At 44.4% G+C, this 437,021-nt stretch overlaps 1 protein-coding gene across 4 annotated transcripts; it reads left to right on the top strand.

Annotated features, from left to right (window-relative positions):
* Nucleotides 1–45,187: 45,187 nt before the first annotated feature.
* STX17 (syntaxin 17) lies at nucleotides 45,188–434,666 on the top strand. Of its 4 annotated transcripts, none has more exons than XM_056520148.1 (8): nucleotides 45,188–45,277; nucleotides 76,804–76,960; nucleotides 226,051–226,116; nucleotides 325,172–325,376; nucleotides 368,749–368,846; nucleotides 384,153–384,203; nucleotides 418,869–418,955; nucleotides 434,175–434,656. In XM_056520148.1, the coding sequence occupies exons 1-8, from the start codon at nucleotides 45,222–45,224 to the stop codon at nucleotides 434,409–434,411; spliced, it is 957 nt and encodes a 318-aa protein (XP_056376123.1). In that variant the 5' UTR covers nucleotides 45,188–45,221; the 3' UTR covers nucleotides 434,412–434,656. The 4 variants fall into 4 exon arrangements, with proteins under 4 accessions (XP_056376123.1, XP_056376124.1, XP_056376125.1 ...); XM_056520150.1 differs by having other exon boundaries at nucleotides 45,238–45,327; nucleotides 434,175–434,658; XM_056520149.1 differs by lacking the exon at nucleotides 226,051–226,116 and having other exon boundaries at nucleotides 434,175–434,665.
* The last annotated feature ends 2,355 nt before the right edge of the window (nucleotides 434,667–437,021 follow it).

The following is a 437,021-nucleotide window of genomic DNA, read 5'->3' as shown; positions in this document are numbered from 1 at the left end:
CGGACGTCTTCTCGGTCAAGGAGATTTTGGCTGCCAAAAAGGTCAGAGGAAAAAATTTTTTTTTAGTAGACTGGGAGGGTTGTGGTCCTGAAGAGAGATCCTGGGAACCTGAGGACAACATCCTTGACAAAAGTCTGCTCCTCAGGTTCTCAGGCTCCAAGAAGAGGGGGAGACCCAAGGGGGGGGGTACTGTTACGCCGAGCGCTCCGGGTTCCCGCTCCTCCCCGGAGCGCTCGCTTCTCCCCCTCCGCTGCAGCGCTCCGGTCACGTCCTCTGACCCGGGGCGCTGCGATCCTGCTGCCAGCCGGGATGCGATTCGCGATGCGGGTAGCGCCCGCTCGCGATGCGCACCCCGGCTCCCCTACCTGACTCGCTCCCCGTCTGTTCTGTCCCGGCGCGCGCGGCCCCGCTCCCTAGGGCGCGCGCGCGCCGGGTCTCTGCGATTTAAAGGGCCACTGCGCCGCTGATTGGCGCAGTGGTTCCAATTAGGATTATCACCTGTGCACTTCCCTATATTACCTCACTTCCCTTGCACTCCCTTGCCGGATCTTGTTGCCTTAGTGCCAGTGAAAGCGTTCCTTGTGTGTTCTTTGCCAGTGTTTCCAGACCTTCTGCCGTTGCCCCTGACTACGATCCTTGCTGCCTGCCCCGACCTTCTGCTACGTCCGACCTTGCTTCTGCCTACTCCCTTGTACCGCGCTATCTTCAGCAGCCAGAGAGGTGAGCCGTTGCTAGTGGATACGACCTGGTCACTACCGCCGCAGCAAGACCATCCCGCTTTGCGGCGGGCTCTGGTGAAAACCAGTAGTGGCTTAGAACCGGTCCACTAGCACGGTCCACGCCATCCCTCTCTGGCACAGAGGGTCCACTACCTGCCAGCCGGCATCGTGACAGTGCCAGAACAGCAAAAAAAAAAAAGCACACGGCATACTATTTTGGAAACTACACCCCTCAAGGAACGAAACAAGGGGTACAGTGAGCCTTAACACCTCACAGGTATTTCACAACTTTTTGTTAAAGTTGGATGTGTAAATGAAAAAAAAAATTTTCACTAAAATGTAGATTTTTTCCCAAATTTTACATTTTTACAAGGGGTAATAGGAGAAAATTACCCCCAAAATTTGTAACCCCATTTCTTCTGAGTATGGAAATACCCCATGTGTGGAAGTCAAGTGCTCTGCTGGCGCACTACAATGCTCAGAAGAGGAGGAGCGCCATTGAGCATTTGAGAATTTGGAATGGAAGTCAGGGGCTAAGCGCGTTTACAAAGCACCCCATGGTGCCAGAAAAGTGGAACCCCACACATGTGACCCCATTTTGGAAACTGCACCCCTCACAGAATTTAATAAGGGGTGCAGTGAGTATTTACACTCCACTGGTGTTTGACAGATCTTTGGAACAGTGGGCTGAGCAAATGAAAAACAACATTTTAAATTTCACAGACCACTGTTCCAAAAATCTGTCAGACACCGGGAGTAAATGCTCACTGTACCCCTTATTACATTACGTGAGGGGTGTAGTTTCCAAAATGGGGTCACATGTGGGAGAGGTCCATTGCTCTGGCACTATGGGGGCTTTGTAAACACACGTGGCCTTCAATTCCGAACAAATTTTCTCTTCAAAATGGCGTTCCTTCTCTTCTGAGCATTATAGTTTGCCAGGAGAGCACTTTACATCCACATATGGGGTATTTATATACTCAAGAGAAATGGGGTTACAAATTTTCGATGGCTTTTTTCCTATTTTCCCTTGTGAAAATGAAAAATTTAGGGTAACACCAGCATTTTAGCGAAAATTTTTATTTTTTTTATTTTCCCATCCAACTTTAATGAAAATTCGTGAAACACCTGTGGGGTGTTAAAGTTCACTGTACCCCTTGTTATGTTCCATGAGGGGTGTAGTTTCCAAAATGGGGTCACATGTGGGTATTTATTTTTGTGGCGTTTATTTCAATCAGCCATGTAAAATCAGCCACCCCTGTGCAAATCACCAATTTAGGCCTCAAATGTACATGTTGCGCTCTCACTCCTGAGCCTTGTTGTGTGCCCGCAGAGCATTTTACGCCCACATTTGGGGTATTTCTGTATTCAGGAGAAATTGTGTTACAAATTTTTTCCTTTTACCTCTTGTGAAAATAAAAAGTAAAGGGCAACACCAGCATGTTAGTGTAAAATTTGTAGTGCAATTTCTCCCAAATATGAAATACCCCATATGTGGCACTAAACTGTTTCCTTGAAATACGACAGGGCTCCGAAGGGAGAGAGAGAGCCATGCGCATTTGAGGACTAAATTAGGGATTGCATAGAGGTGGACATAGGGGTATTCTACGCCATTGATTCCCAAACAGGGTGCCTCCAGCTGTTGCTAAACTCCCAGCATGCCTGGACAGTCAATGGCTGTCCAGAAATGCTGGGAGTTGTTGTTTTGCAACAGCTGGAGGCTCCGTTTGGGAAACACTGCTGTACAATACGTTTTTAATTTTTATTGGGGGGGGGGGGTAGTGTAAGTGGGTGTATATGTAGTGTTTTACCCTTTATTATGTGTTTAGTGTAGTGTAGTGTTTTTAGGGTACATTCGCACTGACGGAGGTTTACAGTGAGCTTACCGCTAGGAGTTTGCGCTGCGGCAAAAAATTTGCCGCAGCTCATACTTGAAGCAGAAAACTTACTGTAAACCTGCCCGTGTGAATGTACCCTGTACATTCCCATGGGGGGGGGGGGGTAAACCTCCAGCTGTTTCAAAACTACAACTCCCAGCATGCACCGACAGACCGTGCATGCTGGTAGTTGTACTTTTGCAACAGCTGGAGGCACACTGGTTGGAAAATTTTCAGTTAGGTTCTGTTACCTAACTCAGTATTTTCCAACCAGTGTGCCTCCAGCTGTGGCAAAACTACAACTCCCAGCATGTACTAATCGCCAAAGTGCATGCTGGGAGATGTAGTTATGCAACAGCTGGAGGTACGCAACTACAACTCCCAGCATGGCGAGACAGCTGTTTGCTGTTTGGGCATGCTGGAATTTGCAGTTTTGCAACATCTGGAGGGCTACAGTTTAGAAACCACTGCACAGTGATCTCCAAACTGTGACCCTCCAGACAGCCAACTACTATATGGGCATGTTGGGAGTTGTAGTTTTGCAAGATCTAGAGGGCCACAATTCACTGCACAGTGATATCAAAACTGTAGCCCTCCTGCTGTTGCAAAACTACAAATCCCAGCATGACAGCTGTCTGGTCATGCTGGGAGTTGTAGTGTACAACATCTGGAGGGCAACAGTGTAGAGACCACTGTATAGTGGTCTCAGACTGTAGCCCTCTAGATGTTGCTAGGCAACTTACCGGCTTCCGTCGGATCCAGGGAGCGAGCCACACGAAATGCCGCCCGCCGATGTCCGACACCGATCATCGCCCGCAGGGTAATTGGACTTTGGCGCCTGTCCTCTGTTGTTTCCCCGTTATGCCCTGCCTATTGTGGGTGGTATTGGACGTCGCTTTTAGATACCCAATAGCAGGGATAGGAGGGGTGGCACCCCTGCCACCTCACTCCTATCCCTTCAGGGGGATCGTAGGTGTCTTAGCCAACTGCGATCCCCCTTATATTCCGGGTCACCATAGACCCGTAATGACCCGGAATCGTGCAGATCGCAAGTGTGAATTCACTTGTGATTTGCACCGATCGCCGACATGGGGGGGTCTGATGACCCCCCCTGGGCATTTGCACAGGGTGCCTGCTGATCGATATCAGCAGTAACTGCAGTCCCCGCCTGGCACGTGGCGGGGCCAGAAATTCACATGGGCGTACAGGTACGCCCTTGGTCCTTAAGTACCAGGGAGCAAAGGCGTACCTGTACGCCCTTGGTCCTTAACAGGTTGATAAAAGGAGTCACTAAACAGGTACATGGACAACCTGTGGGTCCAACTTCATCAGAATGGATCTCTTCCGTTCAATGCCAAAGTAGCATACCGGTCTATGTGCCCAGCCTCTGAGAACCATTAAATCTACTGGTTCTCCTGAAAATGTAGCCTCTACTGTAAGGTCTAGTATCCTTGTTAGAGGCCCTAAATGGTCAAGGAACCTATCCTGAACAGTTCTGGATCTAGCCATGCCTTTTTTTTAGGGTTCTTGCCAGATTTGGCCAAATATTTGACCATTGTGGGATAAAGATCAGGGGTGTTGGGCACTTTTTGTAGGAGTGTTGGTCTAGGGCATTTTGATTTCAGCTTGCTCCTGCCCATCTTGTCAAATGATTTTTTGACCCATAAGAATAATCGGTAGTAGTGAAATGTCTTTTATGGGAAGACTTTCCCGGCTTCAAACCTTTCGCCATGTGAGAAGTTGAATCCTCTGCTGACCAGAAAAGGTCAGAGGGAGCAGATGGACCTTTTTGTAGGAGAAGCAGGTGGATTGGAACGTGATATTGCCAATTGCACAGATTTTTTAATGGTGTCTTGTATGGAAGACATGGCGGAGCGAACCGCTGTTTGGATAAATAAATCATCAATTAAATATTTTATCAATATATATAAAAAAAGCTGAAATAAACTAATATAAATAATATACTAGCTGAGTACCCGGCGTTGCCCGTTTTTTCCTTCCTATTCCTTGTTGGGGAGGAAAATAAACAAAGGAGGATGATTTTGACTTCATATCCAGTCTTCATATATTGTTGTCATATCCCAACCCCACATCCCGACCTCCTATCCTGTCCTCTTTTCTCGACCTCCTGTCCCGACCTCCTATCCCAACCTCCTATCCCGTCCTCCTATCTCGACCTCCTATCCTGTCCTCCTATCCCGTCCTCCTATCCTGACCTCCTTTCCCGTCCTCCTATCTTGACCTCCTATATCAACCTCCTATCTCAACCTCCTATCAACCTCCTACCGTCTTCCTATCCTGATCTCCTATCCTGTCCTCCTTTCCCGTCTTCATATCTCGACCTCCTATCTCGACCTCCTATCCCATCCTCCTATCTCAACCTCCTATCCAGACCTCCTATCCCGACCTCCTTTCCCATCCTCATATCTCGACCTCCTATCTTGACCTCCTATCCCGTCCTCCTATCTTGACCTCCTATCCCAACCTCCTATGCAGACCTCCTATCCAGACCTCCTATCCCGTCCTCCTATCCCGACCTCCTATCTCGTCCTCATATCCCGTCCTTCTATCTCGACCTCCCATCCCGTCCTCATATCCTGACGTCCTATCCTGACCTCCTATTCCGGTCCCCCTATCCCGACCTCCTAACCCGTCCTCATATCCCGACCTCCTATCTCGACCTCCCGTCCTCATATCCTGACCCATAATATGTGTACCAGGTATTGAAATATCTTCAGTCGTACGGAAGTTATGTGGGAACATACATTTCCCATTGATTTGCATGGGACTTTAAAAAAAAAAAAAAACCCGACCCTCACAAATGGGGATAGTTAAGGGTTAAATTAACTGTCCTGTATTTTAAGTGGACATATAAGTAACATGAAGAGAGCACCTAAGGCAGACACCTGTACCTTAAGAGTGGCTGCCCTCAAACCTTTTTCAAGACCCTTTTGAAGAAAGTCTAAGATAGCTGCTATGTTGGGCTTGTCAAAGTCTATATTAGAAAGGCTTACCATCTCAAAAAACTTCCTTTAGACTCTGAAGTAAAACTTGGTGGTCAAAGTCTTTCTGCTGGCCTGAAGGATGTCAATCACTGCTTCTGAGAGGCCCTTATCTTTTAGGATTAGCCTTTCAAGAACCAGGCCATCAGGTATAGACTTCTCACTTCTGGATGTAGCAGCGGACCCTGTATCAGGAGGTCCGGGACTTCTGGAAGGACCCAAAGGTCTGATACTGACATGGTCCTTAGGCAGGAGAACCATGCCCTCCTGGGCCAGAAAGGGGCAATCACAATCACTCTTGCCCTGTCCTCCCTGATCTTCCTGATGAACCTTGGTATGAGCACAAGTGGAGGAAAAGCATAAGCCAAATCCCACACCAATTTATGGGACAAAGCATCTACTGTTAATGGCCTGTCTGACGGAGAGGGAAAGAGAATGTTTAATTTGCTTGTACTGTCTGGTGGCAAAGAAGTCCACCTGTGGAGTGCCCCACAGAGCTGAAATTTTCTGAAAAACCTTTGGGTCACCTGCCACTCTCCCTGTCGAACCTGATACCTGCTCAGGAAGTCTGCCCTGAAGTTTAGCTCTCGCTTCAAGTGAATAGCTGAGATGGATTTCAAACGAAAAAATCTGAAAAGATAACATCATTAGACTAGCACTTCCAGTCATACCCTGCCTATTAATTATGGATACAGCAGTAGTGTTATCTGAAAGTATCCTAACATCCTGATTTTTAATATCGGGACCTGAAGCTTGCAAGGCACAAAGAATGGCTAACAACTCCTTATAGTTAGAGGAGGCATGCTTACCCTCCATATCCCAGGAACCCTGAAGGTCTCTATCCCCTGCATGGGCACCCCACCCCCAGGGACTAGCTTCTGTAGTGATCACCACGGGCAAATGTACCTTCCAATCTAGACCTCTATTCAGGTTAACATCCACGAACCACCACCCTAGGGTAGAAATCACTGACTGGGGTAAAAGGATAACCTTCTCCAAACCTCCCTGGGACCCATCCCACTGATCTAAAATCTCTAACTGAAGGGACCTAGAGTGAAACTGGGCCCAGGGTACTGCGGGGATGGCGGAAGTAAAGAGACCTCCCTTGTCTAATAGAAATTCTAGGGGACTCAGAAATTTCTCTAATTAAGGACTGGAGTTTGTTAATTTTCTGGGCAGGTAGAAAAGATTTTTGAAGTGTGGAGTCTAAAAGAATCCCCAAAAAATAATTTTGCTGCGTAGGAGAGGGAAAGGATTTTTCCCAGTTCACTAACCAACCAAGTTTATTAAAGGGGGTATCCACCATAAGGTGATTTTAGTACTTACCTGGCAGACAGTAATGGAAATGCTTAGGAAGGATCTGCGCTTGTCTTGGGGCTAAATGGCTATGTTGTGAGAATACCATAACACTGTGGCAAGCTTTTTGTGAACTGATATTTCCTGTTTGACTTTTTCTTTTTTGACTACAAATCCCATAATTCCATTTTCCTCCCTCCCACACATCAGCCACCCCATCCATTGAAACATAAATTAGATGCATCCATTCAAAAGAACTGTGGTTTTCAATCAGGGTGCCTACAGCTGTTGCATTAGTTGCAGATTGATCTCCCTCCCACCAAGCGATCCCTCCACCCATTGAAGCAGACAGGCTCCCTGTCATCAGATGACTAGTGAGTCAGGTCTCGGCCGCATTGCAACCTGGGAAAACAACAGTCATTTTGTATGCTGGTAAAAATAAATATTGGGGTGGAAATCACAAAAGAATTGTGAGAAAACCGTCACACACAGGTACAGACACTATATTATGAACTACACTAACTTTACAGCCCCTGTAACATAGTCAAATAAAAAAAATCCTGGAATACCCCTTTAAGAACCTTTAACCCCTTAAGGACTGAGCCCTTTTTCACCTTAAGGACTCGGCCATTTTTTGCAAATCTGACCACTGTCACTTTAAACATTAATAACTCTGGAATGCTTTTAGTTATCATTCTGATTCCGAGATTGTTTTTTCGTGACATATTCTACTTTAACGTAGTGGTAAAATTTTTTGGTAACTTGCATCCTTTCTTGGTGAAAAATCCCAAAATTTGATGAAAAATTTGAAAATTTTGCATTTTTCTAACTTTGAAGCTCTCAGCTTGTAAGGAAAATGGATATTCCAAATAAATTTTTTTTTATTCACATATACAATATGTCTACTTTATATTTGCATCATAAAATTGATGAGTTTTTACTTTTGGAAGACACCAGACACCAGAAGTTCCGCAGCAATTTTCCAATTTTTCACAAAATTTTGAAACTCGCTTTTTTTCAGGGACCAGTTCAGGTTTGAAGTGGATTTGAAGGGTCTTCATATTAGAAATACCCCATAAATGACCCCATTATAAAAACTGCACCCCCGAAAGTATTCAAAATGACATTCAGTAAGTGTTTTAACCCTTTACGGGTTTCACAGGAATAGCAGCAAAGTGAAGGAGAAAATTCACAATCTTCATTTTTTACACTCGCATGTTCTTGTAGACCCAATTTTAGAATTTTTGCAAGGGGTAAAAAGGAGAAAATTTTACTTGTATTTGAAACCCAATTTCTCTTGAGTAAGCACATACCTCATATGTCTATGTAAAGTGTTCGGTGGGCGCAGTAGAGGGCTCAGAAGGGAAAGAGCGTCAAATGGTTTTTGGGGGGCATGTCACCTTTAGGAAGCCCCTATGGTGCAGCAAACAGCAAAAAACCCCACATGGCATACCATTTTGGAAACTAGACCCCTCGGGGAACGTAACAAGGGGTAATGTGAACCTTAATACCCCACAGGTGATTCACGACTTTTGCATATGTAAAAAAAAAAAAAAATGCTTGGTTTCCCTAAAGTTTTACATTTATACAAATGGTTAAAGCAGAAAATACCCCCCAAAATTTGAAGCCCAATTTGTCCCGATTCAGAAAACACCCCATATGGGGGTGAAAAGTGCTCTGTTGGCGCACTACAGGTCTCAGAAGAGAAGGAGTCACATTTGGCTTTTTGAAAGCAAATTTTGCTCTGGGGGCATGCCGCATTTAGGAAGCCCCTATGGTGCCAGGACCGCAAAAAAAATCCACATGGCATACCATTTTGGAAACTAGAGCCCTCGGGGAATGTAACAAGGGGTTAAGTGAACCTTAATACCCCACAGGCATTTCACGACTATTGCATATGTAAAAAAAATAAAAAAATTTTTACCTAAAATGCTTCTTTTCCCAAAAACTTTACATTTTTAAAAAGGGTAAAAGCAGAAAATACCCCCCAAAATTTGAAGCCCAATTTCTCCCGAGTATGGCGATACCCCATATGTGACCCTTAACTGTTGCCTTGAAATACGACAGGGCTCCAAAGTGAGAGCGCCATGCGCATTTGAGGCCTAAATTAGGGATTGCATAGGGGTGGACATTGGGAATCACTGGCGTAGAATACCCCTAACAGAGTGCCTCCAGCTGTTGCAAAACTCCCAGCATGCCTGAACAGTCAACGGCTGTCCGACAATACTGGGAGTTGTTGTTTTGCAACAGCTGGAGGCTCCGTTTTGGAAACCGTGGCGTACCAGACGTTTTTCATTTTTATTGGGGAGGGGAGGGGGGCTGTGTAGGGGTATGTGTATATGTAGTGTTTTTTACTTTTTATTTTATTTTTTGTGGTAGTGTAGTGTAGTGTTTTTAGGGTACAGTCGCACGGGCGGGGGGTTCACAATAGTTTCTCGCTGGCAGTTTGAGCTGTTGCAGAAAATTTGCTGCAGCTCAAACTTGCAGCCAGATACTTACTGTAAGCCTCCGCCCATGTGAGTGTACCCTGTACATTCACATTGGGGGGGACATCCAGCTGTTGCAAAACTACAACTCCCAGCATGCGCTGACAGACTGTACATGCTGAGAGTTTTAGTTTTGCAACAGCTGTTGGCACACTGGTTATGTATCACGGAGTTTGTGACCTTACTCAGTGTTTCAAAACCAGTGTGCCTCCAGCTGTTGCCAAACTACAACTCCCAGCATGTACGGTGCATGGTGTAAGGTGACTGCTGGGAGTTGTAGTTTGCAACAGCTGGAGGCACACCGGTCGTGAAACACTGAGTTAGGTAAAAAAAAAAGTCTGAGTTTCACAACCAGTGTGCCTTCAGCTGTTGCAAAACTACAACTCTCAGCAGTCACCGACAGCCAACGGGCATGCTGGGAGTTGTAGTTATGCAACCAGCAGATGAACCACTACAACTCCCAGCATGCACTTTAGCTGTTTGTGCAAGCTGGGAGTTGTAGTTATACAACAGCTGAAGGTACACTTTTCCATAGAAAAAATGTGCCTCCAGCTGTTGCAAAACCATAAGTCCCAGCATGCTCATAAGGGAATGCTGGGAGTTGTGGTGGTCTGCCTCCTGCTGTTGCATAACTACAGCTCCCAGCATGCCCTTTTTGCATGCTGGGAGCTGTTGCTAAGCAACAGCAGGAGGCTGTAACTCACCTCCTGCTGCTGCTCCATCGCAGGCTGTCCCTCGCCGCCGCCGTCGCTCCTGGGGCCCCAATCCCAACATTGTCGCCGGGGATCGGGGTCCCCAGCACCGGGGGTCGTCTTCCCGCACCCGCTCACGCCCTCCGGAAGAGGGGCGGAGCGGGTGCGGGAGTGACACCCGCAGCAGGCGCCCTGATTGGTCGGCCGGTAATCCGGCCGACGAATCAGGGCGATCGTGAGGTGGCACCAGTGCCACCTCACCCCTGCAGGCTCTGGCTGTTCGGGGCCGTCAGAGACGGCCCCGAACAGCCAGTAATTCCGGGTCACCGGGTCACTGGAGACCCGATTGACCCGGAATCGCCGCAGATCGCTGGACTGAATTGTCCAGCGATCTGCGGCGATCGCCGACATGGGGGGGCATAATGACCCCCCTGGGCGATATGCCGGGATGCCTGCTGAACGATTTCAGCAGGCATCCGGCTCCGGTCCCCAACCGGCTAGCGGTGGGGACCGGAATTCCCACGGGCGTATGGATACGCCCTGCGTCCTTAAGGACTCGGGATGCAGGGCGTATCCATACGCCCTGCGTCCTTAAGAGGTTAAAGTGTAGTCTAGGAAACACTGTACCTTCTCTTTTGTCTCGGCAAACAGAAGGAAATCGTCCAGATAAGGAACAATAACCCCTTCCCCCTCTCTGATGTGGGCTGCTATCTCTTAAATAATCTTAGTGAAGACTCTCGGGTCCACTGCAATTCCAAATGGGAGGGCCCAAAATTGAAAATGCATTAGATGAGAGTCTATATAAAATTCCAGTCTTAGATATTTTTGGTAGTCCTGATGAATGAGGACATGCAGATATGCATCCATCAGATGTAGTGATGCCATGTAACAGTCCTTTGTGAGTAGGTTGATTGTTGACTTGATAGTCTCCATCTTGAACTTTTTGTATATTAAGAACCGGTTCAGAGGCTTTAGGTTTATAATTAGCCTGTATGATCCATTTGGCTTTTTTATTAGAAAGAGGGAGGAATACAACCTTTGTCCTAATTCTCCCAGAGGAACTGGCACTAACACTAATTTTTGAACTAGAGATTTCACCTAAAGGAGTTCTCCGATGCTTACACATCTTTTCCCCTATCCAAAGGATAGGGGATAAGATGCCTGATCGCGGGAGTCCCGCCGCTGGGGACCCCCGGGATCTTGCACGCGGCACGCCCCCTCCTGTAGGCTTGCATTGAGGGGCGGAGCATGATGTCACACGGGGGCGGAGGCGTGACGTCACATGCCGCCAGCCAGGTGGTCGCCTGTAATCAGACCCGGAGCGAACACGCTCCAGGGACTGATTACAAATGGGGTATGCACCGGAGAACCCCTTTAATTTTCTAGGGGGGACTGCCCTGCAAGCCCTGACTGACACTTTATGATGAAAAATTGAGTGGGTGGCAGGCTGGAGAATTCCAACTGAAGACCGTTTCTTATAGTGTCACGAACCCAAAAACTTCCAGCTATTTTTTCCAATTCCGGAAAAAATTCTGTCAGCCTGCCACCCACTCGAGAGCCCCGTCATTGGGAATTAGGTTTTTTGGAGGTGGACTGGGGTTGATTAAACAGAAGTCCACTGCTCTTTCAAGAGAACTTCCACTTAGAAGACTGATTACTGTTTTTACTTTGGTACCACCCCTCCCCCTAGAACAAAAGGGCCGAGGGTTTTTAGAGGTCTGAGGAAAAGGGAACCCCTTCTTCCTATCCCCCGCTTTATCTAGAAGGTCGGATAGGACCGATCTAAACAGCAGTTCCCCCTCACACGGGATTGCACAAAGTTTAGCTTTACAGTTACTGTCTCCCGTCCAACTCTTAATCCATAACGCCCTTCTAGCTGAGTTGACTAGGGCCCCTGACCTGGCCGACAGCCTCAGAGCTTCCGAGGAGGAATCCGCTAGAAAGGCGGCCGCCTTCCTAAAAGTTGGCAGAGAGGCTAATGGATCCTCTTTGGGGAGATTATTCTGTATGTTGGCAGATAACTGGTCTATCCACAGAATAAGGGAATGGCAATGGAGGTACTTGCCACATTAGGTTTTAAAGTAGCACCAGTCGTTTCCCAAGCTCTCTTAAGGAATCCCTCTGCTTTCCTGTCCATCGGATCCTTAAGAGTACCTAAATCCTCAAAGGGCAATGCCCCTTTTTTGGTCACCAATAGCGATGTCAATTTTGGGCACCTTATACCAATACTTAGAGTCTGCAGGATCAAAGGGATACTTTATTTTAATGGCCCTTGGTATAAAAGACTTTTTATCTGGGCAATCCCACTCTCTAGAAATTAATGGAGAGATAGTCCTGTGAACGGGAAAAACTCTACTCTTCTTAATTTCCAGTCCCTCAATCATAATGTCCTTGACTGATTTTTGTTCCTTTGTCTCTTCCATCCCCATGGACGATCTGACCGCCTTTATTAATTGGTCAGTGCCCTCCACCAAAAATAAGGGTTTTCCTGTGGAATCATCATCTGATGACATAGCCCTATCCCCTGTAGGGATGTATAGATAGAAAAAAAAAACATTAGTATAGGGGAAACAAAAGAAAAAAGGTAATTCTGGCAAACCAGAAGAAAAAAAAAACAGTACCTGAATTAGAGTTTACTTCCAAATTCTGTCCTTCTTCCTCCTCCACCACAGACAGAACAGAAGGGAGGACCACCGGCTGAGGGGTCGGGGTGGCACTAGGTAATAACCCCCTTAGAGAAGCTTTAATTAGATTTTTAACTAACTCCTGCGTCTGCATGAGTATGGATGGGGTTTAAGCTGCTATCACAATTTGGCCTCTCATAATCCGCGGCTAACCCAATTCTAAAGATTTTTAGAAAATATAATAGTGACAAGAAAAAATAACCATAATATAAACAAGTATCTACCTGGACAAGAGGTATCTGCACATTGCACATTCCCTGTTCTTAGATTTTTTAGAGGCCTTTTTTGGGACATCACCCTAAATTAAAAGCAGACTAACATTTGAAAAAAAGGGCATACAGCTTTAAAAACGTTCATCCCCCTCAGCCAGCAACACTCACCCCCTCAGCCAGGTAACTACCATGGATGGAAGTCTGGGAGAATCCATGCGATCCCGCTTGGAATGTTCACAAGAAGCACTCATCATCAGAGATGTACCTCCTCCTTGAAGTTTGCTAACACAGCTTACACGGCTATCCAGCATGTACATAGGAGGCAGAGTGAAGAAAAAGGATTTTGTTTTAAGCTTTGCACTCTGCGGTCACGTGACCCGGCATTTGACGTCACCCCCAGTCCAGACTTCCTCCTCCCAGAGCACAGCAAGTGAAACCAACTATGCCAGACCCGCAGCCAGAAGCCACGGAACCCCAGCAAATGACCAGAGCCCATAATCCCCGTTCCAGCAGACCTCCTGAAGGGAATGACGGTGTGAATAAAACTATGCGCCGCAGCATGCTAGAGCGAGAACGGAGGGGGCCGGGGGTGGTGTGAGATTTAAAATCTCCACTGGGGACATGACAGAAAGCTCCCAACAGGAGCTATTGGAGGCTCTGCTAACCCTGACTTCACAGGGATGTGACTTCCAGACATGGACTGCTCCAGGCTTCCCATGGGGACAGGAAACCTCTGAGGCGATGGAAGGTTGTGCTTCCTTTTGTGCTCTAGGTTTCCAGTCCAAAGGGGAGGAGTCCATCTCTCTGGTAGTGCTGTCGTGACGGGGTGGAAAAATAAATGTCTAGTATAATATTAATATTAATGACAATAAAACTACAGGGATATGAATAATGAATATATATATGGAAAGAATATATATATATATATATATATATACAATTAAAGTAGAAGCGGCACTCCAATATAGTGATCAAAAAATTGTAGGTTTATTCACACATCTGTGCAGAAAAGCGACGAAAAGCATGACAAAGGCTTTATTGTTAAGCCTAAACATTGCTTTTCTGCACAGATGTGTGAATAAACCTACGATTTTTTGATCACTATATTGGAGTGCCGCTTCTACTTTTATTGGATATTATTTGGGAATTGGTCTGTTCCTGAAGTGCACCCAGACGGATCTGGAATCCCTATCACGGTGCTCCTCTCCACCTATATTGCTGTATATATGTAACACTCACGTTTCTGAAGACAGGAACTCCGGTGTATGTGGATCCGCTGGACCTGTGTGGCAGATGACTCGGACCATGCCAGGGAGCGGAGTCTAAGGTGCCGCTGGTGTTCACCATAGCTCGCCGCAATGCAGGATGGGCTTGCAGCTGCAGGCGACACCCAGGTCGCTACCCCCGGCACGGCTCGACCACACAGGCGGCTGAGGAGATGCAAAGCACAAAAGGGATGAGACAACTCGTAGTCAGGATAGCTGTAGGTCAGGGCCGGCGGCACAGTAGCATAGTCGGGACGTAGCAGAAATTCAGTGGGCAGGCAGCAGAGAAGCAAGGTCAAGGTCACAAGAGCAGGAGATCTGGTACACGGCAAGGCAATACTAAGGAATGCTTTCACTAGGCACAAGGCCACATAGATCCGACAGAGAACTGAGGAGGGTGGAGGAATATATCAACAAGACACAGGTGGTTACACTAAATAGCGTACTGGCCCTTTAAATCTTAAAGCTCCGACGCGCGCACACCCTAAGGGACAGGGACACGCGTGCCGGAGCAGAGAGGCGGAAGCAGAGGCAGGGGAAACACCCGGAGAGTGACGGACTGGGGCTCGTATGCGGGTGTGTCCCGCAATGCGAATCCCAGCACCGTCGGCAACAGAAGGTAAGGGGACCATGTGCTCACAGCCAGTGTGTGAGGCCAGAGCGCATTGCGTAACAATATATAATATATTTCCATATACAGTGATGAATTAAAACAGTACTTATCTTTAAGCAGAGCAATAAAGAAAGAGGAATGGTTTTGCCTGGGGGATTGTTATATCTACTTGGACTGCACCATTATAGATTTGATTAACCTAATTTACATTTCACTACTTTTTTCTTGTTATTATTAATAACTCTTTGTTTACTGCTATAAATTTAAGTAAAGAAAGAATAGCATAATGTGAAGCCTCCGGTCTTGCAATAAAATTATAGTTTGTAAAACTTATGTCTGTTCATTGTCCTTCTATTTTGTTTATCTAGATGCTTCTCAGTTTGTGTGATTAAATCAATACAAAACAAAGTCAGAACAGAATACAGAGATTAATAAACAGACAATGTTTATGGATTTTTAAAATCAAGACATTGTGGCCGGAGGGTCTAAATCTAAAAGACGAATATTTAGGTAGAATCCCATTGTGATTAAAGGGGTACTCCTCTGGAAAACTTTTTTTTATTTTTTTAAATCAACTGGTGCCAGAAAGTTAAACAGATTTGTTCTATTAAAAAATCTTAATCCTTCCAGTACTTTTTAGGGGCTGTATACTAAAGAGAAATACAAAAAAGAAATGCATTTCCTGTGTTGTCATGACCACAGTGCTCTCTGCTGACCTCTGCTGTCCATTTTAGGAACTGTCCAGAGCAGGAGAAAATCCCCATAGCAAACATATGCTGCTCTGGAGAGTTCCTAAAATGGTCAGCAGAGTTCAGCAGAGAGCAGTGTGGTCATGACATCAGAGGAAATGCATTTCTTTTTTGGATTTCTCTTTAGTGTACAGCCCCTAAAAAATACTGGAATGATTAAGATTTTTTTAATAGAAGTGATTTACAAATCTGTTTAACTTTCTGGCACCAGTTTATTTAAAAAAAAAAAGAAAGTTTTCCACTTTAATCCTTTTCTATCAAATCAGGTATTAACTGTTTTAAACTTGTTATAATATGTATTTTAATATGTTTTTATTGTTGTGGAAAACCAGTGTGTATGTGCTGGCTTCTCTGCAGGAGCTTAGGTAGCATTTATCTTAGTAGTAAATATTTCTGATACGTGGTTACAGCTAAATTGTAAGTATAAATGCTTTCCAAAACTACAGCATTGTTTACCGGTCATTTTGAAGTTACAAAACATGGTGGTTCATGCAGTTTTTTCTATACCGCCTCCTGCTGTTAAATAGCAATACTATGCTGACAGACATCACTACCCATAATCCTGCATGTTGTCTTCTACTTATTAGAGGAATTATCAGTTCATCAAAGAAGCGTTGCAACCTCCCTATCCCTACATAATACTATCTATTAACAAGTATTTCCCCTTTTAGGCATGCAGGTAGCCAAGGCACTCCACAGGCTACAATTCAACCTCTATGAATTCAACTGTAGTCCACGAGACAGCATACAAATCAATGTATGGCTTTGCATTATAGCTGAAGGGCCACAATTTATATTGATTAGTAGCACCACCTTATAGGGCAAGCCTTATACATATATTTCCATAAGGACCAAAAGCATAACATTACAATACAGAATTCCAAGTAAAGATGATCCACAATTACGTTATTAAAGAAAATTTAAGTATAAAAATATAAAAATTTAAAAAAATGACTTGGAAGCTCTGAACTTAATGCCACATCATTCCCCCAACTCTGATTCCCCCCCATTTGCTACATCATTCCTCAGTCTGATTCCCCCTTTGCCACACCTTCCCCCTTTCCTCCTCAGTATTTCTCCCCCTCCACATTTCCCTTCCTGTGCCATATATTTCCCCCTCCACATCCCCTTGCCATATATTACCCCTCCCCACATTTCCCCTCTGTGCCATATAGTTCCCCCTCCAAATTTCCTCCCCCCCTGTGCCATATCTTTTCCCCTCTGCATTTTCCCTTGAGCCATATCTTTTTCCCTCCACATTTCACCCCGTGTCATCTCTCCCCCTCCACATTTCCCTCAGTGCCATATCTTCCCCACCCTTATCCCCCCCGTGCCATATCTTTCCCCCCCCTCCACATTTTCCCCCAGTGCCATATCTTCCCCCCCACCCCGCCACATAAGTCTGATTTCCATGCTTTTTTCCCCTGGCCTGTGTCTCCCAATGCGCTCTGGCAGCCTCAGGCGTTGGCTCTAGCAGGGCTGTGTGGTCAGTGAACCACGAGTGACGTCCTCTGCCGGCTCCTCATCGCAATGGCAGGGACGTCATTCGTCAGTCCTGGCAGCTGCAGCTGGACATTGATTTCAGATGCACATTTTAGCTTAAAAAGTGCATGTCCATGATAAATACAGTATCTCATGGGTGTAACACTCACGTTTCTGAAGACAGGAACTCCGGTGGATGTGGATCCGCTGGACCTGTGTGGTAGATGACTCGGACCGTACCAGCGAGTGGAGTTTAAGGTGCCGCTGGTTTTCACCACAGCCCACGGCAAAGCGGGATGGACTTGCTGCGGCAAACGACACCCAGGTCACTACCCCTGGCACGGTTCGACCACACAGGCGGCTGAGGAGATGCGAGGCACAGGAGGGATAAGGCAACTCATAGTCTGGATAGCAGAAGATCAGGGCAGGCGGCACAGTAGCATATGTTTTCTATGAGGATTTTCTCCTACTCTGGACAGTTCTTACAATGGACAGAGATGTCAGCAGAGAGCACTGTGGTCATGATGTCAGCAGAGAGCTCTGTGTTCCAAAAATAAAATAATTTCCTCTGTAGTATTCAGCAGCTAATAAGTACTGAAAGGATTAAGATTTTTTAATAGAAGTAATTTACAAATCTGTTTAACTTTCTGGCACCAGTTGATAAAAAAAAAAGTTTTCCACCGGGGGAACCCCTTTAATGTACTGAGCATGAACAGTAGAGGGGGAGAAGGACGTTTAGGAAAATGGCAGCAAAGAGGAAAGTGAGGCTGACTAGATTTGAGCTGTCAGCATCACTGTGTATAATTTGCAATGTGTTGTAGCAAGGTCCCTACACACTGCTTTTCTACTTACTAAAGTAAGACCCCCAGGCCTTACCTCATGAAAAATACAGACCCCAGACCACTTAGAAAAATAAAAATACAGACCACAGTGTGTGAGCCTTCCACTGATACTCCACGCTGCTAGGTCCCAGAACTAATTGCACATCACCTCTAGGGACTAGACTCAAGGCACATGATGTCAGTGGGAGGAGCCAGCAAGAACGCACAGTAGAAAGGGGAAGGATGTTCAGGCAAATGGCAGCACATAGTGCAGCGCAGCCACACAGTGACGCTGACAAGACCTGAGCTTTCAACAACACTGTGTGCGATTTGCAATTAGCTGCAGCACTGTCCCCACACACAGCTGCTCTGCTCACTAAGGTCAGGCAGCCACAGCAATGCCAATGATTACAGTGCAGTTACATCCGGTCATTCACAGAGGGTATTTACCGTGAATGGCTCACAAGCTCTTTGCCCTAAAACTCTTCTCACCTCTATTCAAACCCTCTATCTGTATTGCCCCACACAATAATAGTGTCCATTTTGTGACCTCATATAGCGGTTAGACCTAATTTGTACTCCCAAGTAGTAGTTACTCCCCACTGTGACTCCATACAGTAGTTAGGCGTCCTCTGTCTCACTAAATAGTATTAGGCCCCCTCTGTCTCCCTCTGTGCCCAATATAGTATTAGGCTCCCCTTTCTCGTCCCATACAGTATTAGGCCCACCTCTGTTTTTTTCCTATTCAGTATTAAGACTCCTTGTGCCTCCATATAGTATTAGACAGCCCCTGTTTCTCCATACAGTATTAGGTGGCACTGTGTCCCTATATAGTATAAGGCTCCCTCTGTGTCCCTATATGGTATTAGGCTCCACTGTGTGAGCATACAGTATGTAATATTAGTCCATGAACTTCAGCCTACATCTGTCAAGTTCAACCTATACTGTGTCCTTACGGTGCTGATACAGAGGAAGACAAAACCATTATGAGGCAAATGCCAATGGCTCCATACCAGAGGAAAAAAAATCCTTCCCGATTTTAAATACGGCAATCAGAAGAAATCCCTGAATCAATGTTCTATCTCAATAAATCCAATATCAATAATCTGTATTAATATTACTCTCTATAAATGGATCCAGGCTCGTTTTGGACTCTTTTACTCTGTTCATCATTACCACTTTCACTGGCAGAGAGTTTCACTACTCTTACAGTAAGGCCGTGTTTACACAGAGTAAAATGTGCAGAATGCCCACCTGACAAATAATCTGGTGGGCGCTAGGACCACTTGGAAATGCACTGTCTCATAGACAGTAATATATTTCTGAGAGGACAATTCTATTATTTCTCCTGATGCCGAAATCGGAACTTCCAACATGTGCAAAGTGCGGCAGAAACCCTTTGAAATCGATGGGACTCTGCTACAGAGGCATGTCTGTGCGGAATATTCTGGCGGAATTCCGCACGGACGGTCCGCCATGTGAACATACCCTAAAGACCCCCATCTGTGTTGGTCTAAAAACCCTTTTTCCTCTAAACCTAGAGGATATCCCCTTGTTATAGATACAGTGCCGAGTATAAATAGATCATGGGAGAGATGCCTGTATCCTTCTGAGTACTGTAGTGCTCCCATTCCAAAGTGAAAGAGGAAATCAGAGTCGGAAATTTATTTGTCAAGTTATATTCTATCATCCTGCTGCACAGCTGTTCACTGTCATCTCTAGAGAAAACATGTCCATTATCTATCAGTCAATCCAATATAAGACAGCCCTTGAAAGTTTTTCCATATTGCAGAGTATTTTTCCTGGACTTAAAGGATGGAGCCATGCTGCCGACTTCAGTGCGCTATCCTGGTCTGATCAACAAGGCATAAAGTGCCAATAGCGTTGCCACCTGGCCAGTATTTCACCGGCACGGCCGGTATTTTGACCATCCTGACAGTATTGGCACCGTGGCCACTTTAAATCATTGAGTTGCTGTGGCTGCTGGGATTGATGAATGAAATCTCTAACGTTGTGCTAAGGAGCCGCTCAGGAGGACATCACTCGTTAGTATGTGTCACCCCGTCACCACAGGCACAGTATTGTACAGCAGCAGGGGATGTGAGAGGAGGGGGGATTTAAATGGCACAGGGGAGAATTTAAATGGCATGGGGGGATTGAAATCTCATGGGGCGGGGGGAATTGAAATGGCACAGGGGGAAATTGAGATGACACAGGTGTATAATCCCCCTGATAAAGGTTTGAATTACCCACTTTTCCCATTTTATAAATAAAATTATAGAAGCAAAAATAAACATATGCAGTACTGCCACATGTGTAAAAGCTGGTACTAAAATATACACATCATCCCAAACATCAACTGCAGGTAACGCCATTGATCTTTCAGGAACTGTGAAATAAGCTATTCACTTTCTCCAGACTAGAACCCAAAGCAGATATCACCAGTATTAGGGCCCCATGTGATGGGAAAAAAAATATTCACCAGTCACACTGCTTGCCTGCTACTCCTTTCTTCCTGTCTCTATGTACACTGCAACATTCCTTTCAACATACGCACACACGGTTTAACCCCTTAAGGACCAGGCCATTTTACACCTTAAGGACCAGAGCATTTTTTGCAAATCTGACCACTGTCACTTTAAACATTAATAACTCTGGAATGCTTTTACTGATCATTCTGATTCCAGATTGTTTTTTCGTGACATATTCTACTTTAACATAGTGGTAAAATTTTATGGTGAAAAATCCCCAAATTTGACGAAAAAATTTAAAATTTTGCATTTTTCTAACTTTGAAGCTCTCTGCTTGTAAGGAAAATGGATATTCAAAATAAAAAAAATTTTGATTCACATATACAATATGTCTACTTCATGATTGCATCATAAAATTGACGTGTTTTTACTTTTGGAAGACACCAGAGGGCTTCAAAGTTCAGCAGCAATTTTCCAAATTTTCACAAAATTTTCAAACTCAATATTTTTCAGGGACCGGTTCAGGTTTGGAGTGGATTTGAAGAGTCTTAATATTAGAAATACCCCATAAATGACCCCATTATAAAAACTACACCCCCCAAAGTATTCAAAATGACATTCAGTAAGCATTTAACCCTTTAGATGTTTCACAGGAATAGCAGCAAAGTGAAGGAGAAAATTCAAAATCTTCGCATGTTCTTGTAGACCCAATTTTTGAATGTTTGCAAGGGGCAAAAGGAGAAAATTTTTACTTGTGTTTGTAGCCCAATTTCTCTCGAGTAAGCACATACCTCATATGTCTATGTTAATTGTTCGGCGGGCGCAGTAGAGGGCTCAGAAGTGAAGGAGCGACAAGGGGATTTTGGAGAGTACGTTTTTCTGAAATGGTTTTTGGGGGGCATGTTGCATTTAGTAAGCCCCTATGGTGCCAGAACAGCTAAAACCCCCCACATGCCATACCATTTTGGAGACTAGACCCCTTGAGGAACATAACAAGGAATTAAGTGAGCCTTAATACCCCACAGGGGTTTCACGACTTTTGCAAATTAATAAAAAAAAAAATTATCTAAAATGCTTGGTTTCCCAAAAATTTTACATTTTTACAAAGGGTTAAAGCAGAAAATACCTCCCAAAATTTGAAGGCCAATTTCTCCCGATTCAGAAAACACCCCATATGGGGGTGAAAAGTGCTCTGCTGGCGCACTACAGGTCCCAGAAGAGAAGGAGTCACATTTGGCTTTTTTGAAGCAAATTTTGCTCTGGGGGCATGCCGCATTTAGGAAGCCCTTATGGTGCCAGGACAGCAAAAAAAAAAAACACATGGCATACCATTTTGGAAACAAGACCCCTTGGGGAACGTAACAAGGGGTAAAGTGAACCTTAATACCCCACAGGGGTTTCACGACTTTTGCAAATGTAAAAAAAAATTAAAAATTATCTAAAATGCTTGGTTTCCCCAAAATTTTACATTTTTACAAAGGGTTAAAGCAGAAAATACCCCCCAAAATTTGAAGCCCAATTTCTCCCGATTCAGAAAACACCCCATATGGGGGTGAAAAGTGCTCTGCTGGCGCACTACAGGTCTCAGAAGAGAAGGAGTCACATTTGGCTTTTTTGAAGCAAATTTTGCTCTGGGGGCATGCGCATTTAGGAAGCCCCTATGGTGCCAGGACAGCTAAAAAACCCCACATGGCATACCATTTTGGAAACTAGACCCCTCAGAACGTAACAAGGGGTAAAGTGAACCTTAATACCCCACAGGGGTTTCACAACTTTGGCATATGTAAAAAATAATAAATTTTACCTAAAATGCTTGGTTTCCCAAAAATTTTACATTTTTACAAAGGGTTAAAGCAGAAAATACCCCCCAAAATTTGAAGCCCAATTTCTCCCGATTCAGAAAACACCCCATATGGGGGTGAAAAGTGCTCTGCTGGCGCACTACAGGTCTCAGAAGAGAAGGAGTTACAAATTTTGCTCTGGGGGCATGCCGCATTTAGGAAGCCCCTATGGTGCCAGGACAGTAAAAAAAAAAAAAAAAAAACACATGGCATACCATTTTGGAAACTAGACCCCTTGGGGGACGTAACAGTGTTACAGTGAGTACTTACACCTCACAGGTTTTTTGAACAGTGGGCCGTAAAAGTGAAAAATTTGATTTTTTTGCACTACATTGATAGTGTTACCCCAAATGTTTCATTTTCACATTGGGTAATAGGGCAAAAGGCCCCCAAAATTTGTAGAAAAATTTTGTCTGAGAAAAAAAATACTCCATATGGGGATGATAATTGCTCTGTGGACGCACTACAATGCTCAGAATGGAAGGAGTGAAAATTTTGTTGTAATTGAAGTCGGGGGTCATGTGCATTTATAAAGCCCCCAACAGGAAAAAAAAACCACATGTGACACCATTTTAGAAACTACACCCCTCAATGAACGTAACAAGGGGTACAGCGGGAAATAACACCTCACAGGTTTTTTTTTTTTTTGAAAAGTGGGCCATAAATTGAAAAATTTGATTTTTTTACAGTAAAATGCTGGGGTTACCCAATTATTAACATTTTCACAAGGAGTAATATGAGAAATTGGGTTACAAATTTTGGAGGGCTTTTCCCCCTGACTATAAAAATACAGCCACATATGGGGTAACGTGCTGGGCAGGCACACAACAAGGCTCAGAAGTCATAGAGGTCACTTTGTATTTGTGGCCTTTGGCATATCAGTAGCTGACGGTTACATACATTCCGAGGAAAATACAAAAATGAAACACCCACATGTAAGACCATTACAGAAAGTACCCACCCTGAGGAATGGGTATAGGGGTAAAGAGGAAATTTTTAATGCACAGGTGTTTCCTGAATTTATTTTCCAGGAATGGATGAAGGGTAGCTTTTAAAAATTGCAATTTTCAACCTATGCTCTGCTTCATCTTTCTGGGAACAACTAACATGTGACTCCGAATTGTCGCCTGGACATACGACAGAGCTCAGCGAGAACTCTTCACATTTGAGGCGGATGTTTGTTACGGACCTAACAGTTACATACATTCAGAGGAAAATACAAGAAAGGAACATCCATATGTGAGATTATTACAAACAGTACACCCCCTAGGGAAGGTGTATAGGGTGAAGTGGAGATTTGGAACAGACGGGTGTTCCCTTCATTTATTTTCCAGGAATGGATGAAGTGTACTATGGGGGGAAGAAAATTGCAATTTTAGTACTGATATGCCAATTATTTTCCCAGAATGATGACCCAGAGTACAGCCATAAGTAAAAATGATGCCCGCCCCAAACCCTATACTCTGAATCATCATTCTGGGAAGGGGATGTGTGGGGCCGTCCCTATTCTGTTACCTCAAATGCGCAACCCGCTCAAGTGGGGAGAGAGAGCGTTGCGCATTTGAGGCAACTGCAAACCTCCAATGCTGTTGACTCTGTGTCCCATGACCCATTTTTTAGGGGGAAGAAAAAAAAAAGATATTGGGCTATTGGGAAAAGGGTTTTGTTTTTTGGGGGGGTGTTTTGGTTTAAAATTTGGAAGTCAATGTACCCTGGACTGGTACATTGGAGCCGAATTCTGGGGAATGAAAATTAGGGCAAAGGATGGAAAATTTAGTACTCCATGGAAGTGTGATACTCCCTGAAGCAGCCTATGCAGAGGCCCGGATGATCGGGGCAACTGTCACATTGAGTGGTGGTGTCCCTCCGTCTCCCCTTCTTGTGACACACTCTGCATTTCTTCTGGGTTCGTCCCGTCCTTCCAGTGTTGGGGATCACACCTGGAAAGTGTTGGCCGGGGACAATCCGGGGACCTAAAGTTCCAGAGGTGCTCTGACCCGCTCTTTGGCGGTCACCAAAGATGAGGGCCTTTAGAACTACCTCTTGGAACTCCAGGTATGTCCCTGTGTTGCCAGCGTTCTGGTACAGTATAAAAGAGTTGTACATGGCAACCTGTACCATGTAGACCGCAACCTTTTTATACCATACGCGTGTTTTCCGCATGGCGTTATATGGCTTGAGGTCTTGATCAGAAAGATCAACTCCCCCCATATACCGATTGTAGTCCAGAATACAATCGGGCTTGAGGACCGGTCCCGCGGTTCCTCGCACAGGGACAGGGGTGCTGCCATTCCCACGAATTGTGGTGAGCATAAGGACATCCCTCTTGTCCTTATACCGGACCAACAACAGGTTCTCATGGGAAAAGGCACGGGACTCACCCCGGGGGATAGGAGCATGTAGGGGATGGGGCGGAAGGCCTCTTTGATTCTTCCGGACTGTCCCACAAGCGACCGTGGATCTGGCGGCGAGGGATGTGAAGAGAGGGATACTAGTATAAAAGTTATCCACGTAAAGGTGGTAACCTTTACCTGGCAATGGGTGCAAAAGGCCCCAAACGATTTTCCCGCTAACACCCAGAGTGGAGGGACATTCTGGGGGTTCAAAACGGGAATCTCATCCCTCATACACTATAAACTTGCAAGTGTACCCGCCATACCGCGCCCGCTTGGTCGGGATGTATTGCCGGAAGCTGAGTCTCCCCTTGAAGCTGATGAGAGACTCATCAATAGAGACCTCCCGCCCCGGGACATAGGCCTCCCAAAATCTGGCCCCGAAGTGATTGATGACCGGCCTGATTTTATACAGGCGGTCATACGCGGGATCAGTTTGGGGGGGGACATGCCGCATTATCAGCATAATGCAAACATCTCCGAATGGCCTCGGACCGGGAGAGTGCCATGGCCATACTGTAGAGGGGTGTCTGGTAAAAGACGTCCCCACTCCAATATTGCCTGACACTGGGTTTTTTAACTATACCCATATGCAGCGCGAGGCCCCAAAAGGTCCTCATTTCGGCTGCATCGACTGGAGTCCAGCTGCCGGGTCTAGCTAAAAGTGAGCCCGGGTTAGCAGCGACGAACTGTTGGGCGTACAGATTTGTCTGTGTAACCATCAAATTAACCCGGCGATGTTAATTTTGATTTCTGAGTCGCCAACAAACTCAGGAATCACGGGCTCGTGGTCCGCTGGCTCAGCCCAGTCAAGTTCTCCGGTATGAGGTACCAGTGACCTTGGCAGGTGGGCTTCACTAGTATGAGCGCCAGGGGGACTCATACTAGCATGGGGCACAGGGTCAAGGGCAGAGGAGGTTTGCGGCACCGCACGGCGGCGTCTCCGTCGCCTTGGTGGCTCATCATCAGAACTAGATGATGAGGAGGACGATGAAATAAGGAAGGTGGGGTCTTCATCGTCCTCTGAGCCGCTCTCGGTGTCGGAGGCAATTAGGTCATATGCCTCCTCCGCCGAAAACACTCTGCGGGCCATTTCCCTACTCTAATGTGGATACGGGGGGGGGTATGTGTGTGTGTGTGTGGGGGAAAACTTTATTGGTGTGTGCTGCGTGTGGTGTGGTGCAATATTACCTCCCTAACCCGCCCTAACCTAACCTAACCTAACTAAACTAACCCGCCCTAACAGAAAAAAATATAAAATAAAAAGGAGCCTTTTATTAAAAAAAGGGGGACTTCTAGCGCAAAAAAGCCCTACGCCAAAAAAAAAGCGTTTATCTAATCAGTGGTGTGCGCACTGATTAGCGCTTGTGGCGGCAGGGGGCACAGAAGTCAGTGGGGGGTCCAGCCACTTAGCCCAGAACAGTGGCTGGTGGCTTGTACACAGACCCCCACACAAAAAAAAAAACGAAAAATAAAATAAACGCTTTACCCCGAAAAAAATGCACCCACCTGAACCCCAAAAAAAACGCTGATCAGTGATAAATCACTGACAGCGGTGGGACAGGCTGCACACAAAGGTACGGTCCGTCCACACAGTACACGCCTGCTACTGGTGGCACGGACCGCCTATGGGTGCAAAAAAAAAAAAAAACGCGTTAACCGAAAAAAGTGCCTTTACCACAAAAAAAAAAACGCTGATCAGTGATAAATCACCGACAGCGGTGAGGCACGCCGCACACACACAGGTAAGGTCCGGCCACACAGTACACGCCTGCTACTGGTGGCACGGACCGCCTATGGGTGCAAAAACACGCTAGAAAACCCGAAAAAAAGCGCCGGCACCACAAAAAAAAAAACGCTGATCAGTACTACGGGACTGATCAGCGGCGGGTGGGCTTTAACAAACGGTGGCGGACCGCACACACGCTTAGTGAAAAAAAAAAAAAAAGATCTGCGCCCAAAAAAAAAGGCTGGCGGCAGACCGCAGCGACCCAGCAGGGCCGGGGTCACGCAGCTAAAGGTGCTACGGACCCACGGACACCCACTGAGGTACGCTGAAAAAAAGACAAAAAAAAAACCTGTTTTTTTTAACCCTAACCTGTCCCTACCTAATCTAAAGCGATTTCTGTGCCAAGGGGCCACAGAAAGGAGGCAAGGGGCACTTTTTTTGGACTCAGGGGATGGTGGGCAGCACGGGGCTCCATCCTGCACATCAGATCTCTGTGGAATGGCGGGCAGAGCGGAGCAACATGCTCCTAGCCCCCACCATCCCCTCCCATTACATTGTGATTGGTGTGGCCACTTTGGCCACCCAATCACAACTGTACTGAGGGGGGTGGCCACAATGCCAGCCCCCAGTACAGCATGGATGGTGATTGGTGGTGTATACTACACCACCAGTCACCATCTATATCCGGGTCACAGGGTCACACGTGACCCTGATGACCCGGAAGCGCTGCAGTACGCCGGTAAGTAGTTACCGGCGTCCTGCAGCGATCGCAGGTATAGGAGGTCCTCCGGACCTCCTCCTGCACACTGCCGGGATGTCTGCTGATAGAAATCAGCAGACATCCGGCTCCGATCCCCGCCCGACGAGCGGCGGGGAACGGAATGGCAGCGCATCGCTCGTCTGAATTGACGAGTGATGCGCTGCGATCGCCGACATGGGGGGGCATAATGACCCCCCTGGGCATTATGCCGCGATGCCTGCTGAACGATTTCAGCAGGCATCGGGCACCGAGTCCCCTCCGGCTAGCGGCGGGGGGCTGGGAATGGACAGGACGTACTCCTACGTCCTCGGTCCTTAAGGACTCGGAAACGGGGGCGTAGGAGTACATCCATTGTCCTTAAGGGGTTAAAACCGCGCTCATCCCGGTGGTTAGAGACATATGTCCCAGATCACCAGGTGGGCCCCCTCCCTCTGCTGGCCAGGTCACTGCAAAAGGTGGGGGCCTTGGCCCTATATATCTATGGGGGGTTAATAGGGCGGCATAGTTACTATATGGGGGTCACGGAGGGGCATAGCAGGGGACACAATGAGCTCCCTAGCTACTATATGGAAGCACAGAGAAGGGGCACATAGAGGCCTAGCTACTACATGAAAGCAAAGTGTAGGGGCACATGGAGGGACCAAACAATGATATGGGGGCACATAGAGGGGGCTAACAACCAGGTCCACAATTTGCTCTGGGGTCTACAGGATTCTAGGTGCACCCCTGACAGTAAGTGAACATAGCTGCATCATGGAAAACAAAAAAGTGCATAGCAAAAAGTATGGGGTTGATTCATCAAAACCTGGGTAGAGGAAGAGTGGTGCAGTTGCCCATAGCAGCCACATCAGTCATATTGCTTCTTTTATTTTTCAGAGGCATTTAAAAAAATTATATAAGAAATCTTATTGGTGTTTATGGGGAACTGCACCACTCATTTTCTACACAGGTTTTGATAAATGTCCCCATTTGTTTAGGAAGCCTTAGGATTACTTGAACATAAGCTATAAATCCAGACAACTCTTTTGCATGCACATCAAAGATAAACCCTCACTGTCTGTTTGTGCCAAAAGAATTAACTAATTTCTGCTTTTTAACAGTACCCGGCGTTGCCCGGCTTTTCCTTCCTAATCCTTGTTGGGGAGGAAAATCAACAAAGGAGGAAGCTTTTGACTTTATATCCCGTCCTCATACACTGTTGTCACATCCCAACCCCATATCCCGTCCTCATATCTCAACCTCATATCCCGTCCTCATATCCCGTCATCATATCTCGACCTCCTATCCCGTCCTATCTTGACCTCATATCCTGTCCTCATATCTCGCTCCTAATATCCTGACCTCATAGCTTGACCTCCTGTCCTCATATCCTGTCCTTATATCCTGTCATCATATCTCGACCTCATATCCTGACCTTCCATCCTCCTATCCCATCCTCATATCCCAACCTCCTATCTCGAATTTATATCCCGTCCTCATATACCCGACCTCCTATCATGTCCTCATATCCTGACCTCCTATCTCGATCTCATATCCTGTCCTCATATCCCGCCCTCATATACCGACTGTCACGCTGAACGCTCCGGGGTCCCGCTGCTTCCCCGGCACGTCACTGCTTGCAGCGCTCCGGTCGGCACTGTTGACCGCGAGCGCTGCTCCCGTGTCATCAGAGGGGACGCGATCCGAGGCACGGGACGTGCCCGCTCTCGGATCGTGTCCCATGTCACTCACCGGCTCCGTCCTCCTGCTCAGTCCCGGCGCGTGCGCCGGGTCTCTCAGATTTAAAGTGCCAGTGCACCATTAATTGGTGCCTGGCCCAATTAGTTCCAAACACTCCCTACACTATATAAACCCACTTCCCCTTCCTGTCCCTGCCGGATCTTGTTGCCTTGTGCCAGTGAAAGCGTTCCCGTGTGTCCTTTGCCAGTGTATCCAAACCTTTGCTGTTGCCCTTGACTACGAACCGTTGCTGCCTGCCCTGACCTTCTGCTACGTCTGACCTTGCCTTTTGCCTAGCCCTTCTGTACCGCGCCTGACTCAGCAGTCAGTGAGGTTGAGTCGCTATCGGGTGGAACGACCTGGGGGTTACCTGCCTCAGCATGTCCATCCCGCTTTGCGGCGGGCTCTGGTGAAAACCAGTAACCCCTTACATTCCGTTCCCCTGCTATGGCCCACGTCATCATTTCACTGACATAGAGGATCCACTACCTGTATCTACCCTGCATACCACTCTGGATCCTGACACCGACCTCATATCCCAACTTCCTATCCTGTCCTCATATTCCGTCCTCATATCTCAACCTCATATCCAGTCCTCAAATCACAACCTCCTATCCTGCCCTTCTATCTCAACCTCATATCCTGTCCTCACATGCCGTCCTCATATCTCGACCTCCTATCCCGACCTCCTATCCCGTCCTCATATACCGTCTTCGTATCCCGACCTCATATCCCGTCCTCATATCACGACCTCATATGCTATCCATATATCTCGACCTCCTATCCCGACCTCCTCTCTTTGTGAGATGGGGTGTGGCCGGCAAGCCGGATTGACACAATCACCAGGAGATGCAGAGCGGAGCTTGTGGAGTAAGGTACTGGAAGTCCCATATACTCGCATGGGACTTGAAACAAAAACCCATCTATTATATAAGGGTGTAGGTAAGGGCTTATTTAACTATCATATCTTTTTATTTGACATATAAGTAATATGTGTACCAGGTATTATTGAAATATCTCCAGCCGTACAGAAGTTATGTGAGAACGTATATTTCCCATTGATTTGCATGGGAAAAACAAAAACCCTGACCCTCACAAATGGGAGTAGTTAAGGGTTAAATGAACTACCCTATATTTTAAGTGGACATATAAGTAACATGTGACCAAGTATTATGGAAATATCTCAAGCCGTTTGGAAGTTATGTAGAAACATATATTTCCCATAGACTTGTATGGGACTTTAAACAAAAACTCTGACCCTGGCAGGTGGGAGTGAGTAAGGGTTAAATTACCTATCCTATGTTTGTTGTTGGTATATAAGTAACATGTGTGCCAAGTTTCATGTTAATACCTTCAGACGTTTGGACGTGATGCTGAAATATACATACACACATACACACACACACACACACTGAGTTTTATATATATAGGGGGATATTTATCAAAGGATTTAGACCGTTTTTTCCTGTCTAAATTTGTCGCACAGAAAGTCGCAGTCTAAACATGTGCGACTTTTCTGCAACTTTTGCTCTAGAGGATTTCTAGAACATGATGCATTCTAGTCTATTTTGGACAGAAATGCATTGGTGCTGAATTTATCAAAAGTGACTTTTCAGCGACAAGTCGCATTGGCTGAAAGTACGCCGAAACATCAGACCATACGGGAGCAGGTTTAAATACAGTCTAAAGCATAGATCCCGAAGCCGAGCGCCTTTTGATAAATTAGGTGCACAATAGACCGGCCTAACCCTCTGTAGTTTGGTCTGTATTGATGCTGGACATAGACAACTTTGATAAATGTCCCCCATAGACTAGCTGAGTACCTGGCGTTACCCGTTTTTTCCTTCCTAATCCTTGTTGGGGAGAAAAATAGACAAAGGAGGAAGCTTTTGACTTCATATTCCGTCCTCATATATTGTTGCCATATCTCGTCCTCATATCCCGACCTCCTATCCCGCTCTCCTATCCCGACCTCCCATCTAGACCTCTTATCCCGACCTCCTATCCCATCCTCCTTTCCCGTCCTCATATCTCGACCACCTATCTCGACCTCCTATCCCGACTTCCTATCTTGACCTCCTATCCCGACTTCCTATCTTGACCTCCTATCTCGACTTCCTATCCCGTCCTCCTATCCCAACCTTCTATACCAACCTCCTATCCCGTCCACCTATCTCGACCTCCTATACCGACCTGCTATCCCGACCTCATATCCCGACCTGTAATATGTGTACCAGGTATTGAAATATCTCCAGCCGTACAGAAGTTATGTGGGAACATACATTTCCCATTGATTTGCATGGGACTTTAAACAAAAACCCCGACCCTCACAAATGGGGGTAGTTAAGGGTTAAATTAACTATCCTATATTTTAAGTGGGCATATAAGTAACATGTGACCAAGTATTATCGAAATATCTCCAGCTGTTTGGAAGTTATGCAGTAACATATATTTCCCATAGTCTTGTATTGGACTTTAAAAAAAAACCCGCCCCTGGCAAATGGGGGTGAGTAAGGGTTAAATCACCTATCCTATGTTTATTGTTGACATATAAGTAATATGTGTGCCAAGTTTCATGTTAATATCTTTAGCCGTTTGGACGTGATGCTGGAACATACATACACACACAGTTTTATATATATATATATATATATATATATATATATATATATATTGTGGCAGTGTGGCAAGGAAAGGGTGTATTTCCCTTGCTATCTCTGCAGAATGCTCCACCTGTGGCCTGAGTAATGAGGCAGGGAGGAAGGGAAGTGTATATGAGATGGAGACTCAGTGTAATGGGGGCTCTTCCTAGGAGACAGCATGTGGGCTGTAGGGAAGAGACAGAGGCTGCTGAGGAGTACACAGCCCGAGCTGAGTGGCTCAAAGAGAGTGACATTGTGAGTAGAAGGTTGCAGGGGACATATGTTTAACCGGCTGAGGGAAGCTCAGCGGTTGTTAGTCAGGACAAGCTGATCTGTTTAGTCAGTGACCAGACGGTCTAGGATTTTGTTTTGTTCCTGCTTTTTGTTTATTTCTTACCCTGCAACCTGTCTAATAAAACTGGCAAGGTGCCAGATTTGCATTATAAGCGTTTGTTTGCTGGTTTATTGAGAAGAAACGCATCCTGTGGTGTGGTCCAGGACGATCCCAGAGCTAATCCCCAAGACGGATCGTCACATTTTGATGGAGGATGCGGGCATACACGTTGCTAGGAGCAACCAGTGGTCGAGTTGCAGTGAAGTTGTTGCCAAGAGAAAACTACCGTGCATGGTGCAAGGGTGTACTCTTTCTCAGAGAGGAGACAGTGGGATGAGCCCAGCTGTGGAGTACAAGAGCAGGACTGCGCCTGTGGTGAAGTTGTTGCTAGGGGCAACAGATCGCATCAAGCGAGTGGGCACTCTTTCTCAAGTAAGGAGACAGGTGGACGGGCCACCTGCAGAGTGCAGATTACGTTTTGAGACTGTGTATAAAGGCGTTGCTAGGGGCAACGGAAACATTTTGTTGGCAAGCGGCTAACATTTCGGCAGAGGACTGTACTGTGTTTGCAAGGTTTGAAGTGTTGCAAGATGGATGTCCTGATAAGTGCTTTGTTGCAGACTGCTGCAGCGCAAGAGGAAGCAAGCTTTGCAGAGTTTGAAAGGATTGCTACACATGAGGCATGGCCCAAGACACACTGGGGAAACTTGGTGTTTGGATTCATTGGAGGAGATGCCCAAAAAGTTCATTGTGAACTGGATCCAAAGATATTACGGGACTATGAGAAAGTCAAGACAGAGATCCTGACTAAAGTGGGAGTAAGCCAAGCTGCAAGACTACAGTGTGCACTGCAGCCTAACAGTTACGCTGGGTTTAAGGTTGCAGAGCTACTTAAAGAGCAAGTGGAGCGATGTTCTGCAGCAGAGAAGCTGGTGAGAGGTGTCCAGCACCAGCCCTTAACTGACTGGACGGCAAGAGATTCTGGTAAGACTGTTCCAGGGGTTATGGGGGCCATGTTTAGTGACTATGAGACTGTGCATAAAAATTATGGGACTGTGCATAAAAAGGCTGAGTCTGAGGGTGGTGTTTCCCTAGTTGACTGTGTGAACAGTGTTCAAGGTGGTACCAACCTATGTCCAGTTGCAAAATCATGTGAGGGTGGAGAACCCCTCATGGAGACTGATGGGACTGTTCACACTGTGCAGATCGGATTGAAAAAATCTGGTGAACAGAAAATGTTAAATGCAGGACTGGGAGAAAGCACACTTTGCCTGAGTTAGGTCCTAGTGCTAGGAACTGTCCTGTAAATTTTGAACATGTGCAATCTGATAATGTTTTTGTTGAAAAACTTATGTTGATGTGTTCAGATGTAAAGAGTACTGCTGCCACCTCTGACAGGACAAAAGAAAACCTGTGTGAGCTGGCAATAGAAGGTAAAAAGATGACTGTTTTGTTAGACCCTAGATGTGTAATAAGTCTGGTAAAGTCCAGCAGGAGAAAGCCAGACCCCGCTATAGTGTCTATGCAGGCTGGTATTTGGGGTTGTAAAATGGTTAATGTCTGTATTTCTACTCCCTATGGTACTATAGATCACAAGGTTGCAATAGAGCCCTCCTTGGAGTATGATGTAGTACTGGGGACGGATTTTCAATTTTTTCAGCAATTATGGGAAGACTGTCGGGTAACTAGAGCAGGTACACCTGATAAGCCCACAACACTTGACTTGCACCACACACTAGTGGAGAGTTACTCAGCAGAGGCTGAGGATGGGGAGTGTCAGCAGTCACTAGATGTAGGTCAGATAGGGGTCTGCCAGACTGCTGGGGGAGCTGAAGACCAGACCATGTGTCAAGTCCAAGAGGATCCAGCGACTCAAGTGACAAGTGTGCCTCTGACTGAAACAAAATCTTCAGTGAAACCAGAAACGGATCAGGTACAGGAACATGGGTTCCATCTGCCATCTGAAGATGAGCCCAAGTTGGGGCTAGAGTTGCGCGGTCATCTGGAAGAGGTGACTGGAAAAGAAGCTACAGAGATGTCTGTGGATAATGCAGAAGTACTGAAGAGAGTACATGTGGAGCTGGGTGCTGCACTTACTGTCACAGAGTCCTGAGTGAAGGAGATGTGATGTCTGGACCAGAGATGGATCGTGACCAGGAAGGTCGAACCACTGGACCAGATGTTGTTGCAGACCCAGGAGCCCTAGACCTTTCTGCTGGGCAGCAGAGAGACAGTGTTGAAGTGAAAGAGAAGTCTGCCAGTGAGCAGAGAGACAGTCCAGAGAGACTGTCCAGGAACTACCCTGAAGCCCAAGTGACAAAGACCCTTGAAAAGGGGGAGACTACTCCTAAAGGTGGAAAAGAGTCTGAACGAGTTGGCTTGAAGGAAGAGACAGGCCAAGCACAGGTGACTGTCAGAGGACAAGAGAATGTCACAAGGTCCAGCAGCGAGAGTAAGGAGACCGCTGTAAGTAAGAGATCTCGGAAAAAACGCGCTGGTCTTGGTAAAAAAAAGGGAGCAGATCCAGAACCTTGAAGAAACCTTACAGATGGTTTCTGCTAAATTGTCTCAAAAGGAAGAAGTAGTTCATCACCTGACAGAGGAGAAAGAAAAAACGCTTGCAGACTTGAATAAAGAGCAGGAAGCGACGCTTCAGCTGCAGAAAGATATGGAGCGCCACAAAAGTGAGTTGGCGGCTCTGCAGGATGAACTGTCCCGCTCCCAGGGTCTTATGACCAGCAAGGAGAGAGAATTGGAGATTCTGGCCAAGCAGATCTCATTCAAGGATGAAGAAGTGAATGTCCTGTGTGGGGCATATCTGGCTCTACAAAGTGATCACAAGGCTAGGTTGGTAGCCATGGAAGAGTTGGAGAAGGAGAAAGTGGTAATGGCTCATAAGGTGCAGAGCCTGGAGGCGCAGAACGAAACGCATATTAAGTCTCGTGCAGCTGCCTTGGATTCACTGGGTACTCAGCTCTCTGAACAAGAGGCTCAGCTAAAAGTCTATGAGCAGAAAGTGTCCAAGATGGCGCAACTGAATAAAGACAATGAGCAGATGAGAGAACAACTGCTGTCCCTGGAGGATACTGTCAAAAACTTGACAGAATTGCTGGAAAGTGAGAAGAACTCTGCTAAGCTCAAGAGTGAGCAGCAGAAATGTTTAAAGCTGGAAGGGGACATGAAGGTCCTAAAAAAGTCGTGACCAAGCTATAGTAGAACTGGCTAACGAGAGGTTTAAAGTGTCTCAGATGGAAACTGAGGCCAAAGCCACAGCCGTCCGTGTAAAAGAAGAAAAACTGCTTGTGGGGCAAAAGCTACTGGAGACAGGGATGCTTTCTCTAAAAAAAGGCGGAGTCTGAATAATGGACACAAGAAACAGTAGAGTCTGAAGACCATGAGAAGAAGCCATATGAAAGGTCCTCTGAAGCTGAGACTGAGGTGAAACCATATGGGAAGTCCTCTGAAGCTGCAGAGCTATTGACATTGCATGGTGAAAATTCTGAGGCAGAGAAGTTCTCTGAGGTAGAAGTTAAACCAGAGATAACTGCAGAAGCTGCAAGTAAAGTCAGTGACACATCTGAAGGTGCAGGTGAAAAACTGGCTAAAGGCGCCAAGAGTTCTCAGCCTAAAAATGAGCCTGTGAAAGTCGGTGTCCCTAAAGAAAGGGCTAATAAGAAAGCAGAGTCCTTAAAAAGAGGTCACTGTGATAGAAGACTGGGTCGTAGTGGAAACCCTGAGAGGCACTGGATTAGAAAACACTGGAAGAAAGTCCGCAGAAGTAGAATTTGGAGAAGAGTCCGTCTCAAGGAGAAGATGGACAGGTGCATTAAAGGGAAGCCTCCTGAAATTGTGGAGGATGACTTAGAAGACCTGCAAATGGGTGATACAGGCTCGGTTGGCCACCAGCAAAGTTCGTGCAATGGTCATACCAGTGACAGAAGAAGACAATGGCTTAGAGCATCTGCCTTGTCCGCACCTAGTGTCCAGAGCACTGCACAGACCAAGATGAAGAACCTGGTGTTGGAAAGGTGTGACATGAATGGAGCTTTTTACAAGGAATTTGTCAAAGGTGACCAAAAGTCTTGTGCTCGGTGGCTGATGAAAGTGCGAATGAAAGAAGGGTGCACCATTGAAGTGGTGCAGATAAAATCTACTGATGAAGGAAGCCAATTGCCTCAAAACCTGTTGGACGTAGCTGTTCAAGGAAAAGGAAAGGCAGTTGGACTCTGCCTTTTGAATACAAGTGCTCCTTCCCGGTGGTCTGAGCAGAGGGGGGGGATATGTGGCAGTGTGGCAAGGAAAGGGTGTATTTCCCTTGCTATCTCTGCAGAATGCTCCACCTGTGGCCTGAGTAATGAGGCAGGGAGGAAGGGAAGTGTATATGAGATGGAGACTCAGTGTAATGGGGGCTCTTCCTAGGAGACAGCATGTGGGCTGTAGGGAAGAGACAGAGGCTGCTGAGGAGTACACAGCCCGAGCTGAGTGGCTCAAAGAGAGTGACATTGTGAGTAGAAGGTTGCAGGGGACATATGTTTAACCGGCTGAGGGAAGCTCAGCGGTTGTTAGTCAGGACAAGCTGATCTGTTTAGTCAGTGACCAGACGGTCTAGGATTTTGTTTTGTTCCTGCTTTTTGTTTATTTCTTACCCTGCAACCTGTCTAATAAAACTGGCAAGGTGCCAGATTTGCATTATAAGCGTTTGTTTGCTGGTTTATTGAGAAGAAACGCATCCTGTGGTGTGGTCCAGGACGATCCCAGAGCTAATCCCAAAGACGGATCGTCACAATATATATATAATATATATATATATATATATATATATATATATATATATATGTATATATAATATATATATATATATGTAACTAGCGGAGTACCCGGCGTTGCCCAGTTTTTCCTTCCTAATCCTTGTTGGGGAAGAAAATAAACAAAGGAGGAAGCTTTGACTTCATAACCCGTCCTCATATATTGTTGTCATATCCCAACCCCATATCCCGACCTCATATCCCGACCTCCTATCCCGACCTCCTATCCCATCCTCCTTTCCCGTCCTCCTATCTCGACCTCCTATCCCGTCCTCCTATCCCGTCCTCCTATCCCGACCTCCTATCTCGTCCTCCTATCTCGTCCTCTTATCTCGTACCTCCTATCCCGACCTCCTATCCCATCCTCCTAACCCGTCCTCCTATCCTGACCTCCCATCTCGACCTCCCATCTCGTCCTCCTATCCCGGTCCTCCTATCCCCGTCCTCCTATCTCGACCTCCTATCTCGTCCTTCTATCCCGTCCTCCTATCTCGACCTCCTATCCCGTCCTCCTATCCCGGTCCTCCTATCCCCTCCTCCTATCCCGGTCCTCCTATCCCCTCCTCCTATCCCGGTCCTCCTATCCCGTCCTCCTATCCCGTCCTCCTATCCCTTCCTCCTATCCAGTCCATCTATCCCGACCTCCTATCTCGACCTCCTATCCCGACCTCCTATCCCGGTCCTCCTATCCCGGTCCTCCTATCCCCTCCTCCTATCCCGTCCTCCTATCCCTTCCTCCTATCTCGTCCTCCTATCCAGTCCATCTATCCCGACCTCCTATCTCGACCTCCTATCCCGACCTCCTATCCCGGTCCTCCTATCCCGGTCCTCCTATCCCGGTCCTCCTATCCCGGTCCTCCTATCCCGGTCCTCCTATCCCGGTCCTCCTATCCCGGTCCTCCTATCCCGGTCCTCTTATCCCGGTCCTCCTATCCCGGTCCTCCTATCCCGTCCTCCTATCCCGTCCTCCTATCCAGTCCATCTATCCTGACCTCCTATCTCGACCTCCTATCCCGACAGGCAGAAGCTGTTGTAGCATAGCAGTCAACTGAGTCAGCTGTTGTCCTTGTAGCGCGATCTGCTGAGATTGCTGGGTGACCACGGAGGTTAAGTCAGCGACACTGGGCAGCGGGACCTCAGCGGGATCCATGGACAGATCTACTGTCAGGATCCGGAGTGGTATGCAGGGATGACACTGGTAGTGGATCCTCTGTCAGTGAGGTGATGGCGTGGGCCGTACCAGGGGAACGGAATCTAAGGGGTTACTGGTTTTCACCAGAGCCTTGCTGCGGCAGGTAACCCCCAGGTCGTTCCACCCAATAGCGACTCAACCTCACTGACTGCTGAGTCAGGCGCGGTACACAAGGACTAGGCAAAAGGCAAGGTCAGACGTAGCAGAAGGTCAGGGCAGGTGGCAACTGTTCGTAATCAAGGGCAACGGCAAGGGTCTGGATACACAGGCAATGGACACACGGGAACGCTTTCACTGGCACAAGGCAACAAGATCCGGCAGGGACAGGAAGGGGAAGTGGGTTTTTATATGTTTGGGAGTGATTAGCACTGATTGGGCCAGGCATCCATTAGTTGTGCACTGGCCCTTTAAATTTCAGAGAGCCGGCGCATGCGCGCGCCCTAGAGAGCGGGGCCGTGCGCCGGGACATGACAGCAGGGGAACGGGGCAGGTGAGAGGACTGGGATGCGACCCACGGGCGGGCGCGTCCCGCCACACGGATCGCATCCCCACCGGTGATCGTAGAGCAGCGCTCCCGGTCAGCGGGTCTGACCGGGGCGCTGCGAGCAGACAAGCACCACAAGCGCTCCGGGAGGGAGCAGGGACCCGGAGCGCTCGGCTTGACAGTAGCCCCCCCTTGGGTCTCCCCCTCTTTTTTTAACCGAGGAATCTGTAGATGAGTTCCTTGTCTAAAATATTGGCCTCGGGTTCCCATGATCTTTCTTCAGGGCCACAATTCTCCCAATCCACCCCAAAATTTTTTTTTTTACCTCGGACGACCTTGGAGGCGAGGATTTCCTTGACGAAGAAGACATCAGAGGAGGCAGAGATAGGAGCAGGAACAGTGACCTTGGGAGAAAAGCGGTTAAGTACGAGAGGTTTGAGAAGAGAAACATGGAAAGAGTTAGCAATACGAAGAGAAGGGGGAAGATGAAGCTTGTAGGAGACAGAATTGATTTCATTCTTGATTTTAAAAAGGCCCGAGGTACCGAGGACCAAGCTTGTAGCTAGGGACACGGAAATGGATGTATTTGGCGGAGAGCCATACTTTGTCACCGGGGGCAAGAACCGGAGGAGTTCTTCTCTTTTTATCGGCATGTCTCTTCATGCGAGAGGAGGCCAGTAGGAGCGACTTTTGAGTCTCCTTCCAGATGGAGAAGAAATCTTGTGTCAATTCATCCACGGCAGGAACTCCAGATGAAGTGGGAATGGGGAGGGGGGGGGGGGGGGAAGCGGGTGACGGCCGTACACCACAAAAAATGGAGATTTGGAGGAAGACTCAGAATTCTTAAAGTTTTACGAGAATTCAGCCCAGGGCAGAAGGTCGACCCAATCATCTTGACGGGAGGAGACAAAATGCCGCAAGTAGTCGCCAAGAATCTGGTTTACTCTTTCCACTTGTCCATTGGATTGGGGGTGATAGGAAGAAGAGAAATTCAATTTGATCTTTAATTGACTGCAGAGTGCTCTCCAAAATTTTGAAACAAATTGAACACCTCTATCAGAGACAATATGCGTGGGAAGCCCGTGGAGACGAAAACATTTTTTTAAAAATTGTTTCGCCAATTGTGGCGCAGAAGGTACACCCGGAAGCGGGACAAAATGAGCCATTTTGGAAAAGCGATCAACGACCACCCAAATGACAGTGTTGCCATGAGATGAAGGTAGGTCAGTTATAAAGTCCATCGCTATATGAGACCATGGCTGTTCAGGCACAGGCAGAGGAAGGAGAAGACCAGCCAGCTTCTGGCGTGGAGTCTTGTCACGTGCACACTCTGTACAGGCCTGTACGAAATCGGTCACATCTTTCTCCAAGGAAGACAACCAATAGTGTCTGGCAATTAGCTGTATGGACTTTTTGATTCCAGCATGACCCGCCAGGTGGGAGGAATGACCCCATTTGAGAGTCTGGAGGCGAAGACGTGGAGGAACATAAGTTTTTCTGGGAGGAATTGGCACCAAAGAAGCTGGGGCGGAGACGACCAGACACTCAGGAGGTATGATGTGTTGAGGAAGAACTTCTGATTCCGAGGCATCAGTGGTACGTGATAGAGCATTAGCCCTGACATTCTTGTCCGCAGGACGAAAATTAATTTGAAAATTGAAACGGGCAAAGAACAATGACCATCTAGCCTGGCGAGGATTTAACCGCTGGGCGGATTGAAGGTAGGACAAATTTTCATGGTCAGTGTAGATGGTGATGGGATGCAAGGATCCTTTTAGAAGATGTTTCCACTCCTTAAGTGCCAACTTAATGGCCAATAGTTCCCAGTCTCCAATGGAATAGTTCTTTTCCTTTAGCGGTTTTTTGAAGGACAGCTCTGGCACCAACTGAGGAGGCGTCAACCTAAAGGAAGAAGGGCTTCAGAGGATCTGGCCTGGACAGGACTGGAGCAGAAGTGAAGGCGGCTTTGAGGTGTTTAAAGGCCTCCTCTGCCTGCGGTGGCCATGATTTCGGATTAACATTTTTCTTGGTCAAGGCCACAATAGGCGCAACAATGGTGGAGAAATGGGGAATGAATTGACGATAATAATTAGCAAATCTGAGAAATCGTTGGGTGGCTCGCAAACCAGTGGGACGTGGCCAATCTATTACTACAGATAGTTTATCAGGGTCCATTTGAAGACCTTGACCGGAGACTATGTATCCCAAGAAGCGGAGACAGCTGCGTTCAAAAAGATATTTCTCGATCTTGGCATAAAGATGATTTTTGTGTAGGCGCTGAAGCACTTTACGGACATGGAGGCGATGTTCCTCTAGGTTGGAAGAAAAAATTTGAATGTCATCAAGATAGACCACCACACAGGAATACAGCATGTCTCAGAAAATCTTGCTGACAAAGTCTTGGAAGACTGCTGGGGCGTTGCATAGACCAAAGGGCATGACAAGATATTCAAAGTGACCATCTCTGGTATTGAAGGCGGTTTTCCATTCATCACCTTCGCGAAAGCGGATGAGATTATAGGCGCCCCTTAGATCAAGTTTGGTGAAGATCTTAGCTCCACGCAATCGATCAAATAGTTCTGAGATGAGTGGTAGAGGATAGCGTTTTTTCACTGTGATCTTATTAAGACCTCGGTAGTCAATACAAGGGCGTAGAGAGCCGTCCTTCGTGGCCACGAAGAAGAATCCAGCTCCGGCTGGAGAAGAAGATTTCCGGATAAACCCTCTTTTGAGGTTTTTCTGAATGTACTCTGTCATGGCTTGTGTTTCCGGGGCAGAAAATGGGTAAATCCTACCACGGGGCGGTGTGGTACCAGGGAGCAAGTTGATAGGGCAGTCATAGGGTCTATGTGGAGGTAAGACCTCTGCTTGCTTTTTACAAAAGACGTCAGAAAAGTCCTGATAGGCCTTAGGAAGACCTGGCAAAGGAGTAGCAATGGAGACTTGACAGGAAGGAACTGGGTGGAGACATCGCTTGTGGCAAGAAGATCCCCAACTCTTAATGTCCCCGGTGGCTCAGGCGAGGCTAGGCGAGTGACGTTGAAGCCAGGGCAAGCCCAGAAGAATTTCTGAAGTACAGTTGGGCAGCACAAAAAATTCAATATGTTCATGATGGTGAACTACAACCCTCATGAGCAGCGGTTGAGTGCGGTAACGCATGGTGCAGACCAGCCTCTCTCCATTGACGGATTAAATGAAGAGAGGTTTGACAAGACGGGTAACAGGAATATTGAATCTGTTGATTAGGGAGGCTTCAATGAAACTTCCTGCTGAACCAGAGTCCAAGAAGGCCACAGCGGAGAAGGAAGTATTAGTATAAGCGGGTATAGCAATCCGCACAGGTATAGTCAGTCAGTCGTGGAGAGGAAGAATTCACACCTAGCAACGCCTCTCCTACGTTAACTAGGTGCGAGCGTTTCCCTGATGCGGAGGACAAATAGGACAGTCCTTTAGGAAATGTTCAGTACTAGCACAGTACAGGCACAGGTTTTCGTTTCTATGGCGAGTCCTCTCTTGTTGGGTCAGGCAAGACCGATCCACTTGCTAGCCTCCTCGGCGGAAGGCACAGGAACTGATTGCAAAGGACGCTAGAAGAGAGGTGCCAGGGGAGAAAAAGCCTGGTGCGAACAAAGATCCTTTCCCTGACGAAGCTCCTGGCGTCTTTCAGTGAAACGCATGTCGATGCGGGGGGCCAAATGGATGAGTTCAGACAGGGTAGCAGGAATTTCTCGTGCGACCAGAACATCTTTGATGTGACTGGATAAATCTTTCTTGAAGGTCGCGCAGAGGGCCTCATTATTCCAGGATAGCTCAGAGGCGAGGGTGCGGAAATGAATGGCGTGTTCGCCCACTGAAGGACTCCCTTGGACAAGATTCAATAGGGCAGTCTCGGCTGAGGAAGCCCGGGCTGGCTCCTCAAAGACACTGCGTACTTCTGAGAAGGACTGGATAGTAGCAGTGGCAGGATCGTTGCGGTCCCAAAGTGGTGTGGCCCAGGACAAAGCCTTTCCAGACAGCAGGCTGACCACGAACGCCACCTTCCTCTGTAGGAAATGGGTCTGACATCATCTCCAGGTGTAGAGAACATTGGGACAGGAAACCACGGCACAGTTTAGAGTCCCCATCAAACTTGTCAGGTAGGGACAAGCGGAGTCTGGGAGCGGCCACTCGCTGCGGAGGTGATGCAGGAGCTGAAGGAGGAGATGGTTGCTGCTGTTGTAGCATAGCAGTCAACTGAGTCAGCTGTTGTCCTTGTAGCGCGATCTGCTGAGATTGCTGGGTGACCACGGAGGTTAAGTCAGCGACACTGGGCAGCGGGACCTCAGCGGGATCCATGGACAGATCTACTGTCAGGATCCGGAGTGGTATGCAGGGATGACACTGGTAGTGGATCCTCTATGTCAGTGAGGTGATGGCGTGGGCCGTACCAGGGGAACGGAATCTAAGGGGTTACTGGTTTTTACCAGAGCCTTGCTGCGGCAGGTAACCCCCAGGTCGTTACACCCAATAGCGACTCAACCTCACTGACTGCTGAGTCAGGCGCGGTACACAAGGACTAGGCAAAAGGCAAGGTCAGACTTAGCAGAAGGTCAGGGCAGGTGGCAACGGTTCGTAGTCAAGGGCAACGGCAAGGGTCTGGATACGCAGACAATGGACACACGGGAACGCTTTCACTGGCACAAGGAAACAAGATCCGGCAAGGACAGGAAGGGGAAGTGGGTTTTTATATGTTTGGGAGTGATTAGCACTGATTGGGCCAGGCACCAACTAGTGGTGCACTGGCCCTTTAAATTTCAGAGAGCCGGCGCACGTGTGCCCTAGAGAGCGGGGCCGCGCGCGTCGGGACATGACAGCAGGGGAACGGGGCAGGTGAGAGGACTGGGATGCGACCCGTGGGCGGGCGCGACCAGCCACGTTGATCGCATCCCCACCAGTGATCGTAAAGCAGCACTCCTGGTCAGCGGGTCTGACCTGGGCGCTGCGAGCAGACAAGCGCCACAAGCGCTCCAGGAGGGAGCAGGGACCCGGAGCGCTCGGCATGACAAGGCTTAAATCCCCTATCCTATGTTTGTTGTTGACGTATAAGTAACATGTGTGCCAAGTTTCATGTTAATATCTTTAGCCGTTTGGACGTGATGCTGGAACATACACACACACACATACATACACACAAACATACATTGGCCCTCATTTACTAAGAGTGTCGGGTTTATCTCTGAGTGTTTCTTGATTTACTCTGTGTATTTTTCTCCCTGAAAAAAAAATTGTGTCCCACGGGTTGGAAATTGTGTCGCAGGGTAATTTGTATATATGCCCCCCGCACAGCTCTATCATATGCCTCCCGCAGCGCATGTGTACATATATATATCCCCCCCCGCATAGCGCTATTATATACCGCCCGCAGCGCATGTGTACATTTATATATATATCCCCCCGCGTAGTGCTATTATATACCCCCCGCAGTGCATGTGTACATATATATATATATAGATATCCCCCCGCCTAGCTCTATTATATACCCCCCGCAGCGCATGTAGATATATATTATATATGCCCCGCACAGCTCATCTATATGCATATGCTCGTTGGCTGTCCGGGCATTCTGGGAGTTGTAGTTTTGCAACATCTGGAGGTCCGCAGGTTGGAGACCACAGCGCTTCAGAGGCATATGTATATAGAAGCGAAGTGGGGACCAGACATATAGCGTTATCTGTTCCCCACTTTGCTACAATAAATAATCCTCAGCAAACACCAGAGCTGCCCCATCGCCTCCCCCATCCCCGGTGTTATAATTACCTGTTGCCGGGGCTCGGGGTCCGCGATCATTCTGGCTTCGGCGCTGTTACTGTGCGCTGTCACTGTGCGCATGCTGGGAGTTGTAGTTTTGAAACATCTGGAGGTCCGCAAGTTGGAGACCACTGCATTAGTCATTAATAGCGCTTCAGAGGCATATGTATATAGATGCGCTGTGCGGGGCATATATAATATATATCTACTATGTAACTACATACGCTGCGGGGGGTATATAATAGCGCTATGCGGGGGGGGATATATATATGTGTACACATGCACTGCGGGGGGTATATAATAGCGCTGTGCGGGGGGTATATATATATATGTACACATGCGCTGTGGGGGGCATATGATAGAGCTGTGCGGGGGTATATATATATGTATTGTACACATGTGTTGCGGGGACTAGACATATAGCGCAGCAGGGGGCAAGATATATACAAGCTGTGGGGACATATACAAAACCCCCAGCGATTCTATAGATCTTTCCCCACCGCAGCTCGCAGGGATCCCTGAATTTGATAATGAAAGTGAAATACATCGTACATCGCTGGGGAGCGGAACATGCCGCCCGTTCCCTGCTTAAAAACTTTTGATCGGATCGGATGCGATCAACCCCTTAGCCCCTGTACTACTACCCCCAACATGGAACAGACCCTGTTCCATGATGGGGGTAGGATTCACTCGGTTTTCAGTAATTTCCAGACAGCTCAGAGCTGTCGGGTTTTAGTGAAGAAAAATTCACAGGTTTTCCTGTGAGTTTTTCATCATACTCCGAATGTTTTTTCTTTTTTGTCGGGAACACGCCTCTTTTTGTGATAACCACGCCCATTCTGACAGGTTTTAAAAACACTCGGAGTGATGATATCTTTTGTCCGGTTGTGCGACCAAATTTGTGTCGCATAGGCTATGCGACACAAATTTGGTCGCACAACCTGACAAAAAAAGTCGGGTTCACATTAGTAAATGAGGGTTATTGAGTTTTATATATATAGATAATAACTCAGCTTGGCACACACAGATTCCTGACACCTGCTAATAATGTATAGCAATATAACAATACTGTAAAAAGAAATCTCTTGGTATCTAGTGCTTGAGAGACACCCAGCCCTGAGCAGAACTCCTCCCAGCCAAGTGCCTGGTCACATGACAATGACATCATGAAAGGTCCTACAGCTAAGATCTTGACGCTTCCAACAGTGTCTAAACCAGAGAGGTAAGAAGAAGAAATGAGCAGAGCTGGAATGTTACATTCTTAGCCTTCAGGTGTGTTGTGAGGGCAGTATGGCTCTCCTTAATAGCAGCGAGTTCTCTCAGTACCATCATTCACTGAAGTCTCTTCTCCAGACTAGATGCATAGTTGTGTTGACACTGTCTATGCGAGATTCAGATCCACAACCAAACCTTGAAAACGAGGCTGAAGTTGGTTTCTTATTCGGCCAGCTTCTTATTCGCTGAAGTTGGTTTCTTGTTTAAGCATTTTCGTATACAGTGGTCCCTCAAGTTACAATATTAATTGGTTCCAGGATTACCATTGTATGTTGAAACCATTGTTTATTGAGACCATAACTCTATGGAAACCTGGTAATTGGTTCTGAAGCCCCCAAAATGTCATCCAAAAATAGGGAAAAAAGTGAGGATTAAAGAAAAATAAGTAGAAAACTAATATAGATAAAGCAAGTCCTTACATATAAAAGTAATAAAGATCAGCTGGGAGCTGTAATCACTGTCTGTCAGTGTTTCCCAACCAGGGTGCCTCCAGCTGTTGCAAAACTACAACTCCCAACAACTGGGAGTTGTAGTTTTGCAACAGCTGGAGGCACCCTGGTTGGGAAACAATGGTTGATGTTGTAGAGGACAGGAGCTTCTTCAGGGTCCTATACAGTACACACAGGCCCTCATTTACTTAGAAAATCGGGTTGTAAGTCTATCTTGCTTTCTTACCTGACTGCTTTTTCCCCCTGGTATTTATTATGTCGCATCCTGTTTGTCGCACGTGGGTTTTGTTGGTTTTGGTTTCCAACTCCTGAGTTGTCGGGTAAAAATCCACAACAATTGAGCAAATTCGGGTTGCAAAGCTTTATAAATACGTGGGAAAGCTCAGAAATGTCGGGTTACGCCACTTTTGTCGGGTTTGGGGGAATCCACATCGGGTCCGTCGGGAAAAAATGTTGCATCGTGTCGCAGACTGGCGCACGATGTCTGCGATATGTCGCAGACAAAGATGCGACAAAAAAACCCGACAAAACAAGTCGGGTTTAGAATAGTAAATGAGGGCCACAGTGTCCCAAATGGAGCCGCCCTTACCTGGTGTCCAAAGGAGCAGCTAACCCTGGCACAGGTAAGGAGTAGTACAGAACTTGTAGTTCCTCCCTGTACTGTTGGGGGCGCTACAGACAGCCAGTCAGTGCTTGTACTTCAGTAATACAGGTGATTTACCAGTAAAATGCCCATTCTGATTGGTCGATTCTTCCAGCCATTGACACGTTTCACAGATCTGGACTGTCCGTACATTGTATGTTGAGTCTGGTTTCAAGTTACAATGGTTCAGAAAAGACCATTGTATGTTGAAACTATTGTATGTTGAGGCCATTGTAAGTTGAGGGATCACTGTACATTACTATGACTAAAAAACCTTTTTTTCCTCTTATTCCTCTGCAGCAAACCTGATTTTTATACCTAAATGTTGATAATTTGGGAACAATCAGATTCAGAAAAAAATAATAATCTAGATTGTGTTTTTGCAGAATTAAAGATTAACAATGGATTAAAAAAAGATGCGTTTTGAATTAGTTACTGATGATTTTAAGTGGTTAAACACCATTGGGCCATTAACGTAGGGGTGAAAATATAAGGAGTAAGGGCCCCTGCATAATAGCCAACTGTATCCAGTCTGGCCAAAACTGTGGATTGGCAAAAAAACAGGTACCAACCCTGCCAACTACTCCAATTTTCTGCATTTTGAAAAAGCAATATGAGGGGTTAAAAGCCATTGGGCCACACACCTGAGGGGTTAACCCCTTAGGCTAAAGTTCTACTTGTTTTTTTGTCCTGCATTTTTTGGTTTGAAAAAAAACGCAAGAAAAAACGCCTGAAAAAACGGCAGTGCAATTTTCTGCATCTGGCGTTTTTTCATTTGTGTGGAAATTGCATTTTTGGCACCTTGGCAGTTTTTTTTGGTAGCCAAAATTTGTTATGGTAGTGATGGAAAAAAATGTATTTAACGAAATGTGAATTTTTTTATAACTAAATTTATAATTATTAATAAAGTGTGTGTTTCACTTTTTTCTCTCTCTATTTTTTATATTTTTTAGGTAGTACTACTACTCCCAGCATGGAACAGACTGTTCCATGATGGGAGTAGTAGTACCTGTACTAATAGACATATCGCTCCGGGTGTCAGTCGTACAGCAGAGATGCGGAGCGACTCTATACAGCGCTCACATCTCTGCACTATACTCCGGCCAGTGATGTAAATAGAACATCACTGATTCATATTTTCCGCCCAGAGTGGGGATTGGCCGGATGGTTGCGGCCAATCACCGCTCTCAGCGGGAAATATGAATGAGTGATGTTCTATTCATATATATACCCGCTGTGATCTGTTCTTACCTGCAGGTACTACTACTCCCAACATGGAGCGCTCACTGCTCCATGATGGTAGCTGTAGTACCTGCATTAATAGACAGATCGCAGTGAGTGTAACTTCTGGCACCTGTTGCGATCTGTCTATTAATGCAGGTACTACAACTCCCAGCATTGAGCAGAGTGTACTCCATGTTGGGAGTAGTAGTACCTGCAGTTAAGGAAAGATCACAGCGGATGTCACTCCTGACACCCGCTATGATCCTCCTGTATAATGTATAGATGCGACGGCTGCTCTTCTATGGTCTCCTGCACTGACATATATATACACATATTCATATTTCCCGCAGAGAGCTGTGATTGGCTGGAACCATCTGAATCACAACTCTCTGCGAGAAATATGAGTAGGTGTATATATACGTCAGTGCAGGGGACCATAGAAGAGCGGCCGCATCTATACATTGTGCAATGGGCGATCTGTCAATTAGTACAGGTACTACTACTCCCATCATGGAACAGTGTGTTCCATGCTGGGAGTAGTAGTACTATCTATCTAAAAAATTAAGAAAAAAAAGTGAAAAACACACACACTACATTTTTATTATTGTTGGCTACATTTTTAATGCCCTGCCCACATAAATTGATCCCTGTTTAAAAATGAATGAAAATTTTGTAATTAAAAAATAAATTTCGTTAGATACAGTTTTTTCCATCACTACTGTATCTTATCTATGGTACCCTACAAAATGTTATTAAAAAAGGTATCTCCATCTCTTTTTTTGGATCGCTAATGTCCAAAAGAGAATAAAAACCACCTGAAAAAATGTCAAAGTTAAAACCCACATGGCGTTTTTCTTGGCGTTTTTTTTTACTCCCATAGACTGCTATGGGAGAAAAACGCCACGATTTCAGGGAAAAAAACACCAGTGCTGCGATTTTGCAAAACCGCCATGGAGCTTAAAAATGCCCAAAAAAACTGAAAAACGCCAAGTGGAAAAAGAATTTTGCGATTTCTCATTGATTTCCAGCTAACATCTGGCTGCAGCGTTTTTTGGCCCAAAAAACGCCATGCGGCAGAATTGGCGTTTAAAAAAATAAAATAAAGGAGAAATTTAGCCTTAAGGACCCAGGGTGTACCTGTTCGTCCTGAGTCTGCTCCAGTTCTATAACGCGGGGCCACAGCCCGGCCTCTAACAACAGCCGGGACCTGTGGCTAATAGCGCACGGCACTGATCTCGGTGCCGCGCACTATTAACCCTTTAGATGCGGCGTTTAAAGTTGCTCGCCGCATCTAAAGTGAGACTAAAGTGCTGCCGGTTAGTTCAGGGGGCAGTTCGGGATCGCCGCAGTGAAATCGGCATCCCGAACAGCTGTAGGACCCGAGGAGGGTCCCCTTACCTGCCTCTACACTTTCCGATCGCCGAATGACTGCTCAGTGCCTGAGATCCAGGCATGAGCAGTCAAGCGGCAGAATCATCGATCAATGGTTTCCTATGAGAAACCATTGATCAGTGTAAAAGATCAGTGTGTGCAGTGTTATAGCCCCCTATGGGAGTTATAACATTGTGAAAAAAAAAGTTAATAAAGATCATTTAACCCCTTCCCTAATAAAAGTTTGAATCACCTCCCTTTTCCCATTAAAAAAATAAATAAAACTAAACATATGTGGTATCGCCGCGTGTGGAAATGTCCGAATTATAAAAATAGTTAATTAAACCGCACAGTCAATGGCGCACGCGCAAAAAACATTCCAAAGCCCAAAATAGCGTTTTTTTGGTAACTTTTTATATCATGAAAAAATGAATAAAAAGCGATCAATAAGTCCAATCAATACAAAAATGGTACTTCTGAAAACGGCCCAAAAAATTAGCCCTCATACCACCCTGTACGCGGAAAATTAAAAAAGTTATAGGGGTCAGGACATGACAATTTTAAACGTATACATTTTCCTGCATGTAGTTAGAACTGTTTTCAGAAGTACGACAAAATCAAACCTATATAAGTAGGGTATCATTTTAATTGTAATGACCTACAGAATAAAGATAAGGTGTCATTTTTACTGAAAAATTTACTGTGTAGAAACGGAAGCACCCAAAATTGTGTTTTTTCTTCAATTTTGTTGCACAATGATTTTTTTACGTTTCGCCGTAGATTTTTGGGTAAAATGACTGATGTCATTGCAAAGTTGAATTGGTGGCGCAAAAAATAAGCCATCATATGGATTTTAGGTGCAATATTGAAACAATTATGATTTTTTTAAAGGTAAGGAGGAAAAAAACAAAAGTGCAAAAACGGAAAAACCCCGTTAAAAGGGGTTAATATAAAGAGTAAGGGCCGCTCTATAATTTCAAACTACTTACAGACTGGGCCAAAAATGGATTGGCAAGAAAACAGATGCAAACCTTGCCAATTGCTTATGTGTATTACGTATAAAGTAATTATTTTCAGAGGTTAAACACCATGGGGGTGGAAATATAAAGAGTAAGGGACCCTTACACAATACAAAACTGTTGCCAGCCTGGCCCAACAAGTGGATTGCCATTGGGCCACTAATCTAGGGGTGGAAATATAAAGAGTAAAGTTCCCTGCATTATACCCAAGTGTTGCCTACCTGGCCCAAATAGTGAATTCTCAAGAAAACAGGTGGCAACCATGCCAACTATTCACCCGATTAGACCTGTATATATGGAGGGTTAAACTTTAATCATTACCTATAGATTCCCCTAGAGGAATCCAAAAAATCCCATATTTTCCCAAATATACTTATTTATCTTTATGGTGTATCCCACAAGCTTTATTAGATTATGAAAATGTGTGCATTAAACAATATAGAACTTCACACCGTTAAAAGTATAGCTCTACAGGAGCTCAGTCTTTTTACTGTGTATGTTGATACAATATACAGTGGTCCCTCAACATACGATGGTAATTTGTTCCAAACGAACCATCGTTTGTCGAATCCATCGTATGTTGAGGGATTTGTGCAATGTAAAGTATAGGAAGCTGTACTCACCTGTCCCCGCCGCTCGAGATGGTGTCCCCGCCGCTCGAGATGGTGTCCCCGGGCCTCCGCTGGGCTCTCCGCTGTCTTCTCCGGTCCTCCGCTGTCTTCTCCGGTCCTCCGCTGTCTTCTCCGGTCCTCTGCTGTCTTCTCCGGTCCTCTGCTGTCTTCTCCGGTCCTCTGCTGTCTTCCGCAAGGCCTTACTGGGCCTGCGTAGCGACGTCATTACGCCGCTGCGTACGCCATTCCTATTGGATGACGTGCGCAGCAGCGTATTGATGTCATCGGAGAGGGCCGAGAAGACACCGGAAGACCAGCGCTGGACCCGGAGGGCACCTCGGAGCATCGTGGAGGGGTAAGTTATACTTACCGCACCACACGGGGAACATTAAGCTGCTATCCGGCAGCAGCTTAAGCATTTGGCGCTGCCGGATAGCACTTAATGCGATGGCCCCGACATTAAAAAGCATCGTATGTCGATGCTGACATCGACATGCGATGGCCTCTGAGAGGCCATCGTATGTCGATTTGATCATATGTCGGGGCCATCGTAGGTCGGGGGGGTCACTGTATTGGGTCTTTTAATTAGTCCTCTACTGACTGATAATTGCTGCCTGATTTGCCAGGCGTGCCTGCAGTGCACGTCTTACAAGCTGAGTTTCTGCTGAGCTAATTTGTGCTTTATTTGTGCTTAAAAAAAGCTTAAAGGGGTTCCCGTGTTCGGGACCCAGACCCTCCAGCGCTTCCGGAGCAGAAACAGGTGGGTGCCGCATGCTATATTGCGGGGGTCCCCAGCGGCGTGACCCCCACGATCAGACATCTTATCCCCTACCCCATTTAAGAGCACATTTTCCCCCATCTCATACACAGACTTTGGATCGAAGCCCAAACACAGGAAGTGCAGCCTGGAGTGCTGAGGGGGGGGGGGGGGGGGGGAGTCCAACCAACAGCATATGGCAGTTAAGTGTGAAAGGAGCTATGATTGGTTGAGGCCGGAAACACCCCCCTCAGCACTCCAGGCTGCACTTTCTGTGTTTGGACTTCGGTCCAAAGTCTGTGTATAAGATGGGGGAAAATGTGCTCTTGAGCTTTTTAAGCACAAATAAAACATAGAAATCTTCATTTTTTTTTTAAACAAAGTATATTAGAAATATTTTTTATTTACCATAAGGTAAAAGAAAAATAAAAGAAAAAGTTTTCACCGGAGTACCCCTTTAACCCCTTAAATGGGCACTGTCATGAAAAATTGTTTTTCATATGTTGTAGTACTTAAGTACTACAACATATCTCTAATATACTTTTATAAAAAAAAATGCTTTTAAAACATTTTAAAAGCAATTTGCAATTCGGCCACTAGGGGTCGCCCTCCTAGTGGCCAAAAGCAGTGCGGAGTGACGTCACTGCAAAATTCCGACTGATTCCGGCAGGGCATCAGTCGAAATTTTGCGCAGGCGCTGTAACATCCAGGGCTGCGCATCGGCTGCTGCAAGGTACGGGGGGCGTGGGGGGGCTGCTGCAAGGTACGGGGGCACGGGGCTGCTGCGGGGGGGGGGGGGGGGGGGGGCTGCTGCAAGGTATGGGGGGCACGGATGTTTGGGTGTTACTCACCGAGCGGCAGGAAGAGGCTCCACTGCACCCGTCCCTCCCGCATCGACTCCCGGCTCACTCCTTCCCCCATGAAGCTCCTGTCCTGGGTGCCTCCAGTTGTTTTACCACTACAACTCCCAGCATGCCCTGACAGCCAATAGATGTCAGGGCATGCTGGGAGTTGTAGTGGTGAAACAGCTGGAGGCACCCTGTTAGGAGAACTAAGGGCGTAAGTTTGCCCTCCCCAGCAGCCATCAGTGACGTGGTGCCTGCTGGGGAAGTCTGTCTGGTAGTGAGCACACTACCAGGCAGACTAAATGCCATTTTTAAAATAGTAAAAAAATAAATAAAGGCAGGGAGGGTGTTAGGGATAGAAGGGCAATAGGCAGGGACAGAAAAAACACCAAAACATGATGGTGAGGGCTACCCTTTAACCCCTTAAGGACGCAGGGTTTTTCAGTTTTTGCACTTTCGTTTTTTCCTCCTTACCTTTTAAAAATCATAACCCTTTAAATTTTTCACCTAAAAATCCATATTATGGCTTATTTTTTGCGTCACCAATTCTACTTTGGAGTGACATTAGTCATTTTACCCAAAAATTCACGGCAAAATGGAAAAAAAAATAATTGTGGGACAAAATCGAAGAAAAAAAAAGCCATTTTGTAATTTTTGGGGGCTTCCGTTTCTACGCAGTGCATATTTCAGTAAAAATGACACCTTATCATTATTCTGTAGGTCCATACTATTAAAATGATACCCTACTTATACAGGTTTGATTTTGTCGTACTTCTGGAAAAAATCATAACTACATGCAGGAAAATTTATACTTTTAAAAATGTCATTTTCTGACCCCTATGACTTTTTTACTTTTCCCTGTACAGGGCAGTATGAGGGCTAATTTTTTGCGCAGTGATCTGAAGTTTTTATCGGTACCATTTTTGTTTTGATCGGAATTTTTGATCACTTTTTATTCATTTTTTAATGGTATAAAATATGCTTTTTTGGACTTTTGAATTTTTTGCGCGTACGCCATTGACCGTGCGGTTTAATTAACGATATATTTTTATAGTTTGGACATTTACGCACGCGGCGATACCACATGTTTATTTTTATTTACACTGTTTTATTTTTTTATGGGAAAAGGGGGGTGATTCAAACATTTATTAGGGAAGGGGTTAAATGACCTTTATTAACACTTTTTTTTAAACTTTTTTTTTTGCAGTGTAACACTGCACACACTGATCTCTCATGCTGATCACTGGCATGTATTAACACGCCTGTTATCAGTGTTGTCGGCACTTGACTGCTCCTGCCTGGATCTCAGGCACGGAGCAGTCATTCGTCGATCGGACAACGAGGAGGCAGGTAAGGGCCCTCCCGGATTCCTGTAAGCTGTTCGGGCCGCCGCGATTTCACCGCAGCGGTCCCGAACAGCCCGACTGAGCAGCTGGGTTACTTTCCCTTCAGACGCGGCGGTCAGCTTTGATCGCCGCGTCTGAAGGGTTAATACAGGGCATCACCGCGATCGGTGATGTCCTGTATTAGCCGCGGGTCCCGGCCGTTGATAGCCGCCGGGACCGACCCGATATGACGCGGGGACACCGCGTGACCCCGCGGCATATAGCGGGAGCCGGCGGAGGATGTAAATATACGTCCTTCGTCGTTATGGGGTTACGATGCAGGACGTAAATGTACGTCCTGGTGAGGTGGTACTTAACCCACCAGGACGTACATTTACGTCCTAAACATAACCGCGAGCGTCGGAGCGATGCCCGGATCATACGCGGCTGGTCCTGGCTGCTGATTGCAGCCAGGGACCCGCCCGTAACGGCGGACATCCGCAATCCCGCGGATGTCCACCATTAACCCCTCAGATGCTGTGATCAATACAGATCACGGCATCTGCAGCATTGCGGTCATTAACCCCTTCAGGACCAAGCCCATTTTGGCCTAAAGGACCAGAGCGTTTTTTGAACATCTGACCACTGTCACTTTAAACATTAATAACTCTGGAATGCTTTTAGTTATCATTCTGATTCCGAGATTGTTTTTTCGTGACATATTCTACTTTAACATAGTGGTAAAATTTAGTGGTAACTTGCATCCTTTCTTGGTGAAAAATCCCCAAATTTCAGGAAAAAATTGAAAATTTTGCATTTTTCAAACTTTGAAGCTCTCTGCTTGTAAGGAAAATGGATATTCCAATATTTTTTTTTATTATTCACATATACAATATGTCCACATGTTTGCATCATAAAATGTATGAGTTTTTACTTTTGGAAGACAACAGAGGGCTTCAAAGTTCAGCAGCAATTTTCCAATTTTTCACAAAATTTTCAAACTCGCTATTTTTCAGGGACCAGTTCAGTTTTGAAGTGGATTTGAAGGGTCTTCATATTAGAAAAACCCCACAAATTACCCCATTATAAAACTGCACCCCCCAAAGTATTCAAAATGACATTCAGTCAGTGTTTTAACCCTTTAGGTGTTTCACAGGAATAGCAGCAAAGTGAAGGAGAAAATTCTAAATCTTCATTTTTTACACTCGCATGTTCTTGTAGACCCAATTTTTGAATTTTTGCAAGAGGTAAAAGGAGAAAATTTTGACTTGTATTTGTAGCCCAATTTCTCTTGAGTAAGCAAATACCTCATATGTCTATGTAAAGTGTTCGGCGGGCGCAGTAGAGGGCTCAGAAGGGAAGGAGCGACAAGGGCATTTTGGAGAGGCATTTCCAGGCATTTTGGGGGGCATTTCACCTTTAGGAAGCCCCTAGGGTGTCAAAACAGCAAAAAAAAAACACACATGGCATACCATTTTGGAAACTAGACCCCTTGGGGAATGTAACAAGGGGTAAAGTGAACCTTAATACCCCACAGGGGTTTCATGACTTTTGCAAATGTTAAAAAAAATAATAATAATTTTACCTAAAATGCTTGGTTTGCCAAAAATGTTACATTTTTAAAAAGGGTAATAGCAGAAAATACCCCCCAAAATTTAAAGCCCAATTTCTCCCGATTCAGAAAACACCCGATATGGGGGTGAAAAGTGCTCTGCAGGCGCACTACAGGTCTCAGAAGAGAAGGAGTCACATTTGGCTTTTTGGAAGCAAATTTTGCTCTGGCAGCATGCCGCATTTAGGAAGCCCCTATGGTGCCAGGACAGCAAAAAAAAAAACACATGGCATACCATTTTGGAAACTAGACCCCTTGGGGAATGTAACAAGGGATAAAGTGGACCTTAATACCCCACAGGGGTTTCATGACTTTTGCATATGTAAAAAAATTATAATAATAATTTTACCTAAAATGCTTGGTTTGCCAAAAATTTAACATTTTTACAAAGGGTTAAAGCAGAAAACACTCCATATGGGGGTGAAAAGTGCTCTACTGGCGCACTACAGGTCTCAGAAGAGAAGGAGTCACATTTTGGCTTTTTGGAAGAAAATTTTGCTCTGGGGGCATGCCGCATTTAGGAAGCCCCTATGGTGCCAGGACAGCAAAAAAAACAAACACATGGCATTACATTTTGGAAACTAGACCCCTCGGGGAACGTAACAGTGTTACAGTGAATTACTTACACCTCACAGGTTTTTTGAACAGTGGGCCATAAAAGTGAAAAATGTATCTATATTGATAGTGTTACCCCAAATGTTTCATTTTCACATTGGGTAATAGGGCAATAGGCCCCCAAAATTTGTAGAACAATTTTGTCTGAGAAAAAAATACCCCATATGTGAATGTAAATTGCTCTGTGGACGCACTGCAATGCTCAGAATAGGAGGAGTGAAAATTTTGTTGAAATTAAAGTCGGGGGTCATGTGCATTTATAAAGCCCCCAACAGCAAAAAACAAAACACATGTGACACCATTTTAGAAACTACACCCCTCAATAAATGTAACAAGGGGTACAGTGGGAAATAATACCTCAGTTTTTTTGAAAAGTGGGCCATAAATTGAAAAATTAGATTTTTTTACACTAAAATCCTGGGGTTACCCAATTTTTAACATTTGCACAAGGGGTAATATGAGGAATTGGGTTACAAATTTTGGAAGGCTTTTTCCCCTGACTATGAAAATACATCCACATATGGGGTAACGTGCTGGGCGGGCGCACAACAAGGCTCAGAAGTCATAGAGGTCAGTTTGTATTTCTGGCCTATGGCATATCAGTAGCTGACGGTTACATTCATTCCGAGGAAAATACAAAAAAGGAAACACCCACATGTGACACCATTACAGAAAGTACCCACCCTGAGGAATGGGTATAGGGGTAAAGAGGACATTTTGAACGCATGCATGTTTCCTAAATTTATTTTCCAGGAATGGATGAAGGGTAGCTTTTGAAAATTGCAATTTTCAACCTATGCTCTGCTTCATCTTTCTGGGAACAACTAACATGTGACTCCGAATTGTCGCCTGGAAATACGACAGAGCACAGCGAGAACTCTTCGCATTTGAGGCGGATGTTTGTTACGGACCTAACAGTTACATACATTCAGAGGAAAATGCAAGAAAGGAACACCCACATGTGAACCTATTACAAACTACAACCCCTAGGGAAGGTTTATAGGGTGAAGTGGAGATTTGGAACAGACTGGTGTTCCCTTCATTTATTCTCCAGGAATGGATGAAGAGTACTATGGGGGAAAGAAAATTGCAATTTTAGTACTGATATGCCAATTATTTTCCCAGAATGATGACCCAGAGTACAGCCAAAAGTAAAAATGATGCCCGCCCCAAACCCTATACTCTGAATCATCATTCTGGGAAGGGGATGTGTGGGGCCGTCCCTATTCTGTTACCTCAAATGCGCACCCCGCTTAGGTGGGGAGAGAGAGCGTTGCGCATTTGAGGCAACTGCAAACCTCCACTGCTGTTGACTCTGTGTCCCATGACCCATTTTTTAGGGGGAAGAAAAAAAAAAGATATTGGGGGTATTGGGAAAAAGATTTTGGTTTTGTTTGTTTTTTTTTTTGGGGGGGGGGGGGGGGGGGTTGGTATAAAATTTGGAAGACAATGTACCCTGGACTGGTACATTGGAGTCGAATTTTGGGGAATGAAAATTAGGGCAAAGGATGGAAAATTTAGTACTTCGTGGAAGTGTGATACTCCCTGAAGCAGCCTATGCAGAGGCCCGGATTATCTGGGCAAGTGTCGCATTGAGTGGTGGTGTCCTTCCGAATCCCCCTCTTACGACACACTCTGCATTTCTTCTGAGATTGTCCCTTCTTTCCAGTGTGGGGGAATACACCTGGAAAGTGTTGGCCGGGGACGATCCGGGGACCTGAAGTTCCAGAGGTGCTCTGACCCACTCTTTGGCGGTCACCATAGAAGAGGGCCTTTAGAACTTCCTCTTGGAACTCCAGGTATGTCCCTGTGTTGCCAGTGTACTTGTACAGTACAAAAGAGTTGTACATGGCAACCTGTACCATGTAGACCGCAACTTTTTTGTACCATACCTTTGTTTTCCGCATGGCATTATATGGCTTGAGGACTTGATCAGAAAGATCAACTCCCCCCATATACCGATTGTAGTCCAGAATACAATCGGGCTTGAGGACCGGTCGCACGGTACCTTGCACAGGGACAGGGGTGCTGCCATTCCCATGAATAGTGGTCTTGTCCTTATACCGGACCAACAACAGGTTCTCATGGAAAAAGGCACGGGACTCACCCCAGGGGATAGGAGTCTGCAGTGGATAGGAAGGAAGGCCTCTTTTGATTCTTCCGGACTGTCCCACAGGCGACCGTGGATCTGGCGGCGAGGGATGTGAAGAGAGGGATACTAGTATAAAAGTTATCCACGTAAAGGTGGTAACCTTTATCTAGCAATGGGTGCAAAAGTGGGGGAACAATCTGGGGGTTCAATGCGGGAATCTGGTCCCTCATACACCATAAACTTGCAAGTGTACCCTGAGGTACTCTCGCAAAGTTTATACATCTTCACGCCATACCGCGCCCGCTTGGTAGGGATGTATTGCCGGAAGCTGAGTCTCCCCTTAAAGCTGATGAGAGACTCATCAATAGCGACCTCCCTTCCAGGGACATAGGCCTCCCAAAATCTGGCCCTGAAGTGATTGATGACCGGCCTGATTTTATGCAGGTGGTCATACGCGGGATCAGTTCGGGGGGGACATGCCGCATTATCAGCATAATGCAAACATTTCCGAATGGCCTCGAACCGGGAACGTGCCATGGCCATACTGTAGAGGGGTGTCTGGTAAAAGACGTCCCCACTCCAATATTGTCTGACACTGGGTTTTTTAACTAGACCCATATGCAGCGCAAGGCCCCAAAAGGTCCTCATTTCAGCTGCATCGACTGGAGTCCAGCCGCCGGGTCTAGCTAAAAATGAGCCTGGCTTAGCGGCGACGAACTGTTGGGCATACAGATTCGTCTGTGTAACCATTAGATTAACAAAGTCGTCACTGAAAAAATTACCGAATAAGTCCTTTTCAGTGAACCCGGCGATGTTAATCTTGATTTCTGAGTCACCAACAAACTCAGGAATCACAGGCTCGTGGTCCGCTGGCTCAGCCCAGACAAGTTCTCCGGTACGAGGTACCAGTGACCTTGGCAGGGGTGCTTCACTAATATGAGCGCCAGGGTGACTCATACTAGCATGGGGCACAGGATCAAGGACAGAGGAGGTTTGCGGCGGCGTCTCTGCCGCCTTGGTGGCTCATCATCAGTACTAGATGATGAGGAGGACGATGAAATAAGAAAGGTATGGTCTTCATCGTCCTCTGAGCCGCTCTCGGTGTCGGAGGCAATTATGGCATATGCCTCCTCCGCCGAAAACGCTCTGCGGGCCATTTCCCTACTCTAATGGGGATACGGGTGTGTGTGTGGGGGGGGGGGGGGGGGGAGGGGGGAACTTTATTGGTGTATGTGCTATGTGTGGTGTGGTGCGAGACTACCTCCCTAACCCTCCCTAACCTAACTAAACTAACCTGCCCGAACAGAAAAAAAATAAAAAGGGGACTTTTTTGCACTAGAAGTCCCTTTAAAAAAAAAAAAAAAGCCCTGCACCAAAAAAAAGCGTTTATCTAATCAGTGGTGTGCGCACTGATTAGCGTTTGTGGTGGCAGGGGGCGCAGAAGTCAGTGGGGGGTCCAGCCACTCAGCCCGGAACAGTGGCTGGTGGCTTGTACACAGACCCCCACACTAAAAACCCGAAAAATAAAATAAAAAAAGCTTAACCCCGAAAAAATGCACCCGCCTGAACCCCCAAAAAAATGCTAATCAGTGATAAATCACTGACAGCGGTGGGACAGGCTGCACACACAGGTACGGTCAGTCCACACAGTACACGCCTGCTACTGGTGGCACGGACCGCCTATGGGTGCAAAAAAAAATACGCGTCAACCGAAAAAAGTGCCTTTACCGCAAAAAAACCAAAAAACGCTGATCAGTGATAAATCACTGACAGCGGTGGGACAGGCTGCACACACAGGTAAGGTCCGGCCACACAGTACACGCCTGCTACTGGTGGCACGGACCGCCTATGGGTGCAAAAAAGCGCTAGAAAACGTGAAAAAAAGCGCCGGCACCACAAAAAAAAACGCTGATCAGTACTACGGGATTGATCAGCGGCGGGTGGGCTTTAACAAACGGTGGCAGACCGCTCTTTTATTACGCTTAGGAAAAAAAAAAAAAGATCTGTGCCAAAAAAAAAAGGCTGGCGGCAGACCGCAGCGACCCAGCAGGGCCTGGGTCACGCAGCTAAAGGTGCTACGGACCCACGGACACCCACTGAGGTACGCCGGAAAAAAAATGTTGAAACTTTTTTTTTTTTAACCCTAACCTGTCCCTACCTAAATCTAAAGCTATCCCTGGGGATTTCTGTGCCAAGGGGCCACAGAAAGGGGGCAAGGGGCACTTTTTTTTACAGTTAGGGGATGGTGGGCAGCACGGGGCTCCATCCTGCTCTCCAGATCTCTGTGAAATGGCGGGCAGAACGGAGCAACATGCTCCTAGCCCCAACCATCCCCTCCCATTACACTGTGATTGGTGTGGCCACTTTGGCCATCCAATCACAACTATACTGAGAGGGGTGGCCACAATGCCAGCCCCCAGCACAGCACGGATGGTGATTGGTGGTGTATATTACACCACCAGTCACCATCTATATCCGGGTCACAGGGTCACACGTGACCCTGATGACACGAAACTGCTGCAGAACGCCGGTTAATACCTCCGGACCTCCTCCGCCACACTGCTGGGATGTCTGCTGATTGAAATCAGCAGACATCCGGCTCCGATCCCCACCCGGCGAGTGGCGGGGAACAGAATCGCAGCACATTGCTCGTCTGAATTGATAAGCGATGTGCTGCGATCGCCGACATGGGGGGTCATGATTATAGCGATACCCATTTTATATAGCCTTTTATGTTCTTGTTCCTTTTCTGAGCAAAGTTATTTTTTTCCCTTTTTTGTGTTATCATTTTCCGACAGCTGTAACTTTATTTTTCGTCCGACGCCATTGAGTGAGGGCTTATATTTTGCAGCACAAGCTGTACTATTTATTGGTATAATTTTTGTGATACTTGCTACCTTTTGATCTTTTTTTATTCCACTATTTGTACCAAAATTGGTGAATTTTGTTTTTTTTTTGTAGTTTTTTTTGTAGTTTTTTTTGTAGTTTTTTTTCCACTGTGCAGGATAATTTACATTATAGCTTTATAATACATGTCATTATGCACGATGCAATTCCTAGTATGGATATGATTTGAATTTTTGTTTTTTTTAACCCCTTAAGGACCTAGGGCGTATGGATACGCCCTGGCTTTCTGGTACTTCAGGACCCAGGAGGTATCTATACGCCCGTGGGAATTTCTGTCTTGACTGGACCGGGTGGCCTGCTGATATCGATCAGCAGGCACCTCGCGCAAATGACTAGGGGGGTCATAAGACCCCCCCATGTCGGCGATCGGCGCAAATCGCAAGTGACTTCACACTTGTGATTTGCGCCGATTCGGGTCTGTGGTGACCCGATGACCTGGAATAGAAGGGGGATCGCGGGTGTCCATGACACCCACGATCCCCCTGAAGTGATAGGAGTGAGGTGGCAGGTGTGCCACCCCTCCTATCCCTGCTATTGGTCATCAAGACGCGATGACCAATAGCAGATCGGGGGCGGGGGGCTTTACTTTCGGTTTCCTCGTCCTGCCCACCCACAATAGGCGGGGCAGAACGGGGAAACGACACAGGACCGGTGCCGAAGATCCACTCGCCCATTGGCGACAGCAGCAGGCGACGATCGACGGCTACAGCAGGCGACGATCGACGGAAGAAGAGGACGGCGACGCAGCTCCGTGGATCCTACGGAAGCCGGTGAGTTGCTTAGCAACATCTGGAGGGCTACAGTCTGAGACCACTATAGAGTGGTCTCTAAACTGTAGCCCTCCAGATGTTGAAAAACTACAACTCCCAGCATGCCCAGAGAGCTGTTTAGGCATTCTGGGATTTGTAGTTTTGCTACAGCTGGAAAGCTACAGTTTGAGACCACTGCACAATGATCTCTATACTGTCGCTCTCCAGATCTTGCAAAACTAGAACTCCCAGCATGCCCACATAGCAGTTTGCTGTCTGAGCATGCTGGGATTTGTAGTTTTGCAACATCTGGAGGTCCACAGTTTGGAGATCACTGTGCAGTGGTCTCTAAACTATAGCTCTCCAGATGTTGCAAAACTGCAAATCCCAGCATGCTCAGACAGCAAACTGCTATGTGGGCATGCTGGGAGTTGTAGTTGTGTACCTCCAGCTGTTGCATAACTATATCTCCCAGCATGCCCTTCGGCGTTCAGTACATGCTGGGAGTTGTAGTTTTGCACAAGGAAATACTGAGTTAGGTAACTGAAGGTTTTCCAACCAGTGTTCCTCCAGCTGTTGCAAAAGTACAACTCCCAGCATGCACGGTCTGTCAGTACATGCTGGGAGTTGTAGTTTTGAAACAGCTGGAGGTTTGTCCCCCCGTGTGAATGTACCCTGGGCAGGTTTACAGTTAGTTTTCTGCCTCAAGTTTGAGCTGCGGCAAATTTTTCGCCGCAGCACAAACTCCTGGTGGTAAACTCACTGTAAACGCCCGCCAGTGGGAACGTACCCTAAAAACACTACACTACACTAACACATAATAAAGGGTAAAACACTACATATACACCCCCTTACACTGTCCCCCCCCCCCCCCCCCACCCCAATAAAAATGAAAAACGTATTGTACGGCAGTGTTTCCAAAATGGAGCCTCCAGCTCTTGTAAATCACCAACTCCCAGCCACTAACTGTCCAGGCATGCTGGGAGTTTAGCAACAGCTGGAGGCACCCTGTTTGGGGATCACTGGCGTAGAATACCCCTATGTCCACCCCTATGCAATCCCTAATTTAGTCCTCAAATGCGCATGGTGCTCTCTCACTTCAGAGCCCTGTCTTATTTCAAGGAAACAGTTTAGGGTCACATATGGGGTATTTCCGTACTCGGGAGAAATTGCACTACAAATTTGAGGGGCTTTTTTTCCTTTTACCCCTTATGAAAAGGAAAAGTTGGGGTCTACACCAGCCATTTTTTTTTTTTTAACTAACATGCTGGTGTTACCCCATACTTTTTATTTTCACAAGCGGTAAAAGCAAAAAAGACCCCCAAAATTTGTAACGCAATTTCTCCTGAGTACGGAAATACCCCAGATGTGGGCGTAAAATGTTCTGCGGACGCACAACAAGGCTCAGGATTGAAAGCGCACTGTGTACATTTGAGGCCTAAATTGGTGATTTGCACAGAGGTGGCTGATTTTACAGCGGTTCTGACATAAACACAAAAAAAGAAATACCCACATGTGACCCCATTTTGGAAACTACACCCCTCACAGAACGTAACAAGGGGTATAGTGCGCCTTAACACCCCACAGGTGTTTGACAAAATAGTTGGATGGGAAAATGAGAAAAAAACATAAAATGCTGGTGTTACCCTAAATTTTTCATTTTCACAAGGGAAAATAGGAAAAAAGCCCCCCAAAATTTGTAACCCCATATCTTCTGAGTAAGAACATACCCCATATGTGCATGTAAAGTGCTCTACGGGCGAACTACAATGCTCAGAAAAGAGGGAGCGCCATTGGGATTTTGAAGAGAAAATTTGTCCGGAATTGAAGGCCACGTGTGTTTACAAAGCCCCCATAGTGCCAGAACAATGCACCCCCCACATGTGACCCAATTTTGGAAACTACATCCCTCACGTAATGTAAGGGGTACAGTGAGCATTTACGCCCCACTGGTGTCTGACAGATTTTTGGAACAGTGATCCATGAAAATAAAAAATTAAATTTTTCATTTGCACAGCCCACTGTTCCAAAGATCTGTCAAACGCCAGTGGGGTGTAAATACTCACTGCACCACTTATTAAATTATGTGAGGGGTGTAGTTTCCAAAATGTGGTCACATGTGCGGGGGTCGACTTTTCTGGCACCACGGGGGGCTTTGTAAACGCACATGCCCCCCGACTTCCATTCCAAACAAATTCTCTTTCAAAAAGCTCAATGGCGCTTCTCCTCTTCTGAGCATTGTATTGTGCCAGCAGAGCACTTGACGTCCAAACATGGGGTATTTCCATGGGGTTACAAATTTTGGTGGTCATTTTCTCCTATTACCCCTTGTAAAAAAGGTAAAATTTGGGGAAAACACAGCATTTTAGTGAAAAAATAATATTTTTTCATTTACACATTCAACTTTCACAAAAAGTCGTGAAATACCTGTGAGGTGTTAAGGCTCACTGTACCCCTTGTTACGTTCCTTGAGGGGTGTAGTTTCCAAAATGGTATGCCATGTGGTTTTTTTTTCTGCTGTTCTGGCACCATAGGGGCTTCCTAAATGTGACATGGCCCCCAAAAACCATTTCAGCAAAATTCACTCTCCAAAATCCTATTGTCACTCCTTCCCTTCTGAGCCCTCTACTGCGCCCGCCGAACACTTGACATCCACATATGAGGTATTTCCTTACTCGAGAGAAATTGGGTTACAAATTTTGGGGGGATTTTTCACTACCCCTTGTAAAAATTCAAAAACTGGGTCTACAAAAACATGTGAGTGTAAAAAATGAAGATTTCTCCTTCACTTTGCTGCTATTCCTGCAAAACACCTAAAGGGTTAAAAAACTTTCTGAAAGTCATTTTGAATACTTTGAGGGGTGCAGTTTTTATAATGGGGTCATTTATGGGGTATTTTTTTAATTAAAAAAAGCCCTTGAAATCCACTACAAAACTGAAGTGGTCCCTTAAAAATTCCGATTTTGAAAATTTTGTGAAAAATTGGAAAATTGATGCTATATTTTGAAGCCCTCTGGTGTCTTCCAAAAGTAAAAACATGTCAACTTTATGATGCAAATATAAAGTAGACATATTTTATATGTGAATCAATATATAATTTATTTGGAATATCCATTTTCCTTATAAGCAGAGAGCTTCAAAGTTAAAAAAAAAAAGCTAAATTTTCAATTTTTTTCATCAAATTTTGGAATTTTTCACCAAGAAATTATGCAAGTATCGACAAAATTTTACCACTAACATAAACTAGAATATATGAAAAAAGGAAAGAGATGCGCTCCTAGTGTAATATGTCAGGATAGGTGTGCCCATTAGGAAACCAAGTATAAGGCTTACCAGAGGGCGTTGTGCTGAGGGCACAACACCTATGCAGGCGTGTAGAATCACTCAATGGACGTGAGGTCAGCAGCTCCAGGATCCCCTCTGAGTGTCCTAGACGCTCAGTATCAAGGTAAGATTCAAGATGTGTGATCCATAATCCGGGACACAGAAACTGGGGATTTGTTTCCAAAGCGCTTGAGGAGGAGAAGAAGCGCTTTGGAAACAAATCCCCAGTTTCTGTGTCCCGGATTATGGGTCACACATCTTGAATCTTATAAACTAGAATATGTAACGAAAAAACAATCTCGGAATCAGAATGAAAGGTAAAAGCATCCCAGAGTTATTAATGCTTAAAGTGACAGTGGTCAGATGTTCAAAAAATGGGCGGGTCCTTAAGGTATATTTAGGCTGGGTCCTTAAGGGGTTAATGATAATTATTTATTATGCAGCACTGTATAACCTCATGAGCTGCACTCAATACAGCATGTGCGATCCAGCCTGTGGCTGGATCTCACAGGCTTCCGTAGCTGGCAGACAGGAGGCAATCAGCAGGCCTCCTGCTGCCATAGCAACCAACAATCACCCTCCCCCTGTCAACACCATAGATGCCGTGATCACAGCATCTATGGAGTTAATGCTGCCAGGAATGGTGTAATCTCGGCCCTGCAGCTGCGGCAGGACCCCTGCTGTGACTGACAGCCGGGTTCCGCTGCTGATCTCCTGGGCCGTGCATGGCAGAGCAGGAGATCAGTAGGACGTATGCATACGTCCCATCTTACGAACATGTCAGTTGCATATGCGTAAGCATATGTCCTGTAGCGGGAAGGGGTTAAACACTGTTATACAGGCTTTGCACTGACATAGTGCATACATTGGAACATAGTGTAATTTCTTCTGTGTTGTCACATCAAAAGTTAAAGGGGTACTCAGGTGGATAACATTAACATTTTATTATTATTTTTTTTTTTTTAATGGACTGGTGCCAGAAAGTTAAACAGATTTGTAAATTACTTCTATTTAAAAAATCTTTACCCTTCCAGTACTTATTAGCAGCTGTATGCGACGGATGAAATTCTTTTCTTTTTGAATTTCTTTTTTGTCTTGTCCACAGTGCTCTCTGCTGATACCTGATGCCTGTATCAGGAACTGTCCAGAGCAGGAAAAAAATCCCCATAGCATATGCTGCTCTGGACAGTTCCTGACACGGACAGAGGTGTCAGCAGAGAGCACTGTGGACAAGACATACAAGAAATTCAAAAAGAAAAGAATTTCATCCGTAGCATACAGCTGCTAAAAAGTACTGAAAGGATTAAGATTTTTAAATAGAAGTAATTTACAAATCTGTGCAATGTAAGGAAGCAAGAAGGGAGATGGCACACTAAGGTGTTACTGCACCTGTCTCAAGGGTACTGCAAGGTTTCATTGGGCCACAGTAGGTCTCCTGCGGGGTGCACATACGAAGAGTATGAAGTATCAATAGGTACAATAACAAAGGCAAAATTTTGGTTTTCATTAAAATTTCCTGGGGTTTTTGGGGTTCGACGCACATAAAATGAGAGGTATCATTACAAAGTACAATTGGTTGAGCAAAAAACAAGCCCTCATATGGGTCTGTGGATTGAAATATAAAAGTTTTTTCTAAATGAACTGGTACCAGAAAGTTAAAAAGATTTGTAAATTAGGTCCAAAAACAAAGGCACGTGTGTGCACTCACCGCTCAGCGGAGACAGCTCAGCATGGAAGTCCGGTTCGGGGAAGTCTGGAGGCGCTCGGAGGCTACGCCGGCTGTTTCACACGTGTATGTGTGCTTCTTCCGGCCTCACACATACATGTGTGAAACAGCCGGCGTAGCCTCCGAGCGCCCTTTCACCTGCACCGATGCTGTGATCCAGCCTTCCCCGAACCGGACTTCCATGCTGAGCTGTCTCCGCTGAGCGGTGAGTGCACACACGTGCCTTTGTTTTTGGACCTAATTTACAAATCTTTTTAACTTTCTGGTACCAGTTCATTTAGAAAAAACTTTTATATTTCAATCCACAGACCCATATGAGGGCTTGTTTTTTGCTCAACCAATTGTACTTTAATGATACCTCTCATTTTATGTGCGGCGAACCCCAAAAGCCCCAGGAAATTTAAATGAAAACCAAAATTTTGCTAATTTTGGAGGGTTTTGATTTCACACTGTACACTTTACCTTAAAAATGAAATTTTTCATTATTCTGTGGGTCAATACGATTAAAATGATACCCATCTTTACATAATTTCTATTATTGTACTGCTTTTAAAAAATATCAAACTTTTTTACAAAATCAATATGTTTAAAATCTCCCTATTTTGACCACCTATAACTTTACCATTTTTCCGTATATGGGGCGGTATAAGGGCTCATTTTATAACACTTTTGTGTATATTTGACTATTTGATCGCTTTTTTTAATTTTTTTGTGCATGTGATGTGACAAAAAAGCAGCAATTTTGTACTTTTTTTTATTTTTTACATTTATGGCATTCACCGTACGGGATCATTAACCCCTTAAGGAACAGGCCATTTTACACCTTAGGACCAGAGCGTTTTTTGCACATCTGACCACTGTCACTTTAAACATTAATAACTCTGGAATGCTTTTAGTTATCATTCTGATTCCGAGATTGTTTTTTCGTGACATATTCTACTTTAACATAGTGGTAACATTTTGTGGTAACTTGCATCCTTTCTTGGTGAAAAATCCCAAAATTTGATGAAAAATTTTAAAATTTAGCATTTTTCTAATTTTGAAGCTTTCTGCTTGTAAGGAAAATGGATATTCCAAATAATTTTTGGAAGACACCAGAGGGCTTCAAAGTTCAGCAGCAATTTTCCAATTTTTCACAAAATTTTGAAACTCGCTTTTTTTCAGGGACCAGTTCAGGTTTGAAGTGGATTTGAAGGGTCTTCATATTAGAAATACCCCACAAATGACCCCATTATAAAAACTACACACCCCAAAGTATTCAAAATGACAATCAGTAGGTGTTTTAACCCTTTAGGTGTTTCACAGGAATAGCAGCAAAGTGAAGGAGAAAATTCACAATCTTCATTTTTTACACTCGCATGTTCTTGTAAACCCAATTTTTGAATTTTTATAAGAGGTAAAAGGAGAAAATGTATACTTATATTTGTAGCCCAATTTCTCTCGAGTAAGCACATACCTCATATGCCTATGTAAATTGTTCGGCGGGGGCGCAGTAGAGGGCTCAGAAGCGAAGGAGCGACAAGGGGATTTTGGAGAGTACGTTTTTCAGAAATGGTTTTTGGGGGGCATGTTGCATTTAAGAAGCCCCTATGGTGCCAGAACAGCAAAAAAAAAAAAACACATGGCATACCATTTTGAAAACTAGACCCCTTGGGGAACGTAACAAGGAATAAAGTGAGCCTTAATACCCTACAGGTGTTTCACGACTTTTGCATATGTAAAAAAAAAATTATTTTTTTTCACTAAAATGTGTGTTTCCCCCCAAATTTCACATTTTTGCAAGGGTTAATAGCAGAAAATACCCCCCCAAATTTGTAACCCTATCTCTTCTGAGTATGGAGGTACCCCATAAGTTGACCTGAAGTGCACTTACGGGTGAACTACAATGCTCAGAAGAGAAGGAGTGATATTGAGACCAAATTGAGAGCAAATTTTGCTCGGGGGGCATGTCGCATTTAGGAAGCCCCTATGGTGCCAGAACAGTAAAAAAAACACATGGCATAACATTTTGGAAACTAGACCCCTTGAGGAACGTAACAAGGAATACAGGGAGCCTTAATACCCCACAGGCGTTTCACGACTTTTGCATATGTAAAAAAAATAAAAAAAATTTCCACTAAAATGTGTTTCCCCCCAAATTTCACATTTTTGCAAGGGTTAATAGCAGAAAATACCCCCCAAAATTTGTAACCCCATCTCTTCTGAGTATGGAGGTACCCCATAAGTTGACCTGAAGTGCACTACGGGCGAACTACAATGCTCAGAAGAGGAGGAGCACCATTGAGCTTTTGGAAAGAGAATTCGTTTGGAATGGTAGTCAGGGGCCATGTGCATTTACAAAGCCCCCGTGGTGCCAGAACAGTGGACCCCCCCACATGTGACCCTATTTTGGAAACTACACCCCTCACAGAATTTAATAAGTGGTGCAGTGAGCATTTACACCCCACTGGCGTTTGACAGATCTTTGGAATAGTGGGCTGTGCAAATGGAAAATTAAATTTTCCATTTTCACGGATCACTGTTCCAAAAATCTGTCAGACACCTGTGGGGCGTAAATGCTCACTGTACCCCTTATTACATTACATGAGGGGTGTAGTTTCCAAAATGGGGTCACATATGGGGGGGTCCATTGTTCTGGTACCATGGGGGCTTTGTAAACACAAGTGGCCTTCAATTCCGGACAAATTTTCTCTTCAAAATCCCAATGGCGCTCCTTCTTTTCTGAGCATTGTAGTGCACCCATAGAGCACTTGACGACCACACATGGGGTATGTTCTTACTCAGCAGAAATGGGGTTACAAATTTTGGGGGGCTTTTTTTTATTTTCCCTTGTGAAAATTAAAAATTTAGGGTGACACCAGCATTTTAGTGAACATTTTTTTTTTTCATTTTCCCATCCAACTTTAATGAAAATTTGTCAAACACCTGTGGGGTGTTCAGGCTCACTATACCCCTTGTTACGTTACGTGAGGGGTGTCGTTTCCAAAATGGGGTCACATGTGGGTATTTATTTTTTTGTGTTTTTGTCAGAACCGCTGTAAAATCAGCCACCCCTGTGCAAATTACCAATTTAGGCCTCAAATGTACATGGGGTTCTCTCACTCCTGAGCCTTGTTGTGCGTCCGCAGAGCATTTTACGCCCACATATGGGGTATTTCTGTACTCAGGAGAAATTGCGTTACAAATTTTGGGGGTCTTTTTTTCCTTTTACCTCCCGTGAAAATAAAAAGTAAAGGACAACACCAGCATGTTAGTGTAAAAAAAATGTTTTTTTACACTAACAGGCTGGTGTAGACCCCAACTTTTCTTTTTCATAAGGGGTAAAAGGAAAAAAAGCCCCCAAAATTAGTAGTGCAATTTCTACCGAGTGTGGAGATGCCCCATATGTGGCACTAAACTGTTTCCTTGAAATACGACAGGGCTCTGAAGTGAGAGAGTGCCATGCGCATTTGAGGACTAAATTAGGGATTGCACAGGGGTGGACATAGGGGTATTCTACGCCAGTGATTCCCAAACATGGTGCCTCCAGCTGTTGTTAAACTCCCAGCATGCCTGGACAGTCAGTGGCTGTCCGGAAATGCTGTGAGTTGTTATTTTGCAACAGCTGGAGGCTCTGTTTTGGAAACACTGCCGTACAATACGTTTTTTATTTTTATTGGGGGGACAGTGTAAAGGGGTGTATATGTAGTGTTTTACCCTTTATTATGTGTTAGTGTAGTGTAGTGCTTTTAGGGTACATTCACACTGGCGGAGATTTACAGTGAATTTACCGCTAGGAGTTTGCGCTGCGGTGAAAAATTTGCCGCAGCTCATACTTGAAGCACAAAACTTACTGTAAACCCACCAGTGTGAATGTACCCTGTACGTTCACATGGGGGGGCAAACCTCCAGCTGTTTCAAAACTACAACTCCCAGCATGTACTGACAGACCGTGCATGCTGTAAGTTGTACTTTTGCAACAGCTGGGGGCACACTGGTTGGAAAACCTTCAGTTAGATTCTGTTACCTAACTCAGTATTTTTCAACCAGTGTGCCTCCAGCTGTTGCAAAACTTCAACTCCCAGCATGTACTGATCGCCAAAAGGCATGCTGGGAGATGTAGTTATGCAACAGTTGGAGGTAAGCAACTACAACTCCCAGCATGCAGAGACAGCTGTTTGCTGTTTAGGCATGCTGGGAGTTGCAGTTTTGCAACATCTGGAGAGCTATAGTTTAGAGACCACTGCACAGTGGTCTCCAAACTGTGAACCTCCAGATGTTGTAAAACTACAACTCCCAGCATGCCCAGACAGCAAACTGCTGTGTGGGCATGCTGGGAGTTGTAGTTTTGCAAGATCTGGAGGTGCACAGTATAGAGATCACTGTGCAGTGATCTCAAACTGTAGACCTCCAGCTGTTGCAAAACTGCAACTCCCAGCAAGCCTAAACAGCTCTCTGGGCATGCTGGGAGTTGTAGTTTTGCAACATCTGGAGGGTTACAGTTTAGAGACCACTATAGTGGTCTCAGACTGTAGCCCTCCAGATGTTGCTAAGTAACTGACCGGCTTCCGTCGGATCCAGGGAGCTGCATCGCCGTCCTCTTCTTCCGCCGATCGTCGCCCGCTGCCGCCGCTGATCATCGCCCGCTGCCGTCGCTGATGGGTAAGTGGATCTTCGGCGCCGGTCCCTGTCGGTTTACCCATCCTGCCCCGCCTATTGTGGGTGGGCAGAACGGGGAAACCGAAAGTAAACCCCTCTGCCCCCGATCTGCTATTGATGGTCGCATCTAGACCACCAATAGCAGAGATAGGAGGGGTGGCAGCTCACTCCTATCGCTACAGGGGGATCGTGGGTGTCTAGGACATCCGCGATCCCCTTTATTTTCCGGGTCACTATAGACCCGTATGACCCGGAATAGCTGCAAATCGCAAGTGTGAATTCACTTGCGATTTGCGGCGATCGCCGACATGGGGGGGGGGTCTGATGACCCCCCTGGGCATTTGCGCTGGATGCCTGCTGATAGATATCAGCAGTCACCCCGGCCCGGTCCCCGCCCGGCGCGCGTCGGGGACCGAAATTCCCACGGGCGTACAGGTACGCCCTTGGTCCTTAAGTACCAGGGAGCAAAGGCGTACCTGTACGCCCTTGGTCCTTAAGGGGTTAATATTATATTTTAACCCCTTAAGGACGCAGGACGTAAATGTACGTCCTGGTGAGGTGGTACTTAACGCACCAGGACGTACATTTACGTCCTAAGCATAACCGCGGGCATCGGAGCGATGCCCGTGTCATGCGCGGCTGATCCCGGCTGCTAATCGCAGCCAGGGACCCGCCGGCAATGGCCGACGCCCGCGATCTCGCGGGCGTCCGCCATTAACCCCTCAGGTGCCGGGATCAATACAGATCCCGGCATCTGCGGGAGTTCGCGATTAAAATGAACGATCGGATCGCCCGCAGCGCTGCTGCGGGGATCCGATCATTCATAACGCCGCACGGAGGTCCCCTCACCTTCCTCCGTGCGGCTCCCGGCGTCTCCTGCTCTGGTCTGTGATCGAGCAGACCAGAGCAGGAGATGACCGATAATACTGATCTGTTCTATGTCCTATACATAGAACAGATCAGTATTAGCAATCATGGTATTGCTATGAATAGTCCCCTATGGGGACTATTCAAGTGTAAAAAAAAATGTAAAAAAATGTAAAAGTAAAAGTAAAAAAAAAGTGAAAAATCCCCTCGACCAATAAAAAAGTAAAACGTCCGTTTTTTCCTATTTTACCCCAAAAAGCGTAAAAAACATTTTTTATAGACATATTTGGTATCGCCGCGTGCGTAAATGTCCGAACTATTAAAATAAAATGTTAATGATCCCGTACGGTGAACGGCGTGAACGAAAAAATTTTTAAAAAGTCCAAAATTCCTACTTTTTTAATACATTTTATTAAAAAAAAAATTATAAAAAATGTATTAAAAGTTTTTTATATACAAATGTGGTATCAAAAAAAAGTACAGATCATGGCGCATAAAATGAGCCCCCATACCGCCGCTTATACGGAAAAATAAAAAAGTTATAGGTCATCAAAATAAAGGGATTATAAACGTACTAATTTGGTTAAAAAGTTTGTGATTTTTTTTAAGCGCAACAATAATAGAAAAGTATATAATAATGGGTATCATTTTAATCGTATTGACCCTCAGAATAAAGAACACATGTCATTTTTACCAGAAATTGTACGGCGTGAAAACAAAACCTTCCAAAATTAGCAAAATTGCGTTTTTCGTTTTAATTTCCCCACAAAAATAGTGTTTTTTGGTTGCGCCATACATTTTATGATATAATGAGTGATGTCATTACAAAGGACAACTGGTCGCGCAAAAAACAAGCCCTCATACTAGTCTGTGGATGAAAATATAAAAGAGTTATGATTTTTAGAAGGCGAGGAGGAAAAAATGAAAACGTAAAAATTAAATTGTCTGAGTCCTTAAGGCCAAAATGGGCTGAGTCCTTAAGGGGTTAAAAGAACGGACATTTACGCACGTGACGATACCAAATATTCTTTTTTGAGTAAAATAGGGATAATGGGTGATTTACATTTATTTTTTTAACTTTTATTTTGTAACTTTTTTAACTTTTATTTTTAACTCTTTATGTCCCCATAGAGGACTAGATTGACAATACTTTGCCATTAGATTGCCAATACTGTTCAGTGCTATGCATATTATACAGTATTATAGTGATGTCATTATCATATGTACACGCCCAACCTACTTTTATTGGGGAATTCCAATTTAGGAGGTTATGTCTAACTGATTAGAACATGGTAATAAACCATGTTCAAGAGACAAAGGAAACCCTAGGAAAGAGAAAAAATAAGGAAAAGCCTTAGACAGACAAAAAAAAAGGAAGTCTGCCACTGAAAGAGGTCCACAAGATGGAAGCCATGAAAGCCATGTGAGATCCCAACAAGCTGGACTGATCACACAGTACAGACTATAGCTATCCATGGCGATGCGATGATGGACCATCCAGCGTTCCTAGGAGCGGAAATCAAAATCTTTACATAGACTTGGTAAGAGATACCAAAATGGTATTCCATTTAATTAAGACCAATTTGGATAATGTGGATGGAATTATACCATTTAGATTGGCAAATAAATTAATTAAATAAAATAATTATCTCCATATTGAGATTATAGTTTTAGGGTATTGGGAGACTTCATTCTACCTGCAGAAGAATCAATACTCATAATCTATCAAAGCATTACATTACTGCTTATAGATATTGATAGAATTCCCATTTTGTCAAGCTAAGTGTTATAAATAAATTTCCCACACAAGAAACTTGATTCAAGTTCTTCCTCCTAAAATATAATCTAGTTTTGTCTTAATGTCTTACCAAGATCATGTATAGAAAATAGTCCAGAATGGGGGGGAGATATATCATAGTTCTTCCTTGTTTATATCCTTAGATGGATTTGCCCATTCTTGGAATCAAGTGAGAGTGGTGTATAAACCTTTTTCTTGTACGATCTCCTAACCTAGTAGCTTTTTTTTATTGTAACAAGTTACTCACTACTCACATGTATTGCTTTACTATATGTAGTCAATTAACAAGCTTGTAATGCTTATTATCTAATTGCTATTCAGTTGCATATATCATTGTGTTTGCTACTCATTTATGTTTATAATCTTATAACCAATAAATCTGCATACTTTTGTAATACCTGTGTATTATTGTGTATTGCAAAATTACATCCTTAACGTTAATGTCATCCCGTCATAAAAGAACTTGTTGATATCTGAGGAAATAGTCGGACTCAGATGTGAATTGTATTGATTAGGTTTGTCTACAATTCACCAGGTCATAATTTTGATATTTTTGATCATTTTTATATTTTTCATAATTCATATTTTTATGACCATAGTGCATGATTCATAATTGAGTTATTACCGCACCGCACACGTAAATAATAATAATACTTTTTCATATTTATCACTGTTGACCGGCAGAGGGTGCTAATATTCAGAATGTGGAGAAGGCAAGTAACCTTTAAGGTGATACTGCAAATTTGGCCTTGTCCCTCTCCCTGCTGGTGACCTCACACCTCCCTTCCTCAAGTTTTTTTTTCTAATCACTATGCAGTGCCATTTCGTTGGTGTCTGCACAGTCATAAAGTGAAGTTCTTTTAATCCCTTCATTACTCCCTGAATTTCGATTTTTGGATTACATATTCTTCTTCCTCACCTTCTAAGGCCCATAATATTTTTATTTTCATTATGTGAGGGCTTTTTTATTTTTTGCTGTACATTTTACCCTTTATTTTATACCACATAATGTAGTAGAAAGCTAGTAATACTTGTGAGACAACATTGAAAAAAAAAGAGTTCAATCATATAGCAAAAATGACAGTCATTACGATTTCAACAATAACTAATTTGTATGCTTTCTTTGTATTACTGTTAAAAAAACTTTTAAAAATCTGTGCATCATTATAACTTTTCTATTTTTCCACCTACAGAGCTGTATGATGGCACATTTTTTGTAATGTGATCTGTACTTTTTATTGATACCACATTTGTATAGATGATTCTTATATAATTTTTTCATTTTTTTCTGGTTTGGGATGTGACATATGCTCACTCTTGGTGCAGTCAGGGACATGAGTGCACAAGATATTTTTTTTATACTATTGGGGTATGTTCCCACGTACATATACTGTTGTGGCAAAATCCACAATGGAATTTGTTTATATCTATTGAAGTTAAAGGGGTATTCCCCGTAGAAAACTTTTTTTTAAAATCAACTGGTGCCAGAAAGTTAAACAGATTTGTAAATTACTTCTGTTAAAAAATCTTAATCCTCCTAGTACTTATTAGCTGCTGAATACTACAAAGGAAATGGTTTGGTTTTTTTTTGGAACACAGAGCTCTGTGCTGACATCATGACCACAGTGCTCTCTGCTGACATCTCTGTCCATTTTAGGAACTGTCCAGAGCAGCATATGTTTGCTATGGGGATTTTCTCATACTCTGCACAAAAATGAACAGAAATGTCAGCAGAGAGCACTGTGGTCATGATGTCAGCAGAGAGCCCTGTGTTCCAAAAAAAAAAAAAAAAACATTTCCTCTGTAGTATTCAGCAGCTATTTTTTTTTAAGAGAAGTAATTTACAAATCTGTTTCACTTTCTGGCACCAGTTGATTTAAAAAAAAAAAAAAAAAAAGTTTTCCACGGGAGTACCCCTTTAATCGGTAGCAACAAAATCTGCTGTGGCTTTTCCGCTGCAGAATATGTAGGTGTAAACTTACCCTTAGACTAATTCAGTGCATAGCAATGACAGCACAATTTATGACAATGCATATCCTGACGGATATACAGTCTGTAGGACTACAACTCCCTGTGTGGGCTCAGGCAGCACAGTCAGTGAGCCGACACTCGGGAGTTGTATTACTACAGTATCTATATACAAATGCAGCTTCTGTGACCAGTACGACTAAACCTATGCAATCACTGGTAAGAGTGGCAAGTACAGCCAGGACCAGCCAGCAGCCACTGTTTACTGTGCTGTTCATATCCTTGCCCAGCCTCCCTCCTCCACATTGTAACAAAAAGTAGTTAAGCAGAACATCAGTGACAGCTTTATTACTTAGAAATCACCTTTACTGAATCTCCTTTAGTCCTGGTTACTGTGAGCGAGATTGTCTTTCCTGTTCCTGATCAGTGCTGACTTGCTTGCTACCAGCCCCTCTTTCATCACCATAAGCTCCATACAGCCAGTGGAGAGAGGGGTGGGAAGCAACTCTTCTGGACTTCCAAAAAAAATTGCATCCAGCTTGCCTTTTTTCTTCACATCTGCTACGTTTTACGCTTGACTTTGCACACGTGGAGTACACAGCCTAATGTTAGCCTTTGGGTTGCCTCCCACTTTCAGTTTCCTATGCTCTGTGCCTGTCAAATAGCATCTGAGTAGGTGCTGTGAAGTTACACACTACACAGTGGCTATAGTAATGGTAGCCCTCAGTACACACATTATTATTGAATAACATTTATTATACATTATCATGAAACAAAAAAAGTACCTTTTAACACAATTTTATTTATAGAAAAATAATAATAATAATGGTGACACATTTCCTTTAATTTCAGTGTCTTGAATATTTCCTTTAGCTCTTAAGGTTGTATTGTTATGTATTTTTTATATTTTTTAACATGTTTCTTACTTTTTAGTTTAGAGTCTGGAAATATAGCAACGTGTAATGATATGTTGGAGAGTGAACGAAAAGTGCCATACCGCCGCCTTGAAGCTGCTGCGCAGAAGTTTGCAAAGGTGGTTATTCCAACAGATTTGGAAAGACTAAGGAACCACCAGATAAATATGGAAAAGGTTAGATTAATTTACTGCTTTAAGTGCTTAAAACACTTATGTTATGTGTATGACCTTTTTTTCAGCTGTATTATATTAAAATTTCTTATCCAATAAAAAAGTTTTAAAATCCTTAAAATTATCCATTACGAAAGGAGGGGATTGTGGAGAACATGTACTTATCATAATAACGAAAATAGTGGAATGAATGGAAATGATCTTTAATATACATCAAGCTAGCAAATGATTGAAAGAGGGTTCTGGTAAAGCAACCAAAAAGTTTAAACTTGTAAGCAGAGAAAAGAGGAGTCCACAGGGAAAAAAAGGGAAGGAAAATGGATACATGCATCATAGCCCCGTTCAGATGCAAAAGCAGTTCCGAGATTCTACACCACAAGGCAGGCATCACTTTTAGTACTTTTTCCTTGTATATAGAGTAATGGCATTAAATCACAGTTTATATTTTACGGGGTTTCCTATGAAGGGTTTTCCTATCAAGGATATCATTTCTTTGCTCATCTTCCTCAGTGTGAACACACACTAAAGGTACAGTCACACATATTTTACTTGCTGCTGATTTTACACAGGAAAATTCACATGTAATGTCATAATATGAAATCAGCAAGTTTTCGTGTGTGAAATCCACACTTTAGGTACTGCATGAATACACATTTCACACATGAAAACTGATAACATAGCTGATTACATGCTATGAAATTACCTGCAGATTTTCATGCATAAAATTTGCAGCAAATAAGGAACTTGCGAACATACCCTAATAGTACATTTACCTTGCAGTGGCCGTTGCTAGGGGGTGTGGCCCAGCAGGAGCTTTGGTTGTATCAATTCGAAAACAAACTTACTCCAGCTTCTTTGGAAATTGTGGGCATTGCTCTTACCATGGCAGAGGATGTGGACAATGAAGAAAGAAAACGAAATGATCCAGCACTTGACGAAATCCACAGCTTTATTAGATCCTCTCTAAAAACAGCATTGCAACACACAACTCACAATGTATATGTAATCTTGGCGCGTTTCGAGTGCATGCGCTCTGTCGCATGTGTTCGAAACGCATCAAGATAACACATACCTTGTGAATTGTGTGTTGCCATGCTGTTTTTATAGAGGATCTAATAAAGCTGTGGATTTCGTCAAGTGCTGGATCATTTTGTTTTCTTTCTTCATTGTTGGACACACTGAGCCTGGGTGAGGATCAGTGTACGACACCAAGAGGGTGAGCTGGACTTTCCTTTACTTTCTTGCAGAGGATGTGGACACCCTTATACTGGAGAGGGAAGTGTCAGGACAGAGATCTAACATGGCATTGTTAAAGGGGTTATCCAAAAAATACCTGTTGTGTAGTATATAGCAAAACAAACCTTTACTTACCTCCTGTGCTCCATCTATGCCTACGGTGTACTGCTCCGGGCCCTGCAGCGATCCTCTTCTTGAGCAGCAGCCTGATGCTTGGAGCCTGGGAAGCACCAATGTCCAGTGTGTGATACTCTGAATGATCTACACCCTGGCCTTACACATCATCATTTTTTGAGAATCACTCTGTGGATTTGTCCATCCTGAGTGTTCAAGGTATTGAACGTGTCAGGCCCCCCTGGCCGGGGAGGCAATTGGACTAAGCTTGTGTTCAGATGGGAGGCGTTTTAGATCCTCCGTCTGGACACCCATGAGGATTGAACTGAAAAAAACGATGTTGCATATATTTATTAGTTGTCTGTATATACAAACTGCGTGCTTTTTTATGTCATTTATAAGTTTAACACATTTTCATATATTCAATAAGTTTGTCTGTCTGTTTTTCCAACCTCTATTTCAGTGGTTTTTAACCTTGTTGGAGGTTGGAGTTTCATATGCGCATTCACCGGACACCTCTTAATTCGAAAAATAAAATCAGATTTTTTCAAATTCAAAACATAGGAGGTGGAATAAATGGAATTTGGAATTTGAAAAAAGGGGAAAAATGGAACGACTCCCCAGGGAGTTAATAGTGATGGGGGGAATTTAAGTATATATTTATACATAGGTGCACAAAATGAATAAAACCATTAGGCGCGGGTAGTGTTCCCCCACACATTAGGTGCATGCAGTGTTCCCCCACACATTAGGCGCAGGCAGTGTTCCCCCCACACATTGGGTGCAGGCAGTGTTCCCCCCACACATTAGGCGCAGGCAGTGTTCCCCCACACATTAGGCGCAGGCCGTGTTCCCCCACACATTAGGCGCAGGCCGTGTTCCCCCACATATTAGGCGCAGGCCGTGTTCCCCCACACATTAGGCACAGGCAGTGTTCCCCCACACATTGGGCGCAGACAGTGTTCTCCCACACATTAGGCGCAGGCAGTGTACCCCCACACATTAGGCGCAGGCAGTGTTCCCCAACACATTAGGCGCTGGCAGTGTTCCCCCACACATTAGGCGCTGGCAGTGTTCCCCCACACATTAGGCGCTGGCAGTGTTCCCCCACATTAGGCGGGCAGTGTTCCCCCACATTAGGCAGGCAGTGTTCCCCCACAGACATACAGCCTCCAGCCATATACAGTGTATGGCTGGAGGCTGTATGCCTGTGTACTGCCCACTTCAGTGCTCCGACCACCGCTCCGGCTATAGTAGTAGGTCTCGAGCATTGAATATGACGTGCCGCTGGTCACTTACCAAGCTGGCCAGCGCGCGCCTCCTTTTCTATCCTCCGGTCCTCGGCGCCTTCGTTTCTATGGGCGCACGTACGGGACGTCAGTGACGACCCGGCGTGCGCTATGTCCCGACGGCCCCTGCGTTTTTAAATTTAACGCGGGGCCGCATGGAGTTAATAGTGATGGGGGGAATTGCCTCGTTGCTACAGGACGGGCAAACACCGACTCTGCTCGGGGCCCTGGGCCAGCTCGCAGCCCCAAACAATTGCTTGGTTTGTCTGCCCCGCCGAACCCGCGAGACTGACTCACCGAACCCCTGGGGTTCGATCGAATCCAGGTTAAGAACCCCTGCTCTATTTTCACCCTGTCCTGTCCCTGTCCATTATCTTACCATGCCAGGCACTGGGCAGGCTTTAACTCATTTCTTGTTAGACTTCTTACCAGATATATAGCAGGTATGTTGTTCTTGTGTATTATTGCTATGATTAAGGTTTTTTGATAAACCAAAATGCGTCAGCCTTTCATTTAGCTCTTATATGTTTTTGTTTTATGCACTGTGTTTTTAATGGATTGAATTGAAGTCTTGATTTTTAAGGGTACGGTCCCACGTACCGCTTGCGCAGCGTATTTCACGCTGCGCATAATCGTTTGCAACAGCGGGAAATACGATGATCCTACACACGGGGCAAGCCAATGGCAGCCCTGTGTTTTCAGTGAAGATTGGAGGCAAAGTCGCATGCTGGCGTGACTTTGACGTGCGGCCCCACTCCAATCTTCACTGGAACCGCAGGGCTGCTCCCAGCTAGCCCTGTGTGTATGATCATCTGAGAATACACAGAGTATTTCCCGCTGCTGCAGATGATTTTGTACAGCGTGAAATACGCTGCGTAAGCGGTACGTGAGACCGTACTCTAAGGGAGCTGGAACAACCTTTTTTCCTGTTGTGCATCTTGACCTGGGATCCGGCCCAGCTTCATTCCTTGCCATTCCTTGACTCCATTGGACTCTTTATGTTGGGAGCTGACTGTGCATTTTATCCAGTGTGTGACACTGCCTCACAGTAAATTGCTGGCTGCAATGATGTCTCGGCTCAGCCAGCGATTTGCTGAGCACAGTGTGACACACTGGGCTCGGGTGCATCTTGGGCCCCACAGCCACGCTGTGGCCCAGAAAGAGGATATTTGCGGGGGATCTGTACAGGACAATGGAGACATCGCTGGAACTGTAGGTGAGTCAGGCATACTTTTTGAAAAAGTAAACAGCCGCTGGATAATATCTTTAACCCCTTAAGGGCCAAGGACGTATGCATACGTCCTAATTTCCTGGTAGTTAAGGACCAAGGACATGCGCTTACTTCCGTGCGAATTTCGGTCCCTGTCGTGCACCAGGCAGGGACTGGACCGGGGTGACTACTGATATCGATCAGCAGGCACCCCGTGCAAATGCCCAGGGGTGTCATCAGACCCCCACATGTCGGCTATCTCCGCAAATCGCCGGTGAATTCACACCGGCGATTTGCGTCGATTCCGGGTCATACGGGTCTATGGTGACCCGGTGACCCAGAAAATAAGGGGGATTGGGGTTGTCCAAGACAACCACGATCCCCCTGAAGGGATAGGAGTGAGGGGGCAGGGGTGCCTTCCCTGCAATTTGTCGTTTAGAAGCGATGACCAATAGCAGATCGGGGGCGGGGGGTTAACTTTCGATTTCCCCGTTCTGCCCACCCACAATAGGCGGGGCAGAAGGGGGAAACCAAAGGGGACCGGCGCCGAAGTCCACTTTCCCATCGGCAGCAGGCGGTGATCGGAGGCAGAAGAGGACGGCGATGCGGCTCCCTGGATCCTACGGAAGCCGGTGCAGTGCCTAGCAACATCTGGGGGCTACAGTTTGAGACCACTATACAGTGGTCTCTAAACTGTAGCCCTCCAGATGTTGCAAAACTACAACTCACAGCATGCCCAGACAGCTGTTTGCTGTGTTGGCATGCTGGGATTTGCAGTTTTGCAACAGCTGGAGGGCTACAGTTTGGAGATCACTGTGCAGTGATCTCTAAACTGTGGCCCTCTAGATCTTGCAAAACTACAATTCCTAGCATGCCCACACAGCAGTTTGCTATCTGGGCATGATGGGATTTGTAGTTTTTGCAACATCTGGAGGGCCGCAGTTTGGAGATCACTGTGCAGCCAAACGGCTGTCTCGGCATGCTGTAGTTGCGTACCTCCAGTTGTTGCATAACTACATCTCCCAGCATGCCCTTCGGCGATCAGTACATGCTGGGAGTTGTAGTTTTGAAACAGATGGAGGCACATTGGCTGGAAAATATTGGGTTAGGTAACAGAACCTAACTGAAGGTTTTCCAACCAATGTGCCTCCGGCTGTTGCAAAAGTACAACTCCCAGCATGCTCGGTCTGTCAGTACATGCTGGGAGTTGCAGTTTTGAAACAGCTGGAGATTTGCCCCCCACCCCCCCATGTGAATGTACAGGGTACATTCACACGGGCGGGTTTACAGTAAGTTTCCTGCTTCAAGTATGAGCTGCGGATAATTTTTCGCCGCAGCGCAAACTCCTAGCGGGAAACTCACTGTAAACCTCCGCCAGTGTGAATGTACCCTAAAAACACTACACTACCACATAATAAAGGGAAAAACACTACATACACACCCCTTACACTGTGTCCCCCCCCAATAAAAATGAAAAACGCATTGTACGGCAGTGTTTCCAAAACGGAGCCTCCAGCTGTTGCAAAACAGCAACTCCCAGCATTTTTCGGACAGCCACTGACTGTCGGGGCATGCTGCGAGTTTAGCAACAGCTGGAGGCACCATGTTTGGGAATCACTGACGTAGAATACCACGCCTATGTCCACCCCTATGCAATCCCTAATTTGGTCCTTAAATGCGCATGGCGCTCTCTCACTTCGGAGCCCTGTCGTATTTCAAGGAAACAGTTTAGGGCCACATATGGGGTATTTCCATATTCGGGAGAAATTGCACTACAAATTTTGGGGGGCTTTTTCTCCTTTTACCCCTTATGAAAAGGAAATGTTCGGGGCTGTTAGTGTAAAAAAAAAAAAATAATTTACACTAGCAGGCTAGTGTGGCCCCATTCTTCATATTTTCACAAGCGGTAAAAGGATAAAAAAGACCTCCAAATTTTGTAACGCAATTTCTCCTGAGTACGTAAATACCCCATATGTGGGCATAAAATGCTCTGCAGGCGCACAACAAGGCTCAGGAGTGAGAGCGCACTATGTACATTTGAGGCCTAAATTGGTGATTTGCACAGGGGTGGCCTATTTTACAGCGGTTTTGACATAAATGAAAAAAAATAAATACCCACATGTGAGCCCATTTTGGAAACTACTCCCCTCACAGAAAATACCAAGGGGTATAGTGAGCCTTAACACCCCACAGGTGTTTAACGAATTTTCGTTAAATTTGGATGGGAAAATGAAGAAAACATTTTTTTTCACTAAAAGGCTGGTGTTACCCTAAAGTTTTCATTTTCACAAGGCAAAATAGGAAAAATAAGACCCCCTAAATTTCTAACCCCATTACTTCTGAGTAATAGACCCATAGACCCATATGTGGATGTAAAGTGCTCTGCGGGTGCACTACAATGCTCAGAAGAGAAAGAGCATCATTGGGCTTCTGAAGAGAAAATTTGTCCATAATTGAAGGCCACGTGTGTTTACAAAGCCCCATAGTGCCAGAACAATTGACCCCCCCCCACATGTGACACCATTTTGGAAACAACACCCCTCATTTAATGTAATAAGGGGTACAGTGAGCATTTACACCCCACAGGTGTCTGACAGATTTTTGAGAAGTGGTCCGAAAAATGTAATTTTTCATTTGCTTAGCCAGTGGGGTGTAAATGCTCACTGCACCCCTTATTAAATTCTGTGAGGGGTGTAGTTTCCAAATTGGGGTCACATGGGGGGGGCGGGTCCACTGTGCTGGCACCACAGTAGGCTTTGTAAACGCACATGGCACCTGACTTCCATTCTAAACAAATTTTCTTTCCAAAAGCTCATTGGCGCTCCTCCTCTTTTGAGCATTGTAATTGTAGTGCGCCAGCAGAGCACTTGACGTCCACATATAGGGTGTTTCCATACTCAGAAGAAGTGGGGTTACAAATTTTGAGGGTAATTTTCTCCTATCCTTTTAGGAAAAACTGCATTTTAGTGAAATTTTTTTTTCATTTACACATCAAACTGTAACAAAAAGTCGTCAAACACCTGTGAGGCGTTAAAGGGGTATTCCAGGATTTTTTTTTATTTGACTATGATACAGGGGCTGTAAAGTTAGTGTAGTTCATAATATAGTGTCTGTACCTGTGTGTGACGGTTTTCTCACAATTCTTCTGTGATTTTCACCCCACTATTTATTTTTTAACAGCATACAAAATGACTGTTGTCTCGGATTTTTCCCAGCTTGCAATGCGGCCGAGACCTGACTCACTAGTCAGCTGATGACAGGGAGCCTGTCTGCTTCAATGGGTGGAGAGCGCAATCTGCAACTAATGCAACAGCTGGAGGCACCCTGATTGAAAACCACAGGTCTTTTGATGGATACAGCTCAGTTATGTTTCAATGGGTTGGGGCTGATGTGTGGGAGGGAGGTAAAGGGAATTGTGGGATTTGTAGTTAAAAAAAGAAAAGTGAAACAGGAAATACAAGTTCACAAAAAGCTAGCCACAGTATTATGGTAATCTCATGACATAGACATTTAGCCCCAAGACATGCGCACATCCTTCCTAAGCATGTCCATTACTGTCTGCCAAGTACGTACTAAAATCACCTTATGGTGGAGAACCCCTTTAAGGCTCCCTGTAGCCCTTGTTATGTTCCTTGAGGGGTGTAGGTTCCAAAATAGTATGCCGTGTGTTTTTTTGTTTTTTTTTGCTGTTCTAGCACCACAGGGGCTTCCTAAATGCGACATGCCCCGAAAAACCATTTCAGCAAAATTTGCTTTCCAAAAGCCAAATGTGACTTCTCTTCTGAGCATTGTAGTTCGGCCGCAGAGCATTTTATGTTGTAACATTGGGTATTTCCATACTCAGAACAGATGGGGTTACAAATTTTGAGGGGCATTTTCTTCCATTACCCTTTGTAAAAATGGTAAATTTCATTTTCATTTACACATCCAACTTTAATGAAAATTTGTCAAACACCTGTGGGGTGATAAGGCTCACTGGGCCCCTTGTTATGTGCCTTGAGGGATGTAGTTTCCAAAATGGTATGCCACATGGTTTTTTTTCTGCTGTTCTGGCACCATAGGGGCTTCCTAAATGTGACATGCCCCCCAAAAACTCTTTCAGAGAAACTCACTCTCCAAAATTCCATTGTCGCTCCTTCCCTTCTGAGCCCTATACAGCACCAGACGAACACTTGTCATACACATATGAGGTATTTCCTTACTCGAGAGAAATTGGGTTACAAATTTTGAGAGGATTTTTCTCCTTTTACCCCTTGTAAAAATTCAAAAACTGAGTCTACAAGAACATGTGAGTGTAAAAAAATTTCGATTTTTAATTTTCTCCTTCACTTTGCTACTATTCCTGTGAAACACCTAAAGGGTTAACACACTTACTGAATGTCATTTTGAAAACTTTGAGGGGTGCAGTTTTTATAATGGGGTAATTTGTGGGGTATTTCTAATATGAAGGCCCTTCAAATCCACTTCAAACCTGAACTGGTCCTTTAAATATTCCGAAATTGAAAATTTTGTGAAAAATTGGAAAATTGCTGCTGAACTTTGAAGCCTCTGATGTCTTCCAAATGTTAAAACATGTCAACTTTGTGATGCAAACATAAAGAATACATATTGTATTTTTGAATCAAAATATTATTTCTGTGGAATGTCTATTTTCCTTACAAGCAGAGAGCTTCAAAGTGCAAAATTTTCTACTTTTTTTCATAAAATTTTTGCATTTTTCACTAAGAAATGATGCAAGTATCGACAAAATTTTACCACTAACATAAAGTAGAATATTTTATGAAAAAACTGTCTTGGAATCAGAATGAAAGGTAAAAGCATCCCAGAGTTATTAATGCTTAAAGTGACAGTGGTCAGATGTGCAAAAAACGCTCTGGTCCTACAGTGAAAATTGGCCTCGTAATTAAGGGGTTAAAGGGGTACTCTGGTGGAGAACTTTTTTTGTTTTCTTTTTTTAAATCAACTGGTGCCAGAAAGTTAAACAGATTTGTAAATTACTTCTATTAAAAAACTTAATCCTTCCAGTACTTATTAGCTGTTGAATACAACAGAGGAAATTATTTTCTTTTTGAAACACAGAGCTCTCTGCTGACATCATGACCACAGTGCTCTCTGCTGACATCTCTGTCCATTTTAGGAACTGTCCAGAGCAGCATATGATTTCTATGGGGATTTTCTCCTACTCTGGACAGTTCTTAAAATGGACAGAGGTTTCAGCAGAGAGCACTGTGGTCATGATGTCAGCAGAGAGCTCTGTGTTCCAAAAAGAAAATAATTTCCTCTGTAATGAAGAAATTAAAGGTCCAGCCCAGGATAACGTGCAATAAAAGCCAATATTTATTGTAGATTCAAGCCATAGGACAGCAGGACACAAGGTAACGCGTTTCGGCCGGCAAAACCAGCCTGTAAACCAGCTGTACTGCAGCACAGTATAACCTATAAAAAGGGAAAAGTAAAAAAAATAAAAGGTTTTTAAATAAAGTGTAAAAAATGTAAAATAAAAATGCCCCTTTCCAAATAAAACCTTATATTATCACCCCAAAAAATAAATAAAAAAGAAACAAAACGCCCAAACCTATACATAATACATATTGCCATGTCCGTTATCACTTGTACAATAAAACTATAATGGTATTTATCCCGCATGGTGATCGCCATAAAAAACAACTACAAAAAAATTGCAAATTGTGGTGCAAAATGTGGAATAAAAAAGATCTAAATGTAGCATAAATCACAAAAATTGTACCAATAAAAGGTACAGCTTGTCCCGCAAAAAATTAGCCCTCACACAATGTGAACAAAAAAATAAAAAAAGTTATGGCTGTCAGAACCTGACAACACAAAAAAGGGGAAAAAGGATTTTGTTGAGAAAAGGAAAAAGAACATATGATTTTACCGATCCGCAGAGTAAAAATAACATAATTTTTACCATACAGTGAATGCCATAAAAAGATAATAATAATGAAAACAAAAGAGAAATAATGAATACAAAAGACAAAAAGGAGATTTTTATCCTTACCGTAAAATCTCTTTCTCGAAGCATTAATTGGGGGACACAGACCATGGGGTGTATGCTGCTGTCACTAGGAGGCTTGATACTATGGCAACAAGAAAAGTCGGCTCTTTTCAGCAGGATATACCCGCCTCCAGGCCTTAAGGACACATGACGTACTGGAACGTCATGTGTCCGCTCCCAATCTATAACGCGGGGCCACGGCGTCATAGCTGATCGGGCCCGGCCTCTAACAACGGCCGGGACCCGTGGCTAGTAGCGCGCGGGATTGATTGCTGTGCCGCGCGCTATTAAGCCTTTAGACTCGGCGTTCAATGTTGAACGCCGCGTCTAAAGTGAAACTGAAACCATGCCGGTTAGCTCAGTGGGCTGTTCGGGATAGCCGCGGCGAAATCGCAGCATTCCGAACAGCTTACAGGACAGCAGGAGGGTCCCTACCACCTCCTCGCTGTCCGATCGCCGAATGACTGCTCAGTGCCTGAGATCCAGGCATGAGCAGTCAAGCGGCAGAATCATCGATCACTGGTTTCTTATGAGAAACCAGTGACCAATGTGAAAGATCAGTGTGTGCAGTGTTATAGGTCTCTATGGGAGCAATAACACTGCAAAAAAAAAGTGAAAAAAAGTGAATAAATATCATTTAACCCCTTCCCTATTAAAAGTTTTTCCCATAAAAAAAAACAGTGTAAATAAAAATAAACATATATGGTATCGCCGCGTGCGGAAATGTACGAATTATAAAAATATATCGTTAATTAAACCACACGTTCAATGGCGTGCGCGCAAAAAAATTCCAAGTCCAAAATAGTGCATTTTTGGTCACTTTTTATCATGAAAAAATTAATAAAAAGCGATCAATAAGTCCTATCAATGCAAAAATGATACCGTTAAAAACTTCAGATCACGGCGCAAAAAATTAGCCCTCATACCGCCCCATACACGGAAAAATAAAAAAGTTATAGGGGTCAGAAATGACAATTTTAAACGTATTAATTTTCCTGCATGAAGTTATGATTTTTTCCAGAAGTACGACAAAATCAAACCTATATAAGTAGGGTATCATTTTGGCCGTATGGACCTACAGAATAAATATCAGGTGTTATTTTTACCAAAAAGTTTACTACGTAGAAACTGAAGCCCCCAAAAGTTACAAAATGGCGTTTTTTTTTCAATTTTGTCTCACAATGATTTTTTTTTCCGTTTCACCGTAGATTGTTGGGAACAATGACTGACGTCATTACAAAGTAGAATTAGTGGCGCAAAAAATAAGCCATCATATGGATTTTTAGGTGCAAAATTGAAAGTTATGATTTTTTAAAGGCAAGGAGCAAAAAACGAAAATGCAAAAACGGAAAACCCCCCGGTCCTTAAGGGGTTAAGGGAGCTGAAAAGCCAACCCTTGGGCCAGCCCGACTGGAAAGGGAAAGGGGTCAGGAAAGGAAAACCACGACCGGAGAAAAAAAGGTCTGAGTTTCACACCAACGAAAAGAAGACCGCCAGGTATGGAGGCAAATCTTGCAGAGGAAGGCTTGTGAGTAGTGTTGCTCGCGAATATTCGCAACTCGAATTTAATTCGCGAATATCGCAAATTCGCGAATTCGCGAATATTCGCGAATATAGCGCTATATATTCGTAATTACGAATATTCGTTTTATTTTTTTTTATTTTTTTTAATTTTTTTTTTTCACAGTACACATCACAGTGATCACCCCTCTCTGCTTCCAGCTTATGTGGTGTAAGAAGGCTCTAATACTACTGTGTGAGACTGGTGTGCGAATTTTAGCATATGCGAAAATTTACGTATGCAAATTTTCGTATATGCGAATTTCCGTTTATGTTAATTTTGTATATGCAAATTTTCGCATATGGTAATTTTCGCACACGCGAATATTCGCATGTGCGAAAATAAAACGAGGATATTACGAATATGCGAATATTCGCGAATATGACGAATATTCGTCCATATATTCGCGAATATTCGCGAATTCGAATATGGCCTATGCCGCTCAACACTACTTGTGAGCCCTCAGCATAGTGCGAACCACTTGGGAAGAGAAGCCGCGGATCCTCAGAACCGCTGTCTCAATCGCCACGCCGTCAAAGGCAAAGGCAGAGACTGTAAATAGGGAAGGCAATCCCATGGAAGGGAAGCAAATTCGATCCTGTATCCGTTGACTACCCCATCCCTGACCCAGGGATCCTGAATGTGCGTGGTCCAGGCATCCTGGAAGAGTAAGAGGCGACCAACCACCCAAGTAAGGTCGGCGGGTGGGGGCGACCCTTCAGGCTGAGGAAGTCCTACGGTTGCCTGATGGGGCCGCCAAACGGCTGGAACGGACAGCCGACCTCCGGGAGGGACAGGTCCAGAAGGAGGAAGCCCTCTTCCCGTGAAGGCGCCTGGCTGGACCCTTTGTTGGTACCAATGGTCCGCAGAACCGGAAGGCGGAGGACTTCCGACAGCAAGCGGTTCTGTGAGCCTTATCCAGAGGTAAAAAAGAACTCTTTTCCGCCCGTCACCTCACTTCCTGAAGGCGGTGTCGGTATTCCATGCTTTAAGCCACATGGTGGCTACCAGGTAGCTTGTGGCACAGGCAGCACAGCGGCTGCGCATGGAAGCAGAACACAGAAAATCTCCAGCTGAGGAGCATCTGAGAGCTAGATTAAATAAATCCTCTGGAAGGATCTTGAAGACTACCCTGGCGGAGTTGGGAGACCATACTGAAAGGGCTTTTGACACCCAAACAGAAGCAAAAGCAGGAAGAACCTGCTGTCTCTCCCAAATCAGCCAACGGCTGGGTAGTCGCCTTAGAGAGGCTGGAGACCGGCGGATCCACAGTTGGAGAGGAGGTCCACCGAGCAATGAGTTCCTTGGCGAAGGGATACCGCACTTGAACCTTCTTTGTGTCCTGAAACTTCTTGTCAGGTTGCCTCCAGACGGATACCAGCAGGGCGTAAAATTCAGCGTGAGAGCTGAAAGTCTTGGGTGCCGGTCGTGCACGAAGAAAGGAGACTTCTGGAGCCATGTCCGAAGTTCCTGGGTCCTTTAGATGGAAGGTGTCTCTTATTGCCGAAACCAATGAGTACACCACATCAGGCATCTCCGTGCGGTCCTCAGAGTCGTAGGCCGAATCAGAAACCTCATCCACAAGTTCTCCAGGTGAATGGGAATGAGGTGAGGCAGCCCTGGAAGAGGTCGGGCACGATGATAGGGAACTTCTGGAGCCACGTCCGAAGTTCCTGGGTCCTCTAGATGGAAGGTGTCTCTTAATGCCGAAACCAATGAGTACGGGGAATACCCAGTATGAGGTCGGGGAATACCCAGACCGGAAGGATGGCCGAACCCACAGGGTCTGGGAGGGCATCCTGAGTAGAAATAACAGGGGGTTCTGGGGGAGCAGTCGTGCAGGCAGAACAAGTGGGTTTAACAGAACCAGTAATTTTGTGTTACAACCCTTAGAGTGTAATAGTAAACCAGGGACCTAGTCATCTGTTAGAGGGAGGAGCAGGTCTGGGCTAGGACAAGTAAAAAACCCCAGGTCTGAGCCCCCAACGCAGCTGCTGTGAAGTTTTTATAACTCTGGCAGGCTGTGGAGAGATGCAGAACACTGCACCAATGGCATGAGGGGACCGTACTTAACCCCTTAAGGACAATGGACGTACTCCTACACCCCCGTTTCCGAGTCCTCGAGGACGTAGGAGTATGTCCTGTCCATTCCCGGCCCCCCACCGCTAGCCGGAGGGGAGCCGGTGCCCGATGCCTGCTGACATCGATCAGCAGTCATCGCGGCATATCGCCCAGGGGGGTCATGATGACCCCCCATGTCGGCGATGGCCGCAGATCGCTGGACAATTCAGCCCAGTGATCTGCGGCGATTCCGGGTCAATCGGGTCTCCAGTGACCCGGTGACCCTGAATCACTGGCTGATCGGGGCCATAGCCAGCAGGGGTGAGGTGGCACCCCTGCTGCCACCTCACATTCGCCCTGATTCGTCGCCCGGTTTACCGGCCGACCAATCATGGCACCTGCTGCGGGTGTCACTCCCGCAACCCGATCCGCCCCTCTTCCGGAGGACGTGATCGGGTGCGGGAAGAGGACCCCGGCAGCTGGGGACCCCGATCCCCGGCATCCCTGTTGGGATCGGGGCTCCAGGAGCGGCGGCAGCGGCTAGGGACTGACCTGCAGCGTGGATCAGCAGTTGGGTGAGTGACAGCCACCTGCTGTTGCTTAGCAACAGCTCCCAGCATGCAAAAAGGGCATGCTGGGAGCTGTAGTTATGCAACAGCAGGAGGCAGACCACCACAACACCCAGCATTCCCTTATGGGCATGCTGGGACTTATAGTTTTGCAACAGCTGGAGGCACATTTTTTCTATGGAAAAGTGTACCTTCAGCTGTTGTATAACTACAACTCCCAGCTTGAACAATCAGCTAAAGTGCCTGCTGGGAGTTGTAGTGGTGCATCTGCTGGTTGCATAACTACAACTCCCAGCATGCCCGTTGGCTGTCGGTGACTGCTGAGAGTTGTAGTTTTGCAACAGCTGAAGGCACACTGGTTGTGAAACACTGAGTTAAGTAGCAAACCAGTGTGTCTCCAGCTGTTGCATAACTACAATCCCCAGCCAAAGTAGTATGCCTCCAGCTGTTGCATAACTACAAGTCCCAGCATGCCCTTCCACTGTCTGTACATGCTGGGGGTTGTAGCTTTTGCAACAGCTGAAGGCACACTGGTTGCAAAACACTGAGTTTGTTACCAAACTCGGTGTTTCACAACCAGTGTGCCTCCAGCTGTTGCAAAACTACAACTCCCAGAATAGACTGATAGACCGTACATGCTGGGAGTTGTAGTTTTGCAACAGCTGGATGTTTCTCCCCCCCCCCCCCCCCCCCAATGTGAATGTACAGGGTACACTGCAAACTGCCAGCAAGAAACTACTGTGAACCCCTGCCCGTGCGACTGTACCCTAAAAACACTACACTACACTAAAACACAATAAAATAAAAAGTAAAAAACACTAAATATACACATACCCCTACACAGCCCCCCTCCCCTCCCCAATAAAAATGACAAACGTCTGGTACGCCACTGTTTCCAAAACAACTACTCCCAGTATTGCCAGATAGCCACTGAGTGTCCAGGCATGCTGGGAGTTTTGCAACAGCTGGAGGCACCCTGTTTGGGAATCACTGGCGTAGAATACCCCTATGTCCACCCCTATGCATGTCCCTAATTTAGGCCTCAAGTGCGCATGGCGCTCTCACTTTGGAGCCCTGTCGTATTTCAAGGCAACAGTTAAGGGTCACATATGGGGTATCGCCGTACTTGAGAGAAATTGTGTTACAAATATTGGGGGGGGGGGGGTATTTTCTGCTATTACCCTTTTTTTTCTTTTTTACATATGGAAAAGTCGTGAAACACCTGTGGGGTATGAATGTTCACATTACCCCTCTTTACGTTCCCCAAGGGGTCTAGTTTCCAAAATGGTATGCCATGTGTTTTTTTTTTTTGTTGCTGTTCTGGCACCATAGGGGCTTCCTAAATGCGGCATGCCCCCAGAGCAAAATTTGCTTTCAAAAAGCCAAATGTGACTCCTTCTTTTCTGAGACCTGTAGTGTGCCAGCAGAGCACTTTTCACCCCCATATGGGGTGTTTTCCGAATCAGGAGAAATTGGGCTTCAAATTTTGGGGGGTATTTTCTGCTATTACCCTTTTTAAAAATTTAACATTTTGGGGAAACCAAGCATTTAGGTAAAAAATTAGGGTATTAAGGGTATTAAGGGCATTTTAGGGTATTAAGGTTCACTTTACCTCTTGTTATGTTCCCCGAGGGGTCTAGTTTCCAAAATGATATGCCATGTGTTTTTTTGCTGTTCTGGCACCATAGGGGCTTCCTAAAGGTGACATGCCCCCAAAAACCATTTGTCGCTCCTTCCCTTCTGAGCCCTCTACTGCGCTCGCCGAACAATTTACATAGACATATGAGGTATGTGCTTACTCGAGAGAAATTGGTTTCAAATAAAAGTAAACATTTTCTCCTTTTTACCCCTTGTAAAAATAAAAAAATTGGGTCTACAAGAACATGCGAGTGTAAAAAATGAAGATTTTGAATTTTCTCCTTCACTTTGCTGCTATTCCTGTGAAACACCTAAAGGGTTAAAACACTGACTGAATGTCATTTTGAATACTTTGGGGGTGCAGTTTTTATAATGGGGTCATTTGTGGGGTATTTCTAAGATGAAGACCCTTCAAATCCACTTCAAAACTGAACTGGTCACTGAAAAATAGTGAGTTTGAAAATTTTTTGAAATATGTGAAAATTGCTGCTGAACTTTGAAGCCTCTGGTGTCTTCCAAAAGTAAAAACTCATCAATTTTATGATGCAAACATAAAGTAGACATATTGTATATGTGAACTAAAAAAAAATTTATTTTGAATATCCATTTTCCTTAAAAGCAGAGTGCTTCAAAGTTAGAAAAATGAAAAATTTTAAATTTTTTCATCAAATTTGGAGATTTTTCACCAAGAAAGGATGCAAGGTACCACGAAAATTTACTACTATGTTAAAGTAGAATATGTCACGAAAAAACAATCTCAGAATCAGAATGATAAGTAAAAGCATTCCAGAGTTATTAATGTTTAAAGTGACAGTGGTCAGAATTGCAAAAAATGCTCTGGTCCTTAAGGTGTAAAATGGCCTGGTCCGTAAGGGGTTAATCAAGGGCGCAGTTGAATGGCCCTGAAAACTCCCCTCTGCGCGCGCACAGCGCCAATAGATAGCTAGCCCCCGCACAGAGAAGCACTGATGGGCCGGGTGGGCGGAGCTAATGCGCCCCGGCCTGCTGAAGTAAATGTAGCTGAGGCGATAATAGCACCCACTCCTAGTCCTGATAGAGGGGAAAGGAACGGGCGAAGAAAAGAATGTGCGGCCGTGGGAACAAGTTTCCGCTCAGAGAAACACTGATGGGCCCGGTGGGTGGTGCTAATGCATCCTGGCCCGCCGAGAAAATGCAGCTGAGGCGATAATGGTGCCCTCTCCTAGCCCCGATAGAGGGTTAAAGGAGCGGGCGAAGAACCTCCGGCAGCCTCCGCTGCCGATAGAGAGACATGATAGAGCGATATGTGCAGCCGGGCCGAAGAAGCGCCCGTAGCACCAAACGAAAGTAACTGCCGCGGCTTAGTAGCAAGCCGCTCAAAAATTTACAAACACCAGCCTACTACACCACTGCTCTGTCCCCCAGCCTTATAGTAAAGAAAGGGACCCCCAAGCAGACAAAAGGAGGGAAAAATCCCTCCTGGCCTGTCCTAATGTAATAGTGAGCTAAATACTGGGGGTCTCCAGAGGTTTAAAATCCGCCACCTGATAGAAAAAAAGGGGGGGGGAATACTCACCTCATGCTGAAGAACTTACCTCATGAAGGCTTCCCTATGAAGTCTTCAGCCAGCTTTGTCACCTGCATTATGCCGGGCTACCATGTGTGAGCGAGGCGAGCAGGGAGGTAGGGGGACCCGGACCCATGAGGTACAACCCCAGGCGCTGACCGTTGACGAGAGGGGGTTAACAGTACATAAACGCGATGTCGGTGCCCCCTCAATCGCAATGGGGAAACAGTGAGCCGCAGTTCCTGAGTCCCCACCTGAAAACAGGAATGAAAAAGGAATAAAAAACTAACACGTTTCCTAATCCTGGGAAAATTAAAAAAATATGAGACCTGGTCTGGGGAGAACTCCAGACCATGTCCACCTCCTTAAGACACTAAGCTAAAACTGATTAGCTCAGTGGCCTGGAGGTGGGTATATCAAAAGCGCCAATGAGGCCAGCAAACCAAGGCAAGAGCCCCTATATTGGTAAATACACAAACCTAAACCATAATGCAGAAAATACAGGAAAGCAGTAATCAGCTTATCTGCTGCAATAGCCAACCAGGCCCATGGGGCCACAGACAACAAGGAGGGGGGGGGGGAAGGGAAGGGGGGGAACAGTAGAGACCAGAGGGGGGAGGGGGGGCACAGACAGGAATACACGTAAAACTCAAAACAAACAGAAAGAAGGAGAAACAAAAAAAGAAAGATGCGGGAAGAAATCGAAGGAGGGGCAGGGAGGGGGGGGGGGTAGTCAAGGTGGTTGCCGGTCCGAAAACCGATCCCACGGCTCACTAACAGAGAGGAAAGAGGGAATAGAGTCATTTAAAGAAGCTGTGAGAGCTTCCAGGGAATGAATCTCACGAATACGTGTAAGCAGATCAATCTCAGAGGGAGGAAGAGTTCTCTTCCAGCACTTGGCAATAAGGGTCTTAGCAGCCAGGACAATGTGCATAAAGAGCCGAAAGGGCTTCTTAGACAAAGTGGAATGGGAAAGGTGGAGAAGATAAATAAAGGGGTCTAGGGGGACTGAAACACCCAGAGCCTCGGAGACAAGGCACTGCACCATTTTCCAATAATCCGTGCGCAGTGCAAATAGTCGCCTTGGATGCCCTTTCCCAAATCACCCGCCACTGAGGCAAGGTAATGTTAGTGTTCAAAACCTCCTCCCAGCGGGCCATATAACGGTCACCGTCTGGGGGCTGTAGGAGTAGATATCGGAGAGAAGGTCCCTCACCACGACATAACCGCTCAAAGCCAGTGGGCTGAGAGACCGTTGTAGAGCCAGCAGTGAAGGACATAAAGGGCCTTAATTGAACATAGTGAAGATGCTCAGATAAGGGGAGATCCCAGCGAGAGGCCAGTTGCTCAAAGGGCAGGAGGGAGCGAGAAATGGGGTCAACTATATCAGCTCAACAGAAGAGGCCCCGGAAACCCCACTCTCGCACCATAATGGAGGACCTACCAGAGGGGAAATTAGGATGATAAAGAAAAGATCTTAGAGGGGAGAAAGGAGAAAACTATTTAAACTTTCTGGAACAATACCCCCACACATACCTAGAGAAACACATAGGGAGAGGAGAAAGGGAAAGGGTTGATGCTGGAGGGTACCATAGGAGAGAGTTAGGGTGAATAGGGGCCACCCACAGCTTTTCCATCTCCAACCAGCAGCTATATGCATGGTACATAGACCAAGCCGCAAGGTGGCGTAAGTGAGAAGTCCAGTAATATTTGGTCACGTCAGGAACTGCCAGGCCCCCCATGGCCCTGCCCGCCATCATGACTGAAATCGGTAAACTGTGTCTTTTCCCATCCGAAATAAAACGGAAAATAGACGACTGAAAAGAGCGAAGGGCCAACAATGGTACCCGTGTAGGACAGTTTAGAAAAAATTGAGCAGTTTCGGGAGGATCGTCATTTTATCCGCCGCAATTCATCCAAAAAAAGAAATATATTGCGACCGCCATTTCTCTAAGAGAGCTCAAAGTTCCCGAAATAAAGGAAGGTAGTTTGTAGAGTAGAGGGAGGAATAGCAAGAAGTGATATGGACCCCTAAGTACTTAATAGCAGAAGAGGACCATTTAAAAGAGTAGTTGGAGAGGAGAAGTGTAGACAGAGACAGGGGAAGGTTAAGAGGTAGCGCTTCCGTTTTAAGGTTAACTTTATAGCCAGAGACCACACCATATGCATGAAGAGCCTTATAAAGATTAGGAAGGGAAAGCAAAGGATGTGAAAGTGTGAGAAGCACATCCAATAAGCAAATCTTAAATTCCCTATCATGTAGAGAGATGCCAGCAATGTCTGGGTCCCCCCTAATCATAGCTGCCAGGGGTTCAATGCATAAAACAAAGACCAGGGGGAAAGCGGAAAGCCCTGATGGGTACCATTAGACAGTGGAAAAACCGGAGAGGGAGTGTGAGGGAGTTTGAGAGAAGCAGTCAGAGAGGAATAGAGACCCCACAGAGCCAAGCACAATTGGGTGGGGGTGGGAGGGGCCGCCGTGACCGAATGAGAAGGTGAGAAAATATGGTTAAAATCGCCCCCCCCCCCCCAGTAACCACACAGCGTAAGGGTACCTATGGAGTCTAGCAAGGACTCTATGTAAAAACGTTATTTGCGGTGTTTTGGTGGCATAGATATTACAAAGCAGCAGTGGGACCCCACCCAGGACACCCTCCAACATCACATAGTGCCCCAGTGGGTCCAGAAAGGTAGAAGAGACTTGAAGTGGGCAGGATGGAGAGAGAAGTATAGCAACCCCAGCTACTTTCCTATCAGAAACGGCAGAGTAGGCCCGTGGATAGAGATGGTGTAGGAATTGGAAAAATCCATGACGGTCAAAATGTGTCTCCTGAAGGAAAACGTCATCAGCCCGCAGCGAGACCAACTCCCATTGCAATAAGCACCTCTTAGTTAAGGAGTTAAGACCCTTAACGTTTAGGGAGACGCACTTAACCATGACGGATGTGAACATGGCAGCGGAGCTAGTGAAGGGTCATACTTACAAAATCCGGCAGACGAACCAGAGGACACCAATGGGAAGAGCCTGCGAGAACCAAACTCTGGAAGAGACAAGAGAGGAAGGCAGAACCTGGGGGGGGGGGGGGTCTGTGTGTGTGTGGGGGGGGGGGGAGAGACAAGAAGAAGAAGAAAACAGGGGAACACAAAAGGTCTGACAGACCAACATCAATAACATCAAACAGACAAAATCACACAAGACAAAACGGAAACAATACAATGTAAGAAAGTGAGCCATTGACCAACTAGCCAATGCGGAGGCCAAGACCACCTGGCTGGACAAAAAACCAAGGCATGGGCAGTCCATTGCTATCGCCTCAAGAGGGGAAATGGGAGAACACCAGTCAAGGGTGACCACAAAAAAGAGAAGCACGCCACTCCAAGGCCATAGCAAACAAGCATAAATTAGATACTAAACTAGGCTTAAGGAAACCATAGGTGACCAAAAATGCAAAATCACTACAGCAGCAGTAATAAGCATAAACATGGCAACTTCAGCTTCAAACTGCAACTCTAAGCTCAGTTCAGGGGAGACCAAAAATCTAAGGAAGTCTTGAGCAGGAGTAGCATAGAGAAGACACAAGGCTGCAGACATCTCAAGGGGGAGCAGGTAAGTGCCCCCCAGGTTCCCGCGGAGGGGACTTCTTCTGTGACCCGGACCACCGGGACCAGACAGGCTGCAACACAGGAGGCAAATGAGGGGGAGGTCAGATCCCAATCAACCAGCTGGGGCACCGGCAAATCCAGGCTGGAGCAGAAGGGAGCAAGATTCGAGAAGGTGCAAAGGACCACAGATCGTCCATCCCTGCGAGCATGGAGAGCAAACGGAAAGTTCCATCTATAAGGCACTTGGTGAGCGCGAAGTACTGCAAGCAGGGGCTGGAGCGTCCATCGCTTCCGGAGCGTCAGCCAGGACAGATCTTGGAATAGCTGAATTGGGGCCCCATCAAAGTTAAAGTTCCAAAGAGATCTAGCTTTGTTCATGATGGCCTCCTTGACTTTGAAGTCATGCACACAGCATACATCTCTAGGGGGGCCAGAATTTGACTTGGGGTGGAGGGCCCTATGGGATCTGTCCAGTTTAATCTTGTGGGAAGATGGCTCCCCCAAAATAAGGTTGAAGATGGCTTCCAGAGTGACATGGAGGTCCTCTGCCTCTGGCAGCCCCCTCACCCTTATGTTGTTACGTATACCCCTATTGTCCAAATCCTCAACATGGGCATGCAAATCACAGAGAAAGCCAGATTGAGATGAAATGGTAGCATGAAGCTGGGCAATGTATGCCCTAGTGGTATCATGAGCATCCTCTAGGCCCTCAACCCGGTCAGAGACATGTTGCAAATCTTGGCATAGAGATATTTCCAGCCTGCACGTGTCTTTAACTTCGGCAATGAGCGAACGGAAGTCCTCTTTGGTTGGAATTTGGGAGAGGAGCAAACCTAAATCAGGCAGAGCAGGTGAGGACCCAGGGAGGCCTTAGCAGGTGAGTTTAGGGTCCTGCGAGGAAACCCAGGAGAGAGACAGAGTCCCAGGAGAGGGGGGGCCAGAGGTCCCGGAGCAAGTGGGGGATGTCCTGGAAGAAAGGACAGCTTGAGGCTTCTGGTGGCTAGAAGGAGAGATAGGCAGTTCCCCTACCAGGGAGGCCTAGGATGGCGGCCCTGCGTGAGGACTGCAGGTGGAGAGCTGCAGCACCACAGGCATGATCGAGCAAGCGTCCCCTGGAGGGCTGGGATACCCGATGGTCAAGCTGGGGAATGCACTCACCGCCGCGGCCGGCTCCACTGAAGATGGCGTTGGTGGCGCAGCAGGAGCGGTGCCTGGGACCGGAAGTTGTAAGGCCCGCTCTGCAGCATCGGTCCCAGGAGATGAAGGAGCCCCGTCGAGCCCGAACAGGGTAGCTGGAGACCGTTGAGGAAGCTGCCCCTGGAGATCCGGCGCCGGGGTATGGAGCACAGGAAGGTCCGATGGCAGCAGAGAGGTGAGCCCCTGGAGCGCGAGCGAGGCCTGTAAGGGCGTGCAGGCTGGTGGTTCGGCCAGGGGCGACACAAGGTGGTGGCGGATGCCTCCGGGGGAGAAGCTTACCCGTCCGGCAGTGGAGGGAGGCTTCCTATGACACCCGGAGGTCCTCCCCATCAATTTAGAGCAGGGTCACCGGGGTCTTTCAGCACATTTGTGGGCTCGGGTGCAGGAGCCGATCTAGAATGCGGCCATCACTGTCAGCACCAAGCCACGCCCCCCTTTGATCGTTTTTCTTTAATATTTTTATGGTATATGAATACCAACAATGCAGAATTTTGGACTTTATTTACGTGTACGCCATCAACTGTGTGGTTTAGCTAACCTTATATTTTAATAGTTCGGACATTAACACATGCGGCGGTACCACATATGATTATTTTTATTCTTTTATTACATAATTTTATTAAAAAATGGGGAAAGGGGGTTGATTTAAACTTTTAATAGGAAAGGGGTTAATGAACTTTTATTTATTTTTATTTTTTTACACTTTTTATTTTTTGCAACCTTCATTGCATACACTTGATTGCATACACTGATCAGTGCTATGCCATTGCAAAGCACTGATCAGTGTAACTGGCGATCTGCTGCTCTAGTCTGCTGCACAGGCATGGAGCAGTAGATCGCCGATTGGACAACGGAGAGACAGGTGAGGACCCTCCCATCATCTGGTAAGCTGATTGGGACATCGTGATAGTCCCGATCAGCTCCGCTGAGCTGCCGGGATTCTTTTACATTTGTTTTAGATGCCGCAATCAACTTTGATTGCGGAATCTAAAGGATTAATGACGGCATCGGCCCAATCGTCCGTGCCCGGCATTAGCCGTGGGTCCTGGCTGCCCGTAGCAACAGGGATCCACCGGGTTTAACCTGTTCTGTTTTAAACCCGTCATACCGGACCAGGGCGTACAGGTACACCCTGAGTCCTTAAGGATCAGGGATGCAGGGCGTATGCATACGCCCTGCATCCCCAAGAGATTAATCTCAATTTGCCCTTCATATGGTCAAATTGCTTAAATAGAATTTTGGATAGGGGATAAGATGTCTGGGGCAGAGTACCCCTTTCAGCCGATCTCTTATAACAGTTATAGCCCCTCCCTCCTCTCCACCCCCAGGTACATGAATACGTCCCAGTTCTCTCTCTATACTGTCTTGTCATTTACTAGTTTAATTGCCCTTCCCCAAGTTTGAACACTCCTCCACCCTTCCCCTCAAGCACAGTTGCACTCTCACCATTGAGGTGCAGCATGTCCCTACCATAGAGTCTGTATAATAATTAATAACACACTATGTTGTAAAGGACTGAAGTCCAGCAGCGCCTTTAAAGGGGTACTCCAGTGGAAAACAACTGGTGCCAGAAAGTTAAACAGATTTGTAAATGACTACTATTTAAAAATCTTAATCCTTCCAGTACTTATCAGCTGCTGTGTGCTCCACAGGAAGTTCTTTTCTTTTTTAATTTATTTTCTGTCACTGTCCAGAGCAGGACCAGCAACAGGTTTTCCCTGGTATAGGCCCTGCTCTTACCCCTGGGGATTGGCGGCTGGAGTGGATAGGTCAGGAGGCTTCTTTGATTTTTCCGCACGGTCCCACGAGCAGACGAGGATCTGACGGAGAGGGATTTGAAAAGAGCGACACTGGTATACAAGTTATCCACGACGTAAAGGTGGTAACCCTTATCCAGCAGTGGGTGAAAAAGGTCTCACACAAGCTTCCCACCGACTCCTAGAATGGGGAGACATTCTGGGGTTTTAATACAGAAATACCATCCCTTGTACACTCTAAACTTGCAAGTGTACCCACAGAGTTTATAGAGTTTCACGCCATACAACACCCACTTAGTGGAATATATTGGTGGAAAATGAATCTCCCGTTAAAACGAATGAGAGATTCATCAATAGGGACCTCCCGTAGGCCTAAAAAAAACTTGGCCCCAAAGTGATGACTGGCCTAATTGTGTACAGGCGGTCATACGCAGGATCACCTAGGGGGGACATGCTGCATTATTAGCGTAATGCATGCATATCCGTATCGCCTCAAAACCTCCCCGTGTCATGGCCATACTTTGGAGTTGGGCGGATAGAGGACGTCCCCACTCCAGGATTGCCTAACACTAGGTTTTTTGACTAGGCCCATGTGCAGCACGAGGCCCCAATATTCCAGATTTTGGCTGCGCTGACGGGGGACCATCCATTGGACCTAGCCAAACAGAGTCCGGGTGCGCCGCAACAATCTGTTTGGCTTACAGATTTGTCTGGTCAACCATCACATTGACAAAGTCGTCTCTGAAAAAATGAAAAAGTAAATTTCGGTAAAACCAGCAATGTCAATCTAGATTCCTGGGTTGCCAACAAACTTAGGAATCACGGGCTCATGGTTCTCAGACAGGTTCACAGGTGAAGGATAGAAGTGGACTTGCCTAGTGGGCCGGCATACTAGTATGAGCAGCAGGGTTGCTCATTCTATTATGGCTCTCTGGGTCACTTGTGTGTGTGAAAATTTATTCAAATATGTTTGTGTGGGTGTTTTTTACTGTATCCCTAACGTACCCTAACCCACCCCAACCCACCCCCTAACTGAAAAAAAATTTCATTAAAAAAAATAAAAAATATACACAATATATGGTTTGGGGGAAAATAATTAAGGGTGTACTTCTAGTGCAAATAATCCTGTGCCAAAGAAGACCGGATACCTAATCAGTTGTGTGCGCCACTGATTAGTGCTCGGTGGCGGCAGGGGACACAGAATACTTAAGAAGGGGCTGGGCTGCTTGTAGCACGGACCTAAAAAAACAAACCAAAAAGGTGCTAAATAAGGTAAGAAACCCCCTCCCCCCCCAAAAAAAAAACGCTTATTCCCCCGCCCCCCCCAAAAAAATGGCACTGATCAGCAGTGGGGTGGGCGATTCGCTAACAGTGGCCAGCCACTCTTTTCTAGGGAAGAGGGTCCGGCCACAGTTAGCGAATAAAGAAAAAATGCTTACACCTCAAAAAAAGATGCAAGCCGCAGCACCCCTGTAAGGTCTGAGGCACACAGCAAAAGACCCCTCAGATCCAGACAGTGGGCACGCTTTAAAAAAAAAAAAATTATTATTTTTTTACACTGTTAGCTGTCCCTGCCTACAAACTAACTGGCTCTGCCAGAAAGACTGCCGGATGGCAAAAAGGGGGCTGAAGGATGGCACAGATGAGGGGGATCACTATGATGGCTACACTTGCTCCGCTCTGCTCACCAATTAGAAGGTGTTGGTGGGCAGAATGGAGCATAGGGAGGGCAACCCCTCCCACCAGTACTTGTGATTGGTCGGTCGTACTGACTGACCAATCACAGTGCTCCTGGAGGTGGCACCATAGAAAATCTGTGGAGGTTGCTGAAGGGATCTGCAAAGGAGAGCGGGATAAAGATGTGGGCAAACCTAGTGGCCAACTACAAGAAACATCTGACCTTTGTTTTGTCAAAAAAGGATTTGACACAAAGTACAAAGTCATTTTTTTCAAATTGTTTGTCAAATACTTTTTTTCACTGAGTAAAATAAAAATCAGTTCAAAACTTATTTTAAATGTGTTTTTCTGGATTTTTCTTTTTTGTTATTCTGTCTCTCTCACTGTTAAAATAAACTTGCTGTTAAAATTGTGAATTATTTCCCTTTTATAAGATAAGGCCAGGGACTATTCATAGTATTCAGAATATTGGGCAGACTAGATATGCCAAATGGTTCTTACCTACTTGCACATTATATGTACATAAGCCACTTCCCTAATAAAAGTTTGATTCACCCCCCTTTTCTAATTTTATAATTAAAATAATGTAAAAAATAAAAAAACTTTTGTGATATCGCAGCATGCATAAATGTCCAAACTATTAAAGTATAACGTTAATGAAACTGCATGATCAATAGCTAAAACGTAAAAAAAATAATAATAATAATAATACCACCGAAGTCCAGAATTGCTGAAACAATCAAAAAGCACCATCAAAGCAAAAATGGTACAGCTGCATACAGCTGCATATACAGAAAGATAAAAGTGTTAAAGGGGTACTCCGGTGCTTAGACATCTTATCCCCTATCCAAATGCCTGATCGCGGGGGTCCCGCCACTGGGGACCCCCATGATCTTACACGACGCACCCCATTAAAATCAGTCCCTGGAGCATGTTCGCTCAGGGTCTGATTACTGTCGATCAAGGGGCCAGAGCGTTGTGACATCAAGGCTCCGCCCTGTGTGATGTCACGCTCCCCACCCTCAATGCAAGCCTATGGGAGGGGACGTGACAGCTGTCACGCCCCCTCCCATAGGCTTGCATTGAGGGGGGGCTGAGCGTGACGTCGCACGGGGCGAAGCCTTGACGTCACAGCGCTCCGGCCCTGTGTTCGACAGTAATCAGACCCGGAGCATGTTCGATCGGGGGACTGATTTAACGGGGTGCGGCGTGCAAGATCACGGCAGTCCCCAGCGGCGGGATCCCCGCGATCAGGCATCTCATCCCCTATCCTTTGGATAGGGGATAAGATGTCTGAGCGCCGGAGTACCCCTTTAAGCATACTAATTTTCTTACTAAAAGTTATTGGGGGACATTTATAAAAGCATTTGGTAGTTTTTTTTATTTTTTATATTTGTCTCTCAAATGTCTCACGTGCGACTAGGCACTTTTCTGTGCGACTTTTAACCGGCGAGCGAGAAGAGAAAGAAAATTCGTTTTGGTATATGTAAGCAAATTTTCAAAAGTGACTTGCAGTGGTCAGAGATTTATAATGTGCGACTGTCGCAAAAGAGTCGCACGCCATCAAAAAATGACATACATTTACTCCAGCTCAACCCTGGCTTACAGATTTTGCTTACACAAGCAAAATCTCAAAATGGAAAACAGAATGAATTTGTTAATCAAAATCAAAAGCTCATTTGCTTACGTGGGACAAATTTATCAAGGCCGTGTGACTTATTAATTAATTTGTTGCAAATAAGCAAAACATTAGCCCCTTAAGGACTCAGTTTTTCCATTTTAGTTTTTTCCTCCTTTCCTTTTATAAATCATAAAAGTTTACCATCTAAAAATCCATATTATGGCTAATTTTTTGCGCCACCAATTCTTATTTGCAGTGACATTAGTCATTTTACCCAAAAATCCACAGCAAAATACAAAAAAAAAAAAATCATTGTGCGACAAAATTGAAGAAAAAAATGCAATTTTTTTAAATTTTGGGGGAATTCGTTTCTACGCAGTGCATTTTTAGGTAAAAATGACACCTTATCGTTATTCTGTAGGTCCATACGGTTAAAATGATACCCTACTTATATAGGTTTGATTTTGTCACACTTGTGGAAAAAATCATAACTACATGCAGGAAAATTTATACATTTAACCCCTTAAGGACTCAGACAATTTTATTTTTATGTTTTCGCTTTTTCCACCTCGCCTTCAAAAACTCATAACTCTTTTATATTTTCATCCACAGACTAGTATGAGAGCTTGTTTTTTGTGTGACCAGTTGTCAGTTGTAATGCCATCACTCACTTTACCATAAAATGTATGGCGCAACCAAAAAAATACTACTTGTGTGGGGAAATTAAAAAGAAAACCGCAATTTTGCAAACTTATAACCATATAATTTACGGTAAAAATGACATGTGTTCTTTATTCTTTGGGCCAATACAATTAAAATGATACCCATGATAACATACTTTTCTATTTCTGTTGCGCTTAAAAAAAAAAATCGCAAACTGTTTATCCAAATTAGTACTTTTAAAATCTCCCTGTTTCGAAGGCGGTATGAGGGCTCATTTTTTGCACCGTGATCTGTACTTTTTATTGATACCATATTTGCTTATATAAAACTTTTAATACATTTTTTATAACATTTTTTGGGAATAAAATGTTGTAAAAAAGCAGCTATTTTGGATTATTTTTTCTTACGTTCACGCCGCTCACCGTACGGTATCATTAACATTTTATTCGTTATTCGTTTATTTGTTCGGATATTTATATAGTTACATAGTTAGTACGGTCGAAAAAAGACATATGTCCATCAAGTTCAACCAGGGAATTAAGGGGTAGGGGTGTGCGCGATATTGGGGAAGGGATGGGATTTTATATTTCTTTATAAGCATTAATGTTATTTTGTTCCAGGAATGTATCTAATCCTGTTTTAAAGCTGCTAATTTTTCCTGCTGTGACCAGTTCCTGAGGTAGACTGTTCCATAAGTTCACAGTTCTCATGGTAAAGAAGGCGTGTCGCCCCTTGAGACTAAACTTTTTCTTCTCCAGACGGAGGGAGTGCCCCCTCGTCCTTTGGGGGGGTTTAACCTGGAACAGTTTTTCTCCATATTTTTTGTATGGGCCATTAATATACTTATATACATTTATCATATCCCCCATTAAACGTCTCTTCTCAAGACTAAACAATTGTAACTCCTTTAATCGCTCCTCATAGCTAAGATGTTCCATGCCCCATATTAGTTTAGTCGCGCGTCTCTGCACCCTTTCCAGCTCCACAGTGTCCCTTTTATGTACAGGCAACCAAAACTGAACAGCATATTCCAGCTGAGGCCGTACCAATTCTTTATAAAGGGGGGAGTATTATGTCCCTGTCCCTTGAGTCCATGCCTCTTTTGATACATGACAATATCCTGCTGGCTTTGGAAGCAGCAGCCTGACATTGCATGCTATTCTGTAGTCTGTGATCCACAAGTACACCCAGATCCTTCTCTACCAGTGACTCTGCCAGTTTAATCCCCCCCAAGACATACGATGCATGCATGTTATTAGTACCCAGATGCATAACTTTACATTTATCCACATTGAACCTCATTTGCCAAGTGGATGCCCAGACACTTAGTCTATCCAAGTCATCTTGTAACCTATACACATCCTCTATAGACTGTACCGTGCTACAAAGCTTGGTGTCATCTGCAAAGATAGAAACAGAGCTGTTAATACCATCCTCGATATCATTGATAAATAAATTAAACAACAGCGGGCCCAGTACTGAACCTTGGGGTACACCACTAATTACCGGGGACCAATCAGAGTACGAATCATTGACCACCACTCTCTGGGTACGATCCATGAGCCAGTGTTCAATCCAGTTACAAACTAAAATTTCCAAACCCAAAGACCTTAACTTACCTGTCAGACGTCTATGAGGGACAGTATCAAATGCTTTAGTAAAATCCAGAAACACTATATCCACAGCCATTCCTCTGTCAAGGCTTCTACTCACCTCTTCATAAAAGCAAATTAGATTGGTTTGACAACTTCTATCCTTAGTAAACCCATGCTGGCTATCACTACTATTATCCCCTATGTATTCCTGTATGTAATCCCTTATAAGTCCTTCAAACAATTTACCCACAATGCACGTTAAACTTACCGGTCTATAGTTTCCTGGGGAAGACGTGCACGTGGCGATACCAAATATGTATATAAAATATTTTATTTTTTACACTTTTTGGGGGGGGGGGGAAATAGGGAAAATGGGACAATTTATGTTTTTATTGGGGGAGGTTTTTTTTCACATTTTTTTTCACATTTTTTTTACTTTTTTTTTACTTTTATTTTTACATTTTAATAGTCCCCATAAGGAACTATTTATAGCAATCATTCGATTGCTAATACTGTTCAGTGCTATGCATAGGACATAGCACTGATCAGTATTATCGATCATCTTCTGCTCTGGTCTGCTCAATCGCAGACCAGAGCAGAAGACCCGTGGAAGGCAGCAAAGGCAGGTGAGGGGACCTCCGTCTGCCGTGATGGATGACTGGATCGCCGCGGCAGCGCTGCATGCGATTCAATCATCCATTTTAGTGTTGGCAATGCTGCAGATGCAGTGATCTGTATTGATCACGGCATCTGAGGGGTTAATGGCGGACATCCGCGCGATTGCGGATGTCCGCCATTACCGGTGGGTCCCTGGCTGCTATCATCTGGGACCTGCCGCGCATGACGCTCCGATGCTCGCGGCTATGTATAGGAAGTAAATGTACGTCCTAGTGTGTTAAGTACCGTATTTATCGGCGTATAACACGCACTGGCGTATAACACACACCCCCATTTTAACAGGGAAATGTAAGTAAAAAAAATGTAATGTAAAATAAATGACTTGGACTAAATGCCACATCATCCCCCCCAACTTCGTTTTCTTCTGCACCTGTTTGATCCTGTCCCCTCCAGTGCCACATCATTCCTTCCCTTTTATAAGTCCCTGTGCCACATTTAACCCCTCTCATTGCCACCCTCCATGTCTCATCATTTCCCCTTGTAATAGACCACCACTAACCATACAGACATTAAGCATTTAGTGCCTCCCCCCACCCACCATCATTTCCTCCTGTCTCATCATGTCCCCCATCATCCCCCCCCTCATCATCCCCCCCACCCTGTCTCATCGTCCCCCACCTTGTCTCATCATGTACCTCATCATTCCCCCCTCATCATCCCCCCACCCTGTCTCATCATCCCCCCACCCTGTCTCATCATGTCCCTCATCATTCCCCCCTCATCATCCCCCCACCCTGTCTCATCATGTCCCCCATCATTCCCCCTCATCATCCCCCCACCCTGTCTCATCCTGTCCCTCATCATTCCCCCATCATCATCCCTCCACCCTGCCTCATCATCCCCCCCCTCATCATTTCCCCCTGTCTCATCCCCCCATCATTCCCCCGTCTCATCATCCCCCCCATCATTCCCCCCCCCTCATCATTTCCCCGTCTCATCATCCCCCCATCATGTTCCTTCTATGGCATCCAGTGGTTTTCAACCTGCGAACCTCCAGATGTTGCAAAACTACAACTCCCAGCATGCCCGGACAGCCAACTGCTGTCTGGGCATGCTGGGAGTTGTAGTTTTGCAACATCTGGAGGTCCGCAGGTTGTAGACCACTCTTCCCCTTTCCTTACTTGTCTGCGCTTCTGCTGTCTTGTGGGCTGCAGGGTCAGTGAAGCAGATGTGTTACGTCATCTCCTGGCTTCTCTGTGCGGCATCAGGGATGTCACTTTTCGGCGGCGACTACAGGAAATGAAAAGTGATGTCAGTGATGCCGCACAGAGAAGCCGGCAGAGGACGTAACTCATCTGCTTCACTGACCCCGCAAGATCTGCCGAAGCGCAGACAAGTAAGGAAAATAAACAAAACTATAAAAAGCAGGAAAAGGGGGAATGATGAGGGAGGGGGAAGGTTCTCCCGCACTATACACAGGTCCAGGTGGATAGTGCGGGAGACGCTGATTAAAAGGTAGTGCAGATCCGGACAAGGTAGGGCTCATTTTAATCAGCGTCTCCCACACTATCCACCACACCAGTACCTGTGGATAGTGTGGAAGAAAACAAGGGACAGTGCGGGGAGGAGACGCCGCTGGTCACTGATTTAAAGTGTCCGCGGCCGTGCTGTTAATACTTCAGTGACAAGATTTATCGGCGTATAACACGCAGGCAGACTTTTTGCCTTAAATTTAAGTTTTAAAAGTGCATGTTATATGCCGATAAATACGGTACCAGCTCACCAATATGTACATTTATGTCCGGTGTCGTTAAGGGGATAAATATGTCCTCTTCTGACCCCTATAACTTTATTTCTGCATATGGGGATGTATAAGGGCTAATTTTTTACGCCGTGATCTAAAATTTTTATTGGTACCATTTTAGTTTTGATCGGACTTTTTGATCGCTTTTTATTCATTTTTAATGGTATAAAAAGTGACCAAAAATACGCTATATGCTTGGACTTCGGAATTTTTTTTACGTGTACGCCATTGACCGTGCGGTTTAACTATATATTTGTATAGTTTGGAGATTTACGCACGCGGCAATACCACATATGTTTATATTTATTTTTTATTTACCGTACATCATTGTTTTTCTTGTGAAATTCCCAATAAGTTTGATGTCACATGACCCTCTTCCTATTGAAAAAACAAAAGTTTGATTCAAAATGTCTGCCATTGTCTCCACTTATCTTGAAAAGTTTCCCCCCTCACATATACTCATGTGCCACAAACAGGAAGTTAATATCACCAACCATTCCCATTTTATTAAGGTGTATCCATATAAATGGCCCACCCTGTATATATATCAGGGATGTGGGAATTGTATCGCCCGACGCCCGGGACATGCAGTTCCGGGCCCCGGGCAGGTGAATTCTTCAGGCATTTAGCCCTGCTTTGGGCAAGCAGCGCTAAATGCCGGAAGAATTCACATATGACTGGGAAAGACATTTTTGCCCTGTCACTAAACTGCTATACACCGCAGCTGTGTGCTGCAGCCTTTAGCGAGCCTTCCTGGCGGAGGTGCACGTGATGAGTGACGTCATCGCGCAGGACGACGGGACACTGACGTCCTGCATGGCGCGTTCGATGACTTCACTCACTGCGCGCACCTCCACCAGGAAGTCCTTGCAGGGAAAGGTAAGTAGCAGTGAGTTACTTACCCAAACTTGGCTACTTACTATATAAGGGAGGATCTGCCTACCACTAGGGGCTAATCTATCTACTTAGGGCAGTGGTTCCCAACCATGGTGCCTCCAGCTGTTGCATGCTGGGAGTTGTAGTTTTGCAACAGCTGGAGGCACCCTGGTTGAAACTTGTGGGTATAATTGTTTAAATGGGAACCCTACCTGCCGGGGGTCATATCTTTCTGGGGGCCTTTCGACCTACTGAGAAGCCCCACCTAATCATCAGGTAGGGCTCCCCAGTAGGTAGACAGGCCCCAGGTAGATATGACCCCATCAGTGATGGAATTCATATCTATCTGGGGCCTGTGTACCTACTGGGGAGCCCTACCTGATGGGGTTTCATATCTATCTGGGGGCCAGCGTACCTACTGGGGAGCCCTACCTGATGGGGTTTCATATCTATCTGGGGGCCTGTGTACCTACTGTGAAGCCCTACCTGATGCGGATCATATCTGTCTGGGGGCTTGTGTACCTACTGGGGAGCCTTACCTGATGGGGGTCATATCTATCTGGGGGTCTGACTACCTATTGGGGAGCCCTACCTGATGGAGGTCATATCTATCTGGGGGCCATTCTACCTACTGAAGAGCCCTACATGATGGGGGTCATATCTATCTGTGGACCTGTCTACATATGGGGGAGCTTTACCTAATGGGAGAGAGATCTTTCTGGCGCTCTGTCTGCCTACTGGGGGAGTCCACCCTTCCTACCAACTGGGGGGGGGGGGGCATATCTATCTGGGGCATTATTTACTTACCAGGGGAGCCCTACCTGCCTACCTACCTGATAAGGGGACAGACCTACCTGATAAAGGGACATACCTTCCTGAAGGGGGGACTACCTACTTAATGGGGTGAACTTACTTATCAGGGGCCCTATCCACCTAATGGGGTGACATATCGGTCTGCCTATTAAGTTTCTATTAATAAAGACCTTATTTACATAGTATTTTGGTTGAAATAATTTTATGTACGTGGACAATTGGATTGGCAGGAGGGACAAGAAGATTGTGCTCCGTTTTTGTCCCTTGGACAAGTAGTTTTTTTTTTTTTCCCACACCCCTGTATACACACACACATATATATATATAGAACTTGAGGTGGTAGGCAGCACTTCCGAAAAAATGGATATGGTGCAAGCAGTCTGGGGGCCCTGGTCTTGGGTCCAATTCATACAAAACATAAAGGATGACCGCAGCACTCAATAGTAGTGAAAAGATCAAAAAAGTGGCTTTATTCCAAAAGCAAACAGCAGCGATGTTTCGGTGTTCTCACAACACCATTCTCAAGCTAAATAACAGTGATCACAGCAAGGTATATATAGAGGGTGAAACAAATCAATCATAATTACAAACAATTATAAATATGTAAACATTCATAAAGTGCCAGTGCATACAGTGCATCAAAAAGATATTAGGGGATGTACAATGGTCATCCAGATACAAGTGAGTGATATTAAAAACATCTCTATGCAGATCTTATACATAGGTAAAACAGAGAATGGTATAAAATATAAAAACAATAAAGTATGTAAACAAGTATCTTAAGTATCATAGGGATTCAGGGCAGGTGTGTGGCGTCACTCACCGAGGAAGCGTGTCCCATGTGTAGCAAGTGTAATGGCGACGAACGCCAGTATAGCGATACAGCCAGTGTCATGGCGACAGACGCCAGTGTGTGTATAAATAAAGTTGTAAAGGAACGGACCAATCACTCAAGTGGAAATAGAGCACATGACTATCGATGTAATATCAGTGTGTTGGCCGGGTGCGCATGCGCACCGCTGCAAGTCACATAGCAGTGGCCATCTTAATGTAGGGCAATACTGTATGAAGTGTTGGCAAGGCGCTGGTCAGCGCAAAATTGATAGTAAAGAAACCGTGGTTTTGTCCCCACTCATCCTGATCGTAGCAGTCATACTGGGCACACATATCTCTCTCACCCACCAGGGAGTCCCAACGTCCACCGCCCGATCCTTGCGGACCCGGAGGGGATCGCCCGATCGCATGTCACAGGGCCACTAAGGGTCCCGGACACTGACATCGGGGGGCGCCCTGGTACCTGGGCTACCAATACCTGGACGAGAGTGCCACTCAATCATAGAATACACAGGCGCAGGGGAACGTGATCATGTCCACAGGATTTATTATAAACCGACAACCAACTCGAGGAGAGGAATGCCCCAACATAAAGTATGAAGTCTATCAAAAAGTAAATGAAATTATAATAAAAGAATAATAAATAAAACAAAACAAAATTAAAAATAAAAGATAAAAATAAAAATAATAATAAAAATAAATATAAAAAATCAAATAAATATAAATATATAGAAAAATATATATAAACAGATATATGGATAAATACATAAAATAAAGTAAATAAATATAAAAAAATATATATAAAATATATATAAAATATATAAAAATGAAAATGAATAAAATAAAGATAAATCAAAAATAAATCGTATTAAATATTAGTAATCTATTCCAGTGTGAGTGAATCCGTTCCCTAACAATACAAAATTATAATAGTGAATAGTGTACAGTACAGTGTGATTTGAAAAAATATTTCAAAAGGGACCGCTGTCGCTTCGGTTCATATGTTCAGCCACCGGCCGCACCTGATCCCTATGAGAAAACAAAAAATAAAAAAGTCATTAAAATAAGTTCATATCATTGTTAAAGATAGATCACTATTATCAATACCCAATCAGAACAATGATAACCGCCGGATCCCCGGGCAAAACAAGGGTCAGACGCCACTCTAACTACATATTCATTGTGCATTATATATTTGCTGGGTGACCGTGAAATCTACATTAAGGCCCTTCGGCCGAAGGGTCTAGAGCTCATAGATCCACTTGAGCTCACGACGTTTGAGTACGCTCACACGGTCACCCCCCCTCTTCAAGGGTGGAATACAATCCAACAGCATGAATCTAAGATCGCCTTCTGTATGATGCGCCTCAGCAAAATGTTTGGACACTGGTAAATCCAGTCTCCGTTTACGTATACAATAGCGGTGCTGATTAAATCTGGTCTTGAAGTCCCATGTGGTCTCCCCAACATATAGGAGACCACATGGTCACTTCAAGACATATAAAACTTGATGTACATGTCAGATAGTGGTGTAATTTAAAGTGCTTGCCAGTAGTGGGATGTACAAATACTGGACCCTTGTCCATGTAACTACAGTTAGTGCACCGACAGCAGGGATAAGAGCCCTTATTCCTGACCGTCAGGTACTTTTGGGAGGGCATATTGAGAGAGATGTCTGTTTTAACGAGTTTGTCACGTAGATTAGGGAGTTTGTGAGGGCCGTCATATAGACTTCTCCCTAATCTATGTGACAAACTCGTTAAAACAGACATCTCTCTCAATATGCCCTCCCAAAAGTACCCGACAGGTGCTGTCGGTGCACTAACTGTAGTTACATGGACAAGGGTCCGGTATTTGTACATCCCACTACTGGCAAGCACTTTAAATTACACCACTATCTGACATGTACATCAAGTTTTGTCATATATGTCTTGAAGTGCCCATGTGGTCTCCTATATGTTGGGGAGACCACATGGGACTTCAAGACCAGATTTAATCAGCACCGCTATTGTATACGTAAACGGAGACTGGATTTACCAGTGTCCAAACATTTTGCTGAGGCGCATCATACAGAAGGCGATCTTAGATTCATGCTGTTGGATTGTATTCCACCCTTGAAGAGGGGGGGTGACCGTGTGAGCGTACTCAAACGTCGTGAGCTCAAGTGAATCTATGAGCTCCAGACCCTTCGGCCGAAGGGCCTTAATGTACATTTCACGGTCACCCAGCAAATATATAATGCACAATGAATATGTAGTTAGAGTGGCGTCTGACCCTTGTTTTGCCCGGGGATCCGGCGGTTATCATTGTTCTGATTGGGTATTGATAATAGTGATCTATCTTTAACAATGATATGAACTTATTTTAATGACTTTTTTATTTTTTGTTTTCTCATAGGGATCAGGTGCGGCCGGTGGCTGAACATATGAACCGAAGCGACAGCGGTCCCTTTTGAAATATTTTTTCAAATCACACTGTACTGTACACTATTCACTATTATAATTTTGTATTGTTAGGGAACGGATTCACTCACACTGGAATAGATTACTAATATTTAATACGATTTATTTTTGATTTAGCTTTATTTTATTCATTTTCATTTTTATATATTTTATATATATTTTATATATATTTTTTTATATTTATTTACTTTATTTTATTTATTTATCCATATATCTGTTTATATATATATTTCTATATATTTATATTTATTTGATTTTTTATATTTATTTTTATTATTATTTTTATTTTTATCTTTTATTTTTAATTTTGTTTTGTTTTATTTATTATTCTTTTATTATAATTTCATTTACTTTTTGATAGACTTCATACTTTATGTTGGGGCATTCCTCTCCTCGAGTTGGTTGTCGGTTTATAATAAATCCTGTGGACATGATCACGTTCCCCTGCGCCTGTGTATTCTATGATTGAGTGGCACTCTCGTCCAGGTATTGGTAGCCCAGGTACCAGGGCGCCCCCCGATGTCAGTGTCCGGGACCCTTAGTGGCCCTGTGACATGCGATCGGGCGATCCCCTCCGGGTCCGCAAGGATCGGGCGGTGGACGTTGGGACTCCCTGGTGGGTGAGAGAGATATGTGTGCCCAGTATGACTGCTACGATCAGGATGAGTGGGGACAAAACCACGGTTTCTTTACTATCAATTTTGCGCTGACCAGCGCCTTGCCAACACTTCATACAGTATTGCCCTACATTAAGATGGCCACCGCTATGTGACTTGCAGCGGTGCGCATGCGCACCCGGCCAACACACTGATATTACATCGATAGTCATGTGCTCTATTTCCACTTGAGTGATTGGTCCGTTCCTTTACAACTTTATTTATACACACACTGGCGTCTGTCGCCATGACACTGGCTGTATCGCTATACTGGCGTTCGTCGCCATTACACTTGCTACACATGGGACACGCTTCCTCGGTGAGTGACGCCACACATCTGCCCTGAATCCCTATGATACTTAAGATGCTTGTTTACATACTTTATTGTTTTTATATTTTATACCATTCTCTGTTTTACCTATGTATAAGATCTGCATAGAGATGTTTTTAATATCACTCACTTGTATCTGGATGACCATTGTACATCCCCTAATATCTTTTTGATGCACTGTATGCACTGGCACTTTATGAATGTTTACATATTTATAATTGTTTGTAATTATGATTGATTTGTTTCACCCTCTATATATACCTTGCTGTGATCACTGTTATTTAGCTTGAGAATGGTGTTGTGAGAACACCGAAACGTCGCTGCTGTTTGCTTTTGGAATAAAGCCACTTTTTTGATCTTTTCACTACTATTGAGTGCTGCGGTCATCCTTTATGTTTTATATATATATATATATATATATATTTATTTATTTATTTTTATATATATATATATATATATATATATATATATATATATATATGTGTGTGTGTGTGTGTGTTTACCACTTTTTTTTGCCACACTTTTTCCCCCTAAATGTACTAACCCATTTTTCGTTTGTTTATTTTTCTTCTCATTTCAGATCCGCGTATGCAGAGGACATCTTCAGATTTGGTGGACTACAAGGTTTTTGTTTAATATTTATAAAATAGTTGACGAGAGCTTGTGGGGGAGTGCTTTTTTTAAATAAAAGGTTTATAAACGTGTTGTTTTAAAAAAAAATTACTTTATAGGCTTAGTAGTGGAAGTGGAGTCCATTACTAAGCCAGGGTTTAACGTTAGCCCCAAAAACAGCTAGTGCTAACCCCTAATAATTATAACCCTAGTACCCCTCGACACAAGAGCCAGTATCAACAGGCCCGGATCATCAAAAATGGCGCTCCTGAGCCTAGGCAGTAACAGGCTGGTGTTATTTAGGCTGGGAAGGGCCATTAACAATTGTCCTCGCCCACCCTTGTAACGTCAGGCTGTTGCTGCTTGGTTGGTATCTGGCTGAGAATGAAAATATGGGGAACCCCACATGTTTTTTGCATAAATAAATATAAAAAAAATGCATAGGGTTCCCCTTATTTTTATTCACAGCCAGATACCAACATAGTAGCAACTTCCTGATGTTACCAGAGTGGACGAGGACCACTGTTACTGGCCCTCCCCAGCATAAATAACGATAGCCTGTTATCGCTGAGGCCTAGGAGCGCCATTTTTGACACTCCGGGCCTGTTGGTACTGCCTCTTCCCGGCACCCTTGAGGCGGTGGGTACCGGGGTTATAACTGGGGGTTAGCCCTAGCGGTTTTTGTGGCTAGTGATAAGCCCCGGCTTAGTAATGGACTCTGTCTATAAGACGGCTTCCACTACTCAGCCTGTAAAGTAAATTAAAAGCCCTCATTAACCATTTTGTTAACATTAAACAAAAAAAACGCTGGTCATCGACGTAGTCCACCGAATCTGAAGTAGTCCACAGTATATACAGATCTGAAGTGAGAAGAAAAAAAACACGGATAAACAGGTTAGTACATTTATTGTCACCCGCACGCACATCTCCCATCTGCAATGCATGACTACAGCTCCCAGAATCTCTTTACTGTAAGGACATGCTTGGAGTTGTAGCCATGCAATGGCAGGCTGGAAGGAGATGTGCAGGCGGGTGACAAGCAAGCAAGGGAAGCATGTCTCCCCCTTACACATCTCCTGCCGCCTGCGCCACACGACTACAACTCCCAGCATGCCCTTACAGTATGCGGCACGGGTTGAGTGACAAACTTGTCACCCACCCACACATCTTCCGCCCGCACGACTACAACTCCCAGCATGCCGATACATTAAGGACATGCTGGGAGTTGTAGTCTTGCAATGCGGGCGGACAATGTGCAGGTGGGTGACAAACTTGTCACCCTCCTGCACATCTTACACTCACCCGCGGAATGCATGCTGGAAGTTGTAGTCGTGCGGTGACAGGGAAGCCAGGGATGCAGGCGGCATTGTGCCTCGCTCACTGGATTCCCAGCGGGGAAAATGAAGTTACGGCACTGTAACTTTATATTTCCCGCTGGCAGCTGTGATTGGCCAGGCGGTCTGAATCAATCACAGGTTTGCCCGGGAAATATAAAATTACACTGCTGTAATTTCTTATTTCTGTCGGCTGGCTCTGCTCCCCAGCCACCCGCCTGTATCTACCACCCACCCGCAAACTGTAAGGACATGATGGGAGTTTAGTTCTGCAATACCTAGCGAGCGGGTGATAGATGCACGGGGTGGCCATGGAGCGGGGCTGCGGAAAAAGTTGCACAAAAGTCACAGTTCCGACTTTTTGTGTGACTTTTTAAAAATTGCTGTCAAAGGCAAGTTTGTAAGCCAGGTCTGACCTGGCTTACACTTCCGACTTTTTGAAGGGGGTTTTCGACTTTTTTGCTTACGTGGGACTTTCCCTCTTGATAAGTTCCCGACCACTGCAAAGTGAAAACTGAAAATTGCTTAGGTAGGGCTGATTTTCCTTAGGTGCACGTGCAACTTTTGTAAGAAAAAAACCCCTCTAAAAACCTTGATAAATCTCCTTTATAATGTTTTAAAAGTACTAAAATAAAACAAAACCTGTATCATTTGGGTATCATTTTAATCGTAGGGATGACCTATGAAATAAAGGTGAGCTGTAATTTTTACTAAAAAGTGCACTGCGTAAAATGGAAGCACCAAAAATGTGCAAAATGGCATTTGTTTTTAGATTTTTTTTTCAATTTTTTCCCACAAATAATTAATTTTTTGGTTTCACCGTAAATATAGTGGTAAAATTGGTTATATCATTACAAAGAACAATTGGTGCTGGTGCTGCAAAAAAACAAGTCCTCATATGGGTCTGTATGTGGAAAATGTTAACTTTTATGGCTGTTAGAAGGCAAGGAGAAAAAAAATTTGGCCAAAAATAAAAGCTGATGTCCTTAAGGGGTTAATTACACCATTTAGTCCTATATCAACCAAGTAAGATGGATCAGTAAAATGAAACCAATTTTATGTTTATATATGCTGATAGTAATATTCCACAGTCCCATACACTTCCTCGATTCTATACACCCTTCTGAAGATTGGTATCATTCTTCACTGCTGCATTGTTACCAATTATGTCAAGCCCCCTCCCATAGACTTGCATTGAGGGGGTGGGGCGGGGCTATGATGTCACGAGCTCCCGGCGCCGGCTCAAAGCATTCGGAACATTTTGTTCCAAACGCTGAGCAGAGGAGTACCCCTTTAAGTCCACGGTCAACGCATCCGTCTACCAGGAGATTTTGGAGCACTTCATGCTTCCTTCCTCAGACGAGTTGCATTACTGAAATAAATGAACTTTTGCACGATATTCTGAGTTTTCGACTTTCACCTGTATACAGTGTCCCAAAAAAGTAAAATGAAGCTGTCCCCACCTGGTGTCCAAAGGAGCAGCTAACCCAGGAACAGGTAAAAGAGTATTACAGAACATGTAGTACGCCTCTGTAGGGAGGCACTACCAGACAGCCAGGCAGTGCATGCACTTGAGTATCACAGGTTTTTTTACCAGTAAGAGTCTGTAGCTATTAGTCTAATCATATTTGCATAACTCTTGTATGTTCCCATATACATGATGCATTCTGATAGCATTTTTTTTTACTGATGTTCTGTATTTCTCACCACATTTCCAAGTATTAGAGATTATTAGCTACAAACTATATGGTAGCATATTTTGTAAACTTCCTTTGTTCTCTTACAATAAAGGAAAAGCAATTGCTGACAAATTAGTGGAGTTTAATTATAGTCAAGAAAAAAGATGATAAACATTTATGGCATATTTTTCATGTGCACACTGAAATGCCATCATAAAAGGTGATTTTAATACCATCCAAGGGACGTAAAGTTCCTGTGAAGATTTTACACACATGCCACTGTATCTGATCAAGTATATTTACAATGGGATATAGAGAGAGGTGTGGAGTCAAAACACATTAAAATGTATGTGGCACATCATTTATCAGAGAGTGGAGACCAAGTAGGAGAGCATAGGTAGCAAATAATGGAAGTTGTTTAGTGTAAAAGTTTATATACTATACTATAGTACTTATCAGCTGCTGTATACTACAAAGGAAGTTGAGTTGTTCCTTTCTGTCTGACCACACTGCTCTCTGCTGACATCTCTGTCCATGTCAGGAACTGTCCAGAGTAGGAGCAAATCCCCATAGCAAACCTCTACTGCTCTGTGCTCTGCACAGTTCCTGACATGGATAAAGGTGTCAACAGAGAGCAGTGTGGTTAGACTGAAAAGAACAACTCAGCTTCCTGTGGAGCAAACAGCAGCTGATAAGTACTGGAAGGATTACGTTTTTTTTTATAGAGGTAATTCACAAATCTGTTTAATTTCCTGGGAACAGTTGATTTGAAAAAAATTGTTTTCCACCGGAGTACCCCTTTAATACCCTTGAGCCATTTGGACCTAATGAGATTTCCAATTATCGTTTCCTGTAAAACTTTCATTATATCTGGTAGTATTTAGTTTGCATGTTCTTTTATTATAGTGGATATGGTGCTTTAATGAGTCTTAAGCTGATATACCATGCATTAATGTACTAAAGCTGTTACATAGTGTTTTATAATACTATAGCTGATACTTTGCATTATGTTACCATTGCTTACATATTGTGCATTATTGTTGCTATAGCTGATATGCAGTACATTAATCCATTTGGATTCACTTCCAGGCAGTGGAAGAGAGGTGGTTTTGGTAAATATAAAGCAAATACATTAAGCGATTGTTGAGCTAGCGATTGTGTGTTTGTATACAAGAGTGTGACGTATACAAGTAAGTATAAAAGTGAGGGGACTTAAGATTAAGGGAATCCTGTAAGAAGATTTGTGAGCATTTTGAGTGCATTTCTGTGTTTTTTCCCCATCTCTTTCTCTGTCTGGGAGGATTACAGGTGGAGAGAGGGTGGAGTAACTAAATAATTAGCAGCTGATAAATTGCAGCTGTTTGCAGCCAGCTAGCAATTTGGATTCACTTCCAGGCAGTGGAAGAGAGGTGATTGTGGTAAATATAAAGTACACTAAGCGATTGTTGAGCTATCGATTGTGTGTCTGTATACAAGAGTGTGAAGTATACAAGTGAGTGAGTATAAAAGTGAGGAGACTTAAAATGAAGGGACTTGAAATTCAGGAAGTTTAAATTGAAATATTAGATTTTTTTTCTTTTCTGTTAATTTTTGCTATCCCCAAATCCAGTATGACCTCCATGTTGGAAAAGGCAGTCCAGTGTGCATCATGCACAATGTATGCAATCCTTGAACAGCAGTTTGAGGGTGCATATTGTTGTGCGAGATGTGTGCGAGTTGTTCATTTGGAAGCCCAGATCCTGGATCTAGAGGAGCAACTGGCAACACTGAGATGCATTGACAACCCGGAGAGGAGTCTCCTGCTCACTGAGCATGTACTCTCTGGGGTAGAGGTGGGGGGAGGATAGTGGGAAGGAGGTGCAGGACAGTCAGGCAGTTAGCTGGGTTACAGTTAGAAAACGGGGTAGAGGGAAAAGTGTCAGGGAGGCTAGTCCTGAACTGGCACACCTCAACAAGTTTGCCCGTTTGGCAGATGAGGGGGATGCCATTTCAGAGCTAGCGGTACTGCAGCAGGACTCTGACTCTGACCGCCAGGGGAGTGTCTGCTCCAGTAAGGAGGGAGGGAGGAGTGCAGGGCAGGCCAGACAGGTACTGGTAGTGGGGGACTCAATTATTAGGGGGACAGACAGGGCGATCTGTCACAAAGACCAGGATCGCCAAACAGTGTGTGGTCTTCCTGGCGCTCAGGGTTGACAGGTTGCTGGGTGGGGCTGGAGAGGACCCAGCAGTCATGGTACATATTGGCACCAATGACAAAGTAAGAGGTAGGTAGAGTGTCCTTAAAAATTATTTCAGGGACTTAAACTGCAAGCTTAAGGCAAGGACCTCCAAGGTAGTATTTTCTGAAATATTACCTGTACCACGAGCCACACCAGAGAGGCAGCGAGAGATTAGGGAGATAAACAAGTGGCTCAGAAGCTGGTGTAGGAAGGAGGGTTTGGGTTCATGGAGAACTGGGCCTACTTCGCTGTCGGTTACCGGCACCGTAGGGACGGACTGCACCTCAATGGGGAGGATGCAGCTATGCTTGGGGAGAAGATGGCTAGAAGGATGGAGGAGTGTGTAAACTAGGGACTGGGGGAGGGAACCTACAACATAGAGGGGGAAGATAGTGTAGATAGAGGGGGGGGGGACTTAATAATGTACCTGGGGGTGGAGCGGAGGGAGGGGTTAGAATAGTTAATAGGGATAGGCATCATAGGAAAAAAAATAACTTACACCATTGAAGTGCATGTTGACTAATGCCAGAAGTCTGTCCAATAAAACTGACAAACTGGAGTTGAAAATTTCTGAGAAGGATTATGACATAGTAGGTATAACAGAGACTTGGTTGGACGATAGCTGTGACTGGGCGGTCAACATACAGGGTTATAGTCTATTCAGGAAGGATCAGACAAAACGGGAAGGGGGAGGAGTCTGTCTTTATGTAAAGTCCAATTTGAAGGCCGCACTGCTGGAGGATATTTGGGAGGGAAACGATAATGTGGAGTCATTATGGGTAGAAATATATGGTGATAAAAATAAAAAAAAATTCTGATAGGGGTTTGCTATAAGCCATCAAACATAATGGAAGAGCCAGAAGATCAATTATTGAGGCAAATAAACAAGGCAGCAAATCAAAATGATGTGATAATAATGGGGGACTTTAACTATCCTGATATAAACTGGGAGACTGAGACCTGTGAATCTCATAAAGGAAACAGGTTTCTGACTATAGCTAAAGACAATTATCCGTCCCAAATGGTGCAGGGCCCTACCAGAGGGGGTGCCCTACTAGACTTAATATTAACCAACGTACCTGACAGAGTAATTAATGTGCAAGTAGATGGACACCTAGGAAATATTGATCATAATATAATACATTATAACGTGTTCTTCAATAAGGGAATCTCTCGAGGGGCCACAAAAACAATGAACTTTAGGAAGGCAAAGTTCGATCAACTCAGAGAAGCCCTTAACAATATAAAATGGGATAATGTCCTCAAAAAGAACAATACTGACATTAAATAGAGACTTTTAAAAATATATTACATTTTCACTGTAAGATGTATATACCTTAGGGGAATAAAAGGGTCAGAAATAAAAGAAAACCAATATGGATGAATAAAAATGTTAAGGGGGCAATAAATGACAAAAATAAAGCAGTTAAATTACTAAAACAGGACACCAGTGAAGAAGCATTAAAAAGCTATAGAGAAAAATGTAAAATATGTAAAAAACATATAAAAGCCGCAAAATAGAGACAGAAAGACTCATTGCCAAAGAGAGTAAAACTAACCCCAAAATGTTCTTTAACTACCGTATTTATCGGGGTATACCACGCACCGGCCTATAACACGCACCCTCATTTTACCAAGGATATTTGGGTAAAAAAAGTTTTTTACCCTAATATCCATGGTAAAATGAGGGTGCGTGTGTGCGCGTGTATACCCGATAAACCCCCAGGAAAGGCAGGGGGAGAGATGCCGTCGCTGCCCGCTTCTCTCCCCCTGCCTTTCCTGGGGTCTAGAGCGCTGCTGTCGGCCCTTCTCACCCCCTGGCTATCTGCGCCGCTGCCCGTTCTGTCCCCCTGACTATCGGTGCCGGCGCCGATAGCCAGGGGGAGAGAAGCGTACCGACAGCCAGGGGGAGAGAAGGGGCAGCGGCACCCATTGCCGGCGCCGCTGCCTCCCCCCCATCCCCGGTGGCATAATTACCTGAGTCGGATCCACGCTGCTGCAGGCCTCCGGCGTGCGTCCCTGGCGTCGATGCTATGCGCTGAACGGCGCGGCGCATGACGTCAATGTGCCGCGCCGTGCATAGCAACGACGCAGGGGACGCACGCCAGAGGCCTGCAGCAGCGTGTTATACGCCGATAAATACGGTATATAATTAGCAAAAAGGTCAAAAATGAAAGTGTGGGCCCTTTAAAAAATGATGAGGAAGAAATTATAAATGGGGATCAAGAAAAAGCAAATATATTAAACAAATTCTTCACCACTGTATTCACAGAGGAAAATGAAATGCCAGGTGAAATATAGCGTGATAAGGTAAACTCCCCAGTACAGGTCACCTGTCTAACACAGAAAGAAGTACAGTGCCGCCTACAAAAAAATCAAAATAGACAAATGACCAGGTCCAGATGGCATTCACCCCCGTGTTCTAAAGGAATTAAGTAATGTAATAGACAGACCCTTATTTTTAATATTCAGGGACTCTATAGGGACTGTTCCCCAGGACTGGCGCATGACAAATGTGGTGCCATTATTTAAGAAGGGGGTCAAAAGATGACCCCGGGATTTATAGACCTGTTAGTTTAACCTCGGTCGTATGCAAATTGTTTGAGGGTTTCCTAAGAGATGCTATTTTGGAATATCTTGATAAAAATAAATGTATGACCCCGTATCAGCGTGGATTTATGAGGGATCGGTCCTGTCAAACTAACCTGATCAGCTTTTACGAGGAGGTGAGCTCCAGCCTTGACCAGGGGCAATCGCTGGATGTCGTATATCTGATTTTTCCAAAGCATTTGATACGGTTCCACATAAAAGGTTGGTGCATAAAATGAGAAGGTTTGGGCTGGGGGAGAATGTGTGCAAGTGGGTAAGTAACTGGCTCAATGATAGGAAACAGAGGGTGGTTATTAATGGTACTTATTCTGATTGGGTGACTGTTACTAGTGGGGTACCACAGTGGTCCGTCTTGGATCCTGTCCTATTTAATATATTCATTAATCACCTTGTAGAGGGGTTGAATAGTAAAGTAGCTTTGAAGATGACACTAAAGTTGTATAAAGAGACGTAGTTGTTGGTCAACGGGGTCCACGTCTTCCCCAATATTTAACTTATTCATCCAGCATAATCACAAATATATAGGGCAAATACTATGTGCCAGGGATGTGCTTATATAAAACTTAGCTTTTAATTTATCAAAAAATGCTAAAAAGGTTTTTTTTAGTGTTTAGTGATGTATAAATGATATTTGTTAGATCACTAGTATCATTGGTCTACACTGGCCTCTGCAGGGCCCAGCCAGTCCAGTGCAACCAATCACCCTAGGCGGCACATGCACACCACAGGGTGATAATAATTTAAACCACAACGCGTTTCTACCTGCTGGTACTGAGCAGGTGTCCTCAGGAGGTATAGACAGTGATCATATAAATAATTTGCTAGAGGATTGTTATATCCCTACTAGCTCCACAATTACAGCTAAAAGAAAATTCTAGCTCAATGATCAGACCGCTATCATGATAGATAATAATACCACATAAGTTGACATGGGTGCCTGTAAAAAAGAATATTTCTTCTATCCCTACAGTATTTGCTCATTCGGAGCCTATACAGCTTAGGAACCTGTGGGGAGAAATAATATAGGCTTTCCCTAGTAGTCACACGTGGTGTATAGTTGCAGTCTGGGGCAATCTGCCTCCGTGATCTCCACCTGCAAAAAAAATGAGGGTATCGATGTTGAACATATTCCCTGTGGAGAGATAGACCAGTACTGTGTTCTAACAGACTGTATGCAACTCACGGTTAGTTGTAAGCAGAGTGCTTAGACGCGTCCCCGCTCTCCACTGGGTGCCGGAAGTGTCCGGACACTCTCACCTGATGCGGTGAGATGTGGCGTCTGTCGTCACTTCCGCCAGCAGGGCTGCTTTAGTCAGCGCGGCGTGCACCGCCCTCTGTGACGCAACCAGATGGGCGTGCGTAACTATTGTAAACAAACACACGCCGCGCTGACACCAATGAAAGCAGATGCCGGGAGTGACAGTTAAATTAGCAAGTGAAGTTAGTAAATCCCCAGTGGCGGATCCCAACATTGGTATATCACTATATTAGACCAGGTATGCTGCATAGTAGGGACTTGAATCATTAGATTTAAGGGCAAGTTGATGAATAATGGCTCACTATTTGTACCTGTATGTGCTAGAGAGCTCATTATATTCCAATGAGGTGTATCAAAAGAGTAATGTTTGATTATGTTATTAGATAAGATATTAGGGATCAGCCAGATCACGCACCAAAACTGTTTTTGTATTTATTTTGTTCGGAGTGTAATTATATAAGCGACATGGGGGGGATGGATAGCCCTATGGGGATGTTGACAGTGGTTAATGGGGCCCTAGGGAACCTATCCTTACCCTATTATACCCTATAGAGTCGACCCTAGGCCTAGGCGGGGGGGCCGCCCTAAAAAGGGCGGTCCCGCACAGGAACCTCCTACTCTGTATCTATAATACCCTCTCTAGGGGGAGGAGGTGAGTAATTACTCCTGTCCGACCTACTAAGGTCGTCCCTAACTGCCTAGTGGTCACCTCAACAGGAACACCCATGTCGCACTATAAGAAACAAGCAAATTGTAATTGTTCATTTAACCCCCATGGTGAGATGGAATTCAAATTGTAGATCCATCTACACTCTTTTTGTAAGAGCAACCTATCAAGGTTGCCCTTTCTTTCTGAAGGAATTATTCTCTCAATGCCCACAAATTTGATATCACCGACTGCTCCTCCGTGTACTGTATTGACATGGATTGCTACTGGTGTATCACGTGAGTGCCGTATGTCACCTATATGCTCAAATATTCGTTTTTTGAAAGGGCGGATGGTTTTACCAACATAAAGCATAGGGCATGTGCATACAGCTACATAGATCACAGACACGGTGGAGCAGTTGATGAACTGTTTGATCCCATAGGTAGATGTAGGGACCATCGCTGTCTTACAGATATGTTGACAAGCGCGACAATGGCCACACTGAAAACAGCCTTGTGGTGGTTTCTGTTTGTTTAGCCACGTCTGACCCTGTAAATTCAGATTATCTAGATGGCTGTGTACCAGTAAATCACCCAGGCTTTTTCCTCTTCTGTAGGTGATCTCTGGCTTTGTTCCCACTATTTCGTGCAAGTCAGGGTCCATTCTCAGAATTTCCCAATGATGATTGATGATATCCCGTATTGGTGTTGCTAATTTATCATATGTGGCAATAATTCTGGCTGGTTGCATTGTAGCTTCTGTAGGTGGTTTGGGGCTAAGGAGCTCGGTGCGTGATCTGGCAGATGCCTCTCTATATGCCTGAGTGAGGATGTGTTGGGGATAACCCCTCTCCCGAAATCGTGCCGTCATGTCTCGGGCCTCTCTCTTATAGTCTTTTGTCCTCGAACAATTCCTCCTGAGGCGTAAGAACTGCCCCTTCGGGATCCCCCTTTTGAGGGGGCCCGGGTGGTTGCTCTCCCACCTCAGGAGGCTGTTCGTAGATGTTAATTTCCGATGTATAGTACTTTGTAAAGTGTGGTCAGAATCAATGAAAATTTTTATATCTAAAAAGGCTAATTCTTTGGTCTGAGTTTCATACGTGAAGAAAAGCCCTATATCATTGTTGTTTATAGATTGTACCAATTGGCCAAATTCTTCAGAGGTCCCATTCCACAGTACGAACACATCATCGATAAATCTAAGCCAAATCATGGCTGATTCACTGAAGTGTTCCTGTTCGTCGTGGAACAGGGTGGTCGCTTCCCACCAGCCCAGGGTGAGGTTTGCATAGCTGGGGGCACAAGGGCTCCCCATGGCAGTCCCCCTGAGCTGGTGATGGAAGCGACCTTGGAACAGAAAGTAGTTTCTGGTTAGTGTAAACTGTAATAATTATAATACCAATTGGTTGTGTTCCTGGAATTGCGATCCACGTGCACTCAAAAAATACTCCACGGCTCGCAAACCCACTGTATGGTGTATGGACGAGTACAACGCCTCGACGTCAATGCTTGCCAGGATAGTAGAGTTATTTGCTGTTATTCCCTCAATCCTTTTTAGGAGGTCCATCGTATCCCTAAGGTATGAGGGAAGACTGAAGACAAATTGTCTTAAGATTCTGTCTATATAGATCCCCACGTTCTGCGTTATACTCCCCACTCCAGATACAATCGGGCGGCCTTTTAATGGAATTAGGCCTTTATGGATTTTGGGGAGTGCGTAGAACGTGGGGATCGTTGGTGACATGGGAGACAGAAAGTCAAATTCTTTTTTGTCAATCAGTTTTTTCTGAAGTGCTGTGTTAAGAATCACCATTAGTTCCCTACAGTATTGTGAAGTGGGATCAGAGGGGAGAATCTCGTAAGTGTCCTTGTCGTCTAGTAATCTCTTTACCATTCTTACATATTTGGGTTTGTCCATAAGGACAACATTTCCACCCTTATCAGACGCTTTAATGACCACTTGGTCATTTCTTTGTAGTTCAGCCAGAGCGCATCTTTCAGGGTACGAAAGGTTATCCCTATGTCCCGTTTTGACAGAGATTCCTTTTAAATCCCTTAACACCAGTTCAAGGAATACATCAATACATGAGGTGTCGGAGATGGGAGGAAAGAGTTTACTTTTCGGTCTTAAGGTAGTGAAGGGACCTTCACCCTCCGGATGATCACTTTCATCCAGAAGTCCAGTTAGTTGTCTATCAACTATTAGATCCTCTTCTGAAAGACCATGATCCTGACAAGTGCGTCGATCTTTTAGTTTAAAGAACTTATGCCACTTTAATTTGCGGACAAAGAGGTTAAGATCCTTAGTCCACTCGAAAGGATCATGTCTTGCCGAGGGGACAAATGAAAGGCCCTTATATAATACCTTAGTTTGAATATCAGTTAGGACAATACTGGACAGATTAATCACTTGAGTTTGAACTGAAGATGTTGGTGATGTTAATGACGATATTGGGGTCTGTGTGGAGGGGGTTCCCGAAGTTGGTAGGGGTCCCTTTCTAAAAAATGTTGTGAGGACGATGATGAGGAGGAGGGTTGGTTTGGGCCACATGTTGGGGTCTGATTATTATATGCTCCCCTAGAGTCTCCCCTTCCTCTACCTCTTCTGTTTCTACCCGTGCCCCGTTTAGGTCCTCGTCTGCCTGATTGAGCACTCGCCTCAGATTGATCTGTGTCTGAAGAGGTTAAGTCTGTTTCGGTGTCCTTTGATTGTGAGTTTTTCTCAAGTACACTGTAGACTCTATTTTCTTTGAAATCCTCCAAGTCTCTAATGTATTGAAAATGCTTACGTTGTTTGAGTAAATATTGAAATTTTTCTATTTGATTCTGTAATTGTGTCTCTTTGTTAGGGAAGTCAGGGTCTGTTTTGAAACGCAGAACAATTTCTTTTTGTTCTCGCAGTTTATTAGAAATTTGTTCAAGGTTCAATTTTTCTGCCTCCAATAGAATTGTCATAAACCTTAGAGACGAAGCAGTCGCTTCAGTCTCCCACTTTTTAAGAACCACTGGGGTTCTTAATCTTTTGGAGGGTAATATGGGAACCCGTAGACCTCTAGGTACAATGTTGCTCTTTAGATAGCTCTCAAATCCCTGGACCTCCCAGAAGGATGTAATATGTTGTTTATATAGATTTGTGAGTTCTCTAAAGGCAGACCGTAAGGACGGGGTAAACTTGGGCTGTGTAAAACTTGCCTCTGAAAAGACGTCCCTAGCTTCAGTCATCCAGCTATTAGTATCCAATGCTGTATTGATAAAGCCCGCCATGGAGGTAATCAAATCAAAATTGTATAAAGAGACGTAGTTGTTGGTCAACGGGGTCCACGTCTTCCCCAATATTTAACTTATTCATCCAGCATAATCACAAATATATAGGGCAAATACTATGTGCCAGGGATGTGCTTATATAAAACTTAGCTTTTAATTTATCAAAAAATGCTAAAAAGGTTTTTTTTAGTGTTTAGTGATGTATAAATGATATTTGTTAGATCACTAGTATCATTGGTCTACACTGGCCTCTGCAGGGCCCAGCCAGTCCAGTGCAACCAATCACCCTAGGCGGCACATGCACACCACAGGGTGATAATAGTTTAAACCACAACGCGTTTCTACCTGCTGGTACTGAGCAGGTGTCCTCAGGAGGTATAGACAGTGATCATATAAATAATTTGCTAGAGGATTGTTATATCCCTACTAGCTCCACAATTACAGCTAAAAGAAAATTCTAGCTCAATGATCAGACCGCTATCATGATAGATAATAATACCACATAAGTTGACATGGGTGCCTGTAAAAAAGAATATTTCTTCTATCCCTACAGTATTTGCTCATTCGGAGCCTATACAGCTTAGGAACCTGTGGGGAGAAATAATATAGGCTTTCCCTAGTAGTCACACGTGGTGTATAGTTGCAGTCTGGGGCAATCTGCCTCCGTGATCTCCACCTGCAAAAAAAATGAGGGTATCGATGTTGAACATATTCCCTGTGGAGAGATAGACCAGTACTGTGTTCTAACAGACTGTATGCAACTCACGGTTAGTTGTAAGCAGAGTGCTTAGACGCGTCCCCGCTCTCCGCTGGGTGCCGGAAGTGTCCGGACACTCTCACCTGATCCGGTGAGATGTGGCGTCTGTCGTCACTTCCGCCGGCAGGGCTGCTTTATTCAGCGCGGCGCGCACCGCCCTCTGTGACGCAACCAGATGGGCGTGCGTAACTATTGTAAACAAACACACGCCGCGCTGACACCAATGAAAGCAGATGCCGGGAGTGACAGTTAAATTAGCAAGTGAAGTTAGTAAATCCCCAGTGGCGGATCCCAACATTGGTATATCACTATATTAGACCAGGTATGCTGCATAGTAGGGACTTGAATCATTAGATTTAAGGGCAAGTTGATGAATAATGGCTCACTATTTGTACCTGTATGTGCTAGAGAGCTCATTATATTCCAATGATACATGATACACCTCATTGGAATATAATGAGCTCTCTAGCACATACAGGTACAAATAGTGAGCCATTATTCATCAACTTGCCCTTAAATCTAATGATTCAAGTCCCTACTATGCAGCATACCTGGTCTAATATAGTGATATACCAATGTTGGGATCCGCCACTGGGGATTTACTAACTTCACTTGCTAATTTAACTGTCACTCCCGGCATCTGCTTTCATTGGTGTCAGCGCGGCGTGTGTTTGTTTACAATAGTTACGCACGCCCATCTGGTTGCGTCACAGAGGGCGGTGCGCGCCGCGCTGAATAAAGCAGCCCTGCCGGCGGAAGTGACGACAGACGCCACATCTCACCGCATCAGGTGAGAGTGTCCGGACATTTCCGGCACCCAGCGGAGAGCGGGGACGCGTCTAAGCACTCTGCTTACAACTAACCGTGAGTTGCATACAGTCTGTTAGAACACAGTACTGGTCTATCTCTCCACAGGGAATATGTTCAACATCGATACCCTCATTTTTTTTGCAGGTGGAGATCACGGAGGCAGATTGCCCCAGACTGCAACTATACACCACGTGTGACTACTAGGGAAAGCCTATATTATTTCTCCCCACAGGTTCCTAAGCTGTATAGGCTCCGAATGAGCAAATACTGTAGGGATAGAAGAAATATTCTTTTTTACAGGCACCCATGTCAACTTATGTGGTATTATTATCTATCATGATAGCGGTCTGATCATTGAGCTAGAATTTTCTTTTAGCTGTAATTGTGGAGCTAGTAGGGATATAACAATCCTCTAGCAAATTATTTATATGATCACTGTCTATACCTCCTGAGGACACCTGCTCAGTACCAGCAGGTAGAAACGCGTTGTGGTTTAAACTATTATCACCCTGTGGTGTGCATGTGCCGCCTAGGGTGATTGGTTGCACTGGACTGGCTGGGCCCTGCAGAGGCCAGTGTAGACCAATGATACTAGTGATCTAACAAATATCATTTATACATCACTAAACACTAAAAAAAACCTTTTTAGCATTTTTTGATAAATTAAAAGCTAAGTTTTATATAAGCACATCCCTGGCACATAGTATTTGCCCTATATATTTAAGATGACACTAAACTCTGTAAAGCGGTAAACACGCTAGAGGACAGTGAACTGTTACAAATGGATCTGGATAGGTTGGAGGTTTGGGCTGGGAAGTGCCAGATGAGGTTCAACACTGATAAATGTAAGGTAATGCACATGGGGAAGAAAAATCCGGGCTGGGATTATGTTTTAACGACTGACATATAAAAGGACTTAGGAGTCTTAGTTAACAGTAAATTTAGCTGTAGTGACCAGTGTCGGGCAGCTGCGGCCAAGGCAAATAAAATCATGGGGTGCATCAATAGGGGTATAGATGCCCACGACAAGGAAATAATTCTACCGCTGTACAAATCACTAGTCAGACCACATATAGAATACTGTGTACAGTACTGGGCACCAGTGTACAAGAAAGATATAGTGGAGCTGGAGAGGGTTCAAAGACGGGCAACCAGAGTAATACGGGGAATGGGAGGACTACAGTACCCAGAAAGATTATCAGAAATAGGGTTATTTAGTTTAGAAAAAAGAAGGCTTAGGGGAGACCTAATAACTATGTATAAATATATCAGGGGATCGTACAGATATCTCTCCCATGATCTATTTATACCCAGGACTGTATCAATAACAAGGGGGCATCCTCTACGCCTAGAGGAAAGAAGGTTCCTACACCAGCACAGATGGGGATTCTTTACTATAAGAGCAGTGAGACTGTGGAATTCTCTCCCGGAGGAGGTGGTCATGGTGAACTCTGTAATAGAGTTCAAAAAGGGGCTGGATGCATTTTTGGAGAGTAATAACATTGCTGGTTATGTATACTAGATTGATAGGGACAGAACGTTGATCCAGGGATTTATTCTGACTGCCATATATGGAGTCGGGAAGGAATTTTTACCTCCAGTATGAGGGTATGAGCCTTCCTCTGGATCAACTCAACTCAATAGGGACGTATTAGGGTTATAGGTTGAACTTACATAGTTACATAGTTAGTACGGTTGAAAAAAGACATACGTCCATCAAGTTCAACCAGGGAATTGAAGGGTAGGGGTGTGGCGCGATATTGGGGAAGGGATGGGATTTTATATTTCTTCATAAGCATTAATATTATTTTTTCCAAGAAAGTATCTAACCCTGTTTTAAAGCTGTAAATTTTTCCTGCTGTGACAAGTTCCTGAGGTAGACTGTTCCATAAGTTCATAGTTCTTAGGGTAAAGAAGGCGTGTCGCCCCTTGAGACTAAACCTTTTCTTCTCCAGACGGAGGGAGTGCCCCCTCATCCTTTGGGGGGTTTAACCTGGAACAGTTTTTCTCAAGACTAAACAATTGTAACTCCTTTAATCGCTCCTCATAGCTAAGATGTTCCATGCCCCATATTAGTTTAGTCGCCCTTCTCTGCACCCTCTCCAGCTCCACAGTGTCCCTTTTATGGACTGGTGCCCAAAACTGAACAGCATATTCCAGGTGAGGCCGTACCAATGCTTTATAAAGGGGGAGTATTATGTCCCTGTCCCTCGAGTCCATGCGTCTTTTTGTACATGACAATATCCTGCCGACCTTGGAAGCAGCATCCTGACATTGCATGTTATTCTGAAGTCTGTGATCTACAAGTATATCCTTCTCTACCAGTGACTCTGCCAGTTTAATCCCCCCTACGACATACGATGCATGCATGTTATTAGTACCCAGATGCATAACTTTACATTTATCCACATTGAACCTCATTTGCCAAGTGGATGCCCAGACACTTAGTCTATCCAAGTCATCTTGTAACCTATACACATCCTCTATAGGCTGTACCGTGCTACAAAGCTTGGTGTCATCTGCAAAGATAGAAACAGAGCTGTTAATACCATCCTCTATATCATTGATAAATAAATTAAACAACGGGCCCAGTACTGAACCTTGGGGTACACCACTAATTACCGGGGACCAATCAGAGTACGAATCATTGACCACCACTCTCTTGGTACGATCCATGAGCCAGTGTTCAATCCAGTTACAAACTAAAGTTACCAAACTCAAAGACCTTAATTTACCTGTCAGACGTCTATGAGGGACAGTATCAAACGCTTTAGCAAAATCCAGAAACACTATATCCACAGCCATTCCTCTGTCAAGGCTTCTACTCACATCTTCATAAAAGCAAATTAGATTGGTTTGACAACTTCTATCCTTAGTAAACTCATGCTGGCTATCACTTATAATACAATTATCCCCTATGTATTCCTCTATGTAATCCCTTATAAGTCCTTCAAACAATTTACCCACAATGCACGTTAAACTTACCGGTCTATAGTTTCCTGGGGAAGACCTAGAGACCCTTTTTGAACATTGGCACCACATTCGCCTTGCGCCAGTCCCTTGGCACAATACCAAGAACTTGATGGACTCTGGTCTTTTTTCAACCTTATGAACTATGTTACTATTAGAGATGAGCGAATCGAAGTTGACGAACCCGAATTTGTTACGAATTTCATGAAATATTCGATTCGCAACTAATGCGAATATCGCCGCAATTCTATTACGCGGATCGCTTCCATTAAACTCCATTTTACAGCGTTCCAGGATATTGGAGAGCTAAGATGGCGGATCCACATGTGAGTACATGGGGCAGGGGATTATGGAAGGGCGGGAAACAGCGGCGGGAATGAAGGTAGGCGGGCTGACCCTGAATCACATGTGAGATGCAGCTTATCAGTGTTCACTGACCCCTGTGATGTCACAGGCCCTATATAATCGGTGGCCATCTTGCCTCTCTTCATTTCATCTATGCAGTCAGATAGAGAGGACGGGACTGCGTGTGTGTGAATAGCTCATACCACAGCGTTACACTGCAACTGCTAGTCAGTGCTGGTCACATCAGCATTAGGAAAATGGAGTGCTTTCCTGTTACACTGAGAAGGATCATTGATAGCTAAACCTCCTATTCACGTTATTGAGCATTACAGCAGAGCGGGGCAGATAGCTGTCAGTGGCCTCATACAGATCTCCAAGCTGCCTGAACTTTCTGAAGCATCTTATCTCCTCATTTTTCAGAACAATTGAGTTTATTTTTATTTGCTTCACAAATCTTCTGCTGCTCAGAATTGTGTGAAAGAGTGCAATTTAGGGTTTAATCCCTGGATTTTATTTTTTTCGTGGTGCTGCACTGTTGGGTCCTGCTGCTGTTCAGAAATACGTGATTGTTCAGTGGACTGTAGTGCATTTGTACCATTTTGGACCTGTTCATCTGTCAAGGGGCTGGCTACATACTGTGCAAGTCCAAACAATACTATTCACTGTCTTCTTTTTTTTTTATAGTTTTTTCTGCTAATAGTTAGGCATATTACTGCCCTCAGCAGTGCATACCGCATAGGTACATCCAAGTATTGTACCATTTTGTACCTGTTCATCTGTCAAGGGGCTGGCTACATACTGTGCAAGTCCAAACAATACTATTCACGGTCTTTTTTTTTTTTTTTTTTTTTTTTTAAATCGTTTTTTTTCTGCGTATAGTACCGCATATATAACTGCCCTCATCAGTGCATATCGCATAGGTAAATCCAAGTATTTTACCATTTAGCACCTGTTTAGCTGTCAAGGTGCTCCATACCATCAAAGTCCAAACCATAGTATCCACGGGCTGGTGTTTTTCAAAAATACAGAGTTTTTTCTGCTAATAGTTAGGCATATTACTGCCCCCATCAGTGCATAGCGCATAGGTACATCCAAATATTGTACCATCTAGTACCTGTAAAGCTGTCCAGGTGCTCCATACCGTCAAAGTCCAAACCATAGTATCCACGGGCTGGTGTTTTTCAAAAATACAGAGTTTTTTCTGCTAATAGTTAGGCATATTACTGCCCTCATCAGTGCATAGCACATAGGTACATCCAAGTATTGTACCATCTAGTACCTGTTAATCTGTCAAGGGCCTACATACTGTTCAAGGACAGCCGTAAGTAATCACCTGCTGCTGTTGTAGACAAATACTGTTTAAAGAGTAGTGTAGCATATTGTAATACCCTCATAGCCTCAAGTATGTCAGGCAGAGAAGTGCCAGGACGTGCACAGAGGAGTGGCAGAGGCCTAAATACTTCAGGCAGAGTTGACAGCAGACTTGGGGCGAGTGGCAGCAGGAGTCGCAGCGAGAGGCCTGAGCTCCCTTTATCAGCCAACGGTCGTGTCTCCACCAGCAACCCATCTGCTGTCGTGGATTGGTTAACACGCTCATCCACATCATCACAAGTGACATCTGACACTCCCAGTCAACAGTCGATGGGTTCCTCAGACACAACCCTCAGTTGGCATGGCCCGGGAGCAGTCCCTGTCCTCCCATTGCCTTTGTCCTATGCTGTTCCCTCTCCTAAAGAAGTATCTTATGCTTTGGGTTCAGCTCCACTATTTACTGAGGACGATCTAATAGAGCATGGTCAGCAGCTACTGGACAGCCAAGAAGGGGAGCAGACATGCGCTGCTTGCTCCGCTAGGTGGCCAAGTAGTGATGCGGAGAGTGACTTGGGAGGCGGTGTTGCAAGTGTTCAGGGTCCTGAAGCACACACTGTTGGGGAACCTGAGGAGGACATCAGTGACCTGCACACAACTGTTGATGATGATGAAGCCTATCGCAATTGGGAGACGGGTGCAGAAGGGGCTTCATCATCATCAGGAGAAGAGAGTTGCAGGTTGCCCTTGAGGCAGCAAGGCGTTAGAACGGTTGGCAGTCAGCATGGTGGCAGTAGTGGAAATTCAGGAGCCAAACGTGCCTGGGGGAGACCACCTGATTTGCGGCAGCCTACCTTTCCAGGAGGTAGTGGAACAGGGGTTCCTGGAGACGGCGCCAGTAGCAGTCCATTAGTGCGGACTGCGGGTGGGAAAATCAGCTACTCGGCGGTGTGGAAGTTTTTCATAAGGCATCCGGAGGAGGTTCACGTAGCCACATGCAAGATCTGTCGGCAGAAGGTGAAGTGTGGCCAGCGTCCCAATGTCGGCACCACGGCCCTGCGTCAACACATGCTTCGCCACCATAAAGCGGCCTGGGAGAACCGTGGCTCCGATGTAGTGGTCCAGCCTGCTGCATCACCCAGTGGCCATCCGCTCCCTCCTTCATCCAGCCAAGGCTCCACCACCTCATCAGAAGGGAGCTGTGTGTCAAACCCTCCTTCTGTCACTCCTGCTTCTCCCGCTTTTAGTCAGCCATTCCACCAACAATCCATCGGCGAAGCCATGTCCAAGAGACAACAGTGTGCGCCCACTCATCCAACGGCGCAGAAGTTTAATGTGCTCCTGTCCAATTTGCTGGTGTTGCAGTCCCTCCCTTTTCAAGTGGTGGACTCTGCACCTTTCAGTGAATTGATGGCTTGTGCCGAGCCGAGGTGGAGTGTCCCAAGCCGTCATTTCTTTGCGAAGAAGGCAGTACCAGCCCTGCATATGTTTGTAGAAGAGAAGGTGGGCCAGTCTTTGAGCCTGTCGGCGTGTTCAAAAGTGCACGGCAGCGCCAACGTGTGGAGCTGTAACTACGGGCAGGGACAATACTTGTCTTTTACGGCTCACTGGGTAAATGTGGTTCCTGCATAGCCACAACAGCAAATTGGACAGGTCACACTGCTTCCTCCTCCACTCTCTCGCTCCCAGGCAGTTGGTCCTATTACAGTGTGTGACGCCGCCTCCTCATCCTCCACCCTGTCCTTGGCCTCCTCTGCACGGCCAAATCTCTATGGCCCTTCATCGTACCATGTGTGTAGGGCACGGTGGTGTCAAGCTGTTCTTCACATGGTTTGCCTTGGCGAACGGAGTCACACAGGGGAGGAACTGCTAAAGTTCATTCGTAAAGAAATCTGAGTATGGCTTACTCCACGAAATCTGGAAATGGGAACCATGGTGACCGACAACGGGAAGAACATTGTGTCCGTGCTGCGACAAGGAAGTGTGAAACATGCGCCCTGCATGGCACACGTGTTGAATCTGGTTGTCAAGCGCTTCCTCAAGTCTTCACCACATTTGCAAGACATACTGAAAATGGCAAGGAAACTGTGCATACACTTCAGCCACTCGTACACCGCCAAGCACACCTTCCTTGAGCTGCAGCGTCAGAACGGTATCCCACAACATAGTCTTATTTGTGACGTCGCCACACGTTGGAATTCCACCACCCACATGTTGGACAGATCATACGAACAAAGAAAAGCCATCACCGATTTCTTGATGATCCAAGCAGATAGAAGTACTCCCCTGTGTAACTTCAATGTGAACAAGTGGCAGCTCATACGTGACACCTGCCGTTTGCTGAGGCCCTTTGAGGAAGCCACATTATTTGTGAGTCGCCTGGATTACGCCATGAACAACGTAATTCCACTCCTACATTTCCTACAACAAATGATTGAAACCATGGATTGGTCACGGCAATGGAGACGTTGCGCCTACATCTCCAGGCTACATGGGCCCTGTGGGGGCTGAACTGGAGGAGGAGGATGATGAGGGGCAGAGCGGAGCACAGTTTAGGTTGGATGAGATGGCCGGTGTTTCTAGTCTTCGGACAGGAGAGGAGGAGCAGGAGCAGCCAGAGGAGCTGGAGGGTTATGAGGAAGTTGAGACAGAGGACCCAGACACACCGTGGCAGTATGCAGTGGAGATGGAGGCAGGTAGTCCCTCCGAGTCACTGGCGCAATTGGCACGATGCATGCTCAGTTGCTTGCGTAGTGACCCCCGAATTGTCAAAATTCGTCAGCGGGATGACTTCTGGATATCCACCTTATTAGACCCTTGCTACCATCCCAAAACGTAGTCAGTTGGCTAATGCCTATCGGCCACATGGTCCATCCACTCGCAGGTCTGACTCGGGGGGGCTCTCTGCGCTCACCTTCCACTGCCATGGCTGCTGGGGAGGGGAGGGGTGGCAGGAGCAGTACCAGCTCAATCACCAGCACCCTGAGTCTACAGTCGCTGATGAGTAGCTTTCTTCACCCACACAGTGAAGCAACTAATTAGCAGCATGTAGACATGGAGCAGGACCTGAACCAGCAGGTGGTGGCATACCTTGACATGGCCATGCCAACAACCATTGAAGATCCGCTGGACTTCTGGGCAGCCAAACTTGATTTATGGCCACAACTAGCAGAGTTTTCCCTGGAAAAGCTGTCCTGCCCGGCCAGTAGTGTGCCATCAGAGCGGGTGTTTAGTGCGGCGGGGGCCGTAGTCACCCCAAGGCGAACTCGTCTGTCCACTAAAAATGTGGAGAGACTGACGTTTGTCAAGATGAATCAGGGATGGATCAGCCAGGATTTCCAGCCACCAATACCAGATGGCTCGGAGTAGATTGACCTTGCTCCTACAACAAAAATTTCTCAATTATGGTTGGTTATGAAACCCTCTGGGGCAGACCTGGGCATTGTATGGCCCGCTTGCCATATACGGTCCTTTGATTGGCTCTGACCGGCCCGCGCTGACTGGGGCACAACTATGCGGCCTAATCTGGGGGACATCTATGCTGCCTAATCTGGGGGACAACTATGCTCCTAATCTGGGGGACAATTATGCTCCTAATCTGGGGGACATCTATGCTGCCTAATCTGGGGGACATCTATGCTGCCTAATCTGGGGGACATCTATGCTGCCTAATCTGGGGGACATCTATGCTGCCTAATCTGGGGGACAACTATGCTCCTAATCTGGGGGACATCTATGCTGCTTAATCTGGGGGACATCTATGCTGCCTAATCTGGGGGACATCTATGCTGCCTAATCTGGGGGACATCTATACTGCCTAATCTGGGGGACATCTATGCTGCCTAATCTGGGGGACATCTATGCTGCCTAATCTGGGGGACATAATAGCAGGTATTGGAAGAAAATGTGGACGAATTTTGGCGCTGGAACTCTGGATATTAAGAAAATCAGGAACACATCTGCATTCCTTTCAGAGGCTTTATTGTGAATACATAAGCTACGCGTTTCTGGTCCGAACCGGACCCTTCGTCAGGCAAGGTATATGGGTGGCTTAGATGGAGCAGCAGTGGGGGAAACACAAACAGAGGCAGGTGTTTGTATTTCCCCCGCTGCTGCTCCATCTAAGCTGCCCAGCTTCAAAGTCCTTCTCTGTACAGCATTCATGAATTAAATACCAATAAAGTATTCTTCACTACAAGTCCTGTGAGTGCACCTTTCTCCTATTGTATTAACATCAAGAAAGGTAGACTGAACTTTTGTTTTTCGGCATTGCAATGCGTTTCACTGCACATTGGCAGCTTCCTCAGGCATCTAAGGATGCCTGTGGAAGCTGCCCATTTGCAGTTAAACACATTACATGATGGAAACTAAAAATTTCTCTTGTTAACACGCTTTACTATTATTGTACCAATTTAAAAAAATCTCAGGGGTGTGGTTTGCCATGGTGGTGTGAGGGCGCTCGTTGCTAGAGTTCCGGTACTTCACCCCTTCAAATTTCTGTTTTCTGGCACTATTTATGGGGAGAACCGACAAAAGACTGAAAAAGAAGACCCCCACCCGGCCGTCCCCTCCTCTCTGCGACCTGGGACACTATTATACGCGCTCTCAACCTCGTAGGAGCTCCTCGCTCCCACCAAGCCTCATGGCCGCTGCTGTTCAGGGAGGCGCCGCCATGTTGCCTGCGGACGTGCCCTCTCCATCTTCTCCTCTATTGCAGGCTGCAGGTCTCCCACTGCCACCGGGACCCCCATGCAGCAGCTTTGACCACAGCCGCTGGCTTACCTGTCAGCGCTGCAGTTTGTGATTTCCCCGATGAGCAGTGCACATGGAGTGCCGGAAGATGGCCGCCTCTCTCCTCCCCTGGCCTTCTGTTCCATCCCGGCTGCTGGTCCTGGGACCCTCCTCCCACAGGGTCAGGTAGGCAAACCACTGGATCCTGCTGTCTCTCACACAGACACCAGACTCTCTCATGAGCCCCCTGTGCAGGGGGACCTCATCTCTCTCGGCCCTGCTACCTCTGCTGCCTCTACGTTGTTGGCCCTACCATCTGGGGGAGCCCATCCCTGGCTCCACGGCCTCTACCAGCCCTTACTGTATACCGGCCCAGTGATTTCTCTGCTGGCTCTCAGGGTCCCATCCAAATTTTGCAGGGCCCCCTTCTACACTCTTCGGGCCCTCTGGCTCCTCGTGGGGTTCTTCTCCCTCACATCCGCAAGCTCCATCTTCTCTGGGGGACATTTTGCTCTTGTCCACATCATCACCGCTTGCCATGGACTCCCGGCATGCTGACTCCCTTGCTGCATCCACAGGCCCACCTCTAAGTCTGCAGGGTACCCCCCCCATTTTCGGTACTCAGCCTACTGCCATGGCTACTCATATCCGTACTCCTGCTCCTCCTGTCGGCCTCTTGGGGTCACCCCCATCCATCTGTGGATCACCTGGTCACTCTGGCTGATCTTCGTTCTCTGATTGAATTGTTGCCCACAAAGGATGGTTTCACTTCCCTGGCTAAATAAGTGGTGGCAGAATGCAAGCAGGAATTTGCTCAATTACGTACTGACCTGTCTGCTGTCTCAGCGAGGGTGAACGCTGTAGATTTTGCACAGGATTTGTCTGCCTCTTCCATTCAAGTCCTTCAAGCGGTGGTGCAGTCGCACAGTGATCAGCTCTTCGCTGTCCAACAACATCTTGATGACATAGAGAACCATAACAGATGCAATAACATCCGCCTTCATGGTCTGCCATAAGCTGTTGGGCCTGAGGAATTATACTCTGCTACGCTGACCATCTTCAATGATCTCCTGGACCGTGCCCCGGATGCTCATATTGAATTGGATAGTGTGCAGCGGGCCCTCTGTCCCCCTAATCCTGATGACCAGCGTCCTAGGGACGTGATCTGCCGGGTACACTTCTATGCCATTAAGGAGGATTTCCTTCGCTCAGTTCGTGCCTGCCGTCGCATTCTCTACAATGATGTCCAAGTTCAGCTATTTCCTGACCTATCCCGCCACATGTTGGCTCAGAGGGCCGCAATGAAGCCGTTCCTTGAAGTACTCCAGGACTGGGACATTCCATATCACTGGGGATTCCCCTTTGCCCTCTGTGAGGAAGAGGGAAAACATATACTGTCCGCTCTTCTGATGACCTGCCCGAGTTTCTGCGGCATCTGGATCAGCCTTCTATCCCCTTTCAAGGACAGAGTCAAGCGGACTGTGATGCATAAGGAGCCCCACAAGGGTAGGAAAGGGATACCTGATATGCCCACTTTGCTTTGGGCTTCCTTTGCATGTGTCAGTGGGGAAAAGACTGGCTCAACATGCAGGTCCATGTCTCGCTTGTTTCTCTTGCCCCTCTGGAGACTGCTCAGCTGGGACAAAGGGGATTGCTCCATCCCTTACAACTGGAACACTCCCTGTTTCTATGGGGACGTGGTCCGGTTTGTGAGGGAACACCAGCTGGAGGGACTGAAACCTGATCTGTGGAAGCCAAAGACCATCTACAAGCTCATCCGAGCTAAGGACTTGTTTAAGCTCGTTCCGGGGCTCTCCCTGGCAAAGATTGTCTGGACTAATGTGGCTTCAAATCGGCTTACCAATGGACATAAGGACTTGTCATGGATGGCCATTAAGGGAGGACTATCTCTTAAGTTGTTCATGCATACCCGCAACCTGTGCAGAACTAGGTACTGCCCCCGGTGCCCCTACATGGAGGAAACATCTTTGCATGTGTTTTGGCAGTGCCCCTTTGCGCAGGGTCTGTTGGACGCCCTGGAACCCGAACTCAGAGACACTGTACCCAGGAACTGCCTATCGTACCATTCGGTGCTTTACGGTCTGTTCCCTGGGACCCATGACATGGAGGCCATCCAGGGGGCCTGGCACCTTATGAACTCTTTTAAGGACACTGTTTTGCTTGCTAGGAACCGCCTCGTGTTCAACAGGCAGAACACGTCCATCCGGGACTGCCACAGGTTCATTCAGAGCCTGTTAAAAGACTATTCCATCTTGGACAGCCCGGCCGTCGATGAAGATAGAGGAGTGAAGGGCCCTCTCCTTCCCCTATGTCCCCCTGAAGTTATAGCCCAGTAGTTTGGCCCTGTGATCCGCCTTCTCCCTACCACCACATAGTCTCCCACTCCCCTATGCCCATAGCCCACGCCCCTACCCCCATCACAGATTGTTTGGTTTTCTTGATTTCTTGTGCTTTTCTCTTACAGGATTGAGCAGAGTGTTAGAGTATCATGCTGTGCGTTGTATAGCTTAGGGAAACTTTGCTGTGTATTGTACTCTCATGCTTTGTGTGATTGTAAATTATTGTATGACTTGTAATGACTGAATGATCAATAAAGCTCATTCAATAAAAAAAAAATACCTTTGATGATCCTTTCCCTTGATGCCGAGAAGTCCTTTGATCGGATCTCCTGGACCTCCCTGGCACAAACCCTGCAACATATGGGGCTGGGCCCTGTTATTTCCGCCAAAATCTTGGCCTTGTACAGTTCTCCCAAGGCTCGCCTAAAATTTAACGGCTCCCTTTGGGCCCCATTTTCTATCCATAATGGAACTCAGCAGGGCTGCCCCCTCTCCTGTACATCCTTGTAATGGAACATTGTTGTGGCTCTTGGCTTTGGGGTAGAATTTGATTTGGCTCAGCCATGTGGTCTAGTGAATACAATATATATATATATATATATATATATATATATATATATATATATATATTCACAAAGACCAGGTACATTAGACACTTAACTAAGCAGTACTACTGGAGACCAAATGCATTCATAAACACCCCACAGACCAACCTATTTATTAGGAATTTTGGAAGAGTTATATCCTAATATCCAATGCACAAATTAACACTACACACCCAAATACTAGCAGAAATAAAGATGTTTATTAAACAATTAAACTAAACATGTTCTAACTAAGGGAAAAGGTAGACTATTTAAAACTGCAGTGTAAATAACACATGTTCAACAATTATAGCAGAAACACTGATATGTTGGCTATTTGGGTGGATTTTCCTTTAAAGGTACAACTATCATAAATGAAACGCACAAAAGAATATATATGAAAAATACTTAGCTCCGGGGTAACTTTACGGCAAGTATAAGAAACATAGACATGGAGAAGTAGCTGCAGTCCTTTGTCTTAGGATTAGGCCCAAACAGGAAGTTGAAAGGGAGTTTGTGTGGTTGTTCTCCAGGGGGAAGAAAGAGCCTTTGGTCCATTTCAATGGGTTTTTATTGTGTTATCTCCACCCCTTTTTCCAGCCCACCTGTGGGATGGTTTTTGTTTACAAAAAAACACCTATAGGTCCCTGTAAACTAGCCTGAGAGGCCCTTCCAGGTAAGAGACTCCATCTTGCCTTTGGACCTCCAAAATAGACTGCCATAACAAACATCTGTTGACCAGCATTTGAGCAGACCCTAACATCCACGGTGTGACTGTTGGTGGCTCTGAATATAAATGTTCAGCTTTTGCGGATGATCTCCTGGTCTACATTACTGATCCGGAGGTCTCTCTTCCCAATCTCTTGACATGCCTTGCTGAGTTTGGTGAGTGGTCAAATTTTAAAATAAATCTTTCAAAATCCGAGGCTTTGAATGTTTCCTTGCCTGGATGTACAGTGGACTCCCTTCAAGTCTCCTTCCCATTTGCCTGGCCTTCTCGGGGTATCAAGTATCTGGGGACAGTTATCCCGACTGACTTGTCACAACTGTTTTCCTTAAATACCCCTCCCCCCCCCCATGTGTGCTTTCCGACCTGGCCTCCTGGGATCGTAGGGAATTCTCATGGTTTGGCCGGATTAATATCTTGAAGATGACCATGATGCCTCGACTTTTATACTTGCTGCAGACCATACCTATACATATTCCGTCATCGTATTGACACTCGGTTCAGAGGTGTTTTTGGCAGTTTGTGTGGTTCTCTACCTGTTCCCGTGGCCTGTGTTCATGCTCGTGTTTTGGACTGGTTCCATAATGCTGTCACCAAACTCTGAGTACGCTTGGCACAGGACATCTGCCCTAGGGCCCTCTCCACCCTCCCTTGGACCTGGGTTCCTGCAACACAGGATGGATTTCCCTCTTCATACTCTACAAGGCATACCTTGGCCTCTGCACTCTGTGAGGGGTACTGTGTTGACCACAGGGGCCCTCTCCTTCGCTTAACTGATCATCCCCAGTTTTTACCAGTAGCCTCCTCTGAAGGTAGCTTTTTTGAGCCTCTCTTTCGCACCGGCTCTGCTTCTCCCATGTCCTAGCTGGAGGTGCTCTTAAGTCACTGGACGCCCTATTGCGTGATTGCCCATCCTCAAGGCATGCTCCTTTTGCGTAACTCCAGCTACGCCATTTTTACTCTACCCTGCCTAGTGACCTCACTTTGCATTGTAGCTTGACTCCGTTCGAGCACCTTTGTATGGCCTCCTCGTTCCCTCGGCATTCCATCTCTATCATCTATGAATTGTTGGTGTCTTTTAAGCTCTTTGCTGTGCGTGGGAGTCTGAACTAGGCAGTACCTTTTCTCCTGATCATTGGGCTAAATGCTTCTTCTTGTCTCATAATGTGGTGATAGCTACGAAAGCACAGGAGACAAGCTACAATTTTTGAAGTTCCTCAAACCCCTGAAGCTGCCCTGCTTTACATGTTCCCCATGGCTCAAATGTGATATAAATGTTCTCTTGCACGGCACCTCCTCCAGCCTGCCAAATTAATTATTCCTAGAAATGGAAGTGTCTGGAGCCCCCCTCCATAGAGGCATGGGTCGTGGAGGTGACTCATATCCAACACATGGAGGAGCTTCTTGCGGTCCTCTCTGATGATGTGTCCAGGTATGGTGCTACATGGCTTCCTTGGTCCAATTTCTGCTTTACCCAAAGGTATTGGACTTTCTTGGATGACACTTAAAGGGGTACTCTGGTGGTTAAGATTTTTGGCTATATTGCATCTTCTTTTAATGTTCATGTTTTTTGCAATTGACATGTATTATATGTTTATGTAGCATGTGTCTTTTTTTTCTTACCTGTTTGTGGGCCAGGAAGTTCTGTAGTTCTGTGTTGGATCTCTTACTGTTGTCCACAACGTCGGCCATGTTAGGATTAGGCTGTGGACAACATGTCAGGGCTTTTTTTTTCTCTGTTCTTTCAGAACTGCATGAGAGAAGCCACACCCCCTCATCTCCCCCTCCAGGTGGTCTCAGGTCTGCATGAAAGAAAGAAGCTAGAGCAGGGGGAGAGAGAGGATGTACACAGCTCCTCCTCTCCCCCCCCCCACCCCGCCCCTGTTCATTCTTCTGAGGACACAGGTCTGCACTGAAGACAGAGAAGATAAGAGTGTTATCTGAAGGGGATGATAACAAAGTGCACGGGCTGGGGAAGTATAGACTGCAGGGGAATAAATCTCGGACTGGGGATGATTTCTATTGTGTGAAGGGGGGGGGGGGGACTCCTGAATGACACATGCTGGGAGTTGTATTCCTTGTTACGTGTGTGTATGCTAGTATTTACAAATCAGTGTGCCTCCAGCTGTTGCAAAACTACAACTCCCAGCATGCCTAGGAGTTGTATATTTGCAACAGCTGGAGGCACACTGGTTGGGAATCACTGTTCTAGCCTATTCAGCATACACATCACGTTACACCAGTGTTTCCAAAACAGTGTGCCTCCAGCTGTTGTAAAACTACAACTGCCAGCATGCCCCGACAGCCTTTGGGCATGCTGGGAGTTGTAGTTTTGCAACAGCTGGAGGCACACTGATTGGGAAACACTGGCCTAGCCTATTCAGTATATTACAAACATAGTGCATTGTTTCCCAAACAGGGTGTCTTCAGCTGTCCCAAAACTACAACTCCCAGCATGCCCGGACAGCTTTTGGCTGTCCGGGCATGCTGGTAGTAATAGTTTTGCAACACCTGGAGGCACCCTGGTTTGGAAACACTGGTGTATGCCCTATAGAGGTGTGGTGAACTACAACCCCAAGGAGACTAGAGAGGCAGCATGCTGGTGTTGTACCACAGACTGAAGACTCCTGAATGACGCATGCTGGGAGTTGTAGTCCCTTTTGTGTGTGTATGCCAGTGTATCCATACCAGGACTGATTATGTTAGTGTGCTGTGTATGAGGGGGCCGACCCAGGAAAATAGTAGGGTGGGTAAAGGGCGGAACAAAAAAAAGGAGCCGCCCCAAACCAGCAAGGCTTGTGGCATGTTGCCATTTGTAGTTTTCAGCACAGCAAGAAACAGGAAATAGAAGCAAAGATAGGAAAACAAAGTGGGGGATAAAAAGACAACAAAGAACGGAAATAGAGTAGCCTAAACAACAAGAATAGAAAGGAAACAAAACAAATAGGGTAAGTCAAATATGGAAAAACACGTTGACCACCGGAGTACCCCTTTAACCTCTTCAGGACGCAGGGCGTATGGATACGCCCTGAATTCCGAGTCCTTAAGGATGCAGGGCGTACCCATACGCCCATGGGAATTCCGGTCCCCACCGCTAGCCGGTTGGGGACCGGAGCCGGATGCCTGCTGAAATCATTCAGCAGGCATTGCGGCATATCGCCCAGGGGGGTCATTGTGTCCCCCCATGTCGGCGATGGCCGCAGATCGCTGGACAGTTCAGTCCAGCGATCTACGGCGATTCCGTGTCAGTCGGGTCTCCCGTGACAAGGTGACCCTGAATTACTGGCTGATCGGGGACGTCTCTGATGGCCCCGAACAGCCATACCCAGCAGGGGTAAGGTGGCACTGGTGCCACCTCACAATCGCCCTGATTCGTCGGCCGGTTTACCGGCCGACCAATCAGGGCACCTGCTGCGGGTGTCACTCCCGCAACCCGCTCCGCCCCTCTTCCGAAGGACGTGAGCGGGTGCGGGAAGCACCCCCGGCAGCTGGGGTCCCCGATCCCCATCATCCCTGTTGGGATCGGGGCCCCAGGAGGGGCGGCGGCAGTGGCGAGGGACTGACCTGAAGCGGCATGGATCAGCAGTTGGGTGAGTGACAGCCTCCTGCTGTTGCTTAGCAACAGCTCCCAGCATGCAAAAAAGGAGTTGTAGTTATGCAACAGCAGGAGGCAGACCACCACAACTCCCAGCATACCCTCATGGGCATGCTGGGACTTATAGTTTTGCAACAGCTGGAGGCACATTTTTTCTATGGAAAAGTGTACCTTCAGCTGTTGTATAATACAACTCCCAGCTTGCACAAACAGCTAAAGTGCATGCTGGGAGTTGTAGTGGTGAATCTGCTGGTTGCATAACTACAACTCCCAGCATGCCCGTTGGCTGTCAGTGACTACTGAGAGTTGTAGTTTTGCAACAGCTGAAGGCACACTGGTTGTGAAACTCAGTTTTATTTTAACCTAACTCAGTGTTTCACGACCGGTGTGTCTCCAGCTGTTGCAAACTACAACTCCCAGCATGCACCGTGTTAGGTCACAAACTCAGTGATACATAACCAGTGTGCCTACAGCTGTTGCAAAACTGAAACTCTCAGCATGTACAGTCTGTCAGCGCATGCTGGGAGTTGTAGTTTTGCAACAGCTGGATGTCCCCCCCCCTCCCCTCCCCAATGTGAACGTACAGGATACACTTACATGGGCGGAGGTTTACAGTAAGTATCCGGCTGCAAGTTTGAGCTGCGGCAAATTTTCTGCCGCAGCTCAAACTGCCAGCGAGAGACTACTGTGAACCCCCGCCCGTGCGACTGTACCCTAAAAACACTACTCTACACTAACACAAAATAAAATAAAAAGTAAAAAACACTACATATACACATACCCCTACACAGCCCCCCTCCTCTCCCCAATAAAAATGAAAAACGTCTGGTACGCCACTGTTTCCAAAACGGAGCCTCCAGCTTTTGCAAAACAACTTCTCCCAGTATTACCAGACAGCCACTGACTGTCCAGGCACGCTGGGAGTTTAGCAACAGCTGGAGGCACCCTGTTTGGGAATCACTGGCGTAGAATACCCCTATGTTCACCCCTATGCAAGTCCCTAACTCAGGCCTCAAATGCGCATGGCGCTCTCACTTTGGAGCCCTGTCGTATATCAAGGCAACAGTTTAGGGTCACATATGGGGTATCGCCGTACTCGGGAGAAATTGTGTTACAAATTTTGGGGGGTATTTTCTGCTTTTACCCTTTTTAAAAATGTAAAATTTTTGGGAAAACAAGCATTTTAGGTAAAAAAAAAAAAATTTTTACATAGGCAAAAGTCGTGAAACACCTGTGGGGTATAAAGGTTCACTTAACCCCTTGTTATGTTCAGGGGTCTAGTTTCCAAAATAGTATGTCATGTGTTTATTTTTTTTTGCTGTCCTGGCACCATAGGGGCTTCCTAAATTCGGCATGCCCCCAGAGCAAAATTTGCTTCCAAAAAGCCAAATGTGACTACTCCTCTTCTGAGACCTGTAGTGCACCTGCATAGCACTTTTCACCCCGATATGGGGTGTTTTCTGAATCGGGAGAAATTAGGATTCAAATTTTGGGGGGCATTTTCTGCTATTACCCTTTTTAAAAATGTAAAATTTTTGGGAAAACAAGTATTTTAGGTCAAATTATTATTTTTTTTTTTACATTTGCAAAAGTCATGAAACACCTGTGGGGTATTAAGGCTCACTTTATCCCATGTTACTTTCCCCAAGGGGTCTAGTTTCCAAAATGGTATGCCATGTGTTTTTTTTTTTTTACTGTTCTGGCACCATAGGGGCTTCCTAAAGGTGACATGCCCCCCAAGAACCATTTCAGAAAAATGTTCTCTCCAAAATCCCCTTGTCGCTCCTTCCCTTCTGAGCCCTCTACTGCGCCCGCCGAACACTTTACATAGACATATGAGGTATGTGCTTACTCGAGAGAAATTGGGCTACAAATACAAGTAAAAACATTTCTCCTTTTACCACTTGCAAAAATTCAAAAATTGGGTCTACAAAAACATGCAAGTGTAAAAAAGATTGTGAATTTTCTCCTTCACTTTGCTGCTATTCCTGTGAAACACCTAAAGGGTTAAAACACTGACTGAATGTCATTTTGAATACTTTGAGGGGTGCAGTTTTTATAATGGGGTCATTTATGGGGTATTTCTAATATGAAGACCCTTCAAATCCACTTCAAAACTGAACTGGTCCCTGAAAAATATTGAGTTTGAAAATTTTGTGAAAAATTGGAAAATTGCTGCTGAACTTTGAAGCCCTCTGGTGTCTTCCAAAAGTAAAAACTCATACATTTTATGATGCAAACATAAAGTAGACATATTGTATATGTGAACAAATTTTTTTTTATTTTGAATATCCATTTTCCTTTCAAGCAGAGAGCTTCAAAGTTAGAAAAATGCTAAATTTTCATTTTTTATATAAAATTTTGGGATTTTTCACCAAGAAAGGATGCAAGTTACCATAAAATGTTACCACTATGTTAAAGTAGAATATGTCACGAAAAAACAATCTCGGAATCATAATGATAAGTAAAAGCATTCCAGAGTTATTAATGTTTAAAGTGACAGTGGTCAGAATTGCAAAAAACGGCCGAGTGCTTAAGGTGAAAAAGGGCTAAGTCCTTAATGGGTTAAGCCTCCCGGATTATCTCCCTGCCTATGCAGGCGCCTCTTTCTGGTGCCCTGTGTTCTGTCCACTCCCTTGTCCAGCGACACTTCTCTGTGGTCCATTTGATCATTCCTAGTCTTTTTCCTTTTTCTCTGTTATTCTTCTATTGTTTTGTTTTGCTGCCCTTGTTCTATAGTCTCTATCTCTATCTAGCGTCCTTTCTTTTCCCTCTTTTCTTTTGTGGCAAGGGTTGTATATTAATAGTCTGTAGTAATTATTGCATGTGGTCTTGTCCCTCAGATTCTGGGTGATATTCACTAATTTTAGCCCTGCTCTACCCTGCTGCACCATGTTTTTTTGGTCTACATACTTGTTGTTCTCTCTATTCGGTTCTTGTACCGTGATTGTTTGCCATAATTGGTAATCGTAAAATAGTTTGGTACATTGCTAAAAAGAGTGGTAGCTCAAACCACAAAAGTAAGTTGAAAAACTCTATTGTGTCAGATGAGTACTAATGTATAAGGTCGCGCGACCTGGAAAGCAAATATATATAGAAAAAGGGGGGGGGGAGCACTTTCCTCGAATCTGGTCTTTTATATGATCATGGATGAAAGCATGTATATAAGTTGTATGTTTGGGTATAAACATACATATAAAAATTGTAGGATACAATATAGATTAATAATGATATATTTATTTGTATAAAAGTCTGTATTATGCAATCTTAATTGTAGGCAGCCATTGTAAGTGCAAATATATACACACTCTATAGTCCAGTGGGTAAGGTCTGTGAATTATGCAATCCGTGTGGCTCAGAGAGATTTGTCGATTTTAAATAGTGATTGCTGTGAAAATGTACATAGATTGGTGATTGCAGGACAATGTAGCTCACCCGTCCTGACATGGTCCCACGGAGCTCTCGCTACTTACCCGCTGCGGCTTCCAAACCGAACGCTTGGGATGGCGAGTTGTCAGTGCCGATGAGCCAGGGGAGGGAGAGGTCTGCTTACCGGCGTAGTGATGTGATGCTTCATGCGCTGTGCGCACCAGGAAGGTCTGCGTGTCTTGTCTTGTAGTTCGGTTTGTGCGCTATGCGCACCAAGAGGCTGTGAAATGCTGCGGCTGACTGTAGATTGCTATATACGGTGGGTATTGTGGCTAGATGCATTTCAAGATTAGCTGGATCTCTTTTTCAATAGCAGTGTAGCAGTGTGAAAATGCAGGTCTTATATATGTCCTGCTTGTATCTAATTGGACAAGTAGTTTTTTGGTAAAACCTATTTTGGATTGGAACTAGGGATATCATGCAGGGATAATGGTTAAACCCTGTAATGGTCATGGAATTGGATGTTTAAACATTATACTTTAAAGATGTGTATCATGATGACAATGGAAACAGTATTTTATAATATTTGATACTGAATATAAAATGATAAAGATAGATTAAAATAAACATAGAAATGAAAGATATGTAATATATTAAAAAATGATTAGATATATTAAAATGAATATATATATATATATATATATATATATATATATATAAAACATAATAGAGATTGTTATAAAATGTGGGTAAAAATATGATAAAAAATCTATATTAAATATTAGTAACAGGGTATGGATTGTATATGTGGGATGCCATTCGAAGAAGGGTCCAAAGAGATTTTATGTAAAAGCAAAATCCAATATAGTATGTATGTGTATGATGCTATACATATGGATTGTAAATGTCTCAGCTAATAACACTAAATGTCTAAAATATATATACTGATATATGATGAAGTATACAGTCATGGCCATAAAGGTTGGCACCCCTGAATTTTTTCAAGAAAATTAAGTATTTCTTACAGAAAAGGATTGCAGTAACACATGTTTTTCTATACACATGTTTATTCAATTTGTGTGTATTGGAACTAAACCAAAAAAAGGGAGGAAAAAAAGCTAATTGGACACACTGTCACACCAAGCTCCAAAAATGGTCTGGACAAAATTATTGGCACCCTTTCAAAATTGTGTAAAATAAACATTGTTTCAAGCATATGATGCTCCTCTAAACTCACCTGGGGCAAGTAGCAGTTGTGGGCAATATAAAAATCACACCTGAAAGCAGATAAAAAGGAGGGAAGTTCACTTAGTCTTTGCTTTGTGTGTCTGTGTGGGCAACACTAAGCATGGACAACAGAAAGAGGAGAAGAGAACTGTCTGAGTACTTGAGAACCAAAATTGTGGCAAAATATAAACAATCTCAATGCTACTAGTCCATCTCCAGAGATCTAGATTTGCCTTTGTCCACAATGCGCAACATTATCAAGAAGTTTGCAACCCATGGCACTGTAGCTAATCTCCCTGGACAGAAGAGAAAAATGTATGAAAGGTGTCAACGCAGAATAGTCCGGATGGTGGATAAGCAGCCCCAAACAAGTTCCAAAGATAATCAAGCTGTCCTGCAGGCTCAGGGAGCATCAGTGTCAGTGCAAACTATCCTTCAACTATTCTTAAATTAAATGAATCGCTATGGCAGGAGACCCAGGAGGACTCCACTGCTGACACAGAGACATAAAAAAGCAAGTCTACATTTTGCCAAAATGAACTTGAGTAAGCCAAAATCCTTCAAGGAAAACATCTTGTGGACAGATGAAACCAAGATAGAGCTTTTTGGTAAAGCACATAATTCTACTGTTTACCGAAAATGGAATGGGGCCTACAAAGAAAAGAACACAGTACCTACAGTGAAATATGGTGGAGGTTCAATGATGTTTTGGGGTTGTTCTGCTGCCTCCGGCACTGGGTACCTTGAATGTGTGCAAGGCATCATGAAATCTGAGGATTACCAATGGATTTTTGGTCGCATTGTACAGCCCAGTGTCAGAAAGCTGGATTTGTGTCCGAGATCTTGGGTCTTCCAGCAGGACAGTGACCCCAAACATACGTCAAAAAGCACCCAGAAATGGATGGCAACAAAGCTCTGGAGAGTTCTGAAGTGGCTAGCAATGAGTCCAGATCTAAATCCCATTGAATACCTGTGGTAGATCTTAAAATTGCTGTTGGGAAAAGGCACCCTTCCAATAATAGAGACCTGGAGCAGTTTGCAAAGGAAGAGTGGTCCAACATTCCGGCTGAAAGGTGTAAGAAGCTTATTGATGGGTTATAGGAAGCGACTGATTTAAGTTATTTTTTCCAAAGGGTGTGCAACGAAATATTAAATTAAGGGTGCCAATAATTTTGTCCAGACCATTTTTGGAGTTTGGTGTGACATTATGTCCAATTTGCATTTTTTTTCCTCCCTTTTTTTTTTGTTTAGTTCCAATACACACAAAGGTAATAAACATGTTCATAGCAAAACATGTGTTACTGCAATCCTTTTCTCTGAGAAATACTTAATTTGAAAAACATCAGGGGTGCCAACATTTACGGCCATGACTGGATAAGTGAGTATGTCTATATTCTAAAAATAGGAAAATAAAGTGATAGGTATAGTGAATTTATAGATAATATATGTACCTACTTGAGAGGTATGTTTACTGAATGATTTGGTATTATGTGTGCATATACACATACTTCCATGTATGCATATATTATGTCCATTTAAAAGTGGAATAATTGGTCTGTAAAGAATAGGTGTGCGAATGTATGTATATACTGATGGGTGATATATAATTAGTGTATTTGTAAAATAGTGTATATAATGGAGATTCGACATGGAATCATGGTTGGTCAAATGGATGGATAGTTCTAGGCAGGGACTGGCCATAGGGCACACCGGGCATTTGCCCAGTGGGCCGGGCCCATGGGCGGACTGACTGGTTGGTTGCCATCACCTCTTTTTTTATTTTAATCAGTTACTGGGGCTGGTCTTGCCCTAGCTGTGTCGCGATTGGCCACCAGAGGGCACACTAAGTAGTGCCGACAGGGAGGAGCAGCTATTCAGCCTTGTCATACAACCCTGGCTGCTGGCATGAAACGTGCCTGTGCGCGGCACATCAGAACCAGCCATTAGGAGAAGACACCGGCCGACGCGTCCCTCCCTCTCCTTGCCCGGCGCATGTGATAGAGGAGCAGCAGCCGGCATCCCTAATTACTAATGAGGTAGTGGTACTTAATTCTATGGGGCAGTGTGTGTGTTTGGGGGTGTGTGTGTGTGTGTGTGTGTATATGGGGGTGTGTGTGTGTATAGGGGTGTGTAGATAGGGCGGTGTGTGTATGGGTGTAGATAGGGCAGTATATGTGTGTATATGGGGGGGTGTGTATGTATATGGGGGTGTGTGTATGTGTATGGGGCTGTGTATGGGTGTGTATATGGGGCTGTGTATGTGTGTATACAGGGCAGTGTATGTGTGTATACAGGGCAGTGTATGTATGTATATGGGAGCTGTGTATGTGTGTATACAGGGCAGTGTATGTGTGTATATGGGTGTGTGTATACAGGGCAATGTATGTGTGTATACGGGGGGGGGGGGGTGTATGTGTGTATACAAGGCAGTGTATGTGTGTATATAGGGCTGTGTGTGTATATAGGGCTATGTATGTGTGTATATAGGGCCGTGTATGTGTGTATATGGGGGTGTGTATGGGTGTGTTCATGTATACAGGGCAGTGTATGTGTGTAAATGGGGGTGTGCATGTGTGTGTTCGTGTATACAGGGCAGTGTATGTGTGTGTATATGGGAGTGTGTATGTGTGTGTATATGGCAGTGTGTATGTGTGTGTATAGGGGGTGTGTGTGTATGTGCGTGTTCGTGTATACAGGGCAGTGTATGTGTGTATATGGGGGCTGTGTATGTGTGTATATGGGGGTGTGTATGTGTGTATACAGGGCAGTGTATGTGTGTGTATATGGGGGTGTGTATGTGTGTATATGGGTGTGTGTATACAGGGCAGTGTATGTGTGTATACCGGGCAGTGTATGTGTGTATATGGGGGTGTCTATGTGTGTGTATAGGGGGTGTATGTATGTGTGTATTCGTGTATACAGGGCAGTGTATGTGTGTATACAGGGCAGTGTATGTGTGTATATGGAAGCTGTGTATGTGTGTATATAGGGGGCATGTATGTGTGTATATGGTGGCAATAATGTGTGTATATAGGGGTGCGTACGTGTGTATATGGGGGCTGTGTATGTGTGTATATGGGGGCTGTGTATGTATATCAGCTTAGGGACACGGGGCATAAATGTATGGAGCGCCAATAACACTGATTAATGCTGTGCTATGGCACATCAGTGTTCAGTACATGCAATCTTTTTTGAGATGGCATGTAATTGTCTCCTAAAAAATGTATAAAAAAAATAACTTTTTTTCAGTTAAAACAATGTAAACAAAGATGAACAAAAACATATATGGTATCAGCACTTGCATAAATGTCCAAACAATTAAAATACAACCGTACCTGTTATAAAAAAAAATCCCCAAAAAACCAACAGATTCCAGAATTGCGCATTTCTGGCCATGTACCAGGAAAAAAAAATTATAAAAAAAACCCTCATAAACAAAAATGATATTGATAAAAAGTACAGGTCACGGCACAATAAATTAACCCTTATACATCCTGTATGTGGCAAAAAAATGTTTTTTGTACAAAAAGTAGTAAAGTAGTTTAGTAAATTAAATCAAAACTTTTATAAACTACCGTATTTATCGGGGTATACCACGCACCGGCCTATAACACACACCCTCATTTTACCAAGGATATTTGGGTAAAAAAAGTTTTTTACCCAAATATCCATGAAAAAATGAGGGTGCATGTGTGCGCGTGTATACCCCGATATACCCCCAGGAAAGGCAGGGGGAGAGAGGCCGTCGCTGCCCGCTTCTCTCCCCCTGCCTTTCCTGGGGTCTAGAGCGCTGCTGTCGGCCCTTTTCACCCCCTGGTTATCGGCGCCGCTGCCCTTCTGTCCCCCTGACTATCGGTGCCGGCGCCAATAGCCAGGGGGAGAGAAGCGGCGCCGACAGCCAGGGGGAGAGAAGGGGCAGTGGCACCCATTGCCGGCGCCGCTGCCCCGTTGCCTCCCCCCATCCCCGGTGGCATAATTACCTGAGTCGGGTCCGCGCTGCTCGGGTCCGCGCTGCTCCGCTGCTCCAGGCCTCCGTCGTTGCTATGCGCTGAACGGCGCGGCGCATGACGTCAGAGCGCCGCGCCGTGCATAGCAACGACGCTGGGGACCGGCGCCGCTGCCCCTTCTCTCCTCCTGGCTGTCGGCGCCGCTTCTCTCCCCCTGGCTATCGGCGCCGGCACCGATAGTCAGGGGGACAGAACGGGCAGCGGCGCCGATAACCAGGGGGTGAAAAGGGCCGACAGCAGCGCTCTAGACCCCAGGAAAGGCAGGGGGAGAGAAGCGGGCAGCGACGGCCTCTCTCCCCCTGCCTTTCCTGGGGGGGTATCGGCGTATAACACGCACACAGACTTTAGGCTAAAAATTTTAGCCTAAAAAGTGCGTGTTATACGCCGATAAATACGGTAGGTATCATTTTATTGTACGGACCTACTGAATAAAGATAAGGTGTAAATGTTACCAAAAAGTGCTCTGCGTAGAAACAGAAGCCTCTAAAATGACAAAAAAATAATAATTTTATTCAAATTTTGCCCCACAAATAATTGATGTAATTAAAAAGTTTAAATGGAGGTGCAAAAAACAAGTCTCATATGGGCCTGTAGGTGGAAAATGGCTTTTAGTAGGCTAGGAGAAAAAAATGAAAGTGCAAAAATGAAACATCCCTAAGTGGTTATGGAGGCTGTGTGGGCGCATGTGTGGGGGCAGTATGTGTGTATATGGGCACAAAGTGGGCAGTATTGATGGGAAGTTTACATAGAGGTGGGGATGGTGCTGGAGAAAGGTGCCTAAAATGTGTGTCTGTCAGATTCTGAAGAGACAAGTCATAGCTGGATGAACTCTTCATGGAGGTTCAGGCCAGATGGAGAAGAAGAGGAAGAGTAAACAACAATGATCAGAGAAGATTCTAATCTGTGGCCTGTATTATGCATGGAGGTAATACTGAGGGCTGATTCTGGGGTTTGTATAATGCATAGGGAGGGTGATTCTGAGGTCTGAATTTTGTGGGAGTGGAAGGCTAATACTGGGGACTGGGGGGAGGGGGGGTTAGGTACTACAGCAATATGTAGAAAAAAATTCTGACAAAACCTTACCCAGTGACAAGCCACCCCCCACAAACCACACTCATATTGCCATCACACCAAGTGACTTAATATTTTTAGGTTGCCTACCCCTTATATAAAGTATTAATTCACATGTGGTGTACAGTAATTACTATGATATATGGCACATGGGGGCCCCATGGTCCTCTATTGCTCAGTCTGCCCATGAATGGTCAGTCCACCCCTAGCCAGGCCTCCGAACAATAGAGGACCATGGGGCCCCCATGTGCCATATAGTTTACTAAATACTGTACACCACATGTGAATAAATACTTTATACAAGGGGTAGGCAACCCAAAAAAAGTCACTTGGTGTGATGGCAATGTGAGTGTGTTTGTTGGGGGGTGGCTTGTCACTGGCTAAGGTTTTGTTTTTTGTTTTCCAGAATTTTTTCCTGTATATTGCTCTTGTTGTAGTAGGACCATGGGGCCCCCATGTGCCATATATTATAGTAAATACTGTAAACCACATGTGTTTTTTAAGAGCGGTGGAGGGTTGTGGAAGTTTTGCTTTTTGTTTATTCCAGCAGAGCTTGACAGGAGCAGCCAGAGAAGGGAAAGGGGAAACATAGTGCTATTTATATGACAGGCACATACCTTCCAAACCCTTTTGTTCATCTCCCCAAGCCCCCCTTGTCCCATCCAGTGCCCCTTGTCCATCCCTTACCCCTCTGTACTTTACCAGATCCCTTTGTTCCTCCCTGATCCCTCTGTACTCCACCAGAACCTTCTGTCTGTCCTTGACCCCTCTGTACTCCTCCTGACTCCTCTGTCTATCCTTGATCCTTCTTTACTCCTCCAGACCCCTCTGTCAATCCCTGACCCCACTTTCCATCACTGACCCCTCTCTCCATTCCTGATCTCTCTGTACTCCTCCAGACCCCTCTGTCTATCCCTGACCCCTCTGTACTCCTATATACCACTCTGTCCATCCCTGAGCTGTCTATACTACTTCAGACCCCTTTGTCTTTCCTTGACCCCTGTCTATCTCTCATCCCTCTGTTCTCCAACAGACCGCTCTGTCCTCCAACAGACCGCTCTGTCCATTTCTGACCCCTCTGTACTACTCCAGACCCCTCTGTCCATCCCTGACCTCTCTGTATTTCTCCAGACCCCTCTGTCTATCCCTGATCCCTCTGTACTCCACCAGCCCCCTCTATCCATCCTTGACCTCTCTGTAATTCTCCATCCAGACCCCACTATCCATCCCTGACCACTATGTACTCCACCAGACACCTCTGTCCATCTGTGACCACTCTGTACTCCTCCAGACCCTTTTGTCCAACTTTGACCTCTCTGGACACCTCAAGACCCCTCTGTTCTCCTCCAGACCCCTCTATTCTCATGCAGGTGGAGTCACCATGTACATACATTATATTATTTATCCTGTACTGATCCTGAGTTATATCCTGTATTATATTCCAGAACTGTACTCACTATTCTGCTGGTGAGGTCACTGTGTACATATATTACGTTACTTATCCTATACTGATCCTGAGTTATATCCTGTATTATACTCAAGAGCTGTACTCCCTATTCTGCTGGTAGGGTCACTGTATACATACATTACATTACTTATCCTGTACTGATCCTGGGTTATATTCCATATTATACTCCAGAGCTGTACTCACTATTCTGCTGGAGATGTCACTCAGTATATATGCTACACTTTGACCCGCCATGCCATTTTAGTGTGCTTCGCTGACCACTGCCTGCCAGAGCTGCCATTGACACAAGGAGGGTGAGAGCCTGCAGCGAGCACAGATTTGGAGGTACCACTATTAGATAGAAGTTTAACATTGTTGTAGAATAGTGTGACACTCAGGATGTTGCTCCTATACACTGACTACAACATAATATAATGATAATATTTGTGTTGTTATTGATAATGTTGATCTCAGTATACAGGATTTGGTCAGTAACAGTATGATGACAATATATATGGTGATAATATTTCCTCGTTGTATACTGGTATTATTGGTCTCAGAATAAAGGATTTGGTCAGTAACAGTATGATGTTAATATGTATGGTGATAATCCTTCTTGTATGCTGATATTATTGGTAATATTGGTCTCAGTATACAAGATTTGATCAGTAACAGTATGATGGTAATATATATAGTGATAATATTCCTCCTTGTATACTGATATTACTTTATTTTATTTATTTCATTATAATAATAATATGTCTACTAAATCGCAGAAATATTAAATCAGTAGTTTTAATGTTTATGTGCTTTATGTAAGTCTATAAGAAAGTGAACATATTTTTTGCATTCGTGACATGTCACTTATTTCAACGGCTGTAAAATATATGTTCGTTTTACATATTGTGTGCACAGACGATTACTTTCCCATACACTTACATGAAGCACAAAAAATATGGACACAATTCTTTTTGCGATTTTTGTGGATGCATTTTTTTTTAAATCAAATACGGCTGAATAACACTGTGTGACTATAGCCTGTATAGCATGCATATATAATATACTGTATATATTTTTTTCCGTTATGTACCCTATTCTATCTAACTATGATTAACATTTGGCCTCTCCCATTTGTGGCTCCACCTCTTCATAGCCACACCCATGACCAAAATGGGCTGTTTATTCTAAAATGCCCGGGCCTATTTTTGGTCCCAGTCCGGCCATGGTTCTAAGGGAGAGTGGGTAGTGGCGTAGGGAGAGGTGAGGCTGGTAACAGCCTGGCTCTCAACTCTCCATTAAGCCGGGACCCTTTTCCTGCTAGGAATGTCCTTTAAAAGAAACCGAAAATCTCTAATTCGGCAATCAGTCCTTTTGGGGCTATTGTTACCATTTTAAAAATGTATTTTGATTCTATTCTAGTCATTTTGGAGTTGAAATTGCCTCCTCTCCAATCAGGTTTTACAGATTGTATGGCCGCAAATTGTGTGCCTCTGATATGGCAATTGTGGAATGTCTTATATATAGTATGGTGATAGTGTATGATTATCATAACCTCTTTTGATATTGTAAAAGTGTTCTGCTATGCGTTTTTTAAGTGTGCGTGATGTCTTACCTATATATTGTTTATTGCAGGGGCATGTAATGATGTAGATGATATTTTTACTATTGCATGTAAGGAGTTCTTTGATGGCATGTTTTTTTTTATTATTTGTGGTGGAAATGACTTGTTCTGAAGATGACTGGGGCTTGTGAAGGGAGAGATGGAACTATGGTTTTGTAAGACTGTAATAAATGGCAATGTTTGTTAATGATTCTCTTAATTTGTTGATGTGATGTGTTGAAGGGTATGATGCATTTTGCCGAAACAATATCACTGACAATTTGACACTATGTATCGATAGCTTCAAATTTCAAACCATTAACAACAACTCATGAAGCTAATTTAACAAACAGTATTAAAACCTTATTACAGCATGATTCTCAAGGCACTAGTTACACTAAAGAAATTATAATTCTCCAATGATGAACACCTGTATATCCCTACGCGTTTCCCCGTGAAACTGATTATACACAATGGTTCATCAGGGGATTTAAATATACAGTACAAAAATAATACAAGAAGGATCAGGGATTCTTCAAAAAAGTTTACAGATATATGGAGCTAAGTATAGATGAGCAGCACAAATCAAATAGAGTATGCAAACAAACATTGGCAGGACTAACAGCAGAAGAAAAAATATAACATAGAAACGCTTGGTGTGCCCCTCATTTAGGGTCTTGAAGCCTTGCTTGTAGCGTGCTTTCTGGCTTTAAGTCCTGCCGATGCTATAAGGTTAAACAATCAGATGGCATTACCCTCACGAGGATCAAATGATCCAAGACTGGCCAAATGCCTCAACAGGATAGTATCCTCAGACCCCACCGGATGTGTGAAAACCAGATTATTTTATTCCTTAAGAAGACTATATGGTCCTCTAGGACATACAAATGTCCTCTATGCGGTACAATAATTGCTATCATCCAGAGGTTACATCCACACCTATAGATACAAAGTAATGTCAATCTTAAATACTCTTCCTGCCATGTCAAATTAGCTCCATACACAGCAAATCCCAGAATCGCTGAACTGAAGACACATGACACCGCAGCCGCTGGTCCAAGCCTAGAGGACCATATAGTCTTCTTAAGGATTAATATAATCTTGTTTTCACGCATCTGGTGGGGCCTGAGGATACTATCCTGTTGAGACATTTGGCCAGTCTTGGATCATTTGATCCTCGTGAGGGTCATGCCATCTGATTGCTTAACCCTATAGCATCGGCAGGACTTAAAGCCAGAAAGCATGCTACAAGCAGGGTTTCAAGACCCTAAATTAGGGGTACAACAAGCGTTTCTATGTTATATTTTTCTTCTGCTGTTTTAGTCCTGCCAATGTTTGTTTGCATACTCTATTTGCTTTGTGCTGCTCATCTATACTTAGCTCCATATAGCTGTAAAATTTTTTGAAGAATCCCTGAACCTTCTTGTATAATTTTTGTACTGTATATTTAAATTCCCTGATGAACCGTTGTATATTATCAGTTACACAGGGAAACACGTCAGGATATACAGGTGTTCATCATTGGAGAAATAGAATTTCTTTAGTGTAACTAGTTCTTTGAGAATCATGCTGTAATAAGGTTTTAATACTGTAATAAATTGTTATATTAGCTTCATGAGTTGTTGTTAATGGTATGGTGCATTTTGCTTGTTGTGGTGTGGGTTTGTCCAAAAAGAAGGTTCCTCTATTTTGAGTCATGGCTTTCTGGAGGGAATTGTGTAGTAAATTGATGGGGTATTGTTTCTGTTGAAATTGTTCCATGCGTGTTTCAGCCTCTTTTTCAAACTGATTGATGTCTGTACAATTTCGTCTTATACGTCTGTACTGTCCGTAAGGTATGTTTATCAGCCACTGAGGAAGATGGCAACTATCAAATCGGATAAAACTGTTTTTGGATGTGGGTTTATGGTATGTATTACATGTAAGTCTATTGTTTTGAGCAGTAATGGTGATATCTAGAAATTCTATAGTATGGGGACTGATATTAGGTGGGAATTTGAGATTTAATGTATTGTCATTAAGTGATTGAATGAATGTGGTTAATTGTACAGGTGTACCGTTCCAGATTATGATCATGTCATCTATGTATATTTTCCAGAGGACCAGGTTTGCGCCAAATTCTTGGGTGAGGGTAAGCTCCTCCCAGCTTACCTCCTACTGGGAGGAGCTTACCCTAACCCCTGAATTTGGGAAAAAGAGGCTGAAACACTGACGGAACAATTTCAACAGAAACAATACCCCATCAATTTACTACACGATTCCCTCCAGAAACCCATCACTCAAAACAGAGGAACCTTCTTTTTGGGCAAACCCACACCACAACAAGATATCTCACAACAAGCAAAATGCATCATACCCTTCAACACATCACATCAACAAATTGAGAGAATCATTAACAAACATTGGCATTTATTACAGTCCGACAAAATCATAGGTCCATCTCTCCCTTCACAAGCCCCAGTTATCTTCACAAAAGCACCAAACCTAGGTTTAAACATTTCACCAACCACCAAACCAACAGGTACAAAACAACACAATATAACCCAATCCACTATTTCAGGAAGCATAGGTTTTTACCGGTGCAACCAATGCAACAATTGCAAAGTTACGAAGTTCCACAAAAAAACAGAACAAGTCATATCCACCACAAATAAAATAAAACATGCCATCAAAGAACTCCTTACATAATAGTAAAAATATCGTCTACTTAATTACATGCCCCTGCAATAAACAATATGTAGGTATGACATCACGAACACTTAAAAACTGCATAGCAGAACACTTTTACAATATCAAAAGAGGTTATGATAATCATACACTATCAGCACACTATAAGACATTCCACAATTGCCATATCAGAGGCACACAATTTGCGGCCATACAATCTGTGTTTCTGATTGGAGAGGAGGCAATTTCATCTCCAAAATGTCTAGAATAGAATCAAAATACATTTTTGAAATGGAAACAATAGCCCCAAAAGGACTGAATGCCAAATTAGAGATTTTCGGTTTCATTTAAAGGACATTCCTAGCAGGAGAAGGGTCCCGGCTTAATGAAGAGTTGTGAGCCAAGCTGTGAGAGCCTCGGCTCTCCCCACTACCCACTCTCCCCTTTAACTATCCATCCATTCAACCAACCATGACTCCATGTCGAATCTCCATTATATACACTATTTTACAAATACACTAATTATATATCGTCCGTCAGTATATACATACATTCGCACAGCTATTCATTACAGACCAATTATTCCACTTTTATATGGACATAATATATGCATACATGGAAGTATGTGTTTATGCACAGATAATGCCAAATTAATCAGTAAACATACCTCGCATGTAGGTACATATATTATCTATAAATTCACTATACCTATCACTTTATTTTGCTATTTTAGAATATAGACATACTCACTATTATGGACATTTATCAACGGGTTTAGTCAGGTTTTCTTTACTATAATTGTCTCAAAATTGTCGCAACTGCGACTACGCAATTTTTCGTGCGACATTTTGCCTGGAAAGCGAGAAAAGCAAGTTTTCCTAAAATTTACTATGTAGTAATAATTTAAAAATGGACTACGGGTAGTCAGGTATTTATTAACTGCGACAGTCGCAACTGCGCAAAAAAAAGTCGCAACAGCGTTAAAAATTGACTAAATTTACTCCAGCTCAAACATGGAGCAGAAAAAGCTACTACCAAAGTAAAAAAGGAAAAATTGCTTACGTGAAAGAAAATTATCAACAGGCTGAAACCAGTTGATAAATAAGTCGCACATAAGCAAAAAAAAAGTAAGGAAAAAATTACTAAAAAAAAGAATACATAAGCAAACATTGATAAATGTCCCTCTATGGGGGGAATTTATCATTCTATATAGAGCTTTTTTTTGTAAATTTTTTTTAACGGAAAAATTTATTTGCGTTTTTTTTGCACAAAATCTGATAGAATTCTTCATAGCCATGTCTACAGTTAAGTTTTCCATAGAGCACTTTCTACTGTAGATTCGAATTTATTAACTGAGTGTATTTTTTTTAAACGCAAAAAAGAAATGCGCAAATGCACTTTTCTTGCGCAAATGTAGACCACCTTGGAGGACACGTACCAAAGTGTTCTAAAGCATCTGAGAATTATATTAACTATTTTGGGACAGTTATAACTACTACTCCCATCACACAGACTCTGCCCATGATGGGAGCTATAGTCCAGGGGCTGAGGTGCAGATCACACCGGGTCATTCTCCAGAGACCCTCTGTGATCTGCATTTATTAACTAGAAAAGCCGGCGGCACATGCCACTACACTTCGCTGCCCGCCGGCTCCTGTATACAGCTGTCACATTTCATAATCTCCACCCGGGAAATGGGAGCTCTGATTGCTGAATAGCTATTCACAAATCAGAGCTCCTCTCTCTCGGCGGCAGCGATTATGAATTATGAGCGCTGTATACAGGAGCCGGAGGCCAGCACAGTGTAGCCGCATGTTCCGCCGGCTTTTACAGTTAATAAATGCTGATCGCAGTGGGTCTCTGGAGAATGACCTGCTGAGATCTGCACCTCAGCCCCTGGACTATAACTCCCATCATGGGCAGATTCTGTCCCACAATGGGAGTAGTTGTAGTACCGCAATGCAGAGGGATGGCACTTGCACATCCCTCGGCTGAGGGACTTTTAGGACTACTACTTATACTTCTATCATGGACAGACTCTGTCTATGATGGGAGTTATAGTCCAGGGGCTGAGGTGCAGATCGCAGCAGGTAATTCTCCAAAGACCCTCTGCGATCCGCATTTATTAACTGTAAAAGCCAGCGGCACGTGCGGCTCCACTGCGCTACCCGCCGGCTACTGTATACATCGCTCATAATTCATAATCCCCGCTGCCGGGAGACAGGAGCTCTGATTGGTAAATAGCAATTCACTAATCAGAGCTCCCTTCTCCCGGGCGGGATTATGAAATGTGACAGCTGTATACAGGAGCCGGCGGGCAGCGCAGTGTAGCCGCATGGGCCACTGGCTTTTACAGTTAATAAATGCAGATCACAGCGGGTCTCTGGAGAATGACCTGGTGCGATCTGTCCCTCAGCCCCTGGACTATAACTCCCATCATGGACAGAGTCTGTCCATGATGGGAGTAGTAGTCCTTAAAGGGGGATGTGATGTGCAAGTGCCATCCCTCAGCACTGTGGTGCTAAAACTACTCCCATCATGAGACAGACTCTGTCCCATGATGGGAGTAGTAGTCCAAGGGCAGAGGGACAGATCAAGCTACACAGTCAAGGCCTGAATCTGTTCTCATTATGCATAACGGGAACAGAGCCTTTCTGGCAGTGTGTTCCCAAGCATGGAGACTCCAGCGGTTGCTTAACTACAGCCCCCATGATGGGAGTTGTAGTTTAGCAACAATCGGAGGCTCCCTGTTTATGAACATGCTGCATTATGTGTGCTCTCACCAGGGGTAATCTACTAACCCATATTTCTTGTTTTCTTCTCATTTCAGATACCTGAATGCAGAGAACTACGTCAGATTCGGTAGACTGCGACGGTTACCATAATTTTTTTTATTTCAATAAAATGGTTAAAGAGGGCTGTGGGGGAGTGTTTTTTTTTTTTTTAAATATATTTTTTTGAATGTGTTGTGCTTTTTATAACTGAATTTTCAGGCTTAGTAGTGGAAGCCGTTTATATACTAAATCCATCACTATGCCAGGGCTTAGCGTTAGCCCCAAAATCAGCTAACGCTAGCCTCTAATTATTACCCCGGTACCCACTGCCACAGGGGTGCCGGGAAGAGCCAGTACCAACAGGCCTGGAGCGTCAAAAATGGCGCTCCTGGGCCTAGGCGGTAACAGGCTGGCATTATAGAGGCTGGGGAGAGCCAGTAACAATGGTCCTCGCCCACCCTGGTAACGTCAGGCTGTTGCTGCTTGGTTGGTATCTGGCTGATACTGAAAATAGGGGGAACCCAATGCTTTTTGTTAATTATTATTTTAAATAAATAAACGAAAAAACGTGTGTGGTTTCCTTATTTTTTCATTATAAGATACCAACCTAGCAGCAACAGCCTGACGATACCAGGGTGGGCGAGGACCATTGTTACTGGCCCTCCCCAGCCTAAATAACGCCAGCCTGTTACCACCTAGGCCCAGTAGCACCATTTTTGATGCTCCGGGCCTGTTGGTACCGGCTCTTCCTGGCACCCCTGTGGCGGTGGGTACTGGGGAGCAATAATTGGGGGTTAGCGCTAGCTGAATTTGGGGCTAACACTAAGCCCTGGCTTAGTACTGGATTCTGTCTACAAGACTGCTTCCACTACTAAGCCAGAAAATTCAATTATAAAAAACACAACACATTGAAAAAAAATGTAATAAAAAAACACTCCCCCATAGCCCTTGTTAACCCTTTTATTGACATTTAAAATAACGCTGTTCATCATCGCCATCTGCTGAATGTGACGTTGTCCTCCGGATTCATGTATCTAAAATGAGAAGAAAACAAAAACAATAAAACTACAACCATTTCTGTGATGTCTACAAAAGCTGGTATGAAATTTTTTATGTAAACTGGACTCTCACCCCTTGAAAAATATCATGTAAAGCAGACAATATACGTGGACACGCTCACTTTTACAAAACTGACGTGAACAGTGTAAACCGCGGCACAAAGCTATTTGAAAATGTGGTCGATACTTTTTTTTTTTTTTTCAAAATTCTTTGAGAATCTCCCCCTCTGTGTACTTTATAAAGATTTCTAATTTTATTATTGTGCAGAGTTTTGTTCGGCACACACTGCTGCTGTTTCTAGCTATGTGAGCAGTGTACAGTGGAAAAATGCCACAGCCCTGTAAAGTGTGAGGTAGAGAAGGAGTGCACGGTAGAGCGAGGGGGGGGGGTGTTTCTTTATTTGCACAAAATTTATCAAAGGAGTGTACAACTTTAGTAAATCTTGAGCAAGAGTGTAAATTAGACAAGCAGTGTAAAGGGGTAGATCTGTGTCTACAATAGACATCTAATGATAAATCTCCCCCAATATATATACTTCATCATATATCAGTATAAATATTTTAGACATTTAGTGTTATTAGCTGAGACATTTACAATCCATATGTATTACATCATACATATACATACTACATTGGATTTGGCTTTTACATAAAATCTCTTTGGACCCTTCTTCGAATGGCATCCCACATATATAATCCATACCCTGTTACTAATATTTAATATAGATTTTTTATTTCATACAATATATTTTTCACCTCCATTTTTTTTAGCATATTTCTACCCACATTTTATTACAGTCTCTATTATGTTATATATACGGTATATTGATATTGCAATTTTATTATTTCATAACTATATTATGTACCATTTCTAATATATTTTAATATGTTATATATCATCTTTCATTTCTATGTTTACTTTATCTATCTTTATCATTTTATATTCAGTATCAAATATTATAAAATACTGTTCCCATTGATATCATGATACACATCTTTAACCTTATGGCCTTAAGGACCAGAGTGTTTTTTGCACATCTGACCACTGTCACTTTAAACATTAATAACTCTGGAATGCTATTAGTTATCATTCTGATTCCGAGATTGTTTTTTCGTGACATTTTCTACTTTAACATAGTAGTAAATTTTTTTGGTAACTTGCATCCTTTCTTGGTGAAAAATCACAAAAGTTGATGAAAAATTTGAAAATGTTGCATTTTTCTAACTTTCTGAAGCTTTTCTAACTTTCTTGAAGCTTTCTGCTTGTAAGGAAAATGGATATTCCAAATACATTTTTTTTTATTCACATATACAATATGTCTACTTTATGTTTTCATCATAAAATTGATGAGTTTTTACTTTTGGAAGACATCAGATTGCTTCAAAGTTCAGCAGCAATTTTCCAATTTTTCACAAAATTTTCAAACTCGATATTTTTCAGGGACCAGTTCAGTTTTGAAGTGGATTTGAAGGGTCTTCATATTAGAAATACCCCATAAATGACCCCATTATAAAAACTACACCCCCCACAGTATTCAAAATGACATTGCCAGTGTTTTAACCCTTTAGGTGTTTCACAGGAATAGCAGCAAAGTGAAGGAGAATATTCAAAATTTTCATTTTTTACACTCACATGTTCTTGTAGACCCAATTTTTGAATTTTTGCAAGTGGTAAAAGGAGAAAATTTGTACTTGTATTTGTAGCCCAATTTCTCTCGAGTAAGCACATACCTCATATGTCTATGTAAAGTGTTCGGCGGGTGCAGTAGAGGGCTCAGAAGGGAAGGAGCAACAAGGGGATTTTGGAGAGAACATTTTTCTGAAATGGTTTTTGGGGGGCATGTCACCTTTAGGAAGCCCCTAGGGTGTCAAAACAGCAAAAAAAAAAAACACACGGCATACCATTTTGGAAACTAGACCCCTCGGGGAATGTAACATTGGATAAAGTGAGCCTTAATACCCCACAGGTGTTTCATGACTTTTGCAAATGTAAAAAAAAATATTTGACCTAAAATGCTTGTTTTCCCCAAAATTTTACATTTTTAAAAAGGGTAATAGCAGAAAATACCCCCCAAAATTTGAAGTGTAATTTCTCCCGATTCAGAAAACACCCCATATGGGGGTGAAAAGTGCTCTGCTGGCACACTACAGGTCTCAGAAGAGGAGTAGTCACATTTGGCTTTTTGGAAGCAAATTTTGCTCTGGGGGCATGCCGCATTTAGGAAGCCCCTATGGTGCCAGGACAACAAAAAAAAAACCACATGGCATACTATTTTGGAAACTAGACCCCTCTGGGAACGTAGCAAGGGGTTAAGTGAACCTTTATACCCCACAGGTGTTTCACGACTTTTGCATATGTAAACAAAATATATATTTTTTTAACCTAAAATGCTTGTTTTCCCAAAAATTTAACATTTTTAAAAAGGGTAAAAGCAGAAAATATCCCACAAAATTTGAAGCCCAATTTCTACCGAGTACGGCGATATCCCATATGTGACCCTAAACTGTTGCCTTGAAATACGACAGGGCTCCAAAGTGAGAGCGCCATGCCCATTTGAGGCCTAAATTAGAGACTTGCATAGGGGTGGACATAGGGGTGTTCTACGCCAATGATTCCCAAACAGGGTGCCTCCAGCTGTTGTAAAACTCCCAGCATGCCTGGACAGTCAGTGGCTGTCTGGTAATACTGGGAGTAGTTGTTTTGCAACATCTGGAGGCTCCGTTTTGGAAACAGTGGCGTACCAGACGTTTTTCATTTTTATTGGGGAGGGGGGCTGTGTAGGGGTATGTGTATATGTAGTGTCTTTTACTTTTTATTTTATTTTGTGTTAGTGTAGTGTAGTGTTTTTAGGGTACAGTCACACGGGCGGGGGTTCACAGTAGTTTCTCGCTGGCAGTTTGAGCTGCGGCAGAAAATTTGCCACAGCTCAAACTTGCAGCCGGATACTTACTGTAAACCTCCGCCCATGTGAGTGTACCCTGTACATTCACATTGGGGGGGGGGGGGGGGGTGGAACATCCAGCTGTTGCAAAACTACAACTCCCAGCATGTGCTGACAGACTGTACATGCTGAGAGTTTGTTTTGCAACAGCTGTAGGCACACTGGTTATGTATCACTGAGTTTGTGACCTAACTCAGTGTTTCACAACCAGTGCGCCTCCAGCTGTTGCAAAACTACAACTCCCAGCATGTACGGTGCATGCTGGGAGTTGTAGTTTGCAACAGCTGGAGGCACACCGGTAGTGAAACACTGAGTTAGGTTAAAAAAAAACTGAGTTTCAGCTGTTGCAAAACTACAACTCTCAGCAGTCACCAACAGCCAACGGGCATGCTGGGAGTTGTAGTTATGCAACCAGCAGATGCACCACTACAACTCCCAGAATGCACTTTAGCTGTTTGTGTAAGCTGGGAGTTGTAGTTATACAACAGCTGAAGGTACACTTTTCCATTGAAAAAAATGTGCCTCCAGCTGTTGCAAAACTATAAGTCCCAGCATGCCCATAAGGGAATGCTGGGAGTTGTGGTGGTCTGCCTCCTGCTGTTGCATAACTACAGCTCCCAGCATGCCATTTTTGCATGGTGGGAGCTGTTGCTAAGCAACAGCAGGAGGCCGTCACTCAGCTCCAACTGCTGCTCCCCTGGTCAGTCCCTCACCACCGCCACTCCTGGGGCCCCGATCCCAACAGGGATGCCGGGGATCGGGGTCCCCAACTCCCGGAGTCTTCTTCCCGCACCCGCTCACGTCCTCCGGAAGAGGGGCGGAGCGGGTTGCGGGAGTGACACCCGCAGCAGGTGCCCTGATTGGTCGGCCAGTAATCCGGCCGACGAATCAGGGCGATCGTGAGGTGGCACCAGTGTCACCTCACCCCTGCTGGCTATGGCTGTTCGGGGCCGTCAGAGACCGATTGACCCGGAATCCGCCGCAGATCGCTGGGCTGAATTGTCCAGCGATCTGCGTCCATCGCCGACATGGGGGGACATAATGACCCCCCCTGGGCGATATGCCGCGATGCCTGCTGAACGATTTCAGCAGGCATCCGGCTCCAGTCCTCAACTGGCTAGCGGTGGGGACCGGATTTCCCACGGGCGTATGGATACACCCTGTGTCCTTAAGGACTTGGAATGCAGGGCGTATCCATACGCCCTGTGTCCTGAAGAGGTTAAAGTATAATGTTTAAACATCCAATTCCATGACCGTTACAGGGTTTACCATTATCCCTGGATGATCCTAGTTCCAATCCAAAACAGGTTTTACAAAAAAACTAATTGTCCAGTTAGATACAAGTGGGACACATATAAGACCTGCATTTTCACACAGTTAGTACGTTGCTATTGAAAAAGAGATCCAGCTGATCTCGAAACACATCTAACCACAATACCCACTGTATATAGCAATCTACAGTCAGCCGCAGCACTTCACAGCCTCTTGGTGCGCATAGCGCACAATCCGGACTACAAGACAAGACACGCAGACCTTCCTGGTGCACACAGCTCATGAAGCATCACATCACTACGCCGGTAAGCAGACCTCTCCCTCCCCTGGCTCACCGGCGCTGACGAATTGCGATCCCAGTAAGCCACCTGGCACTCGGTTCAGTAGCCGCACCAAATAAGCAGCGAGAGCTCCGTGGAACCACGTCAGGACGGGTGAGCTACACTGTCCTGCAACCACCAATCTATGTACTTTTTCTCAGCAATTACTGTTTAAAACGGACAAATCTCTCTGAGCCACATGGATTGCATAATTCACGGACCTTACCCACTGGACTATAGAGTGTGTATACATTTGCACTCACAACGGCTGCCTACAATAAAGATTGCATAATGCAGACTTTTATAGAAGTTATATAAGCTATCTATACAAGTTTTATTTTATTGTATTTTAACAACTTTTATCCACCATATATCTACTGGCACTGCTGCAAGGGCCCTTATAATAGGGCGACCTATGTTTTAGGTCGCCCTATTATGACCCCTATAGCTTTCAATTTTTTTCCTATATGGGGCTGTATGAGGGCTATTTTTTTTGGTGCCATGATTTGTAGTTTTTATTGGTACCACTTTTGCGTATATGTGACTTTTTGATCACTTTTTATAAAAAAATTTCTGCAATGGGATGTAAACAAAATACAGCAATTTCTGACCTTTGTTATTTTTTTATGTTTACACCGCTCACCTTATGGGATCAATAATATTATATTTTAATAGTTGGGACATTTACGCATGTGGCGATACCAGATATGTTTATTTATTCATTTTTTTACACTTATTTTTTTTGTAAAAAGGGAATAGGGGAACATTTTTATTTTTATTGTGGGAGGGGCTTATTTACATATTTTTTTTCTTCTTTTAGTACACTTAGAGAGTACCCATAGGGGACTATTTATAGCAGTCACTTGATTGCTAATACTGTTCATTGCTATGCATAGGCATAGCACTGAATAGCATTATCGACTATTTACTGCTCTGGTCTGCTCAGTTGCAGACCAGAGCAGAAGACACCGCGATGACGGTGGGTCGCAGATGTGGAGACCTCCACCTGGCATCTTGAGTGATCAGATCCGCGATGCAGCGCCGCGGGCGATCCAATCACCTGTTCAAAGTGCCTCATTATCGGTGCTCGCGATCAGATGTGGTGATCAATACAGATCACGGATTCTGTGTTCATGTTGTAATGGATGATCGGATCGCCGCGGGTATCCATTCATCCAAGGTGGGGATGTAGGTCCTCTCACCTGCTCTGGCTGTCATTTCGGGATTATCACTGATAATACTAATCCTTGACTCCTTACAGTCTGGTTTCCGCTCCCTTCACTCCACAGAAACGGCCCTAGCCAAAGTCACTAACGATCTTCTGACGGCCAAATCAAATGGCAATTTCTCTTTACTGATTCTCTTGGACCTGTCTGCGGCTTTTGACACTGTGGATCACCAACTCCTCCTCAGTAGTCTCTGCTCCATCGGTCTCAAGGACTCTGCTCTCGCCTGGTTTTCCTCCTATCTCTCTGGCCGCTTCTTTAGCGTCTCGTTTTTTGGCTCTACTTCTTCTCCTCTTCCCCTTGCTGTCGGGGTTCTCCAGGGATCAGTCCTGGGTCCTCTACTATTTTCACTCTACACATCCACCATTGGAAAAACAATCAGTAGATTTGGTTTCCAGTACCACCTCTACGCTAATGACACCCAACTCTATACCTCCTTCGCCAACATCATCCCTGCACTCCTACAGACTGTCTCTCTGCCGTCTCAGACATCATGTCCTCTTTATATCTGAAACTTAATCTTTCTAAAACAGAACTTCTTGTCTTTTCTCCATCAACTGATACTGTACCTAACCCTGACATTTCCATCTCTGTATGTGGTACTACCATAACTCCCGGGCAGCAGGCTCGCTGTCTTGGAGTTATACTTGACTCTGATCTGTCTTTCACTCCCCATATTCAGTCTCTTTCACGTTCTTGTCACCTGCATCTCAAAAAATTTCTAGAATCCGCCCGTTTCTCACTACTGAAACTGCTAAAACTCTCATTATTGTTTTTATTCACTCCCGCCTCGACTACTGTAACTCTTTACTAATAGGCCTTCCTTTCTCCAAACTCTCTCCTCTCCAGTCCATCCTTAATGCCGCAGCCAGACTCATCTTCCTCTCCAGCCGCTACACCGACGCCTCCTCCCTGTGCCAGTCACTACACTGGTTACCAATTCAGTCCAGAATACAGTACAAAATCCTCAGTCTCACACACAAAGCTCTCCACAATGCTGTACCTCCCTACATCTCCTCTCTCATCTCTGTCTACCATCCTACACGTTCTCTCCGATCTGCTAATGACCTCACACTAACATCTTCAATATTCCGAACTTCTCACTCCCATCTCCAAGACTTCACTCGTGCTGCATCGGTTCTCTGGAATGCTATCCCTCAATCCCTCAGACTCAACAACAACATCCATAGTTTCAAACATGGCCTAAAAACACATCTCTTCAGACAGGCCTATAACATTCTCTAATTGGCCTCAACATATCCCCAACATATCCTCAATATATCCCCACACCTCTTGTTTGAATAGTTATTGTGTAATTTTATGTCTGATACTTGCCTTTGTTTGTACCCCATAATTGTAAGCACTGCGGAATCTGTAGGCGCTATATAAATAAATAAATGCCGCGATCGTCTCGCTCATCTCTAGTATTGAGATCTGGTATTAATAATGGTATTACACTATAAGGTCAGTTTCACAGTAAAAAATCAGGGAGTTTTTTTTTTTATATTTTACATCCTGATTTTCTTCAGCAACCGTTGAAAAAATAGGTGAAAATTTTTTTGCAGTCATTTTTTCTCCTATCATAGATGAAAGTCTGTGCATAAAAATGTTTCCGATTTTTCTGCTGTGTGAACCCAGCCTAAAGATTGTAAATTGGTCCTTGAAAAACCAATTGTGGTAATTATTTGTATACTGTCTGGTTGTAGGGTGTCTGCCAGTCAATTAATAAAAATGAGCTAACATATCTCCCTTTAAATTGTCACTCTCCCATAGTCTTTAGGTAAGCACCTTGCCTGAGGAAGAGACCTTTCCGAACCAGAAACACATTGTTTTAAGTGCTAATAAAACATTTTTAGGACATAAGGCTTGTCCAAGTCCTTACCCATAGTTAGACCAGGGCCAGTAAAAAGCCTCAATTTTTCTCCACTGCCATTGTTCATTCACTGGACTAGTGAACCTATCACCGGAAAAACCATGGCTGCAGGTCCCAGGTTATGTCTAGATGTCTTCCGAGGTGTTGTGCTCTTAGCGCAACCTTACTTGGTAAGGGTATTTCCACTTACCACATAATTGTGAGCAAAAACGTACTGCACCAGGGGCGAGTATCGTTTTTTCCTTTCTTTTTTGCTATAATCTTTATCCTGGAAGTGAAAACCCGGGATTGGCCTACATGAAAAGTTTAGGATTTTAGTCATCTCAAGTGCCTCTTCTCTTTCACTCTGATCCTCCATCTTGATTCTCCAAAGACCTTATCTGGAATTAATGCTGTCATTCTGTAAACGTGGTACATGTAATTGACTGAAATGGTATCCTTGCCTAGACCAGAAAGAACACAGAGAGGCCTATGTTTTGTATCCTTTGACCTCTGCTTTAAGGTGTTATCTTTGACTCCTAGATCTTCATTATCGCTTCACCAAGGAGTCATACACATCTGTGAATTCCTTTCATGTTTCTCTTGGGGGCCTAGTTGGAAAAGAACATCCAGAAATGTGTTTCTTTTTGCAATTTATGTGCAAACAGAGCCTTGTACTTTGGTCTCAAATGACTGTTTCACTGATTTGCCTCCTGGTCAGGAATTCACTGCCTTCTGTCTCATGAAAAAACACTTTTCTAAAATGTCCTATTCTGCCCAGTTATCTAGGTTACTCTCTGTTTATACCATTTTCAGCCTTTTTTTCCTGCAAGGTCTCCTTGCTCATATTGATTTTTCCTCTGGACACTATTCTCATAGTAATGATTAGACAGAACTGATCAATCAAGTCCCCAGGAAATATCTTTAAATATATTTAAAGAGGACCTGTCACTTATTGGAAACCTAATGCATTTATAGAAGGCTAAAATATAAAAAAACTGTGTCAGTTTATAGAATTAGGAAAATTAAAGCATTTTCTCTTTACTTGATTGTGTATGTGTCCTGCATGTAAACAGAAGGTAGATCTGTGCTGCTATTTTACTTCATGCTAATTTTTTATATAGTATATTAGCAATAATGTGTATTATGAAGTAGGAGGAGGTGACTAAAAGCAGCAGGCATGGAGCTGAAATCTGTCACAGCTTTCAGCTCTGTGGCTGCTGGGTGACTATGTATATGTAGTGAGAGACTCGGCTTAGACAGGCTCAATATTACACAGAAAATCTTAGTTCAGGCTTCTACATTTTGCTAATTCACTGGCTATTGGCACCCATTGTAAATTAATTCAGCAGGTTTATTGCTCGCTTTTGACAGATATTGAGAAAAATAGGTGAATCATTTCTCCTATTGTATTCTATGGACCAGCAACTCCATAAATGCAAAACATATACAAAAAGGACACACAATGGATTTTGGAAGTGGATGTCTGCGCTGCCAGGCAACGCCTGACAAAAAATCCATCCCGGCCTAGAAACGCGTTTTGTGTGTGTGTTCATAATAAACAGTTACGTTATCCTATTGCTGGTCAAGCTTCAATATACCGTCCTATTGGCAGCGCGGATATCCACTTCCAGAAACCGTTGTGTGTCCTTCTTGTATCAGTTGCATGCCAGCTTGGTGTGGGAAGCCTGCGGCAGCCAGATTCTCCTTCATTGTGATCTGCTTGTACGAGTGTTGTGCCTTGCTCTGCACAGCCTGAGAAGGTTAGCGTAAATAGTATCTTCACAACACTGGTATTGAAATAACTCGTTATACACATAGGAGTGCTCTGTGTTGCTTTTTCTCTTTTCTATAAATGCAAAACAGGCAAATTGATTTACTCACCCATAATGCTGGCTAGATATGAGCCTACTCTGCCTTTCAGAATTGTTATAGGATCAGCTTCTCTGCTCACAATTTATATCTCTCCAAGAAGAGAATTACCAGATTTTGATTACTTTCTGTTAAAATGATGGTTGAACTGGTTTCCCTGTCAGTACTGAATGAAATTATTTTATTTTGCTAATGATACGATGAATTCGTAATATTGTTTTTTTATATTTCATGTTACTGCCTTATGCTGACATAAAAAAATATTAATGTTTTCCCAAACATTCTGCACTCAATACGCCATAATGACAGTGAATGAAAGTGAAAACAGATGTTAGAAATCTTTACTAATTTGTTGAAAAGAAAAAATTTAAATATTGAATTGTCATAAGTATCCAGACCCTTTACTAGTATTTAATTAATGCACCTTTGGCAGCAATTACAGTCTCTAGTCTTCTTGCATATCATATCACAAGGTTTTTACCCCAGGATTTTTTGCCATTCTTCTCTGCAGATCCTCTCAATTTCTATCAGGTTGGATGGTGATTGTCAGTGGACAGGCATTTTCAGGTCACTCCAGAGGTGTTCGATTGGGTTCAAGTCAGGGCTCTGGCTGGGCCACTCAAGGACATCCAGAGAATTGTCCCTAAGTCACTCCAGTACTGTCTTGGCTGCCACAAAGTTTTTTTTCAGTCTATCTGTTCCCTGATTTATTTCACCGATCAGTATTCTCCTTCTATCCTCACACTCATGTATGAGAAGGTTTTACGTTCAATAGTTTTTATTGAAATATTTCAAAAAAGAAATAGAAACATCAAACATTTTCCAAAACAAGGAAGGCAGATGAGAAGTAGGCGCAGCTACTCAAATAGAAATCAAAGTGCATGAATAAACATTCACCATGCCATTATAAATGTTGTTGGACATGAAATCCAGCAGAGAAATGCATACGGTGCTTATGTATTGTGAATATAGAAATAAGACTTAGCCATATTTATAACATAGAAAGAGCAGTTAGAGAATCAACAAACCAAACTGAGGGAACTCATCCCTATAGGGACAACAACCTAACTAAATGTATATTCAACTACGTCATTGACTATTGAGTCAACGAGGAGAAAATGTAGTGAGAGCCTAAAGGAACCTGCAACTTGTGGAGGAATGAAAAGAAGATGTGTAACCAGTGTCATCCCGCCATATAGTTGGGACGTGAATAATTTTAAAGACAATTAGTGTGAAGTAGGTCTGAACTGTGATTAGAAAGGGAGTGATGTGTGGTGGTCTCGAGTAAGAGGTTGCTATAGAAAAGATATGAACCCCAAGTTAAATATTATCTATTGGGTGACTAGTTATATGTTATCTACTGGGCGGAAGTGGGGGAGGTTTCCCATGGACGCCATTTTTTAGAGAACTTTAGCATTGTGCCAGAGCCTCTGGCAATAATATATTCAAAGGCGTATGTGGTATGAAGTTTCTGTAAGACAGCCTCAATCGTAGGAAGCGTGGGAGTATTCCAATGAGCAGCTAGAGCGATTTTTGCCGTGAAAGAAACTATACAGAAAATGTCTCTATGGGTCAGAGGAATATGAGACAAGTTTAAAAATAAAAGCAGAGATTGAGGTGGCCAGTCAGAAGTGTGTGGTATCAAAGTGTGCAATAAATTAACCACTGTTGACCAGTAGTGAGTCACCATTGGACACGACCATAATATGTGAACTAAAGTGCCTCTCTGACCACAACCCCTCCTGCATCTATCAGAAGACCCAGGGTACATTTTGGACAATCTATCTGGAGTAAAATACCCTCTCATAATTGTTTTATATGAAGATTCAAGATGTGTTGCACAGAGGAAGGCCTTTTTAATATGTAGAAATGCCTTTTGCCAATCTGAGTCAGAAAAAGAGTTATCAAGGTCTCTCTCCCCATGCTTTAATGGATATGATTTAGTGAAGGTGTCGGAGTTGGTATATGTAATGTATATAGGTTTCAAACCTCTTTGAGAGGACGATAGATAGTGAGAGGTGTACCTATCAATATTCAAAGCAGAGGGGGTTAGCGTTTGTAGAAAATGTCGGATTTACAAATAGATATAGAATTCCTTGTTGGGGAGGAGAAACTCTGTAGCTAGATCGGCAAAAGACCTGACTCCATTTTCGTCAGTGAGTTGGCTTGTCAAGGTGATTCCACAATGTTGCCAGTTACGTAAATCTAGATCTGGTATAGAGGATTGAACAATAGAAAGGGGAATGTCTATGGGCGTCGGTCATTCGCGAGGGCAACTGGTAGAGAGATAACATTTCCAGGCGTGATATGATGCTTTGATCAGCGGGTGTGTGAGAGGGGGGGTCAGGGAGGTGCCAGAGTGGCATGAGCATGACATCTTTAAGCGTTAGAGGGTGAGCAGAACAGGATTCTAGGTGAACCCATGTAGAGTGACAAGGGGGGGGGGGGACCACCATTGTTTAAGTAGAGACACTAAAGTTGCAATATAGTATCCTCTAATATCCGGGCTCCCTAGTCCACCTGCCTCTTGATGTTTCATCAGTAAAGAGTTAGCCAATCTGGGAATTTTGTGGGACCAAGTAAAGTTGGAAAAAAATTTTTGGGCTGAGCGGAAAAAGGAGTCGGGCAGGGAGATAGGAAGGGAGTGAAACATAAATAAGTTTGGGAAGCAAAAACATCTTGAAGGTAGCAATGCGACCCATCCAAGAAACTTCCGATTCAGAAAGTCGCATCATGTCGACCTTGAGTTCAGCTAGTAGAGGTTCATAATTATGTGCAAATAAAGAGGAGTGGGGGTAGGTAAGGTGAACTCCTAGATAAGAAATCTCCTGGGATTTCCAGTAAAAAAGGGTAGGTTTGTTTTAAGGAAGCAGTGAGAGGAGCGGGTAAGTTTATAGGGAGGGCTTGTGTTTTAGCGTCATTCATGGAGTAGTAAGAAAGATGACCGTATGTAGAGATGGTGTCTAAAACTGCACTGAGAGACCTCTGGGGGTCTGTTAATATCAATATGACTTTGTCTGCATAAAGGGAGACTACATGTTGCCGGTCTCCCACCACCACTCCAAGGATTTCGCAATTTGTTCTCAGTGCTTGGTCCAGGGGCTCAATAAACAGAATGTATATTAAAGGGGATAGGGGGCAACCCTGTCTGGATCCATTGGTAATCTGGAACTCATCCAACAGGGCTCCGTTAGTTAGGACGCGGGCGAAGAGGGGTGGGAGTATAAGCTTGGACAGCAGTTAATATTGGGCCATCAAATCCCATCAACCGGAGAACCGAGAAGGACCAGCATAGCCAGTCAAATGCCTTCTCTGCATCCAAAGCGAGGAGAATCGCGGGGGTGGAGGAGCTCTCTATGTGGTAAAGGATGTCTATCAAACGGCGGGTGTTGTTTGTCGTCCCGTCACGAACCCGGATTGGTCCGAGCTAAATAGATCAGGGAGAATAGGTGCTAGTCATAACGCTAAAATCTTGGCATAGATTTTGACGTCTTGATTAAGAAACGATATTGGGCGAAAATTCTGGGGTGCAATGGTAGATTTGCCCGGTTTGGGTATAGTCGTGACTAAAGCTTGGAGGTTGTCGCTGGGGAGGGTTCCGGTGTGCATTGCTTCATTGCAGAAGTTAGTTAAAAAGGGGGCTAAAGAATGTGAAGGGTTTTATAGTAAGCACTGGTAAATCCATCCGGACCGGGCGCTTTATGGCATGGTAGGGAGTTTATCACCTTTTGAACCTCTGACACAAATATGGAAACATTAAGAGCTTCACACTGTTGAGTGGATAAGCTAGGTAAGTGAAGGTCTTGCAAATATTGAGTGATAGAGGATAGATGATTAGGTTGGGGTACAAGGGAGTTTTTCAAATTATATAGGGAGGCATAGAAGGTTGAGAATCCATTGGCTATGTCTAAGAGAGTGAACAATTTGGCTCCTGTAGTGGGGTGGAGAAGCATAGGGATACGAGATTTGAGTTGTTTGGCTTTCAACCTCTGTTCGAGCCACCTACCTGCTTTATTATCTTATGAGTAATAACGAGCCTGGGTCTTCCGATAAGCTTTTTCGTAAGAGGAAAGCATGAGGACTCTCAGATATCTATGTATCTGTCAGGAACCAGACTGGTATGCGGGTAGTGGATCACCAGTGTCAGTGAGGCGATGACGTGGGCCGTACCAGGGGATCGGTTCTAAGAAGTTACTGATTTTCACCACCGCGCGCCGCGAGGCAGGATGGACTTGCTGCGGCGGTAACTCCCAGGTCGTATCCCCTGATAGCGACTCGACCTCACAGACAGCTGAGATAGGCGTGGTACACAAGGACAAGGCGAAGGCAAGGTTGGACGTAGCAAGAGGTCAAGGCAGGCGGCAAAGGTTCGTAGTCAGGGGCAACGGCAAAGGGTCTGGATACACAGGCTGGGGATACACACAAAATGCTTTCTCAGGGCACTAGGGCAACAAGATCTGGCAAGGACAGGAAGGAGCGGGGCCACGCGCTCCGGGAGGAAGCAGCAGCGGGAGGACGGTGAGTGACTTGGGATGCGATCCGTGAGCGGGGACGTCCCGCTGACAGGGGGACAGCGCTCTCGGTCAGGAGCAGTGACCGGAGCGCTGTTAGAGGGAGGACACCACGAGTGCTCTGGGGAAGCAGCGGGACCTGGAGCGCTCGGCATTACAGTATCATGTTGAGTGCAGCAGCAGAGTCTGGGGAGAGACTGTCTTTATTAGCTTGTTCTGCTATCTGAAGCTGAGAAAGAAGAGATGTCAGGTTACTAACATGTAACTTCTTAACAATAGCACCATATTTAATACAGAGTCTCCTGATCACGGCCTTGTGGCAATTCCAGAGGGAAATGGCACTACTTACCGAACCCGTATAAATGGAGAAATAATCTGCAATATCACCTTTTCTGAGAATACTCTCTATGAGATGATCGAAAAGGGCTAATGCGCCATAGATAAGTATTAGACGTGGATAATTTGTCATGTAAGGAGAGGGTGATTGGTGAATGGTCAGACCATGTTATGGGAGCAATGGTAGTGTCAGCTATCATTGATAACAAAGACCTGTCGACCAATATCATGTCTAATCTAGAGTATGTATTATGACTTTGAGACAAGAAGGCATAATCTCTCACCTCACCATGCCCCAGACGCCAAGTATCGTATAGTTCCTGTCTCCAAGCCCATTCAGACCGGGACATAGATTGAGAGTGAGATGGAGCTGAGGAATCAATATTTGGATTCATCACTAAATTAAAGTCACCACCTATGACTAGAGCACCCCAATTACAATTCCGTGCTAGTCGCAGGACCCTATTCAGGAAGCGGTGTTGGTTACGGTTGGGGGCATATACGGAGACTATAGTTGGCTTAAGACTATTGGTAATACAGCATAATATGAAAAAACTGCCAAGGGGATCTGAGATAGTTTTTTCTAGTGTGAAGGAGACAGAATTGTTAATTGCAATAAAGGTGCCCCTCGTTTTGGACGTATAGGGGGAATGGAATATGTGTTGGAATGATGGTAGTTTAAGTCTGGAGGCGTCTTTTTCCAAGAGATGTGACTCCTGTACACATAGAATATCGCATTTGAGGGAACAAGATTCTTTCCAAAGATGGGAGCGTTTATGGGGAGAGTTCAGACCATTCACGTTAAGACAGACAATCTTAATCACCATTAATGCCTACTACTAAGGGGGATCAAAAGTGAAATGCATTAACATAGAGGAGTATTCGGTTAGGATGCACGCCTCCCAGCCAGCGCACGCATTCTCGGACATAGGCAAGTATGAGACTTCAGGGTGACAGGTCAAAGAGCAGTAATAAGAACATAAATCAAAAATCTAGGATATGACTGCATGAAATACAAACTAACTTGAAACAAGTTGAAAAAGAAACAGAAATGAGAGAGCTTGATTCATCGGGTGGGGTACTAGTCCACACTGTGACCAAGAACATCAGCCAGTGCCATGAGACCAGAGTCTAACTTCGGTTAATTGAAAGAGATACCACCAGTGTCAAGCCGTTGACCAATCCTTGGATGTTCTGGGGATTGGAGCTTCTGTAAATCTCGACTTTTGAGAGGGCACAGGAATGTCATGGTCTGATCGAAAGGCCAGTCCTTCGTTGTGAGAACTGATTACATGAAGAGAATTGTCCTTGCGGATCAGGAGTCCGAGGGGAAAACCCCATCTGTAGGGAATGTTAGCTGAGCGTGGAGCCTGAGTGACTGGGAGGAGGCTTCTTTGAGCCTGTAATGTCGCGGCAGACAAATCTCCGAAAATAGAAAGGAGCGGGCAGTCCTCCATTTTTCCTGGAATACTCCATCACTTTCTCCTTTATAGTGAAGAATTGAACCCTCGCCAGCACATCTCTAGGTACGGTGTCATCAAGGTGTTTTGGGCGAGGGACCCTGTGAGCCCTGTCCACTTCCAATTCATGTGGAGTGCAGGAAGGCAGAACCGCTTTAATTAATGAGTTGACATATTGAGGAATATCTTTCGGTAAGACTGATTCAGGGATGCCTCTCAGCTTGATGTTATTCCTCCTGCTCCTATCTTCCAGATCAGCAACTTTGGCTTTAAGGGCATCAACTGTATCCTCTAGAGAGGTGTGGGAGTCTATAAGGGTGTTGTGGGATTCCGAGCTCATCTATTGCTGCGTTCACAGGACCCAGCATGTGATTGTCTCCCAGGAACGTTTGATGCAGAGCCATTATCATTGTTTTCATGGTCACGTCTGTCATCATTTGTCCTGACACAGCTATATAATTCAGTGATGTACTCACAGATTGCAGAGGAGTATTAGAGACTTTCCGGGCAGAGCTGTCACCTTCATCTTCGCTAGCAGTGAGCCGCGGTCTCTGCTTTGCCAGGCTTGCAGAAGGTTAGGCAGACTGAAGAGACACTCCTGAGGCAGGAGAGCAGGAGGAGGTTCTGGTCTGCTGAGGCCGGAGATAATCGGTGCTGCATACCATGGCGGGCGAACGGGGAGTCCTGGAGAACGTGTGCGAAGGCTGTAAGGTGAGGGCAAACAGCGCTGGGTCAGAGCAGGAGCGCCGGGGGAGCAGGGAGGGAGGATGGCGCGTCTCACGGAGCGAGTATGAAGATGAGGCTTACGGAGTTGTCTCGGCGCCATCTTGTGGCCTGCGGCTCGCTCTGCTGTAGCTGAATTTTTGCAATGTCCCCTGCTTGGGAAAATGTTTCCTGTGGCCAGCCATGGTCCAGAGGGGAATAGTGATCAGCAGGGATAAAAGATTTGGTGGTAACAGTTAGGAAAAGTCGCTTTATGAGGTCTCAGACACGGAGCCCACGCACTATGCAGCCAGTGTCCTCAGCAGCCAGGCCACGCCCCCGTATAAGAAGGTTTTGATCAGTTCTCTGGTGTATGTAAAAGCACCTGTTTACTGAAGCTGACACTCTCTGCACTTTTGGCTATTCTGTTATACTGATCTTTGGCTTGACTTTTAACTACTCCCTTGATATTTGCATTGTTACTGTGTGATCTCCTGGTATAGATTTCGGCTTGTTGACACTGACTGTGTTTTTGTCTTTAGTGTTTTAGTTAGTGTTGAATATTCCTACTGTTCCTCGACCTTGTACAGTATTGTAGTTTATTGTTTTGACCTACACTGGCCTAGAACGTAGCAGGCAAGGGAGTGTCTTTGTGATTGTGGAACCATTACCTAGGACGGGTACACAATATGAAGGGACAGAGGCTGTGAGTAAGCTAGGGATTTACTTGTCCCTTGCCCAAAACGTGATAGGTTCCGTCACATGATCATCACAATACTGAGCTAAATGGGTTCCGTGCCTAACAAATACTGTTCCGACAGATCCCAATGACTTGAATGGGGTCCGCCTGGTTTTCCTTTTGGTGTGCATTGTTTTGATATGTATGTGTGTATATATATATATATATTTTTTTTTTTTTTTTTTTTTTTGCAATGCTAACTCATAGTCTAATCATTTTTGATATGTAGTTTTTTTTTTTTTTTTGCAATGCTAACTCAGTCTAGAGTCGAGCGGAGAAAAAAAAAAAATCAGACCTACAGTATTTTTTTTTCCTTTGCTCAAGTCCCATGCTTTTAATGGACTTAGTAAACGGAGCTCCTTTCACCCCTTAAGGACTTAGCCATTTTTCACCTTACGGACTCGGATGTTTTTTGCAATTCTGACCACTGTTTTTTTTAACATTAATAACTCTGGAATGCTTTTACTTATCATTCCGATTCCGAGATTGTTTTTTCATGACATATTCTACTTTAACATAGTGGTAAATTTTTTGTGGTAAATTGCATCCTTTCTTGGTGAAAAATCCCCAAATTTGATGAAAAAAATGAAAATTTAGCATTTTTCTAACTTTGAAGCAATCCGCTTGTAAGGAAAATGGATATTCAAAATAATTTTTTTGGGGGTTCACATATACAATATGACTACTTTATTTTCGCATCATAAAATGTATGAGTTTTACCTTTTGGAAGACATCAGAGGGCTTCAAAGTTCAGCAGCAATTTTTACATTTTTCACAAAATCTTTAAACTCACTATTTTTCAGTGACCAGTTCAGTTTTGAAGTGGATTTCAAGGGCCTTCATATTAGAAATACACCACAAATGACCCCATTATAAAAACTGCACCCCGCAAAGTATTCAAAATGACATTCAGTAAGTGTTTTAACCCTTTAGGTGTTTCACAGGAATAGCAGCAAAGTGAAGGAGAAAATTCAAAATCTTCATTTTTTACACTTGCATGTTCTTGTAGACCCAATTTTTTTATTTTTGCAAAGGGTAAAAAGGAGAAATTTTTTACTTGTATTTGAAACCCAATTTTACTCGAGTAAGGACATACCTCATATGTCTATGTTAATTGTTCGGCGGGCGCAGTAGAGGGCTCAGAAGGGAAGGAGCGACAAATGTTTTTTGGGGGGGCATGTCACCTATGGTGCCAGAACAGCAAAAAAAAAAAAAAAAAACACACAGCATACCATTTTGGAAACTAGACCCCTCGGGGAACATAACAAGGGGTAAAGTGAACCTTAATACCCCACAGGTGATTCACCACTTTTGCATATATAAAAAAGAAAAAAAATTTTTTACCTAAAATGCTTGGTTTCCCAAAAAATTTACATTTTTAAAAAAGGTAATAGCAGAAAATAACTCCCAAAATTTGAAGCCCAATTTCTCCCGATTCAGAAAACACCCCATATGGGGGTGAAAAGTGCTCTGCTGGCGCACTACAGGTCTCAGAAGAGAAGGAGTCACATTTGGCTTTTTGAAAGCAAATTTTGCTCTGGGGGCATGCCGCATTTGGAAGCCCCTATGGTGCCAGAACAGCAAAAAAAAAAAAAAAACACATGGCATACCATTTTGGAAACTAGACCCCTCGGGGAATGTAACAAGGGGTATTGTGAACCTTAATACCCCCACAGGTGTTTCACGACTTTTGCATATGTAAAAAAAAAAAAAAAAAAAAAAAAAAATTTACCTAAAATGCTTGGTTTCCCAAAAATTTTACATTTTTAAAAAGGGTAATAGCAGAAAATACCCCCCAAAATTTGTAACACAATTTCTCCCGAGTACGGCGATACCCCATATGTGACCCTAAACTGTTGCCTTGAAATACGACAGGGCTCCAAAGCGTAAGAGTGCCATGCGCATTTGAGGGCTAAATTAGGGACTTGCATAGGGGTGGACATAGGGGTATTCTACGCCAGTGATTCCCAAAAAGGGTGCCTCCAGCTGTTGTAAAACTCCCAGCATGCCTGGACAGTCAGTGGCTGTCTGGCAATACTGGGAGTTGTTGTTTTGCAACAGCTGGAGGCTGCATTTTGGAAACAGTCGTGTACCAGACATTTTTCATTTTTATTGGGGAGGGGGGCTGTGTCGGGGTATGTGTATATGTAGTGTTTTTTACTTTTTCTTTTATTGTGTGTTAGTGTAGTGTAGTGTTTTAGGGTACAGTCACATAGGCGGTGGTTCACAGTAGTTTCTCGCTGGCAGTTTGAGCAGCGGCAAATTTTCTTGCAGCCGGATACTTACTGTAAATCTCAGCCCATGTGAGTGTACACTGTACATTCACATTGGGGGGGAGAAACATCCAGCTGTTGCAAAACTACAACTCCCAGCATGTACGATCTATAAGTGCATGCTGGGAGTTGTAGTTTTGCAACAGCTGGAGGCATACTACTTTGGCTGGGGATGCTGGGGATTGTAGTTATGCAACAGCTGGAGACACACTGGTTTGCTACTTAACTCAGTGTTTCACAACCAGTGTGCCTTCAGCTGTTGCAAAACTAGAACTCTCAGCAGTCACCGACAGCCAACGGGCATGCTGGGAGTTGTAGTTATGCAACCAGCAGATGCACCACTACAACTCCCAGCATGCACTTAAGCTGATTGTGCAAGCTGGGAGTTGTAGTTATACAACAGCTGAAGGTACAATTTTCCATAGGAAAAATGTGCCTCCAGCTGTTGCAAAACTATAAATTCCAGCATGCCCATAAGGGAATGCTGGAAGTTGTGGTGGTCTGCCTCCTGCTGTTGCATAACTACTACTCCCAGCATGCCCTTTTTGCATGCTGGGAGCTGTTGCTAAGCAACAGCAGGAGGCTGTCACTCACCTCCAACTGCTGCTCCCGCACACATGTCAGTCCCTCGCCGCCGCCGCTCTTGGGGCCCGATCCCAACATGGATGCATGGGATCGGGGTCCCCAGCTGCCAGGGTCCACTTCCCGCACCCACTCACGTCCTCCGGAAGAGGGGCTGAGCGGGTTGCGGGAGTGACACCCGCAGCAGGTGCCCTGAATCAGGGCGATCGTGAGGTGGCACCAGTGCCACCTCACCCCTGCTGGCTATGACTGTTCAGCCGCTCAGCCAGTAATTCCGGGTCACTGGAGACCCGATTGACCCGGAATCCGCCGCAGATCGCTGGGCTGAATTGTACAGCGATCTGCGGCCATCGCCGACATGGGGAGTCATCATGACCCCCCTGGGCGATATGCCGCGATGCCTGCTGAACGATTTCAGCAGGCATCGGGCACCGGCTCCGCTCCAGGGGGGGGGGGGGCCGGGCCGGGCAAGCTCATGACGTTCTCATATAGCATGAGTCCTTAAGGACTCTGAAATGAAGACGTATGAGAACGTCATGAGTCCTTAAGGGGTTAAACAAAGCTGAATAGCGGCGTGAACTTAGCCCTTGTTTGGTGGATCAGCCATCATGCCTGATGAAACCGTGCAAGCGCAATGAAACGCGTTGCATACATAGTAACATAGTTCATAAGGTTGAAAAAAGACCAGAGTCCATCAAGTTCAACCTATAACCATAATGAGTTTCTACTGAGTTGATCCAGAGGAAGGCAAAAAACCCTCATACTAGAGGAAAAAATTCCTTCCTGACTCCAAATATGGCAGTCAGAATAAATCCCTTGATCAACGTTCTGTCCCTATAAATCTAGTATACATAACCAGCAATGTTATTATTCTCCAAAAAGGCATCCAGACCCCTTTTAAATTCTTTTACAGAGTTCACCACGACCACCTCCTCAGGCAGAGAATTCCACAGTCTCACTGCTCTTACAGTAAAGAACCCCCATCTGTGCTGGTGCAGAAACCTTCTTTCCTCTAGACGTAGAGGATGCCCCCTTGTTATAGATATAGTCCTGGGTATAAATAGATCATGGGAAAGATCTCTGTACGTCCTCATGATATATTTATACATAATTATTAGGTCTCCCCTAAGCCTTCTTTTTTCTGAACTAACCCTAATTCTGATAATCTTTCTGGGTTCTGTAGTTCTCTCATTCCCCGTATTACTCTGGTTGCCCGTCTTTGAACCCTCTCCAGCTCCACTATATCTTTCTTGTACACTGGTGCCCAGTACTGTACACCGTATTCTATGTGTGGAATTATTTCCTTGTCGTGGGCATATATGGAGCCCATGATTTTATTTGCCTTGGCAGCAGCTGCCCGACACTGGTCACTACAGCGAAATTTACTGTTAACTAAGACTCCCAAGTTCTTTTCCATGTCAGTCGTCCCAAGTGTTCTCCCATTTAATACATAATCCCTGCCCGGATTTTTCCTCCTCATGTGTATTACCTTTCATTTATCAGTGTTGAACCTCATCTGCCACTTCCCAACCCAAACCTCCAACCTATCCAGATCCATTTGTAACAGTTCACTGTCCTCTAGCGTGTTTACCGCTTTACAGAGTTTAGTGTCATCTTAAATATATAGGGCAAATACTATGTGCCAGGGATGTGCTTATATAAAACTTAGCTTTTAATTTATCAAAAAATGCTAAAAAGGTAGATTGCTATTTTACTATTCAAACCCTCTACAAGGTCATTAATGAATATATGAAATAGGACAGGACCCAAGACTGACCCCTGTGGTACCCCACTATTGACAGTCACCTAATCAGAATAAGTAAAGTGAATAACTACCCCGTTTCCTATCACTGAGCCAGTTACTTACACACATTCTCCCCCAGCCCAAGCATTCTCATTTTATGTACCAATCTTTTTTGTGGCACCGTATCAAATGCGTTGGAAAAATCCAGATATACGACATCCAGCAATTGCCCCTGGTCCAATCTGGAGCTCACCTCCTCATAAAAGCTGATCAGGTTAGTTTGACAGGACCGATCCCTCATAAAGCCATGCTGATATGGAGTCATACATTTATTTTTATCATAATCCAAATAGCAGCAGCACAAAAGGTATAAGGTGAAAAAAGTTAGTGGTTTATTGCATTAGTGCAAACAGAGCAACGTTTCCACAACCTCTTTGTCGCCTTTCTCAAGCTCAACTGAGTGACCCTCAGTGCAGTTTAAATACATTCAGTATAACAGAAGAAGAGTAGCACGGCACTGCACCTATACCTGTGTGGACTGGGATGCTGGATGGTTGATGGTAGTGGATGTGTTGGTGCACTGATAGTGGTGCTCAGATCCAAAAATCACCATTCATATGCATGTAGTAAAGATGAAAGAAAGTAGCTTGCAAGTTTCTTCTTTGCAAGTTACTTGCGATGAGTTGCCGATCCTTTCTTTCATCTTTATTAAATACATTCAGTGATTACATAATTACAAACATAAGTGTAGCAAGTAAGGCAATATATGCATAGTATAATATACAATGGTGCTTCATACATCGGTGATTCAGTGACAATAATCAAATTCTTCATTAGTGGTTCCTCCCAGTGCAGGTGAATGTGGGCGGATACTTGAGATATACATCGTATCGAATATTTACATAATCAACATAACTTTAAAGCACTTACCCAACAGAGCATATTTGTGGGCTTACAACACGTTAGTTAAGCGGGGCAAAGTGGTAACTGCGCAAGTCAGAGCAGGACTACCAATCAGACGCGGATTGTGCTGGCCGCACGCATCCAATCAGCATGGGAATCGAGTATCAGATTTTCAGACATGCACACTACTGGAAAAGGCGCAGCATGCTCCATCTTGATGAAGGGAAAGCATCCCGTTCTCGCCGTAGCTTGTCATGCATGCTCAGTAGCATATCTGTGCATCTTGGGTGCCATTTTTGTATAGGTAAACTATCCAGTAGTGCGTAAGATGCCTATACTGCATACAGCAACCACTTTTAGGCAATCCCCTGTCCTGTTTGCATGGGGCAAAGAGCAGATAGAGCTGGCATGGCTCATTACCTACGGCCATTAAGGGGGCGACAGGTATATACATGCAGAATGGCAAATGCTTCCACAGATGCCTCTGCATGTACGAGATGAAGGGCAGACTGGCACTGGCCACAGGACCAGTGCCGCTGCCCCTAACTCAACCTGAGGTCCCCAGCCGTAACAGGGTATTCTGCAACCCCCAGGACAATTTGGTTACCTGTATACAGTGGCTAACTGCTGTGTTGCAGATAAAAAATGAGTAGATGACTATGTGAAAGGATGCAAAAACAATATATATAACAAAAAAAAGGGAGACATTTTCAAACAAAAACATATATGAGAGAGCAGATCAATAAATGAATAAAATTTGCCCATGCTCTATTGGTGGCTGTACATGATTTGTTTCCATGTATCTGAAATACAAACAAAAGAGAGAACATTAGCAGAGTCTACTTCTATACAATATATAAAGAGAAATGCATGCAAGAGTTAGGGCTACATTGGAGGGCTATCTTCTACTCCTTTTCGTGGTGGTTTTGAATTCTGCATTCAGGTATTGAGCCTAAAAATCCATCGGAGTTCACATTTCTTTAACATGGTTATACGGTCACCTCCTCGTTTCAAGGGTGGGACATGGTCAATAATCATGAATTTCAGGTCTCGTTCATGATGATTGGCCTCTGCAAAGTGTTTCGAGACCGGTAAATCGAGTCTCCTTTTCCGAATGGTATAACGATGTTGGTTGAGACGAGTCCTGAGGTCAAGACTCGTCTTACCAACATAGAGTTTCTGGCAAGGACACCAAAGGAGGTAAATAACAAAATCAGAGTTGCTGGTTAAATAAAACTTTAAATAAAAATTTCATGTTCTTGTTTTGTTTGTGGATGGACAAATTTAGTGCCTTTCTGCATGTAGCTGCAATTAATGCAACCACAGCATGGGAAACATCCCTTACTTTCAACAGTCAGGTACTTTGGTTGTGTCTTGGATTTCTCAGATATGTCTGTTCTCACAATTTTATCTTTCAAATTCGGGGCCCTACGGAAAGACATCAAGGGAGGTTCTTTAAATTTCTTGACTTGGGAGTGTCCCTTACTAACCAAATACCAATATTTACATAAAATAGATGAAATTTGGTATGAGCATTCGCTGTACGTAGAAACGAATGGGATTCTGTTATCTATTCTTCTGGGAGTCGAGTTTCATATCATCATCCGTGATCCTTTCAGCCCGGAGCATCTGGCTGAAATGAAGGGATCTTACCAATGCCTTGGATGCCCACTGTCAATTCTCAAAAGTGTGTTACTGTCAGTGGGTTTGTAATACATATCTGTTGTCAATCTGTCATCACTTTTACCCATTGTCACATCCAGAAAATGTATCGAAGTCTTGGAATGGGTAAGAGTAAATTTTATGTTCTCATGTATATTATTAAGAAAATTATGGAATGTCAGTAGCTCCTCCACGGTACCAGTCTAAAGTAAAATAAATGTCATCTATGTATCGCCACCACTTCAGCACATGGCTGAAATGTGGCGATACATAGATGTGTTCCTCTTCCAGGTGGGCCACATAGATATTGGCATATGTGGGCGCCACATTACTACCCATTGCGGTCCCTTTCTTTTGCATGAAATAGGCGTCGTTGAACATAAAATAATTACATTCCAGTACTACCTTCAGTAATGAGATAATAAAGTCAATCTTGTGTGGAGGAAAGTCTGACAAAATCAATGCGTTCTCCACTGCATGAATACCTCTATTGTGACTGATGGAGGTATATAAGCTTGTGACATCTAAAGTGGCAAACCTTTATTTTTATCACGATACTAGCTGAGTACCCAGCGTTGCCCGGTTTTTCCTTCCTAATCCTTGTTGGGGAGGAAAATAAACAAAGGAGGAAGCTTTTGACTTCATATCCCGTCTTCATATATTGTTGTCATATCCCAACCCCATATCCCCTCCTCCTATCCCAACCTCCTATCCCCTCCTCCTATCCCCTCCTCCTATCCCGTCCTCCTATGCCATTCTCCTATCCCATCCTCCTTTCCCGTCCACCATCTCGACCTCCTATCTTGACCTCCCATCCCGACCTCCTATCCTGACCTCCTATCCTGACCTCCTATCCCTTCTTGACCTCCTATCTTGACCTCCTATCCCGTCCTCCTATCTCGACTTCCTATCCCGTCCTCCTATCCTGTCCTCCTATCTTGACCTACTATCCCAACCTCCTGTCCCGACCTCCTGTCCCGACCTCCTGTCCCGTCCTCCTATCCCGACCCGTAATATATGTACCAGGTATTGAAATATCTCCAGCCGTACGGAGGTTATGTGGGAACATACATTTCCCATTGATTTGCATGGGACTTTAAAAACCTCGGTCCTCACAAATGGGGGTAGTTAACCCCTTAACCCCTTAAGGACCCAGCCAATTTTTACTGTAGGACCCAGCCATTTTTTGAACATCTGACCACTGTCACTAAAAGCATTAATAACTCTGGGATGCTTTTACCTTTCATTCTGATTCCGAGATTGTTTTTTCGTGACATATTCTACTTTATGTTAGTGGTAACATTTTGTCGATACTTGCATCGTTTCTTGGTGAAAAATTCCTAAATTTTATAAAATAAATTGTAAATTTTGATTTTTTTTTTTTACTTTGAAGCTCTCTGCTTATAAGGAAAATGAATATTCCAAATAAATTATATATTGATTCACATATACAACATGTCTTCCAAAAGTAAGAACATGCCAACTTCATGATGCAATCATAAAGTAGACATCAGAGGGCTTCAAAGTATAGCAGCAATTTTCCAATTTTTCACAAAATTCAATTCAAAATCGAAATTTTTCAAGGACCAGTTCTGTTTTGAAGTGGATTTGAAGGGCTTTCTTATTAGAAATACCCCACAAATGACCCCATTATAAAAACTGCACATCTCAAAGTATTCAAAATAGCATTCAAAAGGTTTGTTAACCCTTTAAGTGTTTCACAGGAATAGCAGCAAATTGATGGAGAAAATTCAAAATCTTCATTGTTTACATGTTCTTGTAGACCAAGTTTAAGGGATAAAATGAAAAATCTTCCTAAAATGTGTAACCCAATTTCTCTCGAGTAAGGAAATACCTCATGTGTATGTCAAATGTTCGGCGGGTGCACGAGAGGGCTCAGAAGGGAAGGAGTGACAGTGGGATTTTGGAGAGTGAGTTTTTCTGAAATGGTTTTTGTGGGGCATGACACATTTAGGAAGCCCCTATGGTGCCAGAACAGCAAATAAAAACACATGGCATACTATTTTGGAAACTACACCCCTCAAGGCACGTAACAAGGGGTCCATTGAGCCTTAACACCCCACAGGTGTTTTATGACTTTTTGTTAAAGTTGGATGTGTAAATTATTTTTTTTTCACAAAAATTCTAGTTTTTCCCCAAATGTTTTATTTTTACAAGTGATAATAGGACAAGATCACCACCAAAATTTGTAACCCCATTTCTTCTGAGTATGGAAATACCCAATGTGTGGATGTCAAGTGCTCTGCTGGCGCACTACAATGCTCAGAAGAGGAGGAGCGCCATTGAGCTTTTGGAGACAGAATTTGGTTGGAATAGAAGTCGGGGGCCATGCGCGTTTACAAAGCCCCCTGTGGTGCCAGAACAGTGGAACCCCCCCCACATGTGACTCCATTTTGGAAACTACACCCCTCACAGAATGTAATAAGGGGTGCAGTGAGTATTTATACCCCACTGGCGTTTGTCAGATCTTTGGAACAGTGGGCTGTGCAAATGAAAAATTACACATGTGGGGCGTAAATGCTCACTGTACCCCTTATTACATTACATGAGGGGTGTAGTTTCCAAAATGGGATCACCTGTGGGGGGGGGGGTCCATTGTTCTGGCACTAATGGCGGTTTGTAAACCCACGTGGCCTTCAATTCCGGACAAATTTTCTCTTCAAAATCCCAATGGTGCTCCTTCTGAACAATGAAGTGCCCAAGCAGAGCACTTTACATCCACATATGGGGTATGTTCTTACTTAGACAAGATGGGGTTACAAATTTAGGTGTTCCCCCCCCCCCCCCCCCCTATTTTTCCTTGTGAAAATGAAAAATTTTTGGTAACACCAGCATTTCATTTTTCCATCCAACTTTGAAGAATTTTCATTAAACACCTGTGGGGTGTTCAGGCTCACTATACCCCTTGTTACGTTCCATGAGGGGTGTAGTTTCCAAAATGGGGTCACATGTCGGTATTTCTTTTTTTGCGTTTATGACAGAACCGCTGTAAAATCAGCCAACCCTGTGCAAATCACCAATTTAGGCTTCAAATGTACATAGTGCACTCTCACTCGTGAGCCTTGTTGTGTCCGCAGAGCATTTTATGCCCACATCTGGGTTATTTCCTTACTCAGGAGAAATTGCGTTACAAATTGTGGGGGTCTTTTTTTTCTTTTAACAATTGTTAAAATAAAAAGTATGGGGCAACACCAGCATGTCAGTGTAAATGTTTTTATTTTTTTACACTAACAGGCTGGTGTAGCCCCCAACATTTCCTTTTCATAAGGGGTAAAAGGAGAAAAAGACCCCCAAAATTTGTAGTGCAATTTCTCCCGAATACGGAAATACCCCATATGTGGCCCTAAACTGTTTCCTTGAAATATGACAGGGCTCCGAAGTGAGAGAGCGCCATGCGCATTTGAGTAGTAAATTAGGGATTGCATAGGTGTGGTCATAGGGGTATTCTACGCCAGTGATTCCAAAACAGGGTGCCTTCAGCTGTTGTAAAACTCCCAGCATGCCTGGACAGTCAGTGGCTGTCTGGCAATACTGGGAGTTGTTGTTTTGCAACAGCTGGAGGCTGCATTTTGGAAACAGTGGCGTACCAGATGTTTTTCATTTTTATTGGGGAGGGGACAGTGTAAGGGGGCGTAAATGTAGTGTTTTACCCTTTATTATGTGTTAGTGTAGTGTAGTATTTTTAGGGTACATTCGCACTGGCGGAGGTTTACAGTAAGCTTCCCGCTAGAAATTTGCGCTGCGGCAAAAAATTTGCCGCAGCTCATACTTGCAGCAGGAAACTTACTGTAAACCTGCCCGTGTGAATGTACCCTGTATGTTTACATAGGGGGGGGGAAACCTCCAGCTGTTTCAAAACTACAACTCCCAGCATGTACTGACAGACTGTGCATGTTGGGAGTTGTAGTTTTGCAACAGCTGGAGGCACATTGGTTGGAAAACCTTCAGTTAGATTCTGTTACCTAACTCAGTATTTTCCAACCAGCGTGCCTATAGCTGTTGCAAAACTACAACTCCCAGCATGTACTGATGCTGGGAGATGTAGTTATGCAACAGCTGGAGCTACGCAACTACAGCTCCCAGCATGCCGAGACAGCTGTTTGGGCATGCTAGGAGTTGTAGTTTTGCAAGATCTAGAGGGCAGTATAGAGATCACTGTGCTGTGGTCTCTAAACTGTAGACCTCCAGCTTTTGCAAAACTGCAAATCCCAGCATGTCCAAACAGCTGTCTGGGCATGCTGGGAGTTGTAGTTTTGCAACATCTGGAGGGCTACAACAATGCAAAGGTACTGCTCTTTCCCCATATCCTGGCTTCTGTGCTGCAGACCGGGAGGGTGGCGTTCCCTTCCACGTGCAAACAGTAGAAAACGGAAGATATCCAGCACCAGGAAGGCAGGTAAATCCGTATTTATTGAGGTACAAAAATAACAAACAGCATATAGAGGAGCGTAGTGCCTACGCGTTTCAGGCTAAAGAGCCATTAGTCATGGCATAAAAACTTTACAACACTGTGTCCTTTTGTAATAAAACACATTAAAGTCACATGATCAGAACAGCAGAGTGTTGGATCATCTATAAAATGCGGCATGGAATTAATCACAAAATACTAAGACCGTTCTGCATAGATAGACATGGTATTCAAACACGATTATACAAGAAAAGCCACAGAATTCAATTGCACCAACACTTTAGTTCCATATGTAGAAAAGTAGGATGGGTACATAGACAGACCATAATAACTGTTTACTTCCATTTGTTAATACGTTAGTATGAGGTCTTGTCTCAAGTTTAACCCATGAGGCTCCCTCGTACCCAGCATGAATATCCAGAATGATTCTCTGTTGAGAACCATCCTCCTTAGATCTCCACCTCGCCTGGGTTTTCTGACTTTTTCTATGCCCATAATTTGTAGTGTACTCATGTTGCCTCCATGAACATCCCTGAAATGCCTGGACAACGCAGAAATATTACTACTAAATTACAAAATATTCTTTGCATCTGATATGTGCCTGCGTATACGAGTCTTCAGGGAGTTCATGGTGCAACCTACATACTGGCATTGGCAAGATGTGCAGGACGCTAAATAAACAACATTTTTTGTATTACAGTTGACATAATCCTTCAAAACAAATGTTTTGCTATTGGAATATGATTTAAATTCCTTGTTAACGTGCATGTAACTGCAAGTGATACAGACATTATGCCCACACTTCCAATTACCTGCATGAACCAACCAATTCGTACCCGTATGTTTATTGTCACCACCACAAAACATACTGGGTGATAGAATGGATCCTAAAGAGGGACCTTTTTTAGACATCATTTTAAAGTTGTCCTGTAAAAGATTATAAAGGACAGTATCATGATGCAGTATAGGTAGATTTTTTCTAATGATATTACTGATTTTATGAAATTGTTTACTATACTGTGTGATGAAATAGGGGGGGTGAACCCTGTCCTGTTTCGTTAGTTGTTCCTTGCCTTTTGTACTGTGTGTAATAAGGTCCTGTCTATTTAAGTTGGCCGCCCTGTTTCTGGCCTTGTTAAGTGTCTCTGGGTGATATCCTCTTTCACGTAATCTATTAAAAAGTAGATCCGATTCCTGTATAAAAGTTTCTTGTTTGCTGCAATTGCGTCTTAATCTGCACCATTCCCCATAGGGGATGTTGCGGAGAACATGTTCTGATCATGTGACTTTAATGTGTTTTATTATAAAAGGACACAGTGTTGTAAAGTTTTTATGCCATGACTAAGGGCTCTTTAGCCTGAAACGCGTAGGCACTACGCTCCTCTATATGCTGTTTGTTATTTTTGTACCTCAATAAACACGGTTTTACCTGCCTTCCTGGTGCTGGATATCTTCCGTTATCTGGAGGGCTACAGTCTCAGACTTTAGGCCTCTAGATGTTGCTAGGCAACTTACCGGCTTCCATCGGATCCAGAGAGCCGTCCTCTTCTGCCGCACGATATGCCGCAAGAGACCTTCCTCCTGTAGTACAGCTGTTCAGGATGCCGCGATTTCACTGCGGCGATCCCGAACAGCTCCCTGAGCTCACCAGCACTTTTTACTTTCACTTTTAGCCGCGTGGCTCAGCTTTGAGCACGCAGCTAAAGGGTTAATAGCACGCGGCACCGCGATCAGTGCCGCGCGCTATTAGCGGCGGGTCCTGCCTTCACTATGACGCCGGGCCTGCCGTGATATGACGTGGGGTCACCATGGGACCCCGTGTTATATCACGGGAGCGGGACCAAGGACGTACTCATATGTCCTTGGTCCTTAAGAGGTTAAATGGGAAATGGGGGGTGATTCAAACTTTTATTAGAGGAGGGGTTAAATGATCTTTATTCAATTTTTTTTTCACTTTTTTTTGCAATGTTATAGCTCCCATAGGGGGCTATAACACTGCACACACTGATCTTTTACAATGATCACTGGTTTCTCATAGGAAACCAGTGATCAATGATTCTGCCGCTTGACTGCTCATGGCTGGATCTCAGGCACTGAGCAGTCATTTGGCGATTGGACACCAGGAGGCAAGGTAGGAGACCCTCCTCATGTCCCAGAGCTGTTCGGGATGCCGCGATTTTGCCACGGACATCCCGAACAGCCCCCTGAGCTAGCCGCCAGTGATTTACTTTCACTTTAGATGCAGCGTTCAACTTTCAACGGGCCCCGCGTTATAGAAAGGGAAAGGACTCAGGACGAACCAGTACATCATTGGTCCTTAAGAGGTTAAGGGTTAAATTAACTATCCTATATTTTAAGTGGACATATAAGTAACATGTGACCAAGTATTATCGAAATATTTCCAGCCGTTTGGAAATTATGCAGTAACATATATTTCCCATAGACTTTTGTATGGGACTTTAAACAAAAACCCCGACCCTGGCAAATGGGGGTGAGTAAGGGTTAAATCACCTATGTTTGTTGTTTACATATAAGTAACATGTGTGCCAAGTTTCATGTTAATATCTTTAGCCATTTGGACGTGTTGCTGGAACATACACACACATACACACGAGTTTTATATATATAGACTAGCTGAGTACCCAGCATTGCCCGGTTTTTCTTTCCTAATCCTTGTTGGGGGGGAAAATAAACAAAGTAGGAAGCTTTTAACTTCATATCCCGTCCTTCTATATTGTTGTCATATCCCAACCCCATATCCCGACCTCATATCCCGACCTCCTATCCCGTCATCATATCTCGACCTCATATCCAGTCCTCCTATCCCGACCTTCTATCCCGTCTTCCTATCCCGTCCTCCTATCCTCCTATCCTGTCCTCCTATCTCGACCTCCTATCCCGACCTCCTATCTCGACCTCCTATCCCGACCTCCTATCCCGACCTCCTATCTCAAACTCATATCCCAACCTCCTATCCCGTCCTCCTATCCAGTCCATCTATCCCAACCTCCTATCCAGTCCTCCTATCCAGTCCATCTATCCCAACCTCCTATCCCGTCCTCCTATCCCGTCCTCCTATCCCGTCCTCCTATCCCGTCCTCCTATCCCGTCCTCCTATCCCGACCTCCTATCCCGACCTCCTATCCCGACCTCCTATCCCGACCTCCTATCCCGACCTCCTATGCTTACCTCCTATGCTGACCTCCTATGCCGACCCTCCTATCCTGGTTCTCCTATCCCGTCCTCATATCCCGACCTCCTATCCCGACCCGTAATATGTGTATCAGGTGTTGAAATATCTCTAGCCGTACGGAAGTTATGTGAGAACATACATTTCCCATTGATTTGCATGGGACTTTAAACAAAAACCCGGACACTCCCAAATGGGGGTAGTTAAGGGTTAAATTAACTATCCTATATTTTAAGTGGACATATAAGTAACATGTGACCAAGTATTATCGAAATATCTCCAGCCGTTTGGAAGTTATGTCAAATACTGATACAGAAGGTAAATGGGAAATTTTTAAATCAACTATAAATAACTATACAGCTAAATATATATCAAAGGGGAACAAATATAAACGATTAAAACTAAATCCTACATGGCTGACAAATGATGTTAAAAAAGCAATAAACAACAAAAAAAATAGCCTTCAAAAAATTCAAATCTGATGGGTCAGCTATAACATTTAAACAGTACAAGGAGCTTAATAAAATCTGTAAAAATTTAATAAAAACAGCAAAAATTCAAAATGAGAGACAGGTGGCCAAAGAAAGCAAAACTAATCCTAAATATTTTTTTAGATATATAAATACAAAAAAAATCAAGGACAAAGCATGTAGGACCCCTTAATAATGATAATGGGGAAGTTGTCACGGGCGATCAAGAGAAGGCGGAGCTACTGTATGGGTTCTTTAGTTCTGTATACACTATGGAAGAAGGAGCTGACATTGGACAGGTCAGTGCTGGTAACACATCATGTAATGTACTGAACTGGCTTAATGTAGAGATGGCACAAGGTAAGTTAAGTAAAGTAAATGTAAGCAAATCTCCAGGACCGGATGGACTACACCCAAGAGTTCTTAGAGAGGTAAGTTCAGTAATATCTGTACCCCTGTTCATGATATTTAGAGATTCACTGGTGTCTGGTGTTGTGTCCGGGATTACATACAGGAATACATAGGGGATAATAGTATTATAAGTGATAGCCAGCATGGGTTTACTAAGGATAGAAGTTGTTAAACTAATCAAATTTGCTTTTATGAAGAGGTGAGTAGAAGCCTTGACAGAGGAATGGCTGTTGATATAGTGTTTCTGGATTTTGTTAAAGCATTTGATACTGTCCCTCATAGACATCTGACAGGTAAGTTAGGGTCTTTGGGCTTGGAAACTTTAGTTTGTAACTGGATTGAATGCTGGCTCATGGATCGCACCCAGAGAGTGGTGGTCAATGATTCGTACTCTGGTTGGTCCCCGGTTGTTAGTGGTGTACCCCAAGGTTCTGTACTGGGCCCGCTGTTATTTAATTTATTTATCAATGATATAGAGGATGGTATTAACAGCTCTGTTTCTATCTTTGCAGATGACACCAAGCTTTGTAGCACAGTACAGTCTGTAGAGGATGTGCATAAGTTACAAGATGACTTGGATAGACTAAGTGTCTGGGCATCCACTTGGCAAATGAGGTTCAATGTGGATAAATGTAAAGTTATGCATCTGGGTACTAATAACATGCATGCGTTGTATGTCTTAGGGGGGATTAAACTGGCAGAGTCACTGGTAGAGAAGGATCTGGGTGTACTTGTGGATCACAGACTTCAGAATAGCATGCAATGTCAGGCTGCTGCTTCCAAAGCCTGCAGGCTATTGTCATGTATAAAGAGAGGCATGGACTCAAGGGACAGGGACATAATACTCCCCTTTATAAAGCACTGGTACGGCCTCACCTGGAATATGCTGTTCAGTTTTGCTCGCCTGTACATAAAAGGGACACTGCGGAGCTGGAAAGGGTGCAGAGACGCACTACTAAACTAATATGGGGCATGGAACATCTTAGCTATGAGGAGCGATTAAAGGAGTTACAATTGTTTAGTCTTGAGAAGAGACGTTTAAGGGGGGATATGATAAACGTATATAAGTATATAAATGGCCCATACAAAAAATATGGAGAAAAACTGTTCCAAGTTAAACCCCCCCAAAGGACGAGAGGGCACTCCCTCCATCTGGAGAAGAAAAGGTTTAGTCTAAAGGGGCGACACGCCTTCTTTACCATAAGGACTGTGAATTTATGGTACCTCAGGAACTGGTCACAGCAGGAACAATTAACAGCTTTAAAACAGGGTTAGATACATTCCTGGAACAAAATAACATCAATGCTTATGCAGAATTATAAAACTAAATCCCTGCCCCTTATCCCCTTACACCCTTCACTTCAATTCCCTAGTTGGACTTATGTCTTTTTTCAACCATACTAACTATGTTGTCGACATATAAGTAACGTGTGCCAAATTTCATATTAATATCTTTAGCCGTTTGGACATGATACTGGAACATACATACACACGTTGAGTTTTTACATAAAACAGAGGTTAAACTAACAGGTCTATAATTCCCAGGGTCACCTTTTGTCCCCTTTTTAAATATTGGCACCACATTTGCCATGCGCCAGTCCTGGGGAACAGTCCCTGTCACTTTAGAGTCCCTGAATATTAAAAATAGGGGTCTGTCTATTACATTACTTAATTCCTTAAGAACACGGGAGTGAATGCCATTTGGACCTGGCGATTTGTCTATTTTGATTTTTTGTAGGTGGCACTGTACTTCTTCCTTGGTTAGACAGGTGACCTGTACTGGGGAGTTTACCTTATCACACTGTATTTCACCTGGCATTTCATTTTCCTCGGTGAATACAGTGGAGAAGGATTTGTTTAATAAATTTGCTTTTTCTTGATCCCCGTTTTATAATTTCTTCCTCGTAATTTTTTAAAGGTCCTACACTTTTATTTTAAACCTTTTTGCTATATATAGTTAAAGAACATTTTACTCTCTTGGGCAATGAGTCTTTCTGTCTCTATTTTTGCGTCTTTCATCTGTTTTTTACATATTTTATATTTTCTCTATAGCTTTTTAATGCTTCTTCACTGCCATCCTGTTTTAGTAGTTTAAATGCTTTATTTTTGTCATTTATTGCCCCCTTAACGTTTTTATTCATATATTTTTGTTTTCTTTTATTTCTGACCCTTTTATTCCCATAAGGTATATACATCTTACAGTGATAGTTTAAGATATTTTTAAAAGTCTCCCATTTTGTGTCAGTATTGTTCTTTTTGAGGACATTATCCCATTTTATATTGTTAAGGGCTTCTCTGAGTTGGTCAAACTTTGCCTTCCTAAAGTTCATTGTTTTTGTGGCCCTTCGCAAGATTCCCTTTTTGAAGATCAAGTTATAATGTATTATATTATGATCACTATTTCCTAAGTATCATTCAACTTGCACATTAGTTACTCTGTCAGGTCTGTTGGTTAATATTAAGTCTAGTAGGGCGCCCCCTCTGGTTGGGCCCTGCACCATTTGGGACAGATAATTGTCTTAAGCTATAGTCAGAAACCTGTTTCCTTTATGAGATTCACAGGCCTCAGTCTCACAATTTATATCTGGATAGTTAAAATCCCCCATTATTATCACCTCATTCTGATTTGCTACCTTGTTTATTTGCCTCAGTAATTGATCTTCTGCCTCTTCCATTATGTTTGGTGGCTTATAGCAAACCCCTATCCAAATATTTCTACCCATAATGACGCCACATTATCGTTTCCCTCCCATATATCGTCCCGCAGTGCAGTGTTCAGACTGTACTTTACATAAACACAAACTCCTCCCCCTTTCCATTTTGTCTGCTCCTTCCTGAATAGACTATAACCCTATATGTTGACCGCCCAGTCACAGCCATCATCCAACGAAGTCAGTTTTATTGGACAGACTTCTGGCATTAATCAACATGCAATTCAATGGTGTATGTTTTCTTTTTCTATGAAGCCTAGCCTTATTAACTATTCTAACCCCTCCCTCCGCTCCATAAACCCTTTCTACTCACCTGGCGTGTCCATCCCTGGTCAGCGCTGCTGAAACCCACTGCTCCTTGGAAGTCCTCACCTGGTATAGTTCTGGGAAGAGTCCTGATTGTTTCACTTAAGAATTATGGTGGCCACTGTGCTCTTGAGAACGTTCAGTACAGCAGTAATCTTTTTGTCCATGCAAAATTTTTGTTTTACCTTTTAATTTAAAGGGATTGTCCCCTTAATTTTCTTATTTAACCAATGTGCCCAGGCTGCATAATGTTCCCAGGCTGAGAGCAGACTCCAATCCCGGAGACTGTGTGGGAGCAAGGTATGGACAAATTGGTTAAATAATATTTTCCAGTGAACAACTCTTTTAATTTGCTAAAAAAAATATATAAAACTCTGTTTTACAATTATAAAATTACTAGCTATTGCCCGCGGATTCGCTCACGTTAAACTTGGGGGTAACAGATTTACTTTTTACGATTCTATAGTAATGAGGCCGCTCTGGGTAAAGTCTACGGGCATCCAAACAACCCGAAACATTACATCTGCTGTTTCATGGAATTGAAGATCGACATCCTTTGAGGACTTTTACCGAGTCTGTACGCAGGGGAACCCACCTTCTCGCGCTGCTTATATACTGCCAACAGTCCTCCTATCTCGACCTCCTATCTCGACCTCCTATCTCGACCTCCTATCTCGACCTCCTATCCCGACCTCCTATCCCGACCTCCTATCCCGACCTCCTATCCCGACCTCCTATCCCGACCTCCTATCCCGACCTCCTATCCCGACCTCCTATCTCGACCTCCTATCTTTACCTCTTATCCCGTCCTCCTATCCCGACCTCCTATCCCGACCTCCTATCCCGTCCTCATATCCCGTCCTCCTATCCCGTCCTCCTATCCCGACCTCCTATCCCGACCTCCTATCCCGACCTCCTATCCCGACCTCCTATCCCGTCCTCCTATCCCGTCCTCCTATCTCGACCTTCTTTCCCGACCATCCCGTCCTCCTATCTCAACCTCCTATCTCGACCTCCTATCCCGTCCTGCTATATCAACCTCCTATCTCGACCTCCAATCCCGACCTCCTATCCTGTTCTCTTATCTCGACCTCCTATCTCGACCTCCTATCCCGATCATCCCGTCCTCCTATCTTGACCTCCTATTTCGACCTCATATCCCAACCTCCCATCCCGTCCTCATATCCCGACCTGTAATATGTGTAGAAGGTATTGAAATATCTCCAGCCATACAGAAGTTATGTGGGGACATACTTTTCCCATTGATTTGCATGGGACTTTAACCCCTTAAGGACACATGACGTACTGGAACGTCATGTGTCCGCTCCCGATCTATAATGCGGGGCCACGGCGTGGCCCCGCGTCATAGCAGGTCGGGCCTGGCCTCTAACAACGGCCGGGACCCGTGGCTAATAGCGGGCAGCATTGATCGCTGTGCCGTGCGCTATTAACCCTTTAGACGCGGCATTCAAAGTTGAGCGCCTCGTCTAAAGTGAAACTGAAACCATGCCGGTTAGCTCAGTGGGCTGTTCGGGTTAGCCGCGGCGAAATTGCGGCATCCCGAACAGCTTACAGGACAGCAGGAGGGTCCCTACCTGCCTCCTCGCTGTCCGATCGCTGAATGACTGCTCAGTGCCTGAGATCCAGGCATGAGCAGTCAAGCGGCAGAATCATTGATCACTGGTTTCCTATGAGAAACCAGTGATCAATGTGAAAGATCATGTGTGCAGTGTTATAGGTCCCTATGGGAGCTATAACACTGCAAAAAAAAAAGTGAAAAAAAAAGTGAATAAAGATAATTTAACCCCTTCCCTATTAAAAGTTTGAATCACCCCCCTTTTCCCATAAAAAAAAACAGTGTAAATAAAAATAAACATATAGGGTATCGCCACGTGCGGACATGTCCGAATTATAAAAATATATCGTTAATTAAACCGCACGGTCAATGGCGTGCGCGCAAAAAAATTCCAAAGTCCAAAATAGTGCATTTTTGGTCACTTTTTATATAATGAAAAAATGAATAAGTCCTATCAATGCAAAAATGGTACCGTTAAAAACTTCAGATCACGGCGCTAAAAAATTTGCCCTCATACCGCCCCATACACAGAAAAATAAAAAAGTTATAGGGGTCAGAAATGACCATTTTAAACGTATTAATTTTCCTGCACGAAGTTATGATTTTTTCCAGAAGTACGACAAAACAAACCTATATAAGTAGGGTATCATTTTAACCGTATGGACCTACAGAATAAATATCAGGTGTCATTTTTACCGAAAAATGTACTGCATAGAAACGGAATCCCCCAAAAGTTACAAAACTGCGTTTTTTTTTTTAATTTTGTCTCACAATGATTTTTTCTGTTTCACCGTAGATTTTTGACGTCATTACAAAGTAGAATTGGTGGCGCAAAAAATAAGCCATCATATGGATTTTTAGGTGCAAAATTGAAAGAGTTATGATTTTTTAAAGTCAAGGAGCAAAAAACGAAAATGCAAAAATGGAAAAAACCCCGGTCCTTTAGGGGTTAAACAAAAACCCCGACCCTCACAAATGGGGTAGTTAAGGGTTAAATTAACTATCCTATATTTTAAGTGGACATATAACGTGTGACCAAGTATTATCGAAATATCTCCAGCCGTTTGGAAGTTATGCACTAACATATATTTCCCATAGACTTGTATGGGACTTTAAAAAAAAACAAAAAAAAAAAACTTTTTCATCCCCTTAAAGGTGTACTCCGCCCCTAGACATCTTCTCCCCTATCCAGGATAGGGGATAAGATGTCAGATCGCTGCGGTCCCGCTGCAGGGGGGCCCCGGGATCGCCGCTGCGGCACTGCGCTATCATTGCTGCACAGAGCGAGTTCGCTCTGCGTAATGAGGGGAGATACAGGGGCCGGAGCATCGTTACATCATGGCTCCGCCCCTCGTGACATCACGGCCCGTCCCCTTAATTCAAGTCTATGGCGGTCATCAAGCCCCCTACCATAGACTTGTATTGAGGGGGCGGGCCGTGACGTCATGAGGGGGCGGAGCTGTGACGTAACGATGCTCCAACCCCTGTATTGCCTGTCCTTACGTGCAGAGCTAACTCTCTCTGTGCAGCAATGATAGCGCAGTGCCACAGCGGCGATCCCGGGGCTCCCCAGCAGCGGGACCACGGCGATCTGACATCTTATCCCCTATCCTTTGGATAGGGGATAAGATGTCTAGGGGTGGAGTACCCCTATAAGGGTGGAATTTCGAAAAATCCTTTCTTAATCCTTGTCTACGTCTTAAAAACAACACCTGTGCAAAAATTCAGGTTTCTAGGTCCAAGGGTTTAGGCTAGGCATTGATGAGTCAGCGAGTCAGGTCTTCTCTTTTTATATCTATATATATAAAACTCAATGGGGGGAATTTATCATTATGTGTCTATTGTAGACACAGTTCTACCCCTTTACACTGCTTGTCTATTGTACACTCTTGCTCAGAATTTACTAAGGCTGTGCACTCTTTTGATAAATCTTGTGCAAATATAGAAACGTCCCCTCGCTCTATCGTACACTCCTTCTCTACTTCACAGGAAAAGTGGACGTAGGGATTTTGTTCTATTGCTTTGAGGCCAGGATTCCATTGAGGTTTTTTTGTCCATCAGCAAAAAACGCCAGAAAAACGGTCACAATTTTTTCCTGTGTTTTGTCAGTTTTTTTTTGCGTTTTTTACTTGCGTTTTAGCTGGTGTGTGGAAACAAAAAAATGTACAAAACTTTTTGTTGTTGTTTTTCTTCGAAAATTTAGATACGTGAATGCGGAGGGCTATGTCAGATTTGGTGGATTGCGACAATGAACAGCGTTTTTTTTAAAATGTAAATAAAAGGGTTAACGAGGGCTGTGGGGGAGTGTTTATTTTTTTTAATACATTTTTTTTTTCAATGTGTTGTGCTTTTTATAATTTAATTTTCAGGCTTAGTAGTGGAAGGCGTCTTGTAGACAGAACCAATTACTAAGCCGGGGCCTAGCGTTAGCCCCCAAAACAGCTAGCGCTAACCTGCAATTATTACCCCAGTACCCACCGCCACAGGGGTGCCGGGAAGAGCCGGTACCAACAGGCCCGGAGCTTCAAAAATGGCGCTCCTGGGCCTAGGCGGTAACAGGCTGGCATTATTTAAACTGGGGAGGGCCAGTTAACAATGGTCCTCGCCCACCCTTGTAACATCAGGCTGTTGCTGCTTGGTTGGTATATCAGGTTGTCCCCTGAGATATTTATACATAGTTATTAGGTCTCCCCTAAGCCTTCTTTTTTCTAAACTAAATAACCCTAATTCTGATAATCTTTCTGGGTACTGTAGTCCTCCCATTCCCCGTATTACGCTGGTTGCCCGTCTTTGAACCCTCTCCAGCTCCACTATATCTTTCTTGTACACTGGTGCCCAGTACTGTACACAGTATTCTATGTGTGATCTGACTGATTTGTACAGTGGTAGAATTATTTCCTTGTTGTGGGCATCTATGCCCCTATTGATGCACCCGAGGATTTTATTTGCCTTTGCAGCAGCTGCCCGACACTGGTCACTACAGCTAAATTTACTGTTAACTAAGACTCCTAAGTCCTTTTCCACGTCAGTCGTCCCAAGTGTGCTCCCATTTAATACATAATCCCAGCCTGGATTTTTCTTCCCCATGTGCATTACCTTACATTTATCAGTGTTGAACCTCATCTGCCACTTCCCAGCCCAAACCTCCAACCTATCCAGATCCATTTGTAACAGTGCACTGTCCTCTATTGTGTTTACCCCTTTACAGAGTTTAGTATCATCTGCAAAGATTTCTACTTTACTATTCAACCCCTCTACAAGGTCATTAATAAATATATTAATAGGACCCAATACTGACCCCTGTGGTACCCCACTAGTAACAGTCACCCAATCAGAATAAGTACCATTAATAAACACCCTTTGTTTCCTATCACTGAGCCAGTTACTTACCCACTTACACACATTCTCCCCCAGCCCAATCCCTCTTGTCACGATTCGGCTAGCTGGTTGTGGATCCTCTGTGTCAGCGAGGGATTGGCGTGGACCGTGCCGGTGGACTGGTTCTAAGATGCTACTGGTATTCACCAGAGCCCGCCGCAAAGCGGGATGGTCTTGCTGCGGCGGTAGCAACCAGGTCGTATCCACTGGCAACGGCTCAACCTCGCTGACTGCTGAGAAGGCGTGGGACAGAAGGACTAGGCAGAGACAAGGTCAGACGTAGCAGAAGGTCGGGGCAGGCGGCAAGGTTCGTAGTCAATATGGATAGCAGAAGATCTGGAAACACAGGCTTTGGACAACACTAAACGCTTTCACTGGCACAAGGCAACAAGATCCGGCAAGGGAGTGCAGGGGAAGTGAGGTAATATAGCCAGGGAGCAGGTGGAAGCTAATTAGGCTAATTGGGCCAGGCACCAATCATTGGTGCACTGGCCAGTTAAATCTTAGAGAGCTGGCGCGCGCGCGCCCTACGGAGCGGAGCCGCGCGTGCCAGGACATGACAGCCGGGGGCCGGGACAGGTAAGTGACTTAGGATGCGATTCGCGAGCGGGCGCGTCCCGCTATGCGAATCGCATCCCCGCCGGCAATGTCAGTGCAGCGCTCCCGGTCAGCGGGTCTGACCGGGGCGCTGCAGAGAGAGGAACGCCGCGAGCGCTCCGGGGAGGAGCAGGGACCCGGAGCGCTCGGCGTAACAGTACCCCCCCCTTAGGTCTCCCCCTTTTTTTGTCCGGCAATTGCTTCACCTGGAACGAGGACACTGGGAGCGATTGTAGGGTTTCCTCAAAGGCAGGCAGTACAGCAGGAGTGGGAATGGGGAGGGAGGGCAGAGGGTGAAGCTTGGCACGGGGCAGGGAGTCACCAGGACGGGGGCTATGAGGAGGCATGGCACAGTCCCGATAGGCTTTGGGGAGACCAGGCACAGGAGGAGACACTGAGGCCCGACAGACGGGACTGGGAGCAGAGGTGAGGCATTTCTTGTGGCAAGCAGGGCCCCAATTCTTGATCTCCCCGGTGGTCCAGTCAAGGGTGGGAAAATGCTGGAGCCATGGCAGACCGAGGAGGACTTCAGAGGTGCAGTTGGGAAGGACGAACAATTCAATCTTTTCGTGATGGGGTCCAATGCACATTAACCCCTTAAGGACATAGGGCGTATCCATACGCCCCCGTTTCCAAGTCCTTAAGGACCGAGGGCGTATGGATACGCCCTGAGCATTTCCGGCCCCCGCCGCTAGCCGGAGGGGAGCCGGGGCCGGATGCCTGCTGAAATCGTTCAGCAGGCATCCCGGCATATCGCCCAGGGGGTTCATTATGTCCCCCCATGTCGGCGATTGCCGCAGATCGCTGGACAATTCAGTCCAGCGATCTGCGGCGGATTCCGGGTCAATCGGGTCTCCAGTGACCCGATGACCCGGAATTACTGGCTGGTCAGAGACGGCCCCGAACAGCCAGAGCCCGCAGGGGTGAGGTGGCACTGGTGCCACCTCACGATCGCCCTGATTCGTCGGCCGACCAATCAGGGCGCCTGCTGCGGGTGTCACTCCCGCAACCCGCTCCGCCCCTCTTCCGGAGGACGTGAGCGGGTGCGGGAAGACGACCCCCGGTGCTGGGGACCCCGATCCCCGGCGTCCCTGTTGGGATCGGGGCCCCAGGAGCGACGGTGGCGGCGAGGGACTGACCTGTGCGGCGGAATCGTGGAGCAGCAGCAGGAGGTGAGTGACAGCCTCCTGCTGTTGCTTAGCAACAGCTCCCAGCATGCAAAAAGGGCATGCTGGGAGCTGTAGTTTTGCAACAGCTGGAGGCACATTCTTTCTATGGAAAAGTGTACCTTCAGCTGTTGTATAACTACAACTCCCAGCTTGCACAATCGGCTAAAGTGCATGCTGGGAGTTGTAGTGGTGCATCTGGTGGTTGCATAACTACAACTCCCAGCATGCCCGTTGGCTGTCGGTGACTGCTGAGAGTTGTAGTTTTGCAACAGCTGAAGGCACACTGAGTTTAGTAGCAAACCAGTGTGTCTCCAGCTGTTGCATAACTACAATCCCCAGCCAATGTAGTATGCCTCCGGCTGTTGCATAACTACAAGACCCAGCATGCCCTTCCGCTGTCTGTACATGCTGGGGGTTGTAGCTTTTGCAACAGCTGAAGGCACACTGGTTGCAAAACACTGAGTTTGTTACCAAACTTGGTGTTTCACAACCTGTGTGTCTCCAGCTGTTGCAAAACTACAACTCCCAGCATGCACTGATAGACCGTACATGCTGGGAGTTGTAGTTTTGCAACAGCTGGAGGTATTTCCCCCCCCATGTGAACGTACAGGGTACACTCACATGGGCGGAGGATTACAGTAAGTATCCGGCTGCAAGTTTGAGTTGCGGCAAATTTTCTGCCGCTGCTCAAACTGCCAGCGAGAAACTACTGTGAACCCTCCACGCGTGCGACTGTACCCTAAAAACACTACACTACACTACACTAACACAAAATAAAATAAAAAGTAAAAAACACTACATATACACATACCCCTACACAGCCCCCCTCCCCAATAAAAATGAAAAACGTCTGGTACGCCACTGTTTCCAAAACGGAGCCTCCAGCGGTTGCAAAACTACAACTCCCAGCATCCACTGATAGACCGTACATGCTGGGAGTTGTAGTTTTGCAACAGCTGGATGTTTCCCCCCCCCCCCCCAATGTGAACGTATGGGTACACTCACATGGGCGGAGGATTACAATAAGTATCTGGCTGCAAATTTGAGCTGCGGCAAATTTTCTGCTGCAGCTCAAGCTGCCAGCGTGAAACTACTGTGAACCCCCGCCCGTGCGACTGTACCCTAAAAACACTACACTAACACAAAATAAAAAGTAAAAAACACTACATATACACATACCCCTACACAGCCCCCCTCCCCAATAAAAATGAAAAACGTCTGGTACGCCACTGTTTCCAGAACGGAGCCTCCAGCTGTTGCAAAACAACTACTCCCAGTATTGCCAGATAGCCACTGACTGTCTAGGCATGCTGGGAGTTTTACAACAGCTGGAGGCACCCTGTTAGGGAATCACTGGCGTAGAATACCCCTATGTCCACCCCTATGCAAGTCCCTAATTTAGGCCTCAAATGCACATGGCGCTCTCACTTTGGAGCCCTGTCGTATTTCAAGGCAACAGTTTAGGGTCACATATGGGGTATCTCCGTACTCGGGAGAAATTGGGCTTCAAATTTTGGGGGGGATTTTCTGCTATTACCCTTTTTAAAAATGTAAAATTTTTGGGAAAACAAGCATTTTAGGTAAAAAAAAATATATATTTTTTTACATATACAAAAGTCATGAAACACCTGTGGGGTATAAAGGTTCACTTAACCCCTTGTTACGTTCCCCGAGGGGTCTAGTTTCCAAAATGGTATGCCATGTGGTTTTTTATTTTGCTGTCCTGGCACCATAGGGGCTTCCGAAATGCGGCATGCCCCCAGAGCAAAATTTGCTTTCAAAAAGCCAAATGTGACTCCTTCTCTTCTGAGACCTGTAGTGCGCCAGCAGTGCACGTTTCACCCCCATATGGGGTGTTTTCTGAATCGGGAGAAATTGGGCTTCAAATTTTGGGGGGTGTTTTCTGCTATTACCCTTTTTAAAAATGTAAAAATTTTGGGAAACCAAGCATTTTATGTAAAAAAAAATTTTTTTTTTTCACATATGCAAAAGTCGTGAAACACCTGTAGGGTATTAAGGTTCACATTACCCCTTGTTACGTTCCCCGAGGGGTCTAGTTTCCAAAATGGTATGCCATGTGTTTTTTTTTTGCTGTTCTGGCACCATAGGGGCTTCCTAAATGCGGCATGCCCCCAGAGCAAAATTTGCTTTCAAAAAGCCAAATGTGACTCCTTTTCTTCTGAGACCTGTAGTGCGCCAGCAGAGCACTTTTCATCCCCATATGTGGTGTTTTCTGAATCGGGAGAAATTGGGCTTCAAATTTTGGGGGTATTTTCTGCTATTACCCTTTTTAAAAATGTAAAAATTTTGGGAAACCAAGCATATTAGGTAAGAAAAAAAAATTTTTTTTTACATATGCAAAAGTCGTGAAACACCTGTAGGGTATTAAGGTTCACTTTACCCCTTGTTACGTTCCATGAGGGGTCTAGTTTCCAAAATGGTATGCCATGTTTTTTTTTTTTTGCTGTCCTGGCACCATAGGGGCTTCCTAAAGGTGACATGCCCCCCAAAAACCATTTGTCGCTCCTTCCCTTCTGAGCCCTCTACTGCGCCCACTGAACAATTAACATAGACATATGAGGTATGTGCTTACTCGAGAGAAATTGGGTTTCAAATATAAGTAAAAATGTTCTCCTTTTTATCCCTTGCAAAAATTCAAAAATTGGGTCTACAAGAACATGCGAATGTAAAAAATAAAGATTTTGAATTTTCTCCTTCACTTTGCTGCTATTCCTGTGAAACACCTAAAGGGTTAATACACTTACTGAATATTATTTTGAATACTTTGGGGGTGTAGTTTTTATAATGGGGTCTTTTATGGGGTATTTCTAATATGAAGACCCTTCAAATCCACTTCAAACCTGAACTGGTCCATGAAAAATAGCGAGTTTGAAAATTTTGTGAAAAATTGTAAAATTGCTGCTGAACTTTGAAGCCCTCTGGTGTCTTCCAAAAGTAAAAACACATAAATTTTATGATGCAAACATAAAGTAGACATATTGTATATGTGAACCCATAAAAAATGTATTTTGAATATCCATTTTCCTTACAAGCAGAGAGCTTCAAAATTAGAAAAATGCAAAATTTTCTTTTTTTTTCATCAAATTTGGGGATTTTTCACCAAGAAAGGATGCAAGATACCACAAAATTTTACCACTAAGTTAAAGTAGAATATGTCACGAAAAAACAATCTCGGAATCAGAATGATAACTAAAAGCATTCCAGAGTTATTAATGTTTAAAGTGACAGTGGTCAGAATTGCAAAAAATGCTCTGGTCCTTAAGGTGAAAAAGGGCTCGGTCCTTAAGGGGTTAAGAGGGGTTTTGTGCGGTAACGCACTGTGCAATCCAATTTAACTCCGTTGACCGAGGAAATGTAGAGCGGCTTGACGAGACGGGTCACCGGGATGCAGAACTTATTCACCAAAGAGTCCAGAATAAAATTTCCAGAGGCACCAGAGTCCAAGCAGGCCACGGCTGAGAGGGGGGAGTTGGCAGAAGGAGAAATGCACCGTGAGACGTGGAGAAGCAGACTTCGTACCAAGAGACGCCACACCCACAAGAGCTGGGTGCGAGCGTGCGTGTCCTAGACGTGGAAGACGAATAGGGCAATCCACCAAGAAATGTTCGGTACTGGCACAGTACAGACAAAGATTTTCTTCCCTACGGCGAGTCCTCTCTTCCTGGGTCAGGCGAGATCAATCCACTTGCATGGCCTCCTCGGCGGGAGGCACAGGCGTAGATTGCAAAGGATACTGTGGGAGAGGTGCCCAGAGATCTAGGTCTTTTTCCTGGCGGAGCTCCTGGTGTCTCTCAGAAAAACGCATGTCAATGCGGGTGGCCAAATGGATAAGTTCTTGCAGGTTGGCAGGAATCTCTCGTGCGGCCAGCACATCCATGATGTTACTGGATAGGCCTTTTTTTAAAGGTCACGCAGAGAGCCTCGTTATTCCAAGATAATTCGGAAGCGAGAGTACGAAATTGGATGGCGTACTCGCCTACTGAAAAATTACCCTGGACCAGGTTCAGCAAGGCAGTCTCGGCAGAAGAAGCTCGGGCTGGTTCCTAGAAGACACTACGGACTTCAGCGAAGGACTGGACTGTGGCTGTGGCAGGATCATTGCGGTCCCAGAGCAGTGTGGCCCAAGACAAAGCCTTTCCAGATAGAAGACTCACTACGAACGCCACCTTAGACCGTTCTGAAGGAAATTGGTCCGACAACATCTCCATATGCAGGGAACATTGAGACAAGAAGCCACGGCAGAGTCTAGAGTCCCCATCAAATTTGTCCGGCAGGGACAAGCGGAGGCTAGGAGCGGCCACTCTCTGCGGAGGAGGTGCAGGAGCTGGCGGAGGAGATGGTTGCTGCTGTAGCAGTGGCAGAAGTTGCTGTAACGTGGTGGTCAACTGCGACAGCTGCTGTCCTTGTTGGGCGATTTGCTGCGATTGCTGAGCGACCACCGTGGATAGGTCAGCGAGACTTGGCAGCGGCACCTCAGCGGGATCCATGGCCGGATCTACTGTCACGATTCGGCTAGCTGGTTGTGGATCCTCTGTGTCAGCGAGGGATTGGCGTGGACCGTGCCGGTGGACCGGTTCTAAGATGCTACTGGAATTCACCAGAGCCCGCCGCAAAGCGGGATGGTCTTGCTGCGGCGGTAGCAACCAGGTCGTATCCACTGGCAACGGCTCAACCTCGCTGACTGCTGAGAAGGCGTGGGACAGAAGGACTAGGCAGAGACAAGGTCAGACGTAGCAGAAGGTCGGGGCAGGCGGCAAGGTCTTGGGATGCGATTCGCGAGTGGGCGCGTCCCGCTATGCGAATCGCATCCCCGCCGGCAATGTCAGTGCAGCGCTCCCGGTCAGCGGGTCTGACCGGGGCGCTGCAGAGAGAGGAACGCCGCGAGCGCTCCGGGGAGGAGCAGGGATCGGAGCGCTCGGCGTAACACCTCTCATTTTATGCACCAACCTTTTATGTGGAACCATATCAAATGCTTTGGAAAAATCCAGATATACGACATCCAGCGATTGCCCCTGGTCCAGTCTGGAGCTCACCTCCTCATAAAAGCTGATCAGGTTAGTTTGACACGACCGATCCCTCATAAATCCATGCTGATACGGAGTCATACATTTATTTTTATCAAGATATTCCAAAATAGCATCTCTTAGAAAACCCTAAAACAATTTACATACAACCAAGGTTAAACTAACCGGTCTATAATTCCCGGGGTCACCTTTTGACCCCTTTTTAAATATTGGCACCACATTTGCCTTGCGCCAGTCCTGAGGAACAGTCCCTGTCACTATAGAGTCCCTGAATATTAAAAATAGGGGTCTGTCTATTTCATTACTTCCTTTAGAACACGGGGGTGAATGCCATCTGGACCAGGTGACTTGTCTGTTTTGATTTTTTTGTAGGCGGCACCGTACTTCTTCCTGGGTTAGACAGGTGACCTGTACTGCGGAGTTTACCTTATCTGTATTTCACCTGGCATTTCATTTTCCTCGGTGAATACAGTGGAGAAGATTGAATTGAATTTGAATTGAATTGAATTTGTTCAATATATTTGCTTTTTCCTGATCCCGTTTCTAATTTCTTTCTCATCATTTTTTAAAGGGCCTACATTTTCATTTTCGACCTTTTTTTGCTATTTATATAGTTAAAGAACATTTTAGGGTTAGTTTTACTCTCTTTAGCAATGAGTCTTTCTGTCTCTATTTTTGCGACTTTTCTCTATAGCTTTTTAATGTATATAAGGTATATACATCTTACAGTGAGAATTTAAGATATTTTTTAAAGTCTCCCAATTAGTGTCAGTATTGTTCTTTTTGAGGACATTATCCCATTTTATATTGTTAAGGGCTTCTCTGAGTTGATCGAACTTTGCCTTCCTAAAGTTCATTGTTTTTGTGGCCCCTCGAGAGACTCCCTTATTGAAGAACAAGTTATAATGTATTATATTATGATCTCTGTTTCCTAGGTGTCCTTCTACTTGCACATTAGTTACTCTATCAGGTCTGTTGGTTAATATTAAGTCTAGTAGGCCGCCCCCTCTGGTCGGGCCCTGCACCATTTGGGACAGATAATTGTATTTAGCTATAGTCAGAAACCTGACAGGTCTCAGCCTCCCAGTTTATATCAGGATAGTTAAAGTCCCCCATTATTATCACCTCATTTTGATTTGCTGCCTGCTTATTTGCCTCAATAATTGATCTTCTGGCTCTACCATTATGTTTGGTGGCTTATAGCAAAACCCTATCAGAATTTTTTTTATTTTTCTCTCCATATATTTCTACCCATAAATCGTTTCCCTCCCATATATCCTCCCGCAGTGCGGCCTTCAGACTCGATTTCACATAAAGACAAACTCCTCCCCCTTTACATTTTGTCCGATCCTTCCTGAATAGACTATAACCCTGTATGTTGATCGCCCAGTCATAGCTATCATCCAGCCAAGTCTCTGTTATACCCACTATGTCATAATCCTCCTCAGCAATTTTCAACTCCAGTTCGTCAGTTTTATTGGACAGACTTCTGGCATTAGTCAACATGCAATTCAATGGTGTATGTTTTTTTTTTTTCCTATGATGCCTATCCTTATTAACTATTCTAACCCCTCCCTCCGCTCCTCCCCCAGGTACATTATTAAGTCCCCCCCCCCTCTATCTACACTATCTTCCCCCTCTATGTTGTAGGTTCCCTCCCCCCCAGTCCCTAGCCATCTTTTCCCCGAGCACAGCTGCACCCTCCCCATTGAGGTGCAGCCCGTCCCTATGGTAGAGCCGGTATCAGACAGGGAAGTCGGCCCAGTTCTCCATGAACCCAAACCCCTCCTTCCTACACCAGCTTCTGAGCCACTTGTTTATCTCCCTAATCTCCCGCTGCCTCTCTGGTGTGGCTTGTGGTACAGGTAATATTTCAGAAAATACTACCTTGGAGGTCCTTTCCTTAAGCTTGCGGCCTAAGTCCCTGAAATCATTTTTAAGGATACTCCACCTACCTCTTACTTTGTCATTGGTGCCAATATGTACCATGACTGCTGGGTCCTCTCCAGCCCCACCCAGCAACCTGTCAACTCGATCCGTGATGTGCCGAACTCGAGCGCCAGGAAGACAACACACTGTTCGGCGATCCCGGTCTTTGTGACAGATCGCCCTGTCTGTCCCCCTAATAATTGAGTCCCCCACTACCAGTACCTGTCTGGCCTGCCCTGCACTCCTCCCTCCCTTCTTACTGGAGCAGACACCCCCCTGGCAGTCAGAGGCAGAGTCCTGTTGCAGTACCGCTAGCTCTGAAATGGCATCCCCCTCATCTGCCAACCGGGCAAATTTGTTGGGGTGTGCCAGTTTAGGACTAGCCTCCCTGACACTTTTCCCTCCATCCCGTTTTCTAACTGTAACCCAGCTAACTGCCTGATTGTCCTGCCCCTCTGTCCCACTATCCTCCCCACCTCTACCCCAGAGAGTACTTGCTCAGTGAGCAGGAGACTTCTCTCCATGTTGTCACTGCATCTCAGTGTTGCCAGTTGCTCCTCTAGATCCAGGATCTGGGCTTCCAAATGAACAGCTCGCACACATCTCGCACAACAATATGCACCCTCAAACCGTTGTTCAAGGATTGCATACATTGTGCAAGATTCACACAACATGGAGGCCATACTAGATTTGGAGATTGCAAAAATTAACAGTAAAAAAAAATAAATAATAAAAAGAATCAAGCATTTCAATTTAAATTCCTGAATTTTAAGTCCCTTAATTTTAAGTCCTCTCACTTTTATGCTCACTCACTTGTATACGTCACACTCTTGTATACAGACACACAATCGCTAGCTCAACAATCGCTTAGTGTTCTTGCTTTATATTTACCACAACCACCTCTCTTCCACTGCCTGGAAGTAAATCCAATAAAACGGTCCTCGAAGCACCCCATAAGGAGATAGTCGTAGGACGTAGCCATGCGGGTCCCCATGGCCGTTCCTCTTATTTGTTGGAATGTTGTTCCATTGTAAACAAAAAAATTGTTTTCCAGAATTATTCGTAGGCATTTTGTTAGAAAATAAGATTGTTCAGCAGGGATCCGTGGTGTACTTTGGATACCAAGAGTATGTTGTATATTTGTATAAAGGGCTGTCACATCTAGGGTGACTAACACCATATCATCTTCCCATTTTACATTCTTCTATCTGAAAAACTCAGACGAGCTTATCTCTATTTTAAAGAATGTAAAATTGGAAGATGATATGGTGTTAGTCACCCTAGATGTGACAGCCCTTTATACAAATATACAACATACTCTTGGTATCCAAAGTACTCAGGCATTTCTAGAAGCCGATCCACGGATCCCTGATGAACAATCTGATTTTCTAATAAAATGCATACGAATAATTCTGGAAAACTTTTTTTTTTTTTTTACAATGGAACAACATTCAAACAAATAAGAGGAACGGCCATGGGGACCCGCGTTGCCCATCCTACGACTACCTCTTTATGAGGTGCTTCGAGGACCGTTTTATTACCTGTAACCCACTGTTCCGTGAACATTTTGTATGGCTGGGCGATATATAAAAGATCGATATGCTAATCCAACAGATCAATGAGAACAATTGGGACATTTCCCTTACCCCAAAATATTCTAAAATTTCCATAGAATTCCTTGATCTAATTGTTGCTCATGAAAATAACAAAATAATTACAGCCACATAATTTAAACCCCTTGATTCCAATAGCTACATCCTCTTTCTCAGCGGACAATGGCGCGAGAATATGCCATACGGTCAATTCTGTAGAATAAGGAAAAATTGTACCAAATATTCTACCTTTGTCAAACAAGCAGAGATTCTGAAGGCCCATTTTTCCGAGAAAGGATACCCCAAAAAATTGGTGGAGGATGCCTTTTTGAGAACAAAATCACTTACCCAGGATGACTGCTTATCTTCTATCCACCATGGCCCACTAGATCTGGAGAGAAAAGAAAAAGAGAAAGAAAAAGACAAAGGTAACCCGGAAATAACAACAGCAAAAACATTTCAACATAAGTACGGAACTAACTTTATTACAACTTATTCAGGAGCTCATCAGATGATTAAAAACATTTTAACAAATATTGGGGCATTTTAAGATCCCTATTTAAAAAGTATTTTACTGGTCGAACCAGGTCTAACTTACCGAAGAGCCCCCTCATTGCGCAATATAATTGTGCCTAGTCGAATTAAGAGGCAGACCAGGACTGTAAGAGACCTGTTTCTCTTAAGAAGGGTGCCTATAAATGTAAAACGGTCAAGATGTCTGTGCTGCTTAACAATAGAAGACCATAAAACTACTTTTACGAGCACACAGGGGAATAATTTCCCATTAAGTACAACATGACCTGTCAGTCTTCCTTTATCATCTATATAAATTAATTGCAAATGTGGAAAACCATACGTAGGGTGCACTACTCAACGACTCCACTGCCGCCTGAACCAGCACCGCAGCAATATTAAAAAATTATTAATTTATTTCATTGCCTTTCTCTACACATTGCCCTTTACATAAAGATGAAAAAGAAGATAACATTGTCTCTGTACTGCCTATTGATTTCATTCCTCCACATATCAATAATAGGTTTGAGACTTTGGCCCAGATTTATCAAACTGTGTGAGAGAAAAAATGGAGGGATTTTTCCATAACAACCAATCACAGCTCAGCTTTCACTTTACCAGAGCTTGTTAGCTGAGCTGTGATTGGTTGTTATGAAAAAATCCCTCCACTTTTTCTCTCACACCGTTTGATAAATCTGGGCCATTATCTAGAAAAGAGATGTTCTGGATCTATACTTTCCATTCTTTGCAACCATAAGGTCTTAATGAGGTAACAGAATTAATTCACTGATTCTAGCTATACTAATACACACTTACTATTCCATTTCTATTTTGCATACTATTTACCATAAGCCCCTCAAACTCACATATTAGTAAATACCGTCATTATCTGTGTATGTGGCTATCGTTTGGGAGCTCTGCAGATTTTTGTGCATGGCCCCACGCGATTTTCCATGCACTGGTGTCCATTTTACTGCTCTCTCCCTCTAGGATGCGATCATGCTATTGGATGCTTTTTGTTATTCAGAATACTCCGAGTTTTATATCAACGTTGCACTATATTTATATGCAGCTTTTAACTTATTGGCTCTTATTTACTAAGAGTGGAGTGTAGGTTTCTTTGTGGGTTTTAATTCCCTACAATTAATTTTCCATGGTATTTACTAAGGTTTTGTAGAGAAGAAATGTGTTCTGGATCCAGCAATTCTGTAAAACAACAATTTTATTTGTAATCCACAGCATAAAATGTTGCCAAATAGCACTCACCACACACCACCTAAACAGTGATACACTGCAACATGGACGCATTTAGAGCACATGCACGCTCTTGATCACCATGTCACCTGTGCTCAACTTCCCCTCTTTGTACGAGACTCAGAGGAAGGGGTTACCAAGTGTGAATTAAAATGAAAGAGTTCTAGATAAAACATAACCTCACAAGCAACAGGTACAAAAAATAGTTGTATGCGTGAAAAAAATCTAAGAAAAATTCCTGTGCACATTACCATGTGATTTGTATAAAGCAGGTACAGGTTTTCTTGATATTTTTCATTTTAACCAGTAGTTAACCTCTTAAGGACCCAGGGCGTATGGATGCGCCCTCACACCCTTGGCCTTAAGGACCCAGGGCGTATCCATACGCCCTGGCCTTTTCCGGTCTCTGCCGCGCGCCGGGCAGAGATCGGAACTGGATGCCTGCTGAAATCCTTCAGCAGGCATCCAGGGCAAACGCCGAGGGGGGCCATGTAGGCCCCCCATGTCGGCGATCGCCGCAAATCGCAAGGGAAATCGCCCTTGCGATCTGCGGCGATACCGGGCTGATCGGGTCTCTAGGACCCGACCGCCCGGTAATTTTGCATGATCCCGGCTGTCACAGACAGCCAGGACCATGCTAATGTATAGGAACGAGGTGGCAAACCGGCCACCTCCTCCTATACCCTGCGATTCTTTGGTTAGTTAACCGACCAATCGCAGGAGGGGGGGCGGTTACTTCCTCCCGTCCTGCCCGGCCCCTGAAAGTCCAGAGAGGACGGGAGGAAGACCGGAGGACGCGGCGTGGGACAGGGGAGTGCTGGGGACCGGCCCCGGTACTTACCTCGTCCCTGAAGACCCGGATCCCTGCGATGAAGACGGCGGCGGCGGTCGGGCCCTTTACAGCAATGCACGTCGCCGTAAAGCGACATGCATTGCTGTAATGGGACCCTGTAAACTACAACTCCCAGCATGCCCAGACAGCCCTTGGCGTCTGGGCATGCTGGGAGTTGCAGTTTTGCAACATCTGAAGGTCCACAATTTGGAGACCACTGTGCCCTTCCAGATGTTTCAAAACTACACATCCTCAGCATGCCCTTACTGTCCAGGCATGCTGGGAGTTGTAGTTCTGTAACATCTGGCCCTTCAGATGCTGCAGAACTACAACTCCCAGCATGCCTGGACAGTTTTGGCATACTGGGAATTGTAGTTTTGCAACATCTGGAAGGGCACAGATTGAGAACCACTGTATTAGTGGTCTGCAAACTGTAGTCCTCCAGATGTTGCAAAACTACAACTCCAAGCATGCTGGGAGTTGTAGTTCGGCAACATCTGGCTCTAAAGATGTTGCCGAACTACTACTCCCACCATGCCTGAGAATGTTTGGGAGTTGTGGTTTTGCAACAGCTGGAGGCACACTGGTTGGCAAACAGTGTCTGTTTCCTAACTCAGTGTTTCCCAACCCGTGTGCCTCCAGCTGTTGCAAAACTATAACTACCAGCATGCACTGATAGACTGTGCATGCTGGGAGTTGTAGTTTTGCAACAGCTGGAGGTCCCCCCCTGTGAATGTACAGGGTACATTCACATGGGCAGGGGGCTTACAGTGAGTATCAGGCTGCAAGTTTGCGATGCAGCAAATTTTGCGCGGCAGATCAAACTCGCAGCGGGAAACTCGCTGTAAACCCCCGCCCATGTGACTGTACCCTAAAAACACTACACTACACTAACACAAAATAAAATAAAAAGTAAAAAACACTACATATACACATACCCCTACACAGTCCCCCTCCCCTCCCCTCCCCAATAAAAATGAAAAACGTCTGGTATGCCACTGTTTCCAAAATGGAGCCTCCAGCTGTTGCAAAACAACAACTCCCAGTATTGCTGGACAGCCGTTGACTGTCCAAGCATGCTGGGAGTTTTGCAACAGCTGGAGGCACCCTGTTTGGGAATCACTGGCGTAGAATACCCCTATGTCCACCCCTATGCAAATCCCTAATTTAGGCCTCAAATGCGCATGGCGCTCTCACTTTGGAGCCCTGTCGTATTTCAAGGCAACAGTTTAGAGTCACATATGGGGTATCGCCGTACTCGGGAGAAATTGCCTAACAAATTTTGGGGGGCTTTTTCTCCTTTCACCCCTTATGAAAATGTGAAGTTGGGGTCTACACAAGCATGTTAGTGTAAAAAAATAAATTGTTTACACTAACATGCTGGTGTTGCCCTATACTTTTCATTTTGACAAGAGGTAAAAGGGAAAAAAGCCCCCCAAAATTTGTAATGCAATTTCTCCCGACTACGGAGATACCACATATGTGGGTGCAAAGTGCTCTGGGGGCGCACAACAAGGCCCAGAAGGGAGAGTTCGCCATGTACATTTGAGGTGATTTGCACAAGGGTGGCTGATTGTTACAGCGGTTTTGACAAACGCAAAAAAAAAAAAACCCCACATGTGACCCCATTTCGGAAACTACACCCCTCACGGAATGTAATGAGGGGTGCAGTGAGAATTTACACCCCACAGGTGTCTGACAGATCTTTGGAACAGTGGGCTGTGCAAATTAAAAATGTTGTACAGACCACTGTTCCAAAGATCTGACAGACATCAGTGGGGGTAAATGCTCACTGTACCCCTTGTTACGTTCCTCAAGGGGTCTGGTTTCCAAAATGGTATGCCATGTGGTTTTTTTTTTGCTCTCCTGGCACCATAGGGGCTTCCTAAATGGGACATGCCCCCGAGCAAAATTTGCTCTCAAAAAGCCAAATATGACTCCTTCTCTTCTGAGCATTGTAGTTCGCCCGTAGTGCACTTCAGGCCAACTTATGGGGTACCTCCATACTCACAAGAGATGGGGTTACAAATTTTGGGGGGTATTTTCTGCTATTAACCCTTGCAAAAATGTGAAATTTGGGGGGAAGCACACATTTTAGTGAAATTTTATTTTATTTTTTTACATATGCAAAAGTCTTGAAACACGTGGGGTATTAAGGCTCACTTAATTCCTTGTTACGTTCCTCAAAGGGTCTTGTTTCCAAAATGGTATGGCATGTGTTTTTTTTTTGCTGTTCTGGCACCATAGGGGCTTCCTAAATGCAACATGCCCCCCAAAAACCATTTCAGAAAAACGTACTCTCCAAAATCCCCTTGTCACTCCTTCGGTTCTGAGGCCTCTACTGCGCCCACCGAACACTTTACATAGACATATGAGGTATGTGCTTACTCGAGAGAAATTGGGCTACAAATATAAGTATACATTTTCTCCTTTTACTCCTCCTAAAATTAAAAAATTGGGTCTACAAGAACATGCGAGTGTAAAAAATGAAGATTGTGAATTTTCTCCTTCACTTTGCTGCTATTCCTGTGAAACACCTAAAGGGTTAAAAGGCTGACCGAATATGATTTTGTATACTTTGGGGGTGCAGTTTTTATAATGGGGTCATTTGTGGGGTATTTCTAAGATGAAGACCCTTCAAATCCACTTCAAACCTGAACTGGTCCCTGAAAAATAGTGAGTTTGGAAATTTTGTGAAAAATTGCTGCTGAACTTTGAAGCCCTCTGGTGTCTTCCAAAAGTAAAAACTTGTCAATTTTATGATGCAAACATAAAGTAGACATATTGTATATGTGAAAAAAAATTTAAATATTTTGAATATCCATTTTCCTTACAAGCAGAGAGCTTCAAAGTTAGAAAAATGCTAAATTTTCAAATTTTTCATAAAATTTTCACATTTTTCACCAAGAAAGGATGCAAGTTACAACATTTTTTTACCACTATGTTAAAGTAGAATGTGTCACGAAAAAACAGTCTCGGAATCAGAATGATAACTAAAAGCATTCCATAGTTATTAATGTTTAAAGTGACAGTGGTCAGATGTTCAAAAAATGGCTGGGTCCTAAGGTGTAAAATGGCTGGGTCTTTAAGAGGTTAAACAAGGATCGCAAAATTCGCATGTCAATGTGCACAGGGTCCAACATTTACGACTTAGTGAGGGAGACGAGAAAAGAATGAAACGCACAGAGCATATTAAACACTTTTCAGTAATGAAACATGAGTGAGGAGGTTCTCGTCTGGAGCGTGAACTGCCAAAAAGTCTTTCGGCTCAACAGTCTGCGCTGCAGATCACCTCCACTCGGTTTCTGGATTATTTTTTCTATCGCGTACATATTAAAATTGCTGACACTGGCATTGTGTTTTTCAAAAAAATGTAGCGAAGCCCCAGATCTGTTACCAATTATATTTGCACTGGTTGCATTATTGAGGTGTTCCCTGATTCTTACCTTTAATTTGCGGGTTGTGCATCCTACATATTTTAAGTCACAGGTCACACACTCAATGATGTAAACTACATTTGTGTAATTACAATTCAGATGTTGCTTAATTTTGTAAGTACAATTACCTGTTGCATCTGTAAATTCTTTACATAGGTGCGTTACTTCACATGCTTTACATCTTTTTGCTCCACATTTGTAGAAGCCCACGCAATCAAGCCACTTGTTCACATGTAGCATTTCTGTTGTAACCAAACTTGGGGATAATTTATCCCTAAGTGTGGCTGCTCTTTTGGGTACCACTGCCAGTCCAGATGCCAGAACTATTAGAAAATATCAAACATTTCAAAATCCCTGAATATCCATCAGGAACTAAAATATTGCATGCCATTTTAATCTGCATATAGCAAGCTTTTTTGAGTATGATGATTGTGCGTGAAAGACACTAATGAAGATTGCCACCATAGGAGGTATTACACTCATCTTTAGCGACTGAAATTAGAGATATTCTGCAAAAGAACTGTTTCCCCAATGCATTACTGTTGTTAACAACTTTAATTTGTTTACAGGAAATGTATTGTCAATATATGACCTGTTTAAATCATGTTTTATGTAAAACGTAATTTTTCATTTTTTTATTTTTCTTATTTTCCATGTTACTATTTACACTGCTCAAAAAAATAAAGGGAACACTTAAACAACACAATGTAACTCCAAGTCAATCACACTTCAGTGAAATCACACTGTCCACTCAGTAAGCAACACTGATTGAAAATCAATTTCACATGCTGTTGTGCAAATGAAACAGACAATAGGTGGAAATTATAGGCAGTTAGCAAGATACTCCCAATAAAGAAGTGGTTCTGCAGGTGGTGACCACAGACCACTTCTCAGTTCCTATGCTTCCTTGCTGATGATTTGGTCACTTTTGAAAGCTGGCGGTGCTTTCACTGTACGACCCACACAAGTGGCTCAGGTAGTGCAGCTCATCCGGGATGGCACATCAATGCGAGCTGTGGCAAGAAGGTTTGCTGTGTCTGTCAGTGAAGTGTCCAGAGCATGGAGGCGCTACCCGGAGACAGGCCAGTACATCAGGAAACGTGGAGGAGGCTGTAGGAGGGCAACAACCCAGCAGCAGGACCGCTACCTTCTGCCTTTGTGCAAGGAAGAGCAGGAGGAGCACTGCCAGAGCCCTGCAAAATGACCTCCAGCAGGCCACAAATGTGCATGTGTCCACTCAAACAATCAGAAACAGACTCCAGGGTGGTATGAGGGCTCGACGTCCACTGGTGGGGGTTGTGCTTACAGCCCAACACCGTGCAGGATGTTTGACATTTGCCAGAGAGCACCAAGATTGGCAAATTCTCCACTGGTGCCCTGTGTTCTTCAAAGATGAAAGCAAGTTCACACTGAGCACATTTGACAGACGAGACAGAGTCTGGAGACGCCGTGGAGAACGTTCTTCAGCATGACCGGTTTGGCAGTGGGGCAGTAATGGCGTGGGGTGGCATTTCTTTGGGGGGCCGCACAGCCCTCCATGTGCTTGCCAGAGGTGTCATTCGGTACCGAGATAAGATCCTCAAAACCCTTGTGAGACCATATGCTGGTGCGGTTGGCCTAGGGTTCTACCTAATGCAAAATGATGCTAGACCTCATGTGGCAGCATTTCCTGCAAGAAGAAGGCATTGATGCTATGGACTGGCCCGCCCTTTCCCCACACCTGAATCCATTGAGCACATCTGGTACATCAGGTCTTGCTCCATCCACCAACGCCAGGTTGCACCACAGACTGTCCAGGATTTGGCGGATGCTTTAGTCCAGGTCTGGGAGATCATCCCTCAGAAGACCATCTCATCAGGAGCATTCCCAGCCATTGTAGGGAGGTCATACGGGTACGTGGAGGCCACACACTACGGAGCCTCATTTTGTCTTGTTTTTCGGACAATACATCAAAGTTGGATCAACCTGTAGTGTGGTTTTCCACTTTGATTTTGAGTGTGACTCCATATCCAGACCTCCACGGGTTGATAAATTTGATTTCTGTTGATAATTTTTGTTTGATTTTTTTTGTCAGCACATTCAAATGTAAAGACAAAAGTATTTCTTACGATTAGTTAATTCATTCAGATCTAAGAAGTGTTATCTTAGTGTTCCCTTTTTATATTTTTTTATTTTTTTTGAGCAGTGTATTAAAAAAACATATCCTGAAAATTTACATGTTGACAACAAGGCTGTACATCAGACTCACACTTCTTTTTCTACAGAGATCATTTCTATCTAATTTTTCTCAATCATTTCAGTCGGGATTACTATCATTACTAAGGATAGGATGGGTTCACACCACGTTTTTCAAATACGGTAACCATATACGGTTTTCCGCAAAAAAACTTATACGACCGCATCCGAAACCGAATGCATTGTAAACCGTATTCCAAATGTTGTGTACGGTTGCATCCGTTTTGCCTCGGATACGGTTTTGCCGATTTTTCAACCATAGGCAAAAACGCTGTCGACCACGTTTTTGCCTCCGGTTGGAAAACTGTATGCGAACCGTATGCGGTTCTTTTAACATTGTTGTCTATGAGAACCGTACAGAGAATTTCAGAATACGGTTGCACACGGTTTTTCTAATCCGTTTTTGGAGTTGTCACATGCGCAGATTGGAATTTCAATAGAACAATAGCAACTTTATTAAATTGCTGGAAAACTAATTCCAACAAAATAGCAAAACCATTGCCAAAAACTGATGCAAACGGATAGAACCGTACGTACGTTTTGGAACCGTATACGGGGAAAAACCGTATATGTTTTAATTTGGAGTCATATGGTTGTATACGGTTTTTGCCACACGTTTTTTAGCGGAAAACTGTATACGGTAACCGTATTTCAAAAACGTGGTGTGAACCCAGCCTTAGTCTTTTATTATAAAGCTGGGGGTGGATAAGACAGACTCCACCAATGGCATGCGATGAATACAGCTCAATCTAGCAGATATCACCTTTTATTTATTTATAAATTAGCAATTGTTTGTTTGCAGTCATCATGTGGGTAAGCATGCCTTATTCTTTTTCCACTTTTAGTACCGAAGGTGTAGATCATGGGAACAATTGAACAAGGAGCATATCAATGCTGGGCGTACAGTGCAGGTGAGTAAAATATCTAATGTTTCACAGGTTTTCAAATTTTTGTCTGCTCAACATACTGTATATTTAGATAAATGCTTTTTCTCGGTCGCTCTTCATTGGGGGACACCTTTACTGATGGGTATATGCTCTTGCCACTAGGAGGCACTCACACTAGGAAGAAAAGTCTGCTCCTCCCTGGCAGGATATACCTGTCCACTGAAAGTGAGGTAATCAGTTTTAGCTAGTGTTAGTAGGAGGCAAGACACAGGTCTGGTGCTCTCCAGACCTGGTCTTTTTTATTATTTTCTTGTAAGGGCTGTTTAGTTAGTTTTTTTTCTCTTTTTTGTTACCCTTTTTCAGGTGGGGGTTCAGGAGCATGGCGCTACCTGTTCCCCCATGCGCGATGAAGGGGCACAGAACATAAGTATGGGCTGTTAACCCCTTTTCACCAACAGCCGGGTCCCCCCTTGCCCCTGCCCACTCCGCTATCTTAGCCTGGTATGATGCACCGTGGCCATAAGCTTGTTGAAGAGCCGAGTAGGTATAAGAAGATGGAGTCCGTGGGTGAGTATGTATAATATCCTGTACTCCGCTAGGTTTTCTCTCCTGGCTATATGGGGGTCCCTTCTCCCTCCAATGCCAGCTCCTCAGCCGCCATTACACGTGGCTGTGCTGGGCCAGACCCCTTGTGGCCTCTGGGTCACGCTACCAGCGGTACCATGCCTGCAGCAATCCCCACTCCCTCTCCTCTTCCACCCTGATACAGGAATTAGTCGGGGGATACCCCTGACATTTTTTGGGGGGGCTCTCGGGGGTGGGGGCTCTGAGGGCTGTGCGCAACTCATTCTCTCACTGCACAGCAGTACTTTAGGTCTCTAGACAGACGGCTCTGCGCTTCTGCCGGTCGCCCGTATAGCTGCCGCAGTTTCCCTCGCACTTTCCTTAGCATAATTATGCGCTCCACACAATAATTTGCTCCGCCCTTCTTCCTCACCTTGTTCTCTGGATGCTGGAAGGCCGAGGGTCCGGACGGCAGGGCTCGCCTGTCGGCACCGGCATATCCCCGCAGCACGCATAGTGACGGTGGCTCCCTGTTTTGCGGTGACTGTGCATGCTGCAGGGGTCGGGGCGCTCTCTCCCAGGGGCCTGGCGGGTACCAGCTTCGGGTCACACTAGGTCAGTGTGCAGCACACTGCTTCCTGCACTCGTCTTTATTTGTATTTTTAAGTGTTGTTTCTCAGCCCAGGTTCTTACCCCCCTCATGTGGCCATTCAGTACATTGCAGCCTCTGCTTTCTAGTCCTTTGTGAGCTCCCCCTTGTGGTGGCAGTCAGCTATTACAGCCTTTTTTTCTGATGTCTGTTTTTACCTGTTTAAGCTTGCTGGGTTTCTGTTCTGGAGACCATATATAAAATTTAATTTTTGGGGGCCACTTCACCATTTGATTCCGCCACCCTGTTGGATGACCTGAAATGGCAATGTAGAGACAAAAAAGGCACACGCGCCCCTAGTGTAATACTGTATTTATATATGGCAGTGGTAGTAAAAAACACACTTACCAAGTAGCGTTGCGCTCTGGGCACAACACCATGCAGTGTGAAAAACAATGGTTAGCTGTCAGCAGCCCCGATCCTCCTGTCAAGAGCTCGACCACCGGTCCAATATCAGCCAGAAAACAATAGAAAGATGGATCTCCAGCAGGCGCTTTAACAGCATGAATTAAGGATGAAATGTTCAAAGATCATATAGCAATTTATTTAGGCACACAAAGAAACGCGTTTCCTGCCCGTAGCAAGAACTTCATCAGGCAAATGTGAATGTGCTTTGTGTGCCTAAATAAATTGCTATATGATCTTTGAACATGTCATCCTTAATTCATGCTGTTAAAGCGCCTGCTGGAGATCCATCTTTCTATTGTTTTCTGGCTGAAATGGCAATGGTCACTTTGCCAGCTCAGGTATTTGTGCGTGCCACTTCTGCCACGCCATGTATGCCGTGCCACAGCCGAATTCCAGCCCCTTCCATCAGGGTGAGACACCGGTGGGATGCTCCTGCAGATGCCTCTGCATCCCTTAGCTTAGCTGAGGGCCTTCCGAGGTGTCTTGTTCCCTTGTGCCTTCTAGTGCAAGGTTTTCGAGCACGTGTCCCTATATGGACATGGACTGGGCCCAATACCACAGACAGTGGTCTGCATGGTTTCCTCCGCCACCAGTCACTAATCACATGGCTGCCGGCCCAATCGAGCCTGGAATTCCGGCTCCCCACTGCTAACGAGTGGGAAGGAGTGACCCGGTGTGTACAATGGACCTTGTGCAGGGCGACGGGGATACTTAGCCTCCCCTGATCTCCCAGGATGGCAGGGATACTATCCATGGCTCCTTCACCACCCCACCCTTCCATATCCGACAAAGGGGCACAGCGGTTTTTTTTTTCATCTGGTCTGTTTTTCCCTTATTGTCACCGGCCAGTGTCTGGGGGTGTACTCTATCGATAAGCCAGACTGTTGTCTGCATGATTTCTGCCACCGCTGGCCTTCCATCAGGGGTTGCCTCGTGCTTGGCTGGAGTTCCTGCTCCCCTCTTATAGTGTGGGAGTCCAGAAGAGTGTCCCTATACAAGGGACCCTGTGCCAGTAAGCCAGACAGTGGTCTTCATGGTCTTCTACACCTTTTGGGTTGCTGGAGGCACGGTGTCCAAGGAAGTGACCAGGCGTGTCCTATCAACCCTTGTCAGGGCGACAGGGAGTAATCCAAGGATCCTTAGCCTCCCCCGATCTACCAGGGTGACGGGGAATCTCTCCTCTGGGCTGCCACGTGCATGTCTGTGGTTTCCCTTACCTCTCTGCTGGTGGGAGAACTCTGGAAGAGGGTCCCTGCAGGTACACAGGAATGATGCCAGTAAGCCAAACATTCGTCTGCATGGTCTTCGACACCACCAGGTCACCCATCGGATCGGACACACTCCAGTAACCCACTATCTGGGGGAGGGTTCGAAGGAGTGATCCTATGCGTTCAGGAATCCTATGCGGTCAGCCAGACGGTTGTCTGCATAATTTACTGCTACGTCGGGTCAACTGCCATACACTTCCCACTCTGTGGATGGAAGTTTAGGTAACCCACTGCCGAGGTGCAGTTCCGAGTAAGTCTCGGTGTGAGTCTTGCTCCGTGGGCCTTATACGATGCACCACCTACTGGTTCCCTGCTTTACCAGGTCCCTCTCTACATGCCTAGAGATTCAAGGGAGAGAGGAAAACACACAGGGAGTGCTCCCTGATGAGGTATATCCACTGATGTGCACCCTCCACCACACCTCAGTGATATACTGACCTTATGGGAGTTACACTTGAATTGTGTAACTCTGATGGAGGTGGCGAATGTGCGAAACGGTACTGGCTGCAACAATCGAACCAGTATCGAACTTCAGGCTAGAGGCCGATGTGGAGTAAGCAAGAGAACAGATAGAACGGAAAAAGAATGGTATATGGAGGCGCTGCTCAGATTGCGGACATAAGAACAAACTCAGGTGGCACAGGACAAAAAATAGATTCAGGCTGGATCGCACATGCTGTATTGAGTGCAGCTCATGAGGTTATACAGTGCTGCATAATAAATAATTATCATTAACCCCTTAAGGACCCAGCCTAAATATACCTTAAAGACCCGGCCATTTTTTGAACATCTGACCACTGTCAATTTAAGCATTAATAACTCTGGGATGCTTTTACCTTTCATTCTGATTCCGAGAATGTTTTTTTTTCATGACATATTCTAGTTTATGTTAGTGGTAAAATTTTGTCGATACTTGCATCATTTCTTGGTGAAAAATTCCAAAATTTGATGAAAAAATTGAAAATTTTGCATTTTTTTTTTTAACTTTGAAGCTCTCTGCTTATAAGGAAAATGGATATTCCAAATAAATTATATATTGATTCACATATACAATATGTCTACTTTATATTTTCATCATAAAGTTGACATGTTTTTACTTTTGGAAGACACCAGAGGGCTTCAAAATATAGCAGCAATTTTCCAATTTTTCACAAAATTTTCAAAAGTTTTTCAGGGACCACTTCAGTTTTGTAGTGGATTTCAAGGGCTTTCTTATTACAAAATACCCCATAAATGACCCCATTATAAAAACTGCACCCCCAAAGTATTCAAAATGACATTCAGAAAGTTTTTTTAACCCTTTAGGTGTTTCACAGGAATAGCAGCAAAGTGAAGGAGAAATCTTCATTTTGTACACTCACATATTCTTGTAGACCCAGTTTTTGAATTTTTACAAGGGGTAATGAAAAATCCCCCCCAAAATTTGTAACCCAATTTCTCTAGAGTAAGGAAATACCTGATATGTGGATGTCAAGTGTTCGGAGGGCGCAGTAGAGGGCTCAGAAGGGAAGGAGCGACAATAGGATTTTGGAGAGTGAATTTTGCTGAAATGGTTTTTGGGGGCCATGTCACATTTAGGAAGCCCCTATGGTGCCAGAACAGCAGAAAACCCCCACATGGCATACCATTTTGGAAACTACACCCCTCAAGACACGTGTAGTTTTTTCCCCAAATTTATCATTTTTACAAAGGGTAATGGGAGGAAATGTCCCCCAAAATTTGTAACCCCATCTCTTCTGAGTATAAAAATACCCCATGTTAGGATGTAAAATGCTGTGCGACCGAACTGCAATGCTCAGAAGAGAAGGAGTCACATTTAGCTTTTGGAAAGCAAATTTTGCTGAAATGGTGTTTGGGGGGCATGTCGCATTTAGGAAGCACCTAGGGTGCCAGAACAGCAAAAATAAAAAACACATGGCATACCATTTTGGAAACTACACCCCACAAGGAATGTAACAAGGGGTACAGTGAGCCTTAACACCTCACAGGTATTTTGCGACTTTTTGTGAAAGTTGGGTGTGTAAATGAATATTTTTTCACTAAAATGCTGTGTTTTCCCCAAATTTTACATTTTTACAAGGGGTAATAGGAGAAAATGACCACCAAAATTTGTAACCCCATTTCTTCTGAGTATGGAAATACCCCATGTTTGGACGTCAAGTGCTCTGCTGGCACAATACAATGCTCAGAAGAGGAGGAGCGCCATTGAGCTTTTTGAAAGAGAATTTGTTTGGAATGGAAGTCGGGGGGCATGTGCGTTTACAAAGCCCCCCCGTGGTGCCAGAAAAGTTGACCCCCGCACATGTGACCACATTTTGGAAACTACACCCCTCACACAATTTAATAAGTGGTGCAGTGAGTATTTACACCCCACTGGCGTTTGACAGATCTTTGGAACAGTGGGCTGTGCAAATGAAAACTGTGGGGCGTAAATGCTCACTGTACCCCTTATTACATTACGTGAGGGATTTCTTTTTTTTGTGTTTATGTCAGAACCGCTGTAAAATCAGCCACCCCTGTGCCAATCAGCAATTTAGGCCTCAAATGTACACAGTGCGCTCTCACTCCTGAGCCTTGTTGTGCATCCGCAGAATATTTTACGCCCACATCTGGGGTATTTCTGTACTCAGGAGAAATTGCGTTACAAATTTTGGGGGTCTTTTTTTGCTTTTACCGCTTGTGAAAATAAAAAGTATGGGGTAACACCAGCATGTTAGTTTAAAAAATAAAAAAAATGTTACACTAACAGGCTGGTGTGGACCCCAACTTTTCCTTTTCATAAGGGGTAAAAGGAAAAAAAGCCCCTCAAATTTGTAGTGCAATTTCTCCCGAGTACGGAAATACCCCATATGTGACCCTAAACGGTTTCCTTGAAATACGACAGGGCTCTGAAGTGAGAGAGCACCATGCGCATTTGAAGACTAAATTAGGGATTGCATAGGGGTGGACATAGGGGTATTCTACGCCAGTGATTCCTAAACAGGGTGCCTCCAGCTGTTGCTAAACTCCCAGTCAGTGGCTGTCCGGAAATGCTGGGAGTTGGTGATTTACAACAGCTGGTGTCTCCGTTTTGGAAACACTGCCGTACAATACGTTTTTCATTTTTATTGGGTGGGGGACAGTGTAAGGGGGTGTATATGTAGTGATTTACCCTTTATTATGTGTTAGTGTAGTGTTTTTAGGGTACGTTCACACTTGCGGGCGTTTACAGTGAGTTTACCACTAGGAGTTTGTGCTGCGGCGAAAAAATTGCCGCAGCCCAAACTTGAAGCAGAAAACTAACTGTAAACCTGCCTGTGTGAATGTACCCTGTACATTCACATGGGGGGACAAACCTCCAGCTGTTTCAAAACTACAACTCCCAGCATGTACTGACAGACCGTGCATGCTGGGAGTTGTACTTTTGCAACAGCTGGAGGCACACTGGTTGGAAAACCTTCAGTTACCTAACTCAGTATTTTCCAACCAGTGTGCCTCCAGCTTTTGCAAAACTACAAATCCCAGCATGTACTGATCGCCGAAGGGCATGCTGTGAGATGTAGTTATGCAACAGCTGGAGGTACACAACTACAACTCCCAGCATGCCCACATAGCAGTTTGCTGTCTGAGCATGCTGGGATTTGCAGTTTTGCAACATCTGGAGAGCTATAGTTTAGAGACCACTGCACAGTGATCTCCAAACTGTGGACCTCCAGATGTTGCAAAACTACAAATCCCAGCATGCTCAGACAGCAAACTGCTATGTGGGCATGCTGGGAGTTGTAGTTTTGCAAGATCTGGAGAGCGACAGTATAGAGATCATTGTGCAGTGGTCTCAAACTGTAGCTCTCCAGCTGTTGCAAAACTACAAATTCCAGAATGCCTAAACAGCTCTCTGGGCATGCTGGGAGTTGTAGTTTTTCAACATCTGGAGGGCTACAGTTTAGAGACCACTCTATAGTGGTCTCAGACTGTAGCCCTCCAGATGTTGCTAAGTAACTCACAGGCTTCCGTAGGATCCACGGAGCTGCGTCGCCGTCCTCTTCTTCCGTCGATCGTCGCCTGCTGCCGCCGTTGATCGTCGCCCGCTGCCGTCGCCGATGGGTGAGTGGATCTTCGGCACCGGTCTTGTGTCGTTTCCCCGTTCTGCCCCGCCTATTGTGGGTGGGCAGCATGGGGAAACCGAAAATAAAGCCCCCCGCCCCCGATCTGCTATTGGTCATCGCGTCTTGATGACCAATAGCAGGGATAGGAGGGGTGGCACCCCTGCCACCTCACTCCTATCGCTTCAGGGGGATCATGGGTGTCACCATAGACCCGAATCGGCGCAAATCACAAGTGTGAATTCACTTGCTATTTGCTCCGATCGCCGACATGGGGGGGGGGGTCTGATGACCCCCCTGGGCATATGCGCGGGGTGCCTGCTGATTGATATCAGCAGGCACCCCGGTCCGGTCCCCGCCCGGCTCGCAGCGGGGACAGAAATTCCCACGGGCGTATGGATACTTCCTGGGTCCTGAAGTAACAGAAAGCCAGGGCGTATCCATACGCCCTAGGTCCTTAAGGGGTTAAAAAAAACAAAAATTCAAATCATACACATACTAGGAATTGCCACGTGCGTAATGACGTGTATTATAAAGCTATAATGTAAATTATCCTACACAGTGAAAAAAAACTAAAAAAAAACTTTAAAAAAACCGCAAAATTCGCCAATTTTGGTACAAATAGCGGAATAAAAAAAGATCAAAAGGTAGCAAGTATCGCAAAAATGATACCAATAAATAGTACAGCTTGTGCTGCTAAATATAAGCCCTCACTCAACGGCGTCGGACGAAAAATAAAGTTACAGCTGTCGGAAAATAATAACACAAAAAAGGGAAAAAAATAATTTTGCTCAGAAAAGGAACATAAAAAGCTATATAAAATGGGTATCGCTATAATCGTACCAATTATAACATAACATCACTTTTACCACACAGTGAACACCTTAAAAAAATAATTAAAAAAAGAACGCAAGAAATGTTCCATTTTTTTTCACAATATTTTGCAGTTTTTCACAAAAAATGCTGCATGTCAACAAAAATTTACCACTTATATAAAGTACAATATGTCATGAAAAAACAATCTCAGAAACGCTCTGCTCAGAAAAAGCATTCTAAAGGTATTACCATTTAAAGAGACACGTCAAATAAAAGATAAAAATAAAAGCCTGGTCATTAAGGTAAAAAATGGGAACGTCCTTAACCTCTTCAGGACACAGGGCGTACGGATACGCCCTGCATTCCGAGTCCTTAAGGACACAGGGCGTATCCATACGCGCGTGGGAAATCCGGTCCCCACCGCTAGCCGGTTGGGGACCGGAGCCGGATGCCTGCTGAAATCGTTCAGAAGGCATCTCGGCATATCGCCCGGGGGGGTCATCATGACCCCCCATGTCGGCGATCGCAGCACATCGCTTATCAATTCAGACGAGCGATGTGCTGCAATTCTGTTCCCCGCCGCTCGCCGGGCGGGGATCGGAGCCGGATGTCTGCTGATTTCAATCAGCAGACATCCCAGCAGTGTGCCGGAGGAGGTCCGGAGGTATTAACCGGCGTTCTGCAGCAGTTCCGCGTCATCAGTCACGTGTGACCCTGTGACCCGGATATAGATGGTGACTGGTGGTGTAATATACACCACCAATCACCCTCCGTGCTGTACTGGGGGCTGGCATTGTGGCCACCCCTCTCAGTATAGTTGTGATTGGATGGCCAAAGTGGCCACACCAATCACAGTGTAATGGGAGGGGATGGTTGGGGCTAGGAGCACGTTGCTCCGTTCTGCCCGCCATTTCACAGAGATGTGGCGAGCAGGATGGAGCCCCGTGCTGCCCGCCATCCCCTAACTGTAAAAAAAAAAAAAGTGCCCCTTGCCCCCTTTCTGTGGCCCCTTTAGATTTAGATAGGGACAGGTTAGGGTTAAAAAAAAAAAGAAAAACAGTTAAAAAAATATTTTTTTTCGGCGTACCTCAGTGGGTGTCCGTGGGTCCGTAGCACCTTTAGCTGCGTGACCCCGGCCCTGCTGGGTCGCTGTGGTTTGCCGCCAGCTTTTTTTTTTTTTTGCACAGATCTTTTTTTTTTTTTCCCTAAGCGTGTGTGCAGACCCTCTTAGTTATAAAAGAGCGGTCCGCCACCGTTTGCTAAAGCCCATCCGCCGCTGATCAGTCCCGTAGTACTGATCAGCATTTTTTTTGTGGTGCCGGTGCTTTTTTTCACGTTTTCTAGCGCTTTTTTGCACCCATATGCGGTCCGTGCCACCAGTAGCAGGCGTGTACTGTGTGGCCGGACCTTACCTGTGTGTGCGGCGTGCCTCACCGCTGTCAGTGATTTCACTGATCAGCATTTTTTTTTTTGTGGTAAAGGCACTTTTTTCGGTTAACGCGTATTTTTTTTTGCACCCATAGGCGGTCCGTGCCACCAGTAGCAGGCGTGTACTGTGTGGACAGACCGTACCTGTGTGTGCAGCCTGTCCCACCGCTGTCAGTGATTTATCACTGATCAGCATTTTTTTTTTGGGTTCAGGCGGGTGCATTTTTTCGGGGTTAAGCGTTTTTTTATTTTATTTTTCGGGTTTTTTGCGTGGGGGTCTGTGTACAAGCCACCAGCCACTGTTCTGGGCTGAGTGGCCGGACCTACCACTGACTTCTGCGCCCCCTGCCGCCACAAGCGCTAATCAGTGCGCACACCACTGATTAGATAAACGCTTTTTTGGGGCGCAGGGATTTTTTGCACTAGAAGTCCCTTTAAAAAAAAAAAGTCCCCTTTTTATTTTTTTTCTGTTAGGGCGGGTTAGTTTAGTTAGGTTAGGTTAGGGAGGTAGTCTCGCACCACACCACACACAGCACATACACCAATAAAGTTTCTCCCCCCCCCTTCACACACACACCCGTATCCCCATTAGAGTAGGGAAATGGCCCGCAGAGCGTTTTCGGCAGAGGAGGCATATGCCATAATTGCCTCCGACACCGAGAGCGGCTCAGAGGACGATGAAGACCCCACCTTCCTTTTTTCATCGTCCTCGTCATCATCTAGTTCTGATGATGAGCACCCAAGGCGGCAGAGACGCCGCCGCAAACCTCCTCTGTCCTTGATCCTGTGCCCCATGCTAGTATGAGTCCCCCTGGCACTCATATTAGTGAAGCCCCCCTGCCAAGGTCACTGGCACCTCGTACCGGAGAACTTGTCTGGGCTGAGCCAGCAGACCACGAGCCCGTGATTCCTGAGTTTGTTGGTGACTCGGGAATCAAGATTAACATCGTCGGGTCATTTTTTCAGTGACAACTTTGTTAATCTAATGGTTACACAGACGAATCTGTATGCCCAACAGTTCATCGCCGCTAACCCGGGCTCATTTTTAGCTAGACCCGGCGGCTGGACTCCAGTCGATGCAGCTGAAATGAGGACCTTTTGGGGCCTTGCGCTGCATATGGGTCTAGTTAAAAAAAACAGTGTCAGGCAATATTGGAGTGGGGACGTCTTTTACCAGACACCCCTCTACAGTATGGCCATGGCACGTTCCCGGTTCGAGGCCATTCGGAAATGTTTGCATTATGCTGATAATGCGGCATGTCCCCCCCCGAACTGATCCCGCGTATGACCGCCTGCATAAAATCAGGCCGGTCATCAATCACTTCAGGACCAGATTTTGGGAGGCCTATGTCCCTGGAAGGGAGGTCGCTATTGATGAGTCTCTCATCAGCTTTAAGGGGAGACTCAGCTTCCGGCAATACATCCCTACCAAGCGGGCGCGGTATGGCGTGAAGATGTATAAACTTTGCGAGAGTACCTCCGGGTACACTTGCAAGTTTATGGTGTATGAGGGACGAGATTCCCGCATTGAACCCCCAGATTGTTCCCCCACTCTGGGTGTTAGCGGGAAAATCGTTTGGGGCCTTTTGCACCCATTGCTAGATAAAGGTTACCACCTTTTACGTGGATAACTTTTATACTAGTATCCCTCACTTCACATCCCTCGCCGCCAAATCCACGGTCGCTTGTGGGACAGTCCGGAAGAATCAAAGAGGCCTTCCTTCCTATCTCCAGCAGACTCCTATCCCCCGGGGTGAGTCCCGTGCATTTTCCCATGGGAACCTGTTGTTGGTCCGGTATAAGGACAAGAGGGATGTCCTTATGCTCACCACTATTCATGGGAATGGCAGCACGCCTGTCCCTGTGCGAGGTACCGTGCGACCGGTCCTCAAGCCCGATTGTATTCTGGACTACAATCTATATATGGGGGGAGTTTATCTTTCTGATCAAGTCCTCAAGCCATATAATGCCATGCGGAAAACAAAGGTATGGTACAAAAAAGTTGCGGTCCACATGGTACAGGTTGCCATGTACAACTCTTTTGTACTGTACAAGTACGCTGGCAACACAAGGACATACCTGGAGTTCCAAGAGGAAGTTCTAAAGGCCCTCTTCTATGGTGACCGCCAAAGAGCGGGTCACAGCACCTCTGGAACTTCAGGTCCCCGGATCGTCCCCGGCCAACACTTTCCAGGTGTGATCCCCCACACTGGAAAGAAGGGACAATCTCAGAAGAAATGCAGAGTGTGTCGCAAGAAGGGGATACAGAAGGACACCACCACTCAATGCGACACTTGCCCAGATAATCCGGGCCTCTGCATAGGCTGCTACAGGGAGTATCACACTTCCATGAAGTACTAAATTTTCCATCCTTTGTCCCTAATTTTCATTCCCCAAAATTCGACTCCAATGTACCAGTCCATGGTACATTGTCTTCCAAATTTTATACCAACCCCCCCCCCCCCCCCAAAAAAAAAATGAAAAAATAAAACCTTTTTCCCAATACCCCCAATATCTTTTTTTTTTTCTTCCCCCTAAAAAATGAGTCAACAGCATTGGAGGTTTGCAGTTGCCTCAAATGCACAACGCTCTCTCTCCCCACCTGAGCGGGGTGCGCTTTTGAGGTAACAGAATAGGGACGGCCCCACACATCCCCTTCCCAGAATGATGATTCAGAGTATAGGGTTTGGGGCAGGCATCATTTTTACTTTTGGCTGTACTCTGGGTCATCATTCTGGGAAAATAATTGGCATATCAGTACTAAAATTGCAATTTTCTTTCCCCCCATAGTACACTTCATCCATTCTTGGAAAATAAATGAAGGGAACACCAGTCTGTTCCAAATCTCCACTTCACCCTATACACCTTCCCTAGGGGGTGTAGTTTGTAATAGGTTCACATGTGGTTGTTCCTTTCTTGCATTTTCCTCTGAATGTATGTAACTGTTATGTCCGTTACAAACATCCGCCTCAAATGCGAAGAGTTCTCTCTGTGCTCTGTCGTATTTCCAGGCGACAATTCGGAGTCACATGTTAGTTGTTCCCAGAAAGATGAAGCAGAGCATAGGTTGAAAATTGCAATTTTCAAAAGCTACCCTTCATCCATTCCTGGAAAATAAATTTAGGAAACACCCGTGCGTTCAAAATGCCCTCTTTACCCCTATACCCATTCCTCAGGGTGGGTACTTTCTGTAATGGTGTCACATGTGGGTGTTTCCTTTTTTGTATTTTCCTCGGAATGTATGTAACCGTCAGCTACTGATATGCCATAGGCCACAAATACAAACTGACCTCTATGACTTCTGAGCCTTGTTGTGCGCCCGCCCAGCACGTTACCCCATATGTGGATGTATTTTCATAGTCAGGGGAAAACGCCTTCCAAAATTTGTAACCCAATTCCTCATATTACCCCTTGTGAAAATGTAAAAAATTGGGTAACTCCAGCATTTTAGTGTTAAAAAATCAAAATTTTCTATTTTTGGCCCACTTTTCAAAAAAACTGTGAGGTATTATTTCCCACTGTACCCCTTGTTACATTCATTGAGGGATGTAGTTTCTAAAATGGTGTCACATGTGTTTTTTTTTTTTTGCTGTTGGGGGCTTTATAAATGCACATGACTCCCGACTTTAATTTCAACAAAATTTTCACTCCTCCTATTCTGAGCATTGCAGTGCGTCCACAGAGCAATTTACATCCACATATGGGGTATTTTTTTTCTCAGACAAAATTGTTCTACAAATTTTGGGGGCCTTTTGTCCTATTACCCAATGTGAAAATGAAACATTTGGGGTAACACTATCAATATAGATAAATGTTTCACTTTTATGGCCCACTGTTCAAAAAACCTGTGAGGTGTAAGTAATTCACTGTAACACTGTTACGTTCCCTGAGGGGTCTAGTTTCCAAAATGTAATGCCATGTGTTTTTTTTTTTTTTTTGCTGTCCTGGCACCATAGGGGCTTCCTAAATGCGGCATGCCCCCAGAGCAAAATATGCTTCCAAAAAGCCAAAATGTGACGACTCCTCTTCTGAGACCCCATATGGGGTGTTTTCTGAAACGGGAGAAATTGGGCTTCAAATTTTGGGGGGTATTTTCTGCTATTACCCTTTTTAAAAATGTAAAATTTTTGGCAAACCAAGCATTTTAGGCAAAATTATTATTATTTTTTTACATTTCAAAAAGTCATGAAAACCCTGTGGGGTATTAAGGTTCACTTTACCCCTGGTTACGTTCCCCAAGGGGTCTAGTTTCCAAAATGGTACGCCATGTGTTTTTTTTTTTTTTTTTTCTCCTTCATTTTGCTGCTATTCCTGTGAAACACCTAAAGGGTTAAAACACTGACTGAATGTCATTTGAATACTTTGGGGGTGTAGTTTTTATAATGGGGTAATTTGTGGGGGTTTTCTAATATGAAGACCCTTCAAATCCACTTCAACCTGAACTGGTCCCTGAAAAATAGTGAGTTTGAAAATTTTGTGAAAAATTGGAAAATTGCTGCTGAACTTTGAAGCCCTCTGGTGTCTTCCAAAAGTAAAAACTCATAAATTTTATGATGCAAACATAAAGTGGACATATTGTATATGTGAATAATAAAAAAAAATTGGAATATCCATTTTCCTTACAAGCAGAGAGCTTCAAAGTTTAAAAAATGCAAAATTTTCAATTTTTTCATGAAATTTTGGGATTTTTCACCAAGAAAGGATGCAAGTTACCAAAAATATATGTTAAAGTAGAATATGTCACGAAAAAACAATCTCGGAATCAGAATGATAACTAAAAGCATTCCAGAGTTATTAATGTTTAAAGTGACAGTGGTCAGATGTTCAAAAAACGCTCTGGTCCTTAAGGCCAAAATGGGCTTGGTCCTGAAGGGGTTAATGACCGCAATGCTGCAGATGCCGTAATCTGTATTGATCACAGCATCTGAGGGGTTAATGGCGGACATCCGCGGGATTGCGGATGTCCGCCGTTACGGGCGGGTCCCTGGCTGCAATCAGCAGCCGGGACCAGCCGCGTATGATCCGGGCATCGCTCCGATGCTCTCGGTTATGCTTAGGACATAAATGTACGTCCTGGTGCGTTAAGTACCACCTCACCAGGACGTACATTTACGTCCTGCATCGTAACCCCATAACGACGAAGGACGTATATTTACATCCTCCGCCGGCTCCCGCCATATGCCGCGGGGTCACGCGGTGTCCCCGCGTCGTATCGGGTCGGTCCCGGCGGCTATCAACGGCCGGGACCCGCGGCTAATACAGGACATCACCGATCGCGGTGAGGCCCTGTATTAACCCTTCAGACACGGCGATCAAAGCTGACCGCCGCGTCTGAAGGGAAAGTAACCCAGCTGCTCAGTCGGGCTGTTCGGGACCGCCGCGGTGAAATCGCGGCGTCCATAACAGCTTACAGGACACCGGGAGGGCCCTTACCTGCCTTCTCGGTGTCCGATCGGCGAATGACTGCTCCGTGCCTGAGATCCAGGCAGGAGCAGTCAAGCGCCGATAACACTGATAACAGGCGTGTTAATACATGCCAGTGATCAGCATGAGAGATCAGTGTGTGCAGTGTTATAGGTCCCTATGGGAGCTATAACACTGCAAAAAAAAAAAGTTTCAAAAAAGTGTTAATAAAGGTCATTTAACCCCTTCCCTAATAAAAGTTTGAATCACCCCCCTTTTCCCATAAAAAAATAAAACAGTGTAAATAAAAATAAACATATGTGGTATCGCCGCATGCGTAAATGTCCAAACTATAAAAATATATAATTAATTAAACCACACGGTCAATGGTGTAATGACGCAAAATTGGTCAATCGGTCAATGGCGCAAAAAAATTCCAAAGTCCAAAAAAGCATATTTTTGGTCACTTTTTATACCATATAAAAATGAATAAAAAGTGATCAAAAAGTCCGATCAAAACAAAAATGGTACCGATAAAAACTTCAGATCACTGCGCAAAAAATGAGCCCTCATACTGCCCTTTACAGGGAAAAGTAAAAAAGTCATAGGGGTCAGAAGATGACATTTTTAAAAGTATAAATTTTCCTGCATGTAGTTATGATTTTTTCCAGAAGTACGACAAAATCAAACCTGTATAAGTAGGGTATCATTTTAACTGTATGGACCTACAGAATAATGATAAGGTGTCATTTTTACTGAAATATGCACTGCGTAGAAACGGAAGCCCCCAAAATTACAAAATGGCGTTTTTTTCTTCGATTTTGTCCCACAATGATTTTCTTTTTTCCATTTTGCCGTGAACTTTTGGGTAAAATGACTAATGTCACTGCAAAGTAGAATTGGTGACGCAAAAAATAAGCCATAATATGGATTTTTAGGTGGAAAATTTTAAGGGTTATGATTTGTAAAAGGTAAGGAGGAAAAAATGAAAGTGCAAAAACTAAAAAACCCTGCGTCCTTAAGGGGTTAAAGGGTAGCCCCCACCATCATGTTTTGGTGTTTTTTCTGTCCCTGCCTATTGCCCTTCTATCCCTAACACCCTCCCTGCCTTTATTTATTTTTTTTACTCTTTTAAAAATGGCATTTAGTGTGCCTGGTAGTGTGCTCACTACCAGACAGACTTCCCGAGCAGGCACCACATCACTGATGCCTGCTGGGGGGGGGCAAACTTCCGCCCTTAGTTCTCGTAACAGGGTGCCTCCAGCTGTTACACCACTACAACTCCCAGCATGCCCTGACATCTATTGGCTGTCAGGGCATGCTGGGAGTTGTAGTGGTAAAACAACTGGAGGTACCCAGGACAGGAGCTTCATGGGGGAGGGAGTGAGCCGGGAGCCGATGCGGGAGGGACGGATGCAGTGGAGCCTCTTCCTGCCGCTCGGTGAGTAACACCCAAACACCCGCTCCCCGTACCTTGCAGCAGCCCCTCCGCAGCAGCCCCGTGCCCCCCGTGCCTTGCAGCAGCCCCCCCGCCCGCACCCCCCGTACCTTGCAGGAGGGCCGTCGGCAAGTGCGGGGAGCCAATGCGCAGCCCTGGATGTTACTGCGCCTGCACACAATTTCGACTGATGCCCTGCCGGAATCAGTCGGAATTTTGCAGTTACGTCACTCCGCACTGCTTTCGGCCACTAGGAGGGTGACCCCTAGTGGCCGAATTTCTAATTGCTTTTAAAATGTTTTTATAAAAGTGTATTAGAGATATGTTGTAGTACTTAAGTACTACAACATATCAAAAATAATTTTTCATGACAGTGCCCATTTAAGGGGTTAAAGGGGTACTCCGGTGAAAACTTTTTTTTAAATTTTTTTTTACCTTATGGTAAATAAAAAAGATTTCTAATATACTTTGTTTAAAAAAAAATGAAGATTTCTATGTTTTATATGTGCTTAAAAAGCTCAAGAGCACATTTTCCCCCATCTCATACACAGACTTTGGACCGAAGTCCAAACACAGAAAGTGCAGCCTGGAGTGCTGAGGGGGGTGTTTCCGGCCTCAACCAATCATAGCTCCTTTCACACTTAACTGCCATATGCTGTTGGTTGGACCCCCCCCCCCCCTCAGCACTCCAGGCTTCATTTCCTGTGTTTGGGCTTCAATCCAAAGTCTGTGTATGAGATGGGGGAAAATGTGCTCTTAAAGGGGTACTCCACCCCTAGACATCTTACCCCTATCCAATGGATATGGGATAAGATGTCTGATCGTGGGGGTCACGCCGCTGGGGACCCCCGCAATATAGCATGCGGCACCCACCTGTTTCTGCTACGGAAGCGCTGGAGGGTCTGGGTCCCGAACACGGGAACCCCTTTAAGCTTTTTTTAAGCACAAATAAAGCACAAATTAGCTCAGCAGCAACTCAGCTTGTAAGACGTGCACTGCAGGCACGCCTGGCAAATCAGGCAGCGATTATCAGTCAGTAGAGGACTAATTAAAAGACCCAATACAGTGACCCCCCGACCTGTGACCCCAGACGTCACTGCATCCCGCCCACCCGTGATGATGCGGCTTGGCGGGTTAGTTGTCAGGACGCAGCATTGTTGCTAACCAGTGACTATCAATCACATGATTCTGGTCAGATTAGAATATACTAGTTGACTATTAGAGATTATAAAGGTAAACCTATTGTTGAATTTCAGTGATTCCCACTGTCTATGTAAACGGACAGAGGGAATTTGGCAGGTAAGTATATAGATATATTGTTACATTGTTATATATGGCCCTGGACATGTGGGGCTGAATAAAGGGGAGGGGGGGGGGAGGGGAGGGCAATGTAGACTCAGGGTATTCAGTTAATTCAGACGAATACCCGGTCCCTGGAAGGTAATTGAGAATACATTGCCTAGCAACCACAGATGCCCATTTAACCCCTTTTCTCAAAGTATGTATATGATGTTATTGTATATATACAGTGGTCCCTCAGCATACGATGGTAATCCGTTCCAAATGAACCATCGTTTGTTGAAATCATCGTATGTTGAGGGATCCGTGCAATGTAAAGTATAGGAAGTTGTACTCACCTGTCCCCGCCGCTCCGGACCGTCACCGCTCATCTCTGCTGCCCTGGATGTCGTCCTCCATCGCTGTCGCCGCGTCCCCGTGATGTCCCCGCCGCTCCGGAGCGTCTCTGCTGCCCGGGATCTTTGCTCTCACGTCACCGTCATCACGTCACTACGCACGCCGCTCCTATTACATGACGGGACAGCGTGTGCGACGACGTGATGACAACGATGGAGAGCACCAGTGATGAAGGGTATCCCGGAGAGGAGTTCCGGAGCCCCGAGGACAGGTAGGAGACCATCACCGGAGCACACGGGGCACCGTAAATGGCTATTTGGCAGCAGCTGAAGCAGTCAGCGCTGCCTGATAGCCGTTTATGCGATGGTCCCGACATGCAAAAGCATCGTATGTTGATGCTGCCTTCAACATGCGATGGCCTCTGAGAGGCCATCGCATGTTGAAATTATCGTATGTCGGGGCCATCGTAGGTCGGGGGGTCACTGTATATAGGATATATATATATATATATGAGACAATTCTCTAATACATCGACACAGGTCTGAAGAATACTGTATTTAGATCTCATACATTACAATATGATATGAAGCTTTTATGGGATAGAGAAGGAGTTCATTTTAGATAGAAAATCGGAGATAAGGATTAAGGGATTCTGAAGATGACACCATGTCCAGGGCCATATATAACAATATAACAATATATCTATATTCTTACCTGCCATATTCTCTCTGTCCGTTTACTTAGACAGTGGGAATCGCTGAAATTCAACACTATGTTTGCCTTTATAATCTCTAATAGTCAATCAGTATACTCTAATCTGGCCGGAATCACGTGATAGATAGTCACTGGTCAGCAACAGTGCCGCGTCCTGACAACTAACCCGCCCAACCACATCATCACGGGTGGGCGGAATGCAGTGACGTCACGGCTGTGCGACCGGATATGATAACAGACGCCGGGATCCTTGGTACGGAGGCACAAGAAGCCGCAGAAACAAGCCGGCTCCCCGCCACTGCGGGTGGTGCTCCATCCAAGGATCCTGACCAGGCAAGGAATCGTAAGTACCGCATAGCGGTCTGTTTTCCTTTCAGGTACCGAAGTACAAATACTGATAGGTCCCTATATGTACATGTTTTTTCCTAGGTATACTAAACTGTGGTGAACGGACCTGTGAGTAGTATTATACAAAGTAGATATCCTCTATGAATATGAAAGACCTATAATCATACTAAAATGAGGTATGGTATATGCTTTATTTACAGGTATGAAGGAGACGTGGCCCTTGCTGGATTGTTGGTCCTATATGCCTGTGTTCAGACTATAAAATTGTTACCTATATATCATGCATATTGGTTTGCATTTTGATATTTATAGTGGTATACATCTATATCTCTCCTGAGGATGCCACATAATTGTGATAGAAACATGTTGAGAGTTAAATTGAGAACTTTAAAACCCACATCTTTGTTCTAAATGGATGGCTGATGAGTGAGCCTGAATGATTGCACTATTCTATTCTACCTCTTGGGCAAAACGTGTTAAAGTGAGTATTATAGACTCTTTTGGATATTGCATGACATATATTAAGATTTTTCTGGTTGCCAAGGACAACGGCGGTCCAAAAATTAATAGGACCGGTTGCCAAGGCAAGTGAGGTGATCTTAGTTGTCTGAATTGGTCGATAAATGGGATGCTTGTGCATAGGTTGTTATAGGCAATGACCTAGTGGAATACTGATAAACCTGGTCACTTTTATGCATTATTTTTCTTTTTGGTGAGAGGATATTTGAGCACAAATTGGTGTGAAAATCCAATCAGACACAATTATTAACACATGTTTCAAAGGAGAACTGCAAGTTAGGGCGGAACTAAGTGTAAAAACAAAAATATATATGACCTCCCCTTACATCACATGACTAGCACTGGATCACATGAGAAATTGTGATGACATGACTAACATCATGATGCACATGGGCATCAATAATGTCAGCAGGGGGCGGGCTGCAAAACAAAAACAAACAGCAGCCAACCTACTAACATCACATGACATTAGACAAATCATGTGACATGGCCGCAGCTTGATGATGCGCACACACGGGCGACTAAAATACATGTCAGCAGGGGGCAGGGATGCTGAACAGAAGAGAGAGCAGCACAGCCCACTAAACTCTAAAGAGAGATGGGAAAAAAGCGAGACCACATTCATCAGGTAGGCTGGTGAAAAAGAACTTCCGTCCCCCCAAAAAAAGAAAGATTTGCAAAGAAACTGAAAAAAAAAGGTATGCACACATATTTACACATTACTTAAACAGTGTGATCTTCCACACGGTCAATGGCATATACGTAAATAAAAGAAATTGTATATTTTTGGTCACTTTGTATACTCTAAAAAAAATGTATGAAAACCAATCAAAAAGTCCCAGCAAAACAAAAATGGACATTTTAAACCTACTAATTTTCGTGTATAAAGTTATGAGTTTAACAGAAGTAAAACAAAATGAAACCTATATAAGTTGGGTATAATTTTAATCACATGGGCCTACAGAATAAAGATAAGGTGTCATTTTTACCAAAAAGTGTGCTGCGTAGAAACGAAAGCCCCCAAAATTGACAAAATGCTGTTTTATGTTTGTTTTTTCAATTTAGCCCCACAAATATTTTTTTATGGTTGCGCCGTAGATTTTGTGGTAAAATGTTTGATGTCATTACAAAGTAAAATTGGTGGCGCAAAAAACAAGCCCTCATATGAGTCTGTAGGTAGAAAATTGAAAGCGTTATGATTTTTAGAAGGAAGGAAAAAACGAAAGTGCAAAAATGAAAAAAACTGTGGTCCTTAAAGGGGTACTCCGCCCCTAGACATCTTATCCCCTATCCAAAGGATAGTGGATAAGATGTCAGATCGCCGGGATCCCGCTGCTAAGGACCCCAGGGATCGCTGCTGCAGCACCCCGCTATCATTACTGCGCAGAGCGAGATCGCTCTGCACGTAATGACGGGCAATACAGGGGCCGGAGCATCGTTACGTCATGGCCCCGCCCCTCATGATGTCACGGCACGCCCCCGTCAATACAAGTCTATGGGAGGGGGCTTGGCTGTTGTCACGCCCCCTGCCATAGACTTGCATTAAAGGGACGGGCCGTGATGTCATGAGGGGCGGAGCCATGATGTCACGCTGCTCCGGCCCCTGTATCGCCCGTCATTACGCACAGAGCGAACTCGCTCTGCGCAGTAATGATGGCGGGGTGCCGCAGTGGCGATCCCCGGGGTCCCCAGTAGCGGGACCGCGGCGATCTAACATCTTATCCCCTATCCTTTGGATAGGGGATAAGATGCCAGGGGCGGAGTACCCCTTTAAGGGGTTAAGTCCAGGGTTAAAGGGGTTATCCAACATAAGGTGATTTTACTACGTACCAGGCAGACAGTAATGGACATACTTAGGAAGGATCTGCGCTTGTCTTGGGGCTAAATGGCTATGTTGTGAGATTACTTTAAAGGGGTACTCTGGTGAAAAACTTTTTTTTTTTTAAATCAACTGGTGCCAGAAAGTTACAGTTTTGTAAATTACTTCTTTTAAAAAATCTTAATCCTTCCTGTACTTATTAGCTGCGGAAAACTACAGCAAAAATTATTTTCTTTTTGAAACACAGAGCTGTCTGCTGACATCATGAGCACAGTGCTCTCTGCTGACATCTCTGTCCATTTTAGGAACTGTCCAGAACAGCTTATGTTTGCTTTGGGGATTTCCTTTTACTCTGGACAGTTCCTAAAATGGACAGAGATGTCAGCAGAGAGCACTGTGCTCGTGATGTCAGCAGACAGCTCTGTGTTTCAAACGGAAAATAATTTCCACTGTAGTATTCAGCAGCTAATAAGTACAGGAAGGATTAAGATTTTTAAAAGAAGTAATTTACAAATCTGTTTATCTATCTGGCACCAGTTGATTTAAAAAAAAAAAATTTCACCGGAGTACCCCTTTAACACTGTGGCTAGCTGTTTGTGAACTTTCATTTCCTGTTTGACTTTTCTATTTTGACTACAAATCCCAAAATTCCATCTTCCTCCCTCCCACACATCAGCCACCCCACCCATTGAAACATAAATGAGCTGCATCCATTCAAATCAGTATGGTTTTCAATCAGGGTGCCTACAGCTGTTGCAGATTGATCTCTCTCCCACCAAGCGATCCCTCTGCCCATTGAAGCAGACAGGCTCCCTGTCATCAGCTGACTAGTGAGTCAAGTCTCGGCCACATTGCAAGCTGGGAAAAATCTGAGACAACAGTCATTTTGTATGCTAGTAAAAATAAATATTGGAGTGAAAATCACAGAATTGTGAGAAAACCATAACACACGGGTACAGACACTATATTATGAACTGCACTAACTTTACAGCCCCTGTAGCATAGTCAAATAAAAAAATTCCTGGAATACCCCTCTAACGCATCTGTCTACCAGGAGATTTTAGAGCACTTCATGCTCATATGCTGTAAACAGGTATCTGATACCCCCCCCCCCCCCCAAGCTACCCTAAATTCTACTGAAACTAATTTTTTTTCAGAGTGACCACTGGTCCTCTTTGATAAGTAAAAAAAATAGGTTATGCTGCTGAATTTATTCAAAAGCTGTACTAAACAGAATAAAGTTTGCAATCAGTTCTCTTTATCTAAATGGAGATATTTAAGATCAATAGGACAGTTCCAGAAATTTCTACAATTCTGCCGACTGTAAATTTACCCTAACACAATTTAAATTTTAACCACATCCTGCACCATAAGATAAATCTTGACGTCAAGGATCTGAGACGCTTGGTCACCTTGACATACTGTTAGGTCAAGGAGATTAAATAGGCAGAGAAACTGTGCCCTTTAGATCACCTTGGAGCCCTGAATTTATTGATGACTGGCTGATCCCAGACATTTCTATTTGGTGCAAAACAAAGATTTTACACAAATCAAGTTTAGTCAAAATGTTGTTTGTGAATTAATTAAAAAGTCATGGCACCTAATTAGTTATAGTACATGTATTCCATGCTTGCTGTAAGCTCTTTAAATGTTTGCTAATGGACTTATGTTCTATTTGTTAACAAAGACAACAGATTAATTATGAGACAAATGTTCTTCTATGTACACTGCTGTTTCAAATGAGACAGTTGTAAATGCATTAGGAAGCCTCCGGTCAATATTTATTTAATGCATTTCGCTGAAGGTTTTAGACAAATATATGCACTACCAGTTTATTCTATTTAAACAAGCAATGATTAGAAGCTGTTATCATTTTTATTTTATTTACCCAACCTATTTACCCGTATTTCTTATCATGCAAAGAATATAAAAATATAATTAAAATGTTTTAAATATTAAATGACAGGAAATATTTGCATTTGATATGTTTGCAAAGATTTGCCATAACTAAGCTAATCAGTTGTCAACTGTCCATTTGCAAACCATTCAAAAGTAGTCTCTACTGGATTTATTAACACTTATTAAGTTACAGTGAGCCCTCAACTTACTTACTTTGCCTATAACAACCAATCAGATTGCCTTTTTTATTTTTCAGAGGCCTTTTCTAGCATGAAAGAAGCAATCTGATTAGTTGCTATGGGCAACTGGTCGACTTTTCCTCAGCACAAGTTTTGATGAATCTCCCCCAGTGAGTCCTCATTACTTGTGTGTCTTTCGTTCGGTCGTCAGTTTGTCATCCTATTGCACCATTCCCTCAGCCATAACCATTCAAAGGGGTTATCGTAGTTTTTTTTTACCTCACTATTATGCCTGTGATTCCAAGTTATGTCTTAAGTGCTATACTTGCCTACATGTGTGGGGTGGATCGGCTCCTTTTATGTGATTTTGTGGTTCCCCCAGGTTCAGTATTTCTATGGATTCTGGATGACTCTTGTCTCAAGCCTTTCCCAGGATGCTGTTCTAGACAACAGGCTCTAGGCAACAGATAATCATAGAGCCTTGGCTTCTTCTTGTCTTCCCAAGCCAGCCCTCTGATGATATGTGTGGTCCAGCTTTACGTACCACCGCCCCTGGGATCAGCAGCTGTCTCGTGATGAACAGGATCCTGGGAAAGGCTCGAGACCACAGTCATCTGGAATGAAGAGAAATGCTGAACCTGGGGGAGACCATTACATCACAAAGGAGGCGTTGATCCACTTCACACATTTAAATGGTCACTGTCAGATTCCAAAACGTGTGATATATTGTAAAGCATGCAAAATCATTAGGTTTTGCAATTGCTTTCATTAGAAAATGTTCAGTATTTCCTACTGAAAAAGCCAGTCAAACAACTGACCCCCCCCCCCGCCTGCTTTGACACATACTAGTCCTGCTGTGTCCATGCATCATCACCTATGTCATGGACACAATTCCTTGATTGACAGCTGTGAGTGCAGGGCTCACAGCTGGAGGAAAAATCCTCCCTCTGTCACCCTGTACATTCACATGGGGGGGTGGCAAACCTCCAGCTGTTTCAAAACTACAACTCCCAGCACTTACTGACAGACCATGCATGCTGAGAGTTGTACTTTTGCAACAGCTGGAGGCACACTGGTTGGAAAACCTTCATTTAGGTTCTGTTAGGTATTGATCACCGAAGGGCATGCTGGAAGATGTAGTTTTGCAACAGCTGGAGGTACGCAACTACAACTCCCAGCATGCCAAGGCAGCTGTTTGGGCATGCTGGGATTTGCAGTTTTTCAACATCTGGAGGGCTACAGTTTAGAGACCACTGCACAGTGATCTCCAAACTGTGGTCCTCCAGATATTGCAAAACTACAAATCCCAGCATACCCAGACAGCAAACTGCTATGTGGATCCCCAAACTGTAGCACTCCAGCTGTTGCAAAACTACAACTCCCAGCATGCCCAAACAGCTGTCTGGGCATGCTGGGAGTTATAGTTTTGCAACATCTGGAGGGCTACAGGTTAGAGTCCACCGTATAGTGGTCTCAGACTGTAGCCCTCCAGATGTTGCTAGGCAACTCACCAGCTTCCGTACGATCCAGGGAGCTGCATAGCCGTCCTCTTCTGCCGCCTGCTGCCACCGCCGATCTCGTCCCTCTGCCATCGCTGACAGGTAAGTGGACTTCGGCGCCGATCCTCTGTCGTTTCCCCGTTCTGCCCCGCCTATTGTGGGGGGGGCAGAACGGAGAAAACTAAAGTAAACCCCCCCCCCACCCCCCCGATCTGCTATTGGTGGTCGCTTTTGACGACCAATAGCAGGGATAGGAGGGGTGGCACCCCTGCCACCTCACTCCTATCCCTTCAGGGGGATCGTGGGTATCTTAGACAACCGCGATCCCCCTTATATTCCGGGTCACCGGGTCACCATAGACCCGTATGACCCGGAATAGGCGCAAATCGCAAGTGTGAATTCACTTGCGGTTTGCGCCGATCGCCGATATTGGGGGGGGGGGGGGGGGGGGGTCGCAGCTTTTTTAAACACAAATTAAACTTCATTTTTTTTTTTTAAACAAACTACATTAGAAAGATTATTTTATTTACCATAAGGAGTGCAATTGCAAAAAAATGTTTTAATGAGATTGCCCACTTAAGGCAAGTAAAGCACTTAAGACATAACCTGGCATCACGGGCGCAATAGTGAAAAGTAAAAAAAAAATAAAAAAAAAACCTGGATAACCCCTTTAACCTGCAGCTTCTTGTTGCAGGCATCCAATGAGCGCTGGCCTCCTTTTTCCTTACTCATTAGAGGCCCCACTGTTTCTTTAGTGTGCACAGCACATATCGAAATGTCTGCCCTTATTACCTATTGAGAGTTAGCAGGGGTCTGCACTGTGCGCTGAAGCAGGAGACTTGTAATAAACGAGGTGGACAGGCTGATAGCTGGTGACTGTGGTCGGGTGTTGTTCCGGAGAGTTCCTGCATTGCGCTAGTCCACTGCCAAATTGTAATGTTCTAAAATAAGTCATCCTAAGGCTTGAAAGAAAGTGAAGGAAAGTTAAAGGGGATCTCCATCTATATTTATTTGTTGAAAGAAATCTGATTGATTGTACAGCCTCCAGCTTTTGCAAAACTACAAATCCCAGCATGGCCGGACAGCCTTTGGCTGTGGCAAGTTGTAGTTTTGCAACAGCTGGAGGCACACTGGTTGCAAAACACTGCTATTGTCTGTGCTCAGTAGGGACAGTTTACAATACTGTACATTTTTCTTTCTCAGGCAGGAGCCAATTACCAGTTTTTCTTAAAGTTATGGGTTCAACATACAATGGTTTTAGCATACAATTGTCCTCCTGGACCACTGTATATACAACATTTGATACATTGTTTTGTAATGTCATTTTCTACATTCAGTATATGTATTCTCACTCATCACTAGCGAAAAAATGTTATCAAAAAAAAAAGTGATCACTACTTCCTAAATGTGCCCATGTACTTAACCCAATTTACTCTTCATTTCTATGCAGAAAGTTGTAAAAATAAGAGTACTCATGTCAAAAGATCAACAACTTTCCAAATTGAGACAGTAACTGCAATACAGTCTCAAAGGAACATACCGGATCAGACATTGCAAGAATGATGTCATCTGCATACAATGATAGTTATGATACAGTATGAGGAGTGCCCCCATCGTCTCCCATCCCCTTTATATCAGGACATTCATTTATTGCTTGCACTAGGGGTTTAAAGGATAAAATAAATACCAAGGGCGATAGTGAGCAGCCTTGGCGGGTGCCATTGGCCCAGTTTATTGAAAGTACCACTGATAACTGCCTTATAAGCATTCCAGTATGTGGTGATGGGTAGATCATTCACTTATTCACTAAGTGGAAATTTCCAACAGGTCCCTCTCCATAGTTTGAGAGTGATCTAGGTGGTGTAGGATATATGAATTGGTACGCCACAGATAGGTCAGAGGATCAGTTGTTATCATAAACAGAGAGAGCCTCAGGAGCATGATCTAAATGTTATCTGCCCAATAGAGGAGGAGAAAGAGGCTGACAGAGTGTCTCTGTGTACTACAAATGGGTTTATATGGGAAAAGCTATTGTATACTGGGAAGTGGCCTCTTTAGGGAAGTATAGTCTCTTTCAGAACAATGATGAGCTCACCACACATCATACAGGTCAGTGGCTGTCTGGGCATACTGGGAGTTGTAGTTTTCCACCAATTGTAGGCTCCCTGTTTGGGAAGAGATTGCATTATGGGCGCTCTCCCCAGCGGAGAGCACCAAAAATGTCCTAACCAATTATTATTTATTTATTTTTCTTCTTGTTTCAGATCCGTGTATTATGGCGGATGAACTGGATTTTTTTTTCTTTTAATCAAATGGTTAACAACGGCTGTGGGGGAGTTTTTTTTTTTTTTAATAAAATAATTTTTTCCAATGTGTTGTTTTTTTTTTTTTTTTATAGAATTTTCAGGCTTAGTAGTGGAAGCCGGTTTTATTGACGGAATTCATGACTAAGCCAGGGCTTAGCCTTATCCCCAAAAACAGCTAGCGATAGCCCCCAATTATTACCCTGGTACCTATTGCCACAGAGGTGCCAGAAAGAGCCTGTACCAACAGGCCTGGAGCGTCAAAAATGGCGCTACTGGGCCTAGGCGGTAACGGTAACAGAGTTATTTAGGCTGGGGAGGGCCAGTAACAATGGTCCTCACCCACCCTGGTAATGTCAGGCTGTTGCTGCTTGGTTGGTATTGTGCTGAGAATGAAAATACGGGGAACCCTATGCGTTTTTCATTTATTTATGGAGGAAAAAAACCTCACAGGGTTCCCCTTATTTTTATTCACAGCCAGATACCAACCAAGCAGCAAGAGCCTGACGTTACCAGGGTGGGTGAGGACCATTACTGGTCCTCCCCAACCTAAATAACGCCAGCCTGTTACTGCCTAGGCCCAGGAGCGCCATTTTTTGATGCTCCGGGCCTGTTGTACCGGTTCTTCCCAGCAACCCTGTGGCGGTGGGTACCAGGGTAATAATTGGGGGTTAGCATTAGCTGTTTTGGGGGCTAACCCTAAGCCCTGGCTTAGTAATGGATTCCGTCAATAAGACCGGCTTCCATTACTAAGCCTGAAAATTCTATATAAAAAAACAACACATTGGAAAAATTATTTTATTTAAAAAAAACACTCCCCCACAGCCCTTGTTAAACATTTTATTAAAAGAAAAAAAACTGTTCATCCGCCGTAATCCATAGAATCCGCTGTAATCCTCTGCATACACGGATCTGAAATGAGAAGAAGAAAAACACAAAAAATTGGTTAGGACATTTTTGGCACTCTCCCCTGGGGAGGGCACCCATAATGCAATGTCTACCCAAACAGGGAGCCTCCAATTGGTGCAAAAGTACAACTCAAAGCATGCCCAGACAGCCTTTGGCTGCCTGGGCATGCTGGGAGTTATAGTTCATCAACAGCTGGAGTCTCCCTGTCTGGGAAGACTGTGCTCCATGTTGGGAGTGGTAGTACCTCTCTCTCTCTCTCTCTCTCTCTCTCTCTCTATCTATCTATCTATCTATCTATCTGTGCAGGGGACCATAGAAGAGCAGCCAGCCGCATCTGTAAATTATAGGGGAGGATCGCAACAGACCTGGGGCGATCTGTCAGTTAGTACAGGTACTACTACTCCCATCATGGAACAGTGTGTACTACCTAAAAAAGTGTAAAAAAAAGAACAAAAACACATAAACACACTACATTTTTATTGCCCTGCTCGCCCACATAAATTGATCCCTGTTTAAAAATTTATAAAAATTTTGTTATAAAAAAGATACATTTTCTTAAATCCCATAGACTTCTATTGGAGAAAAACGCTACGATTTCTGTGCAAAAAACGCCAAACTAGGTTTTGTTGGTCGTTTTGAAAAACCAGCCTGAGAGCCCAAAATTGCTGAAAAACACCGAAAGGATAAAAAAAACAAAAAACGGCAAATTGAAAAATGCCAAGCAGATCTTGCATTTTGCAGTTTTCTATTGACTTGCAGCTAACATCTGGACGCTGCATTTTTTCAGCGAAAATTTACGGTTTTTACAGCGTGGACGCAAAAAAGACCTCAGTGGAATTCCAGCCAAAGGCTGGCTGGGCTCACTTCCGCCCTTTTTCTGCGGCAGGTTGGGGGGGAGGGAAACCCATACCATACATGTGGATGGAGTTCAATTCATATGGGTAAGACACTGTAAGTACATAAATCTATTTGCCATTCACTGTCCTGCTTGCGCTGCGATTCGCTGCCCTGCTTGTACTCACGGGGGGTGGGGGAGCGGGGTTGGCAGGGATGCGCTCGGGCTCTGTGGAAAGGTGTTTGTTGTTATAATGTGCGAAAAGAAGAAGAAAAAAAAAAAGGCAGCACAGCACTCACCCTTCCAAGCAGGACGTCGTTTATTCAGGGTCCATAGAGTACATTAGGACGGGGGGAGGTGAAGGAAAAAGAGCTCAACTGAGCCTGAGAAGCGACAGCACCGTTTCGCGGTCAAACCGCTTGTCGTAAATTAAGTCCTGCTTGAAAGGGTGAGTGCTGTGCTGCCGTTTTTTCTTTTCGCATATTGTACGCACCTGTGTCTACAGCATTCTGCACCACCGTTCAATACAGTACAGACATCCCGATATTCACAAGTGATTACACACGGGTTCCAGTGCCGAGGGCTCTTCTCTATTTTTGGGGTGTTTGTTGTTATGTTAGCTTGGGCAGGCGCAGGCAGGGAGAGCTGTGCTTGGTTTTTCAGTGTCCCGACTGCACTGAGAGTTTGGACTCATGCTGCCAGGCTGGCATAAGTCCGAAATCAATGAGCTGGGACATGTAGGGAGACCCCTAGTGGTTAGTTTTTAAAAGTAAAATAAAAAATATAACGATACATTTTTGTTAATCATGTTTTATTAGAAATAGGTTTCTAATGTTGATTTTGTTGACTAACAAAATATAAAAAGTTTTTTTGGTAACAGGTACGCTTTAAACAGATTTGTAATTACTTCTATTTAAAAATATTAATCCTTCCAGTACTTATCAGCTGCTATATACTACAGAGGAGTTGTTGTTTTCTGTCTGACCACAGTGCTCTCTGCTGACACCTCTGTCTGTGTCAGGAACTGTCCAGAGCAGGAGAGGTTTGCTTTAGTAATTTGCTGCTTCTCTGGAAAGTTCCTGACATGGACAGAGGTGTCAGCAGAGAGAACCATGGTCAGACACAAAAGAACAATACAACTTCTTGTGTAGTTTACAGCAGTTGAAGGATTACTGAAAGGATTAAGATTTTTTAACCCCTTAACCCCTTAAGGACTCAGACAATTACATTTTTACGTTTTCATTTTTTCCTCCTCGCCTTCTAAAAATCATAACTCTTTTATATTTTCATCCACAGACTAGGATGAGGGCTTGTTTTTTGCGTGACCAGTTGTCCTTTGTAATGACATAACTCATTATATCATAAAATGTATGGCGCAACCAAAAAACACTATTTTTGTGGGGAAATTTAAAAGAAAAACGCAATTTTGCTAATTTTGGAAGGTTTTGTTTTCACGCCGTACAATTTACGGTAAAAATGATGTGTGTTCTTTATTCTGAGGGTCAATACGATTAAAATGATACCCATTATTACATACTTTTCTATTATTGTTGTGCTTAAAAAAAATCACAAACTTTTTAACCAAATTAGTACGTTTATAATCCCTTTATTTTGATGACCTCTAACTTTTTTATTTTTCCGTATAAGCGGCGGTATGAGGGCTCATTTTTTGCGCCATGATCTCTACTTTTTTTGATACCACATTTGCAAATAAAACTTTTAATACATTTTTTATAATTTTTTTTTATAAAATGTATTAAAAAAGTAGCAATTTTGGACTTTTTTTTTCTTTTACATTCACGCCGTTCACCGAACGGGATCATTAGCATTTTATTTTAATAGTTCGGACATTTACGCACGCGGCGATACCAAATATGTCTATTAAATAAATTTTTTACGCTTTTGGGGGGTAAAATAGGAAAAAACGGACGTTTTACTTTTTTATTGGGGAGGGGATTTTTCACTTTTTTTAACTTTTACTTTTACATTTTTTTAAATTTTTTTTTACACTTGAATAGTCCTCATAGGGGACTATTCATAGCAATACCATGATTGCTAATACTGATCTGTTCTATGTATAGGACATAGAACAGATCAGTGTTATCGGTCATCTTCTGCTCTGGTCTGCTCGATCTCCGACCAGAGCAGGAGACGCCGGGAGCCGGAAGGAGGAAGGTGAGGGGACCTCCGTGCGGCGTACTGTTCTGAATGATCGGATCCCCGCAGCAGCGCTGCGGGCGATCCGATCATTCATTGAAATCGCGTACTGCTCCAATGCCCGCGGTTATGCACAGGACGTAAATGTACGTCCTGGTGCGTTAAGTACCACCGCACCAGGACGTACATTTACGTCCTGCATCCTTAAGGGGTTAAAGGGGTATTCCAGGCAAAAACTTTTTTATATATATCAACTGGCTCCGGAAAGTTTAAACAGATTTTTTAATTACTTCTATTAAAAAATCTTAATCCTTCCAATAGTTATTAGCTTCTGAAGTTTTCTGTCTAACTGCTCATTGATGATGTCACGTCCCGGGAGCTGTGCATGATGGGAAAATATCCCCATAGGAACTGCACAGCTCCCGGGACGTGAGTCATCAGAGAGCAGTTAGACAGAAAACAACAACTCGACTTCAGAAGCTAATAATTATTGGAAGGATTAAGATTTTTTAATTGAAGTAATTTACAAATCTGTTTAACTGTCCAGAGGCAGTTGATATATAAAAAAAAGTTTTGGCCTGAAATACCCCTTTAAGGATGCAGGGTTTTTCCGTTTTTGCATTTTCATTTTTTCCTCATCGCCTTCTAAAAATCATAACGCTTTCAATTTTGCACCTAAAATTCCATATTATGGCTTATTTTTTGCGCCACCAATTCTACTTTGCAGTGATATTAGTCGTTTTACCAAAAAAATACTCGGCGAAACGGAAAAAAAATAATTGTGCCTCAAAATTGAAGAAAAAATGTCATTTTGTAACTTTTGCGGGCTTCCTTTTCTACGCAGGGCATTTTTGGTAAGAATGACATCTTATCTTTATTCTGTTTGTCCATATGGCTAAAATGATACCCTATTTATATAAGTTTGATTTTGTCGTACTTCTGAAAAAAATCAAAACTACATGCAGGAAAATTTATACGTTTAAAATTGTCATCTTCTGATCCTTCGTACGGGCCGGTATGAGGGCTCATCCTTTGCGCCGTGATCTGAAATTTTTATCGGTACATTTTTGTATTGATCGGACTTTTTGATTGCTTTTTATTCATTTTTTCATCATATAAAAAGTGACCAAAAATATGCTATTTTGGAATTTGGAATTTTTTTTGCACGTACGCCATTGACCTTGCGGTTTAATTCATTATATATTTTTATAGTTTGGACATTTCCGCACACAGCGATACCACATGTTGTACCCTATGTTTATTTTTACTTTTATTTATACAGTTTCTTTTTTTAATGGGAAAATGGGGGTGATTCTTACTTTTATTCGGGAAATAACTTTTTTTTTTTTATACACTGTTTTTTGCAGTGTTATAGCCCCCTCTAGTGGCTATTACACTGCACATGCCAATCTCATACACAGATCATTTGTCAAAGATCGATTGCTGAAGCCTGGATTTCAGGCTTGGAGCAATCAATCACCGATCAGACGTGACAGAGGCAGGTAAGAGATCCTCCTGCTGCGTCCTAGCTGATCAGGACCATCGCGGTGAAATCGGAATGTCATGATCAGCCCGACTGAGCTGCCAGGTAGCTTTCACTTTCAATTTAAACGCGTCGATCAACGTTGAACGCCGCGTCTAAAAGGTTAATAGCGCACGGCACAACGATTGGTGCCGCACGCTATAAGCCCAGGGTCCCGGCTTTCATTAACCGCCGGGACCAACCCGATATGGTGCGGGGTCACGGCGTGACCCCTCGTTATATACACCGGGCGCAGGGCGTACAGGTACGCCCTGCATCCTTAACCTGTTCAGGACGCAAGGCGTATCCATACGCCCTGCATCCCGAGTCCTTAAGGACTGAGGGCGTATGGATACGCCCGTGGGAATTCTGGTCCCCACCGCTAGCCGGGTGGGGACCGGACCGGAATGCCTGCTGAAATCATTCAGCAGGCACCCCGGCACATCACCAAGGGGGGTCCTGAGACCCCCCCATGTCGACGATCGCATGTCAATTCAGACATGCGATTTTCTCCAATTCTGGGCTGATCGGGTCTCTGTTGACCCGATCACCCGGAAAATAGGGATGATCGGAGTTGTCAGTGACAGCCTCGATCAGCCCCGATCTCCTCCTATCACCTGCCATTAGTCAGAACTGAGTTCTGACCAATGGCAGCGCAGGACAGGGGGTTGCCATGGAAACCCCCATTCGCCCACCCCTGGATGCAGAGACGGCTCTAGACTTTTTGAGGCCTTAGGCAAAAATATATCTGAGGCCCCCCAAGCGCGATAAAAAAAACGCAATGCACTATATCTATTTATCAGTGGGTATGTAGTTTAAAGTGCTGCTTTATACAGCAACTCACCAATGATGGCTTCTCTAATTTGCTTTGTTGCCTTCTCTTCTCCATTTGGTCTGGGCCATCATGACAATTTCTTCCACCCACAATTCTTCACCGTTAAACCTGCAAAACAAACCTATTAGGCTCCGCACTTTTTTTACCATGGGTGACAGAGGGGTGTAGAAGAGTGTACATGGGTGATAGAGGGGTGTAGAGGAGTGTACATGGGTTACAGAGGGGTGTAGATGAGTGTACATGGATGAAAGAGGGGTGTAGAGGAGTGTACATGGGTGACAGAGGGGTGTACAGAGGGGTGTAGAGGAGTGTACATGGGTGACAGAGGGTGTGACGGATCCTAGAGTCACCCTACCTACTTGGATGGACTTTAGGACATCACTATTTGTACCCCTCAGTTGATGTTGTCCAGTGACATAAAGTTCAGAGTTAAAATACTTTTATTTACTGTTTTCATATACTTTCTGCACACGGTCCACTTTCTGTACACAATACACCTTTTTGCACATGGTCTACCTTTTGCACACTGTCGACCTTTTGCACGCTGTCGACCTTTTGCACGCTGTCCACCTCCTTTACACAATACACCTTTTGCACACGGTTCACCTTTTGTACAATACACTAATTCTACACATGCTTCTCCTTTTTGCACACAGTCCAACTTCTGCACACCTGCACCTTTTGCACTGAAGGCAATGTATAGGGAGAGCTAATCACCTTTATTGGATTATCTCCCAGACTCACTGTCACCTGTATTGTCTTTACTGACCCTTCCCCCTGTGATGTCCTTCCTATAAAAGAAGACACTTGTTCCACAATAAAGAGTTCTGATTTTATACCTGAAGACTGGTGTTGCCTGGTTCTTTGGGTACAAGGATGCAATAATCTCTAGTTCTGCCTGGGATCTGCTGGGGCTCGTCATCCGGAAGGAGAAGTCACTTTTGGCAGAGTTTTTCACCTTAAGGACTGAGCCCTTTTTCACGATTCTGACCACCGTCTCTTTACGAATTAATAACGCGAAAATGCTTTCACCGAATATTCTGATTCTGAGATAGTTTTTTCATGACATATTCTACTTTATTTTGGTGGTAAATTTTCAGCGTTACTTGCATCCTTTTTTGGTGAAAAATCCCAAAATTTCATGAAAATTTTGAAAATTTAGCATTTTTCTAATTTGAAGCTCTCTACTTGTAAGGAAAATGGATATTCACAATAAATTTAATTTTTATTCACAAATACAATATGTCCACTTTATGTTGGAATCATAAAATGGACATATTTTTGCTTTTTGAAAAAAATTAGAGGGCTTCAAAGTAGAGCAGCAATTTAAAAAAATTCATGAAAATTGCTAAATCTGAAGGGACAGATGTTACAGGACTACAACTCCCAGCATGCCTGGGCAGTCCAGGTATGCTGAGAGTTGTAGTTTGGCAACATCTGGAGGGCTACCATTTGGGCACCACTGTAACAGTGGTCTCCAAACTGTGACCCTCCAGATGTTGCAAAACTAAAACTCCCAGCATTCCTTTGGCTGTCTGGGCATGCTGGGAGTTGCAGTTTGGCCTTCCTAGTGGTTGCCACAGTAAAGATAACTTTACTTTCACTTTCAATCCCCCCCCTACTGTAGTTTCCCTACCTGATCCAGGATCCAACAGTCTCCAGCGACGATCAGGGATCTCCAGGCATCTTCTTCTGCAGGTACCGGCCTCCATCTTCTTCCCACGATCCCCTCGACATCCAGGGGTGGGCAGAATGGGGGTTGCCGTGGCAACCCACTGTCCTGCTCTGCCATTGTTCAGAATCAGTTCTGACCAATGGCAGGGGATAGGTGGAGATCGCAGCTCTGCGACCTCACTCCTAGCCCTCAAGATGATCGGGGCTGTCCCTGACAGCTCTGATCATCGCTATTTTCCGGGTGATCGGGTCACCATAGACCCGATCAGCCCGGAATAGCAGAAAATCGCATGTCTGAAATGACATGCGATTGCCGACACGGGGGGGTCTCAGGACCCCCCTTGGTGATGTGCCGGGGTGCCTGCTGAATGATTTCAGCAGGCATTCCGGTCTGGTCCCCAACCGGCTAGTGGCGGGGACCGGAATTCCCACGGCCTTAAGGACTCGGGATGCAGGGCGTATGTATACGCCCGGCATCCTGAACAGATTAAGTGTTTAACCCCTTAAGGACCAAGACAATTTAGCCTGTACAGCCCTTAAAGACCAAGCCTGTTTTTTCAAATCAGGGATGCATGATTTTATTAGAGAATAACTCTGGTAATAATTTGCCAATCATGACAATTCTGAAATTTTTTTGCGACAAGTTTTTACTTCATGTACATTTTAAAAGTAATCCGATATCATTTGAAATAAAAAATAAAATTATTTTTTCTATTTTAACACTAATAGGTTGCATATATTTATGAAACTTCTACTTTCAGATGTATTTATTTTGACAGCTTTTATTTCTTTTTTTTTAACCCCTTAAGGACCAGGCCAATTTTCACTGTAGGACCAGAGCGTTTTTTGCACATCTGACCACTTTCACTTTCAGCATTAATAACTCTGGGATGCTTTTACCTTTCATTCTGATTCCAAGATTGTTTTTTCGTGACATATTCTACTTTATGTTAGTGGTAAAATTTTGTCGATTCTTGCATAATTTCTTGGTGAAAAATTTTGCATTTTTCTAACTTTGAAGATCTCTGCTTGTAAGGAAAATAGACATTCCAAATAAATTATATTTTGATTCACAAATACAATATGTCTACTTTATGTTTGCATCATAAAGTTGACATGTTTTTACTTTTGATAGGCAGTTGGCAGGTTTATTGGATGCAACGCGTTTCGCTGCACATGCGCAGCTTCATGAGGCATTGATGCCCAATGAAGCTGCACATGCGCAGCAAAACGCGTTGCATCCAATAAACCTGCCTTGATTTTATGCTGCACTCCTCCTGGTTCCTTCATCCAGCGCCGACATCTCCTACCATTACGGTCCAACTGCCTATCTATTGTTTCTAAGGAGGGCTGCGGATGAGGACACATTTACTTTCAGGCGCTTCCCATTGTTGTGTGTGTGCACACAACCAACTCTGGCAAGTGGCGTGGGATAGATCTACTCCCTCTCCCTATGGTCCTGACCTGCTGAACCCGCACATGGAGCGCCTTCTGTTTTCCTTTTATGTTTTTACTTTTGAAAAACATCAGAGGGCTTCATAGTTCCAGCGCAATTTTCCACAAAATTTTCAAAATCGGAATTTTTCATGGACCAGTTCAGGTTTGAAGTGGATTTGAAGGGCCATCCTATTAGAAATACCCCACAAATGACCCCATTATAAAAACTGCACCCCTCAAAGTATTCGAAATGACATTCAGTAAGTGTGTTAACTCTTTAGGTATTTCACAGGAATAACAGCAAAATAAAGGAGAAAATTCAAAATCTTCATTATTTACACTCGCATGTTCTTGTAGACCCAGTTTTTGAATTTTTACAAGAGGTAAAAGGAGACAAATCCTCTCAAAATTTGTAACCCAATTTCTCTCGAGTAAGGAAATACCTCATATGTGTATGTCAAGTGTTTGGCTGGCGCTGTAGAGGGCTCAGAAGGGTAGGAGTGACAATGGGATTTTGGAGAGTGAGTTTTTCTGAAATGGTTTTTGGGGGGCATGTTACATTTAGGAAGCCCCTATGGTGCCGGAACAGCATAAAACCCCCCACATGGCATACCATTTTGTAAACTACACCCCTCAAGGCACGTAACAAGGGGTCCAGTGAGCCTTAACACCCCACAGGTGTTTGATGACTTTTCATTAAAGTCGGATGTGTAAATGAAATATTTTTTTTTCACTAAAGTGCAGTTTTTTCCCCAAATTTATCACTTTTTATAAAGGGTAATGGGAGAAAATGCCCCCCAAATTTGTAACCCCATCTCTTCTGAGTATGGAAATACGTCATGTTGGGATGTAAAATGCTCTGCGGGCGAACTACAATGCTCAGAAGAAAAGGAGTCACATTTGGCTTTTTGAAAGCAAATTTAGCTGAAATGGTTTTTGGGGGGCATGTCACATTTATGGTGCCAGAACAGCAAAAAAAAAAAAAAAAAAAACACATGGCATACTATTTTGGAAACTACACCCCTCAAGGAACGTAACAAGGGGTGCGGTGAGCCTTAACACCTCACATGTCTTTCACGACTTTTTGTTAAAGTTGGATGTGTAAATGAAAAAAAAAAAAATTTCACTAAAATGCTGATTTTTCCCCAAATTTTACATTTTTACAAGGAGTAATGGGAGAAAATTACCCCCACAATTTGTAACCCCATTTATTCTTAGCATGGAAATACCCCATGTGTGGACGTCAAGTGCTCTGCTGGCGCACTACAATGCTCAGAAGAGGAGGAGTGCCATTGAGCTTTTGGAAAGGGAATTTATTTGGAATGGAAGTCAGGGGCCAAGTGCGTTTACAAAGCCCCCCGTTGTGCCAGAACAGTAGACCCCCCCCAAATGTGACCCTATTTTGGAAACTACACCCCTCACGGAATTTAATAAGGGGTGCAGTGAGTATTTACACTTCACTGGCATTTGACAGATCTTTGGAACAGTGGGCTGAGCAAATTAAAAATTAAATTTTTCATTTTCACGGACCACTGATCCAAAAATCTGTCAGACACCGGGTGTTAATATTCACTGTGCCCCTTATTACATTACGTGAGGGATGTAGTTTCCAAAATGGGGTCACATGTGGGGGGGCCATTGTTCTGGCACTATGGGGGCTTTGTAAACACACGTGGCCTTCAATTCCGGCCAATTTTTCTCTTCAAAATTCCAATGGCGCTCCTTCTCTTCTGAGCATTGTAGTTCACCCGAAGAGCACTTTATATCCACATATGGGGTATTTATATACTCAAGAGAAATGGGGTTACAAATTTTGTGAAAATCCCTTGTGAAAATGAAAAATTTTGGGTAACACCAGCATTTTAGTGAATTTATTTTTTTATTTTTTTATTTTCCCATCCAACTTTAATGAAAATTCGTGAAACACCTGTGGGGTGTTAAAGTTCACTATACCCCTTGTTATGTTCCATGAGGGGTTTAGTTTCCAAAATGGGGTCACATGTGGGTATTTATTTTTTTGCGTTTATTTCAGAACCGCTGTAAAATCAGCCACCCCTGTGCAAATCACCAATTTAGGCCTCAAATGTGCATGGTGCGCTCTCACTCCTGAGCCTTGTTGTGTGCCCGCAGGGCATTTTACACCCACATATGGGGTATTTCTGTACTCAGGAGAAATTGTTTTACAAATTTTGGGGGTCTTTTTTTTTTATCCTTTTACCTCTTGTGAAAATAAAAAGTAAAGGGCAACACCACCATGTTAGTGTAAAATTTTTTTTTCTTTTTTACACTAATAGGCTGATGTAGACCCCAATTTTTCCTTTTCATAAGCGGTAAAAGGAGAAAAGGTCCCCCAAAATTTGTAGTGCAATTTCTCCTGAGTTCGGAAATACCCCATATGTGGCACTAAACTGTTTCCTTGAAATACAACAGGGCTCCGAAGTGAGAGAGCGCCATGCGCATTTGAGGACTAGATTAGGGATTGCATAGGGGTGGACATAGGGGTATTCTACGCCAGTGATTCACAAACAGGGTGCCTCCAGCTGTTGCTAAACTACCAGCATGCCTGGACAGCCAGTGGCTGTCCGGAAATGCTGGGAGTTGTTGTTTTGCAACAGCTGGAGGCTCCGTTTTGGAAACACTGCTGTACAATACGTTTTTCATTTTTATTGGGGGGGGGGGGGGACAGTGTAAGGGGGTGTTTTACCCTTTATTATGTGTTAGTGTAGTGTTGTTTGGGTACATTCACACTGGTGGAGGTTTACCGCTAGGAGTCTGAGCTTACCGCTAGGAGTTTGAGCTGTGGCGAAAAATTTGCCGCAGCTCATACTTGAAGCAGGAAACTTACTGTAAACCTGCCCGTGTGAATGTACCCTGTACATTCACATGGGGGGGGCAAACCTCCAGCTGTTTCAAAACTACAACTCCCAGCATGTACTGAGAGACTGTGCATGCTGGGAGTTGTACTTTTGCAACAGCAGGAGGCACACTGGTTTGAAAACCTTCAGTTAGGTTCTGTTACCTAACTCAATATTTTCCAACCAGTGTGCCTCCAGCTGTTGCAAAACTACAACTCCCAGCATGTACTGATCGCCGAAGGGCATGCTGGGAGTTTTAGTTATGCAACAGCTGGAGGTACGCAACTACAACTCCCAGCATGCCGAGACAGCTGTTTACTGTTTGGGCATGCTGGTATTTGCAGTTTTGCAACACCTGGAGGGCTACAGTTTAGAAATCACTGCACATTGATCTCCAAATTGTGACCCTCCAGATGTTGCAAAACTACAAATCCCAGCATGCCCAGACAGCAAACTGCTATGTGGGCATGCTGGGAGTTGTAGTTTTGCAAGATCTAAAGGGCCACAGTTCACTGCACAGTGATATCCAAACTGTAGCCCTCCAGCTGTTGCAAAACTAAAACTTCAAGCATGTACTGATTGCCGAATTGCATGCTGGGAGATGTAGTTATGCAACAGCTGGAGGTACGCAACTACAACTCCCAACATGCCGAGACAGCTGTTTGATGTTTGGGCATGCTGGGATTTGCAGTTTTGCAACATCTGGAGGGCTACAGTTTAGAAACCACTGCACAGTGATCTCCAAACTGTGACCCTCCAGATGTTGCAAAACTACAAATGCCAGCATGCCCAGACAGCAAACTTCTATGTGGGCATGCTGGGAGTTGTAGTTTTGCGAGATCTAGAGGTCCACAGTTCACTTCACAGTGATATCCAAATTGTAGCCCTCCAGCTGTTGCAAAACTACAAATCCCAGCATGACAGCTGTCTGGGCATGCTGGGAGTTGTAGTTTTGCAACATCTGGAGGGCAACAGTGTTAAGACCACTGTACAGTGGTCTGAAAAAGTAGCCCTCTCGATGTTGCTAGGCAACTTACCTGCTTCCGTCAGATCCAGGGGGCCAGCCGCACGACATGCCGCCCGCTGATCTCTGACACCGATCGTCGCCCGCAGCCTCGTCCACAGGGTAAGTGAACTTCGGCGCCTGGTTTTCCCCGTTCTGCCCCGCCTATTGTGGATGGGCAGAACGGGGAAAACTAAAGTTAACCCCCCTGTCCCAGATCTGCTATTGGACATCGCTTCTAGATGCCCAATAGCAGGGATAGGAGGGGTGGCACCCCTGCCACCTCTCTCCTATCCCTTCAGAGGGATCGTGGGTGTCTTGGACAACCGCGATCCCCCTTATTTTCTGGGTCACCATAGATCAGTAATGACCCGGAATCGCGCCAATCGCAAGTGTGAATTCACTTGCGATTTGCGCCGATCGACGACATGGGGGGGGGGGGGGTCTGATAACCCCCCCTGGCCATTTGTGCGGGATGGCTGCAGATCGATATCAGCAGTCACCCCGGTCCGATTCCCGCGCAGTGGGGACAGAAATTCCCACAAGTACGCCCTTGGTCCTTAAGTACCAGGGAGCAAAGGCCTACCTTTGTAAATAAATTAGAAGCCTAATAATTTTACTTAAATGGTAACTCTCATTAAAAAAATGTTTTGCTATTGCACTCCTTATGGTAAATAAAAAAATATTTCTAATATACTTTGTTTAAAAAAAAAAATGAAGTTTTCTATGTTTTATTTGTGCTTAAAAGAGCTCAAGAGGGGGGCGCATGCGCGCAGCTCACCGAGTCGGACGTGCCTGATGTGAGCTCCGTGCCGGCTGTTGGATCTTAGCCACATTTAGCGCTGTATACAGCTCCATTCTACCGGAATTTCTCCGCAGAGCACGATGAGTACCTCCCGCACCGGCAGGAACAGGCAAAAACTTAATTCGCAAGGTCTATCCCAGTCCATTCCGGACATTTTTAAGGCGAGCGCGAGACCCAAGATGGCTGCCGCGAGTTCCCTCATGTCTGAGGAGAACTCGGAAGATGAACAGGCGCCGCGGGCTGAAGAACTTACACCGGCGGCCATGTTCCGCAATATACAAGCCCTGTTTAAACGAGAGCTGGCCCAGGCGGTCGCCATGTTTACAGAGCAGATCCAGGATCTAACCCAGCGGGTGGCGGATGTGGAATCAAAAGTTGATGAGGTGGTGGAGGCCCTAGAGACGGATCGACGCGACCTCGATGACCACACACAGAGAATGCTAGCGCTGGACTACAAGCTGGAGGACCTGGAAAACAGGTCCAGAAGGGCGAACCTGCGACTTCGAGGTCTCCCGGAGTCGGTTACAGATCTTAAAAAGGTACTCACTGATCTCTTCTATGAACTCGCCCCGCAACTTGAGCCAGAGATGTTGCGTTTTGATCGCATCCATAGGGCCCTGGCCAGGCCAAAGAACGCTGACCTCCCTAGGGATGTCATCCTAAAGCTGCATTACTCAGAGGTCAGGGATGTGTTATTGTCCGCTGCCCGGGAGCGGCAGACCTTGCCGGGCATGCCGCCATCCGCGAAATTGTATTCGGATCTGGCCCCGACCACTTTAGCCCGCCGCAGGGAATTCCACCCTATCACGCTGGCCTTGATACAGAAGAACGTGAAATATAGATGGGGGTTCCCGTTTTCGCTCTCTTTTCAACTGAATGGTTGTACCCATACAGTCCGCACCATGAAGGAGGCGCTCGAGACCTTTACTACTGAGCACATGCTACCGGTGGACTTACCTCCATTGCCGCAGAGGGCGAAGAGACCTTCCCGCATCTGGACTCTGGCGGGTCGCAACCGAGGACCTAACAAAACCTAATGGGGACAACTTTACTTAACTAAGGGACACCGTGCTTACGGGCTACTCGAGATTCTGGAGTATGGCGCACCTCATGTACATTTTCATCTCCTCCCCGCACTCCGGATGGATCCCTTGTGATGTGTTTGTGGCGGACCACAGATCGGACTAGTGCACCACCGAGATGGAGTCGAAATGGGAAAGTATGACGGGTTGTGGTGGATCTCGACCCGGCTTTCCTCACCTGTTCTTTTCTTTTTTGTTGTGTTCTGTTGTATGTTTTTCTTCTGTTTTTTGTTTGTCAGTTCACGGGTACCGCTGGAAATTTTCCCTTACAGATTGGATTGTATACTGTGGGGCTGATGCTGCATTTCTCCTGGGGGTGATTTTGCTACCTTCTATTATGTCACTATTACTATTTAGCAGAGTTTTTATTAACTATGTGTAATATCATCTCGCACAATGTACGGGGTTTCAATTCTCCTCACAAGAGAGGGAAAGCACTGAGTGCCTATATAAAGCTTACTCCAGATGTTATTTGCATTCAGGAGACGCATTTCTCCTCAGGGTCTATTCCCAGGTTCTTTCATAAGTCCTATCATAGATTTTACTTCTCTCAGTACACTACTAAGAGTAGGGGGGTTATGGTACTCCTTCGGGATACGTTCCCGTTTCAAGTAATGAATGTGACCATTGACCCTGAAAGCCGCTATGTTCTCATTGTGGGTTCTCTGTATGATAAGCGCTTATGTATTATTAATTCCTACGCTCCCACTGATGCACCTATCGAGTTCTTTATATCTATGTGTGGGCTGGTTGGGTCCCAGGCATGTGATTGGTTGATTTGGGCAGGCGACTTTAATTTCGTTATGCATAGTAACCTAGACCGCTCACATTCCGCCCCGCTTCGCAGGTCTGGGGCCCGGCAGCGCCGCTTGCAATCTTTGTTTGCGGATCATAGCCTAGCTGATGTATGGAGGGAGCATTGTGGAGGGAATAGGGGTTACACGTATTATTCACCATCACAGGGCACATACACCAGAATTGACTGGATCCTGACAAACACATCTTTATTACCTTTACTCACATATGCTAGACATGTGCCCTGTGCATGGTCAGACCATGATATGGTCTTAGCTAACTTTCACTTAGCGGATAGAACATCTGTACCTTTTAAGTGGAGGCTGAATGAATCTTTGCTGACGATGCCCCGTATTAAGACGCAACTAGAATCTGACCTATCCTTGTATTTTCAACAGAACGACACACAGGGAAGTGACCCTCGATGGACTTGGCTGGCCCATAAGGCCTACATGAGGGGTCGTATCATTTCCATGGCGACCGGGGTTAAGAGGGATCGTAATAAAACCCTAGTGGCACTTGAAGCTAAGTTGCATAGACTGACGATTGCCCATCAACAGTCCCCCTCCCTATACTTATATAAGGCACTGTGTGACACCCGGACGCAAATTGATGCTATACTCTCTTGTGCGGTGGAGAAGGCGGTTCGTTGGACGAACTCTACTTACTATCGCTTTGCGAATAAGCCGGACCGTCTGTTGGCATCTATGTTGCGTAATACGGCTTCTTTTAATAAAGTACATGCTCTACAGTTGCGCCCGGGTGTCCGTACATCAAACCCCGACAAAATCTATGAGGCTTTTCATGTATACTATTCTTTGCTTTACTCTGGCCCTATTTCTTCTTCTTCTGATGTTCCTACTCTTGCATCCTTCCTCTCTGATGTTTCTCTTCCCTCTATAGAGCCCGACACCCTGGAGACGCTCAATGCTCCATTCACACTAGAAGAAGTTACTGATGCCATTGGCAGACTTAAGAATGGTAAGTCGCCGGGACCGGATGGTTTCACGGCTGCTTACTACAAAAAATTTTCCACCGTCCTGACTCCCTATCTCACAGCTTTATTTAACTCCCTACGTAAAAACGATCCCATCTCCCATGATTTTTTAGAAGCCCATATCACGGTGCTCCCGAAGCCCCATAGAGATCACCTTCAGGTCTCCAACTATAGGCCGATCACATTATTGAATTTAGATACCAAATTGTTAACTTCCATATTGGCTCGGAGGGTGAACCGGTTTCATCCATCATTAGTACAAGCTGACCAGGTGGGCTTTGTCCCGGGCCGTCAAGCCCCGGACAACGTTCGCAAGATAGTGAATTTATTGCACTGGTCTCATACCACATCTACACCGCTAGTGGCCCTAGCACTGGACATAGAGAAGGCCTTCGACAGTGTAGCTTGGTCATATATGTTTACGGTATTGGGTAAGTTTGTTTTCCAGGGATCTTTCATCACTATACTCCGACACATATATTCCAATCCCATAGCCTATCTTAAATTGCCTTCCACCAAGCCTACCCCTATAAATATTTGTAGAGGCACTAGACAGGGGTGTCCTTTGTCGCCTGCCCTGTTCGCTCTAATGATGGAACCCTTGGCGGCACACATAAGGCAACTGGAGGATTGTTACGCCGAGCGCTCCGGGTCCCCGCACCTCCCCGGAGCGCTCGCTTCACTCCCTCCGCTGCAGCGCTCCGGTCACGTCCTCTGACCCGGGGCGCTGCGATCCTGCTGCCAGCCGGGATGCGATTCGCGATGCGGGTAGCGCCCGCTCGCGATGCGCACCCCGGCTCCCCTACCTGACTCGCTCCCCGTCTGTTCTGTCCCGGCGCGCGCGGCCCCGCTCCCTAGGGCGCGCGCGCGCCGGGTCTCTGCGATTTAAAGGGCCACTGCGCCGCTGATTGGCGCAGTGGTTCCAATTAGGGTTTTCACCTGTGCACTTCCCTATATTACCTCACTTCCCTTGCACTCCCTTGCCGGATATTGTTGCCTTAGTGCCAGTGAAAGCGTTCCTTGTGTGTTCCTTGCCAGTGTTTCCAGACCTTCTGCCGTTGCCCCTGACTACGATCCTTGCTGCCTGCCCCGACCTTCTGCTACGTCCGACCTTGCTTCTGCCTACTCCCTTGTACCGCGCCTATCTTCAGCAGCCAGAGAGGTGAGCCGTTGCTAGTGGATACGACCTGGTCACTACCGCCGCAGCAAGACCATCCCGCTTTGCGGCGGGCTCTGGTGAAAACCAGTAGTGGCTTAGAACCGGTCCACTAGCACGGTCCACGCCAATCCCTCTCTGGCACAGAGGGTCCACTACCTGCCAGCCGGCATCGTGACAGTAGATCCGGCCATGGATCCCGCTGAAGTTCCTCTGCCAGTTGTCGCTGACCTCACCACGGTGGTCGCCCAGCAGTCACAACAGATAGCGCAACAAGGCCAACAGCTGTCTCAACTGACCGTTATGCTACAACAGTTGCTACCACAGCTTCAGCAGTCATCTCCTCCGCCAGCTCCTGCACCTCCTCCGCAGCGAGTGGCCGCTCCTGGGATACGCTTATCCTTGCCGGATAAATTTGATGGGGACTCTAAGTTTTGCCGTGGCTTTCTTTCCCAATGTTCCCTGCATCTGGAGATGATGTCGGACCTGTTTCCCACTGAAAGGTCTAAGGTGGCTTTCGTAGTCAGTCTTCTGTCCGGAAAAGCCCTGTCATGGGCCACACCGCTCTGGGACCGCAATGACCCCGTCACTGCCTCTGTACACTCCTTCTTCTCGGAAATCCGAAGTGTCTTTGAGGAACCTGCCCGAGCCTCTTCTGCTGAGACTGCCCTGTTGAACCTGGTCCAGGGTAATTCTTCCGTTGGCGAGTATGCCGTACAATTCCGTACACTTGCTTCAGAATTGTCCTGGAATAATGAGGCCCTCTGCGCGACCTTCAAAAAAGGCCTATCCAGCAACATTAAAGATGTTCTGGCCGCACGAGAAATTCCTGCTAATCTACATGAACTTATTCACCTAGCCACTCGCATTGACATGCGTTTTTCTGAAAGGCGTCAGGAACTCCGCCAAGATATGGACTCTGTTCGCACGAGGCGTTTCGTCTCCTCGGCTCCTCTCTCCTCTGGTCCCCTGCAATCTGTTCCTGTGCCTCCCGCCGTGGAGGCTATGCAGGTCGACCGGTCTCGCCTGACACCTCAAGAGAGGACACGACGCCGTATGGAGAACCTCTGCCTGTACTGTGCTAGTACCGAACACTTCCTGAGGGATTGTCCTATCCGTCCTCCCCGCCTGGAAAGACGTACGCTGACTCCGCACAAAGGTGAGACAGTCCTTGATGTCTACTCTGCTTCTCCACGTCTTACTGTGCCTGTGCGGATGTCTGCCTCTGCCTTCTCCTTCTCTACAGTGGCCTTCTTGGACTCTGGATCTGCAGGAAATTTTATTTTGGCCTCTCTCGTCAACAGGTTCAACATCCCAGTGACCAGTCTCGCCAGACCCCTCTACATCAATTGTGTAAATAATGAAAGATTGGACTGTACCATACGTTTCCGCACGGAGCCCCTTCTTATGAGCATCGGATCTCATCATGAGAGGATTGAACTTTTGGTCCTCCCCAATTGCACCTCGGAGATTCTCCTTGGACTTCCCTGGCTTCAACTTCATTCCCCAACCCTGGATTGGTCCACTGGGGAGATCAAGAGTTGGGGGTCCTCTTGTTCCAAGAACTGTCTAAAACCGGTTCCCAGTAACCCTTGCCGTAACTCTGTGGTTCCTCCAGTAACCGGTCTCCCTAAGGCCTATATGGACTTCGCGGATGTTTTCTGCAAAAAACAAGCTGAGACTCTACCTCCTCACAGGCCTTATGATTGCCCTATCGACCTCCTCCCGGGTACTACTCCACCCCGGGGCAGAATTTATCCTCTCTCTGCCCCAGAGACTCTTGCCATGTCCGAATACGTCCAGGAGAATCTAAAAAAGGGCTTTATCCGTAAATCCTCCTCTCCTGCCGGAGCCGGATTTTTCTTTGTGTCCAAAAAAGATGGCTCCCTACGTCCTTGCATTGACTACCGCGGTCTTAATAAAATCACGGTTAAGAACCGCTACCCCTTACCCCTCATCTCTGAACTCTTTGATCGCCTCCAAGGTGCCCACATCTTCACTAAATTGGACTTAAGAGGCGCCTATAACCTCATCCGCATCAGAGAGGGGGACGAGTGGAAAACGGCATTTAACACCAGAGATGGACACTTTGAGTATCTGGTCATGCCCTTTGGACTGTGCAATGCCCCTGCCGTCTTCCAAGACTTTGTCAATGAAATTTTTCGTGATCTGTTATACTCCTGTGTTGTGGTATATCTGGACGATATCCTAATTTTTTCTGCCAATCTAGAAGAACACCGCCAGCATGTCCGTATGGTTCTTCAGAGACTTCGTGACAACCAACTCTATGCCAAAATTGAGAAATGTCTGTTTGAATGCCAATCTCTTCCTTTTCTAGGATATTTGGTCTCTGGCCAGGGACTACAGATGGATCCAGACAAACTCTCTGCCGTCTTAAATTGGCCACGCCCCTCCGGACTCCGTGCTATCCAACGCTTTTTGGGGTTCGCCAATTATTACAGGCAATTTATTCCACATTTTTCTACCATTGTGGCTCCTATCGTGGCTTTAACCAAAAAAAATGCTGATCCCAAGTCCTGGCCTCCTCAAGCAGAAGACTCCTTTAAACGACTCAAGTCTGCCTTTTCTTCGGCTCCCGTGCTCTCCAGACCTGACCCTTCCAAACCCTTCCTATTGGAGGTTGATGCCTCCTCAGTAGGAGCTGGAGCTGTTCTTCTACAAAAAAATTCTTCCGGGCATGCTGTCACTTGTGGTTTTTTCTCTAGGACCTTCTCTCCAGCGGAGAGGAACTACTCCATCGGGGATCGAGAGCTTCTAGCCATTAAATTAGCACTTGAGGAATGGAGGCATCTGCTGGAGGGATCAAGATTTCCTGTTATTATCTACACCGACCACAAGAACCTCTCCTACCTCCAGTCGGCCCAACGGCTGAATCCTCGCCAGGCCCGGTGGTCTCTGTTCTTTGCCCGATTTAATTTTGAGATTCACTTTCGTCCTGCCGATAAGAACATTAGGGCCGATGCTCTCTCTCGTTCCTCGGATGCCTCAGAAGTTGATCTCCCTCCGCAACACATCATTCCACCTGACTGCCTGATCTCCACTTCTCCTGCCTCCATCAGGCAGACTCCTCCAGGAAAGACCTTTGTTTCTCCACGCCAACGCCTCGGAATCCTCAAATGGGGTCACTCCTCCCATCTCGCAGGTCATGCGGGCATCAAGAAATCTGTGCAACTCATCTCCCGCTTCTATTGGTGGCCGACTCTGGAGACGGATGTTGGGGACTTTGTGCGAGCCTGCACTATCTGTGCCCGGGATAAGACTCCTCGCCAGAAGCCCGCTGGTTTTCTTCATCCTCTGCCTGTCCCCGAACAGCCTTGGTCTCTGATTGGTATGGATTTTATTACTGATTTACCCCCTTCCCGTGGCAACACCGTTATTTGGGTGGTCGTTGATCGATTCTCCAAAATGGCACATTTCATCCCTCTTCCTGGTCTTCCTTCTGCGCCTCAGTTGGCTAAACAATTTTTTGTACACATTTTTCGTCTTCACGGGTTGCCTACGCAGATTGTCTCGGATAGAGGGGTCCAATTCGTGTCTAAATTCTGGAGAGCTCTCTGTAAACAACTCAAGATTAAATTAAATTTTTCCTCTGCATATCATCCCCAGTCCAATGGACAAGTAGAAAGAATTAACCAGATCCTGGGTGATTATTTGCGACATTTTGTTTCCTCCCGCCAGGATGACTGGGCAGATCTCCTTCCATGGGCCGAATTCTCGTATAACTTCAGGGTCTCTGAATCTTCCTCCAAATCCCCATTTTTCGTGGTGTACGGCCGTCACCCTCTTCCCCCCCTCCCTACCCCCTTGCCCTCTGGTCTGCCCGCTGTGGATGAAATTTCTCGTGACCTTTCCATTATATGGAGAGAGACCCAAAATTCTCTCTTACAGGCTTCTTCACGCATGAAGAGGTTCGCGGATAAGAAAAGAAGAGCTCCCCCCGTTTTTTCCCCTGGAGACAAGGTATGGCTCTCCGCTAAATATGTCCGCTTCCGTGTCCCTAGCTACAAGTTGGGACCACGCTATCTTGGTCCTTTCAAAATTTTGTGTCAAATTAATCCTGTCTCTTATAAACTTCTTCTTCCTCCTTCTCTTCGTATCCCTAATGCCTTTCACGTCTCTCTTCTCAAACCACTCATCCTCAACCGTTTTTCTCCCAAATCTGTTCCTCCCACTCCTGTTTCCGGCTCCTCGGACGTCTTCTCGGTCAAGGAAATTTTGGCTGCCAAAAAGGTCAGAGGGAAAAATTTTTTTTTAGTAGACTGGGAGGGTTGTGGTCCTGAAGAGAGATCCTGGGAACCTGAGGACAACATCCTTGACAAAAGTCTGCTCCTCAGGTTCTCAGGCTCCAAGAAGAGGGGGAGACCCAAGGGGGGGGGTACTGTTACGCCGAGCGCTCCGGGTCCCCGCTCCTCCCCGGAGCGCTCGCTTCACTCCCTCCGCTGCAGCGCTCCGGTCACGTCCTCTGACCCGGGGCGCTGCGATCCTGCTGCCAGCCGGGATGCGATTCGCGATGCGGGTAGCGCCCGCTCGCGATGCGCACCCCGGCTCCCCTACCTGACTCGCTCCCCGTCTGTTCTGTCCCGGCGCGCGCGGCCCCGCTCCCTAGGGCGCGCGCGCGCCGGGTCTCTGCGATTTAAAGGGCCACTGCGCCGCTGATTGGCGCAGTGGTTCCAATTAGGGTTTTCACCTGTGCACTTCCCTATATTACCTCACTTCCCTTGCACTCCCTTGCCGGATATTGTTGCCTTAGTGCCAGTGAAAGCGTTCCTTGTGTGTTCCTTGCCAGTGTTTCCAGACCTTCTGCCGTTGCCCCTGACTACGATCCTTGCTGCCTGCCCCGACCTTCTGCTACGTCCGACCTTGCTTCTGCCTACTCCCTTGTACCGCGCCTATCTTCAGCAGCCAGAGAGGTGAGCCGTTGCTAGTGGATACGACCTGGTCACTACCGCCGCAGCAAGACCATCCCGCTTTGCGGCGGGCTCTGGTGAAAACCAGTAGTGGCTTAGAACCGGTCCACTAGCACGGTCCACGCCAATCCCTCTCTGGCACAGAGGGTCCACTACCTGCCAGCCGGCATCGTGACAAGGATATTCGGGGGGTGAGGGTGGGGGGGGGGGGGGGAATATAAATGCAGTCTGTTTGCTGATGATTTTTTGCTTACAGTCACTAATCCACTAGTGTCCTTGCCTAATTTGATGAGGATATTAGATATATTTGCCTCTGTATCGGATCTGCGCATTAATGTGACCAAATCTGAAGCGTTATATTGTAATGTCCCCACTCAAGTCAGACACCTCATCTCACTGAACTTTGGATTTAGAGACGCCGTTGGTGGCTTGCAGTATCTGGGGATAAAATTGACAGAAAAGTTTGCGTCGCTTTACGAGGCAAACTATGTTCCATTGTATAACTCACTTAAGGCTGACATGAAGAAATGGGATTATCCTTATATCTCCTGGGTGGGTAGGATAAATGTGGTCAGAATGGTGGTTTTGCCCAGGATACTGTATCTTTTTCGCGCACTGCCCATCCCTGTTCCCAAAACTGACCTAATGGCATTACAGAAGGAAATTATGACTTACGTTTGGTCCCATAAAAGACCTAGGATATGTAAACCTATAATGCATTACCATAAACGTTTAGGTGGCTTGTCAGTACCCAATTTAATTAAATATTACTACGCAGCACGCATAGCTCAGCTGGCTCAGGTTAATATAGTAACGGGCGCTCCACGGTGGGTGGAATTGGAGGGGGCCCTGGTGCTACCATACTCCCTGACTGCGCTTATGTGGTCAGGTCAGGCGATTTCAGTGTACTTACCTTCTTCAGCTCTTGTAACTCTACATGCATTGTCTCTTTGGCGTCGGGTTCGCTTTAAGTTCATACTGCAATCTTCTCCCTCCCCTTTACTTCCATTTCTCTCGCACCCCCTCTTCCCTCCTGGCCTTTCACCAACTGCATTTCAATGGTGGACGGACAAGAACCTTACTTACCTTTCTAGATTTCTGGTAGGTCGCACCTTCCCGACTTTGACACAGCTACACCAACAGTTCAGTGTGCCAGCCTCAGAACAATTTAGGGCACGACAAATAGTATCTTTCTACGGATCACATAATATATCTGGTAGATTAATTGATCCTACCTCATTTGAAAGACACATGCTGTACACTCCTGATAGAACTGGGCTTCTTTCCATATTATACGCACATTTTAATGCCCCACCGGCGGAAGCTAAGCTTAAATACATGACGCAATGGGAGGAGGACTTAGGGATATCTCTTACCTTGTCACAGTGGAGGGAGTGTTGTACCGTGATTAGCAAGGGGAGCTGGCAGGTTTCCCTGTCCGAGACTTCCATCAAACTAATGCACCGGACGTACAGGGTTCCTACGGTACTTCACGCTATTTTCCCAGAGGTATCTCCATTGTGTTTTAGAGGATGCACTGTCAGGGGAACGCTATATCATACTTGGTGGAGCTGCCCTAAGGTAACAGATCTATGGTCAGAGGTCTTGGGCATTCTTTCCAATATCCTCCCTGATAGAGTCCCGAGGGACCCGGTATACTGTCTGCTGGGTCATAAGCCTGCAAGGATGCCGTTCCGTACTTTTAAGTTGTTCCAATTCGTACTCTTGGCTACCCGTATTTACATAGCTTCCCAGTGGAGAAGGACGGACCTCTTGGTGGCAGGGGTAATTAACAGGATTAATACCATTATGCTTAATGAGAAACTGACAGCCATCAGGGAAGACTCGGTGGACCTGTTCACTAGAGTGTGGGAGCCTTGGCTCTCTTCTACCTATTGCCCAGATATGACTCATACCTTCACGCTGTACTGATGTGGCATTGGGGGGGAATATCGGGTTTTATATTCTCTATTACCTGTAGTTGTGTCAGGGGCCAGCGGGAGAGTGTAGTGTCATATGCCTATATAACTTTCATTGTGTACTCCAATCTTATATTGTAATTTTACCTTTTGTACCTGGATATTGTTATCTGTTTCCGGGTCTACGGACCTATTGTTTTTTTTTTTCTCATTGTATTTTAATATGTTCTTATGCATATCATCAATAAAGCTTCATTGTTTGATGGTTAAAAGAGCTCAAGAGCACATTTTCCCTCATCTCATACACAGACTTTGGAGTGCAGTGCTGACAGCATATGGCAGTTAAGTGTGAGAGGAGCTATGATTGGACGAGGCTGGACACACACCCCTCAGCACTCCAGGCTGCACTTCCTGTGTTTGGGTTCGGTCCAAAGTCTGTGTATGAGATGGGGGAAATGTGCTCTTGAGCTTTTTTAAGGACAAATAAAACATAGAAAACTTCATTTTTTTTTAAACAAAGTATATTAGAAATATTTGTTATTTAACATAAGGAGTGCAATAGCAAAAATTTGTTTTAATGAGAGTGACCATTTAAAATTTAGAAAATTTTAGAAATTTTAAAAGCACATCTTTTTATATAAGCTATGCAGGGTTTGCAGAAACTTGGTAGAAGTGGTAGAACATAGGTATCTCCCCCAAATGCACCCCTCAAGGTATTCATTAGGGGGTATAGTGAGTATTTTAACACCATAGTTTTTTGGCAGAAATTATTATCAAGTCAGTGTATAGCATTAAAATTAGATTTTTTTCACAAATATGTGGGACATATTTTTGTACATTGCTTCTCATATTGATAGAAATGCACACATTTACTAAGGGTGGAGTGTAGATTTGTTTGTGGGTTTTAATTCCCTACAATTTTTTTCCCACTGTAGTTACTAAGGTTTCCCTACATTTTCCACTTTCCCTACATTTTGCTTTTTTTTTTACACATGCTCTGATCTGTCAGGTTTTCCTCAGCTCAAATCCACCACATTTTCTGTGGAAACCTTAGTAAATATGTTGGGTTTTTGTGAAAATGTCAGGAACACAGGGCCATTTTCACAACAGACACACCCCTTTTTCAGGTTTCTCAGTAAAATGGAGAGTTAGTCAGGTTTTTCATTTCTGGCGCAGACAGATTTCTGGCGCAATGAGGCAGAATTCTGGCGCAAATTCTGACTCAGACAGAATTTCTGGCGCAATGCACCAGAAACTGGCACACAACCCAACAAAACATGTCGGTTTATAATAGTAAATCAGGGCCATTATTTTATTGAGATGCTCGTTTTGTGTTCGGAAATACCCTCGTTTAGGCCATATGTGGTTCCTTGGACCCAGAAGGAGAGAAGCACCATTTGGCTTTCAGGGCATAATTTTAGGCCGAATGGATTATAGGCCATACTCCATGCCTGAAAAAGTTTTTTAGCTGCCAGAACCATGCAGACCATACCCCCACAATTGACCCTATTTTGGAAAATACACCACCTAAAGTATTCATCTAGACAAAAAAGTGAGTACTTTGAGTCCTTTTTGTGTGGTTGGAATAATTACAAAGTCAGTGGAGAAAATTGAAATGTGCTTTTTTTTCACAAATGCATCATTTGTGAGACATATTTTTTGTACATAGCATCTGAAAAGGAGGAAATGCACTCCACGTGTTATTATGCTGTTCGTCCCGTGTTCAGAAATACCACCATTTAGGCTATATTTGGTTGTTTGGCTGTGTGGCGGGACCCAGAAGCAGAGAAGCGCCATTAGGCTTTCAGGGCATCATTTTAGGCTGAATGAATTATAGACGGCACTTCATGCCTGTAAAAGGGTTTTAGCTGCCAGAACCATACGGAACCCCCACAAGTGACCCCATTTTGGAAACTTAACCCCCTAAAGTATTTACCTAAGCCTAAAAGTGAGTACTTTGAGTCCTTCTTATGTGGCTGGAATTGTTACAAAGTCAGTGGGAAAAATGCAAATTAGCTTTTTTTCCCTACAAATGCATCATTTGTGGGACATATGTTTGTGCATTGTGTCTGAAAAGGAGGAAATGCTCTCCGTATTTTGTTTCGCAGTTTTTCCTGTGTTTGGCAATACCACCACTTAGGCAATATTTGGTTTCTTTTCATGGTGGGACCCAGAAGGAAAGGAACGCCATTTGGATTTCAAGACATCATTATAAAAATGATAGGTCCCACTCTATGTCTGCAAAGGAATGAAGCAGGCAGAACCATACTGCACCCCCACAAGTGACCCCTTTTAAAAACAACACCCCCTAAAGTATTCACTTGGGTTAATAGTGCATTCTTTGAGGCCTTTTGTGTTGATGGTATTAGCATAAGCCAGTGTAAAATATTTAAATCAGCTTTTTCACAAATGCATCATTTGTGGGGGAAAAAAATAAATTGCTTCTGAAATAAATGAAATACACCCCAAATTTTATTATGCTGTTTGTCCCATGTTAGGGAGTACCCCCACTTAGGCCATTATTAGTGGCTTGGCCAAATGGTTGCACCCAAAAGGAGAGGAGCGCCATTTGGCTTTCAGGATATCATTAAACAAATTATAGTCAGCACTTCATGCTGGCAAGGCATTCTAGCTGTCAGAACAATCCCTGCACCCCCAGAAGTGACTACATTTTCAAAATGACACCCCCTAAAGTATTCACCTAAGGCAGTAGTAAGTACCTTGAGCCCTTATTGAGTGGCTGGAATAATTTCAAAGTTAGTGAAAAAAAATTGAGGAAATGCGCCCCATATTTTATCACGCTGTCCATTCCAGGCTGAGCAGCAGCCCAACTTAGGCCATATTTGGTTGCTTGACTGCCTGGAAGGACCCAGAAGGAGAGGCGAGCCCTTTGGCTTACAGGGCATCATTATATGAATTATAGACCATACTCCATGGTTGCAAAGGAGCTGTCAGAACTATACAAGTGACCCCATGTGAACCACAAGATTTTTGTCTCAGAAACAAATGTGTTAGCTGGACCAGGGACCGCTCTGATCGGTCCTTTGTCGGCTAGCAGTGACACGTAGCTGCATGTGAAATTTGCAGTTCCTGATAGATATGGCCTTCGTCATTTTGTGGGAATAAGCACCCGCTAGTGATGAATATATCCATTATTAAGCGTAAAATAATTTAAAAAACAGATTTTTTATTTTGTTGGGGGGGGGGGATTATCCCCATTCATACTGCATTTCTGCAGTGTGTTAGAGGTGTCCGCTGGCATCATGTCAAAAAAGGGATGCCAGTTTATACTTTAGTGACTCCATTAATTTTGGTGGCCCGAACAGAGTCATCTAGTGACTCTGTTAGGGCCACCTTCCGCTAGTATACACTAATTTGGCGGGACAAATAAATGAATGGGGCTGACAAAGTATACGTCGGCATTACTTTTTTGACGTGATGCGGACGGATACCTTTAACATACTGCAGAAACGTAGTATGAACGGGGCCTTTGTAAAAAAAAATATATATATATTTGTCACACAGAGCGCATCTGTAGCATATCTCACACTGTGGATGCCCTGCCAGCAGTCACAAAAGTGAGCTTGCTGCTGCGGCCGGGTAGCTCAGTGTGTCACCTGGTGACTGTTGACGGAAAAAACATCGCTTCAAGCAGACAAACAGAGCTCCAGCCACAGCAGGGAGCTTGTTCTCGTGACTGCCGTCAGCGCATCCACAGCATGAAATATGCTGGGATCACACGGATGCGCTCTGTGTGACCCTACACTTTATTTATTTTTTTATTATTTTTATTTATTCAATTATTTATTTAATAAATGTATTTTTATTTTTACACTTTTTATGCATCAGAATACTTAGTATTCCAAAGCATTGCAGTAATATACTGCCTGTCAGTTTTACACTGGCAGGCAGCATATCGCTGGCATATACCTGAGGCTGACCTGGGGGCCTTTGAAAAAACCCTGGCTGCACAGGTAAGCAGCAGCACCCCACAAACGTTGTGGGGGGCTGCTGGAGAGAGACAGAGGAGCCCCTTCCCCCTGTTAAACTCCTAACAGACAGCGGTTGTTAGGCTTAAACTGGCAGGACTGAAATTTACTTTAGTACTGCCAGTTGGGCAGGCCCCCGCCTGCTGGGGATCACACGCAGCACTGGGTCGCGGGGTGCTGCAGGGGAGACAGAGGAAACTCCCTCCCTCTGTTAAACCACTTACAGCTCACAGTCACTTCTGGCCACAGATGTAAGGTTTAAACTGCTGGGAGTGAAGTTTACTTCCATCCCAACAGTGCGGCAGGGTTCCGGCTGTATGTTACAGCTGAGACACTGCCATGATCTTGTGAGTACACTGGGCAGTGCCCACGAGATCAACGGACGTATATACTCGTCCAGGTGTGGCAACAGTCATTGTGTATACACGTCCTTGGTTGTTAAGGGGTTAAAATTATTAAAAACACTACAGCCTGCTAGGACTGTAAATAACAAACTACAGTATACTTACTTCTAGTGTCCACCCTGGTGCATGTGTTCACTTATCCTGAGGACACCCTCTCCCTGCTTTTCTGATGACGTACCAAACCCACTGCAGCCTCAGTGATAGGTTGCAGTGGATTTGAACATCTTCTGCAAAGTAAAGAGCACACATTATCAAAATAATTAAACATAAGTTTATGGGTGTATGGGAGAGGGTAGTATACTGTAGTTTGTCATTTTACAGTCCTAGCAGGCTGCAGTGTGTTTTTAAATCGATTGGAATATTACTTTAAGGCTAGGTTCACACTAAGGAATTTCCGCCTGCAATTCTGCTTTAAAATTGCAGGCAGAAATTCCGCTTACTAAAATGTACTGTATAGTGAACCGGTTTCCGTTCACAAATTCACACTTCGGAATTTGTGAACGGAAAATTCGCTTCAAAATTTCTGCCTGAAGAATGGCGTTGCTTATTCTTCATGCGGAAATACTCACAGAACACCTTGCAGTCTATAGGAGACTGCAGTGTTAGCGTGATCCTAGCGCCGACTAATTCAGTCAGCGCTGGCTGCACTCGGAATCTCCTCCTCCGAACAGCTGTATCTGTCTTGTACATGAGCAAGACTGGTAGTTACAGTGTTCACATCCTTCATACTTACTCCTGAAGCACAACATCACCACAGAGAGAGGGGACCCTACCCTCAGGAAGAAGAAAAACTCCTCCTTCCTGCCTTAGCAGTTTCCCTTCTCTACAGGAAGTCTGGAGCAGGAACCAGTGGGTCCTGTTTTGGGATTTTCTACTGGTCAGTTACTTGGATTTTCTCAGCCTGGGCAGTCTGAAAGACACATTCTGCCAAGAGAATCTAGATATGAGTCTCAGGTACGAGACCAGCACAGGGTGTATCGTCTCATCCATCTCTTCTTGCCCCATCTAGACATACTTGATTTTGTATGTCCCTATGACCATGGAAAAGATGGAGTTATGTGTAGACCAGAAGATGTTGACATGAAGTAGCTGCATAAAAAAATATTGCAGCAGAAAAGTGTCTCTCTGTGTTCTCCTTTGTTATAGAATAAAACAGTAACTTTAGAGTTTGTGTAAAGCTCACAAAATAACTACAAATTGCATGTGCTGGAATTGGATAACTTCCTGATCAATTCAGATCAGCGATTTGCGGCGATTCCGGGTCAATCGGGTCACCAGTGACCCATGCCCAACAGGAGTGAGGTGGCATCGGTGCCACCTCACGATCGGCGTGATTAGTCGGACGACCAATTACCCGTCCTGCCGGTCGGCATTGGCAGGGCATCGGCAGTGGAGGGAGGGGGTGATCGGCAGTGGGGGGTGTGGGGAGGCTTACCCAGGGTCCGGTGTGGTGGTGGTCCCCAGCGACGGTGTGATCCACAGCAGCGGCAGTCTCGGCGGTCTTCAGCAGAGGGATCTAACAGCAGGAGTGTTGGCTTGCTCTTCTGAGTGTTGCTGTGTAAGAGGGGGCGTGAAAGAGGAGTTACAAAAACTGTGATTATCTGTTGTGCGGAGTGAATCTGTGGAGTGGGTGCGACTGCCTATAGTCCACATTCATATTTTGGGTAAGTCTTTCTCTTTTGCACATAGTGGGATAACTGTTAGAGTTTAAACACCCTTTTTCATTTTTTTTTTTTCTCTGTTCCACCTCTAGGGGGAGGAGGAGTAGATTGGGCACAGGTGTATAAATCTTAGCTTGGGACTCTTATTGAGAGCTTGCTCTTCTGAGTGTTGTTGTGTAAGAGGGGGCGTGAAAGAGGAGTTACAAAAACAGGAGTTTGAAAGCAGGAGGTTGAGATCGCTGTGAGTGTTAATTTCTGAACCCACAAGGTCTACAAAAAATTTTAAGTGTAATTTTGACTGTCTGTTTTTGCCTATACATTTGTGAAATCCCCATAACTAGATGGCCTCCATGTTGGAAAATGCAGTCCAATGTACATCCTGTTCAATGTATGCAATCCTTGAACAACAGTTTGAGGGTGCATATTGTTGTGCGAGATGTGTGCTAGTTGTCCGTTTGGAAGCCCAGATCCTGCATCTAGAGGGGCGACTGGCAACAATGAGAAGCATTAACAACATGGAGAGGAGTCTCCTGCTCACTGAGCAGGCACTCTCGGGAATAGAGGTGGGGGAGGACAGTGGGACGGAGTTGCAGGAGTCAGGCAGTTAGCAAGTTAGAAAGAGGGGTAGGGGAAAAAGTGTCAGGGAGGCTAGTCCTGAACTGGCACACCCCAACAAGTTTGCCCGCTTGGCAGATGTGGGGGATGCCATTACAGAGCTAGCAGAACTGCAGCAGGATACCGCTTCTGACCGCCAGGGGGGTGTCTGCTCCAGTAAGGAGGGAGGGAGGAGTACAGGGCAGGCCAGACAGGTACTAGTGGTGGGGGACTCAATTATTAGGGGGACAGACAGGGCAATCTGTCACAAAGACCGCCGAACAGTGTGTTGTCTGCCTGGCGCACGAGTTCGGCACATCGCGGATCGGGTTGACAGGTTGCTGGGCGGGGCTGGAGAGGACCCAGCAGTCATGGTACATATTGGCTCCAATGACAAAGTAAGAGGTAGGTGGAGTGTCCTTAAAAATGATTTCAGGGACTTAGGCCGCAAGCTTAAGGCAAGGACCTCCAAGGTAGTATTTTCTGAAATACTACCAGTACCACAAGTCACACCAGAGAGGCAGCGGGAGATCAGGGAGGTAAACAAGTGGCTCAGAAGCTGGTGTAGGAAGGAAGGGTTTGGGTTCATGGAGAACTGGGCTGACTTCGCTGTCGGTTACCGTTCCCACTCAATGGGGAGGGTGCAGCTTTGCTTGGGGAGAAGATGGCTAGAAGGGTGGAGGAGTGTTTAAACTAGGGACTTGGGGGGAGGGAACCTACAGCAAAGAGGGGGAAGATAGTGTAGATAGAGAGGTGGGAATTATAAATGTACCTGGGGGTGGAGCGGAGGGAGGGGTTAGAATAGTTAATAGGAATAGGCTTCATAGGAAAATAAAACTTACACCCTTGAATCCCATTAACCCCAATAACATAAAGAATGGAAATGTAAAGTGTATGTTCACAAATGCCAGAAGCCTAGCAAATAAAATTGGGGAGCTTGAGGCCTTGATAGTGGAGGAACATATTGATATAGTTGGGGTCACTGAGACATGGCTGGACTTCTCGCATGACTGGGCTGTCAATCTGCAGGGGTTTACATTGTTTCGCAAGGATAGAATGAACAGAAAAGGTGGTGGAGTCTGTCTGTATGTAAGAAGTGGTATGAAAGTCAGTGTGAACGATGCCATAGTGTGTGATGATTCTGAGGAGGTGGAATCACTGTGGGTAGAATTACAAAAGGAGGGAAATACTGAAAAAAAAATATTTGGTGTAATCTACAGACCCCCTAATATCACTGAAGAGATAGAAGTTCGGCTTCATAAACAAATAGAGAGTGCCGCCCGGGCAGGTACAGTGGTAATAATGGGAGATTTTAACTATCCAGATATAGATTGGGGTCCGGGGTTGGCTAAAACTACAAAGGGGCGACAATTCCTAAATTTATTGCAGGATAATTTTATGGGCCAGTTTGTGGAGGACCCAACAAGAAGTGATGCCTTGTTGGATATGATCATTTCCAACAACGCAGAGCTGGTTGGTAATGTAACTGTGCGGGAAAACCTTGGTAATAGCGACCACAATATAGTTACTTTTGACTTAAAATGTAGAAAACAAAGACAGGCGGGGAAGGCAAAAACATATAACTTTAAAAAGGCAAACTTCCCTGGGCTGAGGGCTGCACTTCAGGACATAGACTGGGGGGAGGTGTTCTCAAATACTGATACAGAAGGTAAATGGGACATCTTTAAATCAACTCTAAATAACTATACAGCTAAATATATACCAAAGGGGAACTGTCACGATGCCGGCTGGCAGGAGGTGGATCCTCTGTGCCAGAGAGGGATTGGCGTGGACCGTGCTAGTGGACCGGTTCTAAGTCACTACTGGTGTTCACCAGAGCCCGCCGCAAAGCGGGATGGTCTTGCTGCGGCGGTAGTGACCAGGTCGTATCCACTAGCAACGGCTCAACCTCTCTGACTGCTGAAGATAGGCGCGGTACAAGGGAGTAGACAGAAGCAAGGTCGGACGTAGCAGAAGGTCGGGGCAGGCAGCAAGGATCGTAGTCAGGGGCAACGGCAGGAGGTCTGGAACACAGGCTAGGAACACACAAGGAAACGCTTTCACTGGCACAATGGCAACAAGATCCGGCGAGGGAGTGCAGGGGAAGTGAGGTATACATAGGGAGTGCACAGGTGAACACACTAATTAGAACCACTGCGCCAATCAGCGGCGCAGTGGCCCTTTAAATCGCAGAGACCCGGCGCGCGCGCGCCCTAGGGAGCGGGGCCGCGCGCGCCGGGACAGGACCGACGGAGAGCGAGTCAGGTACGGGAGCCGGGGTGCGCATCGCGAGCGGGCGCCACCCGCATCGCGAATCGCATCCCGGCTGGAGGCGGTATCGCAGCGCACCGGGTCAGTGGATCTGACCGGAGCGCTGCAGTAGCGAGAGTGTAGCGAGCGCTCCGGGGAGGAGCGGGGACCCGGAGCGCTCGGCGTAACAGGAACAAATATAAACGATTAAAACTAAATCCGACATGGCTGACAAATGATGTTAAAAGAGCAATAAACAACAACAAAAATAGCCTTCAAAAAATTCAAATCTGATGGTCAGCTATAACATTTAAACAGTACAAAGAGCTTAATAAAATCTGTAAAAATGTAATAAAAACTGCAAAAATTCTAAATGAGAGACAGGTGGCCAAAGAAAGCAAAACTAATCCTAAATTTTTTTTTAGATATATAAATGCAAAAAAACCAAGGACAGAGCATGTAGGACCCCTTAATAATGATAATGGGGAGGTTGTCACAGGCGATCAAGAGAAAGCGGAGCTACTGAATGGGTTCTTTAGTTCTGTATACACTATGGAAAAAGGAGCTGACATTGGCCAGGTCAGTGCTGGTAACACATCATGTAATGTACTGAACTGGCTTAATGTAGAGATGGTACAAGGTAAGTTAAGTAATATAAATGTAAGCAAATCTCCAGGGCCAGATGGATTGCACCCAAGAGTTCTTAGAGAGGTAAGTTCAGTAATATCTGTACCCCTGTTCATAATATTTAGAGATTCACTGGTGTCTGGTATTGTGCCAAGGGACTGGCGCAAGGCGAATGTGGTGCCAATCTTCAAAAAGGGCTCTAGGTCTTCCCCAGGAAACTATAGACCGGTAAGTTTAACGTGCATTGTGGGTAAATTGTTTGAAGGACTTATAAGGGATTACATACAGGAATACATAGGGGATAATTGTATTATAAGTGATAGCCAGAATGGGTTTACTAAGGATAGAAGTTGTCAAACCAATCTAATTTGCTTTTATGAAGAGGTGAGTAGAAGCCTTGACAGAGGAATGGCTGTGGATATAGTGTTTCTGGATTTTGCCAAAGCGTTTGATACTGTCCCTCATAGACGTCTGACAGGTAAGTTAAGGTCTTTGGGTTTGGAAATTTTAGTTTGTAACTGAATTGAACACTGGCTCATGGATCGTACCCAGAGAGTGGTGGTCAATGATTCGTACTCTGATTGGTCCCCGGTAATTAGTGGTGTACCCCAAGGTTCAGTACTGGGCCCGCTGTTGTTTAATTTATTTATCAATGATATAGAGGATGGTATTAACAGCTCTGTTTCTATCTTTGCAGATGACACCAAGCTTTGTAGCACGGTACAGTCTATAGAGGATGTGCATAAGTTACAAGATGACTTGGATAGACTAAGTGTCTGGGCATCCACTTGGCAAATGAGGTTCAATGTGGATAAATATAAAGTTATGCATCTGGGTACTAATAACCTGCATGCGTCGTATGTCTTAGGGGGGATTAAACTGTCAGAGTCACTGGTAGAGAAGCATCTGGGTGTACTTGTAGATCACAGACTACAGAATAGCATGCAATGTCAGACTGCTGCTTCCAAAGCCAGCAGGATATTGTCATGTATCAAAAGAGGCATGGACTCAAGGGACAGGGACATAATACTCCCCCTTTATAAAGCATTGGTACGGCCTCACCTGGAATATGCTGTTCAGTTTTGGTCGCCTGTACATAAAAGGGACACTGTGGAGCTGGAAAGGGTGCAGAGACGCGCGACTAAACTAATATGGGGCATGGAACATCTTAGCTATGAGGAGCGATTAAAGGAGTTACAATTGTTTAGTCTTGAGAAGAGACGTTTAAGGGGGGATATGATAAACGTATATAAGTATATTAATGGCCCATACAAAAAATATGGAGAAAAACTGTTCCAGGTTAAACCCCCCCAAAGGACGAGGGGGCACTCCCTCCGTCTGGAGAAGAAAAAGTTTAGTCTCAAGGGGCGACACGCCTTCTTTACCATGAGAACTGTGAACTTATGGAACAGTCTACCTCAGGAACTGGTCACAGCGGGAAAAATTAACAGCTTTAAAACAGGATTAGATACATTCCTGGAACAAAATAACATTAATGCTTATGAAGAAATATAAAATCCCATCCCTTCCCCAATATCGCGCCACACCCCTACCCCTTAATTGCCTGGTTGAACTTGATGGACATATGTCTTTTTTCGACCGTACTAACTATGTAACTATGTAACTATGAGGTAAGCGCTGTTTGCCTCCTACTGTTGCCTAGCAACAACTCCCAGCATGCACAGCCAAAGGGCAGTTGTAGTTTTGCAACAGCTGGAGGCACAACTACAACTCTATAATATAAAATCCCATCCCTTCCCCAATATCGCGCCACACCCCTACCCTTCAATTCCCTGGTTGAACTTGATGGACGTATGTCTTTTTTCAACCGTACTAACTATGTAACTATGTAACTCCCAGCATGCCCTTTGGCTGTCTGGACATGCGGGAATTGTAGTTATGTAGTTGTGAAAAATAGTCTCCAGCTGTTGCATAACTACAACTCCCACCATGCATGTAAAGGCATGCTCGGAGCTGTAGTAGTGTGCCTCCAGCTGTTGCAAAACTACAACGCTCAGCATGCCCTTCAGCTGAGAGTTGTAGTTTTGCAACAGCTAAAGGCACACTGGTTGTGAAACACAGAGTTTGTTACCTAACTCAGTGTTTCACAACCAGTGTGCCTCCAACTGTTACAAACTACAACTCCCAGCATGCATTGACAGACCATACATGCTGGGAGTTGTAGTTTTGCAACAGTTGGAGGCACACTGGTTGTGAAACACTAAATTAAGTAACAAACTCTGTGTTTTGCAACCAGTTTGCCTCCAGCTGTTGCATAACTACAACCCCCAGCATGCACGGACAGCCAAAGGGCATGCTGGAAGTTGTAGTACTATGTCTCCAGCTGTTGCATAACTACAAGTCCCAGCATGCCCTTTGGCTGTCACTGTATGCTAAGAGTTGTAGTTTTTGCAACAACTGAAGGCACACTGGTTGTGAAACACAGAGTTTGTTACCTAACTCAGTGTTTCGCAACCAGTGTGCCTCCAGCTGTTAGAAATTACAACTCCCAGCATGCATTGACAGACCGTACATGCTGGGAGTTGTAGTTTTGCAACAGCTGGAGGCACACTGGTCGTGAAACACTGAGTTATGTAACAAACTCTGTGTTTGGCAACCAGTGTGCCTCCAGCTGTTGGATAACTACAACCCCCAGCATGCACGGACAGCCAAATGGCATGCTGGGAGTTGTGTAGTTGTGCAACAGCTGGAGGTTTGCCCCCCCCATGTGAATTTACAGGGTACATTCAAACAGGAGGGGGTTTACAGTGAGTTTCTCGCTGCAAGTTTGAGATGCAGATTTTCTCAAACTCCTAGCAGAAAACTCGCTGTGAACCCCCTCCTGTGTAAATGTACCCTAAAAACATTATACTACACTAACACATGAAAAGTAAAAAACACTACATATACACACGCAGTCCCCTAACATCCCCACAACCCCCCCCCCCCCAAATTAGAATGAAAAGGTCTGGTTTGGCAGTGTTTCCAAAACGGAGCCTCCAGCTGTTGCAAAACAACAACTCCCAGTATTGCCGGACAGGCATTGACTGTCCAGGCATTCTGGGAGTTTTGCAGCAGCTGTAGGTACCCTGAATGGGAATGACTGGTGTAGAATACCCCTATGTCCACCCCTATGCAAATCCCTAATTAAGGCCTCAAATGCGCATGGCACTCTCTCACTTCGGAGCGCTATCGTATTTCAAGGAAAAAGTTTAGGGCCACATATGGGGTCTTTCCGTACTTGGGAGAAATTGCCTAACAATTTTTGGAAGGCTTATACTCCTTTTACCCCTTATGAAAAGTTAAAGTTGGGGTCTACTCCAGCATGTTATTGTAATAAAAAGTAATTTTTTACACTAACATGCTGGTGTTGCCCCATACTTTTCATTTTCACAAGAGGTAAAAGGAAAAAAAGACCCCCAAAATTTGTAACGAAATTTCTCCTGAGTACGGAAATACCCCACATGTGGACGTAAAATGCTCTGCGGGCACACTACAAAGCTCAGGAGTTAGAGTGCCATGAACATTTGAGGTGATTTGCACAGGGCTGGCTGATCATTACAGCGGTTCTGACATAAGCACGTTAAAAATAAAACCCTCACTGAATGTAACAAGGGGTATAATGAGCCTTAACACCCCACAGGTGTTTGAAGAATTTTCATTAAAGTAGGACGTGAAAATGAAAATTTTTTATTTTTTCACAAAAATGCTGGTGTTATCCCAAATTTTTCATTTTCACAAGGGGTAATAGGGAAAACGCCCCCCCCCCCCCCATAATTTGTAACACCATTTCTTCTGAGTATATAAATACCCCATATGTGGATGTGCTGGCGCACTACAGGGCTCAGAAGAGAAGGTTTTATGGAGAGAGAATTTGGCTGGAATTGAAGGCCATGTGCATTTACAAAGCCCCCATGGTGCCAGAACAGCGGAACTTCACCACATGTAACCACATTTTGTAAACTACACCCCTCACGGAATGTAATAAGGGGTGCAGTGAGCATTTATGCCCCATTGGTGTCTGACAGATTTTTGGAACAGTGGTCCATGAAAATGAAAAATAAAATTTTTCATTTGCACAGCCCACTGTTCCGAAAGTCTGTCAAACGTCAGTGGGGGTAAATGCTCACTGCACCCATTGTTACATTCTGTGAGGGGTGTAGTTTACGAAATAGGGTTACATGTGGGGGGGGGGTCCACTGTTCTGGCACCATGGGGGCTTTGTAAACGCACATGGCCCCCGACTTGAATGCCACCCAAATTCTCTCTCCAAAAGCCCAATGGCGCTCTTTCTCTTCTGAGCATTGTAGTTCGCCTGCAGAGCACTTTACATCCACACATGGGATATTTCCATACTCGGAAGAAACTGGTAAAGTTGTGGGGAAAAAACAGCATTTTAGTGAAAAAAATGTTTTTTTTGCATTTACACATTGCTGGCTTACTGTACCCCTTATTACGTTCCTTGAGGGGTGTAGTATCCAAAATAGTATGTTTTTTTTTTCTGTTCTTGTACCATAGGGGCTTCCTAAATGTGACATGTCCATCAACAACCATTTCAGCAAAATTTGCTTTCCAAAAGCCAAATGTGACTCCTTCTCTTCTGAGCATTGTAGCGCGCCCGCAGTGCACTTGATGGGGGACATGTATCAAAGATTTTACCCATGTTTTGTGTGTATTTTTTTGCGCAAAATTTTGCGCAAGCGCTTTTTTTATCCATTTTTTTGCGCACGTTTTGGTAGAGCATGTCCTCCAGATGTGGCTGAATCAGGGTACCTTGGAGTTACATCTATAGTACACATGGATTTATTACCTGCGTTCTTTTCCTTTGCACCAAAAATTTTGACGCAAGTGCGTCTTTTTCCCCATAAATATAAGCCAACTTTAACTGCACGTAGCGATCCTTTCTATTTCTGAATGAAAGTTCTACTAAGGAACCACCAGAATGTTATCACTTTCCTATCTCAATTCCTCCTTTGGTTTGCTTTATATTTTTACTCCTTGGTTATTCCAAAGCACTTTTAAAATAATTTGCATATAGAATATTTGTTTCCAGTTCAGTTATTCATTAGATCACTTGTATATTGTTATTTTATGATCCAACAATTTAATACATTTACATAGGAAATGTTTGATAACTTATCATTGAACAAGATCCGTCACATTAAAATAGCTTTGTAATCCACTTAACACTGTAGATCATTCTCCTTTTATTTTTAAAATTTACTGCTTTCCGTTATACTTTTCCCCAGCGCCCGGTAAGATGGTGGCTATCACTGATAACCAGCCATCTTACCATGTGACCATCTGGGCATGCTGGGAGTTATAGTTTTGCAACATCTGGAGGGCCACAGTTTGGAGACCACTGTATAATGGTCTCCAATCTGTGCTCTTCCAGATGTTCCAAAATTACAAATCTCAGCATGCCCACTCTGTCGAGGCATGCTGGGAGTTGTAGTTCTATAACATCTGGAAGACCACAGATTGGAGACCATTATACAGTGGTCTACAAAGTGTGGACCTCCAGCTGTAGCAAAACTACAACTCCCAGCATGCCCAGACTGCCCAAGCATGCTGGGAGTTGTAGTTCGTCAACATCTGACCCTTCAGATATTGCCGAAATACAACTTCCAGCATGTCTGGCCATGCTGGGAATTATAGTTTTGCAACAGCTGGAGGCACACTAGTTGGGAAACATTGTTGGTTTCCTAACTCTTTTCCCCAACCAGTGTACCTCCAGCTGTGCCTCCAAACTATAACACCCAGCATGCACTGACAGACCATGCATGCTGGGAATTGAAGTTGTGCAACAGCTGGAGGCACACTGGTTTGGAAACACTAAGTTAAGTAAAAAACTTTCAAGTGTTTTGCAACCAGTGTGCCTTCAGCTTTTGCATAACTACAACCCTCAGCATGCACGGACTGCCAAAGGGCATGCTGGGAGTTGTAGCAGTATGCCTCCAGCTGTTGCATAACTACAAGTTCCAGCATGTTCTTCTGCTGTCACTGCATGCTGAGATTTGAAGTTTTTACAACAGCTGAAGGCACACTGGTTGTGAAACACTGAGTCTGTTTCCGTGTTTCGCAACCAGTGTGCCTCCAGCTGCTGCAAAACTACAACTCCCAGCATGCATGGACAGCCAAAGGGCATGCTCGGAGTTGTAGTTTTGCAACAGCTGGATGTCCCCCCCCCCCCCCCCCCCACCTCCCTCCAATGTGAATGGACAGGGTACACTCACATGGGCAGAGGTTTACAGGCAGTGCTGCAAGATTGAGATGCAGCAAACTCGCTGTCAACCCCCACCCGTGTGACTGTACCCTAAAAACACTATATATACACATACCGCTACACAGCCCCCCTCCCCTCCCCAATAAATATGAACAACGTCTGGTACGGCACTGTTTCCAAAATGGAGCATCCAGCTGTTGCAAAACAACAACTCCCAGTATTGCCGAACAGCCATTGTCCAGGCATGTTGGGAGTTTTGCAACAGCTGGAGGCACCCTGTTTGGGAAACACTGGCATAGAATACCCCTATGTTCACCCCTATGCAAAACCCTAATTTAGGCCTCAAATGCGCATGGCGCTCTCACTTTGGAGCCCTGTCGTATTTCAAGGCAACATTTTAGGGTCACATATGGGGTATCGCCGTACTCGGGAGAAATTGCCTTACAGATTTTGGGGGACTTTTTCTCCTTTTAAGCATTATGAAAAGGAACAGTTGGATTCTACACCAGTATGTTAGTGCATAAAAATAAAATTATTTACACTGACATGCAGGTGTTGCCGCATACTTTACATTTTCACAAGAGGTAAAAGGGAAAAGAAAAAAAACATTTTTTGGGACACAATTTAGCCAGAGTACGGAGATACCACATATGTGGGCGCAAAGTGCTCTGCGGGCGCACAACAAGGCCCATAAGGTAGAGTGCACCATGTACATTTGAGGTGATTTGCACAGGGGGGTCACAGATTATGTTAAATGAAGAATAAGGACATTGGTATAATTGATGTGTTATAATTGGGTGCTAAAAGTGGTATTATTGTGAGATTAAAACTCTACATAATGAAGAAAAAAATTCTAAAACTAATAACGAGGACACAATTACTGTTTAGGTGCAGATACGCTGCAGACAAAGCTCCTACTTAATAGAGCTGCGGTGTAAATTTATGCTTTGAGGAGAATTCTAAATTTAAACGCAATTCAAGAAAGTAGCTGCGCAAGAATGATAAATTTAACGCAGCTGCGCCAAATTTAGACAACAGGCAGAGGGGTAAAAAACTTCTATTATACACTGGAAATGATACATGTCCCCCGATGTCCACACATATGGGGTATTTCCATACTCAGAAGAAATGGGGTTACAAATTTTGGGGGGCATTTTTTCCTATTACCCCTTGTAAAAATGTAACATTTGGGGGAAAACTTGCATTTTAGTGGAATTTTTTTAAATTCATTTACACATTCAATTTTAATGAAAAGTTGTCAAACACCTGTGGGGTGTTAAGGGGCTTACTGTACCACTTGTTACGTTCCTTGAGGGGTGCAGTTTCCAAAATAGTAAGACATGTTTTTTTTTGTTTTTTTTTTTGCTGTTCTTGCTCCATAGGGGTTTCCTAAATGTGACATGCCCCCAAAAACCATTTCAGAAAAACTCGCTCTACAATATCCCATTGTCGCTCCTTCCCTTCTGAGCCCTCTAGTGCACCCACAAAGCACTTTACGCTCACATATAAGGTATTTCCTTACTCGAGAGAAATTGCGTAACAAATTTTAGGGATATTTCTCTCAATTTAACCCCTTGTAAAATTTCAAAAACTCGGTCTACCAGAATATGCGAGTGTAAAAAAGGAAGATTTGGAATTTTCTGCTTTACTTTGCTGCTATTCATGTGAAACACGTAAAGGGTTAACACACTTTCAGAATGTCATTTTTAATACTTTGAGGGGTGCAGTTTTTATTATGGGGTCATTTATGGGGTATTTCTAATATGGAGGCCCTTCAAATCCACTTCAAAACTGAAGCATTAATAACTCTGGGATGCTTTTACTTTTTTCGTGACATATTCTACTTTATGTTAGTGGTAAAATTTCATCGATACTTCTTGGTGAAAAATAAAAAAAAAATGTACTTTGAAACTCTCTGCTTATAAGGAAAATGGACATCCCAAATAAGTTATATATTGATTCACATATACAATATGTCTACTTTATGTTTGCATTATAAAGTTGACATGTTTTTACTTTTGGAAGACATCAGTTCAGCAGCTATTTTACAATTTTTCCGAAAATTTTCAAAATCTGAATTTTTCAGGGACCAGTTCAGTTTTGAATGGGATTTTTTTGGGCCTCCATATTAGAAATACCCCATAAATGACCCCATAATAAAAACTGCACCCCTCAAAGTATTCAAAATGACATTCAGAAAGTGTGTTAACCCTTTATTTCACAGGAATAGCAGCAAAGTGAAGAAAATTCTAAATCTTCCTTTTTTACACTCGCATGTTCTTGTAGACCCAGTTTTTGAATTTTTACAAGGGGTAAAAGGGGAGAAATCTTCCTAACATTTGTTACCCAATATCTCTTGAGTAAGGAAATACCTTATCTGTGAACGTAAAGTGCTCTGTGGGTGCACTAGAGGGCTCAGAAGGGAAGGACTGACAATGGGATATTGTAGAGTGAGTTTTTCTGAAATGGTTTTTGGGGGCATGTCACATTTAGGAAACCCTTATGGTGCCAGAACAGCAAGAAGAAAAAAAAACACGTGGCATACTATTTTACAGCACACCCATAAAAACATAATGGTGGCGCTAAAGCAGTCTATGTTTTGAGACATGCCCTTTATGCTTCAGCTTTTCGGTAGGGCTCTGCAAGAGGTGGAAGTAAGATTGGATAAAGTAGAGTCTAAGATGGGCTCCTTTGCTAACTTACACAATTAACTAATAGATGCCATTATGATCCTGAATCTGAAGTAGACGCTCTCCGCATGAAAATCCTTGAGGACATTCAGAGTGCCAGAGGATATATTTGCCTCAGAGTTAAAACCGTATTTACTGAATTACATCAGAATAGTCCTGCTGGACTGTTCCCCTATGGAAATGGCCAATGACAGGGCACGCTGCATTTTGCACCCTAAGCACCTGGCAGATGATGTCCCTAAGGGGATGTTGGGTGCCTTCATTACTTCCATGTTAAAGAATCGCGCATGCTGCCTTCCAAGAAGAAAGCTGTTGTTCCTGACAAGTTTTGCTCTCTTCAACTGTACTTGGACCGGTCAGTTGCCACATTGCAACAACATAGGCTGTTTACCTCTGTCTTACGTAAGAAGCAAATTCTCTACCATTGGGGCCTCCCGGTCTAGTTGTATGTACCCTACAACAACATGGCCTACACAGTTACCTTGCAGCAAGTGGACTATTGCCTCCCAAGAAAGTTGGCTTATCTGCCTTTAGTAGAAGGGAAGACAGGAAAAGGCCAGGTATAAAGCGCAAACCACTCCAGACGTCTCTTCAAAGGTAATATAACTTTACTACAGCCACATACAACGCGTTTCGAGGCGCATGCCTCTTCTTCAGGTAACAGGCTTATCTGTATGTTAGTGCCTCTGTGTGCTTTTTATAACTAAAATTGGCGCCAAAAATCAGGGCTTTTTTGGCCCTGCCCTCTGGGCGGAGCCCAACTTGCAGGTAATGACCAGGTGTTTGGCCCACATTATTTAAAACACAATAAATAATAAACTGTAAAACACATTAAAGAATAACATATCACAATAAAAAGCTGCTGGTTCAGTATGGATGTCATTCAGGACGATATGCTTCATAGCGAACCAAGGGAGGCACAGGCGCAGGCGCTCTGTGTTCAGGGCAAGCCGGACTTCTGCGCCGGCTTGTTCTCTCTATCCCGGCGGAGAGAGTATCACGCATGTGTACTCCCTACAATACTCGCTGCGCTACTGCACCGGCGTGTTCACTCCGCTATAGTAAAGGGAAAGTGGACATCACGCACGCGCACTTCGTGCTGTGCCGGGATGCCACTGTTATGATAATCATAAAATTAAAAAATTAATTAAAAAGCAGTGTGCTGAACGCAAATGGTATAGAATTAAGGTGACATTTACATGGAGTTAAATTGATATTCCAATCAGGTGGGTATCTCAATATCTAAATGATTATAGATCTTATGGTTTCCTATTGTGCATGCTGTCACTATTAAAATAGTGTGAGTGTGGTGACTCAGTATAGCGCATATGCTGGTAAATGGGTATTTATGTGTACTGGCCAGGATTATATTTTTGCAACTGGTTGCGCTGCAGGAGAGAGATGAAGTTGTTTGAGCTGGTAGAAGTTGTTAGAACTGATTGATTGGCATATATTCATATGACACCTAAATGATATTCAAAATAAATCTATGGTATCTAGATGTTGTACTCCAATAGAAGAAGCCTAGAAATTCAATGATGTATTGCATACATTCGGTCCAGGCCATTGGATGGTATACAAATCCAGACTATTGGACAGAGGACTCCATCAGTCAAATCCCTCACCCCTGGATGGTGCTTTATCAATAAATTAAATCCATGCATTCATTGAGACCCATAGGTGTTAAAGTATTCAATTTATAAATCCAAAAGGATTCTTTTCTCTGGAGTCTTTCAAAACGATTATGGAGATTTGCTGGTATAGATTTTATTGCTGTTAATTTATATGCTCCAAAGTTGTTATCATGCACCTCATGTGCATGGCGTGAAATACTATGAAGTAGGTATCCTTTTTTCACATTAGATCTATGTTTGTTAATCCTAGACCTCAAATGTTGTATCGTACGTCCCACGTACTGCAGATGGCATTCGCATTCCAACAGGTAAACCACGTAGGTGGTTGAGCAATCGATCCAGTTTTTAATCTGAAAGGTCTCGCCTGTGTTGTTGCTCTGAAACATTTCTTTACCTTGTTTAATGCTGTGACAGCATTTTCAAGAGTTTCCACCGCATTTAAACGTGCCTACCTTTGTTTCCGTGATTAGCTTGGTCTGGATTTTGGTTTTTAGTTTACTTGGAGCTAATTTACTTTTAAGGGTGGCTGCCCTTCTGAAAGTTAGCTGAGGTTTATTCGGAATGTGTTGATTGAGGATAGGGTCCTTAAGGAGGATGTCCCGGTTTTTCTCCAGAATTTTTCCAATGATGTTGTGATTGGTGGAATACGTGGTAATAAAGTTATGTTTATACTTGTGTTGTTGTTGAGATTCCACCTGCATGGCTTTGACGGTGTTTTCTGCGTGCTCTCCTATAGGTGCTTCTTTTGCTTCCACAGGAGTTCTTTTATGTTCGGTTAGGGCCCTCTGGTAAGCTGCTTTTATGATTTTTTTGGGGTACCCTTTTTCAATTAATCTCTCAGATATAGTCTTGCTTTGAAGTTTGTAATCTTCATTCCTCGTACAATTTCTCCGTATTCGGTGGAACTGTCCATATGGCAGGCTCATTTTCCATTTTCTGTAGTGGCAGCTATTATACGATAGAAGACTGTTACTATCCACTTGTTTAAAGTAGGTTTTTGTTATAATTTGGTTGTTGTTACTTGATAGCAGGAGATCCAAGTACTCCATTTGACTGTCGCATTTCCCACTGAGAGTGATGTTGTAATGATTATCGTTGAGATGTTTTGTAAATTTGGTGAAGTCTTCCTTGGACCCGTTCCAGATAAATAGCAAGTCATCAATATAATGTTTATAAAGTACTATGTTACCGGACCAAGGGTGATCTCCGTATATGAATGCTTGTTCAAATGCACCTATAAATAGGTTCGCGAAAGCCGGCGCGAAACACGTACCCATGGCGGTCCCATGGGTCTGTTTATAGATTTTACCTTCAAATGTAAAATAATTGTGGTGTAGTATGAACTTGATGCACTGTATAATGAATTGTTTTTGCATGGGTGGCATTGATTGGTCCTCCTCCAGTGTTCCTTTTACAACTTCCAGGCCCTGCTCATGGGGTATATTAGAATATAATGCCGAGACATCCAGGTTAGCCCACAGGTACCCCGGATGCCATTCGACCTCTTTCAAAATTTTTATCAAAGAAGGTGTATCTTTTAGATATGATTTTAATTTGACAACGTATTTCTGAAGTAGGATGTCCACATATTTGTCCACTACAGAAAATGGAAGTCGAGCCTGCCATACGGACAGTTCCACCGAATACGGAGAAATTGTACGAGGAATGGTACCCCAAAAAAATCATAAAAGCAGCTTACCAGAGGGCCCTAACCGAACATAAAAGAACTCCTGTGGAAGCAAAAGAAGCACCTATAGGAGAGCATGCAGAAAACACCGTCAAAGCCATGCAGGTGGAATCTCAACAACAACACAAGTATAAACATAACTTTATTACCACGTATTCCACCAATCACAACATCATTAGAAAAATTCTGGAGAAAAACCGGGACATCCTCCTTAAGGACCCTATCCTCAATCAACACATTCCGAATAAACCTCAGCTAACTTTCAGAAGGGCAGCCACCCTTAAAAGTAAATTAGCTCCAAGTAGACTAAAAACCAAAATCCAGACCAAGCTAATCACGGAAACAAAGGTAGGCACGTTTAAATGCGGTGGAAACTCTTGCAAATGCTGTCACAGCATTAAACAAGGTAAAGAAATGTTTCAGAGCAACAACACAGGCGAGACCTTTCAGATTAAGAACCGGATCGATTGCTCAACCACCTACGTGGTTTACCTGTTGGAATGTGAATGCCATCTGCAGTACGTGGGACGTACGATACAACATTTGAGGTCTAGGATTAACAAACATAGATCTAAAGTGAAAAAAGGATACCTACTTCATAGTATTTTGCGCCATGCACATGAGGTGCATGATAACAACTTTGGAGCATATAAATTAACAGCAATAGAATCTATACCAGCAAATCTCCATAATCGTTTTGAAAGACTCCAGAGAAGAGAATCCTTTTGGATTTATAAATTGAATACTTTAACACCTATGGGTCTCAATGAATGCATGGATTTGATTTATTGATAAAGCACCATCCAGGGGTGAGGGATTTGACTGATGGAGTCCTCTGTCCAATAGTCTGGATTTGTATACCATCCAATGGCCTGGACCGAATGTAAGCAATACATCATTGAATTTCTAGGCTTCTTCTATTGGAGTACAACATCTAGATACCATAGATTTATTTTGAATATCATTTAGGTGTCATATGAATATATGCCAATCAATCAGTTCTAACAACTTCTACCAGCTCAAACAACTTCATCTCTCTCCTGCAGCGCAACCAGTTGCAAAAATATAATCCTGGCCAGTACACATAAATACCCATTTACCAGCATATGCGCTATACTGAGTCACTACACTCCCACTATTTTAATAGTGACAGCATGCACAATAGGAAACCATAAGATCCATAATCATTTAGATATTGAGATACCCACCTGATTGGAATATCAATTTAACTCCATGTAAATGTCACCTTAATTCTATACCATTTGCGTTCAGCACACTGCTTTTTAATAAAAAAAAATTATTTTATGATTATCATAACAGTGCGCATGCGTGATGTCCACTTTCCCTTTACTATAGCGGAGTGAACACGCCGATGCAGTAGCGCCGCGAGTATTGTAGGGAGTACACATGCGTGATACTCTCTCCGCCGGGATAGAGAGATCGAGCCGGTGCAGAAGTCCGGCTTGCCCTGAACACAGAGCTCCTGCGCCGGACTTGCCTCCATGGTTCGCTATGAAGCATATCGTCCTGAATGACATCCATACTAAACCAGCAGCTTTTTATTGTCATATGTTATTCTTTAATGTGTTTTACAGTTTATTATTTATTGTGTTTTAAATAATGTGGGCCAAACACCTGGTCATTACATGCAAGTTGGGCTCCGCCCAGAGGGCGGGGCCAAAAAGCCCTGATTTTTGGCGCCAATTTTATTTATAAAAAGCACACAGAGGCACTAACATACAGATAAGCCTGTACCTGAAGAAGAGGCATGCGCCTCAAAACGCGTTGTATGTGGCTGTAATAAAGTTATATTACCTTTGAAGAGACGTCTGGAGTGGTTTGCGCTTTATACCCGGCTTTTTCCTGTCTTCCCTTCTACCATATCCATCGGCTGGAGTCCGATCCACGCTGACACTGGAAGAGCAGCATCACTATCCACCTATACGCTTCAAGTAGTTGTGAATTCTTCACAACTAACCCAGGTGAGCACCTACACTTAAAACCTGTCAGTGCATCTCCTGCCTTATTAGATATACTGTCCCATGGGAAGCTCTGCCTTTTTTTTTATCTTATAGAGACAATTGTTATCTGCCTTTAGTGGCAGGTTTTCTTTTTGTCCTGCTTTTGTGTTTTTAGTTTCTTTTTTTATTGTTTTATGTAGTATGCCTTTTCTCTCTCTCATACTTATTTTTTCTTCTGCACTGATATTTGTATAAAATGGCACTTAAACTAGGATCTCTTAATGTAAAGGGTCTGAATAGCCCTGTCGGGGTAATAACTAATTTATGAATTATTAATTATGGGCAACAAAATATTACAAATATTATGACCGTTATGAATTTCCAAAAATATACAAGCAATGCAATTCACCATATCCGGGCCCGACTATTTTCCTAGATACGAGTTCTATGAAGTAGTGGTAGAAGTAACTTTTGCAATATAATAAAATAATAACGCAGTTATTATAAAACTGATATGCACATTTATTGGTTACAATTGATTAACATTAAAGAGTATATATTATTTATATATGTATTATATAAATGTATATATGTATTATATAAAGAATATCATTGACATAATGTCAGATATAAATCAATGATACATTAGTAAGTTATTTAATAATATTAACCCCTTAAGGACCAAGGACGTACTGGTACGTCCTTGGTCCTGCTCTGGTGATATAACGCGGGGTTACACGGTAACCCCACATCATATCACGGCAGGCCCGGCTTCATAGTGAAGCCGGGACCCGCCGCTAATAGCCGGCTAAAAGCGAAAGTGAAAGTTGCCGGTTAACTCAGTGGGCTGTTCGGGATAGCCGCGGCGAAATGGCGGCATCCCGAACAGCTTACAGGACAGCGGGAGGGCCCCTACCTGCCTCCTCGCTGTCCGATCGCCGAATGACTGCTCAGTGCCTGAGATCCAGGCATGAGCAGTCATGCGGCAGAATCATCGATCACTGGTTTCCTATGAGAAACCAGTGATCAATGATAAAGATCAGTGTGTGCAGTGTTATAGGTCCCTATGGGGACACTGCAAAAAAAAAGTGAAAAAGAAAAGTGAATGAATATCATTTAACCCCTCCCCTATTAAAAGTTTGAATCACCCCCTTTTGCCCATAAAAAAAAAAACAGTGTAAATAAAAATAAAAATAAACATATGGTATCACCGCGTGCGGAAATGTCCGAATTATAAAAATATATCATTAATTAAACCGCTCGGTCAATGGCGTGCGCGCAAAAAAATTCCAAAGTACAAAATAGTGCATTTTTGGTCACTTTTTATATAATTTAAAAATGAATAAAAAGCGATCAATAAGTCCTATCAATGCAAAAATGGCACCGTTAAAAACTTCAGATCACGGCGCAAAAAATGAGTCCTCATACCGCGCCATACACGGAAAAATAAACAAGTTATAGGGGTCAGAAAATGACAATTTTAAACGTATTAATTTTCCTGCATGTAGTTATGATTTTTTCCAGAAGTACGACAAAATCAAACCTATATAAGTAGGGTATCATTTTAATCGTATGGACCTACAGAATAAGGTGTCATTTTTAACGAAAAATGTACTACGTAGAAACGGAAGCCCCCAAAAGTTACAAAACGGCGTGTTTTTTTTTCAATTTTGTCGCACAATGATTTTTTTTTTCGTTTCACCGTAGATTTTTGGGCAAAATGACTGACGTCATTACAAAGTAGAATTGGTGGCGCAAAAAATAACCCATCATATGGATTTTTAGGTGCAAAATTGAAACAGTTATGATTTTTTAAAGGAAAGGAGCAAAAAACGAAAATTCAAAAACTGAAAACCCCCCGGTACTTAAGGGGTTAAACTTAGTCACAGAAGTAGGTTAGTTCAGATATCAGTATATTATTTTGCATAGAGATAATCAGATTACATGATATCTAATGGGCATTTTACATGGATAAAATGGGAGTAACCACAATATATAATTTATAGTACACTACTAATTAGGAAGACTTAAATTAAGTTTCCTCGTGGGAAATATTATATCATGTGGTGGAGCAGAGAAAGATTCCATCAGACTATGCTAATATGAAACATGTGATTGCATTGATCCCCATAAGACGTGCCCCGTTTATCTGCAGTAGAAAGGGGTGTGGCTTATAAACTACTATTACCATCTCATAATTGAGATTATGAATACGCCAGGTCTGCTCCTATACATAATATAATTCTCATCCAGATTAAAAAAAGAGGTAACTTAATCAAATAAGAAACCTGTGTATCTTACCGAGAGTACTTCTGAATAAAAGAAAGATGGCTTCCCGGGGTCCATGGAAATGCCTGTAGTCATAACCAGTTAACAGAGAAGAGTGGGCTTATGGGATCAAGTTTTCTCCCTGACTTTTCATGGCTCCGCCCCTTCAGGTAGCCTCTAAGAGCTTCTGTGATGCTTCTGGGATGAGGATGGGGTCCCTCTTTCTGTGTCACCTCTTTCTGTGTTCCCTTATGCCCCCCTAACCCAAGTTTTAGCCTCTTTTCTATACTAAGGATCCACCCTAACAAATATAATGTCATCCAATGATGACTGGTAGGTGTTAACTATGTAGGTTCAAAGTCTAGTTACATGACATCACAGCTAAACCTTAATTTACTATAATTTTGTTAGAGATGCAAAAGATTATTGTGGCCACCTTATCACCTGTATACACATCAACATCTATGTACTACAATGCCATTCATATTTCTCAGGCATCTCAAATAGATGGCCAGAGATACAGATAAATAGAATGCAAATGCAACCCATTTTTAAACACACACACACACACACCTGTATCCAGGTGTACAGAGAAGACCCCCCCCCCCCCCATTGGAGTCAAAATGGCAGACAATGAGTTTCACTCTCCAGGACTTTCCTTGGAGATTTTGCAAACATCATGGGTATTGTCTTGTGTAATCCATTTTCGTTACTTCCACACTCCACTCTGTCTTTCTCAAATATACTGTTTTTATCAAACTTCCTGACTTGGTGAAAATTCTTTAAAGGGGTACTCCGTCCCTAGACATCTTATCCCCTATCCAAAGAATAGGGATAAGATGTCAGATCGCGGGGGTCCCGCTGCTGGGGACCCCCGGGATCTCGGCTGCAGCACCCACCTCAACGGCTTCCGGCAACGTTGGAGGCTTCGGATCCCGACCACGCGAGCGGAAGAGCGTGACGTCACGACTCTGCCCCCATTTGAGGCCACGCGCCCTGCCATAGACTTGCATTGAGGGGCGGGGCGTGACGTCAGACGGGGCCGGAGTCGTGACGTCACGGTCTTCCGCTCGCGTGGTCGGGATCCGAAGCGTTGCCGTAAGCCGTTGAGGTAGGTGCTGCAGGCGAGATTCCGGCATCCCCAGCAGCGGGACCCCCGCGATCCGACATCTTATCCCCTATCCTTTGGATAGGGGATAAGATGTCTAGCGGTGGAGTACCCCTTTAAATTGAATCATTTTGATTCAATATGGATGCTTTGCCATGTTGTATTTTCATACATCTTTCATATCATAACATCTGATTATATCGGTACCAAAAAGCCTGACAGCCCATATAATCCCTCAATGATGTTGAAAGAAGCGCTGGCACTGAACTGTGACATCTTTTGTGCATCGTGTTGAGTATCCCCTAATCCCCCTGGTAATTCAGTCTCACTTTAGCAAAAACTCTAGAGGGGGCCTTGTAGCTATCCACAATTTAGTGTTCTGTCAGATCCACTCTCAAATGGCAGATGATAAAGGTTGAATCAGTATTCTTGTGGGTAGTTCTATTAGCATTTTATATATGTTAGTGTGTGTCTATTTTTCTAACAAAGACCAGGCTGTCTTTCTCCGAAAGCTCCTCAGGAAGGTTGAAAAGTGCAGAGTTGGCCATTTAAAGTGGTCCCCCGGTGGAAAAATTTTTCTTTACATTAACTGGTGCCACACGAAGTTCTTTTCTTTTAGAATTTTTTTCTGTCTGACCACAGTGCACTCTGCTGACACCTCTGTCCATGTCAGGTGTCCAAAGCAGGAGTAAATCCCAATAGCAAACCTCTCTTGCTCTGGACAGTTCCTTACATGGACAGAGGTGTCAGCAGAGATCACTGTGGTCAGACAGAAAAGAAATTCAAAAATAAAAGAACTTTCTATGTAGTATACAGCAGCTGATAAATACTGGGAGGATTCAGATTTTTAAATAGAAGTTATTAACAGTTCTGTTTAACTTTCTGGCACCAGTTGATTTAAAAAAAAAATGGTTTTCCACCGGAGTACCCCTTTTATTATATGCAGGGATGTGAATACAGTGCAGGACCCTGACTGGGATATTTCGAACACTACTAGAGGGCGGTCTGCTGCACTTTCTAAATATACAATAGCTACTCCCATATAAACCCATTTTTAGTAGACAGAGACACTCTGTCAGCCTCTTTCTCCTCCTCTATTGGGCAGATAACATTTAGATCATGCTCCTGAGGCTCTCTCTGTTTACGAGAAAACAACTGACCCTCTGACCTATTTGTGGTGTATTTATTCATATTTCCTACACCACCTAGTTTACTCTCAAACTTTGGAGAGGGACCTGGTGGAAATTTTCACTTCAATAAGGTAATGGTCTAACCATCACCACACTCTGGAATGCTTATAAGGCAGTTATCAGTGGTACTTTCATTAAACTGGGCCAATGGTACCCACCAAGGCTGCTGACTGTCGCCCTTGGTATTCATTTTATCAGTGGAACCCCTAGCGCAAGCAATAAATGAATGTCCTGATATAAAGGGTATAGACGATGGGGGGTGACTCCTCTTACTGTATCCTTGTACATGGATGTCATCATATTTACATTTTCTGAACCGGTATGTTCCTTTGAGACTGTATTGCAGTTACTGACGGAATTTGGAAAGTTGTTGATTTTTCGACATGAGTACAACTTTGGGATGTATCGGTTCCTCCGGGACTCTCTCCTCTTACTGGGTTATGCTAAAATGAGTTACGCTGCTGGACTCATAAATTTGGTGGTCTGGTCAATAAGACCTATCAACTTTATACATCTTTCCAACTACTTCAATATGAGGTCCCAGTGTGTTCAGTGCGGTGTTGGGTCCATGCATCAACGGTATGACAGTGGCAATGTTCTCCAATTTTCTGATATCCGTGGCTGTTACTCTTTTTTACAATCAGTTTTTTTTGTTAGCTTTTACAGCCACTTATCACATTAGCCACTTTTTTTAATCTGCCCAGCCTTGATCTACTTGCTATTCCTCTAAATTATTTCACTTTTTTAATTCACCCATCCGAAAAGTCCTAAAGCAAATCTGTCACCAGTTTTACCGGTACGGACAGTAGGTTCAGGTGACACTGATGATAACCCTTCTTAACAGTCCTTGCTCTGTGTTCCCGTTCTCTTGCTATCTTCCTCCGTGTCTTCCGTTCTGGGGCCAACTTGTTTGCTAGCAGCTTGACCCAGCAGAGGAGCAGCAGCGGAGACATCAATAAGCTCCGCCCAAGCTCCAAGTAGGCCAAGGAGCGAGGACCAGTAAGTATTGGTTATCATCAGTGTAACCTGCACTACCTGTCTGTACTGACAGGTTAGTGCAGTTGACACTGATGAAAGATTTCCTTTAATGTTATTTATGGGGTAAAGGACAACTATTTTCTTTTTCAACCTACTGGCCCATATTATGCTTGGTAATTAGTTAGGCCGTGAATATAGTGATTATGAGTGGACTATGGCTCTTAAATATGCTTATTTTGCACTTAAAGCATACCTGTCATACCCCACAAAAATAAAAAGGTTATATGTTACTCAGTACCTAATCCTGATTGTGTGCATATAATTTTTATTGTATCTTGTCTGGCGCCTGTATTTTTCCCACAAATACCCTATTTTGGTTGCTCACTTGATATTTCATTCTCATTATACACGACTGAGCTTCCTCCCTCTGTGTGGTCTCTTCATGCAATCACTGCAGGCTGCACTGTAACCACTACCTCTCTGTTTTCATGCTGCACATGTGCCTAGAGCTGTTGCAAAACTACAACTCCCAGCATGCCAGAACAGAAAAGGCTTCCCCGACATGCTGGGACTTGTAGTTTTGCCACAGAATAAGGCAACAATGCTCTAACGCAGAGTTTACAAACATTGTTCTTCCAGCTGTTGCAAAACTACAACTACCAGCATTCCTGGACAACCTTTGGCTGTTTGGGCATGCTGAGAGTTGTAGTTTTGCAATAGCTAAATGTACAGTGTTTATAAACTCTGTGTTAGAGCAGTGTTGCCTCCAGATGTTGCACAACTACAACTCCCAGCATGCCCAGACAGCCAAAACACTGCTCTATATAGCCCAGGCTTCCTAGCTCCCTCCCCTGCTATTTTGGCTACGGGTTTGGCCAATGCTCAGTAGCGCTGCTCCAACCACAAACACACCTCACCCGCTGCTCCCCCTACATCTGTCTGTTGCACTGCTTACTTAAGCGCTGCCCCCCTGCACTCCATGGGACCGGGACGTTCAGATTATTCTGCTGACACTCCTCTATGGTGCTGTCCCCTCTAAGGATAGGGTGAGTGTGTGGGTCTGCTGGCAAGCTCTTACGTGCAGATCACAGTGGAACTGACTGTGTGCACGCTTCCTATGCGTGTCCCCGCCTACACAGCACCAGTGCAGTGCAATCTCCTATACTGTATACCGGGGTGCTTTACGGACGGTGATTAGTTTGAGTTGTCTGTCTGCATAAAGATAGATTACCTCTAGTGGCGGCTGTTTTTATCTTTTATTTTTCATAAAAATTTACATTTTTTTTATGTATTTTTGAAAAAGTAATCTTATGAGTATTTCTCCAAAGTATAATACATTTTTGATCATGACAGTGCCTTTTTAAGTCTACATCTCATGTTAAAGCCATAACATAAACACACTTGAGGTTGTACTATACTCCAGCCAGACTACATTGAGTTTTCTGAACAGTCCTAATGAGATTTGATGTAGATGTGGGGGACATGAATCCCTTTACATATTTTGTGGTCCTGCCTACTCTTCGGAAATTTTTGGAAAGTGGTCTCTAGCTTAATGTCAGATATTTTTAAAACTAAAGTGTCTTTAACCCCCCCCAATTAGCCATGCTATTGATTGAGATGCACACTTTCTCTGGTGTCAGCAACAACTACTATGTAAGATACTAGTCATAGCTAAATGCATGGTTACTAGATATTGTAAGGGAACAGAGATCACTATCTTTCATTTTTACAAATTAGAAGAAACCATTTCTATTGGCTGCGGCTCGCTGAACAGCATTTATATGAAGTGAGATCCTTGGATCCAATACCAGAAAACCCACAGGTTATGAGATAATGGGTTCCTGAATCCTGTAATGCCATTGCCTCTTGTCCTGTGTAGACCTGCACGGAATTATGCTCATTTATCTTGTGCTCACTGGAAAAAGAGAATGCATTGTCGAATTAGCGTTCACTAGGTTATTTTCAGTTATGATAACTTCATTGTTATTTTCTATGATTAGTAATAATGCTGCCATTTGGTAGCATCAATTTTCTTTTCATTTCTGTAAGCAACATACCCCGCCTGCTGGCGGTAACTGCATATACTTACTATTGGTATGCTTCAATTTATACCAATAATCATATTTGAAACGAAAAATTGATATCCCTATAGCTGAAGCTCCTGGGAAAGCTCTCCTACTCTTTGAGAATATGTATTTCCTAAAGGATCCAATGGACAAAAAAGTGGACGATTTTCTCAGGAAAGGTTGGGGATGCTATATAGCCACTCAAATCTAATTTTCATCTAATTGTTTGGCTGGGTCCTTATCAGTTTAGTTAGTCCAAGGCCTTTGTGTAAGGGAGGACTTACTCTCATTTCTCCCACTTTTTTTTTTTTTTTCGTAAATAGTTTTTTTTAATTAAAGTTTTTTTTCTTTCAGAGAATACAATAAACACATGTAAAGTTGTACACAAATTATCTGGGCACAATTCACATGTGATAGGAAACAGTGCTGACATTTGGTGGATAATTCCTAGTCCAGTCTTGCAGATCACATATTAACTATACAATCATCAAAGAAACAGTGAAAACAAACAAAAAGAAGAAAAAGTATAATATAAGAAAAATAACAAGAAAAATAACAGGAACAATCACCCTGCAGCTTTTTAGTCGCACTTCTATGAAATTTACCGGATCCCATATGTGTTGTCATTATATAAGAATATCTTTTACCGCAATATTCATTATTAATATTTGACCGTTATTTCTAATTTCTCTAGTAAGAGCTATTCAATAGTCGGTGTGTTGTGAACGGGATTCACGTATTTCCAGGGGTACATAGACATATGTACATGGGGAAGCATCTCAAACGTCCCTACAGTAGGAAGAGGCCATCCACCCGCTCCATCTGTTTCTAAATTGAAGTGTTCTCCCCTTTCCAAGTGCTAAGGTCTTTTCATATGTATATGTTATGTTGATTTTATTTATCAGGGCATCTTTTGTGGGGATAATTGCCGATTTCCAATGGCTAACCAATAGTATCTTGGCTAGTATACAAATTATGCTAAATAGTTCACGGGAGTCATGTGGGACAGTCTCCAATTCTAAAAATAACAAACCAGAGTGGGGGTGCCAGGGAATAAGTCTGCCAAACAATTCAAATAGTAAGGACCTACATAAAGCCCAGAAGGGTTGCACTTCTGGGCACGACCATAATATGTGTAGTAAGGTACCTCTTGCTCCGCATTTACGCCACCAGTGGTGCGATGTTGCGGGGTACATCACCGAGAGGTGATCAGGTGTGAAGTACCATCTGAGTACAGTTTTGAGTAGCGATTCAATATGTGAAGCACATTGGAATGCTTTATATGTATTATGAAACGCATGTTTCCACTCATCAGTGGAAAATGTCTTTCCTAAGTCTCTTTCCCATAATTTTAGTGGATAGGACTTTGTAAATTGAGATGCTTGTAATAGGGAACTATAAAAAATCTTTAAACCCTTAGAATGTAGTGAGATTATTCGTAGCGCTGTGCTAGTCTGTAACATTGGTTTGGGCGTTTGTCTGATTTGGAGATATTTGTAGAAATCATGTTTGTGTATATCGTATTTGTCGCTAAGAAACTGAAAGGATACCATTTGGTTGTTCTCATGTAAGAGGTGGGTATGTGATATGCCCTTCTCAACCCACGTGGTTAAATCAAGGTCAGACACTGTCGCTTGAATGAATGATAATGGTAGGTGTGTACAGGGATGTGGAAATTCTATCGCCCGACGCTCGGAACAAGTAGTTTTGGGCGCCGGGCAGGTGAATTGTTTATAGATTTAGCCCTGTATCGGGCTAGCAGGGACAGACAGACTTCTCCCTTATTTTTCTTTACTGTCGGTGTGAGCCGCAGGAGCGGATGGAAGTCTATACCTCACACCGGTGCTCAGAGTGTATGGAGGGGGCGGCGGCCTCCAGCTGACTGCAGAGCCCCCTTATCTCCCCTCCCGGAGGACGCAGCTCAGAAGACACAGCAGGGTGAGAGAAAGGACGTAGACAGCTCCGTGCACAGCTCCATCCCCCGCACACAGCTCTATCCCTCCCCCTCCCCCCTGCTCTGTCTCCCCCGGACCTAATCCACCACGGGGCGGTTGCTAGTTTGCACGGGGAAAACACAGAGGAGGAGGGGGAGGACGGAAATCTCACCTCACACCGGCCGGGACTACAGCTCTGATGTCCACTCATGGCGGCTCAGGTGAGGAGACCGAGAATGCAGGCGACCGGAAGGGTGGTTGTATATGTATGGTGAGTGTATGTGATGTATGATGTGTGCATATGTATGGTGTATTTCAGTGTTTTCCAACCAGGGTGCCTCCAGCTGTTGCAAAACTACAACTCCCAGCATGCCCTGGGCATGCTGGGAGTTGTAGTTTTGCAACAGCTGGAAGCACCCTGGTTGGGAAATACTGGTGTATATGTATGGTGTGAGTGTATGTGTGATGTGTGTATGATGTCTGCCTGTGTGTGATGTGTATGTAATGTATAATGTGTGTATGATGTCTATGTGTGATGTGTATGTAATGTATAATGTGTGTATGATGTCTATGTGTGATGTGTATGTAATGTATAATGTGTGTATGATGTCTGTCTATGTGTGATGTGTATGTAATGTATAATGTGTGTATGATGTCTGCCTGTGTGTGATGTGTATGTAATGTATGATGTGTGTATGATGTCTGCCTGTGTGTGATGTGTATGTAATGTATAATGTGTATGTGATGTCTCTCTGTGTGTGATGTGTATGTAATGTATAATGTGTGTATGATGTCTATGTGTGATGTGTATTTAATGTATAATCTGTGTATGATGTCTCTCTGTGTGTGATTTGTATGTAATGTATAATGTGTGTATGATGTCTGTCTATGTGTGATGTGTATGTAATGTATAATCTGTGTATGATGTCTATGTGTGATGTGTATGTAATGTATGATGTGTGTATGATGTCTCTGTGTGTGATGTGTATGTAATGTGTGATGTGTGTATTATGTCTGTCTATGTGTGATGTGTATGTAATGGATAATGTGTGGATAATGTCTGTCTATGTGTGATGTGTATGTAATGTGTGATGTGTGTATGTATGTAATGTATGATGTGTGGGGGGGCAGCGGTGGGTGTGCATATGTATGGTGTATATGTATGGTGTGAGTGTATGTGTATATGTAATGTATGATGTGGGGGGGGCAGTGGTGGGGGTGTGTGTGTATGTATGATATGGGGGCAGTGGCTGGTGCATGCATGATATGTGTATGCATGAATGTTTTGTATAGGAGCAGACTGTCACGTCGGGCATTAGGGCAGTTGTGCCATCTAATTTTATTTATTTTTAGTGGCACCCGCACTAAATTGCACCACCAGAATCCCGCCCTTCATACTCACCCACCAACCAAGAGCCCCACGGATGCACGCAAACACGCCCGAACCAAAACTACAACTCCCAGCATGTTGGACCATAACTTAAACTGTAGAACTATAAAGTGTAACATTCTGGGAGTTGAAGTGTTGGTTCGGGTCAGCTGCAGAGCTATAGGCTGCATCAGGGCATGCTGGGTGTTGTAGTTACTAACTGCAATTCCCTGTATTCCTTGACACATCCTATGGCTCTTCAGCTGACACAAACCAAAACTACAACTCCCAGCATGTTACAAAATAACCTTAACTGTAATACTATACAGTGCAACATGCTGCAACACCCACACAACCATAGGCTGCATCAGGGCATGCTGGGAGTTGTAGTTATCTAATAACTAAATGCAACTTCCAGCATTTTCTGACACAAAATGCAGCACATAAACTGGATAAGCAGAACACCCCCCAGTAACACATAAGTCCCTATTGAGACGGAAAAATAGTGATTAAAATATTTTAAAAAGTGCGTATATATGTGAATAAGCCCCTTTCCTAATAAAAGTTTCCAATTTTCTTTAAATAAAAATTATGTACAAAAATAAACATAAGTGGTATCGCTACATGCGGAAATGTCCAGACTATTAAAATATAATGTTAATGAAACCGTACGGTGAACGGTGTAAATGTAAAAAATAGTCCAGAATTGTTCATTTTTGGTCACTTCATATGAGAAATTTTTTATGGTGATCAAAAAGTTATATCTAGACTTTTCTGGGCTTGTCTCGGGTGTAAGAGGAGCTACAGCTCTCCCGCCGCTAATAGCCTGGCATGCTGCTGTCAGCAGTGTCTAAAGGGATCTTATATCCATCCTTGGTGGTCTAGTGGGGGGATCAGACTATTTTGGTTGAAATTATTTAATCTACCAGGACAAGTGGATTTTCTTGAGGGACAAGTAGATTGTGTTCCGCTTTAGTCCCTTGGACAAGTAGTTTTTTTTTTAAATTTCCACACCCCTGGTGTATTCAATAACATTCCATGGCCATGTTCGCAATTAGTTACAAATGTTGACCAGGCGTCGTTTGCGAAATGTAGGAGTAGGTAAATTCCAGTATGGTAAGTAAAGCAAGTCTCTTAATTTGTATGAACCCACAGTCAAACCCTCCATCTCCACCCAAGGTAAATTCATCTCATTGCAACACCAATGCCTCAGCGAGGAAACCAATGTAGCAATATAATACTTTTTAATATCGGGTATGCCGAGACCTCCCATTTTTCTGTCTCTTGCGAGAAGCGCTGCAGCAATCCTGGGGCGTTTCCCGGCCCAGATGAAGGAGGAGAGTAGTTTTTGTGCGGATTTGAAAAAGGAAGAGGGGAGGGATATAGGTAGTGTTCTGAATAGATAAAGAAAGCGAGGTAGTAAGATCATTTTGAAGCTGGCGACTCTACCGATCCAGGGGATCTCCGAGGCACCCAAATTATTTGCTTCTAACGTGATAGCCGCTAGAAGTGGTGCATAGTTAATAGTGTAGAGAGATTTAAATGGGTAAGACAGCTGGATTCCTAGATATCGTATGGAATCAGTTCTCCAATCGAAAAAGTACAACTTTTTCAGTTCCTCTGTCCATTGAGTAGGAAGATTAACCGGCAAGGCCTTGGTTTTTGTCCCGTTTAGGTGGTAATATGAAAGTGTGCCAAAAGTGGTGATCGTATTAATTACCGCCGGGAGAGAAGTCAGGGGTTCGGTCAGGGATAGTATCACATCGTCCGCATATAATGAGATGATATGTGACGTGCGGCCCAACTTCACCCTGAGCCAGCGGTTCCGTGGATAAAATATAAATCAATGGCGAGAGTGGGCAGCCTTGCCTAGACCCATTCGTTATTTTTAAAAAATCAGAGAAGGAACCATTTGCGAGGACTCTAGCAGAAGGACAAGAGTACAATGAATGTATTGCAGTATAGATTGCTCCAGAAAACCCCATGTGTTTAAGTACCGAGAAGGCATACGACCACCGGAGGCGGTCGAACGCCTTCTCGGCGTCCAATGCCAACAATACAGCCGGAGTACGGGTGTTCTCTAAATGTGATAAAATATTAAGAAGTCTCCTGCTGTTGTCCGACGCCTGCCGCCCGGCCACAAAGCCCGATTGGTCATTGCTGACAAGCGCCGGCAACACCAATGCCATACGGGAAGCTAATATTTTCGCGTATATCTTCACATCCCGATTCAGGAGTGATATGGGGCGAAAATTTTGGGGTCTGTCCGGTGTCTTACCCGGTTTGGGTAATGCTGTTATAGTAGCTTGTAAGTTTTCCGGTGGGAAAGATCCTCTCAACATTGCTGTCTGGCAGACAGAGGCAAGGTGTGGAGAGAGAATGGTTTGGAATTTTTTATTATATGAATTTACGTAACCGTCGGGGCCCGGCGCTTTATCTGAAGGTAAGGAGTTAATGGTCTTCTGGACTTCTATGGCAGTAAAATTTATGTTTAATAATTGTTGTTGTTGGGAGGTCAAAGAGGGTAGATTAAGCTGCGACAGAAAGGTAGATATGATAGAATCTAAGTCTGGTGGAGATGTCATTGATTCATGATGAGCATAAAAGGATTGAAAACCGTTAGCTATTGCTGTGGGAGTATAGAGTTTTGCTTTCGTGACAGCGTGATGCAAGTGTGGTATGCGTGTTTTAGCTTTTCTCTTTTTTAGAAGTTTGCCTGCTTTATTATCTTGTGAATAATATGTAGCACTCAGTTTCCTGTGGGATTTCTCATAGGAATCCAACAGCAGGCATCTGAGATCCCGCCTGAGCGCAGCAACTTGTTCAGCAAGTATTGGGGTGGGATTAGATTTATTGGCTAGTTCAGTAAGGCATAATTTTTCTATAATACCTTTAAGTTTTGTCTCACGTTGTTTTTTGATTGCGGAACTATACAGTGACCCCCCGACCTACGATGGCCCCGACATATGATGAAATCGACATACGATGGCCTCTCAGAGGCCATCGCATGTCGATGTCGGCATCGACATACGATGCTTTTTTATGTCGGGGCCATCGCATTAAGTGCTATCCGGCAGCTCCAAATGCTTAAGCTGCTGCCGGATAGCAGCTTAATGTTCCCCGTGTGGTGCGGTAAGTATTACTTACCCCTCCACGATGCTCCGGGGTGCCCTCCGGGTCCAGCGCTGGTCTTATGGCGTCTTCTCGGCACTCTCCAATGACGTCAATACGCTGCTGCGCACGCCATCCAATAGGAATGGCGTACACAGCGGCGTAATGACGTCGCTACGCAGGCCCAGTAAGGCCTTGCGGAAGACAGAAGAGGACCGGAGAAGACAGCGGAGGACCGGAGAAGACAGCGAGAGCCCAGTGGAGGCCCGGGATCACCATCGGGAGCGGCGGGGACAGGTTAGTACAGCTTCCTATACTATACTTTACATTGCACGAATCCCTCAACATACGATGGATTCGACAAACGATGGCTCGTTTGGAACGAATTACCATCGTATGTTGAGGGACCACTGTATTTGATGCAAAATCCCCTGATTACCGCCTTGTGGCAATTCCATAATAGGAGGGGATCAGTCACCGATTTATCATTAAGAGTGAAGTATTCCGTTATGTCTCTGTGTAAACACTGGGAGTAGTGTGGGTGTGACCAGAGAAGTTGATTGCTTGTCCAGGAATATGTAGGGGGAGAGGAAGCAGTGTCCCTAATCTGTAATGTAATGGCTGCGTGGTCAGACCATTTAATGGTCTCTATAGTAGTGGCAATGGCTGTTGTGAGGAGGGACCTGTCAATTGCAAACATGTCAGTGCGTGAATATGTGTTGTGTATGCCCGATAAAAACGTATAGTCTTTGTCTGTGTCATGTTGGATATGCCAGATATCATAAGGATCGTATTCACACAGGATAGGGGATATTGGCGGGTCATGAGAGCGTTGCTGAGAGGAGGAGTCAAGGAGGGGGTCTGAAACAGAGTTAAAGTCGCCGCACAATATTAAAGGGCCCCAGGAAAAACTGCGCACCTTCCGCAACAGTCGTCTCAAAAACCTCCACTGCCCAGAATTTGGGGCGTATAAGGGAGACTATTGTCATTGGTTGATGTTGCATTTAAGAATCACATACCTTCCTTGTTTATCTGTAATGACTTCGTTCATGGCAAAGGCAATTGTATTCTTAACAGCTATTGCGAACCCTCTGGACTTTGCGCTATAATGAGAGTGGAAAAAATAAGGGTAATTGTTATGTTTCAAACGGCAAGCATCCCTAGAGAGTAAATGGGTCTCCTGGACACATAGTATATCACATTTCAAAAGTTGTGCCTCTTTCCATAAATACGATCTTTTGTTGGGGGCATTAAGCCTGTTCACATCCTAGCTATAGTAATCACTATCTTGGTATATTACACAAAAAAGAGCTAAATTTAGACCATAGAATCACGAAGTGGAGGCGGGGCGCATCTCCCAGCCAGCATGCGCCCGCCTTAGGGAAATGAATATTGCTAAAGGGATCTTGAAAAAAAATGCAGTGTGGTAAAAGAACAAACCTAGAAACACATTGAGCAGTAGAACATGTAATAAACATGACAATAAAGAGAAAAAAGCATGGTACGTGCAAGCACGCGCCACCTCTCGGAGAGTGGGGGTTAGAGTCCACTCTGAAGCCGGGCAACATAGTAGCATCGCCAGGGCCCGCTTCTCAACATATAGGACAAGTTACCGCTCCAATCAGACAGTCGACCAGTCCTTGTTGACAGGGTGTAGGTGTTTGGCTTTAGATCTCTCCATAGTAGCGTGTGAATCCGGTGAAGAGAGAGGTATGTTCCATTTGGCAAGTAGCTCCTCACCTTCCTCCACTGACTTTATCGCATAAACCGTGTTGTCTCTCTTGATAAGTAGGCGTACTGGAAAGCCCCATCTGTATAGGACCTTTCCCGCTCTCAACGCAGAAGTAATGGGAATGAGTGCTCTCCGAGCTTGTAATGTAGCAGCCGACAAATCAGTGTAAATGGATACGCGATGATATGGTGCAGGCAGTCCATTATTGCGTCTTGCGTGTTCCATCAAGCGTTCCTTAATATGAAAAAAATGTATCCTTGCAAGAATGTCCCTAGGTATTGTTTCATCCAGGTGACGGGTGGGACCCGATGAGCACGATCTATAGTTAATTCTTGAGGGGTGCATTCAGGAATGGTATGTTTAATAAGATTACGGACGTACTCAGGAATTTCTTGCGGAGGCACGGATTCAGGGACTCCCCGCAGTTTGATATTATTTCGTCTACTGCGGCCCTCAAGGTCTGCAACTTTAGCTCTCAATGTGGCCATTTCATCCTCAGCATTGTAGTGGAGGTCTATTAGATCATTGTGGGATTTAGCAAAGTCATAAAATTTCTGTTCAAGATGGTCCACTCTGGCCCCTACATCTTGGGGAGAGGACTGTATGGGGCACACTACTTTTTGTATATCTTTTAGGAAGGTATTACGTAGGAGTAACAACTTGTCCCTCATTGTAGTGTCAGTTAAAGACCTGTCAGCTACAGGCATTGCAGCCAGCAAGTCATCTTCATGTTCAGATTCAGTTAAAGCTGCGCCTACAATGCTCACCTTTTGCTCTGTTGCAGTCGGTGACAAGCGAGCTCCTTGATCTGCCAGGCTGCTTGTGGAAAGCCGTTCTCCAGCACTGCGGCGGCTCTCTGAGGAGGAGCATGGGCTGTGTGGCGCAGATCGGGGTTCACCCCAGGCAGTCTCCTGTGTGCGGCAAGCGTTATCCGCCACCGGGTCTTCCGGCGGCAGCAGCCCTCTTCGCTACGCTGGATCCGAGGAAGATCTCCTGAGCCGCCGGTCTGGTGTAGTTGCGGAGCGCTACCTGGTGCGCGGCGACAGCTGTAATGCAGGTACCTGTGTGGAGGCTTCGCCAGCGCCATCTTGGATGTAGGACGCACGCGGCACAAAGCTAAATTTAGCAAGCGATCCCCGTCTGTTCTGCCTCCTCCGTGTCACCGGCATCTTTAGGTAGCGATTGGTGTCCGGTGGTGCTTGAAAGAGCAGGTAAATGCTGCAGTTAAGTCGCTTTATTCAGGCCGAGTCACGGAGCTCTAGCTACACACGAGCCAGGCCACGCCCCATTTCCCCCACTTTTAAGAAAACTAGGAAATGAAAAAAAAAAAGATGCGCTCCCAGTGTTCAATGTTTTAGAGAGGAAATCCCCACTTTGTGGTTATGTTTAGGCTTATCAGATGATATTGTGCTGACCATACAACACCCTGAATCGCAACAGTGTAGCCAGAGAGTAAATGGTTAGCTGCCACGGCGTCCTCAAGGTCGGATGGGACACTCGGTATGAATCGATGCAAAGGCGGGATCAAAAGTCCACGTAAAATATATTTTACTATATATACTATACTATATATAGTATAGTATACTATACTCTGGCACTTCTCCCTAGACCAGTCCAGTGGATGGTGTTCATCCTTTCGGACTTTTTTGGATCCGTTTGTGCACAGACGTTAAAAAAAGATTTTCTGCTTGATGCGTGGTCCATGCGAATTCATCTAGAAAGGTTATTTAGCTTAAGAATTGGTAAGGTAATGCTGAATTAAAGGAATGTCTATGTGACAGTCCTTTGAGATGTTTATTCTGTTTATATCTGTATTGAATGTTTTATAAAAGCATAAGACAAGAAGACCATGTTTTTTTTTTTCTTTTTAGGAGAAATGTCATGGCTCTAGCAGATTTCATAGTCAATAAAAGGGAGGGAGGACATGTGGAAATGGAAGTTTCTGTGTAGTTTAGAGAGTTAGGTTTTATTCCTCTCTGTCTGTACGCCAAATGCCACATACTGATCAATCATAAACCTAAAAGGTTTAAAGGGGTACTCCGCCCCTAGACATCTTATCCCCTATCCAAAGGATAGGGGATAAGATGTCAGATCGCCGCGGTCCCGCTGCTGGGATCCCTGCTGCGGCACCGCGCTCTCATTACAGCACAGAGCGAGTTCGCTCTGCACGTAATGACGGGCAGTACAGAGGCCGGAGCATTGTTACGTCACGGCTCCACCCCTCGTGACGTCATGGCCCGCCCCTTTCAAGTCTCTCAATACCGCGCTCTCATTACAGCACAGAGCGAGTTCGCTCTGTGCGTAATGACGGGCGATACAGGGGACCGAGCAGTGTGATGTCATGGCTCCGCCCCTCGTGACATCACGGCCCGTCCCCTTAATGCAAGTCTATGGGAGGGGGCGTGAAGACCGCCGCGCCCCCTCCCATAGACTTGCATTAAGGGGACAGGCCGTGATGTCACGAGGGGCGGAGCCATGATGTCACGCGGCTCTGTCCCCCGTATCGCCCGTCATTACGCACAGCGCAAACTCGCTCTGTGCTGTAATGAGAGCGCGGTGCCGCAGCGGGGATCCCAGGGCTCCCCAGCAGCGGGACCTTTGGATAGGGGATAAGAAGTCTAGGGGCGGAGTACACCTTTAAAGAAGGATCTTAAAAGGAATGTCTAGTCAGAAAATACCCTATTTTGTAAATTTTCCGGTCAAACATACATTCATCGACAAAAAAAAAAATGTACCAAGAAAGAGACGTTTGAATCAAATGAAACTTTGTGTAAATTTAATAATTATGCTCTGCTGACATGTACTATATATGCAGCGGATTTCATGTTGCAGATTTTATGTTGGTAAGTCAATCACAAAATCTGCTGCATGAAATCTGCAACATAGATATTATGTGTAACCTTACCCTTAGAGTGAAAGGAAATGTTTATTGGGGAAAGCTGTACAATTTAAAGGAGGTTCTACTACACTGTTTGAGCCTGGACTAGTCTGCATAAAAGATGTAGATATTATTGAACATTGCTGCATACTAGTTCCTTATGGCATCCTGTGGCACATTTGCCAACAGATGTTGCATGTGGGCTTGTAGCTCCCACAAACTCGTAGGCTGCCAAACCCGGTGTCCCAGCTTGTCTCAAAAATGCTTGCTTGGTGGTAAATATTGCGACAAGGCAGGCCTAGGAAGTGTTACAATTGGAGATGCTGATAACAACACAAGTAATCCATGCATTTATTAACCTTTTAAGGACCAAGGGGGACATTCATAAAAGTGTTTACCCATTTTTTTTTCTTATATTTGTCGCTAAAAAGTCACAGTTGCGACTACACAATTTTCTTTGTGACAATCATTCTTCAGAGCGAGAAAAGCAAAAATAATGATTTCAACTTTTGTAAGCAACTTTCACAAATCAGCTTACAGTAGTTAGAGATTTATAAAATGAGTGTTTTTCAGTTTTTGCACTTTTGTTTTTTGCATCTAAAAATCCATATGATGGCTTATTTTTTTGTGCCACAAATTCTACTTTGTAATGGCATCAGTCATTTTACCCAAAAATATATGGCGAAAGGGGGAAAAAAATAACTGTGCGACAAAATTGAAGAAAAAATTCAATTTTTTAAATTTTGGGGGCTTCCGTTTCTACGCAGTACATTTCTCGGTAAAAATGACACCTTATCTTTATTCTGTAGGTCCATACAATTAAAATGATATCCTACTTATATAGGTTTGATTTTGTCGTACTTCTGGAAAAAATCATAACTACATGCACATATTCTGACCCCTATAACTTTTTTATTTTTCCACGAACGGGGCGGTATGAGGGCTAATTTTTTTGCGCCGTGATCTGAAGTTCTTATCGGTACAATTTTTTGTCTTGATCGGACTTTTTGATCGCTTTTCATTCATTTTTTTATGGTATAACAAGTGACCAAAAATATGCTATTTTGGACTTTGGATTTTTTTGCGCATATGCCATTGACCGTGCGGTTTAATTAACAATATATTTTTATGGTTCGGACATTTACGCACACAGCGATACCACATATGTTTTTTTCATTTTTATTTACACACTTTTTTTATGGGAAAAGGGAGGTGACTCTGATTTTTATTAGGAAAGGGGTTAAATCACATTTATTAACTTTATTTTTTATTTTTATTTTATGCAGTGTTAAAACACTGATTGCAGGCACTGTTCAATGCATTGCCATAGGAATGCATTGATCAGTGTTTTCTGCGCTTGATTGCTCAAGCCTGGATTTCATGCTTGGAGCAATCAAACGCCGATAGACAGCTGGGAAGAAGGTAAGACCCCCCCCCCGCTGTCCTCTCAGCTGTCTGGGACTCCGCGATTTCACCGCAGCGGTCCTGAACAGCTCCGCTGAGCTAACCGGCAGTGTATTCTCCCGTTTTAGACGCCACAATAAAAGTTGAAGGGTTAATACCGGGCATCAGCCCGATCTGCGATGGCCAGTATTAGCCACCGCTCCTGGTTGCTGATAGCAACCGGGACCCCGCAGATGCAAAGCTTTCTCAGGTTCTGAGCGCGCTTCACAGATCGGGAGCCAGCCACGGACATAATTAGAAGTCCGTGGTTGTTAAGATGCTAAAGGGGTACTCCAGTGGAAAACTTTTTTTTTTTTTTTTAATCAACTGGTGCCAGAAAAATAAACAGATTTGTAAATTATTTCTATTAAAAAATCTTAATCCTTCCAGTACTTATTAGCTGCTAAATACTACAGAGGAAATTATTTTCTTTTTGGAACACAGAGCTCTCTACTGACATCATGACCACAGTGTTCTCTGGTGACATATCTGTCCATTTTAAGAACTGTCCAGAGTAGGAGAAAATCCCCATAGAAAACATATGCTGCTCTGGAAAGTTCCTAAAATGGACAGTGATGTCAGCAGAGCGCACTGTGTTCTAAAAAGAAAATAATTTCCTCTGTAGTATTCAGCAGCCAATACGTACTGGAAGGATTAAGATTTTTTAATAGAAGTAATTTACAAATCTGTTTAACTTTCTGGTACCAGTTGTTTAAGAAAAAAAAGATTTTCCACCAGAGTACACCTTTAAATAAATAAATAAGCACGCTTAAAAATTAGGTTATGTATAATAATGTGAAATGACACAGGAAAAAGCAATGAACACATGAACAAAGGGAGGTGCAAAAAGGCATGAAAAGCCAAGACAACCACTGAAATTATCAGTAATTAAAAAGCAATCCATCCCCTTGTCAGTGCAAATTAATATCAGCTGGTTTAGTCCCAACTGATGGCCTACAGAAAGGTCTCCTTTCCAAGGTGTCACACAAGACACGTCTTATGATGGGTAAAATCAAAGAGCTGTATTAAGACCTTTGCAACCATATTGTTGAAAAACATAGCAATGGCATTGCTTGCAGGCGCATTTCTAAGCTTTTTACTGTTGTTCTGAGCACTCGGAGACCTAAAAACTATGTATAAATATATCAGGGGACAGGAGATCTCTCCCATGATCTATTTATACTCAGGACTGTATCTATAACAAGGGGGCATCCTCTACATTTAGAGGAAAGAAGGTTTCTACACCAGCACAGACGGGGGTTCTTTACTGTAAGAGCAGTGAGACTGTGGAATTCTCTCCTGGAGGAGGTGGTCATGGGGTCTGGATGCATTTTTGGAGAGTAAGAACATTGCTGGTTTTTTTACCTCTAGTAAGGAATTTTTTACCTCTAGTATGAGGTTTTTTTTTTGCCTTCCTCTGGATTAACTCAGTAGGGACTCATTAGGAATATAGGTTGAACGTGATGGACTCTGGTCTTTTTTAAACCTTATGAACTATGTAACTGTTTGGGTCATAATGTAAAAATATTGGAAGAAATGGAAAGACAATCACTTCACCATGAATTTTCCTTGGCCAGGTGCTCCTCGCAAGATTTCTGACAGCTTTGAGGAGCTGCAATGGCTGTCGGGAAATGTTCACTTACCAGTCTGGGTTTCTGTAGCCTCGCTACAGAACAGTGCAGTAGGGTCAGGAACCCAGATGGGTAAGTAAGGCTGTGTTCTCACAAAGCGTTTTTAACATGCCTTTTAAACATAAGTAAATAAAATGTTAAATATGTTATATGTGAACAAAGACCAACGTCATTCATTTATTCTCTTTTTTGTCATTTTAGATACATGTGTTTTGCGGACTTCTTTGGATTCATTGGCCTTTGTTTATTATATATGAATTTTTTTTTTACCATGGCATCTGTTAATAATCCAGGGCTTAAAGAGATCTGGACACACTGTTTACCTGCACTAAACCCAATATGCTGGGTTATAGTGCAGGTGAACAGCTTTAAAAAGAGTCAATTACTTAAATCCATTCAGTATATGCAGAGTGCTGGCACTGTAATCTTCAGTTGCATTTCGCTTCAGTACGCAATTGAGACAGGGAGCTGGGTCATCCAGCTCCCCTGCCTCCTCCATATTCTCTGTCAGGCCCACCTCCTTCATTAATATGCTAATGAATGCCACGGGTGAGCAATGTGCTCTCTGTGTGCTAACCTGCAGCCTTTATTCCCCCTTTATCACCCCCATGCCATTTTATTCCCCCCTTGATCCCTCTAATGCCACTTCATTCCTCGCCCCTTGAACCCCCTGTGCCACCTTATGCCCCCCTGTGCCCTATGCCAAATCATCCCCCACTTACCCCCTGTGCCACATAATTTCCCCTTGATCCCCCTATTTCATTTCCCCTTTATTACCCTCTGTGCAAATTCTTCACCCCCTCTTTACCACCCTCTGGGCCATTTCATTCCCCCCCCCCCCCCCCCCGTGCCTTTCGTGCCATTTCATTCCCTCTTTATTCGCCCGGTGCCAAATCATCCCCTCCCCCTTACCCCATTTACCACATCTTTTTTCCCCTTCCCGCCTCTCCCTGTTGTTCTTCCTACCTGGTCAGCAGGCTCACGTGCAGGGTCTCTCAGTGGGTTTGACGTTCTCCTGATATCCTCTGTGCTACACTTACTGAAAGCAGCAGCAGGCTCTGACGAGTGATGTCAGAAGCATCACTCGTCAGTGCCCACAGCCTCTCAGTGAGTGCAGCAAAGAGGATGTAAGGAGAATGTCAAACCCACTGAGAGACCCTGCACTTGAGCCTGCTGACCAGGTAGGAAGAACAACAGGGGGAGGAGGGAAGGGAAAGAGTGATGTGGCACAAGAGGTGAGGGGGGAGATGATTTGGCATAGAGCACAGGGGGAATAAAGTGGGGGGGGGAGGAAAGGGCACAGGTGGGATAAAGAGGGGAAATAAATGGCAAGGGGGGGTGATTTAACAGAGATGGTAATAAAGGGAGAATGAAATGGCACAGGGGGATCAAGGGGTAATGATGTGGCACAGGGGGTAATAAAAGAGGAATAATTTTGCGCAGGGAAATCGGAGGCAGGGGGGTAAATGGCCCCCTTATGGCAGCCCTGTGTGCAAGGCACGGTTGTCCCCTATTGGGAGTGTTTTGTACCCTAATGGGAGTGTCCGCGTCTGCTATTGGGAGTGTTCTCTATTCAGAGGGTGCAAATACATTTTCTTATGGGACTCTGCCAGGGAATAAAAAACTGTCCACTATTGGGGGGTTTTCCCCATTGGGAAGTGTCTGCTAAGGGAGATTTTACTGTATAATTAATATATTTACAAATATAATATCTGTTACAATTTAATATTAGAAACGTAAGGATGTTTCTTTATTTTTCTTTTATCAGCAACTTCGGGCAAATATGCAAGACATGGAAATGCTTTTTGTTAAAGTAAGAAAGGAAGATATCCAAGCTTTGACTAAAGTACTGCAACCAGTGAAAGATATGGCTTTAGCATCAATAAATACTTTTTTGGAGATTCATATGAAATCAGTTGAAGATTTACGTGAAGAAGTCCCTTCTGATGTGCCAAGCAATCTAGCAGCAAAAGGTAGTGGATTTTGCAAATTGTCAATGCTTATTTGTTGCTTAATGTAAGCATATGTAGAAGTGAAAGTTGAAAATAAGAGTTGAATTGTTGCCATTGTTGTGTCGTTCATTTTTAATGCTTAATCATTTAAAATTTTTTACTAAAAAAAACTAGGGCCCTGACTCTGAGCTGTCAAGAGTCCCTGCTCTGGGCTTGCAGTGGGCCAGCTCAGAGGAGTGACTTCCGCACTTGACTGGGCATGAGATATACATTGTTTACCTCTTGCCCAGCAAGAAAAGAGTTAGGGGTACTCTGGGGAATTAAACCCATTGCCCATCCTTTCCCTCTTACCAACCTATTTTTTGTCTAAATATAATTCATTAACTATTTAGAGCTGTTTCCCTTCTTTCAGTTGTGATTAACGTGCAGGGAGTGAGAAAACTGTGTCATCAGGCCATCCTCTTTGTCTCTGTTCAAATTCCTCTCTGAAAGAAGCCCCCACCTCCTGAGAGACACAAACCACATGCTTTCTTCCCTTCACTGATGCGTCATGCTCCTTTTAGCAGGGAGGTGTGTGCAGCCTCAGCCAATCACACAATTAATCTCTCTGCTCACAGAGCAGGATGGTGGAGGCTGCTCTCAGCGAGTGAGCTGTGAGGTGGTGGACGACAGTGAGAACAGAGCTGCAATGACTGCCTGGATATGTAGTATTCATGCTGTAGAGGAAAAAAAGGACAGCGAATTATATCAAGCAGGCAGCCAGATAAGACAACAGGGGACACAAGAGCCAAGCATATCAGGCAGGATCGTTTACAGGGAACATATCCAGGTTGTGTGGTGGCTGTGGAGCTTTTTTTTTATATATGTATTAACCTGGAGCATGCCTTTAACCTCTTAACGACCATGGATGTAAATATTCATCCTGGTGTGGCGGTACTTAGCGCACCAGGACGTACATTTACGTCCTGTGTATGACTGCGAGCATCGGAGCGGTTCTCGCATCATACACGGCTTGTTCCGGCAGCTAGCAGCAGATGTCCGCCATTAACCACTCAGATGCCGTGATCATGTCAAAATAGATAATCAGATCGCCCGCAGCGCTGCCGCGGGGATCCGATCATCTGTAATGGCAGACAGAGGTCCCCTCACCTGCCTTTATCCATCACCCAGCATCTCCTGCTCTGGTCTGCTCGATCTCAGACCAGACCTTATGCATAGCACTGAACAGTATTAGCAATCAAATGATTGCTATAGATAGTCCCCTATGGGAACATAAAAAGTGTAAAAAAAAAAAAAAAAAAAGTTTAAAAATGTTAAAATTAAAAGTAAAAAAAAGTTACAAATCCCCTCCCCCAATAAAAATTAGAATTGTTTTTCCCATTTTACCCCCAAAAAGCGTAACTTTTTTTTAATAAACATATTTGGTATTGCTGCGTGCGTAAATGTCCAAACTATCAAAATATAATTTAGTGATCCCGTACGGTGAATGTCGTAAATGTAAAAAATAAAAAAGTCCAAAAATGCAGTTTTTTTGTCACATTTAATTCCCAAAAAAATTTATAAAAAATGATCTAAAAGTTTTATATATGCAAATGTGTTATCGATAAAAAGTACAGATGACGGCGCAAAAAATGAGCCCTCATACCACAAATTTTTTTGAAAAAAGTTTTAGATATTTTCTTTTTAAGCGGTACAAAAATATAAAAGTATCTAGCCATGGGTATCATTTTAATCGTATTGACCCACAGAATAAAGAACAAATGTAATGTTTACCGTAAAGTGTACTGTGTGAAAATGAAAGCTTCCAAAATGTGCAAAATTATGGTTTTCCTTTAAATTTCCTCACTTAAAAACATTTTTGGGTTTGCCATACATTTTATGGTAAAATGAGAGGTTCCATTACAAAGTACAATTGGTCATGCAAAGAACAAGCACTTATATGGGTCTGTAGATGGAAATATAAAAGAGTTATGGATTTTAGAAGGCGAGGAGGAAAAAACAAAAACGCAAAAATAAAATTGGCCTGGTCCTTAAGGTTAAAATTGGCTTTGTTCTTAAGGGGTTAAGGAGCTATGCTGTGCACCGCTCCTTACCTCTTTTGAGAACAGACAGTAATCAGCCATGTCAATGCATTGCTGGTTCCTGTGTCGCTAGCAATACTCGGTATCGCAAATTAACTCCTTCCTTGCTTGGTTGGCCCAGAGCGCTGGGCTTAAACCCCAACCAGAGATGTATAAACATTGCTGGTTACTGTATGTCCGAAAAAGAGTTAAGGAGCTATGCACAGTTGCATACAGCACATAGATCTGCTATTATACTAGGTCCTGACTGCCTTAGACTGTGCAACAATCTGTTTGACTTTTAAACAAATTCAAAATTCACATATGATAAATGCTGGCATCAAGAAGATGCCAGGATTAAAAGGCCCACTATAATACATGTGGTGCATTAGGCAGAAAATATAGGATGATTTTGGCCCTAGTACAGAACCCCAAGTGTCTATATTCAACAAAAATTAAGCAATTGTTTCCTTAATGGGGTTGTCCAGGGAGGACATAAAATGTTTATATGGCTAGGGTGCTATAAAAATAGCCATACTCGCCTACCCTTATTCCCAACAGCTGCTGACGATTCCAGTCCCTTCTAGTCACTGTTTCTTCCTTGTTCCTATGACACAAATAGTCCCCCACAGAAACTATACTGGTTATGCCTCAGCACAGGGCAGTTCCTGGAATAAGCAGTGATGAGCATGGAACAATATTGTCAGACTGGCAGCTGCGAAGGATCAGGGGAAGTGAGTACATATATGTATTCTTGACTATATTTTGATCTTATCATGCCAGTAAGACTGTGAAAAATATAAAGTAACATAGATAAAGAAATCCTGCAGTGCGCAAATCCATGTGAAAAAAAAATCATTTGATCATACAGCAAAAGAAATACAGTGCAACATTTCAAGTACTTTAAGTATACATAGTGAGTTGTGCTTTAGTATACATACAGTCAGCAAACTGGATCACATCCATTTTTGAATTGTATAAACTGTTAATTGCTGCAAAAAGGTGAAACATACACATTATCCTGGTACATTTTTGAGGTATAAGATACAACAATATCTCATGCGCACTTCATAAATAGCTAAACCACCAGGGCTGGACTGGGACCTGGGCATTTTAGACTAAGAAGCCCACCTTGGTCATTGGTGTGGCTACACGAGGGCAGTGCCACAAAGGAGTAGGGGCCAAATGTTAATCATAGTTGGTTATAATATGGTATATAAAAAAAAGATAGATAAACACAGGTAAGACAATTTGCTTAAGTGTCCCACAATATTCCAGAACATATAAAATGCTCAAAGTAGGGTTTTTATTGATATTTGGGGTGTGGCTACATGTGGGCCGAGCCACAAAAGGGTAGGGTCCAAATGTTAAAGGGGTATTCCAGGCAAAACCTTTTTTATATATATATCAATTGGCTCCGGAAAGTTAAACAGATTTGTAAATTACTTCTATTAAAAAATCTTAATCCTTCCAATAGTTATTAGCTTCTGAAGTTTTCTGTCTAACTGCTCAATGATGATGTCACGTCCCGGGACGTGAGTCATCAGAGAGCAGTTAGACAGAAAACAACAACTCAACTTCAGAAGCTAATAACTATTGGAAGGATTAAGGTTTTTTAATAAAAGTAATTTACAAATCTGTTTAACTTTCTGGAGCCAGTTGATATATAAAAAAAAAAGTTTTGGCCTGGAATACCCCTTTAACCCCTTCATGACCCAGCCCATTTTCACCTTCAGGACCTGGGCATTTTTTGAAAATCTGACCACTGTTACTTTAAACATTAATAACTCTGGGATGCTTTTACTTATCATTCTGATTTCGAGATTGTTTTTTCGTGACATATTCTACTTTATGATATTGGTAAAATTTCACTGATATTTGCATCCTTTCTTGGTAAAAAATCTAAAAATTTCATGGAAATTTTGTAAATTTTGCATTTTTCTAACTTTGAAAGTCTCTGCTTGTAAGGAAAATGGATATTCCAAATAAATTACATATTGATTCACATATACAATATGTCTACTTTATGTTTGCATCAAAAAAATGACAAGTTTTTACTTTTGGAAGACACCAGAGGGCTTCAAAGTTCCGCAGCAATTTTCCAATTTTTCTGAAGATTTTCAAAATCGTACTTTTTCAGGGACCAGTTCAAGTTGGAAGTGGATTTTAAGGGTCTTCATATTAGAAATACCCCACAAATGATCCCATTATAAAAACTGCAGCCCCCCCCCCCCCCCCCCCAAAGTATTCAAAATGACATTCAGTAAGTGTTTTAACCCTTTAGGTGTTTCACAGGAATAGCAGCAAAGTGAAGGAGAAAATTCTAAATCTTCATTTTTTACACTCGCATCTTCTTGTAGACCCAATTTTTGAATTTTTACAAAGGGTAAAAGGGGGGAAATCACCCTAAAATTTATAACCCAATTTCTCTCGAGTAAGGAAATACCTCATATGTGTATGTCAAGTGTTCGGCGGGCGCAGTAGAGGGCTCAGAAGGGAAGGAGCGACAATGGGATTTTGGAGAGTGAGTTTTCCTGAAAGGGTTTTTGGGGGGCATGTCCCATTTAGGAAGCCCCTATGGTGCCAGAATAGTGGACCCCCCCACATGTGACCCCATTTTGGAAACTACACCCCTCATGGAATTTAATAAGGGGTACAGTGAGCATTTACACCCCACTGGTGTTTGACAGCTATTTGAAACAATGGACTGTGCAAATGAAAAATTGTATTTTTCATTTTCACAGACCACTGTTCCAAAAATCTGTCATACACCAGTGGGGTGTAAATGCTCACTGCACCCCTTATTAAATTCCATGAGGGGTGTAGTTTCCAAAATGGGGTAACATATGGATATTTATTGTTTTGCGTTTATGTCAGAACTGCTGTAACAATCAGCCACCCCTGTGCAAATCACCTCAAATGTACATGGTGCACTCTCCCTTCTGGGCCTTGTTGTGCACCCCCAGAGCACTTTCCGCCCACATTTGGGGTATCTCCGTAGTCGGGAGAAATTGCATTACAAATTTTGAGGGTCTTTTTTTCCCTTTTACCTCTTGTGAAAATGAATAGTATAGGGCAACACCAGCATGTCAGTGTAAAAAATTTAAATTTTATACACTAACATGCTGGTGTAGACCCCAACTTCACCTTTTCATAAGGGGTTAAAGAAGAAAAAGCCCCCCAAATTTGTAAGGCAATTTCTCCCGAGTACGGCGATACCCCATATGTGTCTCCAAAGTGAGAGCGCCATACGCATTTGAGGCCTAAATTAGGGATTTGCATAGGGGTATTCTATGCCAATGATTCCCAAACAGGGTGCCTCCAGCTGTTGCAAAACTCCCAGCATGCCTGGACAGTCAGTGGCTGTCCGGCAATACTGGGAGTTGTTGCTTTGCAACAGCTGGAGGCTCCCTTTTGGAAACAGTAGCGTACCAGACGTTTTTCATTTTTTTGGGGGGAGGGGGGCTGTGTAGGGGTATGTGTATATGTAGTGTTTTTTACTTTTTATTTTAGGTTAGTGTAAGTTTAGTGTAGTGTTTTTAGGGTACAGTCACATGGGCAGAGGTTCACAGCAAGTTTGGCACTGGGAGTTTGAGCTGCAGCGCAAAATTTGCGCCATCTCAAACTTGCAGCACTCACTGTAAACCTCCGCCCATGTGAGTGTACCCTGTACATTCACATTGGGGGGAGGGGGCAAACATCCAGCTGTTGCAAACTCTGAGCATGCCCTTTGGCTGTCCGTGCATGCTGGGAGTTGTAGTTTTGCAACAGCTGGAGGCACACTGGTTTGGAAACACGAAGTTAAGTAATAAACTTTCAAGTGTTTTACAACCAAACTTCGTGTTTCCAAATCAGTGTGCCTCCAGCTGTTGCAAAACTACAACTCCCAGCATGCATGGTCTGTCAGTGCATGCTGGGAGTTATAGTTTTGTAACAATTGCTACAGCTGGAGGCACTGAGGTAGGAAACGGACAATGTTTCCCAACTAGTGTGCCTCCAGTTGTTGCAAAACTACAACTCCCAGCATGCCCAGGCTGCCCAGGCATGCTGGAAGTTGTAGTTCGGCAATATCTGAAGGATCAGATGTTGCCAAACTACAACTTCCAGCATGCTTGGGCAGTCTGGTATGCTGGGAGTTGTAGTTTTGCAACATCTGGAGGTCCACAGTATGGAGACCACTGTATAATGGTCTCCAATCTGTGGTCTTCCAGATGTTACAGAACTACAACTCCCAGCATGCCTGGACAGACTGAGCATGCTGAGATTTGTAGTTTTGCAACATCTGGAAGAGCACAGATTGGAGACCATTATACAGTGGTCTCCAAAACTGTGGACCTCCAGATGTTGCAAAACTGCAACTCCCAGCATGCACAGAAAGCCAAAGGCTGTCTGGGCATGCTGGGAGTTGCAGTTGTGAAACTCCCAGAGGCAGCGGTGAGATCGCTTTACGGCGATCTCTCTGCTGCCAATGAAGATGCCGCCCTGCTGCCGGAAACTCACCGCCAGGACGCACAACCCCCGCGACCGCCTGGAGGACGCCGCACACGCCGGGACCGCTCGGGACACCGCATGGCTGGGTAAGTGACGCCGGGGGACGGGTAAGGGACACTTAGCAGAGCGGTGTGTGTCCCGATCTCCGTGATCGGGACTCACACACCGCACTGCTATCAGCTAGTCAGATTTGACTAGCTGATAGCAGCGATCGCTGGGGGGGGGGGGGGGGTGGGTGGATGAAACCCCCCGTGGTCGCATGGTAAGATGGCTGGCTATCAGTGATAGCCACCATCTTACCGGGCGCTGGGGGATGCCGCGAGTAGCGGCAAAAATGTTCATGACGTAGCTGTATGTCATGGGTCGGGAACACCTTGCCACTCATGACGTACAGGTATGTCATAGGTCGGGAAGGGGTTAATCATAGTTGGTTAAAATAGGGTATATGACGAAAAATATATATAGATAGGTATACACAGGTGAGACAATTTCACATGATAAAAACATGTACCTCTAAATAAATCATATTGTAAACACATAACAACAGTATCTAAGCAGGAAATGTTCTCACCATATGTATTACGAGTATACAAGGAGGAATATTATCACCATATATATTACCACCATACTATGCATTCACTTCCAGGCAGTGAAAGAGAGAGGTGGTGTCTGGTAACTATAAAAGAAAGTATACTAAGAGATTGTCTGAGCTAGTGATTGTGTGTCTGTATACAAGAGAGTGAAGTATACAAGTGAGTTTAAGTATAAAAGTGAGAGGGACTTAAAATTAAGGGACTACTGTAAGAAGTATTGTGAGCACTGTTAAGTGCATTTCTGTGATTTTTTCTTTTCTTTTTTTTTTTCTCCTTCTTTGTCTGGGAGGAATACAGGTGGAGGGTGGGTGGAGTAGTTAACTAGCAGCTGATAAGTTGCAGCTGTTTGCAGCCAGCCAGTGCATAGTGAAAGTATTCGGCCCCCTTGAACTTTTTGACTTTTTGCCACATTTGAGGCTTCAAACATAAAGATCTAAAACTGTAATTTTTTTGTGAAGAATCAACAACAAGTGGGACCCAATCATGAAGTGGAACAAAATTTATTGGATATTTCAAACTTTGTTAACAAATAAAAAACTGAAAAATTGGGCGTGCAAAATTATTCAGCCCCTTTACTTTCAGTGCCGCATACTCTCTCCAGAAGTTCAGTGATGATCTCTGAATGATCAAATGTTGACCTAAATGACTAATGATGATAAATAGAATCCATCTGTGTGTAATCAAGTCTCCGTATAAGTGCACCTGCACCGTGATAGTCTCAGAGGTCCGTTTAAAGTGCAGAGAGCATCATGAAGAACAAGGGACACACCAGGCAGGTCTGAGATACTGTTGTGGAGAAGTTTAAAGCTGAATTTGGATACAAAAAGATTTCCCAAGCTTTAAATATTCCAAGTTGCACTGTGCAAGCGATAATATTGAAATGGAAGGAGTATCAGACCACTGCAAATCTACGAAGACCTGGCCGTCCCTCTAAACTTTCAGCTCATACAAGGAGAAGACTAATCAAAGATGCAGTCAAGAGGCCCATGATCACTATGGACGAACTGCAGACATCTACAGCTGAGGTGGGAGACTCTGTCCATAGGACAACAATCAGTCGTATACTGCACAAATCTGGCCTTTATGGAACAGTGGCAAGAAGAAGAGCCATTTCTTAAAGATATCCATAAAAAGTGTAGATTAAAGTTTGCCACAAGCCACCTGGGAGACACACCAAACATGTGGAAGAAGGTGCTCTGGTCAGATGAAACCAAAATCAAACTTTTTGTCAACAATGCAAAACGTTATGTTTGGCGTAAACGCAACACAGCTCATCACCCTGAACACACCATCCCCACTGTCAAACTTGGTGGTGGCAGCATCAGGGTTTGGGCCTGCTTTTCTTCAGCAGGGACAGGGAAGATGGTTAACCTGTTAAGAACCCATGACGTACGCGTACGTCATGAGTCCATTCCCGATCTATAACGCGGGGCCTCTAACAACGGCTGGGACCCGTGGCTAATAGCTATTAATCCTTTAGACGCGGCGTTCAAAGTTGACAGCCGCATCTAAAGTGAAAGTGAAAGCATGCCGGTTAGCTCAGGGAGCTGTTCGGGATAGCCGCGGCATCCCGAACAGTTTACAATATAGCTGGAGGATCCCTACCTGCCTCCTTGCTGTCCGATCGCCGAATGACTGCTCAGTGCCTGAGATCCAGGCATGAGCAGTCAAGCGGCAGAATCATCGATCAGTGGTTTCTTATGAGAAACCACTGATCAATGTAAAAGATCAGTGTGTGCAGTGTTATAGGTCCCTATGGGAGCTATAACACTGCAAAACAAAAGTGAAAAAAAAATAGTGAATAATGATCATTTAACACCTCCCCTATTAAAAGTTTGAATCACCCCCTTTTCCCATAAAAAAAACTGTGTAAATAAAAATAAACATGTATGGTATCGCCGCGTGCGGAAATGTCCGATTTATAAAAATATATCGTTAATTAAACCGCACGATTAATGGCGTACGCGCACAAAAATTTCCAAAGTCCAAAATAGTGCATTTTTGGTCACTTTTTATATCATGAAAAAATGAATCAAAAGCGATCAATAAGTCCTATCAATGTAAAAATTGTACCGCTAAAAACTTCAGATCACGGCGCAAAAAATGAGCCCTCAAACCTCCCCATACGCGGAAAAATAAAAAAGTTATAGGGGTCAGAAGATGACAATTTTAAACGTATTAATTTTCCTGCATGTAGTTATGATTTTTTCCAGAAGTACGACAAAATCAAACCTACATAAGTAGAGTATCATTTTAATCGTATGGACCTACGTGTCATTTTTACCGAAAAATGTACTACGTAGAAACGGAAGCCCCCAAAAGTTACAAAATGGGTTTGTTTGTTTTTTTATTTTGTCTCACAATGATTTTTTTTTCTGTTTCGCCGTAGATTTATGGGTAAAATGACTGATGTCATTAAAAGTAGAATTGCTGGCGCAAAAAATAAGCCATAATATGGATTTTAGGTGGCAAATTGAAAGGGTTATGATTTTTAAAAGGTAAGGAGGAAAAACGAAAGTGCAAAAACTGGAAAAACCCTGAGCCCTTAAGGACCAGGCCATTTTACACCTTAGGACCTGAGTGTTTTTTGAACATCTGACCACTGTCACTTTAAACATTAATAACTCTGGAATGCTTTTAGTTATCATTCTGATTCCGAGACTGTTTTTTCGTGACATATTCTACTTTAACATAGTGGTAAATTTTTGCGGTAACTTGCATCCTTTCTTAGTGAAAAATCCCAAAATGTGATGAAAATTCTTTGTAAGGAAAATGGATATTCTAAATACATTTTTTTTTATTCACATTTCCAATATGTCTACTTTATGTTTGCATCATAAAATTGACAAGTTTTTACTTTTGGAAGACACCAGAGGGCTTCAAAGTTCAGCAGCAATTTTCCAATTTTTCACAAAATTTTCAAACTCACTATTTTTCAGGGACCAGTTCAGGTTTGAAGTGGATTTGAAGGGTCTTCTTATTAGAAATACCCCATAAAAGACCCCATTATAAAAACTGCACCCCCCAAAAATATTCAAAATAACATTCAGTCAGCGTTTTAACCCTTTAGGTGTTTCACAGGAATAGCAGAAAAAGTGAAGGAGAAAATTCACAATCTTCATTTTTTACACTTGCATGTTCTTGTAGACCCAATTTTTGAATTTATACAAGGGGTAAAAGGAGAAAATGTATACTCATATTTGTAGCCCAATTTCTCTCGAGTAAGCACATACCTCATATGTCTATGTAAAGTGTTCGGCGGGCGCAGTAGAGGGCTCAGAAGCGAAGGAGCGACAAGGGGATTTTGGAGAGTACGTTTTTCTGAAATGGTTTTTGGGGGGCATGTTGCATTTAGGAAGCCCCTATGGTGCCAGAACAGCAAAAAAAAAAAAAACACATGGCATACCATTTTGGAAACTAGACCCCTTGAGGAATGTAACAAGAAATTAAGTGAGCCTTAATACCCCACAGGTGTTTCACGACTTTTGCATATGTAAAAAAAAAAAAAATTCACTAAAATGTGTGTTTCCCCCCAAATTTCACATTTTTGCAAGGGTTAATAGCAGAAAATACCCCCAAAATTTTTAACCCCATCTACTCTGAGTATGTCGGTACCCCATAAGTTGACCTGAAGTGCACTACGGGTGAACTACAATGCTCAGAAGAGAAGGAGTCATATTTCCAATTTTCCCTTGTGAAATTTAAAATTTAGGGTAACACCGGCATTTTTTTTTCATTTTCCCATCCAACTTTAACGAAAATTTGTCAAACCCCTGTGGGGTGTTAAGGCTCACTATGCCCCTTGTTACGTTCCGTGAGGGGTGTAGTTTCCAAAATGGGGTCACATGTCAGTATTCATTTTTTTGCGTTTATGTCAGAACCGCTGTAAAATTAGCCACCCCTGTGCAAATCACCAATTTAGGCTTCAAATGTACATAGTGCGCTCTCATTCTTGAGCCTTGTTATGCGCCCGCAGATCATTTTACGCCCACATATGGGGTATTTCCGCACTCAGGAGAAATTGCGTTACAAATTTTGGGGGTCTTTTTTTCCTTTTACCTCTTGTGAAAATAAAAAGTAAAGGGCAACACCAGCATGTTAGTGTCAACATTTTTTTTTTTTTACCCTAACAGGCTGGTGTAGACCCCAACTTTTCCTTTTCATAAGGGGTAAAAGGAGAAAAAGCCCTCCAAATTTGTAGTGTAATTTCTCCCGAGTACGGAGATACCCCACATGTGGCCCTAAACTGTTTCCTTGAAATACGACAGGGCTCCGAAGTGAGAGAGCGCCATGCGCATTTGAGGACTAGATTAGGGATTGCATGGGGTGGACATAGGGGTAGTCTACGCCAGTGATTCCCAAACAGGGTGCCTCCAGCTGTTGCTAAACTCTTAGCATGCCTGGACAGTCAGTGGCTGTCCAGAAATGCTGGGAGTTGTTGTTTTGCAACAGCTGGAGGCTCCATTTTGGAAACACTGCCGTACAATAGGTTTATAATTTTTATTGGGGGGGGGAAACGACGACAGTGTAAGGGGGTGTATATGTAGTGTTTTACCCTTTATTATGTGTTCGTGTAGTGTTTTTAGGGTACATTCGCACTGACGGAGGTTTACAGTGAGTTCCCTGCTAGGAGTTTGCGCTGCTGCGAAAAATTTGCCGCAGCTCATAATTGAAGCAGAAAACTTACTGTAAGTCTGCCCGCGTGAATGTACCCTGTACGTTCACATGGGGGGGCAAACCTCCAGCTGTTTCAAAACTACAACTCCCAGCATGTACTGACAGACCATGCAGGCTGGGAGTTGTACTTTTGCAACAGCTGGAGGCACACTGGTTGAAAAACCTTCAGTTAGGTTCTGTTATCTAACTCAATATTTTCCAACCAGTGTGACTCCAGCTGTTGCAAAACTACAACTCCCAGCATGTACTGATCAACGAAGGGCATGCTGGGAGATGTAGTTATGCAACAGCTGGAGGGATCGCAACTACAACTCCCAGCATGCTGGGATTTGCAGTTTTGCAACATCTGGAGAGCTACAGTATAGAGACCACTGCAAACTGTGGCCCTCCAGATGCTGCAAAACTACAAATCCCAGCTTGCCCAGACAGCAAACAGTTGTATGGGCATGCTAGGAGTTGTAGTTTTGCAAGATCTGGAGGGCTATAGTTCAGAGACTACCATATAGTCGTCTCAAACTGTAGCCCTCCAGCTGTTGCAAAACTACAACTCCCAGCATGCCCAAACAGCTGTCTGGGCATGCTGGGAGTTGTAGTTTTGCAACATCGGGAGTGGTACAGTATAGAGACCACTATATAGTGGTCTCGGACTGCAGCCCTCCAGATGTTGCTAGACAACTTACCGGCTCCCGTCGGATCCAGGGAGCCTGCTGCACGACATCGCCGCCCGCCGATCTACGACACTGATCGTCGCCCGCAGCCTCCGCAGATCGGTAAGTGGATCTTCGGTGCCGGTCCTCTGTCGCACCCGTGCCACCTCACTCCTATCTCTTCAGGGGGATTGTGGGTGTCTTAGACACCCGCGATCCCCTTTATATTCCGGGTCACCATAGACCCGTAATGACCCGGAATTGCGCAAATCGCAAGTGTGAATTCACTTGCGATTTGCGCCGATCGCTGACATGGGGGGGGTCTGATGACCCCCCTTGGGCATTTGCGCGGGGTGCCTGCTGATAGATATCAACAGTCACCCCGATCCCGGGGACCGAAATTCACACGCACTTATGAGTATGTGCCTGGTCCTTAAGACCCAGGGCGCAGGGACGTACTCATATGTGCCTGGTCCTTAAGAGGTTATAAAGCTATAGAGAAAAATGTTAAATATGTAAAAAAAAAAAAAAAAAAAAAAATGATAAAAGCTGCAGAAATAGAGACAGAAAGACTAATTGCCAAAGAGATTAAAACTAACCCCAAAATGTTCTTTAACTTTATAAATAGCAAATTGGTTAAAAATGTAAGTGTTGGCCCTTTAAAAAACAATAAAGAAGAAATTATAAATGGGGATCAGGAAAAAGAAAATATATTAAACGAATTCTTCTCAACTGTATTCACTGAGGAAAATGAAATGCCAGGTGAAATACAGCGAGATAAGTTAAGCTCCCCAGTACAGGTCACCTGTCTTACCCAGGAAGAAGTACAGTGCCGCCTACAAAAAATCTAAATAGACAATTCGCCAGGTCCACATGGCATTCACCCCCCTTTTCTAAAGGACCCCTATTTTTAATATTCAGGAACTCTGTAGTAACAGGGACTGTTCCCCAGGACTGGCGCATGGCAAAAGTGGTGCCAATATTTAAAAAGGGGTCAAAAGGTGACCCCGGGAATTATAGGCCTGTTAGTTACATAGTTACATAGTTACATAGTTAGTACGGTCGAAAAAAGACATATGTCCATCAAGTTCAACCAGGGAATTAAGGGGTAGGTTGTAACCTTGGTTGTATGTAAATTGTTTGAGGGTTTTCTAAGAGATGCTATTTTGGAGTATCTTGATAAAAATAAATATTTGACCCCATATCAGCATGGCTTTATGAGGGATCAGTCCTGTCAAACTAACCTGATCAGCTTTTATGAGGAGGTGAGCTCCAGACTGGACCAGGGGGAATCGCTGGATGTCGTATTTGCACCAACCGGGCTCACTGGCACTCTGAAGTCAGCGTTTCTGGCCGCAGCGCCGCCCAGCTCATCAATATTCCTCCCCTCTCTCTTCATTACAGAACAGGGTGAAGAGGGAGAGGCGGAGGAAGAGGAGGAATATTGATGAGCTGGGCGGTGCTATGGCCAGAAACGTTAACGTCAGAGTGCCAGTTAGCCCGGTCGGTGCAAGTTAGCACCTCATTTGCATATAGTGAAAATAGAAGATTACGGCAGAATAGAAGATCAGCGTCCCCCAAACTACCAGCCAGTACCACTGGTTAGTGCGGGGGGAGAAAGCAGACAGTTTTCCTTTAATAGTTCGGAAATTTACGCATGCGGCGATTCCAAATAGGTTTGTTTATTTTTTGTAACATTATTTTATATAGAAATGGGGGAAAAGAGGGGTGATTTAACCTTTTATTGGGGGGGTGGAGGGGCTTTAAACATTATTTTACATTTTCTTTTTACCTTTTTTTTTTTACAATTTCTTTTAGTCCCCATAGGGCAGAATTTTCCAAACGGTGTGTCTACAGTTGTTGCAATACTACAACTCCCAGCCTGCCCGGACAGCCAAAGGACAGCTGGAGGCACCCTGTTAGGAAAAAACTACCATGGGGACTGTTCTAATACTTGCACTGCAATCTAGTGATAGCAGACACTGACCAATGTTGTGTCATTGGCACATTACTGATCAGTGTTATCGGCGCTCCATTACTACAGCCTGCAGAGGCTATCGGCATTATTGGAGCGCCGATGGGACAGGATGGAGGCAGGTAGGTAACTTCCGCCTGTCCTCTCAGCTGATCGGGACCCTCTCAATCTGTCTGTCTCTTCCTTGGTTGTTGATGCAATGCGATTCATCCACTAAAAATTGTCAGGGACCTTGTTGGAGCATGTATATCACATCTTGTTCATATTGCTGTGTCCGGCTCTGATGGCTGCAGTCATCTGGAATAAAAGGTTAATTTTTAATGCCTCCCTTGGTGTCCTGCACAGAAAAAGTAGGTGGGTAGATTGATTTCCCCTGCCCCCTGTTGGTAAATACATCTGAAGGTAGCCAGCTAGGTAGGTAGGTAGCCAGGGAGGTAAATACATCCTTAGGTAGGTAGATTGCTCTTCCCCAACTAGTAGTTAAATACGTTGGTAGGTAGGTAGCTAGTAAGATATGTAGGTAGACAGCTAGTTAGGTTACTAGGTAGGTAGCCAGTGAGGTAAATACATCCTTATGTAAATATGTTGGCATGGAAGGTAGTTAAGTAGGTACTGTAAAAGTGATTGACAGGGTGAGGAGCTAATGGTTCTTCCCTCTATCAAACGAGAGCTGCATTTAACTGTGAAAACGCATCAATATACAGCAGTCCACAGACTGAAAATCTGGGTGGCCGATTGAGAATCTTCCTGGCCTTTCCAATGGCGAGTCCGGGCCTGGAGGTGATGGCAGCCTATTTAGTCCGCAGAGCAGCACAATGACAGAGCCTAGAAGTGACAGCAGCATCAGGAGACCATATGGTGGCAGAATGACCCAGCCAGGAGGTGGCGGCAGCATGAGGAGACCATATGGCGGCAGAATGACACAGCCTGGAGGTGACGGCAGCATCAGGAGACCATATGGCGGCAGAATGACCCAGCCAGGAGGTGGCGGCAGCACGATTGGTGGCAGAATGACACAGCCTGGAGGTGGCGGCAGCATGAGGAGACCGTATGGTGGCAGAATGAAACAGCCTGGAGGCGGCGGTAGCCTATGTAGTCCTCAGCAACTCAATGACACAGCCTGGAGGTGGCCGCAGCATGAAGAGACCATATGGCGGCACAATGACACAGCCTGGAGATGGCAGCAGCAGCATCAGGAGTGTTACGCCTAGCGCTCCGGGTCCCCGCTCCTCCCCGGAGCGCTCACGGCTTCTTTCTCCCTGCAGCGCCCCGGTCAGTCCCGCTGACCGGGAGCGCTGCACTGTTTTGGCCGTTGGGGATGCGATTCGCACAGCGGGATGCGCCCGCTCGCGAGTCGCATCCCAGGTCACTTACCCGTCCCGGTCCCCTGCTGTCATGTGCTGGCGCGCGCGGCTCCGCTCTCTAGGGCGCGCGCGCGCCAGCTCTCTGAGACTTAAAGGGCCAGTGCACCAATGATTGGTGCCTGGCCCAATTAGCTTAATTGGCTCCCACCTGCTCCCTGCCTTTATCTAGTCTCCTTCCTTGCACTCCCTTGCCGGATCTTGTTGCCTTGTGCCAGTGAAAGCGTTTAGTGTGTCCAAAGCCTGTGTACCTGAACTTCTGCTACCCATCCTGACTACGAACCTTGCCGCCTGCCCCCGACCTTCTGCTACGTCTGACCTTGCCTCTGCCTAGTCCTTCTGTCCCACGCCTTCTCAGCAGTCAGCGAGGTAGAGCCGTTGCTAGTGGATACGACCTGGTTGCTACTGCCGCAGCAAGACCATCCCGCTTTGCGGCGGGCTCTGGTGAATACCAGTAGCCTCTTAGAACCGGTCCACTAGCACGGTCCACGCCAATCCCTCGCTGACACAGAGGATCCACTACCTGGAAGCCGAATCGTGACAGTAGATCCGGCCATGGATCCCGCTGAGGTGCCGCTGCCAAGTCTCGCTGATCTTCCCACGGTGGTCGCTCAGCAATCGCAGCAGATTGCCCAACAAGGACAGCAGCTGTCGCAGTTGACCGCCATGTTACAGCAAATTCTGCCTCTGCTACAGCAGCAACCATCTCCTCCGCCAGCTCCTGCACCTCCTCCGCAGCGAGTGGCCGCTCCTAACCTCCGCTTGTCCCTGCCGGACAAATTTGATGGGGACTCCAGACTCTGCCGTGGATTTTTGTCTCAGTGTTCCCTGCATATGGAGATGTTGTCAGACTTGTTTCCTACAGAACGGTCTAAGGTGGCGTTCGTAGTAAGCCTTCTTTCAGGAAAGGCCTTGTCTTGGGCCACACCGCTCTGGGACCGCAATGATCCTGCCACAGCCACAGTCCAGTCCTTCTTTGCTGAAGTCCGAAGTGTCTTTGAGGAACCTGCCCGAGCCTCTTCTGCTGAGACTGCCTTGCTGAACCTGGTCCAGGGTAATTCTTCCGTTGGCGAGTACGCCATACAATTCCGTACTTTTGCTTCTGAACTATCCTGGAATAATGAGGCTCTCTGCGCGACCTTTAAAAAAGGCCTATCCAGTCGCATCAAGGATGTGCTGGCCGCACGAGAGATTCCTGCCAACCTCCAAGAACTCATCCATTTGGCTACCCGCATTGACATGCGTTTTTCTGAACGACACCAAGAGCTCCGCCAGGAAAAAGACTTAGATCTCTGGGCACCTCTCCCACAGCATCCTTTGCAGTCTTCGCCTGGGCCTCCCGCCGAGGAGGCCATGCAAGTGGATCGGTCTCGCCTGACCCAGGAAGAGAGGAATCGCCGTAGAGAAGAAAATCTCTGTCTGTACTGTGCCAGTACTGAACATTTCTTGGTGGATTGCCCTATCCGTCCTCCACGCCTGGGAAACGCACGCACGCACCCAGCTCACGTGGGTGTTGCATCTTTTGGTTCTAAGTCTTCTTCTCCACGTCTCACGGTGCCCGTGCGGATTTCTCCTACAACCAACTCCTCCCTCTCAGCCGTGGCCTGCTTGGACTCTGGTGCCTCCGGGAATTTTATTTTGGAGTCCTTTGTTAATAAATTCAGCATCCCGGTGACCCGTCTCGTCAAACCGCTCTACATTTCCGCGGTCAACGGAGCCAGATTGGACTGCACCGTGCGTTACCGCACAGAACCCCTCCTGATGTCTATCGGACCCCACCACGAAAGGATTGAGTTCTTCATTCTCCCCAACTGTACCTCTGAGGTCCTCCTCGGTCTGCCTTGGCTCCGGCTTCATTCCCCCACCATTGATTGGACCACCGGGGAGATCAGGAACTGGGACTCTGCCTGCCACAGGAAGTGCCTCTCCCCCCCTCCCAGTCCCATCAGGCAAGCCTCTGTGCCTCCCCATGGCCCCCGTCCTGGTGTCACACTGCCCCGTGCCAGGCCTCGCCCTCTGCCCTCCCTCCCCATCCCCACTCCTGCTGTACTGCCTGCCGTTGAGGAAACCCTCCATTCTTTCCCGGTGTCCTCATCCCAGGGGAGGCAGTTACCGGACAAAGAGAAGGGGAGACCTAAGGGGGGGGGGTACTGTTACGCCTAGCGCTCCGGGTCCCCGCTCCTCCCCGGAGCGCTCACGGCGTCTTTCTCCCTGCAGCGCCCCGGTCAGTCCCGCTGACCGGGAGCGCTGCACTGTTTTGGCCGTTGGGGATGTGATTCGCACAGCGGGACGCGCCCGCTCGCGAGTCGCATCCCAGGTCACTTACCCGTCCCGGTCCCCTGCTGTCATGTGCTGGCGCGCGCGGCTCCGCTCTCTAGGGCGCGCGCGCGCCAGCTCTCTGAGACTTAAAGGGCCAGTGCACCAATGATTGGTGCCTGGCCCAATTAGCTTAATTGGCTCCCACCTGCTCCCTGCCTTTATCTAGTCTCCTTCCTTGCACTCCCTTGCCGGATCTTGTTGCCTTGTGCCAGTGAAAGCGTTTAGTGTGTCCAAAGCCTGTGTACCTGAACTTCTGCTACCCATCCTGACTACGAACCTTGCCGCCTGCCCCCGACCTTCTGCTACGTCTGACCTTGCCTCTGCCTAGTCCTTCTGTCCCACGCCTTCTCAGCAGTCAGCGAGGTAGAGCCGTTGCTAGTGGATACGACCTGGTTGCTACTGCCACAGCAAGACCATCCCGCTTTGCGGCGGGCTCTGGTGAATACCAGTAGCCTCTTAGAACCGGTCCACTAGCACGGTCCACGCCAATCCCTCGCTGACACAGAGGATCCACTACCTGGAAGCCGAATCGTGACAAGGAGTCCTAAAAGTGACCCGGAAACAGAGTGGGGCGGTGGGTGGCAATACCAGTACCCGCTGACGAAGGTGAGTGAAAGAAGAAGCACTTTGCATCAGATGAGTGTCATCAGGAGGGTCGCAGGATCAGAATAGTAGCTGAGGCAGGTAGGCAGAACAAACCGATCTCTTTTGTCAAAGTGTTGGTGTGCACAAGTAAGTATTGAGGATATGCATTAGCTGACACTTAACTTTTAATAATATTCTTAGGATAAAATATATGGCCCCAACAAAAGGAAAGGTGTGCAAAAAACACCATGTGCCACCTACACCAAGTATTGATGAGATGCAAAAACCTCTAAAAGGTGGAAGGGAACAACGTTTGGTCCATTGTAACAGGTGGGGGTAGAAACTGACCCTGTAAGGCCCTACTCTTGCACTATTAATTCCCTTCTTGACAAGTGTTACTCGCCATGGCAGTGGAACGTGAGTGCAGAGGGCCCCCCAGTCAGACCTGCGAGAGGATGGACAATGGTGCAGATAGACATTGGGCAACTGACTATGTAGTATGTTTCTGTAATAGGTCAGTTTGTCCTCCCTCTCAGTGGGTGTAAAAAAGGACACATTTTGTGCTGGTAGCAAGGGTCCAACAAGGTGGAGAGCCAGAAGTCATCCTGCTGCTGAATGGTGACAATTCGGCAGTCACTACGCAAGCGAGCATACATCGTGCCATTTGTGCAAGTGACTCTGAGGGACTCCCTGCCTCCATCTCCACTGCATACTGCCACGGTGTGTCTGGGTCCTCTGTTTCGTCTTCCTCATCACCCTGTAGCTCCTCTGGCTGCTCCTGCTCCTCCTCTCCTGTCACATGATTATAAAAACCACAGATTTTGCTACATATTGCCTGTGCTCCACTGTCCCCCTCCTCCTCCATGTGGCCGTGAGATGTAGGTGCCACGTTTCCAGTGCCCTGACCAGCCATTGTTTCCACCATCTGTTGTAGGAAATGCAGCAGTGGAATCATGTTGTTCATCCCATAAACGATCCTGAGCAAACGGCAGGTGTCACATATGAGCTGCCACTGGTTGACATCGAAGTTACACAGGGGAGTACCCCTATCCGCTTGGATCATCAAAAAATCATTGATGGCCTTTCTCTGTTTGTATAGTTGGTCCAACATATGGAAGGTGGAATTCCAACAGGTGGAAATGTTGCATATCAGACTATGTTGGGGGATGTCATTCTGACACTGCAGCTCAAGGAGGTTGTGCTTTGCGGTGTATGAGTGGCTGAAGTGCATGCAAAGTTTCCTTGCCATTGTTAGGATGCATGCAATTGGGTGGAACACTTTAGGAAACGCTTGACAACCAGATTGCACACGTGTGCCATGCAGGGTGCATGGTTCAGGCTTCCTTGCGCAGCGCAGACAAGATGATCTTCCCGTTGTCTGTCACCATGGTTCCCATTTTCAGTTGTCACAGAGAAAGCCAGGACTCAATTTCTTGATGAATCACTTTTAGCAGTTCCTCCCCTGTGTGACTCCGTTCGCAAAGGCAAACCAGGTCAAGAACAGTGTGACACCGCGATGCCCGGCACACATGGTATGCTGAAGGGGCACTGTGACTTGTCCGTGCAGTGGAGGTGAAGGATGAGGAAGCAGAGTTGGACATTGTCACAGGACCAACAGCGTGAGAGCGTGGAGGCGGAAGCGGCGTGACCTGGCCAAATTGCTGGTGTGGCTGTGCAGGAACCACATTCACCCAGTGGGCCGTAAAGGCCATGTATTGTCCCTGACCATAGTTACAGCTCCACACGTCGGCACTGCCGTGCACTTTGGTACACACAGACATGCTCAAGGACAGGCCCACCATCTGTTCTACATGTTTGTGCAGGGCTGGTACTGCCTTTTTCGAGAAAAGAAATGACGGCTTGGGACTCTCTCGGCTCGGCACAAGCCATCAGTTCTCTGAAAGGTGCAGAGTCCACCACTTGAAAAGGGAGGGACTGCAGCACGAGCAACTTGGACAGGAGCACATTCAGCTTCTGCGCCGTTGGATGAGTGGGCGCATTCTGCTCTCTCTTGGACATTGCTTTGTTGATGGATTGCTGGAGGAGCAGCAGACCAACAGAAGATGGGAATCGCAGATAGCTCCCTTCAGCTGAGGTGGTGGAGCCTTGGCTGGCTGAAACAGGGAGTGGCGTGGCAATGAGTGATGAAGCGCTTGCTGCAGCAGGCTGGACCACCGCATCGGAGCCACGGTTCTCCCAGGCTGCAACCTGCCACCCTCTTCTCCTGATGATGATGAAGCCCCTTCTGCACCCGGCCCCCAAGTGCAATTGGCTTCATCATCATCAAGTTGTGTCTGCACGTCACTGATGTCAACCTCAATGGTGTCTGTTTCAGGAGCCTTAATACTCGCAACACCACCCCCCACGCCAGTCTCCTCATCACTACTTGCCCGCCTAGCAGAGGAAGCTGCCGATGTCTCCTCCACTTCTTGGCTGGGCAGTAGCTGCTGACTGTCCTTTAGTTGATCGTCCTCACTGTATAGTGGAGCTGAGCCCACAGCATACAATACTTCTCTGGAGGAGGGAAAAGCATAGGACAGAGGCGGTTGGAGGACAGGGACTGCTCCCGGGCCATGCCAACTGAGGGTTGAGTCAGAGGAACCTGCCGACTGTTAACTGGGGGTGTCAAAAGTCACTTGGGACAAAGTGGATGAGCGAGTTAACCAATCAATGACGGCAGATGGGTTACTGGTCGAGACACGACTGCTAGCTGATACCAGGAGCTCAGGCTTCTTGCTAAGACTCCTGCTGCAACGTTCCCCTAATCTGCTGCGACCTCTCCCTGCGCCTGATTAATTTAGGCCTCTGCCACTCCTGTGTGCCTGACACTTCTCTGCCTGACATACTTGTAGAACTGCTGAGTGCGTATATATTTCACTTATTTGCGGATAATACACTCCAGTACGGTTGCACCAGAAATAAGCGTAACAATCTAGTGCAGAAGTTTTTTAGTGCTTTTACACTAACTGTCCCCTATGAGCTTTAACCAGAAAAACCGTAGAACTGCTGAGTGCATATATTTTTCACTTATTTGCAGATATGTACCAAAAAGTTTGCACCAGAAATAAGCGTAACTATGTAGTGCGTAAGTGTTTTAGTGCTTTTACACTAACTGCCCCCTAGTAGCATTAACCAGAAAAAATGTAGAACTGCTGAGTGTGTATACATTTCACTAATTTGCGGATAATCTGCCCCAAAAAGGCTGCACCAGAAATAAGCGTAACTATGTCGTGCATAAGTGTTTTAGTGCTTTTACACTAACTGCCCCTATGAGCTTTAACCAAACAAAAACATAGAACTTCTGTAGCGTATAGATGAGTAGTTCGGCACTGCTAATTTCTGAACCTGAAAGCGGGTGGACACTAAGTCGCTGTAGCGGAGTGGGGATACGGTGGTGCTCGGACTCACGTAGAATATACCATCAGTGCATGAGAAGACAAAGAAAAGTCGGCACTCACCGGGTTTCCAATTCAGCAGATTTTATTGCACGTTGCTCACAGCCGTAGTACAATTCTCGGGGAGACGACGGATGGTACAAGGGGGGTACCACAGAGAGGCGACACCTGTGTTTCGCACTTAGTAGTGCTTCAACGAGCCTAACTCTTTACCGGAACATGTCATCTTCTTATACAGGTGAGTTTAGTAATTGGACCTATCACCATCTAACACACCTTGTGATGTTAAAAGAAGGGGAGGAGGTTGCTTAGTTAAGCTTGTTCCTACTTAGATCTAGCTCATTGTTCAGACTGCCAGGACTAGTATCATAAAAAACACTCTTAGAAGCAAACTGAGACATCAACTTTATCATTAAGCCCTAAGACTCCCGTTGCGTCAGTAGCAATTATCCATTGTGTCTCTCTTCTAAGAAGGTTTTTATCAGATCTTAGCCCCGGTCGTGCAGCTACTTTTTCTATTCCTGCAAACCTTAATGATTCGTGACTTCCTCCGTGGGCTTCCACTACATGGGAAATAAATCTTGTAGCTCCCTTTTTAGTGCGTAGAGAGTAAAAGTGCTCTCTGATTCTAGCGCACATTTGTCTGATTGTTTTTCCTATATAGTAGAAGCCACATGGGCAAAATATAACATAGACCACGTTTTTTGTTCTACACGTAATAAGTTCGCTAACCGTATGGGTGATTGGACCTATTCTGAATGTTTGCAAGCCGAGATTATATTTACAAAAATTACAATTTTTACATTGAAAATTCCCTGTTGGTACATGACTAGTTAACCAGTCTGTTTTATTTTTCTTTTCTTTATCTTTTTGTGTATTATGTGCACGTTTCAATACTTCTCCTATTGTTTTCGTTTTCCTATAGGAGATTAATGGTTTCTTTCCTGCCATTTCTTTGAGGTCTTCATCTGTCTCAAGTATATACCAATTCCTCCTAATTGCTCTCTCTATCATTTTGTTTACCGGTGAATTCTGAAATGTGAACGTGAACCTATTCAAGGGCGCATTTTTATGTTTTTTTCTGCATAATTCTTCTCTATTTTTCTCATCTGCTTTTTGTCTCCCTTTCTTAATTAGATCTACTGGGTAGTTACGTTCTATTAGTCTTCTTTCTAGCTCGGTTGCCTGTTTTTGATATGTTGAATCTTGAGTGTTATTTCTTTTTAAACGTAAAAACTGTCCGTATGGAATACCGTTTTTAACTGCTTGTGTATGGGAACTTTGATAGTGAAGTATCGTGTTCTTTGCCACTTCTTTCCTGAATCCTTCACTTATTAGTTTCCCTTCTTTCACTAACAATTTAATATCTAGGAATTCTAGCGTATCTCCGCCATATTGGTGTGTAAACTCCATATTATAACCCTTAACATCATTAAGGTAATCTACGAACTGATAAAATTGGTTTCTAGTTCCTGACCATATTAACAAAATATCGTCCACAAATCGGACATAAGTTCTTATATATTTTATGAATGGATTAGCAGTAGTATATACTATGTTATTCTCAAAATTAGCTAGATACAGATTAGCGTATGTACAGGACACCGGTGTCCCCATCGGGGTCCCAGTGTCCTGTCTATACCACCTGCCTTCATATACAAAAGTACTGTTCTGTAGGACGAATTTGAGGGCGTCTTGTACAAATTTAATGTATTGTATGGAGTTCTCAGTTGTTTTCAACATTTCGGTCACTGCCTGCACACCCGTATCGTGGGGGATACGGGTGTACAGGCTAGTGACATCAATGGAACATAAACTCCAACCTTCTTCCCATGGTAAGTCATTCACTATAGATAATAGGTGACTAGTGTCCTTAATGTACGCTGGAATTGTGGGCAAAATAGGGCGGAGCAAAAAAATCTATATACTGTGACAAATGCTCAGTCGCTGAGCCGATCGCCGCGACAATGGGTAGCCCAGGGGGTCGGCTCAGTGACTTGTGCACTTTTGGTAAATGATACCATTTTGCGGGGCATGGGCAATCAGGAGTATTTTGCCCACAATTCCAGCGTACATTAAGGACACTAGTCACCTATTATCTATAGTGAATGACTTACCATGGGAAGAAGGTTGGAGTTTATGTTCCATTGATGTCACTAGTCTGTACACCCGTATCCCCCACGATACGGGTGTGCAGGCAGTGACCGAAATTTTGAAAAGAACTGAGAACTCCATACAATACATTTAATTTGTACAAGACGCCCTCAAATTCGTCCTACAGAACAGTACTTTTGTATATGAAGGCAGGTGGTATAGACAGGACACTGGGACCCCGATGGGGACACCGGTGTCCTGTACATACGCTAATCTGTATCTAGCTAATTTTGAGAATAACATAGTATATACTACTGCTGATCCATTCATAAAATATATAAAAATTTATAAGAACTTATGTCCGATTTGTGGACGATATTTTGTTAATATGGTCAGGAACTAGAAACCAATTTTATCAGTTCGTAGATTACCTTAATGATGTTAAGGGTTATAATATGGAGTTTACACACCAATATGGCGGAGATACGCTAGAATTCCTAGATATTAAATTGTTAGTGAAAGAAGGGAAACTAATAAGTGAAGGATACAGGAAAGAAGTGGCAAAGAACACGATACTTCACTATTAAAGTTCCCATACACAAGCAGTTAAAAACGGTATTCCATACGGACAGTTTTTACGTTTAAAAAGAAATAACACTCAAGATTCAACATATCAAAAACAGGCAACCGAGCTAGAAAGAAGACTAATAGAACGTAACTACCCAGTAGATCTAATTAAGAAAGGGAGACAAAAAGCAGATGAGAAAAATAGAGAAGAATTACTGTATATACTCGAGTATAAGCCGAGTTTTTCAGCACGATTTTTCGTGCTGAAAACACCCCCCTCGGCTTATACTCGAGTGAACTCCCCCACCCGCAGTGGTCTTCAACCTGCGGACCTCCAGAGGTTTCAAAACTACAACTCCCAGCAAGCCCGGCCAGCCATCGGCTGTCCGGGCTTGCTGGGAGTTGTAGTTTTGAAACCTCCGGAGGTCCGCAGGTTGAAGACCACTGCGGCCTTCAACATCATCCAGCCCCCTCTCACCCCCTTTAGTTCTGAGTACTCACCTCCGCTCGGCGCTGGTCCGGTCCTGCAGGACTGTCCGGTGAGGAGGTGGTCCGGTGGGATAGTGTTCCGGGCTGCTATCTTCACCGGGGAGGCCTCTTCTAAGCGCTTCGGGCCCGGCCTCAGAATAGTCACGTTGCCGTGACAACGACGCAGAGGTGCGTTCATTGCCAACGTAATTCTGCGTCATTGTCAAGGCAACGCCTCTATTCCGGGCCGGAAGCGCGGAGAAGAGGCGCCCCCGGTGAAGATAGCAGCCCGGACCACCTCCTCACCGGACCACCTCCTCACCGGACAGCCCTGCAGGACCGGACCAGCGCCGAGCGGAGGTGAGTACTCAGAACTAAAGGGGGTGAGAGGGGGCTGGATGAAGTTGAAGGCCGCAGTGGTCTTCAACCTGCGGACCTCCGGAGGTTTCAAAACTACAACTCCCAGCAAGCCCGGACAGCCGATGGCTGCCCGGGCTTGCTGGGAGTTGTAGTTTTGAAACCTCTGGAGGTCCGCAGGTTGAAGACCACTGAGGGCGAATGATGAGAAGAGGATGATGAAGGGGGGGGGGTGTGGGGATGATGAAGGGGGGTGGGGATGATGAAGGGGGGGGTGTGGGATGATTACAAGGGGATGATGAAGGGGGGATGTGTGGGATGATGAAGGGGGGATGTGTGGGATGATAAGGGGATGATGAAGGGGGGGATGTGCGGGATAATAAGGGGATGATGAAGGGGGGATGTGTGGGATGATGACAAGGGGATGATGAAGGGGGGATGTGTGGGATGATAAGGGGATGATGAAGGGGGGATGTGTGGGATGATGACAAGGGGATGATGATGATGAGGATGTTAATGACGGGTCTGGATGATGACAGGGGGGGATGAGGTATTTCCCACCCTAGGCTTATACTCGAGTCAATAACTTTTCCTGGGATTTTGGGTTGAAATTAGGGGTCTCGGCTTATACTCGGGTCGGCTTATACTCGAGTATATACGGTATGCAGAAAAAAACATAAAAACGCGCCCTTGAATAGGTTCACGTTCACATTTCAGAATTCACCGGTAAACAAAATGATAGAGAGAGCAATTAGGAGGAATTGGTATATACTTGAGACAGATGAAGACCTCAAAGAAATGGCAGGAAAGAAACCATTAATCTCCTATAGGAAAACGAAAACAATAGGAGAAGTATTGAAACGTGCACATAATACACAAAAAGATAAAGAAAAGAAAAATAAAACAGACTGGTTAACTAGTCATGTACCAACAGGGAATTTTCAATGTAAAAATTGTAATTTTTGTAAATATAATCTCGGCTTGCAAACATTCAAAATAGGTCCAATCACCCATACGGTTAGCGAACTTATTACGTGTAGAACAAAAAACGTGGTCTATGTTATATTTTGCCCATGTGGCTTCTACTATATAGGAAAAACAATCAGACAAATGTGCGCTAGAATCAGAGAGCACTTTTACTCTCTACGCACTAAAAAGGGAGCTCCAAGATTTATTTCCCATGTAGTGGAAGCCCATGGAGGAAGTCACGAATCATTAAGGTTTGCAGGAATAGAAAAAGTAGCTGCACGACCGGGGCTAAGATCTGATAAAAACCTTCTTAGAAGAGAGACACAATGGATAATTGCTACTGACGCAATGGGAGTCTTAGGGCTTAATGATAAAGTTGATGTCTCAGTTTGCTTCTAAGAGTGTTTTTTATGATACTAGTCCTGGCAGTCTGAACAATGAGCTAGATCTAAGTAGGAACAAGCTTAACTAAGCAACCTCCTCCCCTTCTTTTAACGTCACAAGGTGTGTTAGATGGTGATAGGTCCAATTACTAAACTCACCTGTATAAGAAGATGACATGTTCCGGTAAAGAGTTAGGCCCGTTGAATCACTACTAAGTGCGAAACACAGGTGTCGCCTCTCTGTGGTACCCCCCTTGTACCATACGTCGTCTCCCCGAGAATTGTACTACGGCTGTGAGCAACGTGCAATAAAATCTGCTGAATTGGAAACCCGGTGAGTGCCGACTTTTCTTTGTCTTCTCATGCACTAAAAACATAGAACTGCTGAGTGCGTATATATTTCACTTATTTGCAGATATGTACCAAAAAGTTTGCACCAGAAATAAGCGTAACTATGTAGTGCGTAAGTGTTTTAGTGCTTTTACACTAACTGCCCCCTAGTAGCATTAACCAGAAAAAATTTAGAACTGCTTAGTACGTATATATTTCACTTATTTGCGAAGAATACGCCCCAAAAAGGTTGCACCAGAAATAAGCATAACTATCTAGTACGTGTTTTAGTGCTTTTACACTGGCCTCTATGAGCTTTAACCAGAAAAGACGTAGAACTGCTGAGTGCATATATATTTCACTTATTTGCAGATAAGTAACAGTCCAGTACTTTTGCCCCAGAAATAAGTGTAGTCTCTCTCACATTCTAAACTGTCCCTGCCTGTCTACCTGCCTGCAGTGATGCAGGCTTGAGGTGAATGGATTCACTGCTGTGAAAAATAAGATCTGTACTGTCAGTAACACACAGTCTGCTCTCTGAGCTAAAAGTCCCAGAAATGCCTGTCTTCAGCAATGGCTGCCGAATATATAAGGCTGTGACATCACAGGGCTGGCTTGCTGCTGATGGGGGCTGCATGCCACCATGTGATTCAGGGTGATTCCTCCTACCCACCTTCCCAGAATTCCTTGCCCTATGTCCTCACACCTGTAGCCGCCATTTTATCTCCCCTGGCCCGCAAAAATGGAGTTTAATGAAACAATTTGTTTTACCAAATCGCGGCGAAATTCGGATTCAATACAAATCAAATTTTTCATAAAATATGTAATTAGTTTGGATTCGTCCCATTTGATTTGCTCGTCTCTAGTGGTTAACTGTGTTATTCAGCCTAAAAGGGATGAGAATAGAGACACAATATTAAAATGAAAGAATCTGAGTGCACCTATAAATTAAAGACTTCGGGGCCAGCTGATCTCAATGTATGTTTTAGTGAGTTTGCCCTATGCTTCTCTCTATGATATATGGGGGACATTTATCATTGTTGCCTTTGGAAAGTGAGCTTTGAAGTAATTTTTTTGTGACATATTTATCATACTATTAGCTGAGTACCCGGTGTTGCCCGGTTTTTCCTTCCTCATCCTGGAAAATCAACAAAGGAGGACGCTTTTGACTTCATATCCCATCCCCATATATTGTTGTCATATCCCAACCCCATATCCCAACCTCCTATGCAGTCCTCCTATCCCGTCCTCCTATTCCGACCTTCTATTCTGACCTTCTATCCCGACCTCCTATCCCATCCTCCTATCCCGACCTCCTATCCCTACCTCCTATCCCGACCTCCTATCTCAACCTCCTATCCTGTCCTCCTATCTCGACCTCCTATCCCGTCCTCCTATCCGTCCTCCTATCCCGTTCTCCTATCTCGACCTCCTATCTCGACCTCCTATCTCGACCTCCTATCTCGACCTCCTATCTCGACCTCCTATCTCGACCTCCTATCTCGACCTCCTATCTCGACCTCCTATCTCGACCTCCTATCCCGTCCTCCTATCTCAACCTCCTATCCCGACCTCCTATCCTGTCCTCCCATCTCGACCTCCTATCCCGTCCTCCTATCCCGTCGCTTCCCGCTTCTCTCCCCCTGCCTTTCCTGGGGTCTAGAGCCCTGCTGCTGCCGCTTCCCTCCCCCAGGCTATCTGCGCCGCTGCCCCATTGCCAACACCGCTGCCCCATTGCCTCCCCCATCCCCGGTTTTATAATTACCTGTTGCCGAGGTCGGGTCCGCGCTGCTTCTGGCTCCGGTGTGGTGTCTCCTGCGTCGTTGCTATGCGCTACGACCATTCTCTTCACTTTCATAATATCTCTTTCTATAGGTTTTCCCCTTACCACTTCTTTTGTTAAAGGATGAGTATCATGAAGAAAAACTTCATATAGGGATAAGATTTAGATTGTGGGGCGTCCGAGCCCTGGGGCCCCCTGCGATCTCCTGTTTGGAGCTCAGGTTCTTCAACACAGAAACGTGTCACGACCCCTGCTGGAAGCAGAGGTCTCCACACCCCTCCATAAAGCTCTATGGGAGAGCCGTTTGGCAATCTTCAGCTCACCCATAGCGCTGTATGGAGGGGGGCGTTGCGGCCTCCGCTTTGGGCGCGGGTCGTGACGCGCTCCTGTTCTGGAGAACCGGGCCTCCAAAAAGGATCCAGAACTTATCCCCTATCCTTGGGAGTTTTTCTTATCCTTAAAATTTTTTATCCACATTACTTTGTGCACTGTTCCCTGTGAAAGCAGAGTCACTCTGTAGTAGCGATCGACTGCCAACTACTCGAGTGTATCTGTGTTGCACACTTTTTTTCTAGTCCTCTGGTTCATCTGTACAGTCTGTATAAAACTTAATGAGGGAGATTTATCGAAACCTGTGAAGAGGAAAAGTTTACCAGTTGCCCATAGCAACCAATCAAATTGCTTCTTTCATTTTTCAGAGCCTTGTTAAAAATGAAAGAAGCAATCTGATTGGTTGCTATGAGCAACTGGTCGACACTTCCTCTGCACAGGTTTTAATAAATCTCCCTCAATGTGTGTATGTTTGTATATGTGTGTGTGTGTGTGTATGTGTGTATGTTCCAGCATCCACTTCCAAACTGCTAAAGATATTAACCTAAAACTTGGCACTCATGTTACTAATATGTCATACTATAATTAAATTAACCCTAACCCACCCACATTTGCTAGAGTCAGGGTTTTTGTTTAACCTGTTATACTGACATTAAATGGGAGACTTTTAAAAATATCTTAAATTCTCACTGTAAGATGTATATACCTTACGGGAATAAAAGGGTCAGAAATAAAAGAAAACCAATATGAACAAAAATTTTAAGGGGGCAATAAATTAAAAAATTTAAAAAGCATTTAAACTACTAAAACAGGACGGCAGTGAAGAAGCATTAAAAAGCTATAGAGAAAAATGTAAAATATGTAAAAAAAAAAACAGATACAAATTGCAAAAATAGAGACAGAAAGACTCATTGCCAAAGAGAGTAAAACTAACCCCAAAATGTTCTTTAACTATATAAATAGCAAAAGGTCAAAAATGAAAGTGTGGGCCCTTTAAAAAATGATGAGGAAGAAATTATAAATGTGATCAGGAAAAAGCAAATACATTAAACAAATTCTTCTCCACTGTATTCACCAAGGAAAATGAAATGCCAGGTGAAATACAGTGAGATAAGGTAAACTCCCCAGTACAGGTCACCTGTCTAACCCAGGAAGAAGTACAGTGCCGCCTACAAAAAATCTAAATAGACAAATCACCAGGTCCAGATGGCATTCACCCCCATGTTCTAAAGCAATTAAGTAATGTGATAGACCCCTATTTTTAATATTCAGGGACTCTATAGTAACAGGGACTGTTCTCCAGGACTGGTGCATGGCAAATGTGGTACCAATATTTAAAAAGGGATCAAAAGGTGACCCCGGGAATTATAGACCTGTTAGTTTAACCTCCATTGTATGTAAATTGTTTGAGGGTTTTCTAAGGGATGCAATTCTGGAGTATCTTAATAAAAATAAATGTATGACCCCATATCAGCATGGCTTTATGAGGGATCGGTCCTGTCAAACTAACCTGATCAGCTTTTATAAGGAGGTGAGCTCCAGACTGGACCAGGGGCAATCGCCGGATGTCGTATATCTGGATTTTTCCAAAGCATTTGATATGGTGCCACATAAAAGGTTGGTGCATAAAATGAGTAGGATGGGGCTGGGGGAGAATGTGTGCAAGTGGGTAAGTAACTGGCTCAATGATAGGAAACAAAGGGTGGATATTAATGGTACTTTTTCTGATTGGGTGACTGCTACTAGTGGGGTACCACAGGAGTCCGTCTTGGGTCCTGTTCTATTTAATATACAGGGTGGGCCATTTATATGGATACACCTTAAGAAAATAAGGATGGTTGGTGATATTAACTTCCTGTGTGTGGCACATTAGTATATGTGAGGGGGGAAACTTTTCAAGATGGGTGGTGACCATGGCGGCCATTTTGAAGTCGGCCATTTTGAATCCAACTTTTGTTTTTTCAATAGGAAGAGGGTCACGTGACACAAACTCGTTGGGAATTTCACAGGAAAAACAATGATGTGCTTGGTTTTAATGTAACTTTATTGTTTCATGAGTTATTTACAAGTTTCTGACCACCTATAAAATGTGTTCAATGTGCTGCCCATTGTGTTGGATTGTCAATGCAACCCTCTTCTCCCACACACTGATAGCAACACAGCAGGAGAAATGCTAGCACAGGCTTCCAGTATCCGTAGTTTCGGGCGCTGCAGAATAGGCAAAACAATTATTGGAGATTTTGAAGATTTTGTTCAGTGATGAGGCAAACTTTTATGTGAATGGTGAAGTTAACTAACAAAACCACCGCTATTGGTCTGACACTAACCCACATTGGATAGATCCCTCCAAAAATTGATGGTATGGTGTGGTATATGGGGTACAAAGATAGTGGGGCCATTCTTCATCAATGGAAACTTCAAGGCCACTGGATATGCGAAATTGCTACATGATGGTGTGTTTCCCTCTTTATGCACTGAAGCTGGCACGTTCCCTGAATTTTTCCAGCAAGATGGTACACCACCACATTATGGGTGTCAGGTCCGAGCATTCCTAGATGAACAGTTTCCTGGAAAGTGGATTGGTTGTCGTGGGCCAGTTTAATGGCCCCCAAGGTCTCTCGATCTGACCCCTTTAGACTTTTATCTTTGGGGTCATCTGAAGGCAATTGTCTATGCTGTGAAGATACGAGATGTGCAGCACCTGAAACTACGGATATTGGAAGCCTGTGCTAGCATTTCTACTGCGGTGTTGCTTTCAGTGTGTGAAGAGTGGGAGAAGAGGGTTGCATTGACAATCCAACACAATGGGCAGCACATTGAACACATTTTATAAGTGGTCAGAAACTTGTAAATAACTGATGAAACAATAAAGTTACGTTAAAACCAAGCACATCATTGTTTTTCTTGTGAAATTCCCAATACGTTTGATGTGTCACATGACCCGCTTCCTATTGAAAAAACAAAAGTTGGATTCAAAATGTCCGACTTCAAAATGGCCGCCATGGTCACCACTTATCTTGAAAAGTTTCTCCCCTCACATATACTAATGTGCCACAAACAGGAAGTTAATATCATCAAACATTCCCATTTTATTAAGGTGTATCCATACAAATGGCCCACCCTGTAGTTTTGCAACATCTGGAGAGCCACAGTTTGGAGATCACTGTGCAATGGTCTCTAAACTGTAGCCCTCCAGATGTTGCAAAACTGCAAATCCCAGCATGCCCAAACAGCTGTCTCAGCATGCTGGGAGTTGTAGTTGCGTACCTCCAGCTGTTGCATAACTACATCTCCCAGCATGCCCTTCGGTGATCAGCACATGCTAGGAGTTGTAGTTTTGCAACAGCTGGAGGCACGCTGGTTGGAAAATACTGAGTTAGGTAACAGAACCTAACTGAAGGTTTTCCAACCAGTGTGCCTCTAGCTGTTGCAAAAGTACAACTCCCAGCATGCACAGTCTGTCAGTACAGCTGGAGGTTTGCCCCCCCCCCATGTGAATATACAGGGTACATTCACACAGGCGTGTTTACAGTGAGTTTCCTGCTTGAAGTTTGAGCTACGTCAAATTTTTTGCCTCAGTGCAAACTCCTAGTGGGAAACTCACCGTAATCCCCGCCAGTGCGAATTTACCCTAAAAACACTACACTACACAACACTAACACATAATAAAGGGTAAAACACTACATATACACCCCTTACACTGTCCCCCCAATAAAAATGAAAAGCGTATCGTAAGGCAGTGTTTCCAAAACAGAGCCTCCAGCTGTTTCAAAACAACAACTCCCAGCATTTCCGGACAGCCACTGACTGTCCAGGCATGCTGGGAGTTTAGCAACAGCTGGAGGCACCCTCTTTGGGAATCACTGGCGTAGAATACCCCTATGTCCACCCCTATGCAATCCCTAATTTAGTCCTCAAATGCGCATGGCGCTCTCTCACTTTGGAGCCCTGTGGTATTTCAAGGAAACAGTTTAGGGCCACTTACAGGGGAATTTCCGTACTCAGGAAAAATTGCACTACAAAGTTTGGGGGGCTTTTTCTCCTTTTACCCCTTATGAAAAGGAAAAATTGGGGGCTACACCAGCCTGTTAGTGTAAAAATATAAAAACATTTACACTAACATGCTGTTCTTGCCGCATACTTTTTTTTTCTCACAAGCGGTAAAAGGAAAAAAAGACACCCAAAATTTGTAATGCAATACCCCATACAGGTACGGAAATACCCCATATGTGGGTGTAAAATGCTCTGTGGACGCACAACAAGGCTCAGGAGTGAAAGGGGACTATGTACATCACGGAATGTAACAAGGGGTATGGTGAGCCTTAACACCCCACAAAATGTGGATGGGAAAATAAATACTAAAACACTAAATTGCTGGTGTTACCCAAAATTTTTCATTTTCACAGGGGAAAATAGAAAAACAGCCCCCCAAAATTTCTAACCCCCTTTCTTCTGAGTAAGAACATACCCCATATGTAAAGGGCCCTGCGGGCGAACTATAATGCTCAGAAGAGAAGGAGTGCCATTAGTTTTTTGAAGAGAAAATTTGTCTGGAATTGAAGGCCACGTGTGTTTACAAAGCCCCCATAGTGCCAGAACAATAGACCCCCCACATGTGACCCATTTTGGAAACTACACCTCTCACAGAATGTAATAAAGGGTAGAGTGAGCATTTACGCCCCACAGGTGTCTGACAGATTTTTGGAACAGTGGTCCGTGAAAATGAAAAATGTAATTTATAAAATTCTGTGAGGGGTGTAGTTTCCAAAATGGAGTCACATGTGTGTGGTGGGTCCACTGTTTTGGCACCACGGGGGACTTTGTAAACACACATGGCCCCTGAATTCCATTCCAAACAAATTCTCTCTCCAAAAGCTCAATGGCGCTCCTCCTCTTCTGAGCATTGTAGTGCACCAGCAGATCACATGATGTCCACACATGGGGTATTTCCATACTCAGGAGAAATCAGTTTACAAATTTTGGGGGTCATTTTCTCCTATTACCCCTTGTAAAAATTTGAAATTTGGGGAAAAAATTTAATTTTTTTCATTTACACATCCAATTTTAACAAAAAGTCATCAAACACCTGTGAGGTGTTAAGGCTCACTGTACCCCTTGTTACGTTCCTTGAGGGGTGTAGTTCCCTAAATAGTATGCCATGTGTTTTTTTTTTTTTTTGCTGTTCTGGCACCATGGGTTCTTCCTATATGCGACATGAACCCCAAATACCATTTCAGCAAAATTTGCTTTCCAAAAGCCAAATGTGACTCCTTCTCTTCTGAGCATTGTAGTGCGCCCGCAGAGCATTTTATGTCCTAACATGGGGTATTTCCATACTCAGAAGAGATAGGGTTACAAATTTTGGGGGGCATTTTCTCCCATTACCCTTTGTAAAAAATTGTAAATTTGGGGAAAAAACTGCACTTCAGTGAAAAAATTTTTTTTTCAGTTGCACATCCGACTTTAACGAAAAGTTGTCAAACACCTCTGGGGTGTTAAGGCTCACTGGACCCCTTGTTATGTGCCTTGAGGGGTTTAGTTTCCAAAATGGTATGCCATGTTGGGGTTTTTCTGCTGTTCTGGCACCATACGGGCTTACTAAATGCAACATGCTCCCCAAAACCCATTTCAGCTAAATTCACTCTCCAAAATCCCATTGTTGCTCCTTCCCTTCTGAGCCCTCTACTGCGCCCGCCGAACATTTGACATACACATATGAGGTATTTTCTTGCTCGAGAGAAATTGGGTTACAAATTGTGGGGGGGCTTTTTCTCCTATTACCCTTTGTAAAAATTCAAAAACTGGGTCTACAAGAACATGAAGATGAAGATTTTGAATTTTGCTGCTATTTCTTTGAAACACCTAAAGGGTTAACACACTTACTGATTGTAATTTTGAATACTTTGAGGGGTGCAGTTTTTCTAGTTGGGTAATTTTGCGGGTATTTCTAATATGAAGGCCCTTTAAATCTAAAATAGTCCCTGAAAAATTCCGATATTGAAAATTTAGTGAAAAATTGGAAAATTGTTGCTGAACTTTGAAGCCCTCTGATGTCTTCCAAAAGTAAAAACATGTCAACTTTATGATGCAAACATAAAGTAGACATATTTTATATGTGAATCAATATATAATTTATTTGGAATGTCTATTTTCCTTACAAAGAGAGACCTTCAAAGTTAGAAAAATGCCAAATTTTCAATTTTTTCATCAAATTTTGGAATTCTTTACCTAGAAATGATGCAAGTATCAACAAAAATGTACCACTAACATAAAGTAGAATACCGTATTTTTCACCGTATAAGACGCACTTTTTCTTCCCCAAAACGGGGGGGGGGGGGGGGGAAGTTGGGGCATCTAATAAGGCGAATATATGCCCGAGGCTGCTGCGGGCGAGAGCGGGAAGTCAACGGTAAGTACAGAGGCTGCGGCGGTGCGGTACAGCGCTGACTACCCGCTCCCCGCCCGCAGCAGCCTCATGACCGCCGGTGAATTTTTCACCTCACACCGGCTATGTTTATTGCCCTACGCCTGGAACATACAGTTCCGGGCGCCGGGCAGGCGAATTACTAATAATTGTATACTAAAAGCCAGGGTGCCTCCAGCTGTTGTGAAACTACAACTCCCAGCATACCCGGACCGGCAAAGGCTGTCCGGGCATGCTGGTAGTTGTAGTTTCACAACATCTGGAGGCACCCTGGTTTTTAGTATACATGAATTAGTTTTTACCTGTTCTGGCCGCCTGCAGCCGCACACAGGAGCCGGCCCGGACAGATAATCATAGGTTTTCCTATGCCGGACATCCCTGTGTCCCGAAAAATCTTTTCGGGACATAAGGATGTCCGCGGGTCACTAACCATTCCCCGACCGATGCGCGTCCTCCTTTCGGTCCTCCTGCGGTCTTCCTGCGATCCTCCGCCTCTCTATGGTTGTACTCACGTGACATCAGTGACGTCCCATGCGTACAACCATAGAGGCGCAGGAGGACCGGAGGAAGACGCGCGCCGGCCGGGGCCTGGTGAGTGACCGGCGGCGCATAATCTTCAGTGTTCCGGTCACCGCTCCTCCGGTCCCAGCACCTACTGCTATGGTCCATAGGCCATAGCAGTAGATTGTGACACCGGGCCAGAGGAGCGGTGACCGGAACACTGTGGGGGCAGCACACAGACATACAGCCTCCAGCCGTACACTGTATATGGCTGGAAGCTGCATGTCTGTGGGGGAACTATACTGCCAACTATTGTGGGGGGAGCTGCCTACCATTGTGGGGGAACTATACTGCCAACTATTGTGTGGGAACTATACTGCCAACCATTGTGGGGGGAGGGGAGGAGCTGCCTACCATTGTGGGGGAACTATACTGCCAACTATTGTGGGGGAACTATACTGCCAACCATTGTGTGTGTGTGTGGGGGGGGGGAGCTGCCTACCATTGTGGGGGAACTATACTGCCAACTATTGTGGGGGAACTATACTGCCAACCATTGTGGGGGGGGGGAGCTGCCTTCCATTGTGGGGGAACTATACTGCCAACTATTGTGGGGGAACTATACTGCCAACTATTGTGGGGGAACTATACTGATATAAAATATGTTACTACAGTATTTGGTTCAGAATCTTTTTTTTTTCTCTAGATTTTCCTCCTTTATAATTGGGTGCATCTTATATGCCGGAGCGTTTTATATGGCGAAAAATATGGTATGTCACGAAAAAACTATCTCGGAATCAGAATGAAAAGTAAAAGCACCCAGTTATTAATGCTTAAAGTGACAGTGGTCAGGTGTGCAAAAAATGATCTGGTCCTTAAGGTGAAAATTGGCTTGGTCCTTAAGGGGTTAACTGTATGTGTCTCATTTGGCACATACAGTTACATGCGGGACATGTGGGGGCCATTCCTCATCTCTATAAATTCACTCTCCAAATTCCCATTGTTGCTCCTTCCCTTCTGAGCCCTCTACTGCGCCCGCCAAACATTTTATATACGCATATGAGGTATTTCCTTACTCGAGAGAAATTGGGTTACAAATTTTGGGGGGCTTTTTCCCCTATTACCACTTGAAAAAATTCAAAAACTGGGTCTACAAGAACATGCGAGTGTAAAAGATTTTGAATTTTCTCCTTCACTTTGCTGCTATTCCTGGGAAACACCTAAAGGGTTAGCACACTTACCGAATGTCATTTTGAATACTTTGAGGGGTGCAGTTTTTATAATGGGGTAATTTTTTGGGTATTTCTAATATGAAGGCCCTTCAAATCCACTTCAAAACTGAACTGGTCCCTGAAAAATTCCGATTAGGCACATACAGTTAAATGGGGAACATGTGGGGGCTGTTGCGGGATGGCAGGACATCATCCCAAAAACGGGAATGTCCTGCCAGATCTGGGACAGTTAGGAGGTATTCACTAGGACATAGATCAGAGTGACATACAGCAGTGAGAAGTTCAAAATGGGACAGAGATCTCTGTATAACTAAGCACAGATCGTGCTTGTAGATTGCCACTGCCATCTACAGTGGGGATCAAAAGTTTGGGCGCCCGATTTAAAAATTTGTATTAATGTGCATAAAGAAGCAAAGGAAAGATGGAAAAATCTCCAAAAGGCATCAAATTACAGATTAGACATTCTTATAATATGTCAACAAAAGTTAGATTTTATTTCCATCATTTACACTTTCAAAATAACAGAAAACAAAAAAATTGTGTCTGCAAAAGTTTGGGCACCCTACAGAATTTATAGCATGCATGCACTGCCCCCTTTGCCTGCCAGTGTCATGGATTGTTCTCAGTCATCCTCTGGGAAGACCAGGTGATGTCAATCTCAAAGGTTTTAAATGCCCACACTCATCTGACCTTGCCCCAACAATCAGCACCATGGGTTCTTCTAAGCAGTTGTCTAGAAATCTGAAACTGAAAATAGTTGACGCTCACAAAGCTGGAGAAGGCTATAAGAAGATAGCAAAACATTTTCAGATGTCAATATCCTCTGTTCGGAATGTAATTAAGAAATAGCAGTCATAAGGAACAGTGGAAGTTAAAGTAAGATCTGGAAGACCAAGAAAAATATCAGACAGAACAGCTCGCAGGATTGTGAGAAAAACTATTCAAAATCCACGTTTAACTGCACAATCACTCCAGAAAGATCTGGCAGACACTGGAGTTGTGGTACACTATTCCACTATAAAGAGATACTTGTACAAATATGGTCTTCATGGAAGAGTCATCAGAAGAAAACCTCTCCTACGTCCTCACCACAAAAATCAGTGTTTGAACTTTGCAAATGAACATATAGACAAGCCTGATGCATTTTGGAAACAAGTTCTGTGGACCGATGAGGTTAAAATTGAACTTTTTGGCCGGAATGAGTAAAGGTACGTTTGGAGAAGAAGGGGAACAGAATTTAATGAAAAGAACCTCTGTCCAAGTGTTAAGCATGGGGGTGGATCAAGCATGCTTTGGGGTTGTATTGCAGCCAGTGGCACAGGGAACATCTCACGAGTAGAAGGAAGAATGGATTCATTAAATTTCAGCAAATTTTGGATGCTAAATTGATGCCATCTGTGAAAAAGCTGAAGTTTATGAGAGGATGGCTTCTACAAATGGATAATGATCCTAAACACACCTCGAAATCCACGGGGGATTACATCAAGAGGCGTAAACTGAAGGTTTTGCCATGGCCTTCAAAATCTCCTGACCTCAACATAATTGAAAATCTATGGATAGACCTTTAAAGAGCAGTGCGTGACAGACAGCCCAGAAATCTCAACGAACTGGAAGACTTTTGTAAGGAAGAATGGGCAAAGATACCTCAAACAAGAATTGAAAGACTCTTGTCTGGCTACAAAAAGCATTTAAAAGCTCTGATACATGCCATAGGGGGCAATACAAGATATTAACTCCGCAGGGTACCCAAACTTTTGCAGACGCCATTTTTTTGTTTTCTGTTATTTTGAAAGTGTAAATGATGGAAATACAATCTAACTTTTGTTGACATATTGTGAACTTGCCAAACTTTCCATCTGAATTTGTAGGTATTTTTTTTATGTTCCCTTTCCTATCCACACTTATATAGTAAGGGCCCATTTTAGGTAGTTTAGATATTCACCTGTATCCGTATTCCACTTTCCCCCATATCTTGGTGACTTATACAGTAACCATGATGATTTTTTGAGATATATTCAGTATTTTATATGATTATTTAGTAAAAGTTACATTTTATCCGACCTAATTGGTGTGTTCCTTATGGAATATCCATGAAAATAATTTTTCACCAAGGGTAATTCATATCATTATTTTGGGTACAAGGGGCCCTATCTATCAATCCCCTAAGTATTTTTGTCATATTATAAGAATGTCTAATCTGTAATTTGATGCCTTTTGGAGATTTTTCCATCTTTCCTTGGCTTCTTTATGCACATTAATAAAATTTTTTACCTTGATTGCCCAAACTTTTGATCCCCACTGTACATGCTGCTTCCTTCAGTAGGATTCACTTGCACTTTCTCCCTGACAAGTCTGAATACAGGTGAAACGCTGTGTCGAAAATTAGGTGATATTTAATGATGCACTGTCTCCCCTCCTCCTGCCCCATTTTGTGGAGTCCATTGAGATCAGCCTGCACTGGAGGATCGTGTACTCTTTCCATCTTCTCCTGCCAGCCTGGTAGGTCAGAATGCTGCCACCAATGTTAATACACAGAGACACAAAGTACGCTGTACTCTTTCTGCGGCCCCAGCTGTGTATCTGCACTGCTATGCACATGGTGTAAGTGCACTTCAGAACATTGAACCCTAGTGTCTTCTACAGACCCTAGGGTGAAAGGCTCTGCAGTCTGCACATACCCCTACCTGTATATGAATGTACATACACACACTGCTATACAGATGGAGGAGGAGATGTGCAGACTGCAGAGCATTGCACCCTAGGGTCTTCTGCAGACACTGGGGTGCAATGCTCTGCAGTCCGTACATACACACACACACTGCTATACACATGGGGGTATGTGCAGACTGCAGAACATTGCACCCTAGGGTCTTCTACAGACCCTAGAGTGCAGTGCTCTGCAGCCTGCACATACCCTATGGGAGCTATAACAAAAAGTAAGAAGTGTAAAAAAAATTAACCCCTTCCCTAATAAAAGCTTGAATCCCCCAACCTTTCCCATTTTTTAAAATAAAATAATGTAAAAAAGATAAATAAATAAATAAACTTATGCGGTATCTATTATCTTATTAAAAAAATTATGTTAATTAAATTGCATGGTCGATGGTGTACACGTATAAAAATACTTATGTCCAAAATTGTGCATTTTTGTGTGCCATTTTTATATGCCATAAAACAATAATAAAAAGAAAACAGCTCCAAGGTGCAGCAGCTGTAAGTCCGTGCAGCTAGTGCTGGAGAGATGCTGTGCTGTGATCTATTAGGAGTACAGTCATTGCTCAGTGATGGTGACTGATCCCTCTATCCAGTGTTGGCCGCGGGAGAAAGCTGGGCTGTAACACTTGCAGTGGGGCTAGGAGCTCCGAGGCAGTGCTCCTCTGGTACATGGGATGACAGGTATTTTTGCAGGTGCCTGTCAGGCGCCTACCAGCTGGTTAGGGCGGGGGAATGGGGTCCAGTGTGCAGAAGCTCGTTCTCCTTGCTCCTCACATGCCCATGCTGGAACCGGAAGTCTTCTATTTATTTACTTTGACTGTACAACTGTACACCAGTTTTAAGTACCGTATTTATCGGGGTATACCACGCACCGGCCTATAACACGCACCCTCATTTTACCAAGGATATTTGGGTAAAAAAAGTTTTTTACCCAAATATCCATGGTAAAATGAGGGTGCGTGTGTGCGCGTGTATACCCCGATACACCCCCAGGAAAGGCAGGGGGAGAGAGGCCGTCGCTGCCCGCTTCCCTCCCCCTGGCTATCGGCGCCGCTGCCCGTTCTGTCCCCCTGATTATCGGTGCCGGCGCCCCATTGCCGGCGCCGATAGCCAGGGGGAGAGAAGCGGTGCCGACAGCCAGGGGGAGAGAAGGGGCAGCGGCACCCATTGCCGGCGCCGCTGCCCCGTAACCTCCCCCCATACCCGGTGGCATAATTACCTGGGTCGGGTCCGCGCTGCTGCAGGCCTCCGGCGTGCGTCCCCTGCGTCGTTGCTATGCGCTGCACGGCGTGGCGCATGACGTCAGTGCGCCGCGCCGTGCATAGCAACGACGCAGGGGACGCACGCCGGAGGCCTGCAGCAGCGCGGACCCGACCCAGGTAATTGTGCCACCGGGGATGGGGGGAGGCAACGGGGCAGCGGCGCCGGCAATGGGTGCCACTGGCCCTTCTCTCCTCCTGGCTGTCGGCGCCGCTTCTCTCCCCCTGGCTATCGGTGCCGGCACCGATAGTCAGGGGGACAGAACGGGCAGCGGCGCCGATAACCAGGGGGAAAGAAGGGCCGGCAGCAGGGCTCTAGACCCCAGGAAAGGCAGGGGGAGAGAAGCGGGCAGCGACAGCCTCTCTCCCCCTGCCTTTCCTGGGGGTGTATCAGCGTATAACACGCACATAGACTTTAGGCTAAAAAATTTAGCCTAAAAAGTGCGTGTTATACGCCGATAAATACGGTACCTAGTGATGTGTAGGAAAAGGAGGAGTTGATGAAATATGAAGTGTGAAACAGCTGTCACTCCATTCCAAGCTCCTGGGCGTCTGCCCTGTAATGCCTCACATCATGTCTGTTTTGTTGGAACTTTGAATACAGGCAAATAAACAAGAGGGTGAGTTTATTTCCTCTCTTTGCCTGTGAAATTTTTGTCCAGTCTAGTTTCATTATTTTGTTTTTAATATGATTCTGTTAAACCACATTTCAAAAGTAATATCTGATTTTCATTAATAAATTTTTTGCAAAAATGTTTAAGTTATTTTAGGGAGCATTGGGTTTTTTCAGTCTTTAATGAGTACCATCAGGTTTGTCCACATCTGTATAAGTTTATTTTCATTAAGATACTCTAGAATAGAATCTCTTAGAAAACCCTCAAATATTCACCGAAAATAGATGTTAAACATAAAGGCTTATAGTTTTCAGGATCACTTTAACCCCACTTTAACCCCTGCATGCCAGTCCTGTGGAACAATCCCTGTCATCATAGTATCTTTAGATATAAGGAATAAGGGTCTGTCTAGCACAGTCCTTAGTTCCTGCAGAACATAGGGAGGAATGCCATCTGGGGCCAGTGATTCCTGTATTTTAATGTTTTTAAGGCGGCACCAGGCTTATCCTTGGGTTAAGCAGGCTAGATATGCTGGAGAATTTACATTATCACTTCTCATGTAATCTGACACAGAAAATCATTCAGGTCCCCTTGATCTTGAGTCAGACATCAGAACATCATGTGGCAGAGTAGTAGACTGGCCCCTTCCTCATCCTCCTCCACCATTACACCTAGATTATTTCTTAAGGGGCCAGCATTTTTAGTTTAAAGTTTCTTATTATTTATGTAGGTGAATAATATTTTTTAGGATTCTTTTTACTTTTTGTTGCATTCATTCTCACTGTTATTTATTTTATTTTTTTTTACAAAATTCATTCTCCTAAATGTTATCATTATTTACAACCATAAGAATTTTTATTAACCACATTGGCTTTCTCTTGTTTCCATCATGTTTATTCCCAGAGGGTATGTGTTCCACGCTGTATGCTCCAGAGGAAGTTGTGTAGTTCTTTCCAGCCTGACCACAGTGCTCTTTGCTGTCACCTCTGTCGGTGTCAGGGACTGTCCAGAGCAGGAGAGGTGTGCTATGGGGATTTGCTCCTACTTTGGACAGCTCCTGACATGGACAGAGGGGTCATCAGAGAGCACTGTGGTCAGACATAAAAGGACTACACAACTTTCTCTGGAACATATTGCAGCTGATAAGTACTGGAAGTATTAAGATTTTTATAATAGAAGTAATTTACAAATCTGTTTAACTTTGTTTTCCACTGTAGTACCCCTCTAAATCTGTTACTTAACTTAAGTTGAAAACATATTTTAGAGTCGTCTTGTGAGAGTAATTTCAAAATCCAGACGGATGTGCAGCTTGTTGAAATTCAAAATGAAAACGCCTCGGACTCATGGAATGCACTGGAAAAGGTACATTTGGAATATGTTCTATTTGTTGTCAGAGTTTCTGGGCCAAACTTTTCAAGGACATAGGTCACATTTTTTGTATAGTATATAGTATAGTATATAGTATATTCTCAAAACAGAATTTTTGGGTGCATTATATTGCCCTTGCCTTTAATCAATCATATTCTTTGTTGATCAGAATAGTATTCTGATCATCATTTATTAACTTGTAAAGCTAGCGGTTATTTTCTTTTACACAGTTAATATTCTCATTATTGTAAATGGAATTATTGTAAATTCTTTGATCCATTTCTTATGGATTTTTCTATGGTTAGTTATTGTTGCCTTTTTTTTTGTAATGCACATGTTTCTCTCTCCTGAAAGCTATGACTCATTTCCTTTGTATGTAGCCACACCCCTGCTTGGGGCATCACTTCCTGTATCATGGCTGCCTGCATCTGCCACATGTAGCAGGGACTCGTGTATTCTGCATGCTAAGCTAGGGAAAGCATCATCTTTTGACCACATAATACTGAAATCCATTCATTCTGCTGTATTCCTGTTGTTTAATGTACAGAATAAACCAGCTTGTGGATGAAAACAGTATTGGTGAGTTCAGCTATCTGATAAGGATTGTCCGCAGTGGTTATATCTGCTTATTTAGACCAGGCATAAAGGTCTTACAAGGGATGGATCGCTATCACAACAATCTGAGTGAGAATAGTCAAAAGATGCATAGAATTCCTACAGCCTGCTGTGTATATGTGTGTGCCTAATATGCAATCAAGCTCAATGCCATCCGCCATCTCGTGAAGAACATGGTCACACAAGCTTACTGCACTTCACGTGAATGTTGAAAACCGTTTCTCTACATTGTATTGTGCTACCTCACCTGTCTAAGCTGCTGTTCGTCTTCTTAAAGAGACAGAATTTTTTTCGCAAAACAGTAAAAAAATGTCTAGACAAGGCTCTCAACACTCTTTTATGGCCAAATCAACACAGATACATCATGCCATTGAACCGGCAGTCATACAGGGAACAGATCCAGCAGATATTACCGAACAGAAGACCCACACGTACAATAATACCGACACAGAAACTCAGAGAAAACTATGAAACCACTAAAGATGAGTTCTCCAGTAATCTCTCAGACCTCTGGGACAAAACCTCACACTGCATGTCAGTTTTGTCAAACTCTAATGATCAACTGGCTGAATTAAGAGAGTCTATAAATCGCCTATTTGCTGCGTATGAACGCTACCAGCGGCTGTCTCTAAAATACTCAGCTTTCTTGCAGGACTCTAATATAGAGGATACTTCAGCAGAACTGACCAGGACCAATGCACTGAACCAACAAAGGAATATCACAGTGCAAAATGCTAAGTTTAAGGCAGAACTCCACATTTCTCAACTCGATCTCACAGATCCACCTCAACCAAGCACACTGCACTTTCTTCTAGTTCCTCTCGCTCCAGAAATTCAACATTAAGCGACAAGCTAATTGAGGCCCGTGCTGATGCAGAAGCAAAAAAAGGTTTGCTTGCTTTTACCAGAAAGCAAGCAGAGGTAGAAGCGTGCAAGGTAGCTCAACAAGCAGAGGCAGAAGCAAGCAAGACAGCTCGCCACGCTGAGATGGTAGCTCAGCAAGCAGAGGTAGAAGCACGCAAGGTAGCTCAACAAGCAGAGGTAGATTCCCAAATAAAGATTCTGCAAATGAAAGGGGAGGAAGCAGTTTCCTTGGCAAGTCCTTGAACAAGCAATGGGACAAAGCACTAATTCAGACTGTCTTATCCCAGAAGAACTGGAAGATTCAGTTGAATGCACCAGTGAATACGTACTAAAGCATAACATTTGCAAAGATACAGAGTCATCTCCTGTACCTCCTACTAACAACACTGTTCTGACTCTCAACACAGACCTCTCAACGCCATATGCCTGAGTCTCTTCAGGTCTGCAACACAAGTACTTCTATGCAGAAAACCACATCAACTCCTGCCAAAAACGTGACTTCCGGTGACAAGCTGCAACTCAAGCCACAGCCATCTCAAGCCTTAGTGACTAGACCACAGGTAAACACTCATGCTACATCCTTTTACCCTGGTAAACCTCACTCAACATCACCAGTAATTTCACATCCAATGGGTTCCTCAAGTTACTTTGGTACCAAAGAGTGAGAAATCAGATTTGAATGACTTTACCAGATATATGGTACACCGTGAGATCATTAACACTAGCCTCTCAAGGTTTGACAATTCTACAGAGAGCTACAGGGCCTGGAGAGCAACCTTCAAGGCCGCTATTGCTGTTCTCAACATTACTACTAAGGAAGAACTTGATTTGCTCATAAAATGGCTGGGACCAGAATCTGCAGATCGTGTTAAAAGACTGAGAACAGTACACGTTGACCACCCAGATGCAGGTCTTGCTGCTGCATGGGCAAGACTTGAGCAAACCTATGGTAGCTCTGAAGCCATAGAAAGCGCTTTGTTCAAGAGACTGCAAAACTTCCCAAAATTAGCAAACAAAGACTATTGCAAGATCTAAGTGACCTCCTCATGGAGCTAGAGTTGGCAAAGACAGATCCATATCTACCTGGACTAAGCTTCCTGGACACCACTCATGGTGTCCACCCAGTGGTGTCTAAACTGCCACTTACAAGAGAAATGGGCACAACAGGGCTCAAAGTACAAAAGAGAGTATAAAATATCTTTTCCTCCATTCTCATACTTTTGCTGGTTTATTAGTGATCAAGCTTGGATGAGAAACAACCCCAGCTTCAGTGAAACCAGCTTGCCTGCTTCATCCTCCTCATCATCAAGGTGTGATAACACAGCACCTAAGTGTAGAGATTTTAATAAAGCAATATCTGTCAAGAGGACAGACATCTCACCCTCCACTACCTCACCTAGTGATCAGGGCGTTGTGGATGACAAAAATAAAGACTCTAATCACCAGTGTCCTATTCACAAGAAGCCTCACCCTCTTAAGAAAGGTTGTGGGCTTAGGGCAAAGACTTAACAAGAGCGCAGGGAGATTCTCCAGAAACTTGGAATATGCTTCAAGTGCTGTGCTTCTTATAGATATCTTGCTAAAGACTGTAAAGTTGTCATCAAGTGCACAGAATGCAGTAGCGACAACCATGTTACAGCTATGCATCCTACCCCACTTCCAGACAAACTACAGCAGCCATTTACCTCCTCCCCTGCCTCAAATCATGGCGGGGAGCAACAAGGTCATGTTCCAGCCAAAGATAATGTTCTCTCTTCATGCACAGACGTCTGTGGAGAGGGCTTGGATCACAAATGCTGCACCAAGGTATGCCTAGCCAAGATATACCCGAAGGACCATCCTGAGAAAGCTACTAGGATGGATGCCATAATAGATGAACAGAGCAACAGATCCCTGGTTAAGCCTAAATTCTTTGAGATCTTTGGCATAGAGGGTCACACCACACCATATACTCTCAGAACCCTTTCTGGTCGTGTAGAGACCTTTGGCAGAAGGGTCGATGGGTTCATAGTCTCTCATATCAAGGGGAGAGGGAGCATACCCCTAACAACATCAGTTGAGTGTGACCAGATACCAGACAAAAGGGAAGAGATTCCCACTCCAGAAGCTGCATATCACCATCCTCACTTAAGACACCTTGTTGATGAGATTCCTGCAATGGACACAAGTGCTGACATTTTGGTCCTGCTAGGAAGAGACATTCTCAGAGTACATAAAGTATGTGACCAGTGTGATGGACCTGACAATGCCCCTTATGCACAAAGACTTGACCTAGGCTGAGTAATAGTGGGTGATGTATGCTTGGGCATCAAGCGTATGTCGTCTGAAATCCGCTCCTTTAAAACTTACATGTTGGGGAATGGACGGGCCTCCCACTTCAAACAATGCCCTCACCATTATGAAGTAAAGGAGAAGCCTCTTGACATCATCCAAGTACGGCATGTTACTCCTGTCTTTTGTTATGACAACCTAGGTGCTGCAGTGTTTAGTACTACAAGTGATGACAATAAAATAGCCTTGTCAGTTGAAGACAGAGAGTTCATCAAAATAATGGACAAACAATTCTTCCAGGATAAGTCTAACAGCTGGGTCGCGCCATTACCTCTTCGTGCTACAAGGGCCAAACTCCCAACCATTCATGAACAGGCTCTATCCAGATTCAATTCATAGTAACATAGTTCATTAGGTTGAAAAAAGACAAAAGTCCATCAAGTTCCACCTATAACCCTAATAAGTCCCTATTGAGTTTAGTTGATCCAGAGGAAGGCAAAAACCCTCATACTAGAACAAACACTAAAGAACAGGCCTGAAATGAAGGATCACTTCATCAGCTTTTCATGAAAAGGGTTTTTGACAATGATTATGCTGAACCAGTGCCACCACTTCAAAGACAAGATGAATGCTGGTACCTGCCTTTCTTCGGAGTGTATCACCCACGCAAGCCTAAACAAATCAGGGTAGTATTTGTCTCCAGTGCCAAGCATCAAGCGGTATCCCTGAACGATGTTCTACTCAGGGGTCCAAATCTAACCAACAACCTTGTAGGTGTACTTGTGAGGTTTAGAAGAGAGCCAGTTGCATTTACTGCAGACACTGAGCAAATGTTTAATTGCTTCATTGTACAAGAAGACCATAGGAACTTCTTAAGGTTTCTATGTCACCGTAACAACAACATGGACAATGAGATCATGGAATACTGCGTGAAAGTGCATGTATTTGGGAATAGTCCCTCACCCGCTGTTGCAACATATGGTTTAAGAAGGACTGCCCTTGTTGGAGAAAAGGAGTCTAGCGTGGACGCTTGACACTTCGTTGAGAGAGACTTTTATGTTGACGATGGGCTTTACCTACAGGTGAAGAAGCCATAGATCTGCTCCAAAGGACACAAGGTATGCTCTCTGAGGCTAACCTCAGACTACACAAGATTGCCTCAAATAGTGTTGCCATTATGAAAGCCTTTCAACCTCACGATCATGCCACAGGGTTAAAGACCTAAACCTGGGGATGGACCTAGGCCTACGATGGGACTTATCTTAGGACACCTTTGGCTTTCAAGTCAGCTCTGCAGACAAGCCATTTATGGTGGTGTTCTGTCAGAAGTGAACAGCCTATATGATCCAATGGGATTTGTGGCTCCTATCACCATACAAGGCAAATCCTTGCTTAGACAGTTCTCAGAGACTATTAAAGAGTACCTCTCATCAAAAAAATTGTTTTTTATTTTATAGTTTAATATGTATAGATTAATTTTCTAATTTGGTTCTATAAAAAAAATGTATACTTTTATGTGTTTTTTGTGTTTATACTTTTGTCCACTAGAGGTCTCCCTTTTTTAGTGATTTCAGACTTACGCCGGCCTGGCAGCCGGCGTGAGTCCGAAATCGCATACTCACGCAGCTCCCCGCCTGTCAATCAGACAGACGGGAGCAAGCGCTGTGTGCGCATCCCTGCAGGGCGCGCTCCCGACTCTGCCGTTGTGAGGTGAAAAATTCAAACCCGTGGTTCTGCAAGATAGAAGCAGCAGGGCTAGAGTTGGGGGAGGGCAGAGCAAGGGGAGAGAGGAGGTACATGCCCCCTACCTCCTCTCCCCGAGCTCCAGAGGATGCAGATCTCCACGGGGAGAAGTACACGCCCCCTCCCTCCTCTCCAGAGCTGAGGCCGCAGATCTCAATGGATAGCCAGAGCAGGGGAGAGAGGTGTGTGTATATGCTGGGAGTTGTAGTCCCTGTTAGGTGTGTGCATATGCTGGGAGTTGTAGTCCCTGTTAGGTGTGTGCGTGCGTGTATGCTGGGAGTTGTAGTACCTGTTAGGTGTGTGCATATGCTGGGAGTTGTAGTCCCTGTTAGGTGTGTGCGTATGCTGGGAGTTGTAGTCCCTGTTAGGTGTGTGTGTATGCTGGAAGTTGTATTCCCTGATAGGTGCGTGTGTGCTGGGAGCAGAGATGCACGGGGTTCATACAGGGAAGCAGAGATGCATGGGATCCATACAGGGAAGCAGAGATGCACGGGATCCATACAGGGGAGCAGAGATGCACGGGGTTCATACAGGGAAGCAGAGATGCACGGGGTTCATACAGGGGAGCAGAGATGCACAGGGATCATAAGGGAAGCAGAGATGCACAGGATCATACAGGGAAGCAAAGATGCACGGGGTTCATACAGTGACGTAGAAATGCACGGGGTTCATACGGGCGAAGAAATGCACGGGGTTCATACGGGGGACAAAGAAATGCACAGGGTTCATACAGGGAGGCAGAGATGCACGGGGTTCATACAGGGAGGCAGAGATGCACGGGTTCCATACAGGGAAGCAGAGATGCACGGGGTCCATACAGGGAAGCAGAGATGCACGGGGTCCATACAGGGAAGCAGACATGCTCGGGGTTCATACAGGGAAGCAGAGATGCACGGGGTTCATACAGGGGAGCAGAGATGCACGGGGATCATACAGGGAAGCAGAGATGCACGGGATCATACAGGGAAGCAGAGATGCACGGGGTTCATACAGTGACGTAGAAATGCCCGAGGTTCATACAGGGACGAAGAAATGCACGGGGTTCATACAGGGACGAAGAAATGCACGGGGTTCATACAGGGAGGCAGAGATGCACAGGGTTCATACAGGCAAGCAGAGATGCACGGGGTCCATATAGGCAAGCAGAGATGCACGGGGTCCATACAGGCAAGCAGAGATGCACGGGGTCCATACAGGCAAGCAGAGATGCACGGGGTCCATACAGGCAAGCAGAGATGCACGGGGTCCATACAGGCAAGCAGAGATGCACGGGGTCCATACAGGGAAGCAGAGATGCACGGGGTCCATACAGGGAAGCAGACATGCACATGGTCCTTACAGGGAAGCAGAGATGCACGGGATCCATACAGGGAAGCAGAGATGCACGGGGTCCATACAGGGAAGCAGAGATGCACGGGGTCCATACAGGGAAGCAGAGATACACGGGGTCCTTACAGGGAAGCAGAGATGCATGGGGTCCATACAGGGAAGCAGAGATGCATGGGGTTCATACAGGGAAGCAGAAATGCACGGGTTTCATACAGGGAAGCAGAGAAGCACAGGGTTCATACAGGGAAGCAGAGATGCACGAGGTTTTTACAGAGGTCTTCATGTCAGTATTCATTGTACTGCAGCTTTGAGAGAAAATCATGTCAGGAGGGAAGTACAGGAGAAATAACACTGTAGCCTGTACATTTTCATCCAGGAGAAATTGAGAAGGAGGAGAAAACGGATGAAGCTGTACATGCTACAGAGTTATTTCTCCTGTACATCCCTCCTGACATGATTTTCTCTCAAAGCTGCAGTACAATGAACGCTGACATGAAGACCACTGTACAAACCCTATGCATCTCTGCTTCCCTGTACGGACGCCGTGCATCTCTGCTTCCTTGTATGGACCCCGTGCATCTCTGCTTCCTGGGGACTACAACTTCCAGCATACACACACCGAACAGGGACTACAACTCCCAGCATACACACACACCTAACAGGGACTACAACTCCCAGCATACACACACACCTAACAGGGACTACAACTCCCATCATATATAGACACACACCTAACAGGGACTACAACTGCCAGCATATATACACACACACACACACACCTAACAAGGACTACAACTCCCATCATATATAGACACACACCTAACAGGGACTACAACTGCCAGCATATACACACACCTAACAGGGACTACAACTCCCAGCATACACACACACACCTAACGGGGACTACAACTCCCAACATATACACACACACCTAAAAGGAACTAAAACTCCCAGCATACACACACACATAACAGGGACTACAACTCCCAGCATACACACACATCTAACAGGGACTACAACTCCCAGCATACACACACACCTAACAGGGACTACAACTCCTAGCATACACACACACACCTAACAGGGACTACAACTCCCAGCATACACACACACACACCATACAGGTACTACAACTCCCGGCATACACACACACACCCCTAACAGGGACTACAACTCCCAGCATACACACATATAACAGGGACTACAACTCCCAGCATACACACACGCCTAACAGGGACTACAACTCCCAGCATACACACACGCCTAACAGGGACTACAACTCCAAGCATACACACACACCTAACAGGGACTACAACTCCCAGCATACACACACACCTAACAGAGACTACAACTCCCAGCATACACACACCTAACAGGGACTACAACTCCTAGCATACACACACACCTAACAGGGACTACAACTCCCAGCATCCATATCCACACCTACCTAACAGGGACTATAACTCACAGCAAACACACACCTAACAGGGACTACAACTCCCAGCATACATGCACACACACCTAACAGGGACGACAACTCCAAGCATACACACACCTAACAGGGACTACAACTCCCATCATATATAGACACACACCTAACAGGGACTACAACTGCCAGCATACACACACACACCTAACAGGGACTACAACTCCCAGCATACACACACACACACCTAACAGGGACTACAACTCCCATCATGTATAGACACACACCTAACAGGGACTACAACTGCCAGCATACACACACACCTAACAGGGACTACAACTCCCAGCATACACACACACACCTAAAAGGGACTAAAACTCCCAGCATACACACACACACACACAACAGGGACTACAACTCCCAGTATACACACAGACCTAACAGGGACTACAACTCCCATCATATATAGAAACACCTAACAGGGACTACAACTCCCAACATACACACACACACCTAACAGGGACTACAACTCCCATCATATATAGACACACACCTAACAGGGACTACAACTGCCAGCATATACACACACACAACTAACAGGGACTAAAACTCCCAGCATACATACACACAACAGGGACCCCCTTCCTCCTCACAAAGAAATAATCCCCAGGCAGAGATTTATTCCCAGTCACTGCAGTGTATGAATCCCCAGCCCGTGTACAGTAAACACAGTCAGAGCTCAGGCAGGGGAGATGAGGAGTGCTGCTCTGGCTTCTAGACCTGCTCTGGCTATCCATGGAGATCTGTGGCCTCAGCTCGGGGAGCTCAGGGAGGGGGCTTGTACTTCTCCCCGTGGAGATCTGCATCCTCCGGAGCTCGGGGAGATGAGGGAGGGGACGTGTACCTCCTCTCTCCCCTTGCTCTGCCCTCCTCCAGCTCTAGCTTCGGAAATCTTAGGAAAGCTGAGGGAGGAGAGGACACAAGAATTGACAGGGGCGAAAAAATCCACCTCACACCGGCCCTCCCCTGTGCTTCACATGTATGCGCGCTCCAGAAAGGGAGCGCAGCATACAGGAAGAAGGGCGGATGCTGGCCAGGCTTCGGATGACGTCGCGCCTGCCGGGCCACGCGCACTTCCTGCCCTCGTATACTGCTCAACACTGAGCTACCGAAGATGCTATGAAAAAGGTATATACATGGGGTTTTAAACAAAAAAAATATAGGGATAGAGATAGTTAGAGTCAGGGACAGATGGGGAGGGGGATTAGGGAAAGTTTAGTTGATGATGGGTGCTCTTTAAAGATTGGGACGCTCCATTGCCAACAGACAAGCTTTCCAAGTGGGAGTCCTGGAAACAATCTCTACGTGTCTTAGATGGATTCCGTATACCATGCTGCTACAATTCAGCTTCCCTTGCTACAAGTCAGAGAAAAGAGCTTCACATCTTCTCAAACGCATCTACTGAGGCCATAGCAGCTGTTGCCTACCTCAAGGTAATAGACTCTTCGAATCAAACCCACATAGGGTTTCTGTTTGGGGAAGCTAGATTAGCACCTAAGCCAGAGCACACAATCCCTAGGCTTGAACTTTGTGGGACTGTTCTAGCTGTAGAAATTGCAGATTTCATACTACGGGAGCTGGACATTCTGATAGATGACACCAAATTCTACACAGACAGCAAAGTTGTCAGCAACCGTTTTGAAAGAATCAGGAAATTGTCTAAACCTGAACAACGGCATTATGTCCCATCTAAAATGAATCCTGCAGATCATGCCATAGGCCAGTGTCTGCAAGTTCCTTCGCTAATTATTTTCAGATAACAGGTCCTGAATTCCTGCTGGATCAGCCAGAAGAAACCACAGCTGATGTCTAAAGTATCCTAGAACCTGACAAAGATCCAGAGATTTGTCCGGAAGTTAAAACCCTCGTCACCAGTACTAAATAAAGGCTCGTCTTGGCTTGTCAGCACTTTGAATGATTTTCTAAGTGGATAAGGCTTGTACGCACCATCGCAAGGTTAGTCCACACTGCTTTCACACAAAGCCCACCGATGTTCAATGTCAAGGTTGGCACATGTGTCAAAAGCTTCTTTCTGCAAAGGACATTACTGAAGGTGAAATGGTCATAATACGCATTGTACAGCAGGAAGTCTTTGGCTCAGACATTAAATATATCTGTGACAAGAGGGACATTCCAAAAAAACGGTCCAGTTGCTAACGTAAACCCATTCATTGACAATGATCACATGTTCAGAGTTGGTGAAAGTTTAAACAAGCCCAAGTGCGGAGAGAAAGAACAGAATCCTCTCATTTTACCTGCTCGCCATCACATTACCACTCTGCTTACACGGCACTACCACGAAGGGGTTAAGCGCCAAGGTAGACACTTCACAGAGAGTCCCAAAAGAGCGACAGGTCTTTGGATTTTAGGAGCAAAATGACAAATTACAGCTACACTGCACAGCTGTGTTCACTGCCGTAAACTAAAAGGTAAACATCAGCAACAGCAAATGTCAGATCTGCCAGCTGACCGGTTAACCCCTTAACGACCACGGATGTAAATGTACGTTCTGGTGTGGCAGTACTTAGCGCACCAGGACGTACATTTAAGTCCTGTGTATGACCGCAAGCATCGGAGCTGTGCTCTCGTCATACACAGTAGGTTCCGGCTGCTGGCAGCAGCCGGGGACCCGCCAGTGATAGACAACATCTGCGATCACGCGGATGTCTACCATTAACCCCTCAGATGCCGTGATCAGTACAGATCAAGGTATCTGTGCATTTTAAAATGCGCATGTTAAAATAGATGATCTATCTGTATTCGAATGCCCGCTTCTACCGCCCTGGGGCGGATGTTGTATATGTTATCAATGTTTAATAAATCTTTTGAACCATAAAAATAGATGATCGTATCGCCAGCAGTGCTGCCGCGGGGATCCAATCATCTGTAATGGCGGACGGAGGTCCCCTCACCTTCCTCCATCTGTCTCCCGGCGTCTCCTGCTCTGGTCTGAGATCGAGCAGAGCAGAAGCTCACCAATAACACTGATCAGTGCTATGCCCTATGCATAGGACTGAACAGTATTAGCAATCAAATGATTGCTATAGATAGTCCCCTATTGGGACATACAAAGTGTAAAAAAAAAAGGTTAAAAAATTTTAAAATAAAAAGTAAAAAAAAGGGAAAAAATCCCCTCCCCCAATAAAAATGAAAATTGACAGTTTTTCCCATTTTACCCCCATAAAGCATACATTTTTTTTTTTATATAAACATATTTGGTATTGCCGTGTGCATAAATGTCTGGACTATCAAAATATAATGTTAATGATCCCGTACGGTGAATGGTGTAAATGTAAAAAAAAAATGCTGCTTTTTTGTCACATTTTATTCAAAAAATTTTTATAAAAGTTTTATATATGCAAATGGGGTATTGATAAAAAGTAAAGATGACGGCGCAAAAAATGAGCCCTCATTCTGCCCTATATACAGAAAAATGAAAAAGTTATAGATGGTCACAATAGATTTTAGATTACTGATTTTGTACAAAAATTTTTTGATTTTTTTTAAGCGGTACAAAAATATAAAAGTATCTAGCCATGAGTATCATTTTAATCATATTGAACCACAGAATAAAATACACATGTCATTTTTACCGTAAAGTGTACAGTGTGAAAACGAAAGCCTCCAAAATATGCAAATATGCGGTTTTTCCTGCGTTTTTTTCATAATTGTTATTATCCTCAACAATTTTTTGTACTTTTATATACAGTACATATTGATTTTGATAAATATATATATTTGTTGCAGTTTTCGCTAAATTCTTGAATATTATCCACACCGCACCCATAATACAATGTATATATTTTTTGAGAATCCGGTGCATGTTTTTGAACACACCGGATTCGTTTCGCGTTTTACTTCCATCTGTGTTATCACCAATTGTTGAGGAGAAATTTTAGTATATATATATATATATATATATATATATATATATATATGTGTGTTCTTATGTGTTATATGCCACTCTATGACTAAGCGCGAAAGTGTGAAACACGTCAGAGATTTCATGTTTGTAGCTGTCTTCATTGAATAAAGAAACCCGTTTTTATCCACATCCTGGTGCTGGACATAATTTTCGTTTAAAAAAAATGAAAGCTTTAATTACAAAGTACAATTGGTAACGCCATAAACAAGCCCTTATATGGTTCTGTAGATGGAAATATAAAATTATGTTATGGATTTTAAAATGCGAGGAGGAAAAAACGAAAACGCAAAAAAAAATTGGCCTGGTCCTTAAGGTTAAAATGGGCTTGGTCCTTAAGGGGACAGACCCACCCTTCACTCAAGTTGGTTTGGATGTCTTTGGACCATGGATGGTAACAGCCCGCAGGGCTCGAGGTGGCCAAGCCAAAACCAAACGATGGGCAGTGCTGTTCCTTTGCATGAGTGTGCGAGCAGTACACATTGAAGTAATAGAATCTATGGATGCTTCAAGCTTCATCAGTGCTTTAAGACGATTTCTTGCCATCAGAGGACAAGTCCAGACACTAAGATCTGACTGTGGTACTAATTTCGTTGGAGCCTGTCGAGAGTTACAGCTCAACTCTAGGCCAATCCAAGATCTCTTTGCTGAAAAAGGCTGTACATGGATATTCAATCCTCCTCATCCTTCCCATATGGGCGGCTCATGGGAGAGAATGATAGGCATTACACATAAAATACTGGATTCTATGCTTATGGACTCGAATTCCATAAGACTTACCCACAAGGTTTTAACCACCTTCATGGCAGAGGCATCTGCTATACTTAATTCCAGACCACTTGTTCCAGTGTCTACAGATCCAGAGAACCCAACTATCTTTACCCCAGATACTCTGCTTACCCAGAAGCTTGGGTCTATTCCTGTTCCACTTGGAAACTTTAAATCAGGAAATCTGTGCTATGACCAGTGGAAGCGAGTACAACACCTAGCCAACTGCTTCTGGAATCCTTGGAAGATGGAGTATCTTTCTACTCTGCAAGGATGCAGGAATGGCAACGCCTGAACCCTAACATAACAATTGGAGATCCCGTTCTGCTCACATATCGGCAAGCCAAAAGAATCGAGTGGCCTGTGGGACTTATCGTAAAGAGTGTTCTTAGTGATGACGGTAAAGTACGCAATGTGGAGGTGAAAGTTGCAAGACAAGGGACTGTAAATACTTTCATCAGACTGATCACGGAACTTATTTTACTCTTGCCCTTTGGAGAGTGAACTTGCTTGCGTATGCTGTTGGTTCCTACCTTTGACTTCAAGAAGAAAGAGTCTTGAACTTTATTGATATAACTTTGTCTTATTTCATTATGTGCATATTCTTTCTTCTTTATGTCTTCCAGGATCTCAAGACATCAAGCAAATTGCACTGTTGTTTATTTGCAATTGCATAACTACTGTTATCGTATAAAATAGTGACATTTACAATGCCAGGTGGGGAGTGTGCTGTTACACAGTTAATATTCTGTTGATGGAATTTACTTAGTTTATTCTTTAATCCATTTCCTATGGAATTTTCTATGGTTAGTTATTTACTGCCACCTTGTGGCCTTTTTTTTGGTAATGCTCATGATTCTCTCTCCTGAAAGCTATGACTCATTATCTTTAAATGTAACCACACCCCTGCTTAGTGCCTCACTTCCTGTGTCATGGATGCGTGCATCTGCCACATGTTACAGGGACTCATGTATTCTGCATGGCAAGCTAAGGAAAGCATCATCTTTTGACCGCATAATACTGTAGTCCATTCATTCTGCTATATTCCTGTTGTTTGATGTAGAGAATAAACCAGCTTGTGGATGAAAACAGTATTGGTGAGTTCAGCTATCTGAAAAGGATTGTCCGCAGTGGTTATATCTGCTTATTCAGGCCAGGCATAGAGGTCTTACAAGGGATAGATCGCTATAACAACAATCTGAATCAGAATACGTTACATAACATATACCAGGAGGGATTGACAGTCAAGAAACACAGATGACATTTATTAGAAACACTAATCTAAGCAAAGATACCCAAACTTTAGGTTAAAAATGTGTTATATCGTTCTTATTCCATTTCACACACAGTAACATTTGCCACATAATTTTTACGGTTAAAATTTGGGTTGGGATGAACAAGATTGTAAAGGAGTGATGGCCATCAACTGGCTCCAGAAAGTTAAACAGATTTGTGAATGTAATTTCTATTAAAAAATCTTATACCTTTCAGTACTTATGAGCTGCTGAAGTTGAGTTATTCTTTTCTGTCTAAGTGGTCTCTAATGACACCTGTCTCGGGAACTGTCCAGAGTAGAAGCAAATCCCCATAGAAAACCTCTTCTACTCTGTGCAGTTCCCGAGACAAGCAGAGAGCACTGTTGCCAGACAGAAAAGAACAACTCAACATCAGCAGCTGATAATTATTGGAAGGATTAAAAAATTTTTATAGAAGTAATTTACAAATCTGTTTAACTTTCTGGAGCCAGTTGATTCCTGGAATACCCCTTTAAGTACTTTATATATTTACATATTTTTTAAGGTTGAGCAGCATGATGGCTCAGTGGTTAGCAATGTTGCCTTGCAACGCTGGGGTCCTAGGTTTAAACCAAGGACAACATTCTGCAACAAGTTTGTATGTTCTGCCTTTGTTTGCGTGGGTTTCCTCCATTTACTCCGGTTTTCTTCCACACTCCAAAACATCTTGAATTAAGATTGTGAACCCCAATGGGAACAGAGGCCAATATGAGTGTACAGCAGATTCTATGTGCGCTAAACCCCCTATGAGGCTGACGCAATCTTCTGTGGCAGAATTCCATTGGATTTACTTGAGTAACACACCCCAGGGGCAACAGCAGACTCTATAGAATGTCCTTAAAGTTTTCTTTAAGTTATAGAAAAGCGAGGTAGCCAATCTGTCCAGCTTTGCCACCATGAAAAGTTTAATGAAATCCTCCATTAGTATGTAGAACGCTATAAGTGTATTAGTTTAGCATAGTATGCATTGTTAATACAATACTAATACTACTTTTCTACTCTGCCAGGATTTGTTAGACTTGAACGAAATTATAAATGAATTTTCCCATGTAGTACATGTAAGTATCTTTTTTACATTATGTTTTTGTATTCGGTTTTGTGTTTAGGTTTTGTGTTCTCTCTCATTTGTTTTATTTATTTAAATTTTTTTACTTTAATTGAATCCCAAATTGTCAAGTCCCACACTTATCTTTTTCTAGATCTAGATTTGCATGTAAACCAAGTCCTTAATATACAATATGTTTGTCAGAATCTCTCCTTTTAGGAGTAGGAGAGATTTAAAGGGGTATTCCGGGCAAAAACATCTTATCCCCTATCGAAAGGATAGGGGATAAGATGTCTGATCGCGGGGGGCCTGCCGCTGGGGACCCCCACGATCTTTCTGCATTCTATGCTTAGCTGCGTCTGAAGTTTCGGAAACCTCCGGGCTTCCGAGATGGGGACGTGATGTCACGCCACGCCCCCTCCATTCATTTCTATGGGAGGGGGCGTAACGGCCACAATGCCCCCTCCTATAGACATGAATGGAGGGGGCGTGGCGTGACGTCACGTCCCCGTCTCGGAAGCCCGGAGGTTTCCAAAACTTTAGACGCAGCTACGCATAGAATGAGGGCTGCTGCAGGGAGATCACGGGGGGTCCCAGCGGCGGGCCTCCCGCGATCAGACATCTTATCCCCTATCCTTTCGATAGGGGATAAGATGTTTTTGCCCAAAATACCCCTTTAATAATTGAGCAGTACAGCAGCAGGAACTAGTTCCTCTGTTGTGTTGCAAATAAATGAGCTTAAAGGGGTACTCTGCCTCTAGACATCTAATCCCCTATCCAAAAGATAGGGGATAAGATGTCAGATCACGGGGGTCCCTCTGGTGAAGCACCCCAGTCATCTGGTGTGCGCTTTCCCGGAAATTTGCTAAAAATAGTGAATAAGGTAAAAAACAGGGAACAACATCAACCCCTTAAGGCAGTGGTTCTCTGCTTTTTTCAGCTTGGGGCACCCCTCGGTAATTTTTCTACAGGGGCCCAAACCAAATAATTTGTCACTAAAAGACAAAAAATTGCTAAATAGAAGCAATGCACAATGCCTATATATATGTTGGCGATGTAGATTACAGTGCTGCTATATGCAGCGACCCACAGATGACAACTTCTCGGATCAGAGTCATATACTTTTCTTCTCCATCTGGCCCTGCCCATAATGACTATTTCTTCCGGCCACAACTCTTCATCGCAGAACCTGCAACACAAACATATTAGGCGCCACACTTTTTTAGGCATCCTCCCCTTTTCCCTACCTATAGGAAGGAGTAGGTAGATGTTTCTCCTCCCGCATTGGGTAGATAGGTTGCTCCAGTAGGTAGTTTTTTTTCCCATTTCCCATTTTTCCCTGTATGTAGGACCCTCCTATAAGTAGCTTGCTCACTGTAAATAGATTGCCCCCGGTATGTAGGACCCTCTTGTAGCTAGTTTGCCACCTGTATGTAGGACCCTCCTGTAGGTAGTTTGCCCCATTGTACGTAGCACCCTCCTGTAGGAATATGGTGCCTCTGCAAGTAGCTTGCCCCTGTATGTAGGACTCTCCTTTAGGTAGTTTGGCCCCTGTAGGTAGCTTGGCCCCTGTAGGTAGGTAGGACCCTCCTGTAGGTAGCTTAGCCTCAGTAAGTAGGATCCCCTTGTAGTAAATTTGTCCCAGGTAGGTAGGTAGGACCCCCTTGTAAGCAATTTGTCGTAGGTAGGTAGTAAGTTTGCTAGGTAGTTAGGTAGTAATTTTACTAGTTAATTAGGTAGTAAGTTTTCTAGGGCTAGGTAGTAGGTTTTCTAGGGTGTTAGGTAATAAGTTTACCAAGTGGTTATGTAGTAAGTTTTCTAGGTAGGTAACATAGTAACATAATGGTCACAGGAAGAAGTAGTAATAGCGGAGCAACTCACCCGGTGTGCTGAAGGTGATTCAACTGAAGAACATCGCGGTCAAGCGAGGAAGCAGCGGGATGCTGAAGATGTTACGGGGGGAAGTCAGACGTCGGGCCACAGCCGTATCACACCGTTTGGTGCTTCGTCAGGCCCCAGCGACGTCATCATGTTCCCTCCGGTGGTTTTTATCTGCTGTGTCATGTGATTACAGGTGAGTAGGTGTGGTTCACCATTAACTCTTTGTGCGCTCAAAAGAAACAAGAGAAAAGCAGTGAATTAAAAACTGTGAGGAGAAAACATAATCCTGCATGGGAATCCTGCAGGTACTAAGAGATTTAAATATCAAATTAGAGCACCCAACTCATTTTTATCGTTTAGACCCAGCAGTCCTAATGCGTTGAGTCGTATAATCCATCTGGATTCACTCAACTAAAGAGTTTGATCTTTATTTTTTCCTGGAACAGGAGATTCAATTCCTTCCAATGCACCAAATTTTAACACAGAGCCATCACCTCCATGAATTTTAATCATGTGATCTATAAATTTAGGCAATCCTTTTTTTGTAATTAATGATCTGAGGTGTTCGCGTATCCTGTGAAATAAAGGACGTTTAGTTTTTCCTATGTAAAAAATGCCGCATGGGCAACTTATACTGTATACAACATAACTCGATCTGCAAGTAATGGGTTGTTTAATGTAAACTGTATGACTCCCTAGTTTGATGGTTTTGCTTTTTATATTCAAATGACAATATGACCAGGTACCACATGCATGATTACCAGTCGGTCTTGTGTCAGTTAACCATTTCGATTTATTTTGTTCAATGCTTCTCTTAGTGGTATTTGAAGATTTTAAATAATCAGAAATAGTTTTATTTCGTGTGTATGTTATGATTGATTTTTGAGAAGTAAGGTAATTTATGTCTGGATCAGTTTGCAATATGTACCAGTTGGAATGAATTGCGTGATGAATTTTATTGTTCATTGGAGTATTCCGAAAAATAAAAGAGGCTCTTGGGGATTGTTTATGGATCTTGCGATTATTTATTGATTCACTGTTTATTAGTGTTTCTCTTGGGATACTGTCAATCCGTGCTTTTGCTTGAGTTATAATTTCTTTGGGGTAACCCCTGGCAGTTAATCGATCAGCTAAGTCCTCAGCTTGTTGGAAAAATATTTCTGGTTCACTGTTGATTCGCTTTAACCGGACCATTTGACTATATGGGATGCTGTTTTTTGTTTTTACCGGATGGGATGATTTGTAATGTAAAAAAGCATTCCGTGCAGTGTCCTTCCTGAAACCTGATGTATGGATCTGATTGTCATGTATTGTGATTCTCACATCTAAAAAATCAATGGTGCCTCCAAAAACAAATGTGAAAAACATATGCATGTCATAAATGTCATTAAGATACTGGACGAATTCTTTAAATTGACAGGAGGTACCTGACCAGATGAGAAAAATGTCGTCGACAAATCTGAGAATTTTTTCAATGTACTGTATAAAAGGGTTAAGTGATGTGAAAATGTAATTTTGTTCAAATATTGCCAAAAAGATGTTGGCATAGGAGCAAGAGACAGGGGTCCCCATTGCGGATCCCTGTACTTGCCTATGCCATTTACCATCATATTGAAAACAGTTATTAGCCAATATCAATTCCATCGAGTCCACAACAAATTTAATGAAATCCTCTGATTTGTCAGTTGAAGATAGAAAGACACGGAGAGCCTCCTCATGGGGGATGCGGGTGAAGAGGCTCTCCACGTCAATGGATGCCAGGCTATACCCCGAGTTCCATTTTAATTCCTGTAGGGAGGTGATAAGATCACCACTGTCCCTCAGAAAAGTGGGTATCAATTTTAATAAAGGGGAGATCAGCCATTCGACATAACTCGATAAATACTGGGTAGTTGGCCCAATCCTGACGACGATTGGTCTGCCTGGAGGTGGATTTGTTTTTTTATGAGTCTTGGGTAGTATATAGATATGTGGCTTTGATGGGTTAATAGGGAGGAGTTTTTCCGCAGTTTTTTCACTTAAGATTTTTTTCTCTACATTTTGTCTGAGTAGAGTTCTGACTTTTTCTATGATTTTTGGGGCCAGGTCTGTTGTAAGTTTAATGTATGTCGACGTATCATTAAGTAGTTTCATGATTTCATTTTCATAATCCATAGTCCGCCATACAACAACCGCACCTCCTTTGTCAGCCCTGGACACAGTTATATCTGTCCTATTTTTCAACCAATTTAGACCCTTGCGTTCCTGCTCGGTTATGTTACTTTGTGCTGAGGGATATTTCAATGCCCGCATGTCTTTCAAAACGGACGTATAAAATAAATAGAGATGAGCGAACTTTTCAAAAATTTGATTCAGCCGTTTCGCCGAATTTTCCCGAAAAGTTTGTTTCGATCCGAATTTGTTCGCGGCGATTCGATATTAAAAAAGGCTATTTCTAGCCTACATACAGCCTCTATAGGGGTATAGAACACTTTGCTGTGTCCTAAAACGCATATGGAGTGTGCTGGTGTAGTGAAATAATACTGTTATTCAGAATAGCATGCAGATTACCGGCATCGCTCTTAGAATCACTGCCGCACAGCAGCACAATGACAGAGCCTGGTGGTGGCATCAGTGTCAGGAGACCATATAGTGACAGAATGACATAGCGTGGACATGTTGGCAGCAAGAGGAGACCATTTAGTGGCTGAATGGCACAGCGTGGAGTTGGCTGATGCACTAGTACACTACACACCAGGGCTTCACAATCCCTCCCCAAAAAATCAACACAAACTATAAAATTTTTGACAAAGATTTCTCATTTGTAGCACCTGCTATCCAAAAATTTGAAATTAACAGACCCAGGCCCCACCTCTGTAGCATCAGTAACCCATATATTGCCTCAAGGACACCGCCTGGAGTTGGCTGATGCACCAGTACACACCAGGGCTTCACAATCCCCCCTCCAAAAACAACACAATGAGAAATTTTTGTCAAAGATTTCTCATTGGTAGCACCCGATATCCCAAAATTAGAAATTTCCAGAACCAGGCCCCACCCCTGCGGCATCAGTAACCCATATATTGCCTGCATGACACAGCCTGGAGTTGGCTGATGCAAGAGTACACACCAGGGCTTCACAACAAGCGTTCCGTTGTGTAACGATTAGCATTCTGGAAAATTCAATTTTATTACCGATAAAATTATCAGTAAATTAAAAAAAAAACACTACCCAAGAGTGTTTAATTACCCCATACATTACACCAGGAGCAGTCAGGAGTAGGCCTCAGCAGTACCCAAGAGGCTTTAATAACCCCCTACCTTTGCACGATCAATTGCGAGATCGAGCAATACCAGGTGTGTTATGCCCTCAGATTTCCAGGGCCGCAGGCGCGCTCCACTGAACGGATTAGCGTGTCTCTATCTTTCATCAACTGGTGCTGGTAACCCGCTAACTTCCGGAAAGGTAAGCTGCCGCGAAGCAGGTGGTCTCCCCCGGGCACGTTTGGTTCCAGAATTTCCACTACTGCCACACCACGCTGACTGCCAACCGTGCTACCGCCTTGCTGACTCAAGGGCAACCTGCAACTCTCTTCTCCCGATGATGAACCCCCCTTCTCCTGAGATCTAGCAATAACAGGTGTGTTATGCCCTCAGATGTCCAGGGCCGCAGGCGCGCTCCACTGAACGGATTAGGGTGTGTCCATCTTTTTTGGTAGCACCCGCAATCCAAATATTTTTTATTCCCAGACCCAGGCCCCTCCTCTGCGGCATCAGGAACCCATAGATTGCCTGAAAGACACAGCCTGGAGTTGGCTGATGCACGAGTACACACCCGGGCTTCACAATCCACCCCAAAAAAATGCCAAATTTTATTGAAATTGTCTGACAAAATACCTGTTTTTTAAAAACAAGCGCATATACAGCATTTCAGAAGACTCTATAATGCAGGACGGTGGACCACCAATAGACATTCATCTGAAAAATAATAAACCACACAATATGTTCAAGTTTAAAAAAAAATTGAAATTCCAAGACCAAGGGCCCACCTCTGCTGCATCAGTAACCCATATATTGCCTAACGGACACAGACTGGAGTTGACTGATGCACGAGTACACACTACACACCCGTCAACCGGGCTTCACAATCCACCCCAAAAAAACGCAAAATTTTATTGAAATTGTCTGACAAAATACCAGAAGACTCTATAATGCAGGATGGTGGACCACCAAAAGACATTCTTCTCAAAAATAATAAACCAATGTTTGAAATTTGGTTAAATTTTTTTTTTACATGTGTGTAATGCCCATCTGTCTCCAAAAAATCAGATGACAAAAGGATTCTAATCGCCAAAAATGATTAAAGGGGTACTCTGCCTAGACATCCAAAGGATAGGGGATAAGATGTCAGATTGCCGGGGTCCCGCTGCTAGGGACCCCGGGGATCACTGCTGCAGCACCCCGCTATCATTACTGCGCAGAGCGAGATCGCTCTGCACGTAATGACGAGCAATACAGGGGCCGGAGCATTGTTACGTCACGGCTCCGCCCCTCGTGACGTCACGGCCCGCCCCCGTCAATACAAGTCTATGGGAGGGGGCGTGGCAGTCGTCACGACCCCTGCCATAGACTTGCATTGACGGGACGGGCCGTGATGTCATGAGGGGCGGAGCCATGATGTCACGCTGCTCCGGCCCCTGTATCGCCCGTCATTACGCACAGAGCGAACTCGCTCTGTGCTGTATTGATGGCGGGGTGCCGCAGCAGCGATCCCCGGGGTCCCCAGCAGCGGGACCACGGCGATCTAACATAAGATGCCAGGGGCGGAGTACCCCTTTAAGCAGAGTTAATCCCTCTCCATCAATTTTTTTTTTTCATTAAAAATCACACGCAACAAACGTTCCGTTGTGTAACGGTTAGCATTCTGCAAAATTCAATTTTATTACTGATAAAATTACCAGTAAATTTAACAATAACACTACCCAAGAGTGTTTAATTACCCCATACATTGCACCAGGAGCAGTCAGGAGTAGGCCTCAGCAGTACCCAAGAGGCTTTAATAACCCCTTACCTTGCCCGATCAATTGCGAGATCGAGCAATAACAGGTGTGTTATGCCCTCAGATGTCCGGGGCCGCAGGCATGCTCCACTGAATGGATTAGCGTGTCTCTATCTTTCAAGGACAGGTGCGTGTTGCACGCTGAAACCAGTTCGTGATAGGGATTTGGGATTGCAATTATTTAACCTTAAAACGAGGAATTACCAGTAAGTGAGGGTTATAAGCTGGCGTTGATTAAGTCCCTGCCCTTTGTACACACCGCCCATCGCTATAAGCGATTGGATTAGTTAGTGAGTTGGTTAGTGAGGTCCTCGGATTGGCCCAGGCGGGGTAGGAGAAGGCCCTGGCAGAGCGCCGAGAATTTAACGATCATTGTTGAAATTTGCATTAAGCATGTATTTAGCTACTGCTAAACAAACAAAAATGTAAGGCCCAAGGCCAGAGGCACCAGGGAGGCAAGTAGTTCCTGAAAGACACAGAATGATTCTGGAGCATTCATTTGCAGTACCCAAGAGGTTTTCATAACCCCTTACATTTAAAGATCAATGTTTACATTTGCATTAAGCATGTATTTAGCTACTGCTAAACTTCAAAAAATTATAGGCCCAAGGCCTGAGGCACCAGGGAGGCAAGTAGTTTGTGAAAGACACAGAATGAGTCTGGAGCAGTCATTCGCAGTACCCAAGAGGGTTTCATAACCCCTTACATTTAAAGATCAATGTTGACATTTGCATTAAGCATGTATTTAGCTACTGCTAAACTTAAAAAAAAAACTATAGGCCCAAGGCCAGAAGCATCATTTTTCCCCATATTAGGAGCATAGTTGTCCCCCAGATTAGGCAGAATAGATGTTCCCCAGATTAGGAGCATACTTGTCCCCCAGAGTAGGCAGCATAGATGTCCCCCAGATTAGGAGCATAGTTGTCCCCCAGATTAGGCAGCATAGATGTCCCCCAGATTAGGAGCATAGTTGTCCCCCAGATTAGGCAGCATAGATGTCCCCCAGATTAGGAGCATAGTTGTCCCCCAGAGTAGGCAGCATAGATGTCCCCCAGATTAAGAGCATACTTGTCCCCCAGAGTAGGCAGCATAGATGTCCCCCAGATTAGGAGCATACTTGTCCCCCAGATTAGGAGCATAGTTGTCCCCCAGATTAGGCAGCATAGATGTCCCCCAGATTAGGAGCATACTTGTCCCCCAGATTAGGCAGCATATATGTAACCCATATTAGGCAGCATAGATGTCCCCCAGATTAGGAGCATACTTGTCCCCCAGAGTAGGCAGCATAGATGTCCCCCAGATTAGGAGCATACTTGTCCCCCAGATTAGGCAGTTTAGATGTCCCCCAGATTAGGAGCAAAATTGTCCCCCAGATTAGGCAGCAAAAATGTCACCCAGATTAGGCAGCATAGATGTCCCCCAGATTAGGAGCATACTTGTCCCCCAGAGTAGGCAGCATATATGTTCCCCAGATTAGGCAGCATAGATGTCCACCAGATTAGGAGCATACTTGTCCCCCAGAGTAGGCAGCATAGATGTCTCCCAGTTTAGGAGCATACTTGTCCCCCAGATAAAGCAGCATATATATCCCCCAGATTAGGAGCATAGTTGTCCCCCAGATTAGGCAGCATAGATGTCACCCAGATTAGGCAGCATAGATGTCCCCCAGATTAGGAGCATAGTTGTCCCGCAGATTAGACAGCATAGATGTCACCCAGATTAGGCAGCATAGATGTCCCCCAGATTAGGAGCATAGTTGTCCCCCAGATTAGGCAGCATAGATGTCACCCAGATTAGGCAGCATAGATGTCCCCCAGATTAGGAGCATACTTGTCCCCCAGAGTAGGCAGCATAGATGTCCCCCAGATTAGGAGCATAGTTGTCTCCCAGATTAGGCAGCATAGTTGTCCCTCAATCAGCGTGGGCCGGTCAGAGCCAATCAAAGGGCCGTATGTGGCAAGTGGGCCGTACAATGCCCAGGTCTGCCCCAGAGGGTTTCATAACCAACCACAATAGAGAAAATTTTGTTGTAGGAGCATGGTCAATCTACTCAGACCCATCTGTCATTGGTGGCTGGAAATCCTGGCTGATCCATCCCTGATTCATCTTGACAAACGTCAATCGCTCCACATTTTTAGTGGACAGGCGAGTTCGCCTTGGGGTGACTATGGCCCCGGCCGCACTAAACACCCGCTCTGATGGCACACTACTGGCCGGGCAGGACAGCTTTTCCAGGGCAAACTCCGCTAGTTTCGGCCATAAATCGAGTTTGGCTGCCCAGAAGTCCAGCGGATCTTCAACGGTTGTTGGCATGGTCATGTCGAGGTAAGCCACCACCTGCTGGTTCAGGTCCTGCTCCATGTCCACCTGCTGCTGATGAGTAGCTTCACTATGCGGCTGAAGGAAGCTACTCATCAGCGACTGTAGACTCAGGCTGCTGCTGATTGAGCTGGTACTGCTCCTGCCACCCCTCCTCTCCCCAGCAGCCGTGGCAGTGGAAGGGGAGCGCAGAGGTGGATGGACCATGTGGCCGATAGGCATCGGCCAACCGACTACGTAGAAGCTCCCAGAAGTAGGTCAGTTTGTCCTCCCTCTCAGTGGGTGTAAAAAAGGCCCCCATTCTTGGCCGGTAGCGAGGGTCTAATAAGGTGGAGATCCAGAAGTCATCACGCTGACTAATTTTGACAATTCGGGGGTCACTACGCAAGCAACTCGGCATGCATCGTGCCATTTGTGACAGTGACTCGCTGGGACTACCTGCCTCCATCTCCAATGCATACTGCCACGGTGTGTCTGGGTCCTCTGTCTCGCCTCCCTCGTAATAACCCTCCAGCTCCTCTGGCTGCTCCTGCTCCTCCTCTCCTGTCCAATGACCGGAAACACCGGCCATCTCATCCACCGTAAACTGTGCTCCGCTCTGCCCCTCATCATCCTCCTCCAGTTCATCCCCCACAGGACTCATGTAGCCTTCTGATGTAGGCGCAACGTCTCCATTGCCGTGACCAGACATGTTTTCAATCATTTTTTGGAGTAAATGTAGGAGTGGAATTACGTCGTTCATGGCGTAATTCGAGCGACTAACAAAAAATGTGGCTTCCTCAAAGGGCCTCAGCAGACGGCAGGTGTCACGTATGAGCTGCCACTCGTTCACATTGAAGTTACACAGGGGAGTACTCCTATCTGCTTGTATCATCAAAAAATCCGTGAGGGCTTTTCTTTGTTCGTATAGTCTGTCCAACATATGGAGGGTGGAATTCCAACGTGTGGCAACGTTACAAATGAGACTATGTTGTGGGATACCGTTCTGACGCTGCAGCTCAAGCAAAGTGTGCTTGGCGGTGTACGAGTGGCTGAAGTGCATGCACAGTTTCCTTGCCATTGTCAGGACGTCTTGCAAATGGGGTGAAGACTTGATGAACTTCTTGACAACCAGATTCAACACGTGTGCCATGCAGGGCGAATGGTTCACACTTCCTTGTCGCAGCGCGGCCACAATGTTCTTCCCATTGTCGGTCACCAAGGTTCCCATTTCCAGATTTCGTGGAGTAAGCCATACTCGGATTTCTTCCCTAATGAACTTTAGCAGTTCCTCCCCGTGTGACTCAGTTCGCCAATGCAAACCATGTGAAGGACGGCTTGACACCGCTGTGTCCTACACACGTGGTACGATGAAGGGCCACCGAGATTTGGACATGCAGTGGAGGCCAAGGACACGGGGAGGAGGAGGCACACACTGTAAAAGGACCAACTGCCTGGGAGCCAGAGCGTGGAGGAGGAAGCGATGTGACCTGTCCAAGTTGCTGTTGTGGCTGTGCAGGAACAACATTTACCCAGTGGGCCGTAAAAGACATGTATTGTCCCCGCCCGTAGTTACAGCTTCACACGTCGGCGCTGCCGTGCACTTTTGAACACACCGACAGGCTCAAGGACTGGCCCACCTTCTCTTGTACAAACTTATGCAGGGCTGGTACTGCCTTCTTCGCAAAGAAATGACGGCTTGGGACTCTCCACCTCGGCTCGGCACAAGCCATCAATTCCCTGAAAGCTGCAGAGTCCACCAGTTGGAAAGGGAGGGACTGCAACACCAGCAACTTGGACAGGAGCACATTCAACTTCTGCGCCGTTGGATGAGTGGGTGCATACTATTGTCTCTTGGACATGGCTTCGCCGATCGATTGTTGGCGGAATGGCTGACTATGAGCGGAAGAAGCAGGAGCGCAAAAAGGAGGGTTTGACACAATGCTCCCTTCGGCTGAGGTGGTGGAGCCTTGGCTGGATGACGGAGGGAGCGGATGGCCACTGGGTGATGCGGCAGGCTGGACCACTACCTCAGAGCCACGGTTATCCCAGGCCGCTTTATGGTGGCGAATCATGTGTTGACGCAGGGCTGTGGTGCCGAGATTAGGACCCTGCCCACGCTTCACTTTCTGCCGACAGATTTTGCATGTGACTACGCTATGGTCCTCCGGATTCTTTATGAAGAACAACCACACCGCAGAGTAGCTGATTTTCCCACCCGCAGTCCGCACTATTTCACTGCTATTGGCGCCGTCTCCAGGAACCCCTGTTCCACTACCTCCCTGAATGGTAGCTTGCCGCGAAGCAGGTGGTCTCCCCCTGGCACGTTTGGCTCCTGAATTTCCACTACTGCCACCACCACGCTGATTGCCAACCGTGCTACCGCCTTGCTGCCTCATAGACAAAGAGCAAATCTCTTCTGATGATGATGATGATGATGATGAAGCCCCGGCTTCTGCACCCGGCTCCCAATTGCGATCGGCTTCATCATCATCAAAAGATGTGTGCACGTCACTGATGTCCTCCTCGTGTTCCACAACAGTGTCTGCCTCAGGACCCTGAACAATTGAAACACCGCCTCCCACGTCACTCTCCGCATCAATACTCTCCCGTCTTGGCTGCCCATTAGATGCTGACTGTCCTCTATTACATCGTCCTCACTAAATAGTGGAGCTGAACCCAAAGCATGAGATACTTCTTTGGTAGAGGGAACAGCATCGGACAAAGGCAATGGGATTACGGGGACTGCTCCCGGGCCATGCCAATTGAGGGTTGTGTCTGAGGAACCCACCAACTATTGACTGGGGTTGTCAGATGTCGCTTGTGATTGACGAGGAGAGATGGGTCCAACGACATGACCGCTGGGTGTTAACGGGAGCTCAGGCCTATTGCTACGACTCCTGCTGCCACTCGCCCCAAGTCTGCTGCCAACTCTGCCTGACGTATGTAGGCCTCTGCCTCTTCTCTGTGCACTTCCTGGCACTTCCCTGCCTGACATACTTAGTGCGTTTATGAGGGTATAGAACAGCAGCAGGCAATTACTTATGGCTGTCCTTTCAAAGTATATAGACAGAATAACAGTTACTTAATAGTACACTCCTTTGTTGTATGTATGCCCTTTGCAATGATGAGCGCACTGGTATGCATATTTCTACGCAGAAAAAACACTTTTTTTTATTTTATTACACCAGCAGGTGTATACTAATGTGTGGAATAGCACTGAATTTAGCACAGAGACAGAATAACAGGTAGTAAATAGTACACTACTTGGTTCTATGTATGCCCTTTGCAATGATGAGCGCACTGTTAAGCGTATTTATACGCAGAAAAAAACTCTTTTTTTGTTGTATACACCAGCCGCTGTATACTAACGTGTGGAATAGCACTGAATTTAGCACCGAGACAGAAATACAGATACTAAATAGTACACTACTTGGTTGTATCTATGCCCTTTGCAATGATGAGCGCACTGTTAAGCGTATTTGTACTCAGGAAAAACTTTATTTTCTTTACTACACTGGCAGGTGTATAACGTGTGGTATAACACTTAATTTAGCGCAGAGACAGAAAAAAAGGTAGTATACGGTACGCTATTTGCTTGTATTTAGGCCCTTTGCAATGATAAGGCCGCTGTTAAGCGTATTTGTACTCAGGAAAAAAAAAAATGTCTTTAATACACCGGCAGGTGTATAACCTGTGGTATAACACTGAATTTAGCACAGAGACAGAAAAAAAGGTGGTATATGGTACGCTATTTGCTTGTATGTAGGCCCTTTGCAATGATAAGGCCACTGAAAAAGCGTATTTGTACACAGGAAAAACTTTTTTTCTTTAATACACCGGCAGGTGTATAATGTGTGGTATAACACTGAATTTAGCACAGAGGCAGAAAAAAAGGTAGTATATGGTACGCTATTTGCTTGTATGTAGGCCCTTTGCAATGATAAGGCCACTGAAAAAGCGTATTTGTACTCAGGAAAAACTCTTTTTTCTTTAATACACCGGCAGGTGTATAACATGTGGTATAACACTGAATTTAGCACAGAGACCGAGTAACAGGTGAAAAATGGTAAAAAGGCACTAAAGTCCACACTAATATGACTTATTTCTGAACAGCAGCAGGACCCAACACTGCAGCACCACAAAAAAAAAATCCAGGGATTAAACCCTAAATTGCACTCTGTCACACAATTCTGAGCAGCAGAAGATTTGTGGAGCAAAAAAAAAACTCAATTGGGCTGAAAAATGAGTAGATAAGATGCTTCAGAAAGTTCAGGCAGCTTGGAGATCTGTATGAGGCAGATAGGAGTTTTAGCTATCATAGGAGAATAGGAGGTTTAGCTATCAATGATCCTTCTCAGTGTTACAGCAAAGTACTCTGCACTCCTGTCTTTCCCTAATGCTGATGTGACTAGCAGTTGCAGTGTAACGCTGTGGTATGAGCTATTCACACACACGCAGTCCCGTCCTCTCCAACTGAGTGCATAGATGAAATGAAGAGAGGCAAGATGGTCGCCAATTATATAGGGGCTGTAACATCACAGGGGTCAGTGAACACTGATAGGCTGCATCTCACATGTGGTTCAGGGTCAGCCCGCCTACCTTCATTCCCGCCGCTGTTTCCCGGCCTCCCACAATCCCCTGCCCCATGTACTCACATGTGGATCCGCCATCTTAGGTCTCCAATAGCCTGGAACGCTGTAAAATGGAGTTTAATGAAGCGATTTGTGCGATAGAATCGCGGCGATATTCGTATTCGTTGCAAATCAAATTTTTCATGAAATTCGTAACAAATTCGGGTTCGTCAACTTCGATTCGCTCATCTCTAAAAATAAATCAATAGGGCTGCCCAGTACAATAGGGGGGGGGGGGGAAGTTATTGGGTTCCCGCTACGAAAATAATCATGTGTATTGCTGTCGTCTTCATTTGCTGTAAATTCACCCTCTTCCTCATCCAGTAGACTGGGGAATCGGTCCCCCGAATTAGTGGTGGTGACATTAGTATCCATTTCATCAGGATTGGATTCAGATTCAGTAGTGAAATAATCTGATGCTTTTTTATTATGTCGTTTGTGGTTTCCTTACGTCTTCCCATTTTTGTTTTTGTAAAATTTACCGGATTACTGAAATTTATTTTTATTCCAAGTGAAGACTTGCTTAGTTTCGAAATCCCTTTTGTCTCTTAATAGTTTATCTCGTTTAATCTCTTTTATGGTGATCTGGTGACACCGGGTGAGTTGCTCCACTATTACTACTTCTTCCTGTGACCATTACTTTTTACCTGTGCCATTAGCGTTAGAGCACCACCCATAGGAGTCTGCATACCTGCCTTACCAAATTACGTTGTATCAGGAGTTTTCATTCAGAGTCATATAGGACTGTGCCGGATCTGTCTTTTCTTCTGGGTTCCCAACATAGTAGCATTGTTTGTAAGGTTGAAAAAAGACCATCGAGTTCAACCTAAAACCCTAAAATGTTGATCCAGAGGAAGGCAGAAACCCACATCAGGCTGATGCCAATTGCCCCATGACAGAGGAAAAATTCCACCCCGACCCCAATATGGCGATCAGAATAGATCCCTGGATCAATGGTCTATCCCCATAAATCTAGTATCCATAACCTCTAATTTTATTACTCTCTAGAAAAACATCCAGGCCCCCATTGAACTTGTTTAAAGAGTCAGAAATCACAACATCATGTGGCAGAGAGTTCCATAGTCTCACTGCTCTTACAGTAAAGGATCCGTGTCTGTGATGATGGTGAAACCTTCATTTCTCTAGACATAGAGGATGCTCCCTTGTCATGGTTACCGGCCTAGGTATGAAAACATCAAAAGAAAGATCTCTGTACTGTCAATTCATATATTTTTACCTTGTGATCAAATTGCCTCTAAAATGTCTTTTCTCTAAATTAAATAACCCCACGCCTAATAACCTGTCTTGCTACTGTAGTCCTCCCATACCATCAGTTTTCCTTGTTGCCCTTCTTGGCACCCTCTCCAGTCCAGCCATGTCCTTTTTATATATAGGTGCCCAGAATTGGACACAATACTCCATATGTGGCCTTACTAGTGATTTATACCGAGGCAGAGGTAAGCAGGTAGGTAGGTTGGCAGGTAGTAAGTTTGCAAGGTAGGCAAGTAGTCAGGCAGTAAGTTTTATAGGTTGGTAGGCAGGTGTTACGTTTTCTAGGTAGGAAGGTGTTAGGTTTACTAGGTAGGCAGGTCTTACATATGCTAGGTAGGCAGATGTTATGTTTGCTAGCTAGATAGGTAGTATGTTTTCTAGGTAGGTGGGATGCAGGGGTGGACTGACACCTCATGGGGCCCCCTAGCGATACAATATCATTCGCACTCTTTATAGACACCCACATACAATATAATTTGTTTTTCTCCCTGTACAGTCTGATGAGGGTAAGAGTACTGTGGTTGCTTCAATCAATCTCCTGTTCCTCTGTACATGCTGAGATCCCACAGTGACAGGAATGTAGCCACCACGTTTCCATTTGGATAGAAGCATCACTCCATTATTTGATGTCCAGAAGGGAGTCGCAATCTTGGCAATGCCTCACTGACATACACTGACATACACTAACTGGGGATGTGGAGTCAGCGCAGCCAGGCTTCAGGCACTAGAGAGGAATGCTTCCTCCAATACCTGAAATTTGGCTGTGCTGACTCCTCAACAACCAGCACAGCAGTGAGTACAGACTTTAAGTGTAGGCAGCATAGCAGTGAGTACAGGCTGTAGGTATAGGCAGCACCACAGTGAGTATATGGCTGTATGTGTACATCAGTGTGGACAGAACAACCCCCCTGCCTGAGAGTGATAGGAGTGTGATTGCTGTAATCACATTCCTATCACCCCCAGAAAGTTGATGTAGCTCTGAAGGTGACTGCAGTATAAAGCAGCAGAATAGTAAGTCCAGCTCTGGAGGTTATAAGATATGATGCAAGAGCAGAATAAAAAGTGACGCTCTGGAGGTGACTGGAGACATTGTGTGTCTGAAGCTCTGAAAGTGACCAGAGGATCAGGCATGATGCAAGAACAGAGTAGTGGCTTTAGCTCTGGAGGTGGCAGGAGGATAAGACATGATGTAACAGCCGAATATTGACTGCAGCTCTGAAGGTGACTGAAGGATAAGGCATGCTGTAACAGCAGAATAAGAATGGTTTGAAGATGACTGGCGGATACTGGAAGATACATGATGTATTGGCAGAATACTTGCTGCTGCTCTGGAAGGCATGGTGTAAGTGCAGAATAGTGGCTGCAGCCCTGAAGGTGACCGGATGATAAGTCATGATGTAACAGCAGAATAGTGGCTGCAGCTCTGGAGGTGACTGGAGGATAAGGCATGATGTAACAGCAGAATAGTAAGTGCCACTCTGGATGTGACTGTGGCATAAAGCATGATGTGACAGCAGAATAAAGTGTGCAGCTCTGGAGGATAAGGCATCATGTAACAGCAGAATAGTGACTGTAGCTCTGGACGTGACTGGAGTATAAGGCATAGTGTAACAGCAAAATAATGGCTGCAACTCTGGAGGTGACTAGGATAAGTAAGACATGATGTAACAGCAGTATAGGGAGTGCAGCATTTGGAGGTGACAGGAGGATAAGACATGGTGTAACAGCAGAATAGTGAGTGCAGTTCTGGAGGTGACAGGATGATAAGATATGGTGTAACTGCAGAATAGGGAGTGTAGCTTTGGAGGTGACAGGAGGATAAGACATGGTGTAACAGCAGAATAGTTAAACCACACACACACCTTACTTCATGCTGTCTTCTTCCTCTGTGCAGTAAGGTTTAAGGACCTGCGGGTCATGTGACTCAGGTCTTTAACCCCTAGAGGACAAAGCCCATTTTGACCTTCAGGACGAGGCCAATTTTCGTTTTTGCACTTTCATTTTTTCCTCCTCCCCTTCTAAAGATCATAACGATTTCAATTTTCCACCTACAGACCCATATAAGAGCTTGTTTTCTGCGTCACCAATTGTACTTTGTAATGACATCACTTATTTTCTAACCTAATCTGTGGTGAAACAAAAAAAAATTATTTGTGGGGTGAAATAAAAAAAAAATGCCATTTTGTAACTTTTGGGGGCTTCTGTTTCTACACAGTGCACTTTTTGGTCAAAATGACACCTTATCTTTATTCTGTAGGTCCATACGGTTACAAAGATACCCAATTTTTGTAGGTTTTATTTTATTCTACGAAAAATTGTAACTACATGCTCCGAAATTTGTATGTTTAAAATTGTCATCTTCTGGCCCCTATAACTTATTTACTTTTCCGCATACAGGGCTATTTGAGGGCTCATTTTTTGCGCCGTGGTCTGTAGTTTTTATCAGTGCAATATTTTTTTTGATGGGACTTTTTATTTTCTTTAACTGTGATTTTTATTGAAATTGTTTTTATGTTTACAAAACAAACAAAGAGAGAATACAGTAAAATAACATCATAAGGGGTCACTTTCGGCAAAACATGTGAAAGTAAAGCATGAGAGAAGCAATATAAAGTTGACATAGATAAATTGAAACAAATAAAATCCCCCTGGTCATGGGAAGGAGCATACTAAGGCAATAATTCCAGCCCTTAGAGAAGTATAAACGAGGGAATACATTTTACCAGCAAAAACAAGCACAAAAGCCCAGTGGGCCACAAACAAGGGGGGGAGGGAAAGGGAAGGGGAGCACGAAGACCAACATAAAAGACATTCGACAAAACCGGAGAGGGAGGAAGGAGAAAGAAAAGAGAAGGAAGAAAAAGAGGAAAGAGTAAAACAGAAACAAAGTAGATCACGGGGGGCTGTCGATCAGAGAAAGCGGTCCCACAGTTTCCAGACAGAGAGAAACAGAGGGGTAGAGTTATTCAGAGAAGCCGTGAGGGATTACAAGGAACGGATCTCACGTATACGTGCCAGTAAATTAGCCACAGAGGGGGGGGGGGGGGGGAGAGACCTCTTCCAGCACTTAGCAATAAGGGTCTTAGCAGCCAGAGCAATATGCATGAAAAGCTTGAAGGGCTTTTTAGACAGGGCCAGAAAGGACAAATGCAAATGCAAAAAATAAATAAGGGGGTCTAAGGGAACAGAAACACCCAAGACATCAGCCAGCAAGCATTGTAACATTTTCCAGTAGTCCACTAGAAATGGACAGGACCAGAAAATATGGAAAACCGATCCCAGTCCTACTTCACAGCGCAAGCACTGGGGAGGGGGATAGCAGTGCGACGGAGGATCACCATCAGCAGGAAGAAGGAGAGAATAGATATCAGAAAGAAGTCCCCTCGTCTGAGGTCCACTACGGCATAATCTTTCAAAGCTGGTAGGCTGGGATAAAACCATGGAGCTCAGCATGAAACAAAGACAAAAAGCGATCCCTTTTGTGAGGAACTTCCAGCCCTTAGCATATAAAATAGATAAAATCATCAAGGACCACTGGCTAATTTTAGAAAAATCTTACCCGGGTATTGAGGAATCTTGTAGGGCACCCCTGATCTGCAATAAAAGGGCACTGAACATAAAAGATAAATTGATCAGGGCTGATGTGGGTAGCAAGAAGAAAAGTCGTCAATCCTTTTTAAGTACACAAAAAACAGGTACTTACCCCTGCTTGACATGTGCTCAATGTAGCAATGTAATAAAAAGTAATTTCATTACACATCCCCATTCAGGCAAGAAATTTTCTATCAATACATTTTTCACATGCCATTCCAAAAATGTTATCTATGTGCCCATGCGGTCTCCTATATGTTGGGGAAACGACCCAGCATGTAGGGGACCACATCAATAGACACAAGTCTAGCATTCGTTGCAACAATCTACTTTTTCCCATTCTTCATCATTTTAAAGAAAAGGGCCACACGATTGCTCAGTTGAAATTCCAGGTGATCGATGAAGTAATTCCCCCTAGACGGGGCGATGAGATGAAAAAGCTTCTTGTGAGAAAATAAGCTTTTTGGATTCACAAGCTAGACATGCTAGAACCCTGGGGTCTTAATCGCGATTATGAGTTGTCAAACTACTACTCCCCCATAGCTTTTCTCCTCTATTTTTCCTCAGCTGCAACGGCCGACTTAGAGAACACCGTCTCCATACACTATTGTTGTGGTTTGAACTCCATTCACAAAAATGTCACGTGTGTTCTTGGTGTGTTATGATACTCACTTATGGGAGGTACGGTGATGATGCTGATTGTGCCGGTCGGGCGCATATAAATAGTGTATTTTTACCGTTGTTACGTTATGCAGTTGAAGAAGGCTTATGTATAGCCGACCTATCTATACTCTAGAAGACATGAAATGTCAAAGTTGCAGGTAGTGTAACTGTTCAGAAGGGGGAGATCCTTATGAGAAACCTGCTGCTCGAAAGACAAGAGAGAGAGAGATAGGGGGTCCACTAAGTCAGCCCAGCAAAAAAGATCCCAGGAGCCCCATTCCCGTACCATACCTGAGGACAAGCCAGATGGAAAATCAGGATGATAAAGGAAAGGGGAGGGAGAAGAAAACAGCTTAAACTTCCTGGAACAATATCCCCTCACATACCTAGAGAAAGACATGGGACCCAATAAGGGAGACAGAATGATAGGAGGAGGAGGGACGCTCCAAAGAAGAGTATTGGAGCCAGCCACAGCTTCTCCAGCTCCAGCCAGCGACTATACGCATGATATGTAGACCACACTGCTAAATGGCATAAATGGGCAGCCCAATAATATTTAATCACGTCAGGGACCGCTTAACCCCCCCATAGATCGGCTAGCCATCATAACCGACATCGGGAGACTATGCCGCTTCCATTCCTAGATAAAACAGAAAATAGCAGACTGAAAAGAGCGAAGAGCAGACAGCGACAACGTCTCGAAAAGGTACCATACAGAAAACGTACCAGCAACATCTCCAAAAAATGAAGCAATTTAAGGAGAATCGCCGTTTTAACCGCCACAATACATCCAAAGAACGAGATATATTGTGACTGCCATTTCTCCATGAGAGCCCTGAGTTCACGAAAAAAGGGAAGGAAATTAGCGGAATAAAGGGAGGAATAGCGAGGAGTAAGGTGGACACCCAGTTACTTAATACCAGAAGAAGACCACTTAAAAGAGTAATTAGCACGTAGAAGAGTAGACAGGAGCGAAGGGAGATTCAGAGGGAGCACTTTAGTTTTAGAGAGATTGACCTTATAGTCAGAGACTACACCATAGGTATGAAGAACCCTGTAAAGCTTAGGAAGAGAAAGCAAAGGACGAGAGAGGGTAATCAAGACATCATGCACAAATAGGCAAATCTTAAATTCCCTATCGTAAAGGGTGATGTCAGTGATTTCCGGATCTCCCCGATCATGGCAGCAAGAGGCTCAATACATAACGCAAAAATCAAGGGAGATAATGAACAACCCTGATGATGAGTACCATTAAACAAAGGGAAAGTCGGAGATGAAGCATGAGGAAGTTTAAGAGAAGCAGTAGGAGAGGAGTAAGGACCAAATAGGCAAATCTTACCAGTAATACCTTAACAGTAATAGAAAGTTACCAGTAATACCAAATTTCTGGAGAGTGGCGAAAAGAAACGGCCATCCCAGCCTATCAAAGGCCTTCTCTGCATCCAAACTTAGAATCAAGGCCTGTTCAGACCTCTGATTAATCAAGTAAACAAGACCCACTATTCTTCTGGTAAAACCAACCTGATCCTTATGGATAAGGGAAAGGAGAAAGGACCAGAGGCAGACAGCCAGAACCTTAGAAAATTATTTCAAATCAGAATTAAGAAGAGCAATGGGTCTATAACTGGAGCAATCATGAGGGTCCTTACCAGATTTAAGAGTGCAAGAAGTACTGTGGGATCTCCTCACCCCCCATGAAAGAATTAAAGAGTAGAACAAGCCTAAGTATATGGAATGGAAAGGTAAGGGTAAGGGACTGGGGGTGCGACCCGCAGGAAGAGACCTAAGGACCTCCAAAAGCTCCTCAGGAGTAATAGGAGCATTCAGAACTTCACGATCTGCCGCTGACGAAGTCGGCAAACCACATCGAGAGAGATAGGAGTCAAGTTCCGTGGCAAGATCCGCCTGGTCAGACGGAAGCTGAGAAGGAAGAGAATAAAGACCAGAGTAATGGTCAACAAAGAGACAGGAAATATCAGCCGGATGATAGTGGAGAACACTGGAAGAATCCTTCAAAACTGAGGGGGACTGGGCGACGTAGACTCCTAGCCAGCATGGTATGAACCTTTTCACCCTTCTTGTAAAAACACTGCTTAGCATACAGTAATTGCCGCTCAACTCTTTGGAGAGTAAGCTCACCCAATTGAGCTTAAGAAGCCACCAAGTGCCTCAGCACGAAAGAGAAGAAGAGGACAGTAAAAGAGCTTCCAGCCGAGCGATTTGCACCCGAAGCTCCTGGGAACGAGCCAGGGCATCTCGCTTAAGTCGTGCACCCAGAGCAATACGACCGACTTGTGAGATTCACACAGGTCAGCCTGTGTAGCAACTGAGCCTTCATTAGTAGCAAATTATTCAGTCATGAGGGTAAAGACTTAAGTAAAGAGTCATTAAGATGCCAGTGGGGAAGAAGAGAAAGAAAGAAGAACAGGACAATGATTGGACCAGGAGATTGGATTGAGAGAGGCATTCGAGAGCATACGGACCATTAGGAGATTGCCGAAAAAATTATCTATGCGCGTATGCAATTCATGGGGGTGGGAATAAAAACTAAAGGAGCGATCCGTCGGGTGATTTATCCACCAAAGATCATAAAGTCATGGCCGTAAATGTTGGCACCCCTGAAATGTTTCTAGAAAATGAAGAATTTCTCACAGAAAAGGATTGCATTAACACGTTTTGCTATTCACCTGTTTATTCCCTTTGTGGTATTGGAACTAAACAAAAAAAGGGAGGAAAAAAAGCAAATTGGACATAATGTCACACCAAACTCCAAAAATGGTATGGACAAAATGATTGGAACCCTTTCAAAATTGTGAATAAGTAAGATTGTTTCAAGAATGGGATGCTGCTTTAAACTCACCTGGGGCAAGTAACAGGTGTGGGAAATATAAAAATCAGGCCTGAAAGCAGATAAGAAGGAGAGAAGTTCACTTAGTCTTTGCATTGTGTGTCTGTGTGTGTGCCACACTAAGCATGAACAACAGAAAGAGGAGAAGATAACTGTCTGAGGACTTGAGAACCAAAATTGTGGAAAAATATCAATGAATCTCAAGGTTACAAGTCCATCTCCAGAGATCTAGATTTGCCTTTGTCCACAATGTGCAACATTATCAAGAAGTTTGCAACCCATGGCACTGTAGCTAATCTCCCTGGGGTGGACAGAAGAGAAAAATTGATGAAAGGTGTCAACGCAGGATAGTCCAGATGGTGGATAAGCAGCCCCAAACAAGTTCCAGAGATAGTTCGCGCTGACACTGATGCTCCCTGAGCCTGCAGAACAGCTTGAATATCTGTTGACATTTAAATGAAATAAAACTCTATGGCAGGAGACCCAGGAGGACCCCACTGCTGACAGAGACATAAAAAAGCAAGACTACATTTTGCCAAAATGAACTTAAAGGGGTATTCCAGGATTTTTTTTTATTTGACCATGCTACAGGGGCTGTAAAGTTAGTGTTGTTCATAATATAGTGTCTGTACCTGTGTGGGACGGTTTTCTCACAATTCTTCTGTGATTTTCACTCCACTATTTTTAACAGCATACAAAATTATTTTTCCAAGCTTGCAATGCGGCCGAGACCTGACTCACTAGTCAGCTGATGACAGGGAGCCTGTCTGCTTCAATGGTTGGAGGGATCAATCTGCAACTAATGCAACAGCTTTAGGCACCCTGATTGAAAACCACAGGTCTTTGAATGGATGCAGCTCATTTATGTTTCAATGGGTGGGGTGGCTGATTTGTGGGAGGGAGGAAAATGGAACTATGGGAAATAGGAAATACAAGTTCACAATAAGCTAGCCACAGTGTTATGGTAATCTCCTGACAAGCGCAGATCCTTCCAAAGTATGTCCATTACTGCCTGCCAGGTACGTACTAAAATCACCTTATGGTGGATAACCCCTTTAAGTAAGCCAAAATCCTTCTGGGAAAATGTCTTGTGGACAGATGAGACCAAGATAAAGCTTTTTTGGTAAAGCACATCATTCTACTGTTTACCGAAAACGGAATGAGGCCTACAAACAGTGAAATATGATGGAGGTTCAATTATGTTTTGGGGTTGTTTTGCTGCCTCTGGCACTGGGTGGCTTGAATGTGTGCAAGGCATCAAGAAATCTGACGATTACCAACGGATTTTGGGTCGCACTGCACAGCCCAGTGTCAGAAAGCTGGGTGTGAGTCAGAGATCTTGGGTCTTCCAGCAGGACAATGACCCCAAACATACGTCAAAAAGCACCTAGAAATGGATTGCAACAAAGCCTTGGAGAGTTCTGAAGTGGCCAGCAATGAGTCCAGATCTAAATCCCATTGAACACCTGTGGAGAGATCTTAGAATTGCTGTTGGGAAAAGGCGGCCTTCCAGTTAGAGAGACCTGGAGCAGTTTGCAAAGGAAGAGTGGTCCAACATTCCGGCTAACGGTTATAGGATTGATTAAGGGTTGATGGTTATAGGAAGCGACTGATTTCAGTTATTTTTTCCAAAGTGTGTAAAACCAAATATTAAGTTAAGGGTGCAAATAACATTTTTGGAGTTTGGCGTGACATTATGTCCAATTTTTGCTTTTTTTTCTCCTTTTTTTGGTTTAGTTCCAATACACACAAAGGGAATAAACAGGTGTATAGCAAAGCAAGTATTATGGCAATCCTTCTTCTGTGAGAAATACTTAGGGTGCCTACAATTACGGCAATGACTGTATAACGAAGAGGCTCCAATAACACGTAGAAAAATCGAGGCTAAGTGCAATTGAGCAGGGGTGGGAGGGGCAGGAGTAAGGGAATGGCGGTCCAAAGAAGGCGAAAAAATGAGGTTAAAATCCCCCCCCCCCCCCCCCCAAGAAGCTAGGCAGAAGGAGAATATTTATGAAGCTTAGCAAGCACTCTGCATAAGTCTCCGGAGCAATAACTGAAGAGAAAGCATCAGTCCTCGGAAGCCGCTCAAGGGGGCGCCTGAGGGGAGCCCCTAGGATCCAGGGGCAAGGACCTCCGATTCAGTCCGGAACGGCGAGGGCGGACAGTCTGCCAGACAGGAGGGAGAGGGGGAGGAGGAAATGTCAGGTCCCAGTCCACCATCTGAGGGACAGGAAAGTCCAGAGCCGAGCAGAAGGCCGGGAGATCGGAGAAAGTTCGAAAGACTGCAGAGCGTCCATCTCTACGGGCATGGGTGGCAAATGGAAAATTCCCCCTGTAAGCCACTTGATAGGAACGTAAAACTGCCAGAAGGGGTTGAAGCATCCGCCTTTTCCACAATGTGAGCCAGGACAGGTCCTGATACAACTGGATAGGAGCCCATTCAAAGTTCCGCAGCGAACGGGCTTTGGCCATGATGGCCTCCTTAAATTGTACCTTTCATCAAAAAAACTTTTGATATATTATAGATTAATGTATGCAGGATAACTTTCTAATTGCATGTTATTAAAATAATATACTTCTTTCTAGTTAATTTTCCACTTTGAAAAAATGACCACTAGAGGTCTCCCTACCAGTCCTAGCCGCGAGCCCTTTTAATAGATTTCAGACTCATGCTGGAGTCCTAAATCTCAGACTGCAGCCGGGACACAGACAGGCTCAGCTGGCAGCTCAGAATCTTCTCTCTGTTTACAACTGCATGTGCAGAGAGAAGAAAGATCGGAGCTTAGATTCAGTAAAATGTATGAGGGCATGCAGTAAGGCAGAGTCAGGAGTATGCCCTGCTGTGCTATGAGCACAGTGCTGGCCCCTGCCTGTCTGATTGACAGGCAGGGAGCAGTGCTGAGTTTGTCGGTGTCCCAGCTGCAGTCTGAGATTTAGGACTCTAGCATGAGTCTGAAATCTATAAAAAGGCCTTGCAGCCAGGACTGGTAGGGAGACCTCTAGGGGTAATTTTTCAAAGTGGAAAATTAAATAGAAAAGAAACATATTTTTTAATAACATGCAGTTGGAAAGTTATTCTGCATACATTAATCTATAATATATCAAAAGTCGTAAATCATGGACACAACAAATAACGTCCCTAGGAGTGCCAGCGGTAGATTTGGGGCGGAGGGCCCTATGGGCTCTATCTAGCTTGATTTTGTGGGAAGGGGGCTCACCTAGGACAAGGTTGAAAATAGCAGGTAGCACAAGCCCGCTGTTGAGCACAGGTGAGGGGGGTCCAGGTGCAGGAGGACAAGCTGAGGGTACCCGAGAGAAGGTGGTAGGGGAAGGAGTCCCCTGCACTAATGAGGCCCAAGATGGCGGCCCACTGTTAAGGGGGGAGGAGGAGGCCAAGGTCCCCAGAGGGCTGCAGGCTGGCACCCGAAGGGTTTAACTCCCCAGGAGGCAAGTTAGGGGAGCCACTCACCTCATACCACCACGGGCAGGAGAGTAGTCTTCAGCTCCGACAGGAGCGCATCTGTGGCAGGGATCTCGGAGGGTACAGCTGAGGAGCAGGCAGGAGGCGGCCTGCCTGCCACACGGAGTAAAGGCCAGGTAGCGTGCGCAGCGGAGGTAGGTGGCGGCAGCTGCGATTCATTCCACAGGTCCTTCATTGCTGTCAGCAACGTAACAGGCAAGCTAACAGCCCGGCAGGAAGCAGGACCAAGAGAGGGGGACCAGAGGCCTTGCGCAACAGGAGGCCTTGCGGACACAGGGAGTGGGAGCAGTCCTAATGTGCGGCCATCTTCATCGGCGTCACACCACACCCTTGATGGGACTTTTTTATCGCTTTTTATAAATTTTTTTATGGTATATGAAGTGACCAAAAATGCACAATTTTGGACTTCAACAATCGATCGTGTGGTTTAACTACCCTTATATTTAAATAGTTCAGACATTTACGCACATTATAGTATCTCATGTGATTATTTTTTATTTAATTATTTTATTTATAAAATGGGAAAAGAGGGGGATTCAAACTTTTATTAGGAAGGGGTTAATTAACTTTTATCAACTTTTTTTTAACAATTTTTTTTTTTTAGCTATACCAAGCAATCTTCTGTTTGCATATACTGACCAATGCTATGCCGTAGCATAGCATTGATAAGCGTTATCGGTGCTCTGCTACTCCAGCCTGCATAACAGGCTGGGAGATTCAGAACACAGATCGGACTGTGAGGAGGCATGTGAGCACCCTCCCATGGTCCAGTTAGCTGATCGGGACATTACGGTTTCAACGCGATGGTTTCGCTCAGCTCCGCTGAGCTGCTGGGACATTTTACTTTCATTTTAGACGCTGCAATCAACTTTGAATGCAGCGTCTAAAGGGTTGATGCCGGGCACCGGCCCGATCTGCGGTGCTCGGCATTAACCCTGGGTCCTAGGTGCTGAGAGCAGTAGGGACCCACCGGGTTTGCCACGCACTCAACTCGTGAACGCGCATCGAACCTTGATAATGGTACAGGTACGCCCTCTGTCTTTAAGTACCGGGATGCGAGGGTGTACCCATATGTCCTCCATCCCCAATAGGTTAAGCACTCTCCTATACAGATCGTGAAGGGGAGAAGTTCCTGCACCCAAGTAAGATAATGCCTCCTTCCTCCCATCCTATCTTCAAATCGTACAAATCTAAATGCCAAGTGGTATCCATTGACTTCCATTCAGTAATCAAATCCAACACATGCATCAGTTTTGATCCGCATCTGAATTTACACGATTTTAGATCGCGGTAAAATCGTGGTTGACCACAAATTTTCGCCCAGATTAAAAATTGGATCAGAAAATTTCAAAATTTCATTAGATTTATCACACACGATTTCTTTTTACACATGCGCAGTAGCCTCTTTAACCCCTTAAGGACAATGGACGTACTCCTACGCCCCCATTTCCGAGTCCTTAAGGACCGAGGACGTAGGAGTACGTCCTGTCCTTTCCCGGCCCCCTGCCGCTAGCCGGAGGGGAGCCGGTGCCCGATGCCTGCTGAAATCGTTCAGCAGGCATCGCGGCATATCGCCCAGGGGGGTCATTATGCCCCCCCATGTCGGCGATGGCCGCAGATCGCTGGACAATTCAGTCCAGCGATCTGCAGCGATTCCGGGTAAATCGGGTCTCCAGTGACCCGGTGACCCGGAATTACTGGCTGATCGGGGCCGTCAGAGACGGCCCCGAACAGCCAGAGCCTGCAGGGGTGAGGTGGCACTGGTGCCACCTCACGATCGCCCTGATTCATCGGCCGGATTACCGGCCGACGAATCAGGGCGCCTGCTGCGGGTGTCACTCCCGCACCCGCTCCGCCCCTCTTCCGGAGGACGTGAGCGGGTGCGGGACGTGCACCCCTGGTGCTGGGGACCCCGATCCCCGGCGTTAATGTTGGGATCGGGGCCCCAGGAGCGACGACGGCGGCGGCGGCGAGACTGACCTGTGCGGCGATCAAGCAGAAGCAGGAGGTGAGTGACAGCCTCCTGCTGTTGCTTAGCAACAGCTCCCAGCATGCAAAAAGGGCATGCTGGGAGCTGTAGTTATGCAACAGGAGGAGGCAGACCACCACAACTCCCAGCATGCACTTATGGGCATGCTGGGACTTATGGTTTTGCAACAGCTGGAGGCACATTCTTTCTATGGAAAAGTGTACCTTCAGCTGTTGTATAACTACAACTCCCAGCTTGCACAATCAGCTAAAGTGCATGCTGGGAGTTGTAGTGGTGCATCTGCTGGTTGCATAACTACAACTCCCAGCATGCCCGTTGGCTGTCGGTGACTGCTGAGAGTTGTAGTTTTGCAACAGCTGAAGGCACACTGAGTTAAGTAGCAAACCAGTGTGTCTCCAGCTGTTGCATAACTACAATCCCCAGCATCCCCAGCCAAAGTAGTATGCCTCCGGCTGTTGCATAACTACAACACCCAGCATGCCCTTCCGCTGTCCGTACATGCTGGGGGTTGTAGCTTTTGCAACAGCTGAAGGCACGCTGGTTGCAAAACACTGAGTTTGTTGTCAAACTCTGTGTTTCACAACCTGTGCGTCTCCAGCTGTTGCAAAACTACAACTCCCAGCATGCACTGATAGACCGTACATGCTGGAAGTTGTAGTTTTGCAACAGCTGGATGTCGTCGTCCCCCCCCCCCCCCCAATGTGAATGTACAGGGTACACTCACATGGGCGGAGGATTACAGTAAGTATCCGGCTGCAAGTTTGAGCTGAGGCAAATTTTCTGCCGCTGCTCAAACTGCCAGCGAGAAACTACTGTGAACCCCCCGCCTGTGCGACTGTACCCTAAAAACACTACATTACACTAACACACAATAAAATAAAAAGTAAAAAACACTACATATACACATACCCCTACACAGCCCCCCTCCCCTCCCCAATAAAAATGAAAAACGTCTGGTACGCCACTGTTTCCAAAACGGAGCCTCCAGCTGTTGCAAAACAACTACTCCCAGTATTACCAGATAGCCACTGACTGTCCAGGCATGCTGGGACTTTTACAACAGCTGGAGGCACCCTATTTGGGAATCACTGGCGTAGAATACCCCTATGTCCACCCCTATGCAATCCCTAATTTAGGCCTCAAATGCGCATGGCGCTCTCACTTTGGAGCCCTGTCGTATTTCAAGGCAACAGTTTAGGGTCACATATGGGGTATCGCCGTACTCGGGAGAAATTGTGTTACAAATTATGGGGGGTATTTTCTGCTATTACCCTTTTTAAAAATCAAAAATTTTTGGGAAACCAACATTTTAGGTAAAAAAATTTTTTTTTTTTTTTTACATATGCAAAAGTTGTGAATCACCTGTGGGGTATTAAGGTTCACATTACCCCTTGTTACGTTCCCCGAGGGGTCTAGTTTCCAAAATGGTATGCCATGTGTTTTTTTTTTTTGCTGTCCTGGCACCATAGGGGCTTCCTAAATGCGGCATGCCCCCAGAGCAAAATTTGCTTTCAAAAAGCCAAATGTGACTCCTTCTCTTCTGAGACCTGTAGTGCGCCAGCAGAGCACTTTTCACCCCCATATGGGGTGTTTTCTGAATCGGGAGAAATTGGGCTTCAAATTTTGGGGGGTATTTTCTGCTATTATCCTTTTTAAAAATGTAACATTTTTGGGAAACCAAGCATTTTAGGTAAAACATTTTTTTTTTTTTTTACATATGCAAAAGTCGTGAATCACCTGTGGGGTATTAAGGTTCACTTTACCCCTTGTTACGTTCCCTGAGGGGTCTAGTTTCCAAAATGGTATGCCATGTGTGTTTTTTTGCTGTCCTGGCAAAATAGGGGCTTCCTAAATGCGGCATGCCCCCCAAAAACCATTTGACGCTCCTTCCCTTCTGAGCCCTCTACTGCGCCCGCCGAACAATTAACATAGACATATGAGGTATGTGCTTACTCGAGAGAAATTGGGTTTCAAATACAAGTAAAAATTTTCTCCTTTTTACCCCTTGCAAAAATTCAAAAATTGGGTCTACAAGAACATGCGAGTGTAAAAAATGAAGATTGTGAATTTTCTCCTTCACTTTTCTGCTATTCCTGTGAAACACCTAAAGGGTTAATACACTTATTGAATGTCATTTTGAATACTTTGGGGGGTGTAGTTTTTATAATGGGGTCATTTATGGGGTATTTCTAATATGAAGACCCTTCAAATCCACTTCAAACCTGAACTGGTCCATGAAAAATAGCGAGTTTGAAAATTTTGTGAAAAATTTCCAAATTGCTGCTGAACTTTGAAGCCCTCTGGTGTCTTCCAAAAGTAAAAACTCATAAATTTTATGATGCAAACATAAAGTAGACATATTGTATATGTGAACCCAAAAATGTTTTATTTTGAATATCCATTTTCCTTACAAGCAGAGAGCTTCAAAGTTAGAAAAATTCAAAATTTTCATTTTTTTCATCAAATTTTGGGATTTTTCACCAAGAAAGGATGCAAGTTACCATAAAATTTTACCACTAAGTTAAAGTAGAATATGTCACGAAAAAACAATCTCGGAATCAGAATGATAACTAAAAGCATTCCAGAGTTATTAATGTTTAAAGTGACAGTGGTCAGAATTGCAAAAAACGCTCCGGTCCTTAAGGTATAAAATGGCCTGGTCCTTAAGGGGTTAAATAAACTTTATTGCCCTTGACATACATATAAATGTACTTTTTGATCAAAAATGTATACTAGCAACCTATTTGATATTATGCTGATAAGCAATCAGATCATTATACAAGATTGTAGATGTGCACCATGTCTGTTTTCTACCCAAATACATATAATTTCTAACCATGATCAGATTTTTTGTGAAAAATTTGATAACATTTTCAGCTGTATGATTTTTTGATACGATTTTAAATCGGATACCAAACAATTTTTTTTAAATACAATTGTATACAATTTCAGGTAATTCGAATTCGTCCGTTCTTACTGTCTGTTAATCGGATGGTAAAATCGTGATGTGAACCAGGCCTTAGTGTATTCACAGCTGGGTAAGGGCCAACAAAGAAAAACATTTTGAAAGGCCTGCCCATATTACACTCTGGAGGTTTCTGTATGAATGTACACTACATGGACAGCCCATTGACATTTAGTGTGTTTAATGCATTTGTGTGAGAATCATGAAACTTTTTTTTTCAGTTGCTGGAAAAATGCTAAAAGTAGATTATGTACTGAATGCAGTTAATTGGGTTAGTCCAAGTGTAATTGTCAGTGCTTAACCTGTCCAGGACACAGGGCATACAGGTACACCCCGACATCCTGGTACTTAAGGACCCAAGGCATACAGGTACACCCTGGTCCCGTTAATGGGGTTTAAACCATTCTTAAGAGTGGAGAACGGGTTTAACCCGGTGGGTCCCCGTTGCAACTGGCAGCAAGGACCTACAGCTAATGCCGGGCACCGCCGTTCAGGCCGATGCCCGGCATTAAACCTTTAGACGCCGCAGGTTGCGGCATCTAAAATGAAACGGAAACTATCCCGGCAGCTCAGCGGAGCTGATCGGTACTATTGCAACAAAATCGAGATGTACCGAACAGATTACTGGATGACGAGAGGGTCCTCACCTGCCTCTTCGTCATCCATTCAGCAATCTGCTGCTCCATGCCTGCTCAGGCTAGAGCAGCAGAGTGCCGAGAACACTGATCAATGCTATGCTAACAAAATATTGCATGTTATAGCCCCCTGTGGGGGCTAAAAAAAAAAGGAAAATAAAGTGTAAAAATAAAAGTTAATAAAAGTGAATTAACCCCTTCCCTATTAACCTCTTAAGGACGCAGGGCGTACCTGTACGCCCTGTGCCCGCTCCCGGTATTTAAAACGGGGTCACGCCGTGACCCCGCGACATATTGGCTCGGTCCCGGCGACTTATGATAGCCGGGACCCTGGGCTAAAAGTGTGCGGCACAGATCATTGTGCTGCGCGCTATTAACCCTTCAGACGCGGCGATAAAATTTGATCGCCACATCTAAAATGAAAGTTAAAGCTTCCTGGCAGCTCAGTCAGGCTGAAGGGGACTATCGTGATAAAATTGCGATGTCCCGATCAGCTAGGACGCGAGTGGAGGCCCCATTACCTTGCTCCGTCGCATCCGATCGGCATTTGATTGCTCCAAGCCTGAGCTACAGACTTGAGCAATCAACCCCCTATTGCACTGATCCATGCAAAGCTATGGCTTTGCAGGGATAATGGTAAAAGATCAGTGTGTGCAGTGTTATAGCCCCCTATGGGAGCTATAACACTGCAAAAAACAAAAAAGTGAAAAAAAAAGTTAATAAAGGTCATTTATCCCCTTCCCTAATAAAAATTTGAATCACCCCCCTTTTCCCAAAAAAACTGTGTAAATAAAAATAAAAGTAAACATATGTGGTATCGCCGCATGCGTAAGTGTCTGAACTATAAAAATATATTGTCAATGGCGTACGTGCAAAAAAAATTCCAAAGTCCAGAATAGTGTATTTTTGGTCACTTTTTATATCATGAAAAAATGAATAAAAAGCGATCAAAAAGTCTGATCAATACAAAAATGGTACCGATAAAAACTTCAGAACACGGCGCAATAAATTAGCAGTCATACCGGCCCGTACGCGAAAAAAAAAAGTTATAGGGCTCAGAAGATGAGAATTTTTAACGTATACATTTTCCTGCATGTGGTTATGATTTTTTTCAGAAGTACGACAATATCTATATAAGACTATATAAGTAGGGTATCATTTTAACCGTATGACTTACAGTATAAAGATAAGGTGTCATTTTTACTGAAAAATGCACTACGTAGAAACTGAAGCCCCCAAAAGTTACTAGTTGAAATTTTTTCTTCAATTTTGACGCACAATGAATTTTTTTTCCCTTTCGCCGTGGATTTTTTTGGTAAAATGACTGTCACTGCAAAGTACAGTACAATTAGTGGCGCAAAAAATAAGCCATCATATGGAATTTTATGTGCAAAATTGAAAGCGTTATGATTTTTAGAAGGTGATGAGGAAAAAATTTAAATGCAAAAACAGAAAAACGCTGAGTCCTTAAAGGGGTACTCCACCCCTAGACATCTTATCCCCTATCAAAAGGATAGGGGATAAGATGTCAGATCGCCGCAGTCCTTCTGTTGAGGACCCCCGGGATAGTCACTGCGGCACCCTGCTGTCCTTACTGCACAGAGCGAGTTCGCTCTGCACGTAATGACGGGCAGTACAGGGGCCGGAGCATCGTTACGTCACGGCCCCGCCCCTCATGACGTCACGGCCCGCCATCCTCAATACGAGTCTATGGGAAGGGGTGTGGCAGTCGTCACGCCCCTGCCATCGACTTGTATTAAGGGGGCGGGCCGTGATGTCATGAGGGGCAGAGCCATGGCGTCACGCTGCTCCGTCCCCTGTATCGCCCGTCATTACGCACAGAGCAAACTCTCTCTGTGCAGTAATGACAGCGGGGTGCCGCAGCGGCAATCCCAGGGGTCCCCAGCAGCGGGACCGCAGCGATCTGACATCTTATCCCCTATCCTTTGGATAATATATAATCTAAAAATAATATTAAAAAAATAATCATATGTAGTACTGCCACGTGCATAAATATCCAAACTATTAAAATATAAGGTTAGCTAAACCACACGGTCGATGGCATACACGTACCAAAAAAAATTAACAAAGTCCAAAATTGTGCATTTTTGATCACTTCATGTACCATAAAAAAAACTAATAAAAAGCGATCACAAAGTCCCATCAAAACAAAAATGGTACTGATAAAAACTAAAGACCATGGCGCAAAAAATTTGCCCTCATATAGCCCGCCATGCGGAAAAAAATGTAAGTTACAGGGGTCAGAAGATGACAATTTTAAACATACTAATTTTGGTGCATGTAGTTAGGAATTTTTTTAAAGTAGTAAAATAAAATAAAACCTACATAAATTTGGTATCCTTGTAACAATATGGACTTACAAAAGAAATATCAGGGGTAATTTATGCCGAAAATTGCACTGTGTTGAAATGAAAGCCCCCGAAAATTGCGTTTTTTTTTTTTTTTTTATTTCACCCCACAAATATATATTTTTTGGTTTTGCAGTAGATTTTGTTATTAAATGATTGAGGTCATTACAAAGTACAATTGGTGATGCAAAAAACAAGCAGTTATATGGGCCTGTAGGTGAAAAATTTTTAAGCGGTATGATTTTTAGAAGGAGAGGAGGAAAAGAATGAAAGTGCAAAAACAAAAATTGGCCTGGTCCTTAAGGAGTTAAATCCAGCCATGATTCTGTTTTGTTTAGGTAGTAACCTGCTAATATAAACCATTTATTTATAATCTGAATTATATTACCAAATATATCTTTATAATATATCATAATTAATATTTAGTAAGAAAAATATGGGATTCAGTTAACATGCTTGCTGAAATCGAAGGTCCTATTATATTTTTCTCTTTTTAAAAATATGCAGTCATTGGGGGATTATATTTCCTTATAGCAAGGTATTTTATTTGGCAGCTTGTACAAAAAAAAAAAAAAAGTAGATAGATTCATAAAGTTAATTTGGGCCCTGTTGTTATTTCTTACAAAAATTCTGTAACGGTGACAAAAACAAGGTGCTAACACTGTCGATGCTCATATCAGATTAAAAAATTGCCTGGTTTATGTTTGTGTTTTACCATCACCCAAGTATCAAAGAGCAATGATAGCTGTAAATCTAGTTTAGTAGAATTAATAAAAGCAAGAAGCTTTTGGAAGCAGACAGATGACGAATAGTTAAATCTTTAATTTCTTTCCCCTTCCAGCACTGTTTATCAGGTGCTATTAGTGAACTGCCATTAACAGCTGTGCAGCCAGCTACACAGCGCTACAGATGAAAGCTGCTGCAGGGTCCCTGATTACAAAAATTAAATAGTGTGTATTGGCTTTCTGCTGCTTCACAGCAGGAAATCTCACTCATAATTCCTTTGCATTCAGACTCAGCAGGACAAGATTGACAGCATTGAAGACCATGTCAACACTGCTGCTGTGAATGTTGAAGAGGGAACCAAGAACCTGGGGAAGGTAGGGATATGCTCCTGCTGTTGAATCAATGGTACTGTGCCTACCAGCAATCTTCTGTATTAACCCAATTGATCCGCCGTCTTTAATGCTGAGGGAAACAGCAATTAAGGAAATAAGAAAGAAATGACACATGGGTAAAAAGGAGGAAGCAGTGAAGAAGAAATCAATCTCTGCTGTGATATGCTATCACATTCATTCTTTAAGCTCTAAGAAGTAGATATCCTGCATTTTCCATGTAGTACATTTTAGACTTAGACATTTTAACAGTTTATGGTTAAAAATATATTATTTATGCTAGTTATGTTAAAATGTTTGTTGCTGTCTTCGAATAGTTATTTGGAGTTTGCTAATACTAAATGAAACTTATCTAGATTATTTTTTTACCTTGATCTCCGGCATTTCACTCTCTAGCTGTGACAGAAATACAACACTTGCTTAGCGTTAGCCACAAAAACACCTAGCGCTAACCCCCAAGTATTACCCCGGTACCCAACGCCACAGGGGTGCCGGAAAGAGCCGGTACCAACAGGCCCGGAGCGTCAAAATTGGCGCTACTGGGCCTAGGCGGTAACAGGCTGGCGTTATTTAGGCTGGGGAGGGCCAGTAACAATGGTCCTCGCCCACCCTGGTAACGTCAGGCTGTTACTGTTTAGTTGGTATTTGGCTGAGAATAAAAATAGGGGAGACCCTATGCTTTTTTTTTTTTTATAAATAATTAAATATTTTTTTAAAAATGCATAGGGTCCCCTCTGTTTTTATTCTCAGCCAAATACCAACCAAACAGTAACAGCCTGATGTTACCAGGATGGGCAAGGACCATTGTTCCTGGCCCTCCCCAGCCTGTTAGCGCCTAGGCCCAGGAGCGACATTTTTGACGCTCCGGGCCTGTTGGTACCGGCTCTTCCCGGCACCCCTGTGGTGTTGGGTAACGGGGTAATAATTGGGGGTTAGCGCTAGCTGTTTTTGTGGCTAACGCTAAGCCCGGCTTAGTAATGGACTCCGTCTGTAAGACAGCTTCTACTACTAAGCCTGTCCAGTAAGTAAAGAAAAAATAAAAAAAACACAACCATTTTATTAACATCAAGCAAAGAAAAACGCTGGTCATCGAAGTAGTCCACCGAATCCGAAGGAGTCCACAGGATACACGGATCTGTAGAAGAAGTAATCAAACAAAAAAAAAATGAGTAAGTACATTTAGGGAGAAAAAACATTGTTAAAATTTTTTTATAAACACACACATTATATATATATATATATATATATATATATATATATATATATATGCAAATTTTTTTGCAAAGTGGTGTTCTGTAGTCATTATTTGGTTTTTGCTTATGTGTGCTAAAAAAATGGTATTTAAAAGTGATTTCTTGGTTTTTGCTCATGTAAGCCAAATTTATCAACCCCCTGTAATAGTATGATAAATATGTCATACATAAGCAAAAAAATAGCAAGAAAAAAAGGACTACAGAACTTGCTTACCAAAGCAACGATGATAAATGTCCCCGATAGTGATTCAAAAGTGACTTGAAAATGACTAAATGCCCTTTCTTACTAAGGATTTGTCACACTTAATTCTTTCTTATATAAATAACGTCTACAGGGTGTGCCATTTATATGGATACACCTTAATAAACTGGGAATGGTTGGTGATATTAATTTCCTGTTTGTGGCACATTAGTATATGTGGGGGGGGGGGACTTTTAAAGATGGGTGGTGACCATGGTGGCAATTTTGAAGTTGGCCATTTTGAATCCAAATTTAGTTTTTTCAATAGGAAGAGGGTCATGGGACACATCAAACTAATTGGGAATTTCACAAGAAAAAACAATGATGTGCTTGGTTTTAACGTAACTTTATTCTTTCATGAGTTATTTACAAGTTTCTGACCACTTATAAAATGTGTCCAATGTGCTGCCCATTGTGTTGGATTGTCAATGCAACCCTCTTCTCCCACTCTTCACACACTGATAGCAACACCGCAGGAGAAATGCTAGCACAGGCTTCCAGTATCCGTAGTTTCAGGTGCTGCACATTTCGTATCTTTACAGCATAGACAATTGCCTTAATATGACCCCAAAGATAAAATTCTAAGGGGTCAGATCGGGAGACCTTGGGGGCCATTCAACTGGCCATAGACAACCAATCCACTTGATGTGTTTCCCTCTTTATGCACTGAAGCTGGCATGTTCCCTGAGTTTTTCCAGCAAGATGGTGCACCACCACATTATGGGTGTTAGGTCCGAGCATTCCTAGATGAACAGTTACCTGGAAAGTGGATTGGTCATTGTGGGCCAGTTGAATGGCCCCCAAGGTCTCCTGATCTGACCCCCTTAGACTTTTATCTTTGGGGTCATCTGAAGGCAATTGTCTATGCTGTGAAGATACGAGATGTGCAGCACCTGAAACTACGGATACTGGAAGCCTGTGCTAGCATTTTTCCTGCGGTGTTGCTATCAGTGTGTGAACAGTGGGAGAAGAGGGTTGTATTGACAATCCAACACAATGGGTAGCACATTGAACACATTTTAGAAGTGGTCAGAAACTTGTAAATAACTCATGAAAGAATAAAGTTACGTTAAAACCAAGCACATCATTGTTTTTCTTGTGAAATTCCCAATAGATTTGATGTCACATGACCTTCTTTCTATTGAAAAAACAAAAGTAGGATTCAAAATGGCCGACTTCAAAATGGCTGCCATCGTCACCACCCATCTTGAAAAGTTCCCCCCCCCCCACATATACTAATGTGCCACAAACAGGAAGTTAATATCACCAACCATTCCCATTTTATTAAGGTGTATCCATATAAATGGCCCACCCTGTAGTATAAGAAACAGAAAGCCTAAGTAAAATGAATCATTGCTGCAATTACAGCACCATTAACCAATACCCTGGAGATAAAGCCCCAAAAACTCCTATATGTACCGCCCCTAAAACTTAACTTATATTATAATACTAGCTGAGTACCCGGCGTTGCCTGGTTTTTCCTTCCTAATCCTTGTTGGGGAGGAAAATCAACAAAGGAGGAAGCTTTTGGCTTCATATTCCATCCTCATATATTGTTGTCATATCCTAACCCCATATCCTGTCCCCATATCTCAACGTCATATTCCGTCCTCATATCCCAACCTCTTATTTCACGTCCTCATATTTCGACCTCCTATTCCGTCCTACTATCTTGACCTCCTATCCCGTCCTACTATCTTGACCTCCTATCCCGTCCTCCTATCCCGTCCTCCTATCCCGTCCTCATATGCCGACCTCCTATCCTGTCCCCATATCCCGACCTCCTATACCGACCTCCTATCCCGTCCTCCTATCTCAACCACATATCCCGTCCAGGGCTGTGGAGTCGGTAGATAAATGTTCTGACTCCGCAGTTTTTTGTACTTCCGACTCCGACTTTTAGTACTCAGAGCATTTGAACAATCTGCACTATACATACATTCCTGCACCCCACTTACAAACCTAGAAACATGTACGCATGTCTTCCCTCATACAGACAAGCAGGCATGCAGATTTTAAAATAAATATAAACACTTTAAACACAGTTGAATCCAAGAAGCTGTTCCACCAAGTTCTTCTAAGCTCTTCTAGCAGAAAGAGGTAGTTGGGCAGAAGCTGCTGCTTTCTCCTTTTTGTGTGCTGATCTGCTGCTGAAGATAGGGCAGTGGGAGGATCCAGCAAGGGGAATTTATTATAAAACATGATTTCCCTATTAGAATCCCATAGTCATGTTTAAAGTTTAAGCTAACAATTGGAGTTTACAAGTTTTTATAGTCTTAGCTGAATGGCAGCAGTTTTTCCAATGGTTTACAGCTTCAGTCTTGAACTATTGACCCTCCATTCCCTTCACTTATACAAGTGTCTCTAGTCCTGCAAAAAACATATTTACTTAATCCCTTATCAGTGAGAGGCTAGGTTACCCATGGGTTCCCTGTAACAGCAGAACACAACACTATTGAAAGTATAAGTATTGCCGCTCCTAATTGTGCATGGTGTGCCATATAGTGAAGCACATGAAAAGCATGCTTCTTCACAGTCACTTAACGTGTTCGTTTTACGGTTATGTGAGGCACTGCATACACTAGTCTTTATTCTTACAGTAGAGAAGTCATTAATTATAACTTTTTGTGAATTGGGACATTTAAACTTGCTTTTTTTTTATTCCAATCTAAATTTAGTAGGAGTCGTGCATTGTTTGCCGACTCCAACTCCAGGTACCCAAAATTTTGTCCAACTCCGACTCCACAGCACTGATCCCGTCCTCATATGCAGACCTCTCATCCCGTCCTCATATCCTGACCTCCTATCTCATCCTCATATCCCATCCTCATATGCTGTCCTCATATCCCGTCCTCATATCCTGACCTCCTATCCCATCCTCATATCCCGTCCTCCTATCTCAATCTCATATCCCTTCCTCATATGCTGTCCTCATATCCTGACCTTGCAAGCCGGCAACTGACACATTCACTAGGAGATGCAGAGCGGAGCTTGTGGAGTAAGGTACTGGAAGTCCCATATACTTGCATAAGGGTATAGGTAAGGGTTAATTTAACTATCATATATTTTAATTTGACATATAATATATGTGTACCAGGTATTATTGAAATTTCTCCAGCCGTACGGAAGTTATGTGGGAACATACAATTCCCATAGATTTGCATGAGACTTTAAACAAAAACCCTGACCCTAACAAATGGGGGTAGTTAAGGGTTACATAGTTAGTATGGTCGAAAAAAGACATACGTCCATCAAGTTCAACCAGGGAATTGAAGGGTATGGGTGTGGTGGGATATTGGGGAAAGGGATGGGATTTTATATTTCTGCATAAGCATTAATGTTATTTTGTTCCAGGAATGTACCTAACCCTGTTTTAAATGTATTAATCGTTCCTGCTGTGACTAGTTCCTGAGGTAGACTGTTCCATAAATTCACAGTTCTTATGGTAAAGAAGGCGTGTCGCCCCTTGAGACTAAACCCTTTCTTCTCCAAACTGAGGGAGTGCCCCCTTGTCCTTTGAGGGGGCTTAACCTGGAACAGTTTTTCTCCATATGTTTTGTATGGGCCATTAATATATTTATATACGTTTATCATATCCCCCCTTAAATGTCTCTTCTCAAGACTAAACAATTGTAATTCCTTTAATCGCTCCTCATAGCTAAGATGTTCCATGCCCCATATTAGTTTAGTTGTGCGTCTCTGCACCCTTTCCAACTCCACAGTGTCCCTTTTATGAACAGGCGACCAAAACTGAACAGCATATTCCAGGTGAGGCCATACCAATGCTTTATAAAGGGGGAGTATTTTGTCCCTGTCCCTCGAGCCCAAATTAACTATCCTATATTTTAAGTGGATATATAATAACATGTGACCAAGTATTATCGAAATATCTCCAGCCGTTTGGAAGTTATGCAGTAACATATATTTCCCATAGACTTGCATGGGACTTTAAACAAAAACTCAGACCCTGGCAAATGGGGGTGAGTAAGGGTTAAATGACCTATCCTGTGTTTGATGTTGACAAATAAGTAACATGTGTGCCAAGTTTCATGTTAATATCTTTAGCCGTTTGTACATGTTGCTGGAACATACACACACACACACATACACACATTGGGGGGACATGTATCATAAATTTGTGCGTACTAAATATGTCACTCCAAGGTACACCGAAACCTACAATGCTCCACCAGAATGTAGGCAAAAAATTTAACACAAAATATGGGTAAATCTTTGATACATGTTCCCCATTGAGTTTTATATGTATACTGTAGATCTAAAAATTAAGATGTGACCAAAAATAATATGATTTAAAAACTAGCTGCCATCATATTGTGTGCCAATTTGTACTTAACAGATGACCCCCGTCATCCCATATAATATATATATATATATATATATATATATATATATATATACACACAGAGTGGGCCATTTATATGGATACACCTTAATAAAATAGGAATGGTTGGTGATATTAACTTCCTGTTTGTGTCACATTAGTATATGTGAGGGGGTAAACTTTTCAAGATGGGTGGTGACCATGGCGGCCATTTTGAAGTTGGACGTTTTGAATCCAACTTTTGTTTTTTCAATAGGAAGAGGGTCATGTGACACATCAAACTTATTGCGAATTACACAGGAAAAACAATGATGTGCTTGGTATTAACGTATCTTTATTCTTTCATGAGTTATTTACAAGTTTCTGGCCACTTATAAAATGTGTTCAATGTGCTGACCATTGTGTTGGATTGTCAATGCAACCCTCTTCTCCCACTCTTCACACACTCATAGCAACACCGCAGGAGAAATGCTAGCACAGGCTTCCAGTATCCGTAGTTTCAGGTGCTGCAAAATGGGAAAACAAAAATTGGAACAGGACTCTCAGTTTATGCAGAAGATTTTGTTCAGTGATGAGGCAAACTTTTATGTGAATGGTGAAGTTAACAAACAAAACCACCGCTATTGGTCTGACACTAACCCACATTGGATAGATCCCTCCAAGACTGTTGGAACACAAAAATTGATGGTATGGTGTGTTATATGGGGTACAAAGATAGTGGGGCCATTCTTCATTAATGGAAACCTCAAGGCCACTTGATATGCAAAATTTTTACATGATGATGTTTCCCTCTTTATGCACTGAAGCTGGCACGTTCCCTGAGTTTTTCCGGCAAGATGGTGCACCACCACATTATGGGTGTCAGGTCCGAACATTCCTAGATGAACAGTTTCCTGGAAAGTGGATTGGTCGTCGTGGGCCAGTTGAATGGCCCCCAAGGTCTCCCGATCTGACCCCCTTAGACTTTTATCTTTGGGGTCATCTGAAGGCACTTGTCTATGCTCTGAAGATACAAGATGTGCAGCACCTGAAACTACGGATACTGGAAGCCTGTGCTAGCATTTCTCCTGCAGTGTTGCTATCAGTGTGTGAAGAGTGGGAGAAGAGGGTTGCATTGACAATCCAACACAATGGGAAGCACATTGAACACATTTTATAAGTGGTCAGAAACTTGTAAATAACTCTTGAAAAAATAAAGTTGCGTTAAAACCAAGTGCACCATTGTTTTTCTTGTGAAATTCCCAATAAATTTGATGTGTCACATGACCCTCTTCCTATTGAAAAAACAAAAGTTGGATTCAAAATGGCCGACTTCAAAATGGCCGCCATGGTCACCACCCATCTTGAAAAGTTTCCCCCTCACATATACTAATGTGCCACAAACAGGAAGTTAAAATCACCAACCATTCCCATTTTATTGTGTATCCATATAAATTGCCCACCCTGTCGTACTTATCAGTACTATTCATATGTAGCACATGATTGCTATAAATAGTCCTCTACATTGAAATAAAAAATGTAAAGTCTGTAAAAAATTAAAAAGTTTGGAACCCGTTAAAGTCACAGTCCATTTTGGCCTTAACCCCTTAAGGACCAAAGACGTACAGGTACGTCCTTGGTCCTGCTCCCGTGATATAACGCAGGGTTACACGGTAACCCCGCATCATATCACGTCGGGCCCGGCGTCATAGTGAAGCCGGGACCCGCTGCTAATAGCGCGCAGCGCCGATCGCGAGCTAAGCCGCGTTGCTAAAAGTGAATGTAAAAGCTGCCGGTTAACTCAGTGGGCTGTTCGGGATAGCCGCGGCGAAATCGCGGCATCCCGAACAGCTTACAGGACAGCGGGAGGGCCCCTACCTGCCTCCTCGCTGTCCGATCGCCGAATGACTGCTCGGTGCCTGAGATCCAGGCATGAGCAGTTAAGCGGTAGAATCATCGATCACTGGTTTCCTATGAGAAACCAGTGATCAATGATAATGATAAAGATCAGTGTGTGCAGTGTTATAGGTCCCTATAAGAGCTATAACACTGCAAAAAAAAAGTGAATGAATATCATTTAACCCCTCCCCTATTAAAAGTTTGAATCACCCCCCTTTTCCCATAAAAAAAAACAGTGTAAATAAAAATAAACATATATTGTATCACCGCGTGCGGAAATGTCTGAATTATAAAAATATATCGTTAATTAAACCGCTCGGTCAATGGCGTACGCGCAAAAAAATTCCAAAGTCCAAAACAGTGCATTTTTGGTCACTTTTTATATCATTTAAAGAGCAATAAGTCCTATCAATGCAAAAATGGTACAGTTAAAAACTTCAGATCACGGCGCAAAAAATGAGCCCTCATACCGCCCCATACACAGAAAAATAAAAAAGTTATAGGGGTCAGAAGATGACAATTTTAAACGTATTAATTTTCCTGCATGTAGTTATGATTTTTTCCAGAAGTACGACAAAATCAAACCTATATAAGTAGGGTATCATTTTTACTGAAAAATGTACTACGTCGAAACGGAAGCCCCCAAAAGTTACAAAACGGGTTTTTTTTTTTCAATTTTGTCGCACAATGATTTTTTTTTCCGTTTTACCGAAGATTTTTGGGCAAAATGACTGACGTCATTACAAAGTAGAATTGGTGGCGCAAAAAATAAGCAATCATATGGATTTTTAGGTGCAAAATTGAAAGAGTTATGATTTTTTTAAGGCAAGGAGCAAAAAACGAAAATGCAAAAACGGAAAAAACCCCGGTCCTTAAGGGGTTAAAGGAGTACTCCGGTGGAAAACACATTTTTTTTTAAAACAACTGGAACCAGAAAGTTAAATAGATTAGTAAATTGCTTCTATTTAAAAATCGTAATACTTCCAGTACTTATCAGCTGCTGTATACTTCTTTCTAGAATTCTTTTAAGTATGACCACAATTCTCTTTGCTGTCACCTCTTTCCATGTCAAGAACTGTCCAGAGTACATGCAAATCCTCATAGGAAACCTCTCCTGCTCTGGACAGTTCCTGATACAAACAGAGAGCACTGTGGTCAGACTGGAAATAACTCCAGAAAGAAATACAACTTCCTCTGGAGCATACAGCAGCTGATAAGTACTGGAAGGTATTATGATTTGTAAATAGAAGTAATTTACAACTCTGTAATTTTTGTGGCATCAGTTGATTTAAAAAAAAATTATTGTTTACCACTGGAGTACCCCTTTAAGCATAAAGCCAGTTTCATTTCTGCATTTTGTTTTTTTCCTCCTTGCCTTTTAAAATTCACAACTTTTTTATTTTTCCTTCCACAGACATATGAGGGCTTTTTTGTGTGACCAATTGTACTTTGTCATATCACCTCTTATTTTACAATAAAATGTACAGGGTAACCCAAAAAATATGTGGGGAAAAGTGAAAAGAAAAAAGCAATTTTGCTACTTTTGTAGGGTTTCGTTTTTTACACAGTGCACTTTACAGTAAAAATAACATGTTCTATTTATTTGGTAGGTCAAATGTTCAAACACTTTTTTATTATTGTACTACCGTATTTTTCGCTCCATAAGACGCACCTAGATTTTAGAGGAGGAGAACAAGAAAAATAATATTCTGATCCAAACCCCCCTTTGTGGCCAGCAGGACCCCCTTTGTGGCCAGCAGGACCCCCCTTGTGGCCAGCAGGACCCCACTTGTAGCCAGCAGAACCCCCCCTTGTAAACAGCAGGACCCCCCCCTTGTGGCCAGCAGAACCCCCCTTGTATACAGCAGGACCCCCCTTGTAGTTGCTTACCGGTACTTATCACTACCACTGCCCTGTTCTGCCGTCCGCATAATGGAGTCTATGGAGGAGCATGTGACACACACGTCACTCTGCTTCCTCCGTAGCGTTACGCTGGGAGGAGGTGGAGTGACGTGTGTGTCACAGGCTCCTCCATAAGACTCCATTATGTGGACAGGAGAACGGGACAGCGGCAGTAAAGGGGATGGCAGAACAGGGCAGCGGCGTGAATCAGAGAACGGGGCAGCGGAGCACTTCGCCATACAGACCCAGGAGCAGGTAAGCTTAGCTTAGCCTCCCCTCTGCAGCCTTCCCTGCACTTCGGCACACATTCACTCCATGAGACGCACAGACATTTCATTCCCACTTTTGGGGGAGAAAAAGTGCGTCTTCAAAATCAAAAAATCAAACCTTTTAAACAAAATTAGTATGTTTTAAATTCCCTAATGTGACCACTTTACCTTTCTTATTTTTCTGTATACGGGGCTGTATGAGGATATATGAGGGGTACCACTTTTGCATATAAATGACTTTTTTTTTATCACTTTTTATTTTATTTTTCTGGGATGGGATGTGGCCAAAAAGCAGCAATTTCTGATTTTTTTCACCGTACAGGATCATTAACATTATATTTTGTTAGTTTGGAGACTTAACCATGCGCCAGTACCAAATATGTTAGTTAATAATTTTTTTAATGCTTTTTATTAGTAAAATGGTGACAAGGGGCAATTCAAATTTTTATGGGGGGAGGGGCTTTTTCACTTTTCTTCACACTTATTTTACACTTTTTATGTCCGAACAGGGGACTATTTGTAGCAGTCATTAGATTGGTAATACTGTTCAATGCTATGCATGTCACTGTGCTAATGTTTACGGCATCTGAGGGATTAATGGTGGGTATCAGGGCGATCGCTGATGTCCACCATTACCGGTAGGTCCCTGGCTGCTGGAACGGTGCTCGCGTCATGTAAATGACGTAAATGTACGTCCTAGTGCGCGTAATACCAGCACATCAGGACGTACATATACGAACTTTGTCCTTAAGGGGTTAATAATGTGAACAAGCCCCTCCCCTTATTAAAAATAAAAATGTAAAAACTTTTCGTAAAAAAAATTAAACAAACATATTTGGTATTGCTGCGTGTGTAAATGTCCGAACTATAAAATATAACCTCAAAGGGGTTTTCCAGGAATTTTTTTTAATTGACTATGCTACGGGGGCTGTAAAGTTAGTGCAGTTCATAATATAGTGACTGTACCTGTGTGTGATGGTGGTCTCGCAATTCTTCTGTGATTATCACCCTGGCATACAAAATTACTCAGGTCTCAGGATTTCCCAGGTTGGAGTGCGTCAAGACCTGACATCATTAGTCTGGGTGGGGGAGAGATCATTTTGCAACAGCTGTCGGCACCCTGGTTAGAAAACACTGGTTTATTGCTTTAAAGGAATCAAAGGTGTGTTTCAATGGGTGGGGTGGCTGATGTGTGGGAAGGAGTAATGTAACTTCACATTTACAAACTATGGAACTATGGGATGTGTAGTTTAGATAACAAAATTCAACAGGAAATACCCAGTTTCGGCAGGTATGTACTACTAAAATCACTTTATGGTGAATAACCCCTTTAAAGGGGTATTCCATGCAATACACATCTTATCCCCTATCAAAAAGATAGGAGATAATATGTCTAGTCTCGGGGGGCCTGCTGCTGGGACCCCCCGCGATCTCCCTGCAGCAGCCCGCATTCTATGCGTAGCTGCGTCTGAAGTTTCGGAAACCGCCAGGCTTCCGAGATGGGGAAGTCATGCCACGCCACGCCCCCTCCATTCATGTCTATGGGAGGGGGCGTTGCGGCCGTTACATCCCCTCCCATAGAAATGAATGGAGGGGGCGTGGTGTGACGTCACGTCCCTGTCTCAGAAGCCCGGCGGTTTTCGAAACTTCAGACGCAGCTACGCATAGAATGCGGGCTGCTGCAGGGAGATCAGACATCTTATCCCCTATCCTTTCGATAGGGGATAAGATGTTTTTGCCCGGAATACCCCTTTAATGATTCTATACAGTAAACGGCAAAAAGGTTTAAAAATAAAAAAAGCCGAAATTGCTGTTTTTTGGTCACATCACATACCTGTAAAAAATGTAATAAAAAGTGAGCTTAAAGTCACATATATGCAAATGTGTTACTGATAGAAACTACAGATAATGACGCAAAAAATATGTCCACATACAGCCCTATATACTGAAAAATAAGAAAAATTTTGGAGTTTGAATAGGGTGATTTTAACCCCTCAAAGGGGTACTCTGCTGCTCAGCGTTTGGAACAAACTGTTCCGAACGCTGGAGCCGACGCAGGGAGATCGTGACGTCATAGCCCTGCCCCCTCAAGATGTCACACCCTGCCCCCTCAATGCAAGTCTATGGGAGGGGGCGTTACGCCCCCTTCCATAGACTTGCATTGAGAGGTCGGGGCGTGATGTCATGAGGGGGCTATGACATCACAAGCTCCTTGCGCCGGCTCCAGCATTCACAACAGTACCCCTTTAAGGACAAAGCCCATTTTGACCTTAAAGGGGTACTCTACTGGAAAACATGTTTTTTTTAATCAACTGGTTAAACAGATTTGTAAATTACTTCTATAAAAAAAATCTTAATGCTTCCAGTACTTATCAGCTGCTGTATGATCCACAGGAAGTTCTTTTTTGTTTGTCTCACTACAGTGCTCTCTGCTGACACCTCTGTCCATTTCAGGAACCGTCCAGAGCAGGATAGGTTTTCTATATGGATTTGCTCCTACTCTGGACAGTGCAGGAAACCATGGCACTAATGGAGCACCGATAACAATGATCAATGCTATAGACAGCATTGTTCAGCATATGCAAATCACAAGATTGCATGTAATGGTTCCCGATGAAGACTAGAAAATAGTGAATAAAATGTAAATAAAAAAGTTAATAAATGTGAATTAGCCTCTTCCCTATTGTAAGTTTAACTCACCCCCTTTTCTCAATAAAAAAATTTTAAACAAAAATAAACTCAAACACGTGGTATTGCCGTGTGCATAAATGGCTAAACTATTAGATTATAATGTTAATGAGACTGCATGGTGAATAGTGTAAACGTAAAAAATAACATTATTTTTGGTCACTTCAAATACAGTGGGGCAAAAAAGTATTTAGTCAGCCACCAATTGTGCAAGTTCTCACACTTAAAATGATCAGAGAGGCCTGTCATTTTCATCATAGGTATACCTCAACTATGAGAGACCAAATGAGGAAAAAAAAATCTATAAAATCACATTGTCTGATTTTTTTAAAGAATTTATTAGCAAATTATGGTGGAAAATAAGTATTTGGTCAATAACAAAATTCCATTACCCTTTGTTGGCAATGACAGAGGTCAAACGTTTTCTGTAAATCTTCACAAGGTTTTCACACACTGTTGCTGGTATTTTGGCCCATTCCTCCATGCAGATCTCCTCTAGAGCATTGACGTTTTGGGGCTGTCGCTGGACAACACAGATTTTCTCCCTCCCTCCAAAGGTTTTCTATGGAGTTGAGATCTGGCTAGGCCACTCCAGGACCTTAAAAAATCTTCTTACAAAGCCACTCCTTCGTTGTTGGGCAGTGTGTTTGGATCATTGTCATGCTGAAAGACCCAGCCACATTTCATCTTCCATGCCTTTGCTGACGGAAGGAGGTTTTCACTCAAAATCTCATGATACATGGCCCCATTCATTCTTTCCTTTACACGGATCAGTCTTCCTGGTCCCTTAGCAGAAAAACAGCCCCAAAGCATGATGTTTCCACCCCAATGCTTCACAGTAGGTATTGTGTTCTTTGGATGCAACTCAGCATTCTTTCTCCTCCAAACACAATGAGTTGAGTTTTTACCAAAAAGTTCTACTTTGGTTACATTTGACCATATGACATTCTCCCAATAATCTTCTGGATCATCCAAATGCTCTCTAGAAAACTTCAGATGGGCCCGGACATGTACTGGCTTAAGCAGGGGGTCACGTCTGGCGCTGCATGATCTGAGTCCCTGGTAGCGTAATGTGTTACTGATGGTAGACTTTGTTACTTAGGTCCCAGCTCTCTGCAGGTCATTCACTAGGTCCCACATGTGGTTCTATGATTTTTGCTCACTGTTCTTGAGATCATTTTGACACCACAGGGTGACATCTTGCATGGAGCCCCAGATTGAGGGAGATTATCAGTGGTTTTGTATGTCTTCCATTTTCTAATAATTGCTTCAACAGTTGATCTCTTCACACCAAGCTGCTTGCCTATTGCAGATTCAGTCTTCCCAGCCTGGTGCAGGTCTACAGTTTTGTTTCTGGTGTCCAGCTCTTTGGTCTTGGCCATAGTGGAGTTTGGAGTGTGACTGTTTGAGGTTGTGGACAAGTGTCTTTTATACTGATAACAAGTTCAAACAGGTGCCATTAATACAGGTAACAAGTGGAGGACAGAGGAGACTCTTAAAGAAGAAGTTACAGGTCTGTGAGTTTCCTTGTTTGTAGGTGACCAAATACTTATTTTCCACCATCATTTGCAAATAAATTCTTTAAAAACCAGACAATGTGACTTTATGGATTTTTTTTCTCATTATGTCTCTTATAGTTGAGGTATACTTATAACGAAAATTACAGTTCTTTTTAAGTGGGAGAACTTGCACAATTGGTGGCTGACTAAATTCTTTTTTGCCCCACTGTACCATGAAAAAATTAATAAAAAGCAATAAAAAAAAAGTCCCATCAAAACAAAAATGATACAGTTAAAAACTACTGATGACGGCTAGAGATGAGCGAACTTACAGTAAATTCGATTCTTCACGAACTTCTCGGCTCGGCAGTTGATGACTTTTCCTGCATAAATTAGTTCAGCTTTCCGGTGGGCTGGAAAAGGTGGATACAGTCCTAGGAGACTCTTTCCTAGGACTGTATCCACCTTTTCCAGCCCACCGGAGCACCGGAAAGCTGAACTAATTTATGCAGGAAAAGTCAGCAACCGCCGAGCCGAGAAGTTCGTGACGAATCAAATTTATTGTAAGTTCGCTCATCTCTAATCACGGCACAAAAAAACTCCTCATACATCCCTGTATATGGGAAAAAGTTATAGGGGCCATAACGTTTATTTCAATATTTTTGTACTAAAAGTTTAGTACAAAAATATATATTTTGTAAATGTAATAAAATAAAACTAACCCTATATAAGTTGGGTATCATATTAATTAATTCTATGGACCTACAAAATAAAATTTTCATTTTTACTTAAAAGTGCACTGCATAGAATTGGAAGCCCCATAAGTTCCCAAATGGCGTTTGTATTTTTTTCCAGTTTGCCCCATAAATAATTTTTTTTTGTTCTACCATAGATTTGGTGGTAAATGAGTAAAGTTATTACAAAGCACATTTGGTGGCGAAAAAAAACTGAAGTTTGTAGGTGAAAAATTGAAAGGGTTATGATTATTAGAAGGTGAGGAGGGAAAAAATTTAAGTGCAAACATAAAATGTCCTAAAGGTGTTAAATGTGTAGTTGTTTTGTTTCTATTTCTTGATAGTGTACAGAGAATTTAGAATTTGCACTGACATTTTTTAGACGATTCTTTTTCTAGGCATTGAAATACAAGCTGTCACTGCTTCCTGCAGCAGGTGCACTCCTTGGTGGAATAGTTGGGGGACCTATTGGCCTGATGGCAGGATTTAAAGTGGCTGGCATCGCTACTGCAATTGGTGGTGGACTTCTAGGCTTCACAGGAGGAAAAGTTTTACAAAGAAAAAAAGAAAATGTGGGAAAAGAACAGATATCCAGTATAAAGTACCACCAACAGGAAGAAAAGGAGCTCACATGAAACATTTATGTTTTCATATAAAGGCTTGTAAGAGGTTTGACAAGAGCAGTTGTAAATTACACTGATTTTGTGTATCTTTGTGATGATGGGTAATGATATTTGGATTTTTTAATTTAAAATAAAATGTGAAGACAAATGTTTAACATTATTCATGTTTAATTATGTTCATCTTGTTCACATTTAACATCCCTGGACATCCCTGAAACTGAACAGTCCTCCAGTATGTCCCATTCCAGTGGGGATGATTTAATTTGTTTGTAGGTAAATACTTAAAGGGGTACTCTGGTGGAAAACATTATTTTTTTAAATCAACTAGTGCCAGAAAGGTAAACAGATTTGTAAATTATTTCTATTAAAAAATAATTTCTATTAAAAAATCTTAATCTTTCCAGTACTTATCGGCTGCTGTATACTAAAGAGGAAGTTCTTTTCTTTTTGAATTTCCTTTCTGTCTGACCACAGTGCTCTCTGCTGATACCCCTGTTCATGTCAGGAACTGTCCAGAGCAGAAACCTTAGCAATTCCCCATAGCAAACCTCTCCTGCTCCAGACAGTTCCTGACTTAGACAGAGGTGTAAGCAGAGAGCACTGTGATCAGACAGAAATGAAATTCAAAAAGAAAATAACTTCCTCTGTAGTATACAGCAGCTGATAAGTACTGGAAGGATTAAGATTTTTAAATAGAAGTAATTTACAAATCTGTTTAACTTTCTGGCACCAGTTGATTTAAAAAAAAAAATGTTTTCCACAGGAGTACCCCTTTAACCCCTTAACGATGCAGGGCGTAAATGTACATCCTGGTGAGCTGGTACTTAACACACCAGGACGTACATTTATGTCCTAAGCATAACCGCGAGCAGCGGAGCTATGCCCGGATCATGCGCGGCAGGTCCCAGCTTCAGCCAGGGACCCGCCGGTATTGACGGACATCCGCGATCCCGCGGATGTCTACCATTAACCCCTCAGATGCCGTGATCAATACAGATCATGGCATCTGCAGCATCGGGGTCACTAAAATGGATGATCGGATCACCTGCAGCGCTGCCGCGGCGATCCGATCATCCAGCATGGCAGCTGGAGGTCCCCTCACCTGCCTCCACTGCCTTCTCGGCGTCTTCTGCTCTGGTCTGCTGGAACACTGATCAGTGCTATGTCCTATGCATAGCACTGAACAGTATTAGCAATAGTCTTAATATGGGGACTATTAAGAGGTAAAAAAATAAAGTAAAAAAACAATGTGAAAAACCCCCTCTCCCAATAAAAACGTAAATTGTCCCATTTTCCCTATTTCACCCCAAAAAGTGTTAAAAAAAATATTTTATATACATATTTGGTATCACCGCATGCGTAAATATCTGAACTATTAAAATAAAATGATACCGTATGGTGAACAGCGTGAACTTAAAAAAAAAAGTCCAAAATAGCTGTTTTTTATAACATTTTATTCCCCAAAAAATTAATAAAAAATGGATTAAAAGTTTTATATAAGCAAATATGGTATCAATAAAAAGTAGAGATCATGGCGCAAAATGAGCCCTCATACCACCGCTTATACGGAAAATTGAAAAAGTTATAGGTCTTCAAAATAGGGGGATTTTAAACGTACTAATTTGGTTAAAAATTTTGCGCTTTTTGTTTTAAGCGCAACAGTAGTAGAAAAGTATATTATCATGGGTATCATTTTAATCGTATTGACCCATAGAATAAAGAACACATGTCATTTTTACCGTAAATTGTACGGCGTGAAAACGAAACCTTCTAAAATTAGCAAAATTGCGGTTTTCTTTTTAATTTCCCCCACACAAATAGTATTGTTTTGGTTGCGCCATACATTTTATAGTAAAGTGAGTGATGGCATTACAACGGACAACTGGTCGCGCAAAAAACAAGCCCTCATACTAGTTTGTGGATGAAAATATAAAAGAGTTATGATTTTATGAAGGCGAGGAGGAAAAAATGAAAACGTAAAAATAAAATTGAGTCCTTGAGGCCCAAATGGGCTGAGTCCTTAAGGGGTTAAAGGCCACAAACATAAGACAGAAGCAGGTTGATGGTAGAACAACAGTTGATCAAACAAACATCTGATGACTCTGCAACCATACACATTTTAGTCCACATTGGCTGTTACACTTGTTCAGATATGTTAGACATAATCAGTGACACTGGGTTATAGACAAACTACAGTGACCCCCCCCCCCCAACCTACGATGGCCCCGACATATGATCATTTCAACATACGATGGCCTCTCAGAGGCCATCACATGTTGAAGGCAGCATCAGCATACGATGCTTTTGTATGTTGGGGCCATCGCATAAACGGCTATCCGGCAGTGCAGACTGCTTCAGCTGCCATCGGATAGCCGTTTACGGTGCCCCGTGTGGTCGCTGATGATCACTTACCTGTCCCCGGGGCTCCGGCGCGTCCTCTTCGGGATCCCCTGCATCGTCGGTGCTCTCCATCGTCATCATCACGTCGCTGTGCACGCCGTCCCGTCATCCAATAGGACGGAAAGCGAGGATGCCCGGGAAGCTGCTGCCTTGCCGGAGCGTCAGGGACACCCCGGGGACGCGGCGACAGTGATGGAAGGCGACATCTAGGGCAGCGGTGAC

Source organism: Hyla sarda, chromosome 5 (assembly GCF_029499605.1).
Source record: "Hyla sarda isolate aHylSar1 chromosome 5, aHylSar1.hap1, whole genome shotgun sequence".
Classification (NCBI taxonomy): domain Eukaryota; kingdom Metazoa; phylum Chordata; class Amphibia; order Anura; family Hylidae; genus Hyla; species Hyla sarda.
This window is presented reverse-complemented; position numbering and strand designations above follow the sequence as displayed.

Excerpts from the sequence above, each read along its gene's own strand:
- STX17 (XM_056520148.1), top strand. The coding sequence starts at position 45,222 with ATGAAAGGTCCTACAGCTAAGATCTTGACGCTTCCAACAGTGTCTAAA. Across the intron at positions 45,278-76,803 it reads ACAGTGTCTAAACCAGAGAG|TTTAGAGTCTGGAAATATAG; the intron begins GTAAGAAGAAGA and ends CTTACTTTTTAG. Across the intron at positions 368,847-384,152 it reads CATGGAATGCACTGGAAAAG|GATTTGTTAGACTTGAACGA; the intron begins GTACATTTGGAA and ends CTACTCTGCCAG.